This window comes from Sturnus vulgaris, chromosome 7, assembly GCF_052056855.1.
Source record: "Sturnus vulgaris isolate bStuVul1 chromosome 7, bStuVul1.hap1, whole genome shotgun sequence".
Taxonomy (NCBI): Eukaryota; Metazoa; Chordata; class Aves; order Passeriformes; family Sturnidae; genus Sturnus; species Sturnus vulgaris.
In genome coordinates, this window is record NC_142249.1 from 36,872,092 (window position 1) to 37,448,807 (window position 576,716).

Here is a 576,716-nt window from a genome sequence, read left to right on the forward strand (position 1 = left end):
ATACAGCTGCCATCCCTGATTTTGGGGAAAAAGAGGCATGGTGCTGCATGACAAAGTGATAGAGTGATTTCATAGATAAAGACAAGGGCAAAAATGCTTGAGATCAGATGGATTCTGAAGACAAGTTTTTCTAACTACGCCTGACCACGTTACTCTTGAGTTCCTTGGCACTTTTTTGCACTTCTCAAGAAATGTTGTCAAGAAAAGGGAAGGGAAGAAGCCTTCTTGGTGTGTCTGACAAGCAGGATCACACATCTTGAATAAGAAAAGCTTAACCCACTAGAAAAACTGGTGTGCAAAGTTCATATCAGTTTGGTCTTCATTTCCCAAACAATTTATAAATTATCTTCATCTTGCAGGTTTTCATTCTCCTTACATGAGTGTTATTTATAACTCAAAGTGCTGCAGCTAAAGGGAACCAGTGCCCATGACAATGCTGTTTTCAGTTCAAGCACACTCTTGATGACTTTGTCTTTGTTAACTTATTTGTCTTTGCTTTGTGAAATTATCTGCCATTTGCTCATCATGTTCTGCAAATCCTCTGCAGTAATAACTACATGCAGCAGCCCTTCTGTCTGCTCAGTCGAGATTTGACAGCCTCTGTTTGCTAAACGAATCACTTCACTGAGACTTTGGAACACACTTTTCATCTCCCTCCATTCTCATTATCCAGCTAAGGTCCTTATAACATATGGTCCTATTTTCCTAATTGCATCCTCCGTTCCACGTCAAACCAAGCTAATCTTTCAAACCGTCAGGCTAATCAGTACAAAATGCATGGCCACTGTTTGCACACATGCTGGTAACAAGAGGGGAACAGGACCTACACAAATCAGAAAATGCCACTGAGTCCCAGCTGCCTTGTTTATCCCTCCCTCATTTTCTAAGATTATCTGAAATGCATCTTCTTTCGCATTTACATTTTCGGAGTGATTTTCTCAGCAGAGAACCATTAGCACTGGTGGCTGATGTCCTACCCAGCCAGACCTCCACCATAAAGTACAACTTTCACTAGTGACTCCCATGAGACAGGTGAAGGAATAATGCTGTATAAAATGTTCTTATTATCCACAAGAAAAGACAACATATTATTTAACTACCTTTAAGGCAGCAAAAAGTGTAGCTGGTGTGGCAATTCCCACTCAGTTGCAGGTTTCTTATTTGGTAAAAATAAAAGGTAACATGTAGCTTGTAATTTACTTATCATAACTTTGACATAAACACAGCAAGCCTGATCATTCCTCTAAAGCAGGTTGGCTGGGCAGCTAATGCACAGAGGGGCTGCAGAGAGGTTGGTTTGTACATTTAAGCACACAGCTGTAGACTAAAAGAAACAAAGACAAAGACAAACTCCTTCCTCGCAGTTTAAATATATTTTTGGTATCTGGGCCAGCTGATACATCACAGACAATTCCATGAAAGCTGTATGAATTCAGTAGACCTGATCTGATTCCTAGTGCATCTTCAGACTGAATTATCTTTACTCATTAATAAATGCAACAGAAACATGAAGTCTGAGACAGTTCTAAGTTAGCATTTTCGTCAGCTTTGGTTTCATTCCTCAACATCCCACATTTCACTTTTTGTGCCCTGGGCTCCTCCAAATGTGTATGGAGCTGAGCCTTTAACCACACACACAGACAAACCCCACCCATTTTCTGTTTGGTCTGCAAACACTTGTGGGGAGCATTTCTCAGCATTTCTACTGCTCCACAGTAGCACAGGAAAAACAGCATCTTCTCAGTGAGCAGCATAAGAGGTGTAAATCTTCATTAAATGAATATGGGTGCCAAGGGACAATTGGTTTATATGATCAGAATCTGGACTATCTTCAGGTATAAGCAAATGTTTCAAATATAATTAGTACAAATGCTCGAAATTCTACCTCTAAAATTAGTTCCTGTAAGAGCAATTTAGGTGTCACTCCCCATTCCTGCACCGTGGACAATCTGTAACTTGCTCCTGGTTACACAGATCCTGGTTTACCTGATCTTTTAACATCAAGGTCTGTTCCTAATCCACGATAACAAGCAGTGAATGAAGGAAAAGACTGTGTTTTCTCATATAAAGGGGAAAAATACAGAATTCAAGGGTCCTGCTCTTGTTTCATTCACACTTTGTGTGTCTCAGATTTATCTGAAACAGGAATTGTGGAACTGTCTCCTGCAAAAGACACCTAAGTACTGCTCCATGGAAATGCATGTATTCACACTGGGGCCCTATTTAGTGCCTTGGTTTGATCTCCAGTCTAAAGACACCTCTGAAGTAACATCAAAGCACGATTTTAGAACACTTTTTCTTACATGTATTACACAGAGTTGACTTTATACAATTCAACTGATACAACTCAGACTAGAAACCAAGTCGGGAGGTATTAAATGTGAGACACATGGCAGTGCTAGGAGAGGCACACAGGAGAGGAAAAGGCTGCTGGATCTATATAGATAGAGATACAGCCTCTGAGTAGAGACAGATTAAATAGGCTGGTGTGCAAGCTGCTTGGGAAAGAGATGGCTCAGGTGGGATGTCACAGAGAAAAGTTATGAACAACAGAGGAAAAGTTAATAGGGAGCAATTATCTGCTACTTCTCAACATAGAAGGGTTTGGGACAGTGCACTAAATTAATTTACGTAATTTAAGAAGAGGCGAAGGGCAGCGTTTTTTTCATGCATTCACGATTAAACTGTGGAACTGGTAATTATAGGGTGTTACAATCATAAAGAGGTTCAAAGGCAATTAAACTAATAGAGGGAAGAAACACACTTCTGGGGCCAATCTACAATGATGTGGATGCTGTGTGGGTGAGAGCAGAGGAGCTGCAGGTGTATTCTGCTTCCTCAGGCATTTGCTAACAGCCACTGCCACAGATGAAACCCTGAACAGGATGACTCCACAGCCTAGTCCATCACAGCCAGTTTTCTGGTTTATATTCTGAGTTTTCCCTGTACACAGAGGCATCTCAGCAGGTAGTTCCAACCCTGACCCCTCCAGAGCCCCTCGTAGGAGAGGGCAGTCACATGCCAGAGCAAAAAATCCCAGGCTACAGTGCTGGGCAGGCAGCAATGCCTGGCAGTAATTAATACAGGTCACATAAATATAAAATCATTTGCTTCTGAACACATTACTAAAGTTCACCTAATGGCCAAAAGAAAACAAAATGTAATTAAGTAAATTAATGTATTCTCTGCATTTTTTGAGGCTTTCTGAAGAACCAGGGGGGGAAATTATGCTTAGGAGCTTGAATTCTCAGTTCCAGATAATGAAGTTCTGCATTTGAGGCTTATTAAAATATATTGCCCAAGAGACCAGAATGTGAGATGGCTCGGTACAAAACATTCAGAGATAAAGAGAACAAAGCTGCAAGGCCTAAATGACCTTTTATTATTCCTGAATACCTTATGATGTTGGGAAATGAAGACTGTGAAACAGATGGAGCTGTTAACGAGTTAGGCAACAACAAGACATATGCTCAGAAAGGCTGTAGCAAAAAATCTTGAATTTCATATTAAATACTCTGGGTCAGTTAAGATCAGTCAAAGGTAGAAGGGAAAAAGTTAGCAAAGAGTCATAGCTTTTTTATTTTTAAAAGCCAGAAGATATAAAGGCTTCTCTCCAAATGAGCTGCCACTTTTGCTCAGTCAGGTGATATCCCAGCTGCCCCTGGTGGGCAGAATAGGTTGGGGATTATCTCAGGAAAAGGGACCTGGAGCTGGTCTATACCAGAGCTACCTGCTGTAGTTTATGCTTAAATAAGCGAATTGAATCATTCAGCAGAAATCAATCAGCAGAATTCAAATTCAGCAGAAAGCTGTGGATGTTGCACCTGCATACAATAGCTGCTTGAGGAAACTAAAAGTACACAGTTTTGTTTAGAAACGAAGGGCCAAGTAAGAGTTGAGGTCGTTTAGGGTCCTAGGACAGCCTGGGTCAATGCTTCTTGCACGTGTCTTAGCTGCTGAACGTGGTCTGTCCCACCAAACTGCACCTGACAGAAAGGTTAGATAAGCTTTGTGTTACATTTTGTACCCACCACACACAATGTAGAAATGTTAATAATTTATTACCATTTGTCATTAATATTGCAAAGTCAAACATTCATAAACTGGGTTGTCTGGGCAACCTCCTCTTTTGCTCTCTTGTGCACTGTATTGATGAGATCTGTAATTACAGCAAGACTTGCCATTATTTCTGCAGGACCCTCGACTCGTTTGGTGCCCGGATCAACCACGGCTCCTTTAATGAGCACAGCTCGTCAATATTTCATTTCAGCCCCGCTGTTAATTGTGTGGCTGCATCACATTTACCAGCACTGTTTAAACACGGTGCTGAGCACTGACCTGCCAGACTCCCCACTGACTTTCAAATCACATTCATTTTCCCCCTGGTTTTGTGCAGAGCAACTGTTTGATCCTCACACCAACACCACAAGGACAGGGCAGGAACCTGATAATTTCATTGTGGGAAACTGAAGCACCAACAGATGAAGGTCAAAGCAGTTTGCTAATTTTGAATGACCAGCCTAGGGCCTCTGGGAGGTGAATTTTTGAGTGTGCTCATCATTATGTGGCGTGAGGTACATGCAGAGCACCCCTCCTATTGCCATTAGCTGCATCTACAAGCACTCAAATTTCTACACATCACACTGTCAAAAAACCAAATGATAAAACTGTCAGAACTGGAAAATGCTGCAAGACCTGCCACATTAGGTTGAATTAAAGAGTCTTTCTTGTTCAAATTATGGTGTGTTTCTATCTTGTAGATATTTTACATTATTTGGACTTTGCTTCTCTTTCTCCCACACGGTCCCATGCATTGATGTCCTGATGCTGCTTTCATGGAGTAGCAAACCTTTAAATGGTTTTAACAGAACCAGGCTTGGCCTGAAATGAACAATATCTAATGCTCTGTTCAGTTTGGTCAATAATGTCTCCTCACAATACTGGAAACAAGGATGAACTGACCCATGCAGTGACCTGTGTGCTCCTCTCATTCCCCTGCCTTCCACCACGCAGCTGAACAAATTAATACAACTTCAAGGCAGCCAACTTCAGGAAGAACAGTAAATGGTGTGTTCTCTTCCAAACCCCCAAATACTCTACATTTGTTTTTGGAACACTACCATGAATCACTTTAATCTTTCCTTTCTTGAGATATTTTTTGATTTCTTTCTATGAATTCCATCCTTCCCCAGCTGAACATGTCTATTCTGGGTGCATTTGAAAACTCCTCAGATGAGGGTTTTAGTCATTTACTTTTTGGTGAGTAATTGTGCTCATTTTCAGCCAGAAGGCAGTTAACCTTTAGAGACAGTCAATTGCCCTCTCTGTGTACCTACTGCTGCTCTTACGGGTGGTGGAAGGCTAAAACTTAATAACCTAGAAAAGATGAAGCATTAACTTCGCTCTGACAAAAACTCATTCTAAGTTTTAAGGCCAGAAATTTTCAAGGGAACCTGAAAGATTTGGTTCTCAGAGAACTGTTGTAGAGTTGGAAACCTGACTTAGTACTTATTAAATCACAGTATATATGACAGACAGCATATATGATACTATTTTATCTTGATTTGATAACTATGTGAGTTTGAAGACTATTACTGAAAGGTAATGTAAAATATAGGGAATTCACAGATGTGTATATCCTTTGTATCAATTAGAAAATCTTGCTTTACTTCAGAAAAAGAACCCTATGCACTTAAATTAAATGATGGCAATCTTTAACAAACACACCAGGAGACTGTGATTGCCTACAAGTATATTAAACTTTGCATATCTTTGTAAAAAATCCATTTAAAAAACTGTTATATGCATTACATATGCAAAACAAATATTGCAACATGATACTCTTGGAATACTACATGTGACAGCAGCCAAGTTATAAAAGGTTGGGAAACCCAGCAAAGACTTAAATCTTTAACACGTTATTAGTGAAATTCTACCCCACTTTCTGGAAGGGCTTTCAGATATTTAGGCAAGCCCCAGGCGGCCTTTAAAGATGAGAACAAGAGGGGAGGCTCTTTTTTCTGTGCCCTTGAAGGTGGGCTCTAAGCACCTACTTTTCCTCCTTGTTCCTCCCTCTTTACCCTGGGGGGCACCAGAACTGGGACAACTGGGAGAGAAAGAGACTGGGAGCGGGCAGAGGGTGATCAGACCCATCCAGCATTGGTGATAAAGTGAGGGAAAAGAGAGGGCAAGAAAAACAGGGAAAGACAAAGTCCTGGCTTGGGCAGATTCCCTCTGTCAGTGTGGGAGCTCTAACACAGCCTGGGCACAGTCAGAAATCCTGGGAGCTGGTTTGGAGGGGAGGGGCTGGGAGGAGATGATGCTGCTTGTGAGAGCTGGCAGAGACACACGGGTAGAGCTCTTCATCTGAAAGGCAATGACAGAAAAGTAACTGGTTATGGCTTTTGGGGACTAGGTTTTTTTTCTTGTTTGTTTGTTTGCCTTTTATTTTTACTTGCTAGATGAAGTGGAAACAGGGCATTTCCACTGTGTTTGGATTTGAAATGGATCTGTAAAATAATTTTTCACTTGACAGATTTGGTCTCCTGGGTGGGAAACTTTCAAAAGACAATTAAATATTTAAAAAAAAAAAAAAAAAAACAACAACAAAAAACAACCAAACAAAAAAACAAAAAAAAAAAAAAAAACAAAAAAACAAAAAAAACAAAACAAACAAACAAACAAAAAAAAACAAAAAAAACCCAAACAAAACAAAACAAAAAACCCCACCCCAACCCCCAAAAAACCCCAAAACAAAACAAAACCAAAAAAGACCCCCAAAAACAAACCAAAAAACCCCACCAAACCAAAAAAAACTCCCCAAAACCCCAAACAATCCCCCAAAAAAACCCCAAAAAACCCACTAAAACAACCCAACCCAAAACCTGCTTAAGGTCCTCACGAGTATAAAATCCAAATAGATCTGTGTGAGAGATGCTCCTGCCCCTGGCTGAGTAGGCTAATGATGATGTTGCTGTCTCAGAGAAGAGCAGATGTAAAGCTGCAGAGTGAAGGGAGTCTCTGATTCACACACTTCATTATTTCCCTGTGCATCATGAAAAATCAGACTCTACCTATGCCATACAAGGCAGGTGTTCTTTCACAGCTCCTCATCTACCCTGGTCTTATCTCAGTGTCTTCTCATCCCCCACAGCTTTGCCACCAGGTGCTTTTCCTGCTCCAGCAGCAGGAGAACAGCAAAGCCCCAAACTGGCACCTCCACAACTCTTTCCTTATCCCTATTTGAAAAAAAAGGACTCATTTCTAGAAGCCTTTGAATAACTAAAATACAAATTAATTCTTTTTTGAAGCGCTCTAAATTCTTAATTCCTCAAATGCTAAGAACATTTTCTACTGAGAAATGTTTTATAGAAGAAGTTTCTTACTGCAAATCCATCTGTCTGCTTAAAGGTGAAAAGTTACATACATTTCTTAACAGACCCTAAACGATATGCTCTTCTAAGGTGCCTATTTTCAGGTGTTTTGTGTTTTGCTGCAATCAAAATTATAAAACTTTTTAAAATGATAACTCAGAAAATGCTATTTTTGTGTCTTTTTGATCTTCCTTCCACTGACTACAAAGTCAAAATTCTTTAGGCAGTCATTATCTGGCAATATTTAAGCGATTTCCTTGCCAAAACTAGAAAGAAATATCCCTACAAAGATACTTAAAAAGAGACAATACCTGCTTTGGTGATCACTCCATGCAAAGCCTTTGTGAGAACTGAATTTAAGCAGACATGCTTGGAGCTGGAAGTCTTTCTTTGTTGAAATAAGAATGAACTGACCTGAAACAGCATCTCAGCTCCTTTTCAACCCCTCAGAAACTTAAAGGTGTAGCTCAAGGAATGTCCTACATGAAAGAATAAAATGGAAACTTTTACAATGCTCAATAATTTCTGCCCATACAAAGGACACACAGCCATCGAGCTCAGGAAAAATTATAACTCAACCTGCACATGTTGCAGTGTATTAACTAGGGAGGACCTGATCCTGCTGGCATGGCAATTCCATGGAAACCCTGTGCAAATGAAAAAAGTTAAAGGAATGAGGATTTTTATCAGCCAGTGCCTGGCAGAGGTGATGTCTCATGCTGTGTGATACGTGGTGGTGCCAGGTGAGCACAAACATTTTTTCCAAGAACACTTGTTTTCATTATTTTCATTGATCTGACAAGATTTAATTGAAAATTCATCTTTGACCAGTTCTAAACCAGTTTATTTAAAATGGTTTAGTATATCAAGCATAGTTCCTGAATTTTTGCATGAAGTTATTCTGTACCTTTATAACCAAATCCAGTTTTCCTTGTAACATCAGGATAAGATGCTCTAGCACAGAAAACATTTTGGCCTTATGTCCCTAAGGATTTATCCCTGGTCCAGTGCAGATCCACCATGGCCTGCTCTGCTTTCACAGCCTGGGCATGGAATTCTTGATGACTCCATGTTCCAGGTGGAAAATTTAGTTGTTATTTGGTACATCACCTGTCTTTGTAAACCAATAAAAACACATGTATTGGGGTTTTTTTTTCTGCTTTCTTAGATACTAAGCCAGGCTGTGGTTTTCTATACTGTTCTTTTATTAAGAGTGTTGTCACATTTTTTTATTATTACCTGTTGGGTTTTTCCAACTATTCCTCCTGACCCAGTGCCTGGAAAGTCAAAAAACCATGAAATATGCTGGTTTCTCCTGAGAAGCTTCAAGTATTTCTCCAAATTGCCAGCAAATCAGGCAACAATTATTAAACAGTTTTCACAAATCATAAACTCTTCCAGAAAAGCTCCCTTCCCTAATACATCCATGATTTAAGAGAAGCAATTATCACTGCCAAGGCTTATTTTAGGGCTGCAGCTGTAACAGACTGAGAGCACTGTGATTTCATTAATAATCAATAAAAGAGGCAATAGAAGCCTTCCCTTTAAGCATCCTATTCATCGTGAAGGAATCTTCTAGTTTGAAGCAAAAATGCAATGCAGATGGATGATGACAACATCACTGGAAATATCTTAAGGCATTTACATATTTTTCTGATTCCAAAACCCATTAGAGAAGTCAGGCACATTTTGCACTCACTTTTGAGCACTGTGAACACCATGAATTTAATAATGAGAAACGTTCCAAGCCAGTGCTAGTGTAGTGCTAAATGCAACCTGTATTTCTCATAGTTTTTTCCTAAATGACAACCTTGACAAGTCTAGACAGGCTTTTTCTCCCACTTGTTCACTGAATTCCTCCCATTTTGCCACTGATAATTTCCAGCAGCCCATGCAGTGAAACAGTGCAGCCAAAACCAAACATAAAATGGTGTTACAAACCCTCGGTGGGGAGTGGTGGGGAAATAACTATTTTTTTGCTACAAAACCAGTATCTATAACTTGAAAATCTTGCTTTTATGTATCCAAGTTAAACAAATCATAATCCCTGATGGTATCAGGGAATGGTTTGCAGATGGATAGATGCTTATCTTTTCCTGCTAATGTTATGATATAGTGTTGTAATAACTGGAATATAAGATAGGTTTTCAGGAAAGGAGGAAATACCTTTTATTAAAACATAGCTGGAAGAATGATGAATCTCTATCTGTGGTAAAAGTTTTGTATCTGAAAATATCTGTTGGGGTTTGGTGTTTTCCCCCCCCTCTACTGAGAGCAATTTTCTTCCTATGACCACTTATAACTCATTTACACCACCTGTGTCAGGGAATCCTCTAACCCTCACCATCTCTGACAGTGTCAAAGACAGTAAATGTATTATTCTAAAGAGAGACTCGGAGCTTCTTCACGACTTTTGGGGTGAAAATTGTCCAAAAAACATGGGGAGAAAAACAGGACTGCAGTTCTCTGTCGTGGCTTACCTACCTGTGGAAGTGGGTGACACATAAAGAGGAAGAAACAGAGAATCATAGAAGAGTTGGAAGAGTTGGAAGAGACCCACGAGGATCCTTTGAGTCCAGCTGCTGGCCCTGAACAGGATAACCCCAAGAATCCCCCGTGCCATGGTGTGACCAGCACGGAGGATGGCTAAAATGCCCTGAGGAGGAGGATGCCCTGTGCAGGCTGTGTGTCCGTGTGCAGACCCAGCTGGGCTGGATGCAGCCAGGGCTTGGCACAGAGGGACCAGCAGCATCTCCTGGAGCCTCCCACCAGCCTTGTCCCATCCCAGAGTGAGGAGCAGGGCTGGCATGGGACCAGGCTCAGCTCCTGCAGGAACAGGCAGGGCAAGGAGGAGGCAACACCACTCAAACCAGCACAGCCTCCCCTAACACGGAGGTCAATAGAGAAAAAGACGAAGGGATTGCTTCAGCTGTCAAAAGTCCCATCTTTTAATGGAAATGGCAAGCACAAAGTCACTTATTTTTCGTGTATTACATGGCAACACTTGTCTCACAGTCAAGTATCGCAGGCGTGCTTTCAGCCCAGCTTTTAATGAGGTGCTTGATCCTTATGTAAAATCAGCACCAGAGCCCTTATCCAGCAGGAACTAACAAGGAGCTATAAATGGCCCAATTACCAGACTGAAATGTCATTCACACATTTGTTATCTCCCACACCAACAAGGAAAAATAACACAGAGACAGAGTAGCTGAAGGCGAATTGAAATTACTGTCGATTGAACTGGAACTTGTGAAGCTCTTCATGCAATTCAAAGCTTTAAAATTTAATGTGAACTATATTTAGTTTCAAACATTAGCTGGGTTCATTGATATTTTGTTTTAGGCTTGCCAAAAGTCACAATATCCTTATTAATAATATTATCGGCTCTGAGTGTTGCCTACATGATGCTGTAGTGAGCTCTTAAGAGAAGTTCTTTAGAGCGCTCAGCACAGAGGATTTCTGGGATGTGTAGTCTTGGAGGTCAGATGCTGTTCCTTCAAGTCATCATCATTTCAGTGTAGAGGATTGATACCTGAAGAAAGGATTTTGCACGTTTGGTTTTTAACTGAATTTTTCATCTCAAATCTTAATCATATGCTGGTTAACTTTGCAGAATAGATGTTAATCCCCTATTATTTAGACCTTTATATTGTCAGTACTGTAACACTGTAAATAATACAAGTAAATAATGAAATGATAGAATGGTTTGGGCTGGGAGGGACATTAAATCTCCTTCTGACCCCTGCCATGGGCAGGGACATCTTCCACGAGACCAGGTTGTTCCAAGTCCTGTCCAGCCTGGCCTGGGACACTTCCAGGGATGGAGCATCTACAACCTCTGTGGGTGAACAGTTCCACCACCCCCACAATATATAAACAAACAAACAAACAAACAAACAAACAAACAAACAAACAAATAAATAAAACACAAACCAACCAACCAACCAAAAAACAAACCACCCCCCCAAAAAACCCCTCTCCTGAAATAAAAAGAGAGCTGCTGATATCATCATGGTCTTTAATACTATAATATTGTTTTAATCAAATGAGCTCTGTCAGACAGTGGAGTGCCCTTGGCCACGGCACAGCAGCCCTCAGCTCCTCCCAAATTCCTCTGTCTCACAGGCACATTGTCTAAGCAGAGCTCTGAGATAAAGGTTTCCCACTTCGAGTTAGCACAGGCAGCTCGCAGCAAGCAGACATCATCTAAATCCCTCACTGCTTTCTACAAAAATAAAGTTGTTTTTCCTCCTTCCTTTGCTGTGTTGCTGCCGTGGGACACGCGGATCCATGCCCATGGGGGATGCTGTGATGCCCTGTAAAGCACTTTGGGTGTAACATGAAACAAAGCTTTGTGCTGAATGTCTCATTCCTGAGGTGCTCAGGGAAGATTCAGGGCATCTTTAGATCCCAGCACTTTCAAGTTTAAAAAGCCTGTTAAGAGGAAGGATTTTGCATTCTCCCTCTTACTCCGAGCTGTCAGTAAATTCACTAAATGGGGCTGTGAAATTTCTCATTTCTGGTGTTTTCTGGAAGGCAAACAATGGGGACGAGGAACTGGAACGGAGGGTGCAGATATTTGAGATCCACTCAGTTCTAGACCCCTTACACAGGTGCACATCAAACATTTGCAATATATTTCTGTTGATTCCCAGCCAAGAATTTTCAAGCAGATTTTAATAAATGTGGTTAAATTTGCTTGCAGGAGCACGCCTATATTGCACTTTAAATAAAAACAAATTATGGTAATGCGTGTTGCTGAATGCAGAGAGCTATAAGCACTGAATACAATAAACATGTCTTATCTTCTTGCCTTTGTTAGTGATAATACTTCAGGCTTTAAATAGTGAAGTAACTTTTTTTTTTACCTTTGGCATAGCATAATCATTCATTAGATTTCACTGAACTTTGGTGCAGTGAAGGGAGACAGCTTAATTTTCAGTAATTTTGGTAAATCTCAATTTACTATGTATTTTACAGAAAATACTGAACACATCATGTTACGGACTGATTTGAGTCACAAAAAGGTGGTTTTTTTTTAAAGTAAAGGTATTAGAAAAAAAAGATAAAAAAATAAGATTTTCATCATGACTATATACAAACATGAGTATTTTTCATGAGAATATTGCTACAAAACATCAACATCTTAACACAATAAAAAAGGCCCCCCTTTTTTTAAATGCTACTTCTTCAATTAATGTTTAAGACACAAGGAGCTACTTACTGCCATTGAATAGGTCTTTTCTTCTCTTAGATTTTTACTTCTGTTTTGTTCTTTTGGCTGGTCTTTTGGAGATTTTTCAGGTGATTAGGGGGTGGTGTTGGGTTTGTCTTTTTTTCTTCCTGTTCCAACCATTAGGATGGAAGAACAAGATAAATTACTTTTTCTACCCATCATTTTTCTCCTGGAGTGTCCTTCACATCAGCATTTCCCTCCAGCTAAACTCATGCTTCACCAGCTTTTTAAGCACAAGGAACAATCTCTGTGTTGCCATCTCGGAGCAGAGGCAGCCCAGCTTGCAGGAGAGGATATTACCCTGTGCTCCCTACCCTGCACACATCACTCCCTTGGGAATATGTGCTCCTTTTTTCTGCTGTTTAATGAGGGAAGATTTGGTCTTTAGGCCAAATGTCACTTGCAACACCCATCGGAACAGTGGTGTGTGTGTGTGTGGTGGATTTGCTGCAAAATCCACTATATTATGGGTATTTTCCTTAGCAATACAGCCATCAGTGGTCCCAGAAAAAAAAATGTTAAACCACAGATAGACACAGAGGAAGACACTGGAGTGGGCAAAGCTACTTCAATTTATTACTTTTTAAAGATCACCTGGGTGAAGGTGCCTGATTTTGGTTTGGGAGGGCTGGACGCTGTGATCAAGCCAGATCCTCCTCTCAAACTCTCCTCTGATCTGTTCTTTGTTTGGGTTTTTTTTTTTTTGTTTTTTTTTTTTTTTTTTTGCTTGGTTAGTTTTAGTTGAGGTTTTTTTTTGTTTGATTGTTTTTTTCTTTTTTTTTTGTTTTGTTTTGTTTGGGTTTTTTTGTTTTTGTTTTTGTTTTTTAGGAGTGATTTTGAGGTGTTTTTTTTTGGTTGGTTGTGGCTGTTTTTGCTTTTTTAATATCATAGAATGATTTGAGTTGGACAGGACCTTAAAGGTCATCCCGTTCCACCCCCTGCCATGTGACACCTTCCACTGGACCAGGCTGCTCCAAGCCCCATCCAGCGTGGACACTGCCAGGGATGAGGCATCCATAGGGATTGTCACAAGCTTTGCCTCTAAGTTGTGAAAGCTCACACAGAATTTTAGTTATAAGCAAACAAGCAGTAGAATTCAAAGTACATCCCTACTTGAGTCAGACAAGAACTTAATCCCTGTGCAGGAGCAGTTCCTATGCTGTAGCCTGACTTGTAGATTAGATTTGCCACAGGACAAGAATTTTCAAAGGGAGTAGATAATCCTATGGACAGCCAAGGTATCCAGAGATATAATTAGTAGCTCCCGAAGAAGGTGGAAGGAAGTTCAAACATTTATGTTTCAAAATCAGTGGGCTGGATTGCATTTTATATCTTTGCATCCTGATTTTAGGGAAAGAGCTTACTTTTTACTTTTTTTCAGGCATCTCACCACTGACAGAGACAGATTACTGAAATGTGTGGTCTTTAGGTCTCATTCAGTTCCTAATCACTGGATCCTCTGATGCAGTCAGGTAGTACTTTTCTCTCCAATCACATTACAATGTGTAGGTGAACTCAGTAACACTCTCAAAACGTGTTTAATATTTCTGGTGCAGTTGTCAGCTGGCTTATGAAATGTTTACCTTTACAGAGGTTTTCATGTTCCTCTCACTGAATTTCTTCTTTGGAAATTAAAACTATCCATGATCTTGTGCAAAGATATTGCTGGTGCTGCTGACCAGAAGGAGCACTGAGTTTCCTGAGGCCACTTTATAATTGCATTTTGGAATACAAATGAGTTTACTCTCCGAAGAAGATATTTCATTTGAATTCTTCCCAACTTAATTTCTTTTATAAACTCTATCATCCAGTGCTCCTGCAGTCTATCCACAAATTAAACAGTACTTTGTGACTGTGCAAAGTAGCTGCTGTGTGGGATTCTGACATTGTGTGATTTTGTCCCTGGTTTACAGCCTGCTCTCTGTGAGGATGAAGGACAGATGAAGCAAAGTGGGCACAAGCCAAAGCCTGTGTGACGTGCATCACTCTGCAGTGATACTGAAATTGCAAATCCAGAGTGCCTGACTTGCACAGCTGTGAGTCAAATCCAAATAAAACAGGCAACAAATTGCAAGTGAATGCTCTCTCAGACTACCCAGAGGCTCTGTGATGGAGCAATGCTGAGGTAATGCTGTCAGGTGGTGGCAATTGCTCTTAGAGCTGCCCCACTCTGGGGATTTGGGTCAAAAGTCTCTGGAAATGTCACAATATTCTCTATTTCATATTACTGCTTTCTGATTTCAAAAGCTGTGGATGCTAAACCCCCCAGAAGTTTGGAAGGGAGACTTCTATAACTCGATAAATGTCTTGCCAGAAAAAATATTGCCACAAATAAGTGGTGATTCTGTCCTTCTTGTATTCATTCTTTTTTCTACAGCTTTTGTGGCATTCCCCCCCGTTTAACTACTAAAACACACACTTTTGCACTAGGCAAGAGCTGCTGAAATCCTTTGGTCTGTCTCCCTGCACTGTGGTGTCCCAACCAACCCCAGCTGGCCACCATAAATATCAAAAGAGGGATTTTCTACTTTGTGCTGCGTGCTCACATTACCTGTGTCAGCCCTTCAGCAGAGTTTTAACGCACTGAATTCTTCCACTGTCCATTTTTACGTCCTTCAGGAATTTCTAATCATGGTTTTCCAGCCAGTCTAGACATTGATAGCTCATTTTATCTTTCCACACAGTGCCTGCTTTGCCGACCTTCGAACCATTTTTAGAGCTTTTTGCTAAACTCCTTCCAAATTAGTCAACATCTCCCTGCTAATGATGCATTCAGAGTTAACATAAAGGTGAAAAAGCATCACTAAATGAGCTCCTTTCTACGTTAGCAGTGACTTAAATGAAAGCAGGTTCAAGTGAAAAAGCTTATTTTAATGGTAATGGTGTCTGAGTAAAGTCTGCTCAGATGTGGAGCACCAGGCAAATGAATGGCTGGTGAATCTTAACAGGCCAACGTGCAAATGTGGGAATGCCAATAAACAGAACCATTTGGATGAATGTTTGATGGATTCAGGAGAACTTCATAAGGATTTAAATTTTATTATAAAGGTCTTGGAAATTAGAGAATGACAGAAACGTGTTCCTGCTGCTTAAAGGGAATCGTGGCGGGTTTTTTTCCATCCAAAACCATGATTTTTTTAAAGAGAAGGAATAGTGAGCATGGAGAGTCTCTATAGCTGTAGACAGGTCAGTCCTCAGGGACAGCCGGAAATATTGATTCAGTCTGCAGCAGAAGGGATATTTGGGGCAGGGAGCTTGAGGTAGAGAAGGAAACTTTCCAGAATATCATTATGGAAAGCACTGAGCTGGGATGAAACACAACCACATGCTGTTCCTCTGTATTCACGGGCTACATTACAGCTTCTCTGGTGTTACAAGTAAGCAGTAGAATGGACCTGTGTGCAATTGCTCAGCTTACAAAAACTTGTTTGTACAGGAAGATGTCTTTTAAAATTAAAATTGAATATTGTTCTGGACGTGCCTTGAATGTAGCACAGCGCAGAAATAGATGAAATTAAGTATTAAAACATCCCGGTATGAAACATCTTTTCAACAGAAAAGAGAATGCTAAAAGTAGGAAAATATTAAATGCCAGCAGCTAGATCCAAAAATGGTAAAGCAAATACTTAATCTTTTGCACCTTAATTACATGAGTACTAAATCCATGACAAAGAGTCTCTGGCTGGGCTAAGAAAAATACAAGTGAAGAAACTGAGATTCAACATCAAATCATGAGAAAACTTCTGATGCTTCCCACAGTTAAGTTAGGTTAAGCTCAAAACATTTATGGAAATTCATTAGAAAATATAACTCTTAATGAAAAGGAAAAAGGTTCTTGTAAATTTTTAATGTGAAATATGCAGACAATTACATTAATAAGATTTAATTATACCATGAAATATTTAGTATTTCTCTCTATGCTAAATATTATTTTGAACATAGTTCTAGAAAGATTAGAAAGCTTAAGAGATACCAAGAAAGAAAACAAGAACAAGTATTTTAAAAAATTAATTTTGAAAATGCATTAAATGTAATGACCATTGTTTCAGTCTTTACTTAAAACAAGGGAACATTTTGGTCAGCTACTGCATATTAATCACTTTATAAATAAAGATATAAGAAATATTTTGTATGCTATGTTTAATTAATAGAAAAAAACCAGCTCATGTCTAATAGGTCACATTTAACAAAATCTGCAATTAACATCCAAGTTCTGGCAGAAATGTGTAACTATTTATTAGTGTCTACATTTACTATTTATTATGCCAGAACTAACCAGCCATATATTTACTATCAACCACAAAGTGACTGGCTAATTAACCAGCTTGTGAAATGCTGATTCCTAAATTGTGTGCTGCTGCTATCTTTGTTCTGTGGCTCTTTGGTTTAACACCACCTCATAATTAAGGGAAGCCAAGTTTCCTGCAGGAAGTGCACTGGATTCTGTCCATCCTCAGTGCTGACTCTGCTTTAGTGTAGGCTGCATCCCTACTGCCCCACAGGATGGGCTCCCATTCCCACCCAAACGCTTGCCCTGATGCCCACACACCCGGTGCTGGGAGTTCAGGTTCTGATTTAAGCTTATTGCCAAAAGCAGCAGAATACCCCCAGGACAGCTGTAATTGGATAAACAAGTTGTTATTCTTTAAAGTGCACATTCTAATGCCACAGCAGTCTCCCCTGTAGTAGCGCACGCACTGCACCACTCATCTGTGCCTCAGACCCACTGATTTCACTGAGGTTCATAAAGAATTAGGTGCCAGAACACCATCAAGTGAGGTGTTTCACCCTAAAGAGTAACAAAATGCTTTATTATGCATCTAGTAATAGCAATATTCAATAATCAGAAAGGGACTCCAAGGATTTACCTGACTTCCAGGTGAGCATAGGGCAGGTAGAGCATCCAGGGCAGTCTGCTGGAAACCTGGGCAGCCCATAAAAATATGCAGGATGAGTCCTTCCCGGGGCTGCTCTCTCTTCTTGGCTGGTAATGAGTGCTGTGGAGGTGGCCCTGAAAATGTAAGCACCATTTTTTGTAAATGGGATGTTTGTCTTTGAGTTTCACAGAGTCACAGAATGGTTTGGGTTTGAAGGGACTGCAAAGGTCCCTTTAACTAGTTAAGGGATTTTAACCTTAAGATTAAGGGATCTTAAACTAATCTTAACTACACTTAAGCTACCATGCCATGGGCAAGGACACCTTAATGCAGTTAATTCATGTTTTGACTCAAATCTATACACATTTTAAAATAAGAGTGTATAACATATATTTGCATATGGATGCAGAGCTGTCTATATTTACACACACACACGATCTGTACGGAAGCAAAGCCTGCAACCTCTGCTCTGTCCTCCCCTCCCATCCATGTGAGAAATACAGATTAGCCTTATTTCTGCAGGGCATGACCACAATTTGAGGAAGAAAGAGGCGAGGAGCCTGTGCTGCTGTTGGCACAGAGTGTCCCTGTGAGGACAATCCCTGCTTCCCACAGGCACCACCACAGCCAGGGCATGGTGTGATTTAAGGGATGGGGTTTGGAGCCTGCTCCCTGCACTAATATCACTTGACATATGGAGCAGGGAAGTGGCACTCTGTATATCCAGCCCCAGCAACTCCTAATGTTTTATTTAATAATTTGTCGCAGGAGGAGGTGCTATGATTAATTGTGGATAGAAAATGCTCACACTGCTTCAATATGGTGAAATCTTTAAAGGATCTGCTCACAGCAGACTTCAAGTGTGATTTCCCATCCTACCTGGGCTCACATCAGCCTGGGCACCACAACTTCTAACCTAGTCCCTGGTGGGTGGTGTCTCTGCCCATGGCAGGGGGTTGGAACTACATGATCCCTTCCATCCCAAGCCACTCCATTATTCTATGATGTCATTCTGTTCTGTTTTATATGTTTTCTCTGCCGTTCTCCACCACTTTCCCCTTATTTTTTTTTACTTTTAATTCTCTCTCTTTTATCTGCTTTCCCTTTTGCCTACAACACCTTGTTAGCTGTAACACACTATTTCACTCTGCCTACTCTGCCAGCGAGCAGCTTGGATTTGTTTGTTTTCCATTTTATTTGAAAGCCCAGAAAGGAGGGAGAGGAGCAAGTGTCCTCATGTGCACAGGGACAGCACAAGGGCTGGCACATGGAGCCACCTGCCCCTGGTGCCACACGGTGTGGGGGCATGAAAAGCAAAGTTACAGATGGGGAGCACATAGCTCAAGGAGAGAGGCTGAGGGAAGATGAGGAGCCAACAGCCTGGGCTCAGACAGGGTGAGCAAATGAACCTGCCCAGAGATGAGAGAGAGGAGGGCACAGTTTGCTGCAGCTCAGAAAGAGAATTAACCAAAGCAAATCCCACAAGCCAGCACAGACCTGCCAGTGTGGCAGGGGAGACAGGAGGAGATGCACAGAAAACCCTTTCTTGCTGTTGTTCTGTCACTGCTCAGCTCATTCCTTTGAAGATTTCTGTTTGTTTGTTTTAGATGGCAAATACTAGGCAAAAGTGAACTGAAAAAATATTTTGTAGGTGTTTCTTGCGTATTTTTTTTTAATTTAAATTTAAAACACTGTTCCTTCTTGAATCTCAAAACCAAGAGGAGGCAAGTGAAGACCATCTCTGACTGGTTTGGGTCCCATCATATCTGCCCTGGGAAACACAGACAGGAATGGGCAGGGCTGGCTCCGTGCATAGCACATCAGGGAGGAAAAGACATTCAGTTTTATAAGATCAGAAAATAATTTTAGATTTGTATTTGGTGGGGATTTTTTTTTATGCCTATAAGAGTTAGGAATATAAATCCCTCAAACCTTCACATGTTTAGGCATCTGCTGGGGCACTGTGTCACACCTTGTGTTTAGTGAAGGATAGGATTTATCTATAAATCAATCCTATTTCCACTCTTCCAAGCAGGAAACTGGGCACAACAGACCTCACCTTTTCTTTATAGTGTGTAGGACAATCATCCATGCACCTCTCCTCACTGGCATGCAGGAAGGTTGCCCACTCTGGAGCAGTCTGTGGGTAGCAAAAGAGTCCATTTGCTGTCACCAGAGCAGCAGGCTTTGCAGCAAATATCACCATATTTGGCACCCCCAGATATTGAATTTTCTCACCTCAGACACAATGCCATGCTCATGGGCAGGAAGAGGGAGGGAGAAGAAGCCTCTGCATTAGGCTAATCATGGAGAGCACTAGGTTAAAATTTATACTTTCAGAATATATTGATTTCAAAATAAGCATCAATTTACCTTGCCACCCTACAAGCTTTCTCTAGGACACTAATTCATGAGCTTTACACAAACAAACACACACACACATACAATAGTTGAGAAGCAATAGATAAGACATGCTGGTTGAATTTAAAATTATTTCTGCCATAACAAATAAAAGGCTTTTTTGGGGACAGATTCTCAGATAAATCTGCACAGCTCCTCTGAAGTGAACTGACCCACGACATTATGTACTCCAGCTACAGAGTTTGTCCATATCAGATTGATCCTGATGGACACAAAGCCAGCCATCAAATCCCATGTATTTTCAGCAGGCAAGGATTGATTCCATTGTATAAACATAGTTGACTTGCTGAAAAGATGAAGGAAGAGAAAGACATCATAAAGTTCCTGGTTTCCTAAGCAGATGGGAGAAAGAAGGCCAATTATAGTGTAAAGCATCATTTCACCAAGAGAAGTGTCAGTGCTGGAAGAGCTCTCAACAGAGAGGATTTTGCTTTGCCATGTGTGGTCTCCAGGAAACAAAAGGAAGGGTGTGACTGAAATGAAGACAGACAGAATGCAATATTTTCCTTTGATGTGTAAACAGATTTAATGCAACAAAAATCAATGAGGAAACTCTCCAAAGGAGAGTGTTTTAATGTGTTATCATATTTCACATAGATTTCATAAAAATTCAATTTCAATTATAGCACAGTTTACAAACAGAGGAAAGCGCTGTGCCTCCCTGGAAAACATATGGCCATCAAAACTTCAAACAAAATACTGCCAAAGTCACTCGTAAAAAATAAATAGCCATAAGCCAGTGTGTTATTGTCCTTTTAATGTCTGTTGAATGCCCATAACTCTTCCCGTGTCCGCCTCACTGTCAGCTCCCTGCCACTCCAGGCTCCCATTCTCAAACCTCCCCTCCACGAGCTCCTGGAGCAGGAGCTGCATTGCGAGCAGGGCTGGCTTATTCTGGGTGTTATCTTCCATCTCCAGCTGTGCTGCTGCAGAGGAAGGATCAATAAATAACCACCAACAGCCCCAGGGTGGCGGTGGAGCAGCAGCAGGAGAGGCTGAGCCCTGCCACGGGCCAGTGCTGCTGTGGCTGCTGCAAGAAGAGGAATGGGCTCTGTCCCAGGCAGCAGCAGGGCTTTCCTGAGAGATCTTGGCTCCAGCCACCAGCTCTGCTTTGCCAAATTGAAAACACGTTTGGTTTTCCCGAGCTGGACAGCAGGAATCAATGTGAGGCACCTCATTTCTGGCTCTGCTGCAGGTGTCAGGAGGAGCAGGGCTCTGGTCCTGTGCAGGATCAAACAGAGTTCTGAGCATACAAATGGGGACCTGCTTCTGCACTTTTGTCAAGGAATTGGGATAGGAATGAGAGGAAAAGTCCAGGCTGCAGGACAAACACCATGCACTTGGCAGATGTGCAGCTTTGACATCAGCACAGCCTGTACCCCAATGCCCCTTGCTGGGATGTATTTGTGTTACAAACCCCTTTTCCTGCAACTGGGATACAGCTCAAGATTTATGGAAAAGCAGTAATGCTTTTTCCCCACCTTTAACTATGAGAAGGATCACCATGTGACTCTGCACCTTCCAGCTGATGCAGAGATGAGCTTCTCCCATTAACAACCAAACTTTTCCCCAATATTTTGTCCTTTAAGAGCTTCTTGCTGTTGGATGGCGACCAGCACGTGTGAGTGAAGGGATGCCTGGCTGGGGGAGGAGAATGTGCCTCATCTCCCTCTGAGGTTTTGCCCCTTTGCAGTACCCACAGAGGATGAAAGGGAGGGCAGGGAGGGGGGAATTTCTCTTGAGACAGGGCTGGGAGACAGCAGGGCAAAGGCAGCAGTCAGGGAAGAGCCAATTTCCAGAGTAACACTCCCCAGCCCCCTCACATCCCAATTTAATTTGGAAATACAACAGGGAGCTGCTGGTTATAGGGGTGGAGGGAGGTGAGTAAGGAGCAAGTGCCAGGAATGAAGCAGAAGAAATGAAAACCAGAAATACATGGAAGAAGGAGAATATTGTTGATGGCATTAGGGAAGTGTGTGGGGGAAGAAAACATGATGTATGCTGGCAAGGGAGGATGAGCTCACAAATCCAAAGTGTTTTATGTGTGAGGGAGAGAGGGCAGGGCTCAGAGCTGACACTTTTCTCACTGCACACCTGTCTAGCACAGACTGGGAGATGTGATGGCAGCACTGGAGCTGCCTGCACCTCCACGAGCTCTTACAAATTTTGCTCTGCTTCCACTGGAGCACAGGACAGACACCCTACATAAATATAAAGGAGAAGAAAAATTTTTTCTCCTTTCTTAATAGTAGCCTGCACCTAGGCTAGAGATTTTTTTTTCCGGAAAGGATATAAAATGTATCATCCCTACCCTCTCACTGGCATTAATGTGTTGCCTCAAAGTACGCCCAATCTCGATTTTAGGATGTGTGGCCCTTGGAGTAAGGCCAAATATCCACACATCTGCCGTTAGGATTTTACAGGAAACCATTTAGTGGCAAGGTTTTCCCACAAGCAGTTCATCTCCTCACGAAATGAGGCATTTTGACAGCTTCTGGACCATCTTTCTCTGTGAGCTCTTTGGGGCAGTTTGGTATTAAGGCTCCTGAGCATAAACAGCGACAGCTCGGTGGGTTTGGTCACTTCTAGAACAATAAAGAAAAAATAAAAGACTGATTTTTTCTTTTTGTTTGGTTTTCTTTTTTTTTCCCCTATTACAAGTGATATTCACAGTGGGTATCAGAGGAATATTAAAATAGATCATTCTCCAAAGGCCTGAGAAAATAGCAACAATTAAATGTTAAATATAAATGCATGACCCTTTCAAGGTAGCTCAAGCCAGTTTCATCAATAAATAGCATAGAGAAAGATGAGTCTCACAGCATCTCCCAAAAGGAACTGAAAATGATGGCACAATCATAACAGCAATAGCATCAGGGTGCACATTTCTGCACACTAAATATTCTCCTTACAACTTTCCATCTGAGTCTCTCCTGTGGGGGTAAATTTATTCCAATAATGTCCAATCCTCTATTTAGAGATCTGTAATGTCAAGGCAGCCTGAAGCACGAATTCACATTGAGAAAAAATCCCTGGAGAACATTCACAGGTGTGTGTCTCCACTCAGCCTCACCAATGAACACAAAAGCTCAGAATCTGCAGCAGTTTTGGATCAGACAAAAAGTACTTTCTTCGTGGGTTTGGTTTTTTGGGGTTTTTTTTGGTTTGGGGTTTTTTTGTGGTTTTTTTTTTTTTTTTCTTTCTTTTTTGTTTGTTTGTTGGTTTTCTTGCTTGTTTGTTTGTTTGTTTGTACTTTTGTTCATTCCTACCCTGTCATCTGTGTGTCTTTCCTGGGGGTGGGCAGTGTGATGGGGTGTGATGCTCACATGGGAGAGGTTTGGGTCTCTGTGCTAAAGAAGACAACCCATATTTGGAAGTGATCTATAGAAAAGCCATAGGTTGATACCTAAATTCTCTTAAATATTTAACTAATAGCCATGAAGAGAAGAGTGGCCACCTTGTTTAACCTATGAAGAGCTGGGCTGTGTTAGCTGGCAAATAGCAGTACCTAAAATGCCAAGAGGAAAATAAAGAAACACAAACACAGGGGTAATGAAGACATAAAAGCACCTCTGTCAGTGGATAAGCCAGGAGCTTTGGTCTGCATGGGAGGTGGGACTGGAGCCTTCCAGGGATCCTGCTGTGGGCTTGAAGGGTGATGGTGTTTAGGGGCTCCTCAAAGACCAAGCACTGCCTGTCCCCAGGACAAGGCTGGAGGGGAGGAGAGCAGCTCAGACATGTCACCTTCAGATTTCTGGCTGCTTCTGGCTAAAGCAGCAGAGAAATATATCCCCTTCCCTTCCAAAAACTCTCCAAGGATCCACAACAGTAAAATTAGAAAGCTCTAACCTAACATTTATAAAGAGGAATATAAAAGAGGAATAAAAATATATTCCACTGGTGGGTAAGCAGTTGGTTAAATCAGGCAGGAAAGGCAGGAAAATGACATTCCATGTGATGGAGAGCAGCCAGGAGGACACAGCAGTGGGAGGGAGGGATGTGGAGTTCCAAAGTGGCTGTGAGGGAGCACAGGCTGCTTGCCTGGGGTGCTGCAGCAGCCTGCAGGCTTGGGCAATGCATCCACGCCTTGGGCATGCTCCAAGGAAAGGGAGAAAGGAGTGAAGGACATGGCTATGGATCTTCAGGCGAGGCAAGGAGGAAAAAGTGAAAAGACCAAAACAGTTTTGGAGAAATTTGCAACCTCTCAGGTGCACTCAGAGCTGTGGGAATCACGGCTGGAGCTCCCCAGCATGAGGGGACTTTCAGAGAGCTGCAGCATCCCCAGGAGAAGGTTGGGCTGGTGAAGATCAGCCCCAGGAGTGCCCTCCAGGAGAGGAGCAAACAAATTTGAGCCACAGCTTCCCCCCTTGCCCAAGGAGCTGGGAGAAGCCGCAGTGCAGGAAAGTTGTGCTGGACTTTAATGAGGCTGCCTGTGGGCGAATGTGAAATGAATAAGAGACAGCTGATGGAAACTAATCACTGCCTAAAAGAGTTCAGTACAGATGTGTTTGAGACACAGTTATGAAAGACAGAATTGAACATCTCCCCCAATAAAAGCTGTGTCGAATGACAGCCAAGGCTGACGCAGTTAATTAAAGCCCAGCGTTGAGACACTCATGTATGGAAAGCAATAAACAGCTTTTGCAGTTGATTAAACAGTGAAGACTGGGGGTTTTAAATTGGCACAGGAGATATTTGCTATAAGCACACCTCAGAGTCACAGGCATTATTGCTCCAAAAAGGACAGTTTGCTCAGCTTACCTTCCCCAGAGCAGGAGCACAAGTGCATGGACACAGGCAGATGAATTTTCTTCTCAGCAAAGGTGGCTCTGGTCATGAGAGAGGTTGGGGAGAGGCTGCTGTGGGGAGCAGGGATGAGCTCAGCCTCCAAAAGTGGGTAAAATGCTTGATAGCAGGCACTCATTTTGTTGCAGTTTATCTTTTCCATTTCACGAATGCCCTGTTGATTTTTAGACATACAAAAGCGGTTCCAGAGCTGAAAATTACTCTCACTGTGAAAGCACCTGGCTTCTGTAGCTTGCAGCTTCCAGCCAGACGTTTGGTGTGACACTCAGGATACACACACAGCAGCTAAGTGCCTCACCCCAACTTATTTTTATAGACAAAGCAAAAACAATAGCAAAGCCAGAGGCACATTATATGAGTTTCACAATGCCCTGCCATCAAAGACAGCCTCCTGCAGCCTTTTTTTCCTGAGCAAACAGTTTTATAGAACAATTTAGCAGGGCCATAGAGAGAGAAAGCTGGGAGTGGGTGAGTATTTTGCTTTCCACCTCAGTGGCTCATTAAGCACAATTAACCCTGTACTTGAGTGTGCCACCAGCTGTGCCCTCCCACTGCTCTATCCTCTGCTATACCACACCCACCAATAGCCCAGAATTTGTGAGCACAGTTCATATTGGCCCTGGAGAGTCCCACACCTGCAGAATGGTTTCGTGAATGGGGCATACACAGCCTAGATGAAGAAGGGTAAGGTGGTGAGGCAAAATATTTGTTGTGAAATTCACTTTTCTGTTAAGTGGCAACACCATGTTTCCCAGCTCCCAGCTGTATCTACATGATAAACAGTGTAGGGAATTCAATCAGAGGAATTCTACTTGAAATATCAGCTGAGAATTGTGAATAATATAATTAATATAATATTACAGTGCAATGTAGTGCAATGCAAGGGACATACAGGTGTCAGTTGACAGCAAAGAAAGAGAAAATGCTGACTACAGGGGCTAATTGACAATGCTAATTATCTCTCATGAATGGACAACATGTATGAAACATTATTATTTGTATAGGATCCTGAGTGCTGAAGGAAGATAAAACCATCAGGTTATGCCATGAGGAGACAGGATGGATTCCAAGGAAGGGACACAGATCAGTGTCCCTGTGCTGCTTTCAGCCCAATTTTGCCAGGCTCAGGAACCAAGCAGGGCTCCCTGTTCATTCTGTACTGAACTTTAAAGTGCAGGGAAAAGCAGGAGCTCAAAATGAGTTTCAGTAGCGAAGCTGCACTTTACTTTTCATAATAATGGATTTTTTAAAAGGTATGTCAAAGAGAATTGAATTTGGGTCCATGAATACAGCAGTAAGTGAGGTAACTCAAGTTAATTACATTCCCTCTGTCTCCCAAGAACTGGATTTTTACTTCTTCCAGCAGATATACTCTCTGTATTGTAGTCTTGATTAAAATCTAAGTGTTCACTTTAGATCAAGGTGTTTTCCTTGTGAAATATACTGAATAATACATTTTGAATTTATAAAATACTCTAATGAGCAAAAACTATTGAGAACGAAGATGGGAAAGTAGAGACCATAGGAAACAGTTTGCAAATCTTTTCTGTGAAATTCTAGTGCATGTGTAGGAGTGCCCCTGTCCATCTTGGGCTCCAGGGAGTGGGGCACTGATAGCCCCTTCCCTTTGGCCAAAACTTTCTATAGCAAAAAAAATTCCATCAATGCATGAAAGAGTCCATGGGACCAGGAAATGGCCAAACTGTTACTGGCAGTGTTAAATCATGGAATGTCCTGAGGTGTACATTGGGAAAACAAAGTTTTCTCCAGGCTTTGTGGAGGAGATGGTGCTGCTCTGACAGAGTGATGGCTCTTATTTCTTTTTGGCCTTTGGCATGTGACTATCATTTCACATCCAGATGCCCATCAGCAGTGTTCCAACAATGTTCATTGCAGTCACATTATTGTTATTGTTGAAAAATGAAAGCAAACAAGGGGCCTGGACATATCCATAGGGCAACAGGGTTTTACAAGCACTTTAAAATACTCAATTTTTCAAATTTTTTCACTTGAGTACTCTCAGTAGCAATGCTGTGTGTTCTTACATGAGTTTCAGCCTGCAGATTTATGCTCTAGTGTGAACTACATTGCTACCTTCAGCTGTAAACTTGGTTCAGAAAAAAAACAAACTCATATCCCCTGACTGCACAGTGAACCTAAAAAAAAAAAATCCTGTCATTAAGAGGCAGGTTTGCTACACAGAATTTTGAATATCCTTTAATTTCCACTGTACATTCCCACACACACTGGATCAACTGCAAGCTCACACAGGAAACATCCAAAGAAGGGATTTTAAATTCTAGAGCATAAAGAAACTGATTGAATCAGCTTAAAGCATGTTGATAAAATAGTTAAGTAGATTAGATTAAAAATCAACAGTTTCAATGCTTCATGAGTAAAGCTGTTTAGTCTCTATGAGACTGGCTTTATTTTTTTTTTTGCCATCATCTAAGGAAAGCAATGGACACTGGATACATGTCACATCACAATAAATGCTCTGTTCCTGGCCAACTTGGAATTCAGAGCACTCATAAAGAACAGGTTATGTAAATATCAATTTCCTATTAGAAATTTAATTATGTGAGACTACACTATGACAATCAGAAATTCTCTTCCTGTCCATGTACCTGGACTTTAGAAGACATCCATGTGTTTCTGCAGCACAGTAGTCTCAAATATTTTGAAATTCCTAAATTTTCCTAAAAACCAGCGTCACCACATCTCACACTGACACAAAAACCACTTACGAAAGTTATTTTGATATTCAAATAGGAATCTAAGCAGCACCATGAGTAGGATCAAGTAAAGCAGATCCATCTCTGTGGTGGTTGCTGCCAAGTTCCCCCCAGCTTAGCAAGCAGAACAGGTATAGAGAGCTCTTAAAAGCAATCAAAACTGAAATTACAGGGGGAAAAAAACGCAGGATAATGGAGCACTTTGCTTTGCAAGGCTGCTCTAGGTTAGGTCAGGCAGAGTTTCCAATGGACAAAAAAAATCTCTATGCAGTGATAGCAGAGAACTGGAGTAGGAGATGCCCTTTTTATCATAAATGTCCATTTCCCTCTGTGTCCTTTAGAAATACAACTTTTCATGGACCTCACTACTTTGTAGGGTTACCATGAGCCCTGAGGGAAGCGAGCCAGTCCAGCCAAGCTGGCTGAGATGTGCATCCTCTGCAGGTCCTGAGCCTGGTGCCCAGAGGAGCTCAGCACAGAGTGGAGCTGAGAGAGAATTCAAGAGCCATCAGGAGGGGAAATGGCAGGATTTCAATTCCTCGGGGCCAGAGAACCTGGTGGCAAGGGTGAAGAGTGAGAGGAGGAAGCTGGAGTGCAAGTTAAGGGCTGCTGAAATCAGCTGGAGAGAAAATGGGTGTGATCATTGCAATTGCACAGAACAGACCCAACTCCTTATACAACTACAGCCTTTACAGAGAAGCATTTTTCTGCCCTTCATGAAGGAAATGTGGGGTCAGGGCCTTCCTAGGATTGCTCACTGGTGTTCACTTCTCTTGCCTTCTTTTCTGTTTTCTGAAATCCTCTTTTTAGCAGCTAATAATACTGCAGGGGTAGGTAAGAGGAATCCCAAACAACAAAAAACCCCACTTCACTAGAGCACCTAGGAGCATGACAAGACACCAGCTGTTTGAAATATCCTGCAGAAAGTCTCTTCTTCATTCTACCAGCACAGACCTTCCTTCAACACAACAAAGCTCAGAGGTTTCTCCAGCAGAAATGATTCAGAATGTTTGTAGGCACAGATCTTGCTCTTACTGACATAATGAAATTTGCTACATTATCATGGAATCATAGAAAAACCAGGTTTCAAAGTAATCCACAGGGATCGAGTCCAACTTCTTAGATACATTAAATACCATCTGCATGACTCTCTATGCCCAGAATTTTGCAGAGGTATGGATACAGCCTTTTTGTTTGCTTAGAGTTTTTCTCTGCTGAAATAATGAAGATATCTCAGTACCAATTCAATTTGGGGGTTAGTTCCTTACAGATCATGCCTGGCATCAGCAAGGGATCAATGCATGTCTTCACTTACAGAACTAGATTTAAGATTTACAAGCAATGAAGTGTCAGTTCAGAGCTCTGTGGTCACTTGGACTGCAGTAAGGAAACAGATGATGCCTTGGAGAGGATACCTAGAACAGGGGCTAGGCAGAGTTACAGGAATAAAGTAGGAATTTATCAAAATGCCTTCAAAGGACACACCTTGGGCAGCACAAGAGCCAAGACAGATGCAAGGTGAATGACTGGTCATGAGTTTTTACACTTTTGTAAGTTTTGGTCCATTTACATATTGGGGTTAATTGTCCAATTACAGCTCCAGGTTCTGCAGTCCCATCCTCCCAGGCTGCTCTCCTCAATTCCCTCCTGTTTGCACTTTTTGGGTCTGAAGCTGCAGCAGTGTCCTTGGTTCTCAGGCTGGAAAAGGATTGTTTTGTCTGACTAAACTGTGAGGAGAACTTGCTAATGCTTTATATGAAGTTCAGAGCTACACACTAAAGCAGTACAGAATCTGAAAAAAATGAAAACTAGAACTTAAGGCATCAAGAAACAGAGTCTCCATGAGTCCCTCCCTCCTCAGATATCACACACAGACCGTGAGGTGCAGGGAAAGAGGACAAGACTCCTGTGGCCTTTGTGCTGCCCCACAGCCTGGTTGGAGATGACATTCCAGCAGGACATTCCAGGTGTAGAGCAGGTCCAAGATGTGCCCACCACAACGGGGTCACCCCTGCTTCATTTTAACCCTTCACTTTCTTAAGGGCGGTATAAAGTAGGAGAGTTTCTCCATGAAGAATGGAAGAAGCAGCTTTAAACTTCACCAGTGGAAACTGAGATATATGAACAAAAAAAAAAAAAAAAAAAAAGAAGAAGAAAGAAAGCAAGTGCTGAAATTGGCTGTTTAGGGACATTGCTGTCACTCTTCAGAAATTCTGGAGAAATGCCTATGGAGGCTGGCTGAGCTGTAGCTGATGCTGTTAGGGAAACGTGGAGAGGGCAAGAAGACCCCCAAGGTACTGTCAAGCCCTGTGATTCTGTATTTGTTATTCTTAATTAAGTAGTTCCCTCCCTCAGTGCTGTCCACAGGGTTTCTGTCATCTGTAATGAGTATGATTCCATTTTTCTGTCATTCAGCTCTTCCAAAACACCACAAGTTTTTAAACTGCAATTTTGAACTCTGAAACTGCAGGAAGTATAAATAAAAGGAACAGCTCTGTACAAAGAACTCTATTTCATATTATCTCTACCCATGGAAATCCAGTTAATTTCCCTGACTTTTTTCAACCTGCTCAGGAGTAGAAAGCAAAAATCCCTATGAAAACATTAAAGAAATAAAATTGTGTTTGAATACTTTGGAATGGGAATAAGGAAGGTTTCAAAACAATTTAAGAAATACGAGTCTTCCAGCAACTGAGTCCTACAGGTTTTGGATACACATAGTATCTACAGAGATAGATACTCTCAGAAATATCTGAAAACAAGAATTGAAAGGATCCCATCAGATATATAAGGTGTTTTACTGACTAGACTCATTTTCTGTAGTTTCCTATGAGGAGGTATTATCCTGGACTTTGAATCCCTCAAAATCCCCTCAGCCAGCTAAGGGAAAATCTAAACAGAATTATTTCTTCATAATATCCACATTTAAAATACACCACAAAACAATAAATCTCATTCCTTCTCCTTTCTCCTCTTTGTTTTTTTTGTTTGTTTGTTATTGTTTGTTTGTTATTGTTTGTTTGGGGGTTTTTGTGTTTTTTGTTTGGTTGGTTGGTTGGTTTCTGGGTTTTTTGTTTGGTTGGTTTGTTGTTTTTTGTTTGTTTTTTTTTAATTTTAGGTAACTTACATGTAGCTTTCCATGTACCTCTTTGAATCATCATCATTTTTCTCCACACCTCTCAAGCAGCACCTCTGGAGACAGTTCCCTCTCTCAGCACTTGTTCATGGAGCCAGGCAGATTTTGTGAGCTTCCCAAAGGCTCGTCCCAGATTTAATCTTGCTCTCTTGCCATTACAAGACTGTGTAGGTGGTTTTCTTAATTAAGAAGGGCCTCGTTTCCCTTCCTCTGAGACACAACTGTTGCTTTATTAGGTCAAGAAACATCTTCTCTCCTGATGGACTAATGAACTGCTCCTTGTCCCAGGGAAGGCATTCCTGTCCCCTCCCCTTGGAGCTCCTCTCAGGGTGAAGTGTCCTTGCCGAGGAGCTTTCCTGTGTCACATGGGGCTGTACAGATTAGCACACCCCAGCACTGCAGTGCAGTTCCAGTGTTCACAGGTTGTTATTGCCTGCTCCTGGCTGACATGGAAGCAATTAACCACCCTGGGCTGACCTGGGGGTGACTGACATCAGCATTTTCCTCTTTGGTGGGCTGTAACAATTGCCCTGATATTAATGGTGTCGATGAAAATAGGATGTGATACAGTGATATGTGACAAGATCCAGGTTGTCATACTCTATTTATGGGATATGGCTATTTAAACAGACAATATGATTGCTACTTTTCAATTACATTTTTATTATGGTAAATGATTTGCTGATTCATTTAGTGCTAATGTGCTTGTTAACCTAAATTATTTTATTCCTTCATTAAAATATTAATTAAAAAAAAAATCTTTCTAGCAGTCTATTTTAAGAGATATGTGAGAAGAAAATACCTTTAAGGTATTTCCAAATATTGACGTTAGCTACATTTTAAAACACTTATAGCAGTAACCGAAAATTGTAATGGATGTATGAACTTTTTACTACAAAAAAGAGGTTTCCCCTGTTGATTATAGACCCTTAAAAGTAATTTAATATTGTTTCTTTCAATTTTGATATTCCTTAAAGAAGGACACTGTTGTCAAGTCAGATGTGCCTAATTAGGACTTTTTCAGTGACAAGAGATGCTATTCAATCCTTTAAGACTTATTAATTTTAAAACAAAACACATGAGAACTGTCATATAGTTTGCCAGATACTCTTAAATCTGGGTAGATAATATTTTGATTAGAATCATGGACAACTGTAAATGTCCAGTGTGATATAGTCTGGGAAATAACCAGCTAAGAATTTTGTTGGTCTGAAGAAGTGGGGCCAAAGCCAGTGGTGGTGGTGCTGGTCCTTCACCCCACGAGTCCTTCAGGGGGACACAAGGATGTGAAATCCCAATTTCCCTCCCAGTCCTTCCGTGCCTGACTTTGCTTTCCAGCTGCTGCCACCGTGCTCGGGGATTACTCAGCTCTTCCACTTGCTGTGTCCCCGTGCCCTTGCATATTTAATCATAATTGGAAGTCAAGTGACTTTTACGAGACATGAATGTTAATTACCTTTCAAATTGCTGGAGAGGGTACTTTGTCTGGAGTTCGTCTGATTGTGGTAATTAATTAGTTGTGCGAGGTCAGCCTCCTGTCTTGCACAGTTCATTGAGCAGCATCTTTTCAAATATTTATAAAGATGTTTTAGTACCTATCACCGAAAGCTGCATTAATGTTTTAATTTAAGCAGAAAAAAGCACAACTTAATCATGTCAGACACAACTGTGGTAGTACATATACATAATAGCAATCTCAAATTGGGCATTATGTTTTATTTTGTTCACGTCCATTAAGAATGGGGGAAAAATATATCTGATTCTGCATTGCAGGAAACAAGCTAGATAAAATGAACTAAAGCTAAAACTGTAGAAAAATTTACATTAAAGTTCTTTTCAGGGCAATGAACTACTAGAATTTCAGGAATTTCAAGATGATTAAAATGCTGAATACATGCCAAAAATCATCAGATCTTCCACAAAGGCTTAACATCATCTGAAAAGTGTCAGATAAGACACATCAGGGCAGAACAAGGCCTGAACCCAATCACGCACATGCAGACAAATCCCAAAGGACGTCACTTTCTCTTTATGACAGAACAATTTTCAAACTGCCTACTGAGCTACAAAGCCCTACAGGTTAGATAGGTTTTGTTTGCACCACCATAGCTCACCCCAGCTAGTGGTGGACCAGAAGTCCCTGTGATCTCCAGCCTGGGGGAGCTCACACGTGGCTTTTACTGCACAGTGACTCTGGTTCTGCTGTGCAGAGAGCCCTGGCACAGTGTTAGGACATAAAAGAAGTTCCAGTGACTGCCAAGCTCTAATTGGTTTGTGACTTTGGAAGTAAGGACAGACATGCAGCATTGCTAGTCCAACCAATCTGATCACTGGAGAATGCACTGGACACCTTTAAACTACCCAGTTCTACTCCCCAGTGCACTCCTGCTCTGAAAAGCAGCAGATAAGGCCAGACTTTTTAAGTTGAACTTTTACAAGTGTACACAAAAATTCAGGATATGCACATATTCCATTCTTGTGTCAGGTAGGAGAAAAGAGATGTCCAGAATTACAGACTTACCTGGAGAAGGGCAACCTTAAGCTTACACATAAGCCAGACCACTCATCCTATCTTGTTTTATTCTTTCTGAAGGACATCTCTCCTGATGTATTATTATAAGACATGGCAGATCACCTCCCACTATATGGGAACATTACTTGAACATTTCTTCCTTTTCCTTTTAAACAGAAAATTTTCCCTTTTAAAAAAGGAAACTATATAACTATAGTTGCTGTACTTACATTTCTGTAAGCACTTCCTGATTTACCAAGTAGTTAATCTCATATTCTACCAAGTATGAAGAATTTCTCTCGAGTAGCTCTGGGGACACCTGGCCACACTCTGAATGTGTGAAGGAGAGGCAGTGTGTGATGTCCACAGCATGAGGGCTGAGGTGGAAGGCAGGAAGATCCCCCTGATGCTCCCTGCTCCAGTTTTGCTGCCAGGTGTCACTGCTCTCACACCCAGCAACTTTGTGCTCTTCAGAGCTTCATTCCTGCTTTTCTATTAAACTAGGGCTCATGGGATACCCCAAAGCTCAGAGTCCTCAATGGAATTAAAACTTTGTCCTAACATTGGCTCTGCTCCTTGGACAGAGCAAGTCCATGGTGGCTCCTGCCCAGGTTTGGGTGTTGGTCTGTCACAGAGCACCAGATTTAAACATCATCAGGTGGAAACGCTGAGGCTCAAATGCAATCCTGGCCAACCTCTTGAGCTATTCAGGTGCTTGGACACTCACCTGTTGAGCAGGTCATCTCTTCAGCAAGTGTCCTCATGAATCTGCACAGACTTACCTTATCCTGTTTATCACTGACGAACCATCAAACACCAACTCATGTGACAGAATGCAGCCTGTGCATTGCCACTTTACAACAGTGAGAAACTGTTGGACTACACATCTTGTTTCCTGAAATCTTCTGAGGCGCCAGCTCTTGTAACGTTCAAAATTGTTTATTTAAGTAATATTTTAAGAAAAAGTCAGTGGCCAGCTTCTATCATCTATTTTTTTTCCCTCTCCAGCATGAACAGATACATTAAAAGAGCTTTAGCAGTAATCCTAAACTGTTTCATTTGAGTTTCCATGGTAGTTTCAGCCCTTCCTTTCTGTTCACCTGTGAAAATTATTTTTTACTCAGAGTAACTACAGATGAGTTCTGATACTATACACATTGTGTAGGTGTACGTATCATGGTATTTTTAAGTTATTTTTTTTACCAAAAGATGGATCATTAGTAGGCTTAGTAGCAGAAGTGGAGGTCAGCAGTATCATTATCTTCATTCCAGGGAAAGCTCACTGAACATCCTTTGAGGCCAGCAGACAGTTCCCTCTATACTTGTTCAACTTTGAACATCACTGTCAGAGGTCATGAGAGGCACAACACGTACCAAGAGATGTGCAGCTGGCACAGAGAAGCAAAAAGACTCCTTGTTTTTATTTCCTTTTTTATCACCTTAAAATATGGGCACTGAATGAGAAACCCTTGCCTCCATGAGATCTGTATTTCACACGTGGAGATGGTAAGCATGATAAATTAGTGACCTGGGATGATGAATTATCCTTCCCTCCATCAGCAATCCTTCTGTCCAGCTAAGACTTGAAAAATTCCAAATGCCTCAGTACTTTTGCAGAGATGCCCAGGGTTGGACAGGCAAGATTCATTGTTGGTCTGCTTGTTCCACATGAAAAATGCCTTCACTTCTAAGGCTGACAACTTTGAGGACCTTTTATCATCACTGACATTGCTTCCCTATATCATCTGCTCATCCTCCAAAATGGGGGCTGAATGAGAACATACTTGGTTCTATTCTGATACATTAGGCACTTTCACAAATTTTCTGAAATGTTTACACAAAATTTAGTTAATGTATGTGACTGCATTGATTCCAATAAAAATAAAACAATTGCTGCTACATTAGGAGTTTCTCAGCAATCTCATTGCTAGGTAATAAACTACCTAGTAGGAATTTTAAAGGCATTCCTTATTACAGAACTTTCCTTCTGCAAATATCAAACACTCTGACTGTCTTAGAAATGAGAAATAAACAATTAGAATATGCAGAGCAAAATAAATATTCTCAAAATGAATATTCTCAAAATGAATATTCTCAAATCTGCTTTCTAGTGTGTTTATCAACAGGAGTGCATTGATGTTGTCAATCTCAATTGTGTGGAGTGACTAATCAGAGTATCAGGAGCATCACCCATCTCAATTTGTCATTTAGAATTTTGTCATCATTCAGAGCTTATGCAAACTCTTGTATAGACCAAGAGGCCAATCACAAGGCAGAGACTCCCCTGCTCTATAATGTAAATAAACTAGAATAACCTCTGTGAGGAAATAAACAATTAATTAAACAGAATGGTAAAATTTTCAACAACTCTTTTTCCCTCCATGTTTTGTGTAGATTCTCCATTCAGCAAAGAATTTCAGAACCTAGTTTGTGATGGTGCACACCATGTCCCCCTTGAAACTCAGATTTATTTTTGTTGTCTATTGAATGAAAATATGGACATTCCTTAGCCTAAGAGCACAAAATCAATGAACAGTTCCATTTCCGTAAATAATTTTAACACTTGATATTTGTGGAACCCACAGACAGCTTCACATTGCTAAGCAAAATCATTAGTACTGTGGGAGAAAAATGTCACCCTCATGAATTCTGTGGACTAGTACAGAGCTGGCATTTCACCTGAATGTTCACAGAATGCTTTCACAGGAAAGCAACCAGGAAAACCTTGCAACTGCACTCTGAAAAGACAGACACTTCTATCTGTGACGCAGCTAATTTTTTTTTTTTTTTTTTACTTCTAAGCTTGTGCCATCTTAAAACACTCATGAATCTGTGCCCTTAATAACAGCAAAAATAATGTGGGAATATAAAAAGTTAAACATTTTTCTTGTCCCTTGTAAAACTTGATAGAATTTCCTGCCCAAAAACATTTTACTGAACTAGTGAGGATGCACATATAAGTAATTGATCAGGTCCTCATTTTTCACCCTTCAGCCTCTGGTGTGTTCTGCCCACCTACAGGACCTGGGGATTCTGGGGCTATTGAAGGACTGTGGAAACAATTCCTGTGGAGAACCTTGGAAAAGTAAAAAACAAACAAAATAAAACCCATTATGGAATATTGTATCTATGTGCAATTTAAAGATTATTAAGTATGGCAGTTGTAGAGCTCAGTATCTCCATCAAAATTCTGCCTACATACTTATGACCTCATTTTTATCTAATATCAAATATTTTAATAGCTCCACTAACATCATCTGTGTATTTATAAAGAAATAAATTTATTATTTATAAGGTAATTTATTCTCAATCAAGTGTAAAGTAAATAAAATGTCTCAGTGAAGGGAAACTGAGACATCACAATAGCCCTGTGTAAGAATTCATGGTTTAAAACTCATGTTACTTCTATACCCACCAGATAAAATTTAGATCTACCTGCGTTGTTGGGTTTTTTTAACCTGAAAATCTATGAGTACTAGAGATTCTCTGCCAGAAAGCGAATGGTAAATTTCTGAAATGTTCAACTTTACACCTCATAGCAACTGCAATTGTGGAAAAAAAAAAAAAAAGGGCCTAATCCATCTCTGATGATGTCAGCAGAACAAAGGCAGAACCTGTGGAATCGTAGCTGTGTGGTATGAAACTATTTAATACAGTTTTTTTATAGAAAAAATAGTAGCTTTAAAGTTCTATTGACATTAATATACAGCTATACACCTAAGTCATCCAAACACGTGCAGAGCTGCAAAAACATTCAAATAGAATTTGTATAAAAAGCAAAAATTTTCATTAAGAAAATGGATTTAGCCATTTGTACAAAGTAATGTCCTTTTGCTTCAATTTGCTCTTTCTTTAGCTTTCATTTTGTAAGTTAAATTTAAAAATTAGTCAACACACTGAATTAAGTATGTAGATTTTCATTTAAATAAATCAGTCAACAATTTTTTTATAAAGTATTTAACACTTCATTGTAGAAACATAGGCAAAATGACTATTATAACCAAATGAAAAATACTGTTCAATTTAAAAAAATGTACTTAAACAAGAACCTGAAAAAGTTTATGATATGCATAACATTGTTCAAGCAAAATTGCACTAGTATTACATAAATCAAGAGTTTTATAAAGGCCCCAATATGGCAAAGTTTAGAAATAGGTAGTATGCATGCACAATAGTACAACAAAAATCTCTTATAAAACAGCAGTTATTTTTGTAATGCTTGTACAAAGGGAATAAAGAGCAACCACAAACATATTTAATCTGTTAGGTTAATATATTATGATAGCTAAAAGTCAGTCATGTCTAGCAGAGGAAGGAAGAGTCCTCCACAGTAAATGTGTGAATACGTCTTTTGTGCCTTTAAAGTTATGTATAAAATATTTTGATTCAGTTCAAACCTGAAAGTAATTGTATTCTTTATTTCCATCAAAATTAAAAAAAGGTGAGTCAGATTTTGCCTCTTTTTGCAATAACAGAAGACAGGCCAGGTCAGAGAAGTGCTGGAAACTGATACTGATGCTTTTCACTTTTGATACTTGGACTTTGATATTGAACCCAGACTACTGAAACTTGGGCTTTGCTAAGGTTTCACTAACATGCAGCTTGGTTCCTTTTACCTCCACAATACCACAGTTCATCTTAATTTAAAGAAACTGCCGTGTTTTGAATCCTTTAATATCACTAAACAGGTGTGGGGGGATTTTTTTTTTTTTTTTTGTGATTGTCAAAACCGAATGCTGTGATCATCTGAGTGTGCTTAAGGTTTGGGGTCTGGCTTTTTCCCTGCTGCTCAGTGTGTGTTGGGGAGTTATTAATCCATAAGAACTGCGTGTGATTAAGTGAATAAACATGTAAAGCATGTGTAGGCAATGCCCTCTTGTGCTCTAGGGTGGCTACTGTCCTACAGGACTCTTGGAGTTCATATGCTTTGTCCCACAGCAAGTAAGGTTTCAGCTTCCAAGATATATTGTTACTATGTTCTATAAGGTTTTAATAAATACAAAGCTTGTTTACATGGTATATATGTTTAGTATATCATGTACAGTCACTGAATTTCTGAAACATAATCATTGTGTTCATGCAGATCATTAGATGTTTCACTTCTATAGTCTTGTTTACTTCTTGGCAACCTAAAGCTAATTTAAAAGCAAGTTATGTTTGTTTGTGAAAAGTTATCTAGCTTCATCAGGATCTGAAGAGAAGTTCTAATGGGCACAAAGAAGAGAGTAGACCATTCAATCATTCTTTCACCATTTAAAATAAACAAAATTACACACTGTACTACAGCTTCCAGACTACATAATGAAAAAGTGCAGATACCATCTTCATCGATTAAGTAGAACCAAAAAAGTTCATAGAAAATAGATTGCTCATTTTCACGCTACAAACGAATATGTTGTTTGCCATTTTAACAAATTTAAAGGTGTGTTATTTCAGCAGCATTGTTGTAAATTGTACCGTAGTGCAGTTTCTTTTTCATAAAAATACCTTACAAATGGTCAGTCAAAAGTCATCAGCAAAAGAAAAACCCAGAAAACAATCAACCAAACAAAAAACAGAGGTAATGCTGATGCCAAAACAATTATAATACTGTTGGTACATAGAAAAGTAATCCTTATATTTTATACATTTATACAGAGTATAAAAGGTAACAGCAGATTATGCCACAGTCTCCCTTATCCCAATATCTATTTTCTTTGGAAGAAGTTCTCTTCTTTCATCAACACTTGCTAAGGAGTTTCGACAGTTTTGTCCATCCACGTATAACTTTGCATATACTGGATTGGCGTAATTTGTTGGCTGCAGAGAAATTAGGAAAACATTAGATCAGTCAGACTGAATCAAAATTAGCATTTATGGAAATGGAAATGGCTTTGTTAAAGCAAGAACAAGTACACATAAAATACAACAGGACATATTTAATAGATACCTGGACGTCTGCAAACCTGATGATGAGTTAATTATTAAGTTGAAAATTAAATTCATGATGAGACATGCTATTAAAGTAACCAATGACATGACATGCAGCATATTATGATATTAAAACCATAAAAACATCAACGAAAATTAAATGAAAAGCCTTGAAAAAATGTCTCTGAGGTTGACTTGTCCACCTTATTACACTGGAAGATTTCAGAATAGATATGAAGGAGTTTATAGAGAAGGTGCACTGTGAGACCATGTGACAAGTTTAACAGTAGAAAACTGCAGCCAGCAGTTTCCATGTATTACCTGTTCTAAGACATCAGCATCCCATCAATAGCTGACCATGTTTTCGAATTCTGTGGCCCAAATACACAACATGATTTGACCAAAAAATTCAAGACTTTTGTCATGTAAATTAAGCTTTTATAATAAACCAGCATAACTGTTAATATATCATAATAGTTACAAATTGAGAAGTCTTTTCTCAGCAATTTTGGTGGTGTGGACTGTAATGAAAGACACCTGTTGAAATGAGTGGCACTTCAGCATAGGATAAGTCCATTTTTAATGCTGCAAAGCATTGTGTGAGAAATCCCCTGAGTCTCCACTACTTCCTTCATACTTTGTGCCTTTACTGTCTTCTAGAACAATTTTGCTATCCAATTAGAGTTTGGCTTTTACCCATTATAACAGGAAAGGGCACCTTGTGGTCAAAATCCTCCTCTTTTTATAACTAATTTATCACCACTACTCTGCTTGCACAGATACTGAGTGGAACACCAACAAGCTCTAAAAAAGGGAAATTAATTTGTTTGGTGCAATAAGAAGTGGCTAAACTTTGAATTGGCCAAACCAGAACAGGGTTTGACTTGAAAATACCCTGAGTACATCCAGGGAAACAAGGAATGAAGGATAACTTTAGTATTAGATCTTCTTTTCCTTGTTGCTCAACTCTACAGCAGCTGCTCAGTTGGTGAGTTAAAAACTGCCTATCCCATCTATTACAGATGACAAAGTGATTGCCTCGTGCTCCAGACTTTCCTCGAATGGAGGCAGAACAAGGTGAGCCACATTTCTTTAATTTAAAAAAAGAAGAAAAAAAAAAAGGGGGGGAAAGGAAAAGCTACTCTCAGTTCTACCAATCTGTCCCCATAGATCTTTACTTTTGTGGTCATGATTAAAGTCAGAAATTTAGTTCTATTTCAATTGTCAGGACTTTTTAATTTCATTGACAACCATTATTAAGGATGATAACCACAACAGAACAGAGACCCTTGGCATCTATGCAGTGCCTTATTGAGTTATTAAAATTATATATAATAGTAGGGTCTGCTTCATGACACCTCTTTGAACGGTACTGATTGTACAAGGCAGTACAGTGAGGTACAGAAAGAAGCTGGAGTGACCAGAATTTAAGACAAAAAAGTTAAAGATGGGTGAATATTCTGGCTTTCATCATCCATGGTTCTGTGCTCCATCAGAAAAACCACACGCCATAAAAATTATTAAACTTCCAAATACAACATATTACAACCATGCAAGAACGTGAATGGCACAAAAGATGGATATATATCAAGGCACATGAAAATGAATGTTGTATTGATGTCCCTTTTGTATCTTAAATCTTAATGTTTGCAAAAGTTATACTGTTGTATATAAAGTTGTGTATAAAACTCATACTAAGTTGTAGTAAAAAATCTGATTTTTAGAAGGAGCTCTTTTATGATGCAAATACATTGAAATCTGAACAATTAAAATATGCTTTGCAAATATTGAAGGAAATTGCTAATTTTTATGTGCATCAAATTCCTCTAGAAAACACTTGTTTCCATTATTTGGGACAATCTTTCCGTTTGATAAACTTCACTAAATACCTGTAATTACATACAAATTGCAAGTATATCAGGATACATGGCTGTGAAAGCCACGCTAAACTTATATAATATTATGGCAAAGCATGACATAGTTTACTGTTTTTTTTTATTCCTTTGCAAAGACACATTTGCAGTTTTAGATCATGCTACCATGATAGGTACAGATGAAATTTTGTATGCAGAGGGAGACTCTTCATTTCAAATAGAAAATGTATTATCTACTGTCATTCTTCATTCCATTAAAAGATGAAAAGCAAAATTAAAAATAAACAGAAAATGCCTCTACTCAAAAATGACAGACAAACTTTCTTTAGAAAGGGGCTGTGGTGGAATGGAATGGACTTGGATCATCATTTCTCACCCCTGTTGATAGTGGTCCTTTCAAGTCAGAGTTTAAGTAGATTGATGGAGCTGTGTGGGGAAGCTTGAATGCAGTGGACCCTCCCCCTATGTATCTGGCCTGTATAAACAGAAAATTTCAGTTTCTGTGCTGATAGAGCATTTTCCACGTGTACTTATCAACACTGTTAAGTAAACAGTGCACCAACTAAAAACATTATTTTAGAGTGATCTGCATTTATAGAAACCTCCTTCCAGGCAATCCTCAGCACGAAAAACTCTTACATTCAACACGAGAATAAAATTCAGCATTTTACAACGATTTCCCACTAAGGATTAGGGCCAGACTTCACAATAAGCATTGGCTCAGCCACTCTGAGTAACTCCATTTTCAGCTTACCTGCTGCACTGAGCACTCTGCCTGTGTGATGCAGCGAGGACATTCCCCGAGCTATCAGTAATCCCGTTATTGCTTTGTCAGGAACGCCACAGAGTGATGGCTGCCCTTTGGTGTGTGTCTGATTAGGGAGCTCTGGCAGAGATATCGTGGCATTACCCTGCTCATCCCGTGTCACATCACTCAGGGACTTCCATCACTGCAGTGGTGCTGCAGGACTGACAGCGTCTCTTACAAGGAAATGATAATGCTCGCTGGCTTTGTGCAAACATTTAATCTATCTGCCCCGTCAGGAATCCCAGTTCCTTGTGCCTTGGGAAGTTTTCACATGTGAAATAAGGAAGTCTCATATGTATGCCCAGACAGAGGCTGGCCAATAATATATTTCCAATTTTAAATATTTGCCACTAGGCTAAAATGACGGGTTGTGTTTTGGCAGCTCATAGACACGTCTGCCTTGACAAAAAAAAAAAAAAAACCCAAATCTTTTTGTCGGTAATTTCTAACTCTATTTTGATAAAATGCAGGCACTAGGAAAAATGACCATCAGACAGCAGCAGACTACAAAACAGCTGTTAATATATACATGACATTTATTCTAATGAAATCTAACTTGGTTTTATATTCATTAACTAAATCTAAATGTCATTGTTCTACATTTCTATTCATTACATTTAAAGACAAAACCTTTGCAAGACATGAAATGGCTTTGCCACTGGAAAGAGAAATTACCTTTTCTGCATTTAGAGTAAAATCTGAGGCTAAAAGACCACCTTCACTGTGGTCATGGCCCACCTCATACATGTTATATGATGGATTGCCAATTTCTACATTGATTCCTCCATTTATCATGGGCTGTCTTCTGATAGTTTTTGTCCTGTAACAGATAGACATGAAAAAAAAAAAAAAAAAAAAAAGAAGATAATGAACTTTCAAGCAAGTCGTTGGGTATTTTGTTCCTCTTTAATCTCTAAGATCAAGAGAATGAAAAAGTGCTTCCTGCAGAGACAATCATAAAATCCTTCAATTTCCAAGCAAAGTAGCAATCTGAGTCTACATATAGATCTCACAGAAGCTGGAAGCAGAATTTTATTGTTTTTCTCAGTTTGGCTGTAGTGATATGAATCCATACAAACTGCTAACTTGCTGTCTACAATCCTAACTTCCTCCAATTATTTCCAGATTTCCCTCACTTCCAAGGAAAGCTTTGCAAAGTCATTGCAGATTCCCTGCAGGAATGAAGACAGAGAGAACATGAGCCATGTCCCCTTGCTAATTCATTTCATTTCTATTTCAAACCAGTTGCCCAAAGTCAGCTGTAAACTGTGGACAAGCAAATGGTTTCATCACAGTACATTAAAAATGTATGAACTTCTCATCGTTCCAGTTTGTATTCCCTGCCAGTAGTGATTGGAACACTGAAGTTCAACTTGAATTTTCTTTCAAGCTTTAATAAAAGACAGAGCCTTATTTTTAACCTTGAATTACGTATCAGTAAAGATAAGTGATTGAGTTGAATTGTTTCTGTTGCTGAATTCATTTCTTTTAGCTAAGGAGGAGATTTCGGCCTGAGCAATAGAAATAACCTCAAGAGGGTAATTTTTTCCCAATGCAATATGTTCTCTAGAATTACAAGGAAATAATAGGGAGGTCACAGTCAGGATGATAAGAGTCGAGTCCTCTTGTTGGCTGAGTAAGATGCAGTCAATGCCTGAAATCCAATATACTAAATGATCTGTATTTTTCAGAAATGTCGTTGAAAAAATATTTTGTAAGTAGACACTTAACAGTAGCATGCTAGTGTTGAACAACTGCATCTACTTTAATAGCTGTCAGTCTTCTCTGAAGAGATAAAATAACTCTAAAAACATTTTCAAATATAATTTTAGGAAGAAAGCCCTTTTTTGAGGCTAGTTCTATTTCTCTACTGAAAATCTATTATTTAACAAGTGATTCTCAGTAACCTAAATAATTTACAGAGCAGCAACTGGTTTCAGGATTTGACTATCACTAAACTTGGTGTTTTAGGTGCAGCAGCACATAATGACATCCGTGGAGTCTGGCAGGGTCACCATTACTAACAGTATGGTCAGGAAATGTATTTATCTTATTGGCTTTACAAAAAGGTTTTAAAAATTGATGCTCACTAGTTTGTACCAGAGTTTGCAGGGAAGAGAGATGCTGCATGTGATGCCAGATCATAGTAACTTAAAAGATTCTTGTAGCCTGGAGCACTGAAATAGTCGTAAATGGCCACATTTCCAGAAACAGCAGATTCATCACTTATTTGTAAAGGGCTTAACAAAGAGACATTAGCTTGGTTTCAGATGTGGGGTAACAAGCCCCAGGAGAAAGGAAGACAGCTGCTCAAGGCCAGCAAGCAGGACAGCCACAGGCCTGAAGTAAATGGTTTGCTCTCTGATTCCCACCCTGCCTTCCCTAGTGGGCCATGTCCTTATTACCAGGAATCTTCCCTTGCTCAATCTGCATCACCATCAACATTATGTTCTTTGAACACATCAAGGCTAGCAGCTCTCTCAGGTGTCTCATACAGCAGAAACACTGCTGCCTCCTCTGGCCACCAGACATGGCCTTGGAAGAAATACCCAAAGTCAAAAAGTCAAACACAGGTCGTCAAGCCCATTATCAGCTCTAAGGCAGCTAAATTCAAGTGAACAAAATATTCCCTGCTCAGTGCTGGAATTTGGCTTCCTGTGCAAGATAATAAAGGAGCACAGTAATGAGGAAAAGGTTTGGGACTCTAAATAAAATATTTTGAGTATTGTTTACACCTTTGATATAACTCAAAGATGTAAATAATATTCAAAATTTGAGTAAGTCGTTTCAATTAAACTCATTAATTCTGTTAAGTTCTCTAAGTCTCTGGATAAAGTTAACACTTTCACAGCCTTGCCAGGATTGAGGAAAGTGGGTAAGAGCTATTTTTCATCTACAGTATGAGGAATATAAGCATCAGTAACAGAGGTGGTTGTTCCAGCAAAAACCAAAATGTAACTGATTTGCTGCCTTCAGAAACAAGCCTTGGGTTATTTGTTGCGTTTTTGTTTCTCACATAAAGTGATTTTTTGTATACCAGAAATATGCAAATAGTTTGTGGGGTTTTTTTAACTTCACAAATCAATGCAAAATTTCTTACCTTCGTTTTCTTTTGCAAAGGAATAGTCCAATTACAAGAGTAGTGATCAAGGTCACCAGTAAAACAAGAGGAACAATGATTGCTATGCTTCCTAAAACAGAAGGAAATATCATTGAATAATCATGGCTTTACAGCTGTAAAACAGTTAAATTAATTAAAAGAGAATTATTTCCCACACCAACAAGGCAATTTCATGTGATGAGCTTCACTCATCAATTTGAGATTTTAATGCTGATCAATAAAAAGCTCAACTTCATTACAGATAATAGTGTACTCACATGTACTTTAATAAACAAACCAGGAGTTTCCTCTTTTTGGATACCAATATATATTGGACTAGTTCCCTACCCTCATTTGAAGCAACAGTCCATGAAAGTCTGGAATTGTTGAACAATTTGGACTGGGGTGGCACTGCCACTGACTGACACCAGGATCTTCAGCAGTTTAGGTCACACAGTTATTAATTTAAAATGTCCAGTAGGCTTGGCTCTAGTTGAAGAATTAATTATTATTTATAGGTATCTATTATCTTTATTTGTGGGAAAACAAAAAGCAGTGAACAATCTTCATTTCTAGATGGTTGGTGCGTTCCTGCATTTTGCTGCATTTTACTGCATTGTACTCGAGAGCCAACAATTTTGTAATGTTGATATAGGCAATCACAAAAACTACAATAATGCTTAATGCAGCAGAAAAACAGTGCACAGATCAGACAGCAGTGTTAAAGGAGAGGAGGGAACAGGGAAGAACAAAATGGGCTTCACATTATTTTGGCAGATAATTTCACTGAAATGAGACTATCTGCAAAAATAAGGTCAGCAACTATACCGCCTTATTTTAAGTACCTGCTTGTAAAGAAATACATGCAACAAATAATTTCATGTTATAAATACAGGACTTATAAAAGCAGGAATCCAGCATAAAGCTGGTGTGGAGTGGCATGTATTTTCTTTAATATTACAATCCTTAACTGGTGGAAAACAAAAATATTGCTGGTTGTTTCACTGGCAACATTTATTGATTTATTAAAAAAAAATAAGCTGCTGGCAGTGTCTGCTCTACATTAAGCACAGTCTAAATAAAGAATTGAAAAGTGCTTTGGATTCTGCCTGAAGGCTTTCTGCCTGAAAGCCAAGTCAGGTTGTCAGAGACATGAAATGAAGTACTGAATAAAAACTTGAAGCATCCTAAGTTCACTTCATTTTAAGAAGATTCAGCAAGTAAAGGATATTACAAAAAGGCTCTTTTAAGAAAACATTTGATAAATAACTGCATTATGTTCTACTTACATGCCAAAAAGAAAAAAAAAAAAAAAGTTAACTTTGTCTTGGCATGTAAACATTCAGGAAAGAGCATCCCACCAGGCGTGAGTTGCCATTTGGTGGCCATGGTGCAGCCTGGGGTCTAGGAGCAGCCCATTCCCCAAACCGCAGCTGTTATGACCTCACAATGAAGCAATGTTCCAAGTTTCACCTCCTTTTTTGTCTATTTCCAGCTTGTGATTGCCCTTTCACTTGTGTGGATCGCTGGGAGGGTTTTGTCTGAGCACCAAGCTGACCTGGATAGCAGCAGCTCATTGTGCTGCTCCAGTTGGGCTCACAGTGACCAAGGCAGGTACAGCAGGGCACCAGCAGCACACTCAGCACTCTGCAGGGAACCTTGTCCAGTTTAAGCTGACAATAGTGCAGCAATGCCATCCTTTTATGCTTGCAGACATGTTTAAAAAAAAAATTTGGCAGGAGCTATTCTTACTTTCAGGTCGATTTTCACAGTAGGTAAAATTCACCCCTCTGCAGCTGGCCAATACAAAAGTTATGCACTACTTACAGCTCTATTTTTGATGCTTTCAGTAGGACTTAAATGGTCAGAGGTCTCCCACTGGTTCCCTGCACAGGGCTGATATGGCCAAATGCTTGTCACTTGATGTGCTTTCCTTAGGAAAAGTGCAGCTAGCCCTTGGAGAAGGGAGTGTAAGGAAAGAACTGCATCCAAACCACCTCGTGCAACACCAAATGGCAGTCAGAAAGTCAAGAAATATCTACATTTTGGTTTTTTTAAAGAAAAAGGTACAAGTAACGAGCATTTTTCACAACACAAACTCACATTTTAAAATAGCACAAGGCTTATATTTCTAAAGTGAGCCAAATTTGACAAATGCCAGCAGTTATTGGAAGTACTTACTGGTACTGATGTTGTCAGACTTGCTGCTTTTGGGAGCTGGCCTCTCACACTGTGTGCCTGACCAGTTGGCTGAGCATCTGAAAGGATCCAATTAGGATGGGAAAGTTAATAAATGTCAGCTACTAACACAGTAACCCGTGAAAGAGACCACCAGCATCTTCTCAAGAGCTACACAAATGACAGCAGTGCTTCTACAAAACCAACAAGAAGCTTCATGGAAGGAGTCAGCAGGACTGTCACAGCATTGACAACATTCAGAGTAGGGGTTTAGTTTAAAACTACACCTTGGAATATTTGATTCTTGTTATTAACCCTGCCACCTTAATTCCAGAATTCTTTTCTAATTTCTCAAATAATAAAACAAGTTTAATCAAATGTATATTAGCATTTTAACTTTTTAAAGGCTGAACTTTATGAACTTTATGACCAGATCTTTATTTGCAGAAATATATCCACGTGTGTGTGTGTGTAAGCAGGCATGAGAGTAAAGAATAAAGAGTAGTCCTAAAGGGACAGGAGCATCTCCTGGCTTCAGAGAGCCTTCAATCCTGTTTATATTCAGAATATGTGTTCCAGGATCTGGGTGCCTGGATTATACACAGCTATTCTGCTATAATTTCCTTGTGTGAATATCAATATGTAAATAGTTTTTCAATTGGGATTCAGAGCATTCTCCATGCATACAAGGAAACACAAGGAGTCCATGGAAGCAGACTCAGCAAATCCATCAAAAAGGGAAACAAATACCTGAATGAAATTCAATTGTTTATTCAACGTGCTGTAAATATGATTAAGCTTACTACAGACCCTCAAACTCTCCTTGTGGAAATGGCAGGGAGTAGTCACTTTTCATCTGTCTCTGTTGCATATTGTGCAATGAATCATGTTTTTTCTAAGTATTTTTGAATTATTTATGAATTTCAACATCAGCTATCTTTAGGGAGGTGCAACAGAGCGTTACCCTCATACAGTTCCAAGAACTGCTGCTATCTGATGCCTTCCTAAGGATTTAATAAATTGCAAAGTTTAGAAGTAGTTATGCTTAACAACTGATACTGTTTTGTAATAAAAGAGGTTTTGGAAAGATACCAAATATTCTAGAAAAAAGCAATGCCATTCTCAGAGATGGGAGCTTTGGGCTCTCTTTTGTCTTTGCAGGGCACTGCAGAAAACTGGCTCATTTCTCTCCTTGCTCCTAAGTCTATTCCAGCACAACCTGACACTCAGATAAATCTCTTTACTGGGTTTCATATTAAGCTTGAACTTCTTTTGGGAAGTTAATTTAATTTTTGTTAGGATACACTATGAAAGTGCTTAAAGTGCTTAAGCTTAAGCAGAGGGAAGGCACAGAAGGTCTTTAAAAGCATTATTGATATTTTTATATATTGATTTTTATTTCTAGTTGATTCATAAATTGTCACACACTAGCTAAATTGCATTATAATTTAGAAATTCTTCATGTTTATTTAAATAAGTTTGTTTACTTAAATAAATATGGTAAATGCACACTTAGGTTTCCTCACTGCAAAGAACCCCCAATTCCAAATTATAACATGCTTCACAATGATATATTTTATAACTGAACCCAACTGACTTTTCCACCTGCTTACCATCACTTCAGCACACTGTAAGTCACAGGGAACACAACTTTAATCTTTCAAAAGCTGCATCTGTTCCTTTTTCTTTCCAGATCTCTTTTTAGCAATTATGTAAGATAGAAATGCTTGCACTGACAGCTTACCTTACTAAGATACTGTTCAAGGAACTTGCTTTATGAAAATACCAATTTTCAACATACAGCTTCAAAATAAGTGTCTCCATTCTTGTAGAGAAATATTAAATATCTTTATACTCAGAGTATTCTACTCAGTTCCAAGCTGTTGGCACGTGACAATCATGAAACAAAGTCTTTATATTTCTTACTGATATTTTGCATCATTTCTGCTCAGGATTCACCTCATGTAATTAGAACTTGTGATGACAGGCAATTTACATTTAATACTACACTATTGAAAGGGAAAAATATTTTAGAGTTAGACATATCTGACTTTGCAACTAAATTTTTATATTGAATGTTTCAAATGCTTCCACTGTATATAAAATCATTATGATAAATCTGTCGTAAAACCAATTTAGAGAACATAAGACAGTGAGACTAGCAAAAGAATCACCACGAAGCCTTCAAGCACAAGCTCATGAGAAAACTGTATAATGTACAATTACATTCTTCAAAACCCTATAGCAGGCATGGTCACAACAGCTGGCAAAGAAAAAAAATCCTAGATCTAGATATGCAGGAAATGGAGGAAAAAATTAAGCCAAGAATATCAAAAGTTATTTACCTATCTTGTCGTTCTAATTGCAAAAATCAGTAATATTGAAACGTCTGAGGCATTTGATAGTAGTCTCATAAAAACATTGCTAGTTTTACACTTCTTTATTTTTTTTCCCCCAAACACTTGTTTTCTCCAATAAACTTTAAGTAGACTGAAGCTGGAAGGTTGGAAGTAATTTCCTTCTGCACTTTGAGGTGAAATGATTGCCCTTTGATGGTTCAGCAATGTACTAAAGGCTTGTCTTGGACAGAGAGAAGAGAAAAATAAATAAAGCCCAGGGGAAAGGGATGTTTTCTGCAAGGGGATTTGACACAGAAAATCAGCCCCGAGCAGGCACACAAATAATGATGGGGTTGGGACATGGAGAACTGTTCATGCAGGAACATGGGAAATGAGCAGATCTTAAATAGTTTTAATTGCAGAGAGAAATTGTTCTTAATATCAGCATTTTCTGGTGCCAGGACATCAAGGTTCAGAGTGCTCAGTTCCTAGCACGGAAACTGACTCCAGGTTCAGTCTGATGCACAGTAGTTTGTTCTTTTCCGAACTCCTTGGCAGCAGGAGCTGTTCTGTGCCAGTTCCAGGGGCTCTGTGGTCAGACAGGACATTTGCAGTAGGAGCAAACAAAAGGGCAGTAACGAAGCAGAACCACATAAAGCCACAATGTTCCATCAAAGACGTTCACATCATCACAAACCCGGGAGAAAGAACAGTGAAAATGCCTAATTTGAGTCACTCACAGACAAATACAGATGGAGACAGATGGGGAAGCTGACAGTGAAGGACAGGCTGGACTCAGCTGGGTGGTGCAAGGTGCTCCAGAGAACATCTCAGGTGCAAATCTCCAGTTCCCAGCAGAACCAGAGAAAGATCAAGGAGCAGCAGTACCACAGGGGATGCCAATATGAAAACTGAGAGTGAATGTGATAAATAAAGGTTGTACACGTTCTGCTGCCAAGGTCATTAATAAAACTGCTACAGCTCTCTCTGTAACATTTCAGTTCTGCATTTATAAAGAGATGAGTGCTTGGGAAGTGCCTTCTGAGGTACTGAATGCCTGTGCCATTGGAATTATCTCTTTTGAGGAAACAGCATTGCAAACATAGATGTTTTAAAAAAAACCCTTTCAATTGAGATTATGAAGGTGTTGCACTTGGAGTGAGGTTTAGAATGAAGATATTTGCATTTCTGGGATTGATCATGATGTTGCTACAGAGTCCATTCTTGACAGAAAATGTCTCTCTCCTCTATTTTTGTATAACCTTAACAGGTCAGTGTGATCAAACATTCTAAACTCTGTTATACAGGTACTTGACCATTTGACTATGAAATGACTGAATAAATAGAAAAAAATAGTAAAAAAAAAAAAAGCTACTTTGGTGTCAGTGTGCAATTTTTTTTCTCAAATTTTGTTTCTCTTTTCTTCTCTCTCTTTGTGCCACAGGCATTGTCATAAAAAATATAATACAGAAGGCATGACATGCAGTTAAAAGTGCTTTTGCAGACATCTGTTTTCCAACTCAATATACCAGTGCAGATCCAAAAATGACAACAGCATGGAAAGATTAGTCTAGAAGTGTAGCAGAATCTGTGGAACAGTCCTTACAAAACAGAGGTGGAAGGGAAACTGAAAATGTTTCTTACCTATAAATGATATTTCTGCATTACACAGAGTAGTTTTCTAATTTTGCTTTTCCTTTTGGTCATGACATAGCAATATATACTAATACAGACTAATGAAATTTTCTAGCCTCACTATTTTGAGAACACTTAACATTAAAATTTCACTGTAACTTGTCTTATCATTAATATTAAAACTGTTTGTAAGACAAGAGAACATCTGGATTACAGTTATTTACTATCTAGATTAAATTGCATGAAAGAGAGAAATCAAAATTTCCTTTTCCCCCCAAAACTCTGTAAGATGTCAGAGGATGACAAAAGCCTTGCACTAAACCAAATCATTAAACTATTCCTTAAAATGAATTTAGGAACAGTTCTGCAGACATGCTTTGTTCACACAGGGATTTGATATGATAGAGTTAAACCCACTGATGAACCCTCTAGAGTAAAGCACTTTCACAGCAAAGATCAAAATTCCCACCCCAGGACTGATCAATACCTGCACATTCTGTAGCTTCCCCTCTATTGTAGGGTTTCATTATTTTCAAGTAATAACTTTTCCATAATCATTTTATACATGAACAAACCACATTTTGGTAGTTTTGTCTAATGAGCATCCCTTAACATCCTAAAAGGAAAAAAATGTAGAAGCTAAGGGATAGAAAATTTATACTTGTTACCTGAAAATGAAATACAAATTACCTTGCAATCCAATATATTCAGAATAGGATAATTACACATTCAAAAACAGGCAAAACAATAAAAAAATTAATTTTCAGGAACACAAAAAATCCCCTGAAATATAGTCACAAAATATGTGGGGGGGGGGAAAAGTGACTTTAAAAATTAATTTTAATTTGGGCATGAGATTACCATGTACAAATCATTATTCACAGTTGCTGCATGATGTTCACTGTAAAGGAACAACTTCCAAGAGCAGCTCAGCCTCATTCATCCCAGGGTAAGAAAAAGAAACTGAGAGTCATTAACCAGCATGCAATTAGCAATATGTGTACAGTACAGAGGATTTACAAGTACTAAAAATAATAACAGAAAATATGTAAAAGCGTGTCCAGGTAACTGCTACTGTAGCGGAAATTACACTGAGTAATAAAAGAAAAGAAAAAGAGATTGAAATGGTAAAACAAAAAAGGAATGAGAAAAGACTAAGTTTTTCCCAAGCAGTGATAACAGCAGCAAATAGTATACAAGTTTTATGTGAACAATTTTAAACCCATGGACAAAGGACATCTGCATTAAAGCCTAGTTAGTAAATGCTCCATGAAAAATATACATATTCCTCTTTTCCAAGATCCTAAACTTTCCTCCTCTGACAACCACTCTTCAAACCCCTGTTTTCATTTGGTTCTTGAACTAATACTAGTTTGTGGTACAAAGTGGATAAAAGAACTTTTATCATACAAAGGTATAACCTGCGGATTATATTCAATTTCAAGATATTTATACCAAAGATATTTTTAGTTGAAAAAGAAAGCTCTCAAAGGACTGGCAGAATGCTGTGAAATTCCTTTTGTAATTGCAATTGGGGAGCTCATTAAATATACCCCAGGAAATCATATGGAAAGCGTTTATTGCAGGATACTTGATAAAATTTCCTGGTTTGTGCTGCCTCTCAGGGTTACCAGGGCCTTTTCTTAGCCAGGCTTTTCAATCCTGTGGCTCTTCTACACCATAGTGGCTTTTTCTACTCAGCCTTCAGAAAATGCCAGCCAGAGGACTGCATGCTATGGTCCCTTTCTTGTCCACAACTGGACCATAGATGTACCCGAACCTTTTTTGAGCAGAGGCTTGCCATAGTGATGAGTTTATTTATTATAAACCTACATGTAAATGCAGCACTTGTACAAGCTGCACTTACATAAAAACTGTTCATATTCAAGGATTTTTCATGAAGGGAATGTCAGGAGGGAGGTACAGCACCACAGGACCTTGAGCTGCAGGGGACCTCCTCCATAAAGAGGAGTGCACACTTTTATTCCTGAATTCTGGGACCTAAACTCACACACACAGGTGCTCACCGTGTCTCTCTCCAGCCTATTGGATATAAAGCTGGAAAGAACAGCTTGGCAGCACTGGACCAGGTTTCCCCGAAAAAATGTGTATGCCCCATCCTTGGAAGTGTCAGGGGCTCTGAGCAGCCTGGGCTGGTGGAAGGTGTCCCTGCCCATGGCAGAGGGGCTGGAACAAGGTGAGGTCCGTTCCAACCAAAAGCATTCCAGGATTTGGTAAGAACAGCTCTCCTGCTTGTTTCACTCCTGCAGGAGCTATTTTTCCTAATTTATCCATGTCTGCACTTCCTTCCAGGTTCAAACTTCCTTATCAGTTTTAAGTAATTCCACAACTTGTGCTCTCCCCAGTTGTTCACTGCCTTTAACCTGTTGCTTGACCAAAATTCTCCATTAAGAAATGAAGTGATTTATTCTTTCTTCATCCTTCACTTTTCAGTTTCCTCTGTTAGTAAACTTAGGTTTTCTTCCAAGCTCCTGCATGGTCTGTTCCTTCTCACTAACTCTTCAGGATGAATTGTTCTTTACAGAGGAACTGATGTTTGTTCTAATATTGAAATACCACACACACCTGAATCCCTCTGAACAGTCAGCACATCCAGCAAAAGGCAACTAATATAATGCTGTACTTTGTCTTCTGATTTTTATATTTCTATAATGCCTAAGGGGGTTATGATTTGATCACATTTATTTGCAGATAATAACAATAGAACACATCCATGTGCAGGTATAAATAACAATAGTAATACAAAGAAAAAAGATGGAATTATAGCAACATATAGTTATGATGAAAGAAACAAAGCTGAGAGAGAGCAATATTCTGTGCCAATGATTCTGTAATAAAAGCCCTGCCCATTCAACAACCAGAGCCACTCCTGAGTTCTTGAAAGTTTCAAGTCTTTCCAGTCCTCTTCACTGGTATCACACAAGGTGTAATCTCTCTCTAAACCCTTCTTCTCTTGCAGGAATGTATATACAGGTAGGTAATTAGTGAGAAGAAAATAGAGACATAAATAAAGGTATTTATTAAAAGACAGACTGCTAGAACAGATGGAATTCACAGTTTGTGAAATAGACAGAAAAAGCATTCCTTGATTATTTTCCACATGAATCTGATCTCCTGATCATTCTTTTTTTCAATTGATTTGTGAATTTACTGGTGCAATTCAGGCATATCTCACATGCTTCTACTGTTCTGCACATCACACACAGAGCCCCCCCAGTAGTGAGCAGTATTAAAGAGATCTTTGAAAATGTAGTACAGGAATACTAAAATGACAGTAACTATACATAAGATTATGCTAATTTAAGACACCCTAAGTGGTACATTTTTCAGGAAAGGTCATTAGCCCCAGATTTTAAAATTATGAAATTCTCTCACAGCCTTTGTAATTGAGCAAAAACAATAATGTGTGGGGAGGAGAAATAATAATTATCACATACCTAAAAATAATGTGAAGAATTAATAATCTAGATTTTATAGAAGTCCAAAGAGAAATCTTAGCATATTCTGCACATTTTAAACCCTGAAAGAGCTTTCATGAAGCTGGCAATGGCCTTCATAAAACCTTCTCTTTTTTTGGTGGCTTGTATGAAGCCACAGTAAGGCTTTAATTCATTCCTAAAATGGTTAGGTGGAAACCACAAGGCCTCCTTCCAGACTGCAACTGATATTTAGGTCATTTAGTGCATTCAACATTAAAAAGACACCTTGAGACAGGAAGATAAAATAAAAATGTGTGCTAGCAGTACAGGTTGTCAAAAGGAGAGTCTGTTCTTACAATTGCTCTGTATAATTATGGCTTTAGGACTGCCCTTTGGAACGGCTAAATCTTATTCTCTGTTGTCTTTACTGAATGATAATAAGGGCTTGACTATGTGTAAACTTTGCATTCTCAACTGATGCTGGCTGTGAGAGAGAGCAGAATCCCCGCTGAATGACAATAAACCCAGGCATCTCCTATTTCTTTTAAAAATCACCCACTCCTCAGTTAGAGACTGGTTTAGAAAAACAATAGCCCTTGGACAATTGGCTCCTGAAGCAGCTTAGATAAAAAACAGGAAAGGTACATCCAGTGTGTGACTTTATAGGCAGCAGCATCTTGTTCTTAGGGCAGCATGACTGAAACAAATATAATACAAGGAGATACAGAAAGTTCCAAGCACCCATGTCCCATACACTGCTGACCACTCCACACTCTACCAAGTCTAAGAGGTGGCAGGTGGTTAGGTAGGTAGTTAATCTCATTTCCAATGGATTTATGGTGCCTCAAGCCAGAGAGTTTCATTGCATGAGAACACTGACAAAGCAACTGAGATCATGCTTAAAAAAAAAATTACATTATTCACCCTAAGCAGTCACTGTCTTTGCTACACCCCCATAACATCCTCACGACATTCAGTGTTTTCATAAACCATTCACTAAATTTAAATCTGTGTGAATTTCACATTTTCTCCCAAGTCTAAGTCTTTGGTTCATGATTTCACTACTGACTTTTGCATCCCAACCACGGAGTGAAGCTATGTTCATCTGACAGGTGTTTTGTCTCTCTCAGTACATCTGCCTCACAGGATTTTCAAAGACTAAGGTTGCTTCTTTTCCTGATGAAGCTTAAATTTTCTTTTTAAGAAATATACCTAAAATCCTTTATAAAAGTAGAGAATACAAACGTAATTTTCCTTTTTGACTAAAGATGTCAACATTATGATGTAGTTCACATACTTTTGTTTAACAGTTTGTTTTACAGCATTATTTCCATAAAATTAACTACAAGACTTACAAATACAAGCTTAACTCCTGATGTAGCACCAAAATAGCTGTTCTGTTCCTTCCCCTGTACAGATAAGAACTAGAAAGTCAGGTTTGGACTACAGAACATGTGTAACATCACTGTTCACTAAACTTTATGCTATGTAGGATTAACTTGGTAAAATATCTCAAAACATGAGAAACAGATGCCAAGTGTAATTTTCAGGATTTTCCAATTTATTTAGTAAAAAAAAAAAAGGCTTTTTATTTCTTCCTCTAATGATGATACACACAATCCAAATGTATTTTTAAATATACTCATCAGTGCAACTCTCAAAGGATAAGTGTGTATTACAGAAATGGTCCCCCAGATTAAGTATATATTGTGAAATGTATGTGAATGTGCATGACTTGAACCAATGAACTGTGGCCTGGAATGATGTCACAGAATGTGCAGCATTAAGTGGAAGGTTAAACCTACTTGCATCTCGGTTCATTAAACGTGGTTAAAGTGCAAATTCCCTCATTCTGACAGTAGTAATCACAAGGGTTCACTTTCTGGTCACAGCGCTGACTTTTAAACCCCACAGAGCATCTGCAGAATTTCAGTAAAATAGACCTACATAAATATTCTGCCTTGTGCTGAACAGATTTTAAACGCATTATATATAACGACGGCAAGACACGCACACATACACGGGCACACACTCACACAAGACAAAATCAAATCGGTTTTTTTTCATGGAATGTCCATCTGACAATACTGAAAAGTTTGCTCATGAGTGTTATTCAAACAGTTTTTGAAACAATGGGCTATACTGCCTGAAGGGTTCTCAGAGTATTATTGTCAGATGTACATTTTTATTGATTGATCCAGATTGCAATGGCCTTAAAAATGTTCATTATCATTTTCTTAGCATTGCTAATGGTGTTGGTGTATGCTGCAGCATTTATGTATTGTAAATCCACACACAAATTAAAGCACAAAACATTTTCCTTTTTTTTTTCCTTGAGATGCTATGGTGTTCCATGTGAATTAAAAAAAACAAACAAAATATTGTTTTATAAGAAGAAAAATTAATGAAAAGTCACAAGCTTCCAAAATAGCCATTCTAGGTATTTAAGCAAATGAATCACCAGGCTTAGCCAGCATATTTGGGCCTTCCATATCATAGCTGTGATATTCTCCTTTTGCCAGGGTTTATCAATCTCTAGTCCGCAACTAAAGACATTTAAAGGAAGCACAAATAAGGGGCAAAATGGTAAAAAAGGTAAAAAATAATAATGAGAGAGAAAAATAAGCACTTAAAGTATTTCCAAATGAAAAAGGGCTACCATGCCAGATTAAATTACATTGTCTTTAGCCCCAAATCTGCACGTATCCTTTGACAATTTTTCAGTGATAGTGCCACTATAATTGTGTCCTTTTTCTCACGCAGAATTGCTTCAGCTCTCACAGGGAGGAACCCTTGGCCCACCTCTTCCACTGGTCAGACTGACAAAATCTAGGCATTTATGAAAGTCCTTTGAGAGTCTGAATAAAACTCTCTTCCAAGATCACCTGCATCAACAAAATGAAGGAATGGCTGTATCTGTATTCACAAAGCTGAAGTGCCAGATCCCTTTGGGCAACAATTTGCTAATGTCACCCAGGGAAGGAGACACTCATGTCCAATTCTGTCTTCCAGCCTGGAGGATGCTCTGACCTCCAGGTTGTTTGGAGAAGTGGAAGACCATTGTGAAATTAATATTTTAAGGAAATAAATAGATAAAAAGTATGACTAGGTAGCTCAGAGTAACTGAGAGCAGGAAAGAAATTAATTTCTTGCTACAGTGACTAATTCAGTACTTTATATGGAGCAGATGTAAAAGAAGATACACCATAGCTCTCAAGAAAGGAGTAGAATGTAGGCATTTCTGCTTACAACAGTACTTCACTTCTAGATTACAGAATCCAAATTTCTTTGGCATTTTATGTCTGAGCTTAAGAAAAGCACCCTGAATTACTCTCTTGACCATAACACAGGAGGGAGAGCACAATCTCACCCCAGAACAGCCACAATACTCTGGGCAGTGGGAAGGTTAGGACAGAAATGTGAAATACATGAGCATATCCCCATTAGGGAAATAACACTGACATTATTTTTTGTATTCTCAAGCCACCAGGAGGAGGATTTTGCCTCCAAATCTGACCATCTCTGTAGGAGAAAAGACTTAATCCACCTCTTAGAAGTAGGGCAGGCAACCTCAAGTTTGTATTCCAGAAAAAAAGCCTGAACAGACCTGAAATTACTGTAAGTCTTCTATCTATATGCATTCACAATAGAGCCTTTAGTTCTAAATTTCAACACACTTTTTGCAAAAAGGTATGCAAAGTATGAGGCTACAGAAATAGCTAGAAAACAAACACTGCAAGTTGAAACTGCAACCAGCACATTATTCATCGTAGAGACCAAAAATGCAGACACATGCATCATAATGTTATTATTTGTTGTCATACAGGCATCTTAATGATCTCCAGGATGCAGGATACTCACAGACACACAGGTATATTTGTCTCTGGGTCCAGCTGACAGGTGCCACCATTGTAGCAGTAGCCATCACACAGCTGACAGGTAGAGGCAATCTTTCCATTAGTGCAACTGCCATGGTTAAAAAGAAAAGAAAAAAAAAAAAAAGCAAAGCATAATCAGTATTTTAATAAATCTAAGCATTTCATTGTAAAACCAGTATTTTAATATATTATTACAAGATCTACTAATTGAAAGAATTCTAGGTTTCTGGTTTGAAAAATTAGCACAGGCAATGAGATTATTGAGCAATATATATTTCATCTTTCTTTTAATGAAAATAAACTCACTGTAATACAAAACAATCACTCAGCAATAGAGCAGCACATGTTACCTATGCCTCCAACAATATTTAGTATGTCTCTATCACTGTCACAGATAATGTAGAATGAAGACATTTCAACAGTGTAGAAGAACTCCATTGCTAACTTGATTAATTTCAATGTTTCCAAGTGAAAAGCCATTCAGTCTCCTGTGCTTCCCCCAGTGAGGAGTGCTCCACAAGCTGGTTTTAGAAGCCAGTTTAGGAGCCAGTTGGTTCTGTATGGGCAGGAACTACAGAGAGGAACTGATGTGACGGGACCACTCCAGAGCCGAGCGCGAGAGAATTGCTGATAAACGTCTGAGTGGGAACAAAAGCTCTCCCCCACACCCACTCACTTGCACACCACGTCACTGCTGTCCTTGCTGATGATGCAGCGTCCCCCGTGGCACCTGAGGCACTTGTCCAGCTCGCACTTGGGGCCCTCGAAGCGCCCTGGGCACACACATTCCACGCTGCCGTCGCCAGAAATGGTGCACGACTCCGAATTGACGCAGTAGTGGTGGCAAACGTCTGAAACAACACCAGCCCTCATTACTAAAGGACATCGAGGAGCACTGTAGAAACAAGTGATCCGTTTCTTTCACGTTTTAGAAGGTGCTATAATAAAAACAAAATGAAAACTGAAGCCCGTGACTTGCTGGTAACCACAGGAATCGAGAATAACCCGTAAACAGATATATAATATATTAACAATGTAATCTTGGGTAGTGAAATGGAAGTATAAACTCATAAGAGGGTTGTTTTTTCCTTCTAGTTATCTAACCATTTATGGCATCATCCCACATAATATAAAGACTCCTGATGAGAAAAGCAGAGCAATGTTAATGTATTTAATGGGATGTTGGCTGAATAAAAATCTTCTGATACATTCACATTACCATTAACAGCATTATGCTAAACTGAAATTGAAACGATATTTTGAAATAATTAAGTTTTATTTTCATTTATCCACATATTAAAATTTCATGAAGTTCTAATAATAATATATAAAGACATAATCCATAAGTTCTGCAAAGTACTACATACATGCATAAGCTTTACAGACTGTGCAAGACCCCATTATGGTATTTAACTGTTTAAATGCCAGTAGGGCTGAGATTTCTAGTAGTGAATTCCTTAACTCTTCAGAACCACCAGTCACAGTCTCAGTTTTCATACCTTTTAAAAAATCAAACTGCTTAACTGAAGAAGCTGCCAAGAGCTACAAAATACTTGTGTCTTAACATTTTGGTTAATTTTTATTTTTGTGGTAGTGACAATTGTATTTTGTGGCTTTTTTTTTCTTTAAAGTGAACATTTAAGCTCCTTAATGGGCAGGGACACCTTCTACTATTCCAGATTGCTCCAAGCCTCATCCAGCCTGGCCCTGAACACTTCCAGGGATGGGGCAGCCACAGCTTCTCTGTGCATCACTTGTGAGGGTACCTCCAAGTCAGAAATACATTTTGATTATGCTACTCTGTGCTGTTTTTCCCTCCTCTCCAAGGAGTGAGTACTGCTGGAAGAGTTCTGCTGAGGGACAGAGCATGGCTGTTGGAGGAGTTATTTCTGTTTGAATATTCATTATATGTCTCCACCTGTCTGTGCAGGCTGTAGGCTCAGCTGCTTAAGGGATCAGCAACTAGAGCAGCTTAAAAGACACTAAATGAGGTTGTTCATTGTTTCTCATTCCCCAGTTCCAGGTATGGAATGGTAATTTGCAGCAGGGGGGCTGTTTTTTGGAACAAAAACTACTGCAGTTTGAAAGCTAATACTGAGAGTGATTTGATGTAAGAGCAGTGCAAGAGGCGTATGCTTGCATGTACATTAGGACAAAAAAAAAATCAAAAGCCACAAATATGTAGGAATAGGAAGGTCATATGTCAAAACAATTATTAGTTTTTTTAGGTTTGATTGCAGTCACAAACACCTTTGTCATCTGCAGTACCTAAAATGTTTATGCTACATTTGGGCTGAAATGACAGAAAATTATATCTTTTTTTCTACTAAAAAAGGGGGATTTCAGTTTCAGAGAAAGTCTCAGCTTGTGGGATCACCATATTAACTTTGAATGATTGTAACTGCATGAAAATGTTTCCTATTTTTTAGGTAGTTTGGGCCTTAAATGATACAAGAAATGAACTTTAGCTACTCTGTGTATCTTTTTTCTGGAATTTAAAACAGGGAGCAGCATTCAAATGCATCAGATTTATGTGTATTTAATAACATGTGCAATGTTAGTAGAATTCTATGTAAATTCAGTCACTTAAATTTATTTCAGCCATGCCAGTGCCTTGACATGGAGCACACATTTAGGTTATTAGCCCTTATGTGAACTAAGCACAGGAGAAACTCTGCATTGGGTAATTGGAGACGATAAGTGTGAGGAAAATAAGGTCTTTGCAAGCTGGTAATACTGCAAGCAAATGTCTTCTCTCTGCCATAAAAATCCACTAATAATATTTTAAGCTTGGGAGCAGGAGTAAAATACCTACACACATTCATGTGTCATCCTTTGCACATGAACTACCTTCAATCACAGCAAAGACAGACTGAAAAAGTCTGTGAAAAAGACTGTGAGGCACCCAATCTTTGCAATAATGCCATATTAATGTATTCCAACTGGCATACAAAGTGAAGGTAATTAATAAAGCAAAAGATCATGCACATGTGTGAATAAAGAAAAAGAAATAACAGATGTGACTTTATATGCACATTATTAACTGTAGACCACTGTAATTTCACAAAAATTATTGGCCACCAGAAAATACTCTAAAAGATTGTAAGACTTTTTTTACCCCATAGAAGATTTTATTTTGTATTTTATAATGTCTTCGAGTCTCTGTATTGTGGCAGTATCCCAGACAATCCAAATCTGATAACAAGCACTCTTTAAAAAGTACTCCTAAATTTACATTTAAATTAATTCTCAAAAAAAAAAAAAAAAAAAAAAAAAAGAGAAAAAAAATGTTTGCAGAAGCATTCAACTAGAAACAATTTGTTTGGTTTTGGGCAAGCCTCAAGTAAATATTTTCCTTAATCTGTGTGTCTGTCTGTGCATGATTTATGTACTATACTATTTTCAAATACCCAATTGTGTTTGCAGATACTTATTTGTGGATTCATGCAGTTTGTTTAATACCAATGGGGAGAAAATCACAATTACTGCTGGTTTTCCATTCAAAGGTTTCAATTTATTTCATAGTCTCCCAACTGGAAATATATTCAGTTTACTTCAGTACAAATCCTATTTAAGATACACACTATCCTTTTCCTTGTTTGACAGACCTTTCTCTAAACCTAAATACTTTTTGTATCTTGTAGATAATTGTAAATGAAACCTTTATAACAGCTAATTTCCTATCCTTTTTTTTCTTAAATCAAGCCTTCTTCAGCAAATTCACTGAAGGTACAAAAGAGGTGATGGTTTTCACATTTAATGTTCTATGACAAGCACTATGACAGTCTAACAAGGCTGTGACAGTCCTTGCCTTTAGAATGTTTCAGTCAAAGCAAAGCAGGAATAGAAAAAAGGAGATGATTAAAAAACATCATGCAGACTTCAGTAAAGTAATTTTTTCTAACTTAAGGAAGGTTTCTTGTCAGTCATCATTTTTGAAAAGACATGGGGAAGACACACTGACATTTGTAAATGAGTGACCAAAAGAAGAAATTCAAGATTATGTTCATGCGTCTTGAGTTACTGAAAAGAGATAATGGTGAAAGAAAACCAAAGCATGGCAAGAAAAAAAATAAATTAAGTAAGAGCAAAATGCCTATTGGTTGATAATGTACTTTTCTTACTCCTCTGTTAAAGAAGTGAAGAATTGGAGGAAGTTGTAGAAAGTGAGAAAAGCGTTTCTAAGGGCATGGAAGCCTTCAGAAAACTATCTCAGTGAGAAGAGGCTGATGGGTCAGTGGAATGAAAAAACAGTGAGAAAATCAGATGCAAAAGACAGAATCTAAGTCCTGAGAAATAAACGAGAGTAACATTCAGAAATCCTTTACAATTTCAACACCGGGATGGGGCAGAAATCATACTCAGGGTGATCTTTGAGCAAGTTGAAGGAATATAGCAATGTGAAACTTAAAGCAATCCTCAAAGTGCTGCTTGCTGAGGCTAGAAGTAAAAAACAAAGGAAAGGAGCAGTTTAAAAGACTTTTTGGTCTATAAAGATTAGAAGGTTCTTTAACCAACTATGTCAATTCATTACCAGCATAACAAAACATATGACAAGTTGTAGTAGAAAATTTTAACGCAATTATCTCATGGCTACTGACAAAGTCATCTGTCTTGTACCGCTCCACTCTACGGCTCATTCATGAAAATAACAATAAATCATTCCTAAAAAAGCTCTTTCTTCAGCTAACCTTGTAGAAGGAGAGAAATATGCTCAAAGATCACCTGAATACATCAGATGACATTGCCTCAGCAGCATGAATAGCCGTAAAAAAAAAAAAAAAAAACACCCACGCGGGTTTTAAACTTCCATTGCGTAGAACTTTTACTGCAGACCCAGAAGGAATAATTTGTGGGGATTACTCACAGTACTGGCACCTGTCTCCTGTGTACTCGGGCAGGCAGGCACAGAAGGGCTGGTTGCCAGCAGTGACACTGCAGGTGCCCCCGTTCTGGCAGAAGCGCTCGCACACCGTCTGGTTACAGCGCGGCCCCGTAAAACCCAGGGCGCAGCTGCAGGTCGGCCGGCCTGTCCAAAAGAGAGGGAGCTATTTTATGATAAAAATAAATACAGATTACAACAATAATCAGAACTTTCTTAAAGCAGATTTGCTGTAAGAGTAGGAAGTTTCAAAGTTGGAGCCCAACCGTGTTTCTCTCGACGCTGAGAGAACGCGCCTTTGAAACATCGCTTGAATGCAGAACTTTTGAAAAATGAAATTGGCTCTGGGAGATATGGGCACTCAAAAACTGCATCTGTGCATTTTTATTGTGCTTGTGCATGTACAGTCATTGACTCTTTTATGAGAAAAAAAAGTCATTATTTAAAATATACAATCATGTCAAAGGTAGTCCGAAGCAGGAATTTAGGATATAACTGAAATCACCAAATCATCCTGCCATGCTGGGTTCCTCCTGCTGCAAAAGATAACTGTTTGTATGATCACCATTGGTATCTCTTCAGATTATGTGCACTACATTAATATCAAATCTACAAACCTTGATATATAATCACATGAAATACAAATATTTACTTATGCACTAATAGCTACACTTTACAGAACAATTTTAATAAACCACAAGTATCTGTGCCTGTTTTGTTATGCCACTCCTCTCAGATAATGAAGACTGTTACATAAAAATTGCTGTCTGGCATCAGACCAAAGATGCCTGTAACATCAATATTCAATGTCTGAAAAGCAGTTAACACTTCGGGATGAACATTTGCACACAATGAACTCCTAGTCTACAGCTTCTTTTCAAAGGATTTTAAAATAGTCTTTAAAACCCAAGGCATTTTCCTTCTATGATTCTTCTCTATTGTAATTTTCCCATTTTTTTTCCTTATCTAAATCTCATGTCTAAAGGATTTATAGCTTTGTTACAATTCCACTGTTTCATTAAACCCTTCCACTTTCCCATCTTATTTTCTTAAGGCTTATCTTCTTTAAAACAAACTTCTAGATCCCATTAATGTTTTTCCATCTCCTGACTTTGCTTTTTTATCTCATTTATAATCTTCAAGTAAATGACCTGATGTGTCCAACCAGACATCTCTCTTCCCACTTCCTAATAAACTATTCTTATTCTTGATTATCTCTTGCAAGACATTATTTTTCCCCCACCCTCCTCTTCACTTTCATTCAGCTTTAAGGATTTTCTTAAATTTATGGAGAACAAGTTTCACACTTTTATTTTTCCTGGCTTCCAGGAAGGAAACAGATGAAGATTAAGCAGGTCCTGAACACCCTTCTGAAATAAAAGGGCAGACAGGACGGGTTGGAACAAGATGAGAATTAGAGTTCTTTCCAACCCAAAACATTTCACCATTTTGTGTTCATCAAAACAAATTGGAATTTTTGGACTGGAATTACAGGCATAAACAGGAAAAATAACCCCTCTGATTTTATCACTGACAACCCAGTGTCTCCACCCTACTTTCCCACCTGCCTCATGAGGTTCACCACAGCTGCATCTGAAACTCTGAGATGTGCAACCCTGCTTACCTTGCTGGTCTTTCTTCTCCACTTAGCTGACTGTGTTATTGAGTAATTAAGATTAAACTGAGTATTCCACAAACCCCACAATTCAATTTTTCTTCTGGTCTGCCCTTCTTTTAGTTCTGTGCAATCATTTAAAATCAAATTCACTGGAGAATTTTTCAAAGCAAGTGAAGAACCCTCCTTTTACTTCCTCTCTCTGACTCATGCAAAATGATTTATTCAATCTTTTTCCTTCACTTACTTCCTACCCTTCTAACACGACACACTTCACGTAATTCTTTTCTCTATTTTCTATTTTAAGCTATGCTAATTTAAAGTGTTTTGCAAATCATCCTAAGGGCCATGAGATCAGTTAGTCTCTTTCTCTAATGAGTACAGCAGGAACAAAACCACTGACCTAAAAATAGCTCAAACTACTTCAATATGCATCAGTCTGGTTATTCATATCTGTCCCCTGTGACTTAAACATTAAATCAAAGATGTTGAACTCAGATGTTAGCACAGATTTCACTTGTTTTTCCCCATGTATACAGTTGTATTTGAATTTCTGCCCCGAAGACAGGAGGTTTCACATAATCCCTCATCTGAATCAGTATTTCAGTAAAAAAAAAGATAAAATAGTGATAGAACATAGATCTGGAGGTCTGAAATCCATTTTCATTATTAATATTCCTCTATTTGTTAAAATGATGAGACAGTGATATTTTTCTAGTTTGTAGAAAAGATTATTCTATTCTTTGCTAAAGTAGACTAATAAATATGCCAAACTGCTGACAGCTAAATGAAAATTTAATACAGTCTAGCCTAAACCCCCTTTTTGTCACTCAATTTAACATGGCATTCAGTAATGTTAACAGTCCATTGCCTATTTATACACAGACTGTTGACACCAGAAATAATACTAATAATGACATTTTCATTTGCCTTATTCTCATAAATTATTTCTGATACAAAAGAAAAATGGTTCCAGGAACAGTTTAACAAAACTGCAGCATTAAAACAATGTCAAACAATGCCATAAGGTTTTGTATCATGGAATCAGAAGACAGATTTAGATTTGCAAAGGAAACAATCACGTAACCAAGATGTCACATAACCCAACTAACAGAAATTGCAGGATGAGCTCATGCACAGAGAGCTCCAGCACCTTCTCTGGTCATGAAATCTCAGGACTAGAGCTCTACAGACTCAGAATTAAAACTCTCTCTTAATTCTTGACACCACCACTGAAAGATTCACAATACATTAGCATATAGAAAAATATTCACATGGAAAGTGGTTTATGGAATGCTAAACTGCTTCAAATGCAGAACAGAATTTAATAGAATAATGGAGAACATATTATGGTGTCTCTAAGGCATAAGTTATTTTCTGCTGTAGGATATGAAAAAATATATGAAATTTTTCACATAGACATGAAATATAGTTTCACCCTTTCTTACAAAAAAAATCATAAATCACAACAAAAAAAAAACAAACAAAACAAAAAGCAAAAAACCCCCCCAAACCAAACAAAAAAAAAACCAGACAAAAAAAACCCAAAAAAACCACAAACAAACAAACAAACAAACAAACAAAAAAACCAAAACAAACCAAAAAAAAAAAAAAAAAAACCCAAACCCAAACAAACAAACCAGGGATCAAAATGTTTCAATGTTCAATTAGGTTCAGATACCGAGGCTGTTGTTACTCCTAGTTTGTCAATTTAATTTTTTACATAATAACTACTGTATATGTAATAACTTTTCAAATAAACTTCAAAAATTGCTCATAAATATCTTGGATTACTTTCTCCGTAATATGTGGGTGACTTTTTTTGGGAATTCATTCATATATCTTAAACTTATATTTACATATCTTTTGCAAGGATCAGAATTCTAAGGAGATCAATTTTCATTCATGATATTATGTAAGCAACAGAGAAACACTGTGTATTTTCAAAAACTAAATAAAATTTTAAAAATAATAAAAATAAGTAAAGCCTAGGTCAATAGTATTATTTTTGTAAGCTTTCTACAAGTTTTGAAAAATGAGATCATCCGGATGTCTTCACTGAAACCTACATTATTTATTTCTTCCAGTCACTGGTAAATTCACTACCAGCTATGTGTATTTTTAAGTTGTTATTTGTAACGTTAATTAATTCCAATATTGAACTAGCTGTCACTATTAAAGAAAACAAGGTGGATCTACATGAGCTTTCTGTAAGCAATATCTTGTCCTTTGGAATTGCCATCAGCAGTCTGTGGGAATCACAATAATTCATTTCTGTGTCGCTGATGAACCATAATTAGCTTTACTGAAACAATAGGAGTGGAGAGAGGCTGCATTATTGAAGATAATTAGTAGGTGAGCTGATTGGGATTTATCCCAAGAGATACAGAGTCTCTGTGTTATGGAAAAGAAAAGGAGAAAAGAACAATTTCTAAATATCTCTGAGTACTCTCAAGGGCTGCTTTTTCCAACGCTGGTGGTTCTGCTGGCACCTGAGAGCAGCTCCAGTGAAACACCATCCTCACCCTTCCCACATCCCCGTCCTGCTGACAACACCATGGAAAACTCCTGGGACTGATGTGGCAATAGCAAACCAGGTTCTTCACTGGCAGCATTTTCAGTGGGCACTAAATCACCTGGTTTTGCTCAGAAAATAGAACACAAAATAGTCTCTGCTTCATACACAATGATTCTTCCAGAATATTTCACACATTTTCATTTAGAGGAAAGACAATTTTATTTTTCACTCATATTCACTCAAATATCACAATTCTATATGATTAGACACACCTTTTGTATTGTATGAAGGGATTTATCAGATTTTGTGAACTAGTTAACTTAGTGTGTTTGAGACAATCAGCAAACTATTGCTGCAATATTTTTACTTTAAACTACATGGAGAATCCGAAGTGTGTTTTTATGGTAACATTGACTTTTTTTGCCCAAATTCCCATTAAACTGGCTTACTGGAAAGTGTTCATTATTACACCCAAACTTTTAATTACATGTCTCAGATGTGCACTTTTAATTAACTGATGACATTTTCTTTGTTCAATTATTGTAGTTCAATACAACTGTCGTAAACTTATAAATTTTAATTAAAGCTGCTCCAATCTCTGGCTATATAACGTTCACATAGGAATTTGCCAAAAGGCTTAGCAGTAAGTAAGCCAACAGTGAATAATCCCTGAATTGCCAGTGGGATTTGTTTAACAAATTAACATTTGTGTGCAGATAATGAGGTTCTACAACTTAACACATCCAGCAAAGATTTAGCACAATCATGTTTTAAAAAATTAGTAATACTCTGCAATTTACTTAATTAGTTATCACATTACTATTCTATATTAGGTGGGGAAAGAGAAGAGGATTTACACATTCACTAGAACACACACATTCACCAGAAGAGTATTTTGTATGCTGCATCATTTTATTTGGATCAGAGTATGAAGCAAGGTTCATTCCCAGGAAATCTCATTTTTTGAGCCAGAAATTATCAATAAGGAAATTCCCTGACTGCTGGGGAAGCTTCCAGCTCTGGGGACCCTTTGGAAGCATCATCTCATGAGGCTAAAATTTCTGGCAGTCCCTTAGCTCTCCAGAGGCCACGTGTACAAAATGACACTTGTGAGATCAACTGCATCAAAGCTGTTAGAATAATATGTGAGAATTGGCAAAGGCAATTCAAGCCTCCAAGAAAGAGAGGGTCAAGCAAGCTGAAATGATCACAGGTCATTTATATTTTGCAGATGGGTTTAGATTTGCACTGGCATGTGTATGGCTTCTGCAACTTCCAGAGGACAAATTGTCATCATTTTGAACAAAAATCCACTTCAAAAAAAGGCAAAATTGGGAAAACATGTAGCACTTGATTGCATGAGTTTAGCAGGTCATTTTGATGAGTCAGATGTATAATGGATCAGAAGTGTGACTGCTGCTTGTTGAGGAGGTGTTTGTGAGCACTGTAGTGCAGGGGAAGCACACACAGACAGCACTCAGCAGATCAAAGTCAAATGATACTGAGCTGACTTAATTTTAAAACAGTAACCTTATACTTTACAGAAATTGACTGAGTTCTTTACCAAAATTTGTTTGCAATATACCTATTGGAACACAGGGATTGAAAGGATGTGTCACTTGTAGACCTGGTTTAGTGGTGGACCTGGCAGAGCTGGGTTAAGGGCTGGTCTCAGTCTCAGAGGTCTTTTCCAGTCTTAATGATTCCATGATTCTATTGCTGTCAGACAGATCAACCTGGTAGGACAAACTATAAATCTAGACAAAATATAATGCTGAAGTTCTAAAACCATTAATGAGAAACGGAGCAATTCCTGCTAATAAAGAACATTTTCATCCCTATGCGTAGAAATATGCAAGAATAAAGTAACAACAGACTAATAACTCTCACATGAGCCTGGCAAGCAGATCAGCTCTGCCTGGAATGCTGAGACAAGGAGAAGGCTGGTCTGGATTTCACACCCTCAGACCAGCTGCAAAGGGCTTGTGCATCCCCTGCAGCTACAAGTGCCCTGCCCAATTCAAGGACTGCGTGCTCGACTGGAAAGACAAAATGGTTGCTGCAAAAACACTTGAGGAATGAAGATTTCTTGGTTTAATTACATTTTTCAATGCTTTTGGGGAGTCCAGTGTAACTTCTCTCTGTAAAACACAGAACAGCCTTGGTACATCATGGGTTAGATTAAATTGTGATAAGGAGCATCTCACTGGCATGCTAGTTTGTTTCAGTAACACATGATTCATGGACTGATAAAGATAAGAAATACAGCCTGATAAGAAATAGAGATTTCCTCTTAATAGAATATTTACAGGGTGCAGGGGCTAGGCATGCAAGGAAGATGAGATGGACATCAACTTGAACATTTTATCTGGAATATTGGATGGAGCCACTGTGATTTAGAAAGATACAAGGTCTTTTTTCCACATTTCCAGCACATGAAAGTTATGGTATGGGCTTCAAGGCACAGCTACCCTCATGAATTGGAAATGGCAGATAGGACATCTGGTTAACTTGAAATATGACTCTTAAAAATTTGATGAAACTAAAGGGATCCAGCACAGCAGAATAATACTCCTATCAGTGGGTATGCACAGGAACAGCAATCAGAACCAGCTCTGTGCTGCTCTCAGCTCTTAAAGGCACACTTTGGTCATGCCTGCTACAATAAACTTTAGCTGCTGTTAATGGTTCGGATTCCCCCAAATCAGGTAATTGAACAATGAAATGTGGACTGTGGTGACACCCATGCTGGCTCTCCTGATGTAATTTAGTGCAGACACATCATTCCATTTGAGACCCAGCATCAGGCTGATTCCTGCCTCCCCAGGCTCATTCTTTCATCCCCAGGCTTATTCCTTCATCCCCAGGCTCGTTCCTGCCCTCCCCAGGCCAATGTTAAGAATTAAACAAAGTGTATTGTAGACCCTGCTCATATCTTGCCTCTACCCACTGGTGGCAAAACCTACTGCACTAATTGTTTTAGCAAGGCTGAGAGATTTCAGAGGCTGGATTTAGCAGGAAAATGAAAATTAAAAATATCCATGTGATAGGATAGCTGTGTGAGCACAGCAAGTGTGAGCTGCCTGGGAGAGGGAGAACAAACTGCTGGAGGTGAGCGAGCCCTGTGGCTACTGCCAAAAGAAAAGGATTAAAGAAAACCCTGGGGTCTCTGCAGGACTCACAACAGAGCTGAGTTCCAGGAGCCAAGTTATTAATTTTACTAAGCCTTTTAACCCCACAAAAGAATCAATTAGATGCCAGACATATAAAAATGTGGGAATAAACATCCTCTCTTCAGATGATGAGGAAGTTCTGCACGCCATTTAAACCATCACTTCCATTCACTTGCACATCCTCACTTAGCATTTATTGATCTCACCACATTGATAAAAATCTCCACTTATCATTTGTGTCAGTAGTTCCATCAGCTGTTAGGAGCAGTTTAAAGTCTAATTCATCAACTTCCAGTACAAGTAATTCTCATTTTCTGATATTTAGTCATTATTATGAACAACATTATTAACCCTCAACTACTCAGAACTGAAAGAATAAATTACTAGACTTACACTCACTTGGAATTTTGCCACCACGCTTCAGTCAATGGGAGGAGGCTCCAGAGAAGTCAGTAAGTGGAGCTAAATTACCAAACTACATAGGCTAAGGTTAATTAGTAAGGAGTGCTGAGGAAATCTTTACAATCTAAGCCCTCTCTGCCACATAATTCTGCATTACAGAGGAATCTCTGTGCTGAACAGTCACAAACTTCTCAAGGTCAAGTGCTTGGACTTTCCTTCAGAGGGTGGTGGCCACTTCATCACACAGGAGAAAATTATTCACAGCATCTTAAAAAGATGAAAGCTTCTGAAGAGGCAGCAAACTCTTCTCCAGATCTTGTATTTTGAGTCAAATATTTAAATAGTCCTTGAAGCAGAAAATAGAATTCTATTTCTTCCTTCTCACAGAATTGCTACATTTTAGAGTACTTCTTTTTACACTTTTCCTCTCTATCCCAAACATTATACAAGATACAGAGATTTTGTGTTAGGGACAAAGACCAATTGTCAAGTGCCTGCTTTCTAACAGCATAAACCCTCCTAACCTAGGAGATGCAATTTCAAATTCCTTCAGGAAAATGAAGGATCTGAGTTCTCATCAACAAAGTCTTCCTGAGAATTAGAGGAGTAAAATTCTATTTGGTGAGCTCCAGCAAGACAAAGGTAAAGGATTGAGGTCAGGTATTCCAGCAAGTATCTCTGTGTGCACATATAAATTTAGGGGGTGGTTTGATATAAATTTAGAGAAGATGTACAGACTTGTTGTAGATATAGTTTGACTGAATATTTTGTTTTACAATTCCTCAACATACAAGTCTTTACACTGAATAGTTACTTATATTCTCCTTTTTCTGGTATACAGTTTAATTGTGCTGGAACACCCAAATAAGTGAATGAAAAGCCTTATTGATTACAAAGACTATGTATGGAATATGCTGCTATTTATGCATATTGTTTAAGTAGAGACAGAGCAAATAAAGAGAAAAAATACCGTAAAAATGAACAAATTCAAACAATGCAGGTAAAGCAGCAAGATAGAGGTGTTCAGAAATACTTACCAAGGAGAGAGGCCCCACAGGTTCCTCCATTCTGGCAGTAGTTGTAGCAGTGATTGGTTTCACACCTTTCACCAGAGTAGCTTGGCCAGCAGTGGCACCGGGGATCCCCCTTCTCATTTATAATGCACTTCCCTCCATTCTCACAGGTTAATTTACAGCTGTCATCTGCAGCAAGAGCACACACACACACACAGAGCTTCAACAACCCCAGCTTCACCCCAGGGCAAAACAGCAACCTCAAATGCAACCACGGATCTCTATCAGTGAGGGGCAAAATACCACTTTTCAGAATGGAGAAAGTAAATTATCCCTTCTGTTTCCATAGTGACAGAAAAAAACCCACACACTTCAAAGACCATAAACCCTGGAAAGGCTGCCAGGAGCTGCAGAGTTGGTGGGAGCTCTTGAATGGCACAGGGAAGTTGGTGTCCCTAAGATCTAAATCAGTAATGATAGTATGGATTCTTGTTTGAAGCCATAATTCCTAGTTTGAGAATTGGAAAATTGAACGTTGGTTTCATCTGGGAGACCTCAGAAAACTTCCCAGTCATTTTCTGTTGACCTCAGCCCTTTTTTATTAGCCTTTTATGGATCTCTCTTCTACACTCTCTGCTGTCTTCTTAACTAAGTCCTGTCGAAAATATATAAGAGGAAATTATTTAGCCTTTAAATCCTCTTCAAAAATTCACATTTGCATGCAAAATTGTTGCTCCTAAATCATATTTTCTGATAATTCATTTTTTTCTGCTCAGACTGTAAAATCCCTGAGAAGGGGAGCTGCCTGCTGCTCTGCAATCACAATTCTTGTGGGAGCAGTGCCACCCTCTTAGTGATGAAGTGTAAGGGGACACAAACTCTGGTCAGGCCAAATTCAGTCTTCGTGTGAAGCTCTTTCATATTAGAGTTGTGCCTTACTTAGAAACACTTGGAACAGTAAACCTCTATTAATTTCAATGAACAAGGTGTAAAATCACTCAATGATAACAACAACAAATTAGTTATAGATGAGCACACATACAATGCTCAAACATGCAAACAGCTGTAATCCTGAAGAAGCAGAAAAGCACCTTTCCAGCCCATATCATGCTTTCAGCAATGAGACTGCATTTGTCACATAGCAAAGCAATCCTGTGGAGCCAGACTGCTTCCTAACTAATCCAGTAATTGAGCCAACACGGCTTTAAACAAGAGGGATGCCACAAGTACCAAAATCTTTTCAATAATACACCCACCAGCTGCAGGAGTGTTCCTGAATTCATCTGCTTTAGTGCAGCAATTCATGTAAAAGAGTCAAAGCTCCTGTTTGGCCCTTACTGGTTGAGGTCTGTCATTGACTGGCATGGCACAGCAACTCCTTTGAGGTTTAAAGAAACACATTGTGCTCCAAGTGCACAGTTTAGGAATGTTGGATGTTCTCTACCTAAACTGCTCTCTCCAAAAAGAGCTCTGTAAAAGCCAGGAATACAACTGCTTGTGCAGAGCCCTTTATTTGGGTGCACTAAGTCTCTCTTTCCTGCCTGTGTGACCCCTCCTCAGCAGGGTCTGCTGCCTCACGGCCAGTGCTGAGATGGTGCAGACACAAAACCTGGGATCCAACCTATTTAAACAAAACTTCTGGAAACTGTCATCTTTCAGATAATTGCACCTTTCTAAAACTAAGCTGCAACTAGGCATCAAATCTTAAAGTTCCCGTGATGGCCTGACTGGCACCTCATTATTTCATGTGTTTTACAATAAAAATATGAAATCCTGTTTGCACTTGATTTTTTAGTATCCACCCTGGATATATACAATTGCTGTAGGAAAGCTACTTTATATTTGGGAGTTTGAGGATGCTTCAGTGTTTTATTAATTTGGGAGGTTCATTAAATCCTTTGATGTTCCATGAACCGTTCTTCAGTTACTCATTATAGAAGTTGTTTGAATGGATAATGTAGCATATCTTATTGGAGAGAAGGTCTATTTTTGTTTTGCTTATCTTATCTGTTTTACTTATCATTAGTCATGAGTTTATGGAGCAGAACTTGGCAAAAACAGAATAAATAACAGTGAAGTACAGACAACTGCTCATTTTTATGAACCTTTCTGATAGTGCATTAAAAACATGTTCTGTTACTCTTTTAGAGCAATTCCACAGAATTAAGATATAAAATTTGGGAAAAAAAGTATGGAAATTACTACAGATTTCATTCTCTATGGAACATTTCAAATTCAAGAGTTTCAGTACAACTCTAATATGGAACAGAGAAATGGTAATACAGCAATTTTGGACTTTAAATAAGCTAAGCAAGAGGATTGAAAGATGCAATGGAAAAGGCAGTTTTTAAATAGTATAGTAGACTTGAACAATATATGAGGTTTGATGCTGCTGCTTTGTTGTCTGGAGGTAAAGGCAAGAAACAAATTACACTGATTCACATCAACTGAGTACAAAAGGGGATGACATGCCTGCCTTTGTGTAGGAGGCATGAGCAGAACGGTTCCATAGGAAAAGACAGGAAGAAAAGGAATACAGGAGAAAAATACAGAAGAATTAGTATAAAAAGCTGAATACAGTTAATTGGAATTACTGAAAAATAACTCAGAAAGAAGTGGAAACAGGTCTAGCAAGTACCCACCCTTGGAACAAACTTGTTAAAAAGACAAAATCAGAAAAGTTTCTAACTGCAGCCTTCAATGCTGCTCTGAGCTTGCTAAACTCAAAGACCTCTCAGCTGCTCTTTTCTTTTCTGAAATGACAGCAGTATATAATTTCACTTGTCATCCTACCCCTAGTCTAGATACTGAATCTCTTTAAAATGAAAGAAAGAAATACAGTTCTTGTAATTTTAGATATTCTCTCCTAATCTGGATATTTAGCCTTTTGCTGCCTTGTTTTGCCTATTTCAATCTTAACATCTTTAATACATAATCAAAGACTTTTGATTTGCCATTTCTCTCATGTTTTTATTCCCAGGAAAACTGTTTGACACAAGCATTAATAGAGTTTGGCTTATCAGCTTCATCTTTGAGTTTTCCCTTTTACTGGAAGCAAAAGGAAAATCTTACAAAGAAGAAACACTGATAAAACAGCAAATCAAAGCTTTGTGAATTAGACTGGTATTTTTTTCTTTCACTTGTTCAATTTTTTGATATTCCATTCCTCTCCTCCACTTACACAATACACACCTTTTATTGGCATTTCTACAACAACGCTATTCATTCTTGAGAAAAGACATCTTTTTGCTATTTTCTCCCTTTTTAAGTATCCCTCAATTTCTGGACTAGACAAGTTAAATGGGGAGATGATGTTATAGAGTACAAGGTTCAGGACCTACATTCTTTGGGACAAGAAGAGTTTCCCTCCCCACAGTGGGAAATACTCATCCCATGGGGCAGAAAGTGATTTGCTCTTGGCTCTCCCTTGGACTCTCTCCTAAAAGTGTAGCCCATCCTTTACTGAGCTGAATGCACCTAATAAAGACAGAGAGCAGAGTTCTAATGTTGGGGTAAGGTTCTGTAAATCTTCCTGCAGATGAGAGTTGTACTACACCTGCCAATTTTCCATATGCTGAAAAGTATCAGAACAAGTTGTTCTCCCCAGATTTTGTCTGAAGGCTGTAAGACAGATGCTCCTCTTTGTTTTCCCTTCACATTTTTTTTCCTCTTAAAAAAATCTGGTTTCTTTACAATTTTAAAAGGAAGAGAATGGCTAAGAAAAAGATGCACAGTAAGAAAATCTAACTAGTACCCATTTTCTTCTGTACTGGGAAACACCCCTCCCAGCAATAACCCCTTTGTAAGTACAGAAGAAATGCCATGAATAGAAGATTTTTTTTTTCAAATCAGAAGCAGATATCTTTGTGACCCTTATTTTTCGATATTTAAGATGTCTGAAAAAAGCAGCACAGCCTCCAGGAAGAGAGCATGGACCAAACTGCAGTAGCTCCTTCTCCCTGAGGCAGACTTTGGGGTTGAAAAATAAGGCACAAAGGGATGAACCTCTCCAACCCCAGCCAAAGCCCCTTCTCTGCTTGCAATCTCTGTTTGCAGTGGGCAAATCCCCACAGAAACGTGCTGAGGGAAGCAACATGATAAATTAAATGTTTCATCTCTATTCAGAAGAAACACCACCGAGTCTTTGGAATTTTTTCCTCAGGCTTTCCACTCAACCAAAGGAGGAGAAATGTTCCCTTCTTAAGAGGAAAGTGATAAACGTGAGGCTCCAGAACAGGGAACTCCTGGAAGTGTTCATTACTGCTGCTCGTTCAGCTGTGGGACTCAATGTCTTCCTCCAGTGCAAGTCTCTTCATTTCCATCCTCTGGGTACATTTGCAGCTTCATTGTGCTACACAGACAATTAGATACAAGAAACCTAATGGATGCAAATCCAGGAGTCTCTTTTAGGAAAATGAGGTGGTACTCTGCTGTTTCCTTTAGGAAAACTAAAGGGTAGCTTCTAAACTCAAAAAGTCCAGTAAATTTAGTCAGTAAATCAACCTCAAAAGAACTCTGTTCTGTCAGTCACAATCATCCAGGGAGAAATGAGATGGAAGCTTATCTCAGAAAACACTGGAACTTGTACTCACTTTGTTATAAAAAAACATTCTCAATGATGTAACACACCCATATGTTGTAATGACTCCAGCTTGAAAACTCCAAATCAAACCCAGAAGCTGTTTCTCATCAGTTGCTTGAGGTGCTGGGGAAACATCTGTCTAAAGCAATCTGGATTCAGCCCTACAGAAAACCAGTGAGGACTCAATATGTAAAATTCCTCATGTAGGATTCATGAAAAAAAATAACACAATGGACCAAGCCAGGAATAACAGGATGCAGAATTTTAGGATTTAGCTAATTTTCTTCTGATAAAAAAAAAAAAAAAAAAAAAAAAGCAGAAACTGAACAATCCAGTGAACAAGAATCTGACTCAGCTTTTGGGATATAGCACAAGGAACAATGAAAGACTGAGATTACCTTGCAGTAACCAACCTTTATGGTAGGCAGACTAAGAAGAAATTGAATTGAACTGGGGATGGCTGTCCCATTTTGACTCTGCCAAGTCATGAAAATCTATCACCAGTTTCCTTCCTGCATTTAAAAATACTCAAAAAACCACTCAAAGGCATTAAAAATATTATGAATATTCAAGATTCTATTTTCTATTGTAACTTGAATAATATATTCTTCAAAAAGTACAGTTCAACCCTACTAGTTCTTGATATCCACAATTGCTACTAATTTCTAAAAGACTTCTTACACAACCTAAAATAGATGTGTGCAAGTACAACAAAACCAGAATACCTCAAAAAACAGAAGACCACCAAAATCAACAAGAATATTTCAACTGACTTTGAATCAGGATTTTATTGAACACCAACAGAAAAAAATATGTCTGCATAACCCCCCTTTGGATTGTCAGATCACCCTTCAACAGTGTAGTCAAGTAAGGCAGGATTTTCTCTTTTGGGTGCCTTAACTGTGCCAAAAATGTTCTGAATAACTTTAAACAAGGTGAATGTGTGGGCTCTGGAATATTTCATATACATTTTCTAGATCTTCATTAGAAAAGGAGAACTGCAGCTCCTAGTTTTTATTCCATACTGTATAACCTCCTGAAGGAAAAGAAGCTGATTTATAAATGGGTTTTTCTTTTGTTTGCTGGCTATTAGTGACCTATCAATGGCAAGTGACTGTCTGTCAGCCTTTACTTATAAACCTGTGGCAGTTCAGGATGCTGATCTTGGGGTCAGCTCTGATCTTTCCAGAAAGCTCTGCTGGCCCTTGGAAGTTGCAGTCTCAGCAAGAGACAAACATTTAACATTCACTTACACTTAAAAAAAACAAAATCAAAATAGTGAAAAAAATTATTAGAGAGTATTATGATACAGAACTTTCAATTCATAATTTGTAATCTGTGATACTACAAAACTTGCAGTCTACTATTACAAAAATAACATAGATAAAACAAAGTAGGAAAAAAGCCTCCATTAGACATTACTTGAAATATAAGTGTAAACAAAAAACTAAGGAAACACTTATTCAGCAGCCCTTTAAAAAGTCATAACAGATATTGCAGCCATGGGAAGGTACTCAAAATTATCAATATATTAAAAATGCTTCTCTAGGCATTTTCTGTCTATCCATAAAAATTTATAACAAGTCATTTAAAAACCTCTTCAGATCTTTCTTTAATAAAAACACACATTCCTGAAAACATTACCACAGCACAATCCTTTACCCACAAGTAAAAAATGGAACCCTACTGAAATTATGACTTCAAACTGGTACAAGTCAGCAGTGAAAAACAAATTTCTTTTATTTGTCCATTGTTCAACACCTAAGTAGTAACTAGAGGTAATTTGAAATAATTTTTAGGTGGTGCTGTAACAGCAGAAATTCTTGACAAGTGTCCACCTGAGATGGACAAAGAGCTGACACTTGGAGGGGCAGGGAAGATGTTCAGAGTGATTTGTGACCAGAATTGGACAGTTTTATTAATACCACATAACGAACCACTAAAACAGTCCTGTTAATTCAATATTTAAAGCCTAGATAGTATAGATCAATGAGATTTTCTCCAGAGAATTATGACATTTCAGGTAAATTAATTAAATTGCTAAATTGAGCACAGAGGATCTCACCAAAATATCCCTCACTTGCACTTCTGAGCCTGGACTTAAACATCAGAAAAACATCCTAATGCACATAATACACACAAGAAATGCTATTCTGTGATTTCTAGAACATTGAAAAATTCAAACTGGCTAAGAAATCATTCCAGCAGTGTGACCAAACTAGGTTTGGCCTAAATTAGAGTGAAGACCGTTTTAAAGTACTCAATAATCACCTATGGAAAAGATTCCCTCCACATTCCTAAAATACAGCAAGAACTTAGAGGCTCTTTTCTCATAAATTCTGATTTCCTGTGTCTTAGTATTAGTCATTATAGAGGTTCCCAGAAGACATAATTTTAGATAAAATGCTGAAGGGTTTTTTTCTTTCTTTGACTGTTACTTCAAAGTCATTATTATTTGCTGTGTTGCTCTCACTGCCTTTTCACCATTGCTGCAATGTTTTTTTCTCCTAAATGACTCACTTTTAATTTGGGATCCAAAACACCTCAGTGCTTTTCAAACTTCTTTTGGTCAGTATTTATACCCACTCACTTTTAAGTATCACCTTGAATCAGTTAAGCTGAAAGCTCATTTTTTGTTTTGATGAATATTAGCAGAGGAGGATTTTTTTTTGAATCAGGGATTTTGTTTCTTCACCTGTCCTTTCAGTTTCAGCTAAGTAATGTGTGTTTTGAACAACATCACTAAACTCTGCACTCACAGGCAGCCTGGCCTTTTGCAATGGCCAAAAGTGACCATTTGTCTGTTTTCTGGTTTTCCTGCAGTTTTCAGTACCTACCTAGGAGGCTCTGATCAATGCATGTTCCATTCATCAATGACTTTCCTTCTGGACAAGCACATGTTGCACCAGAGGGGTTGAGTAAACAAATGAATTCACATGTCAGGTCCAAGCAGGGATTAGGCACTGTTTAAAAATACAAAATATTAGAAATACTGATTTTTTTTTTTTTAATCTAAAAAATGTAGAACTGTGTTCTAAAGCAAAGAAAAGATAAATAATCAGATACAAAAATTCTGATGCACTTCCACTTCCCAGGATATCAACAGCCTCAAGTCCATGAACACACTCCCTCAAACAGCAGTGCAAGACCCACAGAAGGACAGAATTTGTTCCATTACCAAAAAAATATATTGGTAACATGGAGTAAAAAATGTCATCTGCTTCTGGCTGCAGGTATTGTTATTCATCTCTCTTCTACTTCTTTTTTTTTATATCTCAGTTACAGTGCAGGTACAAAAGGCATTTCTGTACAAATTTGTCCAGCGCCCTTCTAAATGAGTGAAAATGCATCAAAATTATATAAAGAAATATGACTAAATCTATTTTCAGTTTGTACAATCAGGCTCTGGTTTATATTTATACAACTTGGTTACTTTTTTTCCCCCCTGAGGTGGTATTGAATTTAAATTAATTATGCTTACTCACAGTCCATTTGTTTGTAGCGGTGAAAAATCAAGGCACTTTTTGCTTTATCAACATCCACACTTAGATATTCTACAAGGCTTTTGCCAAATTTGTGCACTCTAAATGCACCATTCTTAGGGCCTGCTCCATATATGTAATCCTCAAAAATGTCAATTCTATGTGGATGCAGTAAACCTTAAAGAAAAATGGATAATAAATACAAATACATATTCATATTTAAATAATAACTTTTTAAAATAAAAACTTCAAATCATTACTATGATTAACAACTAAGGACATTATTTTTCAGACAGCTTGTTTGGTCCCCACAAAAACTACCTTTATAAAGGCAATCTTCCTCAAAGGAACTCTTCCCATTTTGCAGACAACTTAAATGTCAAGCTTTTTATCAGTTTTCCACACAACTGAGCCTCAGAAACTGGCTGATCATTGAAAAAAAAAAGAAAACTGTAGTAACAACTCACTAATTAGAACAGAATTGTTCTACTTGTGGTACCTTAGGTACAACACTTTAACTAGATGTATGTGACAAGGAAGAAAGAGGTCATTTTGCTTCACATGAAAGAAATTATTCTGACAAAACATTTCTTCAGCTCCTTCCTAACGTATTTGAAATGCTAGCTTTTGTACTACACTTGTTTTAATTCATAATTATAGTAAATTAATGCTAAAGAAATTTTTAACTTTATCAACTCTGCATTTTTAAGAGCTCTGAGGGGCTATTGGGCCACCAGTTGGATTTCCTGTGTACAAATGGAAGTAGAATTTCACATTTACTCTCAATAAGGCAACGGCTTCTAATTAAAACTTCTTTGCCTGAGATGCATCTCTTCTGAACCCATCAAGAAGCAGAATCTGTCATTCCTTGTGATATCCTGTGCCTGCTATTTTCTCCATTTACTCTAAAAATGGTTTCGTATTTCCTGTGTATTTACTCAATTTCGTTAATCAGCCTTTATTTTTCCTATTGTTCCTTCATGCTATCAATGCCTGGTACTCAGTATTTAATTTTTATAAAAATATGCATGAATTCTAATTAATTTTTTTAGGTTTGCTTAATTCAATGGTTTGAAGTTTTTTTTTTTTCATTGCAAAGCAATTTCTAAACTCACTCAATTTTCCTTTGGTCCAGTGCTAGAGGAGGTTGTGGTCAGATCCCTACACTCAAAGTGATCTCCCTTCAGATGATTATCTTCATGTCTATTGATACAAATTGTAGAATAAAATACTTTTGAACAAAAATAAGATGATTTCTATCTTGTCCTGCCCAATTGGGCATTAAGGATTAAGGGATATTCCTCCTGGTATGTTCCAGAATACCCTGGTGAATTCTGGGCTAAAACACTCAATAGCACCAGGTATAATAACATCCTGATGATTCTCCAGAACCAACTGCCCACCAAGAAATCTTCCCCAAAGGCTGCTTTCAAATATTTTTTTAATGTATTCATTTTATTTTCTACTCAGATTTCATAAATTTCTTACTTAAGAAATTCTTAAAAATTTGAAAAGTTTGCTCCACCAGAATTTCCTTTTTTATCAAAAGGAACTTTCTTCATTCACATTCTGTTAGCAGAATTCTGTGATTACTCACTGACCTGAAAGCCAAGCCTATTTCTACTCCCAGAAGTGATTCAGATAAACTGTTCTACAACTCCTAAATCTCCAATTCAATGCAGGCAGCTCTAATAAGTCCAAGTGAGATCAAGCCTAAATGTTACTCAATAATACCTAAACTTGACGATCTGCACATATCATTGAATCTTTGTTCCTCTAAGGTAATTTTATTAGATTATCTTAAAGCTAAAATTATCTAAAGCACCTGCTTAAATAATGTTTGAAGCATTGCCTAACAAAAGCACAAAATATTACTCAATAAGCACTGACTTTTGCTGACATAATTCCTCTGAATAGTGAAACTGCAGCCAAATAAAATAAAATAAAGTAGGAATGTTATACCAAGGCTCTCCATACCTTGTTTGGTGCTCACAGACACAACTGAGTCAGAGCCATCAAAAAGAACACTGCCAATAACAGATAACTCAAAATCAGCCCAGAACAAGCGCTGGCTGAACTGATCAACCACGAGACCTACAAGGGAGATAAAGTTCAAATAGGAACATAAAACCTGAAAAAAAATTAGTATTTTTATATATAACTCTACATTTTTATGTCATTCATATTCTTACATACACAAAATATTGTGGCAATGAAAAGTCTTGACTGGAAACTAAAGGGAATAAAATATAACAGCTCTCACTTAAACCTTCCCCTTGGGGCCACCATTGTATTTTTCTTTCTTTACCTACTCTGCCCAAGGTCAGCACCTTTTCTAACCCATTCTCCTCAGCAGGTAGAATTATAAATACTAGGTGGGAATTAAATATAGAATCAAATCCTCTAACCTGTTCTCCCAACCAAAATCTAATATGTGAATTGCACCAGTGTGGTCTGGTGTTAAAAACAAAGCATTCAGAATTCATGGAATCTTTGCACTCTGCTTCCACACATATTTAACTGTGTTCTCATTTTTATAACCAATACTTCTCATGCAGTCTTATAGAATTAAAAATCAAATTATTTTAATTACATTAGTGCTGCAAGACTTAAACAGCAATATTGGAGAAAAAAAAAATATATATTCATCTGTATAGGAAAAGAAAACAAAAGAGAATAAAAGATCAATGGCATTATGAATACCCAGACTCTAGGTAATAATTAAATAGTTTAATCAAGTAGTCCATGCTCACAGAGGAAGATTAAATGGTTAATATGCCATTTTAGGTCATGTCAAAAACTTCAGCCTGAAGAAAATATTGGAACCATAAAATAATTTTATTCTGAGCTTTTGAAGTTGCAGTGCATTTTTAATAAGAATGGGAAAAGGTATTTTTCTTCCTATTTATGTAAGTAGGTAAGTCAGAAAAAATACATCAAAAGAAATTATACATAACAGTGAAAATACTCCTCTTAAGGTCATAAATTAATCAGATACAGATAGATGAGAGGAAGTGGAGAAAATCTGACTCATAGACCAGTGAAATATGTTTACATTTAGAGCTCCATTTAAAAAAAAAATCCTCTTTAAAAGAAACACTAAGATCTAGGGATATGGCTAAAGAGAATAATTTCTGGTAAAAGGCAATTACAATGTGTCAGCTCTGTGTGACATGTGGGACCTGTAAGGGGCATGTAAGCAGGCCCCACTCTCCAGCTTTAAATTATTCTTTGCATTTTAATGAGAAGATTTTAATGCAAATTAATGAATAACTAAAATTCTCAATGTATCTTTCATGGTATCAGAGATAAAAGAAGTATTTCTATTTGTTTTATACAAATAACTCTCCTATGGTAGTAATTTCTGTGTAAGTCCTGTGAAGTCAAGTCCAAATGCTCAAATTTCCACTCCCTCTTATTTGAAATAGGAAAGCCATATGTGGTAATAAATTTAAGATCAGTGTAAATAATATTAGTAAAGTCCTATTTGGGAGGAAATATTAAAGGCTTGAACTCTTTCTTTGCATTCCCTCTACAAGGGCCTGTGTTAAATATCTGACAAAAAAATTAACAAACTCCATGAACATCTATTTTCTACCATGAAGTAAAGGAAGGAAACACGGAAGGATGTTACAAAAGTATCTTCAGGCAGCAAATATAGGAAAATGCTTGTTTCTTGAGTGTTGTCAGGTGTATTTTTTTTTTTTTTTAACTGAGAAATTGAAATCTCCCTGAGTTAGTGAATATCAGGTACTTGGGAAAAAACAAGGTGTTTACCTGTAGGTCTTTGCAGGTTCTTTTGAACCAGAATCCTTCTCAGAGTACCATCCATAGATGACTCCTCTATGTGAGAGCGATCCCCAATAACTGTCCAGTACATCATCCTGAGAGTATTAAACACAAAAATTAAGCTGAATGCCTCACACAGAACCTCAAAATGCTGATGCTCAATTGTTGTGAGCCTTTCAACATTCCGAGCAGAGCAGAGGTCTTGGTTTACATTTAGGTAAGCTGAGCAGGAAATTAAGTAAACAACTTGGAAAAGTTAGTTTAGACAATTGCAAACATAATTTTCTTTCACTTGTTCCGTTTCTCAGTTTTATTTGAATTACCAAATCGGAGTGATGTTGAAGGATACATACCCCTTTTTAGGATTTACAGCAATGGCATATGGTTCTCCTGCAATGCTGGTGAGGAGCCTGGTGCAGTTTGGTCCCCTCAGCTGCCCCACATTGATAGAGTACCTCAGGCTGGTCCAGTGAGTGGTGTAGTAGCTGAACCAATGCATTCGGGAATGGTCAGTCCAGTAAATGTTCCCAGCCACCCAGTCCACAGCAATGCCCCTGGGCCTTTTGAACTCTGGACACTAAAAAGAGCAGATGTTGCAGTCAGACTTGTGGAAATGGTCTTTCACAGCAGCTGCAAAGCCACAGATTTGTGTCATTGTTTCAGAAACACTGCAATGGAAAGATGTAAACTGCACCTGCAGGAGCTCAGCTCTAAGGGATCTGCTGACTATTCCAGGCAGAAGAACAAGTCAATGTTTCAAATCTGTTTTCTCAATTTTAAGGCTACCCACATTAGGGAAAAGTCACTTTGGCATCAACTACTTGAACTATTGATACTGAAGCCAACAAGTGTTATGTTCTTTAATTTGAAACCAAAGGAAAAGGAAGTTTTAGGATTATGCAGCTATTTTATTCCATGGGTGTTCCATCCCAAAATCCCTCAGTGAAAGCAGCATGAGCCCATCCTGAGGAGTGGCTGCCAAGGGTAGAGAAAATCACTGCTTTTACAAAACTGCATAAAAATCCCCTCTGTATTCATGAATATTCATCTTCACACCTAAAAGAAGCTTGACTGATTATAACATTACATTTATCAACTGCAGGATCTTCATCATGATTTTTTTTTCCATAATCATTAAGGCTTAGCTCTGAAAGATGGTCCTAAGGACAGAAGTTCATATTGCAAACAGAAGATTTTTATGAACATGATTCTCTATAATTTAATGGAATTCCTGCAGAAATGAATATCACCTGTAAAATAGGATTACCCAAATCTTTCTAACATGAACGCAGTGTATCATAAAAACCTCAGGACCAGCATGAGCTAAATACACATACAATTGTTTGCCTATTTGCTTATAACAGCATCAAGTTAAATTATGAACAAAAACCAGATATTCCTTAAAAAATGAAGCAATGAAATGCTACGAAGCCACATAACTGGAAACCAGGAAAGAAAATCCTAAAATAACTTGTTTATTCTCAAGTGTTAGAGTTCCCTAATACCACAAGACATTTGTAGACTATCTTCATCATAAAATAAAGGTCACTTCATTCTCTAGATGAAATAACAGGACCACGAGGGTGAATTTAGAGTGTTCATCATAACATCATGTTGCTCATAAACTTTTAATTCTGAAAAAATGTTATAGAAGGTTTGTTTTATAGATATGTAGAACCTTGATTTTCTATTTAGAGGACTAGTACAGCAGCAAAATCAATCACTGCATTTACTAAACAGTATTCCTTTTAAAACAGGCTCATAGTTGATTTTTAAAGTTAGACAAAATATTGTACCATAATTCTTTGTTACTAGATGATGACAGGGGAAGCACATATTTCCACAAATAACAGAATTTTTTTAAGTGTAGTATTTGCATGTAACAAACATTTTTTCTTTGTTATTATCCAAGCAGCATTCACAGAAAGGACCAGATACCAAAAAAAGGTATTTTCAGATAAGACTAATTGTACTTTTAGTCCAAACTCCTTTTAATTCTGGGCAATATTCAGCTCATGAGTCACAAAATTTCTCATACCTGGAGATCTCTTTGGATACTACAAGGATTAATGACTTACAATGCTGGAACCAAATAATCTTTTAAAAGGAAAACAGCTGTCATGGCCAGAAAAGCCTCTCACCTTTGGGGTTTTTTTTTGACTGTTCAAACCCACAGTTTACAATAAGACTGTCTTTTGAGAGCCTGGAAAGACTAAGATGGGAGTTACCAAGCAGACTGAGAAATGGTTCCCAAAAAAGGTGATTCTAGAAGCAGATGAGACATCCTAAAACGGACATCCTACAAAAATTCCAGAACAAGGATGGACATGTTGGAGAATACTGAGCCTTTCTCCTCAACCACACAGGGAAAGTGAAATTTCAGCAATACTGGGGGGAATATTCAAGATCAAATGAAGAAGGAGATGAGTATAAGAAATGCCAAGGAGCCATCTGGTATAAGAGATTAAAAAAAAAAAAAGAAGAAAAAAAAAGGAAAAAAGCCACTAACTGATGTTGTGGCTGTGTAATTTCCAGTTGTGTTCATTAAGTTTCATCTACATCACATTTCTGAGGTCTTATGCATCTTTTCACACTGTCTAGTAAAATTTCTAACTGGAAATGAGCTCTTACCTAAAAGCTTATTTGGATTATGCTAATGTTGAAGAATAATTCTGCATACAAAATAAGGATGAAAATACAGGAAGAAAATCACATTAATGTTTTCTACACTGATTTTAGCCCACTTTGATGCTAAGTATGATGTATTACACTTATTAGAAAAATTGGGGTTTGAAACCTAATTGCCTTTTACAGTTTGGATGTCTTTGCACAGCTACAGAGCACGTCAGCTCAATGACTTTTGATCAGAACTGCTGTCTTTTGTAAATTCTTTTTTCAAGGTAAAGAATTAATAACAAAAAAAAACCCCAAAACAAACAAACAAACAAAAAACCAACAAACAAGCAAACATGAAAAAGAAACTGCAGTAACAACTTGGATCTGGAAACCTTTTTCATATAAAGGCAGATTACAGATTTTCATCCCCTAAAGCTGAATTTGATTGAAGAAAATACCTTGCACATGCAGTAGGAACACATTCCTTTGCAATGCTTAATAGGACGATTAACTGACAAATCTAATTTGTATCATAAGCACATGTGAAGCAGCGTTTTATTTTGCAGATATTTTGGGTATGGAATTGCTGTGGAACAAAATAAAGGAATATTTTATTTTGCCTAAAATATCTTCATTAAAAAATAATACATTGTCTAAGGTTATATTACTAGAACAGTAGAAAGAAATGAAAAACAACAAAACTTTTAGACTTTTGCCCACTAAAACACAACATTTTTGTTGACAGATGAGCATCCCAGTGGGTGCAGTGATTCACCAAACCAACACTCGTATTACACAAAGTAGGATCATTTATAAATAAAAGTCTTCTAAGTATATAAACTTCATCCAGACAGAGCTGTAGCACTAAGGTAAAACCATAAACTCCTGCTATGTAGAGAAAATGGGCTGGAAATAGTTTGCATTCACAGGGATGCTCTGAGCCCTGGGGCAAGCACGAGTGGATGCATCACAAGAGTGGTTAAGGAGGGTTCTTGTGAGGATCTCAGAACACTGGGGCTGGAGCAGGCTGCCAAAAAAACTGACTGGGTACACAACACAACCCTTGCTTTTCTTCCTGTTATATGGTAGCATCATTTTCATGCTCATCTCTTTGTCCTGTTCCATAAAATAAAGCACTTGAGTCCAAGTGTGGGGTCGCACCGTGTTGAGTATTCACCTCAGGTAACTCCTCCAGCTCTCTCCAAGGATTAGGCAGCAAACAGCTGCTCCTGTTATCACCTATTCACTTGGACTGCCTGAACTCGATGGGGATGAAATCCTCTTCTGCATCTGTCAATAAACTCTGAAGAGTTGATATTTACTGTTTCCTTTAATGCTTGAATTTGTACCAGTCTTAAACTCCTTTTCACAGAAAATTAGGAGAGCTACTTAAAGCTATTCTCTGAGGAAGGCTCTTGATATGCTAATTCCATGGAGCAATTTCGGTTGAGATGGGTTTTTGCATTAATGTAATTACCTGAAAATGCAGGTGACTTTGTTCAAGTTTACTGTCCTGATTTACATATCAAAGTCTAGATATAAAAGTTATAATGTAACCTTTGAAAACTTACCCATTAAAAAAAAACTTAGGTTAAAATTAAGGAATTCTCAAGCTTTTTAAAACCAAATTGCCGTGACAATATTAAAGCAACACAATAAAACCAATTAACCTATTGATCAGTTGCAAATAAGGCAACAATATTTGAATATTAATGAGATAACGCTGGGAAAATAATTGAATAGTTAACCACAATTGGAAGGAAATGTTTCACAAATATAAATGAGAAGCGTCCAATATATATTCAAATACAGTCTGTCCATTTTCCACATTCAGATTTGTTAAAAAGCTTTGTCTGGCTTGAATCTTTGTCACAAGGACCTACCTGCACTGAAGAGACAGGGGAACATGGGGTATAAAGAAAAACATCATTTTTCCAATATCTTTGAATCAAAAAGGAAGTGACTAAAAGGTGTTCTCAGATAATAGTGAAAAGAGGATACAAAAATCAAAAATATTTCAGTACGTTAGAAAAATTGTAATTCTAAGAATATTTTGTCTCTCTTAGTTTAAACAGGGGTGGCAATGACAAATCAGCTGTGAAAATTTCAACCCCTGGACTATGAAGATGCCTGAAGGAAGCTTATGCTCAATTTTATGGACCTCTAAGAAAGCATTAGATCCATTAGAGAGGCTGTGGGTCAGCAAACTGCTCTTGCTGCAGAATGCCTCTGCCAATTACCCCGCAAAAAGAAAGAAAATAAATAACACCACAACCTTCTCAACACTAACTTCACAAGGCTTTACACATTCATTATTTTCCAGTGAATAACTCAATACAGAGACCTGTTTATCAGGATTTTTTTAAACAGAAATATACACCACATTTAAATGAGAAAAACTCTACAGTAGAGTTACTCCACATCTTCCATACAGGTATCCTTCTGCAAAACTCAATTGACAGAGATGACCTACAGATATCCTAGGCCTTATTTTGTACTTCAGATCCACTTGCCATTCACTTTCTCTGAACAAAATCTAGACACTTCTGCTGGGCAGGTGGAGGTGTTGGTTTTGAACCACTCTTACAGAGATGCCAAAGCAGAGTCAAGGCATCTTCAGGGTCCATTGGTGCCAACATCCCGAGGCTTTTTGCCTTGCTGGTGTCAAAGGTCAGGAGTGTCATTCATGTGGAGAGGAAATATCCTTGGATGGAATGCACTCAGAAGTGGTTTCAGATGTGTGTGAATTATAGATGAAAGATTGGGCTACTGGTGCTACTCCTGTCTATTCTGCTGGGTGTATAAAAGCAGTCATGTGATGGGAGGTCAGCACTGGTACCTCTCCTAAGTTTAAGGAAACATGAAACAGCTGGACAGATGTTTTTTCCTAACTGGCCAAGAAAAAACTAAAAACTCTACTCTGCTGTCAAAATCAGTAAAGACTAAAAAACCCAAAATCCAAACCTACAGCATTATAGAAACACCAATGTAAAGACCACATCATCATTTTCAGTTCAACATCTGAGAATTTTGTTGAAATATATAGAGAATTTTGTTGAAATATTTTAGGAAAAATGAGTAGCAACCTGCATTTTTTTAATTTTCAAGTAAAGACTACTTGAAATTAACCAAGCTTATGAAAATCTACATTTCTGTTGCAAAGTCCAAACTTACATTTATGCTTATTCAAAATAAGATAATATGCAGTTCAACAAAAATGGGAAGAAATACTAATTATTTTAATATTTAAATATATGTAATAACTGCCAATATTATTGTTTATATGATCACTGTACAAATTAAGTTTGTGTTTAGCCTATCTACATTTTCTGTCTTCTAAGGATTTGAAATCCATGGCCTTCTTCTTCTATATATTATATTCTTCCCTTTTCTCTCTTGAGATAAAAAAATCTCGATGGTATGCAGACTCCCCGAGCTTCTAATACAGTGCTCATTTCTCTGTAAGAAAGTTTTTAAATCCTACAATTGTGTTGTCTTGGACACTCTACCAAATCTGTCAGTCTTGAACAGAAAGGCTTTAGCAACCATACATATCACTGAAATAAAATCATTCTCAGACATTTTAATTGACTAAATCAGCCCATGCTATTATAGGAAAGTCAGAAGAGAAAAATAAATTGAATGAAATTTGTATGATTTAATCTTTGATTTTGATCACTTACTATCAAGCCACTGTTACTCTGCCTTCTCTCTCTGTCGTGAAGTTTTCTGTAGAAAATCCCTCCTGGATTAAACTGAGTGCTCCAAACAATCATATCCCCTTGAAAATATGCATCCATTCCAGTTATCCTTGAATTGTGTTCAATATGTGATATTTGCTGATGAGCATCACTGTAGTTGAATGGATATGCAAAACCCAGGATGTCAGTGTCATTAGCAACATAGAGAACTTGATCTTCAGAGCCTAGGGATTATTATAATGAAACAAAAATAAGGTAAATGTCAACTAATGCAAAATCAGTGTGTTTGACTCAAGTAGCTTTTTGGTGTTCAGCTGATATAATTTCTGATGTTAAAATTATTTTCTGGTTGTTGAAGACTGCAAAAACACCTACACTCTGGGCAATAAATGCTTGATATTCTGTTATCAACAAATCAACTTCAGTGCTCTCCAAGCACACAGTGAGACACCAGGATTATATTTTAAGGACTGTGTCATAGAAGGATTTCAACATTTTTAGGCAATATACAAAAATACAGGATATAGTGCTTTCAGTCCATATGAATCCATATTTTTAAATGCCTTCTGTCTTTAAAGGATCTTAAAGGTATATATTAAAGGAACACAGAGCTGTCAATGAACATGTTTTTAAATTGCTCAATTGGAAATTAGAAGTGGAATGATTTTATCTTTAGTGAAGGCAATGAAATTTTGAAATTGACTGCAACAGAACCTGTGTCTTACATCTCCTCATTTCAGATAGCCAGATACCATCTAGATACAGGTGTTGTAGAGTATATTATTCATAAGAAAATGTTCTCTAATATAAATTCATTGAGTTTTGAGAAAGTTTAAAATCTATTTGATAATTTAGAATGTATTTGGAATATTTTTATTTCCTCATTCATATCACATTTATCCATAGAGAATCAATTAAAAAATGCCTGTCCAAGACACTTCCTTTTTATGAGTATGAAATATCAAACATCATTCGTTCCCTTCCTCCTGATAAATGCAAGAACAAAGAGGACTTTGGTTAAAGCAAATATCAGCGAGGGAAAGAAGGAAGCATGAACTGTATTACAATGGAAATTAAGCTTGTGGAGAATTCAGATTTAGGATAATGATTCCAGATTTTTAAATTATAAACCCTCATAATTTTGTCTGTGTTCCTATAATAACAAACCATTATCTTCAATTAGTAACCCTGTTTGTTCCCATGTCATAATCTGATTTCTTTGGTAACAGGCAATGATGCCAAAACCCTGAGAGAGTACATGTTATGTGTCAAATACTAATGACTCATTAATTATCTTCCCATGGGAAATTTGCTTCAAATATTATGGAAAACCTATATAACAAATGACAATTTTGATTTTTACAGCCTTACCTTTTGCTATGCAACTGTTATTCCTCTCCCTATAATTTTTCTCACATGCACATTTGTAAGAGCCCTTTAAATTATGGCAGTGTTGGGAGCAGGCACCAAATACCATGCACTCATTGATATCTATGAAGAAAAATTTGTAATTGTAAATTTTTTTGTACCTGTAGTTTAATATACTATCATTTACCATGTTCATACAATCATGGAACAAAGTAGATGAACAAAGGAAACTCATAAACATTTTCCTGCTGACCAGTATGGCATCATACACATCAAGACTACATTTTCTAAGGAATTTCACTTTCTATCTGTTTATTTTGATTTCAGTTCTGTATTATGCACGTTCATTATTTTAAGCATCTCAAAATATTCTCATATGCCAACCTCCACACCAATGTTAAATAATCTACTAGACTTTAAAAAAAACCATTAACTTCTTAAATTATTTAATAGCCTGACTTGAACCTTTTGACATTCACAACTAATGTAAAATCTCTGATAGCCTCTCCAGGTAAAATGAAAATCCTTTCTGTGGTTTTTTTTTGTGTTTTTTTTTTTGTTTGTTTGTTTTTTTGTTTTGTTTTGGTTTGGTTTTTTTTTTTTTTAGGTGGGGAGGTTTTGTTGTTTTGTTTGTTTGTTTGTTTTTTAATTTCTTATTCCCATAACTATCAAACCGTTATCTGAAACATGCTATGTTCCCCCTTCTCCAGCAAAGAAAATTGACAACAAAATTGACTTTTAATACTTTAAAACAAGGGAAGATGGAAAATATGTGTACCTTCACATTGTCTATTCCTCCTGTTTCTCTGAAATCCAGGTTTACACTGACACAAAAGGGATGATTTTGTTTGATTACAGAATGCATCATCTCCACAAGGATTCACATTATCTTCACATGTATATTCAGCAACACCTAAACATAAACAAAATGTCTAAAAAATCCCTGATTTGTTTAAAGTGTTAAAAGTGAGACCTAAAGTAATAACAACAAACAAATTCATCTTCCTGTTTAAAGAACATCAGGTACATTTTGAACAAATAAATGCCATTGCAGTGTTTATCAACATCTGCATAATTTAATGTATTATATTTTATACAATGACAATTTCCCATCAAGAATAGTAAAATTAAATACTAAATTTTTTCTTGTTGCAAATATGAAACAAAATACAATCAGCCCGTACTTCAATTTCATAAAGAACTTATAATTACACCATAAAACTGCTACAATTCGAATTGCTATAAAATTGCTATAAAATCTGCCTTGCTCTTGTGGTAGAGAATTCCATTCACTTTTAACTAAAAGAAGGAACTACGTTAAGCAGAGTTCTGTACTGTTTAATAGGTCTTGCACAGATGAATGTCTGGGTTAATTGTTTCTTTTCTGCTACAATCAAGAAAGCAGATCTTGCCAGCCCAACTCACTCATTTTGCAGTCTTGCTCATCGGAGCCATCTCCACAGTCATCAAACCAATCACACTGCAGCTCCATGGGAATGCATTTCTTGTCATTGCAAGCAAACTCGTCTTTTTTACACGGTCTGGCTTTATACGTGATTTTATCTACATAATTACAGATTAATAAGAGAAAAATAAATCAGTATGCAAGATTCTCGGATTATTTTAGACACATACAAATGGGAATGACCGCGAAGCGTTAAGCTACTGGAAATTATTTCAAGCTTAATTTCTTTCAGTCTCAAATTCTGATCTGCTAACCTCCAGTGAAGATTTTCTGAAGGACAAGCAGATCTGTGGAACAAAGTTTGCCTTCAAGGTGTTTTCTCTGATCTGAAAGCCCCGAAAGATAATTTCACCTACCACAGTGATCTTCATCCGAGTTATCTCCGCAGTCATCGACCTCATTGCAAATCTGCTCAGGCCGCAGACAAACCCTGTTGTTTCTACACCTGTGTGGCCTCGTTGGAGGGCAGGGAAACTTCACTGCACAGCAAAGAAAAGAATCAGCTGTTACCCAGATATTAATCCTTTTTTAATGGCACATAAAAGCCAGATACGTGTTGGCACTCTAAGGTCTTCGTTTAGACATTTTACATTATAAGGTTGATTTATTCCTTTTTTTGAGAACCAGTAAATATGGCAGAAAAAAAGCAAAAGAAGTAGGAAGTATAACGATGCTCAATATTACATCACACAAGTAACTTTTCCCTCCCTCTATGAGTTTCCTACAGAACAGTTTCATTTCTCAAAAATGGCAAATATCAAATATCTGAAATTACATGAAAAGCAATAACAAAAGAAAACTGTATCACATATTTCAAGCTTATCTTCTAAAAGCAAAACAAAATTTAAGACACACATGCCTTTATATATTTGTACATCTTAAATGTCAGTCTTGGTTTATTATACAAAAAACTCTGAAAAATATAATGCCATACCACACATTTCAGCAACTTCATCAGAGTTATCTCCACAGTCATCCTCACCATCACAAACCCAAAAATGTAGTTTGCAGAGGGAATTGTTGCACAAAAATTCATCAGTTCTACATATATTTCCCCCTGGAAAGATGAAAAGATGACAGAAAAACAAAAAGGCAGGAAAAACAAAGAGACAAAAGAATGTCAGTTTTTGATAAAACCACTACAACCATTTATCATATACTATTTGCAGAGAATAACACAGGTAGCATAACTAAATTTACAGATCCCAAAGGAGCAGCTTGGAGAGGCAGAGGAATACTCATTCAAAAATCTCTTCCTTGACCAAACACTTCTTGTTCCTGGCTGCTAGCTGGGAATTCCCAAACGAGAGACCAATTGGGCATGTTCCATCTGCATTTGCCCAGGAAATGTTTGAACTCCCTGTCTGCAACTCTCTTTGGTGATGCAGCCTCTCAGCCAAGGCTGGGCTGGTACATCAGTCATTTGGGCCATCAGAGAATGATAAAAACAGAAATAGGGCCAAACATGTGAAAAGCCACTTCAGTCCAGGTTTGTTCCATACAAATGTCTGATCCTCCTCTCATTCCTACTCCACTCTCTGAGTCACATCAGGGACAAAGTGATTGCAGCCCATCAGCCATGAGGCAGCACCTTTTCCTTCTCCTGAGGAGCAACTGGCTTGGTCAGATTTGCAAAACCCCCACCACCTCTAAATGCTGTATCTAGGAAAGGTCCGGCCATGTGGGCACAGAACAGATAAAATTCAGTGACCTCTGACAGGATCTTCCTCTCTGTAACTTCTGAAATGCCTCATCAGGATATTTATTGAACACAGAAACGAGCAAGAATAAAATCTTCCATCTGCTCTGAATCATCTAACAAAGAGGAACATAGGGTGAGGGAAAATGTTTTAGGGCAGAGTGCTCTCAGGCTTTAAAAATTAGTTCAAGGTGGATTCAGTTTTAATGTGTGTCGTGGTAAGAAAGAATTTGTTTCCCAATTATGACTAAATTTTATCATTACCAATCAACAAAGTTATGGAAAGTTCTTGCAATTAATTTCCTATAAAACACATCTTTTTTTGGTAACTAGATTTTCAGTTTCCTGAGAGCAGTGGAGTATAAAAGAAATAAAAGTATGTACCTGCAGAGGAGGAAACAATGACATTTTATATAATGCCAAAACTCTCACTGTGGCTTACCTCAATGCATTACACCCACTCTAAGGGCTACATCAGGCTTCAGTGGCTTTTTACTCGTTCACTCAGTGCCCTGTTCACACCTCATTAAAATCAACAGAAGGCTTTTTTTTTGCTGTAAAGGTTCAGAATGGCTGAACTTTTTCCCCCAAAAAACTAATTTCCATGAAATGCCCATTGCATAAAAGGATGTTCGAGCTCTCACACTATGCTACCAGGTATAATTCACTCCCATGGCAAATGTAACTTATGAACATTAACAGAATTATCCTATATAATTATCCAAGGAAAATATATAAAATTCAAGTACTCTTCATGATGAAAGGCATGAATCCAAATAATAGTGTGTGCAATCACAATATAACCATCATTCTTGTTGTTTAATAAGATTGAAGAGAGTTATTTTTGTAAACATGCACAGTGGGCCACAGATAAATATTGTGGATATTATTTTAGAATGCTGTAGAATAAAACTCCATTTGTGTTTGCTGTATTTGCAAAGATGAAAAAAATTACTTATCAGTGAGATAAACTGGCATTTGTTTCATGTGATTGCTCTGCCTGTCATAATTCCTTTAGAAAATAGATTTCTGCAACAGAATCATAATTGTGACATAAATACAAAGTATGAGAGCAATAACCAACTAGGAATAGGCTTCTTATTGTATCATAAGCAATTTTCAGTTCACAGAAGCTCCATTATGCTACCCGAAGAATAATGTGGGCATCAGATAAAATAAGTGTGTTACTATTTACTTACACTTCATTGGGTTTTAAAGAGATACAGTCCAGATATTTTAAAAGCAATTTTACAATGGACTAGATGGTTGCTATTTATTTATTTATTTAGTTTTAACTTTGTTATCTGTCTTCTTGCAACTGAATATCTCTGGAATATTCTTCACATTCTCTGAATTTTCTCATCTCTCTTTCAAACTTAATCATCTCCACATGACATCTTCCCCCCCCCTTTAGCCTTATGCAGAGTGTAATAGATTTAAAACAAGGAAAGGATCTTTTACTACATTTGCTTCATATTTGATTATTATCACATATAACTTACTTCATTATGCTTTGAATTTATGCACAGAACATGTGACTGTAGATGGCTAACACCTAGAACTATTCACTTTAAAGAAAAAGAAAGAAAAAAATCCAGGAAAAAAAAACAAAACAAAAAAAACCAAGATGACAAAACGCCAACTAAAATTATTCTTTAGGAAAAAAAAACTATTTAATTTCACTTAGAGGAGGGGCTGGTGAGGATTGTGAAGCTCAAGGGCAGCCTGGGCTGCAGTGGCCATGGAGTGGGGAGTTCAAGACCCTTGGGCTGCAAGGAGGGCACAGAGCAAGCTCCCTACACTGGGCTCCAGGACAGCACTCTTTGGCTTCTCCAGGATCTGCTTGGGAAAGCCCTGGAGGGCCCAGCAGAGCCTGGTTGGTATCCAAGCATCACCTCATCCAAGCCCAGGAGTGATGTACCCCAACAAAGAGCAAGTCAAAATGTGCCAGAAGGACTCTGTGGATGAACAAGTTGCTCCTGGACAAACCCAAAAACGAAGGTGAAGCAGTGGCACAGGGTGCCCAGAGAAGCTTGAGATGCCCATCCCTGGAAGTGTCCAAGGCCAGGTTGGATGGGGCTTGGAGCAGCCTGGGATAGTGGAAGGTGTCCCTGCCATGGCAGAGGATGGAACTGGATGAATTTTAAGGTCTCTTCCAATCCAAAGTGCTCTATGATTCTCTGAAATAAACAGAAACCTGGGCTCTTAAGATGACTTATTTAGCAACTGTTCATTATATTGCACAGCTGTGTAATTTATTGTGCATGGCTTTGTAATTTATTGTGGCCTATAAAAGTTGAAATTAACCAGATTTACTGCTGATTTCCTTGATGAAAAAAAATATGGTTCCAGTAACAACATGACCTTTGCATCACTGGAGAGGGAAACAGAAAGGAGAACAAGTTATAAACAACCCAAGTTTTGCTTATTCCTGCAGATCCCTTGTCTTTGTCAGAAGAGGTCACACAACTTTCCTTTCTCCACTCATAATGGCCGGGTTACCACTAACTTGCAATGTGTGTGTTCATAAAAAGCCCAATAAAGTTTTTTAGAGAAGTGTTTCTTGCCTTGGTCACAGTTTTCTTCATCACTGCCATCCACACAGTCATGGATCCCGTCACAAAGCCATCTCACAGGGATACAGTAAGCCTTGTTCCTGCACCGAAACTGATCTTCTTTACATTCGGTTACACAATCCATCTGTGTGAGCACACACACGAGCTCTGGGTTAATGAATGACAGCAACAACAGCTTGTCTACACTGCCAGCAGGGAGCAGACCCTATGGAAACCTCCCCAGAACCATGCTTGGGGTTTGACTTCGAGAAAAAAATAATTTCTGCACTCCAAAATCTGTCACAGAGCACGGAAACACGCAGTAACGTTATCTGACAGTACTCAAAGGATACAAGAAAACCCTATTTGCCCTTTCAGTTATTTTGAGATCTAAAAAATTCACCAAAAAAAAAAAGCACATTTTGAACTAAAAAATTGACAAAAAAAGCCCAAAGAAATCAGCAGAAATGTGTCAGGTACCTCATCAGATCCATCAGCACAGTCCAGCTCCCCATTGCATTTCAGAGATGCCGAAATGCAGCCTCCACTTGCACACACGTACTCACTTGAGGAGCAGGTTGGAGATGCTGGTTACAAACACATATTTTAGCATTAAGAAAAAGACAATTTGTGAATAAATTGATTTTTCATTTAAAGTTTTCTTGTGGTTAATATAGTGAGCAAACTTGTGTCTAAGCACTTTCGTAAATGACAATAAAATATTTGACAAAACTGAATTGTGGCATCCTAAATAAATTGTATAATGATAGTGAAAAGGTATTTGTGCTTTTCTACTTGGAAGCTTTTGTTTTCTCCTTATGCTTGGTTATAAGGGCAACTACACACATGCATATATTCAGATAATTAGTATATTTTAAAAATTGCATTCCTTAAAATAGGCTTAGAGTTTAGCTAAATGTAGCTAATTTATAATTGAATAAGCTAAATTTTTAGGAAACTTCTTGGAAAGTATATAGTATTACAATTAAAATACATAAATATTAAGTGGGATGTTTTATATAAAGGTGAAAATTTTTTATTGCACTGTAAATCAGGAGAGTTTTGTCATAGGTTTTTATCAGTTACATCTAGATTACAAAGAAATTTAGGAAAAATCCTGCAAAAATAAACTGCATTTTCCAAGAAAGCAAAAATAAAATAAAATAATAATAATATTTTAGTAGAAAAAGTCTTTGCATAAGGACTACTAAACTTTGAATGAAGACCACAAAACATTTCAGGACATACCAAGATTTACTGACCTTTTCAAAGCAGAGTTTTATATGTTGAATATCTATTATCAAATTATAATTCAAAATAATTAAATTAAATACCAATGCCACAAGCTTCACTCTGCAGAGTTGTGGATAAGTAGAGTTTTCAAAACACCGGTAGGAAGATACAATGATTTAAACTCAACAGGTAAAGTAGTTCAGATTTTTTTGTACTTTCTTGCTGCTATAGTGCCTAAGAAATCTTGATTTGCTGTGTTATATTCTTCCTTCACTCTGATTTATTCCTGGCTTCACTTTATATTTCAGCATTATTTAGAACAATACCTGGTTCACAATTTTTCTCATCATCCCCAAGTTTGCAGTCCTCGTGACCATCACATTTCCATTTTGCTGAGATGCACTGGCCATTGGAGCACTGGAACTGATCCCTGGAACAGCCTGTTTCACAATACCTCTGGTACAAAAGAAACAATCAGTCAACAGGAGCAAGAGTTTAATATAAACATTGCTAAATATGCAGCTGGTGACAGAAGTTACAGCCCATAAATCTACATGTTATGAAATATGTAGTAATTAAAGTCTTGTGAAATGAAAAGTATTTGTGGATGTGATACAAAACAGTGGCTCACGGCCTCTAAATGGCTGGGAAACACCTGAGGTCTAGTATTGACAGGAAAGGAAAAGGAGAAAAATAATAAAAAAAAATTAAAATAACAGAAAAACAGCAAAATATTATCTAGCGGGCTTCTGATTGTTCTTTCAAAAAAATCTCTTGAACCAAACCAGTGCTGTGTGTAAAAATAATGGTTTCCCAATGAGGACACAAAGCATTTCCAGGATGGGAAGAGGTTCAAATCATTGCTGGGACAAGAGGATGTAGAATACTCTTAAACTTTACTTCATTTATTTGCATGTTCTCTTTTTAGAATAATTACATCAAGGTTTTGTTTTAATTAATAGTGATATTTTCATACATGGATTAATGGGTAGAGTTCCCACTTCGCCTTTTAGAAAATTTCTATACAGCAATCCATTCTTCAACAGTATAAAACAACCAATTCTCTGAAAAAATACTTTTTCTGGAAGATGCCTACCTCATCTGAGCCATCTGCACAGTCATAGTCTCCATCACACCAGAACCTTGCTGAAACACAGTCTCCATTTGCACAAGGGAAGTCTTTTAAAGTGCATGTTTGAGGCTCTGAAAAAAGAAAAGGAACAACCCTAGGTTTATTAGCATTCCCTTTAAATATTTTACATATAAACCCCCAATCAATCAATCAATCAATCACTATGAAAAACTCAAAACAATTAGCTTGTAAATGATAAGGAGTGGTTTTCTGTGGAATTTTATTCCACTATATTTTTAATCTAAATTTCATTTACATATAGTAAGATGCTAATGAAAATACTTTCATTGCTTTCATACATTTCAGTTGTATCAAATTTCCTTGCAAAATAACATGATGCTGAGTATATATATTTTATGAATTTCAACACATGTATATCATGACAGGGTTTGTGAGATATGTACCAGAGACCAGAAGTACATTTTGTGTGTCAATATCCAATGTAATTAGAACTAAGCAGATTTCTGACTTTCCATCACACAGTAGCACTTTTAGGGTGTGTGTGTCAGGAGTCAGCTTCCCCTGTGCTCAGCATTCAGGGGAATGGCAAATGGAGCACCAGTGATGGGTGTTTCAAATAAAATAAAAGTTTTCACTACTGCTGACACAGAAGCATTGGCAAGGAGGACTTCTGTGGAAGATTCCCACGGGAGAACATCATGTGCTTTCATCCTGAAAATGAGGACCACTACAAAAGACATTTTCTGGACGCTGGACCATTAGACTAAACAAAGGTAGAGAGGTGTTGGGGATTTAGGAGGAGTTAAGCAAGTCTCTATATGCAATTTAGACCTGCCAGTCAGAGGGCTTGGGGAAAGAAAAGGATTTAAAAGGAAAACAAGGATTATTTGTGGGATTATTTCCACCAAAGCAAACAATGCATTATGTAAATGATGTAAAATCAAGAATAAGGATTAATTAGTAAAACTTTTTCAGCAGAGAGATGGGAAAGAGCAAATGACAGTGACTGAAGCAAAGGAAGAAGGAAAATAAAAGAGGAGAGACAGGAGAGAGCAACAATGGACAGCAGGAATGGAGAGCAATAAATTGAGTAATGCTGAAAGGTCCTTTAGTGAGTTATGGAAGGTGCAAGCATGAATGCTGTTGTAAAATGTACCACAGTGATAAAGAAAAGGAAACAAAATATTAGAGGCCTCAAACTGAGAAAAATTTAGTTAATACCAGCATGAGAATACACTAGATATAAATTAAATGGATCTAACATAAATTCAACTTCAGGTGTTTTGTTTCTTTGGGATTTTTCCCCCCAAGATTTGTAAAAATCAAAAACTATTTCAGGAAAGAAATAATTTTAATTAACTTTTCCACTGCCTTTTCCCACTCTTTACTTCACGAAAAGATTCAAAATTACACTGTTTGAAATTTTTTCAGGTAGGCACAAATTTTAATTTTGAAGTTGTAGGAAATTAATTTTAAAAGCACATCAACAGCAATTGGCATTTATGTGGACTCAGATTATATGCACACTACCTCAATTTTTTTTTCAAAGTGTAAGCCTTACCAAGTCCCTGACATTTGATTCTTTTCGTTTTCAACAGCCAAGAAGGATAATTTCATGATATGATAAAATATATGAAGGAAATACTTTGTGGGAAAAGTAATTCACAAGAAAAAAAAATAAAAAAACCCCAAACCCTCCATTCGTCATGTTTCTATATTGATTGGAAAAATACAAGCAAATACTTTTGCTATACTGCTAATAAATTATTTATAAGCAGAGATTTGATGCTGAAAAAAATGTACACGAAGAGCTAAGTACTCAATTCTCTGTTTGCAAGAAATATTTCTTCTGCTGCTGGGATCCAGCTCTGTGATTTACATATGAACACAGAAAAGAACTTTTCCATCAGTGCTCAGATTGTTAGAAAGGAATAAGTATTCATACAAAACATTATTAAAGGAATTAACAGACTTCTGTCTAACCCATGAAGGACAGCATTCTTCAGCTTCTGCTTTACCAAAACACTGAAACTCTTTTCCAGGAAAAACATTTGGGATACAAACTGGTACCAGGACAAAATTAACTAATTTGTTTTCTTGGTAACCTATAGAAGCAACACGAACATCAGGAAGAACTTGTAGCAACACGAATATTTTTACACTAATTGAATTAATGACTTGCTACAACATCATTATGCTTGCTTTGTTTCAATGCTTACAGTACATTATATTTTCTTTAATCACATTAAATTAAACAAAAAATACTGGTGTCTTCTTTTTAGCAGGAATAAGATAGGTTAGATAGAATAAGATTAATTCCTAAGGAATTTTCCTTTATTGGAGTTTGCTGAAAGAGGAAACACTATTTTTAAAGTAACTTTTTAAAAAAAAATCCAAATAAACTCTGAAAGCAAATTCTCCCTCCAGAAAGGCATTACCTGAGAAGAGTTAACAATAACATTTCTTATTATGTACCAATATCCACGCTAATAACTCTTATTTCACATTGTCCAAATATAGTTAAAAAACAATAGACTGTAAGACAAATAGAGCTAAACAATGAAGTCTTAATGAGCACAATGATTTGCATGACAGCACTAATAATTTTTCATACCCATACAGGTTTGGTTTTTTTAACAAGTATTGTTTCACTTATGATATGACCAGAAGAATGAATTTTTTGCATATGAAGAAACTATATAGAAAAGTGTAAATGCTTGAGCTGAATTTCTATAATTCAGTGAATTCATTCTGCATTCTTGAGAAACAACTCATTTTCTGATATAGTTCCCTGACAGTTCTTTGTATATTATATTCATGGATGCCATGAACAATTTATCTCACTCTGCAATGCAACATATTTTGTCAAATGCTTTTGAAGTTCTAATTTCATATATATTTGTTTCATTACACTTTATTCTGTAAGTGGCTTGATGGTCTATAAAAATTTTATATAACTATTTCAAACAGCAGAACAGTATTATGCACTGTCCCAGTGCTTCCGAGATTTTGGATTTTAAAACTGTGCCAGCCTACTGTGTTTAATTTAAACAGCAGAGTCTATAGCTAGAATTTAAGTATGCATTTGACAAGCAAAAGTAAATTTAAAAAAACTGACACCCTTTAGTTTAATTCACCTTCTATATCTATCTGGGTACTCTCAACTCACTAATTCCATCCATTAGAATTAATTCCAGATTTATTCATCTTCAAGTCCAGAGAACAACCAAGGACTGAATGTTTAACTTAGCTATTGATATGGACACAAAACCAGTTAATTTAATTTTCTTTTTTAACTTCAGATTACTTCTCTCTCATTATTTGAACATTTTAATATCACTTTGTAGTATGATGACCTGAACTTTAAGGAAGATAATTATTACTGTTGGGTCATAGACATGGCTAATTCCAAATATGATACTCAACACTTACTTTGCAAACAGGAATAATATTTTGTGGAAGTTTTTGTTTAGTTGCCTTTTTTTTTCCCAAATTTTCAACAGACTGCCCAGTCCTGAATATTAACAGCACCACAGCAAAACTATGACTCTCTATTTGATTTCAGTGAGAACAAAAGAACATAAAATAATTTCTTGCTACTTGTAATACAGAAAACTGACACTAATAATCAATTCCTAAGTAAAATCTTCCACAAAACTAAGAAAAGCTTCTGTGTGCCAACGTCCCTGGGGCATAATCACAAAAGGTTCTGAGTGATTACTGAGCCACACCACATTTTCCCTTTTTTATGCAACACATGCATATGAAAACCACAGCACTACTGCTTGCAGTAATAAAACTCACAACATTTTCAAATGCAGGTGGTAATTACCAGGCAGATAAATCCACTTTAACCTCCCAGGCTGAATGAGACACTCTGTACCTATGGGCACCACACCTTGAACTGGAGAAAGGGGCAGCAGCATTTACTCAGCATTAGGAATTCTAATTTATTAAGCTTTCTAGATGATCACCTTGAAGATACTAAACATACACTCATGATATACAATCAGGAATGTGTATTCAAGATTATGTGCAAGAAAAAGATATTAACTTAGTGCACTTCTGAGTAAAAAGGAAAGAAACACAGCAATTGTCAAGAGAAGGCACTTCAGAACTATTTAGGGAATGTCCTTCTTGAAATATTTTATAAAGGCTATAATTATTTGATAAAAATATTACAAATTTTTCATTTTACAGATTTTCATTTTCCTGAGGACCAGATGGAAATGAACTCCCTGAAAGTGGTATTACAGAGATTTATTAGGCCTTTAGGTTCCTCATGGGTAGGAGAGAATTGGGTAACTGAGCCACTTTGAATAACTATATCTACCTCTCAATGCAATTAAATGCTATAGAAATTGACTTCTCGACATGAAACAAGGCAAATCATCTCAGGAACAGAATTAATATAATGAGCAGGTAGTGTTTGATCAAAATTCCTTGTTAACAAATTCTTAACACTTTACTTCTGAATATTGTTTACGATACTTTTTCAGAGATAAGAAATTTGATATGCAACTAACTGACAAAGGTAAACTAATTGCAATATTTATTTTTAATTCATCAGATTATTGAGCAGTTGGAGGTCAGGCATTTTTTTCATAACTGATACAGCTCTTTATAAGTGTGAACAGAATTGGAAAATTACAGCAAGGGACATTTTCAACTGTTGTCAACAGATTTTCAGCAGATCAGAGGGTGTTGAATGAAAATACACGTGTGTTTTATAAAAATTCAAATTTATAAAAATTCAAACTTTGCATATTGCTAATCTGACTCTGTTCAACATGGATCAAGGTAAAAGCTACTTACTACAGTTTTCTTCATCAGAATTATCTCCACAATCATTCTGGCTGTCACATCTCCAGTGATCTGGAATGCAGTTGTTGTTTTTGCACTGGAACTCATGAGGTCCACAAGTTTTTTTATCTGTAATTAAGGTGAATAATATTTACATCATTGCAAACAAAGAGTCAAAATACTAAATACATGATAATGTTACTGGATACATTTAAGGATGAGTAACCATAATATTTGAAGTGTTACTTTCAGGAATAATTTATTTCTGATAAGAGTCTTTAAGCTTCTATTTATACATTCATACCTTAATCTTAAATGTGATGAAATTAAAATAGGCAGTGTGTAAACTGTCATATAAAGTGAAAAAAAATATAAACTTCAGAAGGGGTCACAAGAGAGGGTATTAGTGCACTGAATCTCAAGGGCTCAATTAACTTTTCCTTGAATTTATCTCTAAGATTGCTCTAAAAATGATCAGATCACAGTAAACCACTAGAATACTGATTTTAAAATGTACAAAATACATATTTCTTAAAAGTTATTTTTACATATGAAAAATTAGGACAGGATTTAGGATTTAAATTTTTACCTACTGATGGACTGGACTGGATGCTATTCGTATGAGTTAAAACATTAAAAAACCTTTAATGCTAAACTGAGGGAAATTTCCTTCATGTTTTGTATTTTCAATGAGCTTTTCTATTTGCAGAGGAGCATTGGAAGCAAAGCCTCTTAGAGATACATGAACACACTGAACTCCTCCAGCAGGAAGGAGCTGCCTCGGTGTTTTCTGTGAGCAATTCTTGAATAGTTTGTTCAGCTTCTAAGGACTGAGATGAAATGAATTAAATTAAAAAGTTATCAGTGACATTTTCGTTGGGGGAGAAAAAAAAAAAGTTTGCTTTGTAAAATCCTCAATGACATATTTAAAATTACGTGTCACTGTGATATTGCACTAGGAAATTTTTAAATTTCTGTTAGGCAAAGTCATAACATGTCAGAGCAGCTTCACTCTGCTCTCATGGCAACCCAAGGGCTGCTAATGACTGACAGAAGCAGCAGCTTCCACCAACCCAATTCCTCTGCTGCTGAACCACAAATCAGAGGTGTTAATTTGATGCCAGGGGCCAAATTGCTGCATTTCCTCTGCTGGTTTAGGTGTGGCTCTGGAACCAGACTGATAAAACCACATTTGAGTATCAATGCTGGTGTTGCAGCTCAGTTGTGTGCACTCAAAAATCTGGTCACTGCAATTCTGCCTTTTGTGTTTGTTCCTTATTCTCTGCCAATGTCACAACTTAAAGAAGTTTTCTCCCAAAGTACTTTTTCCATTATATTTTTCAATATTGCAGTCTATGATACTTTGATCACGATATTTAAAATACTTACACTGGCAAACAATTAAAAATAGTTAACATTACAAAACATAAAAATATTCCTCCCAAACTCATTACACTCTTGTATTTTCATTCTGTAGCTCTGCAAAGGACAAAGTTTCAATCCTGAAATCCATCCTATGATTATTAAAATACTTCCAGTAAAGTCTGCAATCTCCCACTAGAGTATTTGCCCACAAAATGAGTTGTAACACTAATGACAGATAACATCACAGCAATATATAAATATCCTATTTATCCTTCCACATTCAGCAGAAATACCAAGATCTAATCAGTAATACACAGAAGCCAGAGATGACACCCATTCATTTCAGTTACTTGAACATGCAATATATCTTTTCTTAATCTTCATAAAGATTTATTTAGTTCTCAAGCATGCTAAATCCAGTTTGTAGCCTTTCCTTTTCTATAAATGTGACGAAAATCTAGATTTTTTTAATTTATCAAAACTTAATCTCTGATTGCTACTTGAATGTTAATCTTCCTCTTCATACTCTATTCCTACCAAACATAAAATATAATTTTTTAAAATACAAAATATTTTGCATGTTTGTAATACTCTCCCTTCTTCACTAATCTGAAAACTTTATTTTTCCTCTGGGTTGAATGATCTTGTGTAGCAGCTTACAGCTGACAATGTCTTACAAACCAGATTTGCTTGTCTTGTATTTTTTTCTTCACATGAATGAGAACTGAAGAAAACACTGGGATAGCAGAACAAAGAGGAAAATTTGGGAAAGTTGTGTACAATTATCTGGTCTTTGAGAATGATGGATTCATTCACCTCAAAGGAAACAGTGCTTGACCTTATTTATTGGGAATTGTGGAACCATGAAAAACACACAGGGGCTCACACACATTTTGTCATCTCTGCCTTCAACACTAAATTGCTTTCTCATTTTTCTTAAAATGAGACCATCTTAAAGTGTGAGAGTTCAGATAGAAATGCTGCAAAGGCAAAGAAGCAAGCACTGATAACTCTATTTTCATATTGCTCTCTTCAAATTGTTATTAAGAGAATCTCTGACCTACTGTAACAAGCACAGCCCTCCCTTAGAAATTTGTGTGATTGCCTGAGGCAGCTGCTGGTGCGTTGGGGTTCACTTTTTTATGCATACAAAACTAGGATTTTATTTTAGAAATACTTCTAAATTAGCATGAGGAAAACAGGATGAAGGCTTAAATGGAGAAACAGAAACAAAACAAGGCAAAAAAATCCCATATGCACCCTAAAAGCATTTTGATTCAAATATCAATCCCTGTGAATGAAACCACTAATTGTATGCATTGCTCTTCTTCGGGGATTTTAAATCCACAGATTTTCACGTGTGTGCATTTGTGTGTGTGTGAGTGGGATAAAATGCAAAATCAAAAGGAATTTGCTTTTGATCCAGGATCAGCTGGCTGTCCTAGAGCGTGGCAGTCTGTCACCTATGCTGGATACAGGAAATTTTAAGCCCTTTAAAGGAAGTTTAAATTTATATAATGCATCCTTCGAGTACCTCAAAGAAAAGATTCTTATCATTAGGAAAAAAACCTAATCTATTACTCTCACAGCTAAAAATAAAATTAATATGTAAAAAGTGAGAAGGCAGAGAGCAGTCATGCTAATGTTGATGCATCAGGAAAATAAAGACCTGAAACACACATCACTTAAAATCACTTTCCAAGACCACACACAGCTTTCTTCAGATTCTCAGACTGGTCCATTTTGATGTAAAGCATCAAAGTTGTGAGCAAGGATTAGCATAATCTAATGGCTTTCTTTAATTGCCTGGACAGTTAGCACTAATTAACTCTACCTCCTGTTCTCTGAGAACCACCAGACACTCCTAAAGAAACACAAAATTCCTGATTCTACCTCAACTGTCTGAGCTGCAAAGCAACCACAGAAGACTAAATACATTTACACTGCTTCCAGCAAATATACTCAGTGTAATATCTCCAATAACACACAGCAGAAGCTGACTAAGCAAAATACATATGGCTGTGCAGCACTCAAGCAAAAACAGATTATTTTACACTAGTTTTGCATTGCAGGCATTTTAGAAAAAAACTCCAAACAATAACAAATTAGTGTTACATCAACATATTTAGATCCTTTTTATACTCAGCCTGAAGCTTTAGAATTTAATTCTATCAAATTCTGTCCATAAAAATAACAATCTTTAACTTGAAAAACAAATGCAGAAGACAAAACTGTGTTGAAACTACTGCCATTGTAAGGTCATTTAACCATATTTCAAATACTAAAAATATGGAAAACTTCAAAATATGTTCAAACACACCCTGTTCTTGTCAAGGTTTAGCTGTTCCATGTGTACTCAACCGAGTTTGGCACAGAAATTGTGACTATGGATAAACTATTCTGTCTCCTTCAACACAAAACCCAAGAGCAGTGTATGCAGCCAGGAGATTAAAAATAAAGATGTGGGTGTTTTTTCAGGGAAGGGTGGTTAAGCTGTGGAACACTTGGCTGCAGTATATTGTGAAAACTTCACAAAGGCTAAAAGAGTGTGAAATCTATGATGAATAATTGTATACAGAGACATATTTGATTGACAATATCTCTGATTCTCAGGTTGTTAGAGGCTGGAAGGGTATCCCAGGGAAGTTTGCTCACATATTCCTCCCTAGACACTCACTGCCAGAGACAGGACAAAAGTCAAGATGAGTCTCAGACATGAGCCAACACCTCCAGCTTTATTCTTGTGATTTAAAAAAACCTGTTGAGCTTGGGATTGCACACATTGCTTCTCCATAATTTTTAGTCATTAGAGTAATTTCTATTCTTTCTATTGTAAAATGATGGTTCAGAGAAAAATACTTATTTTAAACACATTTTTTCCAACTTACTATCAGTTTTATTTATTTTTCTCTTAAAAAAAAATAAATTGTGACTTGAAGATATTACTAGATGAATTATTTTACAACCATTTTTGCCGCATCAGTTGTGTGTCCACAGGCTGGCCAAAATGTGAATCCACAATTTGGAAGCTTGGAATGCTGTCCCAATTGGAAAGCCACAGCATGTTGGAGATCCAGGTGATGTGGAATGGTGGAGGAGAAAGTAGCTGTGACATAGTTCAGAAAGTCAGCAGGGCAGGGCTGCTTCAGTCAGAGCCCAGAAGTGGATACGAAGCTTCATCTCCTTTGCATTCACTGTTTCTTCAAGACAAATGATTCCTTGGACTGTAAACTTCTCACCAGTTGATAGGAGTAATTATTTTCCCCATCCTGGCAATTCACACAATGATTTCCAGTGTTGAGAAAGTTCATTTTCCCAGGCATATTTCCCACCTTTAGAATTTTTATATACACTCATGTGCCAATTATTTGAAACACATCCATGGAAAAGCAGCTCAGTGCTTTGTCCTTGACTGCAGCCTTGTAGTTCTGTTACTCTGTGTCCCAGAGATAAACCTGTCCAGACACAGGTGTTTCATCAAACCATTCACTGATGTGTGGATGAATAATGGTGAGAGCTTTAAATGTTCCATATTTGTCTTGCTCTCTTCCACCTCAGAATATTTTTTCTGTATTTTCCTTTATAGACCAGTCTTGGAAGTTTCACAAGTGTTTCTGCACATGGTTAGTGTGTGTCTTGCATTGACACCCATCTTCAGGGATTTTCCAGCAGTACTGACCCACTTACTCTGCCTCTGATTGTCTGTGATCCATTTCCCAGGCTGGATATTTATATTTATTATTTTCTCTAATTGCAACAATAAGAGCTGACTTGTAACTCCCTGGAGCTCACACGAAGAAGTTGGCCATGTCAAGTTTGAAACTGCTCTGAACCTTTCTATACCATCAGTCTTAACTAGCAGGATTTGCAAATTATTGTATTTTCACTATTTATGAACTTCAGCAGCAATAAAGTGCAGGCTGAACTGACAGAAACTGGATAACACTGACAGAAAAATAAAGAATGTCACCGTATCCTATGACAGCCACTACATTCTGTGCCACTTCTCTGACTCTAAATGCCAAATGAGAGCCTCATTTGCAGCTCCTGCCAATAAAGAAGTGGTACAATAGGAATTTTATGAACTACTCATACAGAGATTGCCATTCAATAAGAACTGAATAGATTCAGTTAGGAATAACAGATATCCTAACAGATAGGAACTGAAAGAGGACATAAAAAGTGGGATGATTATTTCCTTTTGCTAAAACAATGTCAAACCACAGCAACAGATTCACAACTACTGGCATACTCACCACAGTTTGCTTCATCTGACCCATCTGCACAATCTGGGTCTTCATCACACACCCACAGCTTGGAAATGCAGTGTTTGGTTGTTTTACACTGGAAGTGGTCTGGAGAACAACTGTTTTCAGCTTTAAACAAAAGCATTCCAGATCAAAATTAGAAAATTCCGTTGATATTAAAAATATATCTTTTAAAGAAAAGAAAAATTAAGTATTTAAGAATCAGAAATTGGATCTCTCTAGCATAATTTATGTAATATCTGTAAGAAAAAAGCATTCAGGTTTATATTGTTTCTAGTTTAGTAATTTTCCTATATATTATTTTATATAAACATTAAGGTAAAACAAATATAACAAACAAAGTATCTATTGTGATATTTTTCTAACAGCAAAGAGACATCAAATCAAATCACTTTAGCAAAAATCAAGACAAGTTCTTTTCCTTAACTTTCTAAAATGACAGTTATAAATTCTAGTTATAAATTCTGAGTCAGTTTATAAGACTAAAGCAGCTCTGGATGTTTTGATCAAAAATGGAATCAAAATTATGCACGATTTCTGTGAAATTCTGTGATCTGTCAAACTGGGTAAATGTTGAGAAAAGTTTGACAAATCATTTTATCAGTTTAGAGCAACAATTTTTGAATGAATCCTGCAGCAAGAAAAAGATGCAAAGATGCAGCTGAGCTTTCAGCCTATTCTTTAAGGATTCTTTAAGTTAAACTGCATTAACCTTAGAAGAGCCATTTAAAAGAAAACAGGTCCTCAGTGCACATACATGATTCTAGATGTTCTTTAGAGTTGAGTATATGTACTCCAAATAATTTTAAACTGAATTGACCATAGGGGAAAACAAGAAATCTTTGATAAGGTTCTCTCACATGAATGTCTATCCCAGCTTTACCTAAAGAATTCTGTAGTGCTTTCAAAAAACTTTCCTACCCCTGTTGGATAACAATTTGCTCCCTGATATCATTCTTGTTTCTTGGGTTTGACAAGATGAAAAATTTTAGTTAAAAAAGTTGGTTTCTTGTTATTCCTCTCAGCGTCACATTTCCATACACTTGGGTATGGAACTACAACAAATCTGATCCTCACCAGGGGATTTCACAGTGCTTTACAAGAAAGACCTGCACAATGACCTTCCTTGTACATAAGGAAAGCCATCAGAGTGAAATGTGACTTTGAAAATGTTACCTGGTAAGCAAAACACAACAGTGGCAGCTGAAAAAAAAAAAAGTATTTTATGGATCCCAGACTGGTGATATTAGAGTGAGAGAGAATCTCACCTGTTACTTGTCCTGGGCCAAGAGCCCAAGTCAATATGAACTCACAGTCCCTGAGCTGTAGACTCTGCTGCTCTGATTTAACTTCTGCCAGCTACACCTCAAGGTTTTTGGGAATCTTCCACATACCATGTGCAGTTCTTCCCAAGGAAAAAAAAAATAATCTCCCTAATCTTTCACAGGAGTTTACCTGATCCTCTTAATCAGTTTTTAAGGAAACTCAGTGTGCAAATCCACATCAAATGTTTCTGTAAAACTTGTATTTAGATCTCTCCTGAGCAGTTTGGAAGACAGCCATTAAACACGACCATCAACAAAGCATTTCTATCCTTAGCAACCCTTCTCCCCTTGGAGAAGGATTTGTTCTTTGCAGAAATGCAGCACATGCAAACCTTGAGAAAGCTGATCCAGAACAAGCAGCCCAGATCAGCAGCAGATGTAAGCAGCGAAATGAATAAAAGACAGAGCTGCATTTCAAGGCAGCCCCATCATCTTTGTTACAAAATTATCAAAGACACAAACTTATTCAACAAATTTCCATTATAAACCTGAAAATATTTTCTTCACCTAAAGAAATGTAAAGTGAAAATAAATGTATGAAAAGTTGCATTAAAAGCTGAGCAAATGGAAATCCAGTTAAATAGATAAATTAATGAAATCTCCAGAGAAAGAGGAATAGAAAAGGTTAAAAAAAAATCAATGAAAGAAAAGGGATGTAGAAGGAGTTTTGGACCTACAGCTTTTCCAACAAAAGATTCTGAAAAACACCTTTTTCCATTGAAATGCATTGCTGCAAGGCATGGCAGATGAAAGCCTCAGGAAGATGAATCATTTGTGAGGTGGTTAAGAGTCAAATATGTGTTTCAACCTCAGTCAAAAACCTAATTAAATGCCTGAAATTGTTTATATCCCTCTCTTCTTTGCAATGACTTTAAATTTGGGGTTAATAAATGGCATTTTAGTTTTCTCTTTTGCATATGAAGCATTGCACACAGTCCTGTGAATTAACTGTTTGCACGTTCTCAAATTATTTTAGATTGAAGACATTTACGGTGTTTTACTCCAGTTCTCTGTGTAAAAACAGCTACAGAGCAAAATTCTCTAAGCATAACTTACGACAGTCTCTTTCATCCTCTTCATCACCACAGTCATCCTGGCCATTGCATCTCAGGTTTATTGGGATACACTTCTGGTTCTTTGTGCACTTGAATTGGCCAGACAGACACACGTGTGTGTCTGTAAATTAAAAGAAAATAAAAATAACAAGTTAATATGATTAAAAGTTGAAAAGATTCAAAACTTCAAAGGTCATGAAGAAAAATGCTGCTTGTTGACAGAGTATGAAATATGACATTTAAACCAGTTTGGCCTGTTTCTGAAGCCTGCAGTGTATGCAAGCACCTACCACAGTTCAGCTCATCAGAATTGTCCCCACAGTCGTTCTCTCCATCACAGATAAAGGCTGGAAGAGCACAAAGCCCAGTGCCACACTGGAACCGTCCTGGCTGACATCTGAATTCCGCTGGGAAAAGACAAAACTGCTTATGAATACTACCAGAGGAATGGTTAAAGTCTCACTATGGCTGTTCTTACCCCATGGACTAATCAAAAATACCTACAGACCTGTTATCTCCTTTATAATCTCAATCTGAGTATATATTAGTAATTACAAGGTATACATATGATTGCAAGACTAATTTCAAAGTCTGATATCTTTAATTTGTGCAGCTCTAGTTACAGTGCTAATGATACAGAGTGAGAAACCCCTGCAGGTTGAAGCTTACCAAAGGCTCAACAGAGACCTGCAATTTTGGATCTAAATGCTTGAGTTCAAGTCTGCTTTTAAGAAACTCCTTATCCCACTGTAATTCTATTTCCCAAGAAAGGCCTAACATTGTTCCTTCTCCAGCCACTGTCATTAGAAGTAACGAGCAATTATGTACCTCTATAGTAATATTATATACAAACACAGACTAGTTTAAATTAAAAACTTATGTACAATGATTACATATGTTAAAATTTGCTTCAGAGGCCTCTGCAGCAGGAAAAGAGAACTAATTATAAAATTATAAAAAAGGATGAGAGATTTCAATACAAAAAAATCAAATTAACTGTTAATTAACCATAAGATTGTAGAACACTTAAAACATTTTTTTTTTAATATAAGCTGAAGGGAGGAGAAAGCAAGGATCACAGAGAGAACACTGTTGTTGCTCAGAAAGCTGCAGTAAATAATAATGTGTATCTAAACTTCTATAATTGCAACAAAACACAAGCAAATGAGATTAGAATCCCACATTTTTATTACACAGGAAAAAAAAACCCAAATAAACCTGTCAGAATTTTGTATTTATGCAAAGAATTCCACAACCTCAGAGCACAGCTTCAAAATTAAAATCTTTAGCGACAACACAACCGCGATGAAGCAAAGCTTTGAAAGATGAAAAATACATATAATTTTCAAAGACCTTAAAAGACTCTGAGACCGAGGGACATAAAAGAGTGTTGCACACAAAAGTGTAAAAAAAAAAAAAAAAATCCCCTTTTTAAACTTATTTTATGAAGTGTTGTGTTTGAGCTGGACACCAAGGGCGGCGCGCACTTACGGCACTCGGCGGGCTCGTCGGAGCCGTCCCCGCAGTCATCCACCGTGTCACACTTCCACCAGAACGGGATGCACTTGTCGGTTTTGCAACGGAACTGCAGACAGGAGAGGCCAGCAGGAGGAAAAGATTTCGTGTTAATATTTATTTATTTGTTTTCTTACTTATTTAGAAGCAGGAACAGCGCGGTTTTTGAAAATCAGCAGGAATAGCGCAGTTTTTGAAAATCAGCTTTGCTGCCTGAGGCATAGTTGCATTGATAATTTCTGGCTGTAAATGTTACAAAACTTGTATTTTAAATATTGTTTGTTGTTGTTTTTTTTTTATTATTATTTTTATTTAGAGGTGTTCGGCTCTGAGGTTGCCAAAGTGACAAAAATCACTGTAGTTTCAATGATTGTGTTATGCTGGATTTTAATGCCCCAACACAAACTGCTCATTGCATTTTGCTGCATTCTGTGATTTCATTCTTGAAGGTCTTACTCAAAGCAAACACTTCAATTCTCAGTTTTTGTAGACTGTTGAAGCAGACAACATCATTTTTCCAGACAAAACCAAACACCCACAGTTACAGAAAAGAGCCTTAATGTGTGGTATTGTGTACAGTATTGCTTACATTGTTTGAATTAAATGAACAAACCAAATGTAAAGCCTTCCAGACTTTTAAAAGGATAAAACGTGTAGGAAAAAAATGAATAATCCTTTGTAAGAAGGCTGGGCATTTACTCTCTACTCAGGTGACTGTACCTTTGTTCTGACTGAGAGAGGAATGCAAACAAAACAAGCAATACAAATTGATGTAATTTTCTGGGGCTAAACCTAAAAGCTGAGTACATTATGTGGCTCAGGTCAGGAAGAAAAATCTGGGTAGATTAGCAGCCAGTTTTTAAGAAATGTTGGTTTCCCTACCTGGTGTCTCTATGAACACAGAAAAGAAGGAAGCCAAAAAGTTTAGAAGGGCAAGACAATTTTCTGTCGCTTGGCAGCCTTTTCTTCACATTTTGAAAATCACTGATTATTCAATAAAGCTGTATTTAAATGGTATATTAAATTTGGTGCCTTAGCTCAGTTTATCTTTTCTGCCAAGAAAAATTAGGGTTTCAAAGGCATTTATGCTATGGAACCTATAGTCAAAGCTACATCATTCCTGTACCACTTTGAGGGACTTGCTGTGTAACAGGCTGGGATTCAGGGCAGCTGTTACAGCCCCACACAGCCCTGCAGCTCACAGGGGCTCAGCAGCAGGCTGCCAAAGGCAGGAGACAAACAGAAACTCAGACAATTGCCATTCTTTGTCTTTTCTACTTGCTCTGCTCACCACAAGGGACTTAAGGCTGCCAAAATGGCATCAGAAAATTATTTCCAGGAAATAGGGACTAAGTTTTACATGTTATGAAAATACTTTCATTCCCTTCTAAACTGAGGAGACAAAACCCTGCAAAATCAGGGATCAGGGTCATATGGGTCTTAAATGGATGGAGTTTTTGTGTTCAAGAGTCTAATGGGATTTGCACTAAACCATTTCTCATGTCAGATGAGCCATCACAGGATGGTCTGAAGAGACAAGATGAGTTTATGGACCATCTGATTCCATCAGAAATAGCCAACGGTGGCTCTGCTGTCAAAAAATGATGAGATCATAGGAGCAGCTCTGATTTGACAGCATCATCTGAAAATCTTAAGGAGAAACAAAATTTTGCCCCTGATCTCTGCATCTGACACCATCAGACTGATGAGTTATCAAACAGTAAGCAGATTGCAAAACTGGAAAAAAAAAATGAATAACCAATGTCAACCTCTAACTTCCTGTCTGAAGCTGCCTCTTTTACATAACTCTGCTCTCTGCTCTGTGGAATCCACAAGTGATAAAATATTGCTCGTCAAGTATCCAAGATGTGATGCTATTTCTTGAATTCATACTGCCACTGAATTAATTAGACTGGAATGGAGCAATTCAGTCAATTGTTAGCATATAAATTCACTGTGGAATAAGCTTATAATGTCACTTAAAGAATTTTTTTTAAAAGTACTTTTTTTTTTTTTTTTAAGCCAAATTTGAGGAACTAAATGCAGGGGGAAATGGGTAGGAAATTACCCATTTTAAAAGTAATTTGCATCTTAAGGAAACAGAGAAAGGCAGTGGGCAGGTCTCTTAAATAAGATTATTATTTTCTCTTAAATAAGATTATTACTTGAGTGAAACAGTACCTCTTTTTTTAAGATGGCCACTGCTCTCTAAAATTTAGGATTAAAACATTTTCCTTAATGCTGAAAATCATTATCATGTGTCATGATCTAGAACATTGTAAAAGGCCATTAGCACAACTCAAAAAAGAACTAGTAGAAAATCAGACTACTAGAAATATTTTAGAGGCCATATGTACTATAACAATCAACCTATTAATTGTCTGGTTCGAACAATCCAAATGTTTTTATCAAAGTGGTTATCTTATAAGAAATCAGTATGTTTTACTGACATTAAGAAAAAAAGTAATAAATGTTTCTTTTAAGTAATAAGGAATACAGTTTCGTGTTTTATTTGGCAATTTTTTTTTCCATTTTACCTATTGGATTGTTTTTAACACAAGTGTATCATTTTCCAGTCTTTCCAACTGGACTGAGCTTGTTTTTTTTTGGTTTTTTTTAATGCAAAATTCATTTGTGCATCCCAAATCACTGTTACACGCACTTTGTGTTTCATCTGTCAGACAAATGTTTTCTCAAGGCTATTTTCATGGACTATTTTCATTTTTTTATTTCTAGCAGCTGCATTTGTGCTGCTCGGTGGAGACCTCCAAATATCCATCGGTGGAACCTCCCAATGTATCTCGGCGGGACCGCCAAATTTAGCCATGGAAAGGGCTTTTAACCCTTTAAGTGCGGCGGAAACAAGATGCACAGCTACATGGTCGTGTTTCACGACAGGAAAAAAAAAAACAAAAAAAAAAACCTTTCCATGGCTACACATTTGTCCTGGTGGCTGGCGGGGACGCCGACATTGGAAAGCGAGCGAGCCCTGCGCTCCCTGGAGAAAAATCCAGCGCCAAGCGTGTCTCCCACCACGGCCTCGCAGCGCAGCCCTGAGCGCTGGGCTCCGTTTGCAGCTGCCCAGGGCTGGGTGCGGGTTCCGTGTGCGGGGACAGGAGCAGAGACACAGGCGTACCTGGCTGGCGGTGCAGTTGGACAGGCACGTCCTGTTATCGGCGGCCAGGTAGAAGTTGGTGGGGCAGGCGCACGAGTGCAGCTTGCCGGGGGCCAGCAGGCACAGGTGGCTGCAGCCACCGTTGTTCAGCGAGCACACGTGTCTGGACACTGCGGACAGAAGAGGGGAGGTGGATCAGAGCCTCCTATCTCAGCACACACTGCGGGCTGTCTGCTTGCTGGGGGAACGAAATCGTGCTCCGTGTGGTGTCTTTACAACGCCATGCCTCAGCTCAAAAACCCGCAGAGGCAAACTCTTCCTTTTGCCTTTAAGTTTTCTCTGTTGTATGCAAAAATGAATTATTACCATGGCTGGAAGTTCAATACTGAGAGGAAGAAAAAGGTTCTATTTCTTTTATTTTTTTTAATATAATGAGAGAAAAGATTAGCTTATCTAGGTCAATTGCCAAACAGCATTCAGTTACAATTCAAATACAGTGATATCAGCAGATAAGACACAATCATACCACTCACATTCTCTGGCATTCCCTCAGTCCAGCAGTATTCTTCTGCAATATTAACACTTCTCAAAGAACAGGTTAAAAGTTTTCATAACACACTGCTCCCCTCTTAAAAATAGTAACTTGTACTTTAATGCAACTGAACAATTCTGTTCTTTCAGTCAGTATTTGTGTTAATTTTTAAGCATATAAATTATTTCACTACTGAAAATGTTTTGTTAGATGCATTTTGTTAAATTCCGAATGTGCTTAAAACATTAATCACAGATTCATGTTTAAAAATGATAATTTGAGAACTTCCACAATATGAAACAGAACAGAAACAATCATTGCAGATAAATGAGCATGCAGTACTTCAGCACGTGGCTACTCAGTTAAATACATCAATGAGCTGCTTGGAAAGCAGAGACAGAATAATTACCATCGGGCTGCCTGTAGGAGTGATACACCTGGATGTCTGTGATGGGGTGCCAGGAGTTGATCAGGGACAGCCTGTCTGAGCCAGAGGTTTTGTGGGCACGGCTGAGGGATTTGGTTTTCCCATCCGTCCAGTAGATGTAGTCTTCAAATAATGTCAGTGCAATCACCCCTGGGATGTCTTGATTAGGGACTGGAAGGGAAGATGCTCAGGTTAATGTTCACCCTTGGGAAACTGCCAGCTAAAATATTCCCCACTGCACGGGCTGACAGAGCAACTGCTATGGAATTCCTGAGAATAATTATGGTGACAACACACCAGCACCAGAGGGTCTTTTATTACTTAATTACCAGCTACAGTGAAGGTGGATGGAGCACAAGCCCTGCTTGCTTAGAATTCGTTGGCCCAGTCAGTGTTAAGGAAAAGAGAATTTAAGTTAAAAAAAAAACAACCTCCAGATTTTAAACTAAAGACATTTCAAACTTTAAAGTAATAAGCAACAAATATAACTTTCCCTACTCCTTGCATAAGAAATATAAATTGGCTCTTTTAATAGAATGAGAGTTATTAGAAAACATCCAGAACATAACATATACATCTCCTGATGTTCTGTGTTTAATACCCTTTCATTCAATTAATAGCGTTTTATTTCATCAAAATATATTGACAAGATAGATAGGAAAAATTAAAAAGAATTGGCATTAAAACATTCATTGCAGTAAGATGGATTATTGATACTTTCTAGCATCACCAACCACACAATATAAAAAAATAAACGGTGATGATGATAGTCCATATCTACACTACCACAAAATTATGAGCCAACAACATTTGGAAAAGGATGGAAGGACAAAAGGGAGAAAAAGCTTTTGGAGCTTCATTTCCCTGTAGTACACTCCTTAATCCTGAAGTGTTTGTTCTTGGTAAACAGTAACTGCATGCCACTTTTTTTTCACCCTCTATCAATAGTAGTTATCATAAATGTCACAGGAGAAGATCTGACCACAATAATTGATCTATAAATGACAGTTTTTTGTTACTGAATCACTCTAATTACTGAAAAGGCAGATCACAGCAGCTGACTATCATGTATAACCAGCACATCTTTAACTCCTTTACCTCAGTTCCTGCATCTTTTTACCTGGAAAGTGCTGACATAGAGTTGGCAAATCTCAAATTCCTGTTGGAAAATTTCATAGCTGACTGAGATCTGATGACTGATACTGAGTATATGGAACAACAACTTAGAAAATTCAATTTTCTGTCCAATAGTCCTCCCAGAACTGAACTCCACTGCAGGGCACATTGCCCTCTGGTCAAGGAGACCTTGCTGCTTAGGCATGAAATTATTTTCCCTTCTTATATGTCTCCATGAACCACATCTATCACACTGAAATAACAATGTGATATTTTTGAAAGAGCTTCAGAGCATTTCCAAGAATTCAAAGTCCAAAGAAATCTCAATTTGGGTGCTCATTACAGAGGCAAATTTGCCACAGTTCCATGCATGGTACAGTGCAAGGAAAGCTGTTATAATTTCTGTGATTTGTAGAGTCCCATTGTGCAATGAGAAATACAAACCAGGCTGACAGGAGAAGCAGGATGGCACATCAGAAACTGCTGCCCTGAATGAGGCCCCGAAGCTTTCCATAAAATTATTTTATTTTTTCTTCCATTCTGAGACAATATTGATTCATATAAATTATGACCTTTGCTTCTACTTTTGATATCAAAGATGTCAAAGGTCCCACTCCAGTCTCTCTAAAGACAAAAAATGTCCCATTTTATCTGTTTTCTTTTTTTCTAATCAAAGTTAAAATTAAAATCAGAATAAAAGGGCATATAAAAGCCTTAACAAACATGAAGAGATTTACATAGAAGATATTATTTTGATTTAATCATCTTTATTATTCCCCGCCAATGAAAAATACACCAAATAGTCATCCTTATTTTGGATATCCAGGAAGCAAACCCCCTATCCTAAGCATAGATATATGAATAAATGCTTACTATTTGTTTTTGTGGCTGTTTGTGGGTGGCCAGACAATTTATCCTGCCTTCATTGGACTAGACATACATCAGAATCCAGATTAAACTTTATATTCATGAGCTAAAGAAGATTCAGGAGATTACCACACACTGCCTGAATTGTCTCATCACACTGCATTAACAGGGAAGCCAAGTTAAGAGTGTGGCACAAAATATTAAATATTACAGTTAGAACACTACATACAAGAAAACTGGTCATTGACTCAATACAATTCTCTTTTATTTTAAAAAACAACAAATTCTGCAAGCACCAGGTTTAAAAGCTTAACTCTTTCAAACTTCTTAAAAATAAATCTACCTTATCAGCAACAATGCAACAAGTATTAGACTACTGTGTTTCCTATTATCATCATTTATAAGTATAATGTTGAAACTTTCAATGGTTTAACACTCACAGATTCAGGTTGCAGTTTTTCCTGTCAGTATTTTTATTTCTGAGCAATTCTGTAATTTTAATAGGCTTCTGCATTAGCTTTTCATTAGGTCACAATCAACACAAACTTGCACCATTTAAAGCTGTAAAAGCTACATGTATTCTATTGTGAAATGTAGAAAAAGTTATTAAAAAATCAATTAAGAAAGCAATGAATAGTACAAATATATGCAAACGAAAATCTACTTGAAGTAAAACAGAATATAAGTACAGAATCACTGGACAAATATTTCTTAAAAAAATTCTAGACTAACTATAAAAATATAAAATTCTTAAAAAAGAAGAAATAATAATAATTACATAACAAAAAAACCCTTATAAAATTACTTCTGAGCTGACCATAAAACTCAATATATTTTCTTGTAGAAGATAAACCTGTAAAGCCTGAGAGAGTTTTCTGAAAACAGGCATTGAATGGCAACCAATTCTGACTTAATTTACTCTTTAAGGAATAGTTCTATCATAGCTGAATACAATTTTTCTTCACTTTTTAGTATGTTATAAGCAAGGAAACATCAGGACTGTTGACAGGTAAGAGGTTATAGAATTTACAGCTCCCATCAACTGTGAATGACCAAACAAAAATGGACAGAAAAAATGAAGTCATTTTTACATCTGATTATGTGGTGGAGCAGTAAAATACTCTCTCATGCTCTTTGTTCTTTGCCTTTGAGGACATCAGTGTTTCACGCTTTCCAAAATTTCAGGCAGTGAATACTGGTTTTTTTATAAATGTATGGAGTGGTAGAAACACCCACTTCCTTTTTTCTACTCTTTCCTTGAACTCCAAAAAAGCTTTACCTGATCAATCTCGTCATAAATGACATACAGTAATTAAGTGTTGCAATACTAATTATTAACCCTACAGCAAACTCTGTGGTGTGAATCACAGTTTTAAACAGGAAAGGAAGACTCATTGCTCCTCTTTCTTTGGCAATCACTGCAAAATTAGACAATTTTTGTGAAAATTTAAAGGCAGGTTAGTCCTCACAAAGCACCTCTGTTTCCTCTGCATCATCTATTTGAAAACATTTTATCACATTGCCAACCCATTAGTAAGAAAGGAATATATTCAGTTAAAGTTAAACAATTTGTGATTCTTTTCTCCACCACAGCCTCATCCTCCCAGAGCTGGGCAAGTTCCTTGCAATTCCTCCCCTTCTAACACACTTGCTGCCAGCTCTGATTCTCTAGTGGTGTTTCATTTTATCCATAAATCATGGATTTTCTGACACTGAATGCTAATCCCAAACCGGGCTTGACCAAGGAAAGAAAGGGGCAGATGAAAAAAGGGGCAAAAAAGAGGAGGCAGAAAGGAGAAGGAGTGCAAATGCCTTTCAGAAAGCTGCAGAAAATAGGAAGGAAAAACACAAGCAGGTAATAAAAGGGGAAAAATGAGGAGGCTTGCAACAGATCAGAAGTGGTGGGAAATAAAAATTATTAGATACTTGAAGACAAATAAAAATGACAATATATAACATAATAAAGGAAGATAAAGTGCTGCATGAACTTAAGAGAAGAGCCACAGGAGGGAACATGATTATGTAGACACATGAGAAACATGACAGACTTAAAATATCTCTGTGTCTCTCTCCTGCACTTTGTATGAATTTTGATCTAAGAATACAAATTCATAGTCTGTAAGTCATATTTGTGATACAAATGTTTACTTTTCTCTGAAAAGTGAACTCTGCTTCCCTTATATTTTCTGAGCACATTTACTTAAGCATAAAAAAATGTTCATTTGATTTCAGGAATGAAAATCATTCCATCTAGGATTCCTGAGCTACAAAACCTGCTTATGGAGAAGCCATACAGAAGTGAAGCCCAGCTCCCTTGGCTCTTATTGAAACACAAGCTTTTCCAAAAGTAAAAGTAAATACAGTAACACGAATAATAATAAAAAAGGTCTCACTGGCGAGTGGTAAAACCAATGTACCAAGAAAAAGTGTCCTTTAAAGGACAAATGTTGACTCCTTCTAAGAGGGAAAAAAAAAAAAAAACAAAACCAAAACCAAACCAAACCAAAACAAACAAACAAAAAAAAAAAACCCCAAACCAAACCAAACCAAAAAAACCCAAACAAACAAACAAACAAACAAACAAAAAAAAAAAAAAGAAAAAATCAAACAAAATTATCAGTGCCCTATCATGTCCAGAAGACAGTTAATCACTTCCAAGACAGGAAAAGATGTGTCCCTTCCCTTTCCAAAAACAAGGGACTGCAAACTTGCCTTGCCCTTCTGCAAAATCTACAAAAACAGAAGGGGTGAAAGATTCCTGTTAGGCTTTTCCCAAACCTTCACCCAGCTAGAGTTTCTGTTTAAGAATTTTGCACTCAAACACAGAAAATTTACATGGGTGACACATGGGTGACCAAACCTGAAAAAACAGCTTACACTATTTTGAATTCCACTCTCTGAAACTTGATTTTCTGAACTGCAATAAAACAGAAATAAAAAGCCTACTGACATCTTGATCTAAATGGAACCAGTGATAATCTCCTAGGAAAAATTACAAACCCTTCAAAGACAAATTGCATCAAGGAAGAACAACACTTAATGAGAAAATAGCAATTAAACCTACAAAACCAAATAAACTTGGAGGTTGCTGATCTCTTCTGCAGCAATTACTGGCTCCCACTGCCCACTCTCCAAGTGAACTCCCTTGTATCTGTTTCTGTCTCACTTTACATTCAGCTTGGTGCCTCTCTGAGACACAGTCAATACTTTCTTATTCCTTATACTACTTACTCCTCATGCTTGCTCCCTTTGATAAGAATTTGAAGTGCTTAGTCCATAAAATTAATAATGAATAATGACAATAAGGTTATCTCTATTAAGCTTGTGACAAAGTATGTAGTTTTGACAGATATAATTAAATTTAAGTAGATTACATTAAAATATTTTAAATTTTAAAGATGAGATATTTTATAACCATTATTATTTTTATGAAATTGACACTTTGTTTAAAAACCTAAACCTGTCAAACTCAATGAACAGAAAAAAAATATTCATGGACTATATAGATTAAGTCCAGCAATTGAAGACACGTTTCATGTTAAAAAAATAAATTAAAAATACAGTTTTAGGATGCTATTACCCATATCTTTAATAACATGTCCATGAATAAATATTTCTTTCTGCAAAAGTAATATATACATCACACATCATATTAGGTTAAGTATGGAAGATAAAAGTCCTAGCATTCAGTGGGGGATTATTTTGCCAGTATAAAAATGTAACAGAAAAAATGAAAACTGAGAAAATTTCAGTACAACAAACTCACACAAAACTTGTTATACATCCCCAAACTGCTGCCACTAAAGAAGCAGGAAATTTAGATTTAAATCTAAACACCTTAAGGAACTAATATATTTGAGATATTAAAGCTCACTATTAGATATAACAACACCATGAGAAGAGATGCACACATTTTTCAAAATCTGCCTGTAAAACCAGTTGACCAAAACTAGGAATGAAATATTTTATTGTCTCGCTTTAAAATGTTTTATTGCCTTTTTAAATTCACAGTGAGCAGTTGTTTATATGTCAGTTGCTCCATGGCAGTACAGAGAAGTAATTAAATTATTCTCAAATATATACAAGTCACTATTTGAGTAGAACAATTCAGTGTTCTAGTGAGTTTCAAAGGTTTTAAAATTATTTTTCAGATTTGCAGAGACCCTTTACCTGGCTGCTAGCCCCTCACCTGTCTTGCTGCTGGTTTTGATGTCCATTCCCAGCAACTTTTAAGCTATTCCTTCTTTTATCATTCCCCCTCCTGCCACCATCCAACTGTAAGGGCATAAACTACTGGGCCACTTTGGTTTTTCTCATTTATCTTCTGAAACCATGGGAGCTGTTCAACAGTGCAATGATCAAACCCCTCCCCTTTCCCATTGTGTTGGTATGAACAGGGAAAAAACAGAAAATCTGAGGTTTATGTTCTCTGTCGTGATTGCCCCCTGACAGGAACAACTGCATGGCTCATCCCTTAACATTTGTGATGGCAGCTCATGGAGAAGTTTAAAGTATAGTGAACTATTTCCAGAAGTTTATAATCTAATCTAATTTGAGCACATTTCACATAAACCAACCTGATGGCAACCTTCATAAACTAGGTTCCATGGACTGGAGACTGGAGAACCTTAGAGTAATGTAACTGTGTGAACTGCCTTTAATACTGGTGAATCTGAACAATTTTTCCTGAATATTACCCTTTAAAAGAGAAGGAACACAATAAAATGAAGTAATCAGATTTAGGAAGACATATGGATTGGAGAATTTTATGGGAACAATTATGAAAAGTGAATCCAGAAGTCAGTAATGCAGAGGAAGAAATTATCAGTTTGTGCTGTCAGATGTGACTACAATGAGTAATTCTATAGACTCCTCCAAAGCTGGGAAAAAAACTATTGTCATATCAGAACTACTTCTCATCTGCTCTGAGAAACAAACCTTCTTTTCAAACTTCTCTAGTTTTTGAGGCATGAAAACTTCCAGTATAAATCTGGAAGGAATTGATTTCTATAATCTTTTGGATCATTTCTACATTCAGACAATTTTGTGAATAATTGTAAACTCTGGTGGCAGAGTCCAAAATTAGACACAAATACTTATTTTCTACCTACAAACTCCTTACAATAAGCAACTTTTGAAATTACAGGCACTAAAAAAATCAGTTATTGTAATCTCCAAACCCTTTGTACTTGTTACTTCAAAACTTGCATATATACTCTCCAATTCTGAGAATTACAAACATTCAGGCAGAACCTGTCGCAAGAGCAGAGTGTTTTTTCAAACCGAGTTACTCCAGGAAAGTTATTCTCTGTCAACTACATTACAGCTAAAGAAGTAATTTAATAATAATAATTCAGTTAAAGTACAACACTTTTCCATTGCTTAATTTCCATGCTCCTGTCAGATGAAGGAATGAATGCCCAACTTTTTGTTTTTACAGTATAAATCATCAACTTGACACAGTTTAAGGCATAATCTCAGAGATGTTTCTGTAATTCCTAAATTGGACTGTGAGGTTTCCATTTTATAATTTCATTACACTGAAATTTTCATCTTCAAAGGGAAATGGGGCAATGCAGGCACCTCTGGGATTTAGGAGCTCCGAAGCTTGGGAAAACCTGCATGGAGCAACCAGATACCCAGGGAACTGTGAAGTCTGCATCTCCTCTGGGCAGTGGGAACAAAAAGCAGCTAAGTCTGACAAATTCTTAAATTTTTTATTTTTTTTTTGAAAGCTCACATAAGTAAACCAGCTTAGTGCTTAGCCAGATTAGTGCTTCAATACTTGCTTAATCATTTACAGTGTATAACATTTGTGAATACTGCAGTGCTGAATTGGCTAAGCTCTAAAGACAGTTTATATAACCAAGCATTAAACTTCAAACAGCTCAGCAAGGTCACCGCTGCCCCCAGTGCCAAGAAGAGCTCCCAAATACTCTAAGATTTCTGGCCTAGTTAGCATGTTTTCAAAATTCTTACTAGGACTCTCTTGGCAATTGTAATAAACCACTGCTCTGTTGAAATGCAGAGGAACTTTAAGAGAGAAAAGCAGCAGATGTTCTTCTCAAAAAGCTTTAAGGTTTATAAGAAACAAAAAAAAAAAATTAAAAGCCCATACTTGTTGAAAAAATGTTAACACCAAGATCTAAATGTATGTAAACTCTCATTGTATGTAATAAATATTCCTTGGTTTAACAGACAGTGTGTCAATAATTAGCCTAAGCTTGTGTTTATCCTAAATTATCTGATGTGGAGCACAGAATACTGCACACTGTCTCATACCATCCTTTAATGGTATGATATCCACTGATTCTGATGAGTTACTTACTTGCTTACTTGGTTTTGAAATCTCCATGGCATTTTCTGACATATTTTGTAATAGACAATTTAAGACCCAAAAATCATATTCTCAGAAAAAAAAACCCTCAGAGCAAGCCAGCCTTATCCTCAGAATTCACAGAAACAGGTGAGAAAATGCTTAGTTTGCCATTAATAGCACTTCAGAATGCATCACTCACAGAATTCCCGTTCAAACTTTTTCCTTTCCTCCATGAGAATGTATTTTGTGGTCCCTGTATCTGTGCCTTTATCCATCTCCATTTGAAAACACAAAGGATAAGAGAAAACTCAACCATCTCCCCCTTAGTTAACTTTGACAATAAAAAATGTCCAAAATGACAAAGGAAAACAGACCATGAAATCCATGTGAAAAACATGCCTTCAAGAAACACAGTTATCACAAGAGATAAAACATAATCTTTCTCATTTAAGTGCTTATCAGCATGGATTACTGACATCAGAAAGCCAAGGGGGATCACAGTTCAAAACACTGAACTTCCCTGAGTTTCCTCTATTAAAACAATTATTTTACAATGGCTAAATTTCATCTACCAAAATATTTATAGTCTTGTGCTGAATCACAATGAAATTAAAATTTTATTAGGTTGGTTGTTCCAGGAAAAAGCAGGGAGAAAGGGAAAAGACTCTGACTAAAGGCATATTGATCATTATGTGTGAACGCTGCAAAACTCTCCAAGATGCCCTTGGAACACCCATGGGGTTGTTTCATCTGTTTTAGATCCCAAGAATTCTATCTTTGTTTTGTTAAATCCACAGAAACTTTTCTACAACTTCATTTTGATTTGATAATGATGTTTTGAGTGAAACTCCTGACAACAGAAAGTAACAAGTGGCATTAGGTGTGGGCAGGCAGGAAAGGATCCAGACAACAGTCACAAAAATGATTCAAGGCTTGGGAAGTTGCCATGAGAGCAAAAGCTGAGAGAACTGGGTTTGTTCACTCTGGAGAAAAGCAGAGAAACCTCATCACCACATTCCAGCCTTTAAAGAGGGCTGCAAAGAAAAGGAGACTCCCTTTTTACATGGAAAAGGCGAGGGGTGATGGGAACAGGTTACTCTTGGGAAAACTCTGACTGGAGACAAGAGGAAAAATTCTCACAATGAGAACAGTGAGCCATTGGAATATCTTCCCAAGAAAATGGCAGACTGGACACTTCTAAGATACAGCTGGGCATGGTTGTGGGTCATCTAGACCATGCTATTCCCAGAAAAGGTTGGACTAGGTGATTCATGAGGCCTTTTCCAATCTCAATGACAACTGGCTAAGGAGCAAATCTTGCTTTCACATCATTTAAATCCCTCAGGATCTTTCTCCCAAAGCTCACTTCTTATGGCTTGAATATTTCTACACCATCTGGACTTCAAAGAGAAATGTCCTCAGAAGCAGCACAATACCAGCTTTACATAAAGTCACTATTGCTTTTAGAGCTTGCCTCAGATACTTCACTGGCACCAAATTTGCTGTGGCATTGTGACAAATTTTCGTTCTTCTCCAGGATCAGGCATCCTCAGGAGAAGACATTAACTCTGCAGATATAAAGCAGTTGAAACTGATTTTCCCCAATTGTGCAGGAGAGCCCCACAGGCTGGAGACCAAGGCAATGGACACTGAAGATGCTCTGATTTTACTTTTGCAGCTATCTCCTGAATTTAGCGAGAGGAGGACACTTTTGGGGAAATAAAAATTCTGAAACTCAGGCTAAAAGACTGTGAAAGGTTTGACCACTGCAAGTCAGTTTAGGGCTAAGAGAGACACGTGGGCTATTATTTACTTCTTTCCTTTGAAAGATCCAGAAGGAAGAGTAAGAGGATAATTTTATGAGAATGAAAATAACAGGATAGCAGCACAGGGAAAGGCATCAAGAGGAGTAGGAGCTTTGCTTCCCCCGTCAGAAGAACAGAGAATCAGCAGGAATCCAGCTCAGGGCTATGTCTGAGTGAGTGCTGAGTAGGTGAGCAGGTTACCACTGACCGGCATTCGTCCCAAAAAAACCCATGGACATGATGCTGAGATTAATGGGAATGTTTACAGCTCTCATAGCTACTGCTAGAGTGTCCCCAATCCACCATCTCAAACAACTGCCATTGAATTATTCATGATGTATTTACAACCTACAAGTCATGAATACACGGGCTAGAAAATTTGTTGTTTTGAATTTCCTTTTTTTTTTTTTTTTCCCTTTTCTATTTCATAGTAAAGCTTTGATCTGAAAACAAAGTAGTTATTTCATCAATTGTGGTTTGGAGAAGAGAAGACCTGCAGGCACCCAGTCGTGATAAAAGCCTAAAAAAGACCAAATCCATGAGGTTTTTCCAGCAGTGCAGCAGTGCTGAGGTTTGGATAAACCTTGAGGAAGGAGCTCAGGTAAAAATTTCATCCCAAATAAAACCCCAACAAAAACTTAGTAGACTGATACTATTTAATATATTTGAATTAAAATGAAATATCTTTAATTATACTATTTGGAATATGAGAACTATTCATCATAGAATAGTTTTGTTTTTTTTAATACTTCATAAATAAAAGACACAAGCTTTTTAATTATCTGTCAAGTGAGAAGCAAAACACAGGGAAAAAGATTAGTTCATTGCATAAGTATTTCAAAAGTTATTATTTCACCTATCTACCAGGAAAGCCCCAAATAACATTTGAAATACTGATCTCATGCTGAGTAGACTAATGGCTTTTCCAGGCTTTCTTAGGTGGGAGAAAAGTCTGATTTTAGCCCTATTCTGACACATGGCACAGAGGATCTATCCCTTCTACTTTTATCAGCAAGTTTCACTCGCTTTGTAACTTAATCAAGAACATGTCTATATAAGCCAGAGTATAAAATTGACAGGGCTGCCTCAGATTGCTGAGTCTGTTCCTAGAGCTTCTTTTTCTATTTGACATTTTTCCCTCAAACACATAATTTGTGGGAAACTGTGTGTTTGTGCACGTTTAAAAACTATTCATATCCATAACAGAGAATAAAAGTGAAAAGCAGATTTTAAGATATTGATAAAATGAAAAAAATCGTCTTGAAAAAAGGCTTTAAAGGGCAGTTTTTACACAACTATACTTAACATGGAAAGCATGGAAAAGAAGAAAAACAACAACTGAAGTGTCAACTGACCTTTATGTCTGTGGGATCCATCCATGTCAGAAAACTCAATGTGATTTTCATCAGCCCAGTACAGCCTGTGGTTGACGTAGTCTATGGTGAGAGCCATGGGTCTGGATATCTGTGTTTCTATCACCACAGTTTGCCTGGAGCCATCCATCCCAACACGGCCAATGTGTGGGGACTCACAGCAATCGATCCAGTACAAGAATCTGCAACACCAAACACAGCAGCTGGAACACATCAGTAATGGACCAGAGAAGCTGTGGCTGCCCCTGCATCCCTAGAAATGTCCAAGACCAGGCTGGATGGGGCTTTGAACAACCTGGGATGGTGAATGGCATCCCTGCCCATCTTGGGGGTTTGCAACTGGATGATTTTTAGGTCTCTTCTAAATCAAACCATTCTATGACTCAATGCTTAATTTATTTAGTCAGTCTCAAGAGTCAATCAGTAATTACTCTACAATATTTCCACCTTCCAGATAAATCTGCATTTTTCTAGACCTGTCTATAAATAGGTGTGCTGAATGTAAAGGGTTTGAATAGGAATCCTCATGCCAGGTGTGATTTTATTAAATTGATTATGGACTAGTAAAATGTGCATTTAAATGGTTTAGTCTTGATGCCTTAGAATTTGAAGCACCACCCAAACTGGCCTTTGTGAATCTCACATCCTCCATAAATGGTATTAGTACTAAATTTATCAGAAATATGGTATTACATATACTTTTTTTTAATGCATATTACAAAATTTTTTTTGCTGTTAACAGCCACATGAATTGCTTCAAGAAGTACTAGTTCCAAAACATCAAAACAATTTCTCACACAGAGGGTTTAAAAATGAGTGAAACACTGAGAAAGACTGTCAAAAAGCTGTGCAGCAATTTTCCCCTTAACATGCTATTCCACCACAATGCAGAGCATGCTTGCCATAAAGAAAGAAAAATCCCATTATTTAGTACATGGATGCTTGTGGCTGCTGTTGTGTGCCATTACTCAGAAACTGAAGACAGATCTTTCCAGCTGGGAAGTTGATTCTGCTCTACAGGCTTTGGACAGGCTCTCCAAAACCCAGATGCAGCTCATATTCTTAATAAGCACCTGGAACAGAATTTGTGTGCAGGAGGAGATGGTGGCCCTAAGAACAGTTACAGGTATCCTACAACACACAGGTGCAAGATGCTGGCACCAAGCCTGCTCCACACAAGCAGCAGAGAGGGAACTTTCCCCACTCTGCCCAACAGAAAATGTTTACTTTGGAAACAAACTGCATGGCATCAGCAGGATAATTCACTAAGCATTTGTCATTTGTGAGGAAAAAACCCCAAGATACAAGTAACACCATTTCAAATTATAACTCTGAATTGGAGGTTTTTTTCCAGTAAAATTCTGTATTAAAATAAATGAACAAAGGCTTATGTTTATCAATAAAGATATAAAAACAGCTTTGCAAAGCTGTCTATACACACCAAGAGAAAACCCAGTAAGTTCATTATGTCTACTTATTTATATGTCTAAACCTTCTTGAAAGCCTGGGACTCTGTACTAACTTTGTAGAGTGATATTTGCACACTCAGAGATGCCCAGGAAACCACAGAAAGATCCCATGTATTCATGTCGTGAAGGCATTGAACAAAGGTCTGCATCCTCCTTCCCAAATTTTACAGGGAAGAAAGGGTATAGTTACAAGAAAATTAAATTGTAGTTCTAAGAAATAGTTGAAAATAGCTTTTATCTTGAAACTAGTAAACTAGATAGGCTATATTTTTATGCTAGGAAAAACACTGCTTTTCTTTGTTTAGATAGACTCCAGACCAACACAACAACTTTCTCCTATCACTGAATATTAGATTAAAAAAAAAAACCAAACAAAACAACAAACAACTAAGTATTTTTTTCTATCCATTTTTTTAAAATAAAAAATATTTTAATATCAAATCAGGATTAAATAGGAAGTACTGAAAACTGGCTGCTTCATACCCAGCTTGAGGATCTAAGGACAGATCTCTGGGAAACTTCACTCTCTTGCTCACAAGGACAGTTGGGTACAAGCCATTGAGTTTAGACACCTCAATAATTCTCTTTTCAGTATCAGACCAATAGAGATTCTTCCCAATCCAATCGACAGCCAGGGCATTGGGAACAGCTGTATTATGAATTACCTGGAAAAGTAAAAATTGCATCAATTATTCATCTAAATAACTGGGAAAAGAAACAACAATTCTAGAGCTACTGGTACCAGGATATTGGGACACTGGATACAGTGACATACAGCATGTGAAAAATGGGTATTATTCACTGCTAAACACTGGCACCTCTCAGGTAATGACACTTCTTAAGTAGCTATGACAATGTGACACTTTTTTCCTAGTAAGGGACAATGGAGCATACCATGATATTGTAAAGAGAAAATTACCAACTCCAGCTTCTCTGTATTATGCATGAACATTTAAAAACTTTTGATCATTTTTCTTTTTAAGCTTCTAGTTTTCTCCTAATGTAAAAAGAAAAAAAAACCCAAAAAACCCCAAACAACAACAACAACAAACCCAAAAACACACACACACATAAAAAAAACCCCAAAACCCACAAAAACACGAGGGAAAAAAAAAAAAAAAAAAAAAAAAAAAAAAAAAAAAAAAAAAACAAGAAAAAAAATCAAACCAAACCAGCCTTTCCCCCCTTGACTATTCTATTTTTGTTCCACAGAGCAGAATGGAGATGAGGCTGCTCTCCCCACAGTGTGCCCTTGAGCACATCTGCTTCTCATCTCCCTGTTTCTCTCAGCAGTCTCCACCAGCATATCCTTCATTTTAATGTCACAGTGGTGCCATATGTCATCGTGACAGAGAGACCATGAGAGCACTCAGAGAGCTGCTGGCTGGAAAGTAAATACTCTGCTCTTATTTCCAACATTCATGCCACAGAAGAATGGGGAACTTCCCAAGAATTAGTTAAATTTCAAAAGGACTACATCGTTAAGAGACAAAAGCAATTTAGTCACCTACTGGAAAGCCTACAGACTACTGACAGGGATGTTTTATTTTCAGGGTTTTTGATGGCTTGGATAATTCTGGAACTTGAACAAATTCCTGTAGATATATGTGATTACAGATCTCATGATGGCATGACTCAGTCCGGCTTGTCTGGGAGTACTTCATGTCAAGTGTTCAGTAATATTTGAATATTCACAATCATTTGAGTCCAATTTCTTCTAGCCTTGAAAATTCTATCTTGACCTATTCTATTCCTGATTAAGTCCTGATTAGGTCTCTGCAACTAGAACTTCAAAAAAAACCTCCCACAAATCAGAAAGCAATACTTGAAAATTTATGAGATTTCTTAAGCACTAATAATGGGTTTATTACTGTGGTGTACATTCTAATTTACTGTTATCTTTATCACTAACAGCATGTGCACCAGAGTATAAACTTTATGTATAAACCTGTATTATGTATAACTGAATGTGCTAGTTTTAAATTTATTTACCATCTGAAGACATGGAAAAGCCTTTAAGATAAGAAGGGCTATGTTGAGATGCTTTAAATCAATTTTATAGTTATGAATATGTAAAAGCACCTTCTTGGGTTGTTACATAATTTAGCACTTTATAAAATCTTTTTTAAAAGTTAAATTCCAGGATACTCTGGTTTTTTAATGGGAATAGGATGTTTTCTTTTCCAACATCTTCACACTACCAGTTTATAAATGTGTAATTGCAGCAACTGCTGCACCAGCACAAGGGACATTTCATGCAGAAATGGATAACTCTGAAAATTTAGATAGTGGTTTAGTGGTCTAAACACTACACTAGAGCATCAACCAAAATAATGAGTCTCTCTTTCTGTTGACTTTTCCTTGGGAGAGTCACTTCACCATGTCCCAGTCACTGAGATCACCAGCGTGGCACTTAATGGGCACAGTCCAGCTTTCTGCTGCATTTTCCACTAACATTTGAATCTAAACTCTCCATAAAACACTGATGTGCTAACATCTGAACATGTCCATGTGAAAAAGCTGTCGTTTCAATTCTGTAAATATCTCCTCCATGAGCAGAGGCAGAAGAAAAATGAGATGCCATCAGGCTTCCCAGAGCTGGTGTGCTGAAGAAATGCCATCTCCTGCAAGGGGAATCCGAGGCAATACATCAAATAGCATCACTTACACTGAGAGCAGATCTATTTATAACAAAGAGTAACACAAGTGGGAAGATATTAAAATGAGAGATTCATAATTCAGGGGAAAAATCATAAAAACTCTCTCTTGTGACAAAAAAAATCCCATTAAAATATGTATACAGATTTTCTAGGTAACAAATAAAAATAGCAGCATTTAAATAATTTAAGAAATAATTTTAGAAATTTAATTTGAAATCTTTTTAATGTTAGTTATTAAGTATGTCCTATGGCAACCTAGTAAAAAAGTCAAAAAGCTACAGAAATTTCGCACTGGATGAACAGTTCCTGACAAACAATTATACATTTACAGTATATAATTCTTGCTAATTTTTTCACCTTTTTTTTTAGCTTTCAGAGGCCAAATCTGGGCCAAGTCTTTCAGAGAAAAAAAAAAAAAGCTTGTTGTATGAATATTAAAGAGATTTATTTTTATTATTTTTGCTTTGAATATGGAATCTGAATATGAGCAAAATTTTCATCGACATGACACTTGTGCAAATTGATGATAAAACAAAATATCCTCCATGTTTTAATCCTAATTTTCTTTTGCTTTCAACTTCCTGAAAACTTTTCCTAAAAACTGAAATTATTAATGAATCAGAAGAAAGCAAATTTTTTTTGTATTCTTCTACCTGGTTATTAGAACATTTTTGACTGGGAAATTTTTTTTATTCTTCTGGAAAAAATTTTTTATTCTTCTTGAAATAGTTAAGAATAGAAATAAAGAGTCTGAGTAATCCCCAGCCCTTATATAATACTGAATCATCCAGAAGGGACAGAAGCTGAGGAGGATGCTTTGGAAACTGTTTAAAGACAATAAAAATGATTCAAGGATTTAATGGATTTTAAATCCCACACTTGCCCATCTTCCACATTTTTTCCTCACAGGTAAAACTTTCGAGTGCATGCTGGGTTTTACTTTTACCCCAATGCAGAGTGCCAGAAGTTGCTTATCCACTTTTTCTTTTTTCTTTTTATTTTTAAGAACAATTCTTTTGGTGTGAAGGATGCAAACAAGGTTCACTGAAGCCAGTGAGTTTCAAACCCTAACTCCTAAGGACCAAAGCTGACGTGCTCTGAGGATGTGCCAGTCCTGGCACCAAGCTGTGAATGAAAAACACAAATCTTTTCTCTCTGCATGTTTATTGGTCTGCAACGAGGGAACAAAATTCACAGGTTGTGTTTCTGCTCATTTAACTCCATGTTTCAGAAGGTCAGACATAATAGAATAAACAGAGAATTCCTTACTGCTTATCACCAGTTCTGGGAAAATGTTCACATAAGTCAACAAATGTGCTTAATAGTGGATTTGTGAACTTAATCCACTACAGAGGCAAAACAGACAGGCTGTGCAGAAATGAGAGTGCACTTTTACCCTTCACAGCAAAGACATTGAGTTATTTTAATTATCAATGTAGTGGAGGTGAAACAAAAACAAACTGAAGATCACAGGAAATCTTATATTGGAAAAAATAATACACCAGTGTATTTACAGAGCTTACACCTAATTATAGCTCTTTTTTTCTTTGGCATCCTGGAAACCACATGGAACTTCCAATTCAGTGAACTGTCAGATAAGTCATAAGGAATTTAGCTCCTAAATGCAGTTTCCCTTGTCCCTATCTTTACTTCAATATGATACAAATGCAATTAAATTTTACTGGGACTTGCTAGCTCATGCTGTTTGTATTCATGCACCAAAGCCTCACAATCTGGGTTAAATGTATGAAGGAGCATTTCCCAAAACACTCAAAAAAATTAATTCTAGTAGTGACATTATTAATCCCCAATTACCTTGATGTCACTTCCATTTAAAGACATTCTGTTTATGCGACTGCCATTCGGTCTGCTGGAATCAATCCAATAAATGAACTCTTCTCTGTAGTCAAAGTCTATTGCAATCACATTGTTCAGCCCCTAAAAACAGAAAAAAAAAAGTCCATTTATTCAAATGTTTGAACACAAACTGCTGGATAGCATTCAGAATGCAAAACACATCTAATATTCCTAATGCTTTATTTTACTGTCTGCATATTTCCAAAGCACTTCCCTCTCTTTTTCATTACTTGCAAACAGAGTAAGACAAAGACTGTAACAGAAATAAATACGGTGACAAATTAACTGAGTCACTTCAAAGAATGTAGATGATGTATGAAACTAAGTGAAGCTCCTGTGTTTTTCTGTAGTCATATTTAAATGAAATTTAGCAATAAATACTTCTAACTTTTGCTCAGTTTCACTGCTGATTACTACCTTTGGTATTTATTTGGCAAACTAGATGGGAGAACCAGAAACAGGATAATCTTTATGACATTTAAATAGCAAAATATTTTCCTTAGTAATATAAATTAATCAGGAATTCAAAATGATGGTGGTGCAAAAAGACAGGAATGTGAATTCCTGAATGAAGAGGTTTTGACTTCTTAGATGCTATTTTATGGGTACTCTATCTATCTATATTTATATCTATGTGTATGTGTGGATACACACAGACAAAGAGGTGAAATATAGAAAAAGCATGAAACTTGGAGCTCCAGCAGGCCCCTGGGAATCTCCTATGGCTCCAATTACAAAGCCAACCCATTTTGAGAGTGGTGATTATATCTGAGGTACTCCAACAGGCTGGGAGGAGCAATCATACAATAATGGCTTTTCATCCCAAATGGCAGATAAGGAAGAAGGGAGGTACATTCAGATGATGGCTCTTATTTCCTTATCTGCCCCATAACCTGAATGTTCTGATATGCAGTGAAATCACAATTATTCTTAATGTGCCAGGTTGTTGTTATCAATGAAATAGGGAGCAGCAGTGGTGAAAGGAACGGATGTGGTCTGTATTCCTTCTATAAATTCAAGGTCAGTTAATCAATTCCCTTATCAGCCCAGTGACATCCTGCTCTCAGGTAGATCAGCAGCCTCCCTCTTTAGTGTAATTCATTGCTGGGAAGGGGTGTGTTGGCTCAGCCAGCTCAAAAGTAAACAACTAAGGACAATATTTAATTGTACAGAAACTGATACACGGCTTATCCTCCATCTACTACTGCAGAATTACTGTAAATCTACCTTAGATTAAAATGTAGAGGAAAAGAGTAGTTAGGCTGCACAAATTGTCGTTTTAAAAAGCCTGAAACGATACAGTGTAGGAAGACCACTCTCGTTTTTTAAAAATATCATATACATGCACATACTTTGCACAAAACCAGCTGCAGCTCAGTCATAACTGGGTTGCAAAACACTTTTCCTCTCTCTTTTTCTTCTGTTAGTATAATTGCATCTACAGAGAAACCTCTACTACAAATTCTTAACCAAGGAAACAACAGGTCAATGAATATAAAATATTGTTTAATAGAATTTACAACATTCTATAAATCAAAGTCAGCAATTTGTAAAAAATATGGCCTTATCTCTATATATTCTACAACACTGTAAAAGTTTCCTAAGGATCAAGACTAATACTGACAACCTGCACATCTTTGGTTTCAAGTGTTTTGTTTTGGGTCAATTTAATTTCAATTATTATCAGAACATCAACTGCTGGTAAAAAAATTCTGTAGGTCTGTAACAGAGTTCTCTGTCATGACATAATTTCCTCTTTTTCATATACATATCTCACTTAAGACCTCCTAGCATAATTCTTTGTCATTTCACAAGTAATCTGCTTTTTAGAAGGAATAGGGAAGATTTCAAATGGCACCAGCTGCCTTAGTCTCTCATCTTAAAGCTGTGGGTTTGTTTCTGTTACACACAGCACACAAAATATCCTTGGCTGTGATTTGTGTTCCCTTGCTCCCCCACTAAACACATGGAGATAAAAATCACAAATAATGAGGACAAGGATTATCTACTCTGCCTATTGAAACCCTGAGGATTTTGATGACTAGGAGTGAAGGAAATGGAAAGCAAAGACAATACATGAGACACAATTCAAACAGTTGTACTGTTCATGTGTATTTGAAAAAAAAAAAAAAAAAGAAAAAGAAAAAAAAAAAAAGAAAAAAAGAAAAGAGAGGCAAAAGCTGGCACATAACTCAGAGAAGACTGAACGAGCTCCTACTTCCATCTGCTTTATTCTGAGTTTATATGAACAACTGTTAGAATGGAAATCACAGATCAAATACACAGAGAGAAGGGTGGGTTTGCTCCTCTGCCAGAGCCACTCTGGTGTTTGCCATCCCCTGGTAGATGTGCAGGAAAGAGCCAAATCCATCATGGCACTACATGGCCACAGGGATGTCCTCATGAAGGACACAGCTCCCTGTTGTGCTGGTGAAGATCCCTCTTTGGCTTTTGAGTCAAACGCTGCCTTTGCAGGAGCAAAGACCAGAAGGTTCAATAGCAGAGGTGTTCATCAGCCCAGGGAATTAATGTGACATGGAAAACACATATTTTGTTCAGTGGCTGGAGCTGCTCACTCTCTGACACACCGAAGAGGATCCCGTTGAATTCAGGACCATATTTCAGCACCAACCACGAAGAAAATTTCCTGTAGCTCCCCTCTTTTCACAGGCTTCCCTGAACAGGTACGCCAGCAAAAGAGGAGAGAGGCAGTGAGATGCAAATGAGAGGGAATCAGAAGGATTTCAGGAGAGCAGACAGACTTTCATAACGCTTGCTAAGCTTAAATAAAGTCAATGTTTCACTCAAGATTGTTAATTTCATAATTACTGTTGTGAAGACCTGAGCACCTCTCTTGTGACATTAAAGTGCACAGCATAGTGACACAAGAAATTAACAAAAGCCTAATGATATTGATGGGCAGTAAATAATTTCTTAGTCTTACTACAATTGAGCTATTAGTATTCAAGGAAATCAATATTTTTATTAAAACCTATTTTGGAAATCTAATCTGTGGCAAATAACTACACTTAGGTGAAGCATAGGAGAGCAGACTGCTAAAAATGGCAGCTCTGTATTTACTGGGTGACTCTATTTTTGCAGTTGTTAACTTCTTTTTTTTTTTCTTTTCTGTTTTAATAATTTAGAGTAATTTAAAAATTAGATTTACACAAAGATAAATGTTCATATTTTTAATACCATAAATATTGGGATTGTCTGTCTGAAAATAGATTATGACAGTAAGTAGACCAAATAATATATGGCCAAATAGGTGGGGGGTTTTGATTGTTTTTTAACTGAAATAGACAAATTGCACAAAACATATTGTGATGGAAGAAGATCACAAATAACATAATTTTTTAGTACATCAGAATGACTGACAAAACAACTGCCTGATCTTTAATCATGTCAAATCCAGATGAAATAGTCAATTTAAAGTATTGTAATAACTCTGAAGGTACTGCAGTTGTTCTGTGGTGCACACAACGCCAATTGTAGGATGAAGTTTCTGTCAGTTGCAAACTTTAGAAAAAAATAAAAGAATTGAGTTAAACTTAGAGCATGGTACTATGGTTATACCTGTTTCAACAAAGTGTAGTTGGATCCATCAGTGCTAATTTTTCTTATTTCATGATGATCAGCCAGAATTAAGAAAGGTTCCTCATCTAAACCCCGGGAGAAAGAATATATTAGACTAGCTTTTACGTTAATTTATGGAAAATCAGGAATACAATGCTGAAATACAGATGGTTTGAAAAATAAATGTTACATGCTCTGATCAATGTTATGGATGAAAGAAATATTTAAAACATTCAAATGCTCCAAGAAAGATCAATGATGCAGTATAAAAATGAACAAAGCAATCAATTAGTATATCTTTCAATGCAATTTAATTCTTTTGCCTTTGTAATATGGGAACCACACTGTATTTTCGAGTAATTTAATGTCAGAGATTAAATGGGAAATATATTTCATTCCATATGTTTTAATTTCAACAATTCCTTTCAAATTAGCACTGACTATTAATTATGATTGGAAACCAAGCATGTTTTGACCACTGCTTTTTGATATTTCAGTCTGAATGGTACAGTGAGAAAGAAACAGCTACTCATAAAAACCTTGACTTTTTAAATCTGAACTGAAGCCAGATTTGACTTTTTGTAAGCCTGGCTTTTTTAGCTTATTAAAAATATTCATTGTCAGATAGTCATTAATGACACCACTGAAATATCTCTGACACTGACATACATAATTCTAAAAATTTTTTTAAGGCTGTCTTTATTTTACCTCTATTGAGAGGCACCTCAACTAAAATAAAAAGTTATCAGTGATAATTAAAAATGTATGAAAGGCTTTGTATCTACTGCTCTTGCACTCTAGAATGTAATGTGTTCTCCAGCCTCCTCTGCTCCTGTACTGAACACATTTGCATGTTATAACAGTTTGCATTTTCTGTCATTTTCTCCTGTTCCTCCTTTTCAGATGAGGAAGTTTGATGCACATTCTAATATTCTAAAGGTGATGAAATCTTATCATAACTATGCTATTATCATCTGACACAGAAGTAGAACTAAGTGATGTTCTTTAACTTTTCTAATACTTTTTCTAATAAATTTAATTATTCACACTTTCAAAAACCATGTTACATATTTACTACAAATGAGCTGAGGACAATACATACTAAAAATATAACTTCTTATTGCATTCAGACACATTCACACTCCCATTTTATATTGAAAAAGTAGCAGATTCAAAGTAACTCAGTTTTTATCTTGCATATAAAGGTAAGACAGGCCTTGGGGCTGAGCTTTTTTCCACAAATTATTTGGATTCAGCTGTGGGTTAAAAAAACATTCAACAGTAATACCTGAAAGGGATTTGCAGCCATTTGGGTTATCAGGCTGTGTTTCATAGCCTTCTGCACACAAGCATTTGTAGGTTCCATAGGTATTGATGCATTGCTGGCTACAGGGAAATCCAGATGAACATTCATCAATATCTACACACGTTTTGCCATCATCCTTCAGGAGGAATCCAGGCCAGCATTTACACTGGGAAAGAAAACCAAATACATTCATTTTTAATTCTATTTATCACCTGTGTGTACTTTCTTCTGAATATGTTAGCATCATAAACTTTTTATGAATCTATTTTTTTCAAGTAACATCTTAATTACTTTGCTGCTTGTATGGTTTACAGGAGGTGTAGCTATATTTCTTTTCAAATATTGCTGATGTGATCCTAAGCACCATTTCCTCAAAAAAACAAACAAAAAGAAACCCCCCAAAAACTCCCAAAAAACAACAACCCCCCCAAAACAACAACAAAACAACAACCCCCCCAAAACAACAACAAAACAAACAAAACAAAACAAAACAAAACAAAACCAATAAAAAAAACCAAACAAAACCCCATGGAATGAGCAATTATTCTTTCTGCTTTTTTTTTCTGAAGAAAAAAGTAAAGCACATCTTTCCAAAAATATAGAATGGATTTTTCCTTAAAGATAATGATGGATGGACCCTTTTGAGTTTTTAATTTTCAATTATGCATGTGTTTTTTGGTAAGGATAGACAAGTTTTAATTATTTTGCCTGGAATCATTGCTATCACCTAACAATCTCTGTAACCAACACAGGAATGTACATGAGAACTCTTGAGGGTGATTAGGAGCTGGACGTGGACAATTCTTATGGATCCCTTCTAACTCAGAATATTCTCTGTTTCTCTGACATTTGTTTGGGTCTGATGATGATTCTGGCAAGTTTATCACATTGCATGTGATAAATAAAACACAAGTGGGCAGAAGAGGTTTGAAAAAGGAGCATAAATGCTATCTACAGAGAACTTAGTGTCATGTTCCCTCTTATATTCTCTATTTCTCTGTGCAGATATCCAGGATGTGATTTCTCCACCACTTCAACAAGGCTTTTGTTGAACCCAACAGCTCTTGAGTCTCTGTCTCAACCCTGACAGTTCCAGAGGGTTGAATACCTGCAGATCCAAGCCTTGCTGCATAGATTTTGTTTAGTTCCCAGTGGGCCAATGTTCAGCTGAAAAGGTGAAGCTTTGGGAGTGCATTTAGGGTCACTTCAGAGTAAAAACCCTGAAAAAAGTCTTTCTTCTATTTTTAGCTACTGTTTACAGGCTACTGCAGGCTGTTCCTCTCTACTTGTCAAGGCCAAGGCCAAGATTCAGGTGATTCAAAAAACATCCCCACATGCAGACAACGAACAGTTTTATTCTGCTACTAAGGTGACATTACTTTGTTTAAATATTTCTGTAAAAGTCTCTGTCTCGGGGGAAAAAAAACAAAAACAGCTAACTGGAGAAAACCTCTATTTCTGCTACTCATTCCTATGTATTGTAAATTTTTATTCTTTGATTTTCAGTTCTCTGTATACACCAGTATGATTTGTTGCATTTAAAATACTGTATGATCTTTTCCATAGATTTAAAATACCATTTTTAAATACAATTGGCAATTGTTTACTTACAGGAAATGAAAATCTGAATGTTCTTATTATGGCACATAAGCTACTTCACTCCAAGGAGGTACCACACAGTGGGGACTTATTATAACCATGCAGTAGTTAAACACTCAAGAACCAAAAACTCGCATTATATTACACCACATTTTGCAATTATTCACCTTGTATCCAACAGGAAGGTCCTGACAATCTTGGGAACAGCCACTGACTTTCTTGCTGAGGCATTCATTAACGTGGCAGTTTTTCTCATCAGACCCATCACTGCAATCTTCTTTGTTGTCACAAACCTTGCTTTGAGGAATGCATTTCCCATTTTTGCACATAAAAAAAGAGCTGTTACATGACTGCTCTGGAAAACAAAAAAGAACACACAATTTGGTGTCATCTATAAGTATTTGGAATTAGTATTCTCATGGATCAGCTGCTGTGTGCATACAAAAGGAAAAAAAAAAGTGCAACAATTGAATATTTATTCCTTATTGATAGCATTATAATAACTTTTCACTTTTCAGTGTCTTTGAAGGTTATTCCTCTCCTGGAAAAATTGGTGAAGACATCAACGTAATATCCTTCCTACATATTTGTTTTCATATAATGGAGAACCTCTGCATCATCTCTGCAGAAAATACAGTTCTAGTTTCCAAAAGTTAAAAAACATGGGTTCCCCCTCTATGGATGCTGAGGTGTTTGGGAACACAACTGACTGAATCCCAATGCATTCCTTGCCTAATGACCTGCAAATGTGTTCTCCCCTGTTTGGCAAAGCTTGAATACATCGTTTCAGCTACATTCAGATCCTTCAAATAACAGTTGGAATATTTAAATAAATATAAGGTAGGTGTGCTGCCCCACCTCACAGCAGATGAGTGTTTTCCATCAAAATTGGTATAAAGAACCTGGCTGCAGTGCAATGAAATCCTAAGGTCTAGACAGAAGAATTGGTCTTTCAAAAAGCCACAGAATAGAACAACACATGCAGACCAGGACTAATCTTCCTCTTAAAAACCAGTCAGACCTAATCAAACTTATTAATGAAAACAGAAAATATCAGTAAAACCAAGAGCATTTGGTCGATAATTTACTAATAAAATTAAAGCAGTGTCAATTATTTATAGCTGGAGCAACTTTACTTCCCCTTTTGTATGACCTCTTTCTGTGATGAATATCTGGAATACAGGAACCATTAAAAGAGCAAGATAGAAACTTTGGAAATTGCAATATTAATATCATCTTATTTTAGAATCAACAGGAGTTATGTATTAAGGAAGTGTCTGCTATTTTGTTCAATAGGAATTGGTGGCTTGGACTTTGTGAACTGAAGCATGGATGCTCAGACTACATTTTTTCTTCCAAGACATGAACAATATCACCATGAAAACACTGGAAATTTAACCTATGAGGTTTTACATTTGCTGACTTAGAACCCCAAACCATCGCTCTGAAAAGAAAATGGTCACATGTACTCTTCAAAAAATTACACCCAAACCTGAACTTTTGCACTTGGTGTTGATAGGTGCTTCATCAGAGTGGTCTGGGCAGTCGAAGTCCCCATCACATTGCCACTGGGAATTCAGCAGGCACCGTCCATCAGCACAGGTGAACTCCCCAGGACGACAGCGACGATACCCTGCAAAAACAGCAACCACTCACCTCATGTTTGCTCTGAGTTTCAACATAAAATCCTGCATATTTGAGGCAGCACAAAGAAAATTATTTTTTTTGCTCCATTTAGAGATGCACAATTTTGTGGTCATACACGAATGGCTACCAGCAAAGAAAGAAATAAAAATTTTTCTTATGCAGCACCATAAAGTCATTATATGATTCACACAGATGTGAAACATATTTATGCAGATCTCAACCATAAATCCCTTTTCTTCTTGGTGTTATTGCATTTATTAGGAGATAGCTTAACAATACCCAACAAATATTTTTGTGGTGTACTTATGGCTGTGTGTCTTCCCTTAAAAACATGTCAAACACCAAATCATTTTTACCATTCTAAGCACATATTTTGTAAGACACAAAATCAAAACTTGTAGAATGGATATATTTTCAAAGTAAAAGAGGATTTCTAGCAATAACAACAACAAAATATATAATGAAGTAAATAAATCACAAACAGGCATTTGCTTTTTAGAACACAGTGGCTTAACTGAGAGTTCTAAAACTGACAAAGCAGTAGAAAAACTTAGAAAAGTCATCACAAATATATTTTTTTTTTCTGTTCAATTTTTAAGTAATTAGTTATTAGGATTTCATTTAAAAGACAAGCTTATACAATTGACTGAAAACTTGTATCAAAGAAATATTCAAGGAATAAAATGATTGTGAGCCTAAAAAAAAGTTAGTTTGCTTCAATCACCAATTCCATTTTTATGTTATTTCTAAATAGTACTCTACAGAAAAAAAAAGAAAATAAACCTTTCCATTATGCAAACAGAAAAAACCCAACTAAATTAAAACAAAGCCTAGATTTTAAAATGTATTCAATTAATTGAACTTTTAGGACTATATTTCAAACCAAATTTCATGTCAGGTCAGTAGACTGATGGCTGAAGAATACCTGAGTTATTTTGGCTCTCAGGATGTAAAAGGTTTAGCCCTACAATCCAACAGAGCCATGAGCAGGTTCCTTAGTTGGCAGTCAAATCAGAAACCATAAGGTTAAAATCCTGAGGAATTACATGGTTTAATTTTAATCCCAGCAGCACCTTAGAAAGTGTGTTTTGGAATTTGACTCCTACTCTTTCCAAGTAGCTCCCTTTCCCATAAAAGAATGTAACCCTTTCCTAAAATTGCAGGATAACAAGTTTACCATACCAGCCACACACTAAGGTGTATATTTGATTACCAGCGAGCAGAAAATTGCATTGAAGCAGCAGAGCACAAACACTGCTGCTGATTTCAGTTTCCCCAGCAGAAATTAAATACAGCCAGTGCCTGAAGGCAGGTCCATACTAAATTGGATTAGGAATTTGTACATCTCCTGCTCCTTTTGCTGTTCCCTCCTTCTGTCTCTTTCCAAAAGTCTGACTATTTATTTGTAAGTATTTTAAGGGACATGTATAGTTTCAGTGTGTGTGTGTATATAATGCTATAGAAAATAAATTAAATACACCAGCAAGAAATTATAAGCATGAAGGAAAAAAAAGTCAATTTCCAAAGTTTGTAACTGTTTAGTTTTAAGTAGTTATTGAGGTACTGAAGAGTGGGCAGGAGGTGCACACAACTGTTGTCTGTGTGCTCAGAATCTTTTGGGACTAATTATAAAATGGTGTTTGAAAACCCTTAAGTTCTGTTAATTTTGCAGCTGTAATTTGCCCACTGTGCTGTTGTTAATGATACTGAATGTGTAATTCACTGATTTCCCAGTAATTATCTATCATTAATAAATCAATAAGCATTCTTTTTCTCACAATCTTTGGGTGTTTGCTCACATCATTTATGCACAGACCCCCTTAAGGTGGTGTCTACAATAAAGACATCTATAATATACAGATATTTTCTAGTTGTTTTCTGTTATGGTTCTCATTTCTGGAGCAAGTTTAGGAGTAAATAACCAATACAGATTGTAATAGCAAAAAAATAGGCATAATAATCATCAATTTGTCATTTTGAAGGGAATATTTGCTCTGAATTGTCCATAAATATTATTTATATAATGTTTCTGAGTATGGCCCAGATACATTGAACAGACACTCAGAATATATAAGAAACCCTAAATTCATGTGAATGGTGAAAATTAAACATTCACATATGGTTATAGGTGACATAATTTAAATGCAGTGATAATCATGACATATGTGTTTGACTATTTCATAGAAAAAAAAAAACAGAGAGAGACAAAGACAAAAATACATCTAATAAAGATATACTCAGTAAATGAGAAATTCTAGAACATACTTTAAAAATTCTCTTAAATATTATTAGGAAACAATTGTAAGACACTATGGAAAATAATTTCTCACCGTAGCCCAAGATCCAAGTTAATTCTAAGCTGTATTAATTAATGCATAATTTAAAAATGAGAACTAAAACAATTTAAAAACTGAAGAGCTTTCTTTTTCCATAGTGCCTTAGAGTACCAGACCCTGAAGAATGCCTTACAGTTATCAGTGTGAAATTGTTCTATTTACTCTATTTTTGTTATACTTGCCACATTCCAGGGATTCATCTGATCCATCTCCACAGTCGTCATCGTGGTCACAAACAAACTGTTTGGGAATGCAGACTTTGTTATGGCACATGAAAGCATTCTCATCACAAGTGTTATTGGGAGCTAAGGAAAATACAGCACATAAAAAAAAAAAAAAAGAAAAAAAAAAGAAAGAAATTGAGAACAATCAGATAAACACCTGATTTTCTTACACAAAGATGAAAAGAGAAGTGAATTTGAGTGAATTCAATGGAAATAAGCCATAACTTTTTAGTCAGATAAAAAGCATCACACAATTCAATACCAGAAAAAGCTACTCATCACAAAGAAAGCTACAGAAGTACAGATAGCTAAAATCTTCTGTAATCCAAGACAGAAAAGCTTCACAAGTCGATGCTGTCTATGACTAAACTAAGGTCTGGCTCTGAAGAAAAGAATATTTGGGAAGAAAATATGTCCTTATATTGGTCTGCTCCTGAACAAATGTTCTTTGAAATCCACAAACACTCAAAACATAGAGAATATATTTCTATGCCATTTTTATATATGAAAAAAAAAAATCCCCTCCAATGAAAACTCCTGACACTGTTAATGGAAACATGTCTCAGGAAACCTGGAAGTAACATTTTATAGGGCAAGAGACGTCAGGATCTGAACAATTAGCCAGAATAAACTGAGGATAGACCTTGCATCTCCCTTCTTGATGCATAACCTCCCTGACATGAGCAGCAGCATTTTCTTCAGGAAGAGCAACAAAACTGCAGAATCACTAATGTGCTAATTTTCACCAGCAAACACTGTGTAACTCCTGTGAACATGCCACACATCCTGATCCCCAACTGGGCACAGCCTGGAGGCGCCAGGCTGAGTAAAACCCCAAAGGATCCCGCTCTGTGAGCTCACACGTGGGCCAGCAATCTTCACCAGCAAAGCAGACATGGAATTAACACGAACAGGATGAAAATAGCAGATTTTTTTTTGAGGAGCAAACCTACCACAGCCCGCCGTGGACAGCTCGTCGCTGCCGTTGGGGCAGTCGCGCTCGCCGTCGCAGAGCCAGTGCTGGGGCACGCAGGCGTGGGAGCCCAGGCAGCTGAAGGTGTCTGCAGCACAGGTCACTGAGCCTGGGGAAACATTGCCAGGGGTGCCCTCAGCACCTGGAATATCCTAACCCACGCTTTTGTGGTGACTGGTAATGGTTAAAGGGGTTTGTTTTAAAACCTCGGGGATTATTTCATTCCGCGCGTTATGGTAAACCTGCTGGCAGGGTCGCTTTATAGTCAAATATTGACCATCTGCTGCTTCTTCCATTCTTTTCATTTATTCAGCCTCTTAAATTTCCCACACTTCATGGAAACTATCCAGCAGAGTCATTTTTCAAACCAGTTTTGGTCAGTGACTTTGGCTGCATGTTTGGACTGGCTGGACAAAGGAACTGATCTTGCAAACCACATAATCCCTGCATCCCCAAAGTCTATGCCAGGAAGCCAAAGGCACTCCAAACTTTTGGTAATCAGGCTCACAGGAGGAAACAATGTCTACCAAGGACAACAGTGGTGGAAGCAAAAAATATCTGACAGCTCTGATCCAACTAACTCAACATATTATTTACCCAACTTTTCATATTATTTACCTTAATCTGTTTTTGGGTTTTTTTTGGCTATTTTTTAGATAATATTATACCCTAGGGTTAAACTTCCTCCATTTGGAAGTAAATTTTTGTGCAACCCATCACTTAATGTATTCTCTTAGATAAGTTAAATTTACTTCACTAAAAAAGAGACAGTGCATTTTCTACTAGTTTTAATTAGAATTTAATAAAATATTAAAATATCTTTTAAAATTATTTTCTATCTTACTTATGCAAAAGAGGAAACTTTTGCTTACTTACACTCATTTGCCATTTCTGGAATTGAACTTCATGTTAAAAAAATATGATTTTTTTAAAGACTGAAAAATCTGAAGTAATTTTGAACACTCCTCCTTGCAATTCAGATCCAACTACTGTTCCTAAGAAGAAATACAGCCTTAACTCTCCCTTTTTCATACTCAGTGCAGATTTTTCCCTCTTTGAGAGAAGTCCCTTAAATAATTAATATTTTACTGTATTAGAACAGTATAAGTTCCGCCTTCATCCCTTTCATTTGCTGGCATTTCTACATCTTTGTGTGATTAAGCAACTACTTTAACAAACCAGATTTTTTTTCTCTGTTTACTTAACATTTCCAGTTATCAACAATATTTTTATTGTGATAACACACTGGAAATATGGAATAAATAGTCTTTGTTGAATGCACTTAAAATAAGAGGATTTTTGAAAAGGAACACATCTTTAAGAGTTAAAAGCTGAAATTTTAAAAGGAAACTTAAAATAGAGAAAATGAGGGAACCGATGTATAAATATCACTAAATTGTGACAGCATGACTTGACACAATGTGATTTTCTTTGGAAAAGAATTCACTAACACACTTCCAGTCCATTGAGTCCTAGAATGAAAACAAAATTTTTGATTCCTTATTCACCTTGAAAGGTTTGGGAATTTGAGAGGAATATCATGCAATATGTGCTTATGGTATAGAAAATATTAGAGGGAATAGAAAAAAGAGCTAGGAAAAAAAAATTAAAAAACCCCAACAAACTTAGAACAAAAGTACAATAAGTTTGGAGTCTTTGAGCACCTGGCACTTAAATGCAAAACTCAAACAGGGGTTTTACCTCAAGGACAGCAACTGGAGAACAGGCTGGCTGTCCTTTTACCCAGCTCGTTTGCCAATCATAACTCGAGCGATAGAACTACACAAACCCTATGGCTCCCATGGAAAGGAACCTATCTGCTGCTTGGAGGGGGCTGAGGGAGGAGATCCCTCACAGCCTTTGGACATCCTGCCCTTGTTCCCTTCCCAGCCTCTCCATGGAACACACGTTCTCCCTCATTGAGCAAGATCCGAGTCAGAGCCGAGCTGATCCACTCACCGCAGACGGCGTCGCTCTCGTCCAAACCATCTCCACAGTCATCCTCGCCATCACAGGTCCACTGCCTGGAGATGCACTTGTTAGCAGAGCAGGCAAACTGATTCCATGAACAGGACGAATCTGGGGATGACACCAGGCCCTGCATTCATTAAGATTCCCAACATCACTGCGTTCCCTGCCGTTTCAACCACAGCTCAGGATTTTTTGCACTGCTCCTCTCTCTCCTCCCAGGCTCCATGCATTACAACACTCCAAATCTTGTTATTAAAACACTCTAATCTTCTTATTATGCATGTTATCAGTTTGTTTCAGAGTTTGCGTTCACCAACATGTTTTTAAAAATAAATAATGAAACATTCCAAAGATATTCCGATATTTTTTAATATTTTGTAACTGAGATGAGGATAAAAACTAAAAAAATGAAGCCTGGATTGCATATTTAATGGATGCTACAACTACACTGAACTTCTTTATTTGGGTAGAAGGGCAGAGAGGGCAAAGTTCAAATTTTCCGACCCAGCCTCCCTCCCAGTATTCCAGAAGTTAACTCCATCTTTAAAAGATTTCTCACAAGAAAAATGGCTGTGTGTTTGCTTTATCCCATTTACACTTTTCTATACATTGAAAATAAGAGCTTCTATGTTTCAAAATCAGACTGCAAAAATCTCCTAAATCAATGCTATTCTTTTCTGAAAAATTCAGGTCTTCCATTTCTCCTTGGCTTAAGAATAAAGTTTCTTTTGTTTCAATTGAACAACAAATTTTAATATTAACATTAAAAAAAAATTAGGTAATGAAGTCTGAATTTAAAGGAGAGCATTGTAACAGATATCTCAAAATGGGTAAGAGCAATCAATGGGGAAAGAAGCATTGACTTAACCCCCTCCCTTTTGCCCACATGAATCAGCTAATTCAGTTTACAGTTTTGTACACAAGTGTATAACACCTGGAAATGTAAACACCAAGTTATGTTTGACAAATGTTGCCCACAGAAAAGATTCTCATTGTCACAATGCACAGCACTTCCTAATTTCAAAGTTATAAGATAAATATATACAATGTAAACTGCAAACCAAATAGGGAAGCACGTTAGTGGGAATTGGGTCATGAAGAGAGAGTAACATAAAATGTTCCGTCATGGAAAGAAGGAAAAAAAAAAACAAATGAAAAATTGAAAAAAACCTCCGATTTTCAGGTTTTATTTAAATGGGGAATAGAAAAAAAATGACACTGCTTTCTGGTACAATTTTATTACAAAAATAATCCATTCAGGTGATCCGTACAAATCGAAAAGACCAGCTCTCACTAGGACTAAAACCAACCTGATTTGTGCCTTTATTAGGTAAAATTTAGGAATCTGAAAAGATCTGAGACAAAACAGACCCTTAACCCAGTTCAGAGATCATGCTGTATTTTATTTACATCACTTTTGTCATTACTTGTAATAATTATATCTGTATGGCCTCTGATGCAAAGCAGTGCCTGTGTTGAGGTTTGGGTATTTCCTGCTGGGCTCCACATCCTGATTCAAATTCATTATATCTGTAAAACTCTTCTAATGAGGAGCTGACAAGAATTAGTGGAATTGTTAAATACGAAAGTAATAGAAAACTCTGTATATAAATATATCGTTAAGAGAGAAAAAAAAAATAAAGAGGTTTTATTCTGGCATGGAATAGAATTCAAGGTATTGACAGTATGAAGTATTGGAGCTGAATCTGAAAAAAACAGTATTAAAGACCTTTTTATATAATCTCTGAGCTATAAATGCACACTTCTTTGTTTCCAAAGTGCATTAGTGACTGGAGAAATACAAATAAGACAAAATGCTCACCACAGTGCAATTCATCTACTCCGTCCTCACAGTCTTTCTGCCCATCACAAAGCCAGGTGGTCAGAATACATCTTCCACTAGGACAACCAAAATAATTTTCTTCACATGTGGGTTTGTTTTGAACTGTGATAAAATAAAGAATGTAATGTAAAATGGTCTCTACTAGTATGATTAGGAGCCTAATACATTTCTGCTAAATTCCTGAATACTGATGGACAAAATGTTTATGTCTAAAAACAGAAAAAAAAAATTATGTTCATTAAAGAAAAAAAAAAAAAGTGATACCTAAGTAGTTTAGGGAGCTGAAATAATTATTCTTAGTTTTTTAGAGAAGAATCAGAGCACAGCTTCCAACTAAACCAAGAGGTCTAGAGAGGAAAGTAGTTCAGTTTACTGGTTTCGAGGTCAGGCAGGTCAGCATTGCTTGTTGTTTTACAGCAGCTGAAGAAATTGCCCTTCTGATCTTTCTGCTGTCATTTACAAGATAATCTAATTGTGGCAGTATTTTGGTCACTGGGAGAAGCCACAAATCTCATGCATGCACTGACTAAAGGAGCTACACCAGTGATGGTGGTGCCAGAGGTTTAGACTTGGTCAGAAATTAAGTAATTTAAAATTTTAATTTTATGAAAGCTTAGAAACCAGGGGTGAGGAAAGAAAACATGCCACATGTAGAGTTCCATGATGCAAGCACAAATATTACTCTAATAACAGCTTATTTTCAAAATCTTAAGCAAGGTCCTGGGAAAACCCAGGATGGAGTTGCAAGCACTGGAGACCACTGAAACTCTCTGTCATGGTTTTCATTATTCCCTCAGTGTACTGGATTTGTTTTCAGTCTCCTCTCTTTTAAAAGGAATGGCAAAGAAAATATTTATGGCTTCTATAGCTGTATGAATGCAAAAAAAATAACCAAACAAAAAAAGAAGTGGGACATTTGTGATGACTTGGTAGATATTAAGAATTCCCTTGGTATAGCTACCCTCCATGAGTATTTTGCTGTAATTCTCTGTAAGAACAATGACACTGAACCAAACTGCTAATGGGAATTGCAATATTCGTAACAGAAACAACACTCAAAAACTTAATGTGCCAGAGCTGGTCAGTTTTGAATGAAATGGCAAAGGAAATCACATGTAGGTTGAGTGGGAATGGTATTGCTTCCAAATAAAGGGAGGAATGATCCAGGCAATTAGTCACACATTAAAATGATGGAACATTTTGGCACACATTTGGAATTCAGAGAGAAGTAATACAAATAAATGGACAATGGAATAAAATGCACATTAGTGTACTTATGCAACATTAGTTTACAGAAGCTGTAGCACACTGCTCTCAACATTTTCCTTGGTATGGAAAAAAACATTTCTTTGTCTAAAAATACAGCAAATTAAGCTATTTTGAGCATAATGAAGTGTTATATACAATAAATTCTACATAATAAAGAGATAATCTGGAGAATGTAGAGATTAGAATAAAAACTCTAACTTAATTTACATCTATTTTGTAGGACTGATGGAGGTTATAACGTCAGGTTGGCAGACACTACTGCTGAAGTCCCAGGTTCCTCTGGATCCTGGTAATATTTTCCTCAATAAATATGGCACAATGTATATGAGAATTCTAATAGAACCTTCTGGTGACACAACAGGATTATCACACAGAAAAAGAGAACATTAAATGGAAAGAATCAGATTATGCTCACTACTATGCAAAAATTTGATGGCATTGAACAACATAAAATTAGAAACTTTAATTTTATAAACTATAAAATTATATAACTATAATTTTTAATTATAAATAATAAAATTTATTATTCAGTAAATCTTTACTTTTATTTAATGCTAGTTCTTAGAAGAAAGAGAGTTAGTGGTCAACAGGAAGTTAATTTCACTTTAGAACCAATAATAATTAAAAAAATAAAAATAAAAATTCTTTCATTTTCTATTTAATATTCTCAAATTCAAATGAGGGCTTCCGGATGAAAATGGAGCAAACACATAAATGCCATCCTTCATTAGGTAAGAACTGAGTATTGTGAATAATTAATTGGTTAACATTAGATATAACCTCAATCCTGTGTCTGGGGCTCAAGCTGCATGATCTCTTTTTCCTGGCTGAAGACCAGAACTATCACAAAAGCAATAACCCTGGATTCTACCCTGACAGTCTATTCCAAGGCTCTCCACCAAATAAAAGAGAAAGTGAAATAAGTCTGCAAGAAAAAAAATACCACCCACTAAAGCAGTAGCTAGTAAAAGTTCCTGAGTGATTATGCTGATGCTTGATGAGCTTGACATTTTAATGACTCATGTTTTACTTAAATAAAAATGATAAATGACAGGCCTAACCTGGAGGAAATAGAAAGCTAGACATTACAGCTTCCTTCAGAAAAAAAAACAAAAAAAAAACAAAAAAAACCAAACCAAAAACAGTATTAATTTGTAATAATTTGCATAATCCCAGGAAACACAAAATAAAGGTGAATAAACTGCATTCAGCATTGTAATAGTCTCTATATTAAATAAACCAGTATTGACCAAATAAGCATTTTGCAACACAATGAGAAACACTCTACCTCCCCAAATGGGATTTTTTTTCTTTGTTTAAAAGGTATATTAATGTCTTTAATTTTTTTTTTTAACTTTTTCACAGTTACCTGGGCATTTCAGTTCATCTGTATAATCTCCACAGTCATTAGATCCATCACAAATCCATTCTGGCAGTATACAGAGGGAAGTGGAATTACAGCTGATAAATCCCGAAGATTTTATGCCAAGTTTATAGAAGTAAGCACAGTTTGTATTATCTGGAAAGAGACAGAAAATTACCACACACCTAACAGGGACTGAGAGTTTAATTTCCACGCTGGGCTCCAGGAGCCCGGGCAGGTGCTGGAATCCCAAGCAGCAACGCCCAGGAATGAACTGCTCCATAAGAAGGAATAATCAGGGAGCAGCTGCTGGGAGGGAGCACAAACACAAACTCACTGCAGCTCTTCTCATCCGAGGCATCTGCACACTCAATGATCTGGTTGCAGCGCGCTGATTTCCCCACGCAAACCCCATCTGCACAGCGGAATTCTGTCGGGGCACACGCTGAGTCTGGAACATATGGATATAAAGGACGTAAATTTGTGTGCTAAACACACTCTTCAGATGTGCATCGTACACATGATGATGCTTAAGCCTTCTGCCTCTCGGAATGAGGCACTCAGAACACACTGTACCTTCCAGCAGATATATGGTTTTGAGTTTATTACACCTTATAAGTTGGTAATTTTTTAATTTTTTTTTTTTAGCCTAAAAGTGTCACTGGGTAATTCAATTCATTTTGAGATAATCAATATTTGAGGGACGAAGAAGCATTTTCAGGATCATCCATTAATCTCCCAGATTTATTTCTTGTAAAGTCAGTTTGGGGTTCTTGCCTATATGTTTATCCCTCTACTTATATTTAGGTAAATGACTAAAAATAATCTGGTGCCTTCAAAAATGCTTCTTATAACAGATATCTAGCTTTTTAGTTATAAACATTGTGGAATAACATCCCTGGCATCCTTTCTGAATTGTAACTAAGGGTTTGTGTGGTCTGCTTGCTGGTCTTTATGCATTGGCTGATGCACATATATAAATATTCATGTTAAAAGACATAAATCAAAAAACAATTCTGATATGAAAAGGAGAACAATTCTAGCAAGCTTTGCAAAGGACACAGACATTGCCATGCATCTGAGAAGCAGAGAAATAGAGCATTTGCTGCTTCAAAGAAGCACATGCAGAGAAGAAATCACCCATCTTTCAACCTGTCTGCAGTAGTTACTCTCATTACTTCACAGAAGAAACAGCACCTGTATTTTATATTTTATACATATAAACCATAAAATATTATATGTATAATGCATATGTATATTTTATATTTCATAGCCAAAACCTCTCCTTCTAGAAGACTGTAGGTGCAAACCAAAATCAGCCTTGACATCAATCCCATCACATGCTCAAATCACACATTATTTTCCAGCTACTCCTATTAGCATAATGAGTATTTACACAGCAATATTCCGAAATCACCTTGGAAATAAGGTGCCATTTACCTTTGCAGTCAAATTCATCAGAGTTGTCACCGCAGTCGTTGGCACCATCACAGACTTTGTCGCTGGGAACGCAGCGGCGGTTGGAGCACGGCTTGAAGCCCTTCCGACAGCCTCTGTTCTCTGCAAAGTTAAATGCAAGCACATGACTGGATTGACACCTCATGGAAACAGCCACACACTCCAGCCAAACAAGCATTCAAAAAAAAAAAAAAAAATTAAAATTGATTATGTTTTCCAGGCACCATCACAGACTTTGTTGCTGGGAACTCAGCGGCGGTTGGAGCACGGCTCGAAGCCTTTCCAACAGCCTCTGCTCTCTGCAAAGTTAAATGCAAGCACATGACTGGATTGACACCTCATGGAAACAGCCACACACTCCAGCCAAACAAGCATTCCAGAAAAATATTTTAATTGATGATGCGTTCCAGGCTATACGGAAAAAAAACCCCAACTTTAGAGATTGTTAATGTATTATGCGGCATAACTTGGACTGATAAAGGGATGAAGAGCAATGGATGAAAGCATGATGAGGAAAAATGAGCAAAAAAAAGAAGGGAGGCCTAATCCCCAGTTTTCATTATCTTGTGGTACAAAATGCCCATGTACTTTAAAAACATTCTTTTTGACACACTTTTTTGGGGAGAATGTTTGCGTGTGGCATCACATAGAATTAAGCATACCAAATTTGGCCTAAACCAAAATAGGAATAAATGTGGAATAAAATAACAACAGATATTAGCAGAGAGGTTTCTGGACTTCTGAGCACCAATACAAACAGCATTCTGCTCAAGAACACTATTGAAGAATGTATGAATTTTACATGTAATGATATGTTTGAAAATTCAGAACTGATTTACTAAAGCCTTAATAATTGCAGAAGACACAATAATAATGTTCACTGCATTAGTTAATCAACAATAATGAGTCCAGTATCCTGTTCTTTATCCGATTCAAAAATCAACACCCTGTATATGACCTAGTGCATGAAAGGACCCCAGTTTTTACTGTTTTTTTCCCAATGCATAGCAAAATATTTCGTATAGTTGATTTAAATGAAGCAAAGTGTTCACTGTCACACTAGAAATGTCCTTCAGAAAATTATGTGGCAAATCCAAAGAAAGATAAATTGTTGGTTCTCAGAATCACAGAATCATGAAATGGGTTTGAAGTGACCGTAAAAAACATTTCCTTCCACCTCAGGCCACGGGCAGGGACACCTTCCACTGTCCCAGGCTGCTCCAAGCCCTGTCCAACCTGGCCTTGAGTACTTCCAGGGATGGGGCAGCCAGTTTCTCTGGGCAACAAATCTTTTATTTATAAATCTACTTATAAATTGAATAGCTAGCATTTACATATTTTCCAGTATTCTACAATAAGGTATCTTCCATCTTTAAAAAATCAGTTAGCCATGTTTTTCCTTATTTTTGTTTTAGAGACAGAAACATGAGAACATTTGTGATGCTTTTTATTAAATATGTCAGTTAATACATGAAGTTTGAAGAACAAAAAAATTTTCAGGTAATTTTTTCCATGTCATGTCAAGGTTTTCTTAATGTGTGTTGGCATTTTCTTCCTGGGCACCTTGGCTGAGCAGGTGGTGTGAATAAGTAGAAAAGTCACAGACGAAGGACTCTAAGAGTGTATAACACCAAAATTAACAGGAAGGTGAAAGATCTGGAAATACCTACCACAGTAGAAAAGTTTCTCATCAGACTTGTCCTTACAGTGAGCAATGCCATCACAAGTCAGCTGATAATCAATGCATTCACCATTCCCACATTCAAACTCTGAATAGATGTTGCAAGTAGAATTTTTACCTAAAAATAAACCACATTAACACATAATTTTTTAAAAGCTTTCACAGCTAGTGAAAATGAGGAAAGAACGCTGGCTGCATTTCAAATCTGACCTACATGAATTTTGAAAACCTGAGTACAAAACAGTAAAACACACCATGGCACCAGAACCTAAAAGCTTCTACAAAGAGAACCTGTAAAAGAAGATAGATTGGCAAATATCCATGACGGAACATGTAGTGAAACAACTCACAGGCACTCATTCTGATAAGAACTTTGGAACTGCTGTGCTCAGCTTCCTTCCACTCACTCATGCCTTCCCAACCCCCAGCTTGAACGACACAGCCTAAACTCCAAGGCAGAAAACCTGCTGCTTCCATTTTACTTATTTCTTTTATTCAAAAGAGGGTTCAAAAACCCTCCCCTTCTCATCTAGTGGATGTTTTATCTATTACTTTAGAAGAGAACCAGGTGCATATTTAAAATCTGTACTCTTTTACTTTAAAAACTAAAACATATCACAAACTGGACACAACAATTTGGTCATGAACTTCATGATAGGTCATACATGTGCTTCATGAGCATGGTTCTAACTAAAATATCAAAGTGGAGAGAAACGAGGAGCACTTAGGACAACTCAAGAAGAAGAACAATGGGGACATGATACCCAATTGTTATGCTTCTTTCTTGTTTCCATTATAATCATTTCAGCACAAATTCAGGAAGAACCCACGTCTGCTATATGCAATAGCAAAGCCAGTATAAATTGAAAGCATTTCTTTATTTGAATCAAACATGAAGAAAAACTGCTGAAAATATAGATTCTGGACAAGGTGAGATCCGGTCTTGAGTATGATTTATTTAGTCCTTTACATTTGAATTGATGTAAAGGGAAAAGGACTCTTTTCCCTCCATTTTCAAGCATTGTAAGAACTTAGATCTTATGGAGAGCAATTCTCAATTACATTTGTGTTTCATCTAGTTTAGCATCTTATACTGCAACCTTTAGAAAAAACTGAAAAGAATAAAAGTATATATAGTATAATCTGCCCTCAGTTCAAGTCTAACTGGACACCCTTGTAGAGGTTGCTTCAAACCCCATCTTGCAGAAAGAAAGCATTTTAATGCCTTTCAAACAGTTTCTTTGATGACAAGTAAGCAGTCAGAGTAGTCATTACCCATATCATCATCTCTCCCTCTTTGAATTTCACTGAAGCTTTGTCTCAAGACTCTTGACTGGCAGTAAGTTATACAGCCTAATTACACTGTGGAAGAACAGTTAATTCCCTTTCTCAGCTGGAATTGCTAACTTTCAATTCTATTGAGTATCACTTTCAATTTTGTTATGAAGAAAAACTTTTGATCACAAAGCTAAACGGAAGTCTGTCTTATTTCTGTCCTTTCTGTGCTATGACATCATTTAATGTCCTTCTTCTTCTTTTTTTCCTGATAGCTCAGAGCAACATTTCCTGCAAACATTCTAGAGAATAATTTAGAAGATTAAATCTTATTTCATGTGCTAGATGACAATTTAAACATCGTTTTACCTATGATCAATTTTAAGAGTTGTGATGCATTAGTAAAGTAGAAATGCCATATAATTATTATAAAATAAATTGTTAGGCATGTGAATCCATGTGTTGAACCTCTCTCACTTCCATTGCCAATCTGACAACATAGAGAGATAGGTGAGAAAGTGCTTTAATTAAGGTTCAACTTCAGTAATTTATCCCACATAACCCTAGGGAAGGATACCTACAGGTATTTCTATCTACCTCAGCAGTAATTGTGATAAATATGTGAAAATCCTATTAATAAGAAACAGAATCCCACTACCATAACAGGAGTTTAAGGAGAGTATTAACACTTTTTAACCCCTCAAAAGACTTACAAGACAAAAGAGTTAAAAGCCTTGTTTGTGCTGAATTGCGAGATTAATTTTTATAGTATATAGAAGAAATAAAATTAATGTCTTGGGCCAACTGTCTTATGAAAGCCAAGTGCCTCAGCACAGAAAAGCATCGTGTCAGCCACCATTACTTACTCACACATCTGTTATCATCTATCAGGATTCTGTCCCCTCTGCACGAGCAGTTCACTCGTCCATCAGGTGTCAGAAGGCACAAATCATGGCAGCCTCCATTCATTTGTGCACAGGGAGATAACTCACCTGAAAGACAAATGACAAGAGATGAACTCTATTTTATTAAATTTGCTTCAATGGCCAATGTCTTTGAGAGAGCAAAGATCACCATATCTCAGATTCATGGACAATTGATTTGGGTTTTATCAGTCAGGTGAAAATGTCAGCATCCCTCAGATGCTGTCATGCTAAAGAAAAGCAAACACCTAGAAAATAATAATTTTGAAAACCTGCAGCTCTCAAAACTGCCGAAATTTGACAGGAAAGTATTTACCTGTTATCCACTGAGCTCAACATCCACAGCATAAAATTCTGAATAATGCTTATTTACTTGGAAAAAGGTTATACCCCATGTTTTCTTAACGAGTTTCTGAAACACCATATAAAGTTTTAACTTGGTTAAACTATGTAAAACCCCTGAAAAGAGTGATAGCGGCATTAAGAGAAGTGCTCACAGCTGTTGGTGTCGTTGGCAACAGCGATGATTCCCATGGGCTGGTGCGGGATGTCGGAGCGGAGAACTTTGGTGTCTCCTCCCGTGTATTTGCTGGAGCGCAGGATGGCTCTCCTCACTCCATCTGACCAGAAGATGTACTCATCATACACAGCCAGGCTGAGGAAGGTGCCTGGGCCAGACTTGACAATGACCTAAAACGCAAAAGTGCAGAAGAGAAACAGGAGAGGAAGTGCTGTCGCTGAATGAGAGGATTTTGAAGTGCAAACCGCGACTCTCGACACTTTTAGACAAAACACTTAATACTTTTATACGTGCAGCACCTGGGGAAATGAGATAACAGCACTTAAAATGTGTTAAAAGGATGCCACAGGCATCCAAATTTCAGAAAACCAGGCATCTGTTCCTTAATTAAAAAAAATCACAGTTTATCTAAATGTGCCTGTAAAAATACCTACTCAACACTTTACCTGCTTAATAGCTCCAACAGAAGAGAGAAAAGGTTCTTTCAGCATGGCTGAAAGTCTAAAAATTCAGTCTTTAGGAACCAAAGTGAATTGAAGAGCTTTAGAACTGAAGAGTGTTCACCACATCAACATACTAGAAACTTTAAACCTAGACAAAAAACGTTTCATGTTTCCCAATTCAGGAAAAAAAAATCTCACCACAGTAATAATTAATTTCAAACCTAAAAGGAAAAAATGAATTGAAGGTCACTATATAGTAAAGTTCGAAAAAATATTCTAGAAATACAATGAATTTGATCCCAATCCAAATCACAGCTCCTGTAAAATATTTGCATATGTTCTTTCTTTCCATATATCGGAATTAAAAATTTCACATGAACAGTTTTCATTCTGAAGAATCGGATGAATTTTTATCATTTTTTTAGTTGAAAGTTTAATTTTGGCTAAGGAGAATTACTGGAAGGGGGTTAATATTTCTCCATTAGATAATGAAGATAAATTATACTCTTACTATTTTTATTGAATTGTATTCTAGATTTCTCTGGGAAAAAAAACAGCAATTTATGTATATTTTAAAAGTGGGAACAGTTCTTACCCAGACTATGGGAAAAAAAAAATCCTGTGTGAGCTACTTATCGTTGGGAAATGGGGATAAAGCTAGAAAAAGAATATCCTTTAACATATCTACTTAGATCACCATGTTTTTCCATCTGCTTTGTGTGCTTTATCCCCTTTCCCAGAGGGAGTTTATAACAACTATGAGATTTCATGGAAATCTCCATGAACCAGCAATCTGATGGACCTGAGCCCTCTGTGCTTTCACAGGGATGTTTTGTGACAGCTCTTTAAAAAAATGCTGGGATGAGAACAGAGTGGTAATAGCCAATCCCATATTTAATTATTGAATAATTCATTGTGGGTGTCTCATGTAGGAAGTCTTTCTCTCAATATAAGAAATGCACCCAATATACAGGACATTCAGATTTCATTTTGTGAAACAAAACCCCCCAATTTTGATACTACAGATATGCCTTGGAGACTAAGGTGGCCCAATTCTGCAGAATTCAATACCAAGAGATGCTCCAGGTTTGTCCTCACCTGTGCCAGTTCAAGGTATCTCAACAACCTGCTAACATAAATAATTCTAGTCCTGTGCACAGGAACATTCCTGTCCATGTTTAAATTCATTTATACAGACTGAATATCAAAATTACATTAATCAGATAATTATAAAAAATTCTGCTTCACTATGCACATCATACATTTTTGCATATTTTAAAGAGGGTTGGACAGTAAATCATTTTTTCCAGGAAAGATTTTTTTCCCAGTGATAAATATCCCAAGAGGACAACTTTTCTCTAACCAATATTTTTCCAGAACTAAAACTATTAAAAGATAAATGGGAATATATTAATGGCAAAAGATTTCTTCTCTAATTGTGCACATTTCCAGTAAGACACATTTCAGAATATACTCTTAAAAGCCTGCACTATTCATATTCAGACATTTCAGGGGAAAAAAAAAAATCATGCATGTTTCTGAAAGATCTTTATGAAATCTGGCCATGCAGATTGTGCAGCCCTATATTCTTCTCTGTGCTACTGTGAAACTGTCCCAGCTGGAAGGATTTTATTGTTACAACCAAGGCTAAAGCACTGCCCTGCTCAGCTTTCTGTGCTGGGGAGCACTGTCCTAATTTATCTCAGATTGTAACAATAGAATGTAAATTCACTACAGAACTGATCATTGCTGTCCAGCCTTGAGAGAGCTGAGATCCAAGTACAGTGTCACAAAACCAAACCTTTTTTTCACTATTGCTCATTTTATTTCATTTCCTGGAGTCTCTGTATTATGTCACAGCCCTATCCAAGGACACTGGTTTTATTCAAGCAACCAAAATAAAGACTTCATATTTCTATCAGCTTTTTGCCACCTTTACAGCCCTTTGAAATTCCAGTTTGTATAATAACGCTGAAAGTTGTGACAATTTTTTATTTCTATTTTTTTGAAGTCTAAATTTATACTAAAACTTGAAACAACTCAAGTAAAATTTTAAAACTTTAAGGAATTATTAAAAGACATCCCTGCCATCCCTTTCACCTGCAAGAGTGGAAGTCAGATACATCCAAGAGTACATCCCATGTTTTAACAGTAAATGATACCACAGTTCAGTTACAGAAGATATTTCAAGCTCAGATGATTTTTTTTTGCTCTGGTTCTTGTAAAGAGATGAGGAGATTGGGGTTAGGGGAATGTCAGAAGTTTACAATTTTATTTTAATTGTGATCCTTCCTTTCTTTTTTGAATTCTGCTTTTTAAGTTGTCCAGAAAGCTTTTGGTTTAGCATTTGACAGCTCTGATTTGAGATACGTGTAGCAGTTTCTCTAGAAAAACATGACTGAAAAAGCAAAGGAGCCAGCCAGGGAGACATGTCAGGCAGAGAAGAATTTCTGAGAGAATCCTGTAATTTGGATGATTTATATGAAACCCTTATTAGATTGTCATTAAGAACTAGACTCAATGATTCTTATCATGACAACACAAAACTTTTACAGAAATACTGGGTTTTTTTAAAGAAGAGTGCCTAAAATTAATGCACCAGTTTAAAATATGATTTGCTTTTATTTTTTTGTATTTTAACCCTCATGAATGGATTATTATTAATACTCTTCTGTTCATTAATTCCTTCTTTAAGTTAATTTCTACCGGGCTACCAACACTGGATATCAAGATATTTCAGCAAACTGTCCCAGACAAAAATGCTGGATCTGTCTCAACCAAGTATCTGCATCACAGGGATTAGAGGATTTTACTGCCTTTGGCTAGGGAGAAACTTTCATTAGGTTCAAGTGTAACATTTCTTTACAGAACTATTGAAAGAAAGCAACTCATCCATGTCAATTGAGTGAACTCCTTAGAAAAACCATCAATTAAGCAGGAGGTGGGTATTTCACTCTTTCTATTGGTTTTGGGCTTCAGATGAATGTTGAAGGGAAACACAGACATTTGAAAATTTGAGAAACAATTTTTTTTTTTTAATACATTTGCAAGGAAAAAAAATTAAAAAAAAAAAGTAAATCAAGGATTGAACATTCCTGCTCTAGCTACTCTATTTCTATTGCTGGACAGAGAAAATTTTAAAAATCCACAACTTCACTTCTAGTGCCATTAATTGCCAAGAATATCTATACTGTCCCAGCTGCTTTTCAAACACAGAAAGAAGAATTGATTTAAAAGCCCAGAACTTAACTTCTATTCCCCTAACTGTCATAAAAAGGGGAAACAGAAGAAGCAAACCATGGTGAACTTCAATGTCTTGGGGGTAAATTGTTCATATTGTGGTAACAACATCATTTTTACTGGCCATTCTTGTTTCTCTACTATTACTGTTGCCAGTGTCGTTTAGAAAAATTACAGAAAAATCATAGAAACTAATGAATTAATTTCTCTGTGAAAGTAGGCTCTATTTTTTTTTTTTTTTTGTCAGACCAACAATCAAAGCTAATTAAAATATCTGCCTTCTAGTTGACATTCTTTTCCTTTGGGTTCGTTTTCATGTCTGAATATTTATTTGTTCATAGAGAATACAGCAATGAGATTGTTCACAGAATCACATTCAGGACTTGCATCATTTTTAACTGCTGATACTCAGACCTTGGTGAGAACCTCTTCCAATAATTTGTAGCACATTCTAATTTTAATGGAGTTAGACATTCTACATTTCAAACTGCTCCAATTTTGCACATTTTCTCTCTGTTCCAGCTGCCTTGGCTGATCTCGCTTTTATCCTGCCTTAATGAGTTATTTGGTCACTTCTCAAGGTAACATTGATGTCATCATAAATACCTTTCCAGAACTGACCAAAATTATTCTGCTGCCTTCAATGATACTTGTATTTCAAACAAATATAATAGCACACATGAAAAGTAAATTTTCGAGGTCATTCACTAACTCAAGTTTTTAACAAATGCACAACTAAACCTAAAGCTTGCACTTCTGCTGTAGATTGAAGATGTCTGAAAAAATCTAATTGAATAAAAAAGAAGCTGAACACCAACTATGGAACTTCTTTAATTGCCTTAATACAGAAATTCAGCAGAATAAAAATCAACATCCTAGAAACTGAAACTTACAATTACTGACAGGTTGCAATTACATGAAGATTATAATTGTCAGAAACACCTCTAAGACCATATTGATTTTAATAATCAAACCTATAGGCCTACAAAATGATAACTGAGACCAAAACATTCCAGCCTGGATGTTTAAAAAAAAAAAACAAACTGTTCACAGGAAATTAACAATGTTTCTAGGTTTTCACATTTAAAAAAATTACAACTAAATACTGAAGAATAAAAGGAAAAATAAATCAAAGTAGCTCATGATTTATTAGACAAATAAGTCCAAAACTTGAAATCAGCTTTGCTTGCTGTTGGCTCAGTTTCTCTGTTCATTAAAAAAATGTTGCAATTAAAGCACTAAGCAGCTAAAGCCAGCTGTGGCCACAGTATTAAGTCCAAGTAAGGGCAGGAGAAAAAATAGAAGAAAATGAGAAGGAATAATGGGGGGGAAAAGAAAAAAAAAAGTCACTTCTGTTTTTTTTAAACCAGAAGATCTGACAGAACAGAACAAAAATATGTTCAAAAACCAAACCCCTAAAAACTTAATATCATCTAAGTAATAAAGAGGAGTAATAGTAACAAAAAAGAAATCTTCCAAACTTCCAAACTTGAAAGAGTATTCCTGAAACCAAATACCAGTATTAAAATATCAGTTCAATACAAAAATCAATAAACCCTTACAATCCACTTTAAAGAGTCAGTTCAATATTGCTAAATGATTTTCTACTAATTCCTTGTACTAGATTATTGTGGTGAGCAGCATGAAGAAAGAAGCTGCTATCTGGAAGAAAATTCATTACATTACCATTACCCTTTCATGTTCTACTGTCCAATTTCTACCCTTGTTAACCTCACTGAAACCAGAGAGCAATGAAGCAGAGATACTGGGGAAAAGGGTAATCTGTTTAAACTATTTTTGACAGATGATAGATGACTGAAATACCCCAAAGAATCTGAGATCACCAGAACAGCAGAATAATCATTGCTTGCATTGATGTCACAGAAGGGATCTCATCCAGCTGGACAGCAGATGAACAAAGTAAAACAAGTGCCCTGGAAATATAATTTTTCACTAGTTCAATAACACAGTTAACAGGCTGGACTCTGGCATTGTTGGGATCAGTAAAATTGCATCTACAGTGTGATCAGGCTGAAGTGCTGCCCGTGGCCAAACCGCCTGCTGGGCTTTTCCTTCTGCTACAACAATCCTCATCTCAGTAATGCAGGAAGAGTGAGAGCCTAGATCAGTACTTTTGGCAACAGAATCAGCTGATTATCCCACAGCAGGTATTGGTGTAACACACTAGAGCTCCCCAAAACCCTTCAGAAGAGAGAGCTGGACTCAGATCATTGTATTCAGGAGGGGCTTTTTTGTTTACTGCAATGAAGAAGAAGAGGTAAAAAGAAGAGATTTTTTTGTCAGAAAGCCAAACCAAGAGGCAAGGAACTCAGAAAAAATTGGAAGTTTCAATGTTCAGTTGCAGAGAAAACAGAATGACCCTTTTCATCTTGATGCTGGAAAGTGAAAGCCAAAGATCTGATTAAAAAAAAGTAGTATTTTAGTAATGGTTTCTGTAACTAAGTGGCATCATGTCCTACTTCATGTCTGTGATGCCTATTTTGCTATACCTTCTACAAAGATGAAGTTTATTTAATCACAACCTACTAATTACCTTAACTAATTACTTGTACTTCTGTTTTTTGTTAATAAGTATATAGTCAAAGATTTGTTGAGTAACACTCAAACATTACACAAAAGAAATTCTGAGCAAACTTGGCATTATTTGTATTTCAATAGAGTTAAAAGTCTAATATACAACTAAAACTAGGAGAAAATTAGACAATTATGAATCTTTCTGTAGCAATTTCACTTTGAAGATGCCAACGAATGCAAACAAACATACAATGAGTATGTGCAAGGTTTTTGTTTTACTTACATATCTTTGTGATCCATCGTATTCACACCTCTCAATTTTTCCCAAGCTGCCATCTGAAAAGTAAAGTTTCTCTGCCCTGTGATCAATGGTGAGTCCATTTGGTGTCAGAATATCAGTGCTAACGATAACCTGAGCATTTTTGCCTGAGAGGGTGGATCTCATGATGCTCGGGAGCTGCTCATTCCAGTTAGTCCAAAACATTAAGCTGTATTAAAATCAAAATAACAAAAAACCCCATAAGATACATTTTATAATTTAATTCTCTACGAAATGAGCAACAGAGAAAAAATATGCCTCCATAAACAATTGTGAATGGCAGCTATAAAATATTGTGATAATCAATAGTGAAGAAAAAAAAGTAACAGCCTATAAATAAATTATATATATAAATTAGAGCAGTTTCTTAGTTCATTAATTTGTATAGGAGTACAATTTTTTTCTTTTACAGATCTGTTCAATCCTGATCTTGTCTCTGTAGTAATTTGCCATTAGAGAGAGATACAAGCTGTGTAATGATATAAACTTAATTCTGCTGATGTGTGTATCAGTAATATTAGTGAAATTAATCTGCAGCTTCTCCCATGTTAGAGCTGTAATACAGACCCGAAGACTGGTGTGCAGAGAGTTAATAATGGGAAGAAAAGGACCTTCATGTGCTCTACAGGAGGCTCAGTCAGCCTGTTAACAATGCCAGAAAATGTTATGGACTGGGCTGCTGATGGAATTCTAATTCATGGACTCACAGAACCTGCCCCTCCTCTCATTGCAGTCTCCCTCAGAGCTTAGGGGGTTTATTGATGGCACCTTGGTAATTGTATTTTACAATGCAGAAAAAACTCTTAATTTGCATTAGCAGGACATGAAGTCACACATGGAAATATGCTCCACTACTCATGCAGCTTCGGACATTCAGCTACCACAAATTAAAAATAGAATTTAATATGGCAGAAATGTTCCCCAATGTCTCCAAAAGACAGACACAGTTACAAGAAGCAGAAAAAGCAAGATGCCTTTCTCCTAGAAATAACAGATAAATCTAAAGTATCTCAAATGTGTGAGATGCTGAAGAGAAAATAAAAATCCTCTCATGCACATTTTTTTTAGAGAGTGGAAAGAAGGAACTAAGTTAGACTTCTTTGCAGGATTTTGTCCAGAGTTATGTAGTTTTATACAACACTGATTTCTGTGATAAATGCATGGACCATCTATTTTGCACACAAGAAACTCAGACTTCTTTTTGAAAGTGCTTAAATTAATTTTGGATTTTTTTTAAACTTAAGCAACACATCTGAGAAAACGACCACTCAATAATTTGCATTTAATTCACTCTTAATAAAAGCAGCTTATATTCTTTTAACATTCCGTGAAAATCTAATGATTACTTGATCTGAAACATAAAAACTCATAAAATGTTGAATCTTAATTCTCAACTCCTTTTTAAGAGCGAGACAATAAAAGGTACCCACAATAAAAGATACCGACAATAAAGGGCGTTAGCATTAGTCTCCTAAACAGAGAAACCTAATCAACCTTCGTAGGGTTTGGCAATATCGGTTGACTGAAATAAAGAAGTTCTGCTTGGCTCCAGGCAAGAATTGGGATTTTCAGGAGAGATGCAGCACCTACTTTTGGCATTCATCCAGGGCCAGCACGTGGGGATGGTCATCCTCAGCCATGGTGATGACGGCCTCGCGGTTGAACGCCCCGCGGCGCCGCTGGTCCACGCTGTGCCTGGTGATGGAGGACGTGGTGGAGCTGGTCCAGTACAGAGTGTCCCAAGCCCTGTGGTAAGCCAGGCCCTCCACTGACCCCACATCTGCAAGACAGGGTGGCAGACAGAGTGAATTACGCTCCTGCTAACGGGACAGTTGGTTTTGTTTTTCCTCAGAGCTGATCCTGCAGACTCGCAGGGTTCGGTGTTTTCAGCTGACTGACTCTGCAATTATTTTTACTGCAAGCCAAGTCTTATCATTTTCTTTTCATAAATTCCCATTAAAACAACATAGAGGGCAAGACCACTGTAAAGTAAAAAGTGTTAATAACACTTTACTATATTTATCGATTCTAACAATCATTAAACTGATCCTACCACTACACTGTCCCCAGATAACACATTTGATATAACAAACATTTATTCAAGACAGTAATTATTTAGTCTCATCTTCAAATATAATTTAAACCAGGTCTTGGCATTTTTCCAATAGTTACTTGTATTATTTAGCACCATCTCTCAATGTATTTTGTAGCACTGACATGTTACATTAACAGGGATCAAAGTGCCCTGTTGTTAACAACTGTATTGCCTTTTGCTAAACACCTGAAAATTACTGAAAAAATATCAACTCTCTCAGCATCAAAACGTAATTTTAATAAGCCATGACACCACACTCATTCATTCAACACAAAAAACTGTGAGCTAGGAAAAATATTAATAAGCAACTAAAACATATATTTAATTCCCTGAAAAGATAAATTGTATTTAATCCCAATATATAAAAGTGGCACACTGTGAGAAATAGGAATAATTATTTCCAACCACCATTTGTGAATTACTACAGAAATATGTATGTTGATAACATCACTTATTATTTTACTAGAAACAAATACTTTTAGACCAGAAGGATCATGCAGCTTATTAATGAGCTACAGAAGGCAAAAATCTAGGAATATAATTAGGATTACATTATTTTGGTTATTACAATTTACATTCAGCTCTCTGAAAGATGCATTTTTTTTACTATACAATTCATATATACAGAACAGAAAGTCCCCAAAAGAGTTTGATCACTTTGAAAGAGCAAACACTGAATCAAAACTTCAAAGCAAATAAATCAAAACTATGAAACCAATAACAACTTATTACTCATTTTTTTTTGTATTTTTCTTGTTAAAGCATTTGGCCATCTTCTGATGTTACATTTTGTGACATATGTGTGGAGAAGTAACAGTGACTTGAATTCAAGAAGCAACAGAAAAAATAAATGAGATGACACTCCTTAAAGGGAGATGAATAGGTGTAAAAAATAGTTTGGCTACTTATGAAACAGAATTTATGAAACAAACCCCATGTACCCTCAGCTCACCTACAATTAACTGAAAATGTTGAAATATAGTGAAGGCTTTAGAAACTACCAACTGAAATTCAAAGATAATCAGTTTTTTCAACTATCATGGCAGAAATTTCCATTAAAATAATACGTTGAATCCAAATTCACAACTATATACAACACCCCAAACTAAAACAAATCTTCTTAGATGTATGATTTAACTATTCAGTTTCCCTGTGTGGAATCACAACTTGGTCTCGATGGTCCTTGTGGGTCCCTTCCAACTTGGATATTCTGGGATTCTATTAAAAAATGGCAGATGTATTGACATATTCTGACCAATTCTACACTGCATTTGTAATGAACAAGCCATCAAACCATTTTTAAGATATCAGAAAAAATAAAAAATCATTTTCAGAGTGTAGCCTCTTGAATTTCTATCAACTTTAGCTTTGTTTCCTGTCTGATTCTGTCAAGAAATTTGAGAGCAAACTGATTACAGAACATAGTCTAAAACTCTTTTGCAGCAGACAAAAAATAATTATGATGTTGCTGTCACAGGGAGATGTGATGAACCAAAACACAACTACAGGGATGAAAGTGCTCTTCACCACCAGATTTGTTGTTTTATGAGGAATTTCTGTACTAAAGAGAAAAACTCAATTTCCCAACAGGTATCAAAAAGAAAAGTTTCCCCTTCTCACATCATACTTCAGTTCCATGTTTAGGCCTGTGAATGGTGACAGTTTCATTCCAAGTTGTTGCTTATAAATGGTAATTTCTAAATTTTTAGAAAATAGCCACATGGAAAGTTATGGCATGTATGGAGACAAGCAAACATTTAGCACACAGATGAAAAATGTTTTAATATAATATATAAATAATGCAGTTTTGCAAAAAAAATCCCTTTGCCATATGTACATGTGTTCTCAGGGTAGCAGAGCTAAAAGAAAGCAATCTATAAAACAATATTTAATGATAAGGTTCAGGTGAAAGACCTGTAGATGACAATTGCTTCATAAACAATTGAAACATAAAAACTCAGAGTAAAAAATATGCTCTTACCAAAATATAAATCAGAGGAATTCAAGTGTTTCAAGACAAGAAAAAGAAAATTAATTAAAAAGAAAAGTAACTGCTGCAAACACACAAGCACATTTTCTTAACTCCACCAAAAGCATTAATTCTGAAGGATTTACACCAGACACACTCTTTTATTTGCTAATAAACATTTAGTTTTATCATGTTCTGTACTTATGGAATTGAGAACTCAACCAATACAGAAGTGACTCATTTAATAGCTTTAGAAATCTATAAATAAGGTGGTTTTAAAGCCAAGTGCAGAAGATTTAGAGCGTGATACAACTTCTAGATAAATTCTTAAAATGGGTAACACAAGTAACTTTGTCCTTGCTAGCATGTGATGTGAGCTGGGTGTGCTAGCAGTGCACTTTTTTGCTAATTTATATGTTTCTAGACTATATTTCTTTGTTTATTAGGTTTTTGTTTAGTTTTTTGTTTGCTTTGGTTTACTTTTTAGGCTTTTTAAGTTAGTTTTGATGACTCTCCAAATTCCTGTAAATCTTTTTATCAGTGATAAAAGAGTGACCAAGGACAGATTTAGCCTAGAAATGGTCCTCTAGGTGTTAGCCTGCTCCTTGAAATAAAAACATTTCAGCAACAGAAGAGTCCTAAGCAGTGCTATATCATTACTGATTTGCACAGATATTATTTTATATTTACTTCTTTCATACTCCTTTAAAGAATATTCTAGAGCACTTTCTTCTTTAAATTTAATTTATCATTATATACTCAGTTACTAGAAAATACATCAGAAATATGTACTCATCCTCTCTGGTGCTACAGTTGGGGGATTCAATCCCAAAAGCCACCAACTGGTTGAAAATTAGCAATTTGTTTACTCTAAGCTTCATATTTTTGCAGCATCATGTAATATTCTGAATTGGTAAAGCATAAAGAAACTGCAAATGAAAAGAATCCCATTTGTTTCACTGACATATTGAATTAAAACACTGATGGCATTAGATGCCTACAGCACTGATTAAATTTATTCTAGCCATGAAGCAACAGTTTATGATTTTCACATGAATAGCATACTTAAATGAAAAGAACATTAATACAATATGATATTAATATACAAATACTCACATTATTCACCTGCCACTGACGTTCTGAATTAAATCAGTAATGGGGTGTATAACTGATTAAATATCTACACAAGAGAATGCAGCAGCCTATGATTTACAAAGGCAATGCCAGAGTGATCACATCATTACGTTGCCAAATGCTATCTATCACTTTTACTGAAGTTAACGAAGATAGATTGCATCCCACAGATGAGATGCAGCCTATAAATACTGCCATGCTGATCTTCATCTGACTTTCTCGGGGAACAGACAAGCAACAAATCAATAACTGAAGAACTCAGAAAACACTCCCTTATTAATGCAACCACAAAATAAAAATACTAAAGGGCAAAGGTTAAATTACCCAGTAATAGTTGAGATATATATACAGTAGTTCTCCATTTCCTAGATTTTTACCTCTTATCTTCTGTTCTAAAACTATCTAGAAAGTTTACAGTCAAAACTTTTCCAGTTGCACCACTTCAATTACCTTGTTCTTTTAATTTCCTATTTTAGTCAACTCCTTTTATTTAACAATGGTATAAAGCAAGAACAACTGACAAACTCATCATTTTTTTTTAACACTGAAAATCCATCAAAGTAATAAAACTGAGCATAAACAGCACTTTGATATCAGAACATTGGAGATGGCTTTAATGATCAGGACTCATTCTCTGCTCAGATTTTGCAATTTCCCTTTCAGGATTCAGCCTGTGGATTGTTCCAGCAGACTGGTCACAGGAGGGGGCCCTGGTTTCTGTCACCATGTTTGTGTAGGACTGTGGTGACAGGTAACAGGTGGTCACTGTTTTTGATCTGGGGTTTCTGAAAGCAAAGCCTCACGAGCAACAAGGCACCTGAAGGAAAATGTTTATTTTCACATCTCTCACTGACTGCACAATCAGAACTTCCCATAATTCTCACCCTCACTTTGCTCTTCGAATACCAGAAAGCCTTTTGCTAAACAATAGTTCTAAGACAGAACTAGGTTTATAATAACCTGCAATAACCAATTATCATTCTATTTAGCCTGAGACTATAATTTAGTTTCAGAGCATATGTAAAGATTGCTAAAATTATACCAAGAATGAGCAATCCTCTGTACCATTTTTCTCTATCTTGAAAAAATAGACCCCTGCTATAAGCTATTCCACATGAAAGATTATTAAATGCAATAAGACAGCACGAACAAAGGCATTGGGTTCTTCAAGATAACAATTAGCTTAAGACCAAGACACTACAAATACCTCCATGTAAGTGACCTTATTACTTCTTAAAACTTCCTGAGACAATACTGGAAAAAAAGAATATACGTTGGGAATGATATAAAGAAATATAAGACCATTCTAAAAGCAGAAATAAACCCTCAGTCTTTTTTTGTTTGTTTGTTTGTTTTGTGAAAAGTGTATTACTGAAATCTCATATCTAGCAAAACATTTGGTGTCTACCAAAACAATCAACAGATTTTTATGACAAAACCTATACCTATCTCCAATTAATTTTTTCCAGACAACGGATATAACCCTTCCACAAATGTTCCCTGGTTTTTTTTTTTCTGAGGAAAATCACAATAGAGATGCTCTGTCCTTCGTTATCTGAGATATAACTTACTCCTTTAATAAATTTAGGGATTGTTTTAGGGTCAGCAGGAATAATGTAGCAAAGGACTAATGTTTCATCACAAACTTAAGAAAATGCAGGGAACTCAATAATTTAGAAAACCAAAAGTATTTTGTATAACTGGAACCTGCCCAGAATGTTTCAACAAATTATTACTAGTTAGTAAGTGTTATGATATCATAACTTCAATGTAGTTAAATATACCCATATAAAACAAGTTTTAAAAGCAGAAAGAGATCTGGAATGGAAAACTACACATGGAGATGGAAATATTTTACTAGATTATTAAAAATCTCAACAATTTTCATGGAAGAAATGTTTTCCTAATTACAGGAGCTGACATTATCTTTTTTTATGCATTACATGTGCACTCTAAAAAACCCACAAAACTCTTCACCATTACCACCTTCAAAACAATATAATGACTATCCTAATAGGCTTTCTAACAAATATGTGTAATCACACATTTTTATTGCTGCTGTTGAAAAAGGGCCATTTAAGGCAATAATGACAGAATAGCCTAGTAAAGCCTCATGATCTAATAATATTTTTGCTAGATCACATTACCCTTTAGGAAAAAAAAACAAAAACAACAAACTAGCAAAACAATTAAATTAAAGGGATGTTCCTCTGCAGCTTTTTCCTGACAATTCAGCAAGCAGAGTTTTATATTTTATGCAACTAAATCACATCTGCTGATGGAAAAAAAATAGCAGATGTGTACATCAATATAAATTTAACGGCAATATTTAAACGTTGAATAACTCACAAACATTGTTTATTCTTCATGGACAATATCAAGTGCAAAAGGCAGGAACACCTTTCCTCAGCAATGAGGTTGGGAATGCTCAGGACATATCAAACTAAAAGATTGGTGTGAGTCAGCTCCCATCATGAATATATTTCAGTTTCACACCAGCAACACCTAAACAAAGCATGAAAGTGCAGGAATACACATTCCTAAATGAAGATTTTAATAAAGTTAAATATAAAATGAGTAAACTTCATCTGCCTATAACAACAACTCATAGATTTTACCCACTAATCTTAGTGGAAGGTATCCCTGCCCTGGTGGGATCTAGGAACAAGATGATCTTAAAGGTCCCTTCCAACCAAAATATTCTGTGATTGTCTGCTTCTCTAATATGCAGCAACATACAGAAATTAATTACATTGACAAACTAGGCACTTTGTTTTCTTCTAAGTGTTGACATTGTAAAAATAAATATTATATTTTAAAACTTAAATATCTTAGACTTAACATCAGCCTCTCACTTTCCCTCCCTTAAAAAGGGAAAATCACTGGACCTCGATTCCAATACACACAGTTATCTTGAATCCCATTCATTTATGAAGTGAAAAGCAGCAATATTCAAGTATTTATTTTTAACAGATTAAAAAGTTCTTTCCTGGAGAAGAAAGCTCCAAAACTAAAGGGATCTCATACAATGTACAAATGCTCAGTAAGAGAAATGGGAACGTAAATGCTTTTTTGACAGTTAAATTGGACCCATTTAGTTGGGAAGAATAGTAGCACACATTGGAACACCTTTAAAAGATTCAGACTGCAAAAAGCCTTAAAATACATCACAGGATCTGACACTTTGTTAGCAGTGAAAAGATTTCTGCGTTCCTTGGGCATGAGTGCCTCAGGTTCAAAACAGGAGCGTTTTTTCACATAACATTTCCTTTTTGTGCTATGAAAGGCACTACGCTGGCAAAATGTCTGAGTGCCATTGTTTACACAGGCAGGAGAAAAAACAGCTCACCGAGTGTATGTCATCTTAATACTTTTCCCTCTTTCTCATTTGATTTTTTTGTGTGTTTTTCCTTGCCTCCAACTTTTTCTGTAATTTTTAACTTGTTCATTGGTCTTCTGTCCACTGTTGTACCACTGCATTAAACCTATTGGAACATTGCACTGTTTTTCTACAGATACACTGAGGCAGGCTTTGCTTGATGAATACATTACTTCAAATTTCTCATTAAGATAAATAAATAAAAAAAGCACTAATAACCTAGAAACTAAAACTTTAACTTCTAAAAAGGCTCCTTTGTATAAATGTAAGCTTTGAAACAACTTAGATCAGTCAAAAGATCATTTGTGGGAAATCAGAGGCAAGAACAAGGTAAATTTTTAAAAAGTGGGAATAAGATTAACCTGACAAAAGTTACTAGAGGAGAAAGAAAAAAAAAAAGAAAGAAATAAAGAGAAAGAGAAAGAGAAAGAGAAAGAGAAAGAGAAAGAGAAAGAGAAAGAGAGAAAGAGAAAGAGAAATCCACTGCTGATTGACTGAACGAGGGTTTAGAGATATGAAAGAATCCCGTCAAAAAAACCCCCTAACTTGCACAAATAATAAAGGTGTTAGGGCATGGCACACCGTGCACATCCTGGATTGATTTATTGTTGTTGTTGTTTCTTCCTGCTGATGACAGGACCCCACCAGGTACAGGAATCTTGGTGAGTTTTGAATCTGTTTTTAGTGAACTGGAACAAGTTAGATAAAGTTGTTTATATGCTGTAAATCTACTTTCCCTGAGCCGAAAACGTGTTAGCTAATGGGTTGTTTATGAGTTGCAAATCTGTTCAGTGAGGTGAAAATTTGTCAGATAATGGGTTGTTTATGAATTCTAAATCAATATTCAGTGAGTCGGAACTATGTTAGATAATAGCTTGCGTATGGGTTGTAAATCTGTTTCCAGTGAACTGGAAACATGTTAGATAATGGGCTGTTTCTGGGTAGTAAATCTGTTCTCAGCGAGCTAAAAACGTGTTAGATAATGGGTTGCTCGTGAGTTGTAAATCTGTTTTTAGTGAGCTGGAAACCTGTTTAACAAAGAGCTCTATGTGTCTTAAGTGATTTTAGTGTGCAGAAAAGTTCACGAATCTCTTAGATTTGAGTGGCATGTCTGATTTCAGGGAGGGAGAGATCCATCTGATAATAGATCCTTTATGAGCAGATTTATATTCAGTGAATGAAAAGTCTGGGACAACAGTGTCTTGGATGTATCATACCCTATTTTTTCTATTAAAGTCAATTACTGCACTATTTGTAGACTTCAACTTAATGAAGCAGAAAAAGGGTGTAGAACTGATATAACCACACTAGGTATTTCCAATGTGGTTTTGAATCTCTTCCAAATAAAGGAAAACTTCCTACAGATGCATTTGAATTATTTTGGAGGAAAAATTGCAAAATTAATGCCAAATACATTAATTTGCCATCCTGAAATTAAACATTATAACTAAAATGTCTCAGCAGGTCTCCATTTAATAATTTCTAGGTAACTGATTCTTAATGTGGAAACAAGAAAATTTTGGAATTTTACATCTTCCAGTGAATGGAATTAGTGGTATCAACCAATCTTACCACGGCTTTTCTCCTTATAGCTGGAGGTTGAACAAATATCTCCACTATATCAAACAGCCTCATGAAGAGTCTGCTGTTTACAGTGAGAGAAAAATCACGGGCAGACTGTGGGATGGAAGGCTACGAAAATACCAGCTGAAAAAGAATGACTCAACATAAACTGAAGAGGTTTAAAGAGAGCAATAAATATATTTATGTATGTTATATCCCTTCTTAATTACAAACAAGCACTTCTACAGAAGTATGTCTACAAAATGCCACAGTTCACATGTACATCCCAAGCATGTACAGTGAATGCTTCTGCAAGGATACAAAATTTCATCTGACATTCAATTATTCAGAGTGCTGACTCTGCTAATGAAAAATGAAATCTAGCATATTAAGCTACAAGTAGAAACACTTTCTAATAATTTCTTAAAACTATAATTCCCAGCTATGTTTTATGGAACGTCTTTAGCCCTTGTAGAGCAACCTATTATGAAGTAATGAGGAATACTTTATTGTTCTTTTAAAAACCAATTTCTATCTGCATTAGTGCTTCAGCAGTATTTATTTCTCCTCTTTGTCTGTTTTAAATGTTGAAAATTCCAGTGGCTTTTCATATAATACTTTTAATCTCTTCTTATAAAACCAGAGTTAAAATTGTACTTCCATGTCATCACTGAACACTTCTGTCTTTTGTGCAGCTAAGCTCAACTCTGGATCCCTGGGTTTAATGCTTTTCTGGGAGCAATGGGAACATCCTGACAACATGGCTTAGTTTATCTGTAACATATCTCAATACAGATGTCATAAATTCTTCAAAGATAGCCACACACAGGAAATCAATGGAAAATAACCTAAACACCTTGTATCATGTACAATCACAGAATAGTTTATGTTGGAAGAGATGTTAAAAGATCTTCTCATTCCAATCCCTGCCATGGGCAGGGACACCTTCCACTACCCCAGGCTGCTCCAGCCTGGCCTTGGACACTTCCAGGGATGGGGCAGCCACAGCTTCTCTGGACAACATGTGCTAGGGCCTCACCAACTGCATAGTGAAGAATTTCCTCCTTATATCTCATCAAAATCTGCCCTCTCTCAAGTTAAAAACATTTAAAATGCTTTTCCATGCATTAGTGCCAACTATCTTCATAAACAAAAAAGACTCCAGAGAATCCCAGTGCAGAGGTAGAACATACAACAATTATCCAATGTCACTTGAGGAATAATATTTTTTCAGTTTGCAGCTGTTTAACTTTTTTCTCTTCTAAAATATGTTCCCATTAACATGCAACAGCAAAAGGTGATACATCAAAAAAACTTCTATTTTTCCTCATCACTCTTTGATCTTGTTATAAAACTGACCTATGAAAATAGATAAATTTAGGCAACACAGCATAAACAGAAATTCGTATGAGATTTATCCACCTCTTAAGGAACAAATACTACCTAGTACTTCAGACATTTTGGAAAACAATTACTGAAATTGCAGCCTTCAAAAAACAGACAGTAATGTAAAAAGGACAAGAGAACAAACAAATTAAGTACCTGCATCTGATAACTGACTACAGATGAATGTGGTTTATTGCATATTTTAGAAAAAAATTAAGTAGAACAGAAATGAAAGACAGCAGAAGCTTTTACAATTAACACTTTTGTCATACAGATTTTTGGATGTTTAGCATTAAGGATTTATTTGTTATGTATTCACATTCAGATTTTCCTCAAATTCAGATTTTCTCCATGACAAACCTGGTACCTTCCAACACACATCTCGTATTACAGTTATGTCAGACTTGGTTGATAAACATTGTATTGCCATATATTGAGATTTTATTGAGACCTCAGATAACAAAATATGAAGACTTTGGTGAAGATGTTGACAGAAATTTCTTGATAGTAGGGCCAAGATTCCCGTTTCAAAGGCTAGAAACAGGTCACATTTAATGAAATTTCTCCTACTAGTGTGGTGAAGGCATACTAAACATGAGGAGTGAGTAAATAAATTGCCTAGTAAGTCTCTGATAGAAGCAAACCAAGTTCTGTAGGTCGGAATTTGCCTCTGATTATCAATGAGCACAAATCCCTTTCTTGAGCTTCACTTCAAGAAGAGTGAATCAACTGAACACACTGACCAAGACCTTAATATTTTAACTGGGAAATGGCTACAACAGAGAATTCACCTTTATTAACTAGAAAAATAAATAACCAAATAGTTTCATTTCCAAGCAATGTGTAGTGAGGTTTTGTTTCAACAGTAAAGCTCCTAAAATCACAGTAATGTAAATTAAGCATTGCCACCATCACCTATTTTCTAGTAATATGCTTCACACCTCATAAAACCATTTTAAAACAAATTCTTTTGAAGTGGTTAATGTTTAAAGGTATTTTACAGGGACAAAATACAATAATTAATTATGGCAAAATTTCATTGACTTTTTTACTCTATAAAGCCAAATGATCGCCAACTTTTCACTCAGTAACATTTATGGAAATAAAACAGGCATTTGGGGATTTTTCTTTTTTTCCTTTTGTTTCCACTTACTTTCAATTAGTACTTTTCTGCCAGCCCAGTTGTCTTTAATGACTTGGATGTTTCCATAGTGGGCATCACTGAAGAATATCCGGTTGGTGCCCCTTCCCTTCAGGCTGTAGTCGAAGGCCAGCGCGATCACATTTTTGAAGTACTCTGGGTTTTCGTAGGGCCTCACTGGAGAATTCAGGTTGGTCTCATCTGACAGGTGGATGCTCTTTAATATTGTCCTTCCCGAGTAGAGCAGGTAACCCTCGTGCCTGAGGCAGCTGACTCCATCCTCTGCCAGGTAGCCGTGAGCGCAGGCACAAGTTCTCCGCGCGTTCCCGCGGTAAAGGCAGAGCTGGTGGCACCCGCCGTTGTTCTTGGCACAGACGTTGGTACCTGGGGGGAAAAAACATCATAAAACCTGTCTTTTATAAATAAAATATACTCAGTTAACTTAAATAGAAATTAACTTTTATGCCTTCTGGGAATTCGCCTCTTAAAAATTATTAGGACTGTGTTCACATGGAAAACAAAGGGTCAAAATGGTAAATAATGCAAGTTTAACCACACCAAAAGATAATTTTAAAGAATACAATTAATGAGTAAATACAATTAATGTCCTTTTCAATGCACAACAGTACATACTTTATTAATAGAAAAAGATAAAATGGGTTATTCTTCCAAAACCAGCTGAAGATCTTGAAAATGTTTCAAGTGCTTTGAGCTTTAAATTTTTTAAAAAACACCTGTTACTGACAAAAAGTCATATTTAGCTACCATCAGAATACAGTACTGCTTTAACATTTTCTACCAAATTAAATATGTATGTATTGACTGGTAAAAAACTCTGTGAATCCAGTTCCCTGTTTTTAATGAAGACATTTCCTAACATTTTGTTCTAATTTAATTTAAAACCAGACTTCAAAAACTTACTCCCTGACAATTGCACACCATTAAGGAATCACTGTCATATTAGTAACTACACTTGTTCCAAGTAATATTTAAAATAACAGTAATCATCAATAATTGGGAACTATTTGTCTTTTTCTTTTTTTGGGGGGGGGGGACGATCTATGAATTACTATTATAGGTAGTTTAGATAATTCAGTTTCTGTTTCTGACAGCTCTTTCCACCTACCAGCTCAGCTTTCAGTAGAGTAATTTTCCCATTTCTGAAAGTTTTCCACATAATGAAGGTGAATAAACCATTTTAACAGAATGTTTTCAGGTACAAAACCATAATTGTTTGGGACAATGTAGTGTCTGAAAGCACTATTGATTGAATTCTTTAACTGATACATTTCAAACCTAAAATCGTTTTAAGAAAAGGTCATGGCAAATGAGAGGTAACTTGCTCTTTAAAGCAGAAATACTTAATTTTGTTGTCCTAGGAAAAATTTTATGAGACAGTCTTCTGGAGCTGTGTAAGACATGTGGAGATTCAGCTATATACATTTTTGCATTCAGTTTGCTTAAAAGTTACTTTAGAAGTTTTATTAGGCTAGAAAAGTTAATATCTGTTTGGAAGGATGAGAGGTCGAGAAGAAAAAAAAATCCATATATAAATAGATCCTCAAGCTTCACAAATCTCTTGGAAAATCTCAATGCTTCCATGGTTCACCCAGCTGTAAACATCTTTAAAAATGGCCAGTTCTGAAGCCAGGGTACTCAGGGCATTACCTTGCACAGCTGTAAAATTGCACTGAGGGGTGGCAATCTTTGCAAGTGCCTCTGCAGGACGGATTCATCAGAAAGGGTAAAACAGGTGTTTGAAAAAAGAGCATTAATCACAATCAGCACAGCTCACCAGTGTGTTGGGCTTTTTTCATTTGGTTGGGTTTTTTTGGGGGCAGTGGTTTTAATAACAAAAGTCAGGAAACTTTAATTACATTCGTTTTTTTCAAACAGCTACTTCTAGTTCAATAAACTTAAAAATAATAATAAAATATATATATATATAAAATAGTGTGAGATAAAAGAACATTCCAAAAACATTTTTCACCTGTTTTTTCCCTTTTGTGCTTCTGGCTCACTGACATCCCCTCCCAATGACATTAACCATTTGTACCCTAGTAAAATTTGAAAAATGTATTAAAAAATCATTCAGGTATGTTTTTCAAACTATCATCAGTAGATTTTTAGCCTCAGTAATCATTTCTCCTATTTCTTATGTGATCAAGTCTATAAATCTATCAATAAAAATTTCACATAAAGAAGCATTGTTTTATCCCACTGTTCTATTTTCCTAATTCTATAATATAAAGCCCTTCCAAGACAGCAGACATTAACAATTTCTAGCCTAGTGAAAAGAAATGGATTTTGGTGTGGATTTATTTTTAGCCACAAAATATGATGCTCTGAAATTGCATGCAGAAATCCACAGTAAAATTATTGTGCATATATGTTTACAAATTATTTTTTCTCAAAAATATTTAATTTTTTAAAATAGTTTTATTAATTTATAAACATGTTTCCTTTCAAAATGCAGATTTATTTAACATGTCATATTTAATACAGTTATTTAGGAGTGATCTATGTAGAAGAAACAGAATCTTTGGATATACAATGCAGTGATTAAAGTAAATTTTGAGTGCTACCAACACTAGAAATACATTTTCATTAAAAACTTTATATATAATGGTGTTAACATTATATTGTTTCCTCTATTTTTGATTCTATTTCTAGAAAATTTTGTCTGGATTACACAGTAGTAGTTTTTTCTGAGGAAAGCATCATCATTTTTGGTAGACATCTAACCAATTTTCCTCAGTAAAACAAGTTTTTCAAGGTCGTGTCAAAACCAGAATTTTAGAAGTAAAAAGATAGTTAAATAGCAAGATTATTCTGAGTCAGGTAGTGGAGAACAGAGTTTAACCATCAGTACCATAAATCACAGAGTCTATAATAACTTTTGTCTCCTGAGTTTGCTAGACTAATTGAATATAAAGAAAATTTGATTATTTACAAGGTCTCTTTCCACAGAGGGAAAAAAAAAACAAAAACCAAATCAAACAAACAAACAAATAAAAAACAAAACCAACCTACCAACCAAACAAACAAAAAACAAAGATAAAAAAAAACAGACTCAAAACCAAGTAATGTCAGCAAATAACTATTGAGACACATAGTGGGAATCTCTAATAGGAAAAAAAATTCTGGTTTGCATTCCAAAGAAATCTGAAACTGCCTGAAATTACTGCTTTGTAAAGGTCAAGTCAAGGTCTCTCAATCCTGAGTTCAAGGTCCCTCAACCTTGTCTTTTAAGAAAGACCAAACAAAAACCATCAAATCTGGAAGTGTTTTGTTTTCAGGTTTTCTCTTTGAAACACTCTGAAGAATTTTAGTAGGATTTATACTATATGTTTTCTTTAGTACATTAATTTTAGTTAAAAAAAAAAATCAAGAGTAAAAAAGTGGTGATAAAATCATTGATTATTTAATTTTGGTATGCTTTAATATACAGAAAAAGTAGCAGGTGGTATTAAAACAATCAATAGCATCCTTAAGAACAGCCAACCTTTCTCTCGTGCTCTATTAAAGACTTTCACTTCCTTCAGGTTTATTCCAAGGCCAGTCCTCATGGTCACAGCATCCGTGGCCTCATTCTTGTGGCCTCTTCTAATAGAGCCATTTGCATGTGCTCTGCCAAAAAAGTTGAAGATGTCTCATCAACAATCCTCAACTAATTCACACGGAACAAATGACTGAAGGGCAGTGGAGAGTTCACTTAAGGGGAGCTGGAGAAGCCTGCTCTCATCTATGGCACTGAGACACTTTTCACCTTTTGGAAACCGAGCGGGATTCTGCGATCCCGCCAGCGACCTTGCTAAGGAACGGCTAATCCTACAGAGGTGAGGATCCTGGCACTGAAATAGTGTTTTGAGATTTAAAATACTTATGAAAAGTAAATTACCTGTCAGACCAGTAGATGTAAGCTCCGAACACAGCAACTGAAAACATGTCCACATTGCTCCCTGACAGCACAATCTCCCGATTCCCTCCACTCTCAAGGTCAATTCTTTCTATCTTGTCGGTACGAGCATCACACCAATACAATTTATTTTCCTAAAGATTAATTTCAAAGGAAACGTCAACAGGCTTGTCCAAGTATTTAATTGAGAGTTGTTAAGATTATATTAAGGTGGAACACCAGCTGGCTTTAATGAAAGATAACAAATACTGCACATTTTAAGGTATGGTGGAAGACAGAGGAACCAACCTCATAATCGATGGAAATCCCGTTAGGCCATGCAATCCCCAGGCTCACAAGGACGACCTTCTCAGAGCCATCCAAGCGTGCTCTGCCTATGCAAGGGGTCTGTCCCCACTCTGTCCAAAATAAATACCTAGAATGTTGTAGAAATCATCAATTAAAATTGCAAACAAAATGCACTCTTGCCATTAAATGGATACCTAAAAAACATGTGGTGTTCATGTCTCTAAATAGTCTTAAGAAATTAAATGTATCACAATAATTGTTTATTGCACACTTTGTTAGGATATTGGTTTCAAATTATATATATGAAGAAATTCTTAAAATTGTATTCCTTAAGTCCATATGCAATTCTATTCCTTAAATAATTCAACTTTGTGCTTGGAAAAAAAAACAAACAACAAGTTAAAAAAATAAAAATAAATTCTGGGACAGAAGCTCTTGCATCTAATCACTAACAAATACTGTGATAATACCTAATTTAAAAATGTTTTAGATATGAAGCAGTGAGAAGCACTGTAGGAAATGGTAGACAAGTGGGACCTTATTTGAGAAGAAAATATTTTTCAAATTCTGCCAAATGCCTTATGGAAACAATCTGAATCTTACTTATCTAATCTCATCCTCCTGTATACTCACTGCCATAGTTGCATCACTAATTTGGGATAAAACACTTTGTCAAACTTCTACCTTGATAAACTTCTCAGTCTGTAGCATCAGGTATAGCAAAATGAGGCCAAAAAATCTACACAGAGCACTTTATGAAAGTAACCTATGGAACAGCTTTGTGGGAATATCTATGTGTCTACAAATATCAATGTATGCATGTATATCTGTGTTAAAATATATTATAAACACACAAATTAACATATATTCTGAGGAAGAAATACCTAATATAACAATTAAGGCCTAAAATATTGTTAATTACCTAAAGAAAAGGATTTTCAATGCAAATGGTCATTGAACACTAAAACATTTTTAGTAACATGCTGTACATAAATTAAACAGAACGCACTAAGCCACTCTCCAATCCTTTCATCTGTGTGGAATGTATGTGTTTGTCCGTTTTTAAAGATTACAGAATCTTCTGGGCATTACTAAACAGTTCTCCCCTGTGTCTGGTGACATCATTAACCAATCTGCTGCTAAGCAGCTGTATTTGACTAGATGACTACAGATATGTGAAATAATGAGGGATAATAATGTGATAAGGGTGAAAAAAATATGAATCCCATAATTTGCTCATCAAATTCAGCTTCTGAAAAAAAACCCACTTTGGCTCTCATTGTAGAGCTTTCTGGCTCCAGGAAAAATGAATCCATTCTCATAGTTCTTGATATAACAAACAATACCATTTATACTAATGACAAAACTCATGCAGACTAGGAAACTGTACTGCAACATGAGTTAAATTAAAAATATGTTGAGGAATACCAAAATAGAAACTATTAATCAGCTGGATTTTAACAATCACTACGTAAGTTTAATGCAATTTTAACCAGATCATTAACAGCACCTCTAAACAGAAATGAAATTGCTTTCAGGCATCTGGTCAGAGAGTTGAGACATTCTTAATTCAGGATATGAACTAAATGTTGACCACAGGAAAGCAGACATTCAGTATACTCAGACATTCCTTAAACCAAACCGTAATTAGCACATTAAATGAATCTAAAATCCTCCAAAGGAAATCATACACAGCTGCCATAGAATATTATATAAATAAAAATACCTGATGGGGCACAAAGACACCCTTTTGTAGGTGTCCTCACTTTTTCCTCAGTGACAATACATAATGCCACCAACCAGCAGAATGCTGCCTTCTTCCCATCTGGGCATAACTGGAAGATTCAACGAGCTCTAATAACTGCTATTTTCTTTGCTATTCTTACAGCTGTCAACTCCAGCTTCAGAATGCAGAATGTGAAGTCAGGGCAAGGGGAGGGAAGAACACCTTTGAAAGTTTCACCTCGAAAAGGGGAAGACACTTAACAATAATGCAAAGGGCAAAAAGGCCTTAATCTTTGCACAGAATGGCAGCCCTGTACTTCTCTAGCAAAACACTGCTGTGCTTCTCCTGGAGGAACTGAGTGGAGACATCTCATTTTGTGGCACAATATTATAAAACAGATGAAGTTTTCCTTCCTTTGAAGAAGATATACTGTTCTACCAGACATGTAGAACAGCTATCTGTGGTCCTCTAATTCTCTTTAAGTATCCTGAACCACCCCTGTGCCATGGGCAGGGACACCTTCCACTAGGCCAGGTTACTCAGAGGCCCATCCAGCCTGGCCTTGAACAACTCCATGGGTGGGGATTCCACAAGGAGTTCTGGAGGTGGAAGGGGACATTCCCTATTTCTGTCAGTGCTGCAGGGTAGTCCCTGCTCTCAAAAATCAGCTGGATGAAGACAGATGTCACTATTACCAACCCTTACTCTCCAATCCACAACCTTCATCTCACATGACTTTCAGCTACCCTGGCCACTCTCCCTGGTTGTTGCACTAGGCTGTTTTGTGATCCTGGAGTTTATAACTACCAAGTATTACACTGCTCTGTGATTTCATCATGAAGTCCTTCACCAGCTGATGCGGCTTCCTTGGATTTGCTGGGCACTTCAACTGAAGCACGCGCCCAAGCACCCTCTAACCTTCAGGCGAAACCGCTTCCTTAGAAGTCACCAAAACTATTTTGCAGAGGCCTTGCAGGATGTCACGACTACAGAGAGCAAGGCAGAAGCTCTGTGTAGGTTAGGAATGACGTGTTACCCTTTCTCGGGGTGTACCGCGATAGAGCGGGGCTGCTCCAGCCCCTGCGAGATCACCACGTAGCGGAAGGAGCCGTTCAGCCGCGCCACCTCGATCAGGTTGAAGCCGTGGTCTGTCCAGTAGATGTTACCTGGGGAAAAAAAAAAAAAATACCCCGAGGTCACTGCACAAGGGAAAGGCTACTTGAAAAGTGTTCAAGTCAGGAGCAGAAACTAACTGCTATATTTTCATTTGTATCGGCGTTATATTTGTAATTGGTAGTCCTATTCAACCTTTTTATAGCATAAGCTGGTATTGAAACTGTTCATCTAAAAAGTACCATCCAATATATATACATATCTATAAGTAACTTCCAGACATTTACAATACTAGAAATTAGAGCTGAAAGGAAACCAAGTTATTTAACCTTGGGCTGAAGAGGCAAGCGTGCACTGTCAGAAATGATTCTGGAGCAGTCTCAGACCTACCTGCTATCCAGTCCACTGCAATGCCTTCAACTCGCCCCAAACCATTTGTGATGATGTCTTCTTTCCAGGTTTGGTCTCGCTTAGCTCTGCTGATCTTGTTGAAACCCATGTCTGTCCAATAGATTGTATCATTTCCTATAAAACATGTGCCAATGATTCTCAGATTAATTCACTTCAGTCCAAGTATCTACATTAGCAACTGTAAATATTGCCAGTTATAGCTTTATTAATATGTATTAACTATCAAAATTATCACCTTTAATTCCTCATTTCTTTGCTTTTTCTTAAATTCTGCTTAAAATAATTCTTTCAGAATTCTAGGTTGTATACTACAGTACACGTAGCACAATAGGGCTCTGACAGCAGATGGAAGCTACTACCTCTGTTAAAAAACACAATAAATATGTTTTCTTTACCTATTCCCTAATGGAATAAATGCTTCAAAAACATACTATTTTGTTTGTCACCATTCCAAAGTATTTAAGAGTCTGAAAAGCTACAGTGTAAAACTGCTTATACAGTCTTTTCCTTCAGTAATCAGAGACGTTGAATTTTAACAGTGAAAATGAAAAAAAAACACTAGGGAAATAAAAAGTGACATATGAGAGTGATATGCTGACAAAAGAATTAAAAAAATATATATTCCATCCACAAGTCAGCTTTTGTTTTAAATGTCCTGACAAGCTTCCACTAACAGTCTTTTTTTTGGTGTTTCAAGACATCTCAGCTGCCTCTGCTGCAGTAATTGTCCATAAAGTGGAAAAACGGGACACCTTTGACCATTTAAACTCAACAGCCAGACAGAGAATTTGAAGTGGCCCAAGCACAGACACAAACTCCCCCCTGTGGCACATAATAACCTCAAAAAAGAGGTGGGGCAAACAAAGTGAGAATATCCCTCAAGCAGAATTGTCTCTGTTAAATGACAGGGTTCTGTAAATAGGCTGCAACCAACTTTCTACTTGCAAAGTAATTGGCTAATGACCTCCTGAGTGAGATGTTTTGCAGAGAGATATTAAATAATACTTGTTCCTTCATTATTTTTTTCATACTTTGTAAATCTGCTTTTAATTCCATAATTGTGTGAGTGTATTTACAGAATATGTATTTCTACATACAGCATAGAAATATTACCTATACAAGTAGATATAAGTATTTTATATCCACAAATATACACATGTATCTATATATGTATGTGAGTATAAATATTTGTGTAGATTGATATATTTATCAAATAAGAGAGTTATTTGTATAATATACAATATTGGTATGCTCAAGAATCTTACCCCTTACCAATTAAACAAATGACAATTCTGACTTCAAGTAGTCAAAACAGTATGAGAGTCATGCATTTTGCTACTTATTTGCTAATTAGAATTTAGTTAGAAGTATCAAAACACAGTGAGAAAAAGGGTGTATGCATCTTCTAACTTGTTCACGTCTGCAAATACATTCTCATTAGATTTTCAGTTATGATACGCTGTACTACTAGCATATGTAAATATATTTTATCTACTTTGCATTCCTAAATTACTGAGATAACAGCAAAATTTGGGAATCCTTCCCGAAGAAGAGTGAAATGAAAACAACATTCACTAAGTGGAAAATTAAAAAACAAGATGAAATCTGAAACTACCTTCACTTGTTTTCTCAATTACATTTGATGCATGTAGATTTTAGAAATGAATTTCGAACATTCAGTGTAAGGTACCAAAATAAGGAAAACAGTTGTTTTTGAGGCTGAAATGCAGTTGAAAGCTGTAACATTTTTGCAACACTCTTTCCCCTTGTGATTTCAGTGCTGCACACCATTTACATTTCTCATTGCAAGTCAATTCTATTCATGTTCCCTGTGCTGGAACTTCATCAACCCAAGTAGAAGAACTTCATTTTATTTCATCCAACCTCAAATTTCATTTTTTCGAAAAGTCAAAAATCTCATTCTTCCAAAACATTAATTTTATTTTTATTAGCTAGGTCCATATAAACCTCTTTAAAGTAGGAGCTAGCATATCTTATGACTATGGCAAAAATAATTAATCCCAAATCAAAAAACCTAACATGCAAAATACCGATAAAACCCTAGTATTGGTATTTTAAATTAAAAAGGTCAAATTTTAGTCCTACGTGTTAGGCATAATATTTTTGTAAAGCTTGAATAACTTAAATTAAAAAAAAAAAAAAAAAATCCCTAGAATACCCAATTGCATCGTCTTAGTACTCTCTGTCATGAACATGTGTGGTCACCACTTCTCTCTCCTCCTGTGCCTTTCCAGGAATAATTAAATCTCTGCAACAGAATCCTTCCCATCTCAGATGTGTGCTCAAAGGCACTGGCTTTTAAGTGATTTTTATGTCTCTGGAGACTATAACTGAACCATGCCCACGAAAGTAAAATATTCAAATATGAGGACACTAAAATGTTGAGAGAACTTGAAATTTTGCTAGGCAGAGATGCAAGAGCATCAGTGAAGAAGCAGGTCGAAAAACTGAAGATCTAATTAATTTAACTTTCAACCTGGTAAGAAAAGGTTAGTGATATTTGTGTGATGAAGTTGTCCAACAGAGCCATCAGAAATAGCTTTGATTTTAATACCAAGGCAAAAATTAACATACATTTAAGAAAAAAAATTAGGATCTCTCAATTCTGAATTCCCAGGCAGAATTTATGTCTAAATAAAAAAACAATGGAGTTGTTTTTTAAAATGACAAAATACTTGTATGTTTCAATAAGGTAATGTCTATATTTATTTATTTATAACATAGATAACTTAAGATTTTATTTCTAGACTGACAGTTTGTAAACTCAATGGGTAACAAAATGAGTCTTGAAGGAAGGCTGGCCAAAAAGTTGATGGGTTAAAAATACAGACACAGGATATTTTTCAGGTCACTACTTGATCATGGATTATTTATTTTCCAAAAACTAATCAAAACTTGCTAACATGTTTGAAGATATCCAAACACCACTGGGCAATGCATCTAATTACTTTTAGAATCTGATCTTTATTTTTTTCCCACCTCCTTTCACATGCATGCAAAAATAATTTCATAGGAAGTTTGTGAGGCTGTGTAAATTAAAAACCATTTCTGAATATACAGTGGAACAGTATGCAGTGTACTCCAGGTGGAAATCCTGCTCTTCAGGCTGTCAGAGCTCCTTCCAGAAGGAAGAAACAGATCCAGACTTGGCTTCAGCCCTGCAGGAACATGGCTGAGCTGTGCTGGACAGGGAGAAAATCATCCCACTCCTCTGTCAAAGGCACCTGCTGGGCACAATGCCACACGGGACAAAGAAAATCCCATGGAAAACGTGCCATAGCAGGAACAACCCTTTTTCCTGGATGAACACTTTCTGTAAAACCACCAGTTTCCTACTCAAGTTCTCAGTGATGGCTCCACCAAAAAAAAGAGCAGCTGTTGCTGCCAGAACAATGGGCATGGGAACAATATTTCCTATTTACTGCAAACATTAGAGCTTAACTCACTAACATGATCGATTTCCAAATCTTTAAATGCAGTTGTAATTACTTAGAAGGTTTGAAAACATGGGGTTATTTAATTAAGAGAATAATTTATAATTTTAACCATACATACAACAAATTATACATAACATTTACCTGCATGGAAGTCTATGCCCACAGCAAACGAAGCCCCAGATATAGGCATTAAAGCATCCATTTTATCATTTGGATCAAGAGGAATTCCTCTAATTCCCTCATGGACAGAGTACATGAGAAATGATTCAATACCTAAGGGAAAGGTAAAGCAGCCAATGAGAGCAAAGTGGAAACTTTCCAAATAGCCAAGATTAGAGGAGCTAACATACATTAGACATAATTTTCCAATAGTGGGCCACAGTTTTTCAGAGTGACAACTGCAGCTCTTTGAAAAGATATCCATGAGTTATTACAGTGCATTTTTAATTAAATTACAAACGTGGTCCTATCAAGAGAAGGGAATTACTGTCCATTTCAAATATCACCTTATAATCAGGTAATTAGCAGAAATGAAAATAAAAATTTAAGAAAAAATTAGGTTCGAATTATGGGAAATTTAAGAATATTTTCAGTGCACATCTGCCTTTTGTGAACATATTCAGTAAGAGATAATTTCAAAGAACTTGTGGAAAACAAGACAGTAAATTATCTTTCGAGATTCATCTCCCTTCAGTTATGCAAATTTCCTTTACTTAGAGAGAGAATTACATTGTTTTAGTGATGCATTTTAAATGCCTGGTTTTGTGTTAGATTAGTCACATTCCAAATGCACCTATTTCTGTTAAGTACAATAAATTCTACTGTGTTGAGTTCTTCTTATATAATAATTCTCAGCAGTTACTTAGTCCTAATTAATAGTAATAAATAATATTAAATTTATAAAACTATAAGGAACCTTGACATAAAACTGTTTTGCATTATTCAGGCAAAGAGTAAGCTGTGAGCTATGTTCTGACTTCTGCCAACTTAAAAAGATTCAAGGAAGAAAATTTTTTTTATTTTAAATTAAGAGCAATACAATAGGATGAGATACCCAATCATTCAGATACTTGAAGCCAATAATTTAAAGATAAGCTATATGACCTTGAACAAATATTTATTAATGATGGTTCATATGGTCTGCTTTTCTGTCTACATAAAGAAAAATTAAAAAATCAGAGTTACAACAGAAATTTGTTTATTTGACTAATTTAAAGAAAAGCAAAATTTAATTCTGTCCTAAGCACGACAGACATTTCTCTGTTACCACTTCAATCAAGCATTTTAAGTATTAACTAAAAATGAGCAAAGTAAGTTTATTTACTCACTGCAATGTTCCCCTAGAACTTAAGTTGGTTAAAATAAACTCCAAAAGCCATTTTACCTTTGCAGGCCATGCGGTTTTTTTGGAGGTTGTAGCCTATTGTGCACACACAAGTTCTGGTGGTTTCTGATGTTGGCAAACAAAGCTGGGAGCATCCCCCATTGTTTAACTGACAGGAATTGCTGCCTATGACAGGACAGCAGAAAAGACAAGAGAAATCAAAACTTGAGCAATGCGACCCTGGCTAAAAAGTAAGTGTTGTTATTGATACATTATTATTATTTCCAATTTCTGTTCAGATAACCTATTGGAAAAATTGAGATATGCATAAAATATTTCATAAATTCATATACCTTACCATGCTTCACTTGTGCAGCATGTCAACCTCACATTTCCCCTCAGGATATTAGTAATTCTATTTTCTGAAAAATCTGTCTATTTAAATGTAAAAGCATCTGGAAAACCTGAACATTCTACACTGAGTTAATGATGAAATCTCACTGGCATTAGTGTATCTTAATCTAGACCACGAACAAATCATTGATTATATCCTATTAATTCATCAAATGTTATATTAGCCTTGTTATCTTAATGAACAAGTCATTTTTTACTATATTTAAGACATACTCCAAAGTGATCTCACAAATCCATGCTCCCAACTGCCTAATTATTACAATATTTAAATAATAGAAGAATATAGCTTAATAAGATTAATAATAGACATTATACACAATAAACTAAACACATCTAAACACAGAAATTTGAAGCTTCATGAAGAAAAATTTAAATTCACTAAGATACTCAAGGAATTAGTTGATTACAAGTTATTATTTTCCTCACACTGGGAGAACCACACGAGAAAAGATAACTGTTGGTTAAACATACTTAAAATCAATGTGCTTACCTTGCTGTGCTGCTCTATCATACACTTTCATGTGAACAACACCTGCAGTTTTGTTTCTCAGGACAGTTGGGTTCCTTCCATCTTTTTTGTTACAGGTGCCAATCTGAGCCAAGTTCTGGTCTGCCCACCAAAGCTTTTTATCTGCAAAATTCCCAAGTTTCAGAAATTAGAAGGATCACTATCAAACTGTATATGGTTGAGACCGAAGGTGGGAAAAGAAGCTTTTGAGGTTAATTCTGAGATCAGTTTTAAAGGAAGTTGCTGAAAGAGGTCATAGAAAAAAATTTGAAGAAATTGTGTTATTAAGATTCTGCAGACATGAAAACAGTTTTCACCAGTTTCACTATTGCTGAGACAACTGTTGATTTAAGGTTATCTGCATAGAAACTGTCTCATTTTTCATATATATGTGGAAATTCTAGTGTTACTCAAGGGAAGAAATTCATTTTCACAAGCAAACAAAATTGCTTGAAATGTTAAACTAAGTTTTTTTGTTTAAAAAAAAAAAAATTATAATCACTAATCAAGAATTCATGAAAAAAATTGAAAAGCAGGCACTGTCTGCCAAAGTTTCAGACTTAAAATCTTAACAGCTTTGATTTCAAGCTCAAACTTCAGTGAACTAATGGCTGAAGACTGCAGCCAATCTCCTGACTGTCCCTGCCATGAGTCCTCACTCCTCGAGTCCACACAGATGGATGAGGAGATGGTCTCAGGGCTCTTCATTTCAGACAGGAAAGGTTATCACTGTAGAGGAACAAAAAGTAAAACCTTGAACTGAAAACCTTTAAACTTCAGGAACACTGCCTTCCTAAAAAATATTGTGTATTAACTTCACTTTTAGTTAATTCTCTTTTCAGTTAAAATAAATTTTTCCTATGCTGCAGTTTATACATTTAAATAACAAATTTATAGAGCCACACAGTTGAGTGATTTGTGACAGAAAGTGCAAATCTAAAAATTAATTTCCACTGTGGTAACTGTAAAAAGTTATAATACAAAATAAAATATCTAGGAAAAATCCAAAACATATTCTACACAGGTATATGATAAAACCTGAACCTGGGGAGTGAAAAATATTCTAAATATCTAGATTTGGAAACAAAAATGGAACTTGCTATTTAAATTTAGATAAAATTTAAAGAAAATCTTTAATGTAATGCACTAAGTCTAGAATTGACTGATTCAAAACATGATCCTGCAATAATGATCAATTAACAGTAGCTTGCATCTGAAAACACTTTTATCAAAAAATCCTTAGAACAAGAAGTGCCTGTGCTCAATTTTGATAATGTCAATTATAACAAAAAGGCACATGAAAGTTAAAAATAGAAAGGCTGTGTGTTATAATCCATATATGAAACATTGGAAATTGGATTTGGGTTTTTTCCTGTTAGATAATGACCCACAATCCTAAAAGTTAAGTTAACTTTTTCAATGAAATGTTTGTGTGTCAAGAAGAGTTTTTTTTCTTCACATCCTCTATGTGGCCAAAAATCAGAACAGGCCATTAAATAGTTTGTGTAATGACTGGTGCCTTGTGCAGTCACATGAACTTACTGCTTTATATATCCAAACCCATCTACAAAAAATTAGTTGTTTTGTAAGACTGGGGTACAGGAAGAAAGCAAATTACATATGGTTTTGGTGTTGTCATCCTTTATTTCAAAGAAGTAATCAAACTCTTTTAGGCATTTCTTTAATATTTTGTGCAAAACCTCAACTTTGGCTATGGTTTCAGCATCCTCCCAAACCTTCCCTTGGCTGACCTGCTTGTCTCCTTAGGAAAAAGAAAGAAACAAAAACTCCAAATAACGAGCTTGTCATTTTGTTTTACTAAGAGATGAGAGCATGGCATGTACTTATTCAAGAAATTCAATTACCAGTGATTATCTACACCATAAATATTTTCACTTCTCCCTTTTGGTAGTAGTACAGAGCCAAACCCATTTCTACATGGGCAGCTGAATTTCCACTGAGTGCCCCTTTTGTTTTCTGAGCTACTCAATGAGAACACATGTGGTTCCATGCACAGTTAAAGGTGTCTAAAAAACTTCCATCAATGATGTCAGACACGTCAGAGCATGGAGTTCTCTGATGACAAAAGCAGCACTTCATAAACTCATTACTAATCCTAAAGTACTCGACTGTGACTGCAGAGGTTGAGGATTCTCCTTCATCCCCTCCACCAACAAAAATAACAAATCACAACAATTCACAAGTGAAATTTCACAATACTCCTCAAAATGATTCTTTTACTTCCACCTTCATTCTTGTTAATGTGAACCTGGATAAACCTTTAAATAAAAATGTAACTTACAAAATCCTACTGAACTAGTGTTTATTCTTCTCTTACATGGAATGGTACACCACGATTTTTAGAAGGAAATAAGGATAGAGTAGGAGGATTTAAAGGAGAAAGGTCATGCAAATCCTGACACAGTATAGTGAAAAAAAAAAAAGGAAAAAAATAAAAAAGAAAGATAACAAATATCATAAAATAAAAAACCCACAATAATCTGGAAAACAAGCCAAAATGCCCAAACAAAAATTCTGAAGTACAGACATCTTGAGGTCAAACCCTGTATAACTACCTGCCCAAAAACTTGCCAGTTATGCCCCAAAATCAAAGAAATAAATGTTTTAATTCTTCAGAATCTGCTAGGTGACCAACAAACACCACCGTAGCCTCAAACAAAAAAAAATCCAAAAAACAACAATTACACAGCTATTTTGACCCTAATTCTAATATTTGGACTATTTCTCTCTACATTACTGATATTCCATCAGTAGATAACTCATCTATGACGTCTAGCATTCAGGATTAATTATTTATATATTAATTTTAAAATATATTAGATGATTTTGCAAATCAAAAAACCACTAGCATAAAGACAACTTGCTTTCATTACAAGGGAAGAAAAAAAGCTGTTTTGGACCTTTACACTTCAAACAGAAGTGATTTATTTGCTTGATTATGCTAACAAGAGTGTTTCTCAATCACTAATTACAATCTTGTTGCTGAAACTGGGTTATAATATATATTAAAATTGTTATATTTATCCATTCTGTTGGGTAATTAGAATTAAGCACAGCAACATATTGGGAAACAGCAACTTCAAATGCCAAAATTTGCTACCCTAGCTTTGTGGACAGTCCTTTGGAGATTTCAAGTAGTACTCCAAATGCAAATTTGGATGGGCCATTAGTTTTCATTAATGGTGGCTGGAGTATTTATGGAAGACAACTATGTACTGCACTTAGGACCAGGCAAATTGCCTACATATATTTCATATATTAATGCTAATGTAATGAATGGTGCTACGGCAATTAGAAGACTGATGACTTGGAAAATTAAGGTGTGTGTGTGTGTGTTTGAAGTCTCCTGATCTAAGCAGCCCCTTTCACTTTGCAAACAGATCCAGCAAAGTCACAGCTCCCACCATCTGAGCTACTGGGAAAGCATTCTGGAGTTAGTTTTGAATCTTTACTTAGGATGAAACAAAAATCAAATAACCAATATATCATCTAATGCATGATGAAAGTAAATGGGAGCATGAATATATTTTGGTAATATTAACCTACATTTTCTGTCTAAGATGAAATACTATAATTGTTACTTTCTGTTTTGATTGCTTGATAATACAACTTGATGGCTGTATTTATATACTGTTTTTGTTCAAAAGACATTCTTCTAATATCTGCATGCCCATTGAAAAAGCTATTATGTATATCTGATTTTGTTGTATTGCTGATTGAATTTTTTAAAATATTAATCTCAACAGAAATAGCACTTGCACATAAAATCATTCACTACATGGAGTTACTCTATTTTACACTAAAAAAAGACCAAATGCACAACAAATTATATCCTCATTATACAATCTGCATTATATTCCTTTTTGTCAAGACATGAGCTGAATTTTGTGGTTTTGTGTAAATTGTATTTCTGCGAGGACCTGATACAAAATCCAATCAAATACCTCCACCAAAACTGCTGACAGAACCCTTCAGCATCCGTTTCTTCTCAGCTACAGACTTACAGTGACTAATCAATACTTTTCTAGCAATGCCCAGTTTCCCATTCAGAGCCATTTGTCATTTAAGGAACAGCCCACCAGTTTGGAAACACGTCAGAAATGGCTGCGAGCTCCTTTGCAACTCAGATCCTGTGAAATAATGACTCTGCTCACCAACCCAGAAATTCAGCTCTCACCACAAAGGTAGATTTCTAACCAGTTTCAATAATAGTGAAGGAACCATTTTCACTTAGCAACATTTAAGGCAGGAAATGAGACTTTATGCATAATTCCAAACACATCTTTATCAACTGATCCCGCTCGAAACCGCGGCTACCATAGAAACAGATAAAATCAGATATTTTATGATATATATTAAAGTCAAACTTAAGACAAGTCTCATTGTTGAAGAGTTTTGCTGTACCATATAAGAAATTCAGAGATTCTCTCACACAAAACATCCTGAATCTCAGAACAGGGGTTATATTTGATATAAATTTGTAAATGGTGCCAGATGTAGGTGTTAACAATTTTGGAGGTCACAGGATGCTGTGAATCAGATGAACCTATAAATGACTAAAAAAAGCAGCAGAGGTGTTGAAGAAAATGAAATGCAAAGTTTACATAGCAACAGAAGAAAATTACTATGACCAAATGCAAGACAATAACCAGTAGGAGGTACTAGACAAAAGCATTAATATGGTTTTGACAGATAGGTTAAATAAAAATGGCAGATGTTTAATACACTGACATCTCACAGAGTGAATAGGGATTTGAAGAAAAAGTGGTAAAAGTAGAAAAGCATGTATGACTTTGTAGACTTACAGCAACTTCTTTGTAATGCAGAATGGCAACTGCAAATATTTTATTTTTGGTACACTTAAAGGTATGGAAAATAAAAATTTTGTACATATTCAAATGCTTTACTTTCAAATGGAATATAATTTTCATTCCATCTACATCATGCTCAAAATGATGCAGCAAAAGCAGGCACCAAAAGACTACGAATTTTCCTCAGCATATTGCAAAAGAAAGATGACTGACAAAGCTGAGTAGAAAACCAATAAATGAAAGACCCAAAATACAGAAAAATGTGAATTATATATTGTTCCTACTTCCCTTAAGGACAAACCTGACAGTTACCTTGGTGCCAGCTTGTTTGCTAACATTATTTTTTATGTCTTATCATTACCCTCTGTAAGCTTCCAGTAAAGAATGCAATAGTAGGAAAATGTTAAACAGAGCCTGGAAAGGACTAAACAACAGCAAACATCTGAAACAGAAATTTCAGCAAGTGACTTGGTGATAACAACTGTACAAAGGGAGTTTCAAAATACCAAACTCCACCTTCTCTTTCTGCCTCAGTGGAAACATAACCCAACAATATGACAAGATCAAATACTAAAATATACCAACAAAGAAATGTACCTGTCTAAAACACTGCTTTTAGCTGGGGAGATACTAAATGCAAAAGGCAGAATAATGGTAAAGAAAGCTGAAGATTACAGGGCTCTCCAGCACTGAGTGGAACTTAAATCCTACAAAAGAGTTAAGGGCTTGGGCACAGGTATCATCTCTCTCTTCAGTCACTGGTGAATTCAAATGGCACAAAAAAGATAGCTCAGTATATTCACAGAGAAACATTTCATTCATGTTGCTTTATTGTGTTTACTGTGTTTTGAGATACAAGCAGACAAGAAAATTTAGGAATAGGAGCAAAAATGATGCAATAAACATTGCAATTACTGTGATTCACCTGCTAAAAGCTCTGATTAAACTTGTAGGCAAACAGATCAGCAGGGGTAGTAAATTTTCACACACTATCATGTTTAATCTTACATTAGAACAAATCAGTCATTCTTCTTTACTTATATATTATTAATTATGACCATTTATCAATTAGAGTTCTCTTATCTTGCTTCATATGGCATCGGATTTTCTGTTCTGACCCACTTTACATGCACAAAAACCTGCTTTCAAGAAGCTGATGCACAGCCTCTTGCTCTTTAGGAAAATAAATGGCATTTATATTACCACAGTATGCTCCACAATGTGGAAACTTGCAGGAGAAATTTATGCAGAATATTTTTTTGTTTCTCAATCAGCACATACAATACTGCTGATAAAAGTGAAAGTGCTTGTACCTTTCTCCAGAAGATTTATTTGGGGAATCTCACTGCAATATCAAGCTGAACTTTAGCACAACTATGCCTCCAAAACCCCAAAGCAAAACAAACAGAAAGCCATAAACTCTTTTTAAGTTTGGTTCATCATTTTTGAGTAGGAAGAATTGTCACCAGCCATAAGAGCAAAGCATCTCAAGCTATGAACATTAGAGGTACCCACGATAAAACCTTCACAGCAGATATTCTTCCATCTCCACATGTGCAAAAATTCAACAGCTTTCATGCACTCTTCTTCACATGGTAGCTATAAACTCTTTATTCCCTGTCCCAGAGGGATCATCACTGCTGTAGCTCCTGTGAGTCACAGGTGAGGACCTGACAGCACCAGCAGTTCAGTGACACCATGAACAAACACCCTTTACACTCCTGTTAAAGCCTTCCAACAGCTCCCCAGAGTAAAGGCCATTTATTCAGTCTATTTCTAGCCACAATACAATCAATGAAAAACAATTTGCCCAAATTAACATTCATGATTCCTTCTGACACCAAACCTGCTCGTGTTTATGAATGCACATATAAAAGTACAACATCTCCAACAGATACTGACAGCATTTAAAGTTCAGTACTGGCCAAATGGGTATATAATAATCTAATTGAGTAATTACTACTTTAAATATGACATAATTTACACCATGCTCATAAAAAAATTTTAATACATGGAATATGAGCAGACATGCAAAAATCCAGATCCTCAATCACCAATTCATAACCCAAAGAAGTCTTCCCAAAGTGCCAGGCAATCCAACAAACTAGGAATATTCTGAACTGAGTAGGAAGAACTGAGTAGAGAAAACAAATGACAGATAATTCTGTGTAATAAACAGCGTAACAGCTCCTTCCCCTTTCAAAGTTCTTTACATGTGACTGTAGTAAATATAAGCCATCAATTTGTTACCTTCATTCCATATATATATATGTCTATATTTAGAAATATCCTTGTAATAGAGATTGCAAACTGTTCAATTAAACATAAAGGACTTATCATGGGCAACACAGTCTCACTCGTGAATGTACTGCATGTATTATTTACACAAAAGCAACATTAACTTCCTTAAGCTTTTTATATTTCACTATTAATTAACTTTGAATAATTTAAAAAAATATTATCACTGGACTTACCCATAATGGTTAAAGCTGTGGCTTTTGTTAAGTCTTCTTTCATTGATTCTATTATTTCAAGATTACCACCATCCAAATTGCATCTACTTATGGTTCCATTTCCTGAACTGATCCAGTAAAGCTTGTTCTCCCCATAATCTATTGATAAACCTGTAATTAATGCATACAACTTTAACTGTGCCTTTAATGGATGATACACATTTATTATTAAGCTACTTTCATTATGAAAGTGCATTTAAGAAATATATGCATACACACAATTATGTTAGAGTCACTCATCTACTTACACTTCAAAAAAAAAAAAAAAAAAAAAAAGAGAAAACCAAACTTGGTCATTTACAATGGAAAAAAACAGGCTTTTAGAAAGATTTGTGCCTTTTATTTCTTTCTGCAGTTACCGAAATCAGTGACTGATTGATGAAAGAGCATTATCTGGCAATGAATTACTTGAATAAGCTGAGACCCTAAGTGAGGTCATTAACAACTTGTAAATGCAAACCAGAAGCCATCATTTATAGTCTAAAATTATGAATACACAGAGACTTGGTAAACAAGGTACTTTTTATGATTCAGAACTATAAAAAGTCTGTTCTCTTCCTGCCTAGGATGATGAAATACCAAAATCTAATCCAAATTCCTAATAAATTTATAGTATTGCTTTTCATTTTGATTCATAGTGAACTGACCTCATAATCAGTTCTTTGGAGTTTGAAGCAAGAGAACTGCCAAAATAACGATACTTGCAAAATAAGCTACTAAATGAATAAAGTATAGAGTTTCTGAAAGTAAGAGCAAAGAACTAGGAGATAATGTGTTTCAGACTTCTGTAATCCTTTAAAATGTTCAAGAAGTGGTAGCAGGAGATTTTCCACAGTGAAATATTCTTGGCATAGTAATAATACCTGCCATAACAATTTGCTTTGGTGCTCCAGCTTTCCCAGAACACATGCTAAGTATCCAGCAGCAAGTTGCCAAAAAATACTGTGTTTCACTGCATGGGTCAATCTCTAGATATTGAACTGTAGTCTCTGTGGAAAGCCATTTTGGAAATCCCAACAGGAGAAAGCAGTGCCATGAGCTGCAGCCTTCACAGCTGCCATCGTGTCACCACTGTCGTGCACATTTGACACATCAGGCCAAAAGGTGTCTGCTTTCTGAGCTCCTAAAAAACACCTTTCCAGCCCCTTTGCAGGAATTGATATTTCCTTCCACCTCTGAGCAGGTGTTTCATGCAGGAGGAGCCATCACACGCTGGGAGAGGATCTGGAGCAGTGCCTTCAGGAGGGACTCGTCCCACAGCATCTCTGCACACCCATCCTCGTTTGTACAACCAGCTTCCCTCCAAGCACAGAGCACCAGGGCTCCTGGACACAGGCAGCACTTGCAGTGCTTTGCCCAGCCCAGGGAACTTCCCTGGGAATATCAGTGAGGGTGGAAAGGGAATACACCAGCAGGAAGCTTTCCCTGCTCCAAGATGGGCAGCACTTGGTATTTGCCAAACCTCCCAGCCATGCCCAGCTGCCCACAGCAGCTTGAAGGGATCTATTTGTGAGGCTACTGCCAATACAAGCTATGCAGCAATTACAGCCTTGTCCTGTGTGATTTGATACTTCAGATATTCCACTGGTGTTTCTACGCAGAGGAATTCCAATTACACAGTAGGAATTGACATGAAAAACATTCCTATCTCTTTCTCCACAAGTCCAGCATGTTATTCTCCCCCAAATACTTTCCACCTATTACCAAATGTGTTTGCAAAAACACATTCTTTCTAATGCAGGCAGAGCACGTTTAATTAGATTTTTTTTTTTCAGGAATTGTCCTGCTTTACTAATGAAGACAAGTGGTTTATCTGCCATAAGCATCACAGATATTCATGATCCAAGTGTAGGTGACTGCCTTAAACCTTATAACTTACTAAGGTAAATCTGAACATGAGAATTGTACAATATTGGTCTCAGGGAATTCAATTGAGCCAAGGATTTGCCCAACAAAGTATAAAATTAACCATGAATTCTGAATTCCTAAGAATTATTTAATGACATTCCAATGAGCAGTCTTTTATCAACAAATATATGTGTTAGCACTGGAGACTTCTAGAACTGCAGAATGGACCATAACTAGTATGTACTAGTTAAGGTAAAAATAAATGACACCATCTGTCATCCTAAGAGTATCAGTTCCCAATATTTCCAAACTAAATACTTTTGGTAATAATACAAAAATCTGTAATTGAAAAATTGTCTCCTTGTTTTGATGGAACTCAAATAGGAAAAATAAATCCATCAGCTTAATTCAGGTCACAGATTGGAAAAACTTGCTCATTTTTCAAATTCTGAAATTTTGCATGAAGAAAGCTAAACATCCCATCAATTACCAGGATATCCAACTGTAATAAACCAGATATTTGTCTTTTTCAGCAAACTAAGAATTCACAAAATCAAAGAACTCAGACAAAACTCACAAACTCAAAATTAGCACTGCATGAACTAGAGCTTCACTTATGGACAAAGACAGTTTTCTCAGTGCACAAATGAAATGTTAAATTAAGGTTTTAAGATTGCTAATTTCTAGATCTTTAGAAGGGTTTCATTGTTCTTAGCAGGGGAGTCTCTTCTGGTAAAAAATATTTTAAGCCTTTGAAAATGACATTTTGCATATATTTTAATTCAGAGTTTGATACTGGAAACCCTTAGCATTGTAATTTGGACCTTGTGATCTCTGATCACAGAATATTCAATGTAAAGTGTTGCACACAGCTGTCCTTAATATTGTTCTAACATTATTAAAAGTGCTTGTTCTTCACCTTTAAATTAGTGGGTTTGCCATTCTTTTCTCTCCAGATGAAAAGGTAATTGTCTCTTCAAGGGAATAGACATAAAATCATATCAACAGTAAAACAGCTATCAAGCAATTTCTACAAAATTCATTGACTTTAGGGTGTAAAATGCATGTCATGTTGCTCTTATGTCAAATTTATAGAACTCTTTAAATCACTTTCACTTGTGCTTGCTTAATGCATTCAATTATAAAGAAAAATAGAAATACTTTAAAATATAGTAATTTTATTGATGGGCAATTGATAAGGCAGCAACGATTGACATAACCACTTTAACTCTCTATAAAATGAAATGATCTACCAAAAGAGACTTAAGCAAAAACCAAAAAAATACACATAGAAAGAGCTTTTTTTTGTTAAGTGCCATAATTTATCATTAACTACATGAATCCACAAATATTAAAACTGAGGCTAAGTCATGATAAGAAATGCATGTTTCAACCGTTGTTTTTTTCCTTGTGTGGAAAGTTAAGGGCCAATTTCTCATTTGATTATGCAGCTGAGATTCTGGTGAGGAAGGGTCCACATTTGCAGTCAAGGCATCCTCTCACATGTATCTATGACTTACTAAAGTCCTGACCTCCACATTTTTTAACCATGGTACAAATTTTAAGAAATACAGATGAGTTCTCCTTCAGTCTACTGTAATCCTAGAGTCAATAATACTCCAGTAAATCTACAGTAGATTTCAGTTAGAATGGGCCAAAAATATCTTAAATTGTGAAACACAACAGTAACATGAATGCTGTTCATATCTTTATGCCTGTTCTTATTACTGCAGATGAAACATTGTACATTTAAATATCAGTTCAAGACAATGTCCATAATAAATCACTATCAGCTAAAAATTAAACAGGAATAAAAGATATTTACCAACAGGATCTTTTTGATTCTGAAAGAGTATTTTGCTGTTGCTGCCATCCATGTTTGCCATGTTGATTGTGTTACCATCCGTCCAGTACAGCTTACTGAAGAAAAAAATTAATATATTTACAATATTGCTTTGTGTACACAGTGTTTTTAATGAGTCAGTAGTGAAAACATTCATTAGTTAAGGAGACAAAATGCACAACTAATAGTTGCCTAATTTAATCAGCAGTTTTCTAAGGGAAGTAGTATTCAGTTAAGAAACTTTCAGTAAAATCTTAAAAATTCGTGCTTTTAAGTTTGAAAGAAAACAGAACTGCCAAACTTAAAATATAAATGAAGAGACATCTTCTGATGAGCTTTACTGCAGTTTATTTATCATAACCATGGACACCTTACCCTTTTACTGGGTGAACTGCAAGACACTGGGGCTTATCGATCCCATGGATGATTGAGGTTTTCAAGGAACCATCTAAATGTGCCACATTAATTTGTGTTTCATCAAATTCTGAGCTAATCCAATATAAATTACGTGATATCCAATCCACTGCAAGACCTCTGATACTCTGAATATCTGCAAAAAGGGAAAGTAGTTAATTTGATTTTATTTCTGGATTATTGTTTGTGTTAGGGGAAAAAATAATTTATTCTATAGTTTGTTAACAATACTGTCCAATATTCTATTCAAATTTATTAACTAGTTGCCAAGAATTAATAATCTTTCTTTTTCTTCCTGGGCCTGACACACTAACAATAAGAACATGAAAATCACACTGAATATTCACAGCATGAAACCTATTCTCCCAAATAATTAATCAGAGATGCTGAACTTCTGTATTTTTCTACTTCAGAAAGCATTTATTACTCAGTGACTTTCTAAAACAATGCAATGCTGAAATTTAAAAGCCTCCTTCCTTCTTCAGCTCCATGAAGATTTAGTACAGAGGCTCTGAATTAAATCCACTGGTCTATAGCATAGTTCTGTAGCTCATAAGTGCTTGTATCATTGTAAAAGGTTACTGGTTTTATTTTTCAAGGCTTTGAAGACTCCAAGTTACTCCCCTGCCTCCTTGGATATGGCAAAACACCTATCAGCCAATGGGAAGCACGGAATGACTTTTCATTTTGCTTTCCTGGTGTTCATAGCTTTTACTTTTCCTATTAAGTTTTTTTTTTTATCAAAACCCACAACTTTTCTTTCTTTTACCCTTCTGATTCTCCTCCCCATCCTGCCGTGGGGAATGAATGAGCAGCTGTGGGGTGCTGAGGGTTAACCTACAGCACCATTATTAACTGGGGCAGCAGAACAGGAATGTGACATGACTGATTTGATAACCTGATGGTCTTCCTTAGCAAGGGATTTAAAGAAATGCCAATCTGTGTTAAAATCTGCCTGAAATACTGGGTGTAAAGTCACTGCTCCATCTCTAGGTACCAACACACCCCTCTGCCCTGAGTTAACATTGGCTGGCATCTTTGTGGAGAAGCAAACAGGCCAAGGGTGATTTGATGATTCATTATAGTTCATAGTTTATACACATCTTCTGTCAGCTTGACATGGTAATTTCCACTGACAGGATTATTGCCCTTGACAAACTGACACGGATGTGGCTGAGGACTGGTTTGCATGTCCATAAGGCTGAGCAGTGATTGGGCATTAGGAAGTTTGCCAACCTCACAGAATGCAATGAAGGACACCACATACACAGTCCTTGACCCATTTTAAATTGCTCCCCTGCCCTTCTGTTTTTTATTTTTTTGTTTTTGGTTTTCTTTTTGTTTGTTTGTTTGTTTTGGGTTTTTTGTTGGTTTTTTTTTGTTGTTTTTTTTTTTTTTTTTTTTTTGTTGTTGTTTTTTGGTTTTTTTGTTTTTTTTTTTTTCCTTAGAGGAACTAGAAAATAAGCATTTTATACTCTTAAAAAGATACGAGTATGGCTTGGCATCCTTGTGACACTGGCATAAAACTTCACCCAATGAGAATCCTACCAGGATGTGCTTACAAAACTTCTTATGGTCTCATAAGAAGTATAAAAATATAACTGTAAGGAAATGAGATAGTTTACACATAATAAATAATTTTTACAATGTTTTGATGTGCTAGAACATAGTAATTTTCTCAAACTTATAAAAGTTACACCTGGAAAAAAAAACAAAAAACAAACAAATAGTGAAAAAAACACCCACCAAAAAAAAAACTTCTACCACAGAAGCGACCATAATGAAAGGAATATGAAAGAATAGTATATTTCTTTTGGTTTCATTAAGGTCCTTGACAAGTTGAGTGATTTTTCTATAATAAACAACATTTTTATTCTACTACTTTTTGAAAAAAAACAAGCAACAAGTCCCTCTGTTGGGCAACTGAATACCTGATATAAAGATCTCTAGGAGGCATTCTAAGCCTTGTTCTCATTATTGGCTCTGAAAAACACATCTGATTGTTAATAAAGTTGTCTCTGAGATAGCAGGGGAGAAGAAAAACTAGCCACACAAAATAAATGAATTCACAGTCTATAAAATGGGAAATTGCCATATTTGTCCAAACATTTCCCAAAATGTGCTAACACAGAAGTAATTTCTTCTAAAGTGACACAAGGGGCAGAGTTTGAATTATTTTCTAAAGTCTCCAGATAATGAACTATATAGTTTATTTGTTCTCCAAGTCAGAAAAGGTCTGATCTTACACAACTGAGCTATTTCTTTTCTCTTCTTCCTCACCAAACATTCATTTATCTGTTGGGGAACCAGAATTAGCATAATTTGCTTTCACATAGTCAGTTTTTCCTATTTTCATTCAGGTAGGTACATTGCAAGGTAACAACAACAAGTGCTACCTGGAGAGGAACTGACAGTGGCTGGAAACAAAAATCAAATGTTACCATGGACAAAAAATGGTTTTCACTTCAGTACCAGGGCTCCTGAAGTAGAGTGGAAGCAATCACAAATACACTTTATATTCATTAATTTTCTGCACTAATGTATATATTCTGCTTAGAAAAACAACAAAAAAAAACAAAACCAAACCCCCCCCCAAAAAAAAAAAACCAAAAAACCAAAAAAAAACAAAAAAAAAATCACATTACACCAGTATCACCAAAATTACCAGGTTGCCATGTTGTGTTTTCACCAATGGTGCCAAAGCTGAGGGATCTACATGGACTAGAAAGAGAAAATTACCCTGACAGAGCCAATTTCATTGTTAGGTCAACACAGGTGGCCAAAGGACATGGAAAACTCCTCAGTGCAAAGCTATGTCAGGATACTGTGCTTCTCCTGCTTTTTATCTTTATTCTTTCTACCTTTAAGACATTAATTTCCTTCTTTTACTACACATTTCAATGTTATACAAAATCAATGCAAAATTACATCCCAATTTGTTTACATAAAATTGAATTATGAATCAATAAAGTGAACTAGAATCCTAAAGAAAATTCTGCTTGCTTATTGCTTAGATCAATTATCCAATAGCAAGGCAAGGTGCACATATCAAGAACTTGCATGCTCCTATTTTAGCATGCTCATAACACACATTTACCTAGAAGGAATTATTTTTACTTCAATGCTATGCTGTTTACCTCTTGAAATAATGGTTTCTAAGCCAGTCCCATTGATGAAGGCACGTTTGATGGTCTGTGTTTTCACATCAGTCCAGTATAAACGTTCCTCAACAGCATCAAAATCTATGACTGTCACATCATCAATGTCAGGAACAGTGAAGGCTGTGATGAAGTTGAAATATGGGTTCTCTATGTCCACCCCTCTTATTTCTGAACGCCTTGCATAGAGAAGAAACTTCTTTCTTTCTGTTAGAAAAAGAGAAAACATCATTCCTCATCCTCTTCACAAAAACTCTAACAGAAATCGAAGTCATAAACTTGAGGTCACTTTATAAATGTGTAAATGACATTTACATGAGTGATTAAACATCTCCAGAAAACCTGCAGCCTAATGACACTTGAAAAATAGTGTTACAGAGCATAAAAATCTTAGAAAAAAAGAAATAATTCTGTACATTGGACATCATTTCCACACCTCTAAATCAATAGTCTTATAGGTGTGAAAGAACAAAATGTATAAAATATTATTTTAAACATTTTATCCTCTTTAGCCCACTCAAACAAATCCTGTTTCACCTGCACATCATAACAGATATTAACATTTGGTATCTCAGGATATCAGATTTACTGTAAAAAGGAAGTTTTGCAAACAGCAAATGTGTGTGTGTGAGCAGGGAAAAGCAAACAGTTGGAACAAAGAGGGCAAATTGTTCTAATTTACACCTCCAACAGTGAAAAAGGATGATAAATTCAAGGCAAAGCAGAGCACTCCTTTTAATCTCAAAAGTTTGAATGATTGGAGAAAGCATCTGCAAATGAAGAGTAAAATTAACTTTTTTCCCTGCAATATCCCTGACATGCCAAAATATTATTTTATTTTCTATTTCTTTAATGTTATTAATGATCAGTAAAAAGGGTAATTTAATACAAGGTTTTATAGATAATACACACAATTATTTGACATCTTAAGGGCTTTTAGAGCTTAAACGTGTGTATTGCAGTTTTTTAATAAAATTCCCCTGCATTGATGCACTTTTAGTATTTACTCTTTGTTTTTTAATCCTTGAAAATGAAACTAAGACAATTCTAGAGCAGGTACAGATTTAAGCCATTAAGCATCTTTTTGTTCTTCAGCTTACCTGACTCAGAATGGTGGGATGATGCACGTTTCAGTATAAAGCTTTCTGTTTTGCAGAGATAAATTTTATGAACGTATCACACACCAGCAGCACAAAGAAACAGCTGTGGCAGCAAATATCAAAGCACCACAGACCTCAACTATTAGAATAAGCCATCGATTCTTAAAAAGCAGATTCTCCTTTAAAACACACCATTAAAAAGAACTGCAGAGATTTTATTTTTAACGTTAATTTGTCCATTGATTCTAAAATCAATGCGATTGCCAGGCTGTGGGAGGAAATCTTACCATAGCATGTTTTTTTGTCTGAGGCCAGTTTCATCAGGTGTGGACAGGCACAGGCAGCACTTCTGTTGTGATTGATCAGGCACATGTGGGAGCAGGGACCCTTGCCCTCGTTAGCAGCACACGGGTTGGGAGCTAAAACAGAATAATTGAAACACACAAAATGTAAAAACACTTGCTAAAATTAACGTTTGTCAAACAGTTGGGAGAAGGTAAAAGTTCTGTCTGAAGACAAACCCAGTCTAAGTGATTAACTGAGCTTGTGCTTTAATCATTTTTATAGGCTAGTATTCAACCCTAGTCCAATAATATATATATATTTTAAATATTTGTATTGTTAATGCAGCCACAGTTTATAATTGTAACATTAGGAAGCAACTAGATATAATTTTCCCAGGGAGATATTAATTGTGCAGACTTTTCATAAGATTTAAATCTTACACTCTTAATCAAGACACTTGGGACAAAAAAATGTCAATATGATGAGGACCTGAATGTTCCCTCTCAATTCGATTTCCTTGTTAGAATATTTGTTGGAAATCTAACACACAAGGAGAATATGAAGGAGGGGGGAAACACCACAGAAAATATTTCCACTTTTCTCAAAGAAAACCTCTCCTAAGTGTACGTCTTCACAAATCATTTCCTATAGGTCACTGATTGAATAAGATGTGCTAAAATTGCTTTAAAGAGCAGGAAGAAAGCTGACCAGAGAAGACCCCTTAGTCTTACAAAACCTGGAAGTCATCTTATCATCTTCATTCTTTGTTATAAAACCCAAAGCTCCAGAGCATTGCTGAAGAGATATTTCAAAACGAACAAACAAAAAAAACAAACAAAAAACCAAAAACAAACAAACAAACAAACAAAAAACAAACAAACAAACAAAAAAAAACAGAAAACCAAACCAAAACCTTTGAAAATTAACATTGGTAAAAAAAGAAGTGGGATTGATTAACTCAAAGACAAAATTATAATTGGCCAAACCAATTACTGTAGAATATATTCCTCCAAAGTTGTGCTAGGCTGCAGTACAAGTAATTAGATAACCACAGCAATCTAATGACTGAATTTCCTTAAAAAATAAATTTAGCTCAACCTCAAGGACTAAAATTTCAAGACAAAGTTTGCTTCATTGAACCATTCCTTTTTCCACCAGTGCACTCTTCCTTGAATTTATCCAGCAGTTCCTGAATCCTTTAACTACTTACTTGTCTAATATGTACTGTGGGAAGAAAGAAGCTTTCAAAATATTGGAAAAACAGGTTAATTACAATTGCAACCATAATTTTATTAAAAAAGAAAAAAAACAAAAAAAACCCACAGGCCTTTATGATTTTCTAGAAAATAGTCATTCCATTTGTCCCCTTTAAGCACTGGCACCACTGGAGGCCACTCAGCCTTTCCCAGAAACTAAAAAAGAGAGGAATGTTTATTTAACATCACTTTTCTTGTACCAATAGGAACATTGAGAGAAAATCTGGGGTGATCTCTTGTAATAAGTTCAAAATTCATGTAGAAGATAAAAAAAGTGAAGCTGAAGAAAAGACACTGAAGTTAACGAGGTTCAGGGAACCTTTCCAATTATTAATACACTATTAGTAAATTAGTAAATCCTTATGAAGCACACATCAGAAACAAAACACGACTTCGAGTTTTGAAAATATTGTGAAGGAGGTCATAGAATCATTTATGTTGTAAGGGATATCAGGAGACAAGCTAGATATTCAATCTCCTGCAAATTTTGGCATTTTTTTCCACAGGTGCTGCTGTAAAAATTTGGTCATGTGTTTTGCAGAGAAACATTTCCTTTAATTTATTTGCCAATTCAGAGCAGCAATTTCTGTGAAATTTCAAACTCTATGTATGCATACAACCGTCTGTGACAAGGATTTACTTTGAGCATAAGAATAATTAATCCCTGCATTGTCTTTCCATGCAAGTAGGGCTTTATGGAATGGAATATATGAAATTTTAAAAGAAGAACAGACAGAAGAAAAATATAAAAGGCATGCTGATTAATGATAATTTTAAAGAGAGTTTTGTGGTTCAAGTGTACTCCAAGCACCCACCAAGAGGAGTCAGTGCAATTTGTGTACTGTTCACAACTCTCTCTCTATTGCACAGAATACAAAAAAAAAAAAAAAAAAAAAAGAAGTGGAAAAACAAGTGGAAAAACAAGTGTTATAAAGCAGATGTGTTTGTTTCCACATGAATGCACAACTCCAGGAGCAAAGTACCACGATCTAAACATTACTTCTAGCAGCACATATTTATATATTCCTTTCATATTCATACTGCTTGCACTGAATAACAGCTAAGCCTGCTCTTTATTTCCTAATAAAAACTAATTCTCCTGAGGGCACATTGTTATTGCTCTGGCTCTCAAAAATTTGGCTTTTTTTATTTTCTTGTGCTCATTCTAACACTTCTATTTCTATTGTGAATAACCTCATGAGCATTTGTTACTCACTTTTTCCATGCCATTTATGATTTCACAGACTGCCACCGTATGGAAGCCTGTCTATAAATGGTATTTCCAGCAGCATCAGCCAGCCTGACCCCAGACCAAAACCTCTCCCATACTCTTGATCCGCCTGTCAGGCTGTCTTGATGTGCTGTATATGATCTGTATACAGCATTCCAGCTGTGGGAGTGATATGGATTTATACAGCATCACAGTTCATACCTGTGCTGCTTTATTCTTTTCCTAATCATTTCCACCAATCTATTTCCCTTTTGATCACAGCAAGCCACAGAACTGGCATTTTCCCTGACTGGACAGCCCCTCTCATTATTTGATTGATTTCCACTGCTGATTGCTTGTCAATCTGTGTCTCTCACTGATATACACATGTCACATTGCTCTTGACTGCTCTCTAAAACTTCATTTAAACAAAATGCTTATTTCTCTTGACCAGTAACCCTTAAAAACAACCCCCTCAGCCATTCCATCACCAGCTGACAAATGAACACTTTACTCTGACAACCTCTCAATATGCATTTCCTATGGCCAGCTTATCCCCTGCATTAACTTCAGATTGAGCTTGTCCCTTCGTGGCACCAGATTTTAGTGAGACAGTTTGATCTCACACTTCAACAGTGCACAAAATGTTTGAATTCTGCCTAAACCTTCAAATATCCTCACTAAAGTCACATCAAAAGGTGCTTTCAAATTGTTGACAATTGATTTCCACTCATATTTAAAACCAGTTACAGATCTAATCCTCTGCTCACTGTCAATACTTCCAATAGAATTGCTTTTCCTAAGGCCAAAGTACTCAGCCAAGTTAAATCTTTATACTGCCTGACTAGATCTGATTATTTTAGCACTGATCTTTCAAATGTTCAGGTTAGGACTGATCAGATGTGTAAGTTCTACAGTAAACAATTATTTCTTCTAATCACTCTGTTTCAGTTTTTAATAATGAATTTCAAAAGTTAGCCAGCATAAAAATTTACATATTCACCATGATACTAAATAAACAGGAATACTCTTAGAACTAAGCACAAATCTTGATAAAGCCTAGAAAAACATATGTTAATATAATGAATAAATGAATAAATAAATCATATCATATAAATATAAGTAAAAAAATATATATATATTTTGGTACATATATTTAGCATTATTTTATAATACATATACCGAACTTTCTGCAAGTTTTGAAGTAAAATGAACATATGCAAGGTTGAGAATAGATCTCAAAGTAATGCATTATTTAGTTCTCCCCATCTTAAGCTACATTTCTGTAAGAGTTTATCATTTTAAACAGCTGGCAATCTGGGACTCAATAGAATATTGTAACAAAGCAGTGCTATGAAATTAAATGTTCTTAATTTTCTAATTACAAAAGAGCCCAGTGCTACCAATATACTCTATTTATTATTGTACTGTTTGTCCTGATTCTGAAATAAAAAGTTAATCTGCAGAAAGAAAAATAATGCCATAGTTATGTTTAGGTTGTTAATTTAAATTCATATTAATACCCCAGAGAAATGGAAAAAAAAAAAAAAAAAGTTTTAAAAAATACAATGCAGCAAGTGGGTTTTTAAAACACAATGGTAGTTGAAAAATATTTTAAATCTTCCTAGAAACCCCATGTTTGCCATCTTAACAGCACTCCTGACACACACCTTTGATTCTGGGAACTCAAGTGGGCCTCTCACATTCCTGAGAATATTCTGCATCAGGGAAGAAACCTTCCACAGTCCCCTGTGGTTTGCTGACAGATGAAGTTCCCATCCATACAAATATCTCACTTTAACTTGGTTACCTTAAATTAGCATCTGTCCTAGATTGACTCAAATAATGTGGCTTTAGGCTACGAGAGTTTATTTAGCTCTGTTCTACTTCATTTCAATCAAAATAACTTCCTTGATATATATTAAAAGCTAATAAACTTTCACCTGCATAGGTGACCCAGATGGATATGAAAATACAAAATGTTCATCCCGCAGTGCTCTAGTCATACTGACAATTTGCAGTGTAAATCTACTCTTAATTTTATTTTAGGATTTTAACCTGCACACTGCCTTGTTCATTTATTGCAAAATAGCTACAAATTCCAAGGAAAAATTAACAAGTAACCAGGCAGTATCATCATTTCTTTAGCTCAAATAAAAAGGTACTGCAGATTTGGAGAAAGAAATAGCTTCTGCTGGAAGACAATAATTTAGAGCAAACCCAGAAGGCCAATCATAAATCAGAATCCGGTGCTTTATACATCATAAAATAAAAGCTGCAATTACACAACTTGATCCTTGAACTTCTTGATGTTGGCAAAAAGAACCTGAAGACTTTTCTACAGCTTTTACTTGCCTGGAGGCCAAGATATCTGTGACTGTGGAATACTGCCTGATGTCTCCCTAGGCTACAGAATCCCTCTGAAGATGCTGTCTGGCCCCAGTCCAAACAGAAAGGAGTTGTTCTTTTTCTGACAGCAAGAAAAGGCAAACAGCAACTCTACTGCTACTCTAGAAACATCAAATATGGAACATAAATCCCAAAGTTCAGAAGGGGACCAATTAAAAGAAAATTGCCACCCTCCCCCCAAAACAATAACCAAAAAACTGGAACAAAACAAAATAAACAAACAAACTTCTTTGAAAAGTGTATGCAGAGATGCATATTTTCTTCACTCTTATTTTTCTAACTGCCTGAGCACATGTATTATCTTAAGCAGAAGTCAGCTTTTTAGAATGGTACCCTGCCCCAAAAAGTAAATTCTGAAGAAGGGAATTAAATGGCTTATTTCAGAAAGTTATGAAGTCCAAGAGACTTGACTTCCACTGAAAACCAGTAGAATTTATCTTCAATATAGAATACTTATAATTTTAAAATAAAAGCATCAGAAAAACGCACACTGGCACTTTATGTCACATATTGAGGGTCACAGTTGTCACCACACTTGAACACACTAACCAACAATGAGTGGCATTCTTTGCTTTTCCTTCATTCCATGTGCTAGCAGAGAACATTCCTCAAATCTTCTGACTACCAGAGTGCAGGGAGAATTCTGCTTGCTGCTACTCATCTACATTAGAGCTTTAGCCGTGGTTTTCTATTTATAACTCATGCAGAACTTGGTTCTAATACATTTACACAGCCATCCAAAATTCTCAGGATTTGAAGTTTCCAAATCAAGATTGCTCACAACCTACAAACATTAAATCCTAAGTGCCTTACAGAGCACTACAAACCCTGAGTGAGAAGAAAAACAAAATATCACTTCTCAGTATTTTAAAAAAAAAGAACAAGTATTCATGAGATAAATTCTCAAATAATATTGTATTAACATCAACTTCTTGCCAGGAAAGTTGAAATTTATCCAGAGAACATGGAAAATTCTGTTACTAATTGGTGGTCATTCTCCAGTGGCATTTTTCACTTTCCAATATTTATGTACAAAATAATTGCTGTCTTTTGTTATCTCCCACAATAAAAATTCATACTGATTTTTTTCCAGAGTTGCTACTTTGCATGGTACATCCTAAGCTATATCTGTATCTATATCTATATATGTGCACTCCCATAAAAACTTCTTCCACATGGCTTGTGTACAACTGACTTCATCTAGTGCTGAATACAAAGGCTCAAGGCAAATTCATATACAGATATTTATATACAAAAAGAATATGGATTTCCCTCCTTAGAGGATGAATAATTAATTATTCTGTAAATAATCCAGATATTTATATATAAAAGATTGTTTCCCCCCTCAGTAATAAATTATTTCCCCCCTCAATAATAAATTATTCTATAAATATTCACCTTGTGGCTGACGACTTGGATGATAAATCTGGAGATCAAATGGCTGAGCACTTGTTTTTTGTATTACACTGACATTTTGGCCAGTCCATTTATTGGCTTTGGCGAGGGTATTGGTCCTCCAATCTGTCCAATAAACTTCACTCCCATACAAAGAAACAGCAAAAGGGTGAGAAAGATATTCGTGACCCCGTATAATCTCTATCATGCTGGTTCCATCATACAATGCAGAATAAATGGCATCCGATCTACAAGACAACCCCAAATTTAAGATTATGTAAAAATAAAATAAAAATCACACAACCATTATGACATTGGGCAAAACAAGTAAAAAACTTATTGTAAGAGTGGTAAGACCACAGAATTTTTGCAATGCAATCATTAACTTTATAGATGATGAGGTTCATATTATAAATTTAACTAGACATATTAAATACTTGTTTGTATTAGGCCTTAATTTACCTCAATGCTGTGAAAAATTTAGTTTTGTTTCAGATAAACTTAAAATAATAATGGTCTAACTTGAGCCTTGCCTGGATGAGTGTCCGGGAGGACACAAGGAAAGGCACAGTGAGCCAGGAATGTGGGTGATCCCACAGCTGGCAGGGCAGTTAAATAAATTTAAATATTGAACACGTGCCTGCCCAGGGCTCTTTATGCCCATAACGTCCATGACTACACTCCACTTACACTGCAGTTCACATTTCTGAATGGAAGAATGAGGATTTCTCAGTGCTATCAGGATGCTGTGGCCACTTTACCTGGCATCTGTCCACACAATTCTTTTTTCAAAGTGATCCACAGTGAGGCCGTTGGGCCAGGCTCCAGTGTCCATATCCTTGTAGATGATTTTCCTCTCTGCTCCACTCATGGAAGCGGATTCAATGCGAGGGAAATTTGCATCCCAGTCTGTCCAAAACAGAATTCTGGTGAGAGGAAAAGGAAAAGAAAGGGGGATAGAAGAAAATATTAAAGCGCGAAGAAAAAATCTGAAATGGTTTATGAGACAACAGTTGGAGAAAATGTTCAACCATTTACATACTTTAAATTAAAGGATTAAATATAGATCAATTTGAGTCCCTAAATAAATTACTTAGGGTAACATGGAGGTAATATTTCATTTTTAGTGTTAGAGCCACAACGAAAATAAAGAACTTAAAAAAACCCAAAACCTAGGGTTTAATAACATTCCCTTTTCCATGTCCATTTATACAGTAGCAGCTTGCCTTGTCTTCCCTCTATAATTAGAAACCCAGCTCATTAAAAGAAATTATAATGAGAGCCTTTGAAAGGATAAGAAGGATGGGGAAGGGAGAGTGGGAAGAAAAGTTATTTGAGGTAGCAGGGATCAAGGAACAGGCTAAACAAGAGATTTCAGCTACTCTTAAGTGTTCTAATGAAGACCCCTGGACTTTGCTATGTCACTAATGAATTTTATACAGATTACACTTGCTAAGAAAACTTCAAAGACAGGTTTTATTGTGTTCTCTCAGTTTTGTACCATCTCCAATGTTTTTCTAATAAGAAGAACTTTCATTGTTATTACCAAAGAAGTGTCTTGTTAAATAACAGAAGCAGCATCACCAAGAAGACAGAAATAAACTCTAACTGTTCTTAGATTACTGAATTTTCAACAACACACAGACTTTTAGAGAAAAAATATACTTTTGATAGGAAAATTCATGGCTAGCAGTAAAGAGTTAATTGCAAAGAGCCAGACTGCAGAAAACTTCTGACAGGTTTTTTTTTATTTCCCACTAAAATACCTTCAACCTTCTCAGCCAGGGAGGTTCACAGGATGAGCCCACTTGTGCTGTTTGCTTGTCTCAGTGCTGAGTTTCTATTTCACACTGGGCCAGGTATGTGTTCATCTATAGATGTTTATTTTACACACATCTATAGTGTAGCTCTGTCTCCACTGGGATACAGGATTTGTGCACTCCTAACACAACCCTTTGCCTTGAATCACCATTGTTTTTTCATAGTCATTTGTGAAAGGACTGAGGAGCTATTTCTGTCTAAGTTTAAAGATTTTTTTTCTTTCCTGACTTCTAACATAACGTAGCATCAATTGCTTCTATCTCTTCAAAAGGCAGATTAAGCCTTCAGTTTCAAGAAGAGTTGTGATTTGATTTTTTTTTCCTCACAACCATTTAATTTGAACAACTTCTCTGCCAATTTTTCTGCCAAGAGGATGCCTCTCTTTAAAGATCTTTATAGATAAGCGATGCACTCTAAATAAGCTTTCTAAATCTCAGTTGAGAGGGCAACAGCCTTAATCATTACATCCTAATTCACCATTTAGGTCCCAGAATTTGGGACCTTTATCAATCTTTATGTTCACAGCTTTGCTTCTGAGAGAAATATTCAGTGAAGACACATGACAGACCATAGCAAACTTCTAAACAAAATTAAATATGACTTTGAAAACAGGTCAATTGTGCTTTTTTGGTTACATTTAATTGGTGGTTGGTGACTTGTCACTTTTGTTGTGTTTTTCTGAATGTTTTTGTTTGTTTGGGTTTTTTTTCCCCCTCTCTGAAAGAGCAATAATTTTGAGAAGGGGATGAAGCTGTTGAATATACATAATATTCTAGTTTATAGCATACCCCTAATAAATAGGTAGAAAAAAACACTGACAGGAGCTGGAAACCATTATCTCCAGAGATGAAAACCAAACACAAAACGTGGCACTTATCTCACTCAGTCACTAGGCTTCCATTAACATCTAAGCTGTACTTTTATAGTCCCACCAAAAAAACCCCACAAAAACAAACAAATTAAAAAACCCAACAAAACCACCAACAAAACCCCAAACAAATGAACAAAAACGCCAAACCAAAACAAACAAAAAAACCACAAAAAAAACCCCAAAAAATTGGTCTCTAAGCAAGTGGAATCACCTAAATCTGTCCATTAACCACACCAAAATGTTAGATCAAACTATACAGTTATCATGCACATTGAAAAAAAAAATAAATGAAACAACATGGCAAGGTAAGTAATTTGCCAACAAAAAGTTCCCTATAGTGCCTGACTTACCATTTTTTAATCCTTTTCACTTAGAAAAAACACACTAATAATGAATTCTTTATCATTCAAAATATACTTTCAAGAACTATCGAAGATAAGTTACAAACTATACCTCACAGCAAAAACAGAAATGAAACAAATATCATACTTAAACATCTTTAAAATACTTTGTAACAAGAAAAAATAGTTTTTTTATAATTTATAATTACCCATATCTGGGATCCAAAGCAATAGCCCTTGGATGCTCCATAGCTCCAGCTATTAACGTTGTCCTCAAAGTGCCATCGAGTTTTGCTACTTCAATTTGGTCCAAGTTGCTGTCTATCCAGTAAATGTTTCCTGCTATCCAATCTACAGTCAGACCTTCAGGAGTGGCCAGGCCATGCTGCACCACAACCTCAATGGCACTAACACCTGAAAGAAAAAGAAAAAAATAAGAAAAAAAACCCAACCAAACAATCAACCAATCAACCAACTACAACAACAAAAAAACCCACACAAACAAGAGAGGAAAAGAGATTCTTAAAGAACTAATGTAGAGACTGGTAGAGTGAACATGCACATACAAGTTTATCAGATGTTCCTGGAGTAAATTCTGGATTGTTTGGGGTTTGCCTTTTAGATGGAAGCACTGGAACATAAACTTCAACTAAGAACATTTTGCAGAAAATCAATTGTATATATTATGAGATTATATTGAGTTATAGGCCATCATTATGTCACCAGAGCAAAGAAAAAGTCTTTCTGGATGCTATAAAATGTTGAAGCAGAGTCTTTCACCTAGTGAGGAGATAATTTATCAGATATCTGATAAATTCTTATGCTTTTTTAATAAGGTGAAGATAAACTACAAAAAAACCCCAAAAACCCACAAACAAACAAAAAAAAATCCCACCAAAAAACCACACACACACACACAAAAACCCCTCAATATTGCACTCATTAGACCAGGAAGAAACATCAGTTCTTTGCATTTGCCATTTTCTTCCCCCTAGAGCACACTGCAAAAGGAAACTTTGATAACAAAAGTCTTTTTGTGCCTGGAAATGAGGTACAACCTTGATATATCCCTTTTCAAAGGCAGAGTGCCATCACAAATTCTGTTTCTGTGAATGGCAGCTCAGTTATGACTGATCAGGTCCAACACCCTGCAACTGCAGGTGTTCTCACTGTTAAGAAAATAAAGTGTCAATCCATACCTCCAGTATCAGAGAGCTTGCCCCTGTAAATTTTGTCCTCCACCACATCTGTCCAGTACAGTAAACTCTGACTGAAATGAAAATCCAGGGCTATTGTATTTCTTAAACCAGGAACTAAGAGGCTGTAGTCACGCTTGTGAAGATCAATTTTTCTGATTTCATGTCGAATAGAAAAAATTATGAAAGCCTCAAATGGATCTGGAAGACGAAGATTAAACATTTCAAAGGAATAATAAAAAAGATATTGCTACAAATTGATATAAATGACAAGTGGAAGGTGAACAACAGAATACTTTATCAGGAGAAACAGATGATTAAAACAATTCATCTTTTGATAAGGAGTCTTTCAATTACTTTTTCAGTCCAACAGACTTCTTAATTCTCCCTTCTAGCATTATCTTTGATCCCAACTAGAGATATTAGACATTAAATTTGGGAATATCAGACTCAACTGTTGAACTGTATTTTGTAGCTCTAGCACTATGAGCCCATAACTAGAGCTTTAAAAAGTCACATAATCAAATTTAAAATCTGCTTCTCCAAAGGTTCAGAAAAATGAAACCATTGTAATATGCATCGTTTCAAAGGCCAATCAGCTGAAACAATTTACTAATACATAAAATACCTTTGGAATATACATCATACCTTGTGTTTTCATTTGAAGTGCATAAAGAACCCCTCATGCCCAACTAACAAGCAAGAAAATGAACATTTGATTTGATATATGCCATCACAAATCTGGCTACCAAAGACTTTCTCATTCTATTGTTAATGAATTAATGCTACATGATTTGTGCCAGTGAGTTGATATTAAAGCATGCAAAAATATCTGTAAACACAATCAGCATTGGTCAGCCATGCTATGAAGTTGATTTTTTTATTATAGTTCTTACATAGATTAGGAAATGTTTTTCAAGCAAGTAACTGTGCTAATAAAACAAACAAGGAAGACAAAAAAATGGATTCTACAAACTGTTGAATCAAGTCAGTATATCCACTTTGAAAAATATATTTTTTCACAGCAATCCTTTTCCTTTGGGAAGTAGTTGATCCTCCCAAAACACTCTGAGTTCCTTCTCCCAGTGTGAAACGCAGATTATACTGGGAGGTTTGCTTTCCATATATTTAAACTGATTTATGTAAATGATTATTGGCAGTTTATGGCAATAGGCAATACTCCTGTTCTCAAGGCTCCTGAGAGTCTCTGAAAATACCCAGTTTACCTCTAGCTCATTCACCTGAACACTTCCCTGTTCACTTCCTCCTGCAGCTCCTCCTGATGCCCACTGCACACACAGATTAAATTATCTGTGCTGTTTTAGGCTGATCAGGCACCTCAGCAGAGCTCTGTTTCTGCTCTTGAAGCACTTGCTCACAATCTGGCTTGAACTTTCCAAATGACCCTGCTATTTGTTAAAGCAATGAATGAGTTTCTGTAAAGCAAATTTTTCAAAGCTCTGAAGTGGTCAAATAATTAAATAAAGTGCAGAGCAGGATCACTGACATTAGGAGCTGTTTCACAAGCACCAGTTATCTGAACTTGAGACACACTTTAATGGCACTTCCCAAATTCTGATAAATTGGCAGCTATTATGCAGGAGCCTACTGATCCACGGGGTTTTTTGGCAATTCCAGTGCATAAGAACAGGAGTCATAATCCTCACCAGTAGCTTTTTCTGTATTTCACAGTAATTAACAACACAATGGGAGAAAAAAACCCAAAAAACAACCTAATAAATGTGTGCTATGTTGGATTGTTTTTTTTCATTCAAAGTAGAGGAAGCAGGGTTTAAGATAAATCACCTATGGTGCAAATTATCTTTATGAAAAGGATTAAAGTTCAATGGGATCTTGACAGGATTTACAATTTAAATAAACACAACAAAACCCTAAACCTGGCTGACAACAGTCTGCAATACTATACCCTCCTCTGATCACAGCTCTTGAAGAAGAGTGTGACTCAATACAGAAATAAAAGAGGAAATGAGCAGGTGTTCCAAGAGGTCTAGAAATCATGGCCTGCAAGGGAAGAACAAACAATCTGGAACTGCTTAGTCTAAAAAAAAATGGAATATGAAGATGAGTGGAAGCACATGAAATTCTCTTAAGACATAAAAGGCTTATGAATTGAAAATGGGAAAAATCCTGTTTTCTGTATAAACAACAAGTAGGGCAGGGATTAAAGGCTTAAACTGGACCAGGAAGACTCAGAAAGACCAGAAAAACAAAAAATCTTCAGGAAAGTGAGTCAACAAAACATTTCAACCCTGGGAAACTTGGAGTTTAGCACTGAGGGTGTCCTGAAGGTCTTGGAAGGCAGATAAACAGCAGTAGTATTAGCTAGGCTTTGATCTTCCTTCCAACCTGATCATTCAATGGCTCTATAAAATCAGCTACATTACACTGAGTTGGAATTTTCAGGCTCAATCAAATAATTAAAAAATAAAATAAAATAAATATATGCTCCCATCACCCAATACCCCCAAAATTTGATGTTATTTTCCAGAGAAATCTTTGAGAAATTGAGACCAAATACTTTTTCTTCTGCAAATTGACTAAAAGCATTTCTGTAAAGTCTCAAATCAATATAATGGTTATTGCCTACATTCTTTAAAACCTTCAGGAAAATTAACTGTTATCAATTTGTTTAGAAAAATCATACCTTTCTACACTTCATGATTTCAAAAATGTCTCAAATTTTTTTACCATAAAGACTAAGATATAAAATATATGCAAAAAAGGTACAAATTACATTAAAAGCTGTAAAAAAAACCTGCTAGAAGAAAACTGCCTAAACAATACCATCAAAAAAGACTCCATAGAGAATAATGCCTCACATTTTTCAGTGGGTTAAATTTAAAATTCTTTCTTAGGAAAAATTCTGATTGAATGTAATTGTTTGATTGAAGCTCAGTGTAACAACAGCAGCACATCAAGCAATCTACACTAGGCTTTTTTGAAAATTACCTCAAAGAAAAACAAAAACTTCATAAAGATTCTAAAATAAACCTTCATTAAAAGTTTGACACAGCTCAGAGAAGATGAGACTATTTTGGACTATTCCCCTCTCCATTTTAGCGTTGAAAGGTATCTGGAAATTGTAACAGAATTGAGTTTCAAACTAGTTAAGATCATCAGACACATCATCCTCCTTTTTTTTTTTTTTTTTAAAGGATATATCTATACCTATGTATATATATATAGATGAAGTGATAAAACAGTTTCCACTGCTTAGAAAAGGCTGACAGTCAATTTTAAACTGTTTCTGAGCTCATCTAACATTTATTATACCAAAGTCTGAAAGGTTGAATGTAAACATGAAATTTAAATATCTTTTAAGAACAGTATTCTTTTACTTTTTTTTTTTCCTGAATGCTTATTATCATTTAAAGAGCAAGTGCAGTATACCAGCACAACTTATTTTGAAATGTGTTCCAAGAGAAACCAGGAACACAAATATGAAAACCTATAATTTGTATTGACTTTCTATCTGAATAATGGAGCTCAGTAACACACTCTTAGTTCAATCAATACAAATTTAAATCTAAAGGAAACATTTAATGTTCGGGAAGTCAGTAATGTAACAATGCCAGAACAGCAACAAGCAAATGAGATGAAAACAAGAGACATGGAAAGTGAAGAAACTCTGGAGGAGAAAAAAGACAACACTTAAAACCATCAAGAAATGAAGAGAAGTAGAAATGAGATATCACAGAAGAGACTAAAAAAGGCTTTGAAAAAGAAACTAGAAAGAGAAGAACTGCTCAATTAAAGCATTTTAGTTCTATTTACTTATTATTGTTATAACTGATATATATATATATATATATATATATATATATATATATTCTGATATAACTCGTTATATCTCTCTGGCAATTCATTAGGTTCCTCTGACAAAAACACTTTTTTGATAGCGAAATGCAATCAGGGAAAAAACTTAGTACCACATAACTCCTGCATTTTCAGCACGCATATTCCCATTCTAATGGGCTCACAAATAAATGTTTTTACCATATTCTGAAAACGTATTGCATACCAACTTTACATGTTATTGCTGTGTATTTGTGAAATGCTTCTTATGCATAGGAAAATGCTATTTCAGATAGAAAAAAAAAAGGCTACAGGGCAACGTTCTCATTTTCTTGTGAGTAATTTATTTTTTCTTCTGGAAAACAGATTATAAATCACTGTTCTAATAGAATACACACCTACTCCTGGTTCAAGGCATCTTAAATCACTATGGCTGTGCTAAGAATTACTTCATAACAACTGAAATTATTGAAATAGTAGTTTGGCATTTGAGGGACAGCTTATCTTCATAAGGTCACTTTGAACTTTATTTGTAATAGTATTATATAAAAGCTTTCCCTTCATTCTAAGCTCATTCAAGATCTCATGCCCAGAGACTTAAATGATGGCGACATTTTGAGTCTCACAGATTCACAAAAGAAACCAAAATTGTTCTCACTTTCCTAAAATGCCCTTCACACAGTCAACAACTGAAGTCTCAGAGGAGCTGTCCTCCAGAGAACTTCCCATGCCTTTTGAATTAAATAAGCTGAAAAGGGCCAAGATGATTTGTGCCTCTAAAAGCACATGCCATATTTAATATGGAATAATTTTGTCACAGCTCTGATGGCATTAAGGTAATATCATTACAGTTTGTAAAGAAAGATATCATTTTTCTTTATATTAGCTGCCATCACAGGTCTCAGATCATATATTTAGCATTACATTCTTTGAAAAAAATCTGGAGAAATCAATTTGTAACTTCATATTCTCACCAACACCAGTAAACATTAAGCAGAAATATCTCATGGGCTTAAGAAACCCAAGAAACTGTAGTCTCACTTTTCTTATTTTATAGTACAAGTGAGTATACTTCACTTTTTTCCCAATTCAGTTTCCAAATATTGAGCATTTCTACCTGATTTAGTTTAAAGTTTGTTTCAAGTTTTCCTCATATGAGTTACTAACACTGTCTTAAATTCTTTTTAATCCTCTCATTTCTCTAACAAAGTAAGAATGCACTTTTTTCCCTCACTGGAAGTGTCCATAATATAGCAAATTAGATTGGTCAATTGACTGATTGAGAACCAGACCAAAGCACTGACAGAATGCAAGAACTTTAACAGCAATCATTGCAGAGTAAGAATAAATAAAGAATATCCTAACCATTTTGACTGTCTTGTGAAATACCCATATAAGCAAAAGACAAAAGAAAAATGTTGGAAGATATTTCTGTTCAGAGTTGCAAAAAGATATGAAAGAATATCATATCATATCTTCTATTCTCTATGAAATAATAGAGATATTATAGAATAAAGTTATCAAAGAATCCTGAATCAAAGAAAACTGAAATATCAAAATCTAGAAAGCAAACTCAATACTCTTTTTATTCCCTATCAGGGAGGTAAAGGTGTGATAACAGATTATATTGCACATGGATGTTTCTGTTTTACACACAACACTGCACCTGAAAAACACACTCCTAACACAGATTCCAACAGATGCTCCAGTACTTGTTAATAGTGAACCATGAGGGGAATACATTCCCCTCTCCTGCTTTGCTCATGTTGGTTTTCACCTTGATTAGTGAGCTGAGCAGGCTCTTACTGCTGTCAAAAAACAAGAGCCAGAATGCCTTAGAGGGAAAAAAAGCTTAAATATTGAATTCTAACAGGCAGCATATAACTGTACATTCAAAATTAATCTCCTGAACCCTCAACCAATACTGATCAATATCATGATTGATCCGTTTCTTAAAAATACATAGTAAAATCCCCATATAGAATGCAAAATTGTGTATATACATATATGTCCATGCATATTAACTGTACATGAAAAACTGTACAAAACTTCAAACAATTTCAGAATTATACCATATTAACATTCCTAGAAACATCTGGTATTAGTATTCTTAGGTTAGCAATAGCCTAATATTTCAATATCCCTTTGTACATAAAGCATAGGAACAGTTTTAATGAGTCCTTAGATTGCAATCAAACCCCACATTTAGACAATCCCAGCCTGTATTTCTTATACATAAAAAGAAAAAAAAAAAAAAAAAAAAAAAAAAGTGAAAGAAGCTCTTAGTAAATGGCCATAACAGTTATTAACATCCTGAATATTGAACATGCACCAAATTTCAGCTTACCAGTACTAACACAACTCTCTCCATCCTTACTGAGCTTCCAGCCTTCGTAACATGAGCACTTGACTGTATTTTTATGCTGTTCACAAACTTGGCTGCACTTCAGGTGCTTGGTGCAGTAATCCATAATCTCACAAGTTTTGTTGTCTGTAGTAAGATTGAATCCTGCAGGGCAGGAGCACACAATTCTTCCTCCAGGAACCACAGAACACTGATGGCTACACCCACCATTGTTAAGTGAACATTCATCTGAAACAACATGGAGAGACAATAATTAAGGGCTGCAAAAGCTGTCAGTTATGTTGCATATGGTAAAGTCAACTAAAACACCTACAAAGGCCTCCAAGATGGGCAAACAAAATTTTATATTTCTAAAACAGATTTCTATACTTTTAAAAAATTATCTGGTGTGCAACCATTCATCTGGTAGCTTTACTTCAACCCTTCAAAATTTTAGCATAGCTCCATGTCCAAGAGGTGATCTTCAGGAGCCAGTGTTGGGATTGACACAGTTTGACACCTTTATCAGTGACATGGACAGTGGGATTGAGGGCACCTTCAGCAGTTTGATGAGACAGAGCTGTGTGAGTGATGCAGCAGGGAAAAGATGCCATCTATAAGGTTTGAAAGGTGGGGCTTGTGAACCCAACTTGAAGTTCAACAGAGCCAAATATCAGGAGCTGCACTGAGTCAGGGCAGTCACAAGCTCAAATACAGGCTGGGGAAATAATGGATTGGGAGCAGCCCTGAGGAGGAGGAGGAAGTGGAGATGTTGGTGGATAAGAAGCACAACATGACCTGGAAACGTGAGGCTGCAGCCCAGAAAGACAAATGTGCCCTGGGCTGCATCAAATAGAGCTGCACCTCAAAGGAAGGAGATTCTTCCCCTCTGTTCTTGTGAGACCCCACTAGCTCTGAGGCCCCCAGCATGAGGAGGATGGGGATGTTTTGGAGCAAGTACAAGGAAAGCCATGAAAATGCTCTGAGGGCTGCAGCAGTTCTGCTCTGTAAACTGGCTGAGAGCTGGGAGTGTTCAGCCTGGAGAGAAAGCTCCAGGGAGAGCTCAGAGTCCTTTCCAGAGCCTAAAGGGGCTCCAGGAGAGCTGGAGAGGGACTTTGGACAAGGGCCTGCAGTGACAGGACAAGGAGGAGTGGCTTCAAATTGACAGAGGATAGCTTAGATTTTATATTGGGAAGAAATTTTTTGACTTTGAGGGTAGGGAGGCCCTGGCACAGGGTGCCCAGAGAAGCTGTGGCTGCCCCATCCCTGGAAGGGTCCAAGGCCAGGCTGGAAAAGGCTTGGAGTAACCTGGTCTAACAGAAATGTCCCTGCCTGAGCAGGAGGTTGGAACGAGCTGACCTTTAAGGCGCCTTCCAAGCCAAACCACTGAGTATGAACTCAAGATTTTGTAGTTGGAGAGAGCTGCAAATAAACTAAAATCCTTTCCTACACATCGGTGCCCTTTAAATTGTTTACCTCCAGGAATGTTTTCAGGGGTTTGAAAATGAAAGACTTGTCTCCTTTGCCTTCTTTGAAGAAAACTATAACTTCGAGCATAAACTCAGTATGGCTTTAACTAAACAAAAACCCTCACACAGGCTCTAGTGCTAAAATTTCAGCACGAGAACGTTTTCCCCAGCAGGAGGTATCACAACAGACAGTATCATGAGCAATCAGAAAAAGGTGTCTAAAAGAAGTACCACAAAGATCGCCTTCATCAGATCCATCAGGACAATCTCTTCTCCCATTGCAGAGCTTCTCAGGCTGTAGGCAGATGGAGGTATCATTAGCACAAGGGTATTTTGGTGGTCCACACAAATAGCCCTCGCAATTATCCTCATCAGACTGATCCTCACAATCAATATCGCCATCACATAGCCACGCTTTGCTAATGCATCTCCCTTGGGGAAAAGAGACAATAAACACAGCAAATCAGACTGGAAGCCAACTTTAGGAGGTAAAAAAAACCTTCAAAACAATATACAACTTTTTTTCTCTCCTTTTTTTTTTTTTTATTATTCTTTTTCTATTAGTATTTCTTTCCTCTTTGAAGAGCAGAAAAAAACCAACTTGCACTTATACACTGAAGAATGATCCACAGCACTTTTGACAATCTAATTTTCCAAACAACACCAATCTTACTTATTTGTGTGATGAACAAAACTGCATACAGGCAGGACACAACCTCAAAATCTGTTAAATATATCAAATGATACTAAAATGTTCTAATTATTTTTATTTTCTGCTTGTCTTCATCTCTCTTCTTTTATCTTCTACTGCAACAGCCCTCCATGGGAGCAATGTTTCAATATATGACTTTTAATTAGCATGAGTTTACAAAGGAAAATTCTTTCTAGGAAGTAGACACAACCCATTCCCCAGTGATGTCAGATAAATGATCTGCTTTTAGGCAGAATAACTACAGCAGATGAAATTTTTTAAATTACTTCAGTTTTGTCAAACTAATGGTCACAACACATCTCAAAAGGGGGAAAAGGAATTTGTGATGACCATTAATGTTTAGAGATGCAAGAAAGTTTCTTGATTAGAAAAAGGGTTTAAATTTTTTAAATCATGAAGGTATTAAATTAGAATTGGCAAAAGTAGGGATTTTAATGAAAAGAACCAAGATTGTGAATTCTGACACTTAGAGGTGTGTGTGTGTGCTCCTGTCCCAGCCTATTTTTCTACTTGCTACCTACAGCCAGGAAGGTTTAGCTGTAAATTTTGGTAACACCAAGACTGAACAGAAATGCCATGTACTTTATTTTCCAATTAATAGTGAGAGAACAGGTAGAGCCACAGGTAATGAAGCTGACCTAGATTTTTTTTTTTTTTTTTTTTTTGCCCATGAATTAATTATGCAGAGAAAAATCAATTGGAATGGGAAGGAAGATCCTGGGAATGCTTAGTTCCATTGACAGCAATTCTGATGGATGCCCAGGCACTGACTGGCAAAGCCTGAGACTCCTAAGTTTAAACTTGCTCAACATGAACTGACACAACTTTCTGCCCACCCTTCCCAGCTTATACAATATCAGATTTTAATTTTCTTAAAAGGACACATTTGTTGAAGATTGGTTTAATGCATTTGATTTGACATTTTAGTCTTCTTTTGATGCAAAAAGTGCTGATGTCCTCACAGAAAGTCAAGGGGATAAAATACAGTGAAACACGAACATTGAAAAAAACTCCATGATTCTGCAGCACTCAGGAGGGAATTGTGAGACTGTTTTCACTTTTGGTGAAGAAAAGCAAGAAGTGAAACGTCAGGATCATACTACACTGAATGTGGGGTTTAAACAACAGAACATCATTTTGCCAGTGCAAAATCAGCTTGAAAACAAACAGGGAGGGATGGCAATAAGAATGAAAAGCTTCCACCATTTTCTTTTGTAGCCAAAGTCCCAAATATCCCATTCTCAAAAGACAGAATTGCACAGACACCAGGAAACAAAATTGTATGCATGATATGTATGCAACTTATCATTACCTGCAATCACAAGTGTTTCAAAAATGTGTCCCTATTCTTTATTATCCTGAATGATCATTGATTTTATATATTACTATAACACAGCAGTAGAATGTAAGCTAATGGAAAATACCAACATCAACCAAACCAACCATAACCTAAAGTAAATTGAGGTTGCTTCCAGTAGTGCTCCTAATCTGTTACTTTAATCTTTTATGCATTCAAATGTTTACAGAGAAAATCAGTTTCCCTGCCTTTCTTGTACCTTAGTGAAGATATGTTTTATAATGAAAGATTCATCTTTCATTATGATAGATATGACATGTTCTTAAGTAGAATATACTTTCAAGGAATTAATCTTTGCCAAGATTCTAAAGAGATGGACTTAATGAAATATTATGACTGTCTTGAAATCATTACTTAAAATTCACTGAAATATTTTTCCTTTATTGCCCCTTAGTGAAACTCACACTTCTGGTTTCCAGGAACCTCTTTAGTAAAATTCCATCATAAATTAATTGTCTCAGTAGCTGTAGCTGCCCTTTTCCATAGCTCTTTTGTGTAACACAGTGAAACAGAAGGCCTGAGCAGCAGCTATGTGGGGAAGTCTGATCCAAATGCTTCTCCAATGATTTTTATTTCCTGCACCTATTATCAACAGAATTAACCATTTATACACCCCTTCAGTCTTTGTCAGGATGCTGAACCCAGGAGATTATTTGTCTGATTATATCTTCAACCATAGGAAAACTACTTTGGTGGAATATTAATTGCAGTGTTTCCTCTTTGAGCTAATTCTTACTGCCTGAGGCTGTAATGTAACATCTTCCTAAACTGTACAATGGACTCAATCTCGAGCCCATCAACATTACAGAATGTTCCAATCTGACACATCTAACAAAATGTTGTGATGGTCAATGATCTCACTTGTCCTGTAGAACACACATGGGACTTAGCCTGAATCATGTTGTGGTCATTTTTCAATTTGAAGATTTTAGTAGAAAGCAGAAGTTTATAAATGACTCCTGGATGAGACAGGAAGGAAAAAAAAAAAAAGAAAACAAAACCAAAACCAAAAACATGGGCTTAAAGAAGAGAGCTGTTACTGCAGAAAACAGTATGGCCATGCACTAAGGATAAAAATTCTACTAATTTCCTCATCACGTTTCTGGAAAACTTTTCCTTCCCCAGCCTTCCTCAGCACCAGCTTCTTTGGTCTCAAATCTAATCTGGACCCAGACAATGCCCATTCAGACAGCACCAGTGCTGCTGGTCTTATATTCTTCCAGCATCAGAGATCAGTACCCATTGACTTGATTTCCTCTACATACATTCCTTATTTTCCATTTCAAACCAGTACTACTTCTTTCCTCAAAAATTTTTTTCCCCTCTAATAGTACTACATGTAAGTAGAAGAAAAAAAAAAAAAAAAAAAAGGAGCAAAAGTATTAAAAAAATAGTAAAATAGTCCACAGAGTAGCATCAAAAATGATAGGATATCATCAACTGCAGCTTGAAAAAATAGAAAGAACAGTAAGTATGACAAATATTACAGCTCAGATGTACTGCTTACTAAACTGAAATATTCATGGCTCTTTTGCATTTGCCTTCAGAGAAGTACTTTATGATGATCATTAGAGTAATTAGATGGCATTTTAAGTGAGATTGCACAGATTCTGCTCATGGTGTAGCACTACTAACTGAAAAGTAGGGAGATGGAATAAAAAGGATAAATTTATGTAGTACATAAAACTGAGCTGAAATACATGCCTGTAATAATTTTTGAAGGACAGAATCAGAATTTAAAATAGAAAGCTGGATCTTTGTACAATTTAAATTAGTCTATTCTAATTTAAAAGCAGTCTAATCTAATTTAAAACCAGAAAATAATTGGCAAGAGTAGTCAATCTCAATCAGGTAATGACTGGTTCCACATCCTACTGGCATGAAACTTCCAGTAAATTTTTCATCAAACATAACTACAAACAAACATGGGATGGTTTAAAAAAAAAAAAAAGTTAGAAAAGCAATTCTGAAATCTGGTCACTCAAGTACCCTGCAGCATTTTGGCTGACTTTGGATACAGCAGCTCAAGGACTGTCCAGGCTGGACAGTTCCAGCAAGACCAACAAAAGTAATAAAGGTGTAAAAACATAAAACAGAAATTGAAATTATCCAAGGAGACAAAAAAAATTGTTTAATCAACAAAAAATGGTTTTAGGGACACATAAGGCAGAGGTCATTCAATATCCAAAGGAGTCAGATGACTTGTTAGGGATAAAATGTTCAACTACTAGAGGCAAATGACAAAATGCCATCCATATAGGATATAGAACACCCCTCATTTGTAGATTGTTAACTGAATATTGGAAAAGGAGCTGAGTACAATGGGTTCTTGAGATCACCATCCCTGTAAGCAGAAAAATCCCTTTTGGCTGAATGCTGACAAATTCTGGTTTTGCAGCTTGGCACTGATGCCTGTGGCATTGTGACACATTAACCAAAACCACAAAAGCCACAGTAAGGAAAGACCCTGCAGCTACTATTATCAGACATAAAATGAAAAGAAATGAGTAAAAAATGGGCAGAACCATCTCACTAGGACTCTTCTCACCAGCTGCCATCTCCCTCTCCAAGTACTGGCAGTTTCAGCTCCCTCCATACTCATGTTCCTGCACAGACCCATCACATTCTGTGTCAGATGTCACCACCCAGCAATCAGTCTCTGAGGGGACAATTAGCCAGTGCCTCCTCGTTGGAACAACTGCCACAAATGTGCAAGCCAGACAGCATTACTTCTGTAGAATCATGCACAGAGAAAATTCCATTCCTTCTGAAACATTCCAGCAACTATTTCTCATCAAACCATTTTTATTCCTTTGTCCAAACCACATTAAACAAATAGAAAAGTAGTTAAACAAAAATTTGCCTTTGTTGTTTTCTGCTACATTACTGCATGCTTCCACCAGAACAGCAGTTCTGCTTCTTCCAGGAGGAGGGAATATTGCAAAAGAGAAAATTATGTCAGTCATAACTGGTGGGTCCAGTGGTGTTTCCACACAACAAATGCATAATTGCATTTTCCTTCAAATCAAAGCCATATACTCTTGAATTTAGCAATTTTTTGATGGAATTCTTTGTTTTTCTGTAGTTCTATGTGGCAGTCAGAGAACCTTTCATCCTGTAAATTGAGACAGTGACCTTCTCTAACACAATTACAAACACAGGGAAATACATAATGAAGGAATGTAGCTTGGACTGTGGACTTTGAAATGGGGTTCTCATTCTCTGTTGAAAAAACAACTAATTCAGACAATTATGCTGAATTTTAATTCTTGCTATTTCCTGTTATTATGACAGCCGTATTTGGAAAATCTTAGCTGACCACCAGAAAGGAATTTCCATTCTCTGTCTTTAAAATCATTCAGGACAAGAAACCAACCCCAGCCTAAGAAGTAAGCTTTTCCAAAAGGAATAAAGCCTAATAATTAAAATCTGCACTTCATCTTGTGTTCCACACTCTAACCTCTCTAGCCACTAACCTATCTCTCTACTTCCTCTTAACTAAAGTAGTAATATCTTGTGTCATTAGCTTTCCATATGCAGCTAATGAAAATAAACCTCATCTATTGAGATTTATTCACCTTTCTTGCCTCTAACAATTCTGCTTTGGCCACTTGGACTGGTGTTAGCTTTTCCCAATTTAGGCACTAAGAAATACACTTGCTCCTGGTGCTGACTGTTTCCTATATCAGGGTTTCTATCAATCAGTTTCAGGAAACAGACCACTCTGTTGAAAGTGAATAATCCATTTTTACTTCTAGAAAGTGTTTCATTTAACAGCCAGTTATTCTACACATCTTCAGGGAAACAGTAAGAACAAAAAAGGAAATGCTTTATTTAGACACAATTCAGTATTCCATATTTATTTTTCAAGACATCATGATTTTTATAACTTTCAAATCCAAGTAACAGCAAGATACTTTTGGACAGAGATCACACAATTCCTCTGACACATTTATTGTGCTTAGCTATAACACAGGGGTATTACAAGGGGTTCTCCCTTCTTCAATATTTGTAGTTGCCAATATCCCACTTCTTAGAGCCTTCATTAAATATTGCTGTGAAAGTTATTTTAGACCTAATATCACACAAAGCTTTGAAGAAATCACTAAAAACATTAATACTGTGCTGACAAATTTTAATTTCTTCCTTAACTGGACTTTCCCTCAAAAAAAAGAAAGGTTCCATCTAAACATTATTGTTTATATCATTACATATCCTCATACAATGAGTGCCACATTCTTATCACACCTTTTAGTGAAGTATACTTAGAGAAACAACATTGATATTAAACATAATCAAAGAATGTATTTTTCTTCCAATACTGCACTTCAAATTTCCAGTGCTGTAGTTGCAATTCTTCAAAGTATGTAAGGTACTTTATACCATTTTATTCAATTTACCTCTAGGGCTAAAAAGGGGAAATAGAAGAAAATACCTGAACTTGGAGTACTATTAAATGCTTTATATAAGTATTTGTTGTGATGTACTGTCATAGAGAGTGGTTTCAGGTTTAAGCAATCTCAAAACTCATCCCTTTAGTATTGTAAATCAGAAAATAGGGCACGTAAATCAATATTATTTTCCTGGTAAGAATACAATGAGTAACCTCACCTTATTTGTATTAAGCATTAAAAAAACATTATTTAAAGAGTAGATACATGATCAAACAACACAAACTCACACAGACACACAGAGAGTAATGAGACAAAAATCTGCAAGCACCTACCTGTACTCTTGCAGGAGAACTTTGTTTTCTCATCACACACTCTCAGAGTCCCATTGCAGCCTTTCTCATCACTCCCATCCTCACAGTCCTTCTCTCCATCACAGCGCCACAGCTCAGGCACACAGTTCCCGTCAGGACTGCACTGAAATTCCCTCCCACTGCACCTTCCAGGAGAGGGAGTTTCTTAGAAAAATAAGAATTACATTGAAGAATTTGCTGTTGCGAGGTTTTTTTTCCCATTCCAAGTCTACACTGGCTTAGAATCCTCTTCCTAACCCAAGCCAAAATCAGACTCCCAAAGTATAACACTCAAAATGCCCTATTCCATCCTGTAACTCATCACTCCAACACAAACTTCAGACAAACTCCTTCTTATCCTCCTCACTTCCTTCAGTCCTCCTCCTCCACATGCTCAATACCAATTTTGATTTCCTTTTTTCATCTGTCAGACAGGAAGGAGTTTGGAGGCATAAGGAGGAGCAAGGCTGATGAAGTTTCCCGGGTGCTTTGCAAACCCCGTGCTTCATCCTCAAGCTGCTTTTCCTCATCTTCATTGTCCTTTGTTACCCAGCAAGGTCCATCTCCTGATGCACAAAACTCAGAGGTCACACCTGTGCTCTGGCACGGCCCCACACGTGCCTGGTTTTGCTGTCACAGCACTGGCAGAGCAGCTGGAGCTGTTCCAGCTCCACAGCAAAGGAGCTTCACTCAATGCAGCCCTGGAATCAGTGCTGACTGCTTCAAACAATAATTACTGGGACATTTTAATTATTCATCACATGCATAATTCTCTAAGCATTTTCTAGCTTATGGCCTTTTCAATTTTATTCTTGCTTTTCTTTTCACAAACTATTACTACTGTATTTCTATCATTTAATAACATACTAACGACAATAACATGAACTTTAAAGTAATGGCATACTTATACTTTCCTGCTTGTACCAAAAAGCATTATTTGAATCAATTCTTATAGTACTGTTTATAAATCTACATTTTATTTTATTTTATTTAACATTGCTTTGTTGGTTTTCTTTCTTACATAATCTACATTCTTGTATTCTACCATGAAAGGGTAGAGGAAGGCTTTCAGTTTCAAAATGGAAATGAAGAGGGGTAAAAGTAGGTTGTTCAGTTCCAGATTTATCATTTTGATAGAGATAGAAAAAAAATATTTTGGGGAATATATAAAATTAAGGACTTCATTCATGCTGGCATTCTGATAATTCATGTATTTGTATGAGGTATCCAACTAGATTTAGAATATAAAGTTATGAAAAGGGACCAATAACATTGTGTACAATTATTTTGTTGTAGAAAAACACATTAGGAGACAAATATGAAAGATATTCCCTCATTTTGATCTGATTATTCTTTATTCTTTGCCATAAACATCCTTCCCTTCTCTCCCCACTCAAATAAATACAACGTACAGCATTTAAATAGGGCTGTAGTTTGTTAAAATGCTTTTATGTAAAAAAAACCCTACAAACTCAGACTTGCATTACACAAAAATGAGAGTATTACTGCTCCACAGCATGAAAAAAACAGAAAATATCAATAATAACTTAAAGAATGCTTCTTACTGTCTCCTCACCTAGACAGCACACATCTCTGCAATAAGACAAACACCACATCTAGCATAATTCACTGAAGTAAAACTATAAAACTTATCTCACTGTAATACCCATTGTGTTTTCAAATGCATTCCTCTTCATGATACACTTCTGTGTTATCACATTGCACTTGACGTATTTCCCATTCCAGCCTTTGCCAAGGTTAAAAGCATCTTCTCTTTCTCCACTGGCTGAAGATCAGGTATTTATAACAAATTATTCTCTGTGTTCATAAGCATCAAAAACTTCGAAGAAAAAAAAAATAAAATCTAACCTTCCCTGCTGCAGTTTGTTTTGGTTTCATCACTGAAATCTCCACAGTCATTGTCACCATCACATGCCCAGTGTCCTGGGATACATCTGCCATTCTGACACCTGAACTGATCAGCAGAGCACGAGTGAACACAGCCCAGCTCATCACTGCCATCACCACAGTCATCATCTGCAAACAGCAATATTTTAAAATATTTTAAAATATAAAATATCTGAACAAAATATGTAAGGATGGAAAATTCTTTTGAAAAAGGCAAGAGAAAAAAACAATCCGGTAAATAAAGTAGTGTGTTTTCTGCCCACAGGCATCAAATTATTTCTAATGCACATAATACCTTAAATCGTGCTTACCAACAACACTCAACTCTGTCATTTTGGATTGTCTAACCCCTTTCTCAGTTATTCAATCAGAGACACCAGCAAGCATGAGAAGCCTATAGATTTTCTTAATTTTTTTAGCTCTGTGTAACTACACAGGCTTTCAAACACAGCCTGTTTATTTTCTGTGAGAACCTAAGATAGTTAATCATAGACACAAACAGCTTCATACAAAGCAAAATGAAAACATGGTGAATTTCGTTTCAATAGTATTAAACTTTGTTTGCATGTGTTTACAAGAGTACAAAGTGGAGAAAGCACATAAATGATTGTGGACTGCAGTTTCTCATTACTCTAATGTCATAGTCATTACAACAGTCTTAAGGCAATTCCCGTAATTTGATCGTGGTCATCAAGGGAGAAAGGAGGTAAATATATTAGGTGCACTCTAAAGGGTCTCCATGCACAGAAATTCATCAGCACACTGTGATAATTTCGGGAATTTGTCCATTTACAGCTAAAAATACCTGTCAGAGAAATAAAATTATAGAAACACCAAATGCTTTGGACCAACTCAGTGCTATTAGGACTAGAGCAGCATCACTTCCACACCACAAGCTCTGAGAGGAGATTCATTTTAACATTCAAACATGTATTTGAAATATACAAATATATCTAGTTCTTCCAGCCAAATAAATAAATACATTGTAAAGTCTTGTTGACCTTCACTCTTCAGGGATGCTATTTATTTAACTGAACTTGTCCACAAAAATCAGATATATTGGTAACTGAAACCATGTTGCTTTCTAAGAACAGAAAATATACTTTCATAAGCAATAGCTTTGCTGCCCTTTTCTCTTTCCTTCTTTTTTTTTTTTTAAGTAATAAATCATCATCGTTCATTCTACATAATATAATATTTGTACCTATTACAATATCCAATATCTCATTCCTTATCTGAGCCTTCAGTGTGGCTAATTTCTACGTCAGGTCTGTAATTTAAAAATGCTTTATTTATTCTCTGACCACCACTGACAATATCAGTCTCAGGAAAAAAAGATCATCAAAGCAATATTTATCTGATAACCCTTATATTCATTTCAGATATAGAGGACTTGATACTTGCCTGAATCACAGAGCCATTTGCTGCTAATGCATCTTCCATTTCTGCAGATAAACTGAGTTAGTGGCTCACATGTTGGGAATTCTGTGAAAGCATTCAAAAAGAAATAAAAACTACTTAACATCCTCTTCAGTAATATTCTGCCACCTTCCTATACACATATATTATACAAGTGTGCTGTAGCAAACATTTGCACTTCCCAGTTATTTAATCTGGAGAGAAGAAAAAGGTGAGGCGCCAAAAAGAAAAGATAAAATAGCTTTAAACTGTAAATACTGTCCAAACCCTACTTTTCATCAACATGGGCCATGAAATTCATTACTCTGTGACAAATGGCCTGGTCCTATATTCCCATCAGACCAAGGCTGGCTTTCCCACTAACTATGCCAATATGTAAGACTAGCCATAGCTTGATGACTGATACAAACTCTATTTTCCATGTGCTTATTTACAAAGGGCTCTGCAATTGCAGCAGCACTGCCAGTAAGAGACAGGAAATGGAACACTATGAAATGGGAAGGTTAAGTACCAAGATAAAGAACAGCCAAGAAATAAAGTTGCTCCACACTGGCATAATAAAATCCAAAATTAAAATGTCAGCCTTCACAAGCATTTTCTCCCAGCATTCCAGTAAAGCAGTAGAAATCTGAGACAATATCATTCACAAAAAAATCATCACACATATTTGTTTCTATAATTATTGAATATGATTCTGAATAGAGTAGCTTAAATATAGCCTGAATTTTTTCACACTTCTTTTTCTTCTAAAGCCAATGACATAGGTGGATTTATTGTTAACTTGCTAAACACTCTGGAAAATATTGAAGAGTTTTTTAAAATCTTAAAACATGCCACATAAATATAAAACTTTCTTAGGATCAGAACTGAAATCACTTTTTTTTTTAACTGAACCTCACAAAGTTTTGGCTTAAAAAGAGTCATTCTCTCATGAAGCAGTAAACCAAATCAGCTGCATCTAATAGTAGATTAAAAAATATATACATTTTTATTTAAAAATCTAATAGAGAACACCGAGAACTTAATTGAACAGAGATGATTATCCTGTTTCAAAGTAGAAAAGGGTGGGAAGAAAAGCTACCATTGATGACAACACTTTGATAGTTACTTTAGAAAGTTCTTGCTTCTTTTGGTTGGTTGGTTTTGGTTTTTGTTTGTTTTGGGCTTGTTGGTTTAGGGGTTTTGTTGTTTGGGTCTTTTGTTTATTTGTTTGAGTCTTTAAACAGAAATGTTACAATGACAAAAAAATCTGTTCTGAGAAAAAATATGGAAGTGTGCAACTGCAGTAATGCTTAGTGACAATATATACCCCATGTGCTACAAGCAAAGCCGAAAAAACCTTTTAATTTCACTTTTTCAAATATTTTTTCCACAAATTTAACTCGTTCATTAAACGTAATTTTCCTCTTTTCCATACATGAATGCCTCCATGACTTAATTTTCTTTATGTTCACCTGTACAAAGGGACAGAAACTGATTAAAATGAATTGGGATTACCCTCACCACCACCACCAGCAGCAGCCAGCTCACGATTCCCAGCCCACCACAGCCTTTCCAAGAATGTTCTGTAGCATCTCCAGAGCTTGCCCCAGCCTTCACTATTAGCCACAGCTCCTGCTCACATCCTAGAGGACACACACAGCCCTTCCCCTCATTGTCCCTATGGTCCTTTCCTACTTGACAGAAAAGAGATGCACATCCTGCAGCTGACCCACACCAGCCCTGTCCTGACTGCCCTGGGGACACAGAAACCAAGAAAGGTGACTCTGCAGCTCCCAGTGAAGTCTCTCCACAGTGCAGACACCAATCTCATTTTTCTCTTATGTCCTTATGGGTACAAGAGTTTTAGACTGTTTCATAGAAGGAAATATCTCCCACTAAACAGAACATGTAAGTAAATGCCATTAGCAGGCCCATTAGTGATCAAATTATAGGGCAGGATGAAAAATGAAATATTTGACACATTTGCACAGCCACCATGTTCGAGGGTTACAAAACAAGATGCTAAAACATGAAACATGTTAAATTTGGCTACATAGAAAAATAGCCAGTGACATAAATTCTGATTAAAAGATCTGAAGAAATATTCCAAATTACTGAGAGGATACTGAACAAAGCCCACGGGAAGGATTTCCAAAGGTGCCAGTAACATCTGTGTGTGGCTGACATGCCTGAGAACATGAGGTAGAGGCAGGGAAACTGTCCTACCACTGAGAGTCAATGCTGTGTCATTAAACAGAGTTAGAACTTTAGAGATTGCAAAATACAAGTTCCCTGGTCACTCATCCTACCTCTGTACACAACTGAACTCATTTGAGTTGAAGCAAGGCAATTAGAAGTCTATGTAAATTTTTTTTATTATTATTATTTTTTTAAATTTATGTAAAGACTTCCGTTTTTGCCCCATCCCTGCAGGTGTTCCATGCAAGTCTGGATGTAGCTCTCGTGTCCCTGTCCATGGCAGGGGGTTGGAACAAAATGGTCTTTAAGGTTCTTTCCTACCCAAACCATCCTGTGATTCTACATTGCAATACATCACTGTATTCTCTGATTCTGCATCTGCAGCGAGCTCATTGACCCTTGTGCTCTCAGACTCACAGCAGTTACCAGTGCCCTGCAAAACAAATGACTATTAAAATCCTTAATTGTTTGGAAGCAGCTGATTAGAGAGAGCACACCCCTCTCTGCAGTATCTCAGAAAAGCAGCAGTCAGCACAGCTGCTGATACTCTCTCATGATAGAACCAAGAAATTTACTTTTTTTCTGAAAAATACAAGATCAAATATACTTCTGTTGAGGCTTGAAACAGGCTGATTTTATTGACATCTAGAATATGCTGAGGGGCCCATGTGGAGAGGTATGTGGCAGAGATAAAGAATAATTTTTGAGGGTGACAGCATTTGATAATGGGCTGTAAATTAAAAAGTCTTGATTAATCTGCATATTTGGTATTGTAGTTAAAAACTCATTAAATAGAAAATGCTGCATTTGCTTTGGGTTTATTTATCAACCAAACAAATTCTATTTGCCATTTCAGAAATAGTATTATCATTTCAGTTGGCATGAAAAGAGATCCCTGTACGTTTTATATGTTACAGAAGAATTTTACTTCCCCCCCGCCAAATGAAAAATCCACTTACCACAGGATGTCATTTCATCAGTTCCATCTCCACAGTCATCCTCCCTGTCACACAGCCACGATGTTGGAATACACCGTCCATTCCCACAAGAAAACTGATTAACCTGACAAGTTCTTGCTGTCAAGACAAAACACTCCAAAAATACAAGGGAAATGGACTGGATCCCTTAGATCTCTTGGTGGGTGTCTGATTTTAGAGGCTGCACCTCCTGGCCTGCTGCACCTTTCCCCTGCTCTGAATAAACATCATTCACCTCCTTTGGTTTCAGAGAAAACTGAGCTCTTCTGCAGGGCTGTGTTCTACCTCTGCTGTGTGAGGTTTCTTCCTCATAAAAGAACATGAAATTCTAGATAGAACTGTGAAGAAGAGAATTAATATGCACTAATGCTTGAAGCAAACAAAAATCAGGGCATAAAAACGCCCACCAGTTGGAATATTAACAACCTGTATTCCACACCATGAACAATGATCTTGTGAATTTTGTATTTACAGAGGAAAATGGGAATCAGCCTCTGTGTAATGTGCCTGGCCTGACTGTGCTTCGAATCCTTGTCTTTTCAAACACTGAACTGTCATCATCCATTAAAGGAATCAATGAATGTCTTTCTCCTGAAGAAATAAGGATCACTAAAAGAATTTGTGCTATGTAGCTACAGAAATTACTTTGAAAGCTGATGAATAGTAAAATGTCACTGAAAAGCTAACAGAAAACTGTCATCATGTATAATTTTGTTTATTTAAAATTCGAACCCATAACAACGCCAGTGATAGCAATACAGATTTTGATCCCAAATTTAAGCTTTTAGAATTCACCTGGTTGTTATTCTACACTTTAAAAAATGGCTGGCATGTCAAAAACCCCAATAATGGAAAGAATATTTCTTTATTTATTATTTTGAACTACCATTTTTCTTTTTCTTCAGAGTAGCCCAAAACACAAAAGAGGAATATAAGTTTAAAATATTTCAAAGAAGTAATTAACATTAACTGTGTTTTTGCCACTGCAGGAATAAATGGAAAAACAGGAATACAAAATTTGATCCATCACTAAATGACACAGGGTTCAAATAAAAGGTCTTCAAATTAGACCCTTACCCTACAAGCAAACCAGTTGGATATCAAAGAATATCAAGGCAGTAAGACAACAGGGAATATTTTAATACACAATGTGTATTGTCTTGCACTGCACTTCAGTTCAAAACACATCAGCTTATTGGTGGCTGGAATGTTGAATATTTGATTTAATGCTTGTTTAGAGTCTCTGACAACACACAATAAATATCACTTCCACACAAGCAAAGGACAGATTGGGAATTCCATGATTTACTACAGTGGAATCAGTAAACAATCCTCATCTTGCTATTTGGTTAAAAACCCACTCTCCAGTTAATAACTTGGAAATGAAAAGAATTTCAAGGCACCGAGTGGAAACTGAATAACCAATTATGCATAAACTTAATCAGCATAAAATAAAATTTGCTGGTGACATGACACCCATCATAGCACATTAAAAAAAGTTCTAACTGCCAAAAAAGATTTGTACCTCAAAGTTTGTACCTGAGCATTGCTTTGACAGTCGACCCATATGGAGAGATTAAGAGCTGAGTAACTTTGGAAAGCCCAGCCGAGCACATGGATTAAGTAAAATATAATTTGCATTCCAGCCTTGGTGGCATCAAAATTGGAATTCATTTAAAATGTCAATAATCAGATTACAAGTAGAAGCCTGGTTCAATTCAGTTCAAATCAGTCCTGATCTATTCATGGAACTGGAGTTAGAGAACCTGTTTGCACAACCAAGTAAAATTTTTACCTGCACAAGTTTTATTTGATTCGTCTTCGTTATTACCACAGTCATTAGCTCCATCACAAAGCCACCTCTTGGGAATACAACGATTATTTTGGCACTTAAATTGATCATCAGGACAGCTATGATTGACTGTGGGGGAAAAAAAAAAAAAGAGAGTAGTTTTTGTTTTTTCCTTAAGAAGATAATGTGAGAAAAACAGCTGTGAAATCTGTGAAAAGAACACATTAAATGCTGTTCCCTAGTGATGCAGTTAGTGTGGTTATCCTGTATGTATAACTACTATGACATAAAGATTGTTCAGCAAACCAGTCAACTACAAACATTGCAATACTTCAATCAGAAATTAAATAATATCAAGTAAAGATGCCAATATGGAGATCCTCTTCTATTAGGTGATAAAAGGTAGCAGCATTTTATAGTGTTGTTTCCTTAAAGAAACATATTCTTGATCACATTTGGGCAGTGTGATGAGGTCTGCAAACTAAAGTGCATATAAACAAAGGAAAACACCAAAGGGAACAGATGCAAGCTGCTAAGTGCAGATCCAAAATATGATACCACAGTGAGCAGGGATTTGGGCAGGTCATAAAATGCTTCTAAAATGAGGCACATTACTGTCAGTGGCCACATATAGATCTGCTGTTTACTCACCATGAAATTGTAGGTGTCAAAAAGTGAAATATGCAACACAGTGTAAAACTAACAACAAAATACTCTGGTATTCAGGAGTGAACAAGGTATATCTCAAACATGTTTTTTTCTGGCTACCAATTTTCATGGAAAGGATGAAGCTGAATGCACAGAATTTATGTAATAACTATTGGCCTGCTCTTGCAACTGTAGTAAGTGTTTATGTTCTGCTTCTTTCATGCTAATGACATCTATTATTAGCAGATCTTGCTCATCTTGATCTAGACAAGAACAGTAAACTGCACATGGTTTCAAACGCTGGGTTAAAAATAATCTCCAGCTATTTCTCACCTACTCAGCCATCCACAGTCTCTTTTTTAAAGTTTAGCATACATCTGGAAACAAAGGATATTTAAAATGAAAGGACGTCTTGCAAGCTTATCCTTGACATTTTGGTAGCTTTTATCTTTGACCTTTCTGCCAATTCTTGCAATTGAAGACAGCACAGTGCGAGGGTGATATCAATAGCACACGAACCCTGGTCTGTGTGCAGGGTGCAGAAGCACAGGAAGCAGAGATTAATTAATAATCTGAGCAGAAAGGTTTCCCAAATCTCGTACTTTCAAAGTTTGCTATGTGACTTGGAAGTGGAAGCATCCAAGTAATAAAATCACAAGTTGAAGACTTTTTTTTTTTTAATTTTACTTTAATACTTGACATAGATATGGCTTTAAATGGTCATCAAGCTTTTGCTCATATCTATTTAGTAACTTGTATGTATTCTACTCATAGTTGCAAATATTTAAAACTCATAAAGAACTATGGGGGTTACTATGGCAACTGCTGAGAAGAAATCAATGTTATCACACTGGCCATGTAAACTGTAGATCACATTCAGGTTTAAAACCAGGTTATGATTTAATTTATATGTGTATAAATCCTCAGAGAATTACAAGCTTTGATCAATGAACTGGTCTTTCTTACACTAATTTAAAAGACAATCAAGTCAAATCTGCTGAAAGATTTTCCTTCTCACTGTCTTTATTAGCTGACCTCCTTAATTTAAGTGCAAGAAATGCTGGTTTCAAAACAAAATGAGAGTAAGCACTAGAATTCAGAACTAGGAAAATATTTTTAAAAATATTACAGAAATCAGCAACGGCTACTACATGGAGCTACCAAAATATATAAACGCTGTTTAAAAAAAACACAATTAAATAAAACAAATCCAAAACTGGCCTTTATACAGCCATATGGCAAAAGGTCTGGGTATTACAGAGGATCACAGGATCAGTGTGTATCAGCAGAATCAGGCCCGTGTCAAGCAGGCAAGATTTACCCTGAATAATCTAATGAATAATCTAAAATTCATTCATAATCATAAATAATCTAATTGCCCTTCACAAACACATTCTCTCAGCCTAATGTGGTTCACTAAGGCCTCAGCAAAAATCCACACATCCAGTTTTGGACATCCAACCCAGTTTTGGACTTCCAACCCCAAGAATCACTCCAGAAAAGAGAAATTAAATCTAAAAAAAAACTGCCATAATGTTCTAGGAAAAAAACCAAAAACCAAACAAACCAAAAACCACAAGAAAACAACAACAACAAAATACAATAACAATAAAATAATAATAAAAAAAAGACAGAACAGCAAAACAAAACACCACAACAAAAAACTAACAAAAGCCCAGAACAGTTTAGAGTTGTTTTGTCTCAAAGAGATAAGAAAGAGAGACTAAGATAAGAGTTTTCAGACACATAGAACAATACTGCAGAGCAAAACAGTGTTCACGTCTACAACTGATTGGGAGAAATATTGCACTTTCATTTCAGTGAAGGAGATTTGGTTTAGAGAAATGATCTAAGGACAGAAATAGAAAACATTGCGACAAACAGAGTAAGGAAGAGAAGTCTCAGTGCTGCTACACTAATTTTAAAGCAGGCTACTTATGTTCCTTCCAGAAATGACAGAAAAGTCAAATTCAAAATGAAATTGGTATGTTTTCTCTTATTTTTCACTTCAACAGTGGAACTTCTCTACAGCTGAAAAATACATCTCTTGTAAAACCATAACTTCAAAGACAATGTACATTAATTTAATACTGCAAGTGGTGAAAGGATTTAGGTTTTGGTTTTGTTGCTGGTTTGTTTTTTTGGGAGGAGTTTTGGGAGGGAGGTGGTTTGTTTACTTTTTTGATTTGATTACTTGTGGGTTTGATTTTTTTGTTTGTTTGTTTGCTTTGTTGTTTTGTTTTGTTTTGTTTTTTTCCTGAGGATTTTTGAGATTTTTTTAAAGAAATGCATTAAACAAGTTCAGAAATTTTCATGGTTGGAAGGGACCTGCTAAAATCCCCTGGTGTAATCTCCTACTAGAGCAAGACCAGATAGAGCAGATTTTTCAGGACTGCATCCATAGAAGTTGTAAGCATCTCCACAGACAGAAACTCCACAACCAGTTTGGGCAATGTATTCCAGTGTCTAACAGTAAAAAAAGTGTTATCTTTCAGATGTTCACATAAAATTAATGCTTTCCAGTTTGTGTCCATTACCTCTTGTCCTGCTAGTGACACCACCAAGAAGATCCTGGCTCCCTTTTTCCATTCCCTCCCATCGGGTGTTGTAGTGTTACCCATGTAAGGAATAGTGGACAACAAAGCAAAAACCACCAATATTTAAAGACTCAGGAATGACTATGCCAACCCCGAAGGATGACTGCTCTGGCACTGTGCTATGCAACGAGATTTGAACGGACTCTCATTACTGCACGCAGGAAAAGAAGGAAATGAAAGATTCACACAAATGGCTTAAGGACGATTGTTTTTGTTTGTCTGCTTTGGTTTGCAGTCCCTGAAGCTGAGCAGGGGCTGGGGCATGGAAGGGGAGTGCATACGTACAGCAGATCTCCGAGCGCTCATCGCTGCCGTCCAGGCAGTCGTCGTCGCCGTCGCAGCGCCAGCGCTCCTCGATGCAGCGCCTGTTGCTGCACTGGAACTGCTCTGCCTTGCACAGCTGGGGCAGCTCTTCTCCCTCTTTCACTGGGGAGAACATCCAACAAGCACATCTCTTTATCTGCTTCATACACCCGCAAAGCAATCCTGCCCCTGCATAAATACATATCAGTTCTTGTTCTCGCTCTTCAGAACGTTTTTACGTAAACTCGGTGCGTTTGAGGTAATTCCACCTGGAGCCTGAAGTGGCACACATATCCGAGTGCATGGCTGATGGAATGAACTTCTAATAAATGGAAAAACCCTGAATAGGTGGTACTCAAACTGGTTTTTAAGTCGGTGTTTCGATCACAGTGTAAAATATCAGTTTGAAATATGGCAATACCTCATCAACAGCAAACAGGAAATATTCTGACAGACATTGGCCAAATTCTGGTGCACATTTAGATATAGGAAATAATTACTAAAAAGCTGATTCTTGTATCCAAGCAACAATTCAAACACCTGCATTGTGCACTGGTACAGACTCTGCAGAGAAGAAAGGATAAAATTCTGCTGGGGTAGAGTTAAATAGCAAGCTACAAGCTTATTGATAAATCCAGGCAGATGTATTTCTCAACATCAGGTTCAGAATGCTTCATGTGTAAATGCCAGACATCAGTCCAGGACCCTCTGAGGAATACCAGAGTCCTTTGAGAGAGCCAGGCAGTGAAATATGTTGGGGAAGAAAGAAGGAAGCCTGCCCCATTCCAATCTCAAAGTCTCTAACCTCTCTTCCTAATGCCTACATTCCATCTTACCAGCAGGGAGCCCGCATTCCAGTTATTTCTGCTAAAAAGAAAAATAGCTTTATTTTTACCAAAAGTGATGGCTCTGCCTGGTCATTGCAGGCTCCATAATGTTATGAAATAATTCTTATGCTTTACTCATCCCTACTATGCTTATTGTTGGAGACTTATGAAAAATGAAAATTCACTTCAAGAAATAAATCTATGAAACTTAGAGAAAGTAGAGAAAATTTTTAGAAAGTTAAAAACACCAAGTCTAAACATTTTTAAAAAATACCTGTAGCACATGGCAAGTTATTACTTTAACTGAAAATCCCACCTTTTATCAGAACAACTTTTATCATTGTTTCAATGAAGATATAAAAAGAAAAGATGAAAGACAGTAATATTTGCACAGTCTGTGTCAGAACCTATTATACATAAATACATCTGCTTGACGTGTTTTATGAACAGTTTCATCATGAACATTTCAATGTCAGATTTCCATTTAAGATACTTAGTAGAATAATCAGAAAACTGTTCATATAGATTTGATTTAATAATTATATGGATCCATTTCTGATATTTTTAAAATATTTCAGTGAACTATTTAAGTGCTTTATTATATCAGATATGCTGAAATATTTTCCAATACATTTCACCCTTAAAGCACTTAATATTCTGTTTTCTTTGGAAAAGCTTTTGTATTCTGTAAACTGTAAACTAGAATATTTATTCAAGTAATATCTCTTTGTCTTATAGACCCTCTAGGAGGCCATACTTTCTGGTTTTATTTGCAGGTCTGACTTGATCCCTTAACAGCAGCATCAACTCAGATATTCTGTAAGAATCTTACTCATGCAGGTTGTACTGTTTTCCTCCAAAAGCTGATTATCAGCACAGGCACAAACTCTGCCTCCAGGAATGGCCAAACAAAGAGTGCTGCAGCCTCCATTGTTAACACGACAGGCATTATCACCTGGGAAAAGAAATAAAAAGCAACTTTAAAACTAACAGTCAAGCTAGGACTAAACAATGGGGGTTTTAGTTGCTTTGGTTTCTGTTGTTTTGGGGTTTTTTTGTTTTTCCTATAGGAACACAAACAGACGAAGAATTTTTACAGTTACTTTCCTCTCGTGTTAGGAGAACATTATTCTCATTGTTCGCTTACTGTGGGTTATAATATTTAAACATCATTAGTTACAGGTTGCAATACTTAATGATAATGATGATGATAATAATAATAATTATAATAATAACCCACAAAAAACTGCACCATAAGCTCACAGCACTATATCTGCCTGTTTTATGAAGGGAACAAATACTGCAAAATATTTGGCACAGCTACAGGCACACAGTGGCTTCAAGGAATCAAACAGCAGATAAAGGAATTTTCTGAAGTTAATTGGCATCTGTACATGTTAAAACAATGTGACTACAAATGCAGATTAGGAAAAAAACAGAGAGCAAACAAAAGTATAGAGAGATTTACAGTAGATAGAATAAATGAAAATATTCCACTACTCTTTCTGAACGCATCTGCCATTGCTCTGCTTTGTTTTCCCGTGTTATTGCTCCTTCCCCAAAGCGGTTCTCATGAAGACACTGACAGCTGTCAGGTGTTTTCACCAACCACCAAGGGCTGCTGCATCCTCACCACCTCATTCCTGAGACAACCAAACTCAAAGTCACTGAGAGCCCGCATATGTCATGATTTCTGTTTGTGGCACTTTGGTCATGGCCTAATTGCTCAGGTCTGCACTGCTGGGGACACCCAGCTTCTCATGAGCAAAGCTCTGCTGATTCCAGGTGTTGGTGAGAAGTGATTATGATCAAACAAGATATAAAACTTCATGTCTGCTGAACCTTTAAATTAAAACTTTTTTTTTTTTTTTTTTTTTTTTTTTTTTTTTTTTTTTTTTTTTTTTTTTTAAATCTTCCTGTTCTAGTAAAAAGCAGTTCCTCCTTTTAAGGTGTAGAAAACATTCATGAGCTTCCTGGGCTAAAACAAACTCCACATAATTCCTTCTTCTCAAAGCCCCTCACTTCACTTTTCATAGAAAATATAATATTAAGGTCTCATGGAGCTATGAACATGGATATTAAACTGTCCTGTCAGAGCCAGTCCTGCAGGTGCAGGGAAATCTCTTTAAATTATCCAGTGAACATCAGACAATGAGCAAATAATTTAAGATTTTGAAAAATTTTATATTTTAAGATGTACTTTAATATGTTTTACAATATTGAGCAGTGCTTACTAACCTTTTTCTATACTTTTTCTGTTCCACCATACATAACATTTCTTAGAAGAAAATGTGTCAACAGTCCATTAAAGCCCCACTGAATTTTTAAATACATCTGTGCAAAATGATTAACAGAGAATGACGTGAAAAGCCATTGTGGTACTCATTCTTTCACTGGACAGGGTGTGAGATTATAAAAACACATCTGTATAACGAGGGAAAATGGGAATTCCCTGAGAAGTCTGAGGGCTTGATCACAATTTTAGAAAGAGCTTAGATTGGACACTTAATACACATTATTAGATCCTGACTTTAAGTCTGAGACTACGATTGAAACCACTACAAAAATCAACTGTTCTACGAAACCAAAATATTACTAAGAAAATATTAAAAATGTAAGAAATGTATTTGGGTCTAAATTTTGGAAAACTTCAAGTAAGAAAAAGCCTCAGAAAAAGCAGCCTTGAAAGTGTCTTCATCTTTACAGGGCCGTCATTGTATAAATCAAAGGATGTCAGTAATGCAAAGATTTAAAAAGGTCTCAGAAGCTGCCAAAATAAACAAACCAAAATACAATCTTCAAAAGTGACTCCAAAATTACATAGCACAAGTCAAAACATTTGCAGTGATTTAATTAAAGAATGTACATGTGTTTGTCAGCTCACTAAAAGAGAATAAGCCTACAGAATAAAACACTATTTTAGCCAAATATAGAAAACACATGATGATTCTGAAGCCCAATGAAAGTTGAAAATAAATCACGTAAAAAATTAAATCACTAGATCAAAGTCAAATGGTCCATCTTGAAGATGAAAAGTTCCTACTTAACCTCATAATTTGGATGACAAACTCCTGCACAGTGGGTTATGTGCTAGGTAAAGTGATAAAAGAGGGGATGATGACAAGGAAAATAGAAGTCCCAAGAATTAAAGCAAAAAGATCCAAGATAAAAGCTTTATAAAGTGAAGTCCTCAACCTGAAGGTGCAACGAGACTTCAGTCCCATCAGTCTTGCTGAAGAGACTCCTAGGATGAAATGTGTCCCAAAACACAGTTCAAATAGATTAAGCCTCTTTATTGAACAAGCTGTAGAACCTGTAAAGCTATCAAGTATTTGGGAAATTAAATTTCCTTGACTACAGCTCCAAACGGCTATTTTATATGACTGTTCTTAAAATAGTCCCAAAAATTTAAATGCTTTCAAAGCTATTATCCTATTTTGAGAGCTTTTAAAACAGCTGTTGCCCTGTCGATTGCATGTGAATAAATTAAGCCAATTCCATTTTAATAGCTAAAAAATTAGTCAGAGCTAAACCAACAGTGTTAAAGCATTTTAGTCATCGTTCTCAGAAAAAAAAATGGAAACCATGCACATTTGTTTAATCTTCTCATTTAAGAGATACACTGAAGTATTTATTGCATTTGTACCTTCTTATGAACCTAACTTCAAGGACTGTTAAATTGTGTAAGCCCACTCTAAGGATCATCCTCCACACATGAGGAGCAGCAGCCTGGTGCTCAAGTTCTTCTTTGCAATCTGAGTTAAAACATTAGCTGACTTCAAAAGAGGCTACTTAAATTGCTGCAAATGCACTTTCACAAGAATTATTGACATGGAAGTAGCAATCCAGCCTTTCAATTCAGTGGAAATACCTGCAGGCCTTGGCAGGGTCATATTCTGAGTGTAAATCCAACTCCTATGATTACTCTGCTTCACCTTCCCACTTTTTAGGGATTCCTGATGCATAGAGAACCAAAGACTCAGCCTAAGAAAGTAAGGTGAATTCTAAGTTCTGAAAACAAGGAAAAAAAGACCAAATCATTCCTCCTCAAGGGGATCATGCCTCATGAGAGAGAGACAATGGAAAACACCCCTCCTTGAGGAGATCCTAAAGGCTTCATGTCCATTCCCAAGGCACAAAGCAAAGCAGCCTTGGGACAGCATCCTGGAAAAGCCCCCCTGACAAAAAATGCCAGTCTGAATTGAACTATGGACAAATGTTTCTGCTTGTGTAGACAGTGGCAAGATCACCAGCATCAAAGCAGCCACCTCAAAATATCACAGCCAGAAGTTTCAGAGGCATGTGCATGCAATCTTTAATATACAACTCGTCTAGAAAGTGGTTTCCTGTGGTTTTCTCTGCACAACAATTCAGCCTTGAGTCCACTCTTTTACAAGAAAAAGGAAAACATGCACACACACACAAACAGTTTCTTTAAAAGAAATTTTTATGCTCCTTTGGGAGCAATGGCAAGATCAACCTCACTGAACATGACAAAAAGGGAAGTTCCTAAAGGCTCCAGTTAGCTTACAAAATTCCAATTACAATTTCAAACAAAGAATATATTAACGAGCCAAATTCCCTCCCTTAAGACTTTAGCTCATTCAGCAAAACTGTCTAAGAGGCAATACTTTCTCTCTCTGGTGTCAGCTTCTTTGGAAGCTAACAGCAACTGCATTAAACATCCCTTTTTTCTGAAAAATAAAGGAATTTTCTGAGTACCAAATAAAGCAGCAGTAGTATTGAAAGCAAACACTGCATCTTCTATTAGCAGACACTGCATTCTGAAATTTGGCCCCCTTGAGGGTTGATTTGGGCCCAGATTTTGCCTTAAAAACACCAAACAACAAAACCCACACTAAATCCAAGAAAAAAAAAAAAACAACCAAACAAACTATACTTTTACATGTCTTTGAATATCAGAGAGAGCCCCTGAAAAGCAGCTGTGATAAGAACACTGTTGCAGCAGCCCTGAATTAGCATAGTGCTACACAGACCAGCTTGGTTTTGGTAAAGGAAAAATCAGATGCTTACAGTAACAGAAAAGAGAAAATTTAAACAGTAAAAAAATTAATCTTTTAAACAGTATTTTATCTATACTAATTACAGGTGCTCAATTTCATATTTGATGGCACACCAAACAAACATTCTGATATTAGAAATATATTTTAACTAAAGTGAGCAAATACTCAGCAACTCACAGGAACGCTGCATGTAGTAAATGGAATGCAAAGTTTTCTTCAGTAAAAATTTTTGCTACTCTTTGTAGAGTAGCAATTATATTTTCTAAATTCCATCCATGCAAACCTATGGCTTTTATCTCATTTCTCTACTAATACAAGTACCAAAAATTTGGATTTTTCCTCTACTCTCAAAGAGCTACTTTTATTCTGTGCAGCATACAGTGGTGATTGTAGACCAAGATGGGGGAGCAAATTAAAAAAACTGAAATGAAAAAAAAAATACAGGCAGGATCTATGATTTCATTTAAGAGAAGGTAAATATAATAATATATTTTACATCTGTGAGCCAATGAAGATATGTTACCCTCTGTAATTGATACTTGCACAACATCTCTTGATGACACAAGGAAAAAGGGCAATAAAGGCAGTGTGAACACATAGAAGGAATTCAGACAGGTATAATGCTGTGATTCACTTCTTAGTATTTATGAGAGAATCAATTTCTGCCTCAATGAACTGTAACTCTGGAGAGTAACTCTCTCATGCCACAACCCATATTTGTTTTTCTATTTTTGTTCATCCAGTCACCTCAAAATACTTGGAGACTCTAAGGGAAAATGTCCTTTTATAACAGACCTCTGGAGAAACTGTATCAATACCTTGCTGTTTGCGTGGGTCATAAATCTGGAGCCCAAACAAAGGTGGCCTCTCACTTCTCAACAGTGTCACATTCCTTGTTACCAGATCCAACTGGAAAATTGACCCATTCATGTAATCTGTCCAGTATATGTAATTTCCATGATGTGACAGTCCAAAAGGATGATTCAAATCTTTTCCATTGTAGACTACCTGCAATTAGTTAGTGGTAGGTGAGCATCAGCAAGGTTAAAAGAATCTTTAATTTTTCAGAGAAGGTAAAACAGGAAATAGGAAAACTGAGATACTGTTCCAAACATAACAACCTATTGCAATAAAATTAAATAAAGAGTGCAAAGCCCTTCTGTGCAGCAGAACCATTATCTAACTTAAGAAAAACCTTCATATAAATTCACATTAAGTGGCCTCCATCAGAGAACACAGGAACAGAGTGCCCAGGAAAGTGGTGCAGTCTCTAACCCTGGGAGGGTTTGAAAGACATAAAAGTGGGGTTTAGGGTCATAGTTAGTGGTGAACTTGGCAGTGCTGGGTTAAAGGTTGGACTTGAAGATCTAAAGGCCTTTCCCAACATAAACAATTTTATGATCCTGTGATTCCATCCCAGCAGATTCAGTTTGGAGGCATTGGTCCCCTTCTTCTGGCTGGGATTCTTGCTTGAATCAAGAGCCTTTTTTCAACCTTGCCTCTAGAGAGAAGGAAGCAGCTCCTCACATGCCCTTCCTTGTCTATTTCTAGACACAAACCCAAGAGGACATGGAGATAAAGACAATTAAAATGCTCCTTTGAGGTGATTGACAAACATCATCTCCATTTGCCCTTCAAATTTTCTCTTTGGACTTGGAATTCTTATAGTCAAAGTTCTTCATCTCTGAACTCCTTTTGATCCAAATTCAGCAATCAGTCAATAATCTGACAGCTATTGGTGGAATTAAGGACCTCTCTATCCCCCAAAATCTTTACTGCATTAAAGGTTTATAGACGCGACTAATCAGTTAAATTTTGACCAAAATATCCTATAATTAAATACAAATGATTATGGATCAAAAGAATGTATATTATAGTTATTTTCAGCTGCATAAATTCAGGTAGTTATGCATTTTTTGCTATATCTCAGGATTATAGTAAAATCATTAAAAAAAAAAAAATAGAACCATTCTGTGACACACTTCAAAATAAAACCTGTAAAGACATGTGCTTCTTATTATTCACCAGTCACTAATTTTATGAAGCAGATGGTAAAACTTGCCCAAATTATCAAACTCCAGTCTGAGCTTTAACCATTTTCAAATTGTCTTATTCTGTGCTTGTTGCTTCTACAAATCCACACAGAATGTCTGCAGAGACTTGTATCCAGGTAGCTCAGGCATTAGTTACAACAAAAGAAATCTCTCTCCATCTTTGACAGCATTTGTTGAGTGCTGGCCCTCTGAATATTACCACAAATGCTCAAAAGTGGCCCAGAGAGTCATAAAAAACATCTCAGACAGAAAAGTTCAAGGAAAGTTCAAGGAAAAGGCTTTGCTCTCTGGCAAAGCCAAAACAAATGGGTTTTTCTACTGAAAAGCTCTTTGCACCTTCATGGCTCAATCAAAATATAACTCATTGCCACATGAAAAAAAAAAAAAAAAAGCTAAATAAAAAAAAATCAGGTTTGGTGTCACTTAGGAGAGAGGAACACCCTAAGCTGTGTTTCAGCCTCTCACTTGAGACTGCCACCATCCTTCCTGCAGAGGGGACACCGGACACGCCGCAGGGCTCTGCAGACTTTAAGAAACTTGGGAAGTATTTTTAACATAACACAATAAAATCCAGAGACAGAACATGCCTGTGGCAAAACAGCAGCATTTCTCTTTTACCTTTCTGTCAGTGCCATTCAAATAGATCCTTTCAATGTGATCATAATAGGCATCACACCAGTAGAGCACATTGGCACGGTAGTCCAGAGTTAAACCATTTGGCCAGAGCATCTTTGATGTGACAAAAACCTGCCGGCTGTAGCCATCCATCCAGGCCTTCTCAATCCTCCCCACGCTGGCATCTATTTCATCTTCCTCCCAGTCTGTCCAATACATCCATCTAGGGAATTACAAAAACGAGCATTCAGATCCCATTTTAATCAGGAGAATTGTACCACAGGCTTTTAGCAACAACTCGTCCAAGCCAGAGCAATTTTGACTTTTGCATGTTTCTTTCCATTGCTGTTTCTACAACTCTGTTTACTGTCCCTGACCACTGGATGCTGCTGAAGTGACACTTACTTTATTTTGCTCATATTGTGATAAATTACATGAATACCAGAGAACCAATAGACAAGAAAAGTGAAACAATTAGAACCTTATTTCTCTCACCAGAATTATGTGGTTTCTTTGTTTTTTGTTTCGGGTTGTTTTTTTTTTTTTAAAACCATCACCTGTATTGACTTTGTCTCAAACTTTAAATTTTTAAAGTGACCTGATTCTGGCCAGGTCTAATTTGCCTTTATGATGTAAATCTCCTTTTATTACACCTAATTCTATCAAAGAAGTTGCAACACAATAATTATGTGCACTCTGGTTTTAGAGCTAAAGAACAACCTTGACTTAGAGTGAAGTTCAGGTCCTACAAGACAGCAGCTAAATCACTCAGAAAACTGTTAGGAGTACTTTGTCTGTCACAAAAATGTTTAGAAATAGTTGCTGTTAAAATTAGTTGAAAAAAAGTCAGTAGGCAATTTTAGCATAGTTTTATGGCTTATAGTGCAACAATATAGATTTAGGAAAGAAAGAAACAAAAAAACCCACTAAGTCTAAAAGAAAGGTACCAATATTACTTTGGAAAAGTTAAAAAATAGATATCTACTAAGTCCTCTAAAGTACTGGCTCAGAGGAATTCCATGAGACATTCTCTACTGGACACTGCAGAGTAAACCTTTCCTTATTGAATTATTCTGAATATCATATTCTATTACAGAATTTGCCCTTGAAAACTGTGATTTCAACCATTTAAAATATGCAACTTGAAGTTGTATAAAAGCAGAGGGTAGCAAATATGCTAAGAAACACCACTTTTCTTTTTATTTTTAATCTGTTTTTCCCTAAGAAAAATGAATTAATGGGAAGAAATACTTAGAAATCTGTAAGCACTCTGTGAATCATCTCAGATTGCATCACATACAGTCAGATCATTTCATAAATGAAAACATTTGCCAGACAGCAGATGTTAACTTTTAGTCAAACCTACAACTTCAATTAATAAGCATTAAAGAGAACAAAAACATCATGCCAATCTTAAATCCTATTTATTTAAGTTATCATGATTTCATTGCTGTTGATGTAGCCTCACTTTTTTTTTCCACCAGATTTATATTTCTGAAATAACTTCTGTGATCGTAATCCATTAACTATTTAATTGGCCTGTACTTTGGAGAATAAAGTCCTGGAATTTAAATACTGAATTTACAAAGGAAAACACTGAAGTGAAAAATTATTTTCTTATCACACCTGTGTAAATTATGTCAAATCTATTAGTCAAAAATATTTATTCAAATGCAATTTTATGTATAAGCATAATTTGATATTTACGAGAAACTGGAAAAGAAAAAGAAAAATTGCATTGCACAAGTCTGCAGATATGCAAATGCAGCTTTTTTTTTTTTTATTTTTAATTTCCCTAAAATTGCCCACTAGAAAGTTGTTTTGGGTTCTTTTAGTGTTTTTGTAAATACGTGCAAAGAACAGCAATCCATTTCTGATCCTCAAGCCTTACACACTCCATTGCATGTTTGACTCCAACAGCACTCGGTTTAATCACAGAATTACAAACCCTGCACATGCCCTGAGGCTCAGGCAGACACAGGTCAATATGGCACTTATTTTATTGGGAAACAAAATATGTTTTACAAATATTTACATGACTTCTCAACAGCAATTACTGAGCTTTTCTCCATTAACTTTTTGTCTGTCCTTACTCCAGTTATCCTGCCATAAGCTAAAACCTGCTCACAGTGACAGGCATTTGTGTCAGTGCTTTAATTGTATCTCAAAATGCAGTTAATGCTCCAACACCAGTTAAATCAAGACTCAAATTTTGGAGACACAATTAAAAAGCCATAATAAATGCTATCCCTCAGGAAGAGCTTCCATGAGAAGTATAATCATGAAGGACACGCTATTTTATTAGAGAAGTGTTTTATATAATGGTCCTTTTCAGGCAATACATCTTCATACCCTGTTTCCTGTGCCATGCATTTACTGAGCTGGAAAATTTAACAAAGTAATTGCAGGTGTGGTTATGGTTCGTGGTCTGATTTTATATCCTCACTATCTGACCTTAATGAATTGCAGCCTTTCCACAGCCACTTCCACTCCTCAAAGGACAGGCTCAAAAGGGGAAACTTGAGAGTGTAAATATTTTCTATAATAAGAAAATAGCAATCAATCCAGCCACACTGAAATTACCTACCTACCTACATTACTTCCAGTGACAATTCCCTGAACAAACCTAGCAGTGATTTTTTAAGTAAACCACCATTATACCACAGTATTATAATGTATTGGGGTTTTGGGGGGGGTTTTATTATGCAGCCTACCAAAATTAATTTAAGCTTGTAAGTAATGAAGAGTCTCAGTTTTGTAAACCAATGTGTACAAGGATATGGTCCAAAAATTGAGAATATATATAGAGAAAAACAGGACAGCATCTTAAAATTCACTTGATATTAAAAATTCATATGGGACTTACACCCTCAATTTGTTTGAGAAAAAGGTGAGTCACATTCAGATTAGCAGGACAGACATTCAACAGTGACAGGCATACAAATTCTTCTGAAGGCTTCAGGGCAAGAAGGCTGTGCATGAATTACAGATATTACAGACTCCTGAAGGATTACAGACTGCTTCAACACTCTGCAAACCTCATCCTGAGCAAATTCAGTCCTGTATTTATGCTACAAAGACAATCATTACAGAAAAATCAGTTTGCTTCATACCCATTGACAGGATCGACAACAATTCCTCTAGGGTGGGACATGTCTCCCTCCAACAAAGTTTTCCTACTCTGAGAAGCTTTCTCCAGTCTGGCAACAGCAATTGTTTTCCTGTGGCCATCATTGGTCCAGTAGAGATTATTTCCAATCCAGTCCACTGCTATGCCTTCCACATTATCAAGATCTGTTGAGAGAGAGAGCAGTAGTAACAGATTAATAATATTTATGTTCTAGATGTACTTATGTTCACTATTTATGATGTGATATCCATGTAATATTTTTTAAATTGCTTTTTTCCCTTATCTACTGAAGGTCTGAAGCAAATTACAGATATTTGGTACCAACCAAAGTACCAATGAGACCTTGTTCACTTAAGAAACAAAACCTAAATTTTGTAAATCAATCACAGGTGTATAGATGACAAGACATCCTGTGAGACAAAATATGAGAAAGTTACTTGGTGGGGAAAAAAATGTGTCATGTACTGAGGAGTCTTGTAAAATGTGTTTTAACACTTTTATCTGTATTTCTGATACGCCTGAACACCACTGCACTTTTGGGAAATTCATTTTCCTTGTGGTTTAAGAAGCTTGAGGGAAGCAAAGGTGTCAGAACGAGCTCTCTGGGACATGAAACAACAGAATGATGACATTTCTAACCCAGCAACCACCTGGTCTGACAAGAATCACCCAAAGCACACAACAGCTGTGGGTCAGGCAGTGTCTGAGAGCACTGCCAGAGCTCAGCCGGGTTCCCCAGCCTGATGGAAGGGATAAAACTGCCACTTTTATTTTTCATCTCTCAGTGCCTTTGCTACATTCTTTAGAAAAGACAATTTCAGAGGCAGCTGAAAGTTCCTGAATGAGGAGAGTGGCCTTTGGTCTTGGAGTGGTCAAGGAGGTTGAGTAAAATGCTAAGAATGGAAGGGAAAAGAAGAGAGAATTTTACCAAGGATCTGGAGCCCAAGGCTCAGGGAAAAAAAAAAAAAACAAAAAAACCCAACAAAAAAAACCCTGCTGAACAGAACAGGCAACACAGACAAACTTGAGCTGTGAAAGAAATGTCCTATAGAGCTCTGAGGGCCTCAGCAGATTTTGCTCAAGCCAAAACACTGACATGAGTAAAATCAAGCTTGAGGACAAGGAGAGATTTGTTCAAAACCCATTTTATTTTTATCCTGTCTGACACAGACAATTTGAGCTAACACAGTTTTTATATTAATAAGACTACATCTTTATATTAATTAGTTCATCTTTTTAAGGAAAATATTTTGCTGATTTTTTGCTTCTTTGGGAGTCAAATGAGTCCAAATGTGGGCTGTATTGGTATCAGCAGCAAAACTGTTAGATTAGAATGCTGGATACCTCCTAAAATTTACAAGACTTCTGCTCCACGTCTATTCAGCTTCATACAATGCTGTCTCGGAGCTACCTTACCTTCTGCAGGAAGTCTGGGGCAAATGTGATTCTAAATTAAATACAATCTAAGCCAAAAAACCCTCATGGTAACTAGATAATAAATATATCAGAATGTTGTTGTTGTTGTTGTTGTTGTTTTTTTAAGGAGAATTCTACAGCACGACCCTATTGAGATAAACAATTTTCATTGTTTTTGTGGAGTTCTAATTACAAATTCGCATTTACTCCATTATCTAAAAGCTTTAAATACATTAATTACTTTTCAAATGGGTTTTACACCAAGTAAGCAGGAAGGAAACAATGGTCATTCTGCCATTGTTGTCTTAATTTGACTACAATAATTCAGTCCTTCTGCAGTAAAGCCCTTTCAGCATAAAAGGGATGAGGTAATAAAATACCCTTGTGATCATTCTTCACCTGCTAATTGAAAACTTAGCATTTGTACTTCTGAAATTTCCACCAGAATTTTACTACCAACACTAATGTGAGAGCTCCAAATACGTTGAATGTAGATGTGAGGTTTTTAAAAACAGTTCTAGAGGCAGCAGTTTGCCACACTGGTTTTCAGTATGGAACAGATAATAAGCACAACATGTAATTTGGTACAGAATGACCAAGCTCATCAATGTCACGTGTAATAAACAGTGTCTAGAATGCTAATTAACATAAAACCTGGTGGGAAAATAATTCTAGATTCTATTCAAATAATATATTCTATTCTAATAATTCTACCAACCATCTAAACAGCTTCCAAAGAGCTTTACAGATTTTGGCCTTGTTTAAGCAACAGGCTGACCATCTTCACTAATATTTACAAGTAAATATTACAAGACTTTTAGGTCCACAGCAACCCCCCAGAAAAAAAATATTAGGGGTACAAAGATGAGTAAAAACCTTGAGTTTGTGTTCATGTTACATTGCCTGAAAAGTATTTAGATCCATTTTAAAATGTCTGGGGTTTTTTCTCAATTTTTAATGTAAAAAACTGATTTTACATGGAAGTTTGAAAGGTTAATTATAATTTTTGTGCTGGTGGAAGTACAGTACTATTGCAGCTGTGCCACCAGCTCTAAGCTAGGCTGTGCTGGGGGCTGTCAAATTGTTATCAACACTACCCAGCAGTTTGCTGCCCAAAGTGAAGAAACAAAAATCACAGCTGAAACTATCTGGGAAATCAAACTCCAGCAGTGTGAGGTGCTCAGTGATCTCAATTCCCAGCCACCAGCTGTAGGATCAGGCTCTCATGTAGGCAAACTGTAATTATCTGAGTTGCAATGCTGTCTGAACAAGCGTATACGTTCTCAAAAAAACTGACAGTCACCAAAAAAATGTAACTTCTAATCTAAGAAGTGGCACCTACCACAGCTAGAAGCCCTTAGCAGCACGCTGTTCAGAGCAAATATTAAACCACCTCCTGACACACCTGATTTTCTGGAGTAGCCTTCCACCAAGGAACAATTTAATCTGTCCCTGCTGAGTTTATGAGAGTTGACAAGAATAAAAGCTGAGGTGTTATGGCTGGAGGCCATATTAATTTTTTAAATCATGAAAAATACATTAACAAATGTTCTTTAAATATACTTTAAAGTTATGAAACTACACCAAGTTAGAACTAACAATGTAAGCTCCTGGGGAAATAAAAAGGAAGGGGAGAATGACAGTGGAATATTTTTGGTCTTTGCAAACAGTAGAATCACCAATAATAAATCATCAGATCATCCACACCTCTTTTGGTATTGCATTAATATTTTTGCTGTGTTTTACTTATAAAGAGTAGACACTGCACTTGAACATTATTTACAGGAATATCACAAATTTTCTGGTTTGACATACAAAGTTTATTTATGCTTGAGTAAACCAAACCAAACCCAACCTGTCTGACACCTTTCAGCCAGGATGCTTCTTGCTGCTGCTTTATAATGTTTTAATTTGCATATTCTGAACTACTTCGTTGTCAAATGAAGTGCACAGTTAGTAAAGGAAAGCCAGCAATGGAAGATGTGAGATGTACATTATCCATTCCCATGCTGGCAGTGAAATGAAGAATTACCAGACTGACAGCTGAGTATTTGTTATTTTCTGAGACAAATGCCCTTTATTAACCATTCACCAGAGGAGGGTAAAGAGCCTGTCACTATTCCTTGCAACTGCTGCTGAAGGGATCTTTATGCAGACTCTGAGGAGAGACCTTACACTGAAAGAGCATCATATCACTGCACAGAGGAGATGGCTCCTCAGAATTGTGGATTAAAACATGCATTATGAATGACAGGGAATGAACATCCCCCTGCTAAAACAATGGTATTTTAGTTACTTTCACTGTCCTGAGCTTCCATTCACAAGTAAAGATATTAAGCTCTCTGAAGGATGAATATTTATGCTTCTTCTTAGATTGAGGACCAGAAAATAATTATTGTAGAATGAATTTCAGCTGAGGCAGTTGCTACCTCCTGCTGAAACAGTATTTCAGAGAAGGGAAACAAAATACCAATTGACAAACTGGGAGCTTTTTTCCCTGCAACAACATTTGGTATGATGAGATACGATTCTAGACCAGGGAGATTCAGTGTGGTGGGAGATGTGGAAACTAAAGACTTGCTGGCATTTTCTCTCATTGCTATAATAAATGTTACAAGCATCTTAATTAAGGTTCTAATAAATGTTTAGGTCTAACTGTTGCTTCCACATACACAATGGAAAATGCACCAGGAAAGACAATGCTTTTTTCCTAACGAGTTTTCAAGCACTACAGACAGTCTCATTCTGCCAAACTACTTGAATAAGCTCCAGAATCCACAGTGTGATGCAGGCTGGAGTGAAGAAGTCTTATAAACTCTGCAAGGATTTGGGATGCTCAACAAATAACCAGTTACTGGAAGAATACAGTGGAGACACGGGAATTACTCACAAAAGGGTATAAGCTTAAATGGACAAAGTAAGAATTCATAACAGAGTGATTAATCAAATTTTAAATTTTTGCCCTCAGGAAAAAACAAAAACAAACAGGAAGTTGTAAAAAAGTACCTCCAGTTCTGTTCAAGGCCAAATTTGTGTCTGTTTTCCACAGGAAATCCGAAAAAAAACTTTAAATTTATCTGCAAATGTCAGTTTAACTTCTCAGTAGTGAGCATCTCTGAGTGTCACCATCACTGAGCATCACCTACCGTCTTTGAGGATTGTTTCTCGCTCTGTGCCATCAATTTTCTGCCGTCCAATTAGGAAACTGGTGGTATCAGCAAAATAAATGTAATTGGTTTCAGCGTGGAAGTCCAGAGCACGAGGATTGACCAGGTTCTCTATGGGGATCATGTACTCATCAGATATTTTGGTATTCAGATCCATTCCTCGGATTATTCCTGGCCGTCCCTTCCCATAAAAAAGAAACAATTCATTCTTTGGTCCTGCAAAAGAAAGATTACAAACATAAACAACTGATGCTGCCTAATCTTCTTCACAGTGCATAATGTCTCTGTTTAATTAGCTGCCATAATTAGTGGGGAGCAGAAGCCTTATTTGATACCAAAAAATTAAAGTTTCATATATTCTGAAGGTATTTAGATAAAAAAAAATCTAGCTAATTACATTACCTTCTTCAAAATACAAGTTACTTCAGTGAACTGCTTGCATCTAATTTTTGTGTGTGTATGTAAAAGTTCACACTGAAAAAGCAGTTGTAAATTACAGAATAACTTTGCATCTGCTGTGAAGTGGACATGTATAGCTCTGTAGGCATTTAATTTTACAATTCATTGGGATCTATCAAGGTAATACAGACCACAACTGAAGAAATATTAAAATCGAAAAACACCATGAACCCCAGCATATACAAAACACTTTTTTCCACCTTAAATTTCTCAGAATCAAACAAAAAAGATTAAATTTCTTTCAGATTGAAAGAAATACAACAAATCAACACACTGTGTTCTCAATAGTTCGTCTTCATAAGACTTTTTCAATTTAAATAATTAAATTGATTACAAATAACAGTTTGACTGAAAAACTAGGCAAAACCCAGGCATTCCCCAATACTCCTGTTGGCTGTAGGTGACCAACAGATTGTGTATCTGTAACGTTAGTATAACTACAGCTGCACAAACCACATTTGCTTTCACAAGTATTCTGAGAAAAAACCTTGACTTGTTCACATGAATGTTCTGCTTTTGTGCTCTAAGTTGATTGTATGGGTGGAAATTGGATGTGACAAACTATTAAACCGCATTCCAGTACCTGTGAAAATGTATGGCATATAAACAAAGAGTGAAGCTGATTAATGTAAAACTTGTGATAATTTTCAGCATTCTTTGAGTGTCCCAGGTTTAACCTGTCACTCCTGTGAACTAAGCCAAATCAAATAATTTTAAAGGAATGGAAGGAGCATGTGAACAAAGTGTCATGTACACTTTACAAACAAACTTTCCCCCAAAGCAGCCCCTGTGATTTGCTAGAGAACACCCAGAACCATCCCCTGGATTACTCCAGGCTGGCAGACTGATTCCAAGGACATACTTTTGCATGACCTGCCATCACTGCCCAGGATGAAGCCAGTCCTGCAGCGACAGGTCCGTGCTTTGTAGCTGCTGCTGAGCAGGCAGACGTGGGAGCATCCCCCGGGCATCCCGTGTGGATCCTCTTCACACGCGTGGCTTCTGGCTATGGCAAGGGGAAAACAGCACGGCTCAGAGCCATTGAAAGCCAGACAACGACATGCATCAGCATGCAGCAAGGTTACACAGAGAACAGATATTGAAAACAAGGGGATTTGTGTCACAATAAACCTTTCCATAGAGTATCACTGCTAAGGAAGGTGTGTTTTAAAGACGATATCCAAGCCAGGCCAGTAATGCCCAGAGCTATCCAGCCATGCCCATGGCTGTGTGCAGTCACACCTTTGTGAATAAGCTCCTGCACAGCATTTTCCAGGCAGGGTTTCCCTGGGAGATGTGACACTTCCCTTTTCCATTTGTTGCTTTGGTTCATTTGGTTAGTTGGGGTTTTCTGAGGACAGAGTGCATCCCATGCCCACACAGTCTGGTATTCCTTCAACTCCATTAGACAGCACCTTTCTGGGTAGATACTGAAACTGTTGAAACTAAAGAACAAAACAAGCCTTGTAGAGTATTTCTGTGTTTATAGATTCACACAATGGTTTGGGTTGGAAGGGACCTTAGAGCCCATCTTATTCCAAACCCCTGCCATTGGCAGAGACATCTTCCACTAGACCAGGATGTTCCAAGCCCCATCCAACATGGCCTTGAAAACTTCCAAGGATGAGTTGCAGATTTGTACAGTTGGGATATAAATCCAGCTGAAGAAGCCAAAAAATTCATTTCCCTTGATTTCATATTTCCAAGTGCATGGTTCTATATTAGCAGCCTATTTTTTTTTTTTTTTAACTGTTTAAAGCAATATGCTGAAAAAACAAAATCTACCAGGCTACGTTACATTTACTAAGCTGCCTTAAAACAGAAAAGAATATCCTAGCTAAAAAAATGTTCTATTCTTCTTACTTTACCTCAAGCTTTTCAGGTTGTTTTTTTTTAAAAAAAAAAAAAAGAAAGCAATCAAGTGGTTTAGGGTCGATAAGGTTAAAGGTAGTACAGAAATTCCACCAAGCTGAGACAGCTTTTACAGAGAAATTTGACAAGCAACAAACATGTCCATTCAAAACAAAAGGAGTAGTGGAGTAATCACAGGATGTAATAAAAGATTACACTGTGCTCGTGTCTCTCCTCTACTCAACCTCTCCGACTCCCTCAGGAGTACAAGAGGGATGATAATAGCAAAGAAAGAGTCTTTGCAGCCTCCTTCAGACATTGACATCTGCAAATCAATGCCCTCAGCTCCAGGGTGAAAATTAGTTCACCCACTCTACATCAATTTAGAGTTTGTTCCCACTTCAGAAACTTCTTCACAAGCAGCCATTCTGTTTAGAAACATCGACATTGAGAATTGATGTGTTGGCTTTTCTGTCTAAGCAGTCATGGCAACGATTTATTGTTATCAGTCATGCCCAAAAAAAAAAATCTCATAAAGCGTCACAGTAAACATTTTGGATCTTGCTATCTTTGCACAAAGTTCCCAGAACTCCCACTGATGTTCTGCATACAGAAAGGATGTGAACAGATTACAGTCCTACAGGACTACACACCTCAGAAACTGCTGTTTTACCAAAAAATTCTGAAGATAAAAAAGAGTTTTTTCATTCTAGATAAAAATGAAGATTTCTTTCACAGATGGCAAAGCTGACATTCACACAAAGCAAGAAAACCCTGCCAGCATTTCCTTCTCTGGCCAGGTCTGTGCTGGCAGCTCGGCAGGTTGGCTGCCCACACCTCTGTGCCTTTTTGGCAGCCCCAAAGGCAGGAGCTCACCTGAGGTGTGGGGTCTGTCTGAAAGCAGAGACACCAGCAATCTCTGAGGTCTGAGACCCAAAGCCATGGACAGTACTGGACATCCAACAATTCTGAAGGTGTTAAATTCTCAGAGTGTAGAGCAGGGCTCTTGGCCAGTTCTCCAAACTGAATTCTCTGGTGAGGGTTGAGTTGGAGCTTAGAGACATGGAACAGCCACACAGAAAACTGGGCAGCTCAAGGAACAGAAAGTTGTGCCACAAGGACAAATTTTCTCTCCATCTTCAGATACTTTTTTCTGGTAGGACCTTTTTAACTGCACAGCCACCTACTACCTGGTTTTGTGTTTTCTAGAGAGGAAATTTGATCTTACCTGCTGCTTGAGGTCTTTTGTGGTACACTCGGATCTCTTTAGCATTGTCCATCCTAGCAAGAGCCTGAACATCAGTGCCATTGTACCTGTTTATTCGTGAAATGCTGAGGTTATCTGAATTAACTGTATATAAATAGTTTTCAAATACTGCCAAGCCACAAAGATGCCTAATCTGGAAAAGAAACAAACGGTATCATTGTTTTAGCTCAATATTTTAGGCATATATATGAGTTGTAAACATCAAACACTACTGTGAATTGCATTCAAACTGTAGAAAAGGTTTTCCAAATATTTGTAGATAATAATTACAAAGGACACTAAAAGTATAGTTCACATTCTTGTAGTCTGAAATTTATAATTAGAAAAGCTTTGTACAAGAAAGGTAGAAAATTCAAAATATTTAGCAGTCTAAATTCATTTACTCTACAAATTCCCCAGTTTCTCTGTTTTAAATTGAAATCTACATTTTTGAAGTGCAACAGCTACATTAGCATTAGCTAATGCTCATTAACTAACAGTAACTAAAATAAATTAACTATTATTAACTAATAAATATAGCAAACTTGAAAATTTAAAGCACAGTTCATAGGCGCAATTGATCCACTTTAAAAAAATATTGTACTATCAAATCAGGGCAAATGGTGCAAGCTATACCTGCTGAATATTTTCTTGAGTATATAAAAATAATAAAAAAAAAATCTGTCAGCTCTTCTGTGTTCCTTTTGTGTTGGTGTCTTTGAACATAGTGGTGGCCACTTGGTAGTACTTGTTTATCAAAAAGTGAATTCTAAAATTGTGATAATCTCTGATGTGCCTGGGCACATTGATCAATAATTACCTAATAGCTGGTAGTTAAGACAATCACAGCTCAAATATGAAGTGCTCGATAATTTAAATTTGATTTATAGATTTAGAAAATGTAAAATATCTCACTAGCAATTCTGAAAATTGAACAAATTAAAGAGAATTTTTGCCAGATGTTCAGATATCCACAGGCTGAATATCTTATTACTTTAATCATTGTCCACCCCAAAATATTTACTTATATCATACACTCACAAATGCAGACATAGGTCACCAAAAACCAACCCAAACAAAAAAAGCCCTCTTGTGCATCAAGTATTTCAGTCACTCTGGAAATTATACCACAGTTGGCCAAGTCTTGCCAACTGTATTCTGTATTCGTGTATTCTGTCTTCATCCAGAAAAAGGAATAATAATTGACATCATTGGAAGTGTTTGCTAAGACCCAATAGAAATTCAATGCAATAGTAAGATGGAGAAGAAAGCAGCCTTGAAAATAAAGACACATCTGTACCAAATTGTGGAATTCTCCCCTGAGTTACAATCCTTTCTCCCCTATTTCCATTTGCAGTCAGTTTAAATCTTTATTGTTTAACTCCCCTGAGAGATTTTCTTTATTAGAACTATTAAAACTATGAGTCTCTTTTAGTAATGCATTTTATAATGATCTAACTATTTGTATTTCTTTTTTAATTTGCTGATTTTTTCCAGCAATCCTGTGCAGGAGTGAAAACACTACTGGCTTCTCCTTTGAAAGCCACACAGGCTGTCAATCTCAGGATCCAGTTTTGTTTGGAAAGCACATCTTTGATATGTTTGTACTTACATAATAAACTTTAGTCCCTAAAAATTCTTGGGAACAGCTTTGTGGTTTGCTGTTTCCTTGGACTAATGAGGAGTAAAATGAAGAAGGAGTCATTCTAGATCATGGCATACGCAGCACAAAATATATTGAAATTACCAATTCTTCATTTGAGTGGAAAGACAATCGTTATTATTTGTGACAACAGTGAGAGGCCAAACTTTTTAATACCCTCCACCTGTATCAAAAAACAGATATCTCATTTTTTAGCTAGTTTTGAGAAGAATCTCTCTGAACTTGATAAAGTATTCTCTTTTGCATCTAAATTTCAGCAAGAATAGGAAGAACAAGCATCTCTCCTATCATACAAGTACAGCTGAGTTAGAAGCCTGAGGTATTTGTTAATGGCTTCTGAAAATGATTTTAGCTTTTTAAGTATCTTTTCCAAAACGTTACCAAAAAAACAAAACAACCCCCCCCAAAAAACCAAAAACCAACTAACAAAAAAAAAACCCCAACACACAAAACAAACAAACAAACAAAAAAAGCCAACAACCAAAGGTTTGCAAGACCTCTTGTTCCAGAAATGGTTAAAGATTGGGGATAGATTGGCAAATATAGGAAGGTGTTTGACAAACCACCACTTAGACTGATTTTTGGCACATTTCCTTCCTACTTTTAGTTAACAGTCTAACCAGTTGCATCTTGGTAAACACTGATTACTTAGAAGCAATGAATGACAGAAGGATAGGTAAAATGCTTATTCTGCCTGCACATTTTTACATATCCTATTTAAACTGAGGCAGAAATAGATGCTAAGTGACCAGAACAGTTTGGTCTTTGCTGATTTTCCCTGGATGCACACAAGAATCACAGCTGCCAGAGAACTCTTCCACTCTCCAGGCTAATGCACTGAAATACTCCTCCTCAAAGACTCAGAGTTTGTATTTATGACTCGGAGCATCAGCATCAGCTGTGAAAAGCATCATTGCCATCAACAAAAATAAGACTTAAAGGCATCCCGATTAGTCTGAATGGATGAACAGCTTTTGCTCTACTATTTCACATTATTGTGCCTGTTTGTCTCTCCTTCCTGAGTGGGTAAGGACATCTTGTCATTAATGATTTATCTCCCTGCACCTTTCCACCCCTGATTTTCCCTCCTGAGGTCTTTAACAATGGAGACTTACAGAGTGCATTGTTAATGAGACACTGCATGGAACATTCATTCATAGGTTGCAAAATTGCTAAATTGCAGATAAGCCAAAGAATGTAGATCGATCTTTTAAATTCTAACACATCTGAACTAAAAAGGTAAAAAATTATGAAATTCCTGTAGCTGCTAGCATTATGTGCATTAATTTATTGATATAATTTTTTTCAGATTTGCAAATAAATACTTACTTGTCTGCCTTTAGTTATTGTTTGCCTCCTTCTCCCCTGATAGTCAACAACTTCCACACTCTCCAGATATATGTCAAGCCAGTACACATATTTATTGATGAGGTCTAGTGCCAGAGCAGTTGGCTGTTCAATTTTCGAGTCTACTATCCACGTCCTGTTCATTCCATCCATGTCACATCTCTCCACCTTGGCAGTATTCCCGTAGTCTGTAAAGAAAAGCTTTCTGTTGAAAGAAAATAAGATGTTGTAAGTTTTTAAGGGTGTGAGCAGAGTGCAAAGCTCCTGCTGGCTTTGGGAAAAGGAAGTTTTTGTTCTTTGTCATTTTAATTTCCTATATACCCCATATTGATAAACACATACTTGTTTTTAAAAATTCACCACATCTTCTAACAAATTAACAATTACACAGAATTATGCTTCAAATGGAAAGCACAGAAGTTCTAAATGCATTTTCTTAAAAAAAACAGATACACCAGGTAATGCTCTAAAATTACAATCTTAAATTCACTTTTAACCATTATTTGTAAAAAATGGTATGATAGTTACAGATAACAGTGACAAAAGCACAGAGCACTCAGCTTGTCTGGAGAACAGTTATTGCACATAAGCTATATCAAACAGGAATCCCCACTGTCAGGTGTTTTAACATCTATTTCTGAAGGGGATGCTTTAGTCTGTAGCACATTTGTCTCCAGTCTTGGAAAGGTGTTCAGGCTTCAAAATGCTTCCACAAATCCAGTGAGTCATTCCAATAATGGAATAATGGAATAATGGGAAAGTATCAAAGACTTAAAATTGCTGCTAAATCTCCCTAACCCGATACTTGATTAGTATTCACTGGGTTTAGCACACACAAATCAATTTTGATTAACCCGACAATATTTTAACAGGATTACCTATTTGTGAGAACAAATTGCACTTGCAAGCTGAAGACCACCTTGCCATGACTTTAACACTCTGTAAAGAATAATCTGATTCCAGGCTGAATGTTACTAAAACTACTTTGAGAACCAGGATTTCATTATCCAAATGAAGTGAATTATCTCCTAGTTATTACCACTAATGGGAATAACTTTGGATCAACAGCATATAAAACTTCAGATATCTTTATGTGACAGAGCAGTAATTTATAGCCTTGTAACCTCTCATAAAAATCCAGTTTTAGCCTATTTGCTGAACAGCAGAATGAAACCCATATCCTTTATTTTTAGTCTTCAAACAAGTAAGACTACATTTTAGAGGTAGTTAAAGTGTTTCAAGTGCAAAAATTGAAAAAAAATAAAAATAAAACCACAAAAACTTTTTTAAAGTAAAGCCACTGGATTAATCTAGAGTCTATGTGCAGGATCTGTCAAATGCCAAAATGAATTGATCTCAAAATCATAAAATAGGGCTGGAGGAGAATTTGAAAGGTCGTGTAGTCCATCACCAGGCCATAAGGCAGAATAAACTTTACCTACAACATTCCTGAGGGATAACTCCATTCCTGACAGGGATTTCTATTTATCAAAATAATTCTGAATTCCTGTTCTGTCCTTCACTGTCATTCTTAATCCCAGCTGTACTCTAAGAATATATTTAAAAACACACACTTAACATTCAGGTCTATATAAATCAAAATGTCCATAGCACAGAATATTTGCAAAGGAAAAATCATGCCTGAAATGCAAAAGTAATTTGGAATGAAAACAGAAAGGAAAAAAAAAAAAAGTGTGTATATAGCAGTATATGCACTTATTTATGTATGTATTCATATCATCAGAAATAACAAGGCCAACACCTATATATATTTAAAATAAGTTGTTAAAACGTTACATGTATTCCAGACTACAATCTGTACTTCTGGGGATTTGATTTATGTTATTTAATGGAACTTTGTACCTCAAGATTCAATAATTCAAATAAAGCTCATTTTGGAATCATAGAACCAGCTGGGTTTGCTGTGATCAGACACTCACATATACAGAGATACATAAATACACAGACATGTAAGTAAATACACATCCAAACACACAGGAGTTACAAAGACCTGAAGTTTGACTTCAGGCTGACTCTACTGCAGAATGTTCAGTTTTATTAATAATTTAACATTTCTACAGATTAAAATGCAAGTTAAAAAAAAAAAACAACTATTAGCTATTTACCATGAGAATATAATTTCAGATCAGATAAGAAATAAAATGTTTCTCAATAATAGATCCAATAAGGAATATCCAAGAATTAAGAATATTTAAGAATTTAAGAGGATTTCTGGAATAGGGAGGTCATTTATTTTTTCCTCAATATCTGTCTTACAATAACATCATTTGTGCAAGTTATCATGACTTCATGTGTAAATGTCACTCTTTTTATTCTAAAAATCATTATTCTTCTCCTGGAGACTGACAACCATGAAACTTTATAATTAAAGAGGTAAAAGACAGAACAAGAAAGTAGTTGCCTGAATACTGCTGAATAATCAAAGTGATTTGAAAATTAAATTAAGAAAATTAAACACTTTACTGTATAATCTTGAAATGCAATTCTGTATTTAAAGACTAATGTAGATTTTTAAAGTGAGATTTAAACCAGAACTGCATTTCTAACACTAGAAGTTGACCCACAATTACACTGTATTTCCTTTGCCTTGGGAGCTCTAAAGGATGCACTGTACAGTATTTATTTCACCTCAAGGCTAATTTTTCTTCTCACAAATAGTGCTGGGTTTCTCTCTCCATTTTCAGCAGAGGGCAATGAAATATTTTATCCATCCACAGAGCAATTTTGGGAGGAAAAGTGCCCCTGTGCTTGTCTCTGCAGAGCCCAGGCTGAGGGCACTGGGCTGACCTGGGGGACAGGCTCTGGCAGGGAGAGCTGAGTTCAGCACAGCCTTCATTCCCTGACACTGCCCATGAGCGTGCTGACTGAGGCTGCTGCAACAGTGAAAGCTGGCAATAAACTGCATGTTATTAAGGCATGTTGTCTTTTGAAAGCTGAATTCTGCCTGTAGTTAAACAACAACTAAAAGGGGAATCTTCTTCTTCAAGTCCTGGTGCTTTGCAGGCATTTAAGCTCATAAAAGTATTCAGTTGTTTTTGACTCTTCCAGAATGGTTTCACTGTGGTTCCAGCAGTTAGGAATCTACATTTAGTAACTAATGGTGATATCTTCCAGGCTGAATTACACAGACTGATTTCTGCAGCAGCTTATTTGGCTCAAACAGCTGTTTTCACCTGTCCTCCTCTCCAGAGATATTTCTAGATGGAAATCAAATTCTTTCCCTCTGCCTAGCAGCTAGAGATAAGCAAGGGAAGGCAGACTCCCTCCTCTTGTCAGACAGGCTCTTTCTGTTGCCCTTCTGTGCAGTTCCTCCAATTTTAGGTCAGTGATTGAACAAGCATGGCCAGCACTGGGTTTGCTGTTCCAGAGTGGAGTTCACTGGGGTCTGCACAATGGCCCAGCAACCTCCCTGCATCAGCTGGAGATTCAGCACCCCTGGATGACATTTGCTATTTTCACAGCTATTACACTGCTGGTATAAACTCATCCTCTCCCCAGCTATTACATGATCCCTCCTCAGTCTAACAATTTCTTAAAATGTTATGGCTGGAGATTTTCTAGAGAGTTTGGTTCCAACTAGGAATAAATACACAGGGACTAACTATTTCATCCACACCTGAGCAACAGCAGCTCTCCAGCCTTTTAAAATATCCTCCCTGACTAACCCACTGACTAAAAATAGCAATAAATGTTACCAAATAGAACTAATTCAAAAAGTAAAGAATGCTGCCATGAGACAAAAGCGACAGTAACTTCCCAGTCCCTACTCTCACACCAGTGGTCACAAATTCATCTGTCCTTCATTATCAAGACTCAAATATTTGTAAAGAGGGCCTCAAAAGGTCTGATGTTCTTTCCTTACAGACACATTTATCTGTAGGATAGTTATTGCCTTAGTTCAGCTGCCAAACCCCTTATCACCGCTGGTTTTGTCCAGAACCTTCTGTCTTGTCACTTCCTTTTGTTTTCCAAGCTTTCAGTCACCTCATTCATAATCCACCTTTTTAATTAGCTGAGACAGAATTGTCTTCCCTGTAAAGCAATTACATGACTGAAAACTGCTAATTTCTAATGCACCTAAGATGCCAAACACTCTACAGCACAATCAGAGTTTGGGGGGCAAAAATGCCTAATTCTGGAACTCCGAGACAAAAAACCTATGACATATTATAGGAAGCAAAAGAGTAAATTATATATAGAAAAAGAGGATGTTTTCTTAGGCAGAGTTACTGCTGTGGACAAGACCTAACTAGGATAAACTTAAAAAAATTCCTAGCATACCTCAACAGGAGCGATGAGTAGATAGGACAGGGTTTAATTTTCAGAAATTGCACTGAGAGGGTAATTTTCAAGACAGAAGCCAACTGAAGATATTCATTTGAACTTGGCATAATGAACAAGTCACAAAAAGAGGCTTTTTTGTCAATTTAGGAGCAGCATTATGAAGTAGGAAAAAAAGTTTGATTTAGAATTAACAGAAATGCTGTGCAATTTAATTGGTATAAAACATAATGAGAACAGCATTGGCATTGAGTGGCACCAGCCAGATTTACTGTAGGACAAATAGATAACTAAAATTATGGGGACTGTGGTGAACAAGGAACCTTCTTCAGAGGAGGTGATCAAGCAGCTAATTAAAAGGACTGTGTAAAAAAACCCCGTGGGGTTCTCTTACAGCCTGTGGTATGATGTGATTGACTGACTGGATTCTCAGAAGGGGACTGCCACACAATCCTGTGTCTGATTTCTACTGCATTAAAAAAAAAAAAAAAGAAAAAAAAAAAAAAAAGAAAAAAAAAGAAAAAAAAAAAAAGAATGTGATTTGATTTAGTTTACATCACATTTAATTAATAATAAGCTTCATAGCATGGTTCAGTAGTATTTTTACCTCGGGTGATGTTTAGTTTGGTTTCTGGGTTCAGCAGTTTTCTTTTTTCATCCACATCTAAAGCATCAGCCACCCTTAGATTTGGCCCATTTTTTGTATTAAATGATCCATGGCCCTCAGTGTCTCAGACAGATTTTAGGAACTTCAAACCACTCTTTGCTAGAACTCACACACATGGAAAGCAATTCTCAGGGTTGGGACAATGGGAATTTTTTCCCCAGGGGAGGAACTGAAACACCACTGGATTTGGGTATTGGGGTTTCTCCTTCCTCTACTTCTTTCCAGCACAATGCAGCACCCATCTCCTGTCCCTACAGGAATTTCCCAAACTATTTTAGGAGGCTGGAAACTCTTTGGCTCTCCAGCAATGTGCCTTATTTTTTTTTGTAACTGATATTGGAAGGAAATATTGAGTGGATGTTTTTGTGCTTCATGGGACTGAAATTCTATTAAAGTTCCTCTGTGATTTCTGCAGTGTAAAGGAGGACATATGTTCCAAATGTTCCTGGCATTTTGGAAATCTAGCAATGAGTGCCTGTGAGTAAAATAATAATGGTTTCTTCTCCTAGAGAGCTGCAGATTTAGTGCCACGCAGGAAGCAGCACAGGGTCGAGCTGCAGATAAAAGTAAAACCCAGTCAGACAACTCATTCTCAGCACACAGAGCCCAGCTCCACTCACTGCCTGCTGCACAACAACAGGCAAAAATCAGCAAAACTCAACCCTTAGGGGGGATATTTGTAATGAAATACAATTCTCTTTACTGGGAAATCGCCAATTCAAACAAAAGTTTTCTTATTTGCAGCAACGGGGGTGGCGGCCTGAACAGCAAACGGGGAAAGTAGCTGAGAATTTGGGGATGGATTAAAAACAGAGCCAGTCTGGTTCACTGCTAAAGAAAATACAAGTTGTCATAATTTTTTGTTTGTTTGTTTCTGTTTAAACTATCCATTGTCCGTCTATAAAAATATGCCTGTTAGAAAGCTAAACTGGTTTGCCATCAACAGGTCCCTCCCCAGCCCCTCATTTCCTTAGACACAGAAATATGAATTTTCAGGTGTTATAAAGTGAATGTAATTTGATAATTCAGGATGGTTGTTTATTACATTGTTGTGACTGTACTCCACAATTGTTTTAGCAATCCTGCATCGTGTTCTTCAAGTTTGATCCCTTCTGCTGCAGAGGGTATAAAAGCCTTCACTTTATTTTTCTTAGGGATGTCAATCAAATGCACATATTTAGAGTTCATAATAACCCTTAAAGGTGTTTGCCCCCTCCTTTTTCCACCCAAATATGCTTTTTCTGCAGAGTGAGAGTGCAGATGTCTCTCCTGTGCACTTATCTACCATCTCTGGGTCCTGCAGGAATGATGCAGGATAAAAAGATGTACAGTTGAGTTTCTGTCTAATGATATTTTGTCACAGCTGCAATTTTCTCACACAACCTCTACTTCTTCCTATGCAGAGTAAATATGTAATAAACCCATATTAATCTTACCATATTCTATTTCTTGCTCCATTTATGAGTAGTTATGGCTGTACATGCTAAAAAAAAAAAAAACAAAAACAACACATCTAGACTATAACAGCAATAAAGCAAACACACAGAGAAATGGAAGTTCAGTTCATAGGTTTTGCTTGTGGATAAAATTGCAGAGAAAGTTTGTCTTACACTCTCATCACAAGAGTTGTCTGGTTGTTTTTGCTTTTTTTTTTTTTCTCATATCAAGAATACAGCAATGGGATGTACTCTTGAAAAAATGCATCCCTTAGAATGTATCAAATTTATACTTGCTTAAACCTGTTTTCTGTCTACACACAATTCAGTATCTTTTCATTAAATTCATTTAATTACCTTGAATAACTTTGTGGAGAAAGTAATTTTTCTGAATAAAAAGCATATTCTCTGAATTTTCAAAATGTATTCCCAATATAAAATTTTAGTAGGTAAATCAAATATTACCTTCTCAGCCACATGTTTTTTCCATAACTGCATGCAAAGCTTTAATAACTGTCAGTTTGAAAGGAAAGACACATTGCAGATGTATTCCTGGATTCATTAAGGACACTGAATATCAGTATTTATTTATCAGATTACTGCCCTTTATCTGAAAATGTAAGGATTCAGATGCAGAAATTTGAATTAGAGTCCTTTCAGACTAAGTGTGTTTCCCCATGTGTTACTACAAGCTCGTCAATTAGAATAGAAATGAAGAAACATTGATTATTCCCATTTTATCACAAACCAGCTGTGCCAAATCGATGTACTGATCCACTAAAAAAAATATTTTATAAACAAGTTTATGTTATATGGCTTTATATCAACATTTAAGTAGACTTTTAATGTGACATCCAAATACCATGAAATCTCTGTCATATTTTTAAAAAACAGATAAAAATCCCCCCTAAAGTAAAGAAAATACTTAGCAGATTTTATATAGTTACAAAGTATGTGTTTACATTCAACCCATGCACACACTGATGTCAGAGATACTGAAATCTGGAACATGATGATGAATAGTTCTAGGATTATCCTGAGTACTTATTTTTGAGGGTAAGATGGTTCATTTCCACTGCTTTACCAGATGTACAAGATGCAGGGAAATAATTTTTCCATAGAAAATGAAAAATTATCTTTCTTCATTGGCAACTCAGGGCCTGATATATTTGTAATCCTTCAAACTCAACTCGAGATATGTATTTTAATGTGCAATTTTTGATTATTCTACTTTGAATGATTTCTGGAGCATCAAAATGGTGCCATGTGACCTTTTATACTCTTTACAAGCACTCATTTATGTACAGAGCAGAATACACATATTCATACACTTATTTTCAAAGATTTCCTTACCATTGTACCGAAGCTCTTTCACAGAAGAAATAAATGTAGCACTTTTCCTGAAGGTATTTAATTTTCACAAGATATTATTACGTGCAGTCAGACTCTATTGCTTCTTCCACTTAATAAATAACCTTTTCCCTTAGTTGAAAAGTGACAATATTAAAAATTGCTTTTTAAAATAGGATTTTTTTGGGGGGGAAGAAGGGAGAAAGTTTTCATTAATTGTTCAGTGATTGTAAGAGAATAAAGGTAGAAATAAAGAAGATCATTGAAATTGTGTTTGACTTGCAGCCTGAGGAGCTTCAGGCTAAAGCAGTGTGGAGTTTGGAAGGTTTAACTTTTGTCCTAGAGCTAAGCTCAGGCTCAGAGCAAATCAGGACAAGCAGCAACTCCTTGTTTAAAAATGACTGTCTAGACACAGGAGGCCATCATTTCCCAAACACGGCCTCACTTCTCCAGGGCCTTTTTCTTCCCAGAATTTGAGACATGGCCTTTTCAACCCAGTCTGAGAAATGATGGTTGGATGGAGCATTTGGCACTGTGAAATGTGGAAAATGGGCCCACTCAGTTTGTCAGGGATTTAAAATTATGTTTTCCACACCACCAGCATCAATCACAATATAGGATGCTTTGTCTTCAACTATGTGATTTCTGTCAACCAACTTTTTCCACTTAGTGACAAGCAATGAAAAAGGAAACATTTTTGCAATACTAATTTCTTTTAAATGTATTATTAATGAGAAAAAATAAATTAAAACAGTTCTTCCACCTTGGTATTTGATGACCTATAACAGATTAAATGTCAGTAATAGCTGGCATTTGAGAACCTGTCTCATCCATCTTATGCAGAAAATGCTACAATAATCATCATTATGTAGGATTACATTAAATTAATCAAAAATCCACAGTTTGCAAGCTTTAGGAATCTCAGAGCTCCTTCCCAGGCAGATCTGCAGAAAGGCCAGGATTACATTAGACTTTAGATCCCAAAGGCTTCAGACCCAGAAAACGTGATTTTAAGTTATGATGAGTTAGCATATGATGAGTTAGCAGACAACAGAAGGGATGGGATTTTTTTTTTTTCCCAGTAAATTCAAGGAAGGATATATCTGTGACTATTAATGCAATGATGTTTCCAACTCTGAAAATCCCAACACTGCACACTGCTGGAAGCTGGCAGGTTTGCTGTGAGAACTGCTGCTGGATGATGGGTTAGTCTTTCTTTCTCATCTAAGGTGTGTTTTGGGGGATTTTTTTTGTTTGTTTGGTTTTTTGTTGTTGCTTTCATTTTGTTGTTTTGTTTATTTTGGCTTTGGCTTTTTGGTTGGTTGGGGTGGGTTTTTTGTTTTTTGGGTTTTTGGGTTTTTTTTGCATTTTGGAAAAGTCACACTGGGAATGTTGTGAGAAGCAACTGTGCTGGCACATCCCTCAGAGCCCCTGCTCTCAAAGCTCTTGGTTAGATGTAAGTCATTATTTATAATCAATGACATTGAAGCTGAAGATGATCTTGGATGAAGAAATGGGTGAAGCTGTAAAAAAAACTATTCTGACAAAAAAATTACACCTGAAATTTATATTTAAAATACATAGGTAAATTCTAATTTGTATAAAAAATTACTTCAAGTTTATACATGTAAATGATCTTACCTCATGCCAAAGAGGAGAAAAAACATTTAATATTTGATCTCCACAAGCAAACACTACTAACACAATAAATCCTTAAGCTGGTTTAAATTGTGCCAAAGGCTATTTATCACAGTGCAGAACAGAAAATAGCCTGTCCCTGGCAGCAATGCACAGAACTGATTTGTATCCTGGCTTTCCTTTGGGATGACACAGTAAACTTTGCAGGTTAGGGAATTATTCCAATTCAATTGATGATTCTAGTGGTGAACAGCAATGAGAAATACTCAGGGCTCACCAAGAAAAAAAGAAGTATCTACCCAAACTATACCTGAACAAAATGAAATAAAAACAAGATTCTCATCCAGCACTTCGATGTTTCTGTTTAGGAATCTCTGTTCTTTAATGTTTGTGGGTTTTTTGTTTTTTTGTTGGTTTTTTTTTTTTTTTTGTAAAGCATTAAGTTCTGAAGTGAATATTAGAACTTACATCTTGAGTTTCTGATCAACCATTTTCTGCTGCAGAGGTTGGTTTGGATGCTGCTGGCCCACAGCAGGCTCAGTGATGGCACATCTCTGTGCAGGACTCAGAGCTGCAAATCCTCCCACTACAAATTCCTAAATGGAGCCTTATTTAATGTCAGCAAAAAGGGAATTACTTGATTCCATGTCTCATCCTGGTGTTTGACAGTAAGTCAAAAGTAAGTGAAAAATAGGCAGTTTGGCTTCCTCATTAACTACTGAGTAAATGAGTCATTTTCTCCCCAAAATTTTACTTGCAAATTATGAAAAAACCCAAACCCCAAACCAAAGTCTTATCTGAAACAAAGGTCATAGATTAACAAATTATCAAGTTAGTAGAAAGAAAAAGCAAAGCAGGATTTATACAGAACTGTAATATTTGAAATTGGGTTGGAAGTATTGTATTTGCATTGTTTTATCTCTTCTGAGATCATAGATTCTACATCTTCATGATATTTTTTCTTAAGGTGCTACAAAACAGAATTCAATTTCAGTTAAGTGTCAACAAAATTTGCTTTATTCCACCATGGAGAAGGTTCTTGTGCTTTTGTTGTTATTACTCTATTCTTGATCTCTTAACCTTTAATTTACAGCATCAAGGCCTAGTGGGAAGGCAGAATTATTTATAATACCACTAGTAATTAGTGCCTAATTACTAGAACTAATATGCAGCTGCTAGAAAACTGTGCATATATTCAAGATTTAAGGCCAATGAGTGCTGATTTGTAACACAAATATATAAACAACAGAAGTATTTCCATTTTGACTTCCAAAGGTTCCCCAACTGAGAGCCCATTGATGATCTGCCACATTGCTTAATAAATTTCTACTGTGGCCAAGAACTTGTACAAATAATTGTCAAAAAGAGTTCCTGCTTTTGGCTCTAGTTAGCAAATATTTTCACAGATTTTCCTAAAAGACTTACTGAGTGCCTAGAAGAATATAAAGACAAAAATGTTTCAGTATGTGGTGGTATGCAATAATATGTAGATACTGACCAGACTGCAACAGTAAATTGCTGGAGGTTCTGTATTTTGATGTTCAAAGTGATAAATATGAATATATTTATTTATTTCTGTCATTGGTTTGCAATTTCCCTTTTCATTTGAGCGGATCATTTGAATAACCCTTGTTTACTGAATTATCTGCTGCTATTTTCCACATGAAGTTTGTATCATTTCAAGAACAGTGAAAAGCTGTGCTGGCATGACAAAGTACTTTATAGAAAAGCCATATATGTAATACACTCACTGTGCTTGTTACAGAGTTTTGAACATAAGTAATGAATTAAATAAGAGGCTGCAAGAAGCAACGTGGGAATTGTGGGATTAAAGAGGCTGTCAGCTGATCCAGAGGCACAGCATCCACTTCTGCTCCAAACACACCATTTATATAAATTTTTAAAGCAGTTGGCAAAATGTGGTAGCACAAAACTATGTTTTGTTTACAGAAATGATGAAGGGATTAGCTGAAATCAAATGAACGAAGATAGAAATAAAATAAATTCCCTGTCTCCCCCCAGAGAACCCACAAAACCATGGGAAAAATTCAGCAAGATAGTCAACAACAAAATAAATATTATTTCAGGGGATTATTGGGTTATCTATCTATCTATCTATCTATCTATCTATCTATCTATCTATCTCTCTCTCTATCCATATCAATCAGACATTTTCTGCTGTGAGATTGTGACTCCTTGCTCTCTAGAATAAAAGCATGGAGCTACAGCATGTTCAGCATGGAAAGAATTCCAGAAAGTCACAAATCATAAATTATTAACAGAAAATAAAAATAAAGGGGACTTTAGCACTTCCCCTCCTGCCCTGCTCCACTCTGGGCTGTCCATGTTTCTGAGGGATGGGACACAAGGTACCACCCCATCCCACGTTTTCTGCAATGCACAATGAACCCATTCCTGGATTTTCCTATTCAGAGAGGGAATTTCATGAGCAATTTTGAAGCCAGCAAACAAATCTACTTCCTGATTACTCTTCTGAAACACCAGAAATGTCGAGCTGTATTAGCAGCCCCTGCTCTAAGCAGAATGAGGAGAAAAAAGGGAGGATTTGTACACCCTAGTGAAGGCTGCATACATCATCTCTGTAATAATGTTTCAAATTTCAACCTACCACACACAGAATTAGATAGGAAGACAATTTCTGAAAATTACTAAAATGAAAAAAAAAAAAAAAAGAAGGAAAGATTGCAGGAAAAATAAAATAAAAATACTTTTCTGGCCAAGCATAGGATTATATTAATGTGCAAAGCAGTTAGGTTATGCCAGCATGAACTGAGAGCTGAGCCATCCACACTATCTCACCGATTTTATTTTCAATTCTAAGACAATTTCAGAACTCAAAGAACTAAATTATGGCTGATGTCATTAACACTCTATGAAAAATGGAATTCTAACATATTTATGATTCATACCACTAAGTCTCACAAGCTTGTGGCCACGTCAGTGGTCACTAAATCACTTTTTCCTTGCTCAAAGTAGCACTGCTCCTCAAGTCTCCAGGCCACCAGACACATAGTGATGAGTGGAGTTGCATTTTAGAGCTGCTTAACTTATGAGTTTTATTAATTAACTAATTATCTCATTTTAGGAGAAGAAGAAACAATATAAACCCCAATACAAATGCTGAGTACCTGATATCTCATGTACTGAGTGGCAGCAGGAAAGGAGGTGAAGCTACACAAGGCAGGCAGCTGCATGTGCAGCCCAAGAGGTATTGATGGAAATGCTTTTATTAAAACACCTGATACAGTGTGAGGAGAAGACTCCCTTTGCAGCAGACAGCCTGAAAGCACATCATGGTGTGCCTACCTGTCAGGAGGGCTTGACTTCTTTATTTTTAGACAAAACTGATGCACACTGACATGAGCACAGAGTGGATCAGCAAACAGCCTGGTGGGGTTTGGAGGGGAGCAGGGCACTGCCTGTCTGCTTGCCTTACAGGATAAAAGCAATAATCTACAGGCATCACTAACAAAACATATTTTTCGCATTATTTTTGTCTGATGCCAGAAATATAATTAATACCTACTTTGCATATTACCTGCAACAGAAGTTAATTTACTCTAATCAGCCTGAGGTGAAGGGAGCACAGATTAACTTGGGGCTTTCTTCCACTCGCTTTATTTCAACATAATTGTCCTCCTCTGACACACCCCCAGTGAATAATCTTACAACCTGCAGCACTTTATCATCACTCACATTCCTCACTGCTCTCTGTGAAGAGCCAGGAGATAGCTTGGGTTGGGACACACAGTCACCACCTGCTGCAGAGCAGTCATTTCCTTCCTTACCTTATTAAAAGATCTGCTCCTGGTCTTTTCACATTTTATTCCAAAAGAGGGGAGACTGAAGAGCAGTAAGGATACTATTTTATATTCCTTAAAAGATGTTCCTGTGTTCAGCAAGCAGTAATTGCTTGATTCAACCTGATTCTTGATGGTACCTGGCAAGGGAGGTGCTTACTTGTCAAAGCATAATGGGCAGACAGCAGCAGTGACAATCAGCACAGCAGATCAGATGGTGCCCAAATCTCTGTGAAACCTACACCAATAAAAAGGATAAACCCCGGGGATTCAGTTCGTTTTGGAAATCCTTATTGCTTCCCAAGTCACTGAGATCCCGTCCTCACCCCCATTAAGTCAGAAAAGGTCTCACCACACAAGTGATGAACCCCAGGAACTCTGAACACAGAAGCTCCACTCAATTATAATGCAAAACTCCATCCTTTCTGCTCTTATTTGGTTCCTTTTCTTCATTTTTATTTTCTTCTTCTTCTTAATTAAACTAGTAATTGAGGCTGTGCTATGAGCTGAACTCAATTAAATAAGTCAGAGTATGTTCAACACATGCTCCCAAAACTCTGCCACTCAAAGCCCAGGCTGGAACATCTAATCTGCAAGCATCAGACAGCTGTAAACAGGAAATAAATTGCCATCTGAGCATCGTGCTGTTGAACACGTCTAGGAAAAGGCAGCACTCTCCTTAGTGTCTAAATAACAGCTGAAGTTGTAAGGATAGTTCCAAGGTGAGGAAAAATTCAATCAAAAAGAATTATTTACTGGAGAGAGCGGGGCTTTTTTTTTTGTTGTTTATTGGTTAATTGCTCTGCATTAGGAATTTTGGTGCAATATTTTATCAAGCAGTGATTTCAACATCATATGAAGTTTTCTGGTGGGAGGGCAGCAGAGTGTACCAGATACCCCAAGGGCTGGGATAAATCTGTTACTGACTTGATGAGTTCTTCAAATCTCCATGTACCTAATTCTACATCAGAGAACCTGGCCCAACATTTCCTTTTGAAACTTTTCTATTGCTATTTAAAACAGAAGAGAGGATAAAATCAATAAAGCCAGGTATGAGAGAGACAAAAAGTTCCTCCTCACTACTCTAGTGAAAATTATTTATTTACACATTGAAAAAAAGCTTCAAAAAGATAATATTTGGTGGCTAAACACTTGTCTGGTGTGTTGGAGGAGTGCAGATCCTTGAATTTGGAAGTAGCAGACATTACATGAGGATCTCCTGTGGCTGTGGTTTTCCCGGGATGTTTCTTTTTTCATGGTAACTGTGAAAGTTCCCAGGTTCACCTCAAAATAGAAGAGAAAATCTTTTGCAGGACAGAAAAAGTTCTCCCTATCACCTCGACTTCTGAAGTGCTAAGAGAGAAAAATGATTCAACATTCTTTGTAAACAAACAAAAAAGCCCAACCAATTTTGATGCTAGATATCCCAGATATCAGGTTATTCCTTACTCCTCACACTTAGGAGCAGCCTAAACTGAAGGAAGCAGCTCAGAAGGGCAGTAGCTGTGGTGTTTATTTTGTGTTTTCCTAATCTGTTAAGGCTATCCAGTTATCCTCATGTCCAGAAACAGATAAGCTGCTTCAAATCAATGCTCAGGATGTTTTAAATTGCACACTGCCATCATATATCTGTGAAAACACCAGCTATTTATAGAAATAAATAATTGGACATAAAGCTCTTCCATTCTCATAACAGATCACTGGACATCATGAGATGTTCATTAATCTTTGTTTCAGTTTGAATGGGAACACATTCTGTTTGAAGCACAGAAATGGAAGCCATAAGAGCAGCATACAGATGTGCTTTATTAGCAGTTGTTTTTCAAATGCATTCTCTGATGTCACATAACAAAGTCAGTGATCCAAGAAAGCTAAGAAATTCAGAGGGTAAAAGGACTGAAAAGGATGATATTATTAAGCCTCTTTGCAGGTTTTCCTAATAGAAATCCCATCACTAATCAGTCATTCGTAACAAATACTCATTAATTGTCATCCTTCTCAAAGCACTCAGCAACAGGACGGTATTTTTAGAGGTGGGGATGTTGAAGTGTAGAGCAGTGAGCTCACAAAACTGACAAGTATAAAACCAGGAAGAAAAATCAGTGTTTTTTTAGAGCTTACACCTGTGCCTTCCCCATCTGTTTATAGCTGGGTCTTTACTAAACACAGAGCAGGCAGCGTGCCTGGAGCTTAAACACACCACAGGAGACAGAGATGTATTGGCACTACCTGGTTTGCCAGGTACAGCAAATATTTGCTTTCATTTCCCAAGCCCTGCATTGACACAAAATAATTTATAACTCTATTGAGTATAAACCTCAAAATAACCTCATTTGGCTCATGCAGAATTAAGCTGATGTGCTGCAGAAGGCGAGGAGGACTCCCTGTGTCTGTGACACGCCCCAAGATTTTAGAAACACAAAGTGCTCAGTTCTACCTTCTGTCTAGAAAACTTGATAAAAGCTGAGTTTTGGTAAGGTTTTATGAAAACCTCCTCTACATTTCTGGTCAAGGTTTTAGGGCTCTGCTACAGGCAATACCACAGAGCCACAGTGGCAGCTGCTGTAATTAAGGCAAGCTGCTTGGTTTTATCAAACATTGTTGTAGGTTCTTTGGTTTCACCTTTCCCCAGACATATTTCTGTACAAAGGATTCTCTCCAAGGGACTTAGATTTTACAACTCAACAGCCTTGTGCTCATAAATCCTTGTTTAAATTTTTGGTGAGATCCTGTTAGTTTTTACATGCAGGAGGCAAAGTTCAGTTTTCAAGAACGTGCACTTGCTACAAGAGAAAAATGCACTGGCTCTCTGTGTGTTCTCCCACAAAACCACTGCCACATCACTGGTTACAGTAAATATTCCAATCAAAATATTAATATTCCAATTTAAATACTAATAATAGATGTACCACAGTTTCCCAAGAGCACTGAACACTTGTACGATAAAGCTGAAGATTGAGATTGTTCCACTTGCACAAGGTTTCTTTTTGAAATATTGAAATTTCTTTATATTCTTTCTTTATATCTGTGACCAGAGTAAAAGGGTAAAAGAAGACCCATTCTACCTTTTTTTTTTTTTTTTTTTGCCCCCTAAATTCCCAGCTTTTCTTCAAGTATCTTTATCCATCTATTTTTCACACTACTACCTAGTTCCTTACCTAGATATTTATCTTCACCTCCCTGTTTCAGAGCACTGCCCCTTGACTAGAAGCCACAAAGGTTGAGCAGTCTCAGATGTCCCCATCTGGGAAATAAAACATTTAATTCATCCAGCTTGCTTTTGCGATCTTAGAGTCTGGCATTCAATAAAGAGTAATTGCATATTTTTGAAAAGAGCTCATGTTGCACATAGATAAATACACTGTATTTTAAGCATACAAAGAACTTTAAAATGCATATAAGACTTGAAATATTTCTTCATTGCTGTCACAAAACTGTTTAAATTTATTTTTCTTTAATCTATCATGACTGTAGCTATAAATCCAGTGATGGGAAATAAGCATTTTCATTTGATTAAGCATTTTGAAGCAGCACTGAGTTTGGGGAACACTCGCTTGAAGCACAAAATGAGAAATAAAATGACACAATGAAAGGTAAATGTCACCAATCTTATGATTAAAAATACAATTAGGGAAGACTTAAAACTAATTCTGTGTAATTTTTTTTTTCCTTTAAACTGTACCCCGTGCAAATATGCCACACAGACAACTTCACCTACAGAAGTCAGAGCATGGGCAGCCAGTGACCTGTGACAAGTGCCTTGCAAAACATTCCTGGTGCCAACAGAGCTGTGGCATGACCTTTGCTTTATTTATTATGAGGGAGAATGGTGTTAGAAACAGAAAATAGGAGTGAAAAATCACATATACCAGAAATGGAACAACCTTCTAAGCCACGTCTTAACCCAGCAGCAATAGAGGAAGGGTTCTCCACTGGAAATTTTCAAGGGTTTTTTTAAGTATTTTTTTTTGCAATTAAATGAATGAAGTCATTACAGTTGGCAACGTTTTCATGAGGCGTTCTATTTAGGAAAATAATATATAGCCACAGACAAGATAAAATATGTATCTGTAGGAAATCAGAATGGTTAGTCAGATTCACCTCCCAGATAAAACTTCAGCATCTTTCCTCCTTCCCCCTGATTCTATAATTGCTGTGAAAGTACCTTCCATGAACACCAAGTTCTCCAGAGAACCTGAAATTGAAATAACAGTTTGCCTGCTAATCATTTTAGGGGAAGGGGGAAGCAGAAAATCCAGGCCATGGACTTCCCCTAAAACTTGAGGGTGAGCTCAGCATCCCCAGTGTGAGCCTGTTCAGCACTTGAGTGGCTTGGACCTGATGGTACTGGGTTTAAATGATCCTGTTTACTTTCACAGAGAGGCAAAAAAAAATATAGAAACCAGGGGGCTGAGCTCAGCAGTGCACACAAAAGGCCATTAGGGCTCGAGTGAGTGCCAGCACTGCCCTGGCTAAAGGGGCTGCTGAGCACCCTGAGAGCCAATTTACCTTCCCTTCTCTTCCATCATTCACAGGGGCTGGCACTTCCCTGTGTGCAGAGTCCCTGAAAGTGTCTGTTCCAGGATGGTGCTGGTGTCAGGAGTCAGGGGTATGGGTGTCAACAGGGCTGGAGCAGCTCACATTTTACTCATTTTGGTTGCAAACAAGCAGTGACTGAGAAGTGTTAAGTACAATTTCTTTCCCCCCAGTTTCTCCCAGCCCAAATCGAAACATCTTTCCCCAGAGGTTTGGCACTGACAGTGACAGTCATTACTCCTAATACTGAAAAACAGTATCATCTCCAAAACCTGTAAGATCTCTGCTTAGAAAAGAAAGATTCTGCAATCTTCATCTCAGTGTTTTCTTACCATTTGCAGAAATCCATACTACACTGCAGTGGCAAAAGCTTCCTATCAACACCTGTGGATTTCAAACTGCAAATTAAGAGCTCTATTTCCCTGCAGTATCACGACAGCAAAATAAAGCACCAGCAGGACACCAGATGTGAAATGGTAGAGCTTGTCTCGTCAAGAAAAAATTGGGTCCCATCCAAAAGTAAGGGAAAATTGAAGCTTCTACAATTTGTGTAATTCTGCTCTATGTGAAGTGGCTCATTCATGGCTCCTATTTTCTCTTTACCTAAACAAAAGTAGGTTGCCTAAATTAAAATGTAATTCAGCCATAGACAGTTAACAAATGGAGATTTGTGTCACAGCACTAGAGCAGTTATTTTCCCTCCACAAAAATATGTTCCTCTCATTTTCCTTTGGGTGTTCAGATAGGTGCACATTTAGGAACATATAATCTGTCTGTGTGACTGTATGTAGGAAGACATTGAGTAAAAATGTCATTTAAATAGGATCAGAGCTGCTTTTGAGCTGCTTGGAAGACTGAAAATGTTGCCTAGGATTATTTAATGCATGCACATTTTGTAACTGCACATAATTACTTACCTGATAGTAAGACAGAACCTACAACTTCATAAACATAGGAAAGCTGCTGTCACAGCTCTTCTATCTCCACTATTTCTCCTTCAGCAGATAGAAAATGGCTAAATTATCTTTCTCATCCATGGCAAACCTAATATGAGCTCTCAAACCTACCACATGCTGAGGAGAAAATACAGCCCAGGTGCCCCTGGTTATTATTAGCTGTCATATTTTTTATTCTAATAGGTCTGTAAGACTTCATTATCTGATTTTACAGTGGTACTTTCCTGGTAACGAGTAAAACCAGGTAAAGAAGCACAAAGAGGTGGAATTGTGCACTTGGGGAGGTGCAGCCTGCCTGTCCTGGAGAGGGTTGTCCAGAGCAGACAGCCAGGGTTCAAACTGCGGCCAACTCACCTTAACACCTGTAAATCAAAACTAAACCTGTGCCCTGGGAGCCATCCACAGATTGCAGGAATTTACAGGAAAGTGCAGGATCACAGCTTTGCTTTTTTTCTAATAGTTCTGCCTGTCTGCAACAACCCAATGATGTTCTTCATGCTGAAGCTTTCTTAGCTTTGTTCTTCCTTTCCTTTTTCTCTTTTCCCCAAATAAGTTTGTCCACTCTTCTCATATTTTTGTCCCCTCTCACCCAATTTGCTCCTTTAGCACTTTGAATTGTATCTGCTTGTCTGACCTCAAATTATTTTTACTGCCCTTTCTACAACCTGGCATTTCATATTGTCTTTTCCATGCCTGTCCATACTCATTTTAAGCACTAAATTGTACTTTCCCTTCTACAGCTTTCCAATGTGATTCGAAATTGAAGAGGGAAGCAATAGCCTCAAGACATTAAAACCCATCCATTTAAACTTGATCACAGAGAAGGCTCTGTAACTGTGAAGTTCACATCTTTTTATGGTCTCTTTTCCCCTGGAACACCTATACAGAGAAATATCATGGTAGAATAAAAAACTCATCATTAAGCCCCAGTATGTGTGAATATGGAGGCAAGCCAAAGCATAAATAGATATTTGGCTGTTGGCAAGATAGTATTTGGCATTTAATACATCAAGCAGTAATCTGCATTGTATTTATTCAGCTGAGCATTTAAGGTGCATTTGAATGTGAGAGTGATAAATGGAAAGGAGTTACACAAACTGCAATCAAACTGTGTGCTATTCTAGGACTCAGAATTACTAAAATGAAAATACAAAGAAAGTACCAGGGATGTTTCTATAAAGGATGCCTTAGGTAATACCTCTAAGGGTTTATTTGTAGGTGCAATTCTTTTTCTCCCAGTGGAAAACTGCACCTCTGACACAGCTCTCACAAAATCTCATCTATGTGTGGTCAACGCATGAGATTATTTTCCCATTCACCTTTTACAAACCCTCAAATGCAATCCAAAAATTTCCAAAGCTGGCTGGTAACAAGCCAGCTCAACAATCACAAAACCCACAGACCAGTCACTGACTCAGGCAAAATTCTTGTGATTGTACCTCATATGTATTTTTTGAGTAATTTTTTGAGTGTTATACTGCCATTTATCTACAGTCCAGCCAGTAGCTGGATTGCAGCTTTGTGTCCCTCCCCACGACTCCAGGTGTATTAATTGCCAGATATTTACATGTTGTTTGTCATATGTTTATCTCATTACCTTCAGGGACAGATGTTCAACAGCTGCGGAGGTGGACAATCTTTTGTATTGTAAACAAATAGGTTTGCATTTCTGCCTGGGATTTCAATCCTTATCTTTCTGCAATATAACATTTGCCATTTACTGTATTAGAGGATAATCCATGTTGTATTTGTTTACAAATACAAGTTTGTGCTACTTGGAACATTAACATGCAAGAACTTTTTTTCCTGCAACTTTCTCAATCAGTTGCAGAGGCTGAAAGCAGAATTTTCTGGAGATTTTTTGGCAGCAGCTGTTCCTCTGGTTTGCTTTCTCTAGCTTATTATGCATTGTAGTCAGTCCTACAACCCCTTTTCCATACATTTACTTAAATGAAAATGCCCAAACTTGTTTGTATGCAACTTCTTAACAATTGGAGGTTGGATCCACTGAGGCAAAAGGAAAAGAAGAGTCAGTACACACATCAGCATTGTATTTCTCTAAGGAGAAAGCAAGGAAACTGTCAGCTGACTGAAATCCCAGTTTGTCCTTGCTGGTGCTAAGGGCAGCTGGATTTATGGAACTCAGAGCCTAAAGGTCAGACCTGTTGCTGCAGAAATGGAGCAGGCTGACTGCTCATTGGGGTGTGAGACAAGGATAAATTCAGGCAGTCAGGCACAGCCCCTTCCACAAGACACTTTCATGGTCTCCATGGCAATGTTTGCCCCACAGGATGCCTGCCCTGATGTCAGTGACCAACACAGCTGTGGTACTTCAGGCTGTGACTTCTTACACCTTCCTGCAACCCTGTTAACTGCCGAGTTTGTCAGGGCTGGGTAATACATCTTAAACCAAACACCACAACATGCATCCACTCCATATATAAAGTGCTATAACAACTGATATAGTTTACAAAGAAATGGAGGAATACATTTTTAAGAGCAGTGCATTGTGAGAGATGATTGGAGCTTGCCTGTGAGTGCCTGCAGTAAGGACATGATCACTGTTGTTGCTATTTTTAATTGTATTCTTGCTCTCCTGGAATGCAAGCAAAACTCTGCATTAAAATATTAGCATTTCACCTGCAGCATCACCTGTGCCTTCATCTGTTAATGCTGATGCCTTCAAGGAGATACAGCTCATTGGTCTTTGGGCAATAAAATACCCCAAAACATTCAGCAGTAAGGATCTCAGAGAAGGCAGAAGTGCCATCTGACAGAGCCCACAAAGTGCTGTGGGGCACGGGGGGCACCGAGGGGGCTGTGTGGGGAAAGCTGCACTGACAGCAAGCACAGAGCACTCACTGGTGGATGGGTTACTGCTCACACCCTGTAACTGACCCACCGTGCTCTTCACAATTAGATGTTCACTGCAGAACTTTATGGCTTGTATGGACAGATGAACCAGGGACTTGATTAACAAGCTATGGGCTGAATGGAAATATTTCTGAGGCTGATGTTTCTGATGAAAAGTATTAATGGAATTTAGTCAAGTAATATTTCCTGTAACTAACAGGCAAGAGGGAAGCAGATCATACACAGCCATATCTCTAAGGAGTACATGAGATGAAAGAGATGAATATACTTATCTAGTCCTGTGGTCTGTGTGTGGGTATTTACAGTAATAAATCTCTTGTCAGAAAGCTTTTGCATTCGATCTCTCAGCATCTGTACTTCTGCGACAACAGTCTTATCCTGTATTTGGGTTTTTTTGGTTTTCTCTTCCCTTTTTACAGAAGGGTCAAAAGCCAGCTCACACATTATTGTGCTGAGAGGCAACTGCTGCCACTTCACCCTCCTCTAAGTCATGTAACACTGAGGTGATGACAGACAGGAGTTCACACTCTCCACACTCTGGCAGCTGCGTCCCTCTGTACCTTCCACTGTCACTTTAAAAAATGGAGTGGAGACACAGTAGAAATAATTTTCTGAAGTTCTGCTGAGCATCAGAAAACTATCATTTAGAATAATGAACAATGTGCCAAAGAATATAGGACAAATCTTGCTTTGAAAAACAGCACCAAAAAGTAAGGGATGGCAAGGAATATGGAGAGGGGAATAAGACATCCCACTGTCCCAGCTGAAATAGGGTGCATTGGACAAGCTGTCTGTACAGTGAGATTTCAACAGAAACTGAACTATCCCCATGGTTTCCTCAGCACAAAATCCCCCTTTTATAATCCCTCTTTGTAATGACTAGTGACTCATCTACACAGATACAAGAGAGGGAAAAATCTGGATCTGCAAGATGACTTCAGGCAAGGATTCAAATGGTGAGGCAGTGACAGCTGGAAGGGCACAGGAAGAACCGGAGCAGAAAAAAAGTATAACTGGAAAAAGAAAATCAAAATCATGAAATCACTTTTACCAAGGTAACACCTGACCAGAATCTAGACCCAAGTCAGTTTTATCACAGTGCCAAGGAAATAACCCCAGAAAAAAAAACAAAAAACAAGTATTACACTGAAGTGTTTACAGCAGGAAACAAACTTTCCTACTTTCCTCAGCTTTCCAGGAAAATGGAGACCAAACAGAGACTCTATAGAGAGCAACAACTAATAATCAGAAGTTTGGATGAAAGAGGTGGTGATGGGGAATAAATGAAAAAGAAAAGTTGTAAGAAGTTGAGTTTTCTTAGTCTACATTAAAATAAGTATGTGCTAGTTATCCTGAAGTAGCTAAAAAGTCACTGCAAGAAGAGGCAAATAAACTGTTCTCCATGCCAGCTCACAGGATAATTAGAGACAATAATCTTAAATTGACAGAGATAAAGTCATATAGTTCATGCAATCTCCTCTCTGAATATTATGGATTTTGAAATTTAGACAAAACCTGCTTGTGGAATGTCCCAGGCTCATTTATTCTGCCTTCAAAGAATGTGATAAAATAGACAACCTCTCAACCTCTGCCTCTAATCTCTATTCCTTTTCCATACAAACTGGACAAGGTAGAGCAGGTGTGGGTCTACATAAGTTATCTCCAGGCTGTGAGATAAGTAAGAACAAAACAAAAATAAAAATGCACATAAAAATGTTACAAGTGCAAATCCAAGCATTCAAATGATAGCAAGCATTACGATTCCTGTGTTGTCTTAAATTATCCCATGATATGAGCAATCAAAATTCTTTGATTACATCCATGCTGATTATTATTTCAAAACACCCTCCTCATGCTCTGAGGAGTGAATGCTGCTTCCTTACATAATGTGCTGCCTCACACCCTTCAATAGAGATGCATTTTGTGCAAATCCTGCTCGGAATGCAAAGCTGCTCATTTCCAAACAGGCACTTACCAGTGTTCACACCTCTGTCTGCGATTGCTTCCCAGACACTAATGAATTCTTCTTCACAAAATCCTCCCAAGCTTAAATGAAGTGAACCTCCCACAGAATTTAAACCACAATTTCAAGCCTACCCAGTAATTATGACTGCTCAACTTAAGCTTGATGTTTCAGAGCCTAATTCTGCCTGTGACACTGAGACACTGTATTTTCAAAACCTCATCCCAAATCACAAGGCAGTTCAACACAGCCAAAACTCCTGTCTGAGGACACAGGTGGCTCATCAAATATTATTTTTATATTTTTACATATATGCATAATTATATTAAAAATACATAAGCAGCAGTGTCTTGTAGAATATTGGGCTAAAATATATCACCAGCAAAAGAGAGGAATCCTCCCCTAAAGTTTTGGAAATCATACACAGACACACACACATGTATTATGTAAGTGGCCTCACTTCAGCAACTGAACAGTCTCAGCTGTTCCCTGCATTGGGTATGACCTGGGGCATTCAAACCTTTCAAAATAAAGCTGCCAGCATATTGAAAGTTTAATCATGCATGCAATTCCAATATTAAGATTTCACTTTTGAAAATGTTAGAATATACATCAAGTTTTTTGAAGGGGCAGCTGCATACACCATAGTATTGTGATCTACTAAAATATTACTGCATTCAGAAAACTCTATGTGACAAATAACAGAGCAGTAACTTAACAAGGAGATTCATACATAAAACAAACAAATAAATAAATCCTTGAACTTTCAGAAGATGCAATGTTTTCACATCAGTAAACCATGTCAGACACTCAGGAATCCAAACAAGAGCTTGGCTTGGTGTAGTCAACCGATTTCTGTTCCAATTTAAATATTTTGGTTAGAGGTCTGATTTTCTCTTGAAGGCAGAGTAATCCCTGTTGGGAATGCAGTTTGCTTGTTCTCCTCTCCTTCTGCTCAGCCAGAGGAGCTATGCCAGCAGAAAGCACAGTGTGTTTCCATTCTGCTGGAGGAGAACAGCCAAGAGGTGGTGCTGTGCAATTCCTGGCTCTGGAGAAGTCTGTCAGCAAAACCGTGTATTTGTAAAATTTACAAAGCTCTCAGACTGTAAGTGGTGGTTTCTCAGCATGTAAAAAAGGCAGTGAGTTTCAAATACCCTACTATTAATAGGGTATTTTCATTTAATATCTGTTGAATAAAGATATCTGAGTGTTTTGGTTTGGCGTTTGTCGATTTGTTGTCAAATCCTAATGAATAAAAATCATCTAAACAAAACTGAAGCAGAGTCAATGAGGTTATTTTTTAACTCGATGGCTTTTTCCTAGACTACCCTATGCTAAAAGTTTGCATCCTCAGTGAGCTAATTACCCATTGATTCAAAGTAAACAAGTTTCCAAGTGCCAGCCTGGACGCTGCCCAAACTCCTAAATTCTGTTCCTTAGAAACACCAACACTGAGGCCAACTGCAAACTTGAACCAAGTTTTTTGTGTGCACATTAACGGGTTTGTGTGTGAAAATGAACCAACTAGCTCCAGCTAGCTGGTAATGAGCAAACTTAATATGGTTTAGAAGTTTCTAGCAAGAGCATATTCATTGCAGAAACAAGAGAGAGCCGCTGCTCCCACGCTTTGAGGACTTTTGCTGGAGTTTTCAGGATGGTAAAGCAGAAATTGATTCTCCTCCCACTGTGGGTTGACAGAGTTGTGTGTTTCAATAGGTAACTCTGGGCAGATTATTTAACAGCTCCGTGGCTGATCAAACACGGCAAAGAAATTCTGTCAGTGAGTTGGAAACACGAATCTCTAAAGAAAAGCTGCTCCTCACCCCCAGTGCCCAAACCCTTCTACCCAAGGCAGCAATTTGCCTTCTCAACACCCATGTGAGAAAGCAGCTCGTGCTGCTTTATGAACTCAAAACTAAACAATTAATCTTGCAATTTAACCACTCAAATCAAGGCAATTCCTAAAAAGTCAGGATGCAGCCTGTGGGTAGGAACCCTTGCATGTGTTCCATGATAAATTTTTGGTCTCAAAATCCCTTTAAAATCCAATTTTCAGTCTCATTTGCAGCAAATCCTATCACCTCTAAAAGAAAAAGTGAAACTTCCTAGAATTTATATTTTTGACCCATTTTCCTTAAAATCTCTCAAATTTCTTCAAGTGGAGAAAAAAACCAAAGGCTTACTTTGGTAATTATTCAGCCATACTTTTTAAATAGCAGCATTGAAATGTTAGTAAATAGAATTATTGACAATTATTCTTCTAGCACACCATTCTTTGACATTATAAACTTACAGACCTGCACAAACATACATTCTGATATGAAATCCAAGTCTGAACAGACATTCCCAAAAGTCCCTAATGACAGAGACTCCAACTTTTACATCACTTATATGCTAAGGTTGCCTCAGACTTGAATTTTTTTCCTCTACTTACCAGTGTCTGTTAATTAAAATTATTTTTCCTATTCTTTCTTTAATTAAAGAAGTAAGAATTAAAGAATTTAAGAATTAAAATCCACTTTGCTATTCAACCAATCTTTTATAGGAATAGTATGGATTTTCTCTCCCAGAATAGGCTACCTCAGTTCCTGCAAGTTTTACACAGGCCATGAGTTTTTCACATTTTTTTAATTTCCTATTAATATCTCCAGATTTCCTCCAGCTTTTCTCTATCTTCCACCAAAAGGGCTCAAGTTGCAGCTCATCTCCAGCAAGGCCCATTCACATTCCTGAGCATAGCAATGACATGCAAAAAACCTCAGGAAAAAACAAAATTGGAAAATCAATATATATTTAAAAAATAGCCTTCCATGTAATCAGCCCTGAGAAAACAGCAGTTCTATCAGGATGATGTCATCATACTGCTGGTGAATTAACTGAATTGACTGAATTCATCATTTTGTTACTCTGGGTGGTTTTGGTTAATCCAGACCAAGAGTAATGGACTCAATGATCCTTCTGGGTCCCTTCCAACCCAGAATGTTCCATGATTGAGTGTTTTTATGCTTCAAACATGGCATGTGGTTATTTATCTTGTAGGAAGAGGAAAAGAATGACATGACAAGAGCTTATTAGAAAATTCATGGTTTGCACAATTTTGCACTACTGCAATACGAAGACTCAGTTAAAAAACACAAGAAATACGTGGGCTGCACTAGGAAAACAGGTTTGGAAAACTTTATAACACCATAATACACTATCTGTGTTAAACATGAGCTTTTTGTTCCTGTTTTCATTTTGCTCGTTTTAGAGAAAAAAACAAACAAATTAAAATAAACTCTATCAATATCTATCTTTATACACACGGATATTTTAAAGTCCAGAATAATACAATCACATCTTAAAAGAAATTTAAAAAAAGGTCCTAAGCAGCTATATTTTCAGTTCTGCTCTTCCACTCATGCAGTGCTCTAATTCATATGAGAATGTCAGAACCTGTCTTCAACATAAATGACCTTACAGAAGCTGGTTAGATAATAAGACAATTAGGTAATAAAATAAAATAAAAAAATAAAAGGAGACTTCAAATGGACATGAACATAATGTCCATGCACTATGGAACCTTAAGCTCCCGTTTATATTCTCATTCAGAAACAAAGTGGCCTCTATTCTCCTCAGCTTAATTGCTTTCAACTTGAAGAAAATCACTGATAGGGTGCCTTAAATCATGTAGCTTTTGCCTGGACATCTTAGTTATTAAGAAAAAAAAAAAAAACAAACCCAACACACTTCAAGACTTCCATTCCAGGGAGAATAGCATGTCCATTTCTGAGTCTCCCACGCAAAAAAAAAAAAAAAAAAAAAAAAAAAAAAAAAAAAAGCAAAAAAAAAAAAAAAGCAAAAAAAAAAAAAAAACAAAAAAAAACCCACCAAAACAAAACAAAAAAACCCAAAACAAAACAAAACAAAAAAAAAAAAAAAAAAAGAAAACAAAAAAAACCAAAACAGATTCTAATTCACAGATCTATGGAATTTCTTCTAGGAAAAGAAGAGCATTTTGAGCAGAAGCTTAATTAGTGCAGGAGTGAGGGTGAGGGATGTGAGGCCAGGCAGAGTAACTACAAGTGCAAAGCTCTGTGGGAGGAGGTGTTGGATCAGCTGTGGGTGCCCCAGGCAATGCAGCTCTTGGAGTTTTGTTTGTGCTGTTGCTGCTCGTGTGCTCAGCCCGGTTTGCTGGGGCAGTTCTGGTGTTCAGGGCCCAAAATCAGCGGGTGTGGGTAATGAGGATGCTGTGCTTTGACAGCTCAGCTCTCCAGGAGAACCTGAGCCCACTGAGAGAGGCACAAACACTGCCTTGGTGCTCCTCTGGACCAAACTTTGATAAGTGAAGTTTTACTCATAAGCTTTTTAAATTTTTCTTTTTCTTTTTACAAACCACAGCTATCTTGCGATTCCACAAATGCTTTTGCATTCCCACTGATTTTTTTTTTTTTTCCATACTTGCTGACACTACTCAAATATTGTTCCTCTTAGTAGCAATATAAGAAATCCATTATTGGGCACACGCTGCATAAGAAAAAAAGGCTCGCTTTAGTTCATGCTTCATCACTATGACTCTAGTTAGCTTTTTATTCTCCAGGCAATATTGCTATAATACCAAGTCTCAGAACATCAGTTCTGAACTATTCTAATAACAATTGCCAGTGTTCATTTTGCCAGCTCTTTCACAAAGGATTATTATCAAAACATACATCCTTTGTCACTGCTATCAGCACCTGTTTTTTCTCTGAATGCAACCTGGTTTGGGCACCAAATACAGCCCACCTTCAGGGAATATACAGAAGACTGATATTCATTATTCTCATCCATTTTTATTTCCAGCACTGCTTGATTAATGAAAGGATATGCACAATAGCAAGCAGATCATTACTTGGGAACATGCATGTACCAAACCTGTTCAAGCTTATTCTACTTTTATTGCTTTGATTATAGTTGTCACTAAGATCCAGACCAATAACTTGACATTGTTAATGAGTTCCTTTTTAATGCAGTTAGGTCACATTCCTGGTATTGTCATTCCTTCAGTTTTGTCAGAGACTCTGAGTCCTTTTCAGCTGAATTAGCTGACTTTTTTCATATAAGCTCATATCTTTGCATGTTCATTAATCAAATTTTATTTATTTATTTATTAGTTTGCTGGAAAAATAAACCATAATTTTTCCTATCTTCTGTTTGTACATGAATGCAGAATTGTCTTAGCACCTTATTTTGGAGAAGTAGAACAAGGAAGGAGAAGGTGAAGGAGAACAGGTGTGAAAATGCCCCTTGTTTCTTTTTTTCTTACCAAGAGCAGCAGCCACAAGGTTTCCCACTGAGCAGACCTGTTCTGCTGCACTGAAATTGAAGTTTCAAGAGAGAAAAGATCCAGTGGGAAATGCAAAGGTGAAAGAGTTTTCTGTCTCAGTTTGGCTACAACAATTAAAAATAAAAGATGGAATAGCACAGAACTAGAAGCAGTTTTGTAAAACCTGAGATCAGACAATTTTTTTTTTCATAATTTTCTAGCATGCTAAAGGGACAATAAAAAAGTGGAAATAAATTTAAAAGGGTGGTTTTGTCGGTTTTTTTTTTTTTTTTTTTTTTTTTTTTTTTTTTTTTTTTGTCTGATTAAGTATCTTTGCTTCTCTCATTTTATTTTGGCTCCTCTATTATACCATCTCTAACTGTTCACAGCCTGAAAGAGGTTGTGGAGGGGGAGGATGAGCAACAAAATATGAATTCTTAATGACAACTTTCATATTATGATTAGTTACTACAAAGTTTTTAATTTTTTTTTGTGTTTGTTTGCTTTCTACTTGTTTGGATTTGGTTTTGTTCTGTTTTGAGGGGATTTTTTTGTTTTTTTTTTTTAAATTAAGAAGATTCCTTTTCAGGTCATCTTTAAAACTTTTTTGAAGTGAGTGGATCTTATATGTATCTTACAGCTCTTTGAAAATCTTTGTGACAAGAAAAGGAACTGAGCTCTTTTAATAATGGCATGTTATTAAACCACTAATGATTTGGCTGTTTAAAAGTGAGCTTTAATGATTATAACTCTCCTCTTTGATCAGCAGAAAATGATGACTAATCTGAGAGGGAAAAAAAAAAAAAAACAACAAAGTTTTAAGACTCAGAGTCTCTCCTAAGCCTAGTGGATGCTATAAAAGTTCAAAAGCAAGAGAGTAAAAAGAGAATAAAACAGGCAGCAGACAATAACTGCAGATGTTTTATTTTTACCTTGAAATACTCCCCTGTCTAAATAACAATGAAGCAAATAAAGAAAAAAAAATATATGGTTTGACCTTCCCTCCTCTTTGAATTTGTACTCTTCTCTACTGCAAGAATTTTCAGCTCCTCACTGATACCTCCAGGCAAATATGAGGTGAATGCAAACTCTATTCATTGTGCCTAATACAAATTGCATTTATGGTCTGATTTTTCTTTTCTTTTTTTTTTTTTTTTTTTTTTTTCTTTCTTTTTTTCTTTTTTTATTTTATTTTTTTTATGACATATGTACAGAAAGAGAAGAAAAACAAAATTACTGTCAATAAATTTATTTCAGAAAGGTCTCTCTCCACCCCTCACCAGCTGACTTGCTCTTTGCTGGCTGTTGAGCATTTACTAGTGGAGGATTTACTAATGCAGGATTTCAGGGCTGGCCTTGGGTTCTGTCCCATCAAACATTCTATCAGAGACCTCACCCATCTTTTGTCCAAAATCCCACCAAGCAGGACAGCTCTATCTGGCTTACATGTCTACCCATGATGCCAAACAGATCGAGTTGTCAGCCCAAAACTCCTTCTGTTTATATCTTCAATCTCTTTGCCTCATTAAGGGCTGCTCTCCATCCTCTGGGATGGCTTTTCCATACTCCAGGCATCATCTCCTGTGCATGCCTCTCTAATAAGGAAAACTTTTCATTCAATGGCCTGGAAAACTTTTCCCATTTCCTTTGATTTTTAATGGAAAGTGCTCAGTGGACCTTACATTGCATTTTAGTCTGACCAAGAAAAGCAGACATCCCATGAGGATGATCACACACAGCTTGAGAAAGAACATTTGCAACAGCATCTAAATAATCTGGATGTCAACAGGGCTCACATGACCAATCTCCAATTTCCTCCTCTTACCAGATTTAAGAGGTAGAATAAATTAAAAACTAAGCCAAAACCAAAATAAAACAAAGCAAAACAAAACAAACAAAAAAGGGCAGGATTAGCTCTTTCTTATGATTTTTCTTCTAGATCCCTCAAATATGGTATTTTAAAGCTGCTGTTGAACTCTGTTCTTATAGAGAAGAATGAATTTCAAAATGTCTTCTTACCCACTTACTTTGTCCTGTCTTCTGAAATTTTAGACTGAGGCAAATTTCCCTATGGTGCTTCACACAATGACATTATGTATTTTTAATTATCATTATTATTTTCATATTGTGGCTTTGATTTGAGCCACAGAAGAAATCTGTGCTTAGCATCTTCAGAATCAAAGAGGAAGTCCACAGAATAATATTTTTATATTTTTCCCTTGGAACAAATTTCTGAGATGATAAAGTAGACAACTTCAGTTGTTAATTCTTCACTTGTTTCCCTTGTTCCCCTTTGTGAATCCCAGAGGTATCAACCGATTGCTATTACAGATTTAAAATGCAACAGAGTATTTTTTTTGCTGTTGTGCATTTGTTTGGTTTTTTTTCTTGACTCACTAACATTACCAAGAAATGGTACATAACACCATAACACATTAATAGCTGTTGTTTTTCAAACATCAGCATAACACAATCTCTTCTTGTATGCATTTACAAACATTGTGTTGAAGAAATAAGCAGAGCCTGTGTTTTGGGGGTTTTTTTTTGTATTTCTACACCATAGCAGAAGGAAAAGCCGATTAAAAGATTTATTCAAATATTTACATGACACACACTGTAGCAGTATTAAAATGTGAGCTTGCTCCTTTTACAAATCTCTTTAGAAGTCTTTTCTCCCCTTTGTTTCTAATGCAACTTTTAAATGGCAGTCACAAGTTTCAATGACTTCAGCCTGTAATTGTGCATCCCCTCTGGTTCTTCTCTTCCTCTTCTTCTTCCCCTATCTCCACCTGCTTTTTATTCTGACTTGTAACATGCACTGGCAGCCCAGAAAGCCACCCAGGTCCTGGCTGCCTCACAGGAAGAGTGGACAGGTCAAGGTGAGACCTCACCTGCAGAGCTGCCTCCAGCCCTGGGATCCTACACAGGAAGGACATGGAGCTGCTGGAGTGAATCCAGAGGAGGCCACAAAGATGCTCCAAGAGCTGGAGCCCTTCTGCTCTGGAGCCTGGGGGAGCTGGTGGTGTTCCGTGTAGAAAAAAAGGCTCCAGGGAGACCTCAGAGCTCCATCAAATGCCTAAAGGGGCTCCAGGAGAGCAAGAGAGGGAGTGGGGACAAGGGATGGAGAGACAGGACAAGGGGGAATGGCTTCAGACTGAAGGAGGGCAGGGTCAGATGGGATATTGGGAAGAGATTTGTTCCTGTGAGGAGGTGAAGCCCTGGCACAGGGTGCCCAGAGAAGCTGTTGCTGCCTCATCCCTGGAAGTGTCCAAGGCCAGGCTGGACAGGGCTTGGAGCAACCTGGGATAGCAAAAGTGTCCCTGCCATGGCAAGGGGTGGAACTGGATGAGTTTTAAGGTCCTTTCCAACTCAAACTACTCTGGAATTCTATGGTGATTCTCTGGAGGTTCACATAGCAGATGAACCTTGCTCCAGCCTTGCTCTGCACATCCTCTTTGCAAAGTCACCCCCTGTAACCTCTAGTCACATATCTCCTTATGTTTTAACAGTTTTATCAGTGGATGCTACATCAATACCCTCCACATTTCAGACCTCCTCCCTAAAGTTCATATTTTTCCATAAGCCTGGGAAATAAAATAGAAAGTTATGGCTGGCATCCCCAAAAGCATCACAACCATTGCTACAAGCTGCACATTTCTGGAACCAGGAATACCCCCAAGGTTGCTGCCTCATCTGCTCTTCCTGTCCTTTCCCCGTTTTCTGGCATGCCCAAAGAAATCAGAAAATGGGTATGAGGAGAAACTAAGACACCCTGGTATTTATGTTATTCCATGTATGTCAGATATCTGAGCAGTATGACCAGGACTGAAGTGTTGGAACTGCAGCACATTCCCCTGCTCCAAGAAATCTTTGCTTTGCAAAATGGTGCAGTACATTCTCCATGGCCATTGTGGTGCAGTGGAAGGCAACAATTTACCTTGAACACTGGAGACAATTAAGCAGGCATATATACAGAATAAATATGAAGATGCACACAGTATTCCACAATAATTATTCCTAATGTTCCTAAATGCATATTGCATGATATTGCATAGCTCGAACAACAGGCATGTTATGTTTCTTATTAAATACAAAGAGGTGCAGAGCCATAAGAAAAATAAAATAAAATGTGTAGAGACATTTTGCTGGTTGTGGCAGAGGTGGGAGAGAACCTAAATCTGATCTATCCTCTTGTGAGTTTTAAGTGTGTTACCTTCTGTATCGTCAATGTCCAGTGATCAAAGTCTCATGAATATGGCAACGAAATATTGGCTGGAATACTTTGAAAAATCATTCCCCATGAGTACAGCAGGCCTGAACTGAGGATCTCAGCTAAACTCATTCTAAGTCAGCCTGCATTTGTTTCATGTTGACAGTCAGCAGCACCATCATCAATTTTACAACAATTTCATGGGCCAGCAAAAGTAATCGCTTCTGTTCCTTGACCACTGAAGAAAAGAAGTCCTGTATTAAAATTTATCAAAGCTATGAACTGCAGACATATGGAGCCAAACATCTTAGTTCAAAGGCATTTGATAGATAATATATTATTGTAAAACAATTTATTCTCCATCTCTGTGGCCAATTGCCACTTTATTTCCTACTCTCCTTGTCCCAGCTTTTCCTTCAATCCATGTTTCACTGCCATGTCTGGGCTCTGAAGTGCTCCCAGTGATCAGTGGAGACACATTCTCTGCCCCTGGAAATGCTGTCCTTAACACAGGTCTGATACTTCACTGTGCTATTCTTAATTGATAATTAGTTGATGTAAGAGATGAGTATCAGCACTACAAAACCCCTAACTGGGTAAGTTACCAGGTCACTGGGGGAAGCAGGTATTTTTCTGGTGGGTGTGCATTGGACCTAGTCTGGAAAAACCAAAACATCAAACACAGTTCAGATTGATAAAGTGCTGAAATCCTGCCAAAGTAGCATGCTTAGCTGAGAAACATAACAAACATGGCTCTTCAAGAGCTGTATGAATAGCAGAATCTTTCTTCTCTCAATTTCAAATTCAGTTTTATGAGAATAAACTTTTATGAAAAGTTCTTTCACTCCCTGTGTGATATGAAAGAAGCTTAGTAGCTCAAGTCCCATTGTAAGCTCATAAGAGAATATATCAAACCATCACCACTAAACATCTAACAGAACTTGCAGGCTCAGAGATGTAAAATTAACCACACTCAGAAAAGATATTCTTGAGTGCAGTGAGGGGAACCATTTGGAATGAGCAAATTTTCCACCATGCCTTGGTTGCTTTATGGATTAAAGCAGAATTTCTGGTTCATGACACAGCTCCTAACACACAGATGTGAACATACAGGAATAGCAGGGCTTGACCTTGTGCCACTACAGGAAGTTTATCACAGACAGAAAGGGTTGGGATCACACTCTGAATTTCTTAGCATTGGCAATGCTCTCCTCTGTGCAAGCAGCAACTCATTCAGAGCTCAACTTGCAATGCAGATTTTAGTACAGATGCTTTTGTGATTTTTTGTTTAATAAAATAAACCCACCAAGTTATGCAGATAGCAATACCACCCTAAAAATCTGATACCAAAATAAGTCATAACTATGATCAGTATGAAAGAGTTAAAAGAAAAAAAAAAAAAAAAAAAAAAAAGGACAGAAAACAAAAGACAAAAGAAAGGTTCAGAAGATTTTTAAATAGCCAGAATGCTTTTTCATTATCTGTTTGCATTCTGGATCAAAACCCAGTCAAAAACTAACGTAATTAATATATACATTGGGGTTTAGCAGTTGAAATGTATGTTAGGTATCCAATTAACAGAATAACATTTGTCAGATAATTAATAAAAATGAAAAAAAAAACCCAGTAATGAAATAACTACTGAACTGCAAAACATTTATTCTGAGAAAATTTTCCACACAGTGCTTTCACCACAAAATAAATGGAGATTACTTAGTAAGAATCACACTGTAAAACATCATGATCACTTGTGGCCTTTCCTACAGGCCAGCACTTCCCCCTCCCTAAAGCAGCCACTGCTCAGCTTGCACATGGCACTGAGCAGGTGACTCTGAGCAGGAATGGTTTGTAGCCAGCAGATAACAATTGAAGGAAAACAGCCTCTCATGTTTCTGTCTCTCCAAACAAAACCAAAGGCTTGGGCACAATTCCTACATCCCTGACAGATAAGATTAGCTAATGGCAAGCTTTGGATTCATCCAGTAAATCCAGCAAAGAATATAGAAGTAAAGGCATAGAAAAAAAGACTGCTGTCAGCAAATTTGAAAGCTTCAACTTCTTTTACATCAGAACTTGCAGAAAATCAATTTCTACATGAATTTTTATTTTTTTTCTTTTAGAACAACTCTGCAGTCAGATCAAGTCAAGCTTACCATCTGCTGCAGAGAGAAATACAGCTATACTCAAGATCACATTATCAAACTTCTTTGTAAACTTTACATGCAAGCTGTTCCTGTCAGAATTGAAGTCATTGTGATAATGCTTCTTAATATTCGTTCAGGATTTAAATAAAGACTGACAAAAGTCCACATATGGATGACAAGCTGTTCTACTGTAAATATTTTTGTATTTGTTGAGAAGGGGCTTATGGCAGTTCAGGACATATTCCATCAGGGATTTTGGTCTGAGCTACTTTCTGACTAATAAAACCAAGATAAAATCCTCATTCAAAACTCCTCACCAACATTTAGTTTTAAATTAACTTGATCCTATTCCTACTCATATTTAGTTATTCTTTTACATCATTATTGTTTAAAAACTTTTCCCAGCTGGTGGATGTTATAGAATAGAAGACATTCAGTATTCTGTATTTTAAGCAAGGCTTAATTCCCAACTGGCACTGAATGTAGCTATCTATAGAGCAGAAAAAGCAAATATGTTGTAATTTTACCATTAGAGCTGACCCTCTAAAGCACAGTAAATTTTTTTCCACTTTTTTTTTGTGTAAATAAACTCATTAAATTAATTTCTAATATTCCTGTAAATGAGGGGATACAGCATAAAAATCCTTTAAACACTCCTTTCCTACATCCTCTAGAAGCACAACTTGCAGAAAAGCAAACGCAAAAGCAAATGTTGTGACAAGTAGGGATCAAATTGCTTTTTCAGTTTTGATTCCATTTTGAGAAGTCACAAGGCACATAAATTATTGCAATTAACACAATTAACTATTTGCTCCAAGTTCATTACACATTATTGCTTTAGTATAACAACTATGCAAGTAGCTCAATACAGCAAAGAAAAAATAGTTTTTAAAACACCTGCATGAAACAGATACATTATGTGCAGCCACAGACGAGCATGCCTCATGTGAAATGAATGCTAGAGCAAAGAAAGAACCTTACCCTGATGTTGGATCAACAGCTATGGCCTTGGGGTTGCTCAGGTCCAGCTCGATGAGGGTCACACACACTGACCCGTTCTGGCTGCAAACAAAGATCCTGTCACTGACGTGATCCACAAAGTAAAAATTCCCCGTGATCCAGTCGATTGCTATTTGCTGTACATCTGCCAAAAAAAAAAAAAAAAAAAAAAAAAAAAAAAAAGGGAAGAAAAGAAAGAAAAAGGAGCTCAGGAGTGCAGTTTCAATCCAAGTAAGCGGCTGCTGGCTGCTCTGGCAGCAGATGCACCACTCACTTAAAGAGCTCCAGCTGCTTTACATCTATTCTATGGCTGCTAATAGGAAATCCAGTTTTCAGTACACAAATAGGGGCTGGGGAGAACTTTTCCCTTTAAGTACAGACATCTGATTGCAACTGCATGGTATGAAAGATACACATTTGTTTTGTGCTCTGTTAAATATTTTTAAGTCTGTCATTGTGATTTTTTTTATGGTATCCTCAGAAGCAACACCACTGAATGATGGTGCATCTATGAAAGGGCTGAAACACTGAAGGTACCAGACTTCTGGGGGAAGGCAGCTCTGAAGCCACTCAGATTCTGAATTTAATGTTCCAAGATGTCTGTTAGGGCCTGGGGATGGGACATTGGTAAAGGTTATTTTTTCTTGTAGTTTTGGAGTATATGGATGCTGCCAGATTTCTGATAATTGCCACAAGAAGTAGCATTGAGGTAAAGTTTTTATGTGATAATAGAAAGACATTTACTAACAACCAAGTTTTCCTTCTCAGGATGCTGTGGCAGCTTCACAGCACCCTCACACAACTGCTCACTTCTTTTCCTCCTGGGATCCTGGAACCACTCTCTGTAAATGCCTTATAAATCTTCCAGTTTTCTTATAAATCAACTGACCTGCCCATACACCATCTTGCTGTTATAGTAAGCAAAAGGACAGAGAAGTGTAAAGAACATAACTTTATCAATTTTATTTAAATAAGATTTCTTCCTCTTCTTATTGACAGTACTGCATTGATACCACTCTGTAGGACAGAATTAGTTGTTCTTTAATAAAGAATACCTCAATTAATAGGAAAAAATATTTCCTGTTAAATGTTTTCAAATAACCAATATCAATGATTTTTGATTTAAAAAACTAAATATGTTAATTATATTACAGTGCTTTTAAAATAGTGCTAACATAAGCTGAGGTTCTGTCATGATGAGAGAAACCAGGTGTGATAAAATATCATTACATATTACACATAGTAGCTTTTTTTTTTTTCTTTTTTTTTGAACTTCTAGTTTTCTGTATGCTTATAGTTCTTTGGATGGGGGATTTTTAGGTTTGCTTTCCAAAATCCAATAAAAAACTGTTGCCTCCATCACATCCATGCTGCTCTGGAGAGTAATAACTAAACTTGATTGAACAAAAATTGTATTCATTGAGTTTTTGATGATAACTCAGGGCTTATGAGCCTTGTACTTGCTTAAAACAGATATGGAAGCTCATTTGTTGCCCTTCAAAGTGCAGGTAGCTTAAATAAGATTTACTCAGTGAAATACCAGGAACACCAACTGTATCCCACCTCAGCCACCCCATTACACAGTTCACTGCTGTCTTCTGTCTCTCCCATTCCTGCCCTTCCATTACTCATTTCCCTTTTAATTCAAAGTGAATATTGTGCCTGATAGGTCCTATTACCAAGATCTGCTGAGCCAGAATAAAGAAATGCCCCATTTAGCCCAATATCCAAACTCCAGAGGAGGTCAATGTCAGATGCACTGTCTGATATATTTCAGACAATAGGAAGAAAACACTTTTTTCCCTCCCTCCTTTTTTCCAAGCAAAATATAAGACATGCTTTTAAAGATGCCAGAAGAAAACTCTGTGCCTCTGGAAATCAGTATTAGTTAAAGCATTTTCAAGGTGCCTGCTTACAATTTTCTGAAGTTGGATTCATGGAATGAAAAATTTATGGTTTACTGATTCAGGGAGACTTTTGAAAATTGCAGATAAGCTTGTGTGTAACAGAAGCATTTCAGAAAATATCATTTAAAAAGGACAAAAGGTACAAAAGAGATCCAGTTTCAAACATTTTTAGGAATAAAACTAGTAGTTAAATTCCTGCAATGAGAGCTTTAGAAGATTGCTGTACACTGGCAAGTGAGTGCAAAGGAACAAGGTTAAGTAGCAGCCTGTTGGAGGAGGCTATGTTTTTCTTATTGTGTGAAAAATATACCTGTTTCTAGATAAATGTGATATATACATGAAAGGCACATCACACACAGGTTAGTGGATTTGTTAACATAATAGTACTTAGAGTTGTAAAATGTCTGCTCTGTTCTTTCCTTTGGTAACGTGTCACAAGAAATTCTACCAAACAGCTTGGTTTTTGTTTTGTTTTGTTTTGTTTTTTTAATGGACACCAAGAATAATTCATTCAAGGCAGTATTAGGGATAACTATTTGCATTAAGTAGTTAAAACCGAGCTCAGCATTCCAGGAAAAGTGAGACACCCAGAAGCAATACCACACCATAAACTTTGTGTCAAACAGCACTGGTAGCTCTGAACGCTTATTTATCCAAGTTCCCTTGTTGCCTGGAAAGGCTGATCTGGAACAGAGACTAGACAGAGCAAAAGGAATAAAACAGGTATTTATTAAAAGGATACACTTTGGGCAGTGCAAGAGCCTGGCCAGGGCTACACCCAAATCAAATCCAAGATGGATCCTTGTCAGGAGTCTTCACACTTTTGTAAGTTTTGGTTCATTTACATATTGGGGCCAATTATCCAACCACAGCCCCAGGCTATGAAGTCTCAACCCCTTGACCTGCCCCCTTTCTCTCACCACTGTTTCTGCTTTTTGGGTACCAGCTGTCCTTGATTCTTCAGATAGAAAGGATTGTTTTATCCAATCACCCTGTGAAGAGAACTTACTAACACCTAATATGAAGTTGCAGAGTTACACACTAAGCAGCAGAGAATCTGAAAAATATAAATACTAAAACCCAAGGCATCATCACCCTGCCCAGCAGGATGCCTTTGGGAAGGGCATGGAGTTCCCAGCAGCACGAGCTATTGGAGAGCTTTAGGCTCATTCCAACTGCATTCCTTGTAAAGCTGTTCTTTCCAGAGCATGCCAAGTTTCGAGACTTTTATCACAGAGTTTCCAGGAAAAGCAACACATTAATTCACAGTAATTTTCTTCAGAAGAACAGGAGAAATTCCCCAGAGAGATGTCCTGCTCTCAGAACACTTCCCATCATACAGTGGCATTTGAATGTTGCAGACACCACTGATCTGCTTTGGGGTTTGTCTCTGTTCTGTGCCCTCTACATTGGACACATCCACCTTCTCACAACAGAAGCTTGTAAAGAATTGTCCGAGTCCACTCCCCCACCAAACTAAATTCTACATGAGGAATCCCCTCAGCTGGCAGATAATGGGTTTTGTGAATCCCATTTTCATCTCCATCGTTTGGTAGCAGCTCTGCATGAAGCTGCTGTGAATGGCTCCCCAGTTATCACACGAGTTGCATGCACTGAAAACCACAGAGATAAGGCTCTGGTTGAACTGGGGACTTTAAAAATATATATAAAACTTCTTGTACTCAATAAGTTACTGAATTCATTTCATGCTTATTTCTGGAATCATATATAAACCCCACTATGTGCAGATGTCTGGTCCACTCACATCTTTAAAGTAATTAATCTTCTTTTCTTTCATTCACACAGTTTCAGAAGTCTCTAAAAGGAAATATTTCCCCTTGAAAACACACATATTTATTCTGAGCAATCTTCTATATAGTTCTGAGGGCTTTTCTATATTAAAAACAGTTTCCTTGGAGCATTTCTGCCAAATGTGATCATCTTTGCTTTATTACTTTCTAAAAACTAGGATTTCCTCTTAAGGACTTCATAAAGAATAGTTAAGACAGCATATAGGTTAAATTCTGCTCTACTTAATGACATTATGTAGACTGTGGGCACAGCAAAAGTGTGTCTGGAAGTGAACTTTTCCTATGTCTTTTAAACACACAGACAATATTAAACCTTTAGAGAAAATAATAATTTCATATGAGGGTGGCTAAATCTTCAAAGGGTCCTGGAAATATATGTCTTATGGCCAAATCATAGTTTATGGAAATCAGAGAAAAATAAAATGGCTCTCTTTTTTCACTTTGATTTTCCAACATATATCTTGCACTGTACGAATTATTACATTTATTTCCATTTCAAATCAAGACTAGGACAAGACTTTAGATCTTCAGCAGGAGAGAGGGAAAAGCAGTGACATATTCTTGTATTTCTGTTACTGCTGTAATCAAGGATTCTGCCCATGCTCTATCTATAGGAATCAGTACTGTATTAAAAGATTTCATTTTTCCCAGATGTAGAAACAAAAATTAGCAAGCTTTTCCCTGTAAAAAGCTTCAGTATAAACATTCCTTATTTTTAATGTAAGAATTCCTCTGAGCAAACTACTCAGTGGAATTCTTGAGTTGCTGGAGTATTTTTGAGAAACTTCTGAGTGAACTGGGGAATGATTTTGGATGAAATGTAATTAAAATTTAAAATAATACTTTAACTCTCCATATGCTTTTTGTCAATGATGAAAGAGATAAACCATTTCTTATTTTTTTAAGGGAAAAGACTTAGCTTCTACTGCCTTATACAGTAGATTTTTCCTTATTCTGGACATTGCTGCAATGAAAACTTCCTCATATATGCGTATATAAATCAGTTTTGATTTCACGTTTATATTTTCTCCATATTAATATATATATATTTACAAAATATGTATTTGAAAGTGCTTAAAACAATCTTTATTTTTTAACACAGAAATACAAGGTTATTTTGGTTTTTTGTGGGTTTTTGTTGATTTTGTTTTGTCTTTACTTTTTGGTTTTGTTTGTTTGATTTTGTGTTTTTTTTTTCTTTTGCAAAAAATTGGTTTTAGAGGAAGAATTATTTTGATTAATTTAAATTCCTAATTTTTCTTCTATAACCCCTATATCTCCACTCTGAATACTATGTCCAAACTGACATGGCCAGACTTACATAGTTTAATTTATTATCTAGCTAGAAAGAAAAAAAAAAATAGATAAAATTATGTATTTATCAAGAAACAACAAATTTTATTGCAAAGCAAAGCAGAAAGCACTTGAGAATAGACTTTTTTGCCTGCACTGAGTAAAAAGCCAAGAACAAGACAAGGAGCACTAAGTTTGTTTTTTGTTTTTTGGTTTGTTTTTTTTCCAATAGCCAGTGATGGTGAGAGCAGGTAAGAAATGTTGAAACACATAAATGAAAAGCTGTGAAATCCTGCAGCAGCACTGCCTTTGCTGTGCCACTCTTTTGACATTAATGTTCCTAATTAGCAACCCAGACAGCCTTGTACTGACACTGTGCCTTGGGAAAGTGAAACTGGAATGGATTTTCCCTGTGCCTCTTCCATCACCAAGAATTTGCCACGATTCTGTCTGCAATGCCACTTTAAAAATATGATTTTTATTAAAGATGTCACCATTCAATAAGTCAGACACACTGGTGTCTCAGCTTCTAACAGCCATGTCCGGAGTGATTATTACATAAGTTGAAAAATGAAAAATCAAGTTAAAAATATCCATCCATCTTTTTCAAATGACTCATCCTCAAATATCTGATTCTTCTGAATTAAATCAGCCTTCGCAGATACTCTTTGTTAGAAGCACAATGCTGAACCTAAAATATACTAAATTTAAATAAGCACTTTAAAGCATCTAGACTTCAAGTTCCTCAAAAGAAGAGAAAGCTTCTCCTTTTCTTTGTGGAGTAAAATCATTTCAATTTCAATCAATTTGGTTACTGACAAAAATATTGTTGGCTTTCTTTCAACCCTGGAGCATAATATACTGCATTAAAAACCTATGAATGTGAACACTGAGACAATAACAGTTTCCCCAAGCTAAAGACTTTTCAAAAATATAAGAATAATCTAAATATTATGAATACTTAATGAAAGCATCCTGATGGCTCAGAAAGACACAGTCTCTCAGAGACGTGGTCGATTCAGGCACTCCAAGTTTCAGGCATTCAGCTTTCCACCAGGTATAGAACAGAAAAATTCTGGGTATTTGGTAAGGAACTGGCACAGGTTGTGACTGCCCCATCCCTGCAAGTTTCCAAGGTTCGACTGGATGGGGCTTGGAACAACCTGGGATAGTGGAAGGTGTCCCTGCCCGTGGCAGGAGAATGAGATGATCTTAGAGGTCTCTCTGAACTCAAACCATTCTGTGATTCCATGATTCTGCAATGGCTAAGGTGGAATACTGAGCAGGTGCTGAGAGAGAAATGTCAAAGTGTGGCTTTAATAAACTTCCTTCTTCCACTGGGAATCCAAAAAACCACAACAATGACAACAACAACAATCATCAGCAACATTCTCTTCCAACAAATTCCTTTACACAGCACTCAGTGGAAATGTGATGATGGCCCAGATATGTTTGTGCCTTTCCCAGGAATTTTACAGCAGGGTAAAAAAATCAAGTCCTAAATTCTTACAGATTCTTAAGTATATTTCTTCTTTTACTTTTGTTATAGATTGATTCTATCAAGAAATGCATCGAGTTCCTGGAGTGAGTAAGATGAATGAAATTTCTGTTATTGGGTCCTGCATCACAGAGCTGGCTGTGATGCCAACTGCTTAAACGAGCAAGGAAAAAGTGCAAAACAATTAAATAAGGGCCTTGTGAGTGGCCCTATCTTTTAATCCTGACTGTTAAGATTTTTATAGAGGGTGAATTTTCTGGCATCAATCTCATGTCAGAAATAAGCAAGAATAGCTGAAAACCATAACATTCCTAATTTCTTCATTACTGAGTCTCAAACACATTGCCTAGCGATTGCAAAGCTGTAATGGGGTCCCAGTGGCCCGTGTACATGCTGAACAATAAAGACAGATTTATAGAGGTACATAGCTATAACAGTCTTATTTTTTTTCCTTTTTAGCTGCACATTCAACAGCTTCTTATAAATCTAGTGAGACTGTAAATCAAACCCAGTTATTTACTTCAAAGCAGTTAAGTCACCCACTGTTAAAATTAAAGCATAATTCAGCTGCAACAGGCATCCCATCAAGCACGTGGCCTAAGGGAGCTGCTGTGGGGACATGGTGTGGCTGCTGCAGGCTGTGACATTCCCTTCCTTCAACCACCTTCCAGCAAAGCCAGAAATCCACCTCCTCCCACCTCCCTAGGACTGCCCCCTGCATGGGTTATGAACCCCTTAAACCATCATCACACAACAATAGAGCCACTTAAACGGTTTTTTCCAAAAGACAGACTAAGCAGCAGATGATTGCAATGTAAAGAGATGCCAATAAATAGATGGAGTTACTTTCACAATGCAAAGTATTTAAGGGAAATGACTTCCAGAGAAAGTTTGAACAGTTTAATACCAGAGGTAAGCAATGGTACTTTAAGAAATGCTTTTGGGGGGATAATTTAGAGGTGAATTATCTCTGACAGCTCTTAAAGAATGGGTCAGGCAACAAAGGAAATTCACACTGCACTTTTTTCGTAGAAGGCATCATTTGTCAGAGAACACTCATTCACAGGATCCAGATATGCTATAGGTTCTTGCAGGTACCATGCAGGCCATAATTTTATCAGATAATTTCATCTGGAGCCCACTCTACTTGCCCTTAGCAACAAAATGGTCTAGATAATATGAAATGCAGGACATGTCACGACCCACTGGTGTAAATCAATCCCAGAGGACATTATTACACTCAGTTGTAACCAGAAGGTAGTACTGACCATAGAGTATTCAATTTTATTATACAGACACATTCACATTGGGCACAAAAGTCTTTGTCTTCATCTCAAACATATTACAGGAAAAGGAGAAAAATTAAACTTGCAACAAACAAATAAACAAACAAAACAAAATGCGCCACAAAAAAAAAAAAAAACAACAACAAAAAAACCCCAAACAAACAAAACAACAACAACAACAAAAAAACACAAAGAAACAAACCTCTGTAAACAAACCCCAACATTGCTAGAATAAATAGAATTTGCTTTTAATATAATTAAAATATGCATCCTGAGTCCATTTTAAATCCAGCTAAGAACTACAACGTAGACAATACTAGAGAATCTAAAAATATTCTCAATAATAAAAATGTATTATGTACTTTACTAAATAAAAAGTCTCATTTTTAGGATTTGTAGGGAGAAAATAAGTCTTCTTTTATTGAGGACATTGAGCTTTTTCCTTCGTCTTTTCCTTTCCCTCTAACAGAGAAATCATCACACCTTGCCATCAGCAGGCTGGCACTCCTGCAAGACTCTGAAACCACTGCTCAGCACCTACAAAAGTCATTTGAGCAAATCTAACAAATAAAACCCTTCCTGCCTACTAAAGCTGCCAACAGACAATAACAAATGCATCCCATACATGCATATGTCATCTTCCCTTTGTCCCTCTCTGTCCTTTTCCCTTTTTTAACCCATTTATTACATATTTTCAATATCAAAATTATAACTTTTGAGAAGATTGTTATTCATGATATGTGACCTGACTAACAAAACAGACAACTGCCCAGACTTAAAATATTGAAGTTGTTACTGCATTTGAAAAAAAAACAAAAACAAAAACAAAACCTTGCTAACCTATTTCTAGTAATACAATAAATAAAAATAAAGCATGGCTTTAGATTTATAGATAAATCATTTTTCTATCCATTTTCAACCAGACATCAGGACACTACTTTTTTGTTTTTGTTTATTTATGTCTCTCTTCACTACAATAGTGCTGCTATTGGTCTACCTGAGCATTATTTTAAACCAGAATGGTGCCATAGATCCCATCAAAAGTCTCATAAATCACTCACATAGCTGGTGCTTCCAGAAATGGGGCTCCAACTCCATGTGCTTATCTGTGCAGAACCTGACCTTTGCTTTCACAAGGCTTCCAGCCCTTCCCAAAACTGGCCACTGCAGGAAGATGTGAGCCCACAATCCCACCTCTTCACATGCCCTGAAGTCCCAGGGGATGCAAATGATTGTGCCAGCCATTTCCACCTCGTGTATCCCCCAGCATTTCAGGTTTTAAACCTCACAGTGTCTGTTATTCTCTGTTGTTCTGCATTTAGAGGGGAAAAGAAAAAACACTGGTCTCTTACCAGCATATTGCCTTTCTTCCTAAATCACAGCTTCTGTCATGAAAACAGTAAAAACAAATTGTCCCAACCCTTGCAAAGAAGTGCAGAGGAGAGACATGAACATGCTCTGCACCCTCCTCCAGCGTCCCTTGTCTTCCTCCTAGAAATAATTTTTACCCATGAAATGTTTGCGTACCCTGATGTAAACTCAGCTCTGTTCTGGGTGATCCCCAAGGCAGCAGAGGCCATGGTGCAGCACTGAGAGGAGCAGGGGACAGCCCCAGGTGCTCACACCTCACAGCCTTGTCCCTCCAGCCAGCAGCAGCTCTGCTCTGCACAACACAGATCACAGCACATTCACGGGCTGTCACAAAATACGTGTTCTCATTCCTTCACCTGGAGCTGCCTTTTCTCAGTGGGTTTGTTCCTGAAGGTAATGCAGTGGTTATGACTGTTTAACCTGAATTCTGCAACTAGTTGTACAGACTCAATGACTAAACAATATCATCTCAGAAGAGTCTTAAAAGGAAAATACATATTTTCAGTATATACACAATTAGAAGGGAAAAGGCACTAAGAGAAGGTACTAATCTTTTATAACACATTATATTTATCTCCTTATATATCAATCAAAAAAACTTCCCCAAATTAAAAAATGGGATAATACATTTAAGTAGAATAGCAATAAATGACATTCAAAACAAGTCCAAAATTGCCAAAAAGAGTGAGGGTGCCCTGAACTGCCACTTGTGGCACAGATCCCCACACACTCCTCAGTCAGCTCATTATTTTTGCTTACACAGTGTGACAGAAATGTTATGGAATTACACATGCACAGAGAACCCAAACTTTGTCCCCAGCTCAGAATTGTCATGGTGAGTGTCTGGCCCAGCATATCGAGTGGCAGCTGCTGGGTGACATGCAGATAACACTCAGGGCATCAATTTTATGCAAGCAAAGTGACCCTTTGCATATCACTCCTTATCATTTAACTGCTTACAATGGTTCCAACACCTTTTTTTTTTTTTCCAGAACAAAGAAAATCAGAAGTCTGACTTTAGCAAAAGTGATCTACTTCCATTAGTTCATTCATTGCATGTAATTTGTCAGTTTTAGAACTGTGCTTCACTCAACCATTAAAAATATGCAAAACCCCCCAAGATTTTATTATATTGAGCTCAACTTATAAATAGTGAAAAGGACAAACTTTATTGTTACATTTTATTTATTCCATGATGCTGACACGATCCATAATGTTTTCAGCATTTCAATTTCTACTCCAAAGCTGAAGTCACAAGAAAGTTTTAAATCAAATTTGTTTCATTCTAAGTAGAGATCCACAATTCTATGTATTGAGAACAAAAAGACTATTTCCATGATCTGGAGATATTACTTGTTGAGCCAGTCATTGCTTCTGCCAGTCAAAGGAGTTTAAAAATGAAGAAAGCAATCCTATATTAAATCCTCACAATCAGATGGTGGTTTTAATTTGTCATGTCCATCACAATCTAAATAATAATCACAACTTTGCAAAATACGCAATTCATCTTTTTGTAAGGGCTCCTGATAAAGTGATAAGGAAAGAAAAGTCCTTTATTTATTCTGACACACAGAAACTTTTTGGTGTGTCTGCCACAGGCTCCAGTCCAGCTCAGCAATACCCAGCTGCTGTGAGTACAGAAAGCAGATTAGGCAAGAGCTTAAGATGCTACAGCAACTGGTTTTAATTTCATCACCTATGTAGCTCCTATTCCAGATTTACTTCCATTAATGCAATTATTCACTATTATTCCTTTCTGAAAAGCGTGGTCTCTATTTATCCTTTTCCCTGCAGCAGAACAAAGCATCAGATCAAAACCTGAGTTTCAAAACACAGCGATTTCCAGAGGCCACAGTTTGATCAGGACTGGCAGTATTTGTGATTTTAGTCCATGATTCTCTTCATTGCATAAGACATACAAACAGATTTTTTTTGTTTCCTTTTTTTTTTGCCCTGCTGCTTCCCTAAGATTTACACAGGTGGAATGTGTGGTTCAGCTGTGCCATTCCCTGTGGGTCACTTCCCTGCAGACTCAGATGTCTCTGTAGCACAGAGAATTCCTAACACTGCTCAGGCTCATTGCTAACAAAATACTGTTCCCTGATGGCTTCAGCTCCTGGTAAATCTCTATCTGGGATGGACTTTGGTCTGCAATTGCTCGAGTGCTTCGTTTTTTATAGCTAAACATGGTTCCATTTGTGATGCTGGATGTAAACAAACCGTATTTTGGAGTTTATAGTTTTTATGTTCCCTGTGCTCCTATAAAGGTAAAAGTGCTTTCAAAGAAGACACAGACTTTTTAAAGTTTCCTGCAATGTTGGTCTGTGCCTCAGGAAAAATCTTTAGGAGGCAGAAGAACTCATTTAATGACACAATCCAAAGTGCATTATGGAAAAGAAAAAAAAAAAAGCTCTAAACTAAGAATTCTTGACTTCTTCATTTGACTTCAGTGGAGTATTTTAGGTTTTTAATGAAGTCTGAAGTAAATATTTGCATTAATAAATAAATATCTGAGTGGCAAAATTGCTGTCAATTAGTCTAAATGAAGCAAAGTTGGTTAGCACGCGAGTTGCATTTGTAAAGTTATTTTACCACTCAAGAAGACAACCACTGGCTAAATCATAAGAGATGTGAAATTTATAAAAACAAAAATAAAGTACCAGCAGAAAGCAAAAAAAGTTATGCATATGTAATTAGCATATTGAAATTCACTGAAATATTAATCAGATATTTTATTGCCATTAAGAAAGTTTGCAAGCGTGCATTTGAAGCCTCGAATTCATAAACAACTTTACTGAAATGGGCAGGTTACAAGTTTTTTATCTCCTATATCTCCCCTCATTAGAAGAAAGGCAGAAGAAAAGCTCCTGTGAATACTGAGGAAATGTGGAATAATTCCTAGAATAGTTCCAGTGGCTACCAAGTAAAGAATAAATGGAAGACAACATGGTGCATGTGGATGTCAAAGTTTTATGGAAAAATGGAGTTTAATCCCATAAAACGTGCAATAATTAATGCCACATTTTAGGAAAAAGAAAATTACTCATGAATTTGTTTTTTGCTTAACCAATACTTCATACTGTTGTATATGAAGATACAAATGTTTTTGTAAAATATTCACTACAAAACTGTGATCTACATTAGCAGAAACCTAGTTATCTATACATTACAGTTCTACAGTCCCCACAATTATTTAATTCTACCTTAAAAACCTTGTTAACAAAATCAAAATGCTACTGTTTTACAAGCAGCATAATAATTCAGTTTGACAGAGATGAAGAGTCCCTCAGCATTCTGACTGATAAAGATAAATTTACGTGGTTACTGCTACTGTGACAAAAAAGTCCTTTTTTCTTTACAAAACCCTTCTGGCTGCTGTGGGAGTTTGCTTGCTTGCTCTTGGATTTCCTCCCTGGTGTAAGAACTTTTGTGCCCAGGATGGCTTGGGGAGACATAAAAGGATCCAGTCATGTTTAGGACAACAATGAATCTGGAATTAAGAAGGAAGTCCAAAAATGGTGAGATAGGAATTTGATAAAACAGGGAAAAGGGAATACAACAATTCAACACTGATAATTTTTGTCTCTTTGCAGAGACAGCATTCAGGAGACTGTTCCAGGCAGAGCCTAAGAGTTTAGAGAAGGGAAAAAAATAATCCAATCCAAAACAAAACAAAACAAAACAAAACAAAACAAAACAAAACAAAACAAAACAAAAGCAATCAAAAATTTGCACTGAGAAATGCCATTGAGATAAGGCTTTTTATTCCCTGTACTCAGAGATTTAACTGTCCAGGACACAACCACTGAAGAGTAAATAAAAGAAGAACAGATATCACCCCAGCTTTGCTAAGAACAGAAGACAGGCACAGGGTTTTGACCAATGTCAATGCAAGATCAATTGTGGAAGCTGGATGAGTAACAAAGCTTGAAAAATAGTAACATCACATCTTTGAACAGCTAAAAAAATCCATTTGTGGCAATTAACAATCAATTAATAAGTAGCTCTGGTGTCAAAAAGGATTAAGTGCAGATAATCTAGCTTTAGAGGGAAATGCTACCAATTCAGACTCTGCCATGGGAGCTTGTGCCTCCAAGTGACACAACACAACGTTGTGGTGACAATTCTCAAACCAGTAGAACAATTCCCAAGCCAGATGGAAAAGTCTGTGCCCAAAAGATGCAGAAAAGCAGACAGATCCTTCCCAACTAATATTTAGACTCCCCTAACAGAAGAAAGGCCTGCTTAAGGTTTCAGCTGTACAGAATATATCTTAACTTTTATGCAAATACCATCGAGAATTGAGATATAAGCCTGATGATATGAATATTATTCATTAAAAAAAGATAATAAATTTGCATTACACACCACAAAGGATGATACCCAAGTGGTTGTGCTTGTTGGAGCAGGAAGGTTGAATGAAGGGATATGAACCACACTTATTCTTCCACTAACCCTGATAACCATCAAAAAGGCTGTGCAGAACCAATAATCAGCAAAGACAAAGGAGTCTTGTCGTTACAGAGGACAGAAAAACTCTCTGAAAAAGGATAATTATAGATAACACCATTTTCAGCACTAAATAAAAGTCCATACTGTACTAGGAAAGCACCTTATAGAGGCTCTATCAAATCCTGGATCAAGACTTCTGTAAGTTTAGGGACACCAGAATGAGGAATAAAAGTATGGACAGTTGTAAAGAAAGTATTTCCCATATCATGGGGCATGAACATAAAAAAAAAAAAAAATGGACTTGGGCTTAAATTATGTAAAAACACATGAAACACATGGAAATTAAAACAAAATGTAATCAGAGAAACATGAAAATCCCAACAGACACTGAGGAAGACATGAGGAAGGCTCAGGAAAGAAGTAGCCTGACATATAGGACAGAGATGGACCAAGGATGACCCAATTGGATTGAACCTGGTACCCTGTGCAGCATCACCAAGTTACAGAGCAGCAACCTGTGCTGGAACCTGGGTGAGACAACATTCACAAGCCACCTGGAAGATGTCACAAGTAACAAGGTGATGAGGTCCAATAAAAATGAGATTTCCAGAACAGCAAAGAGAATGGTCTGTTTTGAAGAACTGCAGGACCTTAGGAGACTGAGTGGCTGGACAGTGAAAGGAGATGGGAAATTAGAGTTGAATGAACACTTAATGAGAAAATTATCTTAGTTTTGTATATTTACTCATGGTTCTGTCTAGAGCACTTAAGAATGAGATATTGGCACTATTGAAAAAAAAAATAAAAATATATATATAAAGCCAAAAACTAAGAAAGCCTACCTTTGGACATTATCCCAAAAGCAGCACTTGACCAGTCTTCTCAGACATGCAAGGACAGCAGTGCAAGATCAGCCAGAGCTTGAGAAGTCCACACACAGGAAAATAATTCAGTGATACTCCTTTAGGACACTCCTGTCACCTGCCATTTGGGCCTCCATGACTGATTCAGGTGCTCTGAGCACTACTAAAGAATCACGTGAGGCATAAATGACCTTTAGCATGAAACCTGCTCCTTTCTGTGCATCTTCAAGGCACATGGGCTGTCTATCACAGGAGAAAAAAGCAAACCCACATTCTGCAACTGTGTGACAGCTCTTAGTGCCTGTCTGGAAGCAAGTTCGGGGCAGACTATGTAGGAATAAACACTTTCCCCCAGATCTTCACAGTTTTGTTCCTGCAGAGTAAGGCAAACTTTGCTCTGCTTTTCCATGAATATTCATGGCCAATCACAGGAATTGCTGACAGGAACACCATCTCCAGTGCTTGGTGTTTCCTTCAGTGACTGAACCTCATCAATGCCAAGGGAATTACTGCAGCTACTCTGAACACAGCAGAGTTTATGGATAATCACACCTGAGAAGTGGTTTAGGTCAGGAGGTGGAGGAGCCATTAGGGGGACCAAAATCAGGGGAGGAAGCAGTAATGTGCCCAAACAGACACTCCTGGATCATTGTGAAATTCCCTGTGCTCGCTGTCTGATGTTCTTCACTGCACTCACATCCAAGAAGTGGGAGAGCCAAAAAGCCAGCCTGGCTTGTGCCCAGCATGTCAAGTAGAAGGTTCTGGGTCCCACAGGCAGAGAGGCAAATCTTTTTCTCTACAGAGACTCCAAACCCATCCCCTGCTCCCAACCTTGGCAGGTAAAAACTGAATTACTACCGAGGAAACAAGATGTTTCTTTTGATCCAGAGCAGTCCTGTCCAAACACAGCTGCCAAGAGAAAAGCCTGTGGCCCTTCCCAGGTGAGGTGTGATCAAGTGTGGGCACAAAGCACAGGTGGCAAAGCTGAACACAGGCACTGAGCATTGGTTGTGGTGTGCTGAGATAACTGAGTGCCAAGAAAACCTGAATCAAATATCAGCCAAGCAGAAAATATCATGCTCTTGAAGCATCATCCCAGAAGAGATTTTGTTATTGTGCAGAAGAATAGCAGCTAAAACCCAGGCTGTGCTGCCTGGTGCTGGTTTGTAGAGCAATGAAAGGTGCTTGGTGCTTGTAATGATGAAGACACAAAATGCCTCCTAAAATGAGGAAGAAGGAGATTCTTGCACCCAGAGGATGCTGCTCTGGCCACCTCTCATCTCCCACATACAAAAACATTAATGTAGGATTGCACATCATGGCTTTGAAAGGGCAGAAAACTGGGAGATTTTCCACATTCATGCCATTAGAAAGAATTTTTGTTAGTTTGGGCCTAGAGAAATCAGTCTAAATAATGATTGTTCCTGAAAGTCTCGCTGTAGTCACTGAAGTGGGCTGTGAGCTCGTTGTGAGATGTATGAGAGCATCCCTGTTATTATGGACAGAGGTTGCACAAGCCTCCCTCACAGGACAATCACCTCTGAAAGCACATTTGGCTCCAGTACTGTCTGCATAAATCTTTCACAAGAGGAAAATTTCCAGCTTCTCTTCCAAAAAACTTCTAGGTCTTAAAAAGACAAAGATGAAACAACACGACCATGCCTGGCCTTGGCTGAGACCAAAATGCCCGTGCTGATACTGCTGTGCCTGCAGAAAGCTGTCCTTATGTAAGGGGATAAAACCAACAAAAAAAACCCTGAGTTAATAAATATTTTAAGAGTGAAATTACCCTAATTACTAAGTGTGAGGGGGTATTTCTGGAGACACCAGTGATATAACAGGCCCCCAGTTTTCCCAGAACAAAAAACCCCAAGTGCAGGATGAGCAGAATAAGACACAAACCAAGTTACCCAGTACTTTAAAGGATCTGATTCCACCCTCACCAAAGTGAAGTCACATTGGACTCTTGTGAGGGTGAATGATAGAAACTAAAGGATTGTAATTTCCTTTCTTTTGTGAATCCAAAGCTTATGTTCAGTACCTGGAGCTGGTGCCGTGTGACCCATCATGAAAACGAAATCGTTTTCATAGTCCCTCCTTTCCGAGATGTAGACTTTCATCTTTAAAGATGATCTATATTCTTTGTTCCTAACTACGAGACTTACTTGACTTCACTGAAGAAAACACTTTGAATAAATCCATTTCAAGCACTCCCAATCACTTTGAATAACTGACTTTTCTACCACTTTTTATGTCAAATGCAGGTGATTTTTTTTTCCCACTAACAAAATGATTAGAAAATTGGGTTAGAAAGATAAATACCATAACCACGGCTAAGAAAACTTTTTTTTATGTTTTCTTTTTCCCCCCAGTACTTTTAGGAATAAACAATTTCACACAAACACAAAAAAAAAAAAAAAAAAAAAAAAAAAAAAAAAAAAAAAATTCCTATGAAGAACAGGATGTACAATTTTATTTGAATAACCCTATGGCCATGACCATTTATTTGGCTTGAGCTGGCAGAGAATGCAATTACACTTGAATTACATTTCCCTTGACAAAGAGTTACAAAATTAATTTGGTGTAGTTCTGTATGATGAAGAGAAACAGCAGAAATGACCTGATAGGTAAAAAAAGGTGAAGTGAAGAAAAGGAAGAATTTAAAATTAAAACTCAGTTTTGCAACAGACACAGGATTACAGGGCAAATATACCAGGGAGAGCAACATGAGATTCCTGCTGTGTCCTGGCAGGAATAACTCCAGGGGTGTCTAGAAAATCCTAATTAGGTGGCCAAAAGTAAGTTTCATGCTGCTTCTTCCTCTGAGCAGACATGCCCAGACCATGGGGATTGATGCAGCTCCACTGAGCAGCACAACAAAAGTGTTTGTGGATGTGTGTGCTTGGGAAAACACTCCCACAGCTAAATCTGCAGGATTTTGTCAGTCAGAGCTCCCAGAAAAGTTTTGAGTTTTTTTAAAGTCCCTAAGCACTATTTCCCAAATCAAAATCAAAGAAGTCAAAGCAAGTCTCTACAGTCAGTTCATGTCCAAGGGAATTATTATTCTTCATCTAAAAAAGATTGAATGATTACCATGAAGTCTGAGAAGAATATTCGAGACCACAGGCTGGTGTGTGTGTGGCACTATGAAAAATGAACAGTTCATTAATTCCAGGCACTGTGTTCATTTCAAACCCATCCCAGGGCCTCGATTTAGCAAACAGATGCAGTGATGCAGAGCTGGACAGAACAGGATCAGAAATTCTCTTGACATGCAGGGAACCGAGAGACAGAGTACAGGGGAAGGGGTGGAGGAGCACAAACCACAGAGCTCAGGTCCATTCTGATGGTGTAAACAAGTGACAAAACACACACACAGAGTTCAATACAAACCACATTTTTCCCAGGACTGTGGTTAATTTGATTTTTCTTGCTAAAAGAAAAACAAAGTACCAGTGTCTGGGTGAATTGAAAGTGCACAATGAAATACTACCACCATGATCTTTAGGGTACTTTGATATCTAAAGTATAAAAAACCCTCTAAAATACACTTAAAACCACTCAAAAAAACCCAAACAAACAAAACAAAACCATAACATAACTGAATAAAGGAAACAAGAGAAACAAGAGAGCAAAACAAAACAAAACAAAGCCAAAAAAACAAACAAACAAACAAAAAAAAACCCTGCAAACCAATCTATTTATGCATAGGATAAGAGTGTTCGATGGAAATAGAATACTCACAATGAGTGGTGAATAAAAAGACTCAAAAATCTGAACACTATTTTTGGAAAGATTTTTTTAAAAATCAATTTACTATTCTAATACATATAAAATTAGGAAAATAGGTAAAAAAAACACTCAAACCCTTACCCTGCACCCATAAACACACTTTACATCAGCTATCTTGATAGTCCAAAGCACAATCTCACTGAAGAATTTATCACTTTTGCACCTCTAAGAGTTATAAATAAATGTGTGATTTGAATGTTCCTGAACTGGTGGTCAGAGGGTTTGAGATCCTTTCAAAGATATTCTTTGATGTACATTTCACCTTAAAAGGATTTTTCCAAATCTTAGATCAAATTTTAGACCATCTCTGCGAAAGATGAAGAAAATATATATATTTTTATTTTCCTTGCATGATATTTTGCAATCTGTTCACATGTTAATGTTGATGCCTTGGGAGGCTACCTAGAACAGAGGCTAGACAGAGTTAAAGGAAAAAAAAAATAGGGATTTTAGGTATTAATTAAAAGATCTTCAAAGGACACACCTTGGTCAGTGCTAGAGCCTGGTCGTGGCTCTGTCCAATATGGACCCAAGGTGGACAACGGGTCACAAGTTTTTACACTTTTATAAGTTTTGGTTCATTTACATATTGGGGTTAATTGTCCAATTACAGCTCCAGGTTCTGCAGTCCCATCCTCCCAGGCTGCTCTCCTCAATTCCCTCCTGTTTGCACTTTTTGGGTCTGAGGCTGCAGCAGTGTCCTTGGTTCTCAGGCTGGAAAAGGATTGTTTTGTCTGACTAAACTGTGAGGAGAACTTGTAAAACTTTATATGCAGAGTATATATTGCATTGTATACCAATGCAGTATAGAATCTGGAAAATATGAAAACTAAAACTTTAAGATCAATGTGACTGTGGATGAGCACCTTCCTCATGAGGTAAGTCTGCCACAAATTGAAAAGATGACTGAGGAATAATGCTGCAATACAAAGTCCAATTCTGTGTGATGACTTTAGTGCTTTTAAATTTATTTTCTTAATTTAAAAAAATAGAAGCAGCAGTATGTTTCCAGTAAGTCAGGACATACTTCGGTAATTTTAAGAACTAACATACTTATGATAGTTGGTGTGCTAAATATGATTCCATTTCATTGTTAGTATTTTCCAAGTAGCAAAGAATGACTCTCAAGCTTTATGTAGCACTATTTTGTCAGAGAAAAAGAAACCTTTTACAATTCTTCTTCCATTGCACTGCTGGTTTTGTAACTTCAACACATTATAGTCAGTCTATAAAACCACACATCTTAAAAACCCTTGCATAGAAACAAACACTGCACCTCAGGCTCAATATAGGAGTGAAAAACCCTAAAATTGCTTCCGTGTGAGCTACAATATTTAATGCCTCAAGTCTGTTTTCAACTGCAAGCCCAAAAGCACTTCTGCATGCCCCCTTATGCCAGGACAGACACCTCTGCTCTGCTAAAACACTGCCAATACTTACTGTGGAGGTACTGGGTGATGCTTATTGCCCACTCCTCTGGTACCATCCCAGCTTTGGAGATCCTGGAGCACTTGAGCTGACTGGAGAGATCTCGTGACTCGATCCAGCACAGGGTGTCCTCTCTGTAGCTGTAGTCCAGGGTCACCACTGCAGATCCCTTCACGGGGCTCCAGGCAGACATTTGGCTGCCATTGAGGTACAAAGCCTCAATCGTTTCAGAGCTTGCAATCAGAAGAAGAGGAGCTCTGTCAGCAGGCCCTGAAAACAAAGTGAAGAGAGTTTAAAGGCTGTATATTTCATATTTATCTTTTCGCTTTTAATGTAGTTTTTAATGTTCTTACCTGCTTGTTTTAAGATATGTAATAAATTGGTTTTGTTTTTATTTTCGTAACTATCATATATTCCCAATTATTAGTCTATTTTATCCTGCAGTTCCAATGGTTCACATCATTAAAGAAAATTAATTACACCAGCCCCACAGCCTCTGTTTAATTCCAAGTATCATTATTGCTACATTTTTCATGCCTAAGTCATAAAATGAAATACAACTTATGCAAATTATCTCTATCCAGATTACTGTGATTTCAAAAAAGAATTAAGGCCAGGAAAACCTGCAGAACTCATGAGGAGACATGAGATGCTTTTCATACCAGAGTCTATAAAATAAGACGAAATCTGAGGAGTGGGTGCCACTCAAAGAAGTTATAACCAACTTAACAAAAAAAAACAGTGCAGTGAAACCTTAGAGCATAGAAACTCTGCAGTTTCAGGCATATGTGAAAAATATTTGTGTTGCCACATCAGGAGCTCTCACCCCAATGTAATCTGCTTGTTTTCAAGGGAATGTCTGAACACTGCATTGACATGCAGCACTTTCAATCAACATTCCACCCAATGGAGTTCTCAAATGTTCACTAAGCAGTTCCACATATCTAAATGGTGAAAAAAAAAGGCATAAATAAAAGGAATTTGACAAATGGTACTTCATCAGCAGGTCTCATTAAAGAGAAAAGAATACTTCAGTGAGTACAGTGCTCAGGGGTCTCTCGCAAAGCCACAGCAGTAGTGTTCTGTTCTTAATATCTGCTTTTACTTAAACATCTTGCTGCCTTTTTTTTTTTTAATTTATTTTGTTGTGTAAAAAAAAACCTTATTTCTATAAAGCTTCAGTGTGTATTCTTTCTAATGTGGATTTATTTTACTCCTAACTTATCCTTCCTCATTCCATAAGGTATATTCTGTCTTGTTACACATCTCGTCCCTCTCCAGTAAATCGCACATGAACATTTGTAAACCCACACTTCTGCAGAATTTCTTTTGGAACTTACTGCCTGTCCTCATCATCCTCACATTCACTTCCACCCATCAGATCCTTCCATCAATCAGATCCAAGCATTCTTTTTCTTTGCATTTCAGAAGATATCCAAGAGGTGCAGGGATTGAATTTCTTTGTAAAACAATCCCTTGTGGTGTAAGCCATGCGTGAAACTTTCAAGTCTTGTTTGTTTTTTCCTTTCCAAAAGATAAGGTAGTGTGTGTGGGGGGTTCTCACTTAGCAATTTTGGTTTGAAATCTGCCAGATAGGTCCCTCTGCAGTCAGTGCTCGTAAATCTCTCTCTCTCTCCCCCTGTTCTTAGCAACTTTTGCTACCCTTGAGAAGAAAGCCAGATTTAAGAACTTCTGTCCCTATCACCCACTCACCCCAGACTTTCCAGACTGGTACAAAAGGAGTGTTTCCATCTGCATCCTGCTGAGTCTGGGGATTTATTTTTACATCCAACAGCTCTGTGCTCAGCTTCTCTCTCCCCACTAAATAACGCCACTGCCTACTTCTGGATTCAATCACTCTTTCCCCAGCTACCAGCAGTGTGAAAAGACCTTTATTATGATTTTTGCTCTTTGTGTTAAGCCGGATATTTCCACAGTCTGCAATATCTAAAGCCTCAAAGAGAAGGCAGCTCACAGGAGCTGTTTGCAGTTCCAAAGCCACCAGGTGGTTTAGGGCTGTGAGAGAGAACCAGCTCTTTTCTTTGAACTGACCTATTGAAAACTGTAACGAGGATTTAATACCTCACTAAACTCCAGAGAAAGGTTGTATTTTGGTATTATGGTCTAAGACATAAGGGAATTCTTAAAAGGAATTAGCTTCAAACCTCTTGAGCAGCAGCTGTAATCAAACCTGGCTGCAGACAAAGGTGTTGTAAGGACCCCAGGCACTGCCAAGAGGTTTCTGCTCAGCAGGCACCATTAGACATTAAAAATACAGAAACTAGATTACTGGGCTTGAAATTGTATTTTTAAAGCATAAATACATTAAATAATTCAATGGATTAAAGAAGTTAATCATGGTTTTTCACAGGAGGATAGATTACCTGCTTCCTTCAGTGTTTGTCAGATAAAGGTTGATTTCATAATTTGAAAAACATAATATATTGCTAATAAAACTGTACGAAATATTAAAATTTAATACAAAAATATATAAATCAACTTACTCTATAGCCTAATGCAGGTGAAAAACAGGACACTAAAATAATCATGTCTTCACTCTCACAAAAAACTTGTCTGTTCCTCAAGAACAGATTCTACACAGGTTAAAAGTTTAGTGGACGGATTTAGATTCAGTTCCAGTGAGCTGACAGCAGCTTTTCAAACAAGTGGACTTCATGTGTGTTATTTTTTTCACAAGTTTTTCTTTTTTGTGATTTTTTTTTTTCCATTTGATAGGAAAGATAAGAAGTGAATAGCTCTTTAATCCAGGGAAGTTTTATGATTCATCCTTCTTGACTAAAATGAAAGCATCCTCCTTTGAATTATGTTTAAGATAGAGTAGTGGAAAAGATGAAAGACTTGCATTTCCCTCCTACCTGATCTTGTCTAAAATACAGATCAATAAATGATGCCACAACAAATCAGAAATGAAGGTGTTTTGCACTGCCAACAGACTTCTCATCTGGAAGAAAAAATTCCTCAGATGTGCCAGCATTTTCTGTCTTTTTCACCACAATGCTATGAAAGGCATAAAGCCCAGAATTCAGTGTTTACAGCTTAAGCTCCTTTTCCTGGGATATACATTGTAAATCATAAGGACTTTGCTGTCACCAATATATGTATTGTATAAAAATCTGAAAAATACTGAGCAGTCAAAATTTTTTTTACATTATTTTTGACATTTAACCATAATGTATCTCACAAATGGGTTGTTTTACTTTTAAAGTTTTAAAACTTATTTTGGTGAAATTTTACAAGAAAATCGTGTTGTCAAATCAGTTAAACAGGGCTGATATTTTTTTCTAAATGCTAGAATTTTTTTTTTCTTTAGTCATTATCAGTTCATCCCACTTTATCTACATCACAAATGTTTCTTACCATGCATTTCTCTCTAGACTGGCTTTGGAGATATAAAACATACCAGGAACTTTTGTAAAACAGATGTATTTCTTTTCCTCAGCTATATATTTCCAAGTCTGTAATTTTCTTTCCTTAAATACTCTTCTCATCACATGCAGACCTTGCAATTTAGGCATAAAAACTTCGTAAACAAGTAAGTTCTTAAATTCTGTTCAGCAAGGCTGTGTTTTGTTTCATTTACACCTCAGAAGAAACCATTAACTGCCTCTTTATTCATGAAAGGAAATATGCTTAAAAAGTCTGGGAAAAAACCCACAGTGAGCCACCAGCTATTTTAATACCTATTTTAACATCTTTCCCAAAGGGAATGTGCAGCTAAAAGCTTTCAGCCCCATGGTTATTTCATTGTGCAGAGGAAGAAAATGCAGAATTGAATGAGGGAGAGGCATCACCACCTTGCCAGGTGTTTGGCTGCCTGAAGGGCAGCAAGGAGCAGCTTCTGGGGGCTCTCTGCAAACTGTGCCACACCAGACATGGTGAGAGGGGACAGGCTCCGGGGTCTGTGGTGACCTGTGGGGTCACCACGCTGTCCCCAGCACGGGGCAGGGCTCCTGCAGGTACCACCAGGTGTCACCTGCTCAGCTCCTCTCTGCTCCTCAGCGTTCAGAAACCTCCCAGCTCATTTCACATGAGGCAGCTTGGTGTTTTGGGCTGTGTCATATCCAGGATCTCAGCATGGATGGCAATTCACATTCACAGCAGATCTGCTGTTACCAGCATGGAAAGCTCCTCAGAAATCCCAGCCCACACCTCCAGTGCTGCTTCTTCTCTCTCACAGCTTTTACACACAGAGCTGAATGTTCCTTGGCTCATGTTCTTCATCTGCTTGACAATTGCTTTTGCCAAATGAAGACAAAGCAGAGAGGTTGCTCTTTTTCCATCCTTATTTGCTTTAGATTCTTTAAAAACAAAAATTGATAGGTTTCTAAGTGCTGGATCTCTTTTTTCCTTAGACACCTGCTTTTTTTCCCTTGGACTTTGTTCTTCTGATCCAAAGCTACATTTTTTTTTCAAAACACCCAAAGTAATAGGAAACGCTCATTTCTGTGCAGCACCATGACCCTGGTTTGTATTGTCCTATAGGGATTTCTTTGATTAGTGAGTAGTAATCCCTTTCTGAAAATGTCAAAAAAAAGAGAAATCTTCTGTCAAATAAACATGATAAAGTAGCAAAAAAATACAAGAAGTTCCTTATTAATGTGTTTTGTTTCATCTTGACACCAACAGCTAACTACAATGCTCAGTTGTTACCCCGTTTTCTTGTGTGTAAAAAGGGAAACTAAAAGGGTCATCTCAAGCCCAGTACTGGCACCATGAGGATTTCCTGATCTAGAATTGCATTATTGATTTTCATGTAGTGGAGAAAGAAGAATAAGAAATTATTTTTACTTGCATGGGCTTTCTTCTCTCACAAGACTTCACTGTGGATTTGGAAAAAAAAAAAAAAAAAAAAAAAGTCCATGTATGGATCAAGAAAAAACAGCATAAGCAAGCAGGAAAATAACTCCTAGTGGTCATCAAGAAGGACACATTTAGTAATGCTCTTTAGGTGAGGAAGGCTCAAAACCATCACCAGACCTTTCTATTTTCTGATGGTAAAATAGTTACAAAAAGGAAGCCTTAAAATATATATACAATAAACATGACTTCATACTCAGCTGCATATGCCTCAGCGTTGTGGATGTTGAAGAATTCCTTAAGGAACCTTTTTGGGTTTTTAATAAAAAAGCATTGTTAATTCATTATGCTGAATAAGAAAACACTGTGTACTATATTGCCTCATTAAGCACAATTGACTAATTTCCTCAAATACCCAATCCACTATAAGTAATGAAAACATGCACTAAGCAACAAAAAGCCTCATGTGAATATGTATATCAGGAAATTCACCTCTTGGGATAATGCAAGGACAAAGCAATCTCATGTCTTTTTTCATCCTAAGGGTACAATTACCTCATGATCATTTCCCCTGTCTCCATTGTCTTCCCAGAGTAAACAGCCTTTTTTGTTTGTGTGAGGAAAATCTTTGATTTATTTATGAACAGGGAAACTGGGAACTCTTCTAATCTTGGCTGAATTGAGTATTTTGCTTTAATTAATAATATCCAGATAATAACTTTTGATATTTCCCTTGGAGTATTGTCTTAATGAGTGAAAAGTTTTTTGTAAGCTTTTTGTGTGTCTCTTTGTAATAGAGTGAAGGAAAGTTCATCTCACCTGTGTCCATCTCTGTCTTTTCACATGAATCCTCTAGGACTGAACCACAAAATATTTTCAGGAATGTAAAAAGATGTTAAAACTTACTGGTTTTGGCCTTGCAGGACTTGTTATCAGGCTGAAGCACATAACCCTCCACACAGCTGCAGGTGTAGGAGCCATCTGTATTCACACACGTCTGGCTACAGCTTCCATATGTGTCACATTCATTCACATCTAAAGGGACATTAACAAGATCTAGTTTAGGGATTAGGGGGAAAAAAAAGAAAGAAATTCAATAAAATTGAGAATTCTAAGAGAGATGTTTAAGTCATGAATCATTTTGGTGGGAAGCTTGATGTTTTCCCCTTCTCAAAGCATGAATTTATCAGGGATGTTGGCTGTTGAAATCACTCAAATAGCCAGAAAGAAGGGTAGGAGTTTTCAAGTTCAATAGCTCTTAATTTTGAAAGATAAAACCTTCATTATTTCAAGTAGTCTCCACTGCCTACATCATGTTAGGGAGACATTTGGGTCCTTGTTAATACTAGAGATCACCAGTTATCAGGGCTGATGAATGGAGCAGCATTTCAGGAGAGGAAGTAATTGATTACCCTTTTCAACCTATTTATGCTGGCAATGTCTTACAGTTCCTTAAATGAGCTGTCACCACCTCTCCATTAAACCACCATCCAACATCAAAAACTATATACTCCTCTAATAAATATAAAGAACATTTTTCTAAACTAGGGTGTACAAGGATAATACCATAAAATCAAGATATGCTATTTAACAGAGGTTGAGGGTTTAAGTAATAAATTGGCATTTAAAAAAACCTCACTGTTTAAATTATTTCCTGAGATATATTTTTAATCATTTAACAAGACAACCATAGAGAGAAAGAACTTATAATAAATTATATTTATGAAGAATCTGGCTTAGTACTTTTAGTTGGAGAGAGGAGTGATTGGTAGTGAGAACATCCATAGGGCCATAGAACTCCAATATGATTATTAATAGAGAGAAAATAAAGCAAGAAACAAACACCTGGAGAGAGAATGAAGAAGCCATATATTTCAAAAATGGAAGACAACAGTCTACAATTTAAGTCTACAGTTTCAGTCCACAATTAATTACTCAAAAATAACATTCTCAGCTGAGTCGTATGATCCTGGGAGGGTTCATTTATCAAATTCTAATCTAGGTGTGACTGTATGGCTGTGAGGTGAAACACTACAAGTTCCAGAGGCTCTCCTGGTGGGGAGGCTTGGAGAGAGAGCAGCTCACACAACTGAGCTGGAGCTCCACAACTCCTGCAGCCCAGCTGATCCCTCAGTAGCCTCAGGAGAGCTGCAGCTGGGGCACAGGAGCATTAGAGAGTCAGGAGGGAGGTCCTGGCTCTCATTTGAGGGGAGCTCGTTCCCATTCCCTGCCCCAAAAGCTCACTCTTGTCCCTGAGCAACGCTTTAGAAGAAGAGTGAGGAAGAGGTGGTGCTGTCCTGGCTGCCCACCAGCTCCCTGCCCTGAGAGCCCACAGGGAGCCATCAGCACACCTGGCTGTTGGTGTTACACTGAATTTCCTGTTTACCTGTGCAGCTTCTCCCGTCACTGCTGGTTTCATACCCATCCCTGCAGTAACACCGGGTGCTGTTCCTGGTGATGGCACATTTGTACTGGCAATTCATCTGCTGGCACTTGGGGAGCAGCTCTGGGAATGGGAGCAGAGAAAGATGTTACTAAATATTTGTGTTACTCCTAAATCACAAACTTTAGAAATGCCAAAATATATTTCAGTCCATGTCTCAGGAAGGAAACACCACTACCATCTACATTAGCTGGAAATATATCACACACACTCCCTGTAAAGAACTTGCTATGAAAACTGCATGTCAGCAAGTTAAACATTAGAAATCAACATTTTATATCTGTCAAGAGTTGCCCACAAGTTTATTATTGAGGTGCACTGTTGCTCTGCTTAAACATCCATTTTTTGCACATTAGTCATAGCAATTATTGGGAAAAAAACAAACCAAAACAAAAACAATCCTGAAGTGGTAACAGTTATAAAAACGGAGATTATGAGAAATGTTTCAAGATCTATGTCTTTATTATTTCTCATACCAATTGATTTTCAATTTAAAGTTTGCTTTGATTTAATGATGCACACAAAACCTTCATACCAAACAATGGGGATACATTCTGCCTCAATAATTTAACATTGGACATGTAATGCTGGATAAACCCGTGGAGGTTATATATGTCATTACTGCAGACATCCTTCATAGAACCTGCTTAAATATACACCATCAGCAAAAGGCATGATGCAAGCAAACTGAAGAAATATTGTAGAAATACAGACAGCAATATTTTCCAGCATGAAACAGCACAAAGCCAAACAAAAACCGTTCCAACCCTTTCCAGCCTCAAGCTGTGTGCTGTGTTTCAATAATTTTGAGGATCAAAAAACCACACTATATTAATGAACCACACTTTTTTCCCTCCAGGAAAAAAAAAAAAAAAAAAAAAAAAAATTGAGAAACCCAGCTTGAGGAGGTGCTCTGAGGATATTTTTCAAAACTATGCAGACGGATCAGAAAATAACCTGCAAATGGACAGAGAATTTTTTGCTACAGGCCTGGCTTTAAGTAACTGGGTATGACCTAAGGAAAAAGAGAAATCTTTATCTGAATATGTGAACAGTTTTAATCCCTCTGATCATTATTCATCGAGTTCTACTTGGGAGTAGAATGAACATGAATATGAAGAAGGGTCTCTATCAGCAGCTGAGCCCTGGAGCTTCCATTCTGGAGTGACTGCCGCTGTCAAAGCTGAAATTTTGGGAGAAAAGTGGATGTGGCTGTCACACAAAGTTACTACTTATTCTAATGCAACTATTCTAAAAAGAAAGTGGTTTCACACAATTATCTCAAGGCATTCCCTAGAACTCTGTGCCACACAATCTACAGACTGCCCAGAGGTTGATAAACCACACACTAACTCTGTCCATTTTCCCTGTGGTTTCAGGTATATTTCTCTGCCTTTTGGGCCCCTGTGCACAGCAAGATTATATATATTTTTTGGCTGTATCTGGCTTCGTTGGTTTCCTGTCCATATCCAGTCTTTAAATCTGCTACACCTTTCCAAAAACAAGTCCCACATAGAGGGTAAACTGGAGAACTTCCCTAAAGGTACCCAAAAATCGTTCTGCATGATGAGGTGGCACCTGTTGATTTAATATGTCCATCTGAGCAAAATCAACACATGCATCTCATTTTCTAAGCAAACATGGATCAACTATGCTTTACCATCTATAATTTTCTTTCTCCAATATTTATCTGATGCTACACAGCCAGGAGCTCCTACTGCATGAGAACAATTTGACTCACAAACAGGACTTGGTTTCTTTGCACTCTTTCCTTAATGGGTGCAGACAGGCAGCAGCCTGAACCAGAATAGATCTGCTCACAGCCAGGAAAGCTGGAGAACAGTGACAAAAAGTTGGCAAGCAAGGTCCATCTGGGAGCGGGGGGCAGGGGAAAAACAACAACAACAAAAAAAAACCAAAGCAAAACAAAACAAAAACAATCCAAAAGAAAAAAAAAAAAAAAAAAAAAAAAAAAAAAAAAAAAAAAGAAAGAAAAAAAAAATAAAACCAGAAACCAGTCTATCTATCTATTCTTTTTTTCTCAAAAACTGTTGTATTTCATCGATTTTAAGTTTTTGCAAAATCATGTGAGTGGCTCTTAACAGCAAAATGGTTGCATTTTCCGTACAAAACTATTAAAGAACCCTGTTAGTTGGCATTTGATTACACGTTTCTGACTGACATTTTCAGACTGACATTTTCCCCTCCTCCCCTAAATTATTCATCAGATCATTTCAAATATATTTTGTTTTCTTATTGTGACAGACACTTTCTGGCCCCAGAAATTTTTTCTTGTTCCTGATTCACTAACCCTGCCAGGAGAACCCGTAAGTGAAAAAGCAAAAAGTACAATAACAATTGAGGGTAAGAATAGATAGACTATAACAAAATAGAATAGAGTAAAATAGAATAGATTAGGAAAGAATATTTTATTTGAAAGGGACCTACAATGATCATTTAGTCCAACTGCCTGAGCCTTTCAGGACTGACCTCTGCCAGATGCCTTTAATAAATAAAACATTAAACAGTAAAATATCAGATGTATTTTCTACTTTACTAGCTAGTTTGTAATAGCTGTAATACAGGTCCTGAAAACCTTTGGAAGAAAAAAAAGAGTTTGACTGCCTCTGGCAATGTTTGAAATATTGAAGGACAAGCTGTGGAAGACAGTGTATACATTTAAGGCTTGGTTAGATTTGTAACAGGTTTCTTGGGAAGTGAGGAGGCAAAGAAAAATCATGAAGCAGAACACTGATATTTTTAATGCTCCAGATAGGACATTTAAAGAGATAAAAGCCAGGGACTGTCATTTCTTGTCTTTTCTAAAATTCTGCACCCACTTTGATCTCCCTTTCTCAGCGAGAACTGGTTTACAAAGTACACAGGCAGTGAAGAATGAGCATCACTGAGCTTTCCACTTTCATCACAGCTACAGAAACCTCTGAATTTGTCAAAGCCTGGTATTTCTGCTGCAAGATTTAAAGGAAGGAGCTGCACCGAAGGAAACAACAGCAGAGAGCTTTACAGCTCTCTGGCAGACCCAGAGCAAGCCGTGAGATTTGCAGAAATACGGGGTAGCAGAAGCAGCTGTGAATGTCTTTAGGATGATCTACTTTCCCCAAGCCCAGGGAGTGGTGACAATTCGTCCAATTCTGATTTAGGTCATTTTGTTCAGTGTTTTCTTTCTTCCACAGGAGACATGAAGGGCAGCATTTTTTACTTCCCTACATCTCCATGAACTCCCTGAAGTTGTGATCCAGGTCTGCCACAAAAGCCACCCTGCTTCCTCAAAGACACCCATGTCAATTTTATTCTTCCTGACTTTCATACTGCTCTAACTCCCAGGCACCTGGTCCCACAGGAGAGTAGTCAGTCAGGCAAAGATGCTGCTGATCTCATCTCCCCTAAAGTGAAACACCTTTGACAATGACTCAGAGGAGCTGTAAGCTTCCTGGACAAACTGCTCCCACAGGAATTCGCCATAATAAAATCCTGCCTTCATTTATTCCTTCTGTGTTCAGTGAAACACACTGCTTATCATAGTTCATTCAAGACGAATGATATAAGGAACCAACTTCTCCTGAATGGCTTTTTAATGAAAGGTTTAAGCAATTGATCTGACTATCCTTTTTGTCAGTTCCTTCTGAGCTGACATGAGGTTCACAAAGGATTCACATCAGGTTTTCATGCTCAGATGTTTTGGCTCTTTCTATGAAGGGGGAAAGCAGTTCAGCTTGCAGTTTCCCAATGCTGAATTTATTTATTTTGGGACTATTGGGGATTTTCAATAAAAGCAGAACAGATTTAACAATTTACCTGTTAGCTTTGTCTTTCCTGACAGGAAAAACAACCAAGGCCAGGTTGGATGGGGCCCTGAACAACCTCATCAGGTGGAAAGTGTCCCAGGCCTTGGCAGGGTGGTGTGGGGTGGAATGAGATGATCTTTAAGGTCTCTTCCAACCCAAATCTTTCTGTGATTCTGAAGGCAGACTTGAGGCACACACAGCAAAATGTATTTATCTGCCATTATTTCTGAACCCCTGCATGATGATAAAGTTTTTATTGGCTGCAGTGGGTTCCCAGTTATGGTTCCTATGTACTTCTGTCATATATAAATCCTGTCCTGCTCTTTTTGTAATGACAATATATACTGGAGAGTACTGACAACCTTTCAGTACTCTCTGAATTAAAATTTACTGATTATGTAATGTTGAAAAACATCAAAAATACAGAGCTGGTGTAAATAAAATAAACTGGTTAAAGTTTACATATTGAAAGTGCCAGACAATACACCAGGGGGATAAAAGAGCTTATGTTGTCAGTTAAGGACTTCCCAATTTGAAACAACAAAGGATCCTTGTCACATAGTTCATCAGAGAGTGACCAGGAGCTACCAGTGCAATGTTGCCTGGGAAAAAGTGAAATGCATCACTGAGAGCACTGGGACAAACGTTTCTCATAGACAAAGTGTTGATGTCAAGCCCCAGGATGCTCCAGAGTGCTTTCCTTCCAGGAGGCAGCTGCTGGCAGCTGTGCACACCCTGATGGATACACGGAGAATAAACTCAGCTTTAAGCAGAATCACAGCCTGAGGGATTAGCAGGGGAATGGAGAGCAGCAATCTGAGGGGAGACTGCAGATTTTGGTCTTGATTGGTGCCAGGGGATGAAAATGAAGAGGAATTATGACTGCTGTCTATGAATATATCAGAGGATCAACAGCGAGGAAAGAGACAATTTAAACTAAAGGGCTATTGGCAGAAGTACAAATGAGTACAAATTGCCCATTAATAAATTCTGGCTGAAAATGAGCAGGTTCTTAGCTATTACCATAATCAGGTTCTGAAACTCCTCTTTGAGTGGGAACAGCAGGGACAGAAAATAAGTGCTTGCTTTTGACATGGATCATGAATGCTGAAACTCAAGTTTTCATTATGGAACTAAGATTAATCCTTTTTTTTTTTTCATTGTGTCTGAAATATTCCCAAAGGAAAACTTAGAGGAGCTTGTTACTGGACTATTTTTCTAATTGAACTCCATGCATTCTTTTTACTCTTAAATATTCGTATTCTTTTTGGCATCTTTGTGTTTCATAAATTTACTTGATCTTACCTCTTTTTAATTCAGTTTTTGTGATTCAATATCCATACACTGATGTCTGGACTGCTCTTATCACACATATGCTGTAAGCATTATTTTTCTTTTCTGGTTTATGTTTTGAATTTTTGAAGAACAATCCTTTCACAAATTAGACTTTGCTGTAATCTACCCTAAGTTTTCTGTTTGTTTGTTTGTTATTGTTGATGCTAGAGAGTCAAAATTGCTTCTCTGGCAGAAAAAGGTGGCTCGATTGATAGAATTCAATTGTTGGACTGAAATAATGCAGCTTCTTTTTATCTTACATTCGTTGGCCATGTTATTAGATTTTAATAACTTACCATAAAAGAAGAAAGAACTGAAATGAACTTTGTCAGACACCTCAGCCCGTAACTGTTATGGTAGTGCACCACAGAAAAAGAGACATGGAAATCAGAGATCATGACCTTACAGCCCTGCTCTGGGTGACCTCTGTTAAATTCAGAAGAGAAGCACAAGGAGTCAAATTTTAAAATGTTGCTTTTTAGTAGCTCCTAGAATAAACCATCCATTCAGGAAAAAAATAAACTGGGTTATGTTAAAGACTCAGCCACGTTCAAGTCTGTAGCCAGCCCCAGCTGCCCTGCCCCAAGATCCATCAGGCAGCACAGGATTTCTGTACAATTCACAGACAGGGTAATCAGACCCCAGAAACACAAATTAAAACTCTGCATCCTGAGCTCTGACAGCAAGCTAAAGCCAATTCTGTCCTGGGTATAACTTTTTGTTCACACAGCTGAGATGTTTAAGTTAGGCTGGAGAGTTAAAATAATATTTTTAAGACGGAGAGAAATTATGCTTGAGGATGGTGCTTAATGCTGGGTACCAGGCTGCTCCTAAATTTTCCATAAAATAGTTACTGGATAAAATGTATTAACAGATTGCTGTATTTCCACCCTTTTTCATTACTGTAACCATCAGGCAACTGAGCCTTTTTCCCAGCAGTATTGATTCGACCTGGGAACCCTTGGTGCAGCAACTGGTGCATCCTGAGGAGGAAAGGTTGATGGGCTGGGATGTGTGAACACCCCTGAGGCTCAAGAAACACCTGGGCAGCCCTGGCTGCCCCCTCCTAAACAACTGCTGTGAGGACAATGCTGTCATGTAAAGCCTCAACACCAGATTTTTGTCATATTAGTTATAATTTATTTTTAAAAATACACTGCGTCAGAGCTCAGCCATGTTGGAACACTAGAAACTGAGAATTTTAGATTTTCTGTACTGACAAGCACTGACCCCCAAGAAAACGCTGCTTTTGACCTGAAGCCATGGAGAAAACTTCCAAAATTAAATAATAAAACTAGGATCATAGGTGTGTAGTTTAAATAGAAGTGTGTAATATCACATGGTGGAAAATTTAGAATTTGAAGTTTTAAAACATAGTAATATATGAAAAGTAAAATGAAAATATTAAGGCAGTTTGTCCTTTTTCTTCACCTTCTTCTTCAAGAGTCTAGGTGCTATTGTGCAATTAGATAAAAAAGTCCACATTGAAAACCACGTGTGGTTAGTTATTGAGTTAAAAATAAAAATAATTTAAGTGTCATTTCTTAATTAAACAATTTGCCCTTAAAGGGCCTTATAATGAGAAAAGTACAGCTCCATTTTTGACTTGTTAGCTTAAAATACTGTAAAACAAATGTAGTATAAATAAAAATTAATAAACATCTAAGTCCAAACAAAAAAAAATACCATCTCACACATTTAATAACAACTCTAACAGAAAACAAACAAACAAACAAAAAAAACCCCGTAGAACAAGACACAGCCCCATCAGCAGGAAAAGCTCTGGCCTGTAGCAACAAGTGATGCAGGAAGTTTTACCTGGAAAAGAGCAGCTCAAGGCAAGCCTGGTGGCACATGGATTGCACTTCAGAAATTCACCTGCTGTATCTCAACCCTCTGTTGTATCTTTCCCCACATCACTGTCTCTGTGCTGGAAATCAGCCACTGAACAACTTAATTTGTTATTTTAAATAGACATTACAATGTGTTTGTCTGTTTTATGATTACAGGAAAATTACATATCTTATTTAATCTGCTTGACAGTCTGCACATAACCAGAAGTGTCTCGCTGTGATTATTGTTCAGTGAAAATGGGCACATCTTGCTGAGTGAGTTCAGGCTGCTTCTGAGTAACAAGATATTACTTAGGAAAGCCTGATTTTTTAATTTATTTCTTTTTCCCCGCTGTAATTTCCAACATACTGAAGTCAGATAGAAGAAGGAGTGTTGCAGGAAAAAAAAAACCCAAAGGTTAAATAAGGAAATAAAATCTTCCACAACATTCAACACTTCCTTTCAGACGTGAGTATAACCATCTCAAAAATATTACTGAACAGCATCTCCCTACCCAGTTCATGGATAAATTTATTTTTCAAGGATGTACTATTGAAATTTCTACCCTCCTAAATCTTGACCTACAGTATTTGGCTCAGCTTCAAAACAATTTGTTTTATGTGGTGTTCTTCAACCATAGCATCACACAACACTTTAAAAGATGAGATCAGCAGGTAGGAGGCATGTAGAGAAATATTGGCTTCACCCATGGAAATGGCTCATTATCCTGACCTTTTGCTGTTTTAGTTATACTTTGGCTGCCATACACAAGCATAAGCTAAAGAAAAGTTCACATGGGAAATAACAAACTGCGTAAATGATTTCATGACTGAAGAGAAAAATAGATCTGTTTTTTAACCTGGATACAAGATATAAATTTAAAAGAGTAGCTATGAGACAAACACACATTTATTTAAGTTTATATAAACCCATTTATAGTTTTAGGCATTTTCAATACCATTCAATATACCAATTTTCATGGTATTAAGTATATGTTCATTGAGGTACAGATAATAATCTTTAAGAGTGTCTAATGAAATATGAAGCCTGACAATACTGCAATGTTAAAAGGCCAAAGATGAAAGTAGGGAGTGATAAAGTCTGTGAATGGCAGAACAGATAAACTACACAGAGGTCCAGAAGTCAGCAGGAGCAGACCACCTGGGCTTTCTAGTGGTCTGGACTTAGTTGTATAAAATGCATTTCCAGCATTAGCTCACAGTTTCTCAGCCTTGTAAGTGAATTGCAGTTCAGTGCCTGAGGAATGCTTGGACACCAGAGGAGCAATCTGCTGGCAGGAGCAGAGCAGGCTGTGGGGGGAAGAATGCTCAGGAATGCTTTGTGGCAGTAAAGGATGTTAGGAAGCATCTCGAGGGGTTCTCTGAAAATCTAGGTAATGTTGAGGAGCCTGTCCCTGATGAGGCAGGTCCCCTCAGCCAGGCACACAATTCCACCCAGCTCATCTGGTCACTGGATGACAGGGACTTCTAAGTGGAAAAAAAAGTGACTTCCTGTGGTTTTATGCAGGTTTTCCAGCTTTATTAATGGGAAGCCAGCCCACAGCACAGCATCATCAATGTTCAGTGTCTCTCTTAAAACATTCTCTTGCAGAGGACTGAGCCATCTCACTCCCTCATGAGGATCAGCTCACTCAAAACCAGCAGTGTGTTTCCACACATGGATTTCTGGGAATGGCCCAGTCCAATGGCCCACAAAGATCAGCTGAAAATCTCAAATGTGCCTCAAGTGAATACACCCCAGCATGGCAATGCCATGTTCTTTTCATGTGGCACACCAAGATGTCTCAGTGCTCTCGTGGAACAACCATTTTTTTTAGAGATAAATAACAAATTTAGACTCTCTTTGTCCTGTTGCCTCATCTAGTGCTGTAGATATAATAGTGCAACAGAGCTGGGAAGGGTGTGGGTCTTTTAAAACATAGCAAAAAGGCCAAAAGATTATTAATTTTCTTTTACTGATACTTTAGGGGGAGGGGGTGAAGAAAAAGGGAGAAAAAAAAAAGTTGGCATCTTTATTTACTTTGCTCGGTTTGTAGTTATGTGGAAAAAGATAATTAAATCATTCTGAAATCACAAAGGACACCTAGAATAGCTTTTCCCAAGACCCAATTTCATGCCTCTTCATGGAAGTAGTACCTCAGAAATTGCTTCTCTTCCTGAACACAACCACACTTGACAGATAAAATCCTCAAAAAATTGCCAAGCAGAAACCTCAGGCTCATGAGGCAGAGCCTTCCTAGAAACTCAGCCAAGGACTTGGAATCAATTACAAAAATAGCAGCAGCTTCCAGAGAACCAAACATGCGATTCAGTATGTGAACGTTGTTTATGTGCAAACTGAACCCAGTGAAGGATAACAGAAAGGACTTTAAGTTAGAAGTGAAATTAAAAACCGGTAGCAAGGAAAAATTATACTGTAGAGATAAAATTCTTATACAATTGTTGACTGTTTTTACTCCAAGGAGACAGACATATGTACTCCTGGACTCTGGCAGGGACTACAATAAGTGATACACTCCCTCACAAGCAGGTGTTCAGACAGCTAAAGAGGCTGAACATTTAAATTTTTCCTTGCAGCAAGCAGGGTGGGATTCAAGTCGATTTTTGGAGCGTGTTTCTCCCATTGGAAGTGAACAATTCATGACAAATTCTACTTTAAGTTGCATAATGCTGCTGGTGTGAAACGACTCACAATTGCCAGTTCCCAAGGTACTGTTGGCAGTGCTCTCCTGAGCATTTCTCACTCATGGGGTGTCACCATCTCACACAGGTGAGATGACTGTGCCTGGATCAGGAATGGTGTGGCCAGCAGGAGCAGGGAGGTCATTCTCCCCCTGCACTCAGCACTGGTGAGGCCACACCTGGAGTGCTGTGTCCAGTTCTGTCCCCTCAGTTCAGGAAGGACCTTGAGACACTTGAGTGTGTCCAAAGGAGGCAACGAGGCTGGTGAGGGGCTTGGAACACAAACCCTGTGAGGAATGGCTGAGGGAGCTGGGGGTGTTCAGCCTGGAGAAAAGGAGACTCAGGGGTCACCTTGTCACTCTCTACAGCTCCCTGACAGGTGGCTGTATCCAGGTGGGGTTGTCTCTTTCTCCAGGCAGCAACCAACAGAACCAGAGGACACAGTCTTAAGCTGCACCAAGGGACGTATAGGTTGGATATTAGGAAAAGTTATTTTATGGAAAGAGTGATCAAGTACTGGAGCTGTCATCCTGGGGAGGTGGTGGAGTCTCTATGTCTGGATATGTTTAAAAAAAGCCTGGATGTGGCACTCGGTGCCATGGTCTGGTTGAGGTGTTAGGGCATGGCTTGGACTCGATGATCTTGAAGGTCTCTTCTAACCCAGTGATTCTGTGATTCTGTGAAATGCAGGTGTCCAGAGGAGCCAGAGGAAATGGGAACCATCAAATCCCAAAGCCTAGGAAATCACTGTGACTCAAACCTGCTGTCCCAGTGGTTGGGAGAACACACACAATTTCATGTTTGGTGATTTGATCTCACCTGGCATCCAGCTGGGATTGCTCAGCAACTTTTCTGGAAGCACCAAACTTAGAGCACCAGCTGAAAACATGATCAGCAGCAGCACTGCAAACTATGGAAACATTTGCTGCCATTTCACCTTGACTCATCTTCCCGTGTTGCATTCCTTATATTTTAACCAACTAATGAGCCCTTAGCCTTTGGCAATGTGTGATTGATTCAGTGGCACTGAGTTTGAAGGCAGCAGAAGGCCAAGAACTGCTTTCCATTCATTTCTTCATTCAGCTGCAATCAGAGACCTACCCTGGGCATCCTTATTGCCCATGATTGTCATTGCCATAGCACAGATAATATATGCAGGAAACCTTAATTTTACTGAATATTTTACATAGGATGATGTCATTCAATATTTTTTCATTGTAAATTTTCCAGCTGTTGTTTCAGGATTTTTTTTTTCCCAAAGAATTTCAAGTATCTAGAGCCCAAAATAAAACTCTTCCATTTTCCCATCCTATAAATCAAAGAACTGGCAAACAGAAATCTCCAGTGATGAATCATTTCAGCCACCTGTAGCTTTTATGATCAAGTACAGTTATATTTTTATGTAGCTGCATGTACCTTTGCATGTAGAGGAAAAGAAAAATGCAGTTTTTTCACAGGAGGTGTCATTTATACATTTTATTAGTGGCCATAACGTAAATAAAAGTAATCCCTGTATTCTGCCCCTTGCTTCATTCCCCGGGTCACAAACAGAAAAGGCTGACAAAAAAGTTAATAAAACATGATGATTCTCAGAGCCAATTTCAGCATTCCAGAGCCTGAGATTATTGGAGGCACAGCTGCAAAGGATAACACTGAAAATGAGAGACTCGGGTGATGTGCTTTGGAGGTTGAAGGGCACCACAAAGATCAGCCCTATTTCCAGCTCCTCAGAATAAATATGGAATTGCCAAGGTATTTACACAAGGCCTCCATGTCTTACTTCAAAATTCAGCTACTACATTCTGGCATGTTAAAAGTTAACCTGGCTCATCCCTGGCTTCTCAAGGGAGAAAAAAAACAAAAAGAGAGGGAAGAAAACCCCCAAAAAACAACAACAAAAACAGCAACAACAACAACTAAACCAAACAAAAAAAAAAAAAATCTGTTTTTTTGGTGTTTTTTTTTCCAGAATATTTTTCTTAAATCTGATTATTTCAGAGAACAGTCCAGCTGTGCCAAGGGCTTGGCTAAGGACAATGAATACAGTTTTGGTGCAGATCACTGCTTCTCTCAAAGGCTGTTGTGAGATATTCTCTCCATAAAGTACAGCACATACACTGGCATTGTGTAGCTTTTCACAAATTCTTCAACTAGAAACTCAGGAGATGGATGTAACTCCAGGTGCTCTTGGCTCATTCCAGGTTTGGCAGAGAACCTCATTATTTCCTTCTTAAAGAACTATTAAGCTCCATCTATGTAGGGTTTAGTAGGCAAAGCCATCTACATCCAAATTATGAAGTTAATCAACAAATGTATCACCTTAGCTTTTATTTACAGCTAATTTTTACATCTGAGACTGAATTTTTGCAAGATTAGGACTATTTGGAAATGAAATTATTCAGTATAACAGTATACCATTAAGATTACTCCAATACTGTTATCTCTGTATTTTATATAAATAAAATCAAGACTTACAGTTGACAGTTCTAAAAAGCTATTTGAAAATATTTTAAAAATTACTTTAATTATGCATATATCTACATTGTATTATATTTATTAAATACAGAATAAATATTTTGCAATATATAGTTAAAGGTGTTTTTAAAAGACCAAAGTTACAGGGTTCTCCTAACTAGTATTAATATCAGAAGATAAAGACCTTACTGCTTGGGAAAAGGAAGAAAAGATACATTTACTCCTCTGTCAAAGCTTCTTACAGGAGACTGCTTTCAGCCTGCTGTAAACTCTGTGTGCCATTTGAAGAACTTTAAAAAGAGTTGTGTTTTACCCTTTCAAATGGTTTTGAAATTGGACAAAATGCCTTCTTATGATTTTCTCTTATGTAGTCTTGACCAGATCAAAGAACAAGAAGCAAACCTCCCTCCTGAATCATGGCTGTGTGTTGGTGAGTTGGTCATGCAGCCAGAAAATTCCAGAGCAGCTTTGATCTCTAAATAACACAAAACTTTCCCTGGAAGAGCTCCCTGAATGCAGGAAGCCTTTTCCAGCTATGGAACATATTTAGTTGGGATTAGATGTTCTCTTTTGCTTGACTTGGTAGCAGAACTTCTCAGAGGATGCTCAGACTACAAAGAGACTTTTTCTCCACTGAGAGAAGCACTCGCAGCATTTCTACAAAATTTGATCCCACTGGGAGTTGGAACAGTGATTACAAGAAATGCACTGCTAGAAAATCACTTTTTTTTTTTTCCCCCTGAAAAGTGATACTAAACCAAAAACAGGCTGCAAACATCTTGTCTACAATATTTTGCATTATTGCTACTGGACTTGTGCCTAGAAAATGGTGCTGTTTGCATGGTTTTGAAAGCTACATCTTTATGTGTGAAGAGACACACTCAAATACATTTATGAAACATCACTGAAACATTATCTTCTTGCTATTCCCTGTTACCAGCAAAAGCTTAAGCATACCCAAAGTTAAAGATGAAATTGGAATAACCAAGAAAACACACACACACACACAAAAAAAAAAAAAAAAGATGTAATTTTTTTATTTACTGACCTTTAACAAAAGCCATTAAGTACCTGACTGTCAAATTTACATGTAAAGAAAAAAATCTGAATAGATGATTACTGTGAAAATAAAGAAGGAGTTAAAGAGGGAATGAGTTAGAATGGTTGCAGGATAATTAAATTCTTCATGAAGAAAACAGAAATTGAAAATTAAATTGGGAGAGTATTTGCACCAACAGCAAAATTTAAATGTGTACACTCCACTTCACTTTTTTTAACAACCAAAATATAAAAGCTGTACTCAAATTCAGAAAAAAATCTTGCTTTATTATGTAGTCTAGTAGCTTGGGGGTTTTTTTGGGAGGTTTTTTTTGGGTTTTTTTGGGGTTTGTTTTTTTGTTGTTGTTTTGTTGTTGTTGTTGTTGTTGTTGTTGTTGTTGTTTTTTGGGGTTTTTTGTTTTTGTTTTTTTTGTTGTTGTTGTTGTTGTTTTGTTTTTTTTTTCCTTGTTTGGACACGTCTTTTTGATATCTCCCAGGTTTTTAATTTTGCTCCATGTTCCTCATTGTCCCTCCCTCCAGCATACAATCAAACGTTCTCCATTCTGAACACATTCAATTATTCTCCAAAAAGCAGCATTTTCTACTTCTCCCAAACTTTTTCACTGCTCTCAGTCCAGCATACAGAATAAAGTACACCAGAAACAAAAGGCTTTTCTTTCAACTGCCTCTAAAAGACAGAGCATGTCCAACTAAAAGAAAAATATACAGTATTTTTCACATAAATGTGAAAAACAATTCCACTACCGCATTTAAAAGAGGAGAGGTCTCAGAAGGCAACATTGTCATTTTGCAGCATTTTTCCTTTCTTTTTGTTGATGAGGTTGTAGGGAAAGTCAGATTACAAAATTCATTATTGAAAACTCCTCATTGTTCCCTGACTACACCTGTAGAAGTAATTGAAACTATTCAAGACGCATCAAATCTCTTGTATTTTTTTGTTTCATGCTTTAATGCCTACTGTGAGTGAACTCCAGCCACGTTTACTGCTGGCCTCCCTCTGGCAGCTGTGGGACCACATCCCCTCAGGGCAGGTTACCACCAAATGGTTCCATCCTGCCATCATCTGAAGCTTTGCAAATGCCACAGTTTTCATGAATTTAATCAGTTTTTGTTTCGGTTTTTTTCTGTGTGTATGTGCCAGTGGCATTTCAGAGTGGTGAGGAGACAGCAGCTCCCATTTCCTGACACTGCTTTTTCACAGTCCTTCCACACATCTCTCCCCAGACTCAGGAGGAGGAGGACAAATCCAGTAGCATTCAGTGGTTAAATGTCACTTCACAAGCAGCTTTGGTGATTTCTTTACTGTAGTGTTAGTGGTTGTTGCACATGCATTTCTTTTAACATGAGATAGAAAATTGGTTCTGTGGATGGCAAAATGAATTTGCTGGTTTGCTATGCCAGTTTGGGTGCCAAATTGCTTTCTCAGCTCTGTCATGTTTCCCTTTCCTGAACTGATCCATTTTCAGAAGCATGCAATGGGAATCACTTGATAGGAGACCCACATTTTAAGAGAATACAGTAGATCACAAGAGGAATCTGCATTAGGCACACACCCACTGAGGGCTGTTTTCTTCTTTCCAGAATTAACCTCCCTGTGGCACAGCAGGACTTTTCTATTTGCAATAGTGCAACTTAAAGTGATATTTAAAATATCTGGAGAAAATCCTCCATCTCTGTCCCACAAATCCATCCCCTAAGGACCTGTTCCAAAGTGATGCCATTACTTAGCCCTCCTCTGTACCTCACAGGGTAACTCCAGATCTGTGGTACAACATATGGTGTGGTTGTACCCTGTGAAAGCACCAGTTTCAACTTTATTGAGATGAATTTTGAATTTACATGAATCCAACCATACATATTTAACACACAGCTCCAGAACTCCTTCCCAAGCCTCACTGTCTTATGCAAAGTCAGTCTTACACTTGCCTGATGTAGCCTGCAACATCCAAGGAATCCTAAGCCAGAAGAAAAAAATTCTGTATCCTCACAGTCACATCCAGTTTCAAGTGATGTCCTTTAAGTGGCTGATGAATGGACATTATTATAAAGATGTCTACAAGACAACTCTATTGGAGGATCTTGAATAAAATAAAGACTTCAAATACCATTAAAGTTAATGAATTAGGTCAAGGCAGGTAATTTATCACCTGTCTGAATTGGAATCCAATCTGTGGCATCCTTTAAAAAAAGACACGTTCAAATGAGATGGTGTTCTCAGGGAAGTTCATAGTGAAGATAATCATAATTTAAATGAGAAAATGCCTGCATAGTTTTTTGCTAAGTCTGACAAGGGATTCTGTGCAAAAGCAGCATGGTAAGCAAAAGCAAATTTCCTCAAATTAATTTGACCTTGATGAAAGTCACATATTGTTATCAATCAGACTTAACAAATATTGACTTTAGGCATTAACCGAAGACACACACAGACATTCAGGTTGTTGAAACAGTTGTCAGGTTCATTTTCCTTCTGAAATCACAGATTGCTGATGAAGATCAAACCGAGCTTAACCTTTTAAAAAAACCTGTGGTGCCTCATAAAGCAAGAGTCACACGGATTGGTCTCCTCTGTCTATCAACTGCTAAGAAAAGATGTGTCACACAGGCAGACTGAAAGCTGGAGCCAGAGTGCTGACTAGGATCCACAGAGACATGACACTTGGTACAGCTATAACCACACTGGGGCCTGTGCCATGGCCCATCCTCGTTCTGCAGCACCAGCTGGAGGCTGTGAGGACACTTTTGCTCGGGGGTCCCCTTCACCGTGGAGGTTTCACTTCCATGGGGAGGCCAGCAAAGCAGCTTGCTTCAAGGAGCATGATTTATGGGTCACCAAGCAGAGGGCCTGCCTAAGAAAAGACTAACACACACTCACTGCTTAATTTTTAAAAATCTGAAAGATGAAAAAAAAAAAAAAAAAAAAAAAATTAATGGTACTTTGTATTCTCTGCTCTTCGTGGAGAGGAGGGAGGGGAGGAGAGCAGCTCATGTATAATGGTGCTCTCTTCTTTCAAGTCACTCTCGGAGAATCTGAATGAAGAATCAACCCTCACCCTGGGAGAAACAAGATTCCCAACACATCTCCACAGTGCCCAGGCACTCACTGAGCAGGTACAAGGTCTGTCCTGACGAGAGGGACACGAGCTCCAGGCTAAGGCTGGGAGCCCCTGCAGGAAACAGCACCAGCAGCTCTTCCCTCCTGTGAGCCCAAAACCTTCTCTGAACTGTCAGATTCCCTGGGAGAAGGCAGGAGCAGGGACCACAGCGGCAGACAAGCATTTGCAAACATTCCATAAGGTGACCACAGGACTGGACTGGAGTACATAAAAAGGCTTTTTCTGCACCACAGTATTCAGGCTTCTATTCTATGTCATATCCAGCCTTCACCAAAGAAACACCTTGAGGCGTTTCATGGCTGTGTTGACATTTCAATTATGCTGCATTTAAATAGACTTTGTTGTGCTGAGTCTTATGTCTTGCTAAAATACTTCCCCTTCTAAATATAGAGTTATTTACTAAGGTAAATTCTGACAGAGAATGCACCAAGGAAGCAGCAAAGCAGAAAGTCACAGTATTTGCCTCTCCTTTTTAAAAATTCTCTCTGTCTCTCCATTTTTCATCTGCTCCATGACTGGAGGCTGCACAGAGAGCACTGCAAAGACAGAAGCAGAGCTCCGTAAGGAATCTTCGGAATAGATTTTGTGTGAGGAATGGTAAAAAAAAAGGTTTCTTTTCTCCTAGAACTGGCTGTAAAACGAGCTGGAGATCAGCCTACCTGCTGGAGTGGCCAAAAAGGGTCCAGGCCAACATAAGAAATCTGTGAACAGCCTGGGAATGAAAGGCTGTAAGTAACTCAGGGAGCCACTCAGCCAACCAAGTACGCCAATATTTTCCCCTCAAATATTCTTGAAGCTTATAGGAAGCAATAGAAGCAAAGAACTGGCAGATAAAAATTGCCTCCATAATTTAGCAGCCTGTCTGTAATGACTGACTTCTCCACAAGCCATGGAAACGTCAAAGCCTCTGCTAGCAGAGTTTGCAGAGCTCCCTTAAACAGCTCGTGCACAGCCAGCCCTCAGGAACCTGCGGGCTCCTGAAACATGGAACAGCTTCACACTCTCTGAAGAAAGAAGAAAAACTAAGAGTCAGTTAAGTTTTATCACTGTCTCCTCTTCCACCTATTCCTGGCTCAGGAAAGTGACAGTTGGCTAATTCCAGACTAGGTATAAAGGGTTTTTTCCTAGCACAGGCTGTGCCTCTCTGCTGCTTTAGCTGTTCTGCAAGTGACAAATGGTACAGAGCCTGAATATTTCCCTACATGTATATTTAAGATTTGTACTAACTGCTGTTTATCCAGAGAAAGTAATGGTTTTGAATCCTGTTGAAAATTATAGCAGATTCAGGCCAAGTTTTTACTGAATCTGGTTTTATGAGAAAGAATAAAACAAGTGTGCAGAGCTCTTCAGCAAGTTATACTGCTCACTTTTTTCATACACCTAGAAATATTTGAGGCAGTGTGAAGGTGATCTCTGGAGGATATATCCAATACCCACTGTTACCCTTACAATCCCATGCTGAAACATCATTGCCAAAAATAGCCTCCTAAAGGTGACACTTCTATAAAAGATGTCACAAGTTGCAGTGAGAGGCTCAGGAGTATATAAGTCATCTTTATAGTGCCACTGCACATGTATTTCACACATTTTCCTTTTCCTATTTGATATTCCTTTTCCTATTTTACAGGAAGTTTTTAGGTTTGGAGCTTAGTTTTGATACATGCAGTTGTGCACGGGGTTTGCTTGAAAAAACTCGTTATTATATGAATGTGAATATATCTACAGACCAGTGGGTTTGAGCCAAAAAACGAACCTGGAAGCCAAGGAGCAAGTGACCATTTTGTACATTTACAAGGGAAAGAAACCAGCTATTGCAACAACAACAAAAAACAAAACAAAACAAAACAAAACAAAACAAACAAAAAAACCCAGCAAAAAACAACAACAAAAAACAATATTCCCCACATAGCTTCAAAAGAAACAAATAATGAGCAGATGTCAGCACAGTTACTTGTGCAAAGATTTTCAGCTGTGTGTTCTCTTTTTGAAAGTATCAACACCATCATATGATTTTTATTGCAGCATTTGCCCAAAACTTGCTTTTCTCCACAGTGACCAGTTATTGGTTATGTCACATCCTTCTCAGCACAGCTGAGGCTCCAGACCTGATTCAGATTTTGAGGAACGATATCTGTCTACCAGCAAAATCCTATGGAATATTTATGTAGAAAATGCTTGTTATTATTCAGGTGACATAAAAGCTGTTGTGGGACCTGGAAGTGATGCTAATTTTAGGCCATATTTCCAACTGCAGCTAGCAGCTTCTTTTATTTTATATTTTATTTCACTTTCACTTGCTCAACTTGTCACTGCAGTAGGTGATTCAGGTACGGGATGCAGATGAGCTGCAGGATATTAGCTGCTGGTGTAAGAAATATTTCTACAGTTTTACTACAATGCTTCAACTCATTTCACATACACAACCATTATGATAAAATACGAGGGGAAAAACAACCCTGAATGGTTAAATTAATAAAAAACAAATTGTATGAATTAGGTAGTATGAGCATATCCCACCTCCTACCCTTTTTGAAGGGAGAGAAATACCATTTTTAATAGCTTTTAGTACGACTAAGGAAAACTATCTTTTTTTTTTTTTTTCCTAGAGCTTGAAAAAATAGTCAAGAAACAGAAATTTTAGCTTTCTTTCAAACACAATTTGCTCCATTATTCAAACAAAAGTGTGATCCTACTAGAAGTCCTCCTCAATCAAAGTTGTTGTGGATTTTTTGGGTTTTTTTTGAGATAATGGAAACACTTATTAAAACAAACAAACAAAGAGACGGCATCAAAGAAATTCCCACATAACCTAGAAGGTTTTTTGTTCTTCACTGATGTAAGTTTAGGGCCGTTAATAGCGTCTACCTTTGGGGGAAAAAAAAAAAAAATCACAATCTAAGACTCAATTAGGATTCATGCATATCCTCTTGATTCTGATAAATAAAACTAACAATGATCAAGTTCTTTGTTTCTGACGTGGTTGATTTGCAAACAATACATACAGGTTGTTCTGAGGGGATGCAAGCACTGCAGTGACAAAGGGAAAACATCCCACTGATTGTGCAAGTGGATATATCTTTATACTCTGCTGAAATGCTAAAGTATTAAAACCATGTCTGTTCACTCTGAGGTCAGATTGCCACAGTTCATGTGCTTTACAGACGTAGGGGTGTGATTAGTTATCCTCTGGCCCAAAATGAATACAGGAGTCTACCACTTTCCCTTCATCAGGTTCCTGGAAGAACATGTAAGGTTTAGGCTCCCACAATATTTTACTGAAAAGGCACACATTCCCACAGCTCTTTCCTCTTGGCAGAGCAATTCTTGTCTTTAAAAAGCACAGCAAGTCTCATGATAGCTACACAGGCATGGGAATAGATGGTAAAGAATTACATTTACTTTATTACTGCATCTACTACTCCTAATGCATCCACACTACATTGCTACTACCACCTATGACTGCACTATTCTGATCCACCCAGTTGTAAGGAAGGAGAACTTGGTTGACCTCTGGGATTCACCCTAAAATATTTAAACAAATTGCTAATCATCATAGTAATTTTAGTTCCTAGGACTAAGGAGAAACTGAAAAGGAAAGTCAATTTCCTTGTAAGAATGAGGTAGATTATCAAGCAGAGATGTGCCAAAATTCACGCTTCACCTTTTAAAAGCAAACCCAGGTCTTTATTCCAATACAAATGAGAACAAAACTGGGATTATACTTGGATGAAAGGACTGGTAACAAGACTCCCAATTAAAATCATACCAGCAAAATCCAGCAATGTGTCAACCAGTAAGAAGTCCAATTGTTCTGCAGCCCCCGGCTGCCTACCAGGCTCAGCTATAAGAAAAATACAACTACATCCAAAACTATTTCCAAAAATTCGTATGGAGAACTTCTAAGGGACCCACATTACTTTTCCTAACTTTTTACAATGTGTCATGTTCTCTGAAGTGCCTTTATTAGTGCATTCAGGGTTTTAATAAATTGAGAGAGCATCCAAGATCAGAGATTTACTTTCTTTCAAGCAGCACCTCCAAAAATCCTTCCAACATTCAGAAGTTCAAACTGAATGCTGACTATCACAGTGTGCTCTTCCTGACCTGAATATCTCAAATTCGGTTTTCTAATGAAAATCTCTCATCAAACACTCTTTTTTTTTTTTTTTTTTTATTGACAATGGTGCTCTCCTCGGAACAAAGAGAACGACACCTCGAGAATAAGAAATGTGCATCTGCAACCCCTCCATATTTTACTGGTGACAAAAGTTCTCTGACTTCATGCTTTCTCCATACAAAAAAAAACCTACAGGGAAAGCTGTGCCATTAAAATCATAGGAGAATCAAGAGTGCACTAAGAGCCCATTATTGCTGCTAATGAGGCTGATACCGCTGCGTCGAGTTGCTCTTTGGCGGCTGCTGCTCCACAATTGAGGCAGCCTGATGGACTCAGAGCCGATTGTCAAACACCCAGAAGGCAGCACAGGGAGGTCACGGGTCTGTGCAGCACCAGACACATGGGGAAAGCCATGAGAAGGAAGATTGTTTGGAAAATAGGGAGTATGCAAATGCCTTGCCTTTATCATAGCAGAGGAAGTGTCTGACAGAGGAAAGCTCTGCTGTTAAACAGGATGGCTCCTGTGCTCCACCCAGGTCTCTGCAGCCTATTCCAACCTCCCTCAGCCACTGCAATGGAGCAGGAGGATGACTTAAAGGAGCTTTCAGAGCAAAGTGCCACCACTTCCCATGAACGTTCTGAGATACAGCACGCACACATCCCCATCCACCCAACCTGTGCAGCTCCCAGCTCGGCGCAAACCAACCGTAGTTTAAAATACGACAGTCATAACTTCACATTTTTCAGATGGCACCATTTGTTACAGGGTGGGTGTCTGGTGTGTGTTCTGTCTTCTGCAGATGGAAAAGTTATGGTCGCTCTTGAAAATGTTTCTGAGAAATTCAAGGAACTCGCTACCAGCTTCCAGAGCAAAGCAGCTCCCACAAATCCCTGTGCGGTGACACAAAGGCACCAGTGCTTGGTGAGGGGCAGCAGGAGGGACTGGCTGTGCTCATAAACAGCACACACAAAGTAAATTAACCAGCAGAGGCATAACCATGTGGGGAAGGCTACCCTGACCTCAGTACTCCTGTTTGCACTGGAAGAGTAAGACAGGACAAGTATGGCTGTGTCAGGCAGGTCAATGAACTAATATAATGGATTATTGGATTGTACATACTACAAAAAATACTGCTATTTATACCCAAAGCATGACTCAAAACTGGAAGAAAAGAATCCATAAATGTCAAAGTCCATATTGAAGATACTGATGTCTCCCATGATTCCAGAAATCACTTAACCTCTGGTTTTATTTTCCACAATTAATGGACAAATATACAATGTTAAGCAAGCATTTATTAGCTAAACTTACAACTTAATTCTATATTTAATTGAATTACCTTCAGATTAAATTATTTAATTTTATTCTTTGAAGACAGAGACAGCAAATAAAAAAGGTTGGTATTGATAAAAATATGTGGAAAAGCAACTGAAAACTGGGAAAAAAAACAACTAGTAGAACACCAAAATTCCCAAGTTAAGAGACCTGGTAAGGTGACAATTACAGCTGAAAAAATAAAAAAGCTAATGTATTTCCACGATCTCTCATCTCTTGCAAGAATTACTGTATCCCTCGATACAATCTCTTTTTTTCTTCCTTTAATGAAATGCCATTCAAAAGCCCTTCAAGAAGAACAACTGGCAGCAGCTGCAATATTCTTTAGATTTTTAAAAAGGGATGAGATGACCTGATTGAAAAATGCTGGTCAGTTACAATAGCTTTGTCCCATCTTTTTTTTTTTTTTCCCCAAAGGAGAAAAGTGCTCCCTGACTGAGAAGAGTGGGCACAAAGCATGTTCTCCTAATCACTCGGAGGTAACAGGTCCCAGCTGAGCTCTACCAGGCAACAAGCTTTCTATTTTCTTTCAAAGAAAGGGAGGTAGAAGACCTCATTTAGAGAATTTAGAAGTTGGATGATTTTTTTTATTCCCCCTTGTGAATAGATATGGCTGCAAAATAGGCTGACTAATGCTGCAGCAGCTCTTCAGAGCCATGTTGGGTTTATTGTGCCAAAAAGAAGAACTTGGTACCTATTCTGCAGGAAAAAAATGTGTAGACATCCAGGGGCTCTTGTCAAATTGGTCAGTACTCCTAATTGTACAGTCAGTATAATTAAACCTGGTTTTTGATCTGTTTAAAGTTGTGTCTAACAAATCATCAAATTTTTTTTCAGAACAGATGAGACATATAGTTCTGTCCTTGTTTCAAATACTCTAATCTGTAAGGAAAAAAAAAAAAAAAAAAAAAAAGCCAATGGATAATTTGGGCTGGTTTCCCTTGAGCCTGACAAGGAATGACACAGACCACTGAGCCTGGGGTTAATTTGGATTTCATAATTTAATGATTGGTGCTTGTCAGTCAGAGAGGAAATGTGTTAATAGAATCAACTCAAGTGCAAGGGGGGATTAGGACTCCTTTCTCTGTGTGGGACAGCAGTGGCCAAAGGTTATCGTTGAGAATATTAAAACCAAGAGATGCTGATAAAACAGCTTAGCATGTTTAGCAGCTGCTGCACAAACACAATCATCATTTCCACACTGAGCACAGAATCAATACAGAGAATTACTTCCAAATGCCTCCCAGGGTGTTCTCAATGTCACCAGGGAAGGTCTGTCTGAAATCCCAGAGTCACCATCCCAGCACCTCTCCCACTCACTGCCCTCACCTTTCTCTGTCTCTGAAAACTCTGTTTGGCATCCTGCTCTTCTTCAACTGCACTTCATCTGCCCTGTTCCATCCTCTCCATCCCATAGTTTGAACACAAGGGAGACCACCAGAGTTGTTTGGTTCTTAGGCCGCTCGATCACATAAAAGAAGACACAAATTTTGTCCCGAAAACTTTCAAAATAACTTAGTCAACCATGTTCACCCCCTACAAATACCTTCTAATCAATAAAGAAAATCTGTGGCCAGTTTCTACTCCTCTCTCCAGGTTTGCAATTCAATTTTTTTTTTTCTTTCAAAAGTTTTCTTTACAATAAATAATTTGATTTTTTCTTAACTTTATAAGACTCGATGCTTTGCACTTAATAACAGAACTTCTAGGTCCTCCTGCAATTTTCTCTGAGTCTTCTACTTTTGAGGCTCTTTGGCTTCCATATCATCTTAGCTCTTAAAGAATTTATGTATTTTTATGCACTTTTTCAAATTAATATGCTGCACTTAACAAATCTACAATTCAGTGTTCTGTGCATCCCAAAGCAAAGCACCAAGAGCCAACAAGTCAAGCAAATAAGAGCAGTAATTGCACAATTAATCCACTTTTACTTTTGATGTGAAGTAAACTAAAGCAAAATTAATGTGGTAAAGAATTCCACAGGAGTGTTGGATGAGCAAATTCTACTTAAGTAAGTTCAAGAAATAAGAAAATGAGACATTAAAACAGAATGAGTAATTGAGTGGAAAACCACTGGGTATCTACAAAAAGAAAAGGAAATGGAGAGGGCTATAGTACCTGGGCAGGGATAATGTGCTTATATCTAACACTTTGGAAGTAGAACTACTATAATCCTTATTTCATCCTTGAGGAAAATAATATCAGGTGGCATGATGTAACATTTCTTTTAAAAATGATAGTTATAAACCTCCTGTAAAAATCTTTAAGAATACTGAATAACTTTAACTAAGTCACTTAATATAACCATATTTTTTAGCTTTTTATAGATTTCTTTTCTCTACTGCGCTTGAATCATGCTGCAAAAAATGCATGTGCAGTAAAGAAAATCAGGAAAATATTAAACAGAAATCCAATGTGAAGAACAAGAGCAGCTGCAGAAATAATGTAAGTTCTGATGTTTAAGTTTCAATATCCTTTTAAAAGATGGAAAATATGTTCACTTGCTTGGACATCACTTATTGAACTCTGAGACCACATTATAAGAGCTACATAAGACAGTTATTATTGTTGAAGATACAATAGTGGTCCTGAAATAGGAATAGAGATAAGGGGAGAGAGAGAGAGAGAGATTGCTCAGTCTGGCAAAATCTAGTACACAATTTGAGTTATAGTGGGAAAACTACTGTTAGGTGATTCTTCAGCCAGTCCCATGCAAACTAACTGTTAAAGCAATGTTTACTGTTGGCATAAATCTGCTTTTCTACACCTCTGTACGACTGAGTTTCTAAATCAGAGGTATAACATGTACAATTTCTCAGCCAGCAGCTTCCCTCTGTTAAGAAGTGTGCAAACTCCTGAACTTTTACACACAGAGACTTTGAAAGATCTGCATGGAACAGGCTCACAAGTCAGGGCAGACTGCCTGGATTTCCAAAACAGCTATAATTTCAATAATACTTTAGTAGATGAAGATTGAGATTTGAGTACGATTTTTTTTTTTTTTTTTTTCTCTCACAGAATACTCTGTCCTTCATGGTCAGAATGGAAAAATGACATTGATCATCCAGCAGCAAGTGTCAGCTGGAATATTCTTATAGCCCTAACAAAAAGGGGGCTGGACAAGCCTATGGAAAGAGGTTGAGATAAAGGTGGGTTAGGACTAGAAAGAAAAAAAGATTTAGAGGATAGAAAGGACAACATGAATAGTCAGAAAAAAAAAAAAAAAAAAAAAGTGCAGCAGGCAGAGGAGGAAGTTTATACACATATATGTAATCAGAACCCTAGGTGTGCTGGTACCTGCCCAGTGCCTCCTGATAACATGAGCACATCACCAAGAATCCTGCCAGGGATCTCCATTCCTGGGATTTTGAAGTCTAGGACAGCAGCAGTGCTGTGTGTGACAGCTGTGATCCTCTGGCAGGGTCACAAAGGGCAGGGCTTGAGCAGGAGCAGAGTGGCAGGGCCAGGGGCTGGTGCTGAGCTCTCCTGGAAAGCCACAGGAGCTGCAGAAAGCAAATTGCAGCAAACCCAGCCACCCTGAGCACTGCTTCTTGTCTGTATCTCTGAGGACAGTCACTCATCCTGATGAGAACTCTCACAGCCCTCATTCCGAGCTGCTGTTGTTTTCTCCTGGTATTTCAGGAATGCCAAAAGTCTTTTTCAGCCTCTAAGCATCTTACCCTAACACTGCTTTATCTGCACATTTCTTTGTGTCTTCATTTGGCTCACAGTGCAACTGGCTCTAGCCTAGACTAACAACTTGTTTAGTTTTGATTTGTTTTACTGAAGAGTAAGATTTCCTTAAATATGAACATCTATATTTCACACATGAACATCTATATTTCACACATGACATGAAGTTCTGGAACAAATAAAAATACCTACCCAAGAAGATGGGATGAGATGGGTGCTGAGACCCAGCTTTTACCAGGAAAAGCTGTTGCCTCTACAAGTTCATCTTAGTTATGGGATTCCAAACCAAGAAGCCCAAATCATGAAACACTATTTTTTTTTTTTTTTATTTGATATTTTATTTTGATAGCTTTATTGTAAAGCTTTGTGTTTAATTGTTATCAAAGCTTAAAAACCACACAGAAATATTCTTTAAAACACTAGTAAATACTTCCAAAGGCTGGACTCAATAGTCTCAGAGGTCTTTTCCCACCTTAGTGATTCCACTATTGTACACCACATCACATTAGAATTATTTTTGCTATGCAGTATTTTGCTTATATTTTTCCTTGTGTTAAAATATTTTCCCAGCTGGCGTCACTAGAATAATTATCTTCTATAAAGACAAGTGTCCTTTGTTCTGAGATGGTGCTTTGAGTTTAGATTCAATAATTGTGCTGGCCACAAGTTGAAATCCTTGCAATAAGATTTCAGGTATTGTGGTGATTTGTGCAGGAGCCTCACCAGCACAAGACGTATTTTCCCAGGAAAGAATATTATAACTCATTATCTACATTTCTCTAAATTTTAGTTTCTCTTTGGGCAAGGAACACTTTGAAAAAAAATTAATTCTGTGGAGTAAATATTTTAAAAGGTGTAATGCATGCTACCCTGTGGCTACTCAACACAGATATAAGCTTATTATACAAATTATTATTTTTTTGCCAGTAACTCAGGGCAGAATTCCCTTTAACTGTAATTTATCCATTTTCTTGTTGATGTATGAATAACTCAATTTATCTTATGCTGAAAATATAGTAGAGATGCACCTCTATTAAAAAAAAAAGCAGCAGGTATTTTTTCTTGACTGTATTGATTGTAGGTAGGGGGCAGGTTTAACATATAATCGGAATCCTCTTTCACAGACTTGGATTTTATAACAAACTCCCTTTTGTAGTTGGTACTCTCTGATCAGGCATATTGGATCTACCAAAAATTGAAGTATGAAGTGTTAATTAACAGAGGTGATGCTAATGAAATATAAATATTCTAGCAGCATAACGATAAAGAAAATGACTTTCAGATAATTTTTGGCTCATGCTTGCCAGTACCACATTAAATTGTGCTATACTTTAAAATTGCCCTTTTGCTTGACTAGACGTCTGATAGCAGCTTAATTAGTAGCTTGCATCCAGTGAGAAAACATCATTTCTTATCCTTTCCTTACTTCTACGTTTTGAAATGTTATTTGGATTAAAAGTTCCTTTCTAGTTTGGTGTTTGTAGCCTGGAAACTGAGAAGTTTGGCCCAAGCTCCAAACGGTTGAGACTGAAGATGAATGAGGAAAACAGAAAGAAGAAAAACTATCAGGAAAGGACACAAAGTGTACATTTTCCCTCTCCTTTCTTCCATTCATACAAAAACCTGTTCTAACATTAAAATAAATCATTGCAACAAAGCAAAAGGTCCTTGTTACTTCTGAGGAGTTAGCCTGTCTAAATTTGGGACAAATGAGCAAGTCCAAGGCATTTCAATTTCATTTCAAGAGGACTAAGGACACTCTTTAGAAAGGTCTTCTATTGTATTTGAAAAAATTCCCTACTTCACTAAAAAAATATAAAAATTTATATATCATCTTGGCTTTAATCTGGTATCTAGGAAGCAGTGAAAAGTGAAACCACTTCAACCAGGTTCACTTTTCCAACTGCTAGAATTTGTGCCAGTATTTTATAATCTAAGGGAATTTTAAAATATACCATTAATGACTATTTCATTTTCAAATGGAAACAGTGGAAGGCTCATCAAACTTATACTCCTGGGAGCAATCCTGAACTAAAACAGGGATGACTAGAAGATAAAAAATAAATATTTCATCTCTAATTTCTTAGAATAATTGATAAATATCTCTATGAGTTGATCACAGTAATTGTTAAGAGTTCTTTATAAATGAGCTCAGCAGCACCATGCCCATAATATGCCAGTAAGTGAATTTTCTACCCTTAGATGAAAACCCAGAAATTAAGATTTATGCTTAATAATAATTAGTGGGGAATTATAGGATCTCACCCTGTTTGTTCAAAAATGGTCACTATCACTTTGAGTGAATAAATATGTACCTCTGTACTAGTTCAAGCAGATTACTGAATAAAAAAAACAAACAAACAAACAAACAAAAACAAACCCAAACCCACAAACACCCAAACAAACAAAAACAAAAACAAACAAACAAACAAACAAAAAAAGAAAAAAAACACAAAAACAACACCAAAACCTGAATATTTGATAATGTTCAGTTTTTAATTGAATATTCATTTTGCATTTTGTCCAACTCTTTGGCAGATATACTAAATCTAAATTCCTGCTGGAGTTCTACTGAGTGTGCTTAATTGATAACACCAGCTAATTAAATTTACAACTTCTATGCATATTAATTCTCCATTTTTATTTTGGCACTCTGAAATTCCATCAAGCTCCTATTAATAAAGGATGTGAACATGGGTATGTAGCCGTTTCTGTTGCTTGGTGTACATGTGGAGTTTCAAAGCACAGAATTTAGAACTTATAATAAAATGGACACCTTTTGAACTCACTTGGAATATAAAAGACAACCTCAAAAAGCCAGACTTTTCTGAACCTGTAGCAATCAAAGCTGTGGTTTGTTTAGGAAAGATAATTATTTGAAAATCTTTTAGATCAAGATACATATTATCATATATTGAAAGCCTTAGGCATATGTTTTAATGTACAATATCCACCTTACAGTTTCCTTTCCCTTCACAATTCACAGAAAATATAATGCACAGTTTTCACTGGCTGTGATGGATGCTCTCTGGATTGACCCAACTAAACTTAAAACATTTTGTGACTTTGTCCCCATGTGATTTTTAATCTTTGTATATCATGAGATTCAGAAAAACTTCCCAATCTGTGGATTTGTCCTTAGAATGCAATCACAGGTGGTTGAATTATTTTTTCCTTATTGATCTGAGGCTTCTTGTGCACAGAAGAATTCAATGAAGAGGGACACATCTGTATTGCTATAATTGTCACAATCACTCTCATTTTGCAGCCGTAGCTCTGATTGCACAAGTTTCTATTGGTTAAAAATAAAACTTTTTCTTTTTTTCTTTCAAAAGCTCATGCCTATTTGATATTAACATCATCTCACACCATCTTGAAGGAAAGAAAAGTAAAAAAGAGCAGAAAGGACAAGGAACTCGTGGGTTCACAGCAGTACCAGGACTCCCTCCCACTGGTGCTGTACATGTGGCCACCCACCAGTACATTCCAAATCTGGGATTATATTGCTCACACAAGAGGCTGAGATACTTGACAGAAGTTGAGGGAAAAAAAATTAGTTGTAGGGTGAGTGGGAGATTCAATTTTCCTTGGAATATTTTCATCTTTGATTTATCTTCCTATTTCAAAAGATATTTCATGTGTATTAAAAATGTAGTATAAATATTACAGCACCCCAAAGCAAAGAGATGTTTTCAAAACTGATTTAGACCATTTAATTCAATTAATTACTTTATCTAAAGTCAGAGAAAAGTGGCTTTGACAACCAATAATAAAACTTGGATCTTTCAGAATGTTGTGTTAATAGGACTTGAATTTGATGGATGAATTTTGCTGACCTCACCATAAACCTTTTACATTATGGAGGTGTCATAAACAGCACTCAGCAAATGTGCTCGTTGGAGAGAGGAATAAATGTGGATATATTGGCTCTTATTGGCACATCATTGCTTTGTTAGATTTCACTTTTATTTTTTAAATCCTGATGCACTTCAGGTCACTGGTAACAACCAGCAGTCATTCCCAAAAGATTTCGCACAGTGTAACCCCAGTGAACTCCTGCTGCTGTCTATTATCCACTCCAGATGTGTGCCACTAAATAAGCTGGGATTTACAGCCTTTGGGAGTAGTTAGTAAGTAGAAAGAAAAAAACAAACTCTAGTTTTCTGTATGATAAATTATATCTAAGTGAAGGATGACTTTCATTACTGCCAAGATTCTCAAAGAATATGGCAAAATATACAATTGTTTGTCAAAAAAGCTGTTTCCTTTCTTGGAAAGGATGAGACCCACTCTGTGTCAGCTCCTGAATTAGGCAGCAGAACTAAGTTGTAGTTCAAATCCTTCTGAGAGCTGCTAAAATTCACTCCTTCACAAGGGAAACCAAATGACAACAAAGCAAAAGGACAAGGAGGAGCAGGAGGATGAGGAGGAATTTCCCTCTGTCTCAGAGTGAGCTGCTGCCAGCTCCCCTGGGACTTTCCACAAATCCTCCCTGAGCTGAGGGATGACACCAGTGCAGAGCAGGAGTGACCTCACTCATCCAGCTCCATCTCTCAGGTTGCACAGTCCCCAGCCTTAGCACACAAAGTCTGATGGAGGCTGTGGATCCTGCAGCTGTGAAGAAGTGCAAGAAGACTTTTAGTGTGCATCTCTTCTGTGCCTGGCCTGGTTAGAATTATTGATTGCATTCCTGGGAGCTAATAGGTAACAAACAACATGGCCATGGTATGGCCATGGAGGAAAAAGTTGTGGTTATGGAGGTCGTGGAAGAAAAAAAACATACAATTTCTCAGAATGGATGAAAGAATTTTGTAAAATGAGGTAGAAAAAAGGAGATCCAGATGCAACACTATGGGAGATGCTTATCTTCCCAAAACAAAGAGCATGCACTCCTTGTCTCCCCACCAGCTCTTTTTCTAATATTTTCCCCAAACAATGACTCCAGGCTCCTGGCAGAGATTGGATCCTTGGCCAGATGGACCTTTGCAGAGAAGTTATTTTGGGGTCAGAATTAAAAGGAAAAGTTTCTCCCATTGCCTTCTAATCCCCCTTACATTTACCTTTCTCAGTTACAGTACATAAAGCTATTGAATTAGCCAATAAAGGCCAAGTATTAAAGCTATTATTTCTGCTCTTCTGAAGTTACACTTGAGAATAGAAGGCTTGGAAGAAGTTCTGCTTGATCCTTAGGGGGAGAAAAGGCTTATTTATAAAAAGTAACAGATGTAGCTAGATGAAAAGAAGCCAACCATACCACTTTAAAAAAAAAAAAAAAAAATTAAAGAAAAGAAAGGAGAGTAATCCTTCACTCAGCAAAAAAATGGATACTTGCAATATGTGAGGATGTTATTAAAATGCTGCTAAAATTCTCAACTTAAAAATTATTTTGCTAATAACTAAATTTAATTTTTGAAAAAAAAAAATCCTAAAATCACTGAATCACTTGGGTGCAATGTTTTAAAGAATCATGAATGTAGAAGGCTTGCTGTAGTTTTATCGATAAATGTGTCTTTTCTTCTTCTATTATAATTCTTATATTCATTAAATGAGCTTCAAATGTCTCAGATTATATTCAAAATCGTTTATTCTGCACCTGATAATTTGCACTAGTAGGCCATGGCAGTGCATGGAATTCCCTGCTGTGCCCTAGCAATGTATGCCTAAGAAGAATTTAGGCTAAATTCAAACAGTGGGGAAGACAACAGAAAGGCACATGGGTGACAAATGGCTGTCCCTCCTGCTCTCTGGGCAAGTTTACAGCCTGGTTTGGAAACACATTTCTTTTTGCATGAGGCTGTACAACTACCATGGCATGGCAGCACGTTTCCTAACAAGAGCCTTGTGGCTTATAAACCTTAACATATGAGGTTATTTTAATTCCTTCATCTAAAAGCAATTCTCCCAGGTGGCTTCTAAAGACTGAGATAACTTATATTTGTGTGACAGGGAAGCAGAAAGGAAGCACAATATTTTATTGATGATTTGAAAAAGTCATCAGCAAGCTGCAATTTGTATTCTAACGAACGTGAACTGTGTTGTTGCCATCCCTTAAAATAACTTATCAACCAGCCAAAATTATCCTAACTCTGCTCTCTTAAATTCTACTACACATCCATAGTAAGCAGAGCTCAATGGGCCTAATCTAACACTATTTTTGCTAACAATTTGGTGAGCAATACAGAATTAATTCACAGCAGTATCACCACAGACTGTGCTGGAGGAAATTCATGGTGCTAAGGATTAAAAGCCAATGACAATGATTACCATAGGTATGGGGTTAGTATTTGCAAACTGCTTTCTGTATTTATCTCCTTACAGGAATAATTAGGCTTGTTCTTGGACAGACTGAATAAAAGCCAAAAAGGACTTAAGCATAAATGCACAAACAGCTGTGGGTTGGCATTAGGAGGAACATAACAGCTATGTCACTTGATTTTTAATAAACAAAGTATGTTGTGTAGCAATGGAAGAAATAGAAGAAGCTTGAATGGCAGGACCAAAAGGTTGAGAAAAAAGCCTCTTCCATTGCTTATTCCAGGATGCTCAGCTGCAGCAAATGTTACCTATGCTGCATTCAACGAAAGTAAAAATCCATTTCCCTACATTCCAACACCAATATGTCTTTCAGAAGTTGGAGGTTGGCTTTTTTGTTGTTGTATTTTTTGGTTGGTTCCACCCCTTTCTCCCTCCGTCTTTTTTTGTTTGTTTTGTTTTGGTTTTTTTGGCTGTTTTTTGTTTGTTTGTTTGTTTGTTTGCTTGTTTGTTTGTTGATTTTTGTTGTTGTTTTGTTTTTTTGGTAATAAAACAGAAGGTCATTTAGGACACTTGAAATATGACAGTTATGTCACTGTAAGTTTCCAGTTTCCAGCTCTGTTTTCGTCCTGTGTGAGCACCAATGATAATCCTCTTAAAAGTAAAGAAACAACCAAAACCTTAGTTGAAGCCATTACCCCTCTGAGCCTTTTTGATCAGAAGGCTCCAAAGGATATTATTAACACAAGCTTTACATGATTTTGTGCAGCAATTATGCAGAATTTAATGTTTTTCTTCTGCATGTTTACAATTTAGAATTGATCTGGGTGCTGGAGGTTATTTTCCTCTCATACACACAAGTACAGTGTCAACAGCTCCACCCAAGGGAATAATACCTTCAGCAGGGAAGCCCAGGCCCATCCATTTTCTGTAAGAGCTGAATGGGAATGACTACTCAAAGTAATAGGTTTTAAAATGTTTTCTGAGATAAAACAGCAGTAGTCCAGCACTTTTTTTTTTTTTTTCTTTCATTGTGATTCTGTTAGGAAACAGGTAGGCAGCAGTAATTCAGTGTGTAATTCCATTTACACACAGATCTGAATGTAGACTTGAGACTCCTTTGTGTAATTCAGGGCTCTGGAATTGTCACACTGGGTGTATCTCACTAAAGCCTTGTATTATAGATTGCAAATGCAGAACAGTGGTTAAGTTTCCTATCCCTGGGGAAAGTGCAGGCGCTGCAGATTTAAGAGTGCTCTGTCTGCAGGCGAGAGAGAGCCAGCCAGAAGCCCTGTGCATCAGCTTTTCTCCTGGCCAAGGAAAGAGTGACCTTGTTCCTGTCCTTCTTAGTAGGTCTGAAAGATGTGCAAGAAACTGCATGAGAAGTAAGAGCAGCAGAGGAGAGGAAGTGGATATCTCACCCCTTGGGGCTGCAACACAAATAAGACTGTAAATATATGCGTGCCTACCTTTCACTATGCTTTTTTTTCTTCGTGTTTTTTCATATTCACGTTCTCTCTCCTGCCTTTCCTCCCTCCCAGGCAGGCTGCTCCTGTCTGTCACCCTGCCATGGGACCAGGTGGCACTGACACACAGGAGAAAGCAGCAGCAGCAGCAGCACAGATAAAGGATGCAGGAGCCACATGGATAATTATGTGTGGTGCTGGAAGGAGGAGCAGCACAACAACTGGCACCCAGCTCCTCTGTGCCCATCAGCAGGTGCAGCAAGAATCCATGGAACCAAAGAGCACCCTAGGAACGCAGGGGTTGGCTTAAAAATCATCTGTCAGTGGGCAGAAAGGCTGGGCAGAATTCAGTCTGCTCCTCTGCTCTGGCTGTGCTGTTCAGCTGGCACTCCCACGTGAGACTGAGCTGATCCATATTCACACACACCTTGAAGTGCCCAGAGGTGTATTATGAGTTATGTTATATATCTTGCACTGATCTCTGCTGGATGTAAAGTCAGCCTTGCCTGCATCCACGTGTTCAGGTCAAGCTCCTGTCCCTGAGTCCTGCAGAGATGCTCCTGTCCTCTCTAATAACACAGCTCACAGAGCAAATGTTGTGTGTCTCATGAGCTCCAAAATCACAAGGCATTTAGAAAAATATGCAAGGGAAATGCTGGGATTTGACATGATAATCTTTTCATGGCAAAGCCATTGGACATTCATTTTTGTTCATGTATAATTCAGAGTGGGAATTCAACCTGAAAGGAACACATTGTGTGTGCAGTTAGGCACTCACAGTAATGAAGAATTTAGGAATAATGTTAAAAACGAGAAGAGTATTGCTCTTCAGAACACAGCTACACTTTTCAAGTGTGTTTTTCCACTTGAACAGACAGTTTACAGCTCTTGAAGCTGTTGGACTATTTCAACCAAGCAAAAGGCTGAGACTTTTAAAGATATTATATTCCGACAAGATTTGTGCAAATCAAGAGCTTGGCATGTGAGAAACTTATTTCCTGCCTCCATTACCAGGGAAGCTGTGAAAAACCTCTCTCCCTGGTTTGCCCCAATGACTTTGGCAATCACCTCACACACTCTGCTGTGCCAATGAACCCCAGGGCAGCAATTTTGGGATACCCCACCCAGGGCTGCCTGCTGGGGTGAAGGGTGGGGGACAAGGGAGGGATTGGGGAGCACTGCAGGGAGGCAGACAGGGAGGGAGACGGGAGGGAAGGATGGCAGCAGAGTCAGGCCTGAGTTAGCTTAGGAAGGAGAAAGGGACACTCATAGATTTATAGCAACCTGACTTTTCTGGGGGATGGATGAAGATTCAATATACTATTCAGTTTTTTAATATGTTTTATGATAATAAAATAACCTTTTTTTTTTTTTTTCTTATCTCTTGGTTCTTGGTGATTAAAGATCTTTTCACTTTATGATTCACTATTTCCTTGGTCTTTGCACTGTTTCCAGTAGTTGAATCTTTCTTTTCCCCCTTTCCAGAAGGTTGCTCATTCTTGCCTTTGAGAACAGCAGCATGTCTTCTTACTGATTCCTGCCTTTAATCCCTCCAATCTACAGGGCCTTGATTCACATCTTACATTCCTCTCTCTGGTTTTCAGACTTCTAGCCCCACATTCTCCTTCAATTCCTGTCCCAGGTGTTTTCCTATCTTGTGCAAAGACCAGACACATAATTTCCCTGCCTTTTCCACTCTGTCTTATTCTTATTTCTGTCTCATTCTTATTTCTGTCTCTGCTCTGTAGCATGAAAGGCACAGTGCCCTGCTCTCTGTGTAACAGCAGCTCCAGGACCTTCCCTGCCATCAAACTTCTCGAATGGCCTGCAGCCGCTTTCCAGCTGATTTTACAAACATCTTGAGGTGTTAAAGTGAATACAATTCCCCTCAGCCTGCATGGCTTAGAATCCAGTATTTCTCCTCTATACCAAAAGGCAAATGTGTATTTGATGTCTCTGACTGCTGCCTTTGTTCAGGGATCTATATGTCTGCTGGTAGACTGTTGTGGCGTGATAAAAAACCTAAGAAGCAGTAAAAATATTACCTGTATTTCAGCTGACAGCACATATATCTCACTATTAACCATGAGTGCATAAAGAATATCAGCTTGTTTTATGAACAGGCTCTGCTGCAATTGTAGTAATAGACCTGGTGCTATTAAGGAGTGACAGTTTGTTGTGTTTGCATTACAACTGTCAGGTTCCAGGCTTGCACAGACCTCACTCGGCTGCCTCTGCAGCGATGAGCATGAGAAGCAGAGCGGAAAGATTAACTGCAAATCAAACCGGAGGAACTGCACAGGTGAGGCAAAGTTTGTAGGAGGGTAATGGCTCTGTGCTTCTCAGGAAGAGACAAGCTGTGAAGGGGAAAGTGTTGTTTCCCAGCCCCAGATGAGATCAGGAATGTCAGAGATTTAACACACAAGCTATTAACTTGCACATACTCCAGCGGGATGTAATGAAGCTCAATTAATACTTGCAAAATGTTTGAAAATGAAATGCTAAGAATTAACCTTGCTATCATAAAAATCAGTGGCAATTATGGTAAAATCCTATTTCTCAGCTGTTGATAATTTCTCCATAGATTCTCTTTTATAAAAGAGTTATAATCATGTCTTGCTTGTGATAGTTTATTATCCAGCTACCAGCTCCCTTTTAACAAAATCTTCTTAGTAAATGGTTCTGGTTTTGCCTATTTAAAATCGTTAATTCTTATCCCTCTCTTATGTTGTATTGCACAAATCCAAACCCCAATTAAAAGAAAGAAGAATAATTGTGTTGACAGATTATTATCTGAAATTTTCAAGGAAAAAGAAATCCTTAGAAATGACTACAAAGTGCAAATCTTGTTTACAATTAAAATGCAAATCCTAGGCCTTTAAGCTGAATCTCAGAACATTAATTCTGTACAACAGAAGCTGGTCAAAACAATATTACATTTTGTTTATCACTTGACATAAACAGACAAGAAGGAATCTGGTAGTCAAGTCTTTCAGATGTATGAAGCTTTCTGCTGAGATCTGACACCCATCAGGACGCCCCACAAAAACTCGTTGTACTGCTAGGAATGATTTATAGTGCACTGTGAACATTGTTGTTTCGTGTGGTGAGGTCTTGTTAGAATGCTGATGTATTTAAAAAAAAAAAAAAAAAGTATCATCACCTCTTAAACTCTCTGTGATAATATATTAAACCTGTCTTGGTGGCCATCCAGCCTCAGCACTGCCAGCTGTAAGAACCAGCAGCTTTCCTCTCTGAGGAGCTTTTCAAAATGCAGCCCTTCCCTCAGAGCTGACAATTTCTGATCAATCCTGAGCATCCAAAAACACATTGAGGAGAGAATTTTTTTTTACTTCCATCACCAAACCGAATAATCCCTTTGCCACTTAAATCAGTGTGCTTATTTTTAGTCCAATCTTTGTTTAAGCATTTATTCTTTTACAATTGCCAGTATTTCAGGCCCTTAGGCACTGAAGAATACACAGTTTAGGTGGTGTGACTCTGCAGTGGTTTCTGACTTTATAATTAATGTATTAATTAACTCCCAGAGCCTTAAATGTAGGAGATATTTCTTATTATGGCAGCTAAAACTACACAATGTAGCATTTTGGCCAACTTGTATTTCCATGATGGTTTAAACCATAAAATAAGAAGATGAAACAGAGTAACAAATTATAACAAAATATTCCAAATAGTGATAGCAGCACCCAAGCAAATTTCCCTTCTGCAATTACACACATCTCTGGTATTTCATAAACAACTACAAACCAACATAAATCTCCCTGTGGTGCATACAGGACAGTTACAGATTTCAGCCTCACAGCACAGCAGATATCAGAATACAGATCAGCAGAAACCTGCTGAACTGAAGCAGGAAAAGAGTTTTATTCCCAAGAGAGATGTTATATAGATGCTGATGTAGGCCTGGATCTGTATCTAGCTGGTGTACAGGCTTGCATCCAGCCATGGGAAGTGTCTGAAAAAGCTACAGCAAAGAGAGAAATAGGAAAGCAGCCCAGGTTCTGCTCACTTCCATTAGTATGGTAATCAAGGAATGGGATGAGAAGCTTTTTTGTTGTGTTTGAATTTTGCAATCAGACTGCTCCAGCCTATGTTTGAGTGTATATTTAGCAAAATTACTGACAAAATTGGTCATCAAGTAGCTGGGAGAGATCCTCCCATGCATCCAATGAGGCACAGAGGTTTCCACCCCAAGAAATTCACGAGGTCTTGGGTTTGCATTGCAGGGAAAAGCTGCTGCAGGGACAGACACCATGATCACCTGTGCCTCAGTGGCCAGCTGATCAAAGGAATGGCTAATTAAAGGGGAAGGCTTTTGATTAGTTATGATGGGGTTGCTTGGATCTTATATATTTTTAGTTAAATAAGCTTCTGCCTTGACAGATGGACAGTAGCCCGGTGTCTCTGGGAGCTCAAAGGGTTGAACTTCTAATGGGGGTGAGAGGAGTGAGGAAATAATGTTCCCATCTGCAGCATTAAGCATCCCAGATCTGATACAGAGCAGGGTCAAGAACATTTTTTTTACATGGATGAACTATTATTGGATGAACTATTGAGTAATATTTCCAAAAACCTCACAATTTGATGAAAATTAGTTTGACTCCACTATTAAAGTAGCTGATGAAAATGCCTTAGTGCCAAAGTAAAGGAGGGAATAAAGATGTCAAAATGGGACTGGTTGGAAGAAAGAAGAAAGAGGTTACAGGCAGTGGATCTTGCAGTCACAAGGTAATATCACTCATAGCTGAATATTTTTACTACATTTTAAAAAGTGGTATCTTACATACTGACTATTAAAACTGCTCTATCATTAGAATAAAATCAGAGTAAGATAAAGTTTTACAGAAATGAAAAAAAAAAAAGTTCTGAGTAAGACATCTTCCATTGGATTTTTATTAGATTGATAAAAATGGAACAAAATAGAGTGATATTTTTTTTCTGTACTGGTTGGTAGAATGAAGGGATTTCTCTTGAACATTGAGGAAAAAAGTGGACCTTTCTACTGGCTTTACCAGATGAGAAAGAGCTACGTGGTTACCATTTCCCTTTCTTGCTAAAGATCACCTCATCCAGGCAGCTTTTGAAAGGCCTTGGCAGCACACCCACAAAATTCACCAAAGTCCCCTTTGCCCTTCCAGCTGCTTTCAGTGGAAGTTATGGCTCCTGTTGTGCAGGACTTGACCACTCTGGCATGAAATACTTGGGCAAGTTACCACACATTCCTGCCTAAGAGCATCTGAAGCCTCAATTTCCACCACTTTTGACACTAAATAGTGCAACCATCGACAACACTTGGAAAAGATTCTACAAAGCAGGAAGTTGCATTGGGATTTCAATCCATAACTATTCAGATTTTAACTGATCATGTTAACACACTCTCAGGTATAACTCATTTTCCTAGACAAGGGCATAGTCAGCCAAATTACACAAAGCTGAAGGAACTGTTGTAATTTTTTTGTTCAACAAACATGCAAGAAAAAGACCCTGTTCTAGGAGAAGCTACAGAAGGGAACATTATCATTTGCTCTCTATTCTTACCTTCAGTAAAAAACCGATTTGTATTAAAGAGTAAAACTTAATGGCAAGTGCTCCACACATTCAAATCCAATTATTTCATTCTCTGATGACTGTTTTTTTATGTATTTGTCAGAAGAAATGTGTGAGGTGAACTGTGATCTTTCTCAGATGCAGCAGGTCTGATTGCTGTTTCTACAAGGTGTAGACAATACAGCTTTAATTTAAGGCCACAGCAAGCTAAATAATCTTATTATTGTCAATCAACAACAATCATTTATTTACTTGGACTTGACACTAATTATGGTAGAGCTTTCATAGTAAGAAATGTCTTCTGATAGATTTATCAAGGACAAAATAACAAATACTGTAATAAGAGAGTAACTTTGGGTCAAATTATATTAATTTACATTGAACTAAATCAAGATTATTTCTTTGGATTTCTACCATAATAATGAAACGAACATGTTTTTCTGTTTTATATTTTGATGTTGTGCTCCCTGAATGAAGCTGTGCATGTCAAAGTCTTTTATGTGCCAGTTACATTTTTAAATACAATACTAACCATTCCCACCTCAAAAAAAAAAAAAAACCTGACCAAAAACATTTCCATGAAACAATAGGGAAATCAAAGTTCTCATAGTTTGTTGTCAACACTTCAAAATGTCTTTTGAGAATGGAATTTTTAAGCACAGCTTTTAGATGGGTAACAAAAATAGCTTCTGCAATTGCACACAGCACTCAGATTTTAGCTGAGTGCGCTCACAACAATCTGGCGTGGCTCAGCCCCTGCCAGAGCTCTCCTCATCAGATGTTCACCAGGTGTGCTGACATCCAGCATTTGGGGCAGATGCCTTCCAGACTGAAGAATCTGATTCTTGACAGTGCCACAAGGGGTCTTTTAATTTCTTACATCTGGCAGCTCCCAAGGCAAACATCAAAACCTCTGAAGTGAAGTTCAAATGCACCCTTGAAATGTGATGCCTGGGTGTTTAGACTAGAGGATTTGATCTAGCACGTGCTGCTTGCACTAAAATCTAAGTAATCACGTTACAAATACAGAGATGTTATCGTTATTGCTATCAGTATTTTCAAAGTTTGCTGAAGACAGCCACAGTGGGGGTAAAGGAGATCTGCTGCTCCTGTTGACTCTACTTTGGATGCAGCTCAAGGGGCAGAAGGCCACTAGTCCCTGTTCCAAAACAAGGACTTTTTAAAAGGTGGCTGAGTCTGCCCTGGCTCCGAGGAGCACTTCCAGCAGTGCAGAGGACAGCTGAAGGCAGGCAGGCAGCAGATGGGCAGGTCGGTGGGGAGGTCACCCCAGGCTATCAGCAGACAGCCAGGACATGGAGAGCAGCCCTGTGTGATCAGCAAAAGCACCAAACAGCAGAAAGCCTTTGTCTCTCTCTTCACCACAAGCCATTTATCATACCTGTTGGGTTTTGTGAATGCCTCTTTTCTAAGGTATTTTGCTGGCATGGCCTGCCCTCCCTCCTCATTTGTCTGCAGGATTAAACTGACAAAGCACAAACCAAACACTGCACGTTCCAGCATTGTCTTTTTGGAAATGTATATCTTATCTTAATCCCCATTTGAAATGAAGATGTGGTTATTGTACTAACTTGAAATTGGAAAGCATTGCTTAAGACTTCTGAATCACTGTGGATCTAATGACCATTGAATTGAGCTGTAAAGGCTGAATATAAGGAAAGCAATGAGAAAAGCTAAAGGAAACACCAGGCAACATTCCCCTCTTGGCTGTCACTTGTGAGACATATAGTTCAAAATATGAAAGCCATGAGGCCCCTAAAGTTTAGGTTTTTAAGATTCATTAGAACAGCACTAATTTGTTTTGATGAAGATCATGTTAATGCAATAGAAAAGCAAATTTATCTGAGGCACTTCAAACCCTAGTTGTTGGTTGTGTTGAGTGTTATTCCTATAGCACAGCACACAGATATCTGGTACTGGCTCAAATCACAGAGACCTAAGGAGAAGGATCCCCCAAAATAAACTGAATTCTTATACATGACTGCACTTGAGCTCCCATCTCATGCAGCATTTGATTTTTCTGTAGAAGTGCACTTTTGCATTCCCTGTTACAGAGTATTTAATCAAGTTTTATTTGAGTTTTCTTTCTTTGGTGGTACTTTGTAAAACTGGAAAGCCTCACATCAGTGGCACTTGGTCTATTTAGAGAGCAGACATAATTCAGATAGTGTCTAATCTACATTTTAACAAAACACAAAAAGAGAAGAAAGCTTCTACTAATTCAGTCCCTCCTTCTGCTCCCATCCTTCTTTTCCTCTCCTGCTGCCCTTCCAGACCTTTCCCAGCACCACTGGAATTGGCCCATCTGCATACACACCTTTGACAGACATACTCAGAGGCTCTCCTAATTTGATTCTTATCAACTCAACAGGAAAAAATGTCAATCCTCACCAAATCTCATTAGGGACCAACCAATTACATTCACTTGAACTCTCAAGAAGAGAGGGATAAATAATTAACAATTTACTAGATGATTTAAGATCTAATTTTTACTCATAACAAGATTGCAGAGTTCCTTTTTTATTTTTTCAAATATTTTTATTATTGCCTTTGGAAACACCCTGTGAACTATTTCTGTAAATAATTCTTTGTGTGTAGTTTCTAGCAGTGTTAGAGTTTCTCTAGAGGATTTGTTACTCAGCACTTACAGGCTGAGATAATTGTCTGAAACCACAGATCCCACATCCTGTTTCTATCATGTTTTTGGATGGCTGCAGTAATTATAATTATTTCCTGATGTGAATATTAAATTAGTGCATCTGAAGCAATTCTTCACCATTATTTTAAGAAATGAGTTTCTACAAGTATTCCTTTTGCTAAAATCTCAAGATGGTCTTGTGAACACAACCATGTTCATCTGAACTACTGAAATTATGTGTGTGAGAGTGGTTTGCAATCTTTCTGCAATGTCATTGGAGAGCAAGATATGAAACAGATCCATCACTGCATTCACTGAGGGTTCCTTCTATTCTGGTACTCTTCCAGCCTCAGGGGCAAGAGAGTCAAACACCAGGCTCAGATCTGGAGTCAGAATGAAAGAAAAAACGGGAAAATCTCAATAGGCAAGAAACCAGAGCTGGGATGGGTAGGGAGGACCAAGGAGCTGTGTTCAGAACAGAAAACGTTATGGAACTGACATGGAATGAAAGCCAGCATCATCTGATAACAATGTATGGGATATTTAATGGTTTAGTTCCAGGATATAAACAGCTCTCTCTATCAATAAAACATGCCTCTCTCTGTTGCAGACATTATTCTTCCTGGTTTTCATATTTTTTCACAAGTCTTTAGTCTGTCCAGAAACCACAGAAAACAAGAGGAAGAAATATATGGTTATTCAGACATAGATAGGTTAGAAAAAATGCATATATATGAATGCAAAGAGCTCTCAATTTGTACAGCATGAACTATCAATGAATGGATTTAACCCATACTTAATTAACTCTATTTTAATTATTAAATCACCAGCACTATAGCAGTATGAAAAAATAGGTGTCTGGAAACCATCCTTCATTGCAAACTGTGTAATTACAAATTCCACAATATTGAACTCATCCTAATACTACTAAAAATATATTTATCTACTAACAGAACATGGTTTGAATATTTCTAGATAACTGAAATTGTGCAAAGCTATTCACTTATCAAAAGAATTAGGAAGATATTCACGTACACAGCTCCTGCTAAAGAAATGTGGAAGTGCAGCTTCTTTTCATGGGGAAAAATACCAAGGAATAAAAAGATGTACTAAGACATCAAAGAAAAAAACAGTGAAATCCTTCTGGAGAATAAACAGTTTTAAGAAAGGAAACCTCAGCAATTTCCACACCCCCCCCCCAGCTAAAATTAGAAGGGGAAAAAAATCTGTTGTAAATATACATCAAGAATGAAACTCATTCCAACACTCAAAAAAAAAAAAAAAACAAAACTTGTTTTGAATTTTTCTCTCTAATTTCTTTGAAGAATTCCTTGTCTGCAGCCTATTTTTAGTAGAGTTAAAATGTTGAATAATCCAAAAGTGAACTGCTTTTGTTATAAAATTTCTGTGCTCGGGACCTTGAGTGCATGATAGGTCTTAGAATTAGCTGTGAATTCATTAGAAATGCTGGTAAAAAGCTGGAAAGGTCCTTTGTGGAACCAGGTAGCTGAAAAAAAAAAAGAGACTTCCTTAAAACTCTGGTAGCTGTCACTATTCAGCCTGATAGGGCATGCACAGGACATTTGGGAACATGAGCTTCACTGAGCATTATTTTGGGACTGTTTTTCTATTATTGAGAAAGAAGTATTTTAAAACCAAAGCCAAAAAAAAAAAAAAAAAAAAAAAGAAACAGAACAAAGTTAAGCAGAAAAGATGTTGCAATTCCTAGCTGAGGGAAAAGAGCTGTGGATGTTCTCTGTGACTGAATAGAATTGTGTAAAAAACAAAATAGAAACTAATGAGAAAAACCCCAAAAAGCCCAAAACATATGCACACATACACACACACACACACACAAAAAAGAGCTTACAGCATAATTTTTTTAATTCCTACTGGTAAAAAAAAAAAACCTTTAGAGATCCTGGATCCAGTTAACAGCTTCAGAGAAAAAGATGGAATGTAAATGTTGCAATGGAATTCAGTTTCCAAGGGAAGTAGCAGGGTACTGGTCCTCCTGATGATCCATGATGGAACAAACAGTGCAGGTACTTTCATAGCTCACAGATGTCTCAGAAAAAAAATGAAAAATATGATTTAAAACAAAAGCTGGACACATAAAAATGAATTAAAGCTGTGTCTGAAAGGTTTCTAGAACATAGCAGAGGGATGTCTTGCTTTTGGAGATCAAACATCTGTTAAAGTAACAACCAGACTGTCTAGACAGATTATGAAGTCCATTTGTCTTGCAATGGTAAGACAAATCAGGACAAAGTGACTAGTAATGCAATTACTACTGACAAAAATATTTTTCATTGTAAAAAGGTAGAGAAGTTAAAGGATACTCTTAATGGAAAAGAACTGCAGCAAGGACTTCAGCACCTGGGAGAGGGCTGAAAACACTGCAGAGCAACTATTTGGTAATATTTGGAATATTGACAGAAAAAAATACAGCCCTACTCTAGTTCCAGCAACCAACCAAAAGTGCCAAGAACTTAAAACTTCTATCAGTTATGTTACTCATTTATCCCAGTTTAGAGCCTGGTCTTTTCACAATGTTTCATCCCAGTCATTTGCCAGGGACAGGTAAGGCACAGTTGAAAGCTAAAGAAAGATATAAAGAAGAAACTCTATCCAGGCTGATAGAGCATCTGGGGGAAGTTGATTCCTTGGCATAACAGATTAATTACTTCTGGCATAAACCAGAAGTGACCTGGTTTATAACTCCTGTGAAATTTGTCATGGAACTTGCAGAGATAATCAGGAGAGACAGAATTTACCAGGGCAGGGAAAGAAAGTTTTTCCCAATAGTCCCCAATACATCCTGGTGTCTAAGATGTCCATGGGATAGAGGGTTCTCATCTGCTCCATGACACTCCTGAACAAATATAATCAGTTTGTAAAATAAGAAGAACAAAAAGTAGTGAAAAAAAATGGAGGAAAGTAGCAGGGGGAGATGTATGTAGTCCCATATTGGCACAGTCACAAAATCTATCAGGGCTGTGTCCTCTTTCTGAAAATTGCCAGGAGCAAATGCTTAGGAAAATATACTACCAACAAGACATGTTCAGAGTCATCTTTCCTCTGGTTTATCTTCCCAGGAACTGACAGCCAGAGGTCAGTGAACATCTCTAACTGATGATTGTGCCAGGTGTACTAGCTACTGATCAATGGTACTACCAGGAATGTGACTAAGCCTTTTTTATTATTATTATTTTTCCTTTTGATTGTAGGAATAATTTAGCCATGTCCTGAGTAAAAAAAAAAAAAAATATGAAGGGAATAACCACAAAACCCCATGCACCATAACTATTAACAAACCCAGTTGTACTGCAGATCCAGCACCAAATATAAAGCAAACATGAGCTGGAAGTCACTTTCCTGTCGTGAGAACAGGAGGCAGCAATACTTGGAGGCAGACACTAATCTGTAAGTGCTGTTTACCTCTGCACCTCTGTTTTCTTTACTTACTGCAAAGTAATAATAATGTTAGTAATGCAATTATGTACAGGAATGGTAGATATTTGCTGAAACATAATAATTATCAGATCTGACACGCTAAGACAGCCCAGGGGAGTATTAGCTGCTAAAGTTCCTGTGGATCTGGAGGAGAAATGTTGTACCTACCTATCACTGCCTGCTGAACATTTTAACTGGCAGAAAAATGGTACAGAAGGAAATACTGGAGCAAACCTGGAGTAGAAGCCTTTTAGATAGAAGAGACTGCAAGAAGATGGCATTTCTCTGCAAATGAGTAAGTCTACATTTCCAGTCTGGGACAGCCTTTGTACTCTACAACAATCAAAACTTAACTGGTTCAGCTAAAAACTGGCTGGAAAATACAGAACTATTTCTGTGAGACTCTAATTGAGTGTCTAGTAAAAACAGAATAAATGTCCTGGGCTGATTGCTCATTTAACAAATGTGTGAGTGAGCCTTGGGGTTTAGAAGTTTTCACCCAGTTCCAAAAAAAAAACAAAACTAAAAACCCCCAAAGTTTACTCAATATTCACTCCAAGAGAGCAGGCAATGCAAGTTGAACTTAGTAATTTTATGTATCTGATATTTCTGACCTGTAATTACTGATGTACAAAGGTGCCTAATTTTTATTTGGTATTCACATGATTAGTTTCTATTTATGCCACTCAGTATCAATGCTGCCTGTATTTCTAACTTGCATGATTTCTTACACTTGTTTTATTCCCAGATCAACAATTTAAATAACCTTTGTGGGTTATCCAGTAACTTATTTATATCAGCATTCTCACAGTTCGATCCACTTAGGCCAAGCAGGAAAACCTTCTAATTAACTACGTTCCTCGAGCATCCAAATTGCTCTGCCTGAATTTCTGCAAAGTTAAAAACCTCAGCAGGGTCAAGAGCCTTTTCAAGGATTCTAAAGTCACGAACATCCTGGATGCAACAGCAAGTTCAAAAATTTATTCCTCTCCACATTAGAGGGTAGTGTTGGCAACTGGAAGTGGATCCAAAGGAGAGGGAGTGATTGCTGGCAGAGCAAGCCAAGGCCTTGGAATTTAAAGTCATGGCTTTTGAACCGGGCCACACTTAGCAGGCTAATGGTGGTCACAGTGCATGACCCACCTCATCACTTTGTTTGTTATATTAGCCCATTGATTACTTTTCTATTGCATGCTAAAACCTTTGGAATGTCTGAAAGATGTGTGAATAATTTGGCAAAACCCTAAGCTACTCTGTGAGCTGAACTGTGAGAATTCCCTCTCCATAAATGAAAACACAGATGCTGCAGAACTGTTTGTGGCCAGACACCAGCTGCACAGGGGTGACTCCACTCTTAAAAACAACAAAACCTTGCTAATTTATTGCTCTCTTGGTTCAGTTAAAATATTTACTATATGCACTGAAAATAATTGTATTTTAAAGTTTGCAAAGTTTTGGCATTATGACAAAATCTCCCATGAAAATATATAAAGCTACTTTCAAAATCAGAACTCTCAGTGGAGTAAAGCTTAACAAGAGTGCAACATTTTGCAACTCCACAGTTAAGACATTATCTAGAGGTTTTTAAGTGAAAGATGAAGTCAACTGAATTCTTTTAGCTGAGATCTGATTGTCTTCTAAATCTCATCAGATTTGAAGATCTGCTGTAGATTTACACTGGGAAGCAATGCTGCTGTGTCACCTGGTTGGTGGCACAACAAGTAAATTAGTTATTTTAACTATTTTCATGAGTTATTCAGCAAGGTGATGAATTCCCAACCTTTTCTTTCAAAAAGGCCATACTTGATAATTTTTAGAAACACGCAGCAATAGCTGAGTGCACTGAAATTCCCAGCACTTCTAGAAGCATGAGCAGTAAAAACCTGCCAAATCCAAATATGGTGAAAAGGTCAATCAGGAAAGGCTGGAATCTTAAAATAAAACAGGCATAGGTGTTGTGTATCTGAAATGCAAATAAAAGGAAAAATGAAAAATAAACAAAAAGTAGTGCAGATGAAAATTTCTTCCTGGTAAACACAGAATTTTTTTTTTTTTTTTCCTCTTGGAGAACACAGTGGACCCTGCTGGAATTGAAATCCAGTGAGCACTTGCAATGCATGTATAATTCAGCAGGTAAAGTGCTAACTGTTGAAAGCATTAAAATCCAATGGGTACGTTCTACTGGCATAAAGGAAACAAAATTCTTAACCTCTCCACTCACAGAGTTTAACTGTATTTCCCCTATAATATGTTTTTAATACAGAAAAGCTCTCAAGAGAGTTCTGGTGACTAAATACTACTTTGTAAAGAAGATCACATTTCATTTATATTGTGCACTCCTGAAAAATTATGGGCTCCTCTTACACAACATAAAGGTCAAGTCATTAGCCTGGAAAATTTCTGCATTCAGAGGTGGAGAGAGGAGCTGTTTGAGGCTTTTTATTCTCTGCTCAAAGGTCTGGCTTGGTATTTCATCTGGTACCTCAGAAATGTTCAGGCTGGGAATGTGTTCTCTTCAGCTTCATCACACAATGCTCTCTAGAATACATTTGATTCTCATTTTGTTTGCCCTGAGAAGTTTCAGGTTGAGCACAGTTTCTGTTCCAGCACTATGAGCATGGCTTTCTGTATTGTTTCTATTGACAGATTATCTACATACAATGATTTTAATGTCAAGGTGAATTATGTGCAGGGTCATCGATGACTTGCAGTCTTTTCTCTGCTTAAAAAAAACCATAAAATTTTGACCTACCAACAAACTTTCCACTTTTATTTTCACTGAATTACCTCAACAACACAAAAGAAAAAGAAAAACAAAAAAGAGAGAAAACAAAACAAAACAAAACAAAACCAATTCTGTATGAACTGGTTCTGTCAGTTCTTTAAAATACTGTATCACTATCACTATCTGAGGAGATTTATGTGGCACAGCAGATGGATGGGGACCTATATTAACTGGGAGATTTATGACGCATGTGTGCCATGTATGTGACAAAAAAATGATGGGACAATAAAATATTAGCAGGTGTGGTCACTACAAAGCAGGTTTTTTTTTTGTTACATGAACACCACAGAACAAAATAACTAATCTTCATTCTTTATTTGCCAAAATCAGAAGCCAGCCAAGGCATGTATGTTCCAGTCATTCAAATAACTTGTGCTGGCACCTGGTATTCAATTTTTTTTTAGGTTCATTCCATCATAGGAAATGGCATGTATATATTTAAAGAAAAAGGAAAAAAAAAAAAAACCTAACTTAGTAGAGTTCTCTTCAGCTCTCTGTGCACTATAAACTGTGCATTCCTTACCATTTTTATAAATTCTTAAGAAATCCTAGTCTGTATTTCCTGCAGACATCCATAGGGATAAATAAATAGCTTATAGGGGAAAAAAAAAAAAAAGTTTCTGATCTCTGTTCCTCCCAAACTTGTGCTTTGACAGAGTTTTTATTTTTATTTAGTTGTTTTAGCACTGATGACTCAGCTCCTGCACTTTCATTTCCAGTCAATACCAGAGCTGAGGTTGGTCCTCAGCTTTAGTTGATTCTAAAACTGAAGCTGAAACACTTCATCAGTAGCTTAAAAGCATGAAGAAGCCAAGACTCCTGGATCAAGGGAACACTTTTAGAGCAAACCTCTCAGAGCTGCAGATACAGTGCCAAGGTCTCAGGTTTTGGCCTCTCTGTCTCAGTGTTTTAAATATCTGGGATTGTTCTGTTTCTATAAGAACATGAAGAAGAAGCCAACAAATCACTCAGGGTCACCAATTTGATGCTACAGAATGCAGACATTTACATGATGACTTTATACCCTTGCTGTAGTTTCATTCCTGTTTTATTTTCAGAATTAATTTATACTGCATCTTGATTACATCTCTGTGTATTCCCTTAATCTCACTGTGTAATTTGGAACATTGAAATTTCCTTTGAACTGGCTTCTCCCAACTGCTTAATGTCATTAACAAATTTTAGCATGTTACTGCATTGCTCTCCTTGGAAATAAAATGCAGAAAAAACCCACATTGTCTGAAGGCACTCTTTTAGTCACTGACTTGCTTTAGAAAACCCATCTGTCATCAACATCTTTATCCACTCAAGTCCCTCCTGGTTCTACCCTTGATGCATTCACCAATTAGTGTTTTGCATTGCACTTTTTCAAAGATTTCCAAGACTAGGCTTTTTTTTTGGTTGGTTGGTTGGTTGGTTGGTCGTTGGTTTTTTTGGGGAGATGATGGGGTTGGGTTTTGTTTGTTTGTTTTCCCATTTACATAAATGTTACTGCCTGGAAAAGACACTTAATGATGGCCAGTTCACAGACCTCTTTAATATTCACTGTTTTCTGTGTTGTTAACAAGAGTCCCATGTAATCCCCTCAGTAATTAGTACAGCTACACACCCAGCAGAGGTGGGCTCCTGCTTCAATGAGGAAGAATGTGAAATTGCTGAATTGCAGTCCCAGCGCTCCAGGTTGGGATAACAATGTTATAATGAGAAAATCTGAAACAACTATCAAGTTCTGCATTAATTTTGTAAATAACACAGTTACTGCAGGAAATGGGGGGGGGGAATAAAAGAGTAAGACATAAATCGATGTACAAACTACTGCTGGGTATCAGGTTGGATCAAAGTCTAGGAGATTCCCTAATATCAGAACGTTGGGATAACCAGTGGGAGCTGCAGGGGTGGGACTCCAAATCCCACAGAGACACGAGCCCAGCTGAGCTGGTCCTAAACTACATCCCCTGAGCGTGCTGAGACCACACATCTGTGTGCAAATAACTCCATCCTCACCCTGGGAGCAGAGTGACCCTTGAGAGGCACACAGGGAGTCCCCTGCCCTTCACACCCTTGCAGAGAACTCTGCAGGTAAACTCTGTGCACTCTGTGCATTGCTACTCCTCCCTGGCTGAAGTTGAGCTGACTGATTCCTCAGGTTTGCTTTTGTGTTTGAATGTAACTTCCTGAACAATATAAAGCAGTATATCACCATTTAAAATCACTGATCTAGCACATTCAAAATTTGTCATTCTCTCATTTAAAAGAATGCTTGAAGAACATGAAGAATTTTATTGTTACAGATTTTTTAAATTTTTTTTTTTTGCATTTTTAATAAGCTAGCAAACAGTGTGTTTCATCTTCTGGAATGTTTTAACAGCTCAGATTTAAATTGCCAAGCTGGTATGTATAATAGGAATGCTTACACAAATTTAATTGTTGCCTTGTTTAGCCGAGCACATATGATAAAAGCAGCTTCATATATCCTGTGATTTTGACCTGATTGTTTGTGTCAGTGAGCCTTGTAAGAACAAGGGGGAGCACAGCGTGCTCTCCTGGTCTCTAAATGGCAACATGAATTGTGGTCATTAGAGCATTCATGACCTGTGTACAAAACAAGGCATCAGTGTTAGCTCAGGATCCTCTGGGATGCAGATAATTGCTCCTCCTGCTATGGATCAAACTCTGCCCCTGCTGCAGCACCTTGGGAGTTTCAAAGCTGAGGGACCTCTTCACTCTGAGGTTTTAGGTTCTATACATGCTAGAGTCTATTTTCTTTCTAGAAATGTAATTCATTGCTAATCCAAGGATAAAATAAGCATGACACAACTGAAAAAACAGAACAAACAAACAAACAAAAAAAACCAAACAAGAATTATAGCAGTTCAGAAAAGGCCTAGATCTGACCACTATTGAAAGGAAACACATCTCACATTATGTATCTTTGTTCTGAGCAATATGCCTTATTTATTCATCAATACACATCTGCATGTGAAACCTATAAGCCTGTATATACATTTAAAGGAAGCAACTGTGACTATATAACATTAATTTTATTTCCTTCACCAAATCTCCTGAGCAAACTGAAAACATAAGAATTATAAAAATGTCTGGTAAGCCAAAAATGTGGATTCTCAGGTATTATTTATTTATTTTGGCAGAACTACCTTTTCTCCAGCTATTTTCTAGTTCAGAATTAATAAGGCATTTGGCCAGTGGTGGATCTGGTTTGGCTGCTGACAGCAGCCCTGTCTGATGTCCAGGGAAGAACAGGCCATGTGAGTGACACTTCCCCTTAGCAGCCTCTCACATTCTAAATATATTAATGTCAGAGATTTTTCTGTATTTCCTGTATATCCCATAACCTTTAGAGAATTCTTCTCCAGTTCTTCATACCCAGTTTGTCCTTGCACCCATTAAAACTCCCATTTACAACATTATTTGGAGAGGAATTTTAAAGGCTCTTTATCCAATGTGTTGAAGAAATACTTGTAGTGATTGGTCTGAAACCTGTCACCCACCAGCTTTGACTGATGTCCTGTAAATTTTGTCATTGAGAAGACACAGAGCAACAATGCCTATCCCTCATGCTTTTACAGATCCCTATAATATTCCAACATGGACAATCATTTCTGAGGATCAGGAGTCTTAGCTTGCTCCATTAATCCTAAAAACAAGTAACTCTGTCATCCTTTTTCAATAAAACTTGCAGCCTTACACTCATTTCTCCCCAGTTTTGCACAGTATTTTATTTGCATTGTGGGCATTTTTAATAAAGTTAGTCAACAACACTTCAGGACAAATTTAGACATTCATTATCAAAAGAGTGAGGGAGAAGCAATCTTTCATTCCACAACTACTTTGATTGATATCCACTTTGTGGGAGATGAAAACACATATCCCACTTGCCTGACTTGGAATTACATCTCACCAGGACAAGTCTTGGCTAGGATTTTCTACTTTACAAGTCAAATATATGTCTTACCCAAAAGATAAAAAGATAATTTCTCTAGAACTCGGTACTTATCCTCCAGAGACACAAACCTAGGCTCCAGTTTGTCACTGAAGGATATCTCATATTAAAGTATTTTAAGGATAAATCAGTGTCAATGGAGATTGAGAGCTGCCTACTCAAAATACTTCCCAGAATGATGGTCTAGTAAACTCTGTTAAGAAATTCAGGGAAAAGTTCACTTTCACTCAAGCAGACAGAGTTTGAAAGTGTCTCATGCTTCCTGATGAAAGGATTTGAACATTTAAGTTAAGGAAGGGGGTCTTCTCCCAAAAGTCTGTTCATCTCAAGTCAACATGTTCTGAAAATGTGATTAAAATTCATCACTTTCCTATTACTCAGTAAAACCTGAAATTTTAATTAAAAACTCCCCAAACCATTCATTGAGTCCTAGTCTGTTACCAGTCTCTGTTTTCCAGGAAAAAAAAATGTACTTTTTTTTTTTTTTTTTTTTTTAAATTCAGATGTACACAGCAGATGCATCCCTACAATGCTTTAGAGCTTTACAAAGCTGAGGCACACACAGCATTTCTCTCCATGCACAGGAACACGATTTTTCACACAAAGCACTTTGTGAGGCAGCAGCCAAGTGCAGATGCAAACAAACACTGCCACAATCTCTGAACAGCACATCTCATCTGATGCTCAGAAAAGGAATGGCTGGCCAAAGTTGAGTTTGGAATAATGTGTGACAAAGAAAGGACTGATCAGGATATGCAATCATTACTTAGGGATGAGTCAATTGACATAATAAAATTAAGAAATATTGTCACCAGAAGAAATGGGATAACATGGTTTTGGAAGTCCACAAACGTCCCCCATTGCTTGGGTCTGGTTTTCCATTTTTCACTTTTCCCCTAAGTGAGTTAAGAGCCCTCAAGTGCCTCTTTATGGGGCAGAAGACACATGTAGTAGTTATAAGCTGTTTGTAGGTTTTCTGTTCATTTCTCTGTATCTGTTCCATGTGGGTGCAAATGGATGCTGCTATCCCAGAGCTCAGAGGGTGTTCCATGTTTGCCTAAAGATACTCCCACCACTCCTCTAATCAATGAAGAGCTTTCTTGTGTCATGCTCAGAAGATGCTTTAGGAAAAATATCTAAACTGCATGAATTACTTAATTTTCTTCTTCCTTGTTCAGTAGGAATATTCTTGTACTGATTTTGTAGCCATGAACAAAAAACAACATTCAATAACATTTTATTTTTCTTCTCTTCCAAAAACTTTTTCAAAACTTTAATTTGAATGCAAATTTATTTTATAAAACAGAATTTCAAAAAATAGTTCTAACAGATTGTTTTGCTCCAAGTGCTTTCCAGAGATCAGTAGTGAGATCCCCATAACTCCTTCTTAGAGAGTCTCTGTCCAGCAATGTTTCAAATGTCAATGCACAAACCATGGAAGGATTAAAAATATACATTATGTCTATCATATCACTGGGGGGAAGGTTAAGATTTTACTATAAATAAGTGTATGAGATTTACTATTAACAATATTATTAAAAATCAATTTGAATAAGAAAAGAAGGGAAACTGTCATAGTTAAGATCAATCTCTGTAAATGGGGTCCCCACATGAGATTTAAGGGATTTGCCTGTAGATGATGCAAGCTCACAGGAACCTTTCAAAAAGGAAATTGTGCCAAGTGTGGTTACCCAGCTACAATCACATGTGCCTTCCTACAGGTAGATGTATAACCATAAAATATCCCATTAATATTATTCCAATGTGTTATTAATATTATTAACACAAAACCAAGACTGCATGAATCAGCATATGGCAGTTCTGGAAGGTGCAGAGTGAAGGAAGACAAGCAGCAATACCAAACATCTCAGGTTGTCCCCAAGCAGAGTTTGGGAACACGCAGGTGTTTGTGCAGACCCTGCCAGGCAGGATGCTCCAAGTGCCACCGCTGTCGTTATGGCAGAGGTCACCAGATGGCACTGTTAAACATTCCAAGATTCAACTGATAAAGATTTATTCTATTTTTTTTTTTTTTTTTCCAAGATGAGCAACGTTTTAGTCTTAAAGAAAATACTATTGTGTCGCTTTAGGGACACTCGAGGTAAATCTCTGACAATAAATTTAGAAATTTTCTGTTCATCTTGATTTGTCTATTTAGAATCAATAACAGAGAAGGAGTGATCTCCTGAGACCTCTAGCTTAACTTCTGTGATGAGAAGGCACTGCCCATGTGAGATGCTCCTGGCCTCTGTTTCCAAGACCAACACTTGTAGTGCAAAATATACTAATTACAAAAAGAGTATAAAGCTCTGGATAGCCAGAGCCCTTTTTTTATTTTTTTTTTTTTTTCTTCCCATTTCAAAACAATCCACAAAGTTTTGATATTCAGTACTGTGTCAAGAAGGGGAGAACTACTATTCATCATGGAAGGGAAGACAGGGAGAGTTCTCCTGTTCCTTAACAAAGATTTCCTTCTTTTTTGTTCATACAAATCCCAAAAAAATTTCTGGAGTGTCCATGAAGTCTTTCGTAAAAAGAAGAGAACGCACTTTGGCAAAAACTTCTTGGCAATGTATTATATTAATTGAGAGTTTATTCAGCAGGAGAAACCATACTGATAATCTCTGAATATTACTCTGTCCTCTTGGGAAATTCACAATCTACCCCTCAATGAAGATCAGTGGAATTCCACCAACTTGTTAACCTAAAATCTTTATTTTCTAGCACGGGAAGATATATTGATCAGCTCTCTAGCACAGGATACATCGATCATACTTGTCTACTTAGATCTAATAGCAGTGGGGAGGAGTGGGCATGTGTACAAACTTGCACATGAAATGATAAACAGCACAGTCATGTCTGACACAAATTTTATCACCTGGCTGGATGCTGAGGAGATTTATGGAGACAAGTTGTCTAACTGGCTGAAACGACACATAAAATCTCACTAGCTGGTCACTTAGGCAGGGAAAGCTCTCAGGAATTTTGGCCCATGCTTTTATATTTAGTGAATTCTCTTGTCACTTAACACGTTCGTATAAATAATATTGCATTTTTAAAATTTCGACCTCAGGAGTATAAAACTGTCAGCCTGTATAAATTGCTGTAATAATATATGACAGCACAGTTTGGGCGAGTCAGCAAAACTGGGGTTAGAATTAACCCAGTGATTAATTTCATTGGCACCAATTGAAGAGAAAGTCAGCAAATACACTACTTTTACAGTGCCATAATCATAAGGGAGAGGACCTATAGCTACATGCTTTAGGTCCTTTGAAATTTCAGTTTATTTCCCTGTGAAGCAGCAGATTTCATGAAAAAACATTAAATATCTTTTGGTTTTCCTCTTTATTTGTAAAATAATTTTTTTTTTAAAGAATGTAAAAAAGAAATTGTCTGATGCCCTCTCAGCTGTGGCTTGAAACTGTGGCCTGACTGTCATCTCTGTCCACCCAGTGATGATACCTCTGAGAATGATCCATTCAGCATTTGGATATTTTAGGGTATCACTACATTTTTTTTGCTGAGAGGAAAAACTGAGAGTCTCAAAGCCATTCTAACATAAAGCAGAAACCTTTCTGAAATCTCAAAAAGCACCCTCAGAACATTAACACGACCTTGTGCACTGTTGACATCTCTAGACTATCCAATTAGTAAATAAATAACATCTTAATAACTTCTGCATTGTGGAACCTGCTGTCTCTTTTTTATTTTAAATGCAGACATGTTTTAGGAAAAGTGTCTTTTCTTCTTCACAAACTTAAATTTGCTTCAACAATTAGTCTACCTACATTTGCAATTCTGTCAAGAGTCTAAAGGAAAGTGGCAAATACAGTCAACTGAATATAATAAATACAGACCTTGTAATACATCTCCAACTATGATAATCTCACTGAATTACACCAATTTCCAAGAATTTTAATTTAAATTCTGATAAAATTTAAGAATAATTGAGATCATTACAGATTTCATTTTCTTCCCATGGAGTCTTCCTGTGCTTTTTTTTTTTTAATCAATGCATGGCTAAACTATAAAGCCTAAGGAAAGGAAAGGAGACAGAATGTTATTTTAATCTATTAATTCAAAGGAAATGTCTTTATTATTTTCCTTTGCATCCTTAATAAGTTAAATAACATTAAAATAACTAAAATGCACAAATTTTTGTCCAGGGAATACTTGGCAAAAATGTAACATCTGTTAAAGCTGGGGAAATGAACTAAATTTAGTTTATATACCTGTAATTATCATTTAGGGGAAAAAAAAAAATCACACAAAAACCATACATACAAAACAAAAAATAAAAGCAACAAAACCTCTAATCCAAAACCTGAGAAGCTAAACTGGAACATTTTCATGCAGGACGCTTATTTTAACTTACTGTCCTGTGCAACACATATTTATTACAGACCAACAGGAATGAAGATGGAATTTAAATGAAGATTATGGTAGGTGTCTCAGCCTTTCATCCACAACCAAAGTGCATAAGCCCAGTTTTATTTTTAATATGAAATCTATGTTGAATACATATTTGCTGCCTTCCTTACATTAACTTACTGCTATTGCTGGCTCTTGTCAGCCTTCCACCGTCAGAAATTTATTTTCATGGAGAGAATACTTGTAGTAGTCTTGTAATACTAAGTGGTGCTGGGCAGTGCTGTGAAAAAACCCTAAAATCTTCCCTTAAAACCAGCTCTGTGTATAGGATTTACTTCTGAGCATGCACAAATTGCTGGCTAAAGCAAGTCACTTCTGAACAGGGCAGGAAACAGATCAAATGCATGGTCAGGAGACAGACTGGCGTTTGCCAGTGATCTGAATAGGTAAATCTGCTTTGCAGCCAACTGGAAAACATAAACCATGATGTTTTACAAAGTATTTTTCCTTGTGAAGAAATGTGTGATTCACCATGGTTTTGCAGCATGGCCAAGAAACTCCAAATCAGAGTGACTGGACAGTTGGCACCCAGTAGGCACTGCCTGAAAGTGTGAAAGCAATCCCTGGATCATGTCCAGCTCAAGTCTAGAGGTCATGGACTGGAAAAACCTCCTCCTTTTATTAAACAAACTGAGCATAGGCACTCTGGTAATAGAAGAGTTCTCTGTTCAAGAACACGGGCGTGTTCCAAGGAGTGCTCTCGATAGGGCACTGCAATCCTGTGCCCTTGCTCCCAGGAGTTTCCCTGAGCATGAGTAGCAGTGCAAGATTTTCCATACAGAAGGAAAACTGAAACAGGTTTGATTTCCCTTCTAGAGTTCCAGCTCTGTAGTAAAAACTGTCAGAAGTTGCAACAGAAAAGACTCTGCAGCTTGGCCTTAAAGAAAGCACATCTGATATGATGAGCAAGTGTTGGGATGGACAAAAGGGAAAAGGAACATCATTAAAAAGGATTCTAATTCTGTGCAGTATGGAATATCAGAGCAGCACATTCTCCATTTGCTCTCCCCTTTGTGCTGCAGGGGTCACCCCCAAAGTCACCCCTCCTGCTCAGGACAGACAGCTGCTCCCTGCTGGTTCCACTGCCCCACAGCCACCAGCACAACTGTGCTGGTCACTCAGGGGCAAAGAGTGTGAAATGTGGAACTGCTGAGTTATTTTTATGGAATTGTTGAGTAAGGAAGATTGGCAAAATCAACACGGAGATTCTCAGTTGTTTTACTGCTCTTCTTATGGCACATAAGTGTCTCTGGGACACTGAAATGCTTTTCTGGGTTGTCATGTCACCTTAAATTTTGGTGACTCAAGTATCCCAAATGACTTCCCTGAAGTACATAAAAAAAAAAAAAACAAAACAGCAGGAAGTGTTGAAGTAGCTACTGAATGTCTTTGGATGTTCAGCACAATTTAGACTCCATGAAATATAGATTTTTCAGTACATCTTGTCCACGGCAATAATGTGCTGATGTTTACAACAATGCATTTGATAATTTGTGAGCACTGCTGTAAAAAAAGGAATAAAAAATCAGGAAATCTGAATGTGGAGTGGATGGTGGCTGTTTTTAATGCCTTGGCTGCTCTCTGCTATCTTTATTACACAGCTCAACACAGTGAAAGATCAAGAAGTCTGTTTCCACCTTCAGGCTGGGGTGGTTGGACTCTAAAGGGTGCAGTTTCTTTAGACAAGCATGTGAATTGTTATCACAAACTACAAATCATTTTTTGTGGATTATTATTATTACTATTATTATTCCCCAAATCAATACCAAGGAGTAGGTGGAGAATGCAAAAAGAAGGGACAAAAGCACAGACAGTGCAGTAATGAATAACAATTTTGTTTAAAAACTGTGTAAAAATGGCCTACTTTCATTTATTGTCTCCTTAATGTGCACAGTTGGGCTTCTCTCATATTTATGCACTTTTGCTGATATCAACTTCTTTCCATTGAAACTGTACATACCTTTGTTGTACTGCTTCTAATGTGCAATTTATTTTGGCTATAATAATCCTCAGCATTAGACTAAGTCAGAAAACAAATAAAACCAACATAATGAAAGTAATTTCTTTTCTATTTGATTTCCATGCATAAGATTTAAATGTATTTTGGGAAAATGCATGAGGATTGAAGACACTTCAGAAACCATCGAAGAGAAGGTGCAGCAACCTGAGAGTCCTCTGTGCTGAGCCTTCCTCCCTCCTATGTGTGCCAAGGGCTGCCAGGAGGAGAACAGCAGCTCCTATACAACACAAATCTTATGGCTGGGCATAGGAGCAAAGCATCAGCCTCCTAAACATCAAAAGTTATGAGCAGGACATTAGGATTTCACAACTGTTTCTTAAAACCACTTCATACTACAGCTCCTTGATGTGGGAGGTTATGCTTTTTTTATTCCTCAATTTGGCTTCAAAGTGCCAAGCAGCTGTATTAACACATAAGAAAAATATTCAGGTCAGTGCTGAACAGTGACAATCTTCCATGCAAAAGGATCATAAAGTAATTGCGAGCTAACCAAGAGTCATCCTCAAACTGAAATGCACCCATGTCCGGGATGGAAGGAAAGGAATTTGTTACAGCAGCCCTGGTGCTAGCAGCAGTAGCTCAGGAACAAGTAAAATAGGGCAGTTAATAACAGTTCAGTCTGTGTAGACCTCACAGAACATTATAGTCAAGATAATGAAAGCAGCACACCTGGACTTTGGGATAAAACACCACAGGAACCAGTGCTCCCTAACCTGAGCCAGGGAGCTCTGGCTCTGTTTTGGACACACCCAGAGCCCTTGTGAGGGAGGCAGAGCAGTGCCAGGCCCAGCTCTTGGTTACTCCAAGGCATGACCATCCCTCTCCATTTCCCCTCACCTTCAGCATCTCTCCCTAGAGCCCACTGGCACTGAGGAACAGGAACATTTTGATGCCTGTCAACAGCCCAGGCCACTGAGGCAAGGCACCAAACTGCCCTCCATGCTGCACACAACACCCTATGCACAGCTTTTAGGAGCCAAATTGTGTAATATGCACTGAATCAGACTCAAGGTGCCACTGTGTGAATAAGTGAAGAGTTCCTAGACCACACACTTTTGGATCTGCATTGGCACATCAACATTCCTACCTCTGCCACTACATGAATGAAATAAAGCAAACACAAGCCCTGGAAATAAGATAAAAGAAGAGCTGTCAAAAGCAAACATTCATTGTGCTGTTAATTTTCTCTTTAACAGATCACATTGCCAATGCCCCTGGAGCCAGGGGAGGGTCTCAGTGGTGATGTATTTTGCAGCAGCACACACAAAACTCTACCTATGTAGGACACAGCTGCTTGAAATTTCCATGCAGCCGCCAGATTTGTTTTTGTTTGGGAGGATCTCCCCGCAGTTGATGCACAGATGGAGAAGGCAGTTAACTAACAATGATAATAATCATCCTCAATGACAGGCCCAGAGCTGAATCCAATTCTACAGTGAGGTTTTGAGGCATGGAGTCAGTGCCCTGGCCATTAGTGAGAACACACTGGAAGAGAGGCACAACTCTGTGTTGCTGTTGGGGATGGAGGCTCTGTTTAAGCTGTTAAGCCCAGACAGAGCTGTCAGGAAGAACTATTTATTAACAGGTGATTATCCTCCTGCAGTACAGGACACACAGCAAAGTGAAGCCACTGTTTGAAACCACTATTAACCTTGGTGAACAGGTGAGTTTTCTAATCATAAAAAACGTGTTATCTTGGAGGCTATCAGGGCAGGAAAGGACAGTCTCTCTCATCTCCTCATCTCTCCTGTGATTCCAACATGAATGATACAAAATCCCTCAGAGGTGAAAGGTTTTGATATTTCTTTTTTTCTTTTTTACTATACAGTCCCATTATCCCAAAGAAGAGTTTATCACACAAGTGTTAGATCCATTATCTTATTAATTGTTGTTATTGTAGTATTAGCAGTGGGTAGAAGGATTGAGTAGTTTGGTCTGGGTTTAGATACACGTGATAATATATGAATGCTCAGGATATCTAATTTGCAGCTCAAGTGGAAGCCCTCTAAGGCAGACTTTGCAGTATGTCTGGCTTCACAGTAGTGTAAAATATGAATAGTAGGTGAAAATTACATCAATGCACCAGAGTAACCATGAACTATTCAGAATATTGGAATTCAAACACTTTGAAGTGCATTAAATTCCTGTTTTCAAAATGTTACATCAGCTTTTTACTATGTAGTGGGAATTAGGGCATAAAAAGTTCTCCCTCACCCTATGAATAACTATTCTATAGTATTAGTTTTGAAATGCTCTAAAATAAAAGTGATCTTAAATTTTCAATCTATAGCACCAAATTAGAAGAGGAAAGGTGTAGCAGATATTTTGCAGTTAGACAGAAGCCAAGTCCTTTTGCTGTGAATAACTTCTGAGGTAATATTAGAAATATAAAAATATGCATATATACAACATATCTGGCTTATCAGTTTTAAAACAATCCAGACTTCAACAGTCCCCAGACTGCAGTTTAGGTGAATTTATGATGGAGATGCCTAGCTCACTGTGCTGCTTGCCTACCCAGACACCTTCCAGGTTGGATTGTCTCATTGTTTGGTGCTTTGCCAGCAATAACGGCTGCAATCGCAGCAGATCAGCTCAAGCTAGCTGGGATTTATGCTCCACACAGCTTCATTGGAAAACAAAAGTTTGGGTTGTTTTTTATTCCATCCAAATGGCATCAACCACCCTTACACTGCAATTGCAGGAGCAGAGGACAAAGAAGGTCAGAGAATAATGAAATTATAACTCAATGACAAAATAACAAGCAACAAATGAATGCATTGGCAAATCAAGCCCAACGACAGAACATTAGTCAAACAACAACAAAATGATTAATAGATTAAGTATTCCTGGCAATGATTAAAATACCTAAATCCTGTACTTATGGACTTGATCATTCCCTGGCTGTGAGGAACAAAAGCCACATGGTAATTGTCACCTTCTTAAAGCCACTGGTGCAGATTTAATGTGCTCAGAATAAAGTCCTCTCTTTTTTAAAGCCATGAGGAATGATTGCAACCTTTTCTGGCACCTATCAATAAAAAATAGGTTTGTAGTGATATTAAAAGATGAAAATCACTTTATTTTACTTACTGACATCTCCTTTTTGAAGTTAACTTTATGATTAAAATGAGAACAGCCTCTTTTTGTCACTGCTGAAAGATGGATGGATTAAAAGCACATATCACCACTGCAAAGAGGCTACAGATCTTCATCAATATAAATCCACAAAGCATTTGACTGTGCCAGAGAAACTTATTCTCAAATTTTCATTCCACCAAGAGATTATGGGGACTTAAAAGGCAAATAGCCATTGATTCTTATTACACAAACTGCTAAAGGAAGGGGAAAAAAGCAAACATTTAAACAATTCTTTTAAAATCTCTTCCTTAACTTCTGCTTCTTCTCACTGAAGTGCTGAACACTGTTATATTTTTTGTCTGCGCTATGTTTTCTGCCTTGAACTTTCTTTCATTTTCCAGATCAATCAAAACTCTTAGAAATCATTTTATTTTTCATTGAGGCACAGGAGGCAGCATTTTCCCTACTCTTGCTAGTGCATTTTGTCACTGAAGGGCCTGTTGAGTGTTCTGAGCAGCCAGGTTGTTTGTATTCCATCCTGAGGTCTCTTACAGCTCATTGATCCTGGCTCCATGGAACAACCCCAGGTTTTCCCTTATGCACACACTTAAGTGTGTGATAATTGTCTCTGGAGTGATTAGCCATAATTATTACAAGGTAATCATTATTACCTTAGTGCCCAGGAGTTCAGACTGCACATCCACATCCCCTCTGTCAAGTCAAGTATTCCTCTGTCACAGAAAACTTCCAATCTTTGAACAACCAGCTATGCAGGTAATTGGGAAGAGAAATAAGGAAACTGCAGCCAATACCATGGCCAGTGCAACTGCATCATGTGCCAAGGACTCCATTTCACACAGAACAATTAGACCTTTCCATGTTTTCCAGAACATCACTGAGTTCAAAGGTATCAAATACCCTCAGTTTTTAACAAACATATTTTTTACAAATATTTTTGACAAGAAATGTGAGTTAATATTATTAATTCTAATAAACTTTAAAAAATTATAAAACTTTATCCTGAAATGTTTTGGATTGATCATCTTTTTTTCCTTGAAAACTTCCATATTTAAATTACTCTCTGAGGAGACTAGAGAAGTTTTTGCACCAGATTCTGAAAGTAATTACACTGCAGTTTGTGACACATATCTCTTTTTTTAAATATATGGATTGAGGGAAAAACAATTTTCGTACTGCTTTACAGTGGCCTGGCTGTTTATTCCAAGCAACATTAGATGTGCTTTCAAAGGTTCTGACCAGCCCTCCTCATCCATCAGCTCCTGGTTATTTCCTGCCCACTGGAAAATCTGTCCCGAGCAAACAAGAGGAGAACACCCAAGAAGAATAAACATGCACCAGGAAGAAAATTCCCTATTTGAACTCTGTGATTTCAGGAAGCACAGTGCTCTTCTTCTCCTTTGGGCATTTTCCTGCCTGGATTCACAGGTCTCCTTCACCTCCTCCACATCCAGAAGGTTCTTGATCAACTGAACAACCAATTTCATCAATTATCTGTGCTTTGCAGGTAGCACGGAAGAGTTCCCATGATAATATCAAAGGGACAAAACACTTCTCATCCAAATGCAGGCACTTTTCAAATTTTAAATTAAATTTTTTAAAGAATCAAGTATTATTTGTTCTTAATTTCCAGTAATGATAAAATCTAATTTTTCAAAATTCTAAATTCTAATTCCATTCTATATTGTCTGACCTTTCCTAAAGTAAACACCTGTGTACAGCATGGATTCAGTGGAGGTTTCTGCAACTCTCTTCTTAAGGTACATCAGCATGGGAACACAACAAAACCTCTATTTATCATTAAATCAGGCAGAGTCTGTGGTGTTTTGCTAAAGAGCTAATATCAAGTTGTTTTTAAAATTCACCTTTGACTTTTTAATTTACAAATAGTCTAGCCTTCTGTACACAGCAAAATTTAAAATCATCTAGATTAGTTTGTTGGCCAATGGCTATTAAGAAAAAAAAAAATCAATTATCATGTTATATTTTTGCCACACATTTTTTTTTTTCCCCGAAAAATGTCCTTTTTAGCATCTAGATGCAAGTACGAGCAATGTTTAGCACTATAATCAACATTTCCAAGCTACCAGCCAGCAGAACTCACAGTGCTGAACATCAGCATTGTCAGCTCCTTGGAAGCCTCAGACATATTTTACATAGTCCAAACAGATTATGGTCTCCATTTATAATCCTTCCATGCAGGGAGGGGAGCTCCTGAACAGAAATTCAGGATAAAAGGTGCATTACAGCTGAAGAAGTGCACAGCACAGGAGGTTCTGCCCAGAATCAGCACGGGATGCCTGAGCTGAGCCCACTTCTCCTGGAGGCAAATGCCACTACCAGGGATGAGACAAGAAATGGCAAAAAAAAAAAAAAAAAAATTCCAACTAAAAGTAAAGAAACACTCAGTAATTTCTATTTGAATGAATGTTTTCAGATTTTACAGCGTCTCACTTGCTCATCCAGACCCCAACATCAAATGAAGCACCATATAAATTCTAGACAATGCAAAGATTTACTAAACTGCCACAGCTTTTCTTTGCTTCCACCACCAGAAATGCCCTCAGCACAAGACAATAACAAATCTCTCCAAGAATCAGTCGCTACCAACAACTCTTTTTGAAGGCAGATAAACGGCTTTGGAAGTCTAGAATTCCTAATCACACTCTTTGTCAATCCCTAAATGCACAGCTGTGCCTTCATTAGGGGAAAAAGGCTCCTGTGAGCAGAGCTTCTGCAGCTGAAGCCAGAAGCAAAGGCCTGCAGATGCACCCCTTAACAATAATTGTATTTCACTCACATTACTTTTGGTTGGGGGATGATTCTAACTCCTGCTAACACAAGCCAGCAGCAATTCCTACTGTTATTTACAGTCCATCTATTGGAAAGAGCTCCCTGGCTCCTTTGGTGAACACCAAGAGTAAGGCCAGCAGACTGATTTTCCATATGCTGGAGGGATAAATCCTTTCAAAGCTCTCTGGTGCCTGTTCTCAGGATGCCCAGGGACGTTTTCAGAGCTGGGGTACAAACCCACCCAATTCTGTCCAGCTCTGGGTGCCTTTCCATCCTGCCCAGCTTCCCTCTCCAGCTGCCTGCTGGCAACTTGGTATGATTTATGTACGTCCTTAGGGATGGATCATATGGAGCACATATATCCTTTAGATACAGCAAGGACCCTTTCTGACTTTGTGATGAGTCTTAGAAAACCTGAGGCATTTTCCAAATGGCTCCTTCTCAGCTCTAGATGCCTTAGGCATCAGAAAGAAAGAAAGAAAAAAATCCTGGACTGGCAGAAGGGGAAAAAAAAAAAAAAAAGGAGAAAAAATATCACAAGCAATGAATAGACTTTTTAAGAGATATAAATCATGAGATTGAAAATTTCTGCACTGAACATGAAATTTATATCCCAAAAATTTGACTGCTTTTTGCACTGGAATGATTCATGTCTTGAATTTGCTGCAGTTTCCCGACAACAAGAAATCCAGCACATGTTGGTGGACTTCAAAATGAAAAGTTTTCAAACAGCAGAAAGGCTGATTCTTCATAGGGATCATGTAAGGGAATCTTTTCTGCCTTTCATCTGGTTCTCCTTTGGAAACCCAAACAGGACATGTGTGTAGGACCCAGGAACCCCTTCAGTCACAGAGGGACCCTCCATGATCCCCATTTTCCTTCAGCTGAACTGTCACCCCCATCACGTCACTAAAAGCCACACAGATTTTTATTTTTTTTTTTACCTGCATTAAGCTCAAGAGAGAGAAATTGCAGTTTGAAGAGCACAGTGCTTTATCCTTTAACAGCAGACATTGTGACCAACATCAGATTTGGTTTGGGTTTGTTTGGATTATTTTTTCTCGTCACTAAAAATCAAAACATCCAGCTCCCATGGGAAGGGCAGGATGCATTCCCAGGTTTTCCTGAAGGGCTCACTTTACATTTTTTTGAACACAGGACATTCAAGTTTGCCATAAAACAGAAGTATGGGCTCCAAACTGTGTCCACTTAAATTTATAACTAATTACTTTTTTTTATTTTTTAACATAAATTATAAGTGTCAGCTCATGGTAGAAAGCAGAACAGTTGTGCCTCACAGAAGTATTTTTAGTGTCCATGTACCTTAAATGTGAGTCCTCAGGATGTCTGAACAGTTTTGTTTTAATGTAACTGTGCTCATTTTATGTAACATTTTGCAGAACAGAACTTATTCCCATTCTTTTTTATCTTCCTGATGCCATTGTGTGCCATTAGTCTCAGAATGTAAAACTATACTCGTGTCTTTCCTGTAGAAACCTAAAAGTTACCTGCATGTAAATATTTTGTGCAACTCTGCTTCACTGTCTTTCAGTGGATTAAAAAATGCTCAATTTGCTAAAAGACAATCAAATGTTCTTCCCCTGCAGTATTGTGAACTTTCTTTTTCTATTTTATTTGTAAGCTGGACTCATCTCTGCTAAAATTCCAGGAGATGCACATCATTAAGAGAGGGGAAAAGTCAATTAAACAAGTAACAGGTCCTCTCTCTGATGCATGGTTTTGAAAGAGGCTATGAAATATGCAAGACCATTAGAAAAAAAAAAAAAGGGATCTTAGACAGCAACTAATTGTGCTGAATTGCCTGCTGGTAATTAAACAGGGCATTTGTTAAAAAGACCATATTTAGTTCTTAATGAGTGAGGATTTTGACCTTCTGTATAGTTGGGCTAAAAAATGTGTTTGGGGCTGGAAGCACTATGAATGATTCTTTTATTGCAAGACACAGACATTTTCTCCCTTTTTGGTCTTGCTCTGGGAACGTGACATCAGCTGTTGTGGAATCTCACTCACATGAGTGTGAAAACAAAGCTGAAAAGTCAGAAAAGTGTCACTAAAGTCAGAAAAGTGGGATAAATCTTTTGTTGGAATCATAATCTGGACTGCAGCTAATTTTTCCTCGTTTTTAATCCTAGTGGCCAACACTTCCTTTGAGAAAGTGGGCCCTGGTATTTTGTTCCAATAATCCATCCTATGAACAAGATACTTTATCTTCCAAAGAGCATTTTTGATACTTTGCTGCTTTAAGAAGGACTAGATAGAGAGAAAATATTTTAGAAATTTGCTAAATGTAGTATCAAAAAGTTTGATTTCATAGGATTTGTTCTACCAGTATATACCACCCTTAGAAAGAGAAAGAGAACAGCCAGTGCAATTACAGCAGCCTTTTTCAGCAGTTAAGTGTCAGAAAATATTTTTGATTTGCAGAGTGGGTCATGATCACATCTCTAACTTTAAATATGGCTTATTCTTCTCCAGATGGAACAATTTCTTAGAATTTTTTCTTTTCTTTTCCTTTATTTTTTCTTTTTTCCACATGTAAATGCTTAGAGCATCTGAATAGAAGGGATTAAACAGGCATCCTTTTTTATTTGTTTGTTTGGATAGGCCCAGTCTAGAAGCCTAAACCCAAGGAAATGCTGCCATTCATTCCAGTAGGACTCAGGTCTCATCACAGCTATTGTTTTTTTCCTTTCCCTTCTTGTACACAGCTCATATCCTATCATCCATGCATAGCAACAATGTTTTCAACACACCCATTTTCACAAAAGATAAAATATTTTTAGGTTATGGAATCTCTGGAAAACTCTTTTTTCTTGTTAGAGTCAATGCACTGGGAACAGGTTCCTATTCTTTGATGGACATAGTTCCAGAGAATACTGATTTAAAGTAGGTCTGCTTGACAATCCCTCAAATAAAGTATTATACTGAACCTTCCTATTGGCTGGGCTCTGTGTTACCCCAGCTTTCTGTTTCACTTGATTGCTTCCAGGTATTCTTTTTTCCCCCTTTTCCCCACAATTTTTAACTTACTCCATTACATCTCACAGTATTTCAATCTGTACATTTGTCATATAACTAAAATCATGTGCATTACTGAAGTGAGTTAAAGATTAAGTTACCCTTTAGTAGATTTTTGTGGAGAAAAGATGACTGGAATCTGAGAGGGTATAATGAATTCTGAAAATCAGTTTTTGTACACTCTGTGCATGTTCTTGCTTCTGAGTGGAGGAGCAAGAGTAATTTCTCCATGTGTCAAAGCAAACTTCACACCACTGAGTACTATCAATCTCACTTAAAACTGCTGGTGACATCTTGACTTGTTTATCATAGTCTCAGAAATGATGGCAAATTTTAATTTTTAAACTACATCACACAGTTTGAGAATGACTTGGGCTTTTGGCTCATACAGTTCCGTGAGCTTAAAATTGAAAAACGCAAGAAGAGGGGAACGGTAGGGAAATAAAGCCCTTGTCTGGAAGAAAAAAAAAAAAGAAAAAAAAAAAAAAAAAAAAAAAAAAAGAAAAAAAAAAAAAATGGTTTCTCCTTGTTTCAGCTATGAATTACAGTGTGTGAAAAGGCAGAATCTGCTGTGTTCTGTGCACAGGTGGTCAGGCAGGTGGATGCTGAACAGAGGCATCTGCATTCCAGGTAGGAATACTCCTACCCCAGCTCCTGGAATTTACCACTTTGGTTAACAACACACAGCTAATTGCTGAGATGGGAACAAGCGAGAGACCAGAACTCGCTTTTCAAATGCAAATGAACACTCCTGCAGCTTCAAGGATTTGCTACAATAAATGTTTAACCGTTTATGGCTCGGGGAAAAGAGCCCCGAGGAGCAAAAGTACCCCTTTCACAGAACAGATGTAGTTTTCCTATTTGTTTATTCACCTTGGCAAGATCAGGAGCTGGGAAGTCAAATCCCCCCAGGCAAGGAGTGGAAGGACTGGAAACCAAGTCTTACAATGTAGCTTGGTGAGGGCTCCCGGGGCAGAAAACTGACAACTGCACTTCTGACAAATTACGTGATGCTAGCCCCAGAATCTGCTCTTTTCTTTCTTCTTCTCTGTCTCCAATTTGATACCATTCTGTAAATTTAGGCTGACATTAGAAATTGCTCTAGGAGGACCAAAATCACGTTTTTCAGCACACATGCCTGTCATTTTTTTTTTTCCCCTCACTTCAAACACCAGGTTGCCCAATTATTTTAACACTGTTGAATGAAGCAATGAATAGGCAAATAATGTCACTGGAAAAAGAGTACATGGAAATTTAATGACATGTTTTATTGATGGGCAGATGCCTCAGATATGTTTTTCTTCCGCAGATATAATTTTACTATTAGTTAATGCAAGAAATAGTAATAAAACTCTCACACTAGAGATCTAAATGTAACAGTTTATGTATATCCCGAAAAGAAAAAAAAAAAAAAAAAAAAAAAAAAAAAGGAAAAATAAAAAAGGAAAAAAATGCCCAAAAGGAAACTGAAAAAAAACATTATTCCTTCTAAATAAGATTTCAGGATGTCTGAACTATCCCATCTCCCCAAACAGACCCTGTGCTGCCGTTCTCCCTACGCCTCAAGGTTTCCAGAGCTTCACAAGCCTTTGGTGCCAGGTCCCAGTCTCTGCTGGGTGAAAAGCTGCCTCTGATGCCCGGATATTGAAAGTGCAGTTGAGATTTTCTGTGTGATGTGATCTAATGGCAGCCAGGCAGCAGCTACAATTCCTGCTTGTGGGCAGAGTTTAGGAGTGTCAGGGTTTTTTGCCATGCAAACATGTCTGGAATTCCTGATACAGAGATTGTGCCCAGAGTGTTTATCTTCATAAAAATCCTTTGAGATTTATTAATACAAAAAGCTTGTTGCATTTCTTACTCCTTAAGGAGTTTTATTAGCTTGTTTGTTTATTAACAGGGACAAATTAACAGGTAACTCCACACATTAATCAACAGAAAGGTAATAAAATGTATTGAGTAAAACAGAAAAGGAGATGCTCGTAGTATGAGTTTAAATGTTTGTTTTCTCGAAAGAGGACAGCCTCAAAACAGAAACATCAGGAAACAATAAATAGCATTTAACTTAAATCCCTGTAAGTAGAACAAAGATTTCTCAGATCATTCCTTCCCATCCCGAGTCACTGACCATAGCTGCTTTCCTCAGGTTTCTGCAGCCCTGTCCATGATCCAGTTAATGACCACTAATTGGCCCTCTAACTACCATCACCTTGTCTCAAATATGATTGATTAACATCTCTGCTACACTTCGTGCATTTTATTGGGCAACAGGATCATAGGAAACATGAAATATCTGAGTTACAATCTTTACTCCTCTTTTTCATAATGCAGAACTCCATGGATTAACCATCCCACACTACATTTGTTTTTGCAAGTATGGTTTCTGTGCCCTGAAGAAAACGTGTGTATTTAAATGTGTGTGCTAGAAAACTGACCAAAATTTGTATTCAGGGAGGCCGGGTCTGACCAACACTTGGTTTCACCAGTAAGGAACAATAGCCAACATTTCCTCTCAAGAAAACAGATATTGCAATTGGGAGCAGACAGGATACACATTGCTCCTCCAATGGACAAGACCAGAACTCTTTTTACTAACTATGTACCAATTAATGATCTGATGTCACATGTTATCATCATAAATGGCCAAACATTTCAATCCTACACTTAATTTGCCACAGAGACAATGCTGATACCTTCACAGCAGCATTCCTTTGTGAATTCTAGCCTAAAAAACCTCTTCAGCAGCAGCCCATCAAGGTAGGATGAAATCACATCACTCAAATGTCTTCCACTGCTCATTCCCCCACCAGCCTCCTCTAATTTGCTTGGCTGCAAAAGGATTTTGTGATGGAAAGTTATTAAATCACCAAGCCCATGACTTCTTTGTCTTGACAGTAGAATAGACTAAATGACCTTGGCTAATTTGAATGAGCTACATCATGCTGTATTGAGGCAAAAAGATAGGAAAGACAGTAATATACAAGAAATTGGATGTTTGGATGGTGAAATGAGGAGATATGGCAATACTAAACTATGCAAATTGAGCTTTCAGCCAGACAAATAGAGTTCTTTACTATCAGCTCTGTTCCAAAACAAAAACACTCAGTTGTTTTATTTTAATGCCTCCATTTTTTTCTCTTTTCTGCCTCATAAGCCAAGTGAAAACCTTGATGCAGAATGCAGAGTGGTCACAGTGGGGATCATTCCAAATGTTACCTGACGGTTTCACTGGTCCATCAGGAGCTCTGGGAGATCTCCTGGGGGTTCAAGGATTCAATAATGTGATGCTTTGTACATCACAGCCTTAAAGGATGAGTGATTTAAAGCTTGCCAGAATAAATCAAATGAGTTCACAGGGAATTCTGATGCAGGTGAGCATCACTTCCAGAAAAACTCTCATGAGAAAATGGAGGGATATTTATAACTACTGACTGTTTTAGGGGGGTTTTGTTACCTTGTTACACAACTTCATTAGAAAGAAAGAAAGGGAGAAAAAAAAAAAGAAAAACAACAAGAAAAAAAAAAGAAAAAAAAAAAAAAAGTAAGACTAGGATCTAAATATAAGTCCATATCTCTGTTTTCTAGCTGCGTCATTCTTGAAAGGTCTGAATTTTCCTCAAAATTCTGAAATTTGTATTTTCCCCTCTAGTAAACACTACTTAAAATTTCCCACTATTACAGCTGTAGAAAGACCAGAACAAAACATGATTCAGTAAAAAGCAGCATTTATCTTCATCTTCTGATAACAATTCATTCAAAAGCCTAAACAGAAAAATAATACTCTTGTTACAGGCTGCTAAAACAGAACAGCTTTTGGCCAAAACTTCTTCATATGTGTTCTGCAGTTTTTCAGTACTAAATTATCCAGAGTTTGCCTTGAATATTTTATTGATTAGAGACTTCAGAGATTGTGGTTCAGATCACAGTTAATAAAGATCCAAATAATCTGAAGACTTGAATTAAAAAAGGATATCTCAATTTTCTGTACAAGTTTTAGTTTCCTATAGATCTAACTCAGACCAAACCCCGATTTTGGCACACCGCTTTCAATTTTGTGCCATATACAGATATATAAAGCACTGATTTATAAAACTGTGCAACTCACCTCTGCAGCCCTATTAAAAAAAAAAAAGAAAAAAAAAAACAAAACCAAAAAAAAACAACCAACCAACCAACCAAACAAAGAAAACACAAAAGAAAACCCCTTTACTAAGATTAATGGGATTGTGACTGTAATTTTCTAGAAATTATCTTAATAAGTATATGTCATGCTTTGCATACTCGAGGCCAGGTAACTCCAGCTATCCCATGACAGATATTTGCCTGAGCCATTCCTAAAACTTTCAGGAGGATTTAAAAAAAAAAAAAAAAAAAAAAAAAAAAAAAAAAAAAAAAAAAAAAAAGTATTTTAGCTTTCAAAAGACCTCAAAATCAATCAGACTGGTATAAGCTGCAGCCACATGATCCCAGATTTAACTGACCAGAGCCAGAGCCAGCCCCATACTGGGAAGAACCCTGTGAAGGAAAGACTTGGAGCTAAAAAAGTTCAATTTGCAATAATTTGGCAGTTCCCGTGGGGCAGGAGAGTTCTCAGCTCATTGCTCAGCTGAGCAGGAAAAGTGGCTGCAAATGCAGCTGAAATAAAGGCCTGGCTCTCCAAAGGAGCTGAAGAAGTGTGTCAAAGAAAAGAAGCTTAATTGCCAAGAGCAGATCTGGAGCAGTCTTCAACTAGAGCTACTCAAGCTTGGCTCTGGTTTTGGCATTGGTAAATTTGATGTGAGCCTTAACAACTCCCCAAGGAGCTGATGGGCATGAACTCCCCATCCAGCAGGGCTGCATCGTGGTGGAATTGTTGGAATTTTCATAAAGCTGAACAGCCCCAGTATCAGCTTTACAGGAGGGGTTAATATATATTTTGATTTTTCCCTTATTCAGCCTCTCTAAAGCATTCTTCAATTAGATAAAAAATTAAAGGAATCTAAAATGGCTAAATACAGATGTCTTATCACTATTATATGCTCTGAGGTTCAAATCCAGGGAATTACACACCCCTTTCTCCTCTGAAGGACATTGGAGCACATAATGTGAAACAACCATGCATAATAAAACATTTTTTATTTCATATTGCCACAACCTCTCCTGAATTTATGCATTACATTCACCAGAAAAAATGAATATGTGCCTGAAATAAAAGATGATAATACAGGAATGTCATTGTATTTACTACTATTTCCTTGAAATTTCCCATACATTACCATTTCACACTGGAGCAATGACCATATTTTCCCTTGCCAGGGAAAGGTGCAGGCCTGAATGCAAGTCTAAAAGATCGTTAATAATAAATTAACATGAGAATGTTAAATTTAGAGAAAGAAATTAGAATAATTCCCCTTACTGGATGCTTATACTCCATTAGTTCTTAGAGATTTCACCCCTTTGGAGTTACCTGTGCACTGAAATGGGCTTTGCCCTGGTGACACCCCCATATTTCAAACCAAAACTGATTTTCCTGGTGCTTGGACTGTGACTTATTTACACAGCATGATCAGTGTCCCCAGCAAGAGATTATTTTAACACAGCTCTGTGACCAACTGGGCTCGTGGCAATTCAATATTGAAAATTGCTGTTGCCTTCCTCAATCACAGATTCCACATGAACACTGTTAATTACAGCAGAATTGATAATGCCACTCTTCTGAGTAACACACAGAAAAAGCTAATGATTTGGCTGGATTTCTGAAGTAACTTTGCAAACTTTTGGCCATATAAAAGAGTTCAACATGTGACTTGTGTGTTCAAGACTCAGAAGGTAATGAGGAATGACTCAAAGGTTACCCAAACATTTTTCTGATGAACATATATATATATATAGAGAGAGAGAGAGAGAGAGAGAGAGAGAAAGAGAGAGTAATTACAGCTATAAGAAAATCGAATCAAATATTTGATACATAGGAATGTAACATAATGACGCTTTAGTGGCAGTTGTTTGTGACAAACTACAGAATTATAATGTAAAAGTATGGTTTTCTATATTCTTTGGCTCTGTTGACTGAAATATGTTCGCTGAAAATTTCAATTCTGCCCCCAATAAACAAGTAAAAATATGGAACTGCCACAAAAATCGATATTAATGAGTTGTTAACCATTTCCTAGATGAAGAGGTACTGTCACACTTCATTATGTAGGTGTTCTGTGTGGTCTAGTAGCAATATTCATTTATTTAAAATGTCTAACTAAATTCTATGGTGATTTACTGAAGCAGACATTATTTTTTCCCACGGGGCAGCTTTCATATCCATGTATGTTCTTTCATAAAGAAATGAGTGGGAATCAACAAGAACCTTACAAGGTGTATTTGAGCATAAATTAAAAGGATGAGAATACAGATTGGGAATTTTATGTGGTATCACATTCCAAAATACAGGACACATGTACAACAACAAGAGGAAACATATTTCATTGTCACTAGCATAGGATTTTACTTTTAGTCTATATATTTTCTGATTCCATTATTCTCGTGGTTTAAAGACTTAAAATACAATAAAAATATAAGACAGTTATAATAATTATTCAGCACTGAAAAATTTTAATCCTCTGTTACTCAATCTAGAGTAATTTGCAAAAAATACATGAAATATTGAGGAAAATAAATTTAAACAGAACTTAATGAATCCATACTATTCTCTGAAAAGCACTTACCTGCAACTTCAGAAAGTTTCAGTATAGGCCAAAAAGTGCTTTGGCCAGTTTAAATTCTGGGGGTTTTTTTGGGGTTTTTTTTGGATGCTGGGCCCAGTGCTAAACCTGATATGCTGACACAAATTTTGATGTTGTGTAATGCTCATTGAACAAGAACTATAAAACAGTTGAGCCTTCAAGAAAAGAAATGATTCCTATCACTATGAATAAGAATTTTCATATATTTTATGACAGCCTGTATCCTCACCTGGTTTTATAAAAATAACTATTTGTAGTTTTGTGAAATCAGCAGTATTATGCTGATTAATTCCATATGGCTCTTTTTTTTTTTCTAATTTTATTTTTTTTTCCCATATGGCTTATTTTTGGTGTGGGCTTAGATTTTACTCTGACAGCTCTGAAAATATGTCCACATGAAATTTTAAATTCTAATTTAACTTTCTGAACTCTGCCATTAATTGTATCTTTCACTGTATATTGTCATATTGGATTGCAGCAGAAGTCCCAGCACCTGTCTCTGAGTTCCTCATGAGATGTGTTGAGCATCATCAACAATCATTCATCTGGAAATCTACTGATTAAAAATAACTGATTCAAGGTATCCAAGATTTGGGCCTATAACTATCCCCATTGGAGACCTCAAAAAGTCATCTCAGTAGAGCTGGGATATTAAATAGCTGACCTTCACCAATTTATATTTGAGATTTCTCATTGTCAGAATTTGGTGACTACACTATTAAACAATGGATTATTTGCATAAAACCCTCCTGAAACAAACTCCTCCATGCAAAACAATGCTCATAGCAAATTTTATATATTTTTCAGTCGTTTTCTTTGGCAGTTGTTTTAAGCAGAAGTTATAAGAAAAAGAAAAATCCTTCTGGCAAACATTGTGCTGTCCAATTTTTGCTCTGTAAAGAGTTTCCTCATCCTTCTTTTGATAGAAGATTTCCATCATATAAGCTTAGTAACTAATGAGGGAAATGTCTGTAAATCTCTCTGTGCTTTTAAAAATATTTTTAAAAACTAACTGGAAACACATGTTAAAATATGCTTCTATCAGTTCGCTTTTGGTTGTTTTACACATATTCACACACTGATATATACCTATATGTATTCCCAAGGAGTAAATTCTGGTTCTACTTGAACTCAAAAAAGAAAGTGCAGTGGGAAATTTGAGGTTAAAGCAATTTCCACTCACCCCTGCAATGAACTCCTTCGTCGTAGCCATCAGAGCAGTCGTAGACCCCATTGCAGAGCTGGGACAAGTGGATGCATTTGTTGGTACCAATGCAGCTGATGAAATTTGGGCTGCACTTGAAATCTGATTCCTCAGGACCTAAAGAACAGATGGAAGAATTATTACACATGTTTTTACATCCACAACAAGGCAAAGAAAGTTCTGCACCTTGTTTCCTTTGTAAAGCTAAGGGCAACACTATGTATTAGTTCATTTTGAAGGTTTTGTTCATTTTGCAGATTTAGGACCTTATTATCATACATAAAGTCATCAAGAAATGATTAGTGCAATTACAAATCAATGGCTCAGAGGATTACTTCCTAAAATACAGGTGTTTTACACTTGCTAAAATAAGCTTTGCAGACACTAAAAAGCATCATAAGATTTTAAATTGTCCTGTGAATATCATATCAAGAGTAATAGGTACCAGTATTTACTTCCACTGTTGTGCTATGCTGATAATTGTAGATATTTATGAAAATACATATAAATGTCACATTTTTGTGGCTGCATTAGATGAGAGAAACTGTTGCTCCATCCCAGGAGACTGCCTCAGAAACTGCACAGTCCAGGATGGAAGGGGGAGGATAAGGATGCTGTGATTGCTCCCTTTGGGATACCACCCCAGCTGCAATCACTTATCTCTGTCCCCTTTTCCCTGAAGTGTTTGGTTCAGGGAGTTTTGAAAGAGCTTAGGGACTTTTGAGAATCACTTTTGTTTATCTCTTAGAAAGGGTTCTGACTGATAAAATTCCCCCCACAATTCCACATTATAGAGACTGAGATTTTTAACACAGCAAAGAACATTTAGAGACCTGAAGGGTTTGGCTCAGTTAGAGACTGAACCATAATTTACATATTGTATATCATTAGCTACTCACAGACCAAAGGGGTGGAATTTTTTAGGAAAACAACTTGAACCTCCTTGATTTTCTATGTTGGAGCCTTGGGTCTGTGCTGAACTCTGGCAGCTTACAACAGTCCTTTAGGGAAATCTATCCTTGGATGAACAGTGCTCAAGTGCAAGTTGATTTCACCTCCTTCGAGGCACTAACTCCAGGAGGAAGGACAGAAATCTGCAGTAGCTGAAAGCTCCCTAATTAATAAGTTGGAAAATCTCAGCTTTCTCAGGTCTTGTCTCTTGGAGTCAGGAGGACAAACCATTTGAGGGGAATCTACAACTTCTATAACAAATGGAGACGCCTCTCAGCACACACCATTAAATAAAAGATCTAATATACAAAATCTGTCCCAATTAGAAAACTCCCAACAGCACAGGGCAGTGCTCTCCTTCCCCTGGAAAGCAGGAGCCCCTAACAGGGCACATCCCCTGTGCAGGAAAGTGAGATGCAGTGCCCTGCTCCCTCCTCTGACCTTCCAGCTCCACACCTTGAACCCGGGGGGGACACCAAGGACATCCTTGAGGAATTCCTAATTAACAGAGACACAGCACTCTGCCTCTAGGGATGGAAAGGTAATGCTTGTGGGGATGAATGTTCCCTGTCTCAAAAGATTTGTGTGCTCCCAGGATGAAACACAAACTATTCTCACCATGCTCTGGGTTAAATATATGCAATTCAAATGTAGAGGGATTAAAACGTTTCACAAAGAAAATATATTCTCTGTATTTTTTCAGTAAAGTATAAGAACTTAACAACAGAACATTAAAAGTTGATCAAAATTTATCCTCGACGTCGGGATTTGATGATTAAGGTAATAAGAAACACAACTGGAGAGTTTGGTTTTTAGGCATTTTACTCCTCTTTTGGTACCCTGGAGGCAGGACACATCATGCCATGAAGGATCCCATGCACATGAAGTTCCCTACAACCCCTGGCAGTGCCACACACTCCTCCAGGATTGCTTTGACTCTGCAGACCTTTCAAGGAAGGCCATAAATAAAGCAGTGTCAGGTAGGTCATATAAAACCACAAGGTTTGATTTGATTCCCATTTCAGCTGCATCAGTTCTTGAAGGCACCTCGCATGTAACAAAACCAAACTAATTTTCTGATTTGCCAGTAATAACTTGCTTATTCTTTGTGTTAGAGCATCTCTGATAGAATGTGAGGAGTGAAAAAGGTCTGTTCTTCTAAAACAGAGAACATTCATTAAAAAAAAAATATTAGATCTGTGAAGCATGTGAGCCATGGTACCTGCATTACTATAAACCTTAGATCACTAGAGGGTTTTCAGACTTCAGCAAACAGAAAACTTGAGATCTGTGACCAAAACTATACAAACATATTGACATATATCCTAAATTTAATGAGTGAAAGAAGGAATCTCTTATTAACATTTAAATATTTGATAGACTAGTCTGACATATTCCTGTCTATAACACTTTTTCATTTGATGCTACTTGCTTTTAAAATACAAGCTTCCTCCAAGACACAAATATTGTGCAATTCTTAACATATTCTCGACCTCAAAATACTAATAAAGGAGCTTACTAATTAGATTTCTTTTATTGGGAGCATAGGATGAGATACTGAAAAACATTCCAGGAAGTATTACTCAAATTGTTTTGGTTTTGAGAGAAATTTTGTGCACCACTTCTGAAAGCAGAGGATTGGAAGTTATTCCCTTATTCATGTGATTAAGATAAATTCATTTGTAGTTTGACTTGTTACAAGCATGATGCTTGGGAACACAACTTAAAAATGAAGATGAGCTTCAGTCCCAAAAAGTTGTGTTTTATAGAAGCTTTGTGACTTATTTTGTCTGCAAAATAACTCTAAATGGTAATAAGTCCCAACCATCAACATGAGTAGAATAAGATGGCAGGACTCCCTGCCCACAATTTCTACCACCTCTATTGAAAAAATTAAAAAAAATTAAAAAGCCAAATCAAGCTGCATGTTATGATGCCTTTGAAGCAGCACTTGCTTCTCCCACTGAATCCTTCCCAGCTGCTGCACTTTGTGAGATGTCTAATGCAAATAAAGAAGAGTAGCTTTTTATCTTGTTTACTCCTCTTCACTCTCCCTTTAACAGACAGCCACTTCTGGCAGTGTTATCAAGTGAACTTCGGGAAAAGGAATTTAAAAGTGTTCTTCTTCAAAATAATCTCGGTGTATTTTACATCAGTGCAAGAATGCTAAGAATATAAAAGATGGATGGTGTCTTTTCTTCCCTTCAAAAGACATAATAATTCCTAGCCTTGCCAGTTGGTGGAAAAATAGTCAAAACTACTGGCTGCAATTATGGTAATACAACATCTCGATGTTTCAAACATTCATCCTGGGACGCTGCTTGGAGGGCAAAGAGGATGCAAGCAGCTCAAGAGAGTCGGCTCAGGCAGCAGAATATCCAACTGTTTGTGTGAGTGATTGTCTCAGAACAGATGGCTGAGGAATGGGAAAAGAGCTGCAGAAGCTGAGCCAGGGGCACAGGGGAGCCCCCAGGGCTGCAGGCAGGGCTGTCCCAGCCCTAGGGGAGGGTGTTTGGGCACTGGGTGCTTCCCTGGGGACAGGGGGTGGGGGTCAGGATAGGTGAGGGCACCATGGCCAGGTGGACAGATTATTGCTGCTTTCCTTAAATGTCCAGAAAACATCCTGTGCCCAGAGACAGACAGGCTGGAAACAGGAGAGAGATTCATTTCAGATCCAGATTTCTTTGGCTGTCAGATCACCTAGAAAGGCCATTCCTGATATGGTCACTGGAAGGAAACTGAGCCGTGCTTTGGCAATACCTGTGCAGGTCACAGGGAATCAGGGAAGGTGTCCTTAGGAGGGTTGGGAAGAGCTAAGGGAGTCCTTGTGATGTCCCCCAGCAGGAGACAAGGGGAGGAATCACCACAAGCTCTAGGTTCACACTAAAGCAGCATCTTGAGAAAGTATTAAAGGCTTCTGTCAGAACCAGCAGAGACATTTCACCATGGACTCCTCATATGGCATCTGTGAATTTGTGCTTAATAAAAATTCTGCCTCACCTCTGGCTCCTGCTCTACTAAATTTCAAACTGTAGAATGCAACTAAGACTCTGCAAACTGGTTATTTCTACTGTTTTTATTACCATAAGCAATATACTAGTGTTAACTGGCAAAAATTATGATTGAACATTATTTCCTGATGTACATTTCCTTCTTCTGAAGAAATCATTCTCTTAGAGAAAAACTCTCTCTAATCTAAAATAAATTAAGGTACAATTTACATACTAAATTTAGGGGGGTTGCAAAGTATGAAGAAAAGATATTTGCAAATTTCCATCTGTACTTGGATGCACAATACAAATTCAAGTTATTAAATTACAGTAAAGTATACACACCCATTTATTGGAAATTCAATAAATTCTGCTTCTATTTGACAACTCTTACCCAAAAAAGCATCAAAGCTGCTACTTTTGTGTTTATTTTTTCACTCTTAACTGTGTTTTTGCAAAATGCTTTCTCCTTGAACAACTTAGGCAAGTAGTTGGAATTTTAAGCAAGACACAAGGCAGCCAAATGTGGTCCATCCTTTTACATCACTGCATCCAATTTACCTCAAGACCAGCATTTTTTGAGCAGCTCTAATCCTGGGCTGTCCTCAGCCATGAGAACTAATTATTCCAAACTGTGGGACGTCTTCAAAATTCCCATTTGTGTTGTACATCAGTGACTTGCACATCCTTCCTGCTCTCCTAAGTGTCTTGTTGGAGTGAGAGAATCTTCTCCACAGTGAGCAGTTATCCTGAACAAAACCTTATTCCATGGTCTTTGGATTCAATTCTATCTTAAAGAAGAAGAATTGACACAAATTTCGAGATCTCTCTGGATAAATATGGGTTTAAATGAAAACACTACAAAAGAGTATGTGGCTTCTCAAACACAAATACAAAATTGTGAGGATCTTTCTCCCTGTTAACTTTCTCCAAAAGCTCTGCTGGTACACCATTTCTACTGTGGATTCAGAGTGTGGAATATGACATTTAAGTTTGCAGAATTGATTTCAAAACTTTCTTCTTTAAAATCACTCTTGGCAACAAGAAATAACCTGCAACATGTGGCCAAAATAACATAAAATATCTGATATTATTTTAATTGTGAGTAGTCGTCTCATAGGTGTGGTTTTCAATGTATTTTCTTCCCAGTTCATTATCAAAAACCAGGGATTTCAAAAGTGCTTATCTTTTAGAAAACTTATAATCACAGAATCTTAAAGTAATGTCTCTGACCCTGCCAAGACAAGACATATTGTACCTTAATGAAGACGTTGCTTTTATGGGAAAATCCGATGGTTTTATATTGGGTTTTGCTTTTTTTTTAAGGTAAATATTTGAACTCTCACAAGAGGTTGAATCCTATGTATTAATTTCTGTAGTTATGAGTTAATGTAAGTGTAAACTAAACACATAGGGTATCTAATGGTATCACAACTGCTTTATAAAGTCATTTTTTACACAGACTACAGGCACATTTCTAATACCAAGACTTTGAAACACTTGAATAAATGTATGGAAATGACTTAGAATCTTTACTCTGTGCTATCTTATATTTATGCAAAGAAAGATTTTCATTTTTAACAAGGATTTATGAAACATAAGTAACCCTTTAGCCATAGTTACTTTTAACCATATGCTTGATTCAACCATGTAGACTGATAATTAATATAAATTTGAAGTCACCTTCAATTAAATCAGGTATTCAGCTTCCTGTAAGAAGGAAAATAATAAACTTTTACAGCAGGATGTGGATAACTGAAGAGAAAAGTAGATGTATTGTACTGTAACAGCACAAGAGGTGTGAACTCTGACCTGCAGACACAGCATTTTGTCTCCAAAATAAATAATACTTCACCAGAAACAATCAAACCAGTGGCAAGCCGTGGCTTTGTGAGTTGGCAAGTGAGCAAATGCAGCTACAGCACACGAAAGTCGTGGTTTATGAGCAAAGTTAAGGGAGGAGTTAAGACTGTAGAAACCACGGCCAAAACGAACAGAAACAAAAGAGAAAACTGAGAACTTCAGGAATCAGAAGATGCCTTTGAGTCAGCACAGTCTGACAGGCAGATTTCTGTGCTGGCTCACACTCCTGGTGACAAGTGTCTGCTCCCTGCCCTCGCTCTTTATGGGGGATGGCAACAGCTCCTTGTGCTGTGCACAGGAAAACAGCTCCTGGAGCCAAACATTCCCAAATCCAACCAAGCACTCGCACTGATCAGCCGAGATCTCACCTTGGGTCCTGTGCCTTGTGCTTCTCATACACAGCAGGCTTTGAGGGGCTGGAGTGAGTCCAGGGCAGGGAATGGAGCTGGGAAAGGGTCTGGAGCACCAGGAGGGGCTGAGGGAGCTGGGGAAGGGGCTCAGCCTGGAGAAAAGGGGGCTCAGGGGGAACCTTCTGGCTCTGCACGACTCCCTGACAGGAGGGACAGCCAGGTGAGCTCTGTCCCTTCTCCAAAGTGATAGGGCAATAGGAAATGGCCTCAATTTGCATGAGAGGAGGTTTAGATTGGTTATTGGGAAAACTTTCTGCCTCAAAAGGGTTATCAGGCATTGAGAAAGGCTGCCCAGGGTAGTGGTGGGGTCACCATCCCTGGAGATATTAAAAAGATCTGTTGATGTGGCCTTAGGAGATACGGGTTAGTGGTGAACACAGTGATGCTGGACTCAATAATCTTAGCAGGCTTTTCAAACCTGAATGATTCTGTGATATGGTCAGTCAAAATCACATAATTAAAAAAAAAAAAATCCACATTAAAATTTAGTTCCGAGAGATGGTTCCCAATTCTGTCCATTACTGCAGGCAAAACAGTTCAGGAGGTTTTCTGGCTGCAAAGCTTGACAAGGCTCACAGTGGCTCAGCAAACTCCTATTCCTGTACTCCTGTGACACTCTTAGCACCAGAATTGTGCACAAATGAACTCCCAGGTTCACACACATCGTGTGGATATTGGCTTTATAAGCACCACACTTCTAGAGTAATGCTCTACACTCTCCTTTTCCTCTGTGTGGATTTGTACACACCAGACAAAAGCAAGCAGCAAGACAATCTAAATCTTACATTGCACAACAACTTTAATTTTTTTAATACCTCAATTTCAAACCATGAGCACTGTTTGCAGAGTGCCAAGATGAGGGCTCTGTCAGCTCTGTTTGAGATGGCTTTCCAGCAAACACTTCCCCTCTGGCTCTGTTTCCTGCTCACTGTTTTCTGTGTGTCAGACACTTGCTCATCTTCACTGCACAGATGTAAATAATTAACAGAGCCACAGGACTCATCCTTTCTCCTGTAATGGAGCTGATGGCCACTGGAGACGGGGAAAGCTGTGCTGAAGGTTGCACAAAAGCTGGCGCAGAGGAAAAAAAAAAGAGACACAGGAAATCCTTCTAAAATAGCTCAGCTCTGAATCATTATCCAAAAATCCCTCTGGGCAGTCACAGGCTGGGATGGGGCTGGGGCCAGAGCACAACTCTTGGGGTGGTCAGGCAAGAGCAGCCACCAGAACTGGGACCTGAATTTGTGTGGTTTCCACCTAATATTAATGTTGCCACTAAAGCTATAAAAGCCATGCAGGTATTAAGACTGATAAAAGTAAAATCAGCTCATTAACAACAAAGTCCATCTATATTCCTAAATAAAGTTGGACGTTTTGCATCCCTAAATCATCTCAAACTAGAAAATTCACCTAGCAAAGGGAGAAAAGATCACCTCCTCAGCCAACCTCCAGCTAATGTAACAGTCCAACAAGATTGGAGTATTTTTTCACTGAACAGCTCTGAATGTATTTAAACATTTATTATTTATTCCATTTCTGGAATAAATGGCAAAGTGCTTTTTTTTTTTTTTTTTTTTTTTTTTTTTTTTTTTTTTTTTTTTTTTTTTTTTTTTTTTTTTTTTTTTTTTTTTTTTTTTGAAACTATATTAAGGGTGAAATCCATGGCCACAAGTGGAACACCAAACCTTACCTAATCCCACTGTCCTGCAGCCTGCTTGTTTACAGGGAAAAAAAAAAACAAAACAAAACAAAAAAAAAAAAAAAAATAAAAAAAAAAAACCAAAAAAAAAACCAAAAAAAAAACCCCAAAGAACAAGTGATAGCAAAGAGAAGTGGAGAGGAATTGAGACTAGTGTAGTCTCGGGACTTCAAATATTTATTCCCTTGGTGTCAGGAGATCAATGTAATAAATAAATTAATGAATATATAGTGCTCAAAGACTGCAACACTGTAGCAGATTGAAAATTAAGTTCAGGGAAGAGGGTAACACAAACACCTAACTTTACTTTACAGAGGAAGTGACAAGGACCTAAAGTCTAAAATATGTTTGCATGTTTTCTGATGTCAGTGAAAATTATACATTCAAAGAATTGATGAGGTTGAGATGTCTACACTTATTAGCAGGGTTGTACCTCTAGGCAAAAAGACATTTTCATTCCTATGGAACAGGTTATAAAAATCCAGCCTTTACTAAAGTCAAGATAAATATCTTATTTTTTGCCGTTTTGCTTAAATCAAAACCTTTTTCTTCTGCTTTGTATACACATATGACCTACTACCACGTTAATATCACCTTTCCCATTCTCCATTCTATAATAACCTGGAATTGTGAATGCAGATATTAGAAACATGCCTTGCATTGTTTTTAGACATCTGATATTGCTTAAATATTCCTAAATTTCACCTTTCACCATCAAATTTTCATTTAAAATTGCCATAAATGAAAAGATGTAGTCTTGCAATATTCGATAGTATGGAAGATAAATCATTATCTCACACAAGCTATCAAAAATACCTTCTTTGCAGTCAGGAAACATAATTAAGATATTTATCTGTAGATAAAACTGGTTAGTGCTTGGAAGCAAGAATGAAGAACCTACAAGAGAACACATCTAGCATAAATTTTTCTTAAAAATCAAATCTCTGTCTAGTCTTGCAAAGTGTGGCAGTAGCTTTTTTGATTAAAAACAACAATAAAACCATTTTTCATCATTATAATCTTCCATCACAATGGTCCAACATAATACAGTTACATATCAATTCGTTTTTATATTTTTATATCTTGTTCAGTGACCACAGCTTCAGTTTGAGTAGTAAAACTTCCCATAGAGATGACAGAGTTTGTGCTCTTTGCCACAGACCCTAAAAATTAAAAACCCTAATCCACATATTTACTAAGCTCTAGGATGTATCAGAATATAAAGGGAGACCCTTGTATGTACCAACATAAGCAAAGTCATTAGAAATTTATATTTCCTGGTTATTTTTAAGGAATGGCTTTGTGAATGTTTGCCAATGAAGAGGAGAAAAAAAAATAGTTTGTTCTCAGGAAGCAAAAATAATTAATATTCTTTGTACTTGCAGAGACAGGAAAGCTTTGCTAATGGATTTTTTGGTGATTTACTACAACACACCACTGCAGTAATTTATGATCAATGAAGTAAAAAATGAATATTGTCTCATGTAGATGGTCACTCCTCATTAGTTATAAGGAACCTATTTTTAATTTGGAGATTTTGATTTAATTAGTGTCACACATCTCAAGGCTGCCTTGTGCCAACTGCTGTAATGCCTTGATGTCTGTGTGTGGCACAGAAGTGGCTGCTACTGGGGTCTCACTGAGAAAATGGCATGAGGTGAATTAAACAAGTGTTAATTACCTAAAGAATTAAAGTACCCAACGCCAGCAGTATTGTAAAACATCAACACTCACGTTATAGATGTTTACATGGCCAAAGTGTATAAATATCACTGGGAACGTGCTTGTAAATGCTCTTTCTAAAGCAGCACAGCTGTGCAATAGAGCAGCTGGATGCAGCAACCCCGTGGCACCTGAAGCTCTGCACAGCCCAGGTGTGTTTGACTCTGTGGGAGTGTGTGTGACCACACTGACACACAGCACCCATCTCTGTACAGACCCTTCCATCGTGCTCCAGCTCAGCTCTTCATTAGACTCAGAACCTGCATTAAAATAAGATCCCCTTGTAAGAAGATTTTTGGTGGATCTTGGCAATAGCAAGCTCTGGAAATCTAATGGAAGCCAAGGCCTGCATCTTATGAACACTGATGCACTCCCACACAACCTCAGAAATGTCATGGACTGAGAAGGAATTTACCAAGCTCACTTTTCCATCAGCAGATCTGGAATTCAAACACACAAACAAGCCCTAAATAACACAAAATTTCACAGGGTTGGATGAAATTTGTAACATAAGGCATTTTTAAAAGCAAGAAAGGACTAAAACATGCATTGATACTTTAACTCCTTACTTTAAACAGGAAAACATGAAGCTTTCATCTCATTTGCAATACATTAAGACTTTTCAGCAGATGATGTTAGTATCAACAGGCATGTTTTATTTATGATTTTGGGGTAAAAATTTACCATTAAAATGCTGTGCTCTATAATCACATGAAAAGTTAGTTTTGAAGGCCAACACTAAGTATTTGGGTTTTAAAAAAATGTTAAATCTGTATTACCTATTACTTTTAAAGATTATCTTATATGTTTAATTCAGCTTTAATACAGAAACTTAGAAATAGTTCTCATGCATTTTTAAACCAAGCTAGGCAGTTTGCAATCATAAACTTGTGCATATTTATTTTGTACACAGACATATAAATTACATCCAATTAAAGTAAGTGTTTTACTTGTTTTTTCTTACCTAGTCATGCACTGAAAGGATGAAAACCAGTTTCAATTGCTCTAAGTACAAAATATACACTATAAAAGATTGAATCAGCTTTGTTGGAATTTACAGAGTGTCAAAAAGATAAAAATGGCAGGACTTTGTGTTGTGTAGACGCTGAGGGTCCTATTTGATTACTGGCCCATAACTATAAAGGGACCTGGAATTCTTTTCATTTGGAACAAAAAAAATATGTTGGTGTGTATATCACAGTAAAATTTCCATTTCTCACAACATCTGTATATCTTCCCTTCCTTAGGGATGAAAATAGGAGAACTAAACCTCAGATGGGCAAAAAATTAGAACAACTGATGAAAGAATCCTGTATTGCTTACAGGAAATGTTAGATTAATAGTTCTTAGAGACTTCTAAAAGGCTTTGTAGTGTTATAGGTACCAAAGTTCAGAGAGAAAATTAGTTTCACATGTTTACCAGTAAAAAATTAAACAGCCTTCCCTGCTCATTTCTGTGCTCTTAGAATAATTCTAAAGAGGCATTATTTAATGTGATTCAGTCCTGCCTGTACCAGTATCCCTACACAAAACCAAAGTGCCTCCTGATAACAGCAGGGTGGAAGCAGACAAAGAGCCTGTCAGGCACAACCAGGGTGTATTTCAGCCTTTCAAAGCACATCTTCCCCCATTATTGGGCAAGTACTAATGAAATTCATGAGGAGAGGTCCAGCTCGTTCAGCTGTGCTCCCTCTGAAGCAAGATTCTGCTGAACTCGAGGCCAGGCCACCTCCAGACTGGAACAGGAGCACCTGAGACAGCCTTACCCACCTGCCCAGCAGCTCCTGGAGCTCCCTGCAGGTGCAGATTGCAGAGAGCTGGAGTGCTCAGGGTGCGTCTGAGGTAATGCTTTAAAATGGCTCTTTCAGTTCAATTCTGTATGGTCATGTTTGGAAGAGAAATTGCTATTTCACCACTAATAGAACAGTCCAGAACAATGGAATTTCCAGGAACCCATGCCTGGCTTGTAGCAGAATCCTCCAAAAACCAAGTGAAAGGGCTGGGGCATTAAGCATGGCCAGTTTGAAGAAGCAAGAACATTTTCATGTGAAATACAGAGAGAATATATTGTGGTTAAAAGCATTATTTGCCTGCTGAGGTCTGCTCTCCAGGGAGAGGCACAGACACATTTTTCCCTTCATCACCAACAGCACAGCTTCTCAGAGCTGAATATTTAGATTTTCACTGCTGATAGTGTATTTTAAGCTTCCACCATGTCCTAGAAGAGCTGAGCACTTCAGAGGACTCAAGAGTAAAGGAAGTCCAGAAGTGTGGGGACTTTGACAGAGGGAAATTAATGAAAACACCTAAAATGCTGGAAGACAATAACCAAGACCACGTTCAGCTTTCCATCTTTTACCATATCTAGAACCATTTTTCCTACAACTTATAATGCCAAAAAACCATTCTCTGGTCTAAATCTTCTGTCTTTCCTCTTCTCACTTCAAAAAAATAGTGCTGCTAAGCCATGAGATTCATCAATTCTGACTAAAGAAATCACTTCCATCATGGGGAGCTTCAGAGAGTGTTTACCAAGAAATCCAGCCTTTATTGGTACTCATCAAGGTCTATCAGAGAGGTGTATGTCAAGGAATAATCTTCAAAAATTATACTCCAAGGTAAGAAAATGTCCTTTTCGTTTATTAAAAAAAAAGAAAAAAAAGTTAATGAATCCAAGCCCTCGTTAAAATGCTGTATATAACTTAAATCAGCATTTAAACCCTCCCCCCAAAAATCCAAAGAAAACCTTGTTATGAAATTAAGAAACAAAATGAAACCAAGGAACATAGACAGAACAAACACAATGCATGTGTACATTATTTTTAGGAAGGTTTTTATGCACCCTAACTAGAAGTTTATGATAATAAACTAATTATTAGGTAAAACTAGTGTGCTGAAGATAGAAATCAAGATATGCTTCTGTTTTTAAGAGGCATACAAAACAGTTTATGGAAAGTATTTCTACTCTTTCACAATGGGACTAGTGGTGGAAAGATTTCCAGATAATTGCAACTGAGTGTACTGAGCTCGACTGATGATTGCTGTTAAGACTATTTCCTCCAATATTGGGCTTTAACTGCCAAGACTCGAGATTTAAAACTGTATTCAGGTGAATAGTTGTAATGTTTTCAAGCATCAAACCCAAGAAAGTGTCAAAATGGTTTATAAAGAAGATATATATTATGCTGTTTTTATATATAATATTCTAAACCTTAGAACATGCTACTTTGTCAAAATGAAAGTGGAGTTTCTGTCTAAATTTTTTTTACTGTGTTGTGCTAACACACTGTGACTCAACAGCTAAAGTTCAACATGGAAAAAAAATATTCCTGGACCTATAATTAGCAAAAAAGAAAAAAAAAAAAAAAAAAAAAGATTAAAAAAAAAAAACCCACCCAAATAAACAAAAAACAAGCAAACAAACAAACAAACAAAAAAACAAACAAAAAAAAAAAAAAAACCCAAAAAACAAAAAACCCAAACAAACCACAAAATCTTCAGATTTAGACGGAAAAAAAACATATAATTGTCCTTGTAATTTCATGATGATTAAAAAAATATAATCCTTTATATTTCTGTTGAATATATAAGTGCTGAAAAGAGACATACTATCCTTCCCACTGATTTACTTGTAGCAAACAGACCTGAGCCATGTTGTTATGGAAATTTCCTGGTATGAACTTGGAATTTTCAAGTCCAACTTTGTAATGAGTCCTCCTCTTCCAGGAAAGAGATGACAAGAATGACATCAAACTGATTATTTTTCTATTATATATATAAAAAAAGCCCTCAAAGAATTTAAGACATGGTTCTAAAATGCTACCAGTGACTCAGTATTCAGTAATTCTTGCTGAAAATCAGCAGTGCCTAAAAAAAATAGGCTCAGTGCAGCTGGGAATAAGTGCTGCAATTTAAGTATCTTTAGAGTAGGGACATTTATTGTCCACTTAAAATAGAAAGCAGAAATTTTCCAGGCAAGTGACAGTACATAACAGATATTGTTGGGGTGCTGGAGGGTTGGGGTTTTTTTGTCTGTTTGGGGTTTTTTGGGGGTTTTTTGTCTTTTTTTTTTTTTTTTAAGTCTACAATGGTTGACTAAATAATGACAGAAATTCTATATTTGATAACTACAGAAGACACATGGGTTAGTCTGAGTGCTGTCAGAAGAATTTATACTCTTTTTCAGACATTTTCTAGGAGAAGTAGTTCATTTACTTAAATATAATTTAAAGAAATTCCTTTTGTGGTTAGTGAACCTATCTGCTGTGCTCTGGCATTTGGTGAAACACAAAAGTAATTTTATTCTGATGAAAGCAGCTCAGAAAGAAAAGGCTGTAATATTCATATTTTACCTGAATACATTCCTAAGGACTTTTAAGACACATATATTTAAAGGATTCAATTTAGAGCCTGCTACATTGATAATGTTATCCTATTAATCTCCACAGTTTGCCTTTGTGCTGTATATTTCTAGGTTAGAACCTAAAAAGTAATAGAATTGTGTTCCTTTTTCTAGCACTGCTTAGTTTCCATCCATGCTCAACTCCTATTAACCTTAGCAGCTTCCACAAGAGCAGGATGTGATTTTAGTTATCACCCATTCACATTTTTTTAACATCCAGCTTCTCACAGATAAATGTCTTTCATTTCTTTCCTAAGTAAAGCAGTCAATGCTGCCCACAGATATTTTGCTTTAAAAATGTTTTGCAAATATTTAATTTTCTGTCTGTTCATTACTTCTCACACCTTCAAAAAGTTCTGGGTGTAGATCCAGAGCTCATAAAGCATGTAGAGTGAAACTAGATGAAATTTGGACAGCTAAATTCAATGCTAAGACTGGAAAAGTCTTCTGAACTCAGTAAGTGAAATTCATTTTCAGTTCAAAGCACTTCTATGTAGAAGCACCTGAAGGAGTTGGAAAAAGGGAGGTGTTTGCACAACACACAAGAGCATCGTGGAAGAGATGAGAACTCAGCTGCCACAAACTAACATCTAAATAATTAATTTCCTTTTATCATTAATTCCAGCTGGGATCAGCCTGGGCTTTGAAGGCTGTGTCTACATCAGTGCTGGCTCTTATTGCTCCAAGAGGAGACTGAATATTGTTTGTTATTTCCTATGCAAAGACCTGAATTGCAGGCTAAGAAGGCTGAAGAATTTGCACTGTTTTGTGTTTGACTGAAGAAGATGGAGGGAGGTGCATTGCCACAGTCTCCTTTTTCAGACCTCTCCCTTTGCTACACAAACACCCTGCAGCAGTTTGCTCTGTGAAAATACCTAACTTTTAAGACCAAAGTCTGTAGGGATCCAGTGCTGTGCCCAAATATCCATTTATATCTTATTAGTCTTGCTTAAAAGAAGGAAAAATGTCAGGGCCTCTCCATAGTGAAACTTGCATTTCTCCTCTGACTAAAATCAGACACCAAAATCAATCGTGTGGGTTTTACTGTCCATTAGTGATGGTCGAGTTGCCCATTCTGTCTGAGATTTTTCTGATGTCTTTCTAAGAAGACCAGTAGCTGGGATAACATTTTATCCCCATTTTGCTGGTTTAAAAATGATGTTTTGTTCTAGTGCCATTGAAATTTGTTTCAGTCTTAAAAGAATGTAGGATTTTTTTTTTTTCTTCCTGATCTTGACTCACATCTCAATTATAAAGTGTATAAGTAAACAATGGAGTTGGAGGGAAGTATTTTAAATGTATCTTTCACTCATGCCCTTTCTCATAGAAGCTTTTTTTCCTATGTTAGAAATTATTAAAAAGGAGAAGTCTACACCATGAATAATGGTCTCTGTCTTGGGACCTCTTAACTACAACAAATATTTGAAAGGTTATGTTTCCCTTTCTCTCTGCTATTGTCCCTTGGATGTTCCTATGGAAAAAAGTTATTTATATATATATATATTCAATGTGCTGTGTAGAGGACCTTTCTCCCATTTTTGTTATCTCTGCCTCCTGGTGGTCTTTGTTTTTTTGAGGTTTTTATTTTAAAAGATCCACTTTTAAGCACTTCTTTACTCCAGACTCATGTTCTGCTATTCACATGCCTTTGCCAGACAGTCACTGGCTTTACCCTGGTGCATTTATTTTATACATTAAAAGAAAGGTATTGAAGCTGAGATCACAATATCAAAGCATTGGCCCCATTTTTCCTAGCAGATATATTGCCTGCTTTTCAGATCTGTTCCTTGGAATATTATTCCTGAACTTTGCTTGTCTCAGGCTTGCTCCAAGGTAATACTCTCTTGTCAGAGGAATGATAAGGAGTAACCTCCCAGCCTATGAGCCAGGATCCAAGTAAATTTCAAGGCCTTGATTCTGCAGTTAAACAGAAGTGCTTTTCCCATTACTTTCATAAAACAACAGTTGTGAGGCTCCTTGCTCCAGGCAGTGGCTCATGTAAATATTAGTGAACAAAGTTTCTCCCCCACACACTGCCTGCAGAGCAGCTACAGAATCCATCAGTCAGTACAGACATCAAGGAGAAAATAAAATGAAAAATGGTATTAGTATGAACATATCTGCATAGACAAAGAAATACTGAAAGCATAACCCAGGATCAGAGACAGAGAAAAATCACAGAATGTTTTGGATTGGAAGAGACCTTAAAGTTCCTTTAGTTCCAACCCTCCTGCTGTGGGGAGGGATGCCACTGAGAGAAGAAATTAGGCAACAGACACATGCAGCAAATGGGGAAAAAATATAAAAACAAAGCCAATCCCCTCAAGATCTGCATCTGCTATAACATTTTTGTGCACTTTCTTTTAAGACCTACAGAGCTTGCTGAAAGGCTTTGATTGATGAGTAGGAAAATAGTTTCTTTCCTAATTTAAATGAGTTGAAAAAATGAAGTCTGACATATCTATATATTGAATGAACGTATTTGTATGCCCACAAATAGATAAATGGATCATTTATTCACTTCCATGAAGGCACCTTTATATGTTGGAAGATAAACAAAAGGGAGATTTGTAGAGCTCCATACAAGTCCCAAAACCCTGTCAGTACTCACATTGTTTCCCTGTGTATTTACTGGTGTGCAGACACAACCAGCTATTACCTGAAAGATTTTCAGTCAGAGGTCTAAGTGAACTTCTTTAGTTCCCAGTTGAGCTTTTAGAAAAATTGCCATGGTTTCCGAGAAAAAAGTCCTAGACTTAAGTGCCTCAAAGCAGAAAGCCATTTTTAAGCTACCTGAGGCATTCTGAGTTCCCAAAAATCCTTTGTTCTCAAGAAATTATTCAAAGTTTAGGTTTTACATCTTCAAATTCATTTTATCATATTATTGGCATTCTGTACAGCCACTGCCAGGATTTGAACTGGTTAGAAGGCAGATTTCAAGACAGGCACAGTGTTTTATTCATCACTGGGCTCCTTTTTGGGGGGGTTATGATACTTGCTGACTAATTGCCGTACTGAACATCCTCCTCCCTGTTCCACACTTTGACTTTTACACAGTTTTGGGCAGTGTACAGCGAGCTGTGCTTTCTGTGCCATAGGGATAATGGAATTCATGCTTGGCCTATTGTGCAGAACTGCCAATTTCGCTCCTGCCCGGCTGTTTCATAGCATGACTTTTAATTCAGAACAAATCTCTTCCTTTTCTGAACATGAACTGTGAATTATACAATTAGTGTCCTTTTATATCTGAAGAAAGAAATCTAAATGTTAACTAAATACAATTTTCCTCTTGATGTGTATTCACAATGGTGGCTCAGTCTTCTTAGTCTACCAACCACACACACTATTAATAGTCCTTTTTTTATTTTCCTTCAGACCCATTTCATCTCACTTCTAAACCTCTATTTACCGCTAAGATTTCATTTTTTCTGAACACTTTTGCATCCTTGTTTTTATCAGCTAGAGTTAGTGCCTGTGCCACAGCAATTCCAGGGAGACAGTGCATTTTACCATCATTCCCTCATCTTCTAGAAAAGTAGATTTCCCAACAGAGCTCAGTAAAAGCAAAGGAGATTTTTGTAACAAAATGTAGGCACACTTTGGAGTGACCCCTTCTGTCATTTACAGAATTGTATGGCTTTTTCATCTTGTCCTTTTTTAGTGAGAATCTTCCTAGGTTTTCTGTTGCTAATAATCCATTAGTTGGTTTGTTATATCTTTTCTTATTTCCAAGTAGAAATACGAAAGGAAGATTGTTTTGTTTTGTTTTGTTTTGTTTTGTTTTGTTTTGTTTTGTTTTGTTTTGTTTTGTGAACACTGTCCAGAAAATGTTGTAATGTAATTGAGTTATCTCAACTAGAGCTGAAGAAATGCATGAACTTGAGTTATCCACATCTTAGATGAACAGTCACTGGATTATTCTGTGCCTTCTGATTTCATAATTTGCTCAATAACATTTAATTAAAACTGGTATTTCCCATGCTCAGGAATTACTTAAAAATTCAGTAACTCCTGTTCACCAAAGTCCATATATTCCAACAAAATCATATCGCTCCTAACACACCAATGTAATTTTCTCTCTTGCACAGTTCATATTTGTGAGACTATCCCCAAAGTGCCTTCACTGCTCATTACTGCAGCTCTAGGACAACCTTGGTAAGATCAGTAACTAAAATAAGTTTGTTTTGCTTTGTTTTTAATGGGCAAGCTGAGACTCCTTCAGCCTGTAGCTTAAATTGTTCAGCATTTCAGATACCATCTGGTTGGTGCTGGACACATGCCACAGACAGATAAATACTCTTAGAAGGAGATGTGGTTGTTATTGCTTAATTCATCCTTTGGCTCTGGTTTATTTACACTGCAAGTCTTTCCTGGTTTATAACCATATTTACTGTCACTTGCAGGAAATCATCCTCTTTATTAAAGTTTGGTTTGTTGTTTTTTTTTTTTTTTTTTTTTTTTTTTTTTTGTTTGTTTGTTTTTGTGGTTTTTTTGTGGGGTTTTTTTTAGGGTTTTTGTTTGATTGGTTTTGTTTTGTTTTTTTAGTACAGCATCAAATGACCTTAAGAAAACAAATAATCAATTTCCATAAGGGCTTGGAACATTCTATCTCCCATCACTTCTGATGCAAGAGCAGGTGCTGTTATCAGGTAGGCAACTTAGACCAAGAACAAGAGATGCTCCAAGATCTATTCCAGCCTTGACAGACAGCTCCAGCTCCCAGCCCCTCATGGACACGTTATGGCTCAATGAAATGAAAAGCAGTTTTCAGTGGGGAGAAATTGATTTTATGCCTGCACTAAACTTGGCAAAACAGCCTCGTGAAGAAAGAAGCATTGTTTTCTCTTCCAAGTTTTGAAAATGACTTAAGTTTTTCTGCTCTTTCTCTCAGTTTATTTTTCTGTTTGTTTTGCTTGGTTTTTTTATGAGTTTTTTTAGTTGTTGTTGTTTTTTGTTTTTTCTTTTTTTTCTTTTTTTTTAATGGAAGGGTTATTTCTTCCAATCACAGGCTGTTGGAAAGCCAGAGCACAGTTGTGTGTATGCTCACAGAGCTGGCAGTCAAATTCTACTCAATTCACATTATGTCTTCTAAGAGTTTCCCAGCAGAAAGCTGTAGGTGATTAAAACCCTTCTCCCTCCCCTCTGCAATTCTGTAGGCATTGTGCCTACTGGTTTCTTTTTTTTTTTTTTTTTCTTTTTTTTTTTTTTTTACAGGAAATTGGTAGGAGTAAAATCCAGCAGTGTGGTGATGCTGGGAAATCAGGGCAATCTCAGACATCCCTCGAGCATGGCAAAGTTTGATCATGTTCATCCTGGAATGCAACTGTGCACCACATGTTACAGAAATGGATTATCACTTCTGATTCGTGTGTCTCCAATTCAGCCAAGCATGTCATCCTTCAAACCCACATCTTTTTATTTTTTTTGGGTGGCAAAGCTGTATTCACCAGTTAGATGATTTTTTTTTAAGCAAGACTTCTTGTTTGAAGGCTAAAACATCACATCAAGCTTCAATAATTAAAGTGAGAAATAAGAATTTCTTTATAGCTACTGATACTGTGAGGGAATTGAATCCTTTACAAGCTGCTTTTCCAACTCCTATCTCACTTTTTCACCTAGATATCCCTGTGCCTTCTCAAAAGTGGTTTTGGTTGTCTTTTGGGGGGGTTTGTTGTTTTTTTTTTTTTTTCTCTTGACCTAAATTGGTTTACAACTTGTCTATGTTCAACAACTGAGACGACTGCTTGAGTGACTTGACATCAGTTTCCATCCAGCTAGAGATGTCTCTGTCACCCATGAGCTGGGGACAGCTGTTGACAGGCACAGAGATGCAAATGATTGTCAGATCTGACTGTAATAGCTCTTTGGTAGAGCTTCAGTGAGCTGCTGAGCACACAAGCTCAGGAGAACAAGTCCCTCTGACTTGTTCTGACATTTATTCCTTAGGCCAGCATAACAATCAGGCTTTGACCCTGTTTTGGGGCTTGATACTAAACAACCCTGAATAAATACAGGAAAGAGAAAAAAAAAAAACAAACCAAAAAAACAATTCCTTGCCCTTCTGTCACCTAAACTCCACATCTTCATCAACAAACAAAAGGTAAACAAAAACAAACTAAAAAAAAAAAAAAAAACAAAAACAACCAAACAAAACAAAGCAAACCAAAAACAAACACAAAAGCCAAACAAACTCTATAGATAAAGTGCATCTGATCAAACTTCTTAGTAAATTAAAATTATTCTCGATTCTGACAGGACTATGAGATTTGATTCTTATTGAGTTCATTAACTCAATTTTATCAAAACCCATGTACATCTGACACAAAATGAGCAAGGCAAATGTTAATCCTTGCAAAATCTGAAGTGTCAGTGCAGAGCAAGATGTCACAGTGGTCTTGAGGACAGGGGATGAGTCCTCTCCATACTGGTTAAACTGGTGGGAAGACTGGGAGAAAGGCAGGAGCAGGTGAGATATTTGGTTACTTGTCCCATTAGCTGAGTTTATGTCAGAAGCAGCAGCTTTGAGAAAGGAAGGGACAGCACAGAGTGAATAAAAAAGCACAGTCACCAATGATTTTTCTCTTTCTGCATTAGCTAAGGCATGAAGAAAACATGTGAAAATACCATTTTACACTGAAAGACTTCAAAAAGAGAAAAGGCAAATGTCAGCAAAACGATACAATATAAAGTTTGTGGAATCATTTTAAGAAGACAGAAGGAACAGGAAGGTTGAAGAACAGTATTTACATTTAGAACAGAAAAAAAGCTTTGAGAGCACTGGGTTTGATAAGAGTTTCAGTGGATACATCTTCAAGAACAACAGCTGCTTTTATGCTGCTGACCCTTTAATGAAAAGCTACAACTTTTAGTGACAGAAATAATTTCTGTTACTAAGTCACACAGCAAAAGCCACTCCTTGTGTGTTTGTGATTTTTTTTTTTTTAAATGCTTTTGTAGAGACACACCCGATCTGGGATCTTGGCAGAAAACAAAACAAAACCTTTAATCTGAACAAGCAATGTAATCAAATGACAAAAGCAATGAACTGGGAGAAAAAAAAAAAAAAAAACAACAAAAAAAAACAAACAAACAAAAAAAAAAAAAAGAAAAAAAAAAACAAAAAACAAACAAACAAAAAACCCTCAGACATCCAAAAAACCCAGAGTAAACTAGAAAGTAGAAGACACAGCAACAAAATACCTCTATGATGACCTGATTAATTATTCTACTTATTCAGAACTATTTAAAAGAAGTTAAAAATAACCACTCCCCAGTTTGAAACAATACACACATTGCTGTTGTACTCATGAATTGTGCTGGACAATTAACTCAGATCCATGTGGAACACACAGACTAGAGCTGAACACCTGCACAACCACAGCACCTTTACCTTTAAATTAAATGTTGCTACTAAAGATATACAATATAAGGTACAATTAACTTTAATTCTTATGGAACAGAACCTTTCTACATTAACCTCACATATGAAATAAGGATAACATGGTTTAATATATTTATAATACTCACAGTCACCACTTGCTTCAACTAAAATGTTTGCTGTGCTATGGCACCCTGTAATTCCCTCCAGAAATGCATATAATTATACAAATCATCCAGAAATACTGGAAAAATGTGAAAATTTTATTTCAATAACATCTTCCAACAAGGTGCAGAAGAAGATTTCAACATGAGTTTTATTCTGGACCCTGAATTCCAGGAGGAGTTGTCAATATTGGTTGGTCCTTCTCATTTTTATGAATTATATATTTAGCTTCATTTAACATAACCAATGAGGCTTTAATTTAGGAAACATCAGATGAGGGTTCCCAAGGGTGTGTTGATAGAGAGTACATAAATTATTAAATTCAAGTAATCAAATATAGAGGAAAAGCAAAAAAATGCCTGTTAGACCATGCATAATTAACTGTATACTAAGAGCACACACAACACAACTTTGGGTAATTTGTTTATTAGGCTCATAATTGAATTTTTTCTTCTGTTTAGAGCTATTAATATTCTCTAACCTTTCTGTAAAACACCTGAAGTTCTTTATTCCAGACTTTCAAGGGGGATGCTGAGAGGCTAATCCAGCTCATATCTATATAATCATGTGGAGATTGTGTGGCTGTATTAGTTAATATTTTTTTCTTTATTTATTTATAGCAACATAAATCAGAGGAAATTCACAGAAATCAAGGCTATTATAGGGCTATAAAATAGATGCAGGTAAAGATGACCTACACCATTAAAACTGAGGCTCATTATGGCTGCTTTTCAAGAAGAAAAAATTGATGGATGACAGGAGGATTATTTCCCAGGAGCAAAGTATCCCAGAAATATAGAACCTTTTACTGGCTGTAATGATCATATTTAGTCATTACTCAAAATCAGATTAATCATTAATTCAATGCATTTGCCAGCACACACCTCTTACTAGCCATTTGACTATTTATGCCTCCCATGGTGCTGCACAATTAGTTCCTGAATTCCAGTGACATTTCTGCCCTGATCTGATCTCTCCTCAGCTATGAATATTAGGTAAACAGGGTGCTCCCATCATTCTCTTAGTACAATTTTGTGAATAAATGTGTGATATTTTTATTGTGGCAAGGTGAAAATAAAATGCAAAAGGAGAAAATAAACCAAAAAACTAATTGATTTCTTGGACCAGCAAAAAACTTTTTGCAATATTTGCTTTGCTCTAATTGCTGATATATCATGACATTTTAACTAAAATTAAAGATCAAATAAAGGTTATTTGCAGTAATTAAAGCTGCAGTCTCCAAGCACCAAGTGGATGAAAAAAAAAAAAAAAAAGTACTGCTGGAGAAATTGCCTTCAAACTTCCCTGGGCTCATTGCTGTTCATTCTGTAACTCCACAAGTGGAGAAAGCAGCCCAACATCCACCCCATGTTTGAGACTCGAGGAAGATTCTGTACACTATTATTCAGATTCACAAGAAAAGATGTAAGAATACACACACACACACAAAAAACAAAACAAAACCAAAACAAATAACAACCAAAAAAAAACAAAAAAACCCAAAACAAACAAAAAACAAACAAACAAAAACACAACACAAAAAAAAAAAAAACTACCAAACACCTCTATCCTCCTTGCAACCCCACTGTCATTCCCTCCTTCCAAATTTTGTAAAACCTCTTCTATATGATAATCACAAGATGTCAGTAAATTAGGGAACTATGTAAATTTTTATTGTTTCAACATAATCTGTATTTAAATGATTACAGAAGGGAAGGATCCAAAATTGTAAGAACTAGTTTTGAAAAACTGTTCATATTTATATGGTGAATTTCCAGGAGATTGGAAGATCTCTTTCATTTACCTAAGTGCACCATAAATCTTTTTTTCTTTTCATTTAGTAAAGAATTAACTTCATCTGTTTAATGAGACACTAAGTAAAAGTAGCAAGGTGATATTTTCTAATGGTATTTCCAAGTGCATGTTGATATTCAGTCTATACTCTCTCACACATTTTTTAACCACTTTTAAGTACAGTTAATGCCACTGAAATCTAAAAAACTTCTCTGCAGAGTATCCACAAAGTAACAGACAACTCAAATTTATATCCATGTACACAATGACATAAGATGCATCAAAGTCTTACTTCTCGTTTATTTTTCTTAATTCAAGTTAGAGATACTAAGACAGAAAGCTTTTTCTGACATTGGTAGCTGTCAAAAAGCTTCCCTAAAAAAAGAACCTGGGAGACAGTGCTGCATTTTAATTTGCATCTGATTTCAAAACAAGATATTTTTTCTGTCCTACAGGCAAATTACTTCAGAATACAATGGTGTGAATGTGCCATTGTTTCATCCTGAGAAATGCTCTGCTTACAGCTACTTTTTCCACTCCTGCTCTTTGGCTTTAGTATTTATTTCCTGCTGCTTTTGCTAATAGTCCTTCACCCTCAGTATTTCTCAGATACTTCTGGTTTGGTCCTCTAATCTTAGATTTGATTTTTTTTCTTTTTGGTTTTTGTTTTTGTTTTTGTTTTTGTTGTTGTTGTTGTTGTTGTTGTTGTTGTTGTTGTTGTTGTTTTTTTTACTTTTTTCCCCCACCTGCTATCTACTTTCTTCTTTAACATACGACCAAGCAGGTTTTCTCTCCATAGTCCTGGTTGCTTCTTAGTTTTTTCCCCTTAGTTTCTACAACAGAATTTTTAATCCAAGTCCTGGCAGCTGCTTGACCATTCAGTTTGTATCAAAGAACATATTTCAAGACTATTACTGCCTAGTTACAAAGTCCTTATTAAATTTAGCTAAAATGTACTGAGGGCTAAATAGAAAATTCTTTACAGGTAGGCCCTTGGCTTACATAGAGAATCATTCACTGTATGATTCTGTGTGAATAAACTCAAAAAGTATTCCAAAATGTTGTCTTGAAGAAACTCTAAAAGATTCATCTGTCAGTATTCATCTCTCATTTTACAGTTTTTTTTTTCCTCTCAAGCATCAATCTGAATAGTATTTGGTTTCCACAAATGTTTGCAAAAAGAAAAAAAAAAAAAAAAAGCACAAACTTTTGCATCTTTTCAGTGTTTTCTAAAAAAAACTATTTGTTCAACAACTTTAAGATGCTCTTTATCTTTCCTCCATTCCTAAAAGTGTGGGATTTCACAGGAATTAAAACTCTATTCACAGTTCATTACTCTGCCGACTAACAGCGTTAATTGGTCAAATAATTATTTGCTAAGAACGTTTCAGCCAATTATCTTGAAGTATGCTGCTGGTGGAGAGGGAGGGTTATTTGTCAAGAGGATGCAGCTGCCAAACACATTCCGTATTATCATAAAATAATCTGTGTCTGGGTAGGCTGAGGAACACTGTTTTTATAATGTTTTGTTTTGGTTTGGTTTTGTTAAAAGAAATCTAAAGAAATCCCTTTGCCAGCTCTTCCTTTTGTCCAAACTTCCCAATAACTTTTAATCTTAGGGGAAAAAAAGAAAAAGGATCAAACAAACAAACAAACAGAAACCTCCAAAAATCCTCTATGTGAGGCAGTCCTACAGGGTAGAAAAGGTAAGAGAAAAGATCTGTTTAACCTGAAACAGCTGCAATTGCACCACAACTCCATTGTCCACAGGAGAACAGAGAAATTCTCAGCAGCTCGTTACAACCAGAATTAAATTTCTTGAGAAGAGGACCCCCATCTATAGTGGCAACACAACCTTATCTCTGCAGCTTTGTTTACTTCTCCCATTGATTTAGATCCAGGAGATAGGACTTATTTCAGTGATAAACTTCTGAACAATGTAGAAGCAGTGTTTATCCTCTTTTGTGCCATCTTTTCAAAAACTCATAAATCTTTTTATTACAAGCACACCTTCAAAATGTTACTGATTTCCTGAGATGTGCCTCTCAGTGAATGTGCCACATTTCAGGAGACAAGTAGAATATGAAAGTTCAGATTTAAAGAAAAAAAAATTTACCAGTTCTCAACTTTGAAAATATTAAGATCTTGTCAAGGAATAATGGGGGGAAACCAATCAGAAGAGTATATACCAATTTCAAAAGACAATTTGCCAATCATTTGGTCTACTCTGAGCTTCTGTGGGGAAATTCTCCTAAATAACAATAATTTGACTGGCAAATTGTAGAGCTGCAAAAGCTCATCTTTGGCATCTCCATTAAAAGGCTTTCAGCTACTCCTTAGCTCACTTAGTTTTATTTTGTTTACTTGTTTGGCTGTAATTGCATGCAATTTGTAGTTGTGCCTTCCCTATAATTACACATGCTGCTTTTCCTAGTGAAAAAATGATGCAGCAATGTGGCAGTCTAAAGATATATGTGGTGACAATTGACACATTTTCACTACTACATGTTTTTTATGTGTACAGGTGTCATGGAGAAAAATGGAGACCTAGCAGTGCACACAGATCAAAGCTGCTCAGTTTTGCAATGGAAATCTAAACATGCATTGGAATTCTTTTCATCTTAATGATCATAGTGTAATAAATACTTTGCTAAATGAAAAACCTTTCACTGTTTCAAATCTCTTTTCAGATAACTGTGTAGATGCACAACACTATAATTAGCTGAAATAGAGATATTTTGCAAACTTCTATAAGGTGCCCAGTGACTACAAGGGTTATATAGGACAGCATTTCACATGCTGTATTTCATTAATTTATAAAAATAGAGCTAAAATACCCAAGTCTTTCAGTCACCAAATGAATGCTTTTGATAATCCTTGCAGATATAAATGGAAGAACACTTTGTTTATACAGAAATGGAGACGAGTTATATAGCAGAATTGTACAGTATTTAAAATAGATGTTAGTGCAGTTCACTGAAATGAAAACATAATCCAGAGTTTAAGAATTCCAAACCTAAACAATCCAGAATTTGACCCTGAACTAAGATTATTGCAACTGTGGATGAGAAATGATGAGGAACTAGAGGAAATCCTCATTGTCCTTCCCCAAAGGCATGAAGAGAAGACAACACCCTAAGTGCCACCTCATTAGAAGCATATGGATTCCTTTAGGATCCACGTTAACAAAAGTGGAGTGGAGGAATAAAACATCTCCTCAAGCAAGTGGCCACACTGACAACATTTCAGTCACTGAGAAAAACAGCTGCAATTTCAACAGCAGCATTCCTAACACTGCATAAAAAGGCATGTGCATGGAACCTACTAACTACCAACAGTGTGTGGGTACTGTAGCCTAAATGTTCTCCTCCATGTACACCTGGATATTTGGCAAACAAGGATTATAAAGCTGGTTCTGCTCATGAGTCACTGGCCACGTTCATGTGATGGCAGCTAAATTACAGTTTATCTATCACGTCACTCACGGTGTGTGCGTGGACATCTGGGTGCATGTAAAACACACTTCATTTCCCAAGGATAATGCACATGGGGGGGTTAAGCTTTCACATTTTACTCTCAAAAATGATGGAATATTCACACAGTTTTTGCTGTTTCTTCAATAAGCAGTAACTTCCTGAACTACTGCAATTTGTGTATGTGACCATGTTCTGACCAGCCCACCCAAGAAACTTCCTACTGTCCTCATTTGACAGGTATAACAACTGAAATATTACACTACAATGGTGACAGATAAACTTCTGATTCTTCATTTCAAATCTGCCCCTGCTGTTTCCACACTGTCTCCAATTTACAGCCAGCCTTCAGTACTCTTCCATACTTTGCCTTTTTTTAACAATTTTTTATGATCTTTTTAGTACTGCAATAATTGTAATATATGTATGTGTAGATCATTGTGGGAAGTAAAACTATTAAGAAATTTTACTAAAATAAAGCATGTTGGGTGTTAGAGAAGCTTCACTGGTGTGACTTTTATTGTTTTCCAATTTTATTCATATATTTTATCCCTCCCAACCCCTATTGCTATTCGGAGCAGACTTTTGTAATGCTATGCACAACATTTTACTGTCTCCATCAGTAGCTGGAAATGCTCAGAATGGGTAAATATAAAAATGCAGATGAATTTCTAGGCAGTGCAAGTCCATCAGTCTCCAACATTCCCATTGGCCAGTTATTTCTGGTGACTGGGGAGTTGGAGGGAAAGAATGAAAAAGCCAAGCCTTATTCAAATGCCTGAGAATATTCCCTTCAAAATCAATCTCAATTTATTTCTCCATCAGCAACTGACCTCATAGAATATACCTATTTCTGATTCCTCTGTCATCAGCTGAGAACGAGAACAATAGGTGTGATGCACAGTGAGCATTTCTGGGGCAGGCAGGAGAGGAGTCCAGGAGTTTCCTGCTGGCTCCATCCCCACTTCCCATCCTGTCCTTTGCTACACCTGTTAGTGAGCTGGGCACAGTTACCACTCCAACACTGCTGCTCTTATTCAGGTAGCAATTTACTGATGAGCTGAAATGAAGTTCCCCCTGGTTTGACACCCTTTCCACCTGGCTGCACCTGCCTGGCAGAGGGCACCACTGCTGGGTCTCATCCCACTCAGAGGAGGGGCTCTGATCAGGGACTGCACCCTTGTATAAGTGCATTACTGATGGCTGCTATCTCTGCAAAGTTGTGTTTTACACTAATGAAAAACATTTCCTCTAACTGAGTACCTACTCATCTGTGTTCTAAAAACTGACAGTATAAGAAAAAACAAACAAACAAAAGAGCATGAAGCTACTGTTTAAATATATGCAAGTTTTTATCCTATATTAGAATGTAGTCTAGTGACTCTATAAACAAAAGTAAGTTTTTCTACGTCAGATCATGGGTATTTGGCATTCTAACCTCAGCCACCTGTGGTGCCTTTCTCAGACCATTCTTTCGTAATTGTGGATTTGCAGCTTTCAGAGGCTGTAACCAACATTACAGAATGGTTTGGGTTAGAAGGGACCTTAAAGATCACCCCATTCCACCTCCTGCCATGGTCAGGGACACCTTCCACCATCCCACGTTGTCCCAGCCCTGTCCAACCTGGCCTTGGACACTTCCAAGCTCAGTCCCAACCTCACTGAACCACCTGTGCCAGGGCCCTGCCACCCTCATGGTAAAGAATTTCTTCCTGATATATGATCTGGGATATTTCAAATCTGGATAATTGAGATTAAATTTGTGTGTTGCTTCTCTTCCACACCAACAAACACACTGTGGGGTGAACTAGCTCTTCTCCAACAGGTTCTACTCCTGCAGATAGCCACAATCTACTGAAGATCCCCATTAAAAAATCAGTTTGCAGCAACAATATCACAATACTTTTGACCCTGAGTTTCTTCCAGGTACAGACATAAGCAGCTATGACTGTGGGAGTACCAATGGAAAACAGGAGTTGCTAGTACTGTATGTATTTTTCATTTAAACTCAGCAATTCTTTAGAAGGCTTATTATGTCAAAATAAAAGTGTTGGTATCATTTATATCCTTCTGAGAAATATATTACCTTATATATCAAGAAAACTAATTAGAGCCAAGAACATTGTTTTCTGGTCCTTTCTAAATTGTACACAACCTTTTTATTGGCACAGTGAATTGTCCCTGGTTGAAAGTGATGATTCCTTCAGAGCCAAACACTTAAATCTTTATTTAATAGTGGAGCAAGCCCTGAAGAAACAATATTCCCATGTGTCAAAGTAGTATATTTTTGAAAATACAACCTTCTGCAGAAACAGATTTCAATTACACTTCTTTCATGCTTAAAATGCAGTTACCTCATTGACTAATTTTCATCTAGCCTATAACTATGGAATGTATAACAATTTCAATATAAACGTAGCTGACCATAACTAACAAACAAACAAATAAACAAACTCAACTTGAGAAATAAAACACTGCAAATCATTGCTTAATTGACTCACAAATGTCACTAGCTCCAACCATGTCACAGCAATGACAAGTTACTATGGAAACTAATGCATAAATTATGTTTTAGAATAATTAAAGTGTGCATTACTTCAGCATTGCAGCATTTAATAGTGCTACGCAGAAACAAACCATCTCGCACAGAGGCATCCCCCATCCCAGAACTGACTCCTGAACCCCATGGAAATGAGACAGGATGCATTTTCCTGTCAATGAAATACTTGAGACTTGAGCTAGCTACACTTGTAGTCTTTGAGAGGAGCCATCATCTGTGTTCTGTATCTCCATCAGGCACCAAACTAAATGTAGAATTCACAAGCTGTATACTCTATTTCTGCTTTTTCTCAGTGAGACAAGGGCAAAGCAGACTGGAAGGAAGAAGAGACAATCATGTTGGATGCTCTGAACACGAGTGATGGGAAACAATTCTGAAGTGGATGTAGATGTAAATGAATCTTCCTGATTTGTGTCTTCACAGACAGCAGCAAAGTAACTCATTGTTTTCCCTCACATGTTAGCACTGTGATAAGCAAATGAGAAAAAAAGAAAAAGAAAAAAAAAAAAAAAAATAGAAAGAAATACATTCCAGCAAATTGTTGTCCCCAAAGATCAAATCCTTTGTTCTACAGAGTATGTCAGTGTATCTGCAGAGGGATCCGTGAGAGGGGAGGGAGTTAATTGCCTTGTGAGTCCAATGCTCTGTTAATAGAAATTTCTTCTGAATAAATAATGTGGAAATAAGAATATTAAATAGCTCCACAAAACACACTGGCTCTACATAACACCATTGCAGACAGCTTTGTGTTGTGAGAGCTGCTGGGGTAGAACACATTTCAGTGACAGAGAATCATGCTTTGACACTCATTTGCAATTTCTCATTACTGGGAATTTGAGAAAGACAATTTTTTTCGTTTTGTTTTGTTTTTTTTTTACTTTAAACTGAGTTTCCTAAGAAAATATCGAATGTTGCTGTTCAAAAGACAGTGCTACTCCACCAGCAAAAATGAGTTTGGAAAACTGGCTTCTAGGCAGAAATGGGAAATGTTCCTTAAAGGAAAGACTAGCAGGACTTTCTTCTTCCTACTGTCTTGGGGTCTGCACAATGTCACATTTTAACTGTTAAATATTGAATTTTCTCAATTTTCTTTCCCCCCATATAAATTGATTACGTAAAACTTCATTTAGAGATGGATTGAGAGTTTCTAAATGAGTTAAAATTCTGTTTCACTATATTCTAAATTTAATCATGAAGGCTAAATTTATATAGAACAATTCTTCAGAGGAAAGTCATTATCATAATGTGAGCTTAGTAAAAACCCAGATTAAAAAAAATTGCTAAGGGAACCTTTTTTTCCTCTTTATGTAAACAAATAACCACAATCCAAACGTCCCCCAAAGTAAAATCAATGCAATGCACTACAAAAATTAAAGTATTTCTCTCCATTTCTTTTCTTCTTGAGGACTAATGAACAACTTACATGTGACAGATCTTACTCATATCTCTTAGTAGTTGGAGCAGTATTACAGCAATTAGTGGGTTATTAGTATTTACATAAAACAGAATTTGGTAGAGACAAAATGAGACTTCAATCTTAGAAAACAGTGGAAATTGTATCAAAAAAAAAAGAACTAACAAATACATGATCAGATAATTAATAAGATACATTTAGCAAGCTAAAAGAGACATAGAATTAAAATTGAAATAAAGTGTCTCTCAAGTTTATATAACCCTATTAAGAAGGTGAGAAGCTTCTGGAAAAGAATAATGAATATAAGTTACATCTATATGATAACCTTATTAAATAGTGTCCCTTACCTAAATATCTTAAAATAACTGTACCATCATGAGGAAAGAGAGGAGGTCATCCTGTGAAGAGTCTTTAAAAGATTAAAAGCATATGGCAGAATTTTTATTCACCCCCCTGCACCCTGTAGGTTATTTCAAGGATCAGGGCTCAGAGCTGTGATATTCAACACATGATTTAAGTAAATCATGTGGCAATTTGGAAGGTTTGTACATAAGTTTGATGGAAAAGGCACAGACAACACAGACTGGTGATAAAATGGCAGATCCATCTAAATGGCAGCACACAAGTAAAAATAACCCTACCTGGAGCAATAATAAACCCTAGATAAGACATTGCCACTCATACAAGGCATCTGGTATCATGTCAGACAGTTCCCTAAATGTGTCAGCTTAAAGCCCAGTAGCTCTCAAAAAGGCAAATAGAAAACTATTAAGAATATCTCAAAACCATCAACACGCCATTGTGTAAATTCATGATGCACAGCTGGAATTTTCCATGCAATCTCAGACATCTCACCTCAAGAAAGCCCTAAGGCAGAACTATGAACAAAATAAAATAAATAAATAAATAAATAGAAATATATACTTTACAGAAGTTTCTAAATACAAAAAAAAAAAATACACATGATGGAAAAGGGGAAAAAAGTTACTAGAGCCAAATTTTTCAGAGCAATAAAGAAACAGAAACAGAACTAGACAAAATTAAATACCAAATCATATAAGGCCGTTAATAGAAAAAAATATTTCATGTGCTTCGAAGAAGCAAAAGAGGATAAATTTAAACAGAATCTTATAAAACTACCATTTGAAATCACAGTTTTGCAACAGTATTGAGGATTTGATTGAAAGCAATGTGTTCAAAAACGGGTCAAGGCAAAGTCTGTCATTGCCAACCAGTTAGGATGGTGCAGATACAAAGCCTGGCTCAAAAGGCTTTTTCTTTGTCCTTAACTTATCAGTTAAAATCTGTGAAGTATCCCAAGGTTGGGTAAGTCTTCCTGTGCCCTGGATGCTTTATGCTTCCCTACTGGCCACTTTCCAAAACACTTTATTGAACTGGTCAGGCCCTTGGATTCTCCATCTTAGAAGTTTTTATGTTTCTTAATCCTTAAACTTATTTATTGTTAATGCACTCAATCCAATTAAACTTTGATTTAGCTACTATTTTATTTATTATTGAATAGGAGTTATCTAGTTGAAATACCTCATTATAACAGTTCATTACAAAGTTATTTCCAAGTATCACACATTTTTTTCCTTTCCTTATTTTCAATTTCTTTTTTGTGGTTGCGTTCTCACAGCTTTCCAAAAAAAAAAGTTATTTAAACAGTGAGACAGCATTTAAACCAGTGTGAACCTCTTCACACAGAACTATTAGCTAACCCAGACCTGAAAATTGGTTGGAAATTTGCTGTACTGCAGAGTGAAAGACAACTCCATGGCAAAGGTCAAGGACTGAAATAAACAGGCAGAGATTCTGTCTGAGTCAGTGGATGGCAAAATCTGGATTTTTTTCTCTAAAACAACAACTTTCCCAGCAAATTGCTAAACTGCTGCCATTCAAGGCATGCAGGACTCAGAAAATACACTGGGACTGCAGTTTAAAATATCTGATCCTGCTCTGCCTCTGCTCCCCAGGCTTGGCTGTCCTCCTCCTTGTGCCAACGCTGGCACTTGTGGGATCCAAGACTGCACAGAAAGCTGGAGTGTGCCAAAATTATCCCAACTGATAGGAAAGCACAGTCTGCAGACAGATCAGTACCCAATAGCCAAAATTATCCCAACTGATGGGAAAGCACAGTCTGCAGACAGATCAGCTCCCAACACAGCTCACTCTGCTCATGGGTAGATTCTAAGTGACAGCAGTGAAGGAAACAACAGAAACTGCTGCTGGAGGAACCATATGCAAATAGTCTGATTCAATCTATTTTTATCATCATCATCAACATTGTTATTCAGCATAAAATAAGAGCCAATACTTCCATAACATCTTATTTCCATTAAAAAGTCCTTACTAAAGAGGAAAAAGCAGGAGTTTTCCTCGTCTTTTCAGAGGACTATTCACTTCTCTCTACAAAGATATTTTTCCAGAGAGATTTAAAATGCTTTCAGTCCCATGGATAAATAAAGACCTGCCAGCAGTACAAGGAGATTCTAATGGATTGCCATTAGCAACATGTCCAGCTACAGAAAAATAATTGAGTTGGTCAGTGAGCAGTTCTGCTTCCTGTGTGGTGCCATTAGGAAGGCACAGGAGAATCAGGACAATGTGCTGTTGTTAAAGAACCATCTCAGGTTTTGTGCTCTCAGCATTATTAGCAGACCAGATCTTGCAAAATCCCAGCTGCTAAGCAGTTAAATGTGATGTAGCACTGGTACTCTCCATGCATGGAAACTCTGGAATGTTTTTTGTGGGATGGGATGCAGACTCAGAGTTTGAGTTTAAGCTTCATCCTGAAATGGGAGAAATTACTTTTCCATCAAGACAAGCCATGGGATACTAGAGCAAACAAAAACCTCTTAAATCAATTTTTAAATAGTTATTTTTAGACAAAAACCACCAACACAGGCGGGCAATTAAACCCTTGAAGGCTGTGCCAATACTTTGCCATACAAATTTTAGTATTTCAAAACCTGTGGTTGGTCTAAATTGAGAAAAATGAAGTGTTTTGAATGGCTACCCAGAACTGGCAGGTTGAAATATTATTATCAAAGTTATACTCACACTCCTTCCTTTCAATATTGGTATTAAGGATGGTATTTGAGAGGAATATAATGCCCATCACAGCTCTCCATGTTCAGAACATTCAAACACAGTCATTTTAGATGATTTGTGCTCAGTTCTTACACAGTATTTTGGGAAGTCCTTCTTCCCCTTCCCCTCTTCACCCAAAACATCAAACTGACAGATCCCTGCAAAATATTTTGGCTGTACAAAGCCAACAAGCTCTACATGTAATATTTGCTGTTCACCAGCACCTTGTCATGTCACAGAAACAGATGTTCCCTGCCTCCCTCCTGACAAGTTTGTACAATGTGCAGCAAACCTCCATCTCCCCTCGTTGGCACCAACCCCACTGCCAGTCATGAGCACAAAGTATTTAATCAGCTCCAAACAAACCTCCCAGACACGAGCAAGGCTGAGAAATAACAAGAGTGCCTCAAAAGGGGATACAATTCTTTCAAAAATAATCATCTCTCATCCCATCATTTTTCAATAGCTTAGATTTGGGATTTCTCTGCCAGTTCATGAGGCTTCCAGATTTCCTTTCACATCTGCTCCGAGCTGGAAATCCTACATGTAATGAATTTTATTCAGCTTCTCCAGAGGGAATTTATGTAATCATTTAATTAAGGCTTCCTTTTGTTCAGCTGGCCAGCCCGGGTCAGGGGCTGCAGGGATCCCAGGCCCAGGCAGGGTGAGTGTGTGTTCCTGGTAAATCATACTGATGGTGAATTAAACCATTTTTTATCACTTTAAGGAAAAATGTCAAAAAATTAAAAAAAAAGTTTGCTTTCAATGAGATATTTGTTCAATACCAGCTGGAGATGCAGTTAATTGAGCCTGTGGCTAATTTATGAGAAGGTCCTTCATGTTTCTGATGTTTAAAAGAATCTCCGATTAAGAGAGAAGATTTGGAAAGTCAGAAATCTGCTCCCAATGGAAGATTTAAAGCATTCCTTATACTTCTAGCATAGTACAAATGATAACTTGCCTTAGATTATATTCAACAATTTTCCTCTCACCCCAAAAAGAGATCATGAACCAAAGGGCAGAGTTCTAGAAAAAACAAAATACACTACCACTATGTAAAGCATATGGGTATTTAGGGATATTGAACCAATATCAGCTTTAGGTTTACCAGAAATTTTACTCTGGGGTTTACTCATGTTCTTGTTTTATTATCCTGACTACCCTGAAGTTAGAGCAATGCACACTAAACAATAAGACAGTTAAAAATATCTTTATACAACAGCATGACTGCCTTGAGGATGAGCTCTGCACACACCTGAGCACTGATTTACACCTCTTATTATTTAACCATATCAACAGTGAGAGAACTCTTCATTTTTATGAATTCACAAAGGTAGCAGCAAAGAAGAAAAGTAATTTTAGGTGTGCTGAAAATCTAGACTTCAGACCATTGTCTATGATCCTTTCAGAAACATATTTTAGTAAATTTAGCCCTTAAAAGAAGAATTAATTTGGCACAGAAATTCTAAGTCAACTTTATATTAAAATTAGCACTAAGTTTCCTAATGCCAGTTTCTCCAGTCTTCGCTACTTGATCATTTACTTTTTCCCTTTACCAAAAATAACCGCTCTTAATTCTACACCAAAACTTAACTCAAGGTAATAGTTAAAATTAAAAAAAAAAAAAAACCCTGAGCCTAAAACTCCATTTCATCTCTTCTAGTACTCTCAATGTAGTTTTATCAAATACTTATGAAAAAGTATTATTTTTTTTTTTAACTGAAGCATCTAATCTCCTTTTTGATATAAAAAATGAATATGTGAAGATCACTTACTCAAAAAGATCAACTGCAATGTCTTTTTTTCATTTGCATTATGAAATGCTGACAAAATTTCAGCCTTCTCTGTCCTATTTCATTATCCTTCCTCAGATTTTAACAACATATGCTTTGTCAGCACTCTTCATTTATAGCATATTGCTCTGTTCCATACAACTGCTTTATCTTACTAAAAATAAAATTGGGAATTTGTCTTGCTTAACTTGGCTATGGGGCTTGTTCTGTCTATCTTCCTTTCTTTCTCACCCTCCAAAAATCCACTTACTGTCATTCCTGTCTTGAGGCTTCTCAAATAATATCTATACCAGTAAGGTATATATTGCTCTTTCTTGACAACTGATGATTCCTTAGTTTGACAAAGATTTTCCCAACCTTACACACAGCACTAGAGCAGCCAAAATTTTCTCACCTTTCTGTTTATGCATGGAATTTGCTAACATGTCTTTAGCTAGAAAATCCCACTTCATTGCTACGAAGACAGAAATCTGCCAAGAGTTGCATATTTACCCATACTACTGTGAGTGGAAATTTTTGCTGAAAGAAGTTTTGATGAGCAAAGCTCCAGGGTCCAAAATTCTTGAAAGTTTTGGTGAACAGTGGCTCAACTGCCCTCACAAATACACCACTATCACCAGACTGCTGATAATCCTTCAGGGTAAAATTGAGATGTTCACTACAGTGAGATTGTTCAGTCAGCTCTGTAATTAAGGCCAAAAAAAGGTTTTAATTTTCTACTCTGAGGTGCCAAAATAGTTTAAAGTAGAACTGAAAATATATTCTCTGGTTATTGTTAACCTACAGCACCGTGTTGTTTGCTGCTGTTCCTGAGGTAGCTTGTGCTACAGATATTTTTTTCCAAGACACATGACTAACATCAACATCTTTGTTTTATCAATCAACTTCTAATTTCATCAAAACCAATACCAAGGTAGCTTGGTAGGATTTATTTTCCCTCAGTTAACGCTAATAGGCATTAATTACATTACATTCCTTACATTTTTATTAAGCAAGCCTTGCATTAACCACTGCATTATTTTGCTCTGGATCAATACCAGGCTAACAGGCCAGCAGTGACTCTTTTTAAATATCAGCACAACATTATCCTTCTGTCTGGTATCTTTACATTCCCAAGACAAATAATTTTAGTTATTACAAAGAACAATTCTACAAAAACAAGAAAAATGCTATTGTTGAAGTAACTTTAATTTGGTATTTGTTGGTATGAAACTATAGAATACATTTTCAAGAAGCCTTGGGCATCTAAGTACAAAAACTTTAAGGTCTTACATTCAACATCCTAGAGTTTATGGGCAAAACACTGAGGTCCAAAACTGTTCACGTTTATGATCAAGATGACATTCAGCCCTTTCACCTGTCAGGCTCATCATGTACATGAGCTCTGATTATTTCAAGAAAAAGACCAAAAAAAGGCACCCTTTTGCCTACTGCTGCCTTCCCTGCTGACAGAACATTCCCCATGGGAGATCCTGCTCCATGTCCTCCTCCAGATGAGGAGACTTTAATTTCTATTTCACACCTCCCTGGAGGGCTCCCCACTGTTGTGCTGTCAGGTATTGGGCAGCTCCATCTGTTTCTGCCAGCACGTTTCCTATGGACTTTGTAGGTAGAAATTATGGATTAAAAACAATATGTTGAAAGCATTGATTAAGAACGTCCAGAGGGAAATTTGCTCCTTAAATTTCTTAAACTAGATTTGCAAAGCTGCATTCATATATATATATATATATATATATATATATATATATATATATATATATTCATACAAAATCACACAGATATTTAGATATTTAAAATTAAAGACCACACTGAAATAAAAAATTGACATCCCTATAGAACATGAAGAGTATTAGAAGTTCTGAAACAAATGAAATGTCATTTCATACGCCTTCTACTTCTGAATATTGGACCATAGAATAAGCACCCATTTGCTGCCTTAGGGAAAAAAAAAAATAAAAAATTGCAGCATAGCTCAAGCATAGTTTATTCATCCCAATAAAAGAATCAAAATTGTGAAGCAAAAATGAAATAATATGGATGTCCAGATGAAAAGTTTTGACACTATCAAAGACAAAATGAGGAGATTATATAAACTGACCGAAGTGAAGACAGCAGTGATACAGCTGGGAGCTAATAAAAGATTTAGGTCTTGTAAAAGTTCATACTTGGGTCAAAAACACTGGAAAGAAAATTAGTGTAATTATATTCATATCTTTTTTTTTCCTGAGAAATAAAGTGTCTTCCACAAACTATACAGTATTTTGAATCAGTGCAAATTATTTAATTGGTTTTCCCTAAAATGTTCAAATAGGTGACATAATTACAGTACTTCTTTTATCTTTTTTTTTTCCCAAATATGGACTATTTTGCTTATGACATTCATCTCTTTAGTGCCCAGCAGATTTCCTTTTTCTCTTTAGAAAGCTTTTGAATCAGCAATACTAGAAAACCAAAGTATACAGTACCCAGAGGAGCAGCTTCTGATCACTGCCTTTCTACTTCCCCACTGAAAGTAACCATGGTCTTAGGCTAATCTGTGCCTAAATATTTTATTATTTCTTTTATTCATTGAAAAGAGCAGCAGAAGTGTATAATAACTCTAAACCACATCAAATAATGTTCTGCCCTGGCACAAAGAACACAGCATCTTTGAAACTTGTTTCCCAACTCTGCCTCAGAACATCTGAAAGAAACATGTGGAAGTCTCCCTGACATGTCTCCCAAAGTAAGAGAACTGCTCATTTTCTAAGAAATGCCCAGTGGTGTATCAAAAAGGAAAATTTTGTATTGTTTCCAAACCTTTTCATCCCCACAGTATAACAATGACAATGAGCTGTTTGCATTAAAGTGACACAGGATTAATTCCAACACTGAATCCTCTCCTACATGACTGTGCTCAATGCAGTGGGAAAACATTAAATGCTTTTCTATTTCATTCACCACCTTAGCAAATACACATAAATAATGCACAGTAAAAAGATTTTCCATGGAAACACTCTGTTTAATAGCTTGGGTTTCTTTCTATTAATTCTTAATGCATAATGAAATAGCTGGTTTCTCACAGAGAACTCTGCTCATCTAAAGAAAGTGGAAGTCATGACCTGTACTGAATCATGGAATGGTTTGGGTTGGAAAGGACTCATCTTATACCAGTCCCCTGCAACTGCCCAGGACACTTTCCACTAAACCAATGATGTCAATCAGCTGCCTCATTTTGACACAGATATTCCCACCATATTCTGAATAATTCAAAAATTTGGCCGTATGAAACCATCCAATAGTAAGAACATTCATATTTTGAATATTCTGACCAGCTTAACTGGAACAGGCAGGGAGGAGGCAGAGATTTAAAGAACATTTCTGGAGGCTCTGCCACTGGAGATCTGCAGAGGCAACCTTGTCTTTGTGCCTGATATAAACACATCAACTGTGACAATATTCCATCTGGGCTCTCTGTTTTCTCTGTCTTTCCATTAAAGCCTCTATTTCTTAAAAAATATTTCCATTTGCCTACTGTAAAATAAACTGCTGCTGAGCTATGGGAATTCCAGGTACTTGTAGCTACTCAAACTGATTCATTAGTTCTCAGAATAGTGTGGTAGACAGCTCTAAAAATCACATTTTCATCAGATGAAGGTTGCCTGAGCTTCAGGGGGTAGTTAAATATCTGAAATAAAGTGTATTCTAAGGAATAGTCCCAGAAACTACAATAGAGAATTAGCTGAAAATTGCTGAAAAGTACAAATTAAATGCTCTTTTGGTAACACGATTCTAGAAATTAGATTGCATTATAGGACATGTCACAGCTTGACTTTGGGTGGTTTTGATAACTGAAGAAAAGAGATTTTAGAAGATTTCATTTCTTAAACATTGCTTCTCAAATCAATTTTTATTTATAGATAAATGTTTAAAGTCCACGTGAGCTTTGATAGAGATTCTGTATTTTGCAGAATTCAGAGTTGGAGGAGAGAGGGCAAAGAGGAGATAGAGAATATCAAAAAAGCCCGTCATTTTTAACAATGATGTTTCAGTGGCAGGAAAACATAGAAAATTAATATGCCTTTATCTGAATAAGCTCTGTAAAGAGGAAAAAGCTGTAATCTCAATTCCTTTTCTATAACTATGCATGATTATAACCAGAAACGAGAAACAAGACTCAGATCAAGTTTTGTTGTTTTCCTTTTTTTTTTTTCTCCCTTGACTCAGCCACCCTTTCTTTCCAAGAGGCAAAATTTGGAGAGTCCCATTTGCAGGCTTGATGGCAGCTCCAGGTGCTGCCATGTCACCTACAATGGAGCACTAAACAATCCAAAGGAAAAGTACATGCAATTTTTTTGCCAGCAATTAGTGGGGTTTATGAGCTCACTCAGAATGTTATTCTGTGAATTGATGGAAAAAAACTGTTATTTCTTTCACGAGCAGTTGACATTTGTGAACAACAAGGCACCAGACCATCAGGTGGCTAATTTAAGCATTAACAGTCCTTGGCAGGAAAGACAGCCAGACTGCATGCAGGCATTTATGACAGCATTTCTAAATGTAGGTTTTGGTCTGTAATCCTATAAATGAACATTCTTTTGTGCAATATTTTGACAAATCAAGGGAAAAAATGCCAGGAAAAATCCAGCAGATAGCATGAGTCACACCTTTCCTAAGCCATTTCAGGCATCTGTTCCTATGGGACCATATGGGTAAAACAGAAGATGCAGGTACCTTTTCCAGTCACAAGCATTCTAAAGATAAACATATGGGTAGAAAAAGGCTAAAAAAAAAAAAAAAAAAAAAAAAAAAAAAAAAAAAAAAAAAAAAAAAAAAAGACTGATTTAATTACTGATTTAATTGTTTGTTAATATGATGTACTATGCTTGCAACAGCTTTTCTTTTATCACTGTTACAGTTAATTCAGTTAATTGTAATTCACTGTTGCTCTTGACACTCTGACATCCAAGTGTCAAAACCAAAAGTAAAACAATTTTAACTTTTAAAGTTGTGTTTTTTTGGTTTTCAGGGTTTTGTTGTTGTGTGGTTTTTTTGGTTTTTTTTCTGTTTTTTTTTTTTAAATGGGAGTGGGTGTGTTTCTGTGTCAACACTAACCTCATTCTCCACCCATATTTTAAATGTTCTTCATTCTTCTACAAGTTTATTGTACTGTCAGAAATGGACCAGCTGAACAGAGTAGGCTGGAATTGTATTTATTTTCCCCATATCAAAAGCTGCTGAATGATGAATGTGCAAATAGTGTTGACATCAGGGGTTAATGGATCATTACCTGCATTTGCATAAAAAAGATTTAATCATGGCTGTTCTTTTTTTTTTTTTTTTTTTATGGTAGAAGATGATTCTAAAAGCTGTCATCCAAAAAAAAAAAAAAGAACCCCCAAAACAAACAAACCAACAAAACCAGAGACATTAGATGCTATAAATAACATTAGCTTACCTCATATGTTTCTATAAATGGGTTCCAAAGTGCTGGCAGACCTACGAAGAATCAAAACCCTGGAGGCAGAATCGCCCCTGCTGGCACTGCATATGCCCAGCTGCACTTCAGAGAGAGGTGCTGCAACCAAAATCCCAAGTTTTACCCCAGATATGTGAATCAAGGCACAAATCTTGTATGGTTATCTTCCTTATACTGATCATAACTAAGAAGTGGCAGTGAATGAATTGATACTACTTTGTTCGTAGTATGATTATCAGGTTAAGATTTGTAAAAGTGCAGGTTACTTTTACTGTATTATCCCATTTTGTGTACCAGAAAAATTTCAGGAACAGGCTAGTAGGTAATTTTCATGCTCCTCTCAAGGTGTGGGTCAACTTGAGCAATTTCCAATGCCATGAGAATTCACAAATTTCAGGAAAGTGCAATTTTCAGGCACCTGAAGAGCTACAAAACTAGAGAGCAAAGTCTCAAAGTTCAAAGGAAGATCACACGTATATGTAAAAACAGATATGTATATATATATGTATACATACATACCATAGAATGATTTAGGCTGGAAAGGACCTTAAAAACCACCTAATTCCAACCTCACTGCCATAGACAGGGACACTTTCCACAAAACTAGGTTGCTCAGAGCAACCAGAGATAAATATTTAGATAAAACTCTGTATATCAGAATTTCAGTTCAATTCAGCTGGGCTAAACTGACTGCAGAAGGTGAATTGGACAGCAACATTTAAAGATTTTATCATAATATTTTGAGGAATATCCAAATCTTAGAATAATTTACCACTGTGTTGTAGGTTTTATATGCATTTTTTGTTAAATAAGTCTTGTTTTGTTCTGGATTTCAGCTCTTTAGTTTGTATCCACACTTTTGGCCCTGCTGCAGGACTCTGTGCTGATTTGGATCCAGCAGAAATGTTAACACTGTCAAAGCTTTCACCTTCTTCCCTCTCCTCTTCCTTCCACCCTGAAGATTTTTTTAAATACAGTATTTCCTCTCCAACGTTCTTATCAGCAAACCATATGCAGAGCTAATCATGAAAGCTATGTTATCACCTCCGCTCTTCCAATGACAGTTCTAACAGAAATCAGCTTTAAATCACTTAGAGCATCAATCAACCTCCCTGCACTCCAAATTCAACAGGACCTTGTGTTTGAAAATATCCACTCCAAAGGAGGGTCTGACAATATGCACAGCTGACTCTCTTCTTTCTCTCAGTGGCAATGTCTTTTTATCATAATGATAAGCAATGACACTTGAAATAAAAGGGCTGGAAATCTGAATATCACAGCCTGAACAATGTTAGTGTCTCAGGACATTTAAAATGAAAAAAGCTCAAATCAAAGCCTAATGCTGCCCGTTTTATCTTCTGTGCTTCTTCCTGTCAGGTGAAATAAAAGCACAAATCCATAGAATACACAAGGATTATGAAATGCTCCTGGTTTCCCTGAACACCCCTTGCTGGCCTGCCCTGAAGGTAATTGCTGTTGAGTCAGAAATTGCTGAAAAATAAGAGAAGAAGCTGCAAAAGGTAAGTGCAATTGTAGGCATAACAGAGGTGACAGGGTCTGCCTCAGAATGTGCTCTGTTCCTCCCATTTGTCCTTCCAAGTCTAGCCAGAAAAAAAGGATTTATTTTCTGTTACAAGTTTGTTTTCTTTTTCAGATCCAATACACAAATAATGCTTCTCTACATTGAAATGCGCATTTATTATCTGTCTCTCAGGTTTGTATTTCACTGAAATTCTATTTCTGTATTTTTTCATTAGTAAAATGTATATATCAACAAATAATTTTGACTTGCACACCTCTCAGTGTCCCACCACACCAGTGCTAGCACCAACCTGGCTTCAATTACAATCCCAACACAGCTGAAAATATTCTCTGGGCTGATTATACTTCACATGACCATAGAAATCTTTCAGTCAGCCTTCAGAAACTGTTGTCATGATATTCTACTTTGAGATTTCCATGTGTGTAGCCCAACACTAAATTTTAAGCAGATTTGAAAATAAATACAGTATTGAAAAATATCCTAACATATGTTAGGTTGCTTTGCTTAAAAGTGGACCCGAGTGTACATGAACATAAATGCAAATGGGTTAGCTTTTTAAAATCAAAATAAATCAAGAAAGATGATGTTTCTTCCTCTTTTTGTTTACTCCAGAGGAAGTAATCAAGATGCATTTTGGAAACTAAAGGATATTATAGCAAAATTATTTTACTAGGTACAATTAGAAAATAATCGTATTTCCAATTGTCAGTGAGAAATATGTGTGCTTACTAAAACATTAATTAAAGATAATTTAATTATTACTCAGAATTAGTTTTGGGGGGTTTTGTTAAACTTTTGTTTCTATTTAAGGCAGTTCACAAACCTCACTCTCATAGTGGTTAGAAATTTTCTTTTTCTATAAACAAATAATAGTATGAAAACATTATTCAGTGAGAGCCTTTGACCAAATCCAATTCCCAAGCCGAAGTGAAGGCTTTGTAAATGTTCTCCAACATTCCATTGGAACTATTTGCATTTGATCTTCTTCTTTATTCCTGGACTGAGTTTTAAGTGTCAAAATAGAAATAATAAAATAAAATACTGTCAAGTCCAAAGTTGGAAGGGTCTATAGTGACCATCAAGTTCAACTGCCCAACGACTTAAAGAGATGACCAAGAGTTAAACTCTATTATTAAGGAAATAGTCCAAATCCCTCTTAAACATGGGCAAGGATGCAGCAAACTCTCAAGCAATATTTCAATAGTGCTCCCAGAGAAAGAGGACCTTCAAACAGGAATATCCAATTATATTAATTTTCTTCTGTGAATACAAGAAAGGAGTGGTCAGTTTTCCTCCTAAAACTTGTAGACAAAGATTTTATCTCTTATTTTACCTCTGTGTATGTACACTGTCTCTATAGGCACAAGCTCTGCTCAAGTCAGAGGCAGAGTTGAGCATCTTGTGACAAGCAAAAAGCCATGGATTTGAACAGAGATGCACTGGAAGATCTTACAAAGGGCATTATCCCCTTGGGAAAGGCACCATTTACTGTTCATTATCCCGGCAATCTTTCCCTAGTATTATTTTTAGCTAGGTATTTAGGGCAAATCAGCAAAGCCCAGAACTGTGTGCCTACACTTAAGGATGTGTCCAAGTCTTTCTGTGCTCAGCACAGGCCACTGACCCCCATCCAGCAAAGCACTAAGAAATCTCTGCATAAACCTGAAAGCACACACAGAGAAAGTGCAACGTGCATTACCACCAGTTTTGCTTAAAAGCAAGTAAATTGCCTACAAAATACTTAAATTATTGCCATGCATGTAAAATACTCTTATTCTTGTTAAATGTGATAAACTCCTCTCTCAGGAGCTAATAGCTTAGCTATATTCAGAGCTCTGCAGCTAGGCAAGTGCACAGAAGAAAGTAAAGTGTAAGTTACTCTGTGTTGATAGCAAATGTTGCAATTTCCCTCAATTTCTACAGTCTGGCCCACAATGCAACCCTCACTGAGATATGGTTAAACATTTAGCATTTCAAAGGGTTTGTCACAGCCTCTTGGCTCTACAGAACCTGAAGAGAAATAGACAGACCACTTGTGGGATTCACTGTGTGTGTGTCTGTGCTAGAGAGATAATTAATCTGGACACAAAAAAATATGTGCTGCCCTGCACCAAAGACACTGACACTGATGAGAAGATATCCTATTAGTGCTAATCCTCACAATAAGTACCAAGCTTTAAGGGAAAATACAAAGAGGAGAGGAAAACATGGCCAGGCTGGGTGAGCTCTGAGCAGCCTGGCCTGGTGGGAGGTGTCCCTGCCCATGGAAGGGGATGGAACTGCATGATCTGTAAGGTCCCTTCCAGCCCAAACCATTCCATGATCCTAAGATCCAGCCCACAGTTTTGAATGACCCCACAAAAATATCAGAATGACAGTTTTGACCCTTTAGAATCTCCTGAAAGACAAAGATCTTTGAGAAGTCTATAGGTTGAGGGCTTTACACAGAATTTCCTAGGAAATTAATCAGAAATAGACTCTATACACATAAAATAGATTATGCTTTGCTCAAAGCTCCTAAGTTTGCGAGTGTTACTAGAATTCAAAGTACATTTACAAGACATTTTCTTCAATCCCTACACAGTTTTTAATACTATGGACCATTTGTTTGGATTTTTTTTCCCGAACTTGTTTCTTTTTTGGTAAATCAATAGATCTTAAAAATAAAAATGGTCTAACGAATTTGCTTTGAAAAATTACATCAGTAAGTTACAAAACACAAAAAAAAAACCCCTGACTTCAAGCACAGAGTTTCCTAAAGACTCTACTGGGAAGACAAAACTGCACTTAGTATGTGAGGTTATTGTATAGAAAGCCCTGGAGAATTCCGTATTTGCAGATCACACATCTGATTGCCACTTTGGGAAGGCTGCTTTCTGAGAGGCAGTTGTCGCCCAGAGCTCTCTGATATTAACAGCAAATCACTCCTGATGGTGTGTTTTGAATCAGAAGCAAGAACGTGGTTATGGCATTTTGATCTTATGTTAAATATTCATGTAATAGCCACGAGGGTGAATAGTAACTATTCTCCAATGGAATCACTCTTTGGATATAGGTGTCAATATGAAAGAGCCACAGATGAATCTTTCCTCTTGGCTGCTACAGAAGAGCACGGACAGGAGAGAAGAGTTCTTAAAACTCCCAACTCAGAGTCCCAGGTTAAGCCTGATGGTTGGTGTTGCCCTGCCATGAACCAGAGCTAAAGTTTCAGTGTTTCTGAGAGGTAAAATGCTGCTTTTGTATCCCACTTCTGTCTGTTGCAGCAACTACAGTGATCTAACACCATCAACTTTTTGAACCCTCTCGGGTTTTCTTTTTTAATATTGAATTAGCATGGTGTTAGGTAGAAGGCAGAGATTTAAGAAGTTAAACATAGGTGATTTTTTTTCCTCCCCTTCATTTTGTTTCGTGTTATATTTAAAACAAATAAATCCAGCCTTTGCTAATCAACTAGTAGAACACAATGGCCTTCACCCTGTTTGTCTGATATGGCTTCTGGATGAAATAAAGGCTGCTACTAAGGAAATTATTATACTACATTTATTCTAATTTTGGATATTGATATCTTAGATATGAAATTATTAGAAAACATAATGACCTGAATTGTAATTAAACCCAATATTGAAAGTGTTGTGCAATAATGAATGACTAATGATGACTCTGCTGCCACTGGAGAGAAAGCAAACTGCAACCTAAAGCTCTTTATCTCCCTGTAATGAGAACATTTCCTTTCCCTTGATGCCCTGGTAGAGGTTTAGCCTTTCTGACATTGTGGTTTGAGTCAAAATCCCACACAAAGGCTAAAGAGAAGAGCTGATCTATTGAGTTTTTTCTGATATTCTCCTTCTACTGTTTATTCTCCCTGATAAGCATTTAGACCTCAACCGATGTCACTGCAAAACACCAAAGCACCTGGAGCTGAAGAGAGAGAAAAGGTGAATGACAATGGGCTGGAGCGTGGATTAAACTGAATCTTACCTGAGGCTTCAGGCAGGTCCTGTCAGCACAGAGCAGTGACAGAGATCAGCGATCTCTGTGCAAAGCACAGAGCAGGGCTGGAGATGCCCAGTGAGTGTGGGAGAGCAGGGACATTGCCAGGAGGGCTGACTCCGAGCTGTCCCTACCCACTCCTGAAGAGAACAACAACCAAAGCCCTCAGAAATACCTGAGGAGAACCAAAAGGAATCTTTAAATATCTTCTAAGGTGATTTTAAAGAGAATTAAATACGAGGCTCTGCTCTTGGAACAGTTCATACCCCAAAGCTAAGTTACTTCTATTTCATGCCAAATAAAAGCTTTATGAATCACATAGTAAAATGTTATGGCTGCTGGCACAATTAATTAGAGATGGAGGACAGCACAACTTTCACCTCAAACAGAAGTGTCATATTTAAAGAAAAAAAGCTGTTAAAGTACTGTGACCACCACCATTTCAAACTGATTCAGTACAGAAAATATTAATTTAAGGGAGATAAAGGAGTCTGTATCACTGTAACATTTGTAAAACACCTGGAGATCATACTGAGAGGAGAGTGGATGAAAAAAAAAATAAATATCAGCATCTGTATATGGGCCAATAAAGTCAATTTACACATTTGGGGGAAACAAACTTTCACAATTAATGCACTGATGTCCAACTTCCTACATGATTCTGAATCTTCTTTCTAGACTTAGACAATTATACTCCATCTAACATTTCAGAAACCAAAATGAATTCAAGAATTATTGAAGATTGCTCAAAATTTATTACTCTCCTGAAGGGTGACATGAGTGCTCACGGAATGTAAACCCCACTGTGTATTTTATTTGTGGCTGGCTTTATGGAGCACCATCTCTATGCAATTTAACACATGAAGTCCATACACTACATGCTGTGCAGACCTGCATGGAACTAAAAGCCAGGAAACACCTTAAAAAAACAGCAAAGCAACAGTTTTGAATCAATGAGAATAAATGTGACTTTTTCTGAGGATATTTCTATTTCAAGCACAGGTAACACCCTAAGTGTCTACTAAGTACCCCTTTAGTTCCATTCACATTGACAGAGTGTCAGGTGTGACTGCTTAACCTGAATAGAAAACTTGCAGTCCTCACTCTGAGTTCTGGTGGTGGTATGGATGGTTCGTTTAGAAGAAAATATAAATATAACACTGCTCAGGTACAAAAAAACCAAAAAACAAAACAACAACCTAACAGTGGTCAAAACATTCCCTCTGTTCACCAAACATGCTCAGTCACTGCTCTCAGAAGAGATGTGCATTTGGAACCTGAGTTTTGGCACTCGAGGATTACCCTCCCCACATCCCACTCTTTTTACACAAAATGAGCAGTCACCCTTTGCAGTAAATCATTGTGTGACTGCACAGTGACAGCTGAGATGTCACTTGTAACCTCTGATGCCTGATTATCACCTAACAGAAACACTATTTTAGAAGTGCTTCTGCACACAGTGCAGTGCAGCAGAAATTTGGGATCCACTTTTGACAGAAACAGGTAATGATGACACCAGGGCTTATTTATAATCTGCCTGCACATGTCAGTTCTAATTTTTTTTAAAAATGTCTATTTGGAAGACCTAGAGATTATATGTAAGTATTTTGATTTTAGGTAATTACTAAACATGTCCTCAAAGTTTGTTTCAGTCTTTTTAAGAGAGGTGCTCTTTGCTACAGAATCTGGGAAACTTTGTGCAGAACAAGTTGTTAGTAAATAAGACTTTTCTTAATTATTGGGTTTGTTTGTTTGTTTGTTTTTGTGTTGTTTTTTGTTTTGGTTTTTGTTTTGTTATGATGGTTTGTATGGTTTGTTAGGCAGTAGTTCTGCTCAACTGGCTCGATGCAAATTGCAACACTCCTCAGATGCAGAGTGCCACGCTTCTGTCTCCACCAAACCTGATTAACAACGAGCTTCCACGAGGAGCTCTGCCTCTCACAAATGAAACTTAACTAGGTTGCCTTCTGTGATGTTTACCCACAGGGAATGAGGAAAAAATTTGTATTCCTAGTTAGAAAATTTTTTCCTCCTTGCATGTAAGAGGAAGCAAGTTTCCCCTAGGTATACATCCTTCTATGTTTATGAACAGATGTAGGAAGGAAGCAGAGTTTATAGTATACTACTTTTAAATTGACTCATTTGTGAGTTCATTAAAATGCAGAATAAATTTGATATCCCCAGGCAATATTTCCACAGAATTCTTGAGGTTAAGATTTTCTATTTCTCTAAAAAGTAAAGGAGATTTTCTAAAGGCTTGCTGATTTTATATATCATTAAAAGTCCTGTTCAAAGAGGAAAGGAGGAAAGAACAAATTTTATTCCTCAATATTCTTCATTACTTCTTAAAACAGCATACATTTCATGAAATTCAGAAACCCAATCAGAAAGTTAGAGATCCTCCACTTGTGGAGCTCCTATGAAAAATCCACACAGAGTAATTGTATATGTTACAGCTTTGAAGTCTCTAGCTCTTTTTTTCTGGCTTTCTACTAATGTATTTATTCTGGATTAGATTAACATGATTTTTAGGCACCAGAAAATGAAAGCCAGCTGTTGCTATGAAGTTACATGGAGCAAGAAACTACGATATTTTTGTCTTCATCTCAGGAGTCCATAAAAGATACATGAATATTTCCTAAATTCTATGATCAGTTAAAAAAAAAAAAAAAAAAAAAAAAAAAAAAGGTTCTGTAGCTTAGCATTCTACATTCTATAGAAAATTTATTCTTACAAACTACTTTGATGATGAACAGTCAACTCTGGTGAACAATAAAAAGTATTAATGTACTTCTGGTCAAATATTCATTAGGCCCAGAAATCTTTTATCTTTAATGACATGTCTAAAAATGCCATTAGTGACCCTACATGCCATCCTCAGACAATTTTTGAGCTGAGGCTTGAAAATTTGGCACACACCGTGTGCATCTGAAATTCCAAGATGAAAAATCATTTCAAAATTTTGTCATGGGAGATTTAGTCACAACCAATTATAGTGAGGTTTTACACAGGCAGTAAAAGATAACCCTAGACCTGTGCTGCAGGTGATCAAGGGATATTATTCTTTGAAAAATATCCGTTTCTGCAGTTGCAACCACAGTAATTAAGTGAGGAAGTGACAGGCAGATACTTTTGATAGAGCAAGCAAGACTCGCAGCAGAGGGTTTGGAGTCCTTCAGCTGCCAGCTTGTGTCGGCCTCCTGGAATCACCTTTTCTGGCTGAACAACTCCTGACTGGAGTATTCCTTACACTACAAAGCACTGAACTGTGGGATACATGGATTTTAGTGGAAATTGTGCAGTCTTTTAAATTTGACTGTCTTGGTAACAGCTGGACTTTTAGCTCAGTACCAGGAATCACTTAATAAATGTACAAATTGCTGCTTAGGCTGGAGACGTTGTATATAGGTTATCTGAAATACTTCTGTGGTCAGTAAAGCCATAGGGCAAACAATACAAAACTGTGTTTATTCCACTCTGCTTAGGTGACAATATAATAGAAATGTAGGGGGAAATAATAATGAGAAAAGCACCTTTATTTCTCCATAACGTTCCCACCTTACAGATCCATCATCATAGCTATTATTCTGTGAACAAAGAATGAAATCTAGATTTGAAAGCTTAATTGAAGATTTTTTGGCTTTGTGACAGAACCAGTTCAGATCTGTTTGCTTCAAATAATCTCACTGCTGCTTCAGAAGTTCCTGGACTTGCACAACAGCAGCAATGTAATGTGATGTAACAGATTCTACCACTAAAACCCTCTCAGAAATTAGGAGATTCTAACATGAATGCCACATTTCTTAGTCTCGCATTCTACTATAACAAAAAAATATAATTATTTTTATGAAGCATTTTTTGTTAGCATAGGCTGCTTATTTATAAACCAGCTTTTTGAAAATCCTGACCCTTGGGCTGCTGCAAACTATTCAGGGAGAGCAAGAGAAACAAAGACTGAGGGATGAGGAAGAGAAGATAACTGGGTCAGAGTTCAGTTCCGAATTAACGTGATCTGCTGGGACTCTTGAACTTTTCTAAAAATTGGAATTCAGGGGAAAACATGCAGCATGATTTAAGTATCTGTGACTGGCCTGAATTAGTCTGCAAAAGCTATAGGGACAGCCAGACAAACACTTCTCTCTCCTGCATATTCCAAGCAAGAAGTGATGTAAAAGAAGGCAGGATTTCCCAAGTGGCCATCAGAAGGTAAATGTTGCAACCGAGGCTTTTATTATTCCTGTCTGAACTGCTTATCTTCTGAAAAGCCATTTCTCTCAGAAAGAGATGAACACTTCATTGCAGTTAGCTGGAGAGGCAAATGTGGGACCCACTGGGAGCTCGAGGTTGGAAATGGAAGGCACTGTCACTAAGTAATAAGTCCTATTTACCACATTAGGGGATTTTCTTTCATTTTGGTTTTGTGCTAAACAACTGTAAGCAAGGGAAAAAGCCAGGCTCCAAAACCTTAATTTACAAACAGCCATGTACTCTAGACAGGGTAGGGGGAAATAGATGTATTCCACATGATTAGGTTAGAACTGCTCTGAGAACAATATAAATTGAGCAGAAAACAACTATGGGGTACAGAGTGATGCAGGGAATATCACTCCTCTCATGTCAGCTTCCAATTTCAGCTCAAATCCATATATTTCTTTCCATTAATAAGTGTGTATCTTTACTACTTATCTACTTAACTGAATAAATCTAGGTCTTCTGTAAATGGATGTTACAGTAGGTATTTCAAGAGTTTAGAAGACTAAATTTGGCCAAACACATACTCTGGAGCACATCTACACATTTCACTTTCTCTCTGACCTTGCAAACATTGAAATTCTTGTGAAAAAACCACCTTTTTGTATCTTGCACATTGCTCACTTCCAGATCACAAAGGGCTAATTAAAGATTTGTTACTTTTACAAGGTTTCAGCTCTAGTAACACCGAAAGTATGTGCAGATTAAATACCTATAGGCCAAATCTGTCTGTCTAATAGGCAGATAAATGCATATCAATTTTGGTGAAGAATCCTGTTCAGCAGGGGACCTTCCCTGGGATGACCCCTGAGATCGTGCTTTATATAAAGCAAGCCTTTAGAAGAGGGAAGATATAGAAAAATCTGTCCTGTGCTGGTGACAGAAGGGGAAACAAAAATCAAAGGGAGGGGAAAATAGCACTGCATCTTTTTCATGGGTGCATGGAACATGCCCTGTGGAAAAAAAGCAATAGACCAGCAAAGAAAGTAGGTGCTAAAATATAGGAAAATACAGTAAATATGCATGAATTTTTAGATGTTGATACCTTGAAAAAATACAGTATGAAGAATGCAGATACAGATGCACAACATGGGCAGGATTAAGAACGAAATATGTGCACTCTTAACAACATATTGTAATGTTTGAATGAAGAAGCTCATAGGTCACTCAAGGAATGGAGGGATAAAGGGATTTGGGAAATACTTCCTTGCTTTATAACACATCCCATTAAAGGCTGTAGCATTTGTATGTAATAACCTGGCAAAGAATATGTTCTCCCTTAATCTCTCTCTCTCTCTGAAACATTGGACGTATTTCACAGATTGAAATATCCTGGTATTTAGCTCAGCTCATATAACTGACACTAAAATTTCTGCAGTGTATGTAAAGCTCAGCAGAAGAGAAAAAACTGAGAGCAGGGTTTGGTCTGGGAAGGCAGCAAACAATCTGCACAGTAACCCCTGCTGTGAGTCCTGCCAGGAACTGATACAAAGCAGAGCTTTTCCCATAACCCTCCAAAGATATTACTTTGGATTCTTGTCAACTACCGAATTCTGCAGCTGCGTGTGACTGAACTTATCTGCCACTTGCCACATCTCACGTGGTAGTGAAGACATCGCTTTCAAGAGCACTCGCAGGAGCTGTGACTTCTGACATCTCTAATGCTTGCTTAGAAGAGCAACAGAAAAATTCTTCTGTCTGAACAGTATTCAATTCAGAAAGCAATTTACATAGCAAAACAACACAAAACAACAACAAAAACACTTTTAAAACAGAGAGGACACTTGCAAACAAAGTATTCCATACAATTTCTATTTTAATTATAACTACACACACAAAGCACACACTCTAGGCATACCGGATGACAATTCTCAGTCGCTTTCATCCTTGACCCAATTTCAAAACATTAGGTAAGATGTCAGGAAACCACTTTGAGGGATAGTGAACATTTGCACCTCAGGACTTATATAATACCATTTTCTTCAATATTTCATCTGTCTGTCTTATGCCTTCTTAGTTGGAATGTTCTTTATTAGCCCTCACATAACATGACTGAGTGCCAAAAATACAAGCATTCTAAATGCTCAGGATATTTCTGTCTTGAAAATGGTAAGGATAATTGAATACTACTTGCCTGGGGAGATTAGACTTGCAATATGCCTTATATATCCTAGTTGATTGGGTAATATACTTAATGGAACATACCTGGGAAGATGAACTGCTTATCTGGCCATAGCATGTCTCTAGGAAAGATAAGACAATTGACTTTTTTTTTCCTCCTGAACTGATAGTTCTTGATAATCCACCTGTATGTTCATTTGCATACACCAAATGTTTTATGAAGCCTTTTACACCCAGTCATCAAGAGGGAAATGCGGAGAGCAGCAGTAAGCAAGCAGCAGCTCTCTGACACCCCTGAGCTCCCCCTGAGCAGGTCTCCATGGATAGAGCAGCAAGACAGACACCTGCACATGCCATGGTCTGTAAAAGGGCTGTGGCAGGAAAAGCTGCAGCCCAGTGAGATCAGTCAGTCTTGCAAGGGGCCTGGCCTGAAATTTTAGCCCTTAACACAACAGTTAAGCATCCTAGTATGAAGTTAAAGCAGATCCTTTCTTCACCCCACAACCTCTACTGCTTGTCAGCAATTGTCAGAAACACACCTATGGCCAACAGGAAAAGTGCAGGTAATAACAATTGAGATGCCCAGGAATTTCTTCTCCTGCAAGATCTCCTTTGCCTGTCTCATCTCAGATTAAAAGAGCACCAGGCAGGAGCAGTTTGTTTTGCAATTTTTTTAACAGAGATGAAATCTATTTTTCTGTGGCAGGGCACAGTCAGCCACCCCTGACTTTGAGTCATTGCATCCCAGAGCTTTCCTGAAAAGAAAAAGTGGGAACAAGCAGCAAAGATTTGAGAAGGAATTTTAGTCACAAGTAATCAGAGTGGAGATCCAGCTTGGCATTCAAACTTCATTCTGGTGGATTTCTGTGGAAGCTGATGGAGCTGCAGAGTAAAGGCTGTGCCCTGTTGGTCTGAGGGCTCAGCAGGTGGGTGCTCATTTACAGCACAGTTTTCTCCCAGGCAATAAAGGCAGCAGTTGTGGTAACTGAGGCAGGAAACCAACACAGTAAGAGTCATTTGGCTGACTCATGGCCAAAGCCAAGGAAACAGTTACATATGAACAAAAAGGTCTACAAAACTCCAAAAATTCTGAAGGTGCTTTGGTGCATTTTGCTGTGCCACATGTAAATCCCAAACTACCTATGTCTCTAAGGGTCAGAATTCCAACCTCTCATTCCACAGAAAGATCTACTTTGGGAAGGCAAAAAGGCTCCAGAGAAAGTTGTTGACAAAGGACAGAGAAAGAAAATGGCTTTTGGTAAATTCCTTTTTACTTTCACCACTAAATCAAGGGAATAGACACCTTTTACTGCCAACAACTCTGCTAGCCAGTAGCTCACAATGAAATGACTTAACAGATTTAATAAGTGAATCATTTCCTATATTAAGTTACCAATGACTATAAATACAGTTATGACAGGTGAAGTTCCATAGTCTGGGAGAAGCAGGTCACCCTAGGGCCATGTTTTTTTTTTTTTTTTTTTATAGTAGCTGGTTCCTGATTTAAAAGTCAGTTTTAAGAGCTCAACTTTAAAAACTCACTGAGTCACCATTGCCATGGCAGGAACAATAAATTATTGGTGCATGTACATTACATTACTTAATGAGATGCTGCTCACAACTGAAAAGCAAACAAACAAATCCAGACCAAAAAGAAGTGGTGTAAGCTTACCTGCAGCCCTTTATTTAGTCAGAGTAGGTGTTACTGAAGGCTGAACACTACTGTAGTAAAATCTTGGTGTAAATCACCATAATCCCACAATAAATTCAACAGTGCCCCTTTGAGTTCAGTGAAAACAGTAAATTGGATTGAAATAAAACATTAAAACATTAAGAGACTAAAAATATTAATAGAATCACAGAAGGGTTTGGGTTGAAGGGACTTTAAAGATAATCTCATTTTAAACTTCTGCCATGGGCACCTCCCACTTACTCAAAGTCACTCAAAGTCCCCTTATGATCAGGGATTGTCTTCCTGATACCTAAAAATCTCTCACTTTTAAACATTTCTACATATTTTCTTTTTATTTCTTGCAAGCTATCAAATCCTGTAAACAAAATAATTGTGAAAAGCCAAATACAAGATCTGAAATGTCTTTCTACTTTTTTTAATACAGGTCAGTCTTTTAGAACAGAGTAGAGTTTATGAAAAAAATCCTCTTTTCCTCTGCTCCTTTTCTTAGTCCTTGTCGTTGTTTTCCTTTTCTTTGAGACAGTTTTCCACATCAATTTTTATCAAAAGAATTGTTAAGTTTTACTGTTTACATCTCAAAATGCCTTTCAATAAAATGAACCCGCAGGTGCAGCGCTTTAAAGGGAGTAACTTTTCCAGCTGGGACAAAATGATACCATTTTATTGACAATAAAGAACAAAACCAAAAAGAATGGTGAAGAGAAATAAAAACACACCTAGAGCCATACATTAAATCAGATAATTGTGGTACTAAAGATGGGACAGTAAAAGACAGCAAAAACAGTATTTAAGGGAAGGAGAAATCCACCTACTTTGATATTTGGACTGATATTTGAAGAATTATTCCAGATATTTTGAAAATGGAGAATTTGATTGGACTTTTCTCTTGGAAGACTTCTCTTAAAAAACATGTAATGTATTTCTATCTATGTTCTTAGTGTCTACTAACAATATGAAAAATGGAAGAACTGATTCACTAATTCACAAAAAAATATTACTCAGAGTCCAACAGAAGGCAATAAGTAGTTCAATATTAATTGCATTTGTGAAAATGAAAATGCTTCAAAACCAGTCAAATTGATACACAGCCCTGACACTCCTAAACACTTAATGCCAGCAATTAAATGATGACCACCACACCAATCCATTTTCAAACCTACAACTCTTATTTTGAATTTCAGGGTGGCCTCTCCTCCACCCAAGTATAAAGCCCAACTGAAAGTTAAATTTTAAATGAGACATCCATGTGGCACAATAAATTAAAATGATGATAAAGTGGTTAAGAATTGTTTTGATCTGTTTGCTTAGAATGGTCAGTTGAAGAAACAACACAAGTCAATGCCTGCCAATAAAACATTTTGAATATAAAGTGCAATGAATGCTTTCAGTCTTGATGTATATATTTCCCCAACACTGTACTGCATAATGGCTTTATACTTTCATTCCTTTGTTTTCCACAATAAATCTTTGAAAATGCCTAAAGAACAGAAGTTCAAGGTCTAGCTGCTCTCACAATCAACTTTATCTTTCAAAACAGTTGAAACAAATTAGATTAAATTGATTATCTTGAATTTTATTGTGATTGGGGAGCATGCTGTTTCCAACCTTTTGGATTAATTGCATCCCTTTGAGGCCTCCTAGGCCCTGCTGTGGTACAAGGAACCCATAAGTTCTAACTAAGTTTATTTTTATAACGTGAAATACGCCAAGCTGGAGGAAAAAAAAATACAACTGGAAGGGTGAGAGCAAAAGAAAAGTATAAATAACCAAAAAGTTTCTGTTCCTTTGACTGTGAAGCATGTTACTGTCTGGCCTCATACCATTCAGCAACCACAGAGAGAAACTTCGATTTCTGTTCTGTTCTTTAAGAGAAGGATTAGCCAGAATTTGGAGTTGCTAATTTTATTTAAGCCTAGATTCTCTCCTCCTGGTTAAAACAGCAAGATCACGTGGATTCATGTGTCTTGACAGAGCTTTCAAGTAAATGAAACTAATTTGGATGCGCTTACTTGATTAATAAAATCCTCAAGCTTCAGAATGTTTCATTTTGATGGACAGGAAAGAAAACACACAAAGCTGTGCGAGGCAAGAAATGTGAGCATGTTATTGAGCTGGCAAGAAGCTTTGCATCACCAGACTTCTGATAATCATGCTCAGGATGTCACCTTGTGTTTGCCTGTATGTGGTGTATCTTGCCCCTCCCTAATTCAGTGGCATGTAATATAATAAAACACTTTCCAAAGAGTTGCCATCAGTTAATTTTTCAATGATCTACTTTTAGTTACACAGTAAAATCTCAGGATTTTTATAAACCTGTGCTCAACAAGAAAATTTATTAAAAATTCCAGATGAAAGAGAAGGCCAGACTAAAATCCCGTATCAGGATATGGTACATGACAGCTCCCATATACTGATAGTGAATAAAAACATAACTTATCTTAATGATAATATTTTTTAATTGGTTTTGAAGTACTACTATGACTCTCTAAAATGAAACTTAAAAATTGAAAACTGAGTGAAGTTATATGCTAACAGTTGCATATTTCAAATCTTCCATCAGTTTAGCATGCACATTCATATATTACTGACGTTCATTTATAATTCATGAAACATTTCTCCACATTATCAGATTCAAAAGCATGTTTCTGCTTTTGTTTTGCAAATGTTACAATGAGAAACTGCAAAGGGGAAATCACCGAACCAAATTTGCTACAATAACCAAATCCTACCTGCAAAATCTGCCTGACTGAGCAGATTAATTGTTCTTTTGCTGCTCCCTAGGCAAGATAAACCACACAGAAGCAGACCAGGACTCCAGAAACTCTCATCACTTGTCAGTTTGATGCAGGGATCAAAGCTTCACAACTACACACAGATTTAAGAGAAACAGAAGGGGCTACCTGAAGTTACAGCAGCTTCTACAGCAATGCCCACAGGAGCACCAGAATGATTTGGGTGCCTACACCTTCCCACTTTAATGATGGAAATGGCTCAGTCTGCAGTGCTGAGGTGCTCTGGGAACACCTTCCCCTTCTCAGTGTGCACTCACAGTCTGGCAGCAGTACTAGAATCACCACGGGGTTTCAATTTGCACTAACAACCTGACTCAAAACCTGTTTTGGCACATGACAAACCTGAAACACGTCTGCCCTCACTAAGTCACTTCCAAGGGTTTCACTGCTATGGTGAGTATCAACCATCATTTGCATTAATAGAGATGGGAAGGGGCAGGTGAAGATAAGGTATCTTCACATCATCCTTGGGAAAGTTTAAAACCAGAAAATCTGATGTTTTGCCTTTTCAAGGAATCCTAGTGATTTTAGCTGTAGGAGTTACTAAGGTTGCTCTTTGTCTTGTTTGTTAGTAAAAGACAAGAATGAGAATAAACAAAGTAAGAATATTTACAGAAGTGTGCTCATTAGAATAAAGTCATTATTTCTTGCAAATGTTCATCCTTCTGTGTAATAATTATAGCTCAAACCCCAGGGTCAACCTGAATAAACACATTACAACAAACACAACACTTTAAGGATCAGCACCAAATCTCTCCCAGTGAGCACCTCCAAGCCGAGTATGGTCTCAAATGAGAAAATCCACAGTTACAGAAAGAAGGAAATGTAAAATAAAAGCAAATTGTGCACTAGAAGTATAGAGAAAGATGTTTTCTCGGGAAGTGTCTGTGTGGCCTCTTATTACTCTAAGAGACACCTGCAGGCAAACCTCGTCAATAGAGTCACACACTGCTGTTATTTCTGTTTTGAATTTTACACAGCAAATTACTCATGTAAGATGCAAACTGTTTTCTCAGTAATGTGATTTTAATCTGTCTTTTGAGGCTTTTTTTCCTTGATTAATGGTAAATTACTGTGACTATTCAATGTCTTTCAGTAGTCTACTTCTACATATTAACAACAAGATAATGATGGGTAATTCATTTTAATAAAATTAAAAGCTTTCACATGTGCTACTTTCAGCCCAAAGATGATTTGCATTTATTCCAATAAGACTGCAGCACATGGACAGGTGCCAGTATTTTTCTTATTGCCACTCTACTCCTGGAGTTTTGCATGGATTCTACTTTTTAATTCTGAAGTCCTTTTATTCAACATCCACACCAGAACAACTTCTCGAGCTTTTGAAACGAAGCCCAACATCATCAAAATCAACACAAGCAATTTCTGTTCCAGCGAGGCAGGCTGCACCTGGCATTCAGCAAATACCCTGGGAAGGCCTGGGAGGGGGTGCAGTGCCTTTTTAATTGCTCCAACCTGTCCTGCTGCCTCACACCTGAGCTGGCACCAGCAAAAGTGACAATTCAGCCTCCTGCAAGACCTTCTGTAGTAGGATGTGCTCTGCAAGAAAAGCCACACTCTGTGTTTCCGCCTATCTGAAGCTTTTGTTCACAGTCACTGCTCCGTGTGAGGACCAAACCTCACCATTAATTTTTGCACAGCACTCCCCCATCGATCCCAGGAGGGTCAATAAAGCAGGGGCTGCCTGCTGAGCCAGTGCTGTGCCAGCAGAGCGGGGGGAAGCATCCGCCCCCTTGGGAGGCAGCAGCAATTTCAGGGGACCACAGAGCCACCCCTACTTCCCACAGAGCTTTAATTGCCTTGCCAAGAGTCTCCACCACCCTCAGTTTCTCTCCGCAGAAGAAATATGCTGCAGAAATCAGACATATAAATCATGAGCTGAATAAAAGCTGCTTTGAGGACAGACTTGGCAGAAAATTATCCTTTAAGGCCCCCAGCTATTTTTTATTTTTATTAAGACTCACATATTCCTATCCTGGATTACCTAATCAAAATTGCACACACACACCTGCATATCCCATAATCGGTGTCCCCTTCTTGTTTGGGTTTGCTGTGGAGCACAAGAGCTGATCTGTTGACCCACTGTGGCTCAAGAGCAGACCTGGATTTTTCCAGTTTAACCAAAGCACTGGCTATGGCTACAGGATGTCTGTCCTGAAATTTTCCAGTTCAGCCAGAAAATATATTCATGAGGGAAGTAAACATATCCAGGAAATACAGACACACAGCAGTTCCATTCTCCCCAGTTCTGCCAAACTAGAAAGCAGAAAAAAAAATAAAATAAAAATTCTAACATACTTCTGTGGTGCAATGTCAAATCGTGCTACAAAATTTTCAGAAAGAAAATCAGATAATAAAAACCAAAATCAAGAATCAGAAAGAGCTTAAGAGTATGAGATAAAATAGATTCAATTCCAAGCAGTGGAAAAACTTTACGTCTATGAAATAATTCTTTGCCACAAAACATAATTGAGACAGGCTGATCAGTAATATTTAGTATATGTTTGGACATCTATATGAATCCCTGAAATATTTCAAAGTTGTCATCACTAAGAGCTGGAAATTAGAACAATATAAAAACCAGCCACAATCAGAAATAACTTTACTAATTTGTAATGGTAGTAGTGAAATAGCTGACACTTCACTACAATGTTCCTGAACTATCAATTAGAAAAGTACTAATTTCAGCAATAAACAGTTGTCAAGAGATGACACTTTCTTACAAGACTCCTATGGGCTGAATTCTGTGTCATTTACTGGCTTTTCCATACATTTTCTGTTTAATGTGTATTTTAGCTGTCTCTAGGTGCAGCAATTATTTTTAATTCTCACAGAATCATTAAGGTTGGAGAAAACCTTTAAGATGATTGAGTGCAGCCAGTAACCCTGCACTGGCAAGGCCACCACTGAACCATGTCCCCAGGTGCCACACAGGGACAGGGAGTCTGACACCTCCCCAGGCAGCTGTGCCAGGGCTTGACAACCAGTTCAGTGAAGAAATTTTCACTGATATCTAGTCTAAACCTCCCCTGGTACAACCTAAGGCTGTTTCTTCTTTTCCTGTTGCTTGTTACTGAGGAGAAGGGGCAGACCCCACCTGGCTGGACTCTTCTGTCAGAGGGATTTTGAGAGTGACAAGGCTCCCCTGAGCATCCTTTTCTCCTGGCTGAACCCCCACAGTTCCTTCAGCTGCTCCTGGTCCTCCAGACCCTTCCCCTGCTCCTTTCCCTTCCCTGGACACACTCCAGCCTTTCAAAAGTTTTCTCATCACGAGGGCCCAAGGGATTCAAGGTGTGGCCTCAGCAGTGCCTAGCACAGGAGGCATCACTGTCCTGTCCCGTTCCTGCTGAACACAACATTCCCGACACAATCCGTGCTCCAGTCCCACAGCATGATGAGTCAATCGTGCACATTCACGCCATGACCACCTCTGGTTAGGAATCTTTTCTGGTGCAAAACCAAGTTTGACCTTCCCAATCAATCCTAATTGATGCTATTGATTCATTTGCAAAGAGAAGACACAAGGGAAGCCTAAACCTTGCTAAATAGACCATTTGTGAGAGAATATCCTAAGGAAATAAAAGGTGAAAACCCATTGCTTGGGAGCATTAAAACACAATGTGACAAAATCCATTTTAAGGATATCACCTGGAACATCATTGCCCTGGAGGGGAGATTAACTCCTCTGTCTTCTCTTCAGTGAGCCTGAGCTTATTTGCTCTGTATTGAGCTCTGCATCATCTGCTATTCAAAGCAACTTGGAGGCAAATCACTTATCACTAATTGCTATCTGTTCACCATGCTACGAGAATGTACACATCAGTTTTTAGGGCACTTCTCCTGTATTTCATTTGTAATTTAAATTAACTCTCAAGTCAATATGAAACATCCCTCTTTAGCTCAGAGAAATGCTCTTAATTATTTTTGTAGTTATAGGAGCTATAAAAAGCAATGTCATTATAAAGACAAATACATTTTATGCAAGTCACAGAAAATACTGTTACAGGCAAGTCCCCTTTTCAATATCTATTTTGTTTTCTTTGTAAGAAAAAAAAAAAACCCTTCTATTAAAAACACAGTTCTGTCCATTCATAAATCACAAGCTAGCTAGAAAGTTTTCTAAGTGAATTAACCAGACCTTGCAAAACTCCAGATTTAGGCAGTGGAAAAAATTATTTTTTTCAAGTGAAGAAAGGCCATGATTTCATGCTAAAGCAGAATTTAACTGCACAAGTTTGACTAATACCCAAGCTGTTTATGAATCAAGAGAAGACTCACCCTCACAAAGCACTTCTGAGTCACTCATCGAGTAACTGTCAAAAAAAAAAAAAAGCTCCACTGATACTTCTGAATATTTATTCCATGTCACACTGATGGGCTGCAGGAAAATCATTATTAGTTGAGTTAATCTACTGTGGTTTTAAGAACCAAAGGAAAAGAGAGATACATTCTACGCCATATTCTCAAAAAACAGTTGTTTCCACTAATGCACCAGTAGTCTTAAGGAGCCAGGCTGCAATTAGATCATTCATTACATCGGAAGAAATAAAATCAAGTGAGAGAAAACAACAGAAAGAGATTGTGTGAACGCCATAGATAGGCAAAAAAAGAAAAAAAGAAAAAAAAAAGAAGCGAGGAAACCCATACCACCATGACCATGGACTAAAAATAATAGAAAATTAGAACCTTCACTTTTAAAAATAGAAAAGCTACAAAGAGTAAATAGTCTGAACCATGTGGAAAGAAAAGACTAAGGCAGAGCTCTGGGAGACAGGAACTGTTGTTGCAGTGATCAACCTGGATCTGTACAAGTCCCTCACACTGACCCATGCTTTCATTGAAGAGGGTTTATCCATGAGGCTGAAAAGCTTCAGAGGAACAATTTTATATATACTTATTTCTTGGCAAGAAGAGACTCAGAATCCTAAAGTTCCTAACTTCTCAACAAACTGGAGAGTGGAAAAATGAGCTGACATTTATTGGGATTTGCTTTCCCATTTTTGTTGCCTCATTGTGACATTATCTCCCTCCTTCAGTTACAATTTAAATGTAAATCTATTTGGTGTGTTTTATGATAGTAACGCTGCAATTTAGTATTGTAATACAGAGAGTCCATTTAAAGCTCTAAGTGCTCCCAAAAGGTATCTGTCATACTGCCACGTTTTATTATTGTCAAACATCATTGAGAGCAGGGAGAGGGCCAATTCTCACTCATTATGCTGCTTTACACCCAGTTCTTTCCCCTGGTTCTGCAGGAAACTGCAGATCCGTGCACTTTTGGATATGCTCTTGATCGTATTGATGCTCATAAAAAAAGAAGAAAAAGAAAAGAAGCAATTTTACTTTTAGGGTCATTAATACTGAAATGTAAAGAATTTGCTTCAAACTACTTCCTATTAAGATACTCAAGTTATTTAAAAAGATCTCTTTAAGCATCCCTTTTGTCTCACAAAAATCTCCCTGAAAAAGCACCCAACTTCATCATTCTCCATAAAGCTGGTGCACAGAGGCAGTGCAGCCTGCCTTAAAAGGGTCAGGTAAGTCCCCATCAGCCAAGAGCTATCATCACATGCAGCCTTTTATTAGTGATTCTAAAATCCCCTCAGCCATCAGGGTCAGCAGATAATGCTCAGAGTATCCATTTCAATGACAGGACATACAGCGTGATTTTAACATCTCCTTTGACTAAGGTCCAAAGCTGCTTTGGGGAAGGATGACTTCCCTGCTCCACACAGCATCACTGTGATAGCTGGCTAATCAAAAATAACTGTAGTAATTGCATGATCATCAACACCACTGTGACAGAATTTGTAAGATGAAGCTTTCTGATTTACCACCAAGTAAAGTATTAATGTGCAAATAGCAGAGCATTTATCCCACTTGGTACAAACACACAATCTTGGGAATAAAAGACTCGGGGAGGAAATTTACAGTTAACAGAAAGCAGTTTGAAATTTCTCCCTATGACTGAAAATTCAACTGTTATTTCCTTTAGTCCACATTAAGCAATTGTGGGGAAAAAATGTTTCTGTAGTCGATACACGAAGCAGGTTCTCAAGAAAAGCTTTTGAGAAGATACCTCACAAACTGGTAGATAGTAGGAAATGCTGGGATGTTTATGCATCTCCTTTAAAAATACATAAATTTAGAACAGGAGAACAACTCAGAAGTATATGTTCTTACGAGTTCCTTATATAGTATTTTAGTCCTATATACAAGTTATAAACCCATTGAGTCAAGTTTATTTCCTAATATAAAATGCCTATGGTCACATGATGCTCTAAATTGCATCATACGGTGTGGGATGACCAAAACCTGCAGCACCACTACTGCAAATCAGATCAGTTTTCATGTTCTTTACCATCCAGAAGATGGCAGATCAACAGATATTTTTCTCCCATATAAATCTTGTCAATAAGATTATTATTAAAATTATTTGGTATCCTTTCAACCCAAAGCTTTGTGATTTCAACAGACACTCATTAAAACATAAACAAGTTTTGCAGCCCCAAAGTCCATGTTTCATAGGCTGGGCTGAGTTTCCAGCTCACTTTTTTTTTTTTTTTTTTAAGTTGGATTTAGGTGTTTTGGTGCTCATGTAACTCAAAGCAATATCTTCTCATTTGTATGTGTCTGACCTCATTGAATTACTTTTTTTTTTTCCAAACCCTCAGAGGTAAGATACAAATGTCAATACAAATTAAACTCTAGCCAGTGTAAATCTCTTTAGTCTTTTATTTCTTTTTAAAAGAAAACAAGGTGCAAAAAAAGAAAGAAACAAAGAGACAAGAAGAATTCAATCTCCCATGACTTTGAAAATAACCATTTAACTAAAAATAAGTATTATCCTGAGTATAAAAAGCCACATTACCTTACACTAACTGCTTAATGTGAAAATTATCATTAATGGTCAATGCACAGAAGTGAAATTTCCCTATCCTATGAAAATTCTAGTTATGTCTTATAAACAACTAGCCCAGCTTCTCATTCAATGTCCTTAAATTCAGTGAGTCTGCAGAAGAGATTTGTAAAATGGAAATTTTACAATAAACATAGATTCAGATTCTTTAATTTTACTGACAATTACTTTCAAACAGACATAGATTTTTCTCTGCAGCTAAGAGAGAAACCTATGGCATTTTCTGAAGTGCCTGTGCAGAACTTCAGCCTTCTCACTGTTTGCTGAAATCAGAACAATTAGGTATAAAGAGAAGTAGACTTCCTAATTTTGAGCAACAAAAATCCTATCCTTATATTTTTAACCACACTCTCTGTCTCCAAGTCATAAATATGTGGGATGTATTTAATGCACATTGGGACAGGGAGATTTTGATATCACTTTTTCCAATTTTTGTTCAGCTTCCAAAAAACCTTTGCAGAACAACCAGACCATGACAGTGGGAAATCTGGGACCAACATTATTCTCTTCTTCCATCTTCCCTCTTCCTCTCAGATCTGCTCTGCTGCCTCCCACCACCGTCTTGTGCCCACAGCACAAACCAGACACATCCAGGCTCCTGTATTTATTTCTCAAGCTTTTTTAACAGCTCCTTGCTCCTTTTCCCTTTTTTCCCAAAGATTTAATCACACTTCAGCAGACATTCAGCAAGCATCAGCTGCTGCACTCCAAGTGAAGGATGTATTTGTATTATAGGGTTTTTATCTTTATAAAGTTTTACAAAAGCTACATGCAAGATTGCTGTCTGCCTTTTCCACCAGGGCTGATAAATAAACAGGGACAAAGCAACAGCTTTTTGCTGTAGAGTTTACAGCTGGAATTCCCCAGTGAATGAAAATTAAATGGCTGTGCTGGCAAAGGACGAGACCTTCACTTCTGATTCCCCTCAGTTTCAACTTTGAGCTGAAACCTCTTCAAACTCAGCCAGGCAGAGCACTCCCAGCTCCAAGGTTCAGAAATCCCCACTGCTGAAAGCTCCTAATCCTCCTGCTTCTCCTCTCCTCCCAGCCACCTCTCCACATGGTGTTATTTTCATAAGTAGTTGAATTTAACAATAGCAACTGCTGCACATCCAGAACCCCACTCAGTTAAATGTCAGGGCTGTTCTTAGTTCCAGATGAAATCGTATTTTCAATTTTTTTTTTTCTTGGCATTGGAGGAAGCAGAAAGAAAAGAAAGGGATGAAAATATACTCTTAGCAGATTTTTCAAAAATACATGAATTGCATTCATTGCTCAGAAAACATGAAATAAATTACATTCTACAGCAAACTGTTAGTAGGAGCTTGAAACAAATTCTGCTAATTGTACTTTTCAGAAAATACCCTGCGGTTAAGATAACTAATCAGCTGGGAATATTGTAATCTGGCAAAGAAAGCTGTCAATTGGGGGAGGAATTTTTAGCATTGCTTATGAGCCAGAATTAGGACAGCTACAAATGGTTCATAGTATTTGGAAATATTTGAGGAAAGTTTAAGTAGGTTAAACAAAAAAAAAAAAAAAAAAAAGGCAAAAAACAAAACAAAAAAAAAAAAAAAAAAAAAAAAAAACAAAACCCAAAAAAAAACAAAACAAAAACAAAACAAACAAACTAACTAACAACAACAACAACAATAAAAAAAAAAAAACACAACAACAAAAAAGAAATAAAGCTATGACCAGCAAAATAAGAGGGCTGGGGGAAATAATATGTATATAATATGTAATTTTAACACTACATACATATATGTCAGCACTGCAAACACACACTGTACATATATTTAATGCTAAAATCCAGGTTTCTAATATTCCACTATTCTCATTTTCACTGGAGAAAACCACATTACTCCTTGGTGTGTCAGTGTAAAATAAAGTAATAGAGCAAAGAAAATGAGTGTTTCTAAAACTTTGATGTACGCTTAGAGATTTCTAGAAATTCTCAGGAAACTAAAGAAAAAAAATGATTGATTGACAGTTAAAAAACCAGCTTAAGCAACTGATGAGACATTACATTCAAATATTTTCAAAAAATCCCTTCTGCTGTTTTCTTGTCTCTGGTCCCAGCTCCTACTCCTGTCCCACGTTCCATTAAAAGAAGGATGGTTCATAAAGGTCATAGGGATTTTCTGCTGTGTTATAGAGCAGTAAAAACCTGAAAATAATGCTAATCCTGATAATGAAAACAAATATAAACAAACACCAACAAACAAACAAAACAAAACAAACAAAACAAACAAACAAACAAACAAAAAACCCCAAAAAAAACAAAAAAAAACAAAACAAAAAAAACAAAAAAAAAAAAAAAAACAAAAAAACAAAAAAAAAAAACAAAACAAAACAAAACAAAACAAAAAAAACCTCACATATCCATTAAGGAATCTTCCCTGTCTGACTATCCACATCACTAAAAGGGTTTGAAACAATTCTCACACAGAGATGACACAGAATGAGACCCAACTAATGGACATTTGAGAGCAAAATGAAAAGTACAGAATAATGTTATCAAAGCTTCAGTCACCTCTGTTTTCAAGAGAAAGTATGATCACCAAAAAAAACCCTGTGTGTTCTAATTTATCATTTTTATATCCTCCACGGTTATGTATTATTAGTATCTGTCATCACAGATAAAAAATAAAAAGTGTTCTTGGACTACACTTGGTCCATGCTCTGAAATAAAATACAATACATGTTACAGCCTGAAGAATTCCAATGGATGGAGGTTGTACAGAAATATGGATTCTCTTGCTTGACTAGTTAATATAATTTTGGAGTAAAACTCCACAGCAAACAAATAAAATACTTTTTTTGTTTTTTCAGATAACTGCTGTGTACAGGGCTTGTACTTGCTCTATCTATATCAAACTACAGACATAGCCTATCCCTACCAAATATGAGTCTTGAACCTTAAAACAGTAAAATTAGTAAAGATGATGTTATATGACAGTGTCACTTCACTTTACTTCCTATGGAAAAAAAAAAAAAAAGAGAGAACTTTAGATATCCATGCATATTTAAGGAGTTCCTCAGACTTTTAGCTCTTCACTGGGGTAGATGAAGTATTTGTACTCCAGGCTAATAAACTCATCAGGAGAATAACCACTAATGATTAAAAATCAGAAAACAAAATTTGCAACATTGAATGGCTCTCAGACTGAAGTGATCCGGCACATTTAGGAAATATCACATCCCAATTAACGAGAATATTTAAGGCATTTATGGAAATGTATAGTTCTGTTTCTCTTAAAAAAGTTAATATAGAGTTTTCATATGATTAGCAACTGGAGTATTTCCCTGTGTATATGTTGTATGATACCTTTATTAAAAAAAATACTATAGGTTCTATACTAAAATTGAAATATAATTGAAGGAAATCTAGAGCTTCTAAATTAAAAGTAATAAAATAATGGCTAACAGAGAAAGAAAACTAATGGGTTGCATTAAGTAAATGATGTGTATTGGTACAGGCATAAAGCAAAGGAAGAAATTTACTTAAATTGACTTTACTCCAATCTAAAAGCAATAATGCAGATCTATAAGAAAAAAATAAAAGATACTCAGACAGAAGCTAGGACAGCGCCAAGCAGCACTGATGTAACAGGGAAATGCTGATTAGAGAAAAAGTATCAAGGTCATTTTCTAATTGAAGACTAATTGATCCCAGTCTACTGGAATCAATGAGCCTTCCCCAATGACTTCTGTGGCAGCCCCATGCCAAAGGAATCCCCTCTGGCCTCTGCCCGGGGCCAGCAGCAGGGAGGGATGCCAGGGTACAAACCCAGCCACACTCACTTCTCCATCAGGGGTCACACCACGTGGAACTTCCACTTACTAGAGATCACAGAATTGTAAACTTCCAGTAAAATCCAAAAATGATATGGCATTCATGTTGGAGATTTTAATAAAGAATCTACAGAATATCCAAAGGAAAAAAATCTGTCTGTGCTACCATAAACAAAAAGAAAAGGAGGTGGCACATTAAATGAGGCGTGATGCACGAGTTACCATGGGCCATTACAGCAGTGTCTTTTAAATGCAATGGTTTTGTTCTGGATCTCCCATACTTTGGCATAGTCAAAGACTAAGATTGGGACTGCCTATAAACAAAACAAAACAAAGCAAAAAAAATTAGCCTCTTCTAGTCCTACTACCAGAACACCTTTCCCCTGTGTAATTACTGTTTAAGCCATCTCCTGCCTCTCCGGTTATTCACTGCTTTGACTGTGACTCAAATGGTATTTGAGTGACTCGAGCTGATTTGACTGTGACTCAAGCTCAGCTTTTTCTAACACACTGAAGTCCCATTGTGGGGATGAGTTTGTTGCTTTTGTTGCCTCTCTCAGTGAGTCCCCTTTGATCTCTTACTCCACTCCTGGTGACAATTTGTGCTGCAGCTGGAGGTGCATTGAGCCATCACCACAGGGCTGTCAGTCACTGCACTTCCCAAGAACACCTCCAGCTTCCAGACTCTGAAGGGAAATATACTGAGCATAGAATTTAGGAACTGCCCACTGACAATAAAGTTGACACTGCACTGGACAAGAAATGCAATTGACATTGCATACAGTGACACTGGAAGCACTTTGGTCATTAAAGGAGGGTCTATGTCCATTAATGCTACATCCATCGATGGGGATTATCTTTACTGTAACTGTGTTTTATCTTTTTCTGATTTTCTGTCATTGTAAAAAAGTTTCAATAAAGGCTGTTTCAGATCCAAACTCAGAACAGGTAAAAGTGCAATGTCAAAAGAAAAATCAAACAAAGAATTAAACCCCAGCACTGCACAAGTCAGCCCAAGCTGAACCATTCTCACCCATACAGTCTGAAGCCTTGTATTTCTCTATTTCTTATCTTTTTTTTTCTGTCTCTGTTGAACAATTACAATTACTTCTACTCCCATCTTCCAGTACCCTTAACGTTGATACTGAGATAATTAAATCATCTCCAAAGTATATTCAGGTTTTACTACAAATTCAACATGAACACAAGAATGTATACTCTGAGTCTTTTTGACAGAAATATGTCTGTTCCATCAGAATTAGCAGGTTTGGAACTCAATATGTACAAGATACAAACTTCCACACTCATGTTCCAGGTCAGCTCTATAGAGCAGAGCCCTTGGCATCTCAGGATTGCATGGAAAAAGTCCCAGTACCCCATGTTCTGAGGGAACAGAACTGGCTGAAAAAACAGTAAGAAATTTATGAAGGTGCTGGAAAACAACAAGAACAAAATAACCAAACTCAAGGACAATTAAATAGAGAGATTTTGAGCAAACTCTTAAAATTAATGTGCTCCTAAGTAATTTCAAAATATCTGTTAAATATCTGTTCTAGGCTGCTAAGAAGCAATCAAAAGAGGAGCTGTGACAAACCAGGGATGTAGCGTTTGTACAGAGACCACTGTTCACGCTGAAAGACAGAAATCATTTCTGCAGGGATCAGGGCATACAAATGTATGAGCTCTGAGTCCAAAACCACAGCCAGATGTTGCAGACTTGTCATTAGAATCACATGAAGAGGCCCTGTTTGCAAAACAGTTTCATCCCAGAATCTCTTGACTGATGCTTGAACAGCAGCCCAGTTTGCCAACTGGCACCAGGTTAGGGAGGCTCCTGAGCAAATTGTCATTTGTGTCATTTGCTGGTTTTTATGGATGCAGCACACTCCATTCCCCCTTCCCCACCCTCAAAGCAAAGGGACAAACATAACCCTTTTCTGAAAACAACAGAATCACTTTGGATTTCACCCCCTTTCACCCTTTCCACTGGCTCCCAGGCTGCCCTCCCCAGCAAACCCCAAGTTCTGAACGCTTCCCAGCATGAGGAGAGCTGTTCCTACCGTGCACTGTACCAACCCTCTGTGTGTGAAAGCAGCCTCAGCCTTCCTCCTGCTCTTCCACAGCTTCCCCTGGGAGCTTTGCCTTTCAGGATCTAAACTTTTAAAGCAGCATTAAAGCTCTCTCAGGCCTCTGTGGACAGCAGCTAAGAGTGATCAGGGAGTGGAACCTGCTATGTTTTATCTCCACCCTGTTCTCCTTCAGAGGACGAGCTTTTACGATTTCATACACCAGATGGACTCTGGAAACTCCTTTCTGCAGGAGGTCGTAACTTATTCTACACAACAGTGTCTGTGTTCATGTCCCAGAGGTGAAGGGAAATTATTGTGTGCCCTTTCTGGTTCAGTGAGAACTTTAAAACTGCTTGTGCTTTGTTCTCCACAACCTTCAAGCAGCAGTATTAGATAAATAGGACCAGTTTGTTTTGGAAAAGTCACTATCTTGAATAAAAATTAAATTTTACTGATTTAGAACAAACTATAAGGATTAGTCCCAGTCAGGATTCTCTTTTTTTGAATCACTGTCCTTTTTTTATTACTAAATGACAGCTGTAAGTGATATCAGTATGGCAAAGCCACCAAGAGTATAGTTATCCCACAGATAAAATATTCAAACTATGACTTTAAAAATGAAAGACATTAGTTGCATTGGAATAATAACTTTTCTCTGAATCTAATTTAATTCCCACTGAAACAGATTTCCTGAACTGAAAAATATGTAGAACACTATTCCACTTGAAAAATTTTTGAAAGCAGTTCTGCAAAAGGAATTCCTCCATAAACCACATTCCTGCTTCATTAACCCTCATATAGTTACAAAAAATTATAATGTAATTATTAACCTTAACAAAGATTAAAGCGTGTCTGCAGAGACCCTATGGTATTAACAAATGTACTACAACTCTGAATATTTTTTTCATTTAGTAGGTTCAACTCCTTTTCGGAGATTTAATATCTGTGACACAGACACCACATTGCAGGAAACAAATACACCAAAGGCATGTATGAAAGGAAAAGCCAGAGGATGAAAATATTACACTTTGTGGTTTAAAAGTTAACTTTTCTTGTTTCTACATTACATTGAGAAAAGCTGTTTTTTACTGAACCACCGATCCTCCTTTTTCTCTGATCACCCCACAGGCAAAGTGGGTCACTCAGAGCCATTGAAGGGACATGATTTGGGCTTGCAGTCTCAGAGGGTGAAGGCACAGCACCACAGGGCACTGGTGCTGTCAGAAATTGCCCAGCAGTGACGCTCTCTGGGTCTGCACAAGCACAGCAGCCTCACCTGCACAAAGCCAGGCTTGGCTGGCCAAGATACTCTGCAGAAACCAAATTCCAAACCTTCCTTTGACACACTCCCATCCCCTTGCCCTGGTAGGGCACGATGAAGGAGAAGGCAGGATCAAGAGATTCCTGACTTAAAGCTAAAAGATTCTAAGTCTATCATAACCTAAAAGAGGAGCAGTAAAAAGTGAACTGCAATGTTGAAAGAGGTGAAAAGCCATTTATGATTAACAAACTTTTTATTTTTCATCTTTCCATAACTTTAATTAAAACACAAAAAGCAGATATGAATTGCAGCCCTTTACTTTGCGGCATTAAGATGAAAGCATGCTGCTGCTTTCATTCCCATTCCAGTGCCCCTACATCACACCTCTGCAATAAGTTTGTCTTTCAAAAACTGTCCTGGGCCACATCAGAAGGATCTGAGTGTGCATCTCCTGCTCCTTCCACTCCACAGGCTGCCCTGAGCAGCACCTCTGAGCAAGGCAATCTCCTCCTGCTCCATGTCACAGATAATACTCACTGGGTCGGCATCAGAAGAGCATTTTGAGTAAAACTCGCATTCAAGACCCAGCCAGCCAGGACAGGCAGCTAATGATGACTGCCTCACTTGGAGTCCTGCTCCAGTGAATGCCAAATACTCCTTCTCAGCTGCCACCAGTACTTCCTACATAACCCAATCCGTCACACGCCCTCCGCAGAGCTGAGCACGATTCCTGCTAAAGCGTAAGCGGCCGGGGGAAGCTGCCAGTTTGAGTGGCAGCTGAGCTGCCTGTTGGACATCTGAAGCCTGGATTTACACTTCTGAACTGACAGGCGTCTGTCTTAACCCTGCGGATGCAGCCTTTAGATGTTGTGGAGCCTGGCAGCCCGGGCAGACAGGATAATGGCCGTGCCAATGTCCTGCTCCAGCGGGGCACGAGGAGCCGCACGCCAGGGACGGCGCTGGGAAGAACAGCGAGCCAAGCATGGAGCACAGAGGGAATTCCTCTGCCAGCTGGAGCTGCTAACCTGTACACAGCAGACAAAGTGAGCCCTGGGCAAGCAGAGTGAGAATCATCTCTGCTGGAAGCAGGGGAGTATAGCTCCGCTTGTAATTGCAGAGGGAGAAGAAGCGAGCAGGGATTCTCTGGAGGTGATGCTCTCCCCACTGCTCTCCCCTTGTGTAACTAGAGTGATGAACTTACTAACAGCCTAAAGATGTGCCAAAAATGGGAGGGCAAAGTTCCAGAAGGCAAATCTGTAAAACTGCTCAGGTCCTATGACCCATTAGGGCCCAGGGCTGCAAGCTGAACTTTGCTTTTCCCGATCCAATCTATTCCTTCTGGAGCTGGAACACTGGCTTGGGAGACAAAAGCCATTTTTGCAATAACTTTCTTTTCAATTACTTTACCCCTTGCATTTTTTTCAATAGAAGAAGAAGGAGCACCTTGCTGATACAGGATAATTCCTTCTGTGAACCAGAGGTTTTGCCTTGTACTTTGAACAACAACACCTGGGAGATCTGCATTAAAAAGTGGAGGAAAAACAGTCCCTCGAGGGAGTTCAGACTGCAAATTACTGATGTACTAATAAGATTCTTTATGTACAAACAGGAATAAAGAAATGAAGAATACAGGCAATTTCAGTAGGATACATACAGATAAAATTAAATAACGCTGTGGGAGTAATCCTCTGTAAAAGACATACTTTGGGGCATTTTATTTCTCTCTGCTTAGTTAAATAAATTAATTGCCTAATAGAAAGTCAGAAATATAGACTTTATTTTTAATTTAACTAATGCTTCATTTTTAAATTGCTTAAAGAGTCTACTTTTTTTTTCCAAAAGTACCTATGCAATCAGATATGCTGGAGCTACAAAAATTCATCCTCATATATTATTTTAGAAAGTTCTCCAGATATGAGCTAAAATTTGAAAGCTAAAAATACGACAAATAAGGCAGGAAGTGTTGCCTCTAATTCCACTGAAACATGCAATATGCCTAGAATTAGTCAATGTACCTAAAACCTCAAAAAAAAAACCAACAAAGGCACATTTATGTTTTTTTTTTTTAAATCTGTTTTCTCAGTTCTGTTTATTTTAGTTATTCAAACCTGCTAATAATTAATTTTGGCCTTCTATTAAGAATATCTACTTTTCTAAGAACACATGGATCAGGGTACTGAACATATAAAACCCATTTTTAGTTTTTTGTGGTACAGGGCAGAAACCTGCTTCAAAATCTTAAGCAGCACAAATCCTAAAAAATACTTAGTTTTACTTCTGATGAATATATTTCTCATGTAGAAATAATGATGAGAAAAAAAATTCTATATTAATAACTAAGAGGGGTTTCAGACAAAAAAAAATATTTGGAAAAGAAGAACAGTCTGAGGTTAACACCAGATAGAATCTGATGTACAAGTTCAAGGGGGCAGGTCCACCCAAAACTCTAAAAAACTGAGATATTTCCTCTTGCTGCATCCAAAGTGTTCTCTCTTTCTACTTTTAAGTAACATCAATAATTTTCCTGCATTAAACATTTAAAAACAAAAATTAAAAAAAAAAAAAAAAAGACTGATTATGTTGTGGGTTTTTAATCAGCATAAGTGATTTAAGTCATCCATTGGCATCAGAGAGAGAAAAATAAATAAAATTACAGAGTCCTTCTTGTAATATTTTTTCCTTTTCATTTCTTTCTGGAATCACACAAAAATTAAACCAGGAGTGATTGGGAAATTGATGATACATTTCAAAACTACAGAGGAGTTTTAATTTCTGAGCTGCCGTTTCAGTCACTGGCTGTTACATAATATCCAATGTGTCAACTGGAAGAGCAGAAAGAAGTCTCACTTTTAAAAAAGGTTTTCTTCTTTTTCCATATAATTTCAATTTTTCCCTCTTTGGAACAGTGTAACAATGAGTGAGTATCTCTTATTTAATTGGAAGCTTAAAAAGAATGGATACATTTTATAGGTTACATAAATCAGAGCAAGAGATTAGAGTTCTTCTCCACAAGAATTTTTTTTCAATTTCCAAGGGCTTGAAAAGATAGAGTTTTCTAATATATAAAGTTCTTAGAAACTATTTGACTTTGACAAAAGATTTTTTTTATTTTTTTTATTTTTTTAATCCTTGGATAGTCTAGAAGACAAATAACTTTTAATATTGTAAGAAATTCAGCATAATTCAGCACACTAACCCACAGGCATATAGTCTTTCATAGTATGCTACACTTTGCTGGTCTTGATGCACTTAGGACTGATGTCTGAGCATCTTCCTCTAATTTAAAATTTAAAAAAATTCCCCCCCCCCCTTTTAAAATAATCTCACAAAATTAAAAATCCTACTAATTACATTCAAGTACCTGGTAATATTTTCCTAATTATTTCCCACCTTTAGTCCTTTGTAGCCTCATGCCATTGCTGTTAATGAGTCATAATAACAGCTTTAAAACTGTATTAAAAGTGATTTTCTTTAGATACAAGAGCTTCCATCCATGTGGATGGTTATTTGGTTATCTTGTGTGGAGAATTTCCTGAAAAAATATATTTTTGGTTCCTCAACCAAATACTGCAAATCCTGCTTGTTCTTTTTCTGCCTAATAAAGGACAATTATCTTGGTGGAAGGAAGGCATCTTTGGCAGGAAACAGACTCAAAAGGCTTACAAATAGCACTTTTCTGAATTTACAGCCTTAACTTAATGCTGGACTGGAGATTTTTTCTTTCAACTCCCTCCCACAGCCAGGTTCCTTTTTTCTCTTTTCTGGTCTCAGGAGCATACTCCCATTTCAGCATCCTGTTCCTTTTACACCTCCCTTCTATTTTTTGGAGAAAAAAATAAAATAAAGGGGAAAAAAGCAGCTATGCAGTAGTGGGATTTCAACAGCTACTAAGTTCATGGAAGCAAAGAAACAGCAAGCAGGCAAGGAGCCAGAAGTGACATGGGTTTAGGATTTGCTAAACTCCTGCTCAGGATGAAGTGCTGTTGGTGCTGGTTGGAAGAACAGGAGGTTCCAGGTGGTCAGCAGGGACAGGGAGCCCGGAGCTGCCCATTCCCTGCGGGATGCTCCAGGGCTGCAGGGGCTCCCAGACAGCAAATCCTGGCAGAAGCCCTGGAGGCAGCCCAGGAGCCTTTCACAACAGACACAACTGCTCATTTGCCTCCCTTGTCTGAGCTCAGTATCCCTCTCCAGGAATGCTGAGAGCTTTCCCTGTCCCAAGGCAGTAGCAGCAGGGCCAGCAGCCTCTGACACACCCTTGTTCTTGCACTGAAACTTCCTCATCACTGCTCTGCCTTTTCCTGGGATGGACAGGGACCTTATCCATTATTTATTAGAATGAAACAGTGACTCCCCAAGGCCTCTCTGAAAAGGACAGGAGATTAAGGAAACAAGAGAGGAAAGCTGGGGGTGCTAAAAGTGCCTCTCAGAAAAACCAGCAGGATCTGTGTTTGCCTGCACAGCTGTTCAGAGGGATGGAATTCTTCATGCATTCTCCATTCTATTACAAAGCTTTGGGATGCAATTTTATATGTAATTAAGTTATCCAAAAGCACTGTATCACTGGTTTCAACAGAATTTAGGTCAAAACCATTCTCTAAAATACAGATCAACTAACACTACTCTGTCTTCTGTGTTACAAGATAGTGTAAACAATGTGTAGCTACAATTAACAGCAGAACATCTACACATGAGTTAAAATTAATGTTTTGGTTAACACGGCGCTGAAGCTGTAGATGACGTATTATGAAGACTATTGTTACAAAAATTCTGTACCGATCAATTTAAAATAACCTTGTAAAGCTTAATTGCTATCTTACATGAGTAATGAATTGAACAAATGTCAGATCCCAGTAAAAGTGCCTTTTATCATAAATCAGTATTCCACATACAATAATTATCCCATTAATGCTGAATGAAATGCTTATTGAGTTTGTTTAGCATGCACTGTAAGTGGATAAAGTGACCAGGAATACCTAATAATTCCTTGACAGGCATATTCAAAAAAACATTACTTTGAAAGGGAAATTATATTTTATAAAAAAGTACTATGCAGCAGATAATTTAAATAGAAGCAAAAGCATAGTGTCCTAAATTCTCTTTAACATTTTCTGAGTTTAATAAATAAAAAACACACCAGCAAGCTCCAGCATCTTTCTAAGGCAAGAAGGCTCAATGTTTCATTTTGGTTTAGTTCTGTCTTATGAGATAAAAAGTGGAGCAGTTGCCAATTTATCTAACTTTAAAAGTCCCAGACTTGCCAGGAATGCCATGATAAATAGTTTTAACTACTTTCTGCTCATATTTTATTATAGGACATGACAAAAGGATTTGTAGATTAAGTCTTCAACTTTATTTGTGATACTTTGCAGAAGATAGATAAGAAGGGCACTTTAGAGGTTTAGCTTGAAAAATACAGTTAAAAAGGTAAACAGAAAAACTGTACTTTGCATTAAAAATACAGTTCTATCTATCTTTAAAGAAAGCTCAGTGTTATTGCCACCACTGAGCAATGCTCTAAATAACCATGATCTTCTGGCTGTCTGAAATACATCAGTACAGATTCTGTCTTCCTGTCTACAGGACAGAGACTTCCTGAGACTCTGAGGGAAGAAATCCTTTGCTATGATATGTGAGAGGAAATGTAGACAAACACCCAAATGTGCCAATAATCCAACCCAATGAGCTCTGCACAGCTGGAACACTCCTAACACCCAAACACAGCCTCCCACTGCCACAATAAAGGGACACCATCAAAGCTGCCATCTCCTCTTCCCTTTCCCTTCCCAAGCTCAAACCCTTCACACACTTTTCTCACGTGGGTTTCTAAGTGAGAGCTCCTTTTCACATTTTTCTGTCTGAAAAGCACTGTGGCACGAGTCTTGCCTCTCACTGAACCAGTTTGCCTTTGTTTCACCACAAACCCTGCAACAGCCTCTTCTGACGACTTCACGCTGCTGTGACCAGTGAAAGAAATCCATGCATCCATATTTGCTGCTTTGGAAATTAAAGACTTTCTAGAATGTTTAGGAAAGCTTACAAGTGTGCCTCCTGGTTCATTAGCAATTTATGTGCACTAGTGATAATCATTATCATTAAATCATTACCATTACATGGTCCTTGCCCTCATCCTCGAGAGCTGATGATCCTGCATCATGACAGAATGTTTCTTGAACTCTTTCATTATATTTTGCACAACATATCAGGTATCTTGGGAGGCACCTTTTGCCTGATATAGAGTAAACTGTGCCCAAGTTATTAGGCAGCTTAATTTACCTTTTACCTGTTAGTTACAAACTGCAACTCTTCTCCCACCACCTCAAGCAGTGGTTCTCACCTGCCAGTTTTAACAACCCCATGTCCCAAAATGATGAGTCTGGAAGTTCATGATGATTGCAAGACAGGAAGAATAATCAATAGTTTAATTACCATATTATTCTGTCATCCTCATGACAGAAGCCTGGCATTTGCTACAAAACCATTATCTAACAAACTACTGTTCCTGAATCAACCCAGACTTGAAAAACAGTGAAAAAAACCTCAACATGTTTATGTAAACGTGGAAGGAAATGTAGATGGCACAGAAACTTGCCAAATATGAAGTCACCACAGTCTCTACCTCTGCCTACTATTTCTGGCACTCAACATACTTTGCTCTTCCGTTATATATGCTTAGATCATTCTGAAACCTGTTTTATTTTACAAGGTAATTATCACTGTGATCTTATACATTATGAAATAAAAATACTTACTGGAAAAACATTGGGCAAGTGTTTTACAGATACAGTTTATTAAATTTTTAGGAAAAAAGCCCAGAAAAAAGAGTAGTCCTGCAACAGTAGAGGAGAATGGTCTACATCTATATCCCTGTGCAGGGGATGGACACTGCCCCTTTGTCTCACCAGGACACATTTCCATTGCTGCTTTTCCCTGTCTTGGTATATAGACTTCAGTGCTCTCTCAACAGCTACGCTGCTAACTCAGGCTATGGGTACAGGCAGTCAAATATTATCTTTCTTAAAACCCCCAAATATTGAATTTGTTCAAATAATTAAGTGATTGTGACCTACTTGCAAAATAACTCATCACCAAGAGATAGGGTCATTCTGAACGATATTAGTCTGCTGATTCAAGCTCAGAAATGGTTTGAATCTCAGTGGTAGCTCAGCTTCTGTGACTCCCTCGTGCAGCATCACTGTTTTCACACCATGCTTTCTTGTTGGTGTTCTGTTAGAACTATGCCAACACACCAGACAAAGCACCTGCTTCTCTCCCCACACTCACACATTTCATCTGAGGCACCATTAAATCCTTTTCCAGAATAAGCTACCACTACAAGAGACAATATTTGTATGTAGGTCTGGCTCTTGTGTGCCCACGTGTGTGTACACGTCAATCTTCACCTGAATTACCTTTAAGAGAAACTAAAATGCTTTGCCTTTTAGCTACATCTCCCATGTGATGTCTGTGACATCTACTGGCAGAGATGCCTCTGTGGCACCTCCCTCCACAGAGGTTCCATAGCTACGTTTTTTATTTCATGAGATTATTTTCATATAGGATCTTCTCCAATAGGTATTTATCAAATGCTGACAAGCTGATCAACTGATTCACTGCTCACCACAAAAGCTGATGATATTCCTTCTTCCACCTCACTGCTAAACAAAAAATAAAACAAAAAGGGGAAAACACCAACCTTTTTTCCTTCCAGAGGCAACCTGGAAATAATAAAATATCAAACATTTTTCCTTTATAAATTTATTTTCTAGACAGAACAATATTCTTTTGTGCTACTTTACATTTTGAAATCAAGCAAGTTATTTCTGTTCCTTGTTTTCTACTCATGTTTCCACACACTTCACAGATTAAAAAATCCTTAATAAATGTGGGACTAACACATTTCTTATCCTCCCACAATTTTGTGGAACTTCTCAAAGCAGCTTTAATTTGTGAGAATCTGTGTAAAAAGCCTCTGGGAAGAGTGTGAAAGTGCTGGTTATGTTATGCCAAAGCTAATATTGCAGCATGCTAACCATATTTATATGGCCATACCTAACCAACCTTCCCTCAGGCCTTTCCTGGTTGAGTGATTAAAGAATAACATTTGTTACCCTATAACATTTTTAGTGACATGACTGAAATTGAGCCTATCACAGGCTGTGCTGTCCCTCAAAATGTGGGGTGAAAATTCTGTTGAAACAACAACACTTTTCCAGCTGACTCACATTAGAGAAACAAACTGTAAAACTCAAGAACCACAGAACTGCACAGAATCAATTAGGTTGAAAAGGCCTCAAATCATTGAGTGTAACTCTGACCAATATCAGACCATGGCACCGAGTGCCTCGTCCAGGCTTTTCTTAAACACCTCCAAAGACTCCACAACCTCCCTGGGCAGCCCATTCTGATGTCTAAACATCCTTTCTATGATGAAATTCTTCCTAATGTCCAACATAAACCTTCCCATTGCAGTTCATGTAAATATGAAAAAATAGTGATAACTATCCTGTGCTATAGGTTATGCAGAAAGAAAGGGAAAACATAGAAGAGATTCAAGATAATGCAAGACTAAAATGAGAACGAACACTGCTCATGAATGAATCAGCCCTAAAAAACAATAAAAAATATAAGTACCCCAAAAAAGTGTCAGATTTAAGGATCAGAATTCACACGGATAGACAATGCTGATAAAAATTGAAGGTAACATAACATTGAATCAATCAATGCCAACTGCAAAGCAAAGGCTTTGCACCCCAGCCATATCCTGAGGCTCTGCCTGCGCCTCCAGACAAGCTCCCTTTGAGAGGGGTCCAGGCAGCACTCTTTCAGAACTGGAGGTTTTACCACATTGCCACCACTCAAAGCATGGCCCTGGGCTCAGTGATTGCCCTGACATGCAGAGGCACTCTGGCCACCAGGCCAAAACCACTAAAAGACAGCAGAGGCTGTGGCTGGAATTTGCCAAAAAAGCAATGGAAGAACCAGGATTGCATCACTGTGCAAGAGTTTGGATGGCATAGGACAGCTCACAAAACCACCTCCTGAGAGAACAAATCCTTCACAGAAGTAACTGGTGATATTGCAGCATAAAATGAATTGACTATTAGCCTTCAGCAAATGGGGTATTCATTATTTTTATATCATGCATTAGAGCTCAAGCAACAACGATATTTATACTGCACATCAAACCACAAGAGTTTGGAAAGTGGTGAGCTAAAACCAAGGACTTAGATTAGTCATCTTGTATGCCCTGAGGGAGCACGAGACCTAAACAGATGCACACATAAAGTAAATAAGATGCAGTGATACTGGGGAAATGATGCCAACTGAGTCAGAAATATGAAAATCCCACTGCACAGAAATGACCAATGGACATCAGACTCCAATCTGAAAACACAGCTTGGGAACTGGAGAGATGTTATCAAAAGTTGGAGCAATGCTGAAACAAGAGCTAAGAACACCTCCAGGAAAAACTAGTTCTTTCACAGTACAGTGTCTAGAAAGCAGCACATAAAGCTCCTTGCAGAGCACTCAGAGTGAGCTGGCACACACCAGAACGCTTTACCATCATGTTATATTTCTGTCTTCGGAAGTTCTCCTCAGAGAGCAAGCCGAAACATCAACATATCACTATTAAAAATTCCTGTTATCCTCCTACAGCTTTTAAGTTGTAGATATTAACAAATATGAAATGCTTATCTGTTCAAATAGAAAGGCAATTTTGACCTCACTGCATTAGTGTAAAAACAAAATGTGCTGTTTTGATATTTACAAGCTGCCAGAATTAGCTGCAGTTCATAATCAGCCTCATGGCATCCATGCTAAAACAGCCTTCCAAAAGTCCCTCTGGAGGAGGAGAGAAGGGAAAAAGCAAGAAAAAACAGTTACCAGTAGAGGATTTATAAACCAGACTTTATTTAAAGACTAACTGCACTTGAGCTCTGTAGACAAAGGATTCTTGAAGCCCACTCTAAGAGCAGGTTTTGCATTTATGTCAAACCTTTCCCAAGACCAGCTAAGAGCCCATGATTGCCAGAGCTGCTGGGGAGGATGAATCCTGCTATCCAGGGTCCACTGAGGTGCCACGTGGATTAGGGAGAAAAAGCTGGTTTGCACAAGCCATGTTCATCCTGATTTGTCTGTACATCCTTCCATCTGTCTGACAAAATAGGAGGCAGAGAACATTCACCTGGAGATGTTTTGCCTGTGCTGCTGTCAGTGAGCCACCCCGAGCACTCACAGCTCAGGCACTACTGAGCAAAGCAGACATGCAGAAAAGACTGGTTTTAACTAATCTGAGTCCTAAACAACAACAAGCAGTATCAACACACTGCTGGTGAGCACTGCAGTGCCATCAGTGATTGGCTGTGCTGTGAAGGGTTGGAGGAGGCCCTGACAGCCACCAGGGAAACCATTCACACCAGTGCCAAGCTTTTTATTAAACATCTCCCAGCAATACACCTGGCACAGCACTGAGGGATTTCTAATTTTTATTTTATTCACTCCTTATTTCAGCAGCAAAGATCCTGTATGCCTTTAGAGGAATATTAATGATGCAGAAGACCCAACCCTGAACCCTGTGAAAGCTATTACTGTTTGCTCAGAGTAACTGGGCTGATGCCAGCTCAGTTGATTATATCTCTTTTGTTTGTTTCCCTGAAAACACGATGCTACAGTGAACCAGGGGATGTTAATGTATTTCCACGCCATGCTGCATTTGTTTTTATTGCCAGGACTCCTTACTTAATATAGCTGATACCTTCTTGGAGGCTGAGACATCTTAATGAGCTCAGCACAAGCATGCACAGAGGCCACACCAAAGATCACTGCCTCGTGAGCAGTTTGCTGGGGAGGGCATGGATCACTTTCCAAATGCTACTGCTGGCTGCAGACTAACTAACACAGCTTTAACAAGCTAAAAACATCCTGCTAAAACGAATCTGTCATTGCAAATAAGTAACAATAAAGTGGGCACACGGGGCAGTGCGTGTACCGAGGCTGTTGCATGGGGAGAGGCATTAGCTTTGGTACTTGCCATGGAGGGTTTTCCATACACTCTTTTATTCTGGCATTTTTAGTTGCTAGAAAATATCTTACTGTCAACCTGATGCATTATAAGGCAAAATCCCTTCAGCACCCCAGGTTCATTAAATGGTACCACTAATAAGGCTGTGCCTGAGAGGAGTCCTGCTCACCCCTGTGCACTGGAACAGCAGCAACCCTGGGCACACCCTCTGATCTCAGCCTTTAAAAGATCACCAGTGCCATGCTAGAGGGATGCCAGGTGAGCCCTGCTCTGCTGACCTGCAGGGCTACAGATGAACCACGCACATATCTTTGATCAAGACAGCAAGATGCTCTGCCTGAGGGATGGGGCTCAGTCCCAGCCCAGCACTGCAGAGCAGCACTTCATTGGATGTACTTTTTAGTTATGCTTGAATTTAAAGATTTCTTTCTCAGAGCAGTGCAGAAGAACCCTGTCGTTAATGTGTGTGCAGGTTTCTATAGCAATTCTGCTTCCTGTGCAAGGAGCCCCACTCCTGTGGCTGCAGAGTGCAAGGGTTCAGTTAAACCTGACAACAGATCTTGTGCTGCTCTGCACAGCCACAAAAACATAAACAGAGCTCAAAACCAAAAGAGAGATCCCAGCAGACATCCACCTTAAATCCAACAACTCCTTCTGCTATCAGTAACTTCTCACATTGATTTTCCAAGTGTTAGGAGTTTTTAGTAAAAAAACCCCTTCAGTGAGGGTCATACATGAAAGGAGACAAAATCTGCTGATGCTGAAGACCAGCTTGGACAGGGATTTGAGCAACCTGTTCTAGTGGAAGGTGTCCCTGCCCAGGGCAGGAGGCTGGAATTACATGACTTTTAAGGTCCCTTCCAAACACAAACCATTTTATGCCCCTATGAAACATGGATTTCTTTTTTAAAAACTTTGAGTTTGAGGCAATTATGGGTGCTGAACACTGCCTTTTCCTCACAGTACATTCCTCAGGTACAATTTTACATGTCTCTTCACTTTTTTCTCCACAATGGAAAAGAACCTTTTCCCTTGACTGTGCATGAGGTTTGTCAGGTCTTTACTGTCATACAAAAATCAAACTAAAAGAAGTAAAATCTCCCTAAAGATCTCACAGTATTTTTTATACACTCAAAATTATAAGCCTGCTGGCAGCTAAAATGTGGCCACAAATGCAGCTGAGTCACAGGAAAACAGAATAAACACACCATGATTTATGGCTTTATGATTTACCTCAGAACAGCCACGGAGCTGTCTGGATGACTGCAATTTTCTCTTCTTTTCTCGACTTGGATTGCTCCCAATTAGAGCAAACTATTTTAAGCTCTTTGAAAAGTAATTCTTAAAAAAAAAAACAAAAACAAAAACAACAACAACAAAAAAACCTAACAAAAAAACCCCAAAATTATAATAACAACAACAAAAAAAAATAAACAAAACAAAACAAAAAACCAAACAAAAAACAAAAAAAAACAAAAAAAACAAACAAAAACAAAAAACAAAAACAAAACAAAACAAAAAAAAAAAAAAAAAAAAAAAAAAAAAAAAAAAAAAAACAATCCTGTAGGACGGAGACAGGAGAAGATAAAGGTGTTTAACTGTAAGAAAAGGAGCTGAAAAGTGCTCAGTGATAGGGCAGTGACTCAGGAGTGCCAGGCTCTGTGAGCTGACACTTCATAATCCAGGCTCAGGTGTGAAGGCTGCTCCATTGGCATTGACCTGTGCAGGCTGTGAGTAGATTTAAAAACTGATCAGATCCGGTTGCTCCTCCATCCCCAGCTTTCCCCCTGCCAGGCCAAGGGCTCTTGCTCAGCCATTTGTCCTGCACAGCCCCAGGAGGGTTTTCCAAGGGGCAGCAGCAGCAGCAGCAGCAGCAGCTGGGCTCCCTCCCTCCTGCCTGTGTCTGCATTATGGATGCTGGCAGTGTAACCAAGGCATGCTCTCATCTTTCTGGGTGCTGCTTCTGACAGCAGCTTGCCCAAAAAACGGAGACCAGGCCTTAAAGGTCAAGGAATATTATATGCATCATTTCAACCTATCATCAGCTCAAAAAAAACCCCCAAAAAAACAACAGCCACCAACCACCAAATCTCTTTAAGCTTGGCTTAGTCAAGGTTGACCTTCTTCTGGCTTATTAAGGAACATTTATCTATTTCACATTTCCAGTTCTTGTAGGAAAAGACAAAATGCTAAAAAAAAAAAATTAAATCCATAAACATGCTTGAACCAAGTAGCACCACACTTCAAGAAACATTAAATTAGCCAAGTCCTTCTTCCAGCATCCCTTTCTGTGGCAGACTAAAGAACAGTGCTGTGAAATGGCTTCTTGCAATACTCTTGCTCATCTCTACCATCACTGTGAACCATGCTGGTAAACACAGAAAGGAACAGTCCAAAGACAGTCCTGTGCCCAAGCCCAGCACCAGGACTGTGCTCTCTCCTTCACAGGCAGAATGGAAACTAAAAATGGTCCCATCTTCTCCAAAGCTCTACATCCTTCCTTGTGTATACATGAACTCATTCTCCCTCTAGCTAGCTCCCATTTTTCCTGCTTTGGTGACTTGACCCCAACAAGCCAATCTGAAAACTGGAGAAATTCTCTTTTATCTAAAAAAAAAACCCCAAAAATATCAGTAGGATTTCTCCAATTTAGGGATATTCAGCAGTGTAGAAAATGTACTACATAATACTTCCTGTCAACAACACCAGATGTGTTTCTAGTAGAAATAATTGGCTGGAAATTTATTTATTGACATTTCGGATGACTGAACACTGTTATCTCTTGATCTTAATCATCTTTTGTACAATTTGCTATCTGAGTGAAGATCAAGCACCTTACCTGACCCCTTTTTAGAGGTATCAGCAGTGTTTATTGCTAGGCTGGAATCCTGGATATGATTATGGAATATGGATCTGTGGAATATTAAACTTCAGCTGAATTAATATGGCACTATAACTAAACAGTAGCAAAAGATTCTGGTTTGGGTCAGTATAAAATACTTGCAGAAAGGAAATAAGCACATATCTGAATCTATAACAAATTATCAATTTATAACAATGTAAACCCTCAATGCATCAATTATTCCTGCAGTATATATTCCTAAACTCCTGCTCCAGTCTCTATAAAATGCTTCCAGTGAATGCAGGATTTTTCTCTGTCACACAGCCTTGGGCCAGTTCTGGACAGGTAATTCACAACAGCCTGTTCCTCTGGCTTGGGCACAGCAAGCATGGCTGAAAGGCCAGAGAAAATAACTTCAAGGACCAACATTTAATGCATATGGACAGAGAAGGAACCGTTCATCACTTAAATTGTTCCAAAGCCCATCCTATTTCTTAGGCTGGAGACAGTGGCTTGTTCATATAGAGCAAATTTAAAGATCAGGTTCTTGACATGGTGGATTAGGTTCTCCTTCCACACATTTTGCTTGCTGTGTAATTCGATCATTAACAATCTTTGTGCCACTTCCAGATAAGAATGTCATCACTGTCTTTTAAAGGCAGCATTTTTTCTCCTGAAATAAAAACCTTTTTAGGTTATTTTTTTTAAACACAAAAATTTTCTTGCTGCCAGTATTAGTAATATATTAATTATTTAACTGAAATAAATGCATCTGTTAATGTGTTTAATTAAGCATACAAAGCTCTTTATTTGATGTTATTTGTATTTAAGATTTCCTGTTTTCCCTGAAGTATTTATTATCCAAGGCATGATTTTTCTAATCTTAGACATACTCTGGGACTGAAGTACTATTTTATATCAGCATTTCTCAGCTGCTTTTATCATGAATAAATATATTATAAACCATGTTAATGAGCTGTTTAGTATTCATACATTAGACTTTTCCTCATTTTATATGGAAATACCACTATAAAAATTCTAAGAATACTAGTTTTATGTGCAAGATAATGATGAGATTCAAAGCAAATAAGGAGGAGAAAATCTGTGGTGGCAGTGAATATGAAATGGATTAGTGCATCGTCAATGTGCTTTACATTGGTATAAAATTATTAAGCATGTAATTAAGTAGGATCAATGGCACTGTTTGTTTTGGGGGTAATGTTTTAGCTATTTTAGATGTGTCATCTTTAAGAATTTAATTTCACACTTTAATGATCTTCTTGTAATTTCCTCCTCCTGCCATGAAGTCACACAGTCAGGGCATGCATGACATCCACTGCACATCAAGGAGTGACTCAGGTGGAAGGCCAGGCCAAAGCCACCGTGAAGGAAGATGAGAACAAGGCAAATTAAATAATTTTGTAAATACAAAGGTAGTTCATTTCAACTGACCTTATTCATCAGGCACATTCAAATTCTGGGACTGTTAGCAGGAAAGAAGTTTTATAGTTACTAACAGAAACTGCAGCTTTGACCTGGCTGACCTTGGGGACATTTCCAGTGCAGCCAAAAAGAAATGAGAATTGGTGTTAGAAGACCCTAATGAGTAAAACCACAGCCTTCAGTACATTTACATCTGCAAGCAGAAGTTAAAAAAATAATAGTCCAAAACATCAGCTTTGGGTAAGGAGGAAAGAGAGAGAGAACTTACTACTGGATACTGAATAAAAACCCATGTTTTATGTGAATATAAGGCTGCTACTAAACTGAATCGTCTCATTTCAAACTCAGAATTACAAATCAATGGAACAAAGCCTTTGTTATTATGGAAAACACAGTGTCTGGACACGTTCCCTTAATAATTTTATATGCTGGACAAAGCACACACTGACACTGTGGTCCCAGCTCACTGCACATCCTCCTGCATGTGACTTCCCAGGGACTGACAGCAGAGCCAGTTGGGACTGAAAAGGGTTAGGAAGGTGGAGACAAATCCATTGAAAGGCAAAACAACAATAGCTGCTATTTTTCCTGTGAAAATACAGTCAGATTTCAGCAGAGAATGATGTGGTTTTTACTTTACTATTGAACCAAACAGGTGTTATAGTATATAACTGCTCTCTTCATAGTAGAGCAGGTATCCATTATTTAAACTATTCATCATTTGTACCTGGTTTTTGTACCCGAGCTCATTGGCTCCAGGTTACACAACACACTTGTGAAGGAAGTTACATCTTGCAAAAAGAAGAGAACCACCTTAGACGACTTTAGTCTAAATAGTTTTTTAAAATTGCCTCAAAGATCAGCAGCCTGGTGTAGAAGCAGAGCAAAGAAAATGAGTTAGAAAATGCCATCCCAATATTCTCCACAGCCTGAGCACAAAGGCAGCACAAGAGACTCCTTGTAGCCCTGGCCTATTTATGAATGCTTAGTGAGTGAAGGAAGGAGAAGAAAAACTTCAGAAGCCATTTTATTATACTATGAAAAAAAAAAAAAAAGTTTCTCCGCCCACTCCTAGATTTTGTTACAACAGTTAAATAATGAAAAATAAGTTTGCCACGTCTTTACTCTGAACTACCTCATGTTATTGCATACCTACCATTAACAGCTAAACCTGTGCCTTTAACGAGGTTAAAAATGGCAGATGGTAAAAATTAATTTAGCATTCTCTATGAGGAAGTGTAAACACAAACTTGTGTCCAGTCCTATAAATGGCTGCTCTTATGAGTAAACCTAACTTGAAATTACCTCATACTGGGCAAATTCCAAGTTTTATATACAGCATAAGACTCATTTCTGCAGGCAGAGCTCACAGTCCTCCAAAGAGGTTGCACTTGCACCTTTGAATAATGTAACATGAAGGTGTTTAGCAATACAGGCTTGGAAATGTTTCCTCTGGCACAGTTAAGTTTCCCCCAGAATACCTGGGCATGAGTAAGAGCTGCTCAAACACGGACTCTCTGGATCAGATCTGTACATTCCTAAATTAACATAAGGAATTAAATCCTTATTAAATCTCAGTTTGTCAATTGAAATTATTTTTTATCTTTTCTTTTTCTGCTTTACTCAGTTCCACTCCTCTGTCATAGTTATACACTACTCTTTGTGAGCAGAGGTTTTGGCCTTGCACTGTATCTTCATCCATGGCAGAGCTCCCTCTTTGCTGACTACAATTACTGCACATGGCATCACTAAACACATATATAAACGCTCCATTTGAATCACAGCACTATTTTCAAAAAGAGCAATTTCCCTTTTCTTCCAGAAATTCATCTGCTTGCTAATGACAGATGTGTTCATCAGTAATTTTGAAGGAGAAGAAAAATGATTATTACTCTGGTAATTTCAAGTGACAAATAAGAATTCCATCCAGCCCTCTATTTAAGTCCATGACGTTTCTCCCAGTGTAGGATCTACAGGCCAGATGTATCATTATAATTATAAACATTTGTAATGAGCCTCAGTGCAATTGGGTGAAGTAGTATCACCTCAGATAAAAATCTTTCAACAAGCCATTTCATACCCAAGATTGCTGTAATTTATAAATCCCTGCATTATCAAAAATTACCTTTTGATGTCAGCAGAGCCAAGAAGGGTTATGATGATGCTATGTTCTTATGTTTTCTCCTAAATACGCTTCTACATTTTATCAATGTCTAATCAATAGACAATGCTGTGATGCAGCAATTTCTCCACTTCCCTTATACCCAAACTATTCCTGGCAGAGAAAGCCTAAATGGCAGCCTAAAATATCAACACCCTCACAATCAGCTCTGAGATTTGGCTAAATTATCCTGCAAAAGGTGCATTCCTCATTTCCCAAAATGTTCTCTTTTCCTGATGCTGGCTCTCGAACAACAGCAGCATCACAGGACAGCAAAGCACAAAAGACTGTAAATGGGAAGATAAAAACTGAGACAGAAAATGAACGAGAAGGTTTGGGTATCAGTGAAACTGATGAGACCTATGAGAGGAGAAAGGGAACCTGTTGATGATGATGAGTGAGGAAAAATAAAGGAACAAGGAAAATGAAAAATAGTTTTCATAGCAGTTTTAATAGCTTGTCAGCAGAACTAAGAAAAAAAGCAAGAAAAGTGTGAAAGCAATGAATAAAGCAACAGCAAGGATTAGGGAGAAACAAAACAAAAACTGTGTGAAAATGCAGTGCTACAGTGAAAGGGCTCAACTGATGTACAGAAGGCCCTGAGAGATTTGCAAGAACATAAATATGAAAGAGGAGAAAAGAAAATAAAAAATAAAACTGTTGTTAAACAGAACACAAATTAAATGGATTGTAAACAAATGTGCATAGAAATAGGGACCAAAAGAAGCCCAAACAAGCCCCCCCACACTGTCACCTCACATCTCTGCTCCCTCACTTGCCTGATGTCCAGTCCCTGGCCCTTTGAGGGGCATTTTCTGCCCCAGTGTGTCTCAGTGGTGCAGTTCTTGGATCCACAGGGCTCCCGTTCAGCTCCTCACTGGGGTCTCCTGCATTGCCAGTGCAGCAGACACATCCCTCCTGTGCACCCAGAGAACACAGCCTCTGTGCCTGACAGACAGCCCACACTCAAACCATGCTTTTTCACACTGGAACAAGTGTCTTGCTCGTGGCCAAATGCTGTCAAGAAGGTCAATTCTTAGAAAGAGAAACTAAAGCCATTAGGCTCAGCTTAACAGCCAGCACAACCTCAGGAAAGACAAACCATGCCACGTCTCTCCATCTCTTCTCTCCCCATGTGCAATTATTTTTAAAGCTTTATTTGGGGTGCAGTTTATATCTTAGCTATGAAAATAAAACTGTTTTGGGTTAAAATACTTTAAAACAAAGTCTTCCTCAAAGTATGGATTACTTTTACAGGTTTTTCAAAAGATTTATCTTTTAATTTTCTTTTCTTATGAGTATATATCCCATTAGATCTGCTTCTGTGTAGTAATTGCAATTTTAGCAAGCAATTAATCCATAAATGAGCTATTTCAGAGTTTTAGGTATTGGGCATCACCCTTCAAAGGCTCTGTGCTGGCCTTGGATTACATCTCCATGTTTCCACAGACCTCAAAAGAAGCTCATTTTGCCGGCAGTCATGTAATTGAATTCCCCATAAATCACTTTGGAAAATCATGCTCAGGATAATCAGGTGCAGACAAAAAAAAAAAGGAGGTAGTATTTCTAATAACTGTGTCACTGAGAGATGCAATGACCTTTACATCCTTCAAGACTGAACTTCTTGTTGCTTACTTTATTCCAAAGGAAAATATGCAGCCACAGAGGCACTGAAATTACACTTATTTGATCCTGGACCTCTTGCCAGGGCTGCCAAGTTTTTGTGCAATAAAAGGTCTATGATTGCTCCCCATGTAGTTCTCATCTTTGACACAGACAAGAAAATTTGTGGTTTTGACATCATCAACCCCCAAAATTCATAGTCAAAGATTTTGAATATTTTGCACCATGTGCAAAGGCAAAATGAAATCTAATTTTATGCATTATGCTGCATTTTATGTACTCAGATGTTGACAAACTTCAGCACTTTACTGATTAGAAATGAAAATCTTTTAAAAGAATATTCTCTTTTTATGCACTGAAACCATTTAAAAAGCAAAGGAATTCTTTCTTAAACGTTTTGTGCACCACACATATCTTCTGCTCTATATTTGCAAGGCAAGAATCTTTCCTAGAGCACCAGAAATGAGCTCGCCTTACCAAAACCACTTGCCTACAGTAAGAGTTAATGGAACTGTTTATAATGGTAAGGTATGAATGTATGTAACTGTTTAAATATCTGCATATGTCACACACCAACTTCAGAATTATAATAAAATTCAAAGCTTTCAACTACATTTTAAGTAATTATATTTGGCTAGAACAGGTTTGGGTGTTTGGACTATGTAAAGAACAATGTTTAAGAACTTTCAAACTGGAAAGCAAAGTAAAATGGATACACAGAATAGAAAATAAAGTAAGAAGGAAAAAAAATGTAAATGAGCACTTTTAGTCTTAAAATGCTTTAAAGAAAATTAGCAGAAGCAAGTAATTCTATTCCCTGCCAAATTCCAATGTATGCCTGAGTGTAGAAGGGCACTTGCAAAATAATTATTTAAGAAAAAATGCTTTTTATTCAGAAAGCTGAAATTGTAGCCCCTTACTTAATGAATCTGCTGGGAGCCAAGCTGCTGTTGCCAGCCCTCTAGAGCTCATGCAGCAGTGTCTGACTCCCCAGGAATGAGAATCTCTACATTTCTCAGTCAGGTTGCACAGACTCACACTTTGCTCTTCCAAGACCCTTATGTTCAGCTGGTGTAAATTTTAGTTCTCATTACCTCACCCTGTCCAATCCCACAATCCCACCAAGTATTTAAAGTCACTCACTCCCAAAAAAAGTGAATAAATTAATTTATGCAGAGAAGGCAAATGCTTGTATCCCAATGACGGGACAATGTGCTTATGCCTCGGAAGAAGCATTAGAGCCCATTGGGAAATTATAAAAAGGAATTGCCTCTAAATGATCTCTGGAGCCTCAACAGCTCTGCCTATGTGTGGCAGAAAGTAAATGCAGAAGCATCAAAGTTATCCCCTGGCCCAAGGCAAGTGCCCCCCAGCAGCCAAAGATGGGGAGCCCGGAGGGAAAAGGAGCAGAATCAGCAGAGCAAAAGGCAGGAGCATCCACCAAGAATGATCCCCTTAGGATGACAACTGAGCATCATCAAGAGCAGCCCCAAACACTGCAGTGGAACAGGCTGAGCTCCTCCACATGGAGAGCAGTGCAGGATTTGTCTCAGTGGGGTGCTTCTCTGGAACCTTCCCAAAGGGCTTAGAGGGTACAAGCACCATTGTCACCCATCCTTTCCAGGCTGTTTGCTTTATACCCTATTAGCTATCAGAACATCAGCAATGCCATCACACAAGCAAAACCACGTTTCCTGGAGGAGCTGAGCTCTCTGGTTTCCCAAATGATGGAGTAAGGAGAAAAAAGAGGTCAAAAGCTGAAGCCCAGGTCATAGACACTGAGATGTTTTCCAGCAGACAACAGCAAACTACCTGGATGGGCTGAAGCACAGCAGCTCTGATAGGCTACATGCCAGTAAATAGGAGGCAAAGGCTCCAGCCAGAATAAAAATGCCTTTTTAAGTCTCTTCTCTACCAGTGTTCACCAACCACAGCAGCTTTGCCAGGGTAAACTGCAAGAAGAGCCTCAGTGAGAAGAGTGTTTTGTTTCAGATCTGTAAAAATAGTATCAGGAAAGTTAATACTCCTTCAAAACATTAATCTTGTTCTGTCAGGAACACTTCTCACCAGCTAACATAAAAGCTGGCAATATTGTATTGCTGCATTAAGCATTTAACTTAATTTTATGTAAACTAGCAGCAGTTTGATAAAATTTGTTGACATTTGTCATTTTGTTGTGGTTCATTTCCTACAATAGCTTTAGAAGTTTTACTCTACTGATAGGAGCATCATGCAAGGAGAAAAAGGGAGTACCCATTCATCATCTCAAAGCAGATTAAATTAATATCTGGCCAGTAACAAATGCAAATATCTTGCGGAAAAATACATATAAAAAGGTATTTTATATAGCAGATTCCTTGTTCAACAGTAACTACACACACCAAAATTATCAAGAGTGAAAACACAAGACCACATTTTTCCCTCATGTCCAGCATTTACCTTTAGCAGCTTCATGCCAGTGCACTTTCAATGTATGCACATTATTTATTGAGCTGGGATTTTCCAAAGCTACTAAAGAGTGGTTTGGGATCCCAGCTTCTATTGAATTTCAATGAATCTACTCATAAAAGAATTAGGAGCTTTAGGAAATTTCATCTTTATTGTTTCATACCACAAGAGCAACATTGCATCCAATTATCTTATCCTTTGCTGGTAAAAGAACTACAACAGAGGTACCCAATTAGCAATTTTTAAGCTTCTGAAACTAGTCTCCCATAATTAGCATCCAGAGAATGAAAGACACTTCTAGCAAACAAAGTGAGACTCAAGCTTTTAAACAAGACCCTTCTGGCTGCTGCATTTCTTTTGCTCCTCCAACTTCAGTTTAATCATGGTTATAGACACTGACACTCCCTGAAACCCCAGAGGAAGATAATTATCAGAAATAATTTCAACGTGTTACAATAAGGGTACATCTACTCAAACTTCCAGAGACAGGGACCATTCAAATTTGCTGATTTATTAATGGCAACCAGAGTTGCTTCAATGCAGGGCCAGTCAGCCACAAATAAATTGTGTGGGTGGAACGTATGCAAACAGTATTTGGATAACATTTAGGAAAGCTCAAATACCAGAGAAACTGTGTCAGGATCACAAACAAAGGGCAGCTGAGGACAATAGGAGAGACAAGAGTTGCAGTCTGGCTGTGAGGAGTGAAATGTTTTCAGGTTTTTGTTACTGTTAAAATAAATGACTGTCAAGCACTTTTGGCACCTCTTAGAGCACTGCTCTGTTAATAGGAGATCTGATATTGCAGGTTATAGGTTATTCATGGCATTCAAGCACTACTTGGGGTCACAGATGGTTCTAAGGCAGCTGTGCTGCTGCAGAGCTCTGCTGCCTGTTCTGCCACAGATGGACAGAGAAGGAGCTCAGGGGAACCTCGTTCCAGACCTCAAGTCTCTCCTCACAGGGTACTGTAGGTACTGTGGTAGGTTCTGTCAGGTACTGTAACAGCACCTTCCTCTACTCCATGGCTGAGAGACAGCAAACAGCCTTTGCTGGAACTGCTGCACCCAGCATTACAATATCCTAACATAATAATCAGTGTGCACAGTTTAAAAAAGAAGCTATAGAAAATAAGCAGCTTCTCTCCCTGCTCCTTTGTTTCACCGTGCCCTGGCTGAATACATTCTGACAGGGAGCGTTGGTGAACTGAGATTTGAAAACAACATGCAAGCCAGAGAAGAGTTCTGAAGCTGCAAACACACAGAAAAAGCCATAAGTACTAAATGGAAGGAGTAATTTGCCAACGCATCTTTTAGATCTCAGCTCTGTTAGTAGGAGGCTGAGGAGAAAAGCAGGTAATAGCACATCACATCAAATATTTGTCTGGTTTCAGAAACCATGGTATTCCTTGGGCATGGCTTATTTAGGATGAATATGTTATTGAGAGGTACAGTTGTGGAATACAGAACACGCAGGTACCTCAAAAAAACCATGTTATAAACTAGATCTTTAAGATACAAAAGATTAGTGAAGTACTCTACTTACAGTTGCTGAGATAGGCAAATGCTTACAGCTTAAGATCAACACTAGTGGCAAGAATGGTAAAATAAGCCAAAAAATACAATCAGAACACCAAAAATAAAACAAACAACAAAAAAAGAAAAAAATAAAAATAAACCTAAAGCCATCCCCAAGAAAATTAGTACTACATTGATGTTTCTAAGTAATAACTGCCTACAGCAGGCAGTCGTGAAGCAGCTGATCATAGAGATATACAAATTGTTGTCAATGTTATGTTTTTTAAACTCTTTTCAACAATGAATTTGAGTTTTGTAATTGTCCCACCAAAAATCACATCAGGTGAGTCTGCAGGCAGCACTTTTATTTTTCCTTTTAACAGAAAGGCCCTCTGAAAATTTGCATCAACCTCCAGACTCACAGCTATCTGTAAAAGCCAAACTGTCTGGCCAGATTCTGGGCTGTCTGATAAAGCTCTATTGATTTTGAGTGAGCTTGCTGATTTAGCCTACTGAAGAACCCAGCATCATCTGATTAGGTTGAGTAAATTGATTTTTTGAATCCTGACTATTTGAAAAAATCCCATGAACAACCGAGAGACCACCCAAGAAAGTGTAAAAATTACTTGGTCAAGAGTTTTATTAATAAATTTTATTTTTTTCAAAAATCAATTTTCTCATGAACAACTCTGGAACAGAAAAGCAACAGAATTTGTTCACTAAATTATTCATTATAAGTTACTGAGCCAGTTTCCTTAGTACTGTAAAAACCAGCATCTTCAGAGAGCAGAAAGAACTACAGCTGCTAAGAAATGGAAGAGAACACAAGGGTAGGGGCTGTAGGAGTTCACTTCTGGTTTTACAAAGCTGTTTGTGAGACCATTTAGAGGAAGGTGGGAAGTAGAAGGGGAACAGACTGGTGCTGGAAGCTTTGTGCTGACTGGAAAAAACATCCAGGCAGAGCCAGGACACTTCCACCACACCCCTGAAAGCTCAAGGAAGTGGTGCCTGCACAGAGCCCTGCCCAAGCCTTTGCCAACAGACACTGAATTCAACAATAACTAAGGATGCCACCATTTCCCCCTTTTCTGTCCCATCCTAGATCTCCTTACAAATATTAATACTCCTAGATTGTAGGATTTCAGGTGGGTTCCTGAGGCAATAGTTGATACAGGCAGACTATGTGTGTTTGTACAGCCAAATAATTTTCAGGTTCTATTGCAAAACTTGGTTAAAATGCCACCAGGAGATTGCTCACAAAGATATTTAGTTCCTGGATGTTTTCTGCAAATAGATGCTTGAGTGATGAGACTAATAAGACTTCTCATATTCTCACCATGGGAAAAGCTGCAGCTTGAGAATTTCTCTCCTTTTCTACACTTTGAAATCCCCACAGGAGAGAAGTTAAGAACTTCCACTTGCAGAAAAAGCTTTGATCAATGCTTGCACATTACTAGAACCCAGAAAACCCTTTTACTAGGCACAAATCCACAGAAAATCAATCAAAATCCATTTGTTTACGGCTATAGGAACAACTAGCAATATCTGTCAGGCTACACCAAATAATTCATCATATGTAAGTCAAGAAAGAGCTGACAAATTCATCTAAAACAAACAGGCACATGACTCAGTGCAGAAAAACTGAATGTGCTGTGTCCCTGGCATTAGCACCAGGGATCAAATATATCATAAGAATATTTTTAATGTAATTTATAAGTTCCTGCAGACACTGTGGTACAAAGTATCAGCAAGAAAATTCAGGAGCATTATATTAATTTTTAACGAGAAACAACTTACCTGATGAAGCCAGATTAGGCACGCATATTTCAACAATTTGACAGCAAATTGTGCTGACTGAAAAATACAGAACCACCCAGTGCAAAACAAAATTGTGAGCAACTATATAACAAAGTTCACCCAATGCCCCAGCACTGTCACTTGGTTCTCACTCAGTCCTGGGCTGAGTTACACTGAGAGGGTGAGAGAGGGCAGCAGACCTAAGGCAATTATTATCTCAGCCCACACGGTCAGCTGTGGCCCAGGCACCACATTGACCAGCAGCTCATCAGCAAAGGGCCATGGAAGCTGGAAAAGAATAAGGATTCAAACACCTTCCTTCTCTATAACCAGAAAAGCCACAGAGCTGATTCCTACCTTTGGCTTAGGACAGCCTAAGGAAAGCATCTAACAAAAATTGTTCACATTTGCAGAGGGGAAGGTGTTTCTGAGAGGACCATGCTGGCTGATGTTAGGAAAAGTGTAGACTCTCTTTCCCACTCCTTCCCCTTTTCTCCAAGCCATCACTCAACTCCAAATGCCATGTTTTTAATATGCCATGACTTTAAATGGCAATGCTGAACACAGGTCTCACAAAACAGTGCAATAACCATGCAAAGTTCTCAAGAGGAAAACACCTGGGCATCCAGCAAGCTGTTGGATTTGGAACTACATGGTGAATATCACGAGGCAAGTTAAAAACTCTGTGTGTGGCCATTTGTGTGCTCCTATCTCAATATTCATTAATTAGAAAAACTTTTCACACGTATTAACGCCGTGCTTGAAAACACATCAGAGAAGGGGGTAATCAATCAACAATGCAGGAAAAAAAATCCCAGCTGTACCCAAGGCTTCCCAGTGCAGGATGCTGCTGCTGAGAATCCCAAAGTGTGTGGAAGGTGGTTAATCAGAGCACCCTCGCCACAGCGCCCGAGGCAATTTTGTGATCAGTTGCAGAGAACAAGCGCTGGAGCAGGAAGGCTGCAATCAGCACTGCAGTGTTTGCCCAGACAGAAATGGTTCCCAGACATCTTGAGCTTCTGTCCCTCATTTTAGAGATTAGACTCCTAAATACTGTCTGATGTTTGATATTTTCTTTTCTTTGAGCAGCAAACCCTATTTCCAGCCTTCCTGATTGTCAGTATTGCTTTGATACAAAATATATGGTTCTTCTCTTACATTAAGTGATTATCCTGGGGATAAAATCAGGAAATTCCCTCATTTTCCTCAGAATACAGGAAACAAGGGAACATTAAGATTTAATAACACCTCATCAGTAGTCTACAAGGCTGATAAGAAAAAAGTCTGCAAGGTCGCTACTCTGGTGTTCAAAAGCTCTTAGCCACATTAAAAATAAAAAAAAACAAAAAACAAGGTCTTCACTATAATTAAATATGTTTTATTAAAGCTTTCCGTCATCTTTCTTTCTTTGCTTATTTCCCCCTCACAGCTCTCACATCGTCTTTCATTCCTCCCTTTGATGTTTGTATGCTTTTCATATTTGTATTGAAAATACTTTGCACTCCTCTCTTCCATCCCCATAAATGTATTTAGAGGAGCACATTTTCCTGTGCCTGACTTTGCCTCTCCCCTCTCAGCCCATCGACAGCTCGGGGAGAGCAGAGGGCACACATGCTCCAGCGACAGTGCCCATTACAGAGTGGCACAAGAACAAAACACCTTCCATCTCACCCCTTTCTTCTGTCCCTCGCCCACACTCAGAATGTAACCTGCTCCCCTCGACAGCAAGATCCGCGCAGGATTTATAAACCAAAACGAAATCTGCCCTTTCAGTTGTGCAGTTAGTGCGACTGAAAACAGTTTAAAGGGAGATGAGCTCAAAGAGCAGCTCCTCGTGTACTCACAGGTGTCCAAGGACTCATCAGAGTCATCGGGACAGTCGGGCTCCCCGTCACACAGCCACTGCCGGGACACACAAGTGACACGATCGTGGCACAGGAACTCCCCTACGTCACACAGGGGATGCTCTTCTGGAAATGAGAATGGGTGAAAATGAAATGGTTAAAGGTGATGAGAAAAAAAAAAAAAAAAAAAAAAAAAAAAAAAAAAAAAGACACAATGAAAATCAAAAGTGAAAATGAAATGATTCCCAAAGCAGAAATCAAAGCAGATGATAGGAACGATATGAAGCAATATTTTAGTGGTATCTGATACCCTCACTTAGGGAACTCTAACATCCAGCTGAGGGCTCAGTGGGAGCTGCCCATCACCCTTCCAACCTGACAGGAACAACATCACCATGAACCACTTTTATGTAATAAAATATTAGGAAAATCTGCGCTTTTTTCCTAAATCTTTTACTATGAAGTAAATTTTCTCACTAGATAGAAATCAACAAGATTTAATGTCATGTTACCACCAGGGGGGTTCCCGACTCACCTCTCCTGCCACAGAAAATACTTTTAAATTGTTTCAAGCAATCAAATGTTCAAGGATGCATTTTTGTAAGCAAAGTTCTACTTAAATAAACATATCTATTTAATACTATTTCCTTAGACACATTTTAATGACCAAATCCTTCCTCCATTTTATATAAAAATTATTTTATAGTTCATGTTACAAATTTGCAAACAAAGAATTTAAAGTCAACACTGAGGCACCTTGAAAACAAAGGCTTTTAAAAGAGGGCAATTCTGGAAGTTTGGCACACCCACACTATCTGCTGCATTCAACCACCACAGGCTGATGTCCTTGAGATCTAGAGTTAATTAACTCGAGACTATTCCATCATTATTCAATGTAAAACTATTCTAATATTAATTAAAGCTCACAAAACCTCTGTGCAATATATTATATTCATTTTATCAATATATAAATTACAGTAGTGTCTTCCACAAGGTTACATTGCAGATTGCTGGAAAAAGGTTTCCTCATTATTCTTACACTGGCACAAGAGAGAAATAACTTCACTGGAGTCAACACTGTCACGGAGACATAAAAGCAAATATAAAGAAGGAAACAGCAACCAATCCACTTGTAGATCTCTCCATTGGCTTAGTTCCTCCACAAGCCATGAGATGCATTATAACCAAAGGAAACAACAAGAATACTTTATTAAAATTATCATTGAATCATTTCCTGTGTGCAGGCTTAATTTCCAAGGTCAGGTTTTCAACTACTGATGCCATTCAATTTCACAACAAGCCAAATTTGCAACTATTATGTAGATATATTTCATATTTCTTAAAATAACTTCTTTTAAGCCTGTAAGAATGAAAGGATTTTTCTTATATCTTCCTTCCTCTCAACAGCAAAAATGAGCAACTGTATAATTAAGAGTGTAAGTTTACACGGAGTGATTTTACTTAAAGCTTTCAGGGAGATGATTAAAGGCCCTGCTTTGATAGCACATCTTGAAAAACCATCCTGCAAGTCAGAAAGAGGGAGAGAGTTTGGTAAGTTTTAGCATTTTAAAGATGTAGGCTAGTATTAGAAACACACAGAACTCTATGATATTTGGTTTTAGAGTATTCTTGAAATCCATTATACACTTCAGCTTTTACAACAGGATGAGCTGTAATTTTCTGTATATTTCAAATCTGCTTCTATTAGACCTGGGAATATTAAAACTACCGTTGCCAAACATGTCCATTTATTTATTCAGCTCTGGAATGATTATTCCTCAGAGCAAAAAAATAGTTGAAAATTCTTTCATTACTAAGAGTAACAAATTTATTTATTTATTTATTTAAAGAGGTTTCTGACCTGACAGCTAAGTGAAAAATATTACTGAATAAATATAGAAATGTAAAGTTGTGAAAACACTTCTACAGTCAAGGTCACACAAGTGTCTGGTTCTACATGAACCTCCCCAAATAACTACATGTACAACACCTATAGAATAGAAATCTTGTCTGAAACAAAACCTGGCAGGGTGATTATTCTTTCCCTAGTGCAACAGATTTCAAATCTGCAGATGGTCACAGGTATACACAAAAAAAAAAAAAAAAAAAATCTTGCATTTGCTCCTCTTGTAGGCAAAGATTATGAAAATAGCCTAAGTAACTGGATATAATGAAGTTCTAAAAAGCAATTCCACACAGAGCCCAGAGCTGAGTGTGTGTACTTGAAAAAAGGCTTGTTTGCTACTTTTTTTTTTTTAATGGAAAAAAATTAAGCTATTTCCATACTATCAAATTATTGCTTTCTATTTTATGCAGCAATGCAGAAATTATGGAGATCTAAGCTTTTTATATTCTCTACCTTGAGAAAAACTTAGCAGAGTGAAAAAAACACTAACTTATAAAATACTTTGAAAAATAGATTTTGTTTAGAATAAAGCAGCTTAATATTACCTCAGGGTTTTATTGGCTCTGAAAGTGCTTTCTCAAATGCTTTTATTTTGCATAACCATAGAATTATTTTTATTTTCAGCTGTTATCTTTACAGAATGAATTTGACCAGTTAATCATGAACACACACTAATTAGTAGGCTTTAAAAAAATAAAACAAAAACCACAACAACCCCCTTGCTAAAAAATAGTCATCTATGATGGCCCAGAAGTAAAACAGCTCTTTTCAGTGACACCTTTTTCCTTTTGTAATACGTGAGCTGTGCAGGAAAGCTCCCAGAGGATGGGAAAATTCACGTTTTTAACATCCCAGTTCTTTGAGATACAGAGCAGATGGTGAGAAATCATCCCTCTATGGGTAAATGAAAGCTTTGCCTCCCTAAGGATACTACTCCTATGCTCCTATCCTATCCTGCAAACACCTGGCAGTGCCTCTTAGAAGGAAAGTTTAAAAAAATAATAAAAAAAACCACTTTGTGTCTTTGTTTTAAAGTCAATGTTCCCACAGCCAAAAATGTGTTGATTTTTTTTTTTCAGGATGAACATTTTTTTTAAGAGGACAAAGCTCAAAATCTTCATTAGGAAAGCAACTAGAATCATAATGTATGAAATTACACTGAACTTGGAAAGCCAAAATTCAATTAGGATGATTAAAAGGAAAGAGAAAAAAAGGGAAACAAACCAATCAACCAACCAGCACACAAGGCAGTGACTGATTTCTGCCTGGATCAGGAATGCTCCTGGAATAAAAGGACATTTCCCTCTGTAAACTGGCATTCAGCTCCTAAGTAAGTAGGGATAAAGATTGCTGCCTGTGATCACAGCACTGTTTAGGGTCAAAGGGATCTGGATCCTCCCTATTTGAGGGAATGCAATGAAGAAAAGCAGATCAACAGGGCTCCTGAAAAGAACTATATGGGAGATTACATTTATGTAATTGAGAGCTCTCCAGCTCTGTCACAAGACTGGAAATGATTGGCTGTGAGTCTAATTAAGAACTGCCTTGGTCAAGGAACCAGGTGCCCAGAGAAGCTGCTGAGTTCCAGAATTGTGCTTCCCATTTCCAGCAGTCCCTTGCTTGGGCTCTCTGTGGATCTGCCAGGCTCCTGCTGTGCTCTTGGTGACCCCCAGGCGCTGGGATGGGAGCTGCTTGGTGCTCTGTCTTCCGAGCACTTCCAGCTCCATCTGCCAAGAGCACCTGAGAGAGCCTGAAAAAAAACAAACCTCCCATATGGCAACGCTCTTCAAAGTGAGCAAAACTCAGCCTAATAAAGTCTTGATCTGTTAGAGCGGGGAGCCTGCTCATTAGGCTTTCACTAAATATTCAGAAAAAACACATGTGCACACTAACCCAAAAAGCACATTCCTAGAGAAGCTTTTGAAGGATATGGTACAAGCACGATGGGGATGAATGTTGAAGGATAAGAGATCATCACAACATAATATTTAAAAGCTTTTATAGCAACAGCCTAATGTGAAGTAAGAATGCTTTACAAATTGATTTCATTTAATTTTGCGCTTTAAAAAAATATTTTCACTGTGTTTCAAGTGAAACAAAAACGAAATACTGAAATTTTCAATTCCCTCTCCATTTTCAAGGAAGAGGACAAGAAAAGATGCACACAGACTAGGGGAACGTGTGTGAACATGCTTTCTTTTTCCACTTCATAATGGTTAGATCAAGGAATGAACCAGGAAATCCATGAATAAAAATGATAAAACTGGTAGATCTCAGCTGGTTTGTCCCCAGCTGCATATCCAGGAAAAGATTCACAGGAGAGAAGGGGAATTTCCTGCCAAAATAAAGGAGTTGTTATTGTTGTTGTTGTTGTTTTTCCCCAGAAGCTAAAGAGCAGGAAGACTAGCAAAGAGCAGAAAGGCCAAAAGGAGTGGTCAGGAAACTGCAATCCAGCTGTACATTTCCATTGGGATCCACTGGCATCACCTGTCTGCATGACCAGGAATTCTAGCAAGGATAATAAACCCATTCTGGCATGTTTCAGGGATATTATGCAACCAAAAACTTGCACTTTTAAGTTCTTAATTAGTTTTGCTTTGATTTTAATTAAGTTATCTTCATTACAAGAATTTAAGAATTCAGAACTATTTTTTCCCCCTCTCAAAAGCATGTTTTCCATTTGGGATTTTCTTTGATCTCTCACTGAAACATAGGAGGGTTTCCGGATTAATTTCAGCAAAATTTACTCCAAAGCTGAAAAGTGTATTCCAGTAGTAATTTATGACAGAATTCATCATACACTAAAACCTAAATTACTGTAACTGAAAGGGAGATGTGAAGAAAGAGCATGCACAGCACTTCCTACTTATGAATTTCAGACTTTATATAATATTTTTCAAACATTTCATACCTTTGGAGTTAAATCTACATATTTAGAGCCCAGCACAGAGTAAAACATTTACATTTTGGCTGCACTAAACTACAGACAAAATTCTTGAGATGTGTCTTGCAAAACGGTAAACAGAGTTTTACATTCAGGGTGTAAAAATATGATTATGATACCATTTATTTCTGTCCTACCCAGTTCAGAAATGTTCAAAGTAATGAAATTTTATTTAGAGAACCCAAAAATCTCTCACAAGATCTACCAAACCCTGATTTGTGCTTCCACAATGCAAAGGGGCTTAAAGAGTTGCTGATATGTTCACATGTAGCATTCTAAACAGGAATACAGATGTTTTATGTGTATTTATTTAGCTCTGGGCATAACACTTATCACTTACTCAGCATTTACTAATCAGCTAATTGCTTTATCCATAGGCAAAGCACACGCACAGGTACCTGTCACTAAAAGCACCATATGCTCAGTTCAAGCCACATATTTTTAAATTCCATGTGTAATCTTTCCTCAGTTTGCACATCTCCCATCCAGCAAGGTCACAGGCATCTTGTTTGGAGTCTGTGGAGTGACATCCCAGTTCCCAGTCCATAATATTCATGGTCAAATTTCTTATTTACATCGCACAGTTACAAGAATTCTTCTTTTTTTTTTTTTTTTTTTTTTTTTTTTTTTTTTTTTTTTTTTTTTTTTTTTTTTTTTTACTTGCTCTGTGCTTCTGTAATGTATGGATCAGATTAAGGACAGTACTGACAAGAAGATGAGAAACATCCTGGAGTATTTTTGGAAGTGGGAAGGTGACAAGTTTAGGGGCTGTCTTGGCTGTCTTATTCCTTGTTCTTTTTGGCTCTTTCTTTACCAAAAACATATTTCCATTAAGAGGGGTGACTGCAAGTCCCCTCCTGGATTTGAACAAAAGAAGGTTATTCAGACCCAACTTGGCACACTCTATGGACAGAGAAATTTAAGAAATGCCCAGATAATGAGAAACACCCAAATATTCCTGAGCCAATTTTTATCTAATCATCAAAGGGTCACAGAATAATACCTATCTCAGCAAACTACAAAATGACATGATAGTTATGCTCCTTAATGGCTCAAAAATACCACAGAATAGCCAGGTGCCTTCTCTAACACAATAGAGAGACCCTAATAGAAACACATTACCTGCAATCCTGCCATTTGCCAATCCCTGCTCCCAGTAGCCCTACAAAGAAAGGAGGCCAAATGCCAAAGCTCCCTCTGAACCATTTCTTCACAATTATCCTTCACCTCCTTGAAAGCTGGAGGAAACATGCAAACACATTCCCCAGGGTGAAGTGGTCCTTCTTTCCAAAACAGCCTGATGTGGATTATATGTAAATGTCAGGGTGGAGGGTCAAAGTGACCATCACTTATCCCTGTGTGTGTGGAGAGTGACAAGCCCTGTACTGGAGTCAACAAGGTGCCCTTTCAGCTGCTGACAGCCAGTGCCAGGGTGAACACGAGCAAAAATATTGTCACTTGTGGAAAGCCTTCAAAGGCTTCCACTGAAACAGCCCTTCTTTCTTTTCCATGTCAAAGAACAAAATCACTTTGAAAAAAACATTTATATGGGATGTGAAAACCTCTCAGCCTCTCCACTACCTCAGCCTGTATTATCATAGTGTGTTCATCATATTATAATTTCATTTCCTGCTTGACAGGAATCAACGGTTGTGACAGAAGACTTGAAAAAGTTAATAAATACACAGAAATAAAAAATAGGTTTTACAAAGAACTGCAAGCATCTTGGCAAGACCCTTCACAGGAGCTCTTATATAAGGACACTTTCTATACACTCGGATAAGCAACACAAACTTCTACATGAAAAAGGAATTCTAGGAGCGATGACTTGAATAACACATTTCTTGTACAAAGACATGTTTCCTGCTTCATCAGGAAGCTCAGTGGAGAAAAGACAGAGGTTTTCAGCTGCTCCCAGGATCAAACCTCCAAAAGGTCTGACAGGCAAACTCCTGAAGAGCAGAAGAAATGAGCAGACGGATGGGGACTGAGGACAAGTCACCCGGCGCCGATTTCAAACCCGGTTCGCCGCAGTGCGCCACTCACTGTGCCTCCAAGCAGGACTTCAAATGAATCTTTTTCATCTCCTATCTGTGCTAGCTCTTGGAACTCACATATTTCCAAGTTATGCTTCTTCCTTCGCTGGGTTGTAAAGCTTCCAAATTCAGTTATAATGTTTTCATGGCAAAATTGCTTCCTTTTCTTAAAGTGGGATGGAAATCCTGACTTGAGACAAATTATTTAAATAAATGCCACACAAAATATTTTCTCTTTTGAAAGCTGAAACATTCATTACATAGCTTATTACAATACCTTTGATAAGCCCTCTGCTGAGCAGATGTTCTATCATCGTGAATTTTCACATATGAACGTTTTAGCAAATACTATAAGATAATTAATTTAGATAAATTTCATCTATCAAAGGGTAATCAATGATGTCATTGTTTTAATTTGGTAGTTTTCTTACCATGTAAAACATAAAGCCATTTCACTTGAATATTTCAAACTCTAATAGAATGGCATCTGTCCACAGAAGGAAGGAAAAGCACATAGGCTGTTGAGATATTTTAAGATACTGAGAGCATTATGGAAATAATAAGGAAAAAAATGCTCTACTTATCATTACTTTGAATAAAAGTAAAGTTTTCAGTTTTCTTTTAAAGTGCAGATAACTTTATGAGGAAAAGATAGAGATAGGCAAGATCTAGGTAACTCAGATGACTGTATAATTGGGAAAACAAAGTTATACTGAGAAACAGACAAAATGTGTTATCATAAAGGATTAAAAATTAAAAGCAATATGGAAGGAACTATAAAGTATCTGTATTGAATTGAATCATCTTTACTTTCTCTTTTATTTCCCTGGAAGAGGCTGTTGTGGCTATGCTAACATTGGTGCTTGATTTGCTTGTTTTAGGACTCGAGTACAAATTTTATTCCTTTTGCCATATCCAAAAATTACATCTTGGATAGGATACCAAAAAGGTTAATCCTGAAATTATAGAATTTTCTATCAACTACATGGTTTGTTCACATGAAGTTCCCTCCCCAGTCCAGCTCCCTCTCAGGTTGTCGATGCAGTTCTTGGATGCAGCAGTGGAATTCCTGCCCTGCCTGGCTCCTGTTCCAGCGGATCCCACGTTTGCCCTGGTGGGTTCCATTTACTCAGCTCCTGCTCCAGCACAGCAGCACGGGGCCATCTATCTTCCCTGCCGTGTGCCTGCAGTGCCAATCATTTCAGGCTGCCTGCTCTGCTAAGCACCATCGGTGTCACCCAGACAGGGGAGGGATGATGGATGGCAGCGCTGGGTTTGTCCCACAGCAATCCACAGAGGAGACGCAGAGAGGAGCTTGCAACTTGCACACGGTTGAACTGCACAAATGAAATACAGAATTTTCCAGAAGACATCGAGGCTGGAGAGGTGAGAACCAAACTCTTGGAGAAAACCTTCTCAGGAGACAATACATTCATTTTTGCAGCTAGAAAGGGAGGAAGCCATGTCTTACCCTGCTCTCACAGCCGGGAGAGCCAAGGCTGCTGTCACTAAGCATTCCTCAGAATGCTCCCACTTAAAATGACACAAAATAATGATGAACAGGTTTCAATAGCAGATGGAAACCTATTACATAATTCAGTTTTAATGACCAGAGAAATCTTAAATATGACAAGTTTGTTTTGTTCAACAAGAGACTTATATTAAATGAAACAGCCAAATCTGCTTCTGTAAGCAACTGCATATGTTTAATACACATTTGTTTTTTATTAGGATAATTAATCTATAGGGAAATGGGGTTAAGTACTAAGATAACTTTAAATCATCTTCAGTTATCAAAAGGATGAGAGAACTAAAGGAAAACCAAGCTACAATTCATTTCTGAATAGTGTCTACATAAAGAACTGAAAGGAAAATCTCATTACCAGGGTTAACAATTTTATTCGAGCTGGATATCACCAAATATTAAAAATATGGTAGTAATATTGGAAACTTGCAACTAAAATAATCTGTTTCTCATATAAACCTTTAAAAGTTGACTCTAATCCTACATATATCTCCACGTTTATGCTGGGCCCTACTGAAATCATATCCATTATTTTAAATAACTACAATCAACAGTTCTAAGTTAAATTGTAAGAATTAAGTAAAAGGTACACCAAAGGGTCGCTTAATACAGGTTTAATTGCAATTTAACAGTTGGGAAAGTAGTTACAATTGTGATCTTCTGCAGTTCAGGTCTGACTTTCTTGATGGCTTGATCCAAGGCCGATAATTTAAAGTGTAATTTGGAAATGCATACATTGAATAATAATTTTCACACCACTAGAGAGCAATGTATTGTGATATCAGCTGCTGCTGTCAGTAGGTCTTCAATGTGATTTTCTGAACAGTCAAACATATTATCCACAGGCAGCAAGACACAATACTTAGCAAAAGGTTTCTGCTAAAAATTTTTAAATCGCATTTTGCAGGGCAGCTTGCATTTTGCCCCATAAATCCATGTCACAAAGAAGGATCAAAGTAAAGGATAGATGTGGTATCAGCCTGGTGTCACCCAGCTGCCTATGAGTGAGTTGTGAAACCCTCTCTGCTTGGATTTATTGCCCGTCCCCAGGACAGTGCTGAGGGTGCAGGGTGAGCCGTGAGCGGGCACACGCAGGATTAATGAGCCCGTGTGCCCACGGGCTCCTTGGAAACAAGGAGGAAATGGCCAAAGCCTCGACACTGAGGAGAAGAGCTGGACTGATAAAAGGATGAGAAGGCTATTACAGGCTTCAAGTTTGGACTGATAACAAAACCCTTTACTTTTAAAGGGAGTGAAGAGTCACCTTTCTCTGTCAAGAGCTCTACTGCAGGAACAAGCTCTTGTCCTAAGCTGCATTCTAACATCACCACTGGTTCATCATGCAAGAAAAACCAAGTACTATTGCTTAGAATTATTAAATGTTACTTTTTAAAAATGATAAAAAATGTATGCATTGAATGTTTTAAAACAAACATATTTTTGAAAAACAATTATATAGAGATTAACTATTGAGTTATTCAAAGGCAAACAAAAATCCAAGGAACCATTGGTTTAGATAATAATTCCTTTGATTTATTAAGGTGACATTCTATTATAATTTGTAATTGTTGACTACTATTTTAAAAAAATATATACTGTAAAAAAAACCCAGCTATCAAAACAGATAGAAGGGAAATAAAGACAACTTCAGATATAATGTTATAAGCAACTTGGCCGAAATAATTTTAGAAGTTTCTTGCCAAGACATTTGGACACTTGATAAAAAGTCAAAAGAGCCCCACATATTCTTATGGAGGAAACATTTAATTCAAAGGCAGCATTCCCGTAGGAAGGCTTTCCTCAGCTATTGCTTTTTCAAATCCCTGCTGTCCCTGAGGCTAATTGTGTCACACAGGATGGTCAAGAGAAATAGCAATTAGAAAATTAAAGACAGCATCAAGAAAAGAATCGATAGGATGGTAAGCAGGATTACACACACCGAGTAAATGTTTTATTTGCACAAAAAAAACAAGCAAGAAATAATTTAATTTTTAATGCAACAGCTTTCCTCAATCTATTCCAGAGTCTGTGGACTGAAGGGTGTCTAACTAAGGGTGTCAAGAAAGCTCTAACTTTCAAGAAATTCCACTGCAGTCATGGAAATGAGGCTCATAACGCTGATGTGCTGAATAAGGAGTTGGTGGACACCTGAACAAATATGACATGCCCCAGTTTTACAGGGGAAGGTGTCACCACAGAACAGGCTGGAGGAAATCCATCACATATACAGACTCAGGCTCTTCTTTATCCCTTCTCTATCCAAAAATCCTTTAGTTATTTTTGTGACCGTCCATATCTGAGGAAAAGATGATTACAATTTAAACGATGGCTGAAGAGGCAGGAGAGGAAATCAAGAGCTTCATATTCAGAAAAAAATTGGTCATCTTTAAATAGAAACCAAAAGGCATGGGACAGGTGGTAAACTCAGGATCAAACCTGCAGATGGAATAATTTTAGCAGGTTACAAGGATGATGGATGTTTAACCTTTGTTAGCAATAGTAGATCTCACTTCATCAGCAGAGGTGCTGAGGATTTTATTACCAGCTTTGCGAGCTGCTGAGAATGTGCAAAGAAAATTATGCCCTGGTTTTACCACACAAAAAGTGAACAAAGACTGTCTTTGCATTGAGCTGCTTTGCCTCTAAATGCTGATTCCAGCTCACCCTTAAGTGATTTCATGCATATCAAAGGTGAGCCAATGCTTTATCCTGTAAAATAGGTAAATTCTTGTCAACTGTCACTTCCATGACAGCAGTGCCAGTTGTTCCTAACTTCATCCAGGTGATGCAAAAACACACACTGAAAGTGTGTCTGCTGGGATTATTAAACAGAGTGCTCTGTAGACTAAACCATAATTAGGTACAATGTTGGCACTGTAAAAGCACAGTAATTATGGCCTCACTTGTTCTACTAATTTCCTTAGCACTAAGAAAGTAAATTCTCACAGCTAACATGAAAGTGGTAGTTTTCAGTTCAGAAGTCTTCTATCTTCTGATGGGGAAAAGATACTTCTGTAAAGCTAACAAAGCCAGCAGTCTTCACTGTATATATATATATATGTGTGTGTGTATGCATATATGTATATGTGTGTATATATATAAATTTTAAAACTTCATGGGACTTTAGATCAGGCCACAAATAAGGAGCTTTTATATCCCTGTGCAATATGGACCACTTAACAGAGTTAAGTGACATTCATCTTTATACCATCTCCTCCCCTGAGAACAGAGTAACAGCAGCCGCCTACACAGAAAAAACAATATTAGAAAGCATGTATTTTTAGCAACTTTAATTATATTCTAGCAGCAGGAACAAAAGAGATGCAGAAGACAACGAGCAGGCAATTCTCCCCAGAAGACAGACACATCTTCGGAGCTCTGCAGCAGAATTATTTCACTTGTGAGTGGGCTTGAGGCAGAATTACTGAGGGGACTGTGCTGGATTTTCCTTGCAGCTGCTCCACACACTCTCAGTAACTGAGTGAAATCGCTGGAGCAGACGCAATCCTTAACAATTCCTGCAGAACATATGTACACTCACTCCAGAAGGAGATGGTTTGGCCTGATCTATAACCACAGTAATAACAATACTTCTTCGTTTTTGCGGTTTTTTTTAAGTGACATGCCATTTCTAAGTTTCCCCTAGCCGGGGATTTGTTAAGAACAGTTCTCTGTGCTTTAGGTCACAGGCAAAAAAGCAGTTTTACTTCTCAAATCGGCTGTTGTTAAGAAGCTGTAGACCTGAATGCCAGCCTAGATTGTGCAATATTGTTAATATTTTTAATAAGTATCCAAAGTAACTGATATTCCAGCCATGTAATGGTCAAAAAAAACCCAAAAAAACAAGGGAGATCCAGAGAAATGGGGTTCTGAACTAACCAAGTTGATGAACTCAAGTAACTTCTTTCATACACTAAAGCAGTAGCATTTCTGAGCAGCAGGCTGAGGGAAGATACAGGACAAAACATTCAAATCACTACTGCTGCTGATTACATGTAATCAGACTTTCATCATACCTATTGCTTTTGCTGTGTGCAGGGCATGATTGATCATTTAGATTGCATTTCAGATGCAAGTGAAGAAAAGAGCTTCGTCCCATTCATAAAGAACACATTTCCCTGCTGCAAAGTCCGTGCCTCTTGCTGAGCAGCGCAAATAACTTCGGGATTTGAAAGAAGCTGAGCTTAGGAAATATTTACATTACAAAGGTAAATGTTTAGTTTGGTGGCTTAGTGCCATATTAGTTTGGGGAAATAAAGCCTCATTTCTTGACTGTGCAGGGAGGCAGTTGTGGAGGTGCTGAAGGGCACCTGCATTGCTCAGCACTGTTGCCTCTGTGTCCAGCCCAACCTGAGGCAGCTCCACGTTTTTAGGATATCAGAGATTTAAAACCTGTAATAAAAAATTACTGTTGTAGCAAGCAACAGAGCATCCCATGCATGTTACATTTTCAGGGTGGATGTTAACAGCATAGACAAAATTATACCCGCACCAGAGACTTTCTATTGTAGAAATAAATAACTGGTGAAAGAAACCCTCGCTCAAAATGCCATCACTTTAAAGAACTGTGTTTAAATGCATGAGTTTTACAACCACTATTAAAATAAGTGTTAATAAAAACCACACACTTAGAGCATATGAATATACATTCTCATGGGGGTGTCTATTACAGCTTCAAGAACCAGGACCAGAAGTAAAAACTCCCCAGGTGGCTCAGCCCACTCGCAGCTGGGACAGGGGAAGGATCTATGAAAATTCCTTCCCATCCTTATTTAAGTAAAACTGAAAGAATTTAAAGCCTGGCAATCAATAACCCAGACAGAGGCCTCCTGCACGATGGGTATAAACATTTTGCAGTGCCATTAACACATCCCTGTGCACTTCAAAACTGAAGCTTGATATATTCTTTAATAATCCAGGAGGATTATAATGCTGACTTCAAGTTCTTAGCAAAGCAAGTTGTGCTCACTCAGGAATACTTTTTGTCTAAAACTCTGCCAGGAACATGTGCTCTGCAACATCCAATATGATCCCCTTTGCACAGTACTGCTGGGGCCAGGCCAAGTACCAGCTCTTATAAACCAACAACAAAAAAATATTAAAATATCAAATTATTTTATGCGAACAAAATTGTATACAACACCAACTGCATAAGTTATCACTGGAAGAGTTGTAATAAATATTTTAAATACTTCTCAAAAATAATTGCAATAGCTCACTTTATGGTGTGACAGTCAAAAAATATTAACTTTTGTTTCACTTCCTGCATTTGTAGAACAAATACAAGCCTGAATTAGGGCTCAGGGAATGGAATATTTAGTTTGTACAATCTAAATATATCTCCTAGGGAAAAACAATTAATTATCTTTGTTACTGCCACTACTGCTGAGAACAGCTGCAATTTCTGGCTTGCCAAGTTCACGTCATTGAGGGTTATTCCTATTAATATCAATTAAGATCTAAACTGTTTGAGTCTCTGCAATAATGATGCTTAAGTAGATTGAAAGTGCCATCTCACAGAAAGCACACCTGTGGCAGAACAGTGACACCTATTCTTTTCTATCTAAAAAAAAATAAATAAATAAATATATATATATATATATATATATATATCTCAATAATTACAACTATCTCAACCCACTATGTTTGAGCACTGGTAAGCGAGGCACAGGAATTCATAAGATGGCCCCAAAGAACTGTGTATTTACTTTCACTTAAGATATGTGGTAAAAAAATTTACTTCCTGAATTGAATCAGAGACACTATTACACCTTCACTTGGGGACTGCTACTAAAGCAGCCCCTAAAGCCATGTCACACTGGTGGGGTGTTTATGTGTTAAAAAAAATAAAATTGGATGTGTTCAAAAGAAGACTGGATGTGCTATGGTTTAGTTGAGGTGCTCAGGCATGCATTGGACTCGATCTTGGAGGTCTGTTCCAGCCCAGTGATTCTGTGATATTGAGTGACTTCAGTGCTGAGTGCCTCTGGAGACCAGCACAGGGAGGAAACTCCTCCCTGGCCACCCCAGCCCTGCGTCCACCTAAACTCTGGGGTCAGCAGAGAAATTAATCCTCTCAACCTAAGAGATGTGCAGGTGTTGTGTTTGATTTTGTAGGATATTTAAATCTATTCCTCATTAAGCCATTGTGGGGCTGATGAGTACAAAGAATAATTCTCTCATTGCAACAACTTTCTTTAAACTCTAAGCAAACAAGTCCACATAGCAGAACACTGATATTGATTGAACCAAGTCTAACTAAACTGAGCTCTAGGAATTGATAAACTAAACATTTTTCATCATTTACCTTTAACTGACTGATAAAAAATAAAGGACTTTATTATTTTCTTAGATCCATTTTTATCAGTGGTGGTAAAGGATGGGGAGGGGGGAAACCAAAAACAAAACCCAAGAAAACCACAACAATGGTTTTGAGAGTATTCCCAAAGATTGCATTCTGAGACTAAATTTATGGTTGCTTGGGAGAGAATTTTAGATAAGATCGAGCAACAAACCAAGGCTAGTTGAAAGCTGCTTTGTGTATCTGCACAAATACAAAATATTTTTGCCGTTCATTTGCTTCTTAGTAATGAACACTATCATAAATATTGAGACAGTTTAAGCAAAAATAAGTCTTCTAATCCTGGCAGATACAAATATCAGGAAAAAAAAAAACCAAGAGATTTTAAGGGCAATTTGACAAGAAAAATAAACCATATGCTTCATTTTGAAGAAAATCACATGTTATCATGGAGGACAAAACCAGCATTCCAGGTAGAAGACATGAATATTGAAGATGACCTAAGGTGATGAATGCAGATGGATACACAAGGGAAGACTTTGTAAACTCACACCACCTGTTTAAAGATATTTCAATGACCCCTTGAGGTATTCATTAAAATGGCTGGATATTTGAAAGCATTTTGGAAACCTGCCTTTTGAGGAAACAGATGACATTGTGTTATTGTAAACAGGCTTCAAAACTCTGAAACTTTTGCTCAATTAAAATCAGATTTAAAACAGGATAAGATGCTCTAGTCAAACAATATTTTATTAATTGCTCTGCTAAATGGTGTGACAAATATTTTTATCATTATTACTAGAATTTGACAGAAAAGATGGTAAATCAAATCTAGGTATTAATGAATTTCTGAAGATCTCCAGCTGGGAAGGCTGCTATGTTTTAGGCAGCCTTTGGAAGGGCAGAGTGAGGCTCCTGAGGACACACCAGGAGAGCCCTGTCTCAGCAGGATTCAAGGCTCTGCTGGGATCTCTGCACACCTTCCCATCACACCCATGAACTGAGACACCAACAGGCAAACTGCTCACACTGTGCTTCACAAAACAAAGGATCTTTAAACTGCCTTGGCCACTGGCTCGCTTTTTTCCTCTTTCCATCTCCTGCTGTGCTGATGGAGATCCATGTCAGAAGAGCATTTTACTCCAGCCCACATCTGGGGCAGCACTTTCCCTTCCTTTTGTTCCATCAGAAACATCCCACTGGGAATGATTTTAGCTTAAAAGGGACACGACACAATGTGGTATGAAGAGTGAAGAGGTAGAGCTGGATCCATAATTTCCCTTTTTAAGTGGACATGTGAGCAGTCTAACCTCCCACAGATTCCTCTGCCAGGCCAAACAAACTCTGCCTTCTGCAGCAGAAAAATCCACGGATTTGCGAGCACTAAGGGGGAACTGTGCAAGCTCTCACAATTTACAAAGATGAACAAGTTACAAATCCATGTTTCCAGGATGTGTGTAAATGCCCCCTGTCCATCTTGTGCTGCTGTCCCTTGAGCAACAAGGAACATGGAAACTACAACCGATTTTACTGCTGAAAAGAAGGTCTTTAAGGTTTTCATTGGACACTTGCATGAAAACCACTTTCCATGGTTCCACTCCTTGACTGTGCCTGGCCTCAACAAGGACATGGTTTGATCCTCATGGCTTTCTGTGCTGGCCCAAATGTCACTGGACACCATCTCCCTTCCCATTTCTACCAAGTGACACTATTTGTGATTCAGTGTGGTCCAGAGGAGACCACAAAGGTGATCAGCACCTGGATCACCTCTGCTAAACAGAAAAGCTCAAGAGGATTGAAGTTGTTCAGCCTGGAAAAAAAGAGCTAAAGTAGAGGGATTGCTGACAAGGCCTGGAGTGGCAGAACAAGGGGAAATGGCTTCACAGTGACAGAGAACAGGGTTAGGTGAAATATTAGGAAGAAGTTCTTCCCTGTGAGGGTGGTAAAGCCCTGGCACAGGTTGTCCAGAGATGCTGGAATATCTCATTCCTCAAAACTTTCAGGGTCGGGTTGGAAAGGGCTCTGAGCAACCTGATGGAGTTGAAGAAGTCTCTGCCCTGCCCATGGCAGTGGGGTTGGACCGGGTGACATTTAAAGGTCTCTTCCTCATCCTATTGCATGATTTCAGGATTTAAGAATGCCCCAGACAAACTGATGGGAAGAAAGAGCTCTCCCTCATCTGAAAAGGGAAAAGGAAAGCAGTAACAGGGCTGCTGGTAAGGAAGCAAAAACTAGATGAAATTAACTGGATTAAAAATAAACAGCATGAAAGCAAAATTAAAAGCACATCAAGGAGTTACACCTAGAAACTCTGCACAGCCAAATCCACAGAGGTACCAGGTGAGTCAAAGCAAACTTTTTATCGGTGGTACATTGAGTTTGCATCAAGTAGACAGAGAAAATAACCTTTGAAAGTGAAGCCTTATTCATCATTCAAACCCAAATGCAGAATTGCTTCTGTTTAACTCAATGCTGTTTCTAATAAAGTGGGGGAGACTCATTTTATTGGCTTGCAAGTTCATTTTTATTCTGATCAGATTCACTGATTGACACTGTTGTGTTTCCTCATGTTGTCAAAGGAACACAGGACCAAAACATTCTGAAGGCTGACATTTCTGTACATAACAGGACATTTATCACTCAAAAGCAAACTTTTTATTTTAAAAATGTCCCAATAGCATTCTGTGGCAGGGTAAAATCCCTTCCAAATTTTTCTAGTCATGGTCTGGTTGAAAAACACCAACATAAAAGAGATCACTTCATTAAGAATTCTGATTTTTCCCTAAAACCCTGAAGGTAACTGCCTTAAGTATTGCAAAAATTAAAATTCAACTACACCAAATTTAATATAGATAGCTACTTTACATAACTTAAAAATTATGAATAACAGAAATCTGCAGTACTACAAAAATTATAAGAAAATAATTTTATGAGTTACCTGGAAGTAATAACCTCTTTGAAAAGTTGCCTTTTCTTTTTATTTACCAAACCCGAGCTAACATTTTCCATCTTCTCCATTTTCTGTTATTTTTTCAAATAGCTCATGAGAAATCCTGTTATCATTTTTCATAATACCTGGCCAGACTTTTCCTGCTCTAGGCATGGAAATACATCATTAATCCAGGCAGGCTGTCTTCCCTGAGTTTTCTGGTGTGCTTCCCAGAGAAGGAATTCTATTCCTACTCCAGCTCTATTTCTGGTATCACACAACTACATTTGTATAAACTAAACTCATCCATGCACCAACATGAAGCACAACTCTTTCCTTGAGTATTATAATAAATAAACAATTTAGAATTCCAGGCTGATGAAATATTGTCTGAGGAATAAAGATCACCAAGAGAAAAGACCAAGAGAAAGTTATTTATTTAGCAAAATGAAAGAGGTTGATGGGAAGATCTCCATCAGCTCTGAAGAAGCTAGAAGGGACTCAAGAAAAAAAAATGTTTATACAGGTGTCCTTATCCTTAATATCTAGACTGGTCATGATTTAATGTAGACAAAGTTAGAAAACCTAAATTTTGATTTTTTTTTTTTTCCCTAATGACCAGTAAAGGCATAAAATAATAACAACAAAAAACAGTGGAGCTTGAAGAAAGTGATGATTAGGATATAAAGCTGTTGTGTACAATATACTCTCAGCATTCCTCACCCATAAAGCAGACAGTATGACCAAAACTTTCCTAATGACCATGTTTATACTTCATTTTCATGTGTTTACTCAGACCAGTGATCAAAAGCATTTTCTCACTGCAATGCCAAGACTAGGAGCTGGCATCTGCCAACTTGCATTTAAAGACAGCAGCCAAAAGGGAAGTGTAATGGTACCCCTTGAAAAATCTCTGTCCTCCGCTTAATTGCAATGACCCCAAGGTAATGAGCATTTCCTGGAACATACAAAGTATTCTTTTCTGACGAGGATAGAATATATTTGTTTCCCAAATTAGTAGAACCCTACAGATGTTGGCATTAAGTGTACTGATGGGAATCATGATCATCTGTCAGAAAAATGTATAAATCCTCTGGGCTCTATAACAAGTTGACAGCGTTCCTGTGAAATATTAACAAGGCACAATGCAGACATTGACATTTAACTCTGTTTCCATTGGATTTTTCTTCTGACTCATCATTGCTCTCTCCAGTTTCCTCAGGCTCTGTATTTTATAGAAATGGCCATATGTTTAGATTTGTATTTGATGACAAAACTGCAGTGAGAGAGCAGCTCGAGCCCTGCAAAGGAGCTGCAAAGCTGCAGAAACATTCTGCAATGTGGTGAAAGCCACATTAACAGCTTCCAAATCTCAGCAATGAAATGGATATTTACACTGTCAGTTATAGCAGGAGACAAGGCAGCCCTTAACATAAATAGGTTACATTTACAAAAGTACCAGAGGAAGTGGTAAATCGGAATCTGTCTAGGTTTTTGGGCTCTGTGGAAGAGAGGGGTTGGTCTTTCTGTAGATCCATCATCATTTACAAAACAGCAATATGGCAGGACAGAAACTTTATGAATGTTTTATGAAATTGTAGGTGGTAGAAAACAGCTTCTTGCTCCAGAGAGAACTGGAGTTGACTCTTTCTCCTCAAGAATTCCTCCGTGAACCTAAGGAATCTCTTCCTTCAGGAAAAAGTTTCACTGGAAGGGGTATGGCTTTCCAGATATGGGCAAGATTAATCACTTCATAAAAGGTCTAGGTTTTTTTTCTGATTAATCTAATTAATTGAAAAATTTTCCAACCAGTAACTCCTGAAACAGCCAAAAGAGACCACACTCAAGGGATGGCAGCACAGGATGGGCAGAGGGGATTTAACCACAACTCCATCTATCTGTCCTGGTGTCTCATCTCACCAATCTCATGAGATCACAACAAAGCATTTAACTCTATGTAACATGTCTTTATACATTAGGCTACGAAATGCCTGATTGTATTCCAATGCTACAGAAATCCAAACTCCAAAATCTAACAGGGGACAAAAGTTCTGTCTTATTCATTCTTCTAAACAGAATATTAAAGTAAATAAAACTCATCCAATCGAGCTAATTATCATTTCAACAGAAGAAGAGCTAAGATTTGAAAAGGGAAGTCTATTAAAAATATATAATCAACAAAATCTTGTACTCTCTCGAAAAACATAATTGTTTTAACTTGATATAGATGTACATTATTTCTTGGATGCAAAAAGCAAAGCTTGATTACAGCAGTAGAGAAAGCTACCGTGATTATCCTAATTAAAAATTTGCCAAGTTATTTATAGTATAATACAAGGAAATGACATTCATTATCCTATAAACTATTCAACAAGCCATTAAGCACTGTAATAAAATCAATTGGCAAAAAGAGGTGCAATTATACATATATTCATGTAAACTCCTTAGAAAACTAGAACCAAATCATCCCCCAGTCTCAGCATTCCTTCTGAAAGCAGTGCAAAGGTGTGTGAGAGATTTGGAAATACAAAGGGAGTTCTTGATTATTATGTAAACAGTTGTTTAACTTCTCATTCAGTAGCCAACTGCAATTACAATTGGTTTACAGAGCACAGAGTTCAGAAGAAGAAAAAGAAATATCAAAAAGCAGGTACAGCTCGAGAACCATAAATACAAGTCGAAAGCTATTTTACCACCTTTTAAAATGTGTTGACTTACTCTTAATTAACTGATGAAGCAGCATTCTGAAGTCTTTCTTTCACCACACACACAATTAACTCATAAGCAATCAGGGAAATTAGAGGAAAATTAGAAACAGGGTTGTCATAAAGTGTTGATCATCCCCACCTGCAATACACACCTGCTGGAATTTAACTTGCATCGAGAACAACTGGTTTGTAAAACACCACTTTATTAATTTTAATTTTTAAAAAATATATTTTAAGCACAACATCGTCCACAACCAGGACTGTTTAAGCTATAGAAAATAATTGCCCTATAGACCAGCTTTTCTGATTTATGGTAACAATAAGAACAGATTGCAATGAATATTTCACAAAGCTAGAAGTGAACACACCATAATTTGCCAACACCTTTCCAGTGCCAATCCTATTTAGGCCCATTTAGAAAGGCATTACACTACATTTCCATCAGTTCTGCTGCCTTATCAATTTCTCAAGCTAGAAAACAGAAGTTCACCACCCTTATCTCTATGAGCATGTTCTACATCAGCCCCAACACCCAGACCAGGACTGACCTTAAGCAGCACTCACAGAGAGCTGCTACCTGCCAGGCTCTGGTTTTGGCCAGAGTAATCTCTCATCCATTCATTTGGCATAAAGTGCAATAATTTTTTTTATTTTTTTTTTTTTTTAAGCTCAAAAGTTGGATAAGCACCTGTAATAACACAACGAAGCTCTGTGGCTTTGCCAACATATATGTATATATATTTTGGAGAAGCAATTAGTGCCTTTGAGGGAGCGCGTTAGTGGAAAGGGAACTCTATTCTTTGATCTCATTAGTGAGAACGAATCATGACTGGAATTCACCAGGGTGAATAAAACCAGGAGACTAAGCTCACATCCATCTCTCCTGCTGAGGAAAAACATGAGACTAACTAGAACTTCCTCACAATTGTGCAGATTATTCTGCAGAGTCATCCTTCCACCTCTTAAAAGGACAAATATAATAGGAGCTTTGCTATATTTTTTTTAAAGTAGCTTATCTTTTCTTCCTTTGATGTAAGAGATGTTTGACAATTCCCATGTATAGGAAATGTTTGTACCTCTTCTCACACATGCTTAGTCCTCTGAATAGGAATACCCCCAACCCTGATACACATATTTACTAAAGACTTTGAAATGAGCATTACTTGAAATGTAACTTCCATTTACAAAAGCCATTAGTTACACAAATAAATCCAATACCCTGCACTGAAGATATAATTTACCCACAAACCCAGCTCTCCCCACACCACGTGCTGTACAAACCACTGGCATTTGCAGGCAGCAAGAGTCTCAACACAGGGCTAAGCAGAAAGATTACTGGAAATCTGGAGCTGGAGCTCATAGAAACAGCTGTTTTCTCCCTGGTAATGCACAAACTAAGTTTCACATCACTCCCTCTCTCACGAGAAATATGAGCAATGAAAAATCCAGTTTGTCCCTCTGCAGTAGGACTCTGGTTGAGAACAGGAACATCTGTTTGGGCTGAGCAAACCCTGCCAGCTGACAACCTGAACTGAAAAACACTCCAAGGACCAAACATCAAAAAGCAAATTTTGATGTTTCCTTTCTCTATCATTAATATTTCTTCCCTTACAATAGGGCTTTTGTTTGGTTGGGTTTCTTTGCTTTTTTTTTTTTGTTTTTTTTAAAAATTCAGCATCAGTTGAGAGTCAACATGAGGAATACTGGAGGGAAAACAGTGCCAAAATCTAAGAGCAACACATCTTCCCACTTATTTGTGATGCCCTTCAGGTTTATACCACAAGCAGTGATGCACATTCATGCTAGCAGAACAATAATTAAAGGGGGGGGAGCCATTCAGCATAAGAAATTGAGGCATCAGATTTAGAAACAGGGCTACAAATAAATCCAGGAGGGAGCTTCAAAGCCCCTGACACCCCCTCAGTAATGACCTGCTAGTCAGCTCCAACAGCAGCTCCCTCCTTCCTCCATGCCCTGGCAAATGACTCAGGCACAGAAATTCAGTTAAAAACGTTTTCCTGACTCAAAAGTTAAGGATTTTCCAGTAGGAATTACCGATCAAATTGATATATTTATGAATATAAACACACACACTTTTATGCTGAGGTGACATAGAGCAGTTCACTTGGAAGGCACCTACAGCCCCCATCAGTCCATGTGCAGCACAACACAGCCATGACCAGCTGGCCTTAAATCCCCACAGTGCACAGGACTCAGGGGAGCAGGATTTGGTCCTTCAGAGCCATCAGTGAGGTTTGTATTTCTTGTTATGCATCTTCCTGTGTGTATTTCAGCTTCATGCCTTCTCCTGCACTGACAGCACTATTAATCTCCTGGAGAAATACAAGGCAATTAAAATATTACCTTCTTCCTTCTGGGACTCCTGAACAGTGCCATTTCAGAAAGGAGAGGAGAAAAGTTCAACCACACTTGTTTCTCCTCTCACCAGCTTCAAACTAACATGTTTAATATCCACAGTGAATATAAGCACATTTAATGGCTCTGCTGGACTGCACTTTACAGGGCAGATACAAAGCAATGTGAGAAAATAGCAAAGACACAGATGAAACTCAAACAAGCAATTAAATCTGTTTATAATCCCTCCTGTCTGAATTTACACAGCCTGGGACTTGCAGATACATCCAACCAGTGCCTGGCTGGAGAGGAGCCAGGCTTGCAGCACCCAGGGGTGCCATCAGCCCAAAGCTGAGAGAAGAGGATGAATTTGGGGCATAGAACAATGAGAAGCCATGCTGCCGTAATTTTTTTTTTTTTTTTTTAATATAATACAGGAGTATTTCAGAAGTCATAAGCAAGGAAATAAGCCCCCTCCATTTATGGAACTCATTAAGTTCCATAGAACCTAAATACATTTTTTGTTTAAGTAAAATGCTGGAGTGGCAGCAAGTATTTTCATTCTAAGAAATGTTGATTCTGCTTATTTAGTATCACTGAGAGAAAAGATGAAGAGAAGGATGAAGAGGAGGAGCATGGCATGTGATAAATTTATTATGGGAACACACTGGAGTGAAAAACCTCACTTTCCTCCAAATTCAACTTTCCTGTAGACCCCTGCTATTTTTGCCCCACACAAACTTCATGTCTGGTTTCTGGACAACTGATGACCTGTTTGCAATCACAGTTAATTGTCATAAGCCACCAAATAGATCATATCATATTTTCTGAAACTAGACTCTGGAAAGGACTTTCATGAATTCTAAAAGTAAGATTAAGCACGCACACATACAGAGTGCTGCAAGCACACACTTCTCCTGTTTTCAAACCCAAGTCTGCCATCTCTTTTTAATTACTTTGTGCTGGACAACTGCAAAGCCAGGCAAGAATCTGTTTTTCTCCCTTGAAGTAGCCCCTCTGGTAGGGTTATACCTTTTCATATATATTCTCTGTTGGCTGAATATTATTCCCTTTTTGCTTTCCAGCTTTTTAGTTATTTCAGTTTTTATTTAAATAGAAGATAAAGATTAACAGCTTTTTTTCCTCAAAAGAAGGCAGTTCTTGTCAGACATCCTTATGAAGTGACCACGTTTGTCTGAAATCTTGGTTTGGTAATGGGAACAGCTAGAGGCTGATGTTCTTCAAAAATGTACACCCCAAATTACCTGCTGCTGTCTCTAAGCCTTCTAAAGAGATAAAGAAAATGAAGACAGGGAAAATATTTGATCTTTCATGCTATCTCCTGGTAGAAATTCCTTCCTATCTTTTAAACACATTTAAGGCAAGTCCTGGAAGTAAAAGCATATAAGCAGTTGAAAGTAATTGTATGATACTGCAGAAGATCTGGCTTTGAAGAAAATTGGAGTTCTTCAATGTATAAATAGTACATGTGCTGCATTTTGCCTAGTTTTAGTGTTCTGCAAAACTTACATGCATGTACTGAGGTTTAGTCAAAGTCATAGAGTAAGTTTATTTTCTTGCACGATTTGGTTGATACACAGAGGGTTAAAGGCTGAACCAGTCAATGGCATTTTGCCACTGACTTCAAAAGGGTTGGGATCTTCCCCTTAGCAAAATTACATTCAGAAGAGCCACAGAGTTGTTACTTTTATATAACTTTCATTGGATTAGCATAAAATAAGCAAAGAGCTTTGCTCAAAATGACATTAACCTTTGCAAGCTTTCAGTGCAAGACCAGCAGTGTCCTGTTTCCACAGAAAAGAAAAAAGATATCTGGTCACTCAGACTGTTACAAGCTTTATGAAACCAAGGACGTGAGCAGGGCACACATACTCATATTCAGTCAAGTGCAGCAGGTTCTGAGTCACACTGCCAGCCCTGCTCATGCTCTTGTAGAGAAACAAAGCCCTGCTGAACCTGGAACAGCACCGTGCACGGAGCCAGCAGAGGCTGCATCTGCTCAGTCATTCCTGCTGGGATCAGGGATGTCACAGGAAGGCTCCAGGAAAAGGAGGCTGAAGCAAATGGAGCAGGTGTCTGTTCAGGGACACCTGAAAAACCCCAGCACTCATGCTCCAAAGCACACACACTGGAGAAAGACTGGCCTAAGATTAAAGTCTATGGAATGCTGCCTGTACGGGTTCAAAGTCCTGCTCCTTCCAGGTACCTCTGATTGAATCCATTGGTGTTACCTCCATCCACACCACAGATTCAGACCATCGCCCTCCTCCAGGTTGGTATCAACACCCACTAGACAAATAACAAGAATTATCTCACCGTTTCCCTTTGAAACCACCGTTTTGTTAGGAGCCTAATGGAGAAGAGCAGGTACATCAAAGCATTTGCCTGACTTCTCAAATTCCTGAGCTAAAGCAGACATCTCTCAGGAATCCAACCAAAGGAAGGCTTCTGCCTATGGACTCCACAGTCCCCCTCTGAAACCTTATCCCAATCAGCAGTGAATCCCCTCTTTCTCCAGATGAGAGAGCTTTGGCACCAAGGAGCCCATCAGACAGGTCAGAAGGGGCTCCAATCTCTGTTTCTAGCGGGGCACAGCCACTTTTGCACTGAACAATTACTGAACAACAATAAAAACAACCCAACAGTCACCTTGAAAAAACCTAACTTCTTTTCCAATTACACCTCTTCATCATCTCTCCAGGAGGATGCTCAAACCTCCCTGAAAAAAAGTTAATGGAAAAGTTTAATAAACCTGTGAAATCTATCTTGAGAAATCAACCAGAATTAATTGCCAACAAAAATCATCTTCTGTTCAAGATGGAAGGGAACAAACCACCTGGGCATGGCATTATGGACTGCTCGCAATAAAAGATACTTGATTAATCCTTTCAGAAATTAAAATGAGTGAAACGCCAGCAATAGCTGATGGTAAATGGCTGAAGTAAAACTCAACAAATACAGCACAGGTTTTTGGTGGGATTTTGATTGTTCCGTTTTCAAATTTTTCAATCATATCATGTCCTTCTAAAGAAAACCTAAATGTAGGTTTTCTCCTTAAATTTATAATATTAGCTGGTGGTGAGACACCACCAAGCCCACGATTCTATGGAGTTACTCTGTGCCCTACCCTGCCCTTTTCATACCTATCGTTTAGAAAAGGTTAAGAAAAAAATAGCTTTAGCACTTTAGCCATGTGAAAACTGTTGGTAAAAAAATAAAGGTAAAGTGCTCTAGAATAAGTGAACTACACTACAGAATGATGTTATCAGCTTGTTTGGAATTGCCACTGGATATAGACCAGATATCAAGATTTTAATTAGCAGCTAATTAGAGACACAGCCTTATCTTGGAGGTTGCCAGTAATCTCTAGATCTCTTAGTGGTGGTTATCACATCCTTTACAATTGTTTAAAACAAATTGGAGGGGTCCTTTGTCACATGTAATGTTCCACTTTGGCTTTTGTGAGCACACCAGTGGCATTAATACCAGCAAGTAAAGTAAGGCCAGAAATGGCCTTAGGATAAAAAAATAATTTACTTCAAATTAAAATATATTGAAAAGGCTGGTGTTTTCTTCATCTAAAAAAATTAAATAATATTTGTGCTTTCATTTACTGAAGGGGGGGGGTTGAAAGTTTGATAAGCTTCCATTTTTCAAATACATGAAGATATTACTATATTTGAAGGATGCTTCTTTGCAAAAGTGCACAAAACATGGACTTCGTACTAATTTCAGATATTTCAGTGAAGGAATACTCCCATCACTATTATATAAAAATTTAAACAGAAGCAATCAGTCAAGCTTCTTTAAAAGGAAGGGAGTACTTGATACAAAACTCACCCTCTCCCTTGGGCAGACACATTTTCCATTAGCCCTGGCCTACAAAGCTCGGCACAGAATAGCACAGGTAGGAAAAGAGAAGAGCAATTTAGATTGTTCTGGGACTTGAGGGAACATTACAACATCCTGAGACGTAACCCTGGCATTTTAAATTGCACAGCAGCTCTGGGGCTGCCACTCAGCCTCCAGCTCCAGATAGTGCTTCTCAATTCAGATTAAGGAGGGATCCAAGGTGTGACGCTGATTACATGGAGGCATTCTGCTGACATTGCCAGGAACATTCATTTCAATACAATGGAGGTAGTGGATGAGGCAAGTTTAAGTTTGACCTTGAAACAAGATATTGTGCAACAGAGAGAATGCTGACTCTATGATATATAGAGAAATATGGGAAAACTAAAGCAGGTAAATCAAAATGTTCAGCTATGGAAGTCAACATGATTTATCTTATCTAACCAAAGTTGGGGTCAGGCCCCATCTATGTTCCAGATTCACTAAATTATGCCATTTCAGCAGCCTCTTTGCCTCTTCTCCAAAATACAGGAAAATATGAATGAGATCTTTGCTGAACATTGCACAGAACCAAAGAATATCCCAAACTGGAAAAGCTGTAGTTATTATCTAGGTGTGTGGATACAGCATACTGTGCCTGAGGAGAAGAAATACTCTATCTTTGCTTTCCAAAGTGGCTGCATCAAGCTTCAGGAAACACAATTGATAAAACCCAGACACAGAAATCATTTTCAGATAACCACTCAAGCCCATTTCTCCATCCATTTATATCCAAGAACCTCTATGATTCTCCCCTGCTTTCACCATGGACAGGGTCTGGCTTGGCAAAAGCTCTTTGATATGGCAGGATAACACATGCAAGTATTTTTCAATCCAAGTTGCTCTAAGAGTTATGTACCTTGGATATGGTTTATTCCAAGTGATAGAAAGACAGCATTGTTTATCACAAGGATATTTATCAATACAAATAAACTCTGAGCTGGTTCATGCCATGAAACCCACTGTGCTTTCATAACCAACTACAAAGAAACTATGAAGCAGCATTTTGGAGGTTACAAAACCTCATCATCTCTGCCAGGATCAACACCAGATCCCATCCAGGTTTCCCCCATGGCACCAGGGCAGGTTTTTCTTCTTCCTTTTGCCCTCCTCTCAACCATTGCAGCACTGCTATGCTCCCATTTCTGTACAGCAATTAGCAGTCCCAGGTCAAGAATGGCTAACAATACAATATTGGGTATTTCTCTGTTTTGTATTTGAACTTGCATGAATAGGTCTTCCATAAAAATAAACCAGCTCCTTTCACTTCTACCCCACCTCACCCCCTAAATATTCTCTTCCACAGAGCTCAAGCAAGCAAATATCAATTTTCTCTTACCAACAGACCTAAACAACATTTTATTGTTTCTGAACACTGAAAACAATCTTTGCTCTTCCCCCAAGTACAACCTGAGACCCAGTAGCAAGAATAATTTATAATATGGGCAGAATCAGCACATTAAATTCTGAGCAGAACAGCTCTCACACCTGAGGTCCCTGGAGCCCCCAAGGGCAGGAATGCTGGAGACCAACCCCAGAGACAACATCCCGTGCCTCACCTTCCTTATTTTCACACAATTGGTTATTCTTCCAGTGTAATCACTGCCTCAAGGTCTCTGTAGTGTCCTTTCCCAACGGTCTTCCCTGCTCCTTACCAGCCTCACTCTCAGGAAGCATAGAAAGCACAGACTCAAAGCCCCCCTGAATTAGGATCACTTCCCCTTTCACCCCCAAACTGTGTATTTTATCTAAATATAATTATCATTCACCTTGTTCATTCTGCACTGCTCCATATTCCTGATTATTCCTTCTTCTCAAATTAAGCCCCAGAAGCTGCTTTCTCTTAGAGTAACATAAAGCTGCTGCCTTTCTTTGTCTACCCTTGCCTCCTAAATCATTACTGGGTTCAGGTGTTTTCCACCAAGTCCAAGAGGAGGCAAATGATTAATCACAGCTGATCTGAATTCTTCCCTTTAATCACACCTGACCTGGACTTCTATGATCTTAAAAATCTGAAGTCCTACTTTATGCTCTGTAGCTTTATGTATGGTCTTGGAAAAAATGTACAATAGAACATAAAGAAAATTTAAAATGTGTAGCTATAGCTTGTTGTATTGCAATGGTGTGATATGAGGGTCTTAGGGGAAATCACTACTTTTTGTAGTGTTTTATTCAGAATATGCATTGTCCCCTCACTCCAGCAGCACAGCCAGGTCTTGGGGAAAATAAACCAGTTTCTGGCATGATCCCAGTACATTTTATAATGGTGTGGGGTCCCAGCACGTGCATGCTTTATAAAGCTGGGGAAGGCTTACATCCCCTCAGAACCCAGTACTTCTTTCAATAATAACAAGGTGTTTCTGCAGAATGTTGGTGTCTGGGTAACCTGTAGCCAAAAAACAGCAGCTGCAGGGTGGATGTTGGATGTCAGTTCTAGAGCAAGTACTTAAATACTTCATAAATCTCCCATTAGTGTCTGGGTCTCTCAGGGAGGATCCAGTGATGGAGTTTATAAAGTTATAATCGCTGCCATCAGAGGATGCTTAGAAGGAAATGATAGATATGTGCAGGCTCACCTGCCAGGGGGGCTATTAAAGAACAAAACAAACTGGACTGGAAATTATATTAATATACGGTGTTAAAACAAAACTGATTCTAATTTCGCCCAGCTTTCCAGTAATATTACCAAATGCACTGCCTTTCTTGTGTTGTTTTTCTTACCTCCCAAAAAAAACTTTTAAGTAACATGTCACACATCACCAGGATGGGGTTTTGGGGTCTGCACATTTGAAAAGCAGCAGGTTGCCAGAACCCTGGTAAATGGCTGGTTTTCCATTCTTGTCCTTGACATCACTTTTCATAACTGCCTATGGTATTTCCAACAAATTACTTTTACACCACAGCCTGTGGATTCATAGAGTCCAGGGATGGACAACTCAAATTAGCAGTTGGAAACACTGTTTTTCTTCTTCCCATATTTTTTTCAGGGCTTTTTTTGCACATTAGTTCTGTGCCATCTGCACTCATTCTGCGCATACACTCTGTCCAGTTTCTTTGAAATTTGGTTTTGCTGAAAAAAGATGGATACTAGGCTAACATTTATCTGAATACTTTAAAAGTTTCATGTGTATTGAGAAGTTAAAATTTGCAAATACAAATATTACAACAGACTATATGTTACTGCCCTAGTCTAACAGGAGTATTATTTTAAAAACAACATTATTTATATATATTACAAAATTGTCCAGAGCAAATCAGACAAAATCACAAATCTGAGAGTCAATATGATCTTCTGATTCAATATAAAACAAATACATCACAAACTACTGCTTTCCAAGGATCTTATTGATAATTTTTTGCTGTCTGAAAAGGACACTTGCTGACCCACTCTGGGCTGACCCAGAGGACTAATTCTTTTTTCCAGTATTGATTTTTCCTTTTCTCCTGTCTTTTGTCATTGTTTTGGTGAACAACAATTAAGCTCTTTTTTTTTTTTTCATATATCTTGCATTTTTTCTAGAGTAATAGCAAATAGCTTATACAAAGTAGAATATACTGATTAGGTCTATGATTTGACATCATAACTTTGTATTGTATTTGCATATTAATGGTGCTGATGGGAAGAACAAATTGAAAGCAGTTATTAGAACATGCAAGGTGAATTTTCTTGCATAAGCCATTTTCATATCATGTCGCCATTATAAAAAAAAAAAAAATTGTGATGAATGTTCCCCCTGAAGCTGACAAGTTACAAGGGCTTGTACTAAGGGAATAATAACTCCAAGATTCATAAAAACGGTAATTACTTTATCAACCTTCTAGTCACATTGCAGACACACACACTGAATCACTCCAAAATAACACTGACAGAAAAATTAGACTTTATGTTGATATTACACTTCTAACCTGAGGTTTCCTTTAAAAACATACAGGCCCAATATATTGCTAATTACCCTGAAACCAAGAAAATCAGGTTTATGTCACATATCTTTAAACACCCAAGTAAGGCTGGATGGGACAGGGAGAAGAAGGAGCAGATATCAGGAGGAAGGAAGTATTCAGGTTCAAGGATGACACTGCCAAGGTATAAGTTACCGTATATTTCCTGTAGGAATAGCAAGGCTTGGCTTGACAGCTCCTTGTAAGACACCATCATCTTGGACAGTGTCCCAGGAAGGGCAGCAGAGATAAAAGTACACCACAAACCCAAACAGCAAATTGTGTTTAACTAATTAATTAATTAAAGAGATTATGTGGTAATCTCACTACCAAGGAACATCCACAGCCCTCTTGGCTTTGTCCATTACCATGCCACCTATGAATGAGATCCAAAAATTGGTCTAAAAAAATCCTAACCTTACATTTTATTTCTCCTATGAAACCGCCCCAAATATCTAGAGCTGTGCAGGTTCAGCAATGATGAGGAATAGCTCCGTGGATCTAAGCAGATATTCCTGTGTCCAGAGGCACAACTCCTAGCACAGCTGGATCCCCCTGAGCAGACAGCTGAGAGAAGTGCTGCTCTCTGCAATAAACACAAAATGCTAATTGTGATCCCGGAGCTCACTGCTGAGCGATGTGGGCATCCCTGTGCTCCTCCCAAGCTGGTTTTGTCTGTGCAAGTGGCGGGGTCCTGCTGACCCTTTGCCTCCACAAACCAATTTAATCCCGGGCGCTGGAGCACAGCGCCTCTGACTCGATTTCCAGCTCTTATCTGTCCTCGGGCAATCGATAAGGACAGGGAGCACTTCCCTGGGGCTGTGGGTACTAAAGGATGGTGGGATGCTGGGCTGTGCAGCACTCAAGTCCTTTCCAAAGACCCAACTGCTGGTTAATCCTTTGCAGTGTTCAATGTCTATATCGGCATCCCTGTGAGATAAATAATATTACCATCGGAGTTTGGAGATAGAAGATTTAATTTACCTCTCAGAGAAAAGTGGGTAAGCAGCATTTGTTCTGTGTTCCAGTAAAAAGGTGCAACTGGACAAAATAAATGGTCATTATTTCTTACTTAACTCATTAATCACTACATGCTCTTGGAGCAACCTGAAGGGATGATAACATAATTAGGCTGGAAATTAAAGTGTCCCTTCCATTTTTTTTTTTTTTCTTCACAAATTTATTATACAATTTGTCACATCCAGCAAACCAGAATTTAGAGGCTCGAAGATTCAAGGTGGTTCTCCCTTTAAAAGGAGTCAGTCAGTTCTCTGTCAGGGAATCACTGGGTCACAAAGCACAGATTCTGTTTTAGGAGGAGAGAATGAGATTAAATGTATTTCAGTGACTAATGTCCATGCAAATGTATGGGTTTAGAAATGTGTAAGATTAGAAGTGTAAATGCCGTTACAATTTTTTTAAAGAATGCTTTCAGGCTGAGGCAGAACACCATCCTCAAAATAATGCTGCAGTTTTCCTCTTAGGTATACACTGCTTGTTCTCACTGTAAGAGCCTGAACTACTCATTTTTAAACTCTTAATCACATTATTTTAATTTCTAATGAGTTCTTATGTGTGGCTGGACGTTTGAGGCCTTTAAGAAGAGTGCTTTGCAGATGGAAATCTCTTTACAGAGGGACTGATTCCTCCCTGTGAGCTCCCAGGCTCAGTGTAGCCTGAAAGGCGGCAATAGCTCAGTCTTTGTTCCAGCTGGGTCCTTGACCTCCTTGTTTACAGTGCTAATGGGGACAGCAGTTAGTCAGAGTCAAGATGGCATTTCTGAGATGTGAATAATCCCACAAGAAAACAGGCTGGAACAGTCGGCACATTCACAGCGCGGCATAACCCAGCCACGGGCTCGTTGTGATGTTCAGCCACCACCACTGATCCGAGCAGGAACAGGGACAGTGACCTATAGGAAATATAATCTCTGTCCCATTACCAACTCCCCGAGACATTTTTCTCTTTCTAAAGCCCAAGATTGTCAATGCCATCCTTCTCAAAAGACCCTCTTTCATGTCGCTTTTATCATCCTGACCTTGTTCTAATGGGAATTTCCATTCTGCCTTTTGAGACATGCAAACGATGCAAAATTTCACTCTTCTCTTGTTGCACAAAGATCCAAAGAGCAAAACCCCAGCTTGGGACGTGGCCTGTCTCCCTCAGCCTATGTGGCCAGCACAGAGTGTGTGCTCCTGGTCACGCTGCACAGGCTGCCTGTTCCCACCACGGAGTCACAGCTGGCCCATCCCTGGAGCACCAGCTGTGCTGCCAAGAACATGCAGTGTAGGAAGATTTCATATATTAAATAGTTATTATATACAAACTCCATTTACAGAACTTGTTTTTGCAGAAGAGTGAATTATCCTGTTTGACAATACTGTCTTTACAAGTGGAAAAATGTGACATTCAAGACATCAAATATCCGTCTCGGTGTTTTGCTTGGCAATCAAAGTCCCAGATTACAATCCTTGAGAATTTAATACACCTCTTCAGCAATTCCCTGTAATGCTACTTGAGTGAGCATAAAACACTCTGTGTTGAACCACTGCGGCCCGGATTTCCTTAATTATATTAGAATGAGATGAAGATTTCCCCAAAGCACAGCTGTGACTCAAATGCACTCAGCTCTGCCCAGCTAATGGGGTCACACCCTGTGCAGACACCAGGTTCATAGGTACCATGGCTCAAGAACTGTGGCCTCAAGCCCAATGCACTCAGCAGAGTTGTAATTATAACACTTAAAGCTATTCCAAAGACTGAACTCACACATTAAGTAAAAACAATAAGCATAAAACACTGCATGGAGAGTATTGTTTGCATGAGCTTGTTATAAATGAGAGACAGAAGTGTCGATATTCAGCAGAATTTAGATTGCTTTATTTGATATAGACAGAGCAAGCAGCGTTCTGGGGAACGTGAGGGGTCACTGCCCACTCTACACTCTACTGAACTTTGGCCCAGAGCTTTTTCTTATATTATGGTTTCCCGCTGTAATCAATAATTTTTGGGTTTTTAGCTGTCCCAATTTTGACAGGCAAGCAGTGGTGGTCGAATAAACATCTTTATCCCAATTCACAAATTCTCCAGTGATAGTTTCACAGATAACCATCTAGTCCTTGTAGATAACCACCAGCAAAATTCTGGGAGTCTGGTCCTTGAGATGGGCAGCATTGATCAGACAAAGGCAGGAAGGGCTCTTGGGAAGTCTGATTTTGCAAGCTGGTAGTAGATGCAACTTATTTGGAAAACATAACATAATATAGCATAATATAACATAACAAGGTGATTTTAAACAGAATGATTTTATCATATAATTTCCTTTATCTAGTGTCCATGCTTCACTTCAGAGCTTAGTATTCTGGTTTATACAAACCCCAATGCTTTTGTGATTAACACGAATCTTTTATCAATTATCACAAGCTCATGGTTTAAAGCTTCCCAGTTCAAAACCTTCAGCTCTTACTACTTTGCATCTGAGTTTTTTATTAAAAAGCTGTGTTTGTATCTTGGGGCCAGCAACACACAGGAAAAAAGAAAATAGTGTCTGAGGAGATGATCAAGCCTGTGTTAATCTGCATTTTCCACAATACATTCCTTACTATTCTTTAATATGGCTTTGAGAAATGAAGGCTCTGAGGAGAACTTAAGAGACCCTTCCAGGATCTAAAGGAGCTCCAAGAGATCTGGAGAGGGCTTTGGACCAGGCCTGGAGTGACAGGACAAGCCAGGAGGGCTTCAAACTGACAGAGCAGGGGATTAGATATTGAGAAAAATTCATCTCTGTGAGGGTGGGGAGGCCCTGGCACAGGTCGCCCAAAGAAGCCATGGCTGTCCCTGGATCCCTGGAAATGTCCAAGGCCAGGCTGGACGGATCTTGGAGCACCCTGGGATGTGTCCCTGCCCTTGCCAGGGCATGGAATGAGATGAGCTTCAAGGTCCCTTCAAACCCAAACTATTCCATGGTTCTGGGAACCTTGGTAAGTCGAGGACTTTAGCCACCAGTGTTGGGGTAACACAGGACGAATAATTTTAGAATAAAGAGTCCCAACCATTGCATAAAAAAAGAGATATATTTCTACTTAGCTTTTTGAACTTTGATCAACAAGAAACAATTTTATCTAGAAACCTCAGAAACCACTTCTCTGTATGTTGGTGGAATCACAGCCCTTCTAACTCAATTCACAGCCTTAATAAGTTCTGTCATCTGTTCTTCTGAGTCTCACTCCAATGTGCAGAAGAGCCTTATTTTAATTTATCTGTGTAAGAAATGCCAGAATGTAAGTTGTACAGTACTTACAGCAATCGATTCCCTGCAACAGCACTAAGATTACACAAATCAGAGCTATCATTTCCTGAATTTCACAGATGAAGAGAGGAACATCATTCTACTACACCTTTTAACTTGTGAGCTGTATAGAAAAATCATAAATAATTTCCATAGGGAAAAAAAAGAGCCGTTGCTTCTCTTTCAATTTTCCTGTAGCTTCAATGCATTCAATTTTCAAATTAGTTTGATATAAAGAAAAGGGACATCAATGAAATGCTGTTACCCATCTGACTTTCTAAGTAGAGCTGCAGCCATGAAAGATTACTGGAAATGATGTGGTTAAAGCACTGCAGTACATGTAGAAAGTGCAGCAAGGAAGGTCAAACTTGCAAGCAAATTCACACGATAAGAAAGTATTGCTTTGATGATTTTTAAAACATCATAGTCATACTATATTGGGTCATCCACACTAGCCTGAATCTTTTTAAAAGTTATAATAAATTGAAAAATCCAATTTCTTGGATGAAATATTTTTATTTTTAAGTCAAATTCAAGCTTGATTGAAATGTACTTGCAGGATTTGCAAAGTAAGCCAAGTCTGTAAAGCAATCAAGAAATTTTGATGTAGGTAGCTGGAATAGTGTCATCCGTGATCTCCAAATTCCCAACACAAAGTTTCTCAGCAATGTATGAGGGAGGGGAGCTCCAGGGTTCAGAGTGTCTGGTAGATACATTCTGTTCTGGTGGAACTAAGTAGGAAAGTTTTAAAGGTGTATTTCAAAATGCATTAACAAATCCCCTAGAAGCTGTTTCTGATCAGAGGAAGTTGAAATAAAATAATACAATTTTTTTGAGTAATTTTTGGTATTTCATCTACTTCTCCTACCAATTAATAATATTATGTTTACTGCTCTGGAAACTCTTATTTAAGCAGAGAACAATGATTACACCAGTAATTTAGAGAGGTCTGATCAAACAAAATTCTTGGACTTATTTTTCTGAGCCAGGTCCAGGAGTGGATCTGCATCCATGATCCCACGACCTGTTCTGTCTATGGAACAGAGATAACACACACCAAGTGTTTTCTGCAGAATACACCCTGGGAGGCCTGTCAGTACACTGCACTGTGCATATAATTTCATACCACTATTTGTTTTAAATCCAGCTATCTGTAAACTAAATGGGCAATCCCACATTTTACCTTCTAGTGTCTGCTGGCTGCTCCTTGAGGATTTCTGGATGTCAGCATATAACCAGCATAGTCAGACTTTTTTCCTGAGAAATAAAAGTATTTTTTTCTCTGTTGCCTTCTGCTTGAAATGTGATTATCAGGCCAGGGACTCATTGTTATTTTATTGTCTGACAGCTTCAGAATAGAATTGAGATATTACATATCTGTTGCCCTGAAAGCCTTTGCAAGATTTTGTCTTTGAGAGCATGTGAAGCAGCATTTCTCTCGGATCTCTGGCCACAAAGGGCTCTGACCTCTCTCTGCAGCAGCCTCTGTGCCCTGTGCCTTGTAAGGAGGCCGTGGCACAGCATCCTGCAGCCCAGCCTGCAGGGTGCTCCTGGCCAGGCCTGCAGGAGAAAATACCTGGCAGATTTAGGATCTTCCCCACAGAACTGGGGCGGGACATTAAATGGAGAGAGGAGAGCTGGGCTAGGAATGACTTTAGACAGCAGGGTATTTCTGGGTGATGTGAACTGGAAACAGCTTTTGTTCCTCTAACAGTTGGTAGAGTTGCAGCTCGCTGGCAGAGAAACCCCAGAGCAGGAGAGGAGATTCTGGACAAAGAGGCAAAAGCTCGTGCAGAATTCCTGTTTTCCACCATGTTGCAGAGAGAGGACTAAAGGGAATTATCCTCCTAGGAGACCCCAGCTTGCTCACTCTTGCAGGTTTTCCATGTGCTGTTACTTTTAAATAATATTGCCCTGCTTTCTGTATAATTTTAGGAAGGTGTAAAAAACTTGTTGGCTTCACTCGCACACTCTGCAATGGCATTCCAGGAGGCAAAACCACCCAACTTCAAATGCAATCCACAAATATCAGTGTTGTTTTCCTTGGATAGGCTACCAAAGTATAAAGCAGTATCAAATAAATCTTCCATGTCATCAAAGAAATCTTCATACCATTAGGCATTTGCTAGGATAAAAATATCCATATATTGCTGGAGGGGATTTTTTTCTGCTCTTTCTGTAAAAAAAATTACTGCCAGGAGTTCAGAGAAATGAGGACTTAGTGGAGCTCATGGCAGGTATGATGCACACACCTTTTACAACAGGATCAACACAGGCTCTTCACTGCTTTTTAATCTTAAAACTATTTTAAATTGTCTTGGGTCTGAACTGATTTTCCTCAAACAGTGTCTCCAGTTCTGCTCTAGCTTTGAAAACGAGACAGTTGGCAAAGAGCAGGAAAACACCTGCTGTGTCCAAGGCTTTCTGGAAGGCTGGGAGCCAACTGCTCTGCTAGAAACCCACCTCGAAAAGGCTTCCTGGGGGACCGTGTCTGGCTTAGGGCAGAATCACTCCTGCACCGTGGGCATGGGAGAAAAAAAGGTTAATAAACCTCCCTACACCTTCCTGTGCTTAATTACTCCTAAGAGGGAGAGTCTTTCAGGAAGAGGCTGGGATGTTTCTCCCATCCACATCACTCCCCAGGGTACCCAGGGCAGGGAGCTCACATGCAAAGGCCATCAATCCGTGGGCTTAGTTTTAAATTGCCTGTCACTGGCACAGGTAATGGTACAATTACTGGCATCCCTTGACATTAAACTCTGTTTTATACTGATGCACATTGCTGTAGAAAGATTTCCTCAAGTTCTCTTTAAGGCAGAACATTACATTTTTCTCTTTAAATATCCTGATCCTAGATGCAACTCATGCCAACATTGTGACTTTTTTTTTTTTTTTTTCCAATCTACCTGCAGTTTCTCTTTTCTCTTATACAACCTCTCCCAGCTCCTGTCCTCTTTTGCTCTTGGACACTTGCACCAAGAACAATCGAGGTCTGTACTGGTCTGAATTTGCTGAGAAGCTTCAAAGGCAGATTTTCTTACTACACAGAAGCTCATTTGATTTGATGGCAGGGGGTTGGGATGAGATGATCTTTAAGGTCACTCCCAACCCAAATCATTCTATAATAGCTAAAGAGCCACAGAATCAAGAAGTATGAGATCAATTAATGTGGAAAAAGTTGACAATGTGACTTTTTTGTTGCTGTAAAACAACAAAACAAAGTTTAGTATTGCACGGCCTACTAAAAATATCAAAGTGAATAACTAAATGTGAGATTCCAGGGAGCATTTATGCTGCTATTAGATATTGCACATAAGAAAAGGCTACTGAAAGAGGTGACTGATGTACACAACCCTGAAAAAACTTTGAAACAAGTAGAAAAGATAAATATACTCAGGTATACTTAAAAAAAATACATCAAATGCTGGATTAGTCCTTTAAGTTTTGGCTTAAGGTGAAAAAACTTTACTCTCATATATATATAATTAAAATAAAAAGTGAAACTTTTTTGAAATACAAACTTTTAAAGATATTACCTCAACACACTTTTATTATACTGGCAATAAATAATTAAAATACCTTCTAAACATATTCCCCCATCAGTCTTATGGGAAAGGCTTAAGAGTTTCTGATTTAGATGTTCTGTTTGTTTTAATTTCCAAGAAAGACTATGGAAACACATGAAAAATGGATCCTTGTTGGAAGCACAGGGCACCTGAACAAATCCCCCCAGTTTAGGGGTGGCTTCTGACAAAAGTAACTTACTTTTTGTATCTTTTGGTTATTGGAATGTCCCACCATGATCTCACCTACCACTGAGGTATCTCGTGAAGGAGTAGAAAGTTCCTACACTAAACAAGAAGCAAGACTTTTAAATACTCTTTGTAAAAATTTGGCGAAATGAAAGCTCTAGTACAACCTGTAGAGAAAAACTCTATCCTATGATGATGTGATATTTATCCAGATAAAGACTAAGTGAGCTGTGATTTATCAGGGCAGTAAAAGACACTTCAGCTGCTGATTCCTCGAGGAAACTCTAAAAATGGTGGGGACACATTTCAAGGAGAGGGATTCCACCTGAGAGCTGCTCTGGTATTTTGTGAACCAAACGTGTCTGACTTTGGGATGCAGGGCAGGTACGTTTGTTCTGGCAGCCTTTTAATTGAATCTCTTCTCTGGCAGAGAGGCAGTTCCTGTGTGCGACAGTAATGTAGATTTATGGAAAATAATAAGGTGATCAGCTGCCCTGCAGAGTTATTATTTTGTTTCATTCAAAAAAAGGAAAAAAAGAAAAGGCTCTATACCTAAACTGATGTGCTGATGTATGCAGTGACACACGGTGCCTGTTTCATAGTTCAGTGCAGTTAATGGAAAAACGCCCATTGCCTTCACTTAGGAATCAACTAGCAAGTAAATAAACAAGGCAAAACAGAAACTGAGAGAGAAAAAACCCTAATGTTAGGTAAGTGCCAGAGAAGGGACTGTTTTATAAATATCCACATAGTTAAAGGAATTTCTAGAATTTCTTTTGATTCCATTTGTGTCCCTTTGTGTTCCCTGGGTTTCATATTTTGGTAGATTTATTTAAGGCAAGATTAATCACCAAAGCAGTGAATTTAAAATTAATATCACAGAATATGAAAAATAATATAATTAAAATATTGATTTAAAATTTACAATCATGTTTATGTATAAATAATAATTATTTTTTTGACTCATCTACCTCCTCACAATTATCTCATCCTAATAATAATTCTGTCAGATCAATGGAACCTCTTTCTTTGAGTTTGCTGGGCACAGGAAAGTGCCCTTACAGACTGCTAACCAGAGATAAAACACCCTACATGATCCACTGCATCCAAGTAAAGCTGCTTGGGTTTCAAATTTCAATCTACAAAACCACTTAACCCTTGTATTTTGTCCTCTGCAAAAAAATCCCTGGGAAAATGCTTTAGTCCAGTGAATACTAACAAGAAATTGCCTAGGGCAGAAATTACTTACATGTACATACCCCCTTCTTTTCTGTTAAAATTCCAACTAGACACAGCACTTTGTGTCCTTCCTCTTTTTGGTTATCAGGCCGAAGACATTTTCAGGAAACCAGACATTTTCAGTTTTCCAATTAATATTTCCAAAACTTCTTTTCAGGGATGCAAAATTGTGCTGAAACAGCTGGAAGTACCAGAAAAATCCATCTGGCTTCACAAGAAATGGAACTGTGGTTTTCACCACATACAGTATCAGCTAAAACATATCCTTTGCTTAACCACAAGGAAAATATTGCGGGCACAGGCAGATCAAATTGAGAAGGATGCACTTTTCCACCAGGATACAGAAGACAAGATGCATCCTAGTGTATGACTATCACCACCCAGATAACCCCCTCAGCTGAGCCCTTCTCCACCCAGAGGAAACATTTCCATTGCTCCTTTTCAAATGCAGTAGGGTTTGAAATGGTGATATCACGTCCTTTTAACCAAGAAGTGCAAATTCTGCATCGTGTTTTGAGCCTTTCCGTGGGTAAGGAAGTTTCTGATCTAATCACAATCTTAGTGGTTCTCCATCTGTTACTTCAGCTTGCTTGGAAAGGTTTTTTTCTCTTTTTCCCCTTAGAACATAACACCCAGCATATTACTGCAAGTTCCTACACTGGATTTGGTTAATCTTTGTATACTTAATTGGGGTAGATGAGACAAAGTAAAGAGAGCAAAGTAAATGAGGCAGAAAGGTAGTGGGAAGAGGAATGGTGCTCATGATCCCATGGGCAGAGCTGTACCAATTTATCTCTTGACATTTTGTCCCACGTCTCACCCAACAGGCCTGGGAACACCAGGCCAGGGCACAACGGCAGCACTGTGAGACAGAGACTGGAATTGAAGAGTCATCATTTTCTATTCACCCTTTCCCATCACTGCATAGCTCCTCTGTGGAAAAATTCACTCAGGAACATCTAAAATTGTTCCCTGCTCCTTTTTAAGGGACTGTGCAGCTGAAGCTTTTTCTCTCATGAAGAAAGTCAGGGATGAGAAGCTCCCCGGAGCGCATTGTGACGTGAAATATTTCTCCCCTCTCCCTTGCCTGTGTAAATGGCAGTAATTATTTGGGATTGACATATGGCACATTAACTTATTCCTGTAACTTTCACACAGTCAAGCACCAGCAAAATTTGGAGGCTGACACTTGAATACTTTACTTGGTGCAGCAAGCCCTACGACACAATAAAGTTTCTCATATTCCTCGTGGCAGTGCTATTTGTGGGAGAGGAATCATTTCTCTCCCTTTTCACTTGGCTTTTGAGTCCAACCCTGCCATTGATCAGCTCACCAAACTCCAAGTGACTCCAGTGTGAGTTCATATCCAGCTTCCTGGGAAAGTGGGATTTATTAACACTGCTGGAGCTCCCAGGCTGCTGCTGCTGCCTTATTGATCAGATCCTGTAAAATGGCATGTCTACCCACGGAGATTATGGATAGAATCAACTAAGGGCCATCAGGCTGACTGATATTTTTAACAAATTTCATATTGCTTGTTATTTTTCTGGTGCTGCATGTGGGGAAACAAAGGTGCTAACAACGTAGGAGGGAAATAATTTCTAAAAAGGGAATATCAAATGAACGTACAAATTTAAGTGGCATTTACTCTAGGCAAGAAAAGATTTTCTCTGTATCTTATCAACAGTGCTTTTCAAGGTATGAATTCCTGCAACAGATATTCCTGGTTTTGTTTTTCGTTGTTGCTTTTTATTTGTTTTTTTTGTTTGTGTTTTGTTGTTGTTGTTTTTTGGGGGTTTTTTTTGTTTTTTCTTTGCTTGTTTGTTTTTGTTGGTTTGGGGTTTTTGTGTTGTTTTTTTTGTTGTTGTTGTTTTTTGTTTTATTTTTTCTCTCCGAATTTTAACCTTTCCAGCTAATCCAGCCCTACATTTTTTTTTTTCTTATTAAAAAATCGCAGATGACCCATGCCCAGGGTCTACCTAAATCTTCTGGGATTTAAAAACCATGTTTGCTTTCCCATTCAATACTCCCAGGCTCAAGACTTTGGGTGGACTTTAATCAACTGCACATTGCCCTTTGCTTGATCTGAACAATCAGCTCAGAAAATTTCTCATTATGGCTTTTGTAAGAAGAAATAATAGCCTGTCTTCTTGCAAGCAAACACAATTTGAATGAGCAAAATTAATGTCTACTTCTCTTTTTTTTTTTCCTGCTACTGATGTGATAGGTTATATATGAGGTGTAATTACAATAATGTCAAAGTTGCTGCAGAAAGAGTTAATCTGCAAAGAAAAATTCCCACCAGGAAAAATAAAATAATCTCTGGTATGTAGATGAACTGTTTACTTGGTAGCTCTTGTGTGATCAAAATGAAACTAAGCTGAACTGCTGAAACAATAAAAGTAAATTGTTACTGGAGCTTTGCAAACCTCAATTAAGTAAATATTATGCAGTAAACAACATTCTGGATTTTAATTAGGATAAAACAATTGAAAAAGGAGTTACCAACCAGTTGTGTTATCTCACAGTAACCTTCAAACACTTCTTGCAGGAGACTTTTTCATTATAAAGAGATTTATCTTAAAAAAAAAAACACCCAAAAAACTATGAAAAAATCCACTCCCACTTTATTTTTATGATCATCAAAAGTCATCTCATTATATATTCTCCCTCCTAAAAAGTTTCTATAAAACTTTAAATTAAATAAATATGGGTATTGATGGTGGTTTTCTGGTCCCAGCTTTTCAATTACTTTTAAGAAAGCAAAGCATTTTGAAAATAATGTGATCAATTTGTTGCACTTAACTCTAACAAAACAAAATCACCATCTAATTATCCAGTCAAACAAAAAACGAGTGCTAACTGGGGGGTAACTAATTTTAAATGGCAGGTACCAGAATGGAAATCATGCCTCATTTTGCATTTTTTCCTGGTAGGTATAATGCAGTGCAACACAGTATTTTTATTATTTATTTGCATTCTCTTGTAGTGCTGTGCACTCTGTAACAGAGATGAATTCCTTGCTGAGCTACCAGATCCCGGGATGCCTTTGGCAGTGGTAAAGCAGATTTCTACAGAAACTGAAGCACAATCCACACTTTCACTCCTCACCAGCCTGTCCCAGCCCTGAAACTGGGTTCCTACAGCAAACCCTGAGTTTTCCATCCAGGAGCACAGCATGGAGCATATGTCAGTATGGCTTAAGGGGGAATAAAATGTCCTGTTACTTCTAAAACAAACTTCACCTCTGCCTCCAGCAGCCTGGAGAACATCACTTTCACAAACAAACATATTTATGTATGCAGACTGTTTAAGTGTCAATTACTGTCAATTAAGCTGTCTTCAAAATGTTAAAATTGCAGCCTTCTTATAAACATTGTTTCATTAATCAGCAGTGAAACAGCCCATTCTCAATGGAGACAAAATTATTGGTTTAAAAACGAAAAGTTGAGCTTGTAAAGAAATAACAATGACATTTGTAGGGGTTGACATTTCTGCACAATGTGGTGAGCTATTAATTTGCTAATTACACATGGAACGCTATTTCAGTGCATATTTTAAGCAACCGTCTAAATTGAACCTGAAGATTAAAAATCTTGCCCTAAAGGCTTGGATTTCTCCCTTCCTTTTACATTGCAATCTCTGAAGTAAATTAACAGGCTGCATTTTTTGTGGCTCTCTCAGGAGGGGAAGTGAGAAGCTCAAGGGTCAGACCCTGCAATGCCCTGGGGGAGCAGTCACCACTGCCCTGTAATCTCCTCTGTACCTGCAGAATTTGTACATTTGTTTAACCCCCCTTCTCTTGAGAGGTCCAGCAGTGTCCAGAAATCCAGCTGGCACCTCTCTCTCATTTTTACCCCACTTTTGGCACAGCTGCGTTCACACCTGGAGTGTGGCAATGGCTCAGGTGCTCTCAGACCTCCTCCGGCAGGAGCTTGGGAAGGGATTGCACGGGGAGGTGTCAATACCTTCTGCTGCTGCTTCTTTAGGTGATGATTCCCTTAATCAGCTCTTAATTCCACTTTATTAAAGAGACAATGCCTTACAGAATGTCATTACCTCAGACCTTTGCTGCCAGCTAACATCCAACATCCTGATAGGGAATGTTCATGTGGAAAAAACTTTTGTTATTCCCTCCCCCAAGAAAATGACAGAATGGCCTGTACACAGCAGGCCAAAGAATCAGTGCCATCTCCAGCTGTTCCTCAGCCAAAACTCAGAGACCATCTGTGCCAACCTGAGTAAAGTCTCACCTAAAAACAATCTTCCTGGCTCTCCTTTCCTTCCCTACGTTGTATTTGCCCCCTCCTTTAACATCCTAGTATCCTTGCTAGCACTTTGCCCCTGCTTAGAGAAAGATAATTTCCTTAAACAGGGTTTTGACCCTATTCGACAGATCTCACCAGGGACCTTGGTCACTCACGAGACCTCAGCAGTTTTGTTCTGTGTTACTCAAAGGACAACTGTTGAAGGTCAAAATGAAAATTTTCCACCACCCTCACACACATATGGCCTTCACTTCCATATGACTGATAGCTTCCAGGTTCACAGAAGGAAGACTGACAGTTCTGTGATGTGGAACATCAAGCGAAATCCAACCTAATTAATTTAAAAGAAAATCCATCTTTTAACGCTTCAGTTGGTTGATTTTTCTACCAGCTGAACGCAAAGCTCAGATCTTACTCAAATTCACAAGTGACATTGGGCCTGTTCCTTTCTCTCTTTGTGTCCACCTTCTCAATATCCAAACAAGGATAAAGTGTGTAAGAAAGAGCTGAAAAAGCATCAAGAGAAATCAGGGCACTTCAAGTTGCCTGGCAGTGTGGTACATGACACTCTCTGGAAATCAGCTCTTCCTGTTATACCTCGGTCCTAATTTCCCTGATGACAATAAGCATTAGAAGAAGAAAACCCATGCTTAGAGGATTTAGAGCCCTTCAATTATTCTTGTTTTTTAATTTTGGTCTCTCCTTTGAGGAATGCTGTTTCCTGTGTAAATTGTTTTCTCCCCCAGCAGCCATCTCTCACGGCTCAGAGAGCCCCAGCCCAGCACTCAAAGAGCTACAGGCTCCTCCAAGCTCCTGAGAGCAGGCACTCAGTGTCCCCGTGAGGACACAGAGGCTGAAATCAGTCACTCATCTACAAATGAGGGGTTAAAAGGCCTTATTTGACCAGTCTCCCTAGCTACATTCCTTAAGGGAAAGCTGATCCAAGTGTATGTAGATGTGTATATGAGAGTATTGTCTGCTTACAGAATGTGAACATGCAGAACTTTTACAAGTTTTCATACTCATCCCCAGCCTCATTACCTGTATTTTCTCTCTGTAGATACATATTTGGGTTCCATTAAAGAATGGGCTTAGTCTGACCAAAACCTCCTCTATCCAAGCTATATTCAGCTGGTCTAAGACACCTCCACTTCTATAAATTCTGTTCTGAGAGAATTCTTTTATAATGGACCATGTCACTGCTAGAGGTTCTCATGTTCTCTGTGCACAGTGAGAGGATGCAGGTAATCTTTTACTTTTGAAAGTCTCAAAGCATGTGTATTTTTATTCAATTTTTCTGAAAGGTCAATATACTACAGATCACTTATCAGTGATCCTTCCTTGCCTAGGCATCATTTGTTCACTGTGGCATCAGTTTTCCTGGTTCAACAGTCAGCTCCTAATAAAAGAGGATGACATGTATTAGAAGTAAAGAAAAATAGCTGTAATAATAGCACTCCAATCCTACTTACTTGTCTCTTAACCTCTTTCTTTCAAAGGCTCCCACGCTGCAGTGCTCAGAAGAAAGTTGCCATTGAATTATCCACCGGAAATCCATTGGCATCTATTGCTGCTCTGGTGCAGCAGCGTACAGGGCAACAATAACTGATAACACTTCTCACATCCCTGCCCCTCCTCCGGCTCAAACTGTGGCTCTAGAAATAAAACCTGGTTTAGACACGGAATATATTTTAAATTAAGCTCACAGCTGCAGACAGAAATCAGCTCCATCTGACAGCTCGGCCCCCCAGGACCTCGGTGCTCGCCCACTGCCCCCCTGCTCCTCACAGCATTGTTCTGAGGAAGCACTTCTACTGCAATTCTCACTGATCATGAAAGGCAAATAAACCAAATCCCAGAAGCAAAAGCAAAAAGCATCAATAGAGTTTTCTCCAGCAGCCTACTGCTATTTATACAGGTGACAGTGAACATTCACACATCAAAACCAGTGGTATTTTGGCATGTCTTCCAGGAGCAATCATCTCCCTAACGGATAGCACGGTAAATAAGCCCTCCCTGATGAGGAGAAGATGCTTGAATCCTTATAGCAGCAGTCTGTAATGAAGAGGATGCAGATTCAGTTCCCTGTCAGATTTCCTGATAGGAGATTTTTTTAGAAATCTCACAGGTACCTTTGGATTTCAGTACAAGGATCTAGGTGGCTTTTAACGCCACAATTAAAATTTCTGTGCTTTTCCTAACTTCACAGAGGAATTATCAAGATTGATACATTAAAGAACAAAGGATTCATTAGGGAGCCGACAGCACACAGCTTTGGTATCTAAAGTGGATGGAAATTTGGTCTGGGTGAACAAACCCTCCAGCCTAAAACTGTACTGATTCCACGAATGATTGGTTCAAGGGGGCAGAGGAACAACCATGATCTGCTCCTATTTTTGGGACACAGTAGCCACATAATGCTGACTTGCACCTCTGTCCCCCAAATGCACTCTGAGAGTGGCCCAGAAAACTTCACAGCAGATGATGATTTCATCTGTCTGCATGGCACAATCCTAGAGTGGTTTGGGACAGAAGGGACCCTAAAAACCTTCCAGTTCCATCCCCTGCCATGGGCAGGGACATTTCCACTGTCCCAGGTTGCTCTAAGCCCATCCAGCCTGACCTTGAACACTTCCAGGGATGGGGCCTCTTGCTGTCTTCACCGTATAAGTAACACAAATACATTCATGCAGTGTTTTTTATGGACAGACAAGACAATTTCACACACATATTTTTTTAAAGCACCACTTGTGCTGATCTTGCAGCCCAGGCATTCACACTGCAATCTCTGCTATCTCATTTCTAAGATTAAGCAGTTAAATAGTCTTGGCCTGGATCTTCTTAATCACACTAATACCACTTTTACAGTGATCTGGGCTGAAAGGTTTAGTATGAAGGACAATCACCCTCCTTTATTAACAGCCAATGCTGAGCCAGTGCATTTAATAGGAAAGTCATTGTGGGTTTCAGAAAGAGCAAGATCAGAGTTAGACTCCTGTTGACATGGAAATACTCTGAAAAGTCTCTTAAGAAATGTCCCAAACACTGAAGTTCTCTGTATTCCTTATGCCCTAATGAAGTTGCTGCCACAAGTCTGAAGTTGGAGCTTTTCTTCCTGTTGAATGTTAGTGTAAAGAATACATAAGATCGATTAGAGTCATTTTGGCACTAAAAAAAGCCAGTGTACTCCATGTCCTTGCCAGTGCTCCCCTGTGTATCTGACAGGAATAGCTGCAAGGACTGGAGAAGCAGTAACTTTTGGAAAGGTCTATATCTCCTACAGAAGCACCACATTAAGTAGACCATTTCCAATGAATCCCAAATGTTCATGTTCATTAGTTTTTTGTGAGAGCAGAATACCATGTAAAATGCACGTTACACAGCATGACTTGTACTGGTGCCCTAAATGGAGAAAGAAGTCAAATGACATCCTCAGATTTAACATTTAAAGGGAAAAAATTTATCTGAGTAGAAGAAACATTGTTCTTTAGAACTGCAGTCAAACAGAACTGGGAAGAATACAATTTCTTTACACCAGAGCATGAAGTACATGTATCTTAAAATCAGCTAATATCTACTTACTAGACCTTTAAACCAGAAAAAAGAAAAGTAATTTGCTATTTAGATAGGCAGCACAATATGAGTTTGGAGACTCTGCTCAGTATGGAATGAGATATTAAACATCAGTTGAGTCAGTTATATTATTAAATCAAAACCCCAAGCTTTATATATTAGCACTTTTTCTTTTGCTTTAAAAAAACCCCAACAAAAATACAACAAAAACAAACAAACAAACAAACAAAAACAAAAAAACCCGAACTGAGAGGCAATGCCTTACATAAACAGTTTTCTCCATGAGTAAGTGACTATGGGAGCTCAAAGGCTTTGCTCAGACATGGGACCTGCTGGCAGTTCCCAGTCCCTGAGATGGATGTGGCAGGATGAGGCCTCCCCTATTCCCCTCCATGCATCCTCTGGTTTGCAGCTACAGAAACTTTCCCCTGTGGCCCTGAAGGACCTGCAGTTTGTACACCTGCTGGGAAACTTTGTTCTGTGGCAAGTGTCAGGTATTTCTGCTTTTTACACAGACAAATCAATGTGTCAGACATCAAGGATTTCACAAACACCACTATGAACGAGTAAAGAGATTGAGTTCACTAAATGGGATATGACAAATGCCATAGTTGACTGGAACAATTACTGGTTTTCCTCATATCTTTATATAAGGTGACATCTATCTCATAGCTAAAAGAAATATTGTTTGCCATGTAGGTGAGACAGATCAAAGTAGAGAATGGATTTAAACTGGAATATTCCCTTGTTTTTACTACTGCAATCACTGTATAAATTTTGCACGTGACTGCATCAGGATGCTCTTGCCTGCAGTGCGCTTAATACCCGTTCTTTTGGTTCATTTATATGAAAGTAAAAAATGAACAAAAGTATTATCTAACTCACTGGGGAGTTATGAACTGTCACTGCTATTGATAACAACAGGAAATGAGATCTGTGCCTGTTCCCCTTGCTCAGCATCAACATGGTGAAATCATAAAACAAATGAAAAAGCCGTGTTTGGCTGTGTTTGAAACACAAGGCGAGGGAGTAGCTTCAGCTCTGTGACATCTCTGTGGCTCCAGTCACTCCAGCTGATTCATAATGGAGCAGTCAATCATAACCCTGAGGCAACTCCTGCTCCTTCCTCATTTTCAGCTCAACAAAGGACTTTGTCTAAGGCAGTCCAGCAATACATTTTTACATGTCCTGACTCCAATAAAACACCTCAGTGTCTGCTGAGCTGGTGTCCAGATCAGAGTATCACTACACATAAAGGAGATGTAAGTCATCTACTTAATCAAATCCAGGCAGCCAAGATGCAGCACTGGATGGACCACGGCCAAGGACAAATGCTTTGGACCAAGGCAGACTTTGCAAAAGCAGATTAAGATGTGATTATAGATAAGAAGCCATGCTTCAAGTGTGGCAAATTTACCTACAAAAATATTTTTAATAGTACTTTTGAAGGGGTTATAAATCTTTTCTAGCAGAAGTCCAGCAGTGGAATTCTCTGTGGAGGGGAGGCAGTGCTGGCTACCAGCATGGCCCATTGGCTTCTCCCACCTGGACACCTCAGGGTGCAGGACAGACCCTGCCCTCCCAACAGCCACCAGCACCATAAATCTGGAGCACATTCTGCACATTCCTGCTATGATTCTCATCCTCTCAGCCCCTGGACAGCACTGCAGACCCATCATGAATTCCAGAGGGCACACACCAGGGACAGAGCAAAGAAAAACACAGAGAAAGAACAGCGAGAAAGAGAGGTGTGATTCTGAGAACAGAAGGAAGCAGCACAGATGAAGGGAGAAAATCCCTTTTGAGCCATCAGGTGACAAAACTGCCAACATGAAGAGAAAAAAATCTTGGCTGCTGCCAAGGACTAAACACCCCACACACACGGGATATTGTCCAAAGAAGAATCCTCAAAACAGCCTTTAAAAGCAGCCATTCCAGGGCCTTGATGCCCTCTTGCTCTCCAGAAGTAACTCTATTAACTTGCCTTGGACTACTGAAAATACCTATCAACAAGCAATACAAGCTCAAGACAAAATTTAATGTTTGGTCCCTTTAGGTTATCCATGCTCTTGCAGCAAACTGTCTTGTCCCTGAAAAGATCAGAGAAAAGCATCTTCCCCTGGTTCTGAGGGGCTGATCACCTAAACAAGATTTGTGTCAGGCCATGGAATCAGAGTGACGGAATTATTCAGTTCTGGAAGGAAATGCTATTGGACAACCTGTGGCAACCGAGAGTAAAATTCTAAAGATGAAAAGGTGCACAAGCCTTCCCCAAAATGTTAGCCCTTTCTCTCATTATTTCCTAGACTCACTTTCCTTATGATCCTCCATCAAGCTGGAAGCCTGCAATGGGAGCAGGATGCTTTGCTTGCAGGCAGAGCTACAACTGCTCCTATCAAGTTTACATCTTGATCAGAGAAAAAAAAAAAAAATTACATTTTATCCCAAATCCTGCTAGAGGACTACAGCCTTCAGCTTCCATTTGAGAAGGTTCCTTGTGGATCTCTCAAACTGTTCCAATGCCCATAGCCAGGATGTCTCCACAAGGATGATACAGGAATGGCACGAGTGTGGGTGTGTGTGGATGCTGGATTCTGCTCCAGAGGCAGAATGACATTCAGCTCTGCATGGCAGAAAGGGAAGCACTTTGCTTCAAGTAACATTAAAAAAAAAAACCTCAAGCTTGGAAAGCTGTGCTGCCAGACAGCACTAGGAACACAGCTTTTACCCTTGTGTAAGTACAGCTGAAGAAAGGAATCAAGAAACACAGATAAAATGGAACAAGCACTAGAGCCTGAAGATGTTCTCAGCTGCTGCCTGGTTCTGAAGCCTGGCCACTCCAGCAAGCACACAGGTACTGAGCTGGGCTGGCTCCAATTAGCAGGGTCCTCGCAGCAAAACTACCAGTGTTAGCTTGAACTAACTGCTGGAAATGTGTGGGATGGAGTAAAAGCAGCAATTTCACCCTCTCCAAAACCATGCGAAGTATTTTGTATTCATGTGAATGAAGGGAGAGCTACAGAAGCAGTGCATGCAATGCCAGAGTTGCAGCACATCCTCTGCCACATCCCTGGCAGCCTTGGCCTCACAGAGTGTTTTGGGGCCTCATTGCTGTGTCCTCTGACAGCTCCAGCAGCAGCAGGCTCTTGGAGGATGATGTGCTGGTGCCTAGCAGCTTGTTTGGTGTTGCTTCTGTCTGTACTTCAGCCTTTTGAAATCAAATATTGCCTTTTTTCCTTTCAAATCCAAATCCTCTCAGAGATCTCTCAGTTTTCCACTTCCCATCAAAACCACAAGGTTCCCAGCAACTCATGCATAAAAATTTGTCATAAACTCATGCAGTGTTAGTGTAGCTACACTTGATGAATGAGGCAAGAGATTTCCAATTTGTAAAGTTATTATTCCATAAGCACAGTTTGCCAGGTAGCAACTGTAATATTCAGAAATATTTATTCAGATAAGATCTCATATTGATCTTCACTGCATTTCCTTTTTGGCAGGGATTTTTAAGGACCCTACCAGCTATCTTCTCCCAGTGACAGCACCAAGGCTCCACCTATAACGAAACAAATCCCCACCATTTTAGCAAAAGCACATGTGAATGTGAACTCCACAATAATCCTTGAAAAATGAATACAGTCTATGGAGTGTTAAAAAGGCAATTATCACACAAGTGGCACAGGTTTTTTCTGTGATTTCCTAATTAACATGATGATCAACTGCTTGCTGTTAAAGCAGTTTCCTATGCTTTGACTTACAGCATACTGTAAACAAATTTGAGATGCCATTTCCTGCTCCATCATTTACATCACACTGTTCATTCACACTTGTATTTGCTTTTCCTATTTATTAGTGAATTTCAGAAAAAATCCTACATTGTGATGAGGAAAAAAGCAATATTGGATACAAAGCCACAAAAAGCAGACTGGTGGATTATTTCTGAATAAATCATGTACCATGTGATTTTTTTAATATATTTGTGAAACTATGTATCAATAACCTGGAAAATCTACTTCCATGTGCATCAGTATTTTATTTACCTTTTCTCCAACAGATGCCACTGACAGTTTACTAAATGGTGCACTGCTTAATAGATTTAGTGGAGGAAAAAGAACATTTATTTTCATACAAATTAAATCCTGCACAAATCTAACTGGCACATTTGGGGGAAAAAGGCTTCAGTCCAGTAAAGTGGGGGAGCAGAGTGGGAAAGCAGAATTCCTACACTTTCTGAGGTTAACATCAAGCAATTTCCAACATGACACATTCTTCTGGTTTGCTGTTTCCTGTAAATGCCATCCCGTGGCTAAATTTTTCCAGAACCAGCAATTTAAATATCCAGCTCTTTGAAATGACATCTCTGTGGTGGTGCAGCTGTCAGAGAGTGCTGAAACCCTCAGGTCCCATAAACATCCACTAATGAGATGAAACAAGATCTAAAGTGCTCAAATGTTGATAAGTACAGAATGTAGCTCACGATGTACTCTTCACAAATTAGTGAGGGGTTGCTATGACTCCTTAATGAAATGTTATTATGTTTTAAAACTGAAACCAGACATCTGGGGACGGGGGGAGGAAATGGGAGCGAGTGTTTGAACACCGTTGTCTAGGCTTCTTTTCATCAGCCAGCTGAATTTGCTTACTTGTCCTGAATGAGTGGATCCATTTCTTCAGCTGGTGCAGTGCCTTGCAATAAAGCCGAGCAGTGTGTGCCGTCTTCCGCTCCCTGGGAAGTAGAAATCACTGCTATGGGAGAGGAGGCTTCTGTAGGAAAGGCTACACGAGCTGCTCTCTCCCAGCACTAAAAATCTCCTGTCTCCCTGCAGCATCCAAAGGATTTGACAAATGCAAACATGTCAATGTATGTAGCACGTTCTGAAAATTACCTGTCAGATTTTCAAAAAAATTAAGCATTAAAGTGATAAGAATTGCTTGTTTCATGCTAGACTCAGATGGAAAAGTATTTATTTTAAAGTTCTTTATATGAGACTATGACAATTTCTTTCCTTACTAACTTTGATATATATGCACAGAGAGAGAGACAGGAATACATATATCTATATACACATACTTGAACACAAAACGTGCATATACAAAATTTAAGTGACAGACAAGGATGGATCTGGCTCCAGCTACAGATTTCTGACCTCATGGTAAACACTGACTTTTTCAACAGTGCCCAGCACTCACTGAGATAGTTCCCTCCTGAGTCACAGAGCAATCACTGTATTAGCAGCCACAATAAGAACTAAATCCCTGGCACTGGAGGTGACTCCAAAATCACTTGCCTGAAGAGCCATGGGTTAAACTAGATCCAGTCGACACCCAGGAAGACACTTCCTCCAGTGAATCCTAAAAACATTTCTTCAAACACATCCTTTAAAACTTTCTTTTGAGCGGATGAGGTGAGGGAGGGCCATGCTGACAGAGATTAAACGAGCTGACATTCACTCTCCAGCACTCCAGGAGCTCAGCCTGCTGCAGGCACTGCATACCAACACTGCACGTGGGCACAGCCCCCACCCCACGGGTGGCTCTGGCGACTGATCCCATCTTTCCTAACAAACAAGCACACAAATGTATATCCATTTTAAATCAGATTCAACTTAAATCTGATCCATTGAACCAATTTAACTCTCCTGCTTGTCTTGTCTACCTTGCATGTGGCAACACCTCCAGGCTGAGGCTCGCTCACCCCACAATGGGGCTGTGGCTTGAGATTCTGCATCACTTTTGCCTCCCCAGGGTCCCCATTTTCCAAACTAAGGGTAGCTTTAATATTGGCAATTCTGGTAACAGCTCTTGGGGGGGATTTTTTTTTTTTTTTTAATGGAGACTAGAGCCATGCAGCTCAGAGCCTGACAGCTACTCCTGACCTTGGCAGGCCTAGAAATGGCACTGGGGCCCGTGCCACAGCCAATGGTGCCAGCCAGACGTGCAGGGATGAGTTCACACACCTCCTTATCCATCACTCCTGCTGCTGGATCAATTGAACCATACATCAGAGCAGAGACCCAACAGAGTCGGGTAGTTCTTAGTACAGTCAGAGAGATATTTCTTACATTAATTACTGAGCACAGAATCATAGAACCATTTAGGCTGGAAAAGCCATCTGAGTCCAACCGTTCCTCCAGCACTGCCAAGCCCAGCACTGAAACATGTCCCCAGGTGCCACATCTACACATCTTTTATAGACCTCCAAGGATAGTGACTTTGTCACTTCCCTGGGAAGCCCATTCCAGTGCCTGAAAACCTTTCAGAGAAGAAATTTTCCCAAATATCCAACCTGAACCTCCCCCAGCACAACTTGAGGCCATTTCCTCCAGTCCTAGTGCTTGTTACCTGGGAGAAGAGACCGACTTTACCTTACTACAATCTCCTATTTGGGAGCTGTAAAGGCTGATAAGGTCCCCCTGGGCCTCTTTTTCTCCTGGCTGAGCCCCCTTCCCCAGCTTGTTTCTCTTCTCTGGATACACTCCAGCCCTTCAATGTTTTTTCTGTAGTGAGGGGACAAAACTGACCCAGAACTCAAAGTGTGGCCTCACCACTGCCCAGTACAGGGGCACAGTCGTTGTCCTGGTCCTGTTGGCCACACTATTGCTGATATAAGCCAGGTGCCATCAGCCCTTTTGGCCACAGCTAGCTCGTGTTCAGCCTCTGCCAACAACTTCCCCTACATCTACTTGAGCTGGACACAGAACAAGCAGAACTTGAGTCTGACTTTGTCATTTGAATGTAAATGTGAATCTGTAAAACACGGCTCAACCTACACAACAGGACCCAGCTCTCAGTGCCTGGGCAGGAGCCCTCACCCCCAGCATTGGTGAGCACACATTTGCAGGAGGAATAGCAACATCAACATCACAAAGTTCACCTGGTGAGGCTTGAACACAGACCTTCCTGGGGGAAAAGCTCTGTGTGAAGACAAACACTTCAGTGTGCAGATGGAGAAATAAAATCTTGCCACTTAAAATTAATGGTAAAAGTAACAGATTGGATTAAAATCAGCATTACTCCTTATTAATGATATTATTTCCTTCCCCTAATTGCCATGCACACATTTTGAACATTTTAAAAGAAGGATAAAGAAAAGTGAAGGGAAATTCATATATGTACACACATATACATGTATTTATACATAGCCTAATTACCTTCAAGTCATTCAAATACTGATTTCAACAACCTTGTACTGGAAATCCCAGGCTGGTACTACAGTTCTGTAATCAATAGCCCCAGAGTAAGTACTTTATATTTCCATAAGAAGAAAATAAAAATTAAAATACTTAAAGTGATTTAAAGGGAGTGATTCAGATGACACATTACGTGATTTCTGTTTATTACTACCTACTCCTTCTGATTTTTAATACCAACATAGAGGTTTCAAGACAAGATTTCCAAACAATTTGGTCTTTTTCCATTTGGCAAACACTGTGTCTAATGGAGCTTGAAATTAAACCAGCTTTTTTTGGTAATTCCCTCTTTGCAAAATCCCAGCAGTGATGAGGGACTCTCCTGTTCATGGGCTGCAGCAGAGGATGTTCAAAAGAAAATAACATCTCTCACACAAACAGCTGAACTACTCTGTGAGGTTTCAGTCCATGAATGAGGTCGGTAGGAACTGACACCTTAAAAATGGACAAAATGTAATAGTACACTGTATTTTTATTTTTGCTGCAAGTAAAGAAGAGTGTGATTTATGTCTTTGACTGCCTATGCTGGGACAAATGCAAGTGATAAACAGCCACTGTAAGTGACAAAGCAGTGGATGTTGTTACCACCTCACTGGAAATCTGACAATATCCCCTTGGAAATCCCTGTCTCACTAGATTACGAGTGCATGCAACTTAATTAAAGAGACTTCTACTCTTATTGAACATTTCAGTGACTCAAATAAATGCACTCACAGGTCTGTTTAAGTTTGTCTTTTTCTTCTTAAGGGTACTTGATCTTTTCCTACATCTCAGAATCCATTTGGACAATCTAATCTGCTTTAAGAGATGAGTAGTTATGAAAGCCATGTTTTGAAATGTCTAGGAAACACTTGACAGCCACAACCTGGACTTTTCCTTGTCCATTTGGGAAATTAAATATGTATTTAAGTTGGAAGTTTCTCATCCAGATTTTTAGTTTCTACCTTCAAAGAAACAGTCACATCTCCATATCCACACTAGCCACAGCTACACAGGATATTTCAATTTGATTTATAGTCTGGCATTAGGAAAAGTATTTTGCTAATTTTTCCATTTGCTTACTCTGGGCCATCTGTTAATTCTTCATGAGTACTTCATTCCACTTCTTCCTACACTGCAAATATATCCCCTTTTTTCCAGTGCACCCCATGTGTCAGCATTGAAAAGGGGCTGGGTTTTGCCAGAGCCACCCCTCATGGAACACAACCAGTGTCCCGAACTGTTCAGCTGTGTTCTCTCAAACCATACAAATCTGCTGTAGGGCAGTGACAGATTGACATTGCCCAAGATTTATGCTCTATTTTCCAAACAATTCCTGGGAGATTGTGACCTTGTTGTGGATTTTCTTTGAGGAAAAATTTAGAATTATTAACTTCAGATGATATGTAAATATATGGATCAATGCTCCTCTCAGCAGGAGATTGCCAGAGTATTCAATGACTGCTTTTTTTGGTACAAAAGACACCTTCAACTCTCTCCTTCCCTGAAAATCTCCTCGTAAATGTCTCTGATGGCAGATCGTTAAATGCTGAGCTGTGGCATTTCCCTGAAGATATAATTATAAAGCTGTGGGAGGAAAAGAGACAACTCTTTAGACCACACTCTTCATTCTTTTACGGCTGTGTAGTTCAGTGGCTAATGTGTATATTGAATTTAATTTAATCACTTCTGTTATTCTACCAGTTACATAGCAGCCATTTCATCCGGACATATTATTAAATTATTTATATGGGACTTTCTACTACCTCAACTTCATTAAGATGGAGTTAAAAGTTTATAAGCTCCAAAATAACATGGCTGGCTGAGGTCATGGCAAGAAAGCTGCTGTACAAGAACATTACATTTCCATGTTGGAATTCACAAGCCTATCTGTGAGCCAGATGCCTAAAAATCTGTCACCACTGGAGATCCAGCACATGGAAACACAGGAATTTGCATTGTAACGTGATGGGCCAGCCACTCTCCAGGGCTCTACAGCTTCATCAATCAAGTCTCCTCTGGCATGGCAGATGAGACACACTGGCTGCATGTAGATGCTGATATTTAGGTTAGTCTCATGTTGAATCCCACCCAGACAGCCTGGAGGTGAAGCATCACTTAAGAAGTTTAGAAAAGTTTGCTAGTTTGTTTTTTTTTTTCCCCCTGGAAAAGAATTACATTTTTCACAGAACTTTTCTGAACTTATTTTTTCTCAGTATTTGCTCGAATACTGTTAGACTCTTTGGAGGACAGTTTGGTTATTATTGTGTTCATTTTTGCTAAGGGCATCACAGCATGGTTTTAGATGCTCAAAAAAACCCCCAAAAAAACTAGGGATGCTAATCCAGGAATGCTAATCCAGGGATGCTAATCCATCCTACTCCCACTACACAATTAATGTAAAGCCAGGTTCCCAATTTTACCTGCTCAGCCCTCCCACTTTCCCTACACAATCCTTGCTATTGCCATTTCCAACCCTCAGTTCCCACAGACTGAACAGTATTTAAACTCACAAAACATCTCTCAGGCATCCCCTGCAAAGTGAACTCAGCTGGTGGGATTCAGGAGGCAGAGCCTGTCCTCAGCACTTCTGGCTGAGCTAAATAAAAGCCACTTTCCTGAGCATTTTTGAATCCAAAGATGCCACTTATATAACATATGAGGCCACTCTTGGCCTTCTGCCCCTTGATCTCCAGAAGTGGGACAGCAGCAAGATTAAGGGCCAGGCCAAAAGAGCAGGGTGTGAACAGAATGGGCTGGAAGCTGGTGCAATCGGCTCTCTTTAGCACTGGAATCACTGTATACAACTACTTGAAGTTTTCTTCCAAAATTACTTCCTTTTACTGTGCTTAACTAGAATTGGCTATGTTCAATTGACAGTGATTTCATAGCCCTCTCTTTATTTCCATTACAGGAGCTGTTCAATAATTTCCTGTCCCACCACCACATTCTTCCCATCACACATGCACCAACTAGACAAACTCCATGTGCAAATACTCTGGGAGTGTGAACTTAGAAGTTTCCACCCACAGTTGGGAACTCGTGGGGCAATATTATGGAGCCAACCTATTTCCCTTCCCAAATGTATTGCTGAAGTCAGTTAGGTCTCAGCAAGTTATCAAAACATGAATATAAATTAAATCACCATGTTCTGGATTTCAAATACTGAGGCATTTCCTAGACATTTAGCTGACTGGGCATGTGGGCAGTTTCCATGAGCTTTAGGTACTACAAGTATTATTTTTACAACAGCAAGCTGCAGCTATCTTCTTTCAAAAATCTGGCCATTTCCAGCAGTTTCCAGGGGAAAAGCTCAGAAGTTCTTGTTGTTAAATTATACCAAAAGATGTTATGCAATATACATAGTCATAAGAGATTATAAAAACAAGGGACATGTGAAAGAGAAAGATAGGGAAAGAATAAGGCCTTATCTACCACAAGTTGTTATTTGACTTAGCATGATTTTAAATTAATCTTGCTAAACTAGTGGAAAGACTTTGTAAACCTCATAAATCATTTTTACCGTGGTTTAAACCCATTTTTTAAAAAACAGATTAAAGTCGTGGACACAGGAACTTGTTACCACGAGTAACAGATTTGTGCACCACAGGCAATCTGTGGTAAAGTGGAATATGTCACATGAACTGAAATAACACTGTCTGTGGAGATGCTTGTTTTAATTTATCTGAATCACCTAAGCCTGTAGGAAATGGAGACCTCCTGTAACAAATACCAGGACTGTGAGAGGCAAAGCAACAAATGTGTGAGAAAAAAAGCATGGATTGTGTTTCAAATTACACACAACATGCATAGAGGTCTGGAGATAAACATTTATAGAACTGCTGAGGGCTTTCCATCACATCATAACACCAAAGAACAAAGTTGAGTGTTTTCTTGCCAAAATGGGATTTTCTAGCACTTTGCTGATTGCTTGTTTTTATAGCACAATTGGTTTATTTGACTTGTTTCAGTCTTCCTGAATTGCAGCTTCTGAGCCTGACCTGCAGGAACAACAGAATTTGAAAACTTGATTAAATATTGCCAAGCACATCAAAGATCACTGCAGTCAGCTGAAAAATGACTATTGACCTCCATGATCTTTCGTGTATGTGCTCACCATGCTGCAGCATCTGGCATGGAATGATGCTGCTTTATAAAACATTCTGGAACCGTGGAAAAAAACAGGCAGGAAAACTGAGCTGCTCTCCATCCTAAACACAGTGCTGTCACGTTAAAGATAATCACATTTACCATTAGAAATGTACAAAAGTAATCAAAGTGAGGTACTTATTTAAGGATCAACAGGCTTCTGTAATTCTGTGTCACCAAGACTGTGTTAAAGTCACACTACTAATGGTCTTAAGAACAGACCAATTCAGTTCAGAAGAATTCAACAACCTGCTCAAGTGTCTTCAATTACTGGATGCTTGCCATTCATTTCCTCTGCTATTTATGCCCTTAATTTATAAATAATACATATTTGCAAAATCTTTTAGTACGGGGGGCTGGTGGTCTTTCTGCTTTCCAATTGCAGTACAAGTTGAAAAAATTAGAAACTATTTTCCTGATAGTACAGGGCAGTGCCAGCATGTGCCACTGCAAGGTTTTCTAAGCGACCTCTTCCCCCCTTGTACCACAAAACCGCATTAAAAAAAAAAAAAAAAAAAAGGCAAACAGTTACTAGGAATCCTATCAGATCAGGTTTTGTCATAAGAAAAAGTTTGCAAATATTTTTTTTCTAACCTAACCCCCACTCTCCACGGAGTTCAACTGGACTTCTTTGGAAAATGCAGTGAATATAATTTCTTTTTAAAAGCAAGTGAAATGCTATGGTCTGGCTCCCTGCCACAAAAGCAGGGACACTGAAAATTAAAAATGACATTCATGGCCTTTATTCACACTACCAGTTTCTTTCTTGATCTTACACAGCAGCCTTGCTTTTCACTGACCTTTGTGGTGCTGTAAGAAGAAAGAAATGGTTTGACACAATAAATCATGATGTCACTTTTGCTGTAATTGTATAATACCTGAGTAGATTTTTTTTTCTTTAATAAAGGTGAAATATAGGGCTTCCCTCTCTTTAGGGGGCTCAAATCAACTCTAAATCCCAGTAACAATTAATTTTCTTGTCCTAATCAAATCCCCAGTTGATCTGGGCTTGTTCATGGCCAAATTTAGTTTATCATGATAATACTCAGAATCTGGGTGTTGGGTACATTAGAAAACCAGCTAAAATTTTGATTGCTCAAACCAAGCCTGCCAGGTTTACCTGCAGTTATTTTTAAGGAAGCCACTTATGCAGGATTTTAACCCTTAGGGCTAAATGAGCAGTGATTTTGAAGCTTATTACTTTATTTCTGACTCACAACTCTATGGTAACTCCCAGGAGAATTCCACCCTTATGGGATTAAATGAAGTTGAAAAGGTTTGGACTGGGACTAAATGTTCTATTGTCCTTTAACATCTTTGTAAGTGTTTTATTCAATGAATATTTCATGTTGAAGAAAAGTCTTGTTTGTGCATGCCAGATAAGAAAGGTTTCAAGGATCTGCCATCTAGCCAAGAAAATAAGAAAAACCATCAGAAATCCTTGCCAGGGAGAAAAAAAGAAAATGCAGCTCCAGGAACAAGAGTCAGACACTTGAAAATGTTTCATCCTCCCAAATTTACATCCTTGCCCAGCAGAAGAATGTGCTGCTGCTGCTGCACATTACTGAAGCCTGAGATCAATAGTAAGTGGGTAATTAAAAACCTAGTTGTGTTTAAGGGACTTCTGTTGCCTGTTTGATAAGCTCAAAATTGTGTCTCTGTGTTTAAATCTCATATTTTTAGTTAATTATGAAAAAATGAGCAGTAGGAGGTAAACTTCTTTCAGTTGCCAGGGAATTCCTATAGATACTGGGATCCAGGCCTTGAAAAAAAGGGCAAGAAAGCAATCCTAAAAAACCCAAAACAACCAGGAGCAACTAAACAAGAGGAGTAGGGCTAACAACTGACTTGCACCACAAGCACAATAAGGTTTTCAAAAAGTCACTCCAAGGAGTCAGATTATAACCCATTTTGTACAGATTGTTCTTGCCTTTACTTTCTCAAATTTGTTGAACTGGGTTAGTTTATTCTCCAACCTGTGAACAGAGCAATGATAGCACAGAATCCAAACTGGTTGGTGTGGGGAAGTAATTAACAGTGAAGAGATAGAACTGCCAGACTGCCTTGGTCCTAGGTTAGGAATTATATTTTGATGTAAAATTCCTTCACGCAGGACTGAAATCAGCTGTGTGCATGGGAAAGGCTGCTCAGTACTGAACAGTGATTCCAGGTCTCATTAATTTGATCCTACTGTGATACTTAAACACTACTGCAGTATTCCCATATTCTCTTCCTAATAAACACAAAATAAATACATTTATACTTATTAGAAAGCGGATGTGAAGCTTTACGGCACATTTTTTGAAAGCTATTTATATATTTGCAAAACCAACAACCCTCATCATTTTTTAATTAATAATGTGTGTCAAGGCCTTGATATTTATAGGTACAGGTTATTCACAAGAAAATGTTAATTATATTCACCAGCCATGAGCAGAATATAGAAGAAGCAATTTATAAATTAAACACAGTAATTTGGGGTTTCAGGAAATCAGAACTAAGCTGAAATTATATTTAGATTCAGGATCAGAAATAAGATCAGAAATAGGTCCTGATTCACTACAGCATAGTAAAACAATCAACAGATGGCAGAACAGTACTGGTCTTGAGGGTTTTTGTGGTTTGGATTTGGTTTTTGGATTTGTTTGTTTGTTTTTTGTTTTTTCTTAGCACACATTAATCTACATTAGGTTTATAAGACAACAGTGTCAGTGCTTAATAAGGGTTTGATAACAAATCTGTGGGTTTGAAATGCAGCAATTAGAACACTTAAGAAATACGAAAGGGGTGAATCCATTAAACTTGTGATTGGAAAAAGAAAGTTTTAACTTAGATCTGGGGTAACAGTCCTAGAAAGCAGAGAGATTCAGAAGAGGGTAAGTTGCAATATGAGATTACTTTTTAAATTAAAACCACTGACACATGCACAGAGGAAAAAATGGAGGACAAGCCTAATTATTGATAGCTCGTGCTTGTCCCAAAACTGAAGCAAACCTGAGGTCATGAACCCAAAAAGCTGTTCCACAGCATCATGAATTAAAGGAAAACAAACTGTGGCAACCACCAGCAGAGCTAAATCCTTTGTCTAAGTATTCACTGGAAAAACAAATACTAAAAAAATCAAAACACACAAAAAAACCCCCAAACAAACAAACAAAAAACCAAACAAACAAACAAAAAAAAACCACCAAACCCCCCCCAAACCAAACAAAACCAATCACAAAAGTAAACAAAAAAACCAACAATGACAAAAAATAAATAAACCCACCTACAGACCTGCTTTGAACAAACTCACTACCAGAGGACTGGCAGGTAAACTGACTTTCTCAGTAGGAACAAAGCAGGTTAATGAAGAAAAACACTTTTTGTCTCCATCTATTGGTCAGAAGTCCATTTAGCTGCAGTTTGGGTGTGTATTTTGCAATACTATTCCAGAAAGGACATCTGTGTAGCAAATGCCCCAATATCCCCATCTTTTCTATCTTGTGATGAGCCTTTTTGATGCCCAGGAACACATTATCCATCTGCCTGATCAAAGCCTTTTTGTACAGAATGCAGGTGTCCAACTTCATTATTTGCTTGTAAGGCTGCAATAATGCAGCAGCCTCTGACAAACCACTTTCCTCCCAGAGAAATAAAGTATGTGCCTTCACAAAAGGAGAATATTACAGACAGCACCATAAACTGAAGAGGTAATTTGGGTTTTTAACTAAGCACAGGAGTTAGAATAGCATATTGACAGTACCATTTTGATTTCTGGTGACCTGGAAACCAGAATGGCTTAAGGATTTTTTTTTTTTTTTTTGGGGGGGGTTTTTTTATAATAAACATAGATGTAAAATCTGAACTGAAAAGAATAAATGTCTTAGGAATTCTTCAGTCAGGGAAGTGCATTAGCACTTCAGGAGAGAAGGTGCAAAGGAAATAAGCAGCTATTTAAATGTGAGCAGCATCCCTTGATTTTTTTTTTCCTTATTTTTTAACATTAGCTTCCACAATAAAACAACCTGTATATAACTTAATATTGGCATACTCTCCCTGCTCAGAAGGCATTCCTGCTGCATTACAGAAGGCAGCTGGGCGGCACAGTAAATGTGTCATTTGCTATTTAACATCTCTGTGACCTGGATTTAAATTCAGAGTCACACAAAATGAGACTTCATTTCCCTCAGAGGACTATTAAGGCACACACAGAAAGACTTGTGAGGCATCCAGAGGCACAGGGAACGCGCTCCCTGCGCCCGCCCCTGCGGACACACACCCTCAGAGCCCACGGGGGAAGAGGGAGCTGGATAATTTTTATTAAAAGGATGCCTTCAGTTTGGAACAAAAGCACCCAACTACTGTGAATAAATCTTCTGTTTATTTAAAAGTTTACCCACAAGGCTTCAACCTCCCCGTGAGAAAAAGCATTTGGTATGTCGCTTTATCCCAGAGCCTCACCACAGAGCTTTGCAGGTCTAATTGTTTTCCTGTCCACAAAGAACAAAAAAGAGAGCTGTGAAAATTCAAAAATGTTACATTCACTCCCTTAAAGCATCATTACCCACCATCTACTGCATAATATTCCCAGCCTTGCTGCTGCATCTGTGAACAGAACAAGCTGCCTGCCTTACTTTACAAGGCAGGACAAGGGCTTATCATGAGGCTTGTCTCGAAATTAAGCTCAAAACTCACCTTCTTTATTACTTTTATATCTGCTACCTCAAAACAATTAAAACTTCAGCTTGAGTCAGTATTTTATCTGTTATTATCTTTTTGAGAACTGGCCCAGCAAGACCTGGAGACCACTACACAGGTGAGTTGGCATCTGTGCACATCACAACATCCCAGGTGATGTGAGCCCAGCACCTCTCACCCCACTGCTGTGCCCACACCAGCCTGGATCCCTGCAATGATCCTGCTCTGCCCCTGCCTCCAGCTCCAGACTCCTGTCCTCTGCAACCAGCTACGTGCAGCAGCCCTCCCAGCTGAAATAAGACTTTTTTTTTTTTTTTTTATGGACTTAAACAGATGAATCACTTGCTCCCCTGACTGCCATGGTGGTATTGGCACAGAGAAAGAGGTACAAAGGTATCATCTATGTACAGACTTAAATTAAATCTGACCCCTAGACATGAACCCCAGAAACTCAGCTGAAAGAAGAGATACTTGTAAAGTTTCCAGGTAAATATTTTCCATAGGGTTTGATTTTTGCCATAGTTTCCTTGAAACATTGAAACATGTTTTTCAGAGAGCTGAAGTTTAACCAAAGCATCTCAAAGTGTCAATCTAAATCAAATCATTCAATATTAATGCATACCTGTCTGAACCTCAACAGGGTCATTTCACTTTACTTAAAAAACAAAATATTGTGAAGCCTTTCTGAATATAAAGATGGGGATGAACTGAGTCGTAATCCTGCAAGGTTCCTGAGAAGGAGCAACCAAAACCACAGCTATATCTTTCTTCACGCCTTTATTGGTCCTTTTCAATGCAGAAGACAGATTCAAATGAGAAATTTCAGCAGGATTTGGATACCTGTCTAATGTGTGACAAGCCAAAATTAACTTTTCAAAACCCCCTTGGCCCCCTGATGGCTAAGTCTTGCAAAGTACCAATGGTCCTGCTAGTCATCACTCCCCCTCAATATAGGGACAGGACACTGTCCTTTTTTAGAATGAATCTCCTTCCTCAAAGCATCTTATTGTTATTTTTGTTATTATATGAAGTGCCTTGCCCAGCTCAGGCAGATCCCAGAGCACTGTGAGGTCTGAGAGCACCAGACCAGGCTGTGCCCCACCTGTCCTTGTTCCTCTCTCAAGGTATGAAGGTGAAACCTCCCATCATCTGTCTCACTCTTACTCTCCAAAACTATTTTTTTTATTTTACTGTACTAACCATTTCAGAAGGAGACCTGCCTTCAAACTTTGGCCACACAGGCATTTTCTGCTGGCAGCAGCAGAGGATCCCACACCCAAAGACTTCATGTGGACCCAGTGAAGGCTTCTGCATCTTTCCAAAGCTTGAGTCATACACACACAGAGTCAAACCCACATATTTTTCTGTTTACATTCTCAGTTTTATCTGTATTTTGTCACTGTCACTAAGAGTTACATGTGCTAAAACACCTGTGAGCCCAAGGTTTCATCAAGGACCTCTTTTTTGGCAGAATTTCCTTTATTTATCTTATTTCCCCATAGAAAACTCTAATTGGGATGTTATCTGATGCTTTATTTAATTTCAACAGGACTCTTCAGGGCTAGGGATAACTATAAATCGAATGCTTCAGAATAAATCAAAGCATAAAATTACATTGTCTCTGGCAAGAAAAAGATTTGATTATCTGCATTTCCCTACGAAGAAATTACAGAAGTACTTGCTTTGGAGTTTAAAGGCCTGACTTGCTCCCAATTGAAATGTAGCAAGCAAACAGGTTTGTCCCTCCAATCTTATCCTGACAGGAATCAGTTTGAGCTGATTTGTCCCCTCCCTGGTGACAAGGAGGGAATGCAGAGCACTTGGCATTGCAGATGGAGCTATTCCGGTCCATGCAGACCTGTGGGGATTTTATGTGTAGCAGGAATTGAATTGTGCATCTCTCCCAAATGATGGGAAAATCACTCCCCATGAAGGTGAGGCTGTGGAAGGAATCAAAGAACAGCACAAAGCACACTACAAATAAAGGTCAGCCTCTTGCTGTATTTTCTTTAGGGAAAGACTAAACTTGGGGACTTGTTGGAAACAGGTAATTGTATTATCTGATGAGTATTTGTGGTCTATACAATCTCGTATCCCAAAAATGTCATCAGATGTAAAAATGGGCAATATAAGGATTAGCTATAAAAGTCAGCAGTTAATGATTCACCATAATACATGACTTAGCTGTAAGCTAGGAAAAAAACTCATAAAAATAGCTCAAGAAACTAATTTCTTATGCTGTTTTAGGCATACAGATGATTTAAACTCAGGCATTTCCATATTCTTCAGATCCCTGAGCAATGGCATTTGATGAAAAACCGATCTGTTTAGACATTCTCTTTTAGGGTGAATAACGACACTTTATGGCATCCTAGAAAAGATTGTGTAGTTCCATAATTGGTAAATTTTGTACAGCTTGCATGAGGTCTCTTGTCATTTCACAAATTTCCCAAAGCAACTGCTGTGACTAGGGTGCTATAATTGATTACACAGAATTGCTGGGAGAGAGAAACGAGCACCACACAATCAATTACATTGATAGAAAATTGGTGGGGCCAAAGAGTGATTTATAGCAACCACAGCTGAACTCCTAACAGCAGAACAGGTGCCATGCTCACACTGTGGGCTCAGTGTTAGATTACAGAGCACCTAAGGTGTGATTCTGGATCAGCCTGAGTTAATTCCAGCAGGACAGCCCAGCCTTCCAGTGAGAGACAAGCCAGAGCTCAGCATTTCAATGCCTGTGTTTCACTCCATGAAGCTGAACTGTGTGTCCTCGGCTCTCTACAGGTGATGCCAACCTGATACGAGATTTGCTACTTCACTTTCCTGGTCCCTTTGCCCAGGATTACAGCCCTCAGTCATCAAAAACTTCTGGGAACACAACATCTGCTTTCAAATTCCTCAATGTTTCTCTTTGTGAGCAGAGTTGAGTTTCAGCCTTCAAGTGCCACTTGTGTCCGATTTATCTCTAAGTGAGCAGAGTACTTGTGATTTCATGGGCTCAGCTGATGAGGTTTAAATGAACTCAAATGGTTTCCATGTGCTACAGTGAGAGAGGTTCTGTCCTGCCCTTGCTTCCCACAGCAGCTCAGATCCTGTAAGGAGTCATTCTGCTTCCCACCTACAGCAAAAGGAAGACTGGATCAATGATATAACAACAAACTCTCATTCCTCCTCAAGTATTTTGGTCCTATTTCTACATCCAGTATTTTCCTGGGGTTTGTCCTGGTTTCTGAAATTTCCCCACCTACTACCACTAGTGGTACAAGAACAGAAGATTTTCTATACAAATAAAAATGTTCAGCTGAATTCATGTCTGACCCTCTAGGCAGAAACATTACTACGTGTGCCAGAGTGTGGCCCCAGACTCCTTCCCTTGCCATTGCTAGGAACCTCATGTGCTAATTGAAGCAGACATCAGAGAATTAATGAGCAGAACTAATGAAGAAAAATCTTAATGAAGAAAATCGGTATTTTTTTTTTTTTAATATAAAGTGGCTATGTAAATTTATGTATATATATATATATATATTTCATATTTATGTATAGTGGTGTCTCTCAGACTGATGTCAGCAGTAGATGTGCCAGCTCTTGAACTCAGACCCCAGTGTTTTTGTAAACACCACAAAAAACAATCTGAAAGTGCTTGTAATATCAAATTTCTACACTGAAACCTTTTATGTCACTTCAGAGCCTCCCATAAAGACATTAAGCACAGTTATGAAAAACAACAGTCTTCCAGGAACTACACAACAATGACTCTTTTCCGACACCAGCCATCAGAAAATCTCTTTAAGTTGTTCGATGTGGTAAAATATGTAAATGACATACAGTTGCTAGGAGATAAAAAACTACATTAACTTCTCAAAACATTGCAATCTACTGCCTTTGAATCTGCAAGGTCAGCTGTATTTTTCATGATGATAACTTATTTTTCATGATGATAACATATTGTCTTCTTGCTAAAAATGAGCTTCTATGCAGGTTACCTCTTTACTTAATACCAGCTGACCTACTGTACCTATAAATTGGTATTTATTACAAGGCTGGTTAACTTCTTCATGGAGTTTATAGCCCTTTAATTACATTTTGCCAGACTAATTAATAAATACACCATACACTACTCTTGAAACAAGCAAAGGGTTTATATTCAACACTTCAGTATCCATTTATTTATTTAATCATTTCATTAAATGTTAGATATATCTCTTTTTAAAGAAAAACACTGGAAGAGAAGAATGAAAGTGTGGTTTATTGTCCAATTAACAATCTAGTAGCTTAGTCTGTCACTCAGTGAATGATAATGCCTGGCTCATAAATCAGGAAGAGAACTACTTAGGCATAGACCTCGTAATCAATGCTACAAATATTGGCTGCTCTCCACATAATCCAACCCTAAATGTGCAGCATGATTTTATTCCAGTAACACATTAACAGAATGTACAACCATTTTGACTTTTGAAAATGGGCTAACGGTGCCTCGGCAAAAAGCATTTGTCCATTATTTAAAATAAATGTGTCCCAGTGATGAATGTGTTCAGCAATTTTAGTGATGAAGCAGCAACATGAACTGACTGTGGCCTCACGGTGGAGGCTTTTTCATCCCCATGTTTCAGATGGGATCTCCACCAACCAAGGTGTGCTGGCTGGGATTTAGTTTTCATACAGACCTTGATTGTTCTATGTTTCCATGCATATTCTTGGGATTCACATATTTTGGTATCTACACAGGAAGACACTGCTTTTCTGGGCAGCATCACTTGCTCTGTTTGAACATAGGAGTGCCAAAGCACTGTAAGTTGGTGGGGCAGTGGCCAGAGGCTTTGTAATATCATTGTGCCAGAAAGCTCAGAATGAAACCAGCAACTTTCCCACTTCCATCCCCACTCATGACTCCTAGGCATTGTCCTGGTCCAAGGACTTGCCATTCTACTGTGGAAAGACGGCAACATTTTAATGAATTGAAAGATAGACATTGTTATAAACCTCTGCTGATGTAAAGCTGCTGTCTTTTGAATGCTCAGAGGGATTAAACAGGGTAAGTGTTAAAAGCATCTCTCAAGAAATATAACAAAACCCTACTAAAAGACTTCACAAATGCATTGACATAAAGCAAAGGGCAAGATCCATGGCTTCTGTCACTTCTTGGTTGACAACCCATTTTTGCTGATGCAGACACTGCAGGGAAGCCAAGGAACTGGAGACCCCAGCAAAATGACATGTGGCACTGATGTGTCAAATATAAAAGCCTGGTGAATCCAACAGTTTTATGTTGTTTTCTTATTTTTTATTTTCTTTTTCCCCTAAAGTGAGCTCACTCATTTTGCTAAGCAGCTTTGCCTGAGCTTTCACAGCTAGAGCAGTGGAGCAGCAGTAACGGAATTATGAAAGATCCCTCTGGGATATTTGAAAGGGTGAGAAGGTTCCAGAGTAGCTGAAGAATAAATCCTAATTCTTATCCAAAAGAGAGAGAATGGGATAATCATGAAAATATTAGCAAAATAAGCATGTTGAGTAACAGCCAGAGGATCTTTTACCAAAGTCATCCTAAGCAGGATTGAGGAAACACTTAAATTAATAATATGTGGATTAGTACAGTTTCAGGATGAAATGCCATTTATAATCCAAATCTTTCTGATCACACAAAATGGAGAAATAGAGCAATTCTCTGTGAGGTTTTCTTGCAGAAGTTTCTTCACTTCAAGAAATGATCAAGAAGTGCAATAATGGAAAATCTCTGAAACAAGAGAAAACAGGTTTGACTTTGTGCTGTACTGTCTACACATGTACTGAAGCAGATAATTTAGATTGTTTTAGAAATATAATGGAAATATATCTTTTTTCCTATTTTCTTCTCTTCCTGGAAGAAGTAATGCCTTTCCTAAGGGAAATAGTTGATGTACTGCCATGGTGATCTTGGCACTACCTGAACAGAACAATCAATGCATGTTATTGTGAGAATTAATGGGAAATAGGAGGACAGAGATGGCTCTGAAATATATCTGAAAAAAAATACTGACAAAGAAAATACATATTCTGTTAAAAAAAGTCTGATTATTTTTGAGATGATGTGAAATGAAATCAGAGAAAATTCTCAACAGAAAAAGCCTCCAGCACTGATGAAGGATTGAGCCTTCCTTCTGCAGAGGAGCTGTCATGCAGACAGAAAACTTACCCACAGTTCAGTGAAGTTAGAGAACTGTGACTTATCATCAGTGTCCAAACACATGTGGGATGAAATACAAGCTCTCTGCAGTGTTTTGACAGCTCCAACCCTCTTTGAGTGTTGAGGAATGACCCTATGCATGTGTCTGACCTTCCCAATCTCAGGCCCTATTCCAAGCTCTGGTTTAGAGGGCACCACCATAGATTGCATTGGAAAAACCCAAACAATGCACTATTTCAAAGAACTAAAGAGTTCTTGGGAATGAGATTAGATGATTTGCCTTCTCCAACTGTCTTTGCCACTCTTCCTTCTCTTAACACTGGTAAGATATAATCTTGCCGACTTTTAAAGTGCTCTTGCTGACTTTTAAATTGCCAAATTTGGGGGACATGGCTACAGGATGAAGGTGTGGCATTACCCCTCTTCTTCAGACTGTTTATTTATTAATTGAGATTTATAAATATTAAAATCCAAGAGTAAGTGTTTTATTCAGGGTGTTAATTACCTGCAGTGATTAGCACCTTTTCAGTCTTGTGATTGATACCTGTGAGGGGAATATGCTGGAGCTGAACATGTTTGGAATTAGTCTGCTTGTTTTAATGGGACAACCAAGAAAAAAACAGAACTAGGCAGAATGGTAAAATTGGAATTAAAAAAATCTGCCAAATCCATTTTAATACTTCCTATCATGAATATCATGAGCAATCAAAACCAGTGGTTCTGCATAGGTAACCTCTGTGTCAAAGGCCTTCAACAAGTTCTAGTTGGAAGCATCTTCTCCAGTGCACCACCATAGGAATCCAATTCACAAATGTCATAGTGTGCAACACTTGTAATGGAGCACTAAGGGCATGGATGCAAATTAAGCCTATAAACAAGAAAGGACTCCTTAGACTTTCTGACCTTGTCTACCTCAGTGATCACTAAACTGGCTGCAAAATTCATGACGTCGCCTGATTTCACAAAACCATCCTTGCCTCGATCTGCAAAAGTCTGCAAAATATAAAGATATCATTTTTGTTTGCCCCCATTTTTTCCATTTAATAATTTAACTCCTGAGATTGAAATTGTCAGTATGTTTAGAACTACAAAGCCTTGCAAAGTTGTATATAATTACTGCACTTTTGTAATCAGGTCATTCACACTAATGAAGGTTTTGTCCTTACTGCACATACCTTCCAAAGCAGGTCTGTTTTTCTTTTTCCTATTTTTAAACAAAAGACAGATTTAATACTTTACCTAAACAGACTAATTAGTTGGTTAGATGTTTGTAGGCTGACTGCTGAAGGAATAAGTAGATTGCATTTCATTAATCAAAATCAGCTTTAAAACCCTATTACTCATAAAACATTTACGTTTTACAAATCAGCTGACACATTCCCAGACTATCCATTAGAGATTTACTTGTGCTTATCTAGGATTCTACTCCTTCCTGAGGTTGCTGTGTGTCTAATGAGAACAATGTATTCCAGTGACCTCCACAATGGAAAAAATGCTGCCCTTGTTTAGACACCAATTTTTCCCCTCTACTTTACTTGGTGAACATGAAAGTGGTTAGTGCACTATTATGCCATGCATAATTTAATGTTATATTTATTATTCTTCTGTTCTGCTTATATGGACGTGGGGTTGAAAACTTCAAAATTTATGTACTGAACTCTAAATTAACACTAGGAAAAAAAAACGACAAAAACAAACCATAGCACAGGCATATGAAGTAAGAGGAGATTGTCTTTGAGGAGTGGTTATGGACTAATATATATGGAACTTTGCAAACATGGGAAAAAAATAGTCAAGGGACATAAACAGAAGTTTTTTTATTAATTGAACTGTAACACCAAATATTTCCAAATAGGAAAGGTGGAAAAGGCACGACTTAAAATGGCAGCATAGTTCAAATGCAGTCAACAAAGTGTCAACTGGATTTCCTCTTTGCTTACTAACAGCAGTGCAGTACTCTGCCTCAGACTTCCCAGGAGCCATTTCCCAAATTGCTCGATCTTTCTAAATCTCTGAAATGAGAATAATAACAATTCTTATCTCCTGCTCTAAAATGCTGTGAAGGTCTCTTGTCAGGTGTTTCTGCAAAGACTTCCACAGTGGCTCTGAGCTCAATTGAAGTCTCTGGGCACTGTTGAAATTTAAATAAAATTATTACTGGTGACTATTACCAATGATTACCATCTTGCAAAATTTAACCATCAGCTGCCATACGAATGGTTGGTCTGAACACAGCAATTGTAATTTGCCATATTCCAGACGTGATTTCCATCTATAATTTATGTGGCCATAAAATTTAAATTGTTCAGCCTCTCTTCCTCTGAGTTTGTGATTCACCTGATTGAACAGATACAGTGAAGGCATGCTGTTTCACTCACATAATGGACTTCCTTCCTTCCTTCCTTCCTTCCTTCCTTCCTTCCTTCCTTCCTTCCTTCCTTCCTTCCTTCCTTCCTTCCTTCCTTCCTTCCTTCCTTCCTTCCTTCCTTCCTTCCTTCCTTCCTTCCTTCCTTCCTTCCTTCCTTCCTTCCTTCCTTCCTTCCTTCCTTCCTTTCCTTCCTTCCTTTTCTTTCTTTCTTTCTTTCTTTCCCTTTTTCCTTTCTTCCAGGGCACATTTCTACAAGGATTTGCTCCCACTCCTGAGGAGCTCTGCTGCTGCTTTCAAAGGGTGAAGGAGGAAGCAGCGTGGGCTTCATCCACAATAGCAGAGGCCAGAATCACCAGATGAATGTGATATCCAACTGCTACCTGATATATGCAGTTTCTCCCTCAAAGCCAAGCAAACCCTGAATTCATTACAATATCATGAGCTTTAAATAAATTAACACCCAGCTTGTGTCAGGACTCTGTGCGTGCTGAGCAATTTGCATTCCGTGCTTCCACGGATGTTTCTTCTCTTTTGCAACTCTCCTGTTGGCAGAAATCAAATAAGTTCACCGCAGATTGCACCTAATTCTAATTCTTTACATCTTTTTCCTTGAACTGTACTTAAAACCAATATGAGAATTGCAAATGGATGTTTTAATAAAAGTTTATATTAGGGCAGAAATTAAATTAAGCAAGTGTGGCAGAACACCTGTCAGACTGGGCTGAACTTGGCCATCCTGATGGCCTGGGTTAATGATCAGTGGCCCTCCCCAGGCAGGCTGGGTCATGCTCTGAGAATCACAAGGAGTTTGTGACTCTCCAGCAGCATGGAAACCACAGAAATTCAGCTCAGGGATGAATGCTGGAGCACCAATGCCACTGCAGATGCTGGGACAATTCCTGCAGCACACCTTGGTGCAAC

General features: G+C 37.5%; 1 protein-coding gene and 1 long non-coding RNA gene across 2 annotated transcripts; both read right to left on the reverse strand.

Moving 5' to 3' along the window:
* Positions 1-10,300: 10,300 nt before the first annotated feature.
* Positions 10,301-24,996, reverse strand: LOC148223239 (uncharacterized). Its single transcript, XR_015804717.1, has 4 exons — positions 24,669-24,996; positions 17,478-17,620; positions 12,598-12,716; positions 10,301-10,905 (listed from the first exon to the last, which is right to left on the reverse strand). It is a non-coding gene; the product is annotated as an uncharacterized LOC148223239 (long non-coding RNA).
* Positions 24,997-36,725: 11,729 nt separating this feature from the next.
* On the reverse strand, positions 36,726-405,410 carry LRP1B (LDL receptor related protein 1B). The gene is made up of 91 exons (XM_088168291.1): positions 405,242-405,410; positions 330,291-330,410; positions 328,811-328,939; positions 323,099-323,356; positions 303,368-303,530; positions 267,188-267,410; positions 264,178-264,349; positions 261,961-262,104; positions 260,619-260,855; positions 256,040-256,220; positions 252,930-253,149; positions 251,076-251,265; positions 246,066-246,188; positions 244,389-244,529; positions 240,862-240,987; positions 239,049-239,165; positions 235,894-235,974; positions 234,451-234,618; positions 234,248-234,367; positions 232,564-232,746; positions 226,000-226,200; positions 224,303-224,548; positions 218,143-218,340; positions 217,153-217,357; positions 214,672-214,836; positions 213,914-214,158; positions 207,643-207,774; positions 206,235-206,462; positions 203,059-203,233; positions 202,666-202,760; positions 198,954-199,103; positions 191,630-191,770; positions 190,786-190,911; positions 189,543-189,674; positions 185,923-186,057; positions 185,456-185,585; positions 182,694-182,820; positions 182,388-182,539; positions 181,992-182,116; positions 178,499-178,870; positions 167,410-167,599; positions 165,784-165,988; positions 159,260-159,452; positions 158,706-158,831; positions 156,554-156,682; positions 154,866-154,985; positions 153,763-153,876; positions 153,432-153,581; positions 150,773-150,895; positions 148,939-149,058; positions 146,960-147,088; positions 145,965-146,087; positions 143,292-143,432; positions 141,967-142,154; positions 140,183-140,366; positions 138,895-138,980; positions 135,274-135,396; positions 131,282-131,463; positions 129,312-129,511; positions 117,832-118,020; positions 116,912-117,060; positions 113,752-113,845; positions 112,551-112,667; positions 112,262-112,381; positions 109,869-109,988; positions 104,260-104,376; positions 99,448-99,554; positions 98,678-98,807; positions 97,599-97,705; positions 97,131-97,263; positions 93,799-93,921; positions 93,221-93,343; positions 92,825-92,962; positions 92,178-92,312; positions 91,403-91,522; positions 90,014-90,255; positions 84,068-84,291; positions 83,703-83,809; positions 81,903-82,019; positions 79,929-80,102; positions 79,281-79,406; positions 71,886-72,050; positions 63,126-63,287; positions 58,935-59,109; positions 58,242-58,346; positions 56,186-56,299; positions 46,970-47,046; positions 44,789-44,879; positions 42,364-42,508; positions 41,257-41,355; positions 36,726-38,895 (listed from the first exon to the last, which is right to left on the reverse strand). Exons 1-91 carry the CDS (start codon positions 405,408-405,410, stop codon positions 38,755-38,757), a joined length of 13,857 nt encoding a protein of 4,618 aa, XP_088024417.1. The 3' UTR covers positions 36,726-38,754.
* Between the last annotated feature and the right edge of the window lie 171,306 nt (positions 405,411-576,716).

Excerpts from the sequence above, each read along its gene's own strand:
- LRP1B (XM_088168291.1), bottom strand. The coding sequence starts at position 405,410 with ATGTGTAATAATTCTTCCATCTGTTCTTTAGGTCCTGAGGAATCAGAT. Across the intron at positions 112,668-113,751 it reads CGACGAGCCCGCCGAGTGCC|CGGAATTCAGATGTCAGCCA; the intron begins GTAAGTGCGCGC and ends GTCTTTTCCCAG. Across the intron at positions 98,808-99,447 it reads GTGCAGATGGCTCAGATGAG|AGGTATTGTGAAACAGGCTG; the intron begins GTAGGCATCTTC and ends CTTTTGTACCAG.